This window comes from Pleurodeles waltl, chromosome 1_1, assembly GCF_031143425.1.
Source record: "Pleurodeles waltl isolate 20211129_DDA chromosome 1_1, aPleWal1.hap1.20221129, whole genome shotgun sequence".
NCBI lineage: Eukaryota > Metazoa > Chordata > Amphibia > Caudata > Salamandridae > Pleurodeles > Pleurodeles waltl.
This window is the reverse complement of record NC_090436.1, coordinates 953,004,299-953,581,014: the sequence shown is the minus strand read 5'-3', so window position 1 is coordinate 953,581,014 and position 576,716 is coordinate 953,004,299. Positions and strand designations below refer to the sequence as shown.

At 44.1% G+C, this 576,716-nt stretch overlaps 1 protein-coding gene across 1 annotated transcript; it reads right to left on the bottom strand.

Moving 5' to 3' along the window:
• Positions 1-172,973: 172,973 nt before the first annotated feature.
• On the bottom strand, positions 172,974-486,125 carry MANBA (mannosidase beta). Its single transcript, XM_069230206.1, has 17 exons — positions 485,696-486,125; positions 466,302-466,396; positions 444,867-444,972; positions 398,586-398,756; positions 395,427-395,550; positions 381,659-381,834; positions 370,373-370,483; positions 330,544-330,695; positions 304,657-304,774; positions 287,316-287,402; positions 265,810-265,977; positions 258,888-259,106; positions 249,096-249,263; positions 238,938-239,082; positions 213,091-213,233; positions 197,789-198,046; positions 172,974-175,226 (listed from the first exon to the last, which is right to left on the bottom strand). Exons 1-17 carry the CDS (start codon positions 485,912-485,914, stop codon positions 175,002-175,004), a joined length of 2,685 nt encoding a protein of 894 aa, XP_069086307.1. The 5' UTR covers positions 485,915-486,125; the 3' UTR covers positions 172,974-175,001.
• Positions 486,126-576,716: the final 90,591 nt, after the last annotated feature.

Here is a 576,716-nt window from a genome sequence, read left to right as displayed (position 1 = left end):
GCCGGCTAACGCCATTCAATAAATACGGCGCCCGCATGGCGCTTCAGAATGGCGTTAGCCGGCGCAAAACTTTTTGACGCTAAACTGCGTTAGCGCAGTTTAGCGTCAAAAAGTATAAATATGGGCCTAAGACTGGGATGTTTAAAGTCCCAGTCTTAAAGTCCTGGCACAGCTCAGCATGTCAGGTCAGACCAGACCCGACTACACTACACTCACTTTATCCTTCAGTAAACATCTGTGGTTTGATGCTTTTATTTTTCATTTTTCCTTCCAAATTTTGCATCCTTTTCACAAAAAAGACAGGCCAATCATTCCTCAATACTCAGCAATTCCAGTACTTTACTCTTTAGGTTTATAAAAAAAACAACAAGAACAAGTGGTAGTTCAGCAAGCACTTTTAAAGCCTCTCTGTGGATTTATGTTCATAGTGCTGCCCTCTAGTAATGCAACATGGAAACTGCAGTACAATAATAGGGTTGAAAAAGGGGCTGTCCTATGCAAATTTTCTCCTCCAATGCTTACTTTTCTGATCTTTCTCTGAGATTCGACATGCAACATACGGTCTTCAGCAGGCTTCTAAAGTTGTTAAATTGTCTTAGGCCATGGATTTCTCCACTCAAATGCCTTTTGAGAAGAACCCCACCCTAATTTAGCAGGGTACAGAATTACCTCCAGTAATCCTCTATATAGAACGTTGGTGATTGTGGGCTTACTTTAAAGAGTGAAAATTAAGACTGGGATGTTTAAAGTCCCAGTCTTAAAGTCCTGGCACAGCTCAGCATGTCAGGTCAGACCAGACCCTACTACACTACACTCACTTTATCCTTCAGTAAACATCTGTGGTTTGACGCTTTTATTTTTCATTTTTCTTTCCAAATTTTGCATCCTTTTCACAAAAAAGACAGGCCAATCATTCCTCAATACTCAGCAATTCCAGTACTTTACTCTTTAGGTTTATAAAAAAAACCAACAAGAACAAGAGGTAGTTCAGAAAGCACTTTTAAAGCATCTCTGTGGATTTATGTTCATAGTGCTGCCCTCTAGTAATGCAACATGGAAACTGCAGTACAATAATAGGGTTGAAAAAGGGGCTGTCCTATGCAAATTTTCTCCTCCAATGCTTACTTTTCTGATCTTTCTCTGAGATTCGACATGCAACATACGGTCTTCAGCAGGCTTCTAAAGTTGTTAAATTGTCTTAGGCCATGGATTTCTCCACTCAAATGCCTTTTGATAAGAACCCCACCCTAATTTAGCAGGGTACAGAATTACCTCCAGTAATCCTCTATATAGAACATGGGTGATTGTGGGCTTACTTTAAAGAGTGAAAATTAAGACTGGGATGTTTAAAGTTCCAGTCTTAAAGTCCTGGCACAGCTCAGCATGTCAGGTCAGACCAGACCCGACTACACTACACTCACTTTATCCTTCAGGAAACATCTGTGGTTTGACGCTTTTTTTTTTCATTTTTCCTTCCAAATTTTGCCTCCTTTTCACAAAAAAGACAGGCCAATCATACCTCAATACTCAGCAATTCCAGTACTTTACTTTTTAGGTTTATAAAAAAACCAACAAGAACAAGTGGTAGTTCAGCAAGCACTTTTAAAGCCTCTCTGTGGATTTATGTTCATAGTGCTGCCCTCTAGTAATGCAACATGGAAACTGCAGTACAATAATAGGGTTGAAAAAGGGGCTGTCCTATGCAAATTTTCTCCTCCAATGCTTACTTTTCTGATCTTTCTCTGAGATTCGACATGCAACATACGGTCTTCAGCAGGCTTCTAAAGTTGTTAAATTGTCTTAGGCCATGGATTTCTCCACTCAAATGCCTTTTGAGAAGAACCCCACCCTAATTTAGCAGGGTACAGAATTACCTCCAGTAATCCTCTATATTGAACATGGGTGATTGTGGGCTTACTTTAAAGAGTGAAAATTAAGACTGGGATGTTTAAAGTTCCAGTCTTAAAGTCCTGGCACAGCTCAGCATGTCAGGTCAGACCAGACCCTACTACACTACACTCACTTTATCCTTCAGTAAACATCTGTGGTTTGACGCTTTTATTTTTCATTTTATTTTCCAAATTTTGCATCCTTTTCACAAAAAAGACAGGCCAATCATTCCTCAATACTCAGCAATTCCAGTACTTTACTCTTTAGGTTTATAAAAAAAACCAACAAGAACAAGAGGTAGTTCAGAAAGCACTTTTAAAGCATCTCTGTGGATTTATGTTCATAGTGCTGCCCTCTAGTAATGCAACATGGAAACTGCAGTACAATAATAGGGTTGAAAAAGGGGCTGTCCTATGCAAATTTTCTCCTCCAATGCTTACTTTTCTGATCTTTCTCTGAGATTCGACATGCAACATACGGTCTTCAGCAGGCTTCTAAAGTTGTTAAATTGTCTTAGGCCATGGATTTCTCCACTCAAATGCCTTTTGATAAGAACCCCACCCTAATTTAGCAGGGTACAGAATTACCTCCAGTAATCCTCTATATAGAACATGGGTGATTGTGGGCTTACTTTAAAGAGTGAAAATTAAGACTGGGATGTTTAAAGTTCCAGTCTTAAAGTCCTGGCACAGCTCAGCATGTCAGGTCAGACCAGACCCGACTACACTACACTCACTTTATCCTTCAGGAAACATCTGTGGTTTGACGCTTTTTTTTTTCATTTTTCCTTCCAAATTTTGCCTCCTTTTCACAAAAAAGACAGGCCAATCATACCTCAATACTCAGCAATTCCAGTACTTTACTTTTTAGGTTTATAAAAAAACCAACAAGAACAAGTGGTAGTTCAGCAAGCACTTTTAAAGCCTCTCTGTGGATTTATGTTCATAGTGCTGCCCTCTAGTAATGCAACATGGAAACTGCAGTACAATAATAGGGTTGAAAAAGGGGCTGTCCTATGCAAATTTTCTCCTCCAATGCTTACTTTTCTGATCTTTCTCTGAGATTCGACATGCAACATACGGTCTTCAGCAGGCTTCTAAAGTTGTTAAATTGTCTTAGGCCATGGATTTCTCCACTCAAATGCCTTTTGAGAAGAACCCCACCCTAATTTAGCAGGGTACAGAATTACCTCCAGTAATCCTCTATATAGAACATGGGTGATTGTGGGCTTACTTTAAAGAGTGAAAATTAAGACTGGGATGTTTAAAGTCCCAGTCTTAAACTCCTGGCACAGCTCAGCATGTCAGGTCAGACCAGACCCGACTACACTCACTTTATCCTTCAGTAAACATCTGTGGTTTGATGCTTTTATTTTTCATTTTGCCTTCCAAATTTTGCATCCTTTTCTCAAGAAAGACAGGCCAATCATTCCTCAATACTCAGCAATTCCAGTACTTTACTCTTTAGGTTTATAAAAAAAACAACAAGAACAAGAGGTAGTTCAGCAAGCACCTTTAAAGCCTTTCTGTGGATTTATGTTCATAGTGCTGCCCTCTAGTAATGCAACATGGAAACTGCAGTACAATAATAGGGTTGAAAAAGGGGCTGTCCTATGCAAATTTTCTCCTCCAATGCTTACTTTTCTGATCTTTCTCTGAGATTCGACATGCAACATATGGTCTTCAGCAGGCTTCTAAAGTTGTTAAATTGTCTTAGGCCATGGATTTCTCCACTCAAAGGCCTTTTGAGAAGAACCCCACCCTAATTTAGTAGGGTACAGAATTACCTCCAGTAATCCTCTATATAGAACATGGGCGTTCGTGGGCTTACTTTAAAGAGTGAACATTTAGACTGGGATGTTTAAAGTCCCAGTCTTAAAGTCCTGGCACAGCTCAGCATGTCAGGTCAGACCAGACCCGACTACACTACACTCACTTTATCCTTCAGTAAACATCTGTGGTTTGATGCTTTTATTTTTCATTTTTCCTTCCAAATTTTGCATCCTTTTCACAAGAAAGACAGGCCAATCATTCCTCAATACTCAGCAATTCCAGTACTTTACTCTTTAGGTTTATAAAAAAAACAACAAGAACAAGAGGTAGTTCAGCAAGCACCTTTAAAGCCTCTCTGTGGATTTATGTTCATAGTGCTGCCCTCTAGTAATGCAACATGGAAACTGCAGTACAATAATAGGGTTGAAAAAGGGGCTGTCCTATGCAAATTTTCTCCTCCAATGCTTACTTTTCTGATCTTTCTCTGAGATTCGACATGCAACATACGGTCTTCAGCAGGCTTCTAAAGTTGTTAAATTGTCTTAGGCCATGGATTTCTCCACTCAAAGGCCTTTTGAGAAGAACCCCACCCTAATTTAGTAGGGTACAGAATTACCTCCAGTAATCCTCTATATAGAACATGGGTGATTGTGGGCTTACTTTAAAGAGTGAAAATTAAGACTGGGATGTTTAAAGTCCCAGTCTTAAAGTCCTGGCACAGCTCAGCATGTCAGGTCAGACCAGACCCGACTACACTCACTTTATCCTTCAGTAAACATCTGTGGTTTGATGCTTTTATTTTTCATTTTTCCTTCCAAATTTTGCATCCTTTTCACAAAAAAGACAGGCCAATCATTCCTCAATACTCAGCAATTCCAGTACTTTACTTTTTAGGTTTATAAAAAAACCAACAAGAACAAGTGGTAGTTCAGCAAGCACTTTTAAAGCCTCTCTGTGGATTTATGTTCATAGTGCTGCCCTCTAGTAATGCAACATGGAAACTGCAGTACAATAATAGGGTTGAAAAAGGGGCTGTCCTATGCAAATTTTCTCCTCCAATGCTTACTTTTCTGATCTTTCTCTGAGATTCGACATGCAACATACGGTCTTCAGCAGGCTTCTAAAGTTGTTAAATTGTCTTAGGCCATGGATTTCTCCACTCAAATGCCTTTTGAGAAGAACCCCACCCTAATTTAGCAGGGTACAGAATTACCTCCAGTAATCCTCTATATAGAACGTGGGTGATTGTGGGCTTACTTTAAAGAGTAAAAATTAAGACTGGGATGTTTAAAGTCCCAGTCTTAAAGTCCTGGCACAGCTCAGCATGTCAGGTCAGACCAGACCCGGCTACACTACACTCACTTTATCCTTCAGTAAACATCTGTGGTTTGATGCTTTTATTTTTCATTTTTCCTTCCAAATTTTGCATCCTTTTCACAAGAAAGACAGGCCAATCATTCCTCAATACTCAGCAATTCCAGTACTTTACTCTTTAGGTTTATAAAAAAAACAACAAGAACAAGAGGTAGTTCAGCAAGCACCTTTAAAGCCTTTCTGTGGATTTATGTTCATAGTGCTGCCCTCTAGTAATGCAACATGGAAACTGCAGTACAATAATAGGGTTGAAAAAGGGGCTGTCCTATGCAAATTTTCTCCTCCAATGCTTACTTTTCTGATCTTTCTCTGAGATTCGACATGCAACATACGGTCTTCAGCAGGCTTCTAAAGTTGTTAAATTGTCTTAGGCCATGGATTTCTCCACTCAAAGGCCTTTTGAGAAGAACCCCACCCTAATTTAGTAGGGTACAGAATTACCTCCAGTAATCCTCTATATAGAACATGGGTGATTGTGGGCTTACTTTAAAGAGTGAAAATTAAGACTGGGATGTTTAAAGTCCCAGTCTTAAAGTCCTGGCACAGCTCAGCATGTCAGGTCAGACCAGACCCGACTACACTCACTTTATCCTTCAGTAAACATCTGTGGTTTGATGCTTTTATTTTTCAATTTCCTTCCAAATTTTGCATCCTTTTCACAAAAAAGACAGGCCAATCATTCCTCAATACTCAGCAATTCCAGTACTTTACTTTTTAGGTTTATAAAAAAACCAACAAGAACAAGTGGTAGTTCAGCAAGCACTTTTAAAGCCTCTCTGTGGATTTATGTTCATAGTGCTGCCCTCTAGTAATGCAACATGGAAACTGCAGTACAATAATAGGGTTGAAAAAGGGGCTGTCCTATGCAAATTTTCTCCTCCAATGCTTACTTTTCTGATCTTTCTCTGAGATTCGACATGCAACATACGGTCTTCAGCAGGCTTCTAAAGTTGTTAAATTGTCTTAGGCCATGGATTTCTCCACTCAAATGCCTTTTGAGAAGAACCCCACCCTAATTTAGCAGGGTACAGAATTACCTCCAGTAATCCTCTATATAGAACGTGGGTGATTGTGGGCTTACTTTAAAGAGTAAAAATTCAGGGCCATATTTATACTCCGTTTGCGCCGAAATTGCGTCGTTTTTTTTGACGCAATTTCGACGCAAAACTAACGCCAACTAACGCCATATTTATACTATGGCGTTAGAGGCGAATAGCGCCAAAGTTCCCGGAATGTGCGTCATTTTTTAGCGTGAACCCCTTCCTTGCGTTAATGATATGCAAGGGAGGCGTTCCCGTCTAAAAAATGACTCCCAGGCCTTTACGTGGTATTTATACTCCCGGGCAAAAGAGACGCCCGGGAGTTGGCGTGGCTAAAAACGGCGCATTTGCGCCGCTTTTTAACGCCTGGGTCAGGCATGGCGTTAAGGGACAAGTGGGCTCAAAATGAGCCCAGAGTGCCCTCCCCTGCCCCCAGGGACCCCCCCTGCCACCCTTGCCCACCCCAGGAGGACACCCAAGGCTGGAGGGACCCACCCCAGGGACATTCAGGTAAGTTCAGGTAAGTATTTTTTTATTTTTTTTAAATAATTTTTTTTGGCATAGGGGGGCCTGATTTGTGCCCCCCTACATGCCACTATGCCCAATGACCATGCCCAGGGGACAGAAGTCCCCTGGGCATGGCCATTGGGCAAGGGGGCATGACTCCTATCTTTACAATGATAGGAGTCATGTTGATGGGGGATGGGCGTCGAAAATAAATGGCGCAAGTCGGGTTACGACGATTTTTTCGACGTAACCTGACTTGCCCCATTTTAAGACGCCCATGCGCCATTTTCCCCCTACGCCGGCGCTGCCTGGTGTACGTGGTTTTTCTCGCGCACACCAGGCAGCGCCGGTCTGCTTGCGCCGGCTAACGCCATTCAATAAATACGGCGCCCGCATGGTGCTTCAGAATGGCGTTAGCCGGCGCAAAACTTTTTGACGCTAAACTGCGTTAGCGCAGTTTAGCGTCAAAAAGTATAAATATGGGCCTAAGACTGGGATGTTTAAAGTCCCAGTCTTAAAGTCCTGGCACAGCTCAGCATGTCAGGTCAGACCAGACCCGACTACACTACACTCACTTTATCCTTCAGTAAACATCTGTGGTTTGATGCTTTTATTTTTCATTTTTCCTTCCAAATTTTGCATCCTTTTCACAAAAAAGACAGGCCAATCATTCCTCAATACTCAGCAATTCCAGTACTCTACTTTTTAGGTTTATAAAAAAACCAACAAGAACAAGTGGTAGTTCAGCAAGCACTTTTAAAGCCTCTCTGTGGATTTATGTTCATAGTGCTGCCCTCTAGTAATGCAACATGGAAACTGCAGTACAATAATAGGGTTGAAAAAGGGGCTGTCCTATGCAAATTTTCTCCTCCAATGCTTACTTTTCTGATCTTTCTCTGAGATTCGACATGCAACATACGGTCTTCAGCAGGCTTCTAAAGTTGTTAAATTGTCTTAGGCCATGGATTTCTCCACTCAAATGCCTTTTGAGAAGAACCCCACCCTAATTTAGCAGGGTACAGAATTACCTCCAGTAATCCTCTATATAGAACATGGGTGATTGTGGGCTTACTTTAAAGAGTGAAAATTAAGACTGGGATGTTTAAAGTCCCAGTCTTAAAGTCCTGGCACAGCTCAGCATGTCAGGTCAGACCAGACCCCACTACACTCACTTTATCCTTCAGTAAACATCTGTGGTTTGACGCTTTTTTTTTTCATTTTTCCTTCCAAATTTTGCATCCTTTTCACAAAAAAGACAGGCCAATCATTCGTCAATACTCAGCAATTCCAGTACTTTACTTTTTAGGTTTATAAAAAAACCAACAAGAACAAGTGGTAGTTCAGCAAGCACTTTTAAAGCCTCTCTGTGGATTTATGTTCATAGTGCTGCCCTCTAGTAATGCAACATGGAAACTGCAGTACAATAATAGGGTTGAAAAAGGGGCTGTCCTATGCAAATTTTCTCCTCCAATGCTTACTTTTCTGATCTTTCTCTGAGATTCGACATGCAACATACGGTCTTCAGCAGGCTTCTAAAGTTGTTAAATTGTCTTAGGCCATGGATTTCTCCACTCAAATGCCTTTTGAGAAGAACCCCACCCTAATTTAGCAGGGTACAGAATTACCTCCAGTAATCCTCTATATAGAACATGGGTGATTGTGGGCTTACTTTAAAGAGTGAAAATTAAGACTGGGATGTTTAAAGTCCCAGTCTTAAAGTCCTGGCACAGCTCAGCATGTCAGGTCAGACCAGACCCGACTACACTACACTCACTTTATCCTTCAGTAAACATCTGTGGTTTGATGCTTTTATTTTTCATTTTTCCTTCCAAATTTTGCATCCTTTTCACAAAAAAGACAGGCCAATCATTCCTCAATACTCAGCAATTCCAGTACTCTACTTTTTAGGTTTATAAAAAAACCAACAAGAACAAGTGGTAGTTCAGCAAGCACTTTTAAAGCCTCTCTGTGGATTTATGTTCATAGTGCTGCCCTCTAGTAATGCAACATGGAAACTGCAGTACAATAATAGGGTTGAAAAAGGGGCTGTCCTATGCAAATTTTCTCCTCCAATGCTTACTTTTCTGATCTTTCTCTGAGATTCGACATGCAACATACGGTCTTCAGCAGGCTTCTAAAGTTGTTAAATTGTCTTAGGCCATGGATTTCTCCACTCAAATGCCTTTTGAGAAGAACCCCACCCTAATTTAGCAGGGTACAGAATTACCTCCAGTAATCCTCTATATAGAACATGGGTGATTGTGGGCTTACTTTAAAGAGTGAAAATTAAGACTGGGATGTTTAAAGTCCCAGTCTTAAAGTCCTGGCACAGCTCAGCATGTCAGGTCAGACCAGACCCCACTACACTCACTTTATCCTTCAGTAAACATCTGTGGTTTGACGCTTTTTTTTTTCATTTTTCCTTCCAAATTTTGCATCCTTTTCACAAAAAAGACAGGCCAATCATTCGTCAATACTCAGCAATTCCAGTACTTTACTTTTTAGGTTTATAAAAAAACCAACAAGAACAAGTGGTAGTTCAGCAAGCACTTTTAAAGCCTCTCTGTGGATTTATGTTCATAGTGCTGCCCTCTAGTAATGCAACATGGAAACTGCAGTACAATAATAGGGTTGAAAAAGGGGCTGTCCTATGCAAATTTTCTCCTCCAATGCTTACTTTTCTGATCTTTCTCTGAGATTCGACATGCAACATACGGTCTTCAGCAGGCTTCTAAAGTTGTTAAATTGTCTTAGGCCATGGATTTCTCCACTCAAATGCCTTTTGAGAAGAACCCCACCCTAATTTAGCAGGGTACAGAATTACCTCCAGTAATCCTCTATATAGAACATGGGTGATTGTGGGCTTACTTTAAAGAGTGAAAATTAAGACTGGGATGTTTAAAGTCCCAGTCTTAAAGTCCTGGCACAGCTCAGCATGTCAGGTCAGACCAGACCCGACTACACTACACTCACTTTATCCTTCAGTAAACATCTGTGGTTTGATGCTTTTATTTTTCATTTTTCCTTCCAAATTTTGCATCCTTTTCACAAGAAAGACAGGCCAATCATTCCTCAATACTCAGCAATTCCAGTACTTTACTCTTTAGGTTTATAAAAAAACCAACAAGAACAAGAGGTAGTTCAGAAAGCACTTTTAAAGCCTCTCTGTGGATTTATGTTCATAGTGCTGCCCTCTAGTAATGCAACATGGAAACTGCAGTACAATAATAGGGTTGAAAAAGGGGCTGTCCTATGCAAATTTTCTCCTCCAATGCTTACTTTTCTGATCTTTCTCTGAGATTCGACATGCAACATACGGTCTTCAGCAGGCTTCTAAAGTTGTTAAATTGTCTTAGGCCATGGATTTCTCCACTCAAATGCCTTTTGATAAGAACCCCACCCTAATTTAGCCGGGTACAGAATTACCTCCAGTAATCCTCTATATAGAACATGGGTGATTGTGGGCTTACTTTAAAGAGTGAAAATTAAGACTGGGATGTTTAAAGTTCCAGTCTTAAAGTCCTGGCACAGCTCAGCATGTCAGGTCAGACCAGACCCGACTACACTACACTCACTTTATCCTTCAGGAAACATCTGTGGTTTGACACTTTTATTTTTCATTTTTCCTTCCAAATTTTGCATCCTTTTCACAAAAAAGACAGGCCAATCATTCCTCAATACTCAGCAATTCCAGTACTTTACTTTTTAGGTTTATAAAAAAACCAACAAGAACAAGTGGTAGTTCAGCAAGCACTTTTAAAGCCTCTCTGTGGATTTATGTTCATAGTGCTGCCCTCTAGTAATGCAACATGGAAACTGCAGTACAATAATAGGGTTGAAAAAGGGGCTGTCCTATGCAAATTTTCTCCTCCAATGCTTACTTTTCTGATCTTTCTCTGAGATTCGACATGCAACATACGGTCTTCAGCAGGCTTCTAAAGTTGTTAAATTGTCTTAGGCCATGGATTTCTCCACTCAAATGCCTTTTGAGAAGAACCCCACCCTAATTTAGCAGGGTACAGAATTATCTCCAGTAATCCTCTATATAGAACATGGGTGATTGTGGGCTTACTTTAAAGAGTGAAAATTAAGACTGTGATGTTTAAAGTCCCAGTCTTAAAGTCCTGGCACAGCTCAGCATGTCAGGTCAGACCAGACCCGACTACACTACACTCACTTTATCCTTCAGTAAACATCTGTGGTTTGATGCTTTTATTTTTCATTTTTCCTTCCAAATTTTGCATCCTTTTCACAAAAAAAGACAGGCCAATCATTCCTCAATACTCAGCAATTCCAGTACTTTACTCTTTAGGTTTATAAAAAAAACAACAAGAACAAGTGGTAGTTCAGCAAGCACTTTTAAAGCCTCTCTGTGGATTTATGTTCATAGTGCTGCCCTCTAGTAATGCAACATGGAAACTGCAGTACAATAATAGGGTTGAAAAAGGGGCTGTCCTATGCAAATTTTCTCCTCCAATGCTTACTTTTCTGATCTTTCTCTGAGATTCGACATGCAACATACGGTCTTCAGCAGGCTTCTAAAGTTGTTAAATTGTCTTAGGCCATGGATTTCTCCACTCAAATGCCTTTTGAGAAGAACCCCACCCTAATTTAGCAGGGTACAGAATTACCTCCAGTAATCCTCTATATAGAACGTTGGTGATTGTGGGCTTACTTTAAAGAGTGAAAATTAAGACTGGGATGTTTAGGCCCGTATTTATACTCCGTTTGCGCCGAATTTGCGTCGTTTTTTTCGACGCAAATTCGACGCTAAAGTATGGCGTTAGAGGCGTCTAGGAATGTGCGTCATTTTTTTTTAACGCCTGGGTCAGGCATGGCGTTAAGGGACAAGTGGGCTCAAAATGAGCCCAGAGTGCCCTCCCCTGCCCCCAGGGACCCCCCCTGCCACCCTTGGCCACCCCAGGAGGACACCCAAGGAGGAGGGACCCATCCCATGGACATTAAGGTAAGTTCAGGTAAGTATTTTTTTTTTTTTTTTTTGTGGCATAGGGGGGCCTGATTTGTGCCCCCCTACATGCCACTATGCCCAATGACCATGCCCAGGGGACAGAAGTCCCCTGGGCATGGCCATTGGGCAAGGGGGCATGACTCCTATCTTTACAATGATAGGAGTCATGTTGATGGGGGATGGGCGTCGAAAAAAAATGGCGCAAGTCGGGTTACGACGATTTTTTCGACGTAACCTGACTTGCCCCATTTTAAGACGCCCATACGCCATTTTCCCCCTACGCCGGCGCTGTCTGGTCTACGTGGTTTTTTCCCACGCAAACCAGGCAGCGCCGGTCTGATTGCGCCGTCTAACGCCATTCCATAAATACGGCGCCCGCATGGCGCTTCAGAATGGCGTTAGACGGCGCAAAAGTTTTTGACGCTAAACTGCGTTAGCGCAGTTTAGCGTCAAAAAGTATAAATATGGGCCTTAAAGTCTTGGCACAGCTCAGCATGTCAGGTCAGACCAGACCTGACCACATTACACTCACTTTGGCCCGTATTTATACTTTTTGACGCTAAACTACGCTAACGCAGTTTAGCGTCAAAAACTTTTGCGCCGGCTAACGTCATTCTGAAGCGCCATGCGGGCGCCGTATTTATTGAATGGCGTTAGCCGGCGCAAGCAGACCGGCGCTGCCTGGTGTGCGTGGAAAAAAAACACGTACACCAGGCAGCGCCGGCGTTGGGAAAAATGGCGCTAGGGCGTCCTAAAAATGGTGCAAGTCAGGTTGACGCAAAAAATCGCCTCCACCCGATTTGCGCCATTTTTAACGACGCCCAGACGCCATTTACATGACTCCTGTCTTAGTAAAGACGGGAGTCATGCCCCCTTGCCCAATGGCCATGCCCAGGGGACTTATTTCCCCTGGGCATGGTCATTGGGCATTGTGGCATGTAGGGGGGCACAAATCAGGCCCCCCTATGCCAAAAAAAAAATATATAAAAAAAATGTTTATACTTACCTGAACTTACCTGAATGTCCCTGGGGTGGGTCCCTCCATCCTTGGGTGTCCTCCTGGGGTGGGCAAGGGTGGCAGGGGGGGTCCCTGGGGGCATGGGAGGGCAGCTGTGGGCTCATTTTGATCCCACAGGTCCCTTAACGCCTGCCCTGACCCAGGTGTTAAAAAGAGGCGCAAATGCGGGGTTTTTTGACCCGACCACTCCCGGGCGTGATTTTTGCCCGGGAGTATAAATACGACGCATTTGCGTCGCAGACATTTTTTGGGACGGGAACGCCTACCTTGCATCTCATTAACGCAAGGAAGGCGTTCACGCAAAAAAATGACGCTCTTTACTCCTACTTTGGCGCTAGACGCGTCTAACAGCAAAGTATAAATATGGCGTTAGTTTTGCGCCGAATTTGCGTCGAAAAAAACGACGCTAATTCGGCGCAAACGGAGTATAAATATGCCCCTTTATCTTTCAGTAAATATCTGTCCTTTGACACTTTTATTTTGCATTTTTCCTTCCAAATTTTGCATCCTTTTCACCAAAAAAAAAGGCCAATCATTCCTCAATACTCAGCAATTCCAGTACTTTACTCTTTAGGTTTATAAAAAAAACAACAAGAACAAGAGGTAGTTCAGCAAGCACTTTTAAAGCCTCTCTGTGGATTTATGTTCATAGTGCTGCCCTCTAGTAATGCAACATGGAAACTGCAGTATAATAATAGGATTGAAAAAGGGGCTGTCCTATGCAAATTTTCTCCTCCAATGCTTACTTTTCTGATCTTTCTCTGAGATTCGACATGCAACATACGGTCTTCAGCAGGCTTCTAAAGTTGTTAAATTGTCTTAGGCCATGGATTTCTCCACTCAAATGCCTTTTGAGAAGAACCCCACCCTAATTTAGCAGGGTACAGAATTACCTCCAGTAATCCTCTATATAGAACATGGGTGATTGTGGGCTTACTTTAAAGAGTGAAAATTAAGACTGGGATGTTTAAAGTCCCAGTCTTAAAGTCCTGGCACAGCTCAGCATGTCAGGTCAGACCAGACCCGACTACACTACACTCACTTTATCCTTCAGTAAACATCTGTGGTTTGATGCTTTTTTTTTTCATTTTTCCTTCCAAATTTTGCATCCTTTTCACAAAAAAGACAGGCCAATCATTCCTCAATACTCAGCAATTCCAGTACTTTACTTTTTAGGTTTATAAAAAAACCAACAAGAACAAGTGGTAGTTCAGCAAGCACTTTTAAAGCCTCTCTGTGGATTTATGTTCATAGTGCTGCCCTCTAGTAATGCAACATGGAAACTGCAGTACAATAATAGGGTTGAAAAAGGGGCTGTCCTATGCAAATTTTCTCCTCCAATGCTTACTTTTCTGATCTTTCTCTGAGATTCGACATGCAACATACGGTCTTCAGCAGGCTTCTAAAGTTGTTAAATTGTCTTAGGCCATGGATTTCTCCACTCAAATGCCTTTTGAGAAGAACCCCACCCTAATTTAGCAGGGTACAGAATTACCTCCAGTAATCCTCTATATAGAACATGGGTGATTGTGGGCTTACTTTAAAGAGTGAAAATTAAGACTGGGATGTTTAAAGTCCCAGTCTTAAAGTCCTGGCACAGCTCAGCATGTCAGGTCAGACCAGACCCGACTACACTACACTCACTTTATCCTTCAGTAAACATCTGTGGTTTGATGCTTTTATTTTTCATTTTTCCTTCCAAATTTTGCATCCTTTTCACAAGAAAGACAGGCCAATCATTCCTCAATACTCAGCAATTCCAGTACTTTACTCTTTAGGTTTATAAAAAAACCAACAAGAACAAGAGGTAGTTCAGAAAGCACTTTTAAAGCCTCTCTGTGGATTTATGTTCATAGTGCTGCCCTCTAGTAATGCAACATGGAAACTGCAGTACAATAATAGGGTTGAAAAAGGGGCTGTCCTATGCAAATTTTCTCCTCCAATGCTTACTTTTCTGATCTTTCTCTGAGATTCGACATGCAACATACGGTCTTCAGCAGGCTTCTAAAGTTGTTAAATTGTCTTAGGCCATGGATTTCTCCACTCAAAGGCCTTTTGAGAAGAACCCCACCCTAATTTAGCAGGGTACAGAATTACCTCCAGTAATCCTCTATATAGAACATGGGTGATTGTGGGCTTACTTTAAAGAGTGAAAATTAAGACTGGGATGTTTAAAGTTCCAGTCTTAAAGTCCTGGCACAGCTCAGCATGTCAGGTCAGACCAGACCCGACTACACTACACTCACTTTATCCTTCAGGAAACATCTGTGGTTTGACGCTTTTTTTTTTCATTTTTCCTTCCAAATTTTGCCTCCTTTTCACAAAAAAGACAGGCCAATCATACCTCAATACTCAGCAATTCCAGTACTTTACTTTTTAGGTTTATAAAAAAACCAACAAGAACAAGTGGTAGTTCAGCAAGCACTTTTAAAGCCTCTCTGTGGATTTATGTTCATAGTGCTGCCCTCTAGTAATGCAACATGGAAACTGCAGTACAATAATAGGGTTGAAAAAGGGGCTGTCCTATGCAAATTTTCTCCTCCAATGCTTACTTTTCTGATCTTTCTCTGAGATTCGACATGCAACATACGGTCTTCAGCAGGCTTCTAAAGTTGTTAAATTGTCTTAGGCCATGGATTTCTCCACTCAAATGCCTTTTGAGAAGAACCCCACCCTAATTTAGCAGGGTACAGAATTACCTCCAGTAATCCTCTATATAGAACATGGGTGATTGTGGGCTTACTTTAAAGAGTGAAAATTAAGACTGGGATGTTTAAAGTTCCAGTCTTAAAGTCCTGGCACAGCTCAGCATGTCAGGTCAGACCAGACCCTACTACACTACACTCACTTTATCCTTCAGTAAACATCTGTGGTTTGACGCTTTTATTTTTCATTTTTCTTTCCAAATTTTGCATCCTTTTCACAAAAAAGACAGGCCAATCATTCCTCAATACTCAGCAATTCCAGTACTTTACTCTTTAGGTTTATAAAAAAACCAACAAGAACAAGAGGTAGTTCAGAAAGCACTTTTAAAGCATCTCTGTGGATTTATGTTCATAGTGCTGCCCTCTAGTAATGCAACATGGAAACTGCAGTACAATAATAGGGTTGAAAAAGGGGCTGTCCTATGCAAATTTTCTCCTCCAATGCTTACTTTTCTGATCTTTCTCTGAGATTCGACATGCAACATACGGTCTTCAGCAGGCTTCTAAAGTTGTTAAATTGTCTTAGGCCATGGATTTCTCCACTCAAATGCCTTTTGATAAGAACCCCACCCTAATTTAGCAGGGTACAGAATTACCTCCAGTAATCCTCTATATAGAACATGGGTGATTGTGGGCTTACTTTAAAGAGTGAAAATTAAGACTGGGATGTTTAAAGTTCCAGTCTTAAAGTCCTGGCACAGCTCAGCATGTCAGGTCAGACCAGACCCGACTACACTACACTCACTTTATCCTTCAGGAAACATCTGTGGTTTGACGCTTTTTTTTTTCATTTTTCCTTCCAAATTTTGCCTCCTTTTCACAAAAAAGACAGGCCAATCATACCTCAATACTCAGCAATTCCAGTACTTTACTTTTTAGGTTTATAAAAAAACCAACAAGAACAAGTGGTAGTTCAGCAAGCACTTTTAAAGCCTCTCTGTGGATTTATGTTCATAGTGCTGCCCTCTAGTAATGCAACATGGAAACTGCAGTACAATAATAGGGTTGAAAAAGGGGCTGTCCTATGCAAATTTTCTCCTCCAATGCTTACTTTTCTGATCTTTCTCTGAGATTCGACATGCAACATACGGTCTTCAGCAGGCTTCTAAAGTTGTTAAATTGTCTTAGGCCATGGATTTCTCCACTCAAATGCCTTTTGAGAAGAACCCCACCCTAATTTAGCAGGGTACAGAATTACCTCCAGTAATCCTCTATATAGAACATGGGTGATTGTGGGCTTACTTTAAAGAGTGAAAATTAAGACTGGGATGTTTAAAGTCCCAGTCTTAAACTCCTGGCACAGCTCAGCATGTCAGGTCAGACCAGACCCGACTACACTCACTTTATCCTTCAGTAAACATCTGTGGTTTGATGCTTTTATTTTTCATTTTGCCTTCCAAATTTTGCATCCTTTTCTCAAGAAAGACAGGCCAATCATTCCTCAATACTCAGCAATTCCAGTACTTTACTCTTTAGGTTTATAAAAAAAACAACAAGAACAAGAGGTAGTTCAGCAAGCACCTTTAAAGCCTTTCTGTGGATTTATGTTCATAGTGCTGCCCTCTAGTAATGCAACATGGAAACTGCAGTACAATAATAGGGTTGAAAAAGGGGCTGTCCTATGCAAATTTTCTCCTCCAATGCTTACTTTTCTGATCTTTCTCTGAGATTCGACATGCAACATATGGTCTTCAGCAGGCTTCTAAAGTTGTTAAATTGTCTTAGGCCATGGATTTCTCCACTCAAAGGCCTTTTGAGAAGAACCCCACCCTAATTTAGTAGGGTACAGAATTACCTCCAGTAATCCTCTATATAGAACATGGGCGTTCGTGGGCTTACTTTAAAGAGTGAAAATTTAGACTGGGATGTTTAAAGTCCCAGTCTTAAAGTCCTGGCACAGCTCAGCATGTCAGGTCAGACCAGACCCGACTACACTACACTCACTTTATCCTTCAGTAAACATCTGTGGTTTGATGCTTTTATTTTTCATTTTTCCTTCCAAATTTTGCATCCTTTTCACAAGAAAGACAGGCCAATCATTCCTCAATACTCAGCAATTCCAGTACTTTACTCTTTAGGTTTATAAAAAAAACAACAAGAACAAGAGGTAGTTCAGCAAGCACCTTTAAAGCCTCTCTGTGGATTTATGTTCATAGTGCTGCCCTCTAGTAATGCAACATGGAAACTGCAGTACAATAATAGGGTTGAAAAAGGGGCTGTCCTATGCAAATTTTCTCCTCCAATGCTTACTTTTCTGATCTTTCTCTGAGATTCGACATGCAACATACGGTCTTCAGCAGGCTTCTAAAGTTGTTAAATTGTCTTAGGCCATGGATTTCTCCACTCAAAGGCCTTTTGAGAAGAACCCCACCCTAATTTAGTAGGGTACAGAATTACCTCCAGTAATCCTCTATATAGAACATGGGTGATTGTGGGCTTACTTTAAAGAGTGAAAATTAAGACTGGGATGTTTAAAGTCCCAGTCTTAAAGTCCTGGCACAGCTCAGCATGTCAGGTCAGACCAGACCCGACTACACTACACTCACTTTATCCTTCAGTAAACATCTGTGGTTTGATGCTTTTATTTTTCATTTTTCCTTCCAAATTTTGCATCCTTTTCACAAAAAAGACAGGCCAATCATTCCTCAATACTCAGCAATTCCAGTACTTTACTTTTTAGGTTTATAAAAAAACCAACAAGAACAAGTGGTAGTTCAGCAAGCACTTTTAAAGCCTCTCTGTGGATTTATGTTCATAGTGCTGCCCTCTAGTAATGCAACATGGAAACTGCAGTACAATAATAGGGTTGAAAAAGGGGCTGTCCTATGCAAATTTTCTCCTCCAATGCTTACTTTTCTGATCTTTCTCTGAGATTCGACATGCAACATACGGTCTTCAGCAGGCTTCTAAAGTTGTTAAATTGTCTTAGGCCATGGATTTCTCCACTCAAATGCCTTTTGAGAAGAACCCCACCCTAATTTAGCAGGGTACAGAATTACCTCCAGTAATCCTCTATATAGAACGTGGGTGATTGTGGGCTTACTTTAAAGAGTAAAAATTAAGACTGGGATGTTTAAAGTCCCAGTCTTAAAGTCCTGGCACAGCTCAGCATGTCAGGTCAGACCAGACCCGACTACACTACACTCACTTTATCCTTCAGTAAACATCTGTGGTTTGATGCTTTTATTTTTCATTTTTCCTTCCAAATTTTGCATCCTTTTCACAAGAAAGACAGGCCAATCATTCCTCAATACTCAGCAATTCCAGTACTTTACTCTTTAGGTTTATAAAAAAAACAACAAGAACAAGAGGTAGATCAGCAAGCACCTTTAAAGCCTTTCTGTGGATTTATGTTCATAGTGCTGCCCTCTAGTAATGCAACATGGAAACTGCAGTACAATAATAGGGTTGAAAAAGGGGCTGTCCTATGCAAATTTTCTCCTCCAATGCTTACTTTTCTGATCTTTCTCTGAGATTCGACATGCAACATACGGTCTTCAACAGGCTTCTAAAGTTGTTAAATTGTCTTAGGCCATGGATTTCTCCACTCAAAGGCCTTTTGAGAAGAACCCCACCCTAATTTAGTAGGGTACAGAATTACCTCCAGTAATCCTCTATATAGAACATGGGTGATTGTGGGCTTACTTTAAAGAGTGAAAATTAAGACTGGGATGTTTAAAGTCCCAGTCTTAAAGTCCTGGCACAGCTCAGCATGTCAGGTCAGACCAGACCCGACTACACTACACTCACTTTATCCTTCAGTAAACATCTGTGGTTTGATGCTTTTATTTTTCATTTTTCCTTCCAAATTTTGCATCCTTTTCACAAAAAAGACAGGCCAATCATTCCTCAATACTCAGCAATTCCAGTACTTTACTTTTTAGGTTTATAAAAAAACCAACAAGAACAAGTGGTAGTTCAGCAAGCACTTTTAAAGCCTCTCTGTGGATTTATGTTCATAGTGCTGCCCTCTAGTAATGCAACATGGAAACTGCAGTACAATAATAGGGTTGAAAAAGGGGCTGTCCTATGCAAATTTTCTCCTCCAATGCTTACTTTTCTGATCTTTCTCTGAGATTCGACATGCAACATACGGTCTTCAGCAGGCTTCTAAAGTTGTTAAATTGTCTTAGGCCATGGATTTCTCCACTCAAATGCCTTTTGAGAAGAACCCCACCCTAATTTAGCAGGGTACAGAATTACCTCCAGTAATCCTCTATATAGAACATGGGTGATTGTGGGCTTACTTTAAAGAGTAAAAATTAAGACTGGGATGTTTAAAGTCCCAGTCTTAAAGTCCTGGCACAGCTCAGCATGTCAGGTCAGACCAGACCCGACTACACTACACTCACTTTATCCTTCAGTAAACATCTGTGGTTTGATGCTTTTATTTTTCATTTTTCCTTCCAAATTTTGCATCCTTTTCACAAGAAAGACAGGCCAATCATTCCTCAATACTCAGCAATTCCAGTACTTTACTCTTTAGGTTTATAAAAAAAACAACAAGAACAAGAGGTAGTTCAGCAAGCACCTTTAAAGCCTTTCTGTGGATTTATGTTCATAGTGCTGCCCTCTAGTAATGCAACATGGAAACTGCAGTACAATAATAGGGTTGAAAAAGGGGCTGTCCTATGCAAATTTTCTCCTCCAATGCTTACTTTTCTGATCTTTCTCTGAGATTCGACATGCAACATACGGTCTTCAGCAGGCTTCTAAAGTTGTTAAATTGTCTTAGGCCATGGATTTCTCCACTCAAAGGCCTTTTGAGAAGAACCCCACCCTAATTTAGTAGGGTACAGAATTACCTCCAGTAATCCTCTATATAGAACATGGGTGATTGTGGGCTTACTTTAAAGAGTGAAAATTAAGACTGGGATGTTTAAAGTCCCAGTCTTAAAGTCCTGGCACAGCTCAGCATGTCAGGTCAGACCAGACCCGACTACACTCACTTTATCCTTCAGTAAACATCTGTGGTTTGATGCTTTTATTTTTCAATTTCCTTCCAAATTTTGCATCCTTTTCACAAAAAAGACAGGCCAATCATTCCTCAATACTCAGCAATTCCAGTACTTTACTTTTTAGGTTTATAAAAAAACCAACAAGAACAAGTGGTAGTTCAGCAAGCACTTTTAAAGCCTCTCTGTGGATTTATGTTCATAGTGCTGCCCTCTAGTAATGCAACATGGAAACTGCAGTACAATAATAGGGTTGAAAAAGGGGCTGTCCTATGCAAATTTTCTCCTCCAATGCTTACTTTTCTGATCTTTCTCTGAGATTCGACATGCAACATACGGTCTTCAGCAGGCTTCTAAAGTTGTTAAATTGTCTTAGGCCATGGATTTCTCCACTCAAATGCCTTTTGAGAAGAACCCCACCCTAATTTAGCAGGGTACAGAATTACCTCCAGTAATCCTCTATATAGAACGTGGGTGATTGTGGGCTTACTTTAAAGAGTAAAAATTCAGGGCCATATTTATACTCCGTTTGCGCCGAAATTGCGTCGTTTTTTTTGACGCAATTTCGACGCAAAACTAACGCCAACTAACGCCATATTTATACTATGGCGTTAGAGGCGAATAGCGCCAAAGTTCCCGGAATGTGCGTCATTTTTTAGCGTGAACCCCTTCCTTGCGTTAATGATATGCAAGGGAGGCGTTCCCGTCTAAAAAATGACTCCCAGGCCTTTACGTGGTATTTATACTCCCGGGCAAAAGAGACGCCCGGGAGTTGGCGTGGCTAAAAACGGCGCATTTGCGCCGCTTTTTAACGCCTGGGTCAGGCATGGCGTTAAGGGACAAGTGGGCTCAAAATGAGCCCAGAGTGCCCTCCCCTGCCCCCAGGGACCCCCCCTGCCACCCTTGCCCACCCCAGGAGGACACCCAAGGCTGGAGGGACCCACCCCAGGGACATTCAGGTAAGTTCAGGTAAGTATTTTTTTATTTTTTTTAAATAATTTTTTTTGGCATAGGGGGGCCTGATTTGTGCCCCCCTACATGCCACTATGCCCAATGACCATGCCCAGGGGACAGAAGTCCCCCGGGCATGGCCATTGGGCAAGGGGGCATGACTCCTATCTTTACAATGATAGGAGTCATGTTGATGGGGGATGGGCGTCGAAAATAAATGGCGCAAGTCGGGTTACGACGATTTTTTCGACGTAACCTGACTTGCCCCATTTTAAGACGCCCATGCGCCATTTTCCCCCTACGCCGGCGCTGCCTGGTGTACGTGGTTTTTCTCGCGCACACCAGGCAGCGCCGGTCTGCTTGCGCCGGCTAACGCCATTCAATAAATACGGCGCCCGCATGGCGCTTCAGAATGGCGTTAGCCGGCGCAAAACTTTTTGACGCTAAACTGCGTTAGCGCAGTTTAGCGTCAAAAAGTATAAATATGGGCCTAAGACTGGGATGTTTAAAGTCCCAGTCTTAAAGTCCTGGCACAGCTCAGCATGTCAGGTCAGACCAGACCCGACTACACTACACTCACTTTATCCTTCAGTAAACATCTGTGGTTTGATGCTTTTATTTTTCATTTTTCCTTCCAAATTTTGCATCCTTTTCACAAAAAAGACAGGCCAATCATTCCTCAATACTCAGCAATTCCAGTACTTTACTCTTTAGGTTTATAAAAAAAACAACAAGAACAAGTGGTAGTTCAGCAAGCACTTTTAAAGCCTCTCTGTGGATTTATGTTCATAGTGCTGCCCTCTAGTAATGCAACATGGAAACTGCAGTACAATAATAGGGTTGAAAAAGGGGCTGTCCTATGCAAATTTTCTCCTCCAATATTTACTTTTCTGATCTTTCTCTGAGATTCGACATGCAACATACGGTCTTCAGCAGGCTTCTAAAGTTGTTAAATTGTCTTAGGCCATGGATTTCTCCACTCAAATGCCTTTTGAGAAGAACCCCACCCTAATTTAGCAGGGTACAGAATTACCTCCAGTAATCCTCTATATAGAACGTTGGTGATTGTGGGCTTACTTTAAAGAGTGAAAATTAAGACTGGGATGTTTAAAGTCCCAGTCTTAAAGTCCTGGCACAGCTCAGCATGTCAGGTCAGACCAGACCCTACTACACTACACTCACTTTATCCTTCAGTAAACATCTGTGGTTTGACGCTTTTATTTTTCATTTTTCTTTCCAAATTTTGCATCCTTTTCACAAAAAAGACAGGCCAATCATTCCTCAATACTCAGCAATTCCAGTACTTTACTCTTTAGGTTTATAAAAAAAACCAACAAGAACAAGAGGTAGTTCAGAAAGCACTTTTAAAGCATCTCTGTGGATTTATGTTCATAGTGCTGCCCTCTAGTAATGCAACATGGAAACTGCAGTACAATAATAGGGTTGAAAAAGGGGCTGTCCTATGCAAATTTTCTCCTCCAATGCTTACTTTTCTGATCTTTCTCTGAGATTCGACATGCAACATACGGTCTTCAGCAGGCTTCTAAAGTTGTTAAATTGTCTTAGGCCATGGATTTCTCCACTCAAATGCCTTTTGATAAGAACCCCACCCTAATTTAGCAGGGTACAGAATTACCTCCAGTAATCCTCTATATAGAACATGGGTGATTGTGGGCTTACTTTAAAGAGTGAAAATTAAGACTGGGATGTTTAAAGTTCCAGTCTTAAAGTCCTGGCACAGCTCAGCATGTCAGGTCAGACCAGACCCGACTACACTACACTCACTTTATCCTTCAGGAAACATCTGTGGTTTGACGCTTTTTTTTTTCATTTTTCCTTCCAAATTTTGCCTCCTTTTCACAAAAAAGACAGGCCAATCATACCTCAATACTCAGCAATTCCAGTACTTTACTTTTTAGGTTTATAAAAAAACCAACAAGAACAAGTGGTAGTTCAGCAAGCACTTTTAAAGCCTCTCTGTGGATTTATGTTCATAGTGCTGCCCTCTAGTAATGCAACATGGAAACTGCAGTACAATAATAGGGTTGAAAAAGGGGCTGTCCTATGCAAATTTTCTCCTCCAATGCTTACTTTTCTGATCTTTCTCTGAGATTCGACATGCAACATACGGTCTTCAGCAGGCTTCTAAAGTTGTTAAATTGTCTTAGGCCATGGATTTCTCCACTCAAATGCCTTTTGAGAAGAACCCCACCCTAATTTAGCAGGGTACAGAATTACCTCCAGTAATCCTCTATATTGAACATGGGTGATTGTGGGCTTACTTTAAAGAGTGAAAATTAAGACTGGGATGTTTAAAGTTCCAGTCTTAAAGTCCTGGCACAGCTCAGCATGTCAGGTCAGACCAGACCCTACTACACTACACTCACTTTATCCTTCAGTAAACATCTGTGGTTTGACGCTTTTATTTTTCATTTTATTTTCCAAATTTTGCATCCTTTTCACAAAAAAGACAGGCCAATCATTCCTCAATACTCAGCAATTCCAGTACTTTACTCTTTAGGTTTATAAAAAAAACCAACAAGAACAAGAGGTAGTTCAGAAAGCACTTTTAAAGCATCTCTGTGGATTTATGTTCATAGTGCTGCCCTCTAGTAATGCAACATGGAAACTGCAGTACAATAATAGGGTTGAAAAAGGGGCTGTCCTATGCAAATTTTCTCCTCCAATGCTTACTTTTCTGATCTTTCTCTGAGATTCGACATGCAACATACGGTCTTCAGCAGGCTTCTAAAGTTGTTAAATTGTCTTAGGCCATGGATTTCTCCACTCAAATGCCTTTTGATAAGAACCCCACCCTAATTTAGCAGGGTACAGAATTACCTCCAGTAATCCTCTATATAGAACATGGGTGATTGTGGGCTTACTTTAAAGAGTGAAAATTAAGACTGGGATGTTTAAAGTTCCAGTCTTAAAGTCCTGGCACAGCTCAGCATGTCAGGTCAGACCAGACCCGACTACACTACACTCACTTTATCCTTCAGGAAACATCTGTGGTTTGACGCTTTTTTTTTTCATTTTTCCTTCCAAATTTTGCCTCCTTTTCACAAAAAAGACAGGCCAATCATACCTCAATACTCAGCAATTCCAGTACTTTACTTTTTAGGTTTATAAAAAAACCAACAAGAACAAGTGGTAGTTCAGCAAGCACTTTTAAAGCCTCTCTGTGGATTTATGTTCATAGTGCTGCCCTCTAGTAATGCAACATGGAAACTGCAGTACAATAATAGGGTTGAAAAAGGGGCTGTCCTATGCAAATTTTCTCCTCCAATGCTTACTTTTCTGATCTTTCTCTGAGATTCGACATGCAACATACGGTCTTCAGCAGGCTTCTAAAGTTGTTAAATTGTCTTAGGCCATGGATTTCTCCACTCAAATGCCTTTTGAGAAGAACCCCACCCTAATTTAGCAGGGTACAGAATTACCTCCAGTAATCCTCTATATAGAACATGGGTGATTGTGGGCTTACTTTAAAGAGTGAAAATTAAGACTGGGATGTTTAAAGTCCCAGTCTTAAACTCCTGGCACAGCTCAGCATGTCAGGTCAGACCAGACCCGACTACACTCACTTTATCCTTCAGTAAACATCTGTGGTTTGATGCTTTTATTTTTCATTTTGCCTTCTAAATTTTGCATCCTTTTCTCAAGAAAGACAGGCCAATCATTCCTCAATACTCAGCAATTCCAGTACTTTACTCTTTAGGTTTATAAAAAAAACAACAAGAACAAGAGGTAGTTCAGCAAGCACCTTTAAAGCCTTTCTGTGGATTTATGTTCATAGTGCTGCCCTCTAGTAATGCAACATGGAAACTGCAGTACAATAATAGGGTTGAAAAAGGGGCTGTCCTATGCAAATTTTCTCCTCCAATGCTTACTTTTCTGATCTTTCTCTGAGATTCGACATGCAACATATGGTCTTCAGCAGGCTTCTAAAGTTGTTAAATTGTCTTAGGCCATGGATTTCTCCACTCAAAGGCCTTTTGAGAAGAACCCCACCCTAATTTAGTAGGGTACAGAATTACCTCCAGTAATCCTCTATATAGAACATGGGCGTTCGTGGGCTTACTTTAAAGAGTGAACATTTAGACTGGGATGTTTAAAGTCCCAGTCTTAAAGTCCTGGCACAGCTCAGCATGTCAGGTCAGACCAGACCCGACTACACTACACTCACTTTATCCTTCAGTAAACATCTGTGGTTTGATGCTTTTATTTTTCATTTTTCCTTCCAAATTTTGCATCCTTTTCACAAGAAAGACAGGCCAATCATTCCTCAATACTCAGCAATTCCAGTACTTTACTCTTTAGGTTTATAAAAAAAACAACAAGAACAAGAGGTAGTTCAGCAAGCACCTTTAAAGCCTCTCTGTGGATTTATGTTCATAGTGCTGCCCTCTAGTAATGCAACATGGAAACTGCAGTACAATAATAGGGTTGAAAAAGGGGCTGTCCTATGCAAATTTTCTCCTCCAATGCTTACTTTTCTGATCTTTCTCTGAGATTCGACATGCAACATACGGTCTTCAGCAGGCTTCTAAAGTTGTTAAATTGTCTTAGGCCATGGATTTCTCCACTCAAAGGCCTTTTGAGAAGAACCCCACCCTAATTTAGTAGGGTACAGAATTACCTCCAGTAATCCTCTATATAGAACATGGGTGATTGTGGGCTTACTTTAAAGAGTGAAAATTAAGACTGGGATGTTTAAAGTCCCAGTCTTAAAGTCCTGGCACAGCTCAGCATGTCAGGTCAGACCAGACCCGACTACACTCACTTTATCCTTCAGTAAACATCTGTGGTTTGATGCTTTTATTTTTCATTTTTCCTTCCAAATTTTGCATCCTTTTCACAAAAAAGACAGGCCAATCATTCCTCAATACTCAGCAATTCCAGTACTTTACTTTTTAGGTTTATAAAAAAACCAACAAGAACAAGTGGTAGTTCAGCAAGCACTTTTAAAGCCTCTCTGTGGATTTATGTTCATAGTGCTGCCCTCTAGTAATGCAACATGGAAACTGCAGTACAATAATAGGGTTGAAAAAGGGGCTGTCCTATGCAAATTTTCTCCTCCAATGCTTACTTTTCTGATCTTTCTCTGAGATTCGACATGCAACATACGGTCTTCAGCAGGCTTCTAAAGTTGTTAAATTGTCTTAGGCCATGGATTTCTCCACTCAAATGCCTTTTGAGAAGAACCCCACCCTAATTTAGCAGGGTACAGAATTACCTCCAGTAATCCTCTATATAGAACGTGGGTGATTGTGGGCTTACTTTAAAGAGTAAAAATTAAGACTGGGATGTTTAAAGTCCCAGTCTTAAAGTCCTGGCACAGCTCAGCATGTCAGGTCAGACCAGACCCGGCTACACTACACTCACTTTATCCTTCAGTAAACATCTGTGGTTTGATGCTTTTATTTTTCATTTTTCCTTCCAAATTTTGCATCCTTTTCACAAGAAAGACAGGCCAATCATTCCTCAATACTCAGCAATTCCAGTACTTTACTCTTTAGGTTTATAAAAAAAACAACAAGAACAAGAGGTAGTTCAGCAAGCACCTTTAAAGCCTTTCTGTGGATTTATGTTCATAGTGCTGCCCTCTAGTAATGCAACATGGAAACTGCAGTACAATAATAGGGTTGAAAAAGGGGCTGTCCTATGCAAATTTTCTCCTCCAATGCTTACTTTTCTGATCTTTCTCTGAGATTCGACATGCAACATACGGTCTTCAGCAGGCTTCTAAAGTTGTTAAATTGTCTTAGGCCATGGATTTCTCCACTCAAAGGCCTTTTGAGAAGAACCCCACCCTAATTTAGTAGGGTACAGAATTACCTCCAGTAATCCTCTATATAGAACATGGGTGATTGTGGGCTTACTTTAAAGAGTGAAAATTAAGACTGGGATGTTTAAAGTCCCAGTCTTAAAGTCCTGGCACAGCTCAGCATGTCAGGTCAGACCAGACCCGACTACACTCACTTTATCCTTCAGTAAACATCTGTGGTTTGATGCTTTTATTTTTCAATTTCCTTCCAAATTTTGCATCCTTTTCACAAAAAAGACAGGCCAATCATTCCTCAATACTCAGCAATTCCAGTACTTTACTTTTTAGGTTTATAAAAAAACCAACAAGAACAAGTGGTAGTTCAGCAAGCACTTTTAAAGCCTCTCTGTGGATTTATGTTCATAGTGCTGCCCTCTAGTAATGCAACATGGAAACTGCAGTACAATAATAGGGTTGAAAAAGGGGCTGTCCTATGCAAATTTTCTCCTCCAATGCTTACTTTTCTGATCTTTCTCTGAGATTCGACATGCAACATACGGTCTTCAGCAGGCTTCTAAAGTTGTTAAATTGTCTTAGGCCATGGATTTCTCCACTCAAATGCCTTTTGAGAAGAACCCCACCCTAATTTAGCAGGGTACAGAATTACCTCCAGTAATCCTCTATATAGAACGTGGGTGATTGTGGGCTTACTTTAAAGAGTAAAAATTCAGGGCCATATTTATACTCCGTTTGCGCCGAAATTGCGTCGTTTTTTTTGACGCAATTTCGACGCAAAACTAACGCCAACTAACGCCATATTTATACTATGGCGTTAGAGGCGAATAGCGCCAAAGTTCCCGGAATGTGCGTCATTTTTTAGCGTGAACCCCTTCCTTGCGTTAATGATATGCAAGGGAGGCGTTCCCGTCTAAAAAATGACTCCCAGGCCTTTACGTGGTATTTATACTCCCGGGCAAAAGAGACGCCCGGGAGTTGGCGTGGCTAAAAACGGCGCATTTGCGCCGCTTTTTAACGCCTGGGTCAGGCATGGCGTTAAGGGACAAGTGGGCTCAAAATGAGCCCAGAGTGCCCTCCCCTGCCCCCAGGGACCCCCCCTGCCACCCTTGCCCACCCCAGGAGGACACCCAAGGCTGGAGGGACCCACCCCAGGGACATTCAGGTAAGTTCAGGTAAGTATTTTTTTATTTTTTTTAAATAATTTTTTTTGGCATAGGGGGGCCTGATTTGTGCCCCCCTACATGCCACTATGCCCAATGACCATGCCCAGGGGACAGAAGTCCCCTGGGCATGGCCATTGGGCAAGGGGGCATGACTCCTATCTTTACAATGATAGGAGTCATGTTGATGGGGGATGGGCGTCGAAAATAAATGGCGCAAGTCGGGTTACGACGATTTTTTCGACGTAACCTGACTTGCCCCATTTTAAGACGCCCATGCGCCATTTTCCCCCTACGCCGGCGCTGCCTGGTGTACGTGGTTTTTCTCGCGCACACCAGGCAGCGCCGGTCTGCTTGCGCCGGCTAACGCCATTCAATAAATACGGCGCCCGCATGGTGCTTCAGAATGGCGTTAGCCGGCGCAAAACTTTTTGACGCTAAACTGCGTTAGCGCAGTTTAGCGTCAAAAAGTATAAATATGGGCCTAAGACTGGGATGTTTAAAGTCCCAGTCTTAAAGTCCTGGCACAGCTCAGCATGTCAGGTCAGACCAGACCCGACTACACTACACTCACTTTATCCTTCAGTAAACATCTGTGGTTTGATGCTTTTATTTTTCATTTTTCCTTCCAAATTTTGCATCCTTTTCACAAAAAAGACAGGCCAATCATTCCTCAATACTCAGCAATTCCAGTACTCTACTTTTTAGGTTTATAAAAAAACCAACAAGAACAAGTGGTAGTTCAGCAAGCACTTTTAAAGCCTCTCTGTGGATTTATGTTCATAGTGCTGCCCTCTAGTAATGCAACATGGAAACTGCAGTACAATAATAGGGTTGAAAAAGGGGCTGTCCTATGCAAATTTTCTCCTCCAATGCTTACTTTTCTGATCTTTCTCTGAGATTCGACATGCAACATACGGTCTTCAGCAGGCTTCTAAAGTTGTTAAATTGTCTTAGGCCATGGATTTCTCCACTCAAATGCCTTTTGAGAAGAACCCCACCCTAATTTAGCAGGGTACAGAATTACCTCCAGTAATCCTCTATATAGAACATGGGTGATTGTGGGCTTACTTTAAAGAGTGAAAATTAAGACTGGGATGTTTAAAGTCCCAGTCTTAAAGTCCTGGCACAGCTCAGCATGTCAGGTCAGACCAGACCCCACTACACTCACTTTATCCTTCAGTAAACATCTGTGGTTTGACGCTTTTTTTTTTCATTTTTCCTTCCAAATTTTGCATCCTTTTCACAAAAAAGACAGGCCAATCATTCGTCAATACTCAGCAATTCCAGTACTTTACTTTTTAGGTTTATAAAAAAACCAACAAGAACAAGTGGTAGTTCAGCAAGCACTTTTAAAGCCTCTCTGTGGATTTATGTTCATAGTGCTGCCCTCTAGTAATGCAACATGGAAACTGCAGTACAATAATAGGGTTGAAAAAGGGGCTGTCCTATGCAAATTTTCTCCTCCAATGCTTACTTTTCTGATCTTTCTCTGAGATTCGACATGCAACATACGGTCTTCAGCAGGCTTCTAAAGTTGTTAAATTGTCTTAGGCCATGGATTTCTCCACTCAAATGCCTTTTGAGAAGAACCCCACCCTAATTTAGCAGGGTACAGAATTACCTCCAGTAATCCTCTATATAGAACATGGGTGATTGTGGGCTTACTTTAAAGAGTGAAAATTAAGACTGGGATGTTTAAAGTCCCAGTCTTAAAGTCCTGGCACAGCTCAGCATGTCAGGTCAGACCAGACCCGACTACACTACACTCACTTTATCCTTCAGTAAACATCTGTGGTTTGATGCTTTTATTTTTCATTTTTCCTTCCAAATTTTGCATCCTTTTCACAAAAAAGACAGGCCAATCATTCCTCAATACTCAGCAATTCCAGTACTCTACTTTTTAGGTTTATAAAAAAACCAACAAGAACAAGTGGTAGTTCAGCAAGCACTTTTAAAGCCTCTCTGTGGATTTATGTTCATAGTGCTGCCCTCTAGTAATGCAACATGGAAACTGCAGTACAATAATAGGGTTGAAAAAGGGGCTGTCCTATGCAAATTTTCTCCTCCAATGCTTACTTTTCTGATCTTTCTCTGAGATTCGACATGCAACATACGGTCTTCAGCAGGCTTCTAAAGTTGTTAAATTGTCTTAGGCCATGGATTTCTCCACTCAAATGCCTTTTGAGAAGAACCCCACCCTAATTTAGCAGGGTACAGAATTACCTCCAGTAATCCTCTATATAGAACATGGGTGATTGTGGGCTTACTTTAAAGAGTGAAAATTAAGACTGGGATGTTTAAAGTCCCAGTCTTAAAGTCCTGGCACAGCTCAGCATGTCAGGTCAGACCAGACCCCACTACACTCACTTTATCCTTCAGTAAACATCTGTGGTTTGACGCTTTTTTTTTTCATTTTTCCTTCCAAATTTTGCATCCTTTTCACAAAAAAGACAGGCCAATCATTCGTCAATACTCAGCAATTCCAGTACTTTACTTTTTAGGTTTATAAAAAAACCAACAAGAACAAGTGGTAGTTCAGCAAGCACTTTTAAAGCCTCTCTGTGGATTTATGTTCATAGTGCTGCCCTCTAGTAATGCAACATGGAAACTGCAGTACAATAATAGGGTTGAAAAAGGGGCTGTCCTATGCAAATTTTCTCCTCCAATGCTTACTTTTCTGATCTTTCTCTGAGATTCGACATGCAACATACGGTCTTCAGCAGGCTTCTAAAGTTGTTAAATTGTCTTAGGCCATGGATTTCTCCACTCAAATGCCTTTTGAGAAGAACCCCACCCTAATTTAGCAGGGTACAGAATTACCTCCAGTAATCCTCTATATAGAACATGGGTGATTGTGGGCTTACTTTAAAGAGTGAAAATTAAGACTGGGATGTTTAAAGTCCCAGTCTTAAAGTCCTGGCACAGCTCAGCATGTCAGGTCAGACCAGACCCGACTACACTACACTCACTTTATCCTTCAGTAAACATCTGTGGTTTGATGCTTTTATTTTTCATTTTTCCTTCCAAATTTTGCATCCTTTTCACAAGAAAGACAGGCCAATCATTCCTCAATACTCAGCAATTCCAGTACTTTACTCTTTAGGTTTATAAAAAAACCAACAAGAACAAGAGGTAGTTCAGAAAGCACTTTTAAAGCCTCTCTGTGGATTTATGTTCATAGTGCTGCCCTCTAGTAATGCAACATGGAAACTGCAGTACAATAATAGGGTTGAAAAAGGGGCTGTCCTATGCAAATTTTCTCCTCCAATGCTTACTTTTCTGATCTTTCTCTGAGATTCGACATGCAACATACGGTCTTCAGCAGGCTTCTAAAGTTGTTAAATTGTCTTAGGCCATGGATTTCTCCACTCAAATGCCTTTTGATAAGAACCCCACCCTAATTTAGCCGGGTACAGAATTACCTCCAGTAATCCTCTATATAGAACATGGGTGATTGTGGGCTTACTTTAAAGAGTGAAAATTAAGACTGGGATGTTTAAAGTTCCAGTCTTAAAGTCCTGGCACAGCTCAGCATGTCAGGTCAGACCAGACCCGACTACACTACACTCACTTTATCCTTCAGGAAACATCTGTGGTTTGACACTTTTATTTTTCATTTTTCCTTCCAAATTTTGCATCCTTTTCACAAAAAAGACAGGCCAATCATTCCTCAATACTCAGCAATTCCAGTACTTTACTTTTTAGGTTTATAAAAAAACCAACAAGAACAAGTGGTAGTTCAGCAAGCACTTTTAAAGCCTCTCTGTGGATTTATGTTCATAGTGCTGCCCTCTAGTAATGCAACATGGAAACTGCAGTACAATAATAGGGTTGAAAAAGGGGCTGTCCTATGCAAATTTTCTCCTCCAATGCTTACTTTTCTGATCTTTCTCTGAGATTCGACATGCAACATACGGTCTTCAGCAGGCTTCTAAAGTTGTTAAATTGTCTTAGGCCATGGATTTCTCCACTCAAATGCCTTTTGAGAAGAACCCCACCCTAATTTAGCAGGGTACAGAATTATCTCCAGTAATCCTCTATATAGAACATGGGTGATTGTGGGCTTACTTTAAAGAGTGAAAATTAAGACTGTGATGTTTAAAGTCCCAGTCTTAAAGTCCTGGCACAGCTCAGCATGTCAGGTCAGACCAGACCCGACTACACTACACTCACTTTATCCTTCAGTAAACATCTGTGGTTTGATGCTTTTATTTTTCATTTTTCCTTCCAAATTTTGCATCCTTTTCACAAAAAAAGACAGGCCAATCATTCCTCAATACTCAGCAATTCCAGTACTTTACTCTTTAGGTTTATAAAAAAAACAACAAGAACAAGTGGTAGTTCAGCAAGCACTTTTAAAGCCTCTCTGTGGATTTATGTTCATAGTGCTGCCCTCTAGTAATGCAACATGGAAACTGCAGTACAATAATAGGGTTGAAAAAGGGGCTGTCCTATGCAAATTTTCTCCTCCAATGCTTACTTTTCTGATCTTTCTCTGAGATTCGACATGCAACATACGGTCTTCAGCAGGCTTCTAAAGTTGTTAAATTGTCTTAGGCCATGGATTTCTCCACTCAAATGCCTTTTGAGAAGAACCCCACCCTAATTTAGCAGGGTACAGAATTACCTCCAGTAATCCTCTATATAGAACGTTGGTGATTGTGGGCTTACTTTAAAGAGTGAAAATTAAGACTGGGATGTTTAGGCCCGTATTTATACTCCGTTTGCGCCGAATTTGCGTCGTTTTTTTCGACGCAAATTCGACGCTAAAGTATGGCGTTAGAGGCGTCTAGGAATGTGCGTCATTTTTTTTTAACGCCTGGGTCAGGCATGGCGTTAAGGGACAAGTGGGCTCAAAATGAGCCCAGAGTGCCCTCCCCTGCCCCCAGGGACCCCCCCTGCCACCCTTGGCCACCCCAGGAGGACACCCAAGGAGGAGGGACCCATCCCATGGACATTAAGGTAAGTTCAGGTAAGTATTTTTTTTTTTTTTTTTTGTGGCATAGGGGGGCCTGATTTGTGCCCCCCTACATGCCACTATGCCCAATGACCATGCCCAGGGGACAGAAGTCCCCTGGGCATGGCCATTGGGCAAGGGGGCATGACTCCTATCTTTACAATGATAGGAGTCATGTTGATGGGGGATGGGCGTCGAAAAAAAATGGCGCAAGTCGGGTTACGACGATTTTTTCGACGTAACCTGACTTGCCCCATTTTAAGACGCCCATACGCCATTTTCCCCCTACGCCGGCGCTGTCTGGTCTACGTGGTTTTTTCCCACGCAAACCAGGCAGCGCCGGTCTGATTGCGCCGTCTAACGCCATTCCATAAATACGGCGCCCGCATGGCGCTTCAGAATGGCGTTAGACGGCGCAAAAGTTTTTGACGCTAAACTGCGTTAGCGCAGTTTAGCGTCAAAAAGTATAAATATGGGCCTTAAAGTCTTGGCACAGCTCAGCATGTCAGGTCAGACCAGACCTGACCACATTACACTCACTTTGGCCCGTATTTATACTTTTTGACGCTAAACTACGCTAACGCAGTTTAGCGTCAAAAACTTTTGCGCCGGCTAACGTCATTCTGAAGCGCCATGCGGGCGCCGTATTTATTGAATGGCGTTAGCCGGCGCAAGCAGACCGGCGCTGCCTGGTGTGCGTGGAAAAAAAACACGTACACCAGGCAGCGCCGGCGTTGGGAAAAATGGCGCTAGGGCGTCTTAAAAATGGTGCAAGTCAGGTTGACGCAAAAAATCGCCTCCACCCGATTTGCGCCATTTTTAACGACGCCCAGACGCCATTTACATGACTCCTGTCTTAGTAAAGACGGGAGTCATGCCCCCTTGCCCAATGGCCATGCCCAGGGGACTTATTTCCCCTGGGCATGGTCATTGGGCATTGTGGCATGTAGGGGGGCACAAATCAGGCCCCCCTATGCCAAAAAAAAAATATATAAAAAAAATGTTTATACTTACCTGAACTTACCTGAATGTCCCTGGGGTGGGTCCCTCCATCCTTGGGTGTCCTCCTGGGGTGGGCAAGGGTGGCAGGGGGGGTCCCTGGGGGCATGGGAGGGCAGCTGTGGGCTCATTTTGATCCCACAGGTCCCTTAACGCCTGCCCTGACCCAGGTGTTAAAAAGAGGCGCAAATGCGGGGTTTTTTGACCCGACCACTCCCGGGCGTGATTTTTGCCCGGGAGTATAAATACGACGCATTTGCGTCGCAGACATTTTTTGGGACGGGAACGCCTACCTTGCATCTCATTAACGCAAGGAAGGCGTTCACGCAAAAAAATGACGCTCTTTACTCCTACTTTGGCGCTAGACGCGTCTAACAGCAAAGTATAAATATGGCGTTAGTTTTGCGCCGAATTTGCGTCGAAAAAAACGACGCTAATTCGGCGCAAACGGAGTATAAATATGCCCCTTTATCTTTCAGTAAATATCTGTCCTTTGACACTTTTATTTTGCATTTTTCCTTCCAAATTTTGCATCCTTTTCACCAAAAAAAAAGGCCAATCATTCCTCAATACTCAGCAATTCCAGTACTTTACTCTTTAGGTTTATAAAAAAAACAACAAGAACAAGAGGTAGTTCAGCAAGCACTTTTAAAGCCTCTCTGTGGATTTATGTTCATAGTGCTGCCCTCTAGTAATGCAACATGGAAACTGCAGTATAATAATAGGATTGAAAAAGGGGCTGTCCTATGCAAATTTTCTCCTCCAATGCTTACTTTTCTGATCTTTCTCTGAGATTCGACATGCAACATACGGTCTTCAGCAGGCTTCTAAAGTTGTTAAATTGTCTTAGGCCATGGATTTCTCCACTCAAATGCCTTTTGAGAAGAACCCCACCCTAATTTAGCAGGGTACAGAATTACCTCCAGTAATCCTCTATATAGAACATGGGTGATTGTGGGCTTACTTTAAAGAGTGAAAATTAAGACTGGGATGTTTAAAGTCCCAGTCTTAAAGTCCTGGCACAGCTCAGCATGTCAGGTCAGACCAGACCCGACTACACTACACTCACTTTATCCTTCAGTAAACATCTGTGGTTTGATGCTTTTTTTTTTCATTTTTCCTTCCAAATTTTGCATCCTTTTCACAAAAAAGACAGGCCAATCGTTCCTCAATACTCAGCAATTCCAGTACTTTACTTTTTAGGTTTATAAAAAAACCAACAAGAACAAGTGGTAGTTCAGCAAGCACTTTTAAAGCCTCTCTGTGGATTTATGTTCATAGTGCTGCCCTCTAGTAATGCAACATGGAAACTGCAGTACAATAATAGGGTTGAAAAAGGGGCTGTCCTATGCAAATTTTCTCCTCCAATGCTTACTTTTCTGATCTTTCTCTGAGATTCGACATGCAACATACGGTCTTCAGCAGGCTTCTAAAGTTGTTAAATTGTCTTAGGCCATGGATTTCTCCACTCAAATGCCTTTTGAGAAGAACCCCACCCTAATTTAGCAGGGTACAGAATTACCTCCAGTAATCCTCTATATAGAACATGGGTGATTGTGGGCTTACTTTAAAGAGTGAAAATTAAGACTGGGATGTTTAAAGTCCCAGTCTTAAAGTCCTGGCACAGCTCAGCATGTCAGGTCAGACCAGACCCGACTACACTACACTCACTTTATCCTTCAGTAAACATCTGTGGTTTGATGCTTTTATTTTTCATTTTTCCTTCCAAATTTTGCATCCTTTTCACAAGAAAGACAGGCCAATCATTCCTCAATACTCAGCAATTCCAGTACTTTACTCTTTAGGTTTATAAAAAAACCAACAAGAACAAGAGGTAGTTCAGAAAGCACTTTTAAAGCCTCTCTGTGGATTTATGTTCATAGTGCTGCCCTCTAGTAATGCAACATGGAAACTGCAGTACAATAATAGGGTTGAAAAAGGGGCTGTCCTATGCAAATTTTCTCCTCCAATGCTTACTTTTCTGATCTTTCTCTGAGATTCGACATGCAACATACGGTCTTCAGCAGGCTTCTAAAGTTGTTAAATTGTCTTAGGCCATGGATTTCTCCACTCAAAGGCCTTTTGAGAAGAACCCCACCCTAATTTAGTAGGGTACAGAATTACCTCCAGTAATCCTTTATATAGAACATGGGTGATTGTGGGCTTACTTTAAAGAGTGAAAATTAAGACTGGGATGTTTAAAGTCCCAGTCTTAAAGTCCTGGCACAGCTCAGCATGTCAGGTCAGACCAGACCCCACTACACTACACTCACTTTATCCTTCAGTAAACATCTGTGGTTTGATGCTTTTATTTCTCATTTTTCCTTCCAAATTTTGCATCCTTTTCACAAAAAAAGACAGGCCAATCATTCCTCAATACTCAGCAATTCCAGTACTTTACTCTTTAGGTTTATTAAAAAAACAACAAGAACAAGAGGTAGTTCAGCAAGCACTTTTAAAGCCTCTCTGTGGATTTATGTTCATAGTGCTGCCCTCTAGTAATGCAACATGGAAACTGCAGTACAATAATAGGGTTGAAAAAGGGGCTGTCCTATGCAAATTTTCTCCTCCAATGCTTACTTTTCTGATCTTTCTCTGAGATTCGACATGCAACATACGGGGCCGTATTTATACTCCGTTTGCGCCGAATTTGCGTCGTTTTTTTCGACGCAAATTCGACGCTAAACTAACGCCAACTAACGCCATATTTATACTATGGCGTTAGAGGCGTATAGCGCCAAAGTTCCCGGAATGTGCGTCATTTTTTAGCGTGAACCCCTTCCTTGCGTTAATGATATGCAAGGGAGGCGTTCCCGTCTAAAAAATGACTCCCAGGCCTTTACGTGGTATTTATACTCCCGGGCAAAAGAGACGCCCGGGAGTGGGCGTGGCTAAAAACGGCGCATTTGCGCCGCTTTTTAACGCCTGGGTCAGGCATGGCGTTAAGGGACAAGTGGGCTCAAAATGAGCCCAGAGTGCCCTCCCCTGCCCCCAGGGACCCCCCCTGCCACCCTTGCCCACCCCAGGAGGACACCCAAGGCTGGAGGGACCCACCCCAGAGACATTCAGGTAAGTTCAGGTAAGTATTTTTTTTTTTTTTTTAATAATTTTTTTTGGCATAGGGGGGCCTTATTTGTGCCCCCCTACATGCCACTAAGCCCAATGACCATGCCCAGGGGACAGAAGTCCCCTGGGCATGGCCATTGGGCAAGGGGGCATGACTCCTATCTTTACAATGATAGGAGTCATGTTGATGGGGGATGGGCGTCGAAAATAAATGGCGCAAGTCGGGTTACGATGATTTTTTCGACGTAACCTGACTTGCCCCATTTTAAGACGCCCATGCGCCATTTTCCCCCTACGCCGGCGCTGCCTGGTGTACGTGGTTTTTCTCGCGCACACCAGGCAGCGCCGGTCTGCTTGCGCCGGCTAACGCCATTCAATAAATACGGCGCCCGCATGGCGCTTCAGAATGGCGTTAGCCGGCGCAAAACATTTTGACGCTATACTGCGTTAGCGCGGTTTAGCGTCAAAAAGTATAAATATGGGCCACGGTCTTCAGCAGGCTTCTAAAGTTGTTAAATTGTCTTAGGCCATGGATTTCTCCACTCAAAGGCCTTTTGAGAAGAACCCCACCCTAATTTAGTAGGGTACAGAATTACCTCCAGTAATCCTCTATATAGAACATGGGCGTTCGTGGGCTTACTTTAAAGAGTGAAAATTAAGACTGGGATGTTTAAAGTCCCAGTCTTAAAGTCCTGGCACAGTTCAGCATGTCAGGTCAGACCAGACCCGACTACACTCACTTTATCCTTCAGTAAACATCTGTGGTTTGATGCTTTTATTTTTCATTTTTCCTTCCAAATTTTGCATCCTTTTCACAAAAAAGACAGGCCAATCATTCCTCAATACTCAGCAATTCCAGTACTTTACTCTTTAGGTTTATAAAAAAAACAACAAGAACAAGAGGTAGTTCAGCAAGCACCTTTAAAGCCTTTCTGTGGATTTATGTTCATAGTGCTGCCCTCTAGTAATGCAACATGGAAACTGCAGTACAATAATAGGGTTGAAAAAGGGGCTGTCCTATGCAAATTTTCTCCTCCAATGCTTACTTTTCTGATCTTTCTCTGAGATTCGACATGCAACATATGGTCTTCAGCAGGCTTCTAAAGTTGTTAAATTGTCTTAGGCCATGGATTTCTCCACTCAAAGGCCTTTTTTGAAGAACCCCACCCTAATTTAGTAGGGTACAGAATTACCTCCAGTAATCCTCTATATAGAACATGGGCGTTCGTGGGCTTACTTTAAAGAGTGAAAATTTAGACTGGGATGTTTAAAGTCCCAGTCTTAAAGTCCTGGCACAGCTCAGCATGTCAGGTCAGACCAGACCCGACTACACTACACTCACTTTATCCTTCAGTAAACATCTGTGGTTTGATGCTTTTATTTTTCATTTTTCCTTCCAAATTTTGCATCCTTTTCACAAGAAAGACAGGCCAATCATTCCTCAATACTCAGCAATTCCAGTACTTTACTCTTTAGGTTTATAAAAAAAACAACAAGAACAAGAGGTAGTTCAGCAAGCACCTTTAAAGCCTCTCTGTGGATTTATGTTCATAGTGCTGCCCTCTAGTAATGCAACATGGAAACTGCAGTACAATAATAGGGTTGAAAAAGGGGCTGTCCTATGCAAATTTTCTCCTCCAATGCTTACTTTTCTGATCTTTCTCTGAGATTCGACATGCAACATACGGTCTTCAGCAGGCTTCTAAAGTTGTTAAATTGTCTTAGGCCATGGATTTCTCCACTCAAAGGCCTTTTGAGAAGAACCCCACCCTAATTTAGCAGGGTACAGAATTACCTCCAGTAATCCTCTATATAGAACATGGGTGATTGTGGGCTTACTTTAAAGAGTGAAAATTAAGACTGGGATGTTTAAAGTTCCAGTCTTAAAGTCCTGGCACAGCTCAGCATGTCAGGTCAGACCAGACCCGATTACACTACACTCACTTTATCCTTCAGGAAACATCTGTGGTTTGAAGCTTTTATTTCTCATTTTTCCTTCCAAATTTTGCATCCTTTTCACAAAAAAGACAGGCCAATCATTCCTCAATACTCAGCAATTCCAGTACTTTACTCTTTAGGTTTATAAAAAAAAACAACAAGAACAAGAGGTAGTTCAGCAAGCACCTTTAAAGCCTCTCTGTGGATTTATGTTCATAGTGCTGCCCTCTAGTAATGCAACATGGAAACTGCAGTACAATAATAGGGTTGAAAAAGGGGCTGTCCTATGCAAATTTTCTCCTCCAATGCTTACTTTTCTGATCTTTCTCTGAGATTCGACATGCAACATACGGTCTTCAGCAGGCTTCTAAAGTTGTTAAATTGTCTTAGGCCATGGATTTCTCCACTCAAAGGCCTTTTGAGAAGAACCCCACCCTAATTTAGTAGGGTACAGAATTACCTCCAGTAATCCTCTATATAGAACATGGGTGATTGTGGGCTTACTTTAAAGAGTGAAAATTAAGACTGGGATGTTTAAAGTCCCAGTCTTAAAGTCCTGGCACAGCTCAGCAAGTCAGGTCAGACCAGACCCCACTACACTACACTCACTTTATCCTTCAGTAAACATCTGTGGTTTGATGCTTTTATTTCTCATTTTTCCTTCCAAATTTTGCATCCTTTTCACAAAAAAAGACAGGCCAATCATTCCTCAATACTCAGCAATTCCAGTACTTTACTCTTTAGGTTTATAAAAAAAACAACAAGAACAAGAGGTAGTTCAGCAAGCACTTTTAAAGCCTCTCTGTGGATTTATGTTCATAGTGCTGCCCTCTAGTAATGCAACATGGAAACTGCAGTACAATAATAGGGTTGAAAAAGGGGCTGTCCTATGCAAATTTTCTCCTCCAATGCTTACTTTTCTGATCTTTCTCTGAGATTCGACATGCAACATACGGTCTTCAGCAGGCTTCTAAAGTTGTTAAATTGTCTTAGGCCATGGATTTCTCCACTCAAAGGCCTTTTGAGAAGAACCCCACCCTAATTTAGTAGGGTACAGAATTACCTCCAGTAATCCTCTATATAGAACATGGGCGTTCGTGGGCTTACTTTAAAGAGTGAAAATTAAGACTGGGATGTTTAAAGTCCCAGTCTTAAAGTCCTGGCACAGTTCAGCATGTCAGGTCAGACCAGACCCGACTACACTCACTTTATCCTTCAGTAAACATCTGTGGTTTGATGCTTTTATTTTTCATTTTTCCTTCCAAATTTTGCAACCTTTTCACAAAAAAGACAGGCCAATCACTCCTCAATACTCAGCAATTCCAGTACTTTACTCTTTAGGTTTATAAAAAAACCAACAAGAACAAGAGGTAGTTCAGCAAGCACCTTTAAAGCCTCTCTGTGGATTTATGTTCATAGTGCTGCCCTCTAGTAATGCAACATGGAAACTGCAGTACAATAATAGGGTTGAAAAAGGGGCTGTCCTATGCAAATTTTCTCCTCCAATGCTTACTTTTCTGATCTTTCTCTGAGATTCGACATGCAACATACGGTCTTCAGCAGGCTTCTAAAGTTGTTAAATTGTCTTAGGCCATGGATTTCTCCACTCAAAGGCCTTTTGAGAAGAACCCCACCCTAATTTAGTAGGGTACAGAATTACCTCCAGTAATCCTCTATATAGAACATGGGTGATTGTGGGCTTACTTTAAAGAGTGAAAATTAAGACTGGGATGTTTAAAGTCCCAGTCTTAAAGTCCTGGCACAGCTCAGCATGTCAGGTCAGACCAGACCCGACTACACTACACTCACTTTATCCTTCAGTAAACATCTGTGGTTTGATGCTTTTATTTTTCATTTTTCCTTCCAAATTTTGCATCCTTTTCACAAAAAAGACAGGCCAATCATTCCACAATACTCAGCAATTCCAGTACTTTACTCTTTAGGTTTATAAAAAAAACAACAAGAACAAGTGGTAGTTCAGCAAGCACTTTTAAAGCCTCTCTGTGGATTTATGTTCATAGTGCTGCCCTCTAGTAATGCAACATGGAAACTGCAGTACAATAATAGGGTTGAAAAAGGGGCTGTCCTATGCAAATTTTCTCCTCCAATGCTTACTTTTCTGATCTTTCTCTGAGATTCGACATGCAACATACGGTCTTCAGCAGGCTTCTAAAGTTGTTAAATTGTCTTAGGCCATGGATTTCTCCACTCAAATGCCTTTTGAGAAGAACCCCACCCTAATTTAGCAGGGTACAGAATTACCTCCAGTAATCCTCTATATAGAACGTTGGTGATTGTGGGCTTACTTTAAAGAGTGAAAATTAAGACTGGGATGTTTAAAGTCCCAGTCTTAAAGTCCTGGCACAGCTCAGCATGTCAGGTCAGACCAGACCCTACTACACTACACTCACTTTATCCTTCAGTAAACATCTGTGGTTTGACGCTTTTATTTTTCATTTTTCTTTCCAAATTTTGCATCCTTTTCACAAAAAAGACAGGCCAATCATTCCTCAATACTCAGCAATTCCAGTACTTTACTCTTTAGGTTTATAAAAAAACCAACAAGAACAAGAGGTAGTTCAGAAAGCACTTTTAAAGCCTCTCTGTGGATTTATGTTCATAGTGCTGCCCTCTAGTAATGCAACATGGAAACTGCAGTACAATAATAGGGTTGAAAAAGGGGCTGTCCTATGCAAATTTTCTCCTCCAATGCTTACTTTTCTGATCTTTCTCTGAGATTCGACATGCAACATACGGTCTTCAGCAGGCTTCTAAAGTTGTTAAATTGTCTTAGGCCATGGATTTCTCCACTCAAATGCCTTTTGAGAAGAACCCCACCCTAATTTAGCAGGGTACAGAATTACCTCCAGTAATCCTCTATATAGAACATGGGTGATTGTGGGCTTACTTTAAAGAGTGAAAATTAAGACTGGGATGTTTAAAGTCCCAGTCTTAAAGTCCTGGCACAGCTCAGCATGTCAGGTCAGACCAGACCCGACTACACTCACTTTATCCTTCAGTAAACACCTGTGGTTTGATGCTTTTATTTTTCATTTTTCCTTCCAAATTTTGCATCCTTTTCACAAGAAAGACAGGCCAATCATTCCTCAATACTCAGCAATTCCACTACTTTACTCTTTAGGTTTATAAAAAAAACAACAAGAACAAGAGGTAGTTCAGCAAGCACCTTTAAAGCCTTTCTGTGGATTTATGTTCATAGTGCTGCCCTCTAGTAATGCAACATGGAAACTGCAGTACAATAATAGGGTTGAAAAAGGGGCTGTCCTATGCAAATTTTCTCCTCCAATGCTTACTTTTCTGATCTTTCTCTGAGATTCGACATGCAACATACGGTCTTCAGCAGGCTTCTAAAGTTGTTAAATTGTCTTAGGCCATGGATTTCTCCACTCAAAGGCCTTTTGAGAAGAACCCCACCCTAATTTGGTAGGGTACAGAATTACCTCCAGTAATCCTCTATATAGAACATGGGTGATTGTGGGCTTACTTTAAAGAGTGAAAATTAAGACTGGGATGTTTAAAGTCCCAGTCTTAAAGTCCTGGCACAGCTCAGCATGTCAGGTCAGACCAGACCACACTACACTCACTTTGGCCCATATTTATACTTTTTGACGCTACTAACGCAGTTTAGCGTCAAAAAGTTTTGCGCCGTCTAACGCCATTCTGAAGCGCCAAGCGGGTGCCGTATTTATGGAATGGCGTTAGACGGCGCAATCAGACCGGCGCTGCCTGGTTTGCGTGGGAAAAAACCACGTAGACCAGACAGCGCCGGCATAGGGGGAAAATGGCGCATGGTCGTCTTAAAATGGGGCAAGTCAGGTTACGTCGAAAAAATCGTCTTAACCCGACTTGCGCCATTTTTTAACGACGCCCATCCCCCATCAACATGACTCCTATCATTGTAAAGATAGGAGTCATGCCCCCTTGCCCAATGGCCATGCCCAGGGGACTTCTGTCCCCTGGGCATGGTCATTGGGCATAGTGGCATGTAGGGGGGCACAAATAAGGCCCCCCTATGCCACCAAAAAAAAATATAAAAAATAAAAAATTATACTTACCTGAACTTACCTGAATGTCCCTGGGGTGGGTCCCTCCATCCTTGGGGGTCCTCCTGGGGTGGGCAAGGGTGGCAGGGGGGGTCCCTGGGGGCATGGGAGGGCACCTGTGGGCTCATTTTGAGCCCACAGGCCCCTTAACGCCTGCCCTGAGCAGGCGTTAAAAAGTGCGCAAATGCGCCGTTTTTAGCCACGCCAACTCCCGGGCGTCTCTTTTGCCCGGGAGTATAAATACCACGTAAAGGCCTGGGAGTCATTTTTTAGACGGGAACGCCTCCCTTGCATATCATTAACGCAAGGAAGGGGTTCACGCTAAAAAATGACGCACATTCCGGGAACTTTGGCGCTATTCGCCTCTAACGCCATAGTATAAATATGGCGTTAGTTGGCGTTAGTTTTGCGTCGAAATTGCGTAAAAAAAAACGACGCAATTTCGGCGCAAACGGAGTATAAATATGGCCCTTTATCCTTCAGTAAACATCTGTGGTTTGATGCTTTTATTTTTCATTTTTCCTTCCAAATTTTGCATCCTTTTCACAAAAAAGACAGGCCAATCATTCCTCAATACTCAGCAATTCCAGTACTTTACTTTTTAGGTTTATAAAAAAACCAACAAGAACAAGTGGTAGTTCAGCAAGCACTTTTAAAGCCTCTCTGTGGATTTATGTTCATAGTGCTGCCCTCTAGTAATGCAACATGGAAACTGCAGTACAATAATAGGGTTGAAAAAGGGGCTGTCCTATGCAAATTTTCTCCTCCAATGCTTACTTTTCTGATCTTTCTCTGAGATTCGACATGCAACATACGGTCTTCAGCAGGCTTCTAAAGTTGTTAAATTGTCTTAGGCCATGGATTTCTCCACTCAAATGCCTTTTGAGAAGAACCCCACCCTAATTTAGCAGGGTACAGAATTACCTCCAGTAATCCTCTATATAGAACGTGGGTGATTGTGGGCTTACTTTAAAGAGTAAAAATTAAGGCCCATATTTATACTTTTTGACGCTAAACTGCGCTAACGCAGTTTAGCGTCAAAAAGTTTTGCGCCGGCTAACGCCATTCTGAAGCGCCATGCGGGCGCCGTATTTATTGAATGGCGTTAGCCGGCGCAAGCAGACCGGCGCTGCCTGGTGTGCGCGAGAAAAACCACGTACACCAGGCAGCGCCGGCGTAGGGGGAAAATGGCGCATGGGCGTCTTAAAATGGGGCAAGTCAGGTTACGTCGAAAAAATCGTCGTAACCCGACTTGCGCCATTTATTTTCGACGCCCATCCCCCATCAACATGACTCCTATCATTGTAAAGATAGGAGTCGTGCCCCCTTGCCCAATGGCCATGCCCAGGGGACTTCTGTCCCCTGGGCATGGTCATTGGGCATAGTGGCATGTAGGGGGGCACAAATCAGGCCCCCCTATGCCAAAAAAAATTATTAAAAAAAAATAAAAAAATACTTACCTGAATGTCCCTGGGGTGGGTCCCTCCAGCCTTGGGTGTCCTCCTGGGGTGGGCAAGGGTGGCAGGGGGGGTCCCTGGGGGCAGGGGAGGGCACTCTGGGCTCATTTTGAGCCCACTTGTCCCTTAACGCCAAGCCTGACCCAGGCGTTAAAAAGCGGCGCAAATGCGCCGTTTTTAGCCACGCCCACTCCCGGGCGTCTCTTTTGCCCGGGAGTATAAATACCACGTAAAGGCCTGGGAGTCATTTTTTAGACGGGAACGCCTCCCTTGCATATCATTAACGCAAGGAAGGGGTTCACGCTAAAAAATGACGCACATTCCGGGAACTTTGGCGCTATTCGCCTCTAACGCCATAGTATAAATATGGCGTTAGTTGGCGTTAGTTTAGCGTCGAATTTGCGTCGAAAAAAACGACGCAAATTCGGCGCAAACGGAGTATAAATACGGGCCTAAGACTGGGATGTTTAAAGTCCCAGTCTTAAAGTCCTGGCACAGCTCAGCATGTCAGGTCAGACCAGACCCGACTACACTACACTCACTTTATCCTTCAGTAAACATCTGTGGTTTGATGCTTTTATTTTTCATTTTTCCTTCCAAATTTTGCATCCTTTTCACAAAAAAGACAGGCCAATCATTCCTCAATACTCAGCAATTCCAGTACTTTACTCTTTAGGTTTATAAAAAAAACAACAAGAACAAGTGGTAGTTCAGCAAGCACTTACAAAGCCTCTCTGTGGATTTATGTTCATAGTGCTGCCCTCTAGTAATGCAACATGGAAACTGCAGTACAATAATAGGGTTGAAAAAGGGGCTGTCCTATGCAAATTTTCTCCTCCAATGCTTACTTTTCTGATCTTTCTCTGAGATTCGACATGCAACATACGGGCTTCAGCAGGCTTCTAAAGTTGTTAAATTGTCTTAGGCCATGGATTTCTCCACTCAAATGCCTTTTGAGAAGAACCCCACCCTAATTTAGCAGGGTACAGAATTACCTCCAGTAATCCTCTATATAGAACGTTGGTGATTGTGGGCTTACTTTAAACAGTGAAAATTAAGACTGGGATGTTTAAAGTCCCAGTCTTAAAGTCCTGGCACAGCTCAGCATGTCAGGTCAGACCAGACCCTACTACACTACACTCACTTTTTCCTTCAGTAAACATCTGTGGTTTGACGCTTTTATTTTTCATTTTTCTTTCCAAATTTTGCATCCTTTTCACAAAAAAGACAGGCCAATCATTCCTCAATACTCAGCAATTCCAGTACTTTACTCTTTAGGTTTATAAAAAAACCAACAAGAACAAGAGGTAGTTCAGAAAGCACTTTTAAAGCCTCTCTGTGGATTTATGTTCATAGTGCTGCCCTCTAGTAATGCAACATGGAAACTGCAGTACAATAATAGGGTTGAAAAAGGGTCTGTCCTATGCAAATTTTCTCCTCCAATGCTTACTTTTCTGATCTTTCTCTGAGATTCGACATGCAACATACGGTCTTCAGCAGGCTTCTAAAGTTGTTAAATTGTCTTAGGCCATGGATTTCTCCACTCAAATGCCTTTTGATAAGAACCCCACCCTAATTTAGCAGGGTACAGAATTACCTCCAGTAATCCTCTATATAGAACATGGGTGATTGTGGGATTACTTTAAAGAGTGAAAATTAAGACTGGGATGTTTAAAGTTCCAGTCTTAAAGTCCTGGCACAGCTCAGCATGTCAGGTCAGACCAGACCCGACTACACTACACTCACTTTATCCTTCAGGAAACATCTGTGGTTTGACGCTTTTTTTTTTCATTTTTCCTTCCAAATTTTGCATCCTTTTCACAAAAAAGACAGGCCAATCATTCCTCAATACTCAGCAGTTCCAGTACTTTACTTTTTAGGTTTATAAAAAAACCAACAAGAACAAGTGGTAGTTCAGCAAGCACTTTTAAAGCCTCTCTGTGGATTTATGTTCATAGTGCTGCCCTCTAGTAATGCAACATGGAAACTGCAGTACAATAATAGGGTTGAAAAAGGGGCTGTCCTATGCAAATTTTCTCCTCCAATGCTTACTTTTCTGATCTTTCTCTGAGATTCGACATGCAACATACGGTCTTCAGCAGGCTTCTAAAGTTGTTAAATTGTCTTAGGCCATGGATTTCTCCACTCAAATGCCTTTTGAGAAGAACCCCCACCCTAATTTAGCAGGGTACAGAATTACCTCCAGTAATCCTCTATATAGAACATGGGTGATTGTGGGCTTACTTTAAAGAGTGAAAATTAAGACTGGGATGTTTAAAGTCCCAGTCTTAAAGTCCTGGCACAGCTCAGCATGTCAGTTCAGACCAGACCCGACTACACTCACTTTATCCTTCAGTAAACATCTGTGGTTTGATGCTTTTATTTTTCATTTTTCCTTCCAAATTTTGCATCCTTTTCACAAGAAAGACAGGCCAATCATTCCTCAATACTCAGCAATTCCAGTACTTTACTCTTTAGGTTTTAAAAAAAACAACAAGAACAAGAGGTAGTTCAGCAAGCACCTTTAAAGCCTTTCTGTGGATTTATGTTCATAGTGCTGCCCTCTAGTAATGCAACATGGAAACTGCAGTACAATAATAGGGTTGAAAAAGGGGCTGTCCTATGCAAATTTTCTCCTCCAATGCTTACTTTTCTGATCTTTCTCTGAGATTCGACATGCAACATACGGTCTTCAGCAGGCTTCTAAAGTTGTTAAATTGTCTTAGGCCATGGATTTCTCCACTCAAAGGCCTTTTGAGAAGAACCCCACCCTAATTTAGTAGGGTACAGAATTACCTCCAGTAATCCTCTATATAGAACATGGGTGATTGTGGGCTTACTTTAAAGAGTGAAAATTAAGACTGGGATGTTTAAAGTCCCAGTCTTAAAGTCCTGGCACAGCTCAGCATGTCAGGTCAGACCAGACCACACTACACTCACTTTGGCCCATATTTATACTTTTTGACGCTAAACTGCGCTAACGCAGTTTAGCGTCAAAAAGTTTTGCGCCGTCTAACGCCATTCTGAAGCGCCAAGCGGGCGCCGTATTTATGGAATGGCGTTAGACGGCGCAATCAGACCGGCGCTGCCTGGTTTGCGTGGGAAAAAACCACGTAGACCAGACAGCGCCGGCGTAGGGGGAAAATGGCGCATGGGCGTCTTAAAATGGGGCAAGTCAGGTTACGTCGAAAAAATCGTCTTAACCCGACTTGCGCCATTTTTTAACGACGCCCATCCCCCATCAACATGACTCCTATCATTGTAAAGATAGGAGTCATGCCCCCTTGCCCAATGGCCATGCCCAGGGGACTTCTGTCCCCTGGGCATGGTCATTGGGCATAGTGGCATGTAGGGGGGCACAAATAAGGCCCCCCTATGCCACCAAAAAAAAATATAAAAAATAAAAAATTATACTTACCTGAACTTACCTGAATGTCCCTGGGGTGGGTCCCTCCATCCTTGGGGGTCCTCCTGGGGTGGGCAAGGGTGGCAGGGGGGGTCCCTGGGGGCATGGAAGGGCACCTGTGGGCTCATTTTGAGCCCACAGGCCCCTTAACGCCTGCCCTGAGCAGGCGTTAAAAAGTGCGCAAATGCGCCGTTTTTAGCCACGCCAACTCCCGGGAGTATAAATACCACGTAAAGGCCTGGGAGTCATTTTTTAGACGGGAACGCCTCCCTTGCATATCATTAACGCAAGGAAGGGGTTCACGCTAAAAAATGACGCACATTCCGGGAACTTTGGCGCTATTCGCCTCTAACGCCATAGTATAAATATGGCGTTAGTTGGCGTTAGTTTTGCGTCGAAATTGCGTCAAAAAAAACGACGCAATTTCGGCGCAAACGGAGTATAAATATGGCCCTTTATCCTTCAGTAAACATCTGTGGTTTGATGCTTTTATTTTTCATTTTTCCTTCCAAATTTTGCATCCTTTTCACAAAAAAGACAGGCCAATCATTCCTCAATACTCAGCAATTCCAGTACTTTACTTTTTAGGTTTATAAAAAAACCAACAAGAACAAGTGGTAGTTCAGCAAGCACTTTTAAAGCCTCTCTGTGGATTTATGTTCATAGTGCTGCCCTCTAGTAATGCAACATGGAAACTGCAGTACAATAATAGGGTTGAAAAAGGGGCTGTCCTATGCAAATTTTCTCCTCCAATGCTTACTTTTCTGATCTTTCTCTGAGATTCGACATGCAACATACGGTCTTCAGCAGGCTTCTAAAGTTGTTAAATTGTCTTAGGCCATGGATTTCTCCACTCAAATGCCTTTTGAGAAGAACCCCACCCTAATTTAGCAGGGTACAGAATTACCTCCCGTAATCCTCTATATAGAACGTGGGTGATTGTGGGCTTACTTTAAAGAGTAAAAATTAAGGCCCATATTTATACTTTTTGACGCTAAACTGCGCTAACGCAGTTTAGCGTCAAAAAGTTTTGCGCCGGCTAACGCCATTCTGAAGCGCCATGCGGGCGCCGTATTTATTGAATGGCGTTAGCCGGCGCAAGCAGACCGGCGCTGCCTGGTGTGCGCGAGACAAACCACGTACACCAGGCAGCGCCGGCGTAGGGGGAAAATGGCGCATGGGCGTCTTAAAATGGGGCAAGTCTGTTTACGTCGAAAAAATCGTCGTAACCCGACTTGCGCCATTTATTTTCGACGCCCATCCCCCATCAACATGACTCCTATCATTGTAAAGATAGGAGTCGTGCCCCCTTGCCCAATGGCCATGCCCAGGGGACTTCTGTCCCCTGGGCATGGTCATTGGGCATAGTGGCATGTAGGGGGGCACAAATCAGGCCCCCCTATGCCAAAAAAAATTATTAAAAAAAAATAAAAAAATACTTACCTGAATGTCCCTGGGGTGGGTCCCTCCAGCCTTGGGTGTCCTCCTGGGGTGGGCAAGGGTGGCAGGGGGGGGTCCCTGGGGGCAGGGGAGGGCACTCTGGGCTCATTTTGAGCCCACTTGTCCCTTAACGCCAAGCCTGACCCAGGCGTTAAAAAGCGGCGCAAATGCGCCGTTTTTAGCCACGCCCACTCCCGGGCGTCTCTTTTGCCCGGGAGTATAAATACCACGTAAAGGCCTGGGAGTCATTTTTTAGACGGGAACGCCTCCCTTGCATATCATTAACGCAAGGAAGGGGTTCACGCTAAAAAATGACGCACATTCCGGGAACTTTGGCGCTATTCGCCTCTAACGCCATAGTATAAATATGGCGTTAGTTGGCGTTAGTTTAGCGTCGAATTTGCGTCGAAAAAAACGACGCAAATTCGGCGCAAACGGAGTATAAATACGGGCCTAAGACTGGGATGTTTAAAGTCCCAGTCTTAAAGTCCTGGCACAGCTCAGCATGTCAGGTCAGACCAGACCCGACTACACTACACTCACTTTATCCTTCAGTAAACATCTGTGGTTTGATGCTTTTATTTTTCATTTTTCCTTCCAAATTTTGCATCCTTTTCACAAAAAAGACAGGCCAATCATTCCTCAATACTCAGCAATTCCAGTACTTTACTCTTTAGGTTTATAAAAAAAACAACAAGAACAAGTGGTAGTTCAGCAAGCACTTTTAAAGCCTCTCTGTGGATTTATGTTCATAGTGCTGCCCTCTAGTAATGCAACATGGAAACTGCAGTACAATAATAGGGTTGAAAAAGGGGCTGTCCTATGCAAATTTTCTCCTCCAATGCTTACTTTTCTGATCTTTCTCTGAGATTCGACATGCAACATACGGTCTTCAGCAGGCTTCTAAAGTTGTTAAATTGTCTTAGGCCATGGATTTCTCCACTCAAATGCCTTTTGAGAAGAACCCCACCCTAATTTAGCAGGGTACAGAATTACCTCCAGTAATCCTCTATATAGAACGTTGGTGATTGTGGGCTTACTTTAAACAGTGAAAATTAAGACTGGGATGTTTAAAGTCCCAGTCTTAAAGTCCTGGCACAGCTCAGCATGTCAGGTCAGACCAGACCCTACTACACTACACTCACTTTATCCTTCAGTAAACATCTGTGGTTTGACGCTTTTATTTTTCATTTTTCTTTCCAAATTTTGCATCCTTTTCACAAAAAAGACAGGCCAATCATTCCTCAATACTCAGCAATTCCAGTACTTTACTCTTTAGGTTTATAAAAAAACCAACAAGAACAAGAGGTAGTTCAGAAAGCACTTTTAAAGCCTCTCTGTGGATTTATGTTCATAGTGCTGCCCTCTAGTAATGCAACATGGAAACTGCAGTACAATAATAGGGTTGAAAAAGGGGCTGTCCTATGCAAATTTTCTCCTCCAATGCTTACTTTTCTGATCTTTCTCTGAGATTCGACATGCAACATACGGTCTTCAGCAGGCTTCTAAAGTTGTTAAATTGTCTTAGGCCATGGATTTCTCCACTCAAATGCCTTTTGATAAGAACCCCACCCTAATTTAGCAGGGTACAGAATTACCTCCAGTAATCCTCTATATAGAACATGGGTGATTGTGGGCTTACTTTAAAGAGTGAAAATTAAGACTGGGATGTTTAAAGTTCCAGTCTTAAAGTCCTGGCACAGCTCAGCATGTCAGGTCAGACCAGACCTGACTACACTACACTCACTTTATCCTTCAGGAAACATCTGTGGTTTGACGCTTTTTTTTTTCATTTTTCCTTCCAAATTTTGCATCCTTTTCACAAAAAAGACAGGCCAATCATTCCTCAATACTCAGCAGTTCCAGTACTTTACTTTTTAGGTTTATAAAAAAACCAACAAGAACAAGTGGTAGTTCAGCAAGCACTTTTAAAGCCTCTCTGTGGATTTATGTTCATAGTGCTGCCCTCTAGTAATGCAACATGGAAACTGCAGTACAATAATAGGGTTGAAAAAGGGGCTGTCCTATGCAAATTTTCTCCTCCAATGCTTACTTTTCTGATCTTTCTCTGAGATTCGACATGCAACATACGGTCTTCAGCAGGCTTCTAAAGTTGTTAAATTGTCTTAGGCCATGGATTTCTCCACTCAAATGCCTTTTGAGAAGAACCCCACCCTAATTTAGCAGGGTACAGAATTACCTCCAGTAATCCTCTATATAGAACATGGGCGTTCGTGGGCTTACTTTAAAGAGTGAAAATTTAGACTGGGATGTTTAAAGTCCCAGTCTTAAAGTCCTGGCACAGCTCAGCATGTCAGGTCAGACCAGACCCGACTACACTCACTTTATCCTTCAGTAAACATCTGTGGTTTGATGCTTTTATTTTTCATTTTTCCTTCCAAATTTTGCATCCTTTTCACAAGAAAGACAGGCCAATCATTCCTCAATACTCAGCAATTCCAGTACTTTACTCTTTAGGTTTATAAAAAAAACAACAAGAACAAGAGGTAGTTCAGCAAGCACCTTTAAAGCCTCTCTGTGGATTTATGTTCATAGTGCTGCCCTCTAGTAATGCAACATGGAAACTGCAGTACAATAATAGGGTTGAAAAAGGGGCTGTCCTATGCAAATTTTCTCCTCCAATGCTTACTTTTCTGATCTTTCTCTGAGATTCGACATGCAACATACGGTCTTCAGCAGGCTTCTAAAGTTGTTAAATTGTCTTAGGCCATGGATTTCTCCACTCAAATGCCTTTTGAGAAGAACCCCACCCTAATTTAGCAGGGTACAGAATTACCTCCAGTAATCCTCTATATAGAACATGGGTGATTGTGGGCTTACTTTAAAGAGTGAAAATTAAGACTGGGATGTTTAAAGTTCCCGTCTTAAAGTCCTGGCACAGCTCAGCATGTCAGGTCAGACCAGACCCGACTACACTACACTCACTTTATCCTTCAGGAAACATCTGTGGTTTGACGCTTTTATTTCTCATTTTTCCTTCCAAATTTTGCATCCTTTTCACAAAAAAGACAGGCCAATCATTCCTCAATACTCAGCAATTCCAGTACTTTACTCTTTAGGTTTATAAAAAAAAACAACAAGAACAAGAGGTAGTTCAGCAAGCACCTTTAAAGCCTCTCTGTGGATTTATGTTCATAGTGCTGCCCTCTAGTAATGCAACATGGAAACTGCAGTACAATAATAGGGTTGAAAAAGGGGCTGTCCTATGCAAATTTTCTCCTCCAATGCTTACTTTTCTGATCTTTCTCTGAGATTCGACATGCAACATACGGTCTTCAGCAGGCTTCTAAAGTTGTTAAATTGTCTTAGGCCATGGATTTCTCCACTCAAAGGCCTTTTGAGAAGAACCCCACCCTAATTTAGTAGGGTACAGAATTACCTCCAGTAATCCTCTATATAGAACATGGGTGATTGTGGGCTTACTTTAAAGAGTGAAAATTAAGACTGGGATGTTTAAAGTCCCAGTCTTAAAGTCCTGGCACAGCTCAGCATGTCAGGTCAGACCAGACCCCACTACACTACACTCACTTTATCCTTCAGTAAACATCTGTGGTTTGATGCTTTTATTTCTCATTTTTCCTTCCAAATTTTGCATCCTTTTCACAAAAAAAGACAGGCCAATCATTCCTCAATACTCAGCAATTCCAGTACTTTACTCTTTAGGTTTATAAAAAAAACAACAAGAACAAGAGGTAGTTCAGCAAGCACTTTTAAAGCCTCTCTGTGGATTTATGTTCATAGTGCTGCCCTCTAGTAATGCAACATGGAAACTGCAGTACAATAATAGGGTTGAAAAAGGGGCTGTCCTATGCAAATTTTCTCCTCCAATGCTTACTTTTCTGATCTTTCTCTGAGATTCGACATGCAACATACGGTCTTCAGCAGGCTTCTAAAGTTGTTAAATTGTCTTAGGCCATGGATTTCTCCACTCAAAGGCTTTTTGAGAAGAACCCCACCCTAATTTAGTAGGGTACAGAATTACCTCCAGTAATCCTCTATATAGAACATGGGCGTTCGTGGGCTTACTTTAAAGAGTGAAAATTAAGACTGGGATATTTAAAGTCCCAGTCTTAAAGTCCTGGCACAGTTCAGCATGTCAGGTCAGACCAGACCCGACTACACTCACTTTATCCTTCAGTAAACATCTGTGGTTTGATGCTTTTATTTTTCATTTTTCCTTCCAAATTTTGCATCCTTTTCACAAGAAAGACAGGCCAATCATTCCTCAATACTCAGCAATTCCAGTACTTTACTCTTTAGGTTTATAAAAAAAACAACAAGAACAAGAGGTAGTTCAGCAAGCACCTTTAAAGCCTCTCTGTGGATTTATGTTCATAGTGCTGCCCTCTAGTAATGCAACATGGAAACTGCAGTACAATAATAGGGTTGAAAAAGGGGCTGTCCTATGCAAATTTTCTCCTCCAATGCTTACTTTTCTGATCTTTCTCTGAGATTCGACATGCAACATACGGTCTTCAGCAGGCTTCTAAAGTTGTTAAATTGTCTTAGGCCATGGATTTCTCCACTCAAATGCCTTTTGAGAAGAACCCCACCCTAATTTAGCAGGGTACAGAATTACCTCCAGTAATCCTCTATATAGAACATGGGTGATTGTGGGCTTACTTTAAAGAGTGAAAATTAAGACTGGGATGTTTAAAGTTCCAGTCTTAGGGCCATATTTATACTCCGTTTGCGCCGAAATTGCGTCGTATTTTTTGACGCAATTTCGACGCAAAACTAACGCCAACTAACGCCATATTTATACTATGGCGTTAGAGGCGAATAGCGCCAAAGTTCCCGGAATGTGCGTATTTTTTTAGCGTGAACCCCTTCCTTGCGTTAATGATATGCAAGGGAGGCGTTCCCGTCTAAAAAATGACTCCCAGGCCTTTACGTGGTATTTATACTCCCGGGCAAAAGAGACGCCCGGGAGTTGGCGTGGCTAAAAACGGCGCATTTGCGCCACTTTTTAACGCCTGCTCAGGGCAGGCGTTAAGGGGCCTGTGGGCTCAAAATGAGCCCACAGGTGCCCTCCCATGCCCCCAGGGACCCCCCCTGCCACCCTTGCCCACCCCAGGAGGACCCCCAAGGATGGAGGGACCCACCCCAGGGACATTCAGGTAAGTTCAGGTAAGTATAATTTTTTTTTTTTTATATATTTTTTTGGTGGCATAGGGGGGCCTTATTTGTGCCCCCCTACATGCCACTATGCCCAATGACCATGCCCAGGGGACAGAAGTCCCCTGGGCATGGCCATTGGGCAAGGGGGCATGACTCCTATCTTTACAATGATAGGAGTCATGTTGATGGGGGATGGGCGTCGAAAATAAATGGCGCAAGTCGGGTTAAGACGATTTTTTCGACGTAACCTGACTTGCCCCATTTTAAGACGCCCATGCGCCATTTTCCCCCTACGCCGGCGCTGTCTGGTCTACGTGGTTTTTTCCCACGCAAACCAGGCAGCGCCGGTCTGATTGCGCCGTCTAACGCCATTCCATAAATACGGCGCCCGCATGGCGCTTCAGAATGGCGTTAGACGGCGCAAAACTTTTTGACGCTAAACTGCGTTAGCGCAGTTTAGCGTCAAAAAGTATAAATATGGGCCTTAAAGTCCTGGCACAGCTCAGCATGTCAGGTCAGACCAGACCCGACTACACTACACTCACTTTATCCTTCAGGAAACATCTGTGGTTTGACGCTTTTATTTCTCATTTTTCCTTCCAAATTTTGCATCCTTTTCACAAAAAAGACAGGCCAATCATTCCTCAATACTCAGCAATTCCAGTACTTTACTCTTTAGGTTTATAAAAAAAAACAACAAGAACAAGAGGTAGTTCAGCAAGCACCTTTAAAGCCTCTCTGTGGATTTATGTTCATAGTGCTGCCCTCTAGTAATGCAACATGGAAACTGCAGTACAATAATAGGGTTGAAAAAGGGGCTGTCCTATGCAAATTTTCTCCTCCAATGCTTACTTTTCTGATCTTTCTCTGAGATTCGACATGCAACATACGGTCTTCAGCAGGCTTCTAAAGTTGTTAAATTGTCTTAGGCCATGGATTTCTCCACTCAAAGGCCTTTTGAGAAGAACCCCACCCTAATTTAGTAGGGTACAGAATTACCTCCAGTAATCCTCTATATAGAACATGGGTGATTGTGGGCTTACTTTAAAGAGTGAAAATTAAGACTGGGATGTTTAAAGTCCCAGTCTTAAAGTCCTGGCACAGCTCAGCATGTCAGGTCAGACCAGACCCCACTACACTACACTCACTTTATCCTTCAGTAAACATCTGTGGTTTGATGCTTTTATTTCTCATTTTTCCTTCCAAATTTTGCATCCTTTTCACAAAAAAAGACAGGCCAATCATTCCTCAATACTCAGCAATTCCAGTACTTTACTCTTTAGGTTTATAAAAAAAACAACAAGAACAAGAGGTAGTTCAGCAAGCACTTTTAAAGCCTCTCTGTGGATTTATGTTCATAGTGCTGCCCTCTAGTAATGCAACATGGAAACTGCAGTACAATAATAGGGTTGAAAAAGGGGCTGTCCTATGCAAATTTTCTCCTCCAATGCTTACTTTTCTGATCTTTCTCTGAGATTCGACATGCAACATACGGTCTTCAGCAGGCTTCTAAAGTTGTTAAATTGTCTTAGGCCATGGATTTCTCCACTCAAAGGCTTTTTGAGAAGAACCCCACCCTAATTTAGTAGGGTACAGAATTACCTCCAGTAATCCTCTATATAGAACATGGGCGTTCGTGGGCTTACTTTAAAGAGTGAAAATTAAGACTGGGATATTTAAAGTCCCAGTCTTAAAGTCCTGGCACAGTTCAGCATGTCAGGTCAGACCAGACCCGACTACACTCACTTTATCCTTCAGTAAACATCTGTGGTTTGATGCTTTTATTTTTCATTTTTCCTTCCAAATTTTGCATCCTTTTCACAAAAAAGACAGGCCAATCATTCCTCAATACTCAGCAATTCCAGTACTTTACTCTTTAGGTTTATAAAAAAACCAACAAGAACAAGAGGTAGTTCAGCAAGCACCTTTAAAGCCTCTCTGTGGATTTATGTTCATAGTGCTGCCCTCTAGTAATGCAACATGGAAACTGCAGTACAATAATAGGGTTGAAAAAGGGGCTGTCCTATGCAAATTTTCTCCTCCAATGCTTACTTTTCTGATCTTTCTCTGAGATTCGACATGCAACATACGGTCTTCAGCAGGCTTCTAAAGTTGTTAAATTGTCTTAGGCCATGGATTTCTCCACTCAAAGGCTTTTTGAGAAGAACCCCACCCTAATTTAGTAGGGTACAGAATTACCTCCAGTAATCCTCTATATAGAACATGGGCGTTCGTGGGCTTACTTTAAAGAGTGAAAATTAAGACTGGGATGTTTAAAGTCCCAGTCTTAAAGTCCTGGCACAGTTCAGCATGTCAGGTCAGACCAGACCCGACTACACTCACTTTATCCTTCAGTAAACATCTGTGGTTTGATGCTTTTATTTTTCATTTTTCCTTCCAAATTTTGCATCCTTTTCACAAAAAAGACAGGTCAATCATTCCTCAATACTCTGCAATTCCAGTACTTTACTCTTTAGGTTTATAAAAAAACCAACAAGAACAAGAGGTAGTTCAGCAAGCACCTTTAAAGCCTCTCTGTGGATTTATGTTCATAGTGCTGCCCTCTAGTAATGCAACATGGAAACTGCAGTACAATAATAGGGTTGAAAAAGGGGCTGTCCTATGCAAATTTTCTCCTCCAATGCTTACTTTTCTGATCTTTCTCTGAGATTCGACATGCAACATACGGTCTTCAGCAGGCTTCTAAAGTTGTTAAATTGTCTTAGGCCATGGATTTCTCCACTCAAAGGCCTTTTGAGAAGAACCCCACCCTAATTTAGTAGGGTACAGAATTACCTCCAGTAATCCTCTATATAGAACATGGGTGATTGTGGGCTTACTTTAAAGAGTGAAAATTAAGACTGGGATGTTTAAAGTCCCAGTCTTAAAGTCCTGGCACAGCTCAGCATGTCAGGTCAGACCAGACCCGACTACACTACACTCACTTTATCCTTCAGTAAACATCTGTGGTTTGATGCTTTTATTTTTCATTTTTCCTTCCAAATTTTGCATCCTTTTCACAAAAAAGACAGGCCAATCATTCCTCAATACTCAGCAATTCCAGTACTTTACTTTTTAGGTTTATAAAAAAACCAACAAGAACAAGTGGTAGTTCAGCAAGCACTTTTAAAGCCTCTCTGTGGATTTATGTTCATAGTGCTGCCCTCTAGTAATGCAACATGGAAACTGCAGTACAATAATAGGGTTGAAAAAGGGGCTGTCCTATGCAAATTTTCTCCTCCAATGCTTACTTTTCTGATCTTTCTCTGAGATTCGACATGCAACATACGGTCTTCAGCAGGCTTCTAAAGTTGTTAAATTGTCTTAGGCCATGGATTTCTCCACTCAAATGCCTTTTGAGAAGAACCCCACCCTAATTTAGCAGGGTACAGAATTACCTCCAGTAATCCTCTATATAGAACATGGGTGATTGTGGGCTTACTTTAAAGAGTGAAAATTAAGACTGGGATGTTTAAAGTCCCTGTCTTAAAGTCCTGGCACAGCTCAGCATGTCAGGTCAGACCAGACCCGACTACACTACACTCACTTTATCCTTCAGTAAACATCTGTGGTTTGACGCTTTTTTTTTTCATTTTTCCTTCCAAATTTTGCATCCTTTTCACAAAAAAGACAGGCCAATCATTCCTCAATACTCAGCAATTCCAGTACTTTACTTTTTAGGTTTATAAAAAAACCAACAAGAACAAGTGGTAGTTCAGCAAGCACTTTTAAAGCCTCTCTGTGGATTTATGTTCATAGTGCTGCCCTCTAGTAATGCAACATGGAAACTGCAGTACAATAATAGGGTTGAAAAAGGGGCTGTCCTATGCAAATTTTCTCCTCCAATGCTTACTTTTCTGATCTTTCTCTGAGATTCGACATGCAACATACGGTCTTCAGCAGGCTTCTAAAGTTGTTAAATTGTCTTAGGCCATGGATTTCTCCACTCAAATGCCTTTTGAGAAGAACCCCACCCTAATTTAGCAGGGTACAGAATTACCTCCAGTAATCCTCTATATAGAACATGGGTGATTGTGGGCTTACTTTAAAGAGTGAAAATTAAGACTGGGATGTTTAAAGTCCCAGGCCCATATTTATACTTTTTGACGCTAAACTGGGGCAAGTCAGGTTACGTCGAAAAAATCGTCGTAACCCGACTTGCGCCATTTATTTTCGACGCCCATCCCCCATCAACATGACTCCTATCATTGTAAAGATAGGAGTCATGCCCCCTTGCCCAATGGCCATGCCCAGGGGACTTCTGTCCCCTGGGCATGGTCATTGGGCATAGTGGCATGTAGGGGGGCACAAATCAGGCCCCCCTATGCCAAAAAAAATTATTAAAAAAAAATAAAAAAATACTTACCTGAATGTCCCTGGGGTGGGTCCCTCCAGCCTTGGGTGTCCTCCTGGGGTGGGCAAGGGTGGCAGGGGGGGTCCCTGGGGGCAGGGGAGGGCACTCTGGGCTCATTTTGAGCCCACTTGTCCCTTAACGCCATGCCTGACCCAGGCGTTAAAAAGCGGCGCAAATGCGCCGTTTTTAGCCACGCCCACTCCCGGGCGTCTCTTTTGCCCGGGAGTATAAATACCACGTAAAGGCCTGGGAGTCATTTTTTAGACGGGAACGCCTCCCTTGCATATCATTAACGCAAGGAAGGGGTTCACGCTAAAAAATGACGCACATTCCGGGAACTTTGGCGCTATTCGCCTCTAACGCCATAGTATAAATATGGCGTTAGTTGGCGTTAGTTTAGCGTCGAATTTGCGTCGAAAAAAACGACGCAAATTCGGCGCAAACGGAGTATAAATACGGCCCCCAGTCTTAAAGTCCTGGCACAGCTCAGCATGTCAGGTCAGACCAGACCCGACTACACTACACTCACTTTATCCTTCAGTAAACATCTGTGGTTTGATGCTTTTATTTTTCATTTTTCCTTCCAAATTTTGCATCCTTTTCACAAGAAAGACAGGCCAATCATTCCTCAATACTCAGCAATTCCAGTACTTTACTCTTTAGGTTTATAAAAAAACCAACAAGAACAAGAGGTAGTTCAGAAAGCACTTTTAAAGCCTCTCTGTGGATTTATGTTCATAGTGCTGCCCTCTAGTAATGCAACATGGAAACTGCAGTACAATAATAGGGTTGAAAAAGGGGCTGTCCTATGCAAATTTTCTCCTCCAATGCTTACTTTTCTGATCTTTCTCTGAGATTCGACATGCAACATACGGTCTTCAGCAGGCTTCTAAAGTTGTTAAATTGTCTTAGGCCATGGATTTCTCCACTCAAATGCCTTTTGATAAGAACCCCACCCTAATTTAGCAGGGTACAGAATTACCTCCAGTAATCCTCTATATAGAACATGGGTGATTGTGGGCTTACTTTAAAGAGTGAAAATTAAGACTGGGATGTTTAAAGTTCCAGTCTTAAAGTCCTGGCACAGCTCAGCATGTCAGGTCAGACCAGACCCGACTACACTACACTCACTTTATCCTTCAGGAATGGTTTGACGCTTTTATTTTTCATTTTTCCTTCCAAATTTTGCATCCTTTTCACAAAAAAGACAGGCCAATCATTCCTCAATACTCAGCAATTCCAGTACTTTACTTTTTAGGTTTATAAAAAAACCAACAAGAACAAGTGGTAGTTCAGCAAGCACTTTTAAAGCCTCTCTGTGGATTTATGTTCATAGTGCTGCCCTCTAGTAATGCAACATGGAAACTGCAGTACAATAATAGGGTTGAAAAAGGGGCTGTCCTATGCAAATTTTCTCCTCCAATGCTTACTTTTCTGATCTTTCTCTGAGATTCGACATGCAACATACGGTCTTCAGCAGGCTTCTAAAGCTGTTAAATTGTCTTAGGCCATGGATTTCTCCACTCAAATGCCTTTTGAGAAGAACCCCACCCTAATTTAGCAGGGTACAGAATTACCTCCAGTAATCCTCTATATAGAACATGGGTGATTGTGGGCTTACTTTAAAGAGTGAAAATTAAGACTGGGATGTTTAAAGTCCCAGTCTTAAAGTCCTGGCACAGCTCAGCATGTCAGGTCAGACCAGACCCGACTACACTACACTCACTTTGTCCTTCAGTAAACATCTGTGGTTTGATGCTTTTATTTTTCATTTTTCCTTCCAAATTTTGCATCCTTTTCACAAAAAAGACAGGCCAATCATTCCTCAATACTCAGCAATTCCAGTACTTTACTTTTTAGGTTTATAAAAAAACCAACAAGAACAAGTGGTAGTTCAGCAAGCACTTTTAAAGCCTCTCTGTGGATTTATGTTCATAGTGCTGCCCTCTAGTAATGCAACATGGAAACTGCAGTACAATAATAGGGTTGAAAAAGGGGCTGTCCTATGCAAATTTTCTCCTCCAATGCTTACTTTTCTGATCTTTCTCTGAGATTCGACATGCAACATACGGTCTTCAGCAGGCTTCTAAAGTTGTTAAATTGTCTTAGGCCATGGATTTCTCCACTCAAATGCCTTTTGAGAAGAACCCCACCCTAATTTAGCAGGGTACAGAATTACCTCCAGTAATCCTCTATATAGAACATGGGTGATTGTGGGCTTACTTTAAAGAGTGAAAATTAAGACTGGGATGTTTAAAGTCCCAGGCCCATATTTATACTTTTTGACGCTAAACTGCGCTAACGCAGTTTTAGCGTCAAAAAGTTTTGCGCCGGCTAACGCCATTCTGAAGTGCCATGCGGGCGCCGTATTTATTGAATGGCGTTAGCCGGCGCAATCAGACCGGCGCTGCCTGGTGTGCGCGAGAAAAACCACGTACACCAGGCAGCGCCGGCGTAGGGGGAAAATGGCGCATGGGCGTCTTAAAATGGGGCAAGTCAGGTTACGTCAAAAAAATCGTCGTAACCCGACTTGCGCCATTTATTTTCGACGCCCATCCCCCATCAACATGACTCCTATCATTGTAAAGATAGGAGTCATGCCCCCTTGCCCAATGGCCATGCCCAGGGGACTTCTGTCCCCTGGGCATGGTCATTGGGCATAGTGGCATGTAGGGGGGCACAAATCAGGCCCCCCTATGCCAAAAAAAATTATTAAAAAAAAATAAAAAAATACTTACCTGAATGTCCCTGGGGTGGGTCCCTCCAGCCTTGGGTGTCCTCCTGGGGTGGGCAAGGGTGGCAGGGCGGGGTCCCTGGGGGCAGGGGAGGGCACTCTGGGCTCATTTTGAGCCCACTTGTCCCTTAACGCCATGCCTGACCCAGGCGTTAAAAAGCGGCGCAAATGCGCCGTTTTTAGCCACGCCCACTCCCGGGCGTCTCTTTTGCCCGGGAGTATAAATACCACGTAAAGGCCTGGGAGTCATTTTTTAGACGGGAACGCCTCCCTTGCATATCATTAACGCAAGGAAGGGGTTCACGCTAAAAAATGACGCACATTCCGGGAACTTTGGCGCTATTCGCCTCTAACGCCATAGTATAAATATGGCGTTAGTTGGCGTTAGTTTAGCGTCGAATTTGCGTCGAAAAAAACGACGCAAATTCGGCGCAAACGGAGTATAAATACGGCCCCCAGTCTTAAAGTCCTGGCACAGCTCAGCATGTCAGGTCAGACCAGACCCGACTACACTACACTCACTTTGGGCCATATTTATACTCCGTTTGCGCCGAAATTGCGTCGTTTTTTTTGACGCAATTTCGACGCAAAACTAACGCCAACTAACGCCATATTTATACTATGGCGTTAGAGGCGAATAGCGCCAAAGTTCCCGGAATGTGCGTCATTTTTTAGCGTGAACCCCTTCCTTGCGTTAATGATATGCAAGGGAGGCGTTCCCGTCTAAAAAATGACTCCCAGGCCTTTACGTGGTATTTATACTCCCGGGCAAAAGAGACGCCCGGGAGTTGGCGTGGCTAAAAACGGCGCATTTGCGCCACTTTTTAACGCCTGCTCAGGGCAGGCGTTAAGGGGCCTGTGGGCTCAAAGGCCCATATTTATACTTTTTGACGCTAAACTGCGCTAACGCAGTTTAGCGTCAAAAAGTTTTGCGCCGTCTAACGCCATTCTGAAGCGCCATGCGGGCGCCATATTTATGGAATGGCGTTAGACGGCGCAATCAGACCGGCGCTGCCTGGTTTGCGTGGGAAAAAACCACGTAGACCAGACAGCGCCGGCGTAGGGGGAAAATGGCGCATGGGCGTCTTAAAATGGGGCAAGTCAGGTTACGTCGAAAAAATCGTCTTAACCCGACTTGCGCCATTTATTTTCGACGCCCATCCCCCATCAACATGACTCCTATCATTGTAAAGATAGGAGTCATGCCCCCTTGCCCAATGGCCATGCCCAGGGGACTTCTGTCCCCTGGGCATGGTCATTGGGCATAGTGGCATGTAGGGGGGCACAAATAAGGCCCCCCTATGCCACCAAAAAAATATATAAAAAATAAAAAATTATACTTACCTGAACTTACCTGAATGTCCCTGGGGTGGGTCCCTCCATCCTTGGGGGTCCTCCTGGGGTGGGCAAGGGTGGCAGGGGGGGTCCCTGGGGGCATGGGAGGGCACCTGTGGGCTCATTTTGAGCCCACAGGCCCCTTAACGCCTGCCCTGAGCAGGCGTTAAAAAGTGGCGCAAATGCGCCGTTTTTAGCCACGCCAACTCCCGGGCGTCTCTTTTGCCCGGGAGTATAAATACCACGTAAAGGCCTGGGAGTCATTTTTTAGACGGGAACGCCTCCCTTGCATATCATTAACGCAAGGAAGGGGTTCACGCTAAAAAATGACGCACATTCCGGGAACTTTGGCGCTATTCGCCTCTAACGCCATAGTATAAATATGGCGTTAGTTGGCGTTAGTTTTGCGTCGAAATTGCGTCAAAAAAAACGACGCAATTTCGGCGCAAACGGAGTATAAATATGGCCCAAAATGAGCCCACAGGTGCCCTCCCATGCCCCCAGGGACCCCCCCTGCCACCCTTGCCCACCCCAGGAGGACCCCCAAGGATGGAGGGACCCACCCCAGGGACATTCAGGTAAGTTCAGGTAAGTATAATTTTTTATTTTTTATATATTTTTTTGGTGGCATAGGGGGGCCTTATTTGTGCCCCCCTACATGCCACTATGCCCAATGACCATGCCCAGGGGACAGAAGTCCCCTGGGCATGGCCATTGGGCAAGGGGGCATGACTCCTATCTTTACAATGATAGGAGTCATGTTGATGGGGGATGGGCGTCGAAAATAAATGGCGCAAGTCGGGTTAAGACGATTTTTTCGACGTAACCTGACTTGCCCCATTTTAAGACGCCCATGCGCCATTTTCCCCCTACGCCGGCGCTGTCTGGTCTACGTGGTTTTTTCCCACGCAAACCAGGCAGCGCCGGTCTGATTGCGCCGTCTAACGCCATTCCATAAATACGGCGCCCGCATGGCGCTTCAGAATGGCATTAGACGGCGCAAAACTTTTTGACGCTAAACTGCGTTAGCGCAGTTTAGCGTCAAAAAGTATAAATATGGGCCTTTATCCTTCAGTAAACATCTGTGGTTTGATGCTTTTATTTTTCATTTTTCCTTCCAAATTTTGCATCCTTTTCACAAGAAAGACAGGCCAATCATTCCTCAATACTCAGCAATTCCAGTACTTTACTCTTTAGGTTTATAAAAAAACCAACAAGAACAAGAGGTAGTTCAGAAAGCACTTTTAAAGCCTCTCTGTGGATTTATGTTCATAGTGCTGCCCTCTAGTAATGCAACATGGAAACTGCAGTACAATAATAGGGTTGAAAAAGGGGCTGTCCTATGCAAATTTTCTCCTCCAATGCTTACTTTTCTGATCTTTCTCTGAGATTCGACATGCAACATACGGTCTTCAGCAGGCTTCTAAAGTTGTTAAATTGTCTTAGGCCATGGATTTCTCCACTCAAATGCCTTTTGATAAGAACCCCACCCTAATTTAGCAGGGTACAGAATTACCTCCAGTAATCCTCTATATAGAACATGGGTGATTGTGGGCTTACTTTAAAGAGTGAAAATTAAGACTGGGATGTTTAAAGTTCCAGTCTTAAAGTCCTGGCACAGCTCAGCATGTCAGGTCAGACCAGACCCGACTACACTACACTCACTTTATCCTTCAGGAAACATCTGTGGTTTGACGCTTTTATTTTTCATTTTTCCTTCCAAATTTTGCATCCTTTTCACAAAAAAGACAGGCCAATCATTCCTCAATACTCAGCAATTCCAGTACTTTACTTTTTAGGTTTATAAAAAAACCAACAAGAACAAGTGGTAGTTCAGCAAGCACTTTTAAAGCCTCTCTGTGGATTTATGTTCATAGTGCTGCCCTCTAGTAATGCAACATGGAAACTGCTGTACAATAATAGGGTTGAAAAAGGGGCTGTCCTATGCAAATTTTCTCCTCCAATGCTTACTTTTCTGATCTTTCTCTGAGATTCGACATGCAACATACGGTCTTCAGCAGGCTTCTAAAGTTGTTAAATTGTCTTAGGCCATGGATTTCTCCACTCAAATGCCTTTTGAGAAGAACCCCACCCTAATTTAGCAGGGTACAGAATTACCTCCAGTAATCCTCTATATAGAACGTTGGTGATTGTGGGCTTACTTTAAAGAGTGAAAATTAAGACTGGGATGTTTAGGCCCGTATTTATACTCCGTTTGCGCCGAATTTGCGTCGTTTTTTTCGACGCAAATTCGACGCTAAACTAATGCCATATTTATATTATGGCGTTAGAGGCGTCTAGCGCCAAAGTTACGCCTGGGTCAGGCATGGCGTTAAGGGACAAGTGGGCTCAAAATGAGCCCAGAGTGCCCTCCCCTGCCCCCAGGGACCCCCCCTGCCACCCTTGGCCACCCCAGGAGGACACCCAAGGACGGAGGGACCCATCCCATGGACATTAAGGTAAGTTCAGGTAAGTATTTATTTTTTTATTTTTTGTGGCATAGGGGGGCCTGATTTGTGCCCCCCTACATGCCACTATGCCCAATGACCATGCCCAGGGGACAGAAGTCCCCTGGGCATGGCCATTGGGCAAGGGGGCATGACTCCTATCTTTACAATGATAGGAGTCATGTTGATGGGGGATGGGCGTCGAAAAAAAATGGCGCAAGTTGGGTTACGACGATTTTTTCGACGTAACCTGACTTGCCCCATTTGAAGACGCCCATACGCCATTTTCCCCCTACGCCGGCGCTGTCTGGTCTACGTGGTTTTTTCCCACGCAAACCAGGCAGCGCCGGTCTGATTGCGCCGTCTAACGCCATTCCATAAATACGGCGCCCGCATGGCGCTTCAGAATGGCGTTAGACGGCGCAAAAGTTTTTGACGCTAAACTGCGTTAGCGCAGTTTAGCGTCAAAAAGTATAAATATGGGCCTTAAAGTCTTGGCACAGCTCAGCATGTCAGGTCAGACCAGACCTGACCACATTACACTCACTTTGGCCCGTATTTATACTTTTTGACGCTAAACTACGCTAACGCAGTTTAGCGTCAAAAAATTTTGCGCCGGCTAACGTCATTCTGAAGCGCCATGCGGGCGCCGTATTTATTGAATGGCGTTAGCCGGCGCAAGCAGACCGGCGCTGCCTGGTGTGCGTGGAAAAAAAACACGTACACCAGGCAGCGCCGGCGTTGGGAAAAATGGCGCTAGGGCGTCTTAAAAATGGTGCAAGTCAGGTTGACGCAAAAAATCGCCTCCACCCGATTTGCGCCATTTTTAACGACGCCCAGACGCCATTTACATGACTCCTGTCTTAGTAAAGACGGGAGTCATGCCCCCTTGCCCAATGGCCATGCCCAGGGGACTTATTTCCCCTGGGCATGGTCATTGGGCATTGTGGCATGTAGGGGGGCACAAATCAGGCCCCCCTATGCCAAAAAAAAATATTAAAAAAAAACAAAATTATACTTACCTGAACTTACCTGAATGTCCCTGGGATGGGTCCCTCCATCCTTGGGTGTCCTCCTGGGGTGGGCAAGGGTGGCAGGGGGGGTCCCTGGGGGCATGGGAGGGCAGCTGTGGGCTCATTTTGAGCCCACAGGTCCCTTAACGCCTGCCCTGACCCAGGCGTTAAAAAGAGGCACAAATGCGGGGTTTTTTGCCCCGCCCACTCCCGGGCGTGATTTTTGCCCGGGAGTATAAATACGACGCATTTGCGTCGCAGTCATTTTTTTAGACGGGAACGCCTACCTTGCATCTCATTAACGGAAGGAAGGCGTTCACGCAAAAAAATGACGCTCATTCCTCATACTTTGGCACTAGACGCGTCTAACGCCAAAGTATAAATATGGAGTTAGTTTTGCGTCGAATTTGCGTCGAAAAAAACGACGCAAATTCGACGCAAACGGAGTATAAATATGCCCCAGAATGAGCCCAGAGGTGCCCTCCCCTGCCCCCAGGGACACCCCCTGCCACCCTTGCCCACCCCAGGAGTGCCTGGTTTGTGCCCCCCTACATGCCACTATGCCCAATGACCATGCCCAGGGGACAGAAGTCCCCTGGGCATGGCCATTGGGCAAGGGGGGCATGACTCCTGTCTTTGCTAAGACAGGAGTCATTTCAATGGGGGATGGGCGTCGTAAAAAAATGGCGCATATCGGGTTAAGACGTTTTTTTTGCCTCAGCCTGACTTGCCCCATTTTTAGACGCCCAAATGCCATTTTTCCCTACGCCGGCGCTGCCTGGTGTACGTGGTTTTTTTTCACGCACACCACGCAGCGCCGGTCGGCTAACGCCGGCTAACGCCATTCAATAAATACGGCGCCCGCATGGTGCTTCAGAATGGCGTTAGCCGGCGCAAATTTTTTTGGCGCAAAACTGCGTTAGCGCAGTTTTGCGTCAAAAAGTATAAATATGGGCCTCAATGCTCTGTATTGTGATATGAGATGTTACAAGTACAATAGATGTAGGGGCATATTTATACTCCGTTTGCGCCGAATTTGCGTCGTTTTTTTCGACGCAAATTCGACGCAAAACTAACTCCATATTTATACTTTGGCGTTAGCGCCAAAGTTCATGGAGTTAGCGTCATTTTTTTGCGTGAACACCTTCCTTGCGTTAATGATATGCAAGGTAGGCGTTCCCGTCTTAAAAAATGACTCCAATGCTATTGCGTCGGATTTATACTCCCGGGCAAAAATGACGCCCGGGAGTGGGCGGGACTAAAAAACCCGCATTTGCGCCGGATTTTAGCGCCTGGGTCAGGGCAGGCGTTAAGGGACCTGTGGGCTCAGAATGAGCCCAGAGGTGCCCTCCCAAGCCCCCAGGGACACCCCGTGCCACCCTTGCCCACCCCAGGAGGACACCCAAGGCTGGAGGGACCCATCCCAGGGAAGAAAAGGTAAGTTGTGGTAAGTTTAAAAAATAAAATAAAATTGTGGCATAGGGGGGCCTGATTTGTGCCCCCCTACATGCCAATATGCCCAATGACCATGCCCAGGGGACAGAAGTCCCCTGGGCATGGCCATTGGGCAAGGGGGCATGACTCCTGTCTTTGCTAAGACAGGAGTCATGTTAATGGCGTCTGGGCGCAAATCGGGTTAAGACGATTTTTTTGCCTCAGCCTGACTTGCCCCATTTTTGGACGCCCAAACGCCATTTTTCCCTACGCCGGCGCTGCCTGGTGTACGTGGTTTTTTTTCACGCACACCAGGCAGCGCCGGTCGACTAACGCCGACTAACGCCATTCAATAAATACGGCGCCCGCATGGCGCTTCAGAATGGTGTTAGCCGACGCTAATTTTTTGGGCACAATTAGCGCAGTTTTGCGTCAAAAAGTATAAATATGGCCCGTAATGTCTGATTAACTTGCTGTGCCATTTCACACAATGCAGTTACTAATGTAGAATGTCTGCATTTTTTCTTCACAGCTGCTAACATGACTCCAGACCAGGTCCGTGAATTTCATCGCCGGGCCATGCAATATCAGCACATCCTGCTGGTGAAGTCGGGGTTCCGGAGGATGGCCCAGCGATATCGGCATGAACGGGCCTCCGGGGCATGGCGAGCCTTCCCACAGGGTGGGCCTACTTTGCCCACCACAGCCACCACCAGCACAGCCACCAATCAGAGCCAGGTGGCCCCACCCACAGCTGCCACTGTTGGTCCAACATCTGCTGGACTTCCTGGCCCCAGCATTGCCACCGGTGCAGAACAGCCCACTAGGCCTGGTACCACACCCACAGAGACCTCCTCCACCGGTACCCAGACTGCCACTGCTCCATCTGTTGACCCTGCAGCCTTCAACAGAATGGAACATAAGATGGACAAAGTGCTGCGCAAGTTGAGCCACCTGAGCCTGGACGTACGGCACATTAAACGGCGGGTCAAGGACATTAAGAGAACCCTACGGAGGGCCAACCTCTAGACACTTTCTTTGATGGACATGATTCCCTCCCCTCCCTCCTCTTTCCTTGTTCTTATAGTTAGTGGGCTTAGGGGGCTTAGTGTTAGGTTAGTATAGGCTATTAGTTTAGTTAGTGTTGGTGTGGGGGGGGGTTCTCATTCTGTATATTTCTGCTTATTAAGTGTGTGGGTGGGTGGGTGGGTGGGTGGGGGGGCTATGTTGGCGTTCTTGTGTGTTAAAAAAACAATACCAAAAATAAATAAAAGAAAATTAAAAAAGAAAAATACCCCAAAAAATTATATTTGTTTAGGATAGTATAGTATGTGTTTAGGTTAGTATGTGTTGTCCTCCATCTGTCCCGTCTCATAAGGGGGGTGGGGGGTAGATGTTTAGAACATTTTGTTACATGTGATAAGTAAGTGTAGCTTAGGTTAGTTAGGGACAGTTGTGGGTAATAAGTAGTCAGGGTAGATTAGGTTAGGTAAGATTTTTCCCTCAGTTTCCTCATCTGTGGTTAGCATTTAATAAATATTTGGTTACCCCTTAATAGTATGTGTTGAATGGTACTTGATCGTGGGTTTGGATTCAGTGTACATCAATTTGGTACTATAACATCTGTGTCCTATGCTACAAACAAATCCCAAATGAGCTGTACGATTGGCAGCTAACCCAGAGCTACCTTGCAAAGTGTCGACCCTTTGTTGCAACCACCAATCAGAGTTAATATGGATCCCAATGTGTTTCTTTTGATAAGTGTGTTTTCGAAGTCACTAACAGTGCTTCCAGACTTGATATTGGGGAAACAGTTTTAGGTCTGACTGCAGTGTGATGATCATGCACACCCTTATAAGATGATTTCTCATTGGCAATCTTGTATTCTTGTCTTCATGACCCTCATACATCATTTGTGACACAGTTTGGCATGATTACCTATTTGTATGTTAACTCAGACACCTTCATTTGTGCAGTTTTTGTAGTGTTTACTTAGATTAGTGTGGCATGTTTATTGTGTTATTTTTGCATGTTTACAACATTTTGCTAACACCATTTGATGACTTAGTTATCCCCTGAGGAAGCATTCTTCTGTCCAACACAGCATGATGGTGTATAGTTTCTCACTTCATCAGATTTGTCCCTCAGGATGGGCAGAGTATGATGCAATCATGGGCACTGTGCAGATTTCTCTGACTACATATTATCAGGACAGTTGTATTGACAAGCTACGTAATTTGACAGTAGGAACATTTCAGTTATCTACTGCACAGTTGATATGTCACATTACCCAGAGACAGATTTGATGTGTAAGTGCTATTTATTGAAAAGTGCTGTAGTGCTATCTGTACATTGTCCATTTTAGTGACTTCTTACATTGTGATCCAACACAAGGGTTTACCAAAATGCTTTTGACATGCTGGGGTTGCTGTTTCAGACAGTGCAGAGGGACAGAATTAGCCAATAAGTTGGAGAGAGACAATCACTGGGCTGGGTGACAAGATATACAGTGGTTTGCAGAACAGTGCTTGAGTACAGTTGTTGCAAGACTGGCAAGTTACAAAGCGCAGGACGGTGGTAAATGTGGGCCATGTGGCAGGGACTAGTGCTTCCGGGTCATTTTCCTTGTGAATGTGATCTGTTCCATGTCTTCTTCTTCTGATGTGTGTATTGCCTCCTCTGTCCTTGTTGTTGTTGGTTGTGAAGGGGCAACACACATCTCAGTGTTAGAAGACGTGGAGTCAAACATCCCGGTCGCTGCTCCCTGTGAAGGTCTTAAGGGCAGTACTGCAGCAAGGAGTATCTGCTGGTTCTTGAGAATAGCAGCCACATCACGATGGTAGGCAGCGAGGTCGGCCCTGAGGGGTTCAATGTTGCATTCGTGCACGCGTTGACAGGATTGCTGTTGTAGGTGTTGGGTCAACTGTATTACAGCTGTGCTGATTTCCTTCTGGGTTTTCTGCAGTTCCTGCAAGTTAGATGTTAGGGCTTGCATAGCTGCTGCCTGGTCTGCAGATGACATAATGCACGAACGCACTCCCTCAAGGCTGGCCTCCATATTTTGCATCCCCACCGGCACCTCCTTGGCCAGCTCCCGCTGTACTCCAACTACAGTTCTCTCAAAGCTGGTGCCAGTGTCGTCTGAGTCCTCAGCTGTATTGGAGCTGGCAGGTCTTATGATTGGGGTGGTGGGTGGATCCTCTGCGATGGCTGCTTGTTCTGTGCTCCTCCTTGTGACTGAAGGTGGGGTCTGGAGGGTTTCAAGGACCTTTTGGATAGTCTCCTGGGGAATGTTTATCGGCTCGTCATCCATGTCATCAAGGAAATCTGGGACAGGCATATCAGCAGGAGATCCATCTTCCTCTGCAATGAAACAGGGTACAATTAGTGTGTCTGTGTTGTGGCAATTTTGATGTGACGTGCCTGCCTTTTGATGAATTCACTTTGTGATCTTGTTTGTGTTAATTTCTCCAGTCCTTCTGATGGGCATTCTTCCAGGCCTATGGCCCACCTGTGTGTCACATGTATTTTATTGAGTTATCAGACTTGTCAGCCTCATTGCCTCTAGGTGTTGATTTATGCCAAATAGAGAATTGCCACCTTCTTTTCCTACTCGACCCTCCGTGTACATCCATTCTCATGGTGAGACCTTTCACTGGCTGTGGGTGTACTGATGGCCCTGGCAGCACACTTAACAATCTGGACCTGCCCCAATCTCTGATCTTTCACATCCACTTAAATGTAATTGATATGTGGCATATCCTATGCATGGCAATGTTATGATCCGATATGGATGTTGACATTGTTAATGTGTCCTGCTGATGTTGGGGAATGTGTGTTATATTGGATTGCCCTGATAGTCGTATTAGTGTCCTATTTCATCCTCTGACTGTGCAGGTGTATTTCAGTGACCAGTTACATGGGTCCCCTCCTCAATGCTGTTGTCTGAGCAATATGACATTTGGGATGTTGCCTTGATACCCAGTCACAGGATGGACCCTGACATATGCAGCATGGGTGTGTCCTTAGTGCTGTGTAGCTCCTATTGTTGTTTACATTGGCTGATGTTAGTGACAACTATGGGCATTGACATTTGAGAGTACTGGGGCTTTGTCTTGTTTCTGGGGATTGTTGCAGTTGTCATCCTCACCCCCTAATTTAGGTGTGTATGATCCATGGGGAGGTTACTGCCATTGGCTACTTGAGCTGCACACAGAGCAGAGGTGGTAGTGGCAACTGTTGTCGCAGTTACATTGCAGTTGTCGGTATGGCTAGAGGATTGCTAATAGGGCCCTAGTTAATGAAGGGGGCATGTTGGCTGACGTGTGCCAGGATGTCAGTTTGACGTAGTGGCCTTCCCTCCTGTCGTGGCTTTCCCTTTGCTCCATCGTTGGCATGACAGCATGCCCCCATGGGACTGTTGTTGGTGTTGTGTAATGGTGTGCCCCAGGTCTTTTCAGAATGGGCCATGCCCCCCTGCCGTGCCCCTTTACCCATGCCACTCCATGTATTAGATGACTTCCATGCATTTAGTGGTCGGTATCCCCCCCGGTTGTAGATGACATTATTGCATTTTAATTCCCCATGCGACTTACCCTGCATGTGCGTTGTCTCCTGGTAGTCTGCGCTGTCCTGTCCTTGAATCCCTGTGACGATCTCCTCAGGGATGACTGCTGTGACCATCTCCTCCATGTGGTCCAGGGCCTCCTGGTGTGCTGGACTCCCACCTCCAGTCTGCAGTGCTGCCTTCCTGTTCCTGGCCATCTCTTCCTTGGTCCTGCGCTTGCCGTCATGCCTGTGTTTCTTGCACTCGCTAACTGTTCTGCGTACTTCAGCCACACTGTTAATCTTGTCGACAATTTGTTGCCATATGGCCTCTCTCCTACTGATTGGCAACTTTGACGTGACAAACAGTTAGTGCTGGTGTTCCGTCACCTCTTTAACCAGAATTTCCTGCTCCTCTGCACTAAAGCGACACTTTCTTTTCTTCTTAAAAGTGTCCTGGTTCTTGAGCGGGTCCCCCTGGCTAGTTCCTGTTCTGCTGTCATCTTCCTGGGGACTGTAGTGGCATCTGGGATCCATTTTGGCTCTCCTCTGGTGAAATGGCTGTGTTCGCTGTTTTTTTTTTACGCTATTGTGTAAAAAAAAACGGCGCATATCGGGTTTGCGGTGTCAGAAATTGACCCAAAGTCATTTCCGCAGCGTTAACGTCGTTTTCATTTACGACTTGACGCCACGGTGTGCGTCAAAAATAATGACTCCCACCTGTTGTTTGCGCCGCCGTGCGTCAAAGTATAAATATGACGCCCGTATGGTGCACCAAAATGGCGTTAGCCGGCGGTAATATTTTTGACGCAAAACTGCCCGCCGCAGTTTTGCGTCAAAAAGTATAAATATGGGCCTAAGATTGGGATGTTTAAAGTCCTAGTCCTAAAGTCCTGGCACAGCTCAGCATGTCAGACCAGACCAGATCACAGTACACTCACTTTAACTTTCAGCAAACATCTGTGATTTGACGCTTTTATGTTGCATTTTTCCTTCCAAATTCTGCATCCTTTTCGTCAAAAAAGCAGGCCAATCATTCCTCAATGGCCTAAGACAGGAGTCATGTAAATGGCGTCTGGGCGTCGTTAAAAATGGCGCAAATCGGGTGGAGGCGATTTTTTTGCCTCAACCTGACTTGCCCCATTTTAAGACGCCCTAACGCCATTTTCCCCAATGCCGGCGCTGCCTGGTGTACGTGGGTTTTTTCCACGCACACCAGGCAGCGCCGGTCTGCTAGCGCCGGCTAACGCCATTCAAAAATACGGCGCCCGCATGGCGCTTCAGAATGGCGTTAGCCGGCGCTAATTTTTTTGGCGCAAAACTGCGATAGCGCAGTTTTGCGTCAAAAAGTATAAATATGGCCCAAAGTGAGTGTAATGTGGTTTAGTCTGGTCTGACATGCTGATCTGTGCCAGGACTTTAAGACAGGGGGGCATATTTATACTCTGTTTGCGCCAAATGTGCGTCAAAATGTTTGACGCACAATCGGCGCAAACCCTGCCCCATATTTATACTTTGACGTCCGACCCCGCGGGCATCAAAATTCCACCATGTGCGTCATTTTTTGGAAGGGGGAACCAGCCTTGCGTTAATTATATGCAAGGTAGGCGTTCCCTTCCAAAAAATGACTTTAAAAAACGGCGCACAGCCTGATGGGCACAGTTTTTTAACGCCTGGGTCAGGGCAGGCGTTAAGGGACCTGTGGGCTCAGAAGGAGCCCAAAGGTGCCCTCCCATACCCCCAGGGACACCCCCTGCCACCCTTGCCCACCCCAGGAGGACACCCAAGGATGGAGGGACCCATCCCAGGGAAGTTGAGGTAAGTTGGGGTAAGTATTTTTTTCAGGTTTTTTTTTGTGGCATAGGGGGCCTGATTAGGGCCCCCCTACATGCCACTATGCCCAATGACCATGCCCAGGGGACATAAGTCCCCTGGGCATGGCCATTGGGCAAGGGGGCATGACTCCTGTCTTTGCTAAGACAGGAGTCATGTCAATCGAGGTTGGGCGTAAAAAAAAATGGCGCAAATCCGGTTTGAGACCTCAATTTTGCCTCAGACCTGACTTGCCCCATTTTTTGGCGCACAACCCCCATTTTCCCATACGCCGGCGCTGCCTGGTGTGAGTCATTTTTTTTGACGCACACCAGTCCACAGCACCGACTAACGTCATTCTATAAATAAGGCGCCCGCATGGTGCGTTGGAATGGCATTAGCCGGCGGTAAAAAAATTTACGGACAACTGCGTTGGCGCAGTTGTGCATCAAAAAGTATAAATATGGGCCTGGGATTTTAAACATCCCAGTCTTAGATTTCAGTCTTTAAAGTAAGCCCACAAACACCCATGTTCTATATAGAGGATTACTGGAGGTAATTCTGGACCCTGCTAAATGAGGGTGGGGTTCTCATCAGAAGGCCTTCGAGTGGAGAAATCCATGGCCTAAGACAATTTAGCAACTTTAGAAATCTGCTGAAGACCATATGTTGCATATCGAATCTCAGAGAAAGTTCAGAAAAGAAAGCATGGGAGGAGATCATTTGCATAGGACAGCCCCTTTTTTAAAAAAAAATATTTTTTTATTGATTTATCATATTGAACATACAAAAAGAAAACAACAGTCCCTTCACAGCATCACGACGAAAGAAAAATAGCCATCATCCGCAATATCAGCGTACATTTCATGTGGGAAAAATCAGATAAGTACACATTGATCATTACAATCCGATTTGCCCTTTTAACTTTCCCCATCCGTTATTGGTGACAAAATCCGTACCAAATTACCACAGGGCAGCTTTCTGGCAGTGATGCATTGGCAATAACGTACAGCAGAAGAAGGGGACATCAACAGATACAAACGAAAGAGGCAGGTAGGGCATACAGCCAGGCATCAGCAGCCATTCACCTTTCCTGGCGTAGATGCCAACAGACAGAGGGGGGCAACAACACAGTCCTGGCTTCTTCGGTTATATCACTCACTGGCCTTGGGCCGCTAAGAAGTTATTCAACGGTGCCCAAATATCTTTGGGTCTAGACCCTTCAGGCATCAAGCTCCAAAAGACCATGAGCTGATCATGACAAAAAGCAGCATCGCTTAACCATTCAGAACATTTGCCACTCTCGTCCCACCCCAGCACATGGCCACTCTACGCTTGGCCAACAGCAATAGCAGGCCCACAAAGCACCTATGCGTTGCCCGGATATCCTCCACGCACCCAAGCAATGCGGTTCTAGGAGCGGCAGGTATCTCTATTTCAACCATTTCAGAGATTGCATTGAAAACTGCCACCCAGAAAGCGTAGACATCTGCACACTCCCATGCCAAATGTAAAAAACCAGCCCCGGCACCCGACAGAGTACACAGCGCGCATCTTCACGCAACCCCAAAGAGTGCAACCACACTGGGGTGTAATATAGTCTGTGCAAAAATTTAAATTGCAACAATCTAAACCTGTAATTTGGTGTCAATGCTCTCATATGCGCACAGCAGTCACGCCACAGGACCTCCGAGATGGGCTCTCCCAGGTCCGCTTCCCATGCGAGCCTAGACGGTTCCCAGAGATTATTCCTCCGCTCCTGCATACAGTTATATAATTTGGTGACCAGCCTATTAGGCGACTGCGCACCGCAAAGAACCTCCAGTGCACGGAACTAACTCCACAGGAGCCTCCGCCGAACCACGCAGGCGGTTCAGGAAAAAAGTACATACATACGCTGAAGCGCGGTGCACTCGCGACCAGCCAGTACCTCAGATACATCAAGCAAGCGGCCATCCACCATCCAATCTCTCATCTCGGTCAGACCAGCATCTCGGAGAAACCCACGTACTCCACCGTCACGATACAACTGCCATGACTGGCAAAGAAGGAGCACACCGGACCGCGACCCCGGACCGCCGCATCAACATACACCACGCCCGCATCGTGCATGCAACCGTATCAATCCCCCTCACCCGGTACGGAACACGTCTACCAAATGCCCGCGCCAGGTCATCTGGCCACACAGAGTCGCTCTCAGGCGCCATGTGCGGCAGATAACGGATAGGATTTAGCAAGTAATATGCAAAATGCGCCTGAGCGCAAAGATAGTATAGCTCCATATCCGGCGCGTCGAGCCCACCTAATTCAAACGGCAGCGTCAACCTCTCCCATGAAATGCACGCGAGTCGGCCCGCCCATACCAGGCAGATCAGTACAGAGCGCAGACGTTTTAAGTAGCTTCTCGGGAGCGGGAGAGGAAGATTCACAAATAAGTACAAAAACTTCGGTAGGACAACCATCTTTGCAATAGCAATACGCCCTATCAATGATAATGGGAGAGCTCGCCAGACCTCAACCTTCCTCTCCAGCCATGCCAGAGCAGCGCCATAGTTAGCCAGCCACAACTCCTCCACATCGCAACTCAGCTGTATACCCAAGTACCGCACCGGCCCATCCGCCCACACCAGAGGGTATCGAGAGTCATACCGCGTCGCCTTGTGGGTCTTAGGCAGTACCACAGATTTAGACCAATTAATAGTAATACCTGAAAAGGTACCAAAGCGCACAATCTCACCTAGTAGCGTATCCAGATTCTGGTCAGGATTCCGTACATATAATGCAATGTCATCAGCGTACAGAGATATCAAAATAGGACGCTGCCGGAATTGCAATCCTCTATCGTTATATTTCTGTCGAAGCCGGGCCGCCAAGGGCTCCATCGCCGCAGCAAAAAGGAGAGGGGATAACGGGCATCCCTGAAGCGTGCCGCGCGCAACCGGAAACGGAGCAGACACGTTCCCTTTAAGGCGCAATCTAGCAGTGGGCAACGTATACAACAGTTTAATCCAGCGAAGGAAGGGCGCGCTAAGTCCCACCCGACCCAACAGAGCGAACATATAGTCCCATGTCAAGGAATCGAACGCTTTAGCTGCGTCCAGGAAAACTGCATTATCATCCTCTGCCAATGTACCCGCTACCGCGAAAAAGGTGCGCAAGTTGTGGCCTGTGGACCTTCCCGGGACAAAACCCGACTGATCCGGTAGCACCAACCTAGGGAGGAGAGGTTGTAATCTCGCAGCAATAATTTTTGCTAGGATTTTGTTATCAATATTTATCATGGAAAGCGGACGATACGAATCGCATCGAGTCGGGTCCTTTCCAGGTTTCAGAATCGTCACTATCAAAGCCTCTCGGAGCGAGGCCGGTAGCGACACAGTCTCCAGGGCTTCTGCATAGACCTCCAACAGCCGAGGAGCTAAACTATCCACATACTCTTTATAGAACGCGGAGGACAGGCCGTCCACACCAGGAGACTTCTCTCCAGGCAAGCCACTTATGGCCGCAGCCACCTGCTCTACTGAGAATGGTTCGTCTAAGTATTTCCTGTGCACCTCATCAAACCATACTAGCGCAATATCCTCAAAGAGCACCTGTGCATCAGTCGCGCTAGCGCTCGCCGGAGCCGCATAAAGCCTCGCGTAGAACTCGGTAAACACCTGCATAACTCCACCCGATCCCGACACACTCCCCCCCTCACCATCCATGACCTCAGAGACATAGGGCCATATTTATACTTTTCGACGCACAACTGCGCCAACGCAGTTGTGCGTCAAAAAAGTTAACGCCGGCTAACGCCATTCTGAAGCGCCATGTGGGCGCCGTATTTATTCAATGACGTTAGCCGGCGTTAGCCGGCGTTAGCCGGCGCTGCGGAGTGGTGTGCGCCAAAAAAAAACGACACACACCAGTCTTAGCAAAGACAGGAGTCATGCCCCCTTGCCCAATGGCCATGCCCAGGGGACTTCTGTCCCCTGGGCATGGTCATTGGGCATAGTGGCATATAGGGGGGCACAAATCAGGCTCCCCTATGCCACAAAATATTTTTTTTTTAAACTTACCACAACTTACCTTTTCTTCCCTGGGATGGGTCCCTCCAGCCTTGGGTGTCCTCCTGGGGTGGGCAAGGGTGGCAGGGGGTGTCCCTGGGGGCTTGGGAGGGCACCTCTGGGCTCATTCTGAGCCCACAGGTCCCTTAACGCCTGCCCTGATCCAGGCGCTAAAATCCGGCGCAAATGCGGGTTTTTTAGTCCGGCGTCATTTTTGCCCGGGAGTATAAATCCGACGCAATAGCATCGGAGTCATTTTTTAAGACGGGAACGCCTACCTTGCACATCATTAACGCAAGGAAGGTGTTCACGGAAAAAAATGACGCTAACTCCATGAACTTTGGCGCTAGACGCGTCTAACGCCAACGTATAAATATGGAGTTAGTTTTGCGTCGAATTTGCGTCGAAAAAACGACGCAAATTCGTCGCAAACGGAGTATAAATATGCCCCTTAACGCCTGCCCTGACCCAGGCGTTAAAAAGAGGCGCAAATGTGGTTTTTTTTGCCCCGCCCACTCCCGGCCGTGACTTTTGCCCGGGAGTATAAATACGACGCATTTGTGTCGCAGTCATTTTTTTGGACGGGAACGCCTACCTTGCATCTCATTAACGCAAGGAAGGCGTTCACGCAAAAAAATGACGCTCTTTCCTCATACTTTGGCGCTAGACGCGTCTAACGCCAAAGTATAAATATGGCGTTAGTTTTGCGCCGAATTTGCGTCGAAAAAAACGACGCTAATTTGGCGCAAACGGAGTATAAATATGCCCCCACGTACACCAGGCAGCGCCGGCGTTGGGGAAAATGGCGTTAGGGCGTCTTAAAATGGGGCAAGTCAGGTTGAGGCAAAAAAATCGCCTCCACCCGATTTGCGCCATTTTTAACGATGCCCTGACGCCATTTACATGACTCCTGTCTTAGTAAAGACAGGAGTCATGCCCCCTTGCCCAATGGCCATGCCCAGGGGACTTATGTCCCCTGGGCATGGTCATTGGGCATTGTGGCATGTAGGGGGGCACAAATCAGGCCCCCCTATGCCAAAAAAAAATATTTAAAAAAAAAAAATTATACTTACCTGAACTTACCTGAATGTCCCTGTGATGGGTCCCTCCATCCTTGGGTGTCCTCCTGGGGTGGGCAAGGGTGGCAGGGGGGTCCCTGGGGGCATGGGAGGGCAGCTGTGGGCTCATTTTGAGCCCACAGGTCCCTTAACGCCTGCCCTGACCCAGGCGTTAAAAAGAGGCGCAAATGCGGGTTTTTTTGCCCCACCCACTCCCGGGCGTGATTTTTGCCTGGGAGTATAAATACGACGCATTTGCGTCGCAGTCATTTTTTTAGACGGGAACGCCTACCTTGCATCTCATTAACGCAAGGAAGGCGTTCACGCAAAAAAATGACGCTCATTCCTCATACTTTGGCGCTAGACGCGTCTAACGCCAAAGTATAAATATGGCGTTAGTTTTGCGCCGAAATTGCGTCGAAAAAAACGACGCAAATTCGGCGCAAACGGAGTATAAATATGCCCCTTTATCTTTCATGAAACATCTGTGCTTTGACGCTTTCATTTTGCATTTATTCTTCCAAAATGTGTGTCCTTTTTACCAAAAAAACAGGCCAATCATTCCTCAATACTCAGTCATTCCAGTACTCTACTCTTTAGGTTGATAAAAAACCAACAAGAACAAGAGGTAGTTCAGCAAGAACTGTTAAAGCCTCTCTTTGGATTTATGTTCATAGTGCTGCCCTCTAGTAATGCAACATGGAAACTGCAGCATAATAATAGGATTGAAAAAGGGGCTGTCCTATGCAAATGATCTCGCATTCTTACTTTTCCGAACCTTCTCTGATATTCGACATGCAACATATGGTCTTCAGCAGATTTCTAAAGTTGCTAAATTTTCTTAGGCCAAGGATTTCTCCACTCTAAGGCCTTCTGATAAGAACCCCACCCTCATTTAGCAGGGCCCAGAATTACCTCCAGTAATCCTCTATATAGAACATTGGCGTTTGTTGTTTTACTTTAAAGACTGAAAAATAAGACTGGGATGTTTAAAGTCCCAGTCCTAAAGTCTTGGCACAGCTCAGCATGTCAGACCATACCAAACCACACTCCACTCACTTTGGGCCATATTTATACTTTTTGATGCAAAACTGTGCTGCCGCAGTTTTGCGTAAAAAAAAGTACTGCTGGCTAAAGCCATTTCGTAGTGCTGTGCGGGTGCCAAATTTGTACTTTGATGCACGGCGGCGCAAGCAACAGGTGGGAGTCATTATTTTTGACACACATCGCGGCGTCAATTTGTAAAGGAAAACGGCGTTAACGCGGCGGAAATGACTGTGGGTCGATTTACGACACCGCAACCCGGATATGTGCCATTTTTTTACGCAATAGCGTAAAAAAAATCCACGAACACTGCAAGTGCACCAGAGGAGAGGCAAAATGGATCCCAGATGCCACTACAGACCCCAGGAAGATGACAGCAGATCAGGAACCAGCCAGGATGATCCATACAAGAACCAGGACATTTATAGAAAGAAAAGAAAGTGTCGCTTCAGTGCAGAGGAGCAGGAAATCCTGGTTAAAGAGGTGACGGAACACCAGCACCAACTGTTTATCCCCTCAAAGTTGCCAATCAGTAGAAGGGAGGCCATATGGTAACAAATTGTTGACAAGATTAACAGTGTGGCTGAAGTACGCAGGACAATCACCGAGTGTAAGAAACGCTGGCATAACTGCAAACGCAGGACAAAGGAAAAAATGGGCAGGAACAGGAAGGCAGCACTGCAGACTGGAGGTGGGAGTCCAGCACACCAGGAGGCCCTGGACCACATGGAGGAGATGGTCGCAGCCGTCATCCCTGAGGAGATCGTCACAGGGATTCAAGTACAGGACAGCGCAGACTACCACGAGACAACACACATGCAGGGTAAGTCGCATGGGGAATTAAAATACAATAATGTTGACTGTAAGCAGGGGGGGAAATACCTACTACACATTGCATGTAAGTCATCATATACATGGAGTGGCATGGGTAAAGGGGCACGGCAGGGGGGCATGGCCTGCACAGACAGAAGCTGGGGCACAACATTACACTACACCAACAACAGTCCTCTGGGGGCATGCTGTCATGCCAACAATGGAGCAAAGGGAAAGCCTCGATAGGAGGGAAGGCCACTACGTCAAACTTACATCCTGGCACTCGTCAGCCAACCTATCTCCTACATTAACTAGGGCCCTATTAGCAATCCTCTAGCCAAAACGACAACTGCAATGTAACTGCCACAACAGTTGACACTACCACCTCTGATCTGTGTGCAGCTCAAGTAGCCAATGGCAGTAACCTCCCCATGGAGCATACATACCTAAATTAGGGGGTGAGGATGACATCTGCAACAATCTCCAGAAACAAGACAAAGACCCCAGTACACGCAAATGTCAATGCCCATAGGTGTCACAAACATCAGCCAATGTAAACAACAATAGGAGTGACACAGCACTAAGGACACACCCATGCTGCATATGTCAGGGTCCTTCCCGTGCCTGGCAAACAAGGCAACATCACAAAAGTCATAATGCTCAGACAACAGCATTGAGGAGGGGACACATGGAACTGGTCACTGAAATACACCTGCACAGTCAGAGGGGGGAATAGGCCACTGATACGATTACAGGGCAATCCAATGTAACACACATTACCCAACACCAGCAGGACACATTAAAAATATCAACATCCATATCACATCATAACATTGCCATGCATAGGATATGCTACATGTCAATTGCAATTAAGTCAATGTGAACGATCAGGGATTGGGGCAGGTCCTGAGAGTCAAGTGTGCTGCCAGGACCATCAGAACACCCACAGCCAGTGAAAGGTCTCACCATGAGAATGGATATACACGGAGGGTTGAGTAGGACAAAAAGGTGGCTATTCTCTATTTGGTATAAAGCAACACCTAGAGGCGATGAGGCTGACAAGTCTGATAACTCAATAACATACATGTGACACACAGGTGGGTCATAGGCCTATAACAGTGCCCATCTGAAGGACGGCAGATACCAATACCAAACAAGATCACAAAGTGAATTCATCAAAAGGCAGGCACGTCGAGTCAAAATTGTCACAACACAGACACACTAATTGTACCCTGTTTCATTGCAGAGGAAGATGGATCACCTGCCGATATGCCTGTCCGAGATTTCCCTGATGACATGGATGACGAGCCCATAAACATTCCCCAGGAGACCATCCAAAAGGTCCTTGAAACCCTCCAGACCCCACCTTCAGTCACAAGGAGAGCACAGAACAAGTAGCCAGCGCAGAGGAACAACCCACCACCCCAATTGCAAGAGCTGCCAGCTCCAATACAGCTGAGGACTCTGATGACACTGGCACCAGCTTTGAAAGAACTGTAGTTGGAGTACAGCGGGAGCTGGCCAAGGAGGTGCGGGTGGGGATGCAAACTATGGCAGCCAGCCTTGAGGGGGTGCGCTCGTGCATGATGTCATCTGCAGATCAGGCAGCAGCTATGCAAGCCCTAACATCCATACTGCAAGGACTACAAGAAACTGTTAAGGAATTCACCACTGCAGTAAGGGAGTTGTCACAACACCTCGCACCCCAAACCTTCCACTGCATGCACGAATGCAATCATGACTCCCTCAGGGCTGACCTGGCTGCCTACCATCGTGATATGGCTGCTATTCTCAAAAACCAGCAGACCCTCCTTGCTGCAGTACTGCCCTTAAGACCTTCACAGGGAGCAGCGACCGGGATGTCTGACTCCACGTCTTCTAACACTGAGGTGTGTGTTGCCCCTTCACAACCAACAACAACAAGGACGAAGCAGGCAACACACACATCAGAAGAAGAAGACATGGAACAGATCACATTCACACGGAAGAGTACCCAAAAGCACTAGTCCCTGCACCATGGCCTACTTTGACCAAGGTTCTACGTTTTGTCAAATGCCAGTCTTACAACAACTATACTCAATGACTGTTCTGCTAACCACTGTATAACTTGTGAGCATTTCGGGGTCAGCACGCCGCGGGTAGGTTACCGCGATAACCAACGTCGATGCACAAAAGCGACTGGCGGGGCTGTGCTATTCCCCAGGGGGCCCCCCTCATGATAAGGGCTGGGCGACTTTTTTTGATTCGGATTTTTGACGAGACAGTACACACAAATGTAAGTGACTGCTATTTCTTTTCATATATATAATAGATAGTGTCCTTTTTTGTTTTCAACACAGCCAGGAGAAGCTCAGTTGATTGTAGGTCCTGATGAAGCGTTAAAGGATCTTTCATGACCACACTACGCGAAACATGTTGACCAGACCTTAGGGGTCAGGTGACAATTTCCCAGATCTCCAGGCATATATACTTTTTTTTAAAGTGGTTGATCATTATCCTCATTTTCCACTTTTTGTTTGTTTTTAACCTTGATCGCAACTCCTTGAGATAAACCAGTAAAAATAGATTACGTAGGAGTTCCTAATCAATTTTAATATTCACTCTCCTGCTATAAGGAGTGTCTGACCTTTATGAACTCTACGGCAGCCACCCCTGACACATTAAAAGATCTCCGGCAAAGAGCCCCCGCAAGGGGAGCCCGTCAGATATTGCACCGCCGGTCTGACGAGGAGCTTCCCGATGATGAAGCATGGCACCCATCTGGGTGTGTGAGGGCTCTTGCTCCTGAAACTAAAACTGTCTCCCTTATTTCAGGAACAGTGTACCTTTTTTGTTGACTATATCTGATTGGGAGAACGTACACTGGACCTTTAATCCTCCCTATCCCCCCTTTTTGTCGATAACTTGTCAGCATTGCCAGTGAATGTCTCTCTCCTACTAATCAGCAAATCCTGTCCCTCTGCACTGTCTGTAACATCACCCCAGCATGTCAGGAGCATTATCCACACCCCTTCTGTAGGATCACCATGTAAGATTGCACTAGAACGGACTCAGCAAACATGGACAATGTACATATTGCACTACAGCACCTATCAATAAATTGCACTTGCACACCAAATATGTCTCTGTGTAATTTGACACATCAACTGTGCAGTAGATAACACAAATGTGCCTGTGTGACAACCATGTAGCTTGTCAATACAACTGTCCTGACATCATGTAGTCAGATACATCTGTGCAGTGGCCAGGATTGCATCATAGCCTGCCCATCCTGAGGAGAATAACTGATGAAGGGAGAAACCACACACCATCATGCTGTGTTGTACAGAATAATGCTTCATCAAGAGAAATCAAAGTCAACTAATAGTGGCTGATAAATGTTGTCACCATGCAATACTAACACATTGAACTATGCAGTCTAATCTAAGCAAACACTACAAAACACAGCATCAATCAACCTTTCTGAGTAAACATCCAAATCGGTAATCATGCTGAATTTTAGCACAAATAATCAATGTCAGTTATGAAGACAAGAAGACAAGAGTGTTAACAAGACCTCATCTTCAAAGATGTCCCTGAACATCACACTGCAGTCCGACCTAAAAATGTCCCCACAATACCAAGTCTGGAAGCACACTTTGTGACGTAGAAAACATACTCATCGACACAAATACTTTGTGATCAATGTCAACTCCGATTGGTGGTTCTAACAAATGGTGGATACTTACCAAGGTAGCACAGGGGTAGCTGCCATTTTACACCTCAGTTTGTTTTGGTTTGTAGCATAGGACACAAATGTCATAGAACAACAATCACCTACACTGATGGCAAGGCCATGATCAAGTAGCAGTTAACACATAATGCAAAGGGTTATCTATATATTTATTCATAACTAATAACACCAGAGGCAACTAAGGGAAATTTCATACCTACACTAATCTAACCTGACTACTCATTACCCACAACTGTCCCTAACTAACCTAAGCTAAACTTACTCTTCACAGATAACGAATCGATCTAAACATCAACCCCCCACCCATTATTATGAGACAGGACACATGCAGGACAACACATACTAACCTACACACATACTATACTATCCTAAACAATCATATATTTTTTTGTAAGTGTTTTGATTTTTTTTTAATTGTTTTATTTTTCTTTATTTTTTAAACACACAGGAACCCCAACATTGACCCCCACCCACCCACACACTTAATAATGAAAAGTAGAAAGAATCAGGACCCCCCGCCCTCCTCCCTAACACTAACTAAGCTAACAACCTATACTAACCTAACACTAATCCCCCAAGCCCACTAATCATGATAACAAGGAAAGAGGAGGGAGGGGAGGGAATTATGTACATTGAAAATATCAGTCCTAGAGGTTGGCCCTCCAGAGGGTCCGCCTGATAGACCTGACCCGCTTCTTGATGTAGGCCACATCCTGGCTAAGCTTGTCCACCTTCCTCATCAATTTGTCCATTTTGCGTTCCAAAGCCTGGAATGCCGCAGGGTCGATTGGAGGTGCTGCTGCTGTTTGGGTCCCGCCAGAGGTGCTCTGTGGGCGTGTTGAGTCTAGCCCACTGGACTGTCCTGCAGCTGTCATACTGCTGGGGCCTGGGTGTGCTGCAGAGGCAGGGACAACTGTCCCCGCTGTGGCTGGGGCCACTTGGGGAGAACCGGTTGTTGTGGTGGTGGTGGCTGTAGTGTGCAACGTTGGGCCACCCTGTGGTGAAGCCCACCATGCTCCGGAGGCCCGATCCGACTGGTATTTACGGGCCATCCGTCGGAACCCTGACTGCACCTGCAGGATGTGTCGGTACCTCATGGCCCGCCTCTCAAATTCATGCCTCTGTGCGGCACTCATGTTTGCAGCTGTGAAGACAAAGGGCAACTATTTACCATAGGAACTGCATTGTGTGGAATAGCACAAGTGGTCAATCTGACAATACATTTACTGTACTTGTAACAGCTCATATCACCATACAGATCATTGAAAGTCTCAGAGGAAGTATATGGGAAGCCTGCATACAAAGGTCATCTCACACATAGCATATACAATAATCTACATGATGGGTAACAACTGGCAATAACTTGTCATCAAAGTACTTACAGTTGCAGCTAACAATCATGCTGCACCTCCTCCGCCTATTGCCTGGACTACATATGTCAGTGTATGTGATAACAATCACAAACTTCAAGGTCTGCAATTTGTAATGGGATTTGCTAGTATAGAACTCATGTGCCATAACTGAGTGTGTACACTAGGTTCAAAACCATACTTCATATAATCACAAGTATGTGTAACATACTGGTTGCTTCAGTCCTAGGTACCCTATTCACAAACCCATGCCTGTCTTTGAGGGGGGGGTGGGAAGAACAACAAACAATCCCAAAATAGATGCACACCCAGGAGTGTATAGAAAGCTCAACATGTTTTTGCCTCCACACACACAACCACCAGTAAGGGCTATCAACAAATTGGAGTCAGCTAAACCTTGTCCTATCCAAGGTCCACACATGTCAAAATGTACTGACCTAGGCCAACATCAAGGCCCATATTTATACTTTTTGACGCAAAACTGCGCTAACGCAGTTTTGCGCCAAAAAAATTGGCACAAATCAGGCCCCCCTATGCCACAAACAAAATAAATAATAATACTTACCTGGACTTACCTTAATGTCCCTGGGGTGGGTCCCTCCATCCTTGGGTGTCCTCTTGGGGTGGGCAAGGGTGGCAGGGGGTGTCCCTGGGGGCAGGGGAGGGCACCTCTGGGCTCATTCTGAGCCCACAGGTCCCTTAACGCCTGCCCTGACCCAGGCGCTAAAATCCTGCACAAATGCGGGTTTTTTAGACCCGCCCATACCCGGGCGTCATTTTTGCCCAGGAGTATAAATACGACGCATATGCATCGGAGTCATTTTTTAAGACGGGAACGCCTACCTTGCACATCATTAACGCAAGGAAGGTGTTCACGCAAAAAAATTAAGCTAATTCTATGAACTTTGGCGCTAGACGCGTCTAACGCCAAAGTATAAATATGGTGTTAGTTTTGCGTCGAATTTGCGTCGAAAAAAACGACGCAAATTTGGTGCAAACAGAGTATAAATATGCCCCCAAATACTTCCAGTGAGGCATATTTTTCAACCGACACAGAGGAGCAAGAACACCCATGATCATGAATAGCATGCACACCTAGGCCGTTGCATTATAGTCCCACACACTTCTAGTACAACTTGTGGAAGTACATGCTCCCGGAAGATCCAACCTACAGTGTACTCAGTACATAGGTTAATAGGGAAGCAGCAGATTTCAGACAAGCCATTTGCAGAAGCTATCTGGGAGAATGTCAGTCTGACATGCAGACTCAGTCCGAGACAAGTCCCAGTGCAACTCTTAAAGTAACTAGTGTATTCCACATGACTCACCCCATTTCCCATAGCGGGCCCTACAGGAATGGCCTACATACCCAAGATCAGACAAATGGATAAGCATTGGTCAGAATCCGTGCACTGACAAACAATTTAAAATACAAACACAATGTGATAATCTGACATGAGTAATGAAACACTTTCACACATGCTCATACTGCATGGAATAATTCCTGTGCAACATTTACATAGGATGGGTCTCCTGCTACAGTTACACACACTTCTACACACATGCGGTGTCCCGGACTGTCATGTGGTGGCAAACATGCACCTCTATTAGTGTGCAGCAACAATATAGGTGTGTATTCATCTCATCATGTGCATCCAAGAGAGACATCCAAAAGCTGGTTACTTGAGGACTGCATGACCTGTCAAACAGCCTATGTGGTCATGACACATTTGTGACAGTTAGGTACATGGTACAGAGGGCCAGGTACTTTGGCAATACCTCATGTTGTTACAGTTTCATAAATTGATGTGTCCAAACAATGGTGATTGGCACCAAACATAGATGTTTGTACCCTAGTCCATACCTTTGGACTGCCATCCCTATTCGGATTTTGGCACAAGTGAAAATAAATACCTGTCTAATATGTTAGCTGAGGGCACCTGAGTCCTTTACAAATATGGTTCATGTTCAGATCTGGCATGTATCAATAAAATGTGAAGGAGCACATTTATCACGAACAGGCATGGCACTTCCGTGAACACTTTCCCTACACACTAACCAGACACACATGAGACATATGTGTGGGCCACATTGCTATCTTCAATTGACGTGAAGGCAGCACTCATTTTCAGCATCATGTAGGGTTTCAAATGTCAGTCTAGCTATAGCGTCAACATATGTAGGTATGATGTTACTACATCCATACTTCACTGGCAATTGTGACCTGTAGAGTCCTGATTGCCTCATTAATGTGTTGCTTGTCTGACACAAAGGCGGCACTACATTACATTCTGCTACAAGCAACCTGTATGTGTGTAAAACATGAGCTGCCTGACTGCTAGCATTTGTCATCCTTCACATAGTGCATCAATTACCCTGTATGTTTCCCTAGCATTACACACAGTCAGCTACTTATCTGGCAGATTGGGTACCAATCATCACATGTCACTACACAGCTTTAAATTGTGCACATTTACATGATCTGTACTCACCAACATGGCTACCAATCCTGATTCCCAGGTGGTCCAGCAGATCTTGCTCCCTGGAGACAGGTCAGCCCAGCGGTGCTTCAATTGATGGTCATTCCGTTGGCTCCCATACAGACGCACCAAGTGATGGCGCACCTTCCCCCACTGGACTTTTCGGGCCTCCGTGTGATACCCCTGTATCACCCTACCTCCAGCATAAGTGGGAGGAAATGGCAAACCAGCCATATGAACCCCCCCAATTCCTCCTCACCCATCCTGGAAAGCCGTGGCCTACCAGACATTTAAGCACAGAAAAAGGGGAAAAAGTAGTAATAAAAAAGAAAAGGGGGAAATGGGGAAAGTTAGAGTGAGGAAATACAAAGAAAACTTAACAAATAGAAGAGCCCAACTATCCCCTATATCACAGTACCCACAACAGACTCCCACAGACAATAAATACAACACTGGACTGGACAAATTCATACAACACACACTCAGACAGTATTCTACAACAAAATATTGATGACAAAACAACAAGTAAGATGGCACTCTGGACACAAAAGCACTAATACACAGGACAACACTTTGCACACAGCCACACAGTGTAGAAAAATCAGAGACTGCAAAGTGAAAGTGAAAGTACACCCACTGTACAGAATCTGTAAACAGGATATCCTATTACATCACATCCTGCATAACATGGCCGCTGTTTTTTTCCATTATGCGTCGTATTTTCACGCATACAGGTTGTTTTTTGTTTTTTATTTTTCATAATTGGTAATTAATATTTGTTTGCGGCATATTTTACAGTTCTAGAGGTGAAAATTAAGCCGCAGCCAATTATGATATCTATTTATGAAAAATATTTTTGACTCTGCATTATTTGCACTCCTGTGCGTCAAAAATTATGACGCACAAGCTGTATGCGTGAAAATATGACGCATTATGACAAATATGTATTTCATTTGTCCAAATGAGTAATGGAATTTTGCATGACCAAACGGTGCTAAGTGATAAACTTTGGGGTTAGCTATAGCAAATGTCCCTTATAGGATGTATAGAAAGTGTTCACAGTGCAATAGTAATGATTGGCCAGAATGGATATTACTCATAATTGCGCACATATGTAGGTAATTGCTGATTGCAAATTTCAAAATATGAAAGAGATACCAGGATGTATTCCTTAGCAAATTTGTGAGCGCATGTATCAAGCTATTCCAAATAGCATAAAGGCCATTTAGGTAATGCAATTGTCGCCTAAACCTTTTTTGGGGGTAACCATGTGCTAATTACGAGTTAATGTAGCTAAAATGTGTTTCACTATTGACACGTAGGGCACACATGCCCCTTATGCATGTGTGTGCTTCACATGTGCATAAAAAATGTATATTTGGGGTGCAGCAGAGGGGGACTTAGGCCCCCAGCACCCTGGGGTTTGCTGTTCCTGACTTGCAACTTTATCCAAGGTTTTCCCAAATTCAGTAATGCTAAACCATTGGCAGCAGGCCCATAGATGAAAATTGAGTATGATTCTCTGTTTGCTAATCTGTAATCCCATTTGCCCATTTGACGTTTGCCCTATTGATTCTTTGGAGAATTCTGACATACCATTTAGCATTGATTTAATAGCTAATTCTCAACTTTCCTTATGTCATGATAGCAAATAGGTTGTTGATGTATGTGGCCCTTTATGCATTACCTGGTTTAGTGGCATGTTTCATTCTTCCTGCTAGGTTGCAACTGGGACACTACTGTGATAGGCTGCTTGCAACCATTTTGTTGATTGGATGGTACATGTACATGAGTGTGGTCCAATGTTGATCCAGTATCAACTGTTAAGGTGTATGTTGTCACTGTAACGTCCAGGTCTCATCATAAGTTATTGGCAGCTAATCGTGTATCTAATGAGTATAGTTTGTAGCTAAATGTGACAAAAGTCATTGAGGATACGGTAACCTACACGTGGATGGTCCCACCCTGTCACTGAAGATGTGTAATGAGACTTTCAACTGGGCAACCGTGATGTGCTGAGTGAGAGAATGTGTCAGGTGTCTGGATCCGGCATGTGTCATTGCAACATTTGTACTCAAGTTGGCCTCTGTGGATGGAAATGCATCAGGAAACATCATAGCCTCTGTGCAGCAGTAAATGGCTGGTATTCAGCACACACGAGCCATCTCTATTATTTGAACAATGTTACTCAGCGTGTGAACTGTCAGGGTCCTCATATGTGTTGACTTTTCATGGACATTATCTGAGGTTGCTGGTTCTGCTAGAGGCCACGTACACCATCAAACGCTATGGGCCAGGTACACTGTCACACTTTGTAGTTCAGGCATTAATGAGGCCCAGACAACGGATGGGCCATGATTTAGCTATTCAAGGGCACTGTCACAAATATGATACAAGTAAAAGTCTGATGATGCAATACAATGTATTTGAGTATACATTGATGAGGCAAATGACAAATTAGCCTCTGAGGTACGAGAGGTTTTGGACAGCAATTGTGGTCCATAGGTGGACACCGGGTATCTTTAGGGTGACCCACGGACAGGTGTCAGTCAGGCTGACAGGATGCTGGGTCAATCAGGAGCCAGCTCTTTCACAAATTACATGATCAGTGGTCTGACTAGGACTGGTCAGAGGGAGGAGTAGACAGTTGACATGTCACACTGTGTATGTCCTGTGTTGTTTTGAAGGTGACACACGAACCCTGATAAAGTGTTACACGGCAACATTAGTAGCAATGCTTAATGGTGTAATTGCCCAAATGTCTACATCTATGCTGTGGGAGGCATCAGCAGGGACGGGGCATGTAAATTTGGGTGGTGTGCATGAAGGGGATCACTGGTGTGGCCTTTATCAGTGTCTCACTAGTCCTGTCGGATGAGATTTGCTTTAAAATGGCCTACAGTACCTTTCACACGAAAATCAATCTACAGGTGATACCAGGCCTTAAAAACTCCAAGCCAGTGTATTATATGAGCTGAGTTCCATGCAGTGAGATGGTACTATGACAATGGTAGGCATAGGAAAGGGTGTGGCACACTGGATGACTCTTGTGAGTGTGTGTATGTAGATGAGGGAATCTCAGGGTACACATATCAGCATTCCAGGGACCTCTTCAGACAGGTGGGGTCTGACCAGGCGCATGGGTGTGTAAGGTTTTTAGAAAAGGGCTGACATGTAGATGGGATGTGATGTGCTGGATGCTTGTCATATGTGTGGCACTTGTGCTGTGTATGTTCTGCTTATGTGTAACTCTAGTGACAGATAGTCATTGCAAAGATTGTATGTAGTTGGAATTACTGCTGCCAAGAGTCTGGTAATACATTCCTGTTCCTGAAGCAAAAGCATGTGAACTGCCTGATGTATGAGGCCTGTTTTCCCCTAGTTGAGTGATGGTGTTTTAGTTGTGTGCCATCTGCTGCGATGAACCATGTTTCCTACATGTATGTGTGTAATAGGTGTGGTCCTCAGCTATTGACCTTTAAAGGTGAACTGTACAGGATGTCAGTCATTTACATTGTGTGTGTATGTGACCATTGTATGATAGACATTACATTTGTAGTGTATTTTTCTGTGTCCTGATTGTTATATCATTAATGCTCCATGAGACGACATTCTTCTTCTGATATTTAGAGCTAAAGGTGTGCAGAAAGGAATAGCTAGACCATGATGTGGTGTTTGTTATCAGTGTTTATTTACAATAGTTCATTAAGTGGTGATGGTGATAATAATTAAAAGAAATTGTTCACAATGTGTTGGCGCCTACGCACTCCAGCAGCCGTGTTTGGTTGTTCCCCCTCCTGTTGCAGGGCAGCATCCTCCTCTTCCTCGTCTTCAGGCATGTATGGGTCTGGTTCGAGGAGGGGAATGTTCCTTTTGACACAAATGTTGTGCAATATTGCACATGTGAGGATGATCCTACAGACCATCTCGGGGGAATATAGTAGGCTACCACCAGTGATGTTGAGGCAGCGGAACCTTGACTTGAGGCGGGGTGTCAGTCGAATGATGGCATCCAGTACTTTGGGCAAAAAGGCGGAGAATGATGGTTGTGATATTCCGCCAACCAGGGCACCAGTTGTTTGAAAAGAGCCACTTGCCAGCATATGAATTACGGCAAGCAGCTTTGTTTCTGTTGGGATGGTGCGGGGTGTCACCAAAGTGGGGGCCAGCTGCTGTTCAATGTTGCACAGCAGCTACTGAAGGGCCTGCCAGTTCAACCGGTACCTCTGTATGATGTTGTGTTCCCTGAGGCCCTAAGGGTTGTTCTTGGGCAGAATATCCTCTCCTGCCTTCTGCGCTGCCTTTGGGGTCCCTGCTGGTGTTGTTGTAGCTGCTGTTGTTGCTGCTGGGCTCTGCGTCTGCGTGCACGCTGGATTAGAATCACCTCATTGGCTCCCTGTTGCTGCTCTGCTGCTCTGCTGTTTGTTCTGTGTGTTCTGATTAAATACAGGTGTGTTTGCCCCATTTTAACGCCTGCCCTGACCCAGGCGTTAGTTTTTGATGCAAATCGGGCTGTGCGTCTTTTTCTGGCTCCGCCTCCCGGCCGTGCGTCATTTTTGCCCGAAAGCATAAATACGACACACGGCCCTTTAAGCCATTTTTTGGACGGGAACGCCTACCTTGCATATAATTAAAGCAAGGCGGGTTGCCGCATCCCAAAAATGACGCACACGGCGGGATTTTGTCGTCCGCAGGCTCGGGCGTCAAAGTTTAAATACGGAGCAACGTTTGCGCTGATTGTGCGTAAAAAAAAATTATGCCCCCTAAAGAGTAGAGTACTGGAATGAATAAGTACTGTATTGAGTAATGAGTATTGAGGAATGATTGGCCTGTTTTCTTGGTGAAAAGGATGCAACATTTGGAAGGAAAAATACAAAATAAAAGCGTCAAAACACAAATGTTTGCTGAGAGATAAAGTGAGTGTAGTGTGGTCTGACCTGACCTGACATGCTCAGCTCTGCCAGGACTTTAAAACTGGGACTTTAAACATCCCAGTCTTAGTTTTCAGTCTTTAAAATAAGCCCACAAATGACAATGTTCTATCTAGAGGATTACTGGACGTAATTCTGGACCCTGCAAAATGAGGGTGGGGTTCTTATCAGAAGGCCTTCGAGTGGAGAAGTCCTTGGCCTAAGACAATTTAGCAACTTTAGAAATTTGCTGAAGACCATATGTTGCATGTCGATTCTCAGAGAAAGTTCGGAAAAGTAAGCATGAGAGGAGATCATTTGCATAGGACAGCCCCTTTTTCAATCCTAATATTATACTGCAGTTTCCATGTTGCATTACTAGAGGGCAGCACTATGAACATAAATCCACAGAGAGACTTTAAAAGTGCTTTCTGAACAACCTCTTGTTCTTGTTGTTTTTTTATAAACCTAAAGAGTAGAGTACTGGAATGAATGAGTACTGAGGAATGATTGGCCTGTGTTTTTGGTGAAAAGAATGCAAAATTAGGAAGGAAAAATTAAAAATAAAAGCATCAAAACACAGATGTTTGCTGAAAGATAAAGTGAGTGTAGTGTAGTGTGGTGTGGTGTGGTGTGGTGTGGTGTAGTTTAGTCTGGTCTGACATGCTGAGCTGTGACAAGACTTTAGGACTGGGACTTTAAACATCCCAATCTTAGTTTTCAGTCTTTAAAGTAAGCCCATAAATGCCCACGAACGCCCATGTTCTATATAGAGGATTACTGGAGGTAATTCTGGACCCTGCTAAATGAGGGTGGGGTTCTTATCAGAAGGCCTTCAAGTGGAGAAATCCTTGGCCTAAGACAATTTAACAACTTTAGAAATCTGCTGAAGACCATATGTTGCATGTCGAATCTCAGAGAAAGTTCCGAAAAGTGAGCATGGGAGGGGATAATTGCATAGGACAGCCCCTTTGTCAATCCTATTATTATGCTGCAGTTTCCATGTATCATTCCTAGAGGGCAGCATTATGAAGGCTATTCCTTTTTGCACACCTTCATCTGCCTCATGGAGCATTGCTGAGATACTGAGTAGGACACAGAACATCCCAGAGCTAATGTGATGCCTAACATACAATGGTCACATACACACACACTCTTAATGACATATATCATGTGCATTTCTCCTTTGAAGGCCAATAGCAGAGGACCACAACTATTTCACACATACATGTTGAAATCAAGGTCCAACGCAGCATATGGCACACAACTAAGACACCATCACTCAATAAGGGGAAAACAAGCCTCATACATGAGGCAGTCAATGTGCTTTGGCATCAGTAACAGGAATGCCTGACCAGACCCTTGACAGCAGTAAGTCCAACTGCATCCAATATTTGCAAGGACTATCTGTGACCAGAGTCCCATAGAAGCCGAACATAGACAGCACAAGTGCCACACATATGAGCAGCATTGCACACATGGCATTCCATGTACATGTCATCCCATTTCATAATCCCTGACACACCCATGCCCCTGGTCACAACCCACCTGTCGGAAGCGGTCCCTGGAATACTAAGATGTGTACCCTGATATCCCCCCCTCTACACACACAGACCAACATTAGCACACCAGTGTGCTACACCCTTTCCTATGGTATGCCATTGTCATAGAACATCTGACTGCATGGACGTCAGGTTAATTTATACACTGCCCTCTAGTTTCAAAGCCCTGTTAGCACATGCAGATTGCTTCCTGTGTAAAAATGTTTTGGCCCTTAGAATGCAAATCTCACCTACAGGACTGGTGAGAAACAGATGCAGCCCACACCTGTGATCACCTCCATGCACACCACCCATTTCAAAATGCACTGGCCCTGCTGATGCCTGGAACAGCATAGGAGTTGCCATTATGTCAAATACACCGTTAAGCATTGATACTAATTAAGCCATGTAACACAGCCACTGGGTTCATTTGTCACCTTCAAAAACACACAACATACACAGTTTGACATGTCAACTCTCTAGTTTGTCCTCCAAACAGTCTTAGTCAGACCACTGATTATGTAACTTGTCAAGTAGCTGGATCCTGAATCATCTTGCATTCTGTCAGCCTGACTGGCAACTGTCTGTGCGTCACACTAAAGTATCCCTGTGTCTACATATGTACCACACTTGCGTTAGCAAACCTCTCATTCATCAGGGGGTATTGGGCATGGGCTTCTTCAATGCATACACAAATACATTGTATAGCATCATCTGCCTTTTAACTGTACCATTTGAATTACATCCTCTGGGAAAAGCAAAATTCATAGCCCAACCCTTGTCTGTCATTCATGCATAAAGGCAAGCCAAAGTGTGACAGTATCCCAGGGCCGTAGGCAGGGATTGGGTACGGGGCTGTCAGCACAAGCAGCAACCTCTGATAATGTCCATGAAAAATACACAAATGTCAGGACCATGACAGTTCACACACAGAATCACAGTGCTCACAACATAGTGATGGGCCGTGTGTGGTTAATAGCTGTGAGAATAATCAGCACAGAGGCTATGATGTTCCCAGATGCAGTGGGAAGTGCAGAGGCCAACCTGTGTACAAATGTTGTAATGACACCTGCCGGAACATGACACCTGAGACATTATCTCACTCAGCACACCAATGTTGCCCTGTTGACTGTCTCATTACACGTATTTAGTGACAGGGTGGGACCATCCAAATGTTGGATCACATATCCACATCCACTTTACTCACATTGATCAACCAAGGATACTCAGTAGATACAGGAATAGCTCCCACTGACTCATGATGAGTCCTGGACCGAACTGTGACAAATTACACCCCAAACAATAAACAGGATCATCATTGGACCACACACATGAACAAGACACCTATGTGAAATTGATCACTGGAAATATGTGGACACGTGCTGTCTTGTATGCTGGTCCACCACAGCCACTTGATAGTTGGGGGTCACTTCTAAGGCCTCAACTGTGGTGTCATCATACATTTGAGATTCACCCTTGTCTGTCTGTGCAAACAACATGGTACCCACTTCCTCAATGCATGTGTATGACTCACTGTGGGATTCACCAACTAGTGTCTAGGAAGCTCTTACCGATACTCTAGGACATAGGATGTAGAAAATGTGGACCATTGACATGAACAAGCGTCTGCCATCCATCTGGTGCATGCTATGTCACATGTGGTGTCTACGTGACCCTAAATCTTGGAAGTCCACTTTATGGGTGTTGTTACATGTATGACTAACACATGCCCTCTCTCATTTCCACAATGACTTCCATCTAAGGATTGGACACATGGACGTCACATTCATACAAGCATATGTACAAATATGCTTCATGTGATACACACACACTTGGTCAACAAATACATTAGTTGCCAAAGCACACACTTTGAGCCAAAGGCATTTAGGTATTGTACATATGTGTGTCACATTGCTATCCTCTCCTTATGCCAAACATGCACAATTTCCGCAACAAATATATGTAGGCCACACTTATGACCAACTATTGCGTCAGCCAACCGTAAAAATACTGTGAACGGAGTAGCGGATCATGGTCCGCTGCAGTATGATGTCATACATGTGAACATACACCATCAACACCATACTGTCTTCACTCAGCCTATCTCCGATGTGTCCCAAATGTAACATAACAAAAAAACAAAAAAATTGCGCAAAACCAGTTAATGCACTGTAATTTTGACGTTCCTAGCGTTATGCGTAATTTTTTGTCTACTAAAACTGTATTTGCGTCATTTTTTTTGACGCACAGGAGTGAAATTGAGCCCGCATCCAGATATTTGTACAGGCCATGTACTATTATGTGGATGCGGGCTAATTTTTTTTAAAAAGGCGGGACTTTTCATACAGGAAGTAATGTAATAGGATATCCTGTTTACAGATCATGTACAGTGGGTGTACTTTCACTTTCACTTTGCAGTCTATGATCCTTCTAGACTGTGTGGCTGTGTAGGGAGTGATGTCCTGAGATTTTGTGCTTTTTTGGCCTGTGTGCTATCTGTATTGTTAATTTGTGAAATAAATAGTGTTGCTGTATACTGTACTACTGTGTTCTGTCCACATTTGTCAATTTATCTTGTGTTTTTGTTGTTTGTGGGAGTCTGTTGTGTGTAGTGTTAGTTTGGGGATAGTTGGGCTCTTGTAGTGGTTAAGTTTACTTTTCATCTGTCTTTGTACACCTACTTTCCCCCTTTTCCCTTTTCTATTTCTTTTACCCCTATTCCCTTTCACTTCTCAAGTATGTCTGGCAGGCCACATCTTGGCAGGATGGGGGAAGAGGAGTTGGGGGGGTTCATCTGGCTTGTGTGCCATTTCTTGCCGCTCATGATCCAGGCAGGGGGCAGGGTCATACAGGGGTATCCAACAGAGGTGCTCAGAATCCGGTGGGTAAAGGTGCTGCATCACCTGCAGCGTGTGTATGTTAGCCAGAGGAGTGACCACCAGCTGAAGCACCGGTGGGGTGACCTCATCACCAGGGAGCAGGATCTCTTGGACTACCTGGGAATCATGATTGGTGGCACTGTTGGTGAGTACGAATCATGTTAATGTGCACGATTAAATGCTCTGTGGTGACATAAGGGGATTAGTACAATGTCTGCCAGCTAACTTGCTGACTGTGTGTAATGCTGGGGAAATATAAAGGGATAATTGATGCACTATGGCAAGGATCACATTTGCTAGCTGTCAGATAGCACGTGCTCAGCAAACTTACAGGTTACTTTTCCATGAAGGAAATTGGTGAGGCATTTTTGTCAGAAAAGCAAACAAAATAGGAACCAATTATGTCTATATAGGGTACTATTGACAGAGAAGTACAGATGTACCAACATTTAGGCCAACTTTGTTGACGCAATTGCTAGACTGACTTTAGAATCACTACATGATGCTGAAAATGAGTGCTGCCTTCACGTCAATTGATAATAGCAAAGTGGCTCAGACATATGTCTCATGTGTGTCTGGTGAGTGTGGAAGGAAAGCGTTCACTGAAGTACTATGAATGTGTGGGATTATTGTGGTCCTTTATCTTTTTGGATACATGTCAGATCTGGATTTGAAAACATCGTGAAAAGGTGTAAGGTGCCCTCAGCTAACATCTTAGAATGTTTGTTGGAGTTAGTTGTGCCACATTCCAAATATGGATGGCAGTCCAAGTGAATGCACATGGCTTCACATCTCCATGGTTGGTGCAAATCACCATCGCTGGGCCACATCAATTGAATAAACTGTAACAACAGGATGGCTTACAAAAGTCCCTGCCCCTCCCTCTGTACATTGTGCCTATGTGTCATGAATGTGTCATGGCCACAAGGCATGTTTGACTGGTAATGCAGTCCTCAAGTAACCAGGCTTTGGATGTCTCTCTTGGATGCACATGATGAGATGATTACACTCCATATTTTTTTCTGGTCACCAATTACGGGGCATGTTTGCAACCACATGATAGTTAGGGCCAATGTGTGCAGATATGTGTGTAACCGTCACAGGAGACCCATGCTATGTACAAGATGGCCGTGATATATCAGATGCAGTACCATCATGTCTGAATGGCTGCCATTTCCTTATTCAGCCTACACATTGTATATGTTTATGAAATTGTTGCGCTCTGCACAGATTTTCAGCACATTTCTTCCTTCCATACCTTACAGGTGGACCGGCACCCTACACTGTGGGAGAGGTGGCGACAGTTGAGGACCCTGACCACTCCAGTAAGTGTTGATATGTCTGTTATGTGTTGTGTTTGCTGGTTATGGACTCGTGTGAGTTGAACGCATAGCAAGGTGTGATGTGTTGGGCAAGCTTTTCTCTTCTTCCATGAGTAGGAATTCAGTTTCTCACATGTTTTGAGTTGGCCAATGCGTATCCAATGGTATCATGTAGGGATTGTAGGCCATTCCTGTAGGCCCCACTGTGAGTACAGGGGTTAGTCATGTGGATGACACTCGTATCACCAAGAGTCGCACTGGAAGTCAGCTCCGATTTAGTCAGCCTGTCAGACCCACATTCTCTAAGATTGGTACAGCAAATTGCTTTCCAATAGACATCTGCTTCCCTATTTACCAAGGTACTTATTAGACTGTAGGTAGAACCTCCTAGCAGCATCTACTTCCACATGTAGTGCTACAAGTAAGTGGAATTTGAGTGCAATGGCCTAGGTGTGCATACAATTCATGATCATGGATGTTCTAGCAACTATGGGGCATATTTATACTCTGTTTGCGCCGAATGTGCGTCAAAATTTTTGACGCACAATCGGCGCAAACCCTGCCCCATATTTATACTTTGACGTCCGACCCCGCGGGCGTCAAAATTCCACCATGTGCATCATTTTTTGGAAGGGGGAACCAGCCTTGTGTTAATTATATGCAAGGTAGGCATTCCCTTCCAAAAAATGACTTTAAGGCCTGTGCTCCTTATTTATACTCTGGCGTCATTTTGACGCACAGGAGGGGGTGGGCCTTAAAAAATGGCGCACAGCCTGATGTGCGCCGTTTTTTAACGCCTGGGTCAGGGCAGGCGTTAAAGGACCTGTGGGCTCGGAAGGAGCCCAGAGGTGCCCTCCCATGCCCCCAGGGACACCCCCTGCCACCCTTGCCCACCCCAGGAGGACAACCAAGGATGGAGGGACCCATCCCAGGGAAGTAAAGGTAAGTTTGGGTAAGTATTTTTTTCCGATTTTTTTTGTGGCATAGGGGGGCCTGATTTGGGCCCCCCTACATGCCACTAATGACTCTTTGCTAAGACAGGAGTCATGTCAATGGAGGTTGGGCGTCAAAAAAAATTGCGCAAATCCAGTTTGAGGCCTGAATTTTGCCTCAGACCTGACTTGCACCATTTTTTGACGCACAACCCCCATTTTCCCATATGCCTAACGTCATTCCATTAATAAGGCGCCCGCATGGCGCGTTGGAATGGCGTTAGCCGGCCTTAAAATTTTTGACGTACAACTGCGTTGGCGCAGTTGTGCATCAAAAAGTATAAATATGGGCCTATGTGTCTGATGTAAGTCAGGGCTCACTGGAAGTATATGTTGTGTACCAAGTTCTGCATTTCCTGACATGTGTGGCCCTATGAGTGCTCTAGGGTTTGCTGACTCCTAATTGTTGATAGACCTTACCTGTGGTGTGTCTGTAGAGACAAACATGTGTGGAGTTTTATATACACTCCTCGGTGTACATGTTGTTGGCAAATTATAGTTGTTTATCCACCCCTCCACCCTCAAACATGGGCATGGGTTTGTGAATGGGGTACCTAGTACTGATGCTACCAGTATGTTACACATATATGTGAATAAGTGACAGTGTGGTTGCAAACTAGTATACACACTCAGGTTTGGCACTTGGTACTATACTGGCAAGTCCAGTTACAACTTGCAGACCAGGTGGCTTTAGTTTTGCTTTCTGTACACTGACATTTGTAGCCCAGGTCTTGGCGGAGGATATGCAGCATGATTCTTAGCTGATAATTGGCAGAACTCAGATTGCAAGTCAAAGCCAGTTGTTACCCATCTTGTTGGTTATGGATGTGCTATGTGTGATGTGACCTTTGTAGTCTGGCCTGCCATGTACTTCCTCAGGGACATTCAATGATCTGTATTGTGATATGAGCTGTTACAAGTACAGTAGATGTATTGTCTGATTAACTTCCTGTGCCATTTCACACAATACAGTTACTAATGTAGAATCTCTGCATTTGTCTTCACAGCTGCTAACATGACTCCAGACCAGCTCCGTGAATTTCAGTGCCGGGCCATGCAATACCAGCACATCCTGCTGGTGGAGTCGGGGTTCCGGAGGATGGCCCAGCCATATCACCATGAACTGGCCTCCGGGGCATTGAGAGCCTTCCCACGGGGTGGGCCTACTTTACTCACCACAGCCACCACCAGCACAACCACCAATCCGAGCCAGGTGGCCCCACCCACAGCTGCCACTGTTGGTCCGACATCTGCTGGACTTCCAGGCCCCAGCATTGCCACCGGTGCAGGACAGCCCACTAGGCCTGGCACCACACCCACACAGACCTCCTCCACCGGTACCCAGACTGCCACAGCTCCATCTGTTGACCCTGCAGCCTTCAACCAAATGGACCGTAAGATGGACAAAGTGTTGCGCAAGTTAAGCCACCTGAGCCGGGATGTGCACCACATTAACCGGCGTGTTAAGTCCATCAAGAGGACCCTCCGGAGGGCCAACGTCTAGACTTTTTGATATGGACATGATTCCCTCCCCTCCCTCCTCTTTCCTTGTTCTCATAGTTAGTGGGCTTCGGGGGCTTAGTGTTAGGTTAGTATAGGCTGTTAGTTTAGTTAGTGTTAGTGGGTGGGGTGTGGGGGGTACACAGTCTTGATATATTTACTTCTTAAGTGTGTGGGTGGGTGGGTGTGTGTTTGGGGGTCTATGTTGGGGTTCTTGTGTGTTTTTAAAAAAAAGAAATCACCCCCAAAAAATAAATATATATTTGTTTAGGATAGTATAGTACGTGTTTAGGTTAGTATGTGTTGTCCTCCATGTGTCCCGTCTCATAAGGGGGCTGGGGGATAGATGTTTAGAACGTTTTGTTATATGTGATAAGTAAGTGTAGCTTAGGTTAGTTAGGGACAGTTGTGGGTAATGAGTAGTCAGGGTAGATTAGGGTAGGTAAGATTTTTCCCTCAGTTTCTTCCTCTGTGATTAACATTTAATAAATATTTGGTTAACCCTTAATAGTATGTGTTGAATGGTACTTGATTGTGGGTTTGGATTCAGTGTACATCAATTTTGTGCTATAACATCTGTGTCCTGTTCTGTTGACAGTCAGGTTACCCCCTGTTCAAGCAAGGACCCTCACTCTAGTCAGGGTAAAAGAGAATCACCCTCAGCTAACCCCTGCTTACCCCCTTGGTAGCTTGGCAGAGCAGTAGGCTTAACCTCAGAGTGCTAGGTGTAAAGTATTTGTACCAACACACACAGTAACTTAATGAAAACACTACAAAATGACACAACACCGGTTTAGAAAAATAGGAAATATTTATCTAAACAAAACAAGACCAAAACGACAACAATCCGACATACACAAGTCAAGTTATGAATTTTTAAAGATTGATGAGATGTTAACACGGCGTCGTGACGGAGTCGTTCCCAACAAGCCGACACCAGCGGCGCTGGACACGGAGTCGTGTAGACCCCCAAGTACAGTACCTTTGGTGAAGAGTGAAAACAAGCCGATGCGCGAAGTCGGGGATTGGCGCGTCTGTGCGAAACGTTGAATCCGCGCACTTCGAGCGGTGTCGGTCACGACGTGGTGCGGCGACTTCCACGGAGTCGCGGACTTCAGCGGGGCTGCTGCGGCGTCGGGCCTGCGAAGAGCGTCGCGTTCCAGCAAAGGTCACGGCGTCAGGTGCAGGCGGCGTTGCCGGATTCAGCAGCGGCGTCGGTCCGAAGTCGTCCGAAGTCGATTTCCTTGGATTCCAGCACCTTTCCTTTCAAGGGCCCAGGGACTGGATAGGGCACCACTTGTCGGGGCAGGAGTCTCTCCAGAGACTCCAGGTGCTGGCAGAGAGAAGTCTTTGCTGTCCCTGAGACTTCAAACAACAGGAGGCAAGCTCTAACTCAAGCCCTTGGAGATTTCTTCACAAGATGGAAGGCACACAAAGTCCAGTCTTTGCCCTCTTACTCTGGCAGAAGCAGCACGGCAGGAAAGCTCCACAAAGCACAGTCACAGGCAGGGCATCACTTCTTCCTCAGCTATCAGCTCTTCTCCAGGCAGAGGTTCCTCTTGGTTCCAGAAGTGTTTCTAAAGTCGGTAGATTTGGGTGCCCTTCTTATACCCATTTTAGTCTTTGAAGTCACCTTTCTTCAAAGGGGACTCACACCTACTTGTGAAATCCTGCCTTGCCCAGGCAAGGCATCAGACACACAGCAGGGGGTTGGAGCTGGCATTGTCAGAGGCAGGCACAGTCCTTTCAGATGAGAGTGACCACTCCACCCCTCCCTCCTAGCAGAGATGGCTAATCAGGAAATGCAGGTTACACCCCAGCCCCCTTTGTGTCACTGTCTAGTGCGAGGTGAAAAACAACCCAACTGTCAAACTGACCCAGACAGGGAATCCACAAACAAGGCAGAGTCACAGAATGGTTTAAGCAAGAAAATGCTCACTTTCTAAAAGTGGCATTTTCAAACGCACAATCTTAAAACCAACTTTACTAAAAGATGTATTTTTTAATTGTGAGTTCAGGGACCCCAAACTCCACATGTCCATCTACTCTCTAGGGGAATCTATACTTTAATCATATTTAAAGGTAGCCCCCATATTATCCTATGAGAGAGACAGGCCTTGCAACAGTGAAAAACGAAATTGGCAGTATTTCACTGTCAGGACATACAGTATAAACCACATTACTATATGTCCTACCTTATCCACACACTGCACCCTGCCCTTGGGGCTACCTAGGGCCTACCTTGAGGGTGCCTTACATGTAAGAAAAGGGAAGGTTTAGGCCTGGCAAGTGGTACACTTGCCAAGTCGAATTTACAGTGTAAAAATACACACACAGACACTGCAATGGCAGGTCTGAGACATGATTACAGAGCTACTTATGTGGGTGGCACAACCAGTGCTGCAGGCCCACTAGTAGCATTTGATTTACAGGCCCTGGCACCTCTGGTGCACCTTACTAGGGACTTACTAGTAAATCAAATATGCCAATCATGGATAAACCAATTATATACAATTTATACGGAGAGCATATGCACTTTAGCACTGGTTATCAGTGGTAAAGTGCTCAGAGTTGAAAAGCCAACAGCAACAGGTCAGAAAAAATAGGAGGCAGGAGGCAAAAAGACTGGGGATAACCCTGCATAAGCAAAAGTCCAACACCTATGCTACAAACAAATCCCAAATGAGCTGTACGATTGGCAGCTAGCCCAGAGCTACCTTGCAAAGTGTCGACCCTTCGTTGCAACCACCAATCACAGTTAATATGAATGACAATGTGTTTCTGTTGATAAGTGTCTTTTCAACGTCACAAACAGTGCTTCCAGACTTGGTATTGGGGAAACAGTTTTAGGTCTGACTGCAGTGTGATGATCATGGACACCCTTATAAGATGAGTTCTCATTGGCAATCTTGTATTCTTGTCTTCATGACCCTCATACATCATTTGTGACACAGTTCAGCATGATTACCTATTTGTATGTTAACTCAGACACCTTCATTTATGCAGTTTTTGTAGTGTTTAATTAGATTAGTATGCCATGTTATTTGTGTTATTTTTGCATGTTGACAACATTTTGCGGCCACTATTTGAGGACTTAGATATCCCCTGAGGAAGCATTCTTCTGTCCAACACAGCATGATGGTGTATGGTTTCTCACTTCATCAGATTTCTCCCTCAGGATGGGCAGAGTATGATGCAATCATGGGCACTGTGCAGATTTATCTGACTACATATTATCAGGACAGTTGTATTGACAAGCTACGTAATTTGACAGTAGGCACATTTCAGTTATCTAGTGCACAGTTGATATGTCACATTACCCAGAGACAGATTTGTTGTGTAAGTGCTATTTATTGAAAAGTGCTGTAGTGCTATCTGTACATTTTCCATGATTGTGAGTCCATTATAGTGACATCTTACATTGTGATCCTGCACAAGGGGTTACGGAAATGCTTTTGACATGCTGGGGTTGATATTTCAGACAGTGCAGAGGGACAGGATTTGCTAATGAGTAGGAGAGAGACAATCACTGGGTGACAAGATATACAGTGGTTTGCAGGACAGTGCTTGAGTAAAGTTGTTGCAAGACTGGCAAGTTACAAAGCGCAGGACCTTGGTAAATGTGGGCCATGTGGCAGGGACTAGTGCTTCCGGGTCATTTTCCTTGTGAATGTGATCTGTTCCATGTCTTCTTCTTCTGATGTGTGTGTTGCCTCCTCTGTCCTTTTTGTTGTTGGTTGTGAAGGGGCAACACACACCTCACTGTTAGAAGACGTAGAGTCATACATCCGGGTCGCTGCTCCCTGTGAAGGTCTTAAGGGCAGTACTGCAGCAAGGAGGATCTGCTGGTTCTTGAGAATAGCAGCCACATCACGATGGTAGGCAGCCAGGTCGGCCCTGAGGGGGTCATGATTGCATTCGTGCATGAAGTGGAAGGTTCGGGGTTCGAGGTGTTGTGACAACTCCCTTACTGCAGTGGTGAATTCCTTGACAGTTTCTTGTAGTCCTTGCAGGATGGATGTTAGGGCTTGCATAGCTGCTGCCGGATCTGCAGATGACATCATGCACGAACGCACCCCCTCAAGACTGGCTGCCATATTTTGCATCCCCACCGCACCTCCTTGGCCAGCTCCCGCTGTACTCCAACTACAGTTCTCTCAAAGCTGGTGCCAGTGTCGTCTGAGTCCTCAGCTGTATTGGAGCTGGAAGGTCTTACAATTGTGGTGGTGGGTGGATCCTCTGCAATGGCTGCTTGTTCTGTGCTCCTTCTTGTGACTGAAGGTGGGGTCTGGAGGGTTTCAAGGACCTTTTGGATAGTCTACTGGGGAATGTTTATCGGCTTGTCATCCATGTCATCAGGGAAATCTGGGACAGGCATATCCGCAGGAGATCCATCTTCCTCTGCAATGAAACAGGGTACAATTAGTGTGTCTGTGTTGTGGCTATTTTGATGTGACGTGCCTGCCCTTTGATGAATTCACTTTGTGATCTTGTTTTGTGTTAATTTCTCCAGTCCTTCAGATGGGCATTCTTCCAGGCCTATGGCCCGCCTGCATGTCACATGTATGTTATTGAGTTATCAGACTTGTCAGCCTCATCGCCTCTAGGTGTTGGTTTATGCCAAATAGAGAATTGCCACCTTCTTGTCCTACTCAAGTCTCTCATGGTGAGACCTTTCACTGGCTGTGGGTGTACTGATGGCCCTGGCAGCACACTTAACAATCTGGACCTTCCCCAATCTCTGATCTTTCACATCCACTTAAATGTAATTGACATGTGGCATATCCTATGCATGGCTATGTTATGATCTGATATGGATGTTGACATTGGTAATGTGTCCTGCTGATGTTGGGGAATGTGTGCTACATTGGATTTCCCTGATGATCGTATCAGTGTCCTATTTCCTCCTCTGACTGAGTAGGTGTATTTCAGTGACCAGTTACATGTGTCCCCCCCTCAATGCTGTTGTCTGAGCAGTATGACATTTGGGATGTTGCATTGTTACCCAGGCACAGGATGGACCCTGACATATGCAGCATGGGTGTGTCCTTAGTGCTGTGTAGCTCCTATTGTTGTTTACATTGGCTGATGTTTGCGACAACTATGGTCATTGATATTTGAGAGTACTGGGGCCTTTGTCTGGTTTCTGGGGATTGTTGTAGTTGTCATCCTCACCACCTAATTTATGTGTGTATGATCCATGGGGAGGTTACTGCCATTGGCTACTTGAGCTGCACACAGAGCAGAGGTGGTAGTGGCAATTGTTGTCGCAGTTACATTCCAGTATTCGGTATGGCTAGAGGCTGTTAAGAGGGGGTATGGTGGCTGACGTGTGCCGGGATGTCAGTTTGACGTTGTGGCCTTCCCTACTGGCGTAGCTTTCCCTTTGCTCCATCGTTGGCATGAAAACATGCCCCCATGGGACTGTTGTTGGTGTTGTGTAATGGTGTGCCCCAGGTCTTCTCAGAACGGGCCATGCCCCCTTGCCGTGCCCCTTTACCCATGCCACTCCATGTATATGATGACTTCCATGCATTTTGTGGTCGGTATCCCCCCCGCTCACAGTTGACATTATTGCGTTATAATTCCCCATGCGACTTACCCTGCATGTGTGTTGTCTCCTAGTAGTCTGCGCTGTCCTGTCCTTGAATCCCTGTGACGATCTCCTCAGGGATGATGGCTACGACCATCTCCTCCATGTGGTCCAGGGCCTCCTGGTGTGCTGGACTCCCCCCTCCAGTCTGCAGTGCTGCCTTCCTGTTCCTGGCCATCTTTTCCTTGGTCCTGCGCTTGCAGTCATGCCAGAGTTTCTTGCGCTCGATGACAGTTCTGCGTACTTCAGCCACACTGTTAATCTTGTCGACAATTTGTTGCCATATAGCCTCTCTCCTACTGATTGGCAATTTTGAGGTGACAAACAGTTGGTGCTGGTGTTCCGTCGAGTCTTTCACCAGAATTTCCTGCTCCTCTGCACTAAAGCAACACTTTATTTTCTTCTTAAAAGTGTCCTGGTTCTTGTGTGGGTCCTCCTGGCTGGTTCCTGGTCTGCTGTCATCTTCCTGGGGTCTGTAGTGACATCTGGGATCCATTTTGGCTCTCCTCTGGTGTAATGGCGGTGTTCGCGTTTTTTTTTACACTATTGCATCGAAAAACTGCGCATATCCGGTTTGCAGCATCGTAAATCGACCCACAGTCATTTCCGCCGCATTAACGTCGTTTTGCTTTGTGACTTGACGCTGCGGTGTGCGTCAAAAATAATGACTCCCACCTGTGGTTTGCGCCGCCGTGCGTCAAAGTATAAATATGACGCCCGCGCGGTGCACCAAAATGGCGTTAGCCGGCGGTAATATTTTTGACGCAAAACTGCGCCAGCGGTTTTGTGTCAAAAAGTATAAATATGGGCCTGAGATTGGGATGTTTAAAGGCCCAGTCCTAAAGTCCTGGCACAGCTCAGCATGTCAGACCAGACCAGACCACAGTACACTCACTTTATCTTTCAGCAAACATCTGTGCTTTGATGCTTTTATTTTCAATTTTTCCTTCCAAATTTCGCATCCTTTTCACGAAAAAAACAGGCCAATCATTCTTCAATACTCAGTCATTGCAGTACTCTACTCTTTAGGTTTATAAAAACCCAACAAGAACAAGAGGTAGTTCAGCAAGCACTTTTTAAGCCACTCTGTGGATTTATGTAAGCCACTCTGTGGATTTATGTTCATAGTGCTGCCCTCTAGTAATGCAACATGGAAACTGCACCATAATAATAGGATTGAAAAAGGGGCTGTCCTATGCAAATAATATCCTCCCATGCTTACTTTTCCGAACTTTCTCAGAGATTCGACATGCAACATATGGACTTCAGCAGATTTCTAAAGTTGCTCAATTGTCTTAGGCCAAGGGTTTCTCCACTCGAAGGCCTTCTGATAAGAACCCCACCCTCATTTAGCAGGGTCCAGAATTACCTCCAGTAATCCTCTATATACAACATGGGCATTCGTGGGCATTTGTGGGCTTACTTTCAAGACTGAAAACTAAGACTGGGATGTTTAAAGTCCCAGTCTTAAAGTCATGGCACAGCTCAGTAGGTCAGACCACACCACACCACACTCACTTTATCTTTCAGCAAACATCTGTGCTTTGAAGCTTTTATTTTGCATTTTTCCTTCCAAATTTTGCATCCTTTTCACCAAAAAAATCAGGCCAATTGTTCCTCAATACTCAGTCATTCCAGTACTCTACTCTTTAGGTTTATAAAAAAACAACAAGAACAAACAGTAGTTCAGCAAGCACTTTTAAAGCCTCTCTGTGGATTTATGTTCATAGTAATGCCCTCTGGTAATGCAACATGGAAACTGCAGCATAATAATAGGATTGAAAAAGGGGCTGTCCTATGCAAATTATCTCCTCCCATGCTTACTTTTCCGAACTTTCTCTGAGATTCGACATGCAACATATGGTCTTCAGTAGATTTCTAAAGTTGCTAAGTTGTCTTGGGCCAAGGATTTTTCCACTCAAAGGCCTTCTGATAAGAACCCCACCCTCATTTAGCAGGGTCCAGAATTACCTCCAGTAATCCTCTATATAGAACATGGATGTTTGTGGGCGTTTGTGGGTTTACTTTAAAGACTGACCTGGCCGGGGAGACACCATGGTGACGTGGTTGTTTTCTCTGTGGTGTCCGAGGAGGAGGTTCCAGTGTTTCCAGCGAGTGCAGCTCTTCTCTTCAGCGTGAAATCGGGGGACCGTTCCGGAAGGTATCTCTGTGAAAATGGCGGCTAATTGAGCGCGCCGAAATGCCGTGAGGTTCTCAGCAGTTGAAGACGTCAAGATGGATGGATTGTTGTTCAGCCGGTCAGTGCTGCAAAAGGAACTTGGATTCAGACCTGATCAGATTGATTACAGGTTTGCTTTTCCTGGAGGTAAAGTCTTTGAAGTGATTTTCACCACCTTTGCTTTGTTTGAACAATGCCTCAAGCGCTTTAAAGAAAGGAATGACTCTGCACCTTTGAAAGTGTTTTCCATAAATGCCTTGACTCAGCCTCAGAAGAGATGGGTGAATGTCTCCATGTTTAATGAGTATGTTCAGAGCGCTGACATTATCACTTGGCTCAATCAGTTTTGCATTGTTTCTCATGGGGCAAGAGTGAGAGATGCTGATGGAGTAAAGACTGGCTACTTTAAAGCCTTGGTATCTTTAAAGAGAAACCGTGCCACTGAGGAACTGAGGCACATATCTAGCGCTATTAGACTTGGTGGAGCCACAGGCACTGTCTTCTATGTGGGTCAGCCTAGGAGATGCAGGAAATGTAATTTGGAGGGGCACTTGGCTAAGGATTGCACTGCCCCTTTCTGCACTAAGTGTAGAAACACTGGACATGAAGTTGAGGATTGTGTGGCTGAAAAAACGTGCAATCTTTGTGGCTCAACTGAGCATGAGTTTAAAAATTGCCCCTCCTCCTATACCTTTAAAATCAAAGCTGCACGACTGGAGCAACCTTTCACTCCCCACCTGAGTAGAGAGAGGTCAAGGGAAGATGTAGAGGAGGAGGAGGAGGAAGAATTAATCAGGCTTGGTTTGGAGGAGGAAAGATTTGCTCTCCAACCTGGTTTATCATTGTCTGAAGCAAAGGTGGATTTAACTGTGGAGCAAGACGCCTCTGGGGAAGGTGCTCCGGTTTTGGCGGGAAAACAAACAGGTGCAGTTGATGAGGCAGGGAACTGCATGGAACCTAATGAGGGTGCTTCACCAGGTGCTCCTGATCAACCAGTCATGGCTCCCACACCTGATTTAAATTTGTATGTCCAATCACAGCAGACGTCTTCCAAAACCACTAGGGGGGGTGTTGCCCAACATCACCTGAGTGCTGTTGAAAGGAATGATATCGTCAGTGCTGGAGGCTCTTCTTTGATTTCCACCACAGGTGCAGCTCTTGACGCACCCCAGGTGCAACTTGTTCCACCTTCTGCTTCACAGCTACATGGCACTGTTATGGATGACAGTCTGTATGTTACACCTAAGGTATTTTCTACTCTAAGCCAGCACTCCCTAGAACCCGCTTCATCTGGTACTGCAAAAGCAGTTGGCACTCAAGGTACAGTGTCTACAATTTCCTCTACAGACTCTTGCAGTGAGATAGAGTACGCCTGTACAGCCCTGGAACACTCTTCTTTCTCTGACACTGCGGTTGCTGCTGAGGTAGTTGAATGGGGCAAGGATTACATTTTTGTTGAGGAAGAGGTTGAAGCTGCCATGGATGTCTCAATCTCATTAAAAAGGAAGGAGAAAGAGGGTGATGACACGGAAGAGACTGGTTTTGAGAGCAATGACTCTAGAGACTTGTGCACACAGGAGGACAGGCGTAATTTCCAGGCGGTGACAGGGGAGGATGCTTTTACCCCTGTGATAAAGTGGAAGACTAAGAAGAGGAATAGGAAATTGGACTGAAAGTACCATTTTACAATGTTTACGTTTTTCTGATATTTTCTGATATTTCTCTTGGGGAGTATAAAAGGTGCCTGGGTGAAGATGTGAAATTTTCATCAATTTTTGACTTTTTGAGTCTGCAAAAATTTGACATGATTTTCTTACAGGATAGTGCTATTCCAGAACATTCTAGGGACCAAAAACTGCAGCAAATGTGGACCTGTGGCCCTTCTATCTGGTCAGGCTTTAATTCTGACTGTAATGCAGGATTAGGCATTTTACTTTGCAGTTCTGACTTTGCTGTTCACCAGGTACAACATGTGGTTAAGGGGAGACTATTATGTGTGGATGGTACTTGGAATGGCCATGATTTACGCCTCATTAATGTGTACTGCCCTACATCATTGTCCTGCAGAAAGAATGTTTTGAGCTTCCTGCCTCAGCTCCTTTAATGCAATAGGAATGTTTTTCTGGGTGGTGATTTTAACTGTTTACTGGATGTGAAAGACAGATCCTCTTCTTCTGCAGTACACCTTGACGGTAGCTCTACCTTACTGAAAAGTATAATTTCTGATTTTCATTTACAGGATTCCTACAAAGTGGTACATCCAAATGATCCAGGTTACACTTGGGTTAGTTCTAACTCACCCACTAAGTCTCGCTTTGACTTCATCTTTGCAAGTCCCTCTGAAAAGATAGTTTCAGCTGCTCTCATTCCTGTTTTCTTTTCAGATCATTACCTCATTTCAGTTGGCGTCTCCATAGCAGATATACCTCTTAGAGGGAAGGGTCTGTGGAAACTATATATTATTTTGCTCAATGACAAGGCTACCCGGGATAAGTTTAGTTACCATTACCAGAATTGGCAGTCCCTCAAAATTATTTTCCTCTCCATCACTGACTGGTGGGAGGACATTAAGATTCGTATACTGTCCTTCTTTATTCGGGAGGGTACTAGAGTGGCTAGATACCGACGTTGTAAAATAAACCATTTGCAAATACGGCTCCAGAATTTGTCCAAGCTGTTGGAGTTTGGTTTTGATGTACAGGCAGACATTCTTTTGTGCAAGCAGAGGTTATCCTCATTGTACCATGATTTTACTAAAGGGTTGCTTCACCGCAGTAGGGTTCAGTTCCATGAGGACAATGAGACTTGCTCTTTGTTAAAGCTAGGGGTACTGGGAGAATTATAGATGCCATGATGGACTCCCAAGGTACCACACATACCACTACTGAAGGTATCCGAGACAGTGTGCATGATTTCTATAGCGACTTATATAGGCCCAAAGTTTCAGACAATGCAACAGGGAATTTTTCATGCAACGTCTGCGGTTGTCTTTGTCTGAAGAGGATAAGGAAGTTCTTGAAGAGGACTTGGTGCTTGAAGACCTCAAAAGGGCTATGCTCAGCTTGCCTAAGGGGAGATTCCCCGGTTCTGATGGCATACCTGAAGAGTTCTATGCTACATTTTGGGACTTAGTGGGCTTCGACTTGCTTGAAGTCTTTTGTTGTTCTATGAGGGAAGGATTGCTCCCCAATTCCTTGAGAGGTGGTTGCATAAGACTTATCTATAAGAAGAAAGGTGATAGAGCCGATGTAAAGAACTGGCGTCCAATCATCCTTCTTAATGTAAACTTTAAAATATTGTCTAAAACTTTGTTCCTTCGGTTGCGGCCTGTTGTATCCACAGTCGTTGAATCAGACCAAACGTGTGGCATACCTGGGCGTAAGATATCTGACAATTGATGTTTGGTTGGGGATGTGTTATCGTATGCTAAAGACCGTGGGTTATCTATGTGTTTGCTGAACCTGGATCAGGAAAAGGCTTTTGATAGGCTAAACCACTCTTTTATGTTTCAGGTTTTAGAACATTTGAATTTTGGTCCAACTTTTAGGTCCTGGATTTCTTTATTGTATACCCATTGTTACAGCAGGGTCATGGTCAATGGCACGTTGACTGACTCTTTTCCTGTTTTGTCAGGTGTACGGGAGGGATGTCCTTTGTCCACCCTCTTGTTCATTTTGGCCATCAAACCTTTTCTTGCAGCTCTGAGGGCTGATAAGCTGATTAAAGGGATCTCTGTCCCTGGAGGTAGGGGGGTTTCTGTCAATGCCTCTGCTTATATGGACGATGTATCTGTTTTTTGTTCAGATAATATTTCCATCCGCCAGGTTTTATGGTATTGTAGTAGGTTTTCCTTTGCTTCATTATCGAGGATTAACCTGGCAAAGAGTGAGTGTTTGTACGTCAACTGGAAGGAAGATAAGATGGATTGGGGCCTTAAGGTAGTGGAAGATCACGTCAAAGTTCTTGGTCTGTTCTTTGGTGAGGGTGGTAGCTTGCAGAGCTGGTCTGAATGCATGTCCAAAGTGAAGCAGAAGATTGCACTTTGGGGTTTGCGATCACTTACTATGACTGGTAAAATTCTTGTTACAAAGGCAGAATTTCTATTGTGCCTTCTGTATATTGCAGTGGTTTACCCCGTCCCCCGACACTGCCTTACACTGCTACAGAGGTGGGTTTTTCAGTTCATTTGGGTAGGAAAGCAAGAACGAGTGGCCCGCGTGACCATGTTTAAGCCTGTGGTTTTGGGTGGCAAGAGTGCTCCAAACATTGGTCTAGCTTTGCAATCTTTGTTTATTTGCACCATGATTAGAGGGAGTATTTGTCTGGATAATGAAGAAAGGAAGTGGTCTTTTTTTGCCAGTTTTTGGTTGAATTTTCTGGTGTGCAGAACATGGGGCATGGTTGTCTCTAATAGCATGCCTCATTCAGAATCCTGCCCATTTGCTTACTTTTATGCCAGGAAATTCATTAGGACTCACAATTTACACGCGATTCCGTTGGGCCTGATCTCACCTAGGCTCATTCGCAAATCTGTTACTGGGGACCAGAAGCAGGTACCAGTCAGGAGGTTTCAGACCTGGCTTCTAAGGCTATTTGGGCAAATGTTTATGTACGGTACCTTCATAATATCCATTGTGACCTGGCATGGTCCACAGTACATGGTTGCCTGCCCGCCACCTTTTTTTGTTTAGAAGACGATGTTCTAGGGCCCCCTTTTGTGTCAGGAAGGGTTGTTTGGCAGAAGAATCCTGTGACCACCTCTTTTGGTACTGCCCCATGGCACAACAGGTGTGGGCTCTGGCGGAAGTATGGCTTTCTTCCCTGAATTCTGATGTGGTTTTGTCTAGAGAGGGTGTGATCTTTGGCCTGTTCGTTTCCAGCTCCCCATGTCAGAAATATTGGATAGTGGTGAATTGTTTGAAGGATGCTTTGTGGAGGGCTAGAAATCTTCTGCTTTTCAAAGCTGTTGATCTCTCCCCACAAGTGGTCTATGCTCTATTTGGAATGGTGTTGGAGTGATCATGGGTGATGGAGGTTTTTTTTTTTTTTGCATGTCAGACCAGACCAAACCACAATACACTCACTTTATCTTTCAGCAAACATCTGTGCTTTGACGCTTTTATTTTGCGTTTTTCCTTCCAAATTTTGCATCCTTCTCACGAAAAAAAACAGGCCAATCATTCTTCAATACTCAGTCATTCCAGTACTCTACTCTTTAGGTTTATAAAAAACCAACAAGAGGTAGTTCAGCAAGCACTTTTTAAGCATCTCTGTGGCTTTATGTTCATAGTGCTGCCCTTTAGTAATGCAACATGGAAACTGCAGCATAATAATAGGATTGAAAAAGGGTCTGTCCTATGCAAATGATATCCTCCCATGCTTACTTTTTCTGAACTTTCTCTGAGATTCAACATGCAACATATGGTCTTCAGCAGATTTCTAAAGTTGCTAAATTGTCTTAGGACAAGGATTTCTCCACTCGAAGGCCTTCTGATAAGAACCCCACCCTCATTTAGCAGGGTCCAGAATTACCTCCAGTAATCCTCTATATAGAACATTGGCGTTTGTGGGCTTACTTTAAAGACTGAAAACCAAGACTGGGATGTTTAAAGTCCCAGTCTTAAAGTCCTGGCACAGGTCAGCATGTCAGGTCAGGTCAGACCAGACCAGACCAAACTACACTCACTTTTGGCCATTTTTATACTTTTTGACGCAAAACTGAGCCGGCGCAGTTTTGCGTCAAAAATATTACCGCCGGCTAACGCCATTTTGGTGTGCCGTGCGGGCGTCACATTTATACTTTGGCGCACGGTGGCGCAAACAACAGGTGGGAGTCATTATTTTTGACGCACACTGCAGCATCAAGTCATAAAGCAAAACGACGTTAATGCGGTGGAAATGACTGTGGGTCGATTTACAACCCCGCAAACCGGATATGCGCCGTTTTTTGATGAAATAGCGTCCAAAAAACCAGAGAACACTGCCATTTCACCAGAGGAGAGCCAAAATGGATCCCAGATGCCACTACAGACCCCAGGAAGACGACAACAGACCAGGAACCAGCCAGGAGGACCCACACAAGAACCAGGACACTTATAAGAAGAAAAGAAAGTGTCGCTTCAGTGCAGAGGAGCAGGAAATTCTGGTTAAAGGGGTGACGGAACACCAGCACCAACTGTTTGTCACCTCAAAGTTGCCAATCAGTAGGAGAGAGGCTATGTGGCAACAAATTGTCGACAAGATTAACAGTGTGGCTGAAGTACGCAGAACTGTCATCGAGTGCAAGAAACGCTGGCATGACTGCAAGCGCAGGACCAAGGAAAAGATGGCCAGGAACAGGAAGGCAGCACTGCAGACTGGAGGTGGGAGTCCAGCACACCAGGAGGCCTGAACCACATGGAGGAGATGGTCGCAGCCTTCATCCCTGAGGAGATCTTCAGAGGGATTCAAGGACAGGACAGCGCAGACTACCAGGAGACAACGCACATGCAGGGTAAGTCGCATGGGGAATTATAATGCAATAATGTCAACTGTGAGCAAGGGGGGATACCGACCACAAAATGCATGGAAGTCATCATATACATGGAGTGGCATGGGTAAAGGGGCACGGCATGGGGGCATGGCCTGCACAAACAGAAGCTGGGGCACACCATTACACTACACCAACAACAGTCCCATGGGGGCCTGCTGTCATGCCAACAATGGAGCAAAGGGAAAGCCATGCCAGGAGAGAAGGCCACAACATCAAACTGACATCCCGGCACACGTCAGCCACCATACCCCCTACATTAACTAGGGCCCTCTTAACAACCTCTAGCCATACCGACAACTGGAATGTAACTGCGACAACAGTTGCCACTACCACCTCCGCTCTGTGTGCAGCTCAAGTAGCCAATGACACACCTAAATTAGGGGGTGAGGATGACAACTTTAACAATCCCCAGAAACAAGACAAAGGCCCCAGCACTGTCAAATGTCAATGCCCATAGTTGTCGCAAACATCAGCCAATGTAAACATCAATAGGAGCTACACAGCACTAAGGACACACCCATGCTGCATATGTCAGGGTCCATCCTGTGCCTGGGTAACAATGCAACATCCCAAATGTCATACTGCTCAGACAACAGCATTGAGGGGGGACACATGTAACTGGTCACTGAAATACACCTGCACAGTCAGAGGAGGAAATAGGACACTGATACGATGATCAGGGCAATTCAATGTAACACATATTCCCCAACATCAGCAGTACACATTACCAATGTCAACATCCATATTGTGTCATAACATTGCTATGCATAGGATATGCCACATGTCAAATACATTTAAGTGGATGTGAAAAATCAGAGATTGGGGCAGTTCCAGATTGTTAAGTGTGCTGCCAGGGCCATCAGAACACCCACAGCCTGTGAACGTCTACATCAATTCTCATGGTGAGACCTGAGGCTTGAGTAGGACAAGAAGGTGGCAATTCTCTATTTGGCCTAAACAAACACCTAGAGGTGCTGATGCTGACAAGTCTAATAACTCAATAACATACATGTGACATGCAGGTGGGCCATAGGCCTGGAAGATTGCCTATCTGAAGGACTGGAGCAATGAACACGAAACAAGACCACAAAGTGAATTCATCACAAAGCAGGCATGTCACATCAAAATTGCCACAACACAGACACACTAATTGTACCCTGTTTCATTGCAGAGGAAGATGGATCTCCTGCGGATATGCCTGTCCCAGATTATCCTGATGACATGGATGACGAGCCGATAAACATTGCCCAGGAGACTATCCCAAAGGTCCTTGAAACCCTCCAGACCCCACCTTCAGTCACAAGAAGGAGCACAGAACAAGCAGCCATCACAGAGGCTCCACCCACCACCCCAATTGTAAGACCTGCCAGCTCCAATACAGCTGAGGACTCAGACGACAATGGCACCAGCTTTGAGAGAACTGTAATTGGAGTACAGCAGGCCAAGGAGGTGCGGGTGGGGATGCAAACTATGGCAGCCAGCCTAGAGGGGGTGCGTTCATGCATGATGTCATCTGCAGATCAGGCAGCAGCTATGCAAGCCCTAACATCTATCTTGCAGGAACAGCAGAAAACCCAGAAGGAAATCAGCACAGCTGTAATACAGTTGACCCAACACCTACAACAGCAATCCTGTCAACGTGTGCACGAATGCAACATTGAACCCCTCAGGGCCGACCTGGCTGCCTACCATTGTGATGTGGCTGCTATTCTCAAGAACCAGCAGAACCTCCTTGCTGCAGTACTGCCCTTAAGACCTTCACAGGGAGCAGTGACCGGGATGTCTGACTCCACATCTTCTAACACTGAGGTGTGTGTTGCCCCTTCACAACCAACAACAACAAGGACAGAGGAGGCAACACACACATCAGAAGAAGAAGACATGGAACAGATCACATTCACAAGGAAAATGACCCGAGGGCACTAGTCCCTGCCACATGGCCAACTATTACCAAGGTCCTGCGCTTTGTAACTTGCCAGTCTTGAAACAACTGTACTCAAGCACTGTTCTGCAAACCACTGTATATCCTGTCACCCAGCCCAGTGATTCATTGGCAAATTCTGTCCCTCTGCACTGTCTGAAACATCAACCCCAGCATGTCAAAAGCATTTCGGAAAACCATTGTGTAGGATCACAATGTAAGATGTCACTATAATGGACTCACAATCATGGACAATGTACAGATAGCACTACAGCACTTTCCAATAAATAGCACTTACACAACAAATCTGTCTCTGGGTAATGTGACATATCAACTGTGCAGTAGATAACTGAAATGTGCCTACTGTCAAATTACGTAGCTTGTCAATACAACTGTCCTGATATTATGTAGTCAGATAAATCAGAACAGTGCCCATGATTGCATCATACTCTGCCCTTCCTGAGGGTAAGATCTGATGAAGTGAGAAACCGTACACCATCATGCTGTGTTGGACAGAATAATGCTTCCTCAAGGGATATCTAAGTCATCAAATAGTGGCCGCAAAATGTTGTCAACATGCAATAATAACACATATAACAGTGCACACTAATCTAAGCAAACACTACAAAAACTGCATAATTGAAGGTGTCTGAGTTTACATACAAATAGGTAATCATGCTGAAGTGTCTCACAAATGACGTATGAGAGTCATGAAGACAAGAATACAAGAGTGCCAATGAGAACTCATCTTATAAGGGTGTCCTTGATCATCATACTGCAGTCAGACCTAAAACTCTTCTCCCAATACCAAGTCTGGAAGCACTGTTTGTGACTTTGAAAACACACTTATCAACAGAAACACATTGTCATCCATATTAACTGTGATTGGTGGTTGCAACGAAGGGTGGAAACTTTGCAAGGTAGCTCTGGGCTAGCTGCCAATCGTACAGCTCAGTTGGGATTTGTTAGTAGCATAGGACACAAATGTAATAGTACAAACTTTATGTACACTGAATCCAAACCCAGGATCAAGTACCATTTAACACATACTGTTAAGGGTTAACAAATATTTATTAAATGCTAATCACAGAAGAGGAAACTGAGGGAAAAATCTTACCTACCCTAATCTACCCTGATTACTCATTACCCACAACTGTCCCTAACTAACCTAAGCTACACTTACTTATCACATGTAACGAAACGTTCTAAACATCTATCCCCACCCCCTTTATGAGACAGGACACATGGAGGACAACACATACTAACCTAAACACATACTATCCTAAACAAATATATATATATAATATTTTTTTTTAAACACACAAGAACCCCAACATAGCCCTCCACCCACCCACCCACCCACACACTTAATAAGTAAAAATAGAAAGAATCAGGACCCCCCACCCACTAACACTAACTAAACAAACAGCCTATACTAACCTAACACTAAGCCCCCTAAGCCCACTAACTATAAGAACAAGGAAAGAGGAGGGAGGAGAGGGAATCATTTACATATCAAATACAGTTTAGAGGTTGGCCCTGCGGAGGGTCCTCTTGATTGACTTAACACGCTGGTTAATGTGGCTCACATCCCGGCTCAGGTGGCTTAACTTGCGCAGCACACAGTCCATCTTCCGTTCCATGTTGTGGAAGGCTGCAGGGTCAACAGATGGAGCTGTGGCAGTCTGGGTACCGGTGGAGGAGGTCTGTGTGCGTGTGTGGTGCCAGGCCCAGTGGGCTGTCCTGCACCTGTAGCAATGCTGGTGCCTGGAAGTCCAGCAGATGTAGGCGCAACAGTCCCAGCTGTGGGTGGGGCCACCTGGCTTGAAGTGGTGGTTGTGCTGGTGGTGGCTGTGGTGGGCAAAGTAGGCCCACCCTGTGGGAAGGCTCTCCATGCCCCGAAGGCCCGTTCATGGCGATATCGCCGGGCCATCTTCCTGAACCCCGACTCCACCAGCAGGATGTGCTGGTATCTCATGGTCCGGCGCTGGAATTTACGGACCTGGTCTGGAGTCATGTTTGCAGCTGTGAAGACAGATGCAAATATTCTACATTAGTAACTGCATTGTGTGAAATGGCACAAGAAGTTAATCAGACTATACATCTACAGTACTTGTAACAGCTCATATCACAATACAGATCATTGAATGTCCCTGAGGAAGTACATGGCAGGCCAGCCTACAAAGGTCACATCACACATAGCACTTCCATAACCTACAAGATGGGTAACAACTGGCTTTGACTTGCTATCTGAGTTCTGGCTGTTATCAGCTAAGAATCATGCTGCTTATCCTCCGCCAAGACCTGGGCTACAAATGTCAGTGTACGGAATGCAAAACTAAATCCACATGGTCTGCAATTTGTAACTGGACTTGCCAGTATAGTACCAAGTGCCATACTTGAGTGTGTATACTAGGTTCCAACCAAACAGTCACTTATTCACATGTATGTGTAACATACTGGTAGAATCAGTACTAGGTACCCCAGTCACAAACCCATGCCAGGTTTGAGGGTAGGGGGGTGGATAAACAACTATCAATTTCCAACAACATGTACACCGAGGAGTGTATAGAAAACTCCACACGTCTTTGGCTCTACACACACACCACAGGTAAAGTCTATCAACAATTAGGAGTCAGCAAACCCTAGACCAATCATAGGGAACACCTGTCAGGAAATGCAGAACTTGGTACACAACATATACTTCCAGTAAGGCCGGACTTACATCAGACACAGAGTTGCAAGACCACCCATGATCATGATTTGTATGCACACCTAGGCCATTGTACTCAAGTTCCACATACTTGTAGCACTACATGTGAAAGTACATGCTCCTAGGAGGTTCTACCTACAGTTTCATAAGTACGTTGGTAAATAGGGAAGCAGAAGTCTATTGGAAAGCAATTTGCCGTATCAATCTTGGAGAATGTGGGTCTGACAGGCTGACTAAATCGGAGCTGACTTCCAGTGCGACTCTTGTTGATACATGTGTCATCCACATGACTAACCCCAGTACTCACAGTGGGGCCTACATGAATGGCCTACAATCCCTAGATAATACCATTGGATACGCATTGGCCAACTCAAAACATTTGAGAAACTGAAATCCCACTCATGGAACAAGAGAAATGATTGCCCAACGCATCACACCTTGCTATGCGTTCAACACACACAAGTCCATAAACAGCAAATACTACACATAACAGACATATCAACACTTGCGGGAGTGGTCGGGTCCTCAAATGTCACCACCTCTCCCACAGTGTAGGGTGCCGGTCCACCTGTAAGGCATGGAAGGAAGAAATGTGCTCAAAAGCTGTGCACATAGCAACAGTTTCATTAACATATATGATGTGTAGGCTGAATAAGGAAATGGCAGCCATTCAGACATGATGATCCTGCATCTGATATATCACGGCCAACTTGTACATAGCAGGGGTCTCCTGTGACAGTTACACACATATCTGCACACATACATTGGCCCTATCATGTGGTTGCAAACATGCCCCGTAATTGGGGACCTGAAAAACAATATGGAGTGTAATTGTCTCATAATGTGCATCAAAGAGAGACATCCAAAGCCTGGTTACTTGAGGACTGCATTACCAGTCAAACATGCCTTGTACAGAGGGAGGGGCAGGGACTTTTGTAAGCCCTCCTGTTGTTACATTTGATTCAATTGATGTGGCCCAGCTATGGTGATTTGCACCAACCATGGAGATGTGACGCCATGTGCATACCTTTGGACTGCCATCCATATTTGGAATGTGGCACAACTAACTCCAACAAACATTCTAAGATGTTAGCTGAGGGCACCTTACACCTTTTCACAATGTTTTCAAATCCAGATCTGACATGTACCCAAAAATATCAAGGAACACAATAATACCAAACATTCATAGTACTTCCGTGAACGCTTTCCTTCCACACTCACTAGACTCACATGAGACATATGTCTGACCCACTTTGCTATTATCAATTGACGTGAAGGCAGCACTCATTTTCTGCATCATGTAGTGATTCTAAAGTCAGTCTAGCTATTGCGTCAACAAAGTTAGCCAATATGTTGGCACATCTTTACTTCTCTGTCAATAGTACCCTATATAGACATGATTTTCTCCTATTTTGTTTGGTTGTCTGACACAAAGGCCGCAAAAATGTACTTAATGGAAAATTATCCTGTAAGTTTGCTGAGCAAGTGCTACCTGACAGCTAGCAATTGTGATCCTTACCATAGTGCATCAATTATCCCTGTATGTTTCCCCAGCATTACACACAGTCAGAAAGTTAGCTGGCAGACATAGTACAAATCCTCTTATGTCACTACAGAGCATGTAATCGTGCACATTTACATAATTAGTACTCACCAACAGTGCCACCAATCACGATTCCCAGGTGGTCCAAGAGATCCTGCTCCCTGGTGAAGAGGTCAGCCCACTGGTGCTTCAGCTGGTGGTCACTCCTCTGGCTGGCATACACACGCTGCAAGTGATGCAGCACCTTTCCCCACCGGATTCTGCGCGCCTCTGTTGGATCCCTGTATCACCCTGCCCCCTGCCTCGATCATGAGTGGCAAGAAATGGCACACAAGCCATATGAACCCCCCCCCCCACCTCCTCTTCACCCATCCTGCCAAGATGTGGCCTACCAGACACAGTGGAAATGTGAAAGGGAATAGGGGTAAAAGAAATAGAAAGGGGGAAAGTAGGGGTACAAATACAGATGAAAAGTAAATTAACCACTAAAAGAGCCCAACTATCCCCAAACTAACACTACCCACAACAGACTCCCACAAACAACAAAAACACTAGGTAAATGGACAAATGTACACAAAACACAGTAGTACAGTATACACCAACAATATTTATTTCACAAATTGACAATAAAGATAGCACACAGGACAAAAAAGCACAAAATCTCAGGACTCCACTCTCTACACAGCCACACAGCCTAGAAGAATCATAGACTGCAAAGTGAAAGTGAAAGTACACCCACTGTACATGATCTGTAAACAGGATATCCTATTACATCACTTCCTATATGAAATGTCCACCCTTTTTCGCGTTATGCGTCATTTTTTGTCCACCAAAACTGTATTTGCGTCATTTTTTGGGACGCACAGGAGTGAAAATTAGCCTGCATCCAAATAATAGTACATGGCCTGTACAAATATCTAGATGCGGGCTAATTTTCACTCCTGTGCGTAAATAAAAATGATGCAAATACAGTATTGGTGGGCAAAAAATTAAGCATAAGCTAGGAACGTCAAAACTTCAGTGCATTAACTGGTTTTGGGCAATTTTTCAGTTTTTTTGTTATGTTACATTTGGGACACATCAGAGATAGGCTGATTGAACACACTATGGTGTTGATGGTGTATGTTCACATGTGTGACATCATACTGCAGCGGGCCATGATCCGCTACTCCCTTCACAGTATTTTTACGGTTGGCTGATGCAATAGATGGTCATAAGTGTGGCCTACATATATGTGTTGCACAAACTGGGCATGTTTGGCATAAGGAGAAGATAGCAATGTGACACACATATGTACAATACCTAAATGCCTTTGGCTCAAAGTGTGTGCTTTGGCAACTAATGTATTTGTTGACCAAGTGTGTGTGTATCACATGAAGCATTATTGCACATATGCTTGTATGAATGTGACGTCCATGTGTCCAATCCTTAGATGCAAGTCATTGTGGAAGTGAGAGAGGGCATGTGTTAGTCATGCATGTAGCAACATCCATAATGTGGACTTCCAAGATTTAGGGTAACGTAGACACCACATGTGACAAAGCATGCACCAGATAGATGGCAGACGTTTGTTCATGTCAATGGTCCACATTTTCAACATCCTATGTCCTAGAGTTTTGGTAACAGTTTCCTAGGCACTAGTTGGTGAATCCCACAGTGAGTCATTCACATGCATTGAGGAAGTGGGTACCATGTTGTTTGCACAGACAGACAAGGGTGAATCTCAAATGTATGATGGCATCACAGTTGAGGCCATAGAAGTGAGCCCCAACTATCAAGTGGCTGTGGTGGACCAGCATACAAGGCAGCACGTGTCCACATATTTCCAGTGATCAATTGCACATGGGTGTCTTGTTCATGTGGGTGGTCCAATTATGATCCTGTATATAGTTTGGGGTGTAATTTGTCACAGTTCGGTCCAGGACTCATCATGTGTCAGTGGCAGCTATTCCTGTAACTACTGAGTATCCTTGGTTGATCAATGTGAGTAGAGTGGATGAGGACATGTGAACCTACATGGGGATGGTCCCACCCTGTCACTAAAGACGTGTAATGAGACAGTCAACAGGGCAACCTTGGTGTGCTGAGTGAGATAATGTCTCAGGTGTCATGTTCCGGCAGGTGTCATTACAACATTTGTACACAGGTTAGCCTCTGCAATTCCCACTGCATCTGGGAACATCATAGCCTCTGTGCTGATTATTCTTGCAGCTATTAACCACACGGCCCATCAATATGTTGTGAGCACTGTGATTCTGTGTGTGAACTGTCATGGTCCTGACGTGTGTATTTTTCATGGACATTATCAGAGGTTGCTGGTTCTGCTGAAGGCCCCGTACCCAATCCCTGCCTACGGCCCTGGGACACTGTCACACTTTGTCATTCATGCATAAATGAGACCCAGACAAGGGATGGGCCATGAATTTTGCTTTTCCCAGAGGATTTTACTAAAATGGTACAGTTAAAAGGCAGATGATGCTATACAATGTATTTGGGTATGCATTGAACAAGCACATGCCCAAATACCCCCTGATGAATGAGCGGTTTGCTAACGCAAGTGTGGTACATATGTAGACACAGGGATACTCTAGTGTGACGCACAGACAGATGCCAGTCAGGCTGACAGAATGCAGGGTGATTCAAGATCCAGCAATTTGACAAGTTACATAATCAGTGGTTTGATCCAGACTGTTTGGAGGACGAACTAGACAGTTGACATGTCAAACTCTATATGTCCTGTGTTTTTGAAGGTGACAAATGAACCCAAGGGCTGTGTTACACAGCTTAATTAGTATCAATGCTTAATGGTGTATTTGACAAAATGGCAACTCCTATGCTGTTCCAGGCATCAGCAGGGGCAGTGCTTTTTTAAATGGGTGGTGTGCATGGAGGTGATCACAGGTGTAGGTGAGATTTGCATTCTAAGGGCCAACATACATTTTCACACGGGAAGCAATCTACAGGTGCTAACAGGGCTTTGAAACTAGAAGACAGTGTATAAATTAACCTGACGTCCATGCAGTCAGATGTTCTATGACAATGGCATACCATAGGAAAGGGTGTAGCACACTGGATTGCTATTGTTAGTCTGTGTGTGTGTAGAGGAGGTAATATCAGGGTACACATCTTAGTATTCCAGGGACCTCTTCAGACAGGTGGGTTGTGACCAGTTGCATGGGTGTGTCAGGAGTTAGGAAATGGGCCGACATGTACATGGAATGCCATGTGTGCAATGCTGCTCATATGTGTGGCACTTGCGCTGTCTATGTTCTGCTTCTATGGAACTCTGGTCACAGATAGTCCTTGCAAATATTGGATGCAGTTGGAATAACTGCTGTCAAGGGTCTGGTCAGACATTCCTGTTACTGATGCAAAAGCACATTGACTGCCTCATGTATGATGCTTGTTTTCCCCTTATTGAGTGATGGTGTCTTAGTTGTGTGCCATATGCTGCGTTGGACCTTGATTTCAACATGTATGTGTGAAATAGGTGTAGTCCTCTGCTATTGTCCTTCAAAGGAGAAATGTACATGATAGATGTCATTTACAATGTGTATGTATGTGACCATTGTATGTTAGGCATCACATTAGCTCTGGGATTTTCAGTGTCCTAATCAGTATCTTAGCAATGCTCCATGAGGCAACACTCTTATTCTGATAAGTAGAGATGAAGGTGTGCAAAAATGAATAGCCAGACCATGATATGGTGATTATTATAGGTGTTTATTTAAATTAGTTGACTAAAGTGGTGAAGGTGATTATATTTAAAAGAAATTGTTGACGATATGTTGCCGCCTGCGTATAGCAGCGGCCGCGTTCTGTGGTTCCCCCTCATGTTGCAGGCCAGCATCCTCCTCTTCCTCCTCTTCAGGCATGTGTGGCTCTGGTTCCAGGAGGGGAATGTTCCTTTTGATGAAAATGTTGTGCAATATTGCACATGTTAGGATGATCTTACAGACCATCTCCGGGGAATATAGGAGGCTACCACCAGTGAACCTTGACTTGAGGATGCCGATGGTCCTCTTGCCTATGCTGCGTGTCCTCCTATGTGCGTCGTTGTAGGCACGCTCTGCGCAGTACTCGGGTTGCCAATAGGTGTCATAATCCATGGCTGGATGCCATACACCTGATCAGCTGCAAGAGAAAATGAATGGGAACATGTTCATGTAGCTGGCCCTATTGAAATGACCTTGCATGGCAGTAGTTGTTAGTGTTGTCTGTGACTCTTTTCTGTTATAATGTAGCATCCTAAGCTTGTAGGTTGTACCACCTGCATTGTGTTGTTTCCTTGGCTGAACGAGTGTTTGGCTGCTGTCCGGTTGTCAGCAGTATGTTTTGGGATTTGCAGTACAGTGTGCCCTCCCTAGCATTGTGACTTGTGATACAGGTGTCCCTGTGTCTTCACTGGGGGTGAGATGATAGTTCCATACACAGGTTAAAATTGACAGTGTTGTTAACATGTTCTAATCAATATACCCTGGACATCCCATACCTTTAGACTTATGCAATGGATTAATGTAACGTCATTGGGACACTTACAATTTGCAAGGTGACATTTAGGCAACCCACTCCACATGTTGTGATCTTTGACATCTTAACTTTAGGCTGTACAGTAATTTCAGATGTGTGACAGGTTCACTGCAGACCTAAGAAACATGGCTAGCGATGTCACGACCTCAGTGTGTTCCTGTTCATATGTTGCTGTTGTGTGTCCTAGAGGGTTGCTGTGCAGTGTGTGAATAAGTAGGTTTTAGTACTTACCAACAAGTAGTCCATTGCCATACCGTCCATCCTGGAAGTGTTCATTGATGGTGCAGTGATGGAAGATGAAGGAGTCATGGACACTCCCAGGATATTTAGCCACGATGTTGGTGATCAATCCCTGGTGATCGACAATGGCCTGCACGTTGATGGAATGTGTGTGCTTCCTGTTGTGGTAGAGGTGTTCAGTTGCAGCAGGTGGCACAAGGCGTACATGTGTGCAGTCGATTGCACCAAGGACATGTGGGAAGCCACTAATGAGGTAGAACCCCTGTTTTGTTTCCTGCTGCTTCTGCAGTGTGTTAGGGAAGCAGATGTGGCGGGGTGTAAGTCCAATGATGTTAACGAGTAGTTTGGGCAGAAAGGCAGAGAATGATGGTTGTGATATTCCGGCAACCAGGGCACCAGTTGTTTGAAAAGAGTGACTTGCCAGCATGTGAAGTACGGCAAGCAGCTTGGTTTCTGTTGGGATGGTGTGGGTGTCAGCAAACTGTGGTTCAATGTTGCACAGCAGCTGCTGAATGGCCTGCCAGTTCAACCTGTACCTCTGGATGATGTCGTGTTCCCTGAGGCCATGAAGCGTTGTTCCCAGGGTGAAATATCCTCTCCTGCCTTCTGCGCTGCCTTTGGGGTCCCTGCTGGTGTTGTTGTAGCTGCTGTTGTTGCTGCTGGGCTCTGCGTCTGCGTGCACGCTGGATTAGAATCACCTCCATGTCTTCCTGTTGCTGCTCTGCTGCTCTGCTGCTCTGCTGTTGCTTCTGTGTGTTCTGATTAAATACAGGTGTGTTTGCCCCATTTTAACCTCTGCCCTGACCCAGGTGTTAAATTTTGACGCAAATCGGGCTGTGCGTTATTTTCCGCCTCCGCCTCCCGGCTGTGCATCATTTTTGCCTGAAAGCATAAATACTATGCACGGTCGTTTAAGTCATTTTTTGGACGGGAACGACTACCTTGCATATCATTAACGCAAAACGGGTTGCCACATCCAAAAAATGACGCACACAGCGGAATTTTGTCGTCCGCGGGCTCAGGCGTCAAAGTTTAAATACTGGGCAACGTTTTCGCTGAATGTGCTTCAAATGTTTTGACACACATTCGGCGCAGACGGAGTATAAAAATGCCCCTTTATCTTTCAGCAAACATCTGTGCTTCGACGCTTTTATTTTGCATTTTTCTTTCCAAATTTTGCATCCTTTTCACCAAAAAAACAGGCCAATCATTCCTCAATACTCAGTCATTCCAGTACTCTATTCTTTAGGTTTATAAAAAACCACCAAGAACAAGAGGTAGTTCAGCAAGCACTTTTAAAGCCTCTCTGTGGATTTATGTTCATAGTGCTGCCCTAGGCCAAGGATTTCTCCACTCGAAGGCCTTCTGACAAGAACCCCACCCTCATTTAGCAGGGTCCAGAATTACCTCCAGTAATCCTCTATATAGAACATGGGCGTTCATGGGCGTTTGAGGGCTTACTTTAAAAACTGAAAACTCCGATTGGGAAGTTTAAAGTCCCAGTCCTAAAGTCCTGGCACAGCTCAGCATGCCAGACCAGACCACAGTACACTCACTTTATCTTTCAGCAAACATCTGTGATTTGACGCTTTTATATTGCATTTTTCCTACCAAATTTTGCATCCTTTTCATTAAAAAAGCAGGCCAATCATTCCTCAATACTCAATCATTCCAGTACTCTACTCTTTAGGTTGATAAAAGACCAACAATAACAAGAGGTAGTTCAGCAAGCACATTTAAAGCCTTTCTGTGGATTTATGTTCATAGTGCTGCCCTCTAGTAATGCAACATGGAAACTGCAGCATAATAATAGGATTGAAAAAGGGGCTGTCCTATGCAAATGATATCCTCCCATGCTTACTTTTCCGAACTTTCTCTGAGATTCGACATGCAACATATGGTCTTCAGCAGATTTCTAAAGCTGTTAAATTGTCTTAGGCAAAGGATTTCTCCACTCGAAGGCCTTCTGATAAGAACCCCACCCTCATTAAGCAGGGTCCAGAATTACCTCTAGTAATCCTCTGTATAGAAAATGGGCGTTTGTGGGCTTACTTTAAAGACTGAAAGCTAAGATTGGGATGTTTAAAGTCCCAGTTCTAAAGTCTTGGCACAGCTCATCATGTCAGAGCAGACCAGACCAGACCACAGTACACTCACTTTATCTTTCAGCAAACATCTGGGATTTGACGCTTTTATATTGCATTTTTCCTTCCAAATTTTGTATCCTTTTCACGAAAAAAAAACAGGCCAATCATTTCTCAATACTCAGTCATTCCAGTACTCTACTCTTTAGGTTTATAAAAAAAAACAACAAGAACAAGAGGTAGTTCAGAAAGCACTTTTTAAGCCTCTCTGTGGATTTATGTACATAGTGCTGACCTCTAGTAATGCAACATAGAAACTGCTGCATAATAATAGGTTTGAAAAAGGGGCTGTCCTATGCAAATGATATCCTCCAATGCTTACTTTTCCGAACTTTCTCTGAGATTCGACATGCAACATTCTAAATTTGTGTTACTAAATTGTTTTTCCTGAAGCCCAACATGCTAATGCTAATTCGAGGTTAGTTAAGGAATTCACTAGACAGATGCAAATAGACAAATGACCGAATCTATGCTTTGTTGAATAATGCGCTAATGATACTCTGCTAAGATTAATCCATGTTGACTTTGTGTTTTGTTCTAATGTTTATGACCTTTGCTTTGATGAAATCTTATTCGATTTGCCATATTGTGACATTGCTGATGTGTTTTCTAGTTTTGAGACTAATAAACTTGCTAGTAGAGTGTAACCAATAGGGAATAAAATAACGTAAATCTTACTAATTTTTGTGTGGTCATTCATGGTTGAAGGGTCATGGTGTGATCAAACTTTATTAATGCATTTATCTAGATTGGTTTACTTTGACATATTGGATATTGAGAAAATTATTGACCTAGTGATTTGTATGTTGATTAGTTGTCTCGTCCTAAGGTGTCTTCAATCAGGGTCAAAAGATTCATTGGCCTAAAACGAGTCCCAGACAAGTAAATTATCTAAGACGGGACGCGTTATCAACAGTAGCCAACAATTCCCAGAAATAGCCTTACCTCCTTCTGGTGGTGGGAGGGTCTATTTTCTGAATTGTAGAAATTTGTTACTTTGAGACTTTCCTCCTACCTTTCAATATTATGAACAAAATAGATCACTTCCTTTTCACAATAGTGCATCTTCGTGGGGGACATTTTATAACTACTATCAGCTAAATGACCCAGAAAAGCAATTGTGTCAAGTTTATAGTCTTGGTTTGTCTTTAATGCGACCAGTAGGTCATGAATATATAATTCAATAAGACTGAGTTACAAGGCAAACTCAAATTTTCTAGATCCTTCTTCAGAATTTGACAAAAGATTGAAGGACTTTCAGTATACCTTTGTGGAATTCTGTACCACACAAAAGCTTTACTTTGGAACTGAAATGCAAATAAAAATTGACTCCTCATGGATAGGTATGGATACAAATGTTTTGCAATAGTCAATTATTGTATACCATTCTGCAGCTGAAGGAATTTGGAACAAAATCACTGCTGGATTCTGAACCACCAGACAACATGGAATGGCAATTTTATTAATTTTTAATGGTTCTTGCATGATGCACCATTTCCCATTTGGTTTATTTATCTCCATCATGGCAGAATTGCCAGGACCACCAATCTTCCTTAAAGATTCCCTGATCTACCATTTTCTCAGTAACAGGCTTTATTCCTGCTCCTGCCTCTCTTGACAGTTTATGTTGATTAATTCTGTGGAACACTTCTTCATACTTTAATTGTAACTGGTTCAGCCCTTTTTTCAGTCCTATCTCATTTCCAGAAAACTCCTGCACCTCTTCTTTGACAGCGTGGTTTAGATCTGAAGGTAGGTCATCTTTTGTTAAACTGGAAACAATTGAACCCTTGAATCATGTGAATTAACTTTGAACACTGAACCCTCATCTTGTGCCTCAATTGCAATACTATTCGGTGTGCAGTAAATCCAACTACTCACTTTGCAATGCAAGTCCCTCCCTGTTAGACTTGGCCCTCTCTGCAGGGTCATCCCTAAACGTTTGCATTCACCCTCCTGTTTTCTGAACCTGTTTTTGTTGGCCTTTAGAACTCTGTGCACTTTACCACTGCTAACCAGTACTAAAGTGCTTATACTTTGTTCTCTAAACATGGTAAAATTGGCTTACATCCAATTGGCATACTCAATTTATTTGTAAATTGCTAGTGAAGGGGTACTACATGTGTTCAGGAGGTGTACATTAAATGCTACAGGTGTGCCTGCAGTACTGGTTGTGCCACCCATTTAAGTAGCCTTGCAAACCTGTCTTAGACCTTCCTTTGCAGCCTGTGCGTGCACTGTTAAACTGCCATTTCAACATGGGAAACTCAACCTTTAACAGTAAGTTAGTTCACTTAATGTGAATTAAAACCAAAAAGCACAATAGTCTGCCTGCGGGCTATAATGATAATCAGTCTTTTTTGCTTATTACCAGTGCACAAAATTTTCAAAACAAGATAGTAGTACGGATTTGCGTTCTATCCTCAGCAATTTATCCAAAACATATTAAATTAAGACTTGTGATCCAAATACAAATGTTGTTCCCCATTTGCAGATGAATGTTTCTTCTCCCTTCGTCCTATTTTAACTGGGGCATCTGCTGTAACTTGATTAACAATTTGTTTTTTACTGATCGCTACAACATGGATTTTTCTTCCTGAGAGGGGTAGGTTTGCTCTTCTATAGAACAAACTGTAGAACGGGTAGCCCCTATATCGATTAAAAACTATGGGCCTCATTTACTAGGAAATGACGCGGTTTGGTGCTAAAAACCAGCTTGCTGTGCCGTGCTGTGTCATTTTGAAAGTGAAGGGATGTGTTGTATTCACAGAAATATGACACATCCCTGTACTTCCTCAGCAATGGCGCTCAAACTGCTGCCTAGTTCCAACACAGGCCCCCTTGCGCCCTGGTGCAAGGGTGCCTGCATTGCAGGGATGATTGTTTATGTGCAGAAAGATGTACCTTCCTGCACATAAACAATCATATATGGTGTTTTACTCTTTCTATGTGTGCTGCATTCTGACACATTCCCAACCTTGTAAATGTGTGAATGCATCGGATTCCAAGGGTGTTTAGTGGGAACACCCACAGCAACAATCATGGACCCCCCTTTCACACAAAGTTATACATGAAAGAGGGCCATATTTACAAGGCTGTGAAGAGCCATGCAAGGCAACTTTGCCTGGCCTTCTAAATATGGGCAGGCACACTGTGCCACTGGAGCGTCAAAAAATGACGCACCTGTGGCGCAGTGTACCGCTAGGGACTTGTAAATCAGACCCTAAATGGGGTGGCCCTCAATGTACAGACATTTTTGATCTAAGTCTGAGACTGCTCCATGTAAGCAATTCTCTCCTCTCCTCTCAGTCACTGTGAGTATGGATTATTTCCCTAGGAAAGATGAAAGGAATCATTATTTAGAATCAGTGGATTCTGTTGGTATTCTGCAATAAATAACATTTGATTTTTGATGGATTTTTGCTACACTCTGGCTTAAATGACTCATTGTGTAAAACAATTTTGTATCATGCACACTCTTTACAGAAGTCATTGTAGATGGAAGTATCAGCAATGTATTTTTCTGTATCCAGGGGACAAACTCATTCTTGAGTCCATCTGGACTTGTCTCAATTCCCATTTCCAGTGCCCAATTTTGCCACAGAAATGAGAAGCAGTGTTCCTCTTCAGCATTTGAATTAATTCCAGAATTGTTTACCATTCCTCCTCCACCACCTTGCATTTGCATGCCCGTTTTCCATTCTTGCACCTTGTGTTTGTCATTCCATTCATTCCAGTATTTCCATATTGAACACAACCCATATCTGATAAAACTGGTTTCATGCACTTGTCTCAGATTGCTTTGTTTGAGTAACCATCAGGTTCTCCTTGACCTTTTTCTGTTTAGCATCAAACCAATTTCTCCTGTATTTAGTCAGATTAAAAATCTCATCAGTACTCTTTGTCTGCCAGCACATTTAACTTGCTGTAGATGACCGCTTAGTTCTGGATGCAAACCCATAATGAAAGCAGAAACAAAGCCACTGATAACATATTTCTCTGGATCATAAACTTGGCTGTGCCTCTTGAAAATCTGCATGAGCCTCACATAATAAGCATGTAGTTACAGTGAATTTCACAAAACATTGGCCCAATTGATATCCTTTTAAGGCATCTTATTTTTCAAATGTTCAGTCATCTGTCTATATTTATTAGCTACCTCATCAGAAGCAGCTTAACTAGCAGCAGCTTCTAGCTGGTTCTTCAGTTGGCCAAGCAACAGCAACCTTACATTAGACAAAAAAACATTAAGGATTACTATTTTGAATAATTGATTCAAAACAGTAAACAACATTTGTGAAATTGCTGTCAGCATATGAACCTCCTCATACCACCTTTCAGGCTCTTCTCGCAGTTTTGGAAAACTAGTATCAAAAGCAAAGATCAGCTCTCGTCCATGCCACATGTACTAAATTTACCCCATGTAATTCTCTCAATGTAAACTCCAAAATTGTTCCTGATCTGTGTCCTGAATCACCGGCTGATCCCCTCGCTATACTCTCTGATTCTTTAATCATCTTTTTGTTTGCTGTTCCTCTCTTCCATCTTTTCCAGTATTTCTTCAAATCACTCCATTCTCTTGTCATGTCACCTAAATCTTTGTGAGCTCTCAAAGTCATTAAACCCAATTCCCTTATTTTATCACAAGTCAAATCTATTTTGCAACTCTTACTCACATTTTTCATCTTACTTCTATCAACTTCACATCCATTAGCTAATTCCTCTAATTTATCATGTTGTTTATTTGCATCTCTGGCAGCTTCTTTGATTAAGTACAGGCACCTCATTTCACCAACACTGGAAGGGAGTAGTCCATTTAGATCAATTGTCCATTTTAACATTTCTCCAAATTCAATTGTCAAAAGACTAACAATAATCATTCTCTATTTTGGGGTTTTCTCAGTCACAACTGTAGTGACAGGTTGATGGACTGAATATGAGAAATAGCAAGGGAATCTCTGCTAATGCTCGGCAATACTAGTATATTGCAATTTTAGGTGGGGCACTCACTATTGTACTCATAACTTCAATGGGCTTTGTATCTGTACTGCTGTCTCCCACCTCATCCATATTGGATATTCCACCTGTACCACCTCCCTGTGCTCAGTATATGCAGGAGGTGTAGAATGCAAAAGGTCATTAATAAAATGATTCTCCTCACCTGAATCATGATTCTGTTTTTCTCCATAATTAGGTTTCTTTTTATCGTTGATTTCCTTGAAAATTCCTGGAAAACCTCCCAAACCATCCATAGTATCCTTTCTCCAACATTTCTCTTGCCAATCCCACTTGTTTTACAACCACTGCCTAAACTAGCCCTTCATTTGCTTTGCCATTTTCTTTCTTTCCTTCTCTGTCATCATTCAATACCATTTGTTCAAAGCTTCAAATTGCATGGGTCTAGTAATTTCTTTCCTTCTTTCAATGTTTGTCTCAGGAAATGTAGCTTTCTAATGTTTACGGTACCTTCTAAAGGAAACTGTAAGCTTTTCACAGAATAAGTATAGTCATGCCATTTACAAATCCAGGTATGTGTATAGAACCCAATTTCCGTCATTTCATATGCAGGCATTCCCTCTGCAGGTAATTTCTGGCCCTCAATAGAAGGTACAACAGAAACCTTAGGCTTTTTCAACACAGCAACAATAATTTTGATTCAAAACAATCAAAAGATCATACACGACAAACCAGGGAACAACATCCAAACCCAGTGCATCTCTGTCAAAGGTCAACCGATCACAGCGCAGCTCTGTCAGCAACCAACCAATGACACCATTGTTTTGTGGTGACATCTCACCAATCCCAGTGACACTCCCTAGCTGACTATGCAATCACAGCGCGACCTCTCTGTGAATGAGGAAGACAATTGCAAAGCCTTTTCATAACAAATCTACAAAATAAAAACAAAGTAAACCTTGCCTGCTCAACCTAAATAGGAAGAAAATCACGAAGTTAAATTAAGGCAAATCTCAAAAACAATAGACACAAGAGCAGCACAAACAGCATCCTTCGCAGTACCGTTTCAAACCACAATTCACACTAGGCAGACTGATTCCAGCAGCAATCTTCCCTAGTTAATTCAATTACTCCTGTGGACCTAGAAACAAAGTACATAAGCCAGGGTTAGACATGCAACACTGAAAAAGAAAATTTGTTAACTCAGATAACCCCTGTCTGTGTCCATGCAGTGCCTGATACTACCTTATGCAGACAAGTAAATCACAATATCTCAAGATCTTCGATTTCAACCAAAGAACCAAACCAACTGATAATGAAACAAAATTCTTCGAACAAAATCACAAATAAGAATTATACATTAAAACAACAGTGAGCAAACCATCATTTAAGCCCAAAATCACCATTGCATAACACAACGCCTCACAAGTAGCATAACAGTACATCTCACAAACTCAAAACTTCAGCACACATCATGAACACTCCAGAAACACATAAGACTCACAGAATTGTTCTGCCCAGTTCATTCTTACACACTGAATCATTCAGAAACAGCAAGTCACACCTTTCAGAACAATTTTGACACTGGTAACTCTACTGGAAAATCCACTATCTCTCAGGACTGGACAGTAGAGTAAGGGGAATCTAAAGCGGTCCATTAGTAAAAGGATGTGTTCTTTACTATGCAACCATCCTCTGCTAACATGATTTGTAGGTGAAAAACCATGCGCCAAAATTCAGACACCCCAAAATGTAGATACCCTCACTTTTACCTCAGACGGTTATCCCACTGATTAGTGTGTGTGCCAAGACACCTCCACAAACAATAAATTAGCAGAGTAAAATAATTTTAAAATTAATGGAGACCACTCAGTAACTGAGTTCTAGATGAACAAAAGGATAAAGGGTTTCATCATAAAAAAAATCAAAATTAAACAGTGGAGGCTCTAATGCAGAGGTATACAGAGTGAGCAAAGTCAGAAAAGTCCCAAATGAGCAGCAAAACCAGACAGCATCCTTACTGGTACTGGAAAGTCTTCTGGCTTATCCCCAAAATCAAGGGGCTTTTACACACAATTATTGCATAGTAAACATAGTAAAATGGAAATATCATCATGCTGTGAACAAAAGTATCAACTCTTCAGCAATCCAAGCACAAGAATTATACATCATTACCTTAACAGTTACTCACTATCCCAATTCTTAAGTAATTATTCAGCAACGACTACGCTAATGTCACCTGGAGATGTATGAATGAATATGAAACATAAAACAATAGGACTTTCAGCAAATGAATAGAATAGTGATCACAGCGGAAGGATCTTGGCAAACGTTACAGGTCATAGGGAGCAGGGAAAAGTTGATCAAAAGCAATGAAGTCATAACACTGGAACTAAACTACTACACGTCAGCCTGACAATGCTCTACAGAGCCTGTGAGGAGAGTATGTGCACAAGGGGAGGAATCAGGAGTGAGGTAAAGAAATGGCCTACATCTTGTCTAAAAAGGTATTTTCACTGGAAATGTGACATAACTAAAACACATGAATAAAAACACTACTATGCATCATAGGAAATTAGTTTTATAATTGTAATTGTGCTAATTCCATCTATATATGTAAAACCACGTGTAAAAAGACATTAATCATCATTAAAGTTGCAAGCCATTGACACATAGGATAATTATTCTCAATTTGGAAAGGAGCCTGCAATATGCCCCTCCAAAATTGCAAACTTGGGTACCCAACAATGCCATTTTAGGAGTTGGTAAAAGTTTACTGACTCCTAAAACAGGATTTGTACACTAGAAAAACCTATTTGGTGGTCACAAATACTTCTATTTTGTGAAGTGTTTTAGACCACAAAATTCCCATATTTATGGGCTTTGGGGCACAGAGCAGTGCAGCAAGTCATTTTGCTGCACTACCTGCGCCCCAGGAACAGGGCAGGAATGAGCGGTATTTTAAAGAATACCGCACAGTCCTGTCTTTTCCCCTGAGCTGGTGCCCTTTAGGTAGCCTAGTGCCAACGCAGGCACCAATACGCCATGGTGCAAGGGTGCCTTTGTTGCATACAGGATAGCTTTTGTGCAGGAAGGGGCACCTTCCTGCACCAATACAATCCTAAGAGGCTTTTTCCTCTTTCTACGTGTGCTTCAAAATGCAGCACACACAAAAGGAGGAAAAAACGAGGAGAAATAAACATATTTTATTTACATACCTCTCAAGGGGAGGTGTATCTTTTTGGCACATCCCCAGGTTTACAAGTTCTTGTAAATCTGGTAGTGAGTCAAAATCCATGTATGTTGTATGGGAATACCCCCGCAGCACCCATGGAAATGATTCCTTGACGCAGAGCAAGTCGCTGCGTTACATTACTCGAGATTTATGAAGCCACGCAGGACCATGCAAGGTGCCTTAGTGGCTTCATAAATCTCACTAAAGCTTTGGGTTGCTCTTCCACCACATCGCATTCTGCAAGAGATGCAAACAGGTCATAAATATGGCCCTGTGTCCCGAAAAAAGGATTGGTTGTGATTAGGTTGAATGTATGAAGGTTTATCATTACACCAAGTTTAAATGTTTTTTGAGTCAAGATCTAACCTATCCTAGTTTGTGGAGTTTAAGGGCCATATTTACAAGCCCCTAGGGCCATTTTTACAAGGCGGCGCTAAGCCACTTTTTGTGGCTTAATGCCACCTTGTAAATATGGGCCCCTCCAACGCAGTTTTCTGCAGCAGGGGGGCGTTCTATGGGTGTTGCTGTGGGTGTTCCACCACAACACCCATTGATTTTGATGCTGCCCCAGATTTACAAAGAATTTGTAAATCTGAGGCAGTGCAACAAGGAGAAATATTTTTGTTTTTCCTTGTTTTTGCTTTTTCTATGTGTACTGCATCCTGCAGCACACGTAGAGAGAGCTAAAGGCCATGAATGAATGTTTATGTGCAGGAAGGGGCTCTTTCCTGCACATAAACAATCATTACCTTCAACGTAGACACCCTTGCACTATGATGCAAGGGTGCCTCTGTGAGCAGCAAAATACACCGCCACCTCTACGGTAAGCACATGGGTGCACCATATGTTTGTTATTACAGCACATCCCTGCATTTCAGAACTAACACAGCACAGGCAATTTTGGAGCAGCGCCACCCTGCGCCAGTTCCATGTAAATATGTCCCTTAGTATGGTGGTATAAGCAAATATATACATCGGGCAAATTAAGGGGCATACTTACAAAGCACTGACGCAGCGTAGCGCTGTGCCAAAATTGGCAGTGCTGTGCTGCGTCTGTTCTGAAACGCAGGGATGCACCACATTTACAAAGAAATGGTGCATCCCTGGGTTTCCCCCTGCGCTGGCACTAAATTAGCTGCCTAGCGCCAAAGCAGCCACCCTTGCACCATGGTGCATGGATGGCTGCATTACCGGGGAGATTGTTTTTGTGCAGGAAGAGACACCTTCCTGCACAAAAACAGTCTTCAGTGGCAATTTTCTCTTTAGAGAGAGCATAAAACGAGGAGAGATGAAAGCATTTCTCCTTGTTGTGCCATGCTAATGCCACCCTTAGGGTAGAGTTAGATTTTGGAGCTCCCACAGATTTACGATTTTTTGTAAATCTGGGGCAGCGTCAAAATGCAATGGATGTTTCTGTGGAATGCCCACCGCAACACCCATTGCACGCCCCTCCCACTGAAAGTGCTGCGTGTGAAGGGGTCGTATTTACAAGGTGGCGTTAAGCCATAAAAAGTGGCTTAACTCAGACTTGTAAATATGGGGCAGTGCACAGCGCCACCAGAGCGTCACAAAAAGTGATGCTCTAATGGCGCTAGGGGCTTGTAAATATGCCCCTAAAGGTCTTAGAGGGAAGGAATCTTTTGAGTGCACAAAATTCAGAGACAGAAAATTGCCGCAAATCTATTAATGCAATGGCATGACAAAATCTGTGTCCTATGCTGGTGTGAGATACAATCAGCCTAACCAGACACATTAATGAGTCATTTTCCTCCAAAAGATTTTGAAAGTATTGAGAAATGCATAACAATGAATGTTACACCAGCAATGGTGAAATTAGATTATGGCTAATATTGGCATAGTACCTAAAATGGGTTTTAAGAAAACTGTTAAACGTCCGATAAGATTATGGAGTATAAAAAGTGATCACACACATTTAAGAAAATGATTCATACAAGTCTTGTTACCATCTTGGATTAAATAATTTCTGTTTAATGGATTCTTTGGCGATAGCAGAAAAAAACATTGCAGTTCAGGCTGCACCAGTTATGTCGTTAAAATGACATTAATATATATATAGTAATATATGTCTTTAAAATGACATTAATATATATATATTAATATAAATGACATTTATATATATAACCATTGTGAGTAGGTGGGGTTTCTGACGAAACTATCCAAAAAGTGTTATTCCATTATAAGCCTCTCAATAAACTGAGACCATGAACAGTAGACACATTAAGCGAAGATATTTCAAGAGGTTCATCACAAAGTCACATTTATTCTATGATGACTTTAGAGTTTTATAAAGAGGTATGTAAAATGGTTTTATTCTTGAAATGTTGGTGATAGTTAAGTGCTAATTTATTTTTCTATATATGCTGTAAATTTATGTTTGTATTATTTTGATATGCACCAGGTACAAACTATATAAATAAAATAAGGTGCGAGTTTGTTCATACCTACTAGATGGAATGTCTGAGCTGAGCTAGGTCGATAGTTAAAGAACATTCTATATACATTTTTTAAATGTGTTCATATAATTGTCTTCATTATTTGTTGTTGAAACAAAAGTTGTCCTGCATGGCTGTAGAGATCAAGGCTGCCCTGTGATTTTTTTCTGTGTGACCTTGTGTTTGTGATGCTTGTGAGTATGTTTCACCGAGTCAATGGTGGCGTCCAATGAACTTCACATGTGTGGTTACCAACAAGATGAGGGTTTGCTCTGCACAGGTTTTAACAGGGTAGATGCGGGAGTTGGGAACCTGCCGATTCTCAGCCCTCTCTGCCTCTCCCAAAAACCATTTGTGATTTGGGGTATAGAAAGTAATTCACCTGTTCCTTTGAAGTAACTGCATTTCTTCTGTAAGAGGGATGCCAGTCCATTCCCTCTTCATGCTAGTGATATGCATACAGTAAGGATCTGGCCTTTCTTTTGGACCAACTGAAAACCGCCTTGGAGAAGCATCTCCCTTTCACTCATCTATCAATCCACCCTTTGACTCAGCCATCCATCCTTTCACTCAGCCATCCACCCTTCAACCCATCTATCCTCTTACCAATCCATCCACTTACCCTTTCACTCATTGTAAGGAAATGCCTCCTTGGCATGGTTACCCCCTGACTTTTTGCCTTTGCTGATGCTATGTTTTGAATTGAAAGTGTGCTGAGGCCTGATAACCAGGCCCCAGCACCAGTGTTCTTTCCCTACCCTGTACTTTTGATTCCACAATTGGCACACCCTGGCATCCAGATAAGTCCCTTGTAAGTGGTACCCCTGGTACCAAGGGCCCTGATGCCAAGGAAGGTCTCTAAGGGCTGCAGCATGTCTTATGCCACCCTGGAGACCCCTCACTCAGCACAGACACACTGCTTGCCAGCTTGTGTGTGCTGGTGAGAACAAAACGAGTAAGTCGACATGGCACTCCCCTCAGGGTGCCATGCCAGCCTCTCACTGCCTATGCAGGTGTAGATAAGTCACCCCTCTAGTAGGCCTTACAGCCCTAAGGCAGGGTGCACTATACCATAGGTGAGGGCACCAGTGCATGAGCACTGTGCCCCTACAGTGTCTAAGCAATACCTTAGACATTGTAAGTGCAGGGTAGCCATAAGAGTATATGGTCTGGGAGTCTGTTTTACACGAACTCCACAGCACCATAATGGCTACACTGAAAACTGGGAAGTTTGGTATCAAACTTCTCAGCACAATAAATGCACACTGATGCCAGTGTACATTTTATTGTAAAATAAACCCCAGAGGGCACCTTAGAGGTGCCCCCTGAAACCTTAACCGACTATCTGTGTAGGCTGACTGGTTCCAGCAGCCTGCCACAACCGAGACATGTTGCTGGCCCCATGGGGAGAGTGCCTTTGTCACTCTGAGGCCAGTAACAAAGCCTGCACTGGGTGGAGATGCTAACACCTCCCCCAGGCAGGAACTGTAACACCTGGCGGTGAGCCTCAAAGGCTCACCCCCTTTGTTCCAGCACCACAGGGCACTCCAGCTAGTGGAGTTGCCCGCCCCCTCCGGCCACGGCCCCACTTTTGGCGGCAAGGCCGGGGGAAATAATGAGAATAACAAGGAGGAGTCACTGACCAGTCAGGACAGCCCCTAAGGTGTCCTGAGCTGAAGTGACTCTAACTTTTAGAAATCCTCCATCTTGCAGATGGAGGATTCCCCAATAGGATTAGGGATGTGACCCCCTCCCCTTGGGAGGAGGCAGAAAGAGGGTGTACCCGCCCTCAGGGCTAGTAGCCATTGGCTACTAACCCCCAGACCTAAACACGCCCTTAAATTTAGTATTTAAGGGCTTCCCTGAACCTAAAAATTGAGATTCCTGAAACTACAAGAAGAAGAGGACTGCTGAGCTGAAAAACCCCTGCAGAGGAAGAACAGAAGACACCACCTGCTTTGGCCCCAGACTTACCGGCCTGTCTCCTGCCTTCCAAAGAAACCTGCTCCAGTGACGCTTTCCAAGGGACCAGCGACCTCTGAATCCTCTGAGGACTGCCCTGCTTCAAGAAAGACAAGAAACTCCCGAGGACAGCGGAACTGCTCCAAAAGAACTGCAACTTTGTTTCAAAGGAGCAGATTTAAAGACCCCTGCAACTCCCCGCAAGAAGCGTGAGACTTGCAACACTGCACCCGGCGACCCCGACTCGACTGGTGGAGAACCAACACCTCAGGGAGGACCCTCCGGCGACTCCGAGTCCGTGAGTAACCAAAGTTGTCCCCCCTAAGCCCCCACAGCGACGCCTGCAGAGGGAATCCCGAGGCTCCCCCTGACCGCGACTGCCTGAACCTAAAGTCCCGACGGCTGGAAAAGACCCTGCACCCGCAGCCCCCAGCACCTGAAGGAACGGAACTTCTGTGCAGGAGTGACCCCCAGGAGGCCCTCTCCCTTGCCCAGGTGGTGGCTACCCCGAGGAGCCCCCCCTTGCCTGCCTGCACCGCTGAAGAGATCCCTTGGTCTCTCATTGAAAACCATTGAAAACCCGATGCGTGTTTGCACACTGCACCCGGCCGCCCCTGCGCTGCTGAGGGTGTACTTTTTGTGCTGACTTGTGTCCCCCCCGGTGCCCTACAAAACCCCCCTGGTCTGCCCTCCGAAGGCGCGGGTACTTACCTGCTTGCAGACTGGAACCGGGGCACCCCCTTCTCTCCATTGAAGCCTATGTGTTTTGGGCACCTCTTTGACCTCTGCACCTGACCGGCCCTGAGCTGCTGGTGTGGTAACTTTGGGGTTGCTCTGAACCCCCTACGGTGGGCTACCTTGGACCCAAAACTGAAACCTGTAAGTGACTTACTTACCTGTGAAACCTAACAATACTTTACCTCCCCCAGGAACTGTGAAAATTGCACTGTGTCCACTTTTAAAACAGCTTATTGTGTTTTATGTATAAAGTATATATGCTACTGTAATTATTCAAAGTTCCTAAATTACTTACCTGCAATACCTTTCAAATGAGATGTTACATGTAGAATTTGAACCTGTGGTTCTTAAAATAAACTAAGAAAATATATTTTTCTATAACAAAACCTATTGGCTGGATTTGTCTCTGAGTGTGTGTTCCTCATTTATTGCCTGTGTGTATGTACAACAAATGCTTAACACTACTCCTTTGATAAGCCTACTGCTCGACCACACTACCACAAAATAGAGCATTAGTATTATCTCTTTTTGCCACTATCTTACCTCTAAGGGGAACCCTTGGACTCTGTGCATGCTATTCCTTACTTTGAAATAGCACATACAGAGCCAACTTCCTACACTCATCCATCCATCCATCCACACTTTCACTCATTCATCCATCCTTTCACACATCAATTCATCCATCCTTTCATCCAGCCATCCATTTACCATTCCTTTTACTCATCATCTATTCTTTCACTCACCCGTTCTTGCACCCATCCTTTCACTCATCCATTCATCCATCCTTTCACTCATCATTTGTCTACCCCGTCATTCAGTTCATCCATCTAGCCATCCATTTACCATTTCACTGATTGATTCATGCACTCATCATCCATCCTTTCTCTCATCACTTTCTCTCATCATCCATTTTTCCTCCCTTTCACTCATCCAGGCATTCGCTAGTTTATCCATGCATTTATCTATTCACCTTTTCATTCACACATCCATCATGCATCCATCCACCCTTCCATTTACCCTTTAACTCATTCACCCATCCTTTTACTCATTCATCCTACTATTTACCCTTCACTCTTCCATCCTTTCATCCAGCCATCCATCCATCCTCCCTTTAATTCATCCATCCATTATTTCACTCATCGTCCTTAAATTCATCCTTTCGTTCATCCATCCATCCATGCTTTTATCCACACTTTGACTCCATCCACTTGTCCACTATCCATTTACCCTTCCACTCCTCATCCATCCTTTCACTCACTCATCCATCCATTCTTTCCATCATCCATGTATCCTTTCGCACATCTATCCATTCAATCATAATTCTTCCCTTTCACGCCCCCCTAACGCCATCATGTGTGCTGTATTTAAAATATGGTGCACTATGGCAGTAGTAAGGGGACTAGCGCCAGAATTTTTTGCGCTAGTTCGGCGCTTTGCAGGACTAGTGGCAAAAATTCTGATGCTAATCCTGCTCTGAGCAGGCGTTAAAAGTGCCTAACGGGGGAACGCCCCCTTTGCATACATTATGCCTGCCGCAGGCATAATGTAGCACAAAGGGTTACAAAGTGGCGCAATGCATGCATTGCGTGACTTTGTAAAGATGGTGCAGCATTTTTGCACTTCTAACACTACATTGGCATAAAAAAAGATGCTAATGTGGGGTTGCAATGGCGCTTAAGGCTCTTAAATATGCCCCTACATATCTTGCAGATGCAGATCATTTACACAAACTTCAAACAGGAGAGGTACACACACCCTCTTCCACAGTTACACTCTACATCCTTACAATAGAATGATGTGGGTAAGGAATGTACAAATGGCGGGCACCCAAATGAGCTGTGACCTGAGACACACTCACACAAAGCCATCCACCATATTAGGTCACCACGCCCATGAAGAAATCAAAATAGATTCCACCATGCACAGAGCTGTAGACAATATAATCCCCCTCAAAATGTCTATACAGGCAAAATGGAAACAAATGACACTATGGAAGAACAACAAAATAAAGAAGTAAATAAATACAGCTATGCACTTTTCATCATTAATCATATACACCAGTAAGACAAAAGACACAACAGCATTTATAAAACCACCAACAAAAATGTAAAAGGAGCTCACTACCTAAAACAAGATTTCAAACATTAAGGGGCAGATTTATGAAAAATGGCACACAACTGCACTAACGCAGTTGTGCGTCACTTTTCTTAACGCTACCTAACGCCATTCCTTAAAGCCATCCGTGCGCCATATTTATTGAATGACGCATGATGGCGCTAAGGAATGGTTAGCGCCAAAAAAGGACGCTAGCCAGGGGGAATTGTGTTAGGGGGAATGGAGCTAGTGGGTCAGAATTGACATTAGGCTGGTTAGCGGATAAAGTTTTGACACTAGTCAGCCTAGCATCATTTACTGACGCTCAAACAGCCAAAAAATTACTCCTGTCTAAGTTTAGACAGGTGTCATGCCCACCACCTCAAAGCCCACCACAGGGAACCAGTGTTCCCTGGGCAAGCCCAAAATACCCAGCCAGGCAGGGGGCACCATGTAAGGGCCCCCCAATGGCATTTTAAGAAAATATACTCATGTAAATTTACCTGTGATAGGGTCTCCCCTCCTGTAGTGCCCCTGTGGTGTGGATGGTGGTGTTGCTGAGGCTTGGGGTGGGCATCTTTGTACCCATTCCATGGTGTTTCACCATGGAAATGGGCCTACGTGCACCTTAACACCTGGTCTGACCCAGGCGTTAAAGAATGGCGCTAAGCTGGCTTAGCACCATTATTTGTGGCCGCCTCCTCCTTGCGTGTTGTTTGCGCGCAGGGAGGTAAATATGGCGCTAGGGGGGTAGTGTTGTGTTTAGAATGGAATCCCTGCTGTGCATCTCATTGACGCTAGGTGGTTTCATGCATCCTAAACAATGCGCTAACTCCAATATTTTAATGCTAGACGGGTCTAGCATCAAAATATAAATATGGAGTTAGGTTAGTGCCGTTTTAGCGCCAAAATAAATGGCGCTAAGGTGACGCTAACAATCCATAAATATGGGCCTAAGTGCCCCAGAAAGAAAACGCACAAATTACTATCATAATTCTGCTTTCCAGTATGCACCTCTGCATCAACACCTTAAACACAAGGGACCAGCTTTATCATAGTGATGCATTACCCTTGTGTCACTTAGGTAAAGCAAGGCTCATATTTACAAGGTCACGCAAAGCCACCTTGTGTGGCTTTTCATTGCTTTGTAAATATTGCACTCTTTCACGCATACCTCTGTGTGAAAGAGGTGTTCTTTGAGTGTTGTTTTGGGTGTTCCCATGCAACACCCATGGAACCTTATGGAATCTGACGCATTCCCAGATATACAAGGCTGCGAATGCATCAAATCCATACGCCACCTCAGGGGTGCCGTTAAAGAGGCGCAACAGGGAGAAATAACATTTCTCTCTGTTTTTTCCTCAAAACTCCATTATTGATTGTTTATGTGCAGGAAGGTGTCCCTTCAACCCTTGGCGCTAGGCAGCTGATGAACGTAAAGGGATGTGTCATGTTCCTGTAAATACCATGGATCCCTGTACTTTCAAAATGACGCAGCATGGCTCAGCAAGCTGACTTGCAGAGCCACGCTGCTTCATTCCCTTGTAAATGAGGGCCCTGGTTCTCAAAGGGAAAACAAGCATAGATAAATCACACCAATGAAACAGTCCACAACATTAAAATTCTTAAAAGTATATAACTCACATCCAGCTAGGGTATGTGGTATAAATAATCAGGTGGTAGAATGCATGGACTTTTCCTACCTGAATACTGGTATTCAGGAGGACGGTGAAGACCTGACGTTTTCTACCTGAATTCGTTTGAAATGGACTGACCAGCGTTACTCTACTACCACTCTGACAGGATGGGATACATTTCATCATAGTATAAGGGAAACATACGATACACAAATCAGTCCAGTTGTTTTCCCATGATTATCCAGGGCACAAGACATGAGTCTACAAGAGTACATATTTTAACTGCACGATCAGCCACAGTGAAATAAGGTGGAATAACATTGGAACAATGAAATGACAATACATAAGGGTAACTTCGATGAGCCAGAGCACCCTATTGCCTAACTCCAATACATTATACGGCAACCAACAGCATAACTTTGATCATTATTACTATCATATGATGAAATTATGGCTATATAACTAGAGCGGTGTGACAACTGCACACCTGATCTACATGATGTCTTAATAGCCAATAGCTAATGTTGAACTGCAAAGACTGAGGCCCATATTTATACTCTGCTTGCGCTGGATTTGTGTCATTATTTTTACGCAAAATCAGCTCAAAACTAAGACCATATTTATACTTTGATGCTAGACCCCGCTAACGTCAAAATATCTCAGTGTGCGTCATTTTCTGAATGTGTGAAACCGCCTTGCGTTAATGACATGCAAGGTAGGCGTTCCCGTCCAAAAAATGACTTAAACACCCGAGCGCCATATTTATCCAACCGGGCAAAAGTGGTGGAGCCGGAAAATGATGTAAATCCCGATTTGCGTAAAAAATTAACGCCTGGGTTATGGCAGGCGTTAAGGGACCTGTGAGCTCTTTTCCATGGTGGGAGACCAATGAAGCAGTCCACAGATGCCCTTCCCTACACCTAGGAACACCCCGTGCCACCCTAGCCCACCCCTGGAGGACACCCATGGATGGGGGGACCCATCCATGGTGAGTGCAGGTAAGTATAATTTTTTTATTTATTTTAAGTGGCATAGGGGGGCCTAACTTGGGCCCCCCTACATGCCACTATGCCCAATGGCCATGCCCAGGGGACTGAAGTCCCCTGGGCGTGGCCATTGGGCGGGGGCATGACTCCTGTCTTTGCTAAGACAGGAGTCATTTCCATGGGGGTTGTGCGTCAAAAAATGACGCTAGTCAGGTTAGAGCCAATTTTTTTTTTACTCTAACCTGACTTGCACCATTCTTTGATGCACAACCCCCATTCTTCCCTACGCCTCCACTGCCCGGTTAGAGTCAATTATTTTGTACGCTAACCAGGCCTTAGCGCCGGCTAACGTCATTCCATAAATAAGGCGCCAGGCTGGTGCATTGGAATGGTGTTAGCCGGCTTTAAAGTTTTTGTCGCATATCTCCCCACGCACTGCATTTGCGTCAAAATGTATAAATATGGGCCTGAGTTCTTACTTCCAGATGTTTTGCCGTCCAATTAAATATGCCTTCTTCACAGCTTTAAACAACTATACTTATGAGGTTAATGAGATTAATGGGCAATGTTATGGGGTTCGTATATACCTAATCTAATCTTAACAGTGTGAAGGATTGTTTAAGAATGCCATGACAACAAGGAGAAAAACAGCATGACAATCGTAGCATTATTATTTATGTCAAATAATATGAAGCATGCAATATAACTCAAAACAAATCTAAATTTTAAACCATATGTATAAGAAATTGGACAAATAATTTGATTGAGATACATTCTGCAAAATACACGAAACTGCATAAAAAAAGCGAGGGCCTCATTTAGAAGAATCTATTGCATCTTGTGCTGTCCTGCCCCCTCCTAATGAAGCCCTAATGATGCCATGGTAGTGCTGTATTTACTATACAGAGCTCCTAGGTGCACATTTTCCACAGATGCATCATTCTGACGTATCTGTGGTGCTAAAATGACGCACTGCTGGACTAGTGTCAAATAAATGACGCTGCTCCAGCATTGAATGCAAGGCTCCCATTTTAAAAAGCTTTGCGTCAGTTTAATGCGTACTCTGAGCAGGCATATAACTTTTGACGCAGTGAAGGCGCAGAACGATGCAGTGCAATCTTGTAGATTTCACTGTCCCAGTTCTGTGTGGCTTTTAAGGGGGAGCATGCCTACCCTGCATACATTATACTGCTTTGCACCACCGCTGTATCAAAAAAATGATGCAACACTAGCATAAGGGGCTTGTAAATAAGCCCCCATGACAAAGTCTAACCCTAGTGAATAACTACATCACTAACACTTAACTACCCGGAAATGGTTTACAGCCCATTCACAAAGTACTTCAGCATCTTCCCAGGGGTAGCAAGTGCTACATTAGTAGCTATATTAGAACATACCACTCCAAAAAACATACAACCCTTACACAAAACGTCTACCTACACCTTGTGCATATATGTTTCACACATACCAGTGCCATTGTGTTTCCTAGCAATGGATGTTTATGCATCTGATATTAGCCCCTTCAGTGTTTGGATTTCTGCTTTCCAGTACTGAGCACAGTTTGTGTGGCATTTACTAGTATGCAGAATTGAGCACTGCACAAATACCAAAACTTTAACAGATGACTTGGGAACCTGTTTGGAATTGGTGGCTTGTTTAAAAAATAGAGGCATTTCAAAGACTGTAGACTTGTCTGGAAATACCTTACATGGGAGGTCAGGTGTGTGGACACACATTAGCATAGGTCATCTGCACTAAGGCAGGTGCCAGCGAGGAGGTCAGATTATGACAAGTGCCAGTGTCTCTTGTTGTCTTTGTGCATACTAATTGCAACATTGATTTGTGCTAGACTGAATTGTGTGACAGTGAGGGCCATATTTATGGCCCTAATTGCATTTTGTTTGCACCACGCAACAGAGTGCATGAGCGACACAATTCCTAAGGCAGATTTATAAAGCCATGCAAGGCCTCCATAAGGTGACATTGCCTGGCTTCATAAATCTGGAGTAACGCAACACAGCAGAAATCACTGTATTGCGTTAATCTGCTCAGGGAAGGCATTCCATGGGCGTTGCGTGGGTGTTCTCTTGCAATTCCCATGGTTTTTGATGCATTCTCAGATTTACAAGAACTTGTGAATTTAGGAATGCACCATAATCCTACACCTTCCCTGGGGAGGCATATCAAGGAAAAATATCTGTTTTTCCCTCTGGTTTCTTTCCCTTTCTATGTGTGCTGCATTCCACACTTTTCATGGGAAGGGGAATATACATTCCAGGATTGTTTTTGTGTAGGAAGGTGCCCCTTCCTGAGTTGGCAGTAGGCAGCCAGAAGTGCACCAGCGCACAGGAAAGGACAGGAATGCACCATATTGCCTTAAAGTACGGGGCATTCTTGCCCTTTCCCTGTCATGCAGTGCAGCTAAGCAAGGTGACTTACTGTGCTGCACTGCATAACTTGTTCATAAATATGTCAGTGCTTTCAGGGACAGGTGAGTTTGTGTGCATATTAGCTTGACCAAAACAAAAGGATGATGGACGGAGTGCTGAACAATGCAAACACTCACCCCAGTCATAGATCTGGGTTTAATCGATTGTTCTATTGCTCACCATGCCACCCCAGTTTGGACTTATCCATATGCAAATTAGTCTTGACCCTGTTCCTCAAGGTAACAGTCCAGCCTGAATTGCCAAGCCAGGCCCTCACTGGACCGGAAACAAGCATCCTGGGACCGGTTTCAGGGTATCCCCCAAACCCAAATTCAGAGTCCTGCAAATCACCACTGTTCCTAAAATCGTTATCTTTGGCACATTTAAAAAATAGATAGGTTTCCTTCATGCCAGTTACATTCATTTAAGTACACCGTATGAATTTCTGCATGGTCTGTATGCAATGAAAAATGCCAAGCTGCATCTCAGTTGTTCGCTCTTGGCATAAAATATTTTTGAGCAGCAAACAAACACTATATATCCCTGTGACCAGAAGATTCTGACTGGCATAACAGTATGTTAATGTTGAAAATCAGCCAATGGGGCTACAAATTAAAATATCTCAATGATTAGTTTCTTGTGGAAAACCATGAGCAATCTACACAAATGTTCCCTTTCTGAATTCCGATTTTTGTTTACTTTTCAGATGTTTAGCTTTCTATGTCCACCAATGTTTTTCACACCTGTGTTCGCCATAATGTAGATACCAGAGAAAATAGGAAAAGCCTACTACACTTAGAACATTGTAAACACAGTGGTAGAAAATGTATTTTTCCTATAACTCTGTCTGCCCTGAAAGATAGAAAGAGGGTGATCTTAACACAGCAAATCTTTTGTTGATGCCATTCTTGGAAATTAACATATACTTTATTGCACAGCAATTTTCCAAAAACCACAACACAGTGTTGAAACATTTTGTCTATTTTCTTGGTTCCTTTCCGGGGAATCCACAAACTCTAGGTACCTTTGGAATCTGCACCATATGAGAATAGGGATGCAGACTGGCCTGGATGATTTTTGTCTGAAAATGTTATGAAGGCCTGAGCGCAAACTGACCCAAACATCATAAAAAGGGCTGAACACTAAAGGGTGAAGTGGAGCCAGTAGGAGAACCTCCGCACTTAAAGGGTTAAGATAGTATGTGATGGTTGTGACGTCTGTTTGCGTCAAGAATCACCATGTGAGTGATCAGCCCCATGACAGAGTAAAATAGGAAAGGTGTTATGGAAGCCTTTGTTAAAAGCTACTTCTCCCATCTAGTTTCCTCTCTGATAACGCAAGGGAAGAGAAAATAGAGCTGTGGGTGTAGGATTCAGTTTTTACTCCCATTCTCTGCCTTTATGGGCTTCTGGTCCACTTAACAGTCTTGCAGTGGGAACATGGGCAGTCTCACACATACATAAAATCAGTATGGGGGGGGGCACAGTACTAGGTGAGATCAAGCTGGCCCGAGGATGTGAATTAGTGTGAACTTTTTTTTGTACATAGGGCAAACACGACCTGAATGTATTGAGTGCTTTACATGCGCACAAGTTACATAATACAAGTTCACATTCTCTTGTGTTTTCATAGACATGGGAAGATTAAGTGATTTGCCAGGAATCACAGGATGTTGCGCAGACGCAGAGACCCGAACCTGGTTCTCCAGTTCCAAAATCGAGAACTCTTGCTGTAACTCAAAATGCTTTTTGACAGATAGATATCAGTCTCTACTCTGAAACACATAATCTTGGGACCTGTGTGTTCACCACAGTTCTCAAGTTCTGAATCTCCATGCTGATGTGACCTTGCTGTGGTTAATCTCAAATCCAGACTGTGGACCGCTTCGGAGGTCAATTGAAAGTCTTGCACAACTTTTAGTATAATTCCAAAAGCCATCTGTTAAAGTAAGGGTAGATGACTATTAGCCTTAGGAAATGGCATAGTGTTTGACTTCAGGTCAAACAGAAAGACTTTGAATTAACTGTTCTTAATGCCCACTATAAAGCTCATTAACCGTTTGTCTTTACTTGCAATGGGATCGTGGGAATGCGCATCACAGAGATTTATGGTACACATCCTCCTTTTCCAAACTATAAGCATAGATAACACTGAGGCAGCCCCTACATGCTCAATTTTTTAGCTGTTGTGTAATCTAGAAAATGACAACTTCAAAATTGCCTTTTTATCAAGACTTAACTAGAACAGACTTCCTTGTGTTTTTGCAATCTGGGCACTCTTCATTCTGCATCCTTTTATTGCAGTGGAATGTTTAGTGCTGTGCTCTTGTCCTTGACTATATTTTGCCACTCTGAAAGGTGGTTTGTGATTACTGCTCCCACAGGGTGCTTCATGGATGGGAGCAGCACGAGGAAGTCATCATTTATTAAATGTGCATCTAGGATCTGTGCTGTTAAAAAGCATGGCCAGACTGGGAACCCAAAGCAGCTCTGACAATTTTTTTCAGACCACCCCCCATTGGGTGCATAGCCAGTGAGCGAAGTGAGCGAGCCTGACTCCTACAAAGGGGCTTTAGAGGCCCCCCCCCAAGAAAATGTGGGGAAAATTTCAAAAATGGAGCATTCTGCAACACATTTTTCATTATATATTCAAATCTATTCGTTTTTAAAGCAGGGTAAATGATGACCCTACAGAGGATACAGCAAGCTTTATTGTGGCTCTTCTATGATTCCATCGCTATTACCCTCCAACAGTGCCTCTCAGCTCTCCAAAGCCCCTCTCTCGCATGTATTTCATTTGTTTTATTGTTTCTCTCCTACCAGTTTGGGGTGTCGGAGCACTTTACATCACAGACACATACAGAGACAATGAGTCATACATGCATACATCAGTGTATAGAAAATGTTACATAACATAAAGGGGGCTATAAGGTGTAGGATTCAGGGTCATCCATAGTGGTAGCCATTTTTTTAAGAGTGCTTGGTCTGGGGAAGCAAAAACTCAGGATTCAGAACACAGTGGTTAGGGTTGACTTTACTAATAAAAATGTATTTATACCGAAACAAACCATTTTTGAGCAAAATTAGTATAATGAAAGACTGGGAAAAATATAACTTTCTAACTTGTATCATGCAGTTTGCATGCAGCTCTTTGATGGCAGTTCAGAGCTGACTGTGCTAGATTATGATTGTAACTTACAAGCTGAACAGTAACAAAAGAATCTCTGTGACAAAAGCAGTGACCCACTGAGCTATGCACATAATGTTCTGTGATCTGCACACTACACGTTCTTTGTAGCAAGCATATTAACCCTCTGCGCTACCTTAGATGAGTCAAAACTGCCACTAAACAAAACTCAAATCTCTCCCAAGCAGGTACATTAATCAACAGAATTTTCTTGCCACTTTGATTATTATCTGAAAACTGTTGGATATACAAGGAACTCTACGGTGCTTTTGAAACTTCTGCACTGCTACAAAAGTCCCAATAACAAAAGTGGCCCTCCAACTTCCTGGGAAAATGCCTGATGCCCGATACGGCCAGTCCGGCCTTGGTAAAAAGGTGCATCTCAAGTGGTTTCTTAGGTACCTTGGATCATCTTGTACAATCTCCGACACCTCAAAGCATGTTGTAGCATCCTGCCTTAACCTTCCAGTGTCCGAAACATCACACCTTCCTAAAATAGAATTCAAAAAGGAACCTAGTAGGTAAATGAACTAAAACATTAATTTTAGGACCGTGTGTTTCACCTTATTGTAATGTTCAAATCCTGGTCGGCCTATTTTACACATTTTCTTTATACTTTTTTTTTTTTTAATTTAAACAAACACAAAAAGAACGCAGTATTGTTTGAGCCGGATTGCAATTATAATGCGCTTTACAAAAAGAAAAAACATTTTAAAATATGAAATCGTAAACAACATTTTTGGGTAGAACAAATGCCTCTTTATTGCAAGCAATACAAATCTTTTGTTAGGGAAATTGTTTGGTAATCGTTTAATTTAGTTTAATATTTATAAAACACATTGTTGATCCGAAGGTACCGTGGCGCTCAAAATCCTTAATGGAAAATAAAGGAAACCACTGCACAGCTAAAACAAAGGATGGGTAATATGCTGGAAAAAGGCAGGATATCGATAGTCTCCTGAAGTTACAAGGTAACAGATTCAACACTGATATATACAGGTGCATAATAAAACTTGAGGAGCCCCCCCTCTTGCAAAGTACCTGGAGGAGGCCTCCTCCCACCTGGACCCAGTCAGAAGCCTGCCACCCATGCATAGTATGTGTGCTGAGGGGGCCCACTGGAGCTCGCCCCCCTCCCCGTACCTCGGGCCCTTTGTTACGTTACTAGATATGCAGCAGAGTGTTCCAGAGTCTCACCGCTACCACTGAGAAGTTTCGGCAACCTAGCATGGCTCGGTGGAATCTGGGAACAGTCACTACGAACACCTTTTCTGATCTAAAGCAGATTTTAGATTATGCGATTAAAGCTCTGAAATAAAGCATTAGGGCGTAAATCACAAAGTGATTCCTGAACCACGCAAAGAGATTCCAACATATCGCTCTTCCTTAGCGAAGTTTACCTAAGGCTGGCGATACTGAGTCAGAAGGGCATATTTATACTCCGTTTGAGCCGAATGTGCGTCGTTTTTTTCGACGCAAATTTGGCGCAAAACTAACGCCATATTTATACTTTGGCGTTAGACGCGTCTAGCGCCAAAGTATGGGCAAATAGCGTCATTTTTTAGCGTGAACGCCTTCCTTGCGTTAATGAGATGCAAGGAAGGCGTTCCCGTCTAAAAAAATGACGGCGACGCAAATGCGTCGTATTTATACTCCCGGGCAAAAATCACGCCCGGGAGTGGTCGGGTCAAAAAACCCCGCATTTGCGCCACTTTTTAACGCCTGGGTCAGGGTAGGCGTTAAGGGGCCTGTGGGCTCAGAATGAGCCCAGAGGTGCCCTCCCCTGCCCCCAGGGACCCCCCCTGCCACCCTTGCCCACCCCAGGAGGACACCCAAGGATGGAGGGACCCATCCCAGGGACATTCAGGTAAGTATAAAAAAACATTTTTTTTTTTTTTTGGGTGGCATAGGGGGGCCTTATTTGTGCCCCCCTACATGCCACTATGCCCAATGACCATGCCCAGGGGACATAAGTACCCTGGGCATGACCATTGGGCAAGGGGGCATGACTCCTGTCTTTACTAAGACAGGAGTCATGTAAATGGCATCTGGGCGTCGTTTCAAATGGCGCAAATCGGGTTAAGACGATTTTTTTGCGTCAACCTGACTTGCGCCATTTTAAGACGCCCTAACACCATTTTTCCCAACGCCGGCGCTGCCTGGTGTACGTGATTTTTTTCCACGCACACCAGGCAGCGCCGGTCTGCTTGCGCCGGCTAACGCCATTCAATAAATACGGCGCCTGCATGGCGCTTCAGAATGGCATTAGCCGGCGCAAAATATTTTGACGCTAAACTGCGTTAGCGCAGTTTAGCGTCAAAAAGTATAAATACGGGCCAGAATTTTTAGGAACCAGTGTTAGTCTGGCTGCAAAGTTCAGGACATGTTGGAGTTTATTGATTTAGCTGTAAGATTAAGTTACAGTGCAATATAGTAGCCTAGGCTTCAAGAATTAAATTCATTCAGAATTTATTTTTCTCTACCATTAAGTTTGATTTGATTGTGTGACATCTATAGCTCAACAATTAATTAACTTTTGTGCAGATTATCAGGGTCAGAATTATCAACATTTGGCACAATTCAGCAAGACAACTTGCCGCACTGTGTCAAAACGAGAGAGCAGGAATGCGCCATAATTGCTAACATATGGCACATTCCTGTTTTTTCTCTCTGAAAACACGCACTTGAAGCTGCCGAGCGCCAGTGTAGGCACCCGTGTACAATAGTGCACAGGTGCCTGTGTTACACGCAGGATTGTGTTTGTGCAGGAAGGGCCTCTTCTGAGGCATTTTCCACTAAGTAGGTGTGCTGCAGAATGCACCTAGAAAGAAGAAATAACAAGTAGAAATAAACATATTTCTCCTTGTTATGCCTCACCTGGGAAGGCATAGCAGCCTTAGTAAATCTGGGAATACGTCAAAAACCAGGGCTATGTGCATGGGCACGCTCCAGCCATGAAATGCCTACCCAACGCAGTTTAATGCAGGCAGCGACTTGAGTTGCCTTGCGTTATGCTTGATTTATTATGCCACACAGAGCCACCCAATGTGATTATGTATGGTGAACTTTACAACGCAAGCCCTTGATAAATCTAGGCCAAAGCCTTCAATCTAGGGTTTCCATCAACCTTGAAGATAAACTGAATATCGTCGACTTACACGAATAATTGTAGTCAAAAGGACTGAATCAAATTATCCAAAAGAACCAGAGCTTATATTAATCAATATTTCATACAACGCAGCAAGATACCTTGCTGTGCTGCGTGAAAGCGAGACAGCAGTAATGCGCTGTATTTAACACTATATGGCGCATTCTTGCTCACAAACTGCTTTCAAGCGCCAACACAGGCACCCCTGCATGGTTGTGCAAGGGTGCCTGTGTTGTAGGCATGTTTGTTTTTGTGTAGGAAGGGGCACATTCTGCACAAAACAATCCTCAGAGACATTTTCCGCTTTCTAAGCATGCTACAGAATGCAGCACACTTAGAAAGAGGAAACAACGAGGAGAAATGAACATATTTCGTCTTGTTGTGCCTCTGGTGGAGAGATATACAATTCTGATGCATTCCCATGTCTACCAGTGTTGGTAAATCTGGAAATGTGTTAGGATGCATAGACACACCTATGCTTCACCCATGGCACACCTTCCTGCCACAGAGTAATGCAAGGCAGCGATTTGCGCTGCTTTGCATTACTCTACATTTACCAAGCCACGCAGGGCCATGTAAGGTGGCCTTGTGTGGCTTGATAAATTCCATTTAAGTTTTGCTACGCCCTTGCACCCGCTTGATGGCACAATGCTCCTCTGGGACCCTGTGAATCCTCCGAGATATCTCATGCTGAAAACCATTCATCTACATCATCCCCACCATAGCCAAGCACTATGTCTTGTGGTATGTGGACCCTCACCTCTCCATGGGACACTGGATGAATGTTGCCACCATTGCTGTTGGCCTCTGATTTGTTAGCTCTAATGTCCAGCTCCTTTCATAGGCCAGTCTCTTTTCCTCCAGAGTTAGCTTCTCCTCCATTTTAAATTTGACCATCTGCAGCCTGAACTCTATTTCCGCTTTCATGTCCACTAACTTCTCAGGATACAGGCCTTGTTAGAACACACTGCTCCCTGCCTAGTCAGAGGGTTCCATTCCCACCATCATGTTGTCCTCCTCTTCCTCAGGCTCCTGCAGCTCAGGGTCAGTGGCCAGGCCCTCATCCTCCTCCAAGTCCAGCTCCTCTTCCTCACAGTTGTCATCCTCTGGGGTGGACTGCACCCACTTGACCTCCTCATAGGCACAGAGGGTTACCTGTGGGCATAATATACATTGTATCCTAGGGGGTGCAATGTGGATGTGTATCCGCTTTGTGCCCCCCCCGAACCCCCTGCCAGACACAATGATATAGACAGGGCCGCAGATACTTGCACCAGTGCTATCATGAGAGGGCATTCCTGCATTGCATGAGGTGTGGCCCCATGCAAATGAGGGAATCACTTTGCCTCTGTGCCCGCACCAAATTATGGAAGCGCAAAGGAAAACATGTCCTTAGGAGGTGCACTAATGACAGTCCTTTAGAGAGGAGGAAGGGGATCCTATGGACCCCCCCAGATATCCCCCTGCAGGCAGATGCTGTCACTCACTGAAACTGCTTGCAAGGGGGTCTCTCTCCCCTCTTCAAAGTGCTGGCAGGTTGCCACCTGCACTGTGAATCATGGAGCAGCTTTAATGCAGATGCTTGGTGTTTCACTCAAATGCACTCCCCAGAGGGCAACACAAGTTTGCTGCTGCGCTGGGAGTAGCGCATTCTTTCTAATACGGTGAACTGTCCTTGTTTGCACCAGACGCACCTTTTGCAAGGTGTGCCACCTTACAACCAGAGAAAGAGCACTGTATACATAATACGGCCCCTGGAGTACCTTTGTGGACTTTCTTCTGCATTCAGCCCCTCCCACTTTGCAGAACCTCTGCAGCTCAGCCTTCCTGAGGTCATCCACTCTGATAAGCTCAACATTCATTGTGAACAAAAATGAGGTAAGGTAAACTTAAATTTGGAAAAATACCCAGTTAAAAACTAAGGAGAATTTATTTAAAAAAAAACAAATGGCAAATATTGTATCAAATTATCTATCTGGGATTATAGTGTTACAACAATCACTATATGATACTGCACAAATGCAAGTAATGGATCCCACCACTGAAAACACTAAATTAACATGTGCTAACTCTCTGGTAGCTTGCCACAATCAGTCCGGCATAACTTAGAAGAAATCTGTAAAGTATTTATACAGCACTTGAAAAGTAATGTAGTGAAAACACCATAGATGAAAAATCCTACACCGATCTAGAAAATAGAGCAATATTTAATAAATTATTTGACACTGAAAAAACAAAAATCCAATCATTAGAACCAGAGTTATGACAATGTTTTTAATGAAAACTATTTCCTTAAAGATCAAAGCTCCAACCACAGACATCCAGTCCTGCGAGACGGGAGCAAAGTCAGAAGTTATGGCAACAGCAATGGAGCGTGGTTCAGATACACAAGGTGGACTGGGCCCGGTCTCTGCTTACCTTTGGACTTAGAAGAAATTTTGAGAAAAATTTGTCTGAGAAGATAAAGCTCAATGAGGCAAAGCAGCAGGCGGTGTTCGAGGAAGAGACGTAATTGTCAGGAAGCCACTGGACAAAGTCATGGTAAAGATTTTTAGTTTCAGACTAGGGCCTGATTTAGAATTAGGCAGACAGGTTACCTTCACAACGGTGGTGGATATTCCATCCACCGAAATATAAATCACATTATTTCCTATGGGACTTATATTTTGGCGGATGGGATATCCATCACTGTTGTAATGGAGTAGGCCATCCATCGAAATCGAAATCAGGCCCTTCGTTTCTTTTTTAGAAGTTGAAAATCTCCAGCCAGAAGAAGCTACAGGCTGTAGCTGAAAAGGGATCCACAAGGCGAGATACCCTTCCAAAGAGGAGCTGCTGAACAAAAGTTGCAGCTGCGGAGAAGAACATGGAGGGAGCTACCATGAAGCCAAGCCAAGCTGACCTGAGATGCACCCTGGGAGGATCAGCAAGCAGGTAGGTCGGTTCTGAGGACACTTTTTTTCTAAGTCTCAAGTGTGTCTTTTAGGCTGTTTACACACATTTAGCACCACTTCCAAGCGTCTGAAACTGGTGTAGGGCACCACTTGGAGGGTAGAACTCACTTCAGGCAGGGTCCAGGTGCAAAGTTCAAGTTGTTGGAGCTTGTTATGTCCCTGTGTGTCTGAACAGGAGGCCAGCCAATTAGACCTAGGAGTCTCTCTGGTAGTCCTGGGTTCAGGTAGCAATGCAGTCCTCCAGCAGCAGGGCAGTCCTCTGAGGGTTCAAGGCAGGCTTCACGTAACAGGGCAGTTCTCTAAGTCCAAGCCAGGCCTCAAGCAGCTGGGCAGTCCTCTGAAGTGCAATGCAGGCCTTCTGAGTGTCATCTGCAGGTCCAGGAGTGAACTGAAAAGTTTGTCTGAGCGTCCTCTTTTTATACCTGTTGCCAGCTTTGATGTGGTAGAAACTTCTGGAGTTTCCTGCCACAGATGGTAATGGAATTTCATTCTTCCCTGCCCAATTTCGAAAGGGTGTGGCGTCACAAAAGCCAAGTGTGAAGTTCTTTGTGTGTTTGCTGAGGCAGCTCCTCTGAGTGGGGCTGTGCACCACTCGTACCTCCCATTCTGGCAGCATGCCCATCCTGCCAACTAATCCCCCTTAGTGTCACTGTCTGAGAGGAATGCACAAAGTTGCCAACCGCCAGTCACACTTAGTCATGTGACCCAGGGCACAAGCTTCGGGCATCAAATGCTTAGTACAAGAACAAGTCAACTTTCTAAAAGTGGCATTTCCACAACTGTGAACTAAAATCCTACTTTATCATTAAATGTGATTTTAAATTACAATTCTTTAGACACCAAACATCAACCTAGAGTTTGGGGCAGGAAACCTCAATAACTTATTTAGTGCTATTAGTCTGCAACAGGCCATCCCAGACTTCTGGTGTGGATCAATTATCCACCTAATCTTCAAAGGAGGTGACACAGACAATCCTGCCAATTGTCGACTAATCACTTTACTTGACATAGAATCCAGTATTATGCAAGCCTGCTATTACAAGATCTTCTAGCATGGGTAGACAGGCTGGAATGTATTCCATGGAACCAAACTGGATTTTGCACTGGGTAGGGAACACTCTCAAACCTGGCAGCCCTAGACCTCGGTATTGAGAACACCATTATCATAAAACCAATGCTCCAAGCTTGCTTTGTTGACTTCAAGGTTTCATTCAACAAAGTCCCCCCACACCTGTTCAGGCAGACACTAACCAGTTTTGGGATACCACCAAAAATACTGACAGCCATTCAACTGCTGCACACGAAAACATAGCCATGGGTAAAGATAGCTGAGAGCACCAAGCCCTCAAAAAAAATCTACACTTCGGTCGGCTTGAAGCATGGGTTCGTTCTCACTCTCCCCACTGGTTGTTCAACATCCATATTTCAAGCCTGTCTAGAGTGACGGACATCATAAATGTACATCCTCTCAAACTCTGGGGATGCCCCTCACACATACATTAAATGCCAATGACCTGTTCATAATGAGCAAGGGCCTAAAGTGACTCCTAGACATTCTTCACTGCTTTACAAAGTGGAATAAACCTTTAAAAATCTGACAAAAACCAAAACAATGAAGATTAGCAAAAAATGAAAAATCCCCAGATCATGGAACATGAATTAAGTCTGGTTATCCATTGAATCACAATATAAATGCCTTGGGATGCTATTCGACTCCAGGGGCACTTTTGTGCCACACATGGAAGTAATGAAATTAAAAGTCGCATTCCTGACCTCAGGATTTTACACCCTCTACAGAGCCTTGTAAGGCTTCACCTTAAGACTGCTTCAGAAGAGAATGGTGGCAAAGTTGCTGCCAATCATCACATACGGCTGCATAAGAACAGCCAGTAAAGTGGTTAGGCTGTTAGTTTCACTGCAGAGGTCTATCGGTCTGTATTTAAGCTCCCAAGCTATACACTGCAGGCACAGTTGTACCTGGAGTTCTGCCGAACGAAACAAAGATGGACCACAAAAGCACCTTTCTTAAGATATGCCAAAGATTTGGATCGGCCAAAGAAAACACAGTGTGTGTGTCTGGCTGGAAAAAAAACCAAGCACAACTCAATTTTTTTTTTTTTTTTAGAAGATGCCCGGCAGTCACTGCAAGCCATCAATACATGGAGCATGACGGTGTCAACCAGCGAATACAAAAAACAACAACATAACAGCAGGGCCAGAATCCTTTCCTTGCAAGAAGGTAAGGAACTTTGGTGAAGCAGACTCATGCACAGCTTTTTTGTGTTTTATCAGGTACAAGTGCAATGGTTTTGGTTAAAAATACAAATTGGCATTAAATTTGAATTAGACACCAAACATGGTATTTCTACCTTCTCCCAGACAAAATATATCACTTGATAAATGTAATATGGTAACACAATGATATACTATGGGAGAGGTAGACTTCACAGGAGTGAAAAACGAATTTGTCCTACCAGGACATGTAAAACTTAAACTTAAAAATGCATGTCTAACATTTTAAATACAATCTGTCCTATGCACCATTTAGGGCCTACCTTTTGGGTAACATATGTATTACAAAGGGAACTTTAGGCCTGGCAAAATGTTTATTTTGCTAGGTCAACTGGCTGTTTAAAACTGCACACAGGCTGGAACGGCAGGCCGGAGACATGTTTTAAAAGGCTACTTAAGTCTGTGGCACAATAAGTGCTGCAGGCCTACTAGTACCATTTAATTTACAGGCCCTGGGTACATTTTGTACCATTTTACTATGCACATATAAGTGAATTAAATATTCCAATCAGAAGTAGGCCAATTTTACCATGTGTTAAGGAGTGAGCACAAGCACTTTGGCACTGGTTACTCGTGGTAGAGTAAACGGAGTCCCAGGGTAAACACAAACTAATTTCAGGAAACAGAAGGGAAGAAGGCAAACATTTTGGCAGAAGACACCCTAAAGCTGACATGTCTTAAGTATCCCCCACAGCTGAAAGTGGGGAGAACTACCCAACTTCCTAGGAGCTCTTATCATTAAGGCGGAAAAACCTGGACAGACTCCTCAGTATTGGAGAGGTCTGAACCAGGGCAGCTTCCACCACAAAGATGGACCACTTCAACCGTTTGGGATTCTCACCCCACATCTGCCTGAGCCATCTGAGGGGGCTGTGGTCTGTCTGAAGTGAGTCCCAAACATATCTAAGCTTCTTTAGTGCCCAATCACAGAAACAAGTTGTCTCTGAATAGCACTCCACCTCTGTTCCCTGAGAAGTATCCTCTTACTGATGAAGGCTACAGGTTGGTCTGGGCCCTCCTCATTTAATTGTGACAGTACATCCCCTATGCCCTTGTTCTGTCTGCACTTTGAATTCTTTGGAGAAGTCAGGGGCATAGAGTACAGGTGCAGTACACATGGCATCCTTGAGGGTGTCAAAGGCTTTCCGGCCAGCCTCTGTCAAGGTCAACTTTTTGAGCAGCTTCTTAGAAGTCAGATCAGATAAGGTGGCAACAATGGTGCTATAGTCGTTAACAAACCTCCTACAGTATCCAAAGAGGCCCAGAAAGTCCCTCACCTTTGTCTGAGGTTTGAGGGGTTCCCTGGCCATGATAGTCTCTAGCTTGTTCTGAAGGGGCTGCACCTTACCCCTGCCCACCAGGTGTCCCAGATACACCACAGATACCTCCCCTAACGTGCACTTGCTGGCCTTGATAGTTCAAGCCTGTCTGTTGCAGAGCTGTAACACCTCCTTGGTGGATGAAATTACCAGAATAAAATGTAAACTGGATTCAGCATTAACCAAAGCTTCTTGGTCAGCCGTGAAGACAGTACAATTTAGCAATCAGAAAAACATGTCAAACAGCCCAGAGAAGTAATAAGTTCAAAGCAAGAAATATTTATCATGCCTTAAAAGGGGCAAAACTGCATAACTTGCTCAACAAACCTGGCCTCGGGTCACTCCCCACGCTGCATGGCTCCTCCTGGGTGCCCGTATCTCACTCACGCTGATGCCAAGGGTTCGCCACCCCTGGTGACTGTTGGTTGTACTGCTAATCTTTTTTTTCTCCCAAATTGTCTTGTAACTTGTTGTTTATATTTTGGCATTCTGCTTTTTGTCTCTCATTTTTGTCTCTCTGCTAGGCACTCCCTTTTGCGCCACTGCCCTCTGTGCCCCCCACCCCCTGCTTCCCGCCACTGCTCCCCTGCGGCCCGCCCCCTTTAACCTTCAGTCTCCCGTGCCCTCGCCCATTGGCCGCCCCGCTCCCGCCTCCCAGCTGCTCCACCCTCCCACTTCGCCTCTTATGGAGGTCACCGCACGGAAACGCAGCGTGCGCGCCAAAGGCAAGCCCGTCTGCGCCTGTCCGTGCCTGGACCGCGCCCAGCGCCAGGACCCCTGGACCCCACGCACCCTGCAACGTCAGACTGCACTACGACTCCAGCACCCTCCACGCACTCAACACTGGACAAGACCACCCCTGCTACCGGGCCACCCCAAAGCGCACCCAAGGGCCCTTCGCCTGCCAGAACTGCAGATTCACCAGCATCCAGCCCACCAAACCACCAACCATAAGCACGCCATCGAACTCTGGAACCTCCTAGACACAACCACCCCGACGTCGCCTTCCTGACGGAGACCTGGCTGAACGCCACCTCAGCACCAGACATCGCCATAGCCGTCCCACAGGGCTACAAGATGTCCCGCAGAAACCGCACCAACGGAGTGGGAGGGGGAATCGCCATCCTCCACAAGGACACCTTCTGAGTCTCGACCAACACCGATGACACCCTCACCACCGCCAAGCACATGCACTTCCAGATCCACACCAACCCCAACACCACCTTCAGAGGAACACTTGTCTACAGACCACCCGGACCACAACCACAGTTCAGCAACACCATCGCCGACCTCGTCAGCACCCACGCCCTCGCCTCCACGGACTACATCCTCCTCAGGGACCTGAACTTCCACTTTGAGAACAACAACGACGCCAACTCCACCGCCCTGATCGACAACCTCGCCAACCTCGGACTCAAACAGCTCGTGACAACACCCACCCACGCCGCTGGACACACGCTGGACCCCATCTTCTCCACAAGCCCCCACGTGTCCTTCAACCACACCACCGGACCGACCACAGATGCGTCCACTTCACCTTCAGGAAACCCACCACACACCACAGCACCCAACAGCTATCACATCGCTGCTGGGGCAAGGTCACCAAAGACCAACTGACTACCACCCTCGCCCTGAGACCACCCGCCGACCCATACACCGCCGCGACTAACCTCAAACAGTGGATCAATGACTGAACCGACACCCTCTCCCCTCTCAAGACCTCCACAACCAACCACACCAACAAGAAAGCCGCCTGGTTCACCGAAGAACTCCGGATCTCCAAGCGCACCGTTCGGAAACTGGGGAAGAAATGGCTCCATAACCGAACACCAGACAGCCACACAGCCCACAAGAGTGCCACCCGCAGACACCACCAACTCATCAGGACCGCCAAGACAACAACGCACACAACACCAAAGAGCTCTTCAGAATCGTGAAAGAACTCTCCAACCCCAGCTCCAACACCAACGACATCCCACCATCACAAGACCTGTGCTACTCCCTGGCCACCTTCTTTCACCGCAAGATCACCGGCTTCAACTCCGACACCCCTGCACCCACCACCGAGACCACCACCCCTGCGACCCCCACCCCCACCAGCCACCTGACCGCCTGGTCCTACGTCAACACCATCAAAACCATGAACTCCATCCACTCCAGATCCCCATCCGACCTCTGCCCTCACCACGTCTTCAAAAAACCCAGCACAACCATCGCAGCCCACTTCCGGAAAACAATCAAGAGTTCCTTCGAGACAGCAACCTTCCCGGAAAGCTGGAAGCACGCCGAAATCAACGCCCTTCTGAAGAAGCCCAAGGCAGACCCCAAGGACCTCAAGAACTTATGGCCCATCTTCCTGCTCCCGTTCCCGGCAAAAGTGACAGAGAAGATTGTCAACAAACAGCTAACCCGCTACCTCGAAGACAACAACATCCTGGACCCTTCCCAATCCGGCTTCCGCAGCAACCACAGCACCGAGACCCCCCTCATCGCCGCCACTGACGGCATCAGGATCCTGATGGACAAAGGAGAAACGGCCACCCTCATCGTCCTGGACCTATCAGCAGCCTTTGAAACAGTCTGCCACCGCACCCTATCAGCACGCCTCCATGACGCCGGAATTCAAGAGAAGGCCCTGGCCTGGACCACATCCTTCCTCTCCGGGAGAACCCAGAGCGTCCGCCTCCCACCCTTCCGCTCAAAAAACACCAAGATCATCTGCAGCATCCCACAGGGATCCTCTCTCAGCCCGACGCTGTTCAATATCTACATGGCACCGCTCGCCCACGTCGCACGACAACATAACCTCAACATCATCTCCTACGCCGACGACACCCAACTGATCATATCCCTCACCGAAGACCCCCACACCGCCAAAGCCAACCTCCACAGAGGAACGAAGGCCGTAGCCGACTGGATGAAGGACAGCAGACTGAAGTTGAACTCAGACAAAACGGAGGTCCTCATTCTCGGACCCACCCCATCAGCCTGGGACGACTCTTGGTGGCCCACATCGCTAGGCACAGCCCCGGAACCCACAGACCACGCTCACAACCTGGGGGTCATCCTCGACTCCACCCCCTCTATGACCAGGCAAGTCAACGCCGTCTCCGCGTCCTGCTTCAACACCCTGAGGATGCTCCGCAGGATCTTCAAATGGATTCACCCTGACACAAGGAAAACCGTCACCCAGGCCCTCATCACCAGCAGACTCGACTACGGGAACGTCCTCTACTCAGGAACAACAACCAAGCTCCTGAGACGACTACAACGAATCAAAAACGCCTCGGCACGACTAATCCTCGATGTTCCCCGACACAGCCACATCACACCCCACCTAAGAGGCCTGCACTGGCTCTCCGTTGACAAGAGGATCACCTTCAAACTCCTCACCCACGCACACAAAGCACTAAACACCGGACCTACATACCTCAACAACCAACTCCGCTTCCACACCCCCACCGAAGCCTCCGCTCAGCCAACCTCGCCCTCCGCACAATTCCCTGTATCTGGAAAACCACCACCGGCGGCACATCCTTCTCCTACCTCGCCGCCAAGACCTGGAACACTCTCCCTACCAACTTACGACAGACTCAGGACCTGCTGGCCTTCAGAAGACTTCTCAAGACCTGGCTCTTCGATCAGTAGCGCCCCCCTCCCCCCCCAAGCGCCTTGAGACCCTCACAGGTATGTAGCACGCTTTAGAAATGCAGTGATTGATTGATTGATTGAACAAATAACCAATTGCAGACTTAGGGGTTATTGTCTCAAGAGAGTGGAAGCAACTCAGGCTGCATTTCTGCCACAGATGGGTGAGGCTTCAGCATGCCACCAGCGCACCGGAAGGCCAGTTTAAATAACAACCTTTTTGGCCATGTGCGGAACAATTAGACTACCACTGATATGGCAGCTAGTCTAATGGCCAAGTGGGAAAAGAAACAGGATGAGTGCAATCCAAGAGGTGAGTGAAGCCCTAACCAAAGCCTGGCTCTATTACCATTCCTAAATACCTAGAGTGCGAAAATAAAATGGTTTTGTTTGAACATGAAGGGGCATATTTAAGAGAGCTTGGCGTCATGCTTGCACCACACAACTTGGTCCATGCATGATGCAAACCTCTAAGTCAGATTTTTGAAGCCATGCGATGCTACTTTGCGTTGCTTTCAATGGCTTCAAAAATCTGGAGTAATGCAACGTAGTGCAAATCGCTGTGTTGCATTACTCTGCACAAGTGAGGCATTCCATGGATGTTCCAATGCAATTCTCATGGTTTTTTATGCTTCCCAGATTTACTAAACCTGGTAAATCTGGAAATTCACTATAAAGATACGCCTCCCCAGGAGAGGCATAAAGAGGAAAAATATATTTATTTCTCCTGGTTACTTCCTCTTTCCATGTGCAGCACACAATAATAATGGAATATGCCTCTAAGGATTGCTTTGTGCACTAAGGTGCCCCTTCTTGCACAAAAACAATCCTGCATGCAACACAGGCACCATGGCACTATGGTGCAAGGGTGCCTGCGTTGGTGCTAGACAGCCCACTGTGCACCAGTTCCGAGGGAAAGGACAGGAATGCGCCATAAGCCCTTAACATGGCGCATTCCTGCCCTTTCCCAGTGATGCAGCCACTTCGCTATAAATATGGCCCGAAGTGTTTTGGCAATAAAGTACGCAACTAAGTATATTAGAACTTAAACATCACAGCACCCATAAAATGTCCACTACACAAAACCGACAGCATACAATAACTAAAACACGTTTCTGAAAACAGATCAAACTAATGAAAGCACAGGAACATAGTAGTAGGAATGTCAGCAGCATTGCGTGGCAACCAATATTGTATTAAACGTACACTAACGTTTTATAGTAGCTGTTGTTGAAAGTAAATCCCATAATGAAGCAACATCATGAGCTACAAGAAATGGGAAGTTGGGATTAGGGATCCTTTTCTGAACAGGCTGATTTAGCAGAGTTAAGTTGTACCTTCAAGGAAAAGTGTTAATAAAAGGAGTCTAAGGCATCCAAACAGCATGCACTTCATAAGAAAATGAAAAAGCCATGACGCTGTAAATAAAATAATTTGTCAACAAAGTAAATATACCAAAGAACATATACTTGGGTTGTATGTCAGTGTACTGATAAAAGTATCTGAAATATATATATATGGCCTTAATACCGTTCACAAAAATATAGCTTCATGGAATGTGCAATTTCTATTAGGCGAAGCATTCATGTTCCTCACATTACCTTGCCAAGTGCAGTGGGCATGAACATTTCTTCCTTCCACCTCCCTCTGGCCCTGCACTTAAATAGAGGACTAGTGGGATTCTCTTTTTAAAAATGTAACTCAAGCTGCCAGAGAAGAGCTTTCCTTGCATCCCAGGATGTTTTTTTAATAGCAGTGACATGCAGTGCACCATGTTCGCTGACGTCACTATTTGATTTCTGGCGTTAGCCAAGGCCTTTTAATTTTACTAAAATATGTATATTATGCCTACATTTAGGGACTTTCCACTACATCTCAATCAATTGGTTTGTTGTTGTGTCATTCACATTTCGCTTATGCCCACTAGAGCATAAGTTATGGGGCAGTGGGTGAGACTACTTGAGCCACTGGTTAACCTAACTGAGTGCATGCAATTTGCGCTCTCACAAGAGCACATCCGTAAACAAGCTAATTTCCTTCAACACCAGTGTTTTTGTTTTTACTTTATAATTATTTTAGTGCTGCTTTTGTGTTTAGAGCCTCGTGTGACGGCAGGACGCTTCTGATGAACATTTCATCTTTATCACATCCTATCTCCTGCCAGTGCTGTTGTATATTCCTTTTGGAGTGTTTTCATTTGGTGCTATTTCACAGCATACCAGATTGTGTCTATTTGAAACTGTATTGCATTAAATTATCTCCTAACTTGTTTCTCTCTTTTTCACTTTCATAATTTATTTTCTGCTCTTTTTCACCTTCCTTCTCTTTCCTTTCATTCCTGCTTTCTTTCATTCTTGCCTTCTTTCATCCTTTTTTCTTTCTCACCTTTTCTCTTCCTTTTTTTCTTTCCTTCATCATTTTTCTTTCATTGTCTTTCCTTCTTTCTTGCTCTTTCCTTTCTTTCATTCTTTCTTTTTCTTGTCTTTCATTCTTACCATCTTTAATTAACTTCCTTTCTCCCCTTGTTTCTCTCCTTCACTTTCTTGTTCCTTCTCTTTGCTTTTCCCTCTTTATTCCTTCTTTCCTTCACTTTTCTTCTTTCCTGCCCTCTTATTCTCATTCCTTCTTTCTCTCCTTCAATTTCCCTCTCTTTCTTTCTTCTTTATCTTGCCAGCTTTCTTTTGTCTTTCTTTCGCTTTCTTGTTCTTATTTCTCCTTCATTCGTTCTTGCCTTTTTTCTTGTTTTCTTTATCTGCCTTCTTTATTGCCTACCTTCTCTCTTTTTTTCTTTGTTTCTTTGTGTCCTTCTTTCATAGGACCAAGAGGCTTGCAACAAATGCCAAACTGGTTGACTGTTAAAGTAGTTCCCTTTAGTGCCAGACAGAACTTTGGTGTAATGTCTGCACGTGTTTTGGACCACAAAACCTTTCTGCCCATAGCAAATTATACCTTTACATTGATGAGGGCCTGGCATATTCCCAAACAATAAAGTTTTGCAAAAAAACATGACAAAACAAAACAAAATTGTGAGAATGCTGGCGGCTAAAGCCATGCCTACTGGCTTTGCCAATGCTTGATTTGAAATTGAAAGCATTCCAGTCCCTTCAGTAAACTCTTTATCTACCAAAGCACTTGATGTGGGCTATTCAGATCTAAAACATCCCTAAGCCTTCCTGGTCTATTTACCTTAGGGCAAATGGACCTTCTTCTGCCACATGCAGAAAGCTTTTCTTTTCTTTAATTCAAATGTGACCATTCTATATTAAATCATTAGTTGGGATCACCCGCAAAGCTATCTGTCTTAATGTCCGGAGGTAGTAACTCTTGTCCTGAAGCCCGTAGAAAAAGTTCTGTCCTCATCTGCTAGTCCACTATCGTGTAGGATGAACGTGTGACTGCTAAAACCAATAGATCGACCCCTCACAGTTTGACCACTACAACGGGTTTGCTTCTAGACTCCTCCGAAGGCTACAAACCTGTGTTTAACTAACTCCTCCAGTCCATGCACAATCCTTGTCTTCTGTTTCAGAACTTCTGAATCAGACTCTTCGTTCATGCTGTTCTTGCTCACCCACTTGACTTTACTTACCCAATTGCTCCACCTACATATGTCCATTAAGTTGCCCTTAATACTTCACTCTGGGCATTTTTGGTAATAGTGGCCATCGTTCACTAAAAGCCAGGTATCCTGTGGTCCCACACTTACAATATTTCCATTGGGTTTCCTTTTTTAGTGTTTCCTTTTCATTGCTTCCCTTCAATCACCCCTACAATTCCCTGTAACATTTGTTTTCTCCATTTAACTATAGCGTTTTTGCTTCAGCCTCCCTACTACACCCCTAAGCGTCGGTATAACCTGAGGAACCACAGCTATCATATATTTCTTAGAAATATTGGCCTTAAGACAATATAAGTCACATCTTTTTTAGCGAGAAGCTGTCCATAACCTTTCCTGCACACTTTCACTGTTAGCAGGCATGGTCCCTTCTATAAGTTCACCATGAAGTGTCCCATATCTACAATTAACATCAATGTTTATTTTAAGAAGAAATGTATTCATCAGTAGATTCTGACTTCTCATTTCTTCTGGTTAAGGAATTTGTAATGGCTTATAGCTGTACAAACAACTGGAGAATAATACTCATACAGGTCTGTTAAAGAGCTGATGAACATTCCCATTGCTTGATGGATTGGCCTTTCTCCTTTCTATTGTAGATTTCGAGGCCACCTGGACCCAGAGAGTGTGGAAGTTTTTCTTTTGTGTTTGTCGAGTGTACTTTCATCATCCTCTATAGTTTTTATGTAGTTAAATTAAGCTTTCCGTTCATACTATTTCAATAGTGGATCAGCTGGAGTGGCAAAAAAGGGCTAAGAGGTCATCACATAGCATGTTCAATAATCTCTTTCCAAGTTCTTCATTATTTTACTTTTTGTTGTATTATTTGTATTTTAAAACAATCTTATCAGAAAGCAATATGGAGGAATAACTTAAATAAGTAAAGGTATTAAGATGTCGCACCTAGTGGTACTGTCCCACTAAATGTGTTTCAATGCGCTAGATCAGTGGCGTCGTGAACCCCCCACTTTCACAGCCTAAGCAGGGGTGATGTTGACAGTTGTAGGTATTTAGGAGACAAAATCTATTAAAAAAATCAAAAGTAAAGGAACACGATAAAGGAACAGAGATCAGGGATTAACCACAGTAAAGAAATTAAGAGAGAAGGAGAGGGGATGAAAGGGAGAGAGAGGATTGGAGGAATGAGCGAAAGGAAGGGCATATCAATATGAGGAAGGAACTGTGGATGAAAGGATGGATGCAAGGGTAAAACAAGATTTACATGGGTGGGTGAAAAAAAGTGTGTGGAATGATGAAAGGCTGGATGAATGAATGGATGGATAGATGAATTGGTGGATGGATGAAAACGGATGGATGGGTAAATTTATGGAGGAATGGCTGGAAGTGTGAATAGAAAGATGGAGGCAAGACTGTAACGAAAGGGTAGATGGATAGGTGGAAACATGTAAAGATAGACAGATGCATGAATGGCTCAAAGGCTGGATAAAGAAATGAACGGAGGGCTGGATGAAGGGACCCCATCTAGCGTGGACTGAGTTTACTCCCTTCGCTCACCTGATGCATTCGAAGGACGGATCAAAGTGGGGGGCTATTTTAATTTTCTGGCTACTCCCATTCCAGTAGATTCAATGGAAAAGTGCTTCCTAGTACGAAGAATGTTTGTTCTGTAAAAGCAGCACCTTAAATTCTGATGATTTAGTACAGACGTATTTCTGCACAAACGCAGCACATAAGATGGCCGCCTCCAAGGCTCACTGCAACAAAGTATGTGCTGGCATCATTGTGTTTAAGATCGTGTTGATGCTGAAGGCCGTGAAGTAGTGCTCGTAACTGGCTCGATGCTCGCGTTCCTGTGCACAGGAGTGCACATTGGTATTGGTGGGCAAAGCACTGAGTAGCATGCAAGTGTAATGGTGGTGCGGTGGAGCTGTTGTTTCAAAGTCCCTCCAAGGTGGCGAATAATTCAGACGTTGTCTACGGACGGTGACTGACTCCACAGTGACTCAGATTAATTTTCCAGAATGTGGGGTTAAGTAGGCTCGCCAGCGCTGCCCAGTGAAATTAAGAATTATTCGAGGCCCAGTTCTGAGTTTTGTAGTTTATTCCAGTAGCCTTAGTCCACAACTCATTTTGCCTCTGCTTCTCCAATGTAAACTGCCTCACATTTGAAGGCAAACACTATTCATACGCATTTTTCCTTCATAGGATTTTACAAGACGAATTGATGCATGGCCACTACCAATGAAAAATCTTTGGAAGGTGCAGCTCAGCTAATGGCTCCTGATGGGCGTTTCTGGACACCCAATAAACAAAGGGGCAGAGTTACAAAAAGGTCATGTAGTGACCTTGCTGTGCAGCGCTGAGTGACAGGGAAAGGGCAGGAATATGCACCCTATTTAAAAGAAAATGGGCCTTCCTGCCTTTTCCCCTGCAATGGCATTGTTTGGCTGCCTAATGCCAACACGGGCACCCTTGGACCATGCTCCAAGGGTGCCCCTACTTTAAGGAGGGTTGTTCTTGGGTAGGAAGGGGTACTTTGCTGCACAAAAACAATCCCCTGAGACATTTTCCCTTTTCTATGTGTGGTGCGGAATGCAGCACACACAGAGAAAGGAGAAATAAAGGTATTTCTCCCCTATGAGCCTCACTGGGGAAGCCTACTGTTTTGGCTCATTCCCATGTCTACCATTTCTAGTAAAACTGGGAATAGTCAAAATCCATGGAAATGCCTCCATGGCGCAGGTAATGCAACGCAGCGATTCACACTGCGTTGCAGAACTCAAGCTTTTATGAAGCCACTCAGAGCCACGCAAGGTAGCCTAGCGTAGTTTCATAAATCTCACCTATGGTTTGCATAACACGTGCTCCATATTGTGAGGTGCAAACGCAACGCAAACTGGGTTGGTAGTATACACCTGCGATCAGGAGACTCTAATGGACATAACAGTATTTTACATTCGTACATCTACCATAGGGCAAAAAATTACAGCTGAAGACATTGTCACAAATTTCTGTTTTTTCCTATTTACTTTCATTGGTTATGATTTTAACAATTTGTTTCTCTGGGAAAACCATAAGTGAGCTACACAAAGGACCCCTCACTAAATGTAGAATTTGTATACTTTTCAGGAATGCATAGTTTTTCTGGTTCACTCGTAGGGTTTCACACCTATTTCCACTACAAACTGCAAGTATCGTAAAAACCACATAAATAGGAATATGGACTACCACTTGGAAAAATGCAAAAAGTGTGGTCCTGGGAAATGAGAAGATGGTGAACTTAACACCTTTTGTTGATTCCATTCTAAAGAAAAGCCCAGATACTTTCCTGTGCAGCACATTTCACTAATACAAATCCACCTTTTGTTATATTTTGGCTATTTTCTCAGTTCCTTCCACAAGAATCTACAAAACCTAGATACCTTTACAATCCCCAGCATGGGGAAAAAGGGGTGTACATTTGGCCTGGATACCATTTGTGGGAAAAACGTAGAAATACTCAAGTGCAAACTGTGCCAAAGATCAAAAGAGTTCAGCATTTGGGGGTTAGTCGGGGCTGAGCCTCAACACTTAAGGGGTTATCTCCAATTTGGTGATATTTTTGATATAGTGTGTAGGACACAATATTTTTATCAGACAATATTTAGGACATTATATGTTGGTACATATCCACACTGGCTCTCGGTTACAAATAATGGGCTACTTGCTGCCCCGTTAGCAAAATCGGACAGGAACTCAAATAGAACAATGTAATTACTCACAACATGCTATGTAATGGGCCTTTAGGGACATTCCATCCATATAATAGCAAACCATGAAAAACGTATTAAAGTCAATGGCAGATGAGAGTGCTGACCTGATACTGATGTCTATCTTTACTTCTTCTCATTGTACTTTTTTGAATAATTAATGACACAAGGTATACCAGACACCTAAAGAGTTCGAAGATTCTGGACACAGGATATTTTGGTGCTCATGACCATTAATCATGATTTCATTTTGGTGCTTACCAAAATGAATCAAGCTTCCACGTTGCAGAATCATAGTTAAGCAGCAAGATCTAGTTTAGTCAGGAACATATAAATGCAGTGCATCAAACCACACACATAATAGGCACATTTAATGACAATGTGGGCACTGGCAGAATAAAAAAAAGTGCTTAATTTGTAAAAAAAAAATACTAAATAAAAAGTTCCAGAGCGCTCATCAGGAGGCCACCGCAGTTGGCACCACCCATTGTCACTGTCAGTGCTGCAAATGACAGTACCTACACAGCTCTTAACCATCACACTGCTACAAGTGTGACCATTCATACTGTTCGAGGCCCCCAAACCTATAAGAATGGCTTGGGTGATAGGCATTAGTTGTTTACAATGTACTGGATTAGTAAAAAAGTTTTTTTTTTTTGCTCATCTTTAAATTAAAAAAAACAGGGCCACTATGTGGCAGCTGTCAACTGCCGGTGTGAGCAACTGAGTGCCGCTGCCAAGCACCAGAAAACACTGGCTCAAATTAAGCACATAATAAAACAAAATACATCTCGAACTCTCCAAAGTCACGCAAGAAGAGAATTTTCAGATCATTGGCAGACAGGCGTCTAGGAAGAATACAGTTTCTGCATGACATACTTGTTCAATGGGCAAACAATTTTAGATGCAGTGCTCTTAATCTGGCATGTTTTACAAATAATAAGGTATGACACAAAATTAATAAAGAATGTTCATTGGAGCATGGCCTACAACTTCCTCTATTCACCAACCCCGATGAGCTGTATGGCAAACTAATGTCATCAGCAACAGAACGTGACGTAATCAAAAGTAACTGGTATCACCTAAAGTTTTTTGGGGATGTGTACACAATATCCCAACATTGTTTTCAACAGTACCATGTTATCTGATAAAGGTGAGCCCTGGTTGCATGAAAACAAGCCATGTAAAGAGGCATCTGAAAGCGCAATGTGTGCACTTTCAAGAGGGCCTTTTTAATCCTTATTTTCTTATGTTTACACACAGAATGTCCGGTTCTATCAGTATATGTCCATGAGGGTTGTGATGCTCAGAGAATGGTTTAGCTGAGAGGCGCTGGTGCGTTCCCAGGGATAGAAGACAACCACACGCTCCGTTTCAGTCATTAGGAAACCATTGTCACTGAATCTTCCTGGTATGTCGCCTACATCCAACCAGACATATGGGGCAACAGCACTGGTCTTCAGTTTAACATCATATGTTTCTCTGTTTGGTTCAATGGAGGCCTAAAAAGAAACAGTGGAAAGGAAAACAGTGAGTACTGAAAGAAACTGGTTGTACCGGCCACTGCTTCCATCACTTTGGAAGCCACACCAGGATAACAATTGTTACAGGATCATATCAGTAAATAAAGTATTGTTGCTTCTGGGAAGGCATCTAATAATCCTTGCAAGTTCATTATTTATAGGGCGCCACCTGACACCAGACAATTATCAAAACGAACCAAAAAGTTTGGGGTCACAGTTACTCAGTCACCATCAGAAGACTTGAGACAACTGAAAGAAGGGAATCGGGCAAAAAACAGCAACGAAAATATGTTCATGAATTTGCAAGAAAACACTTATTAGTGGTCAATACTTTCTTCTCACATGTACAATCATTGTAGAGAATGAATTGTTTAGAAACGTGTTTAGAATTACAGTTTATTTACCCCATTTAAATAGTTACACATATATAAAAAATATATATTCTTTTACACAAGCACAAGTTACATTTTAAAATAACATTACCTCAGCAGAGATTTCATTAAAATTAGATTCCTGGAAGGATCACAATGTTTAAATGCACAATATTTTATTTCCTTCGTTTTTCATGTTAGAAGGAGCAAGAGAAAAGCATATATTCACATTGTTCTGCCTCACCAAAAATTCAGCTGTGCTAGTTCTGGCTATTTCTTGCTTTAAGGAACAAAGGACATGACTGCAAGATTTTCCTACAGATTACACTTAACTTCTAACAGACATTCGACAATCACAGCAATCCTTAGCTCCTAATTGGATCATACTCAAGCTAACAGTCTTTACAGATGCCTCGAAAATCATCCAGTTACCTAGTCCTCTGGAGTTACCCACCCCCGTAGTACCGGTAATTCCATGTATGCAGGTTAATTCTTCAGGAAAAAAACCGGTCTGCAGCAAATCTGTAAACCATGTAGTTCTACTGGAGTCATTAACCAGTTAACAGCCCCATCTGAAATAGGGCAAACTTGTAATAATGTCCTAAATCTGAGTAAATCATAAGACATTCGGGAGTCTGAGAAGAAACCAACAGGGCCAGCTTTAGGGTGGTGCGACTGGTGTGGCCGCACCGGGTGCTGACCTGAAAAAAAACGGGGGGGCCTTAGGGGGGTGCTGTGTTTAGCAATAACTTACAACACATGCAATTTAAAAGCACCTGCTGTAAAGTTCATTGTGTGTCCAGCCTTCAGGAAGCAATTACAATGTCAAGATAAATCTTGCGCTTAATGTTCTTGCTGGAGAAAGAGATCAATGTTTTGTCTAGTGGCAGTTTTGACTTTCCATAAAGTAGCACAGAGGGTTAATATGCCTGATGCAAAGAACAGAACTATAGTTTATGTGAAAATCTAAGTGGATTAGTAAAGCCAGCCTTTACCGGCACTTTAAAACAAAAGAAATGCATGCGAGAATGGGCTATGGAGAGATGAGAGGCACTTTTGCCGTGTGGTAGTGAGGGAATCCGAGGAGGTGGTCATGGGGTGGGAGGCACCACCCATTGCTGCACTGGACGTCACCAGCGCTAAAGCCAGCACTGGAAACCAAGATGTCCCTCCCCTAATGGAAAGGATGTAAGCCACTGCTCCTGCCTTGAGGTATAATGCAATCCCCGGCAGTGCTTTGGGGCCCACAACCTTTCATGGGGCCACCATTCATTTCAATGTCAATGTATATCAGTGAGATATTCGAGACCTAGGGGCCCCTCAGGACATTCTACGGGGGGCTCTTCATACGCCACTGCTCCTGCCTTCCTGCGTTCAGTCTTCACGCATACATTGAAACATCAGTGGACATTCATAGCTCAAAGCTATTATATTTTGAGCATGTTAACGGTTTTTTAGCTCACAATTGAACCCAACTGCACTTGCTTGTAGTTAATGCGAGAGGTGCGGCAGAAGATTGCCATTTATAAAAGAAACAAAACCGAGGGAGTTTGAGTTTTAGCTGAGGGCATAGGTTCATCTCAAAACGAACCTCCAGGACTACTGAGCTCGACTGCGAATTTAATACTTTAAAAACAAGCTTCCTCCAAATAATCGAATTTCAGTCCCATTTCTAACTGTTAAACCTCACATGCATAAAGGAAATTCGGGACCACCTTCCTGGTACATGAGCGTAAGTAACTGTCTCAAATAGAAACTGGCCTTTCATTTTTTAGGTGGTTTCGCCCCCATGATAGAAGCGTCTGGACTGGGAGGGGAGCAAGGCAAGCACAGAGGCTGCGGCGGAATCGGCAGAGGTGAGAGGTCAGTTAAGTGCATTTAAAAAAAAAAATTATTGCCCCTCTCCCCTCGCTTCGTGTGCTGCCCCACCAGCCCTTCCTGGAAGCAGCCGCCCCTGTGCTATGCACTGCACAGGTGTGCATGAACGCGTGATCACATGTGTGTGCACAAGTGCAGGCTGAACGAGGAAAACTGTGGTTTAACTCAACCCGGCATATATGGCCAGGAAGCACTGCCTACGCTGGAACGAGATTTAATTGGTTGTGCTCAACTAAGGTATTATAATTCAGATGATAATCCAAGAACAAATGTCGACTTTCTTTTTGGCTGAAGTATATAGTCTGTAGGGCTTGATCTGGTTTACAGTTAGATTGGCATTAGGGAGAAAGGTCCATGTCCTCTTCTCAGTGCATAATTTGTAAAAGAATGAGTGCCGGTGCCTGAAGATCTGCTCAGAAGCCCATGACTGGTGCAATTAAATGTCGACACACTGAATACGAAGATTGCATAGTCTTGAATTCATCAAATACCTTTTTAATCCAATGCTAGGTACTCCCTTTCCCTCCATCTCACTTTTGCTGGTCCCTGCTTTCTCCCTTTGTGAGGATTTGCATGTCTTCTTTTCCTCCTTTCCTGTTTGTGTGTTTTTCCCCTCTTCTGCTCTCAGTCAATATCTGATGGGGAAAAATAAGTGCCCGTCCAAACAAATGAGTGCCAATGGGCCTAACCGGCAACCACTGGCTCAAATTAAGCAATGTCTCTTCTACCATGTTATTAAAAGAATCATCCTGAAGGAATAAGAGCTTTATAATTAAAATGAGTAATCTGGGCAAACAACTGCAGGATATTGGATGCACCTTACATAATGCTCACCTCCTTAACAAACTCTACCAGGAAATCTATGATTTGATTGTTGAAAGAGAGCTGGATTGTGTATTTGTTACTGAAACCTGGCTCAGAGAAGGCTCAGCGTCCAATATTGATCAGGGGGTACCTGACAGCTACCACATAATACACAAAGATAGAGTGGGCAAAAGAGGAGAAAGGGGAGCTTGCATTAGTAGGACCAATTTTAGGGTGTCTGAACTCAATGTGGGTTGCATCTATAGGGCTAAATCTCTATCGCTGAGCATCAGGTCCTCTCCCAAGAAACTGCTGAAGTGTAATCTGGTGTATAGATCGGGCTTGCTGCAGAATGTATCCCTGGTTTGAGGCACTTTGTGTGTATGTCTGACTCCCACAAGATCACAGTGTTTGGGCGATTTTAAAATTCACGAGGGCGAGGAGGCGATTTAGGATGCTGTCCTCCTTAGGCAATTCAGGGAAGCTCTTAATTTAGAGGTGTTGAAGACCAGCTCCAACCACTCATTGGGGCACACCTTAGACATGATTCTTAGCCTTCCATCATACACAGCCTTGGAACAGGTTTTTCCCTTGCCTTGGATGGATAATTAACTCATACCCTTTGAGGTGAGGGAGACAGGACAGTTAGTGCAGTCCCAAAAACACCATGACCCGAGTAGATTGTTGAATAAAATAAATGACCCGCATTGAGCAGCCATGTTGGTAAACTCATGGTTGCAATTTGGGAAATCCCAACCTGAGAACACACGCAGTATCAACAAGTGGATTCCTAAATCTATTGATTCTCTCACCCCGTTAGAAGCTAGTGCATGAAATAAAGGGGCCTCAACAGCTCTGGTTTGATCATGAAATGAAGGAGTTGAAGCAGTACTGCAAAAGGTTGGAGGGGAAATGTAGAAGATGCTATGGAAGGAAGACAAAAATATACTATAAAGCCAAATTACAGCCAGGTAAAGATGATAAAGAACAAGTTACTTACCTTCGGTAATGCCTTATCTGGTACAGACTCTATTTAGCCAAAGATTGCTTACCTTAAAGTTATCTTCAGGTGTCACGCTTGATCCAGAATTTTTGTTCATGAGTAGTATACCTGCACGCTGGTAGGTGGTGTTGTTCAGCTCTGTGTACCGTCGTCCGCACTGGAAGTAACATGTGCGGTGCCTGTATAGACATCACTGCAGCGCACTGACATCAGATTCTTTTTGCAACTTTCCACGTCAGGAGCGTGGAGCCACGGAGAATACTGGCCACTGGTGTAGAAAACTAGGGCCCTGAAAGAGGAACAGCCCTGTACCTAGAAATCAGTTCATAGAGCAGGGAGGATGGGTGGGTCAGTAAGGAATCTGAAGCTTGAACAAGTCTCTACCAGATAAGGTATGTAACATGTTCATCTGACAGAGAATTCTAGCCATAAATTCCTTACCTTAGAATAGATACTTAATCAATACCTCTCCGGAGGTGGGTGTGCAAAACCATTTCACACTAAAAAGTCCTGCAAGACCACACAAGCAAAGTGCCCCTTCCGACTAACATGACTGTCCAAGCAGTAGTACTTTGTAAATGTGTGCAGCAAGTCCCAAGCTGCTGCCTGGCAGATGTCCAGTTTGTTGCAATACTACATGGCAGTGGTGTTGTCCATGAACACCTGCACTAGCCTTCCCTTGATGGAGGGTAGAAAGACTTTCTTTCTCCCGGAGCTCAAGGACATTAATGTGGAGTCTCCCATGGCGACCCCATCACAAGAGTGACACATCTGTCACTGCTGTCAGAACTGGTAGGTAAGGGAGCGGGGTCTGCTGCCGACCCATCGTGGCTTGTTAACCACCATTGCAGATCTTTTACAGTTCCCTCCGAGATCTGGACAATGTCTGAGAGATTACCCTGATGCTGCGTCAACTGGAACTTCAGGTCCTACTGCAGAGTCCACATATGCCAGCGGGCATGTGTTCTAAGCAGACTGAAGGAGGCCATGAGTTACATCTGCCTCAGAGTCAGTCTCACCAAAATTAAGGATAGAGGCTGAAACATTGGTATCAGCCTGAATATCCTGGACTCGCCGTTCGGGAGGATACGCTTGAAACTGCACCATGTGCAGAACAGCTCAGATGCAAGGGAGCATCTGAGAGGGAGTCGAGTGGGCTATGGCATGTTGATTGTGAACACCAGCAAGTACAGTAAGTCCGCCGTAGTCTGGAGGTGGGAGACGACTGCCAGGGGCAAGCCTGCCTTCAAGAGCCAGCCTTCGAGACTGGTCCCCGCAGATGAGCTGCAACCACTGTCCTCACCTTGGTGAACACCCGAGGGGTGCTGGTAAGGCCAAAGGTTAGTACAGAGAACTGAAAGTGTTCATGGCCTACCATGAACCGCAGTTAATGTTTGTGGGCAGGCCAGAAGGGGATGTACAAGTATGCATTCTGCAAGTCCAACACCACTATCCAGACTCCCAGGTCCAGGGCAGACAGGGGTTGAATGAGTGTGAGCATTTTGAACTTCGTCTTGAGGAAGAAATTGAGAGGGTGGAGGTCTAGGATAGGATGAAGGCCTCTGTCCTTCTCAGGCCCCAGAAAGCAGAGGGAATAGCAACCACAAACTACTTCTGGCATCTGCACCCTCTCTATGGCTCCCTTGGCCAAAAGAGCCATCACCTCCTGTCTGAGGAAAATGAGATGGTCCTCCATCAGCCTTTCACATGTGGGGGTATGGGAAGAGGGGTAGTCACAAAAGGGAGGTGGCAGCCCCTTTGGATAATCTGAAGAATCCATGAGTCTGATGTAACTGACCTCCAGTGGGACAGGTGATAGCATATCCTGCCTCCCACCGGGTGGCTATCATGGTAAAGGGGTTAGCAGGCTGCAGTACTAGGGGCAGGTGGCAGACTGGTCTGACCTCTGACTGCCTTAACCAGGGTGTCTGCGGGTACTGCGTCCTTGTCCACGCAGAGCCTGGGAAGCTTGTGTACTTTTGTGGTTGGGTGGGTAAAGACATAGCTAGAAGCTACTTACTTGAAAGGAGCGAAAGGCAGACTTAGGTTGGCGAGGTGCCATAAAAAAGCACAAAGACCTGGCCGTGAACCTGCTGTCTCAGAAGTGCTCCAGTACTGATTCTGCCTTGTCTTCGAAGAGATGCGAGCTATCAAAGGGCATGACCATAAGAGAGGCCTGGCGATCCCCTTAAAAAACAGTTGTTGTCAGCCAGGAGTGGTGCTGTAAGGCCACCACTGATGAAACTGCTCTGCCCAGCGAGTCAATGGTATCAAGTCCACATCTGGTTGTGAACTTAGCTGCCTCTCTCCCATCAGCAACAGCATGGGAAAGTATGACATGTGCCTCCTTCGGGACCAGGGGCAGCACCTGCGCAACCAAATTCCATAGAGTACAGGAGTAATGTCATGCAATTCCTATTATGGTGTTAACACTGTGTGTTTTAGGGTGGCCGCACGACCAAGTGTGGGTTACTGAGTCAATTCCACATCACCTGGAAGCTGTCGGCCTGAATCCGTGCTAGCACGCACTGCCTCACCCAACCTTAGAAAGGAAAGGTGATTTGTGTCAACCTAAATATGATGCTCTGACTCATAAGGGAAATCGTGGTAAACAAATCATACCCTTTTCTCTCAGTTATTCATAGTCACACATGTCAAGGTAGAACAAGAGATGGAAAATGGATTTCAATGCATTTATTGAAGCAATTGCACTCTATTATAAAAAAGCATGAGCTAGGATAATTAGGCAGATGAAACATAAAACAATGATCATAATTACAATCAGTATGAAGGAGACAAACAGCCCCACCATCTTTGTATGATCCTAAAAGCCTAAAGATTCCTACATACACTCTATGTCTAAAATCATTGCAGTGGTAACCTTTCTGCCTGTCCCGGTCCAAGGAAAGGACCCAACCTCATACCTGAAAAGGTTTGGCAAGGGTCTACCTGTTAATCCTCTAGGGTGGTTGAAGAGCCCTGGCCAGGATCAGCAAAGCTGTCAATGGAATGGTGTACGTTGAAGGACAGCCATGTCCTCTGCTCCTCTTAGGCCTTTGTGATGTTTATATAATACATCCTGTAGTGTTCTAAGAAAAGGCCTGGCGTGATAATGCTAGGAATTGGGGACTGACTACTGAGCTCCTGGAGTGGCAATACAAGTGAGGATATCATATACTGAACATGACAGCCTGGACAGGGCACAAAGTGAAATGTGCACAAAGAGCTGATAGAATGTACAGCGCAAACAACGTCTTCTCAGAATAAAGCTGCTGATTAGAATTTGAAAACAAGCGAAATGCTGGCTGTGCTAAAAAAAAAAAAAAATGTGAAACATGTTTACGAGTAAAAGGCACAGGTTACTGGCTTAATGCTAAAATACAGATATCCAAATCAGGAACTAAGGAGAACCCACAACAGTAATGCTCACAAGGCACGCAGTGTTCACGGACCGCAGTGCCATGCTGTTGGAAGAAAACATTTTCTTCCCTAGGGTGTCGAGCCTCTTGGATTACCTATCAGGTGGAGAGGGAGGGAACGCAGCAGGAGTAATACGAGAAGTAGAGCTTGGATGACCAAGCTTTCTGAGATAGGGTGTTGTGTGAGGAACTGAGGATCCCATGGAGCGGGGTGATAGCAGAGGGCAATTGTCCTGGTCCATGAGCCCCTGTGCTGGGCTTGGACCAGGTCCCAAGCAAGATTTCTGTAAGGGATTCATTAAAAGGAAGAAGCAGTTCAGAGGGGATCACTCCTGGCTGAAGCACCTCTGTCAAGACGTTGGTCTTGACTGCCACAGAGGGGAACTGAAAGTTCAGGACCTCAGCCGCCCTTCCCTCAACCATAGCAAATGATGCTCCATAGCCCTCCTGGTAGGGGAAGAAAGCATGACACTATCTGGGGAGGTGTCCCACCCACTGGCCTGCGCCAAGTCCTCACACCAGTCCGCATTTGGATCTAGCGGCTGGTATTCTTCAGGGCCCAGCAATCCCTCACAATCCTTCTCAAGTCCTAGCCCAGATGAATAGGACACAGGCTTCAATCTGGAAAGTATGGCTACAGGCGGCGCCGGAGTCGGTGTCAGTCGACACACCTCCAACACTGTGTCAGAGCTGAAGATGAGAACGGGCATGGTGCAGCCAAAGGGCGCTAGTGGCATCTGGAGTGCTGGCATCAGGACCTGCACTGGGGGGAGGGTCGAGTTGGTATGACAGGGGCCGTTCCGGACCCATCTGTGGATCCAAGGGCCCAAGTGGTGTTCCCTAACCCCCAGGACCCAAAGGTGCACCAGCGGGCGGCCCATTGATGAGGTGCATGGCCTCACAGAACTCACCAAGTTGGGCAGGGGTCAGCCTAGCTCCCAGAATCTCGGGGAGGCACAGAACAAGCCCAGGTGTGGGCTCAACCAGGAAGCTAGGCCTGAAATGACAATGTCCCCTGTCTCATCTGAACACCACAACATACAGGACAAAGTCGAAGGCCTCTTCGATTTCTTGTTCTTCGTTTTCTTACTGGACTTACACTAATTCCTGGATGAATACGAGCATGACGAGGCTTGTGGGCTCCGAGAACAATCCCAGGACCTTTCTCGCGACTGGGATTGAGAACGTCGCAATGTCGTACATTGAGTGGCAAGAAGCTTGAGGGATCATTCCCTCAAGGACTTGAGGTGCATGGTGCAGCAGTCAGAGCAGGTCTTCGCATAGTGGTCATAATGCAGGCACGAGAGGCAAATGAGATGTGGGTCCGTCACTGACATCTGTTGATGACAGGTGGCACAGGGCTTTAAGACAGATTTCCTAGTGGACATCTTACCACACCAGGAGAAGATTCTCAAAAAAGACTTTGACAAAAGTTCTCAAAACGTCAGTCAAAAAATTACTATCAGGTAGCCCTCTCCGGATGTGCAATGACTGGCACAGAAAGAAGAGAACTGATGCCGGCGAGCTGGGGCAGTGCCTATACAGTCACCATGCACGTCAGTTATGGTACGGATAATGCCACACAAAGCTGAACGATGATACCTACCGGTGCAGAGGGGTACTGCTTAGAAAAAAAATCCAGATCCAGTCTGACGACTAGGGATAATTCTAAGGTAGGAAACCTGCAGCTAGAAGTCTAAATCAGATAGCTACTATGTTGCAGGCCCAAATCCTTAATTCCTCCAACTCCACCAGGGAAGTGTTTAATGTTTTTAAAACCTTCGCACAGACTTCGGATGAGCGTAAGAAAAAAACAACTTCAGAAGAGCTCTGCGACAAGATTGAACAAAAATAACTAAACTAGAGGGTAATTCCAGGCCGAGTACAGATGCTCTTGGGGAAAATTTTATTCCCGGGTTGGAAGGGGAAGTGAAAGTCGATTGACTCGCCATATCTTCAGAGTTGCTTTGGATATAGTCCCTATGAGGAAGCTAATACATGTTCAACTGATTAATGCTCTGGCAGAACTGTGCAACTCATCATTTACCTCAGACTGTGTGCCAGATCAATGATGGGGGCTACGGTCACACCACTCGTGATGAAATCCCTGCTAGATGCAAATGATCTACTAAACTATAGGTTGATTTCCCTTTTACCAACCAATGTCAAGTTGATCAAGATTGCTGTTAATAGACAGTTTCTCAACCTTCTGAACGTCAACCACTGCTTTCATGTGGCTAAATCTGGCTCCATAAAGGTTTCAGTATGGAAACAGTACTTAAAAAAAGTGGCTGAGGATGTCAGAAAGATCAATGTTCAAAGTGGAGTGTGTACCCTTTTTTTTTTACCTGATGATACCATCCCACACTGTGCTGAACAATTGACTGTGTACCCTTGACATAAGGGGGTCAGTGCTAGCATGGTTTACCTCCTTTTTGCAAAATCAGTCCAAGAGGGTGAAACTTGCAGACTTTGGGCCTGATTTAGAACTCAACAGATGGGTTAGTCCGTCACAACAGTGACAGATTTACCGTCCACCAAAATCTAAATCCCATAGGATAGAATGGGATTTAGATTTTTGCAGACAGGATATCCATCACACTTGTGACAGAGTAACCCGTCTGCCGAGTTTTCAATCTGGCACTTTGTGTCATTCCCCCCAAGCAAATTACTGTGTGAGCACCTCAAGGTTCATTGTTAAGTCTATGCTTTTTCAACTTATACGTGACTACCTTAACATATCCTATTGAAGCATGGGGATTACCATATGCAGATGATACACAACTTGTGAGACTTGATGCTATCACCTCTATGGCCCCTGCAAAATTGAGAGATTGTCTGTATGCGGCTGTTGGTTGGGTGGAGTCAAATTCCTTGATCATAAAGGGAAGTAAGACCGAGGTGGTGATTTTTGGCACTGATTAAGCCTAGTGCTGGCTGGACAAGTTGGGTCCATTGCTGATGCCAGGAGTCATGCCCAAAATCTGGGAGTTATTTTGACAAAGAATTGAGCTTCGAAAGGTATGTAAATTCTATCTGTACTACGGGATTTAGACTATTCTATGTCCTAAGGAACATTCTGTCTTTAAACCCTTTCTCAGCAACGAAAGATGTGTTCCAAGCACTTATCAACTTGGGCATTTGCTCCTACAACGACCTTTTGGTGGGCACCAATAAACATTTATTCCATTAACTTCAACTTCTGCAAAATGTGGTAGCCCGACTGATTTTGGGCCTCGGGAGAGATTCGGCCATCTCTAAATATCTGGTTAGCTTGCCAGTATGAGAGCAAGAGATGCACCTTTAAAGCACTTTGCTTGTGTCACAAAACCATTTTGTCAAATGAGCTTAATACTTCTATGCTCCTGCCAGGAATGTAAAATCTAATCACTGAAGTTTCACTGTCTCCCCCTGAGTCAAGAAAACAAGGCAAGGAGGGATACGCTTAACTGTCATCATTTCAAGACTTCGGAATGTCCCTGCTTGTATTCAATTGCAGCCAAATCTACTGACGTTTAGGAAGCAGTTGAAGACCTATTGTTTCAATTGTAGGCATTGACACGGAGTTAAGATCTGTTCCCGGAGCAATCTCCCCTGCTCTTACATTCTCTTGAGCGCAGGGACACTTCCTTTTGGAGTATTCGTATGCTGAATACAGTTTGTATCATCTTTGTATCATCATTACTGTGTCTTAAGTCATGAACTCATATCCAATCAGTTTTACTCTACTATGAATTTGTTCATGTAATTATGAAACTGGGCATATTTTCGTTAGCCAGCCTTAATGGAATTCACACACCGAGTTACCCTACTGGGTAAGTTAATTACTCTACTGTCCAGCTGGCTGCTAAAAGCTCCCCTGAAACAATAGGCCCAATCAGGGGAGACTAGCCTTTTCCTTCCAGTCAAAGGAAAAAAGGTGGAGTGAAATCTCTGTAAGCTGATTAGCAGCACCTCCCTGTCAAGCAACCACCTGAGGTTCCACTATGCGATGAGGAGAGGCAGGCCTCTGGTACATTCACCACATAGGGATGTCCTTGAAGCCTGGATGGAAAGAACCAGACCTAAGCAGGCAGAGTCTAGCTTATAGGAGAAATGTGCTACAATGTAGCCCACTTTTGCCATTTTGGCTTCTTCGAAGAAGGTTGGGCACGGGGTTGGGCAGCTAGGTATGGGTGGAGGGGTGAGGTAGTATCACTTGATTGGCTACCAGGCCCAAATTCTACAAACCCTCTCTTCCAGAAAGAAAGGCTAAAAAGAAGGGGAGTAGTGGAAGCAAAACAATATATATCAGAGGGCTGATGAACCCCCTTTGGAGTCTGGGATTTTGTGGATTCTATCTCCAGAGCTAGTGGCACTATCTCCCTATAACTCAAGGCCAGAAGTGGGTGGATGTGTTGAGGTCCCGAAAGAAAGAGGGTGTCCTTGGACTCATATAATTTCTGGGTGTAAAAGCTATGGGATTTAAATTTCCTTTTGGACACACACCCCTCCAGCAAGTGGGTGAAGACCTGCGTAGTTAGGGACTGCTGATAGGGAAGTTGTCTACCTGAGACCATAGTGTGCTGGTGCCAGGGAGACCCACAATCAGGAGCCCACTTTCCCCTATTTCTTGTACTGATATTTATATTTGGTTTGGAATGACCTTTGTATTCGACTTGGCTATAACGTTTTGTAACTGTGCTAGTTATCGACTGTGACTTACCTTTCGCAACTCAGTATATGCTTTTGACTTGGATTCAGATTTCCCATTCTTGGTTTGGTGGCTATTATTTTGCCTTCCAATGTGGGGGTGCGCTACTCATCTTTGACTCTCAGGCAAGTTTCTTGACTTGCCTGGGGACTAGATGCAATTAAGCCTCTTCTCAAACTTGGTAAGCTACATCAAAGTTTTGCCACAGTACTTACTTATATAAGAACTCTTCTTCTGTTATTGCATACTCCCTATCTTCGGTTTCTTGTCTCAACAATGAGTTGTATTGTGTCTTGACAATGCTGCGCCATCCTGTATCTCAGAGAGGCCAGTACATTGCTTCTATTAACCATCCTGCTGGAAACGACTGCCACTCTCTCTCCCTCTAATCCTTCACCATCTCGTATTCTTCTCTTAAAAGTAGGTGCTCTCTACTTTCATGAAGTATGATACAGGGAGTGGGACCACATATAAGGGGAGAAGGCAGAATTAACCTTGCTAATCTTGGAGCCGAGGTATAAGAGTCATGACACAGGAGCTCAAATGAGAAATTGCGACGTGATTTGGCCCAAGTGAGGTGGTGATATTTATAAAAATCTTTGCCACTCATGTGCAGCATCTACAGCCTGCAGCGAGTGCCTGAGGGTCAGAGTCTCCTGCTGTAATGATAAAATCCCAAGAAGAATTATGCAATCACTCCAGGAAGACTGTGAGGTCTTGGGTCCCACCAGGAGGTCCTTGGACGACAACCCATTACTCTTTAAAAATGTCCACATTGAAGTGGCATGAATTGGCCCCAAAAAGTTGCCTTTTACCTAGAGAGATCCCGAGCCTGAATAGATTGGCTCAGTGTGGAGCTGGGGCCCCCACACACACATGGTGAAAGGAGGTCGCATGGGAGAGCAGGAGATGCACTGCCTCCCCATGCAGCACCTGAAAGTACAGTAATGAACAGTGTGAAAGTCAGCAGGGCCACGCAGCTTTAAGGAGCTTGCTGTGCAGCCACAATGTGTTTAAAATGTACAGATGTTTTAGGAAGCATCAGAAAGGCATGTGCACTACAGAACCTATTAAAATGCCAAACAATGGCAGATCCCTACACGGCCCCTAGGAAAGGGAGAAAAGTCACATAATAAGTCTCCCGCGATACAGAATTCGTCACACCTTTAAATAGGAAGCCTTCGTTTAAGTGCTCCAAGGACACAGCATTGGTGTGTCTTGGGGCTGTTAGTGGAATCATTGTGTTTTAGGTCCTTTGTGGTTGTTAAGTGGTGTAGTGTAAAAATTGAAATAAGGATTTTCAATGAAATGGCCATTACTATGAATATTTCACTAAAGAATATTTGTGAAAGCTAAGACATTTGGCTTTAAACCTGTGAAATATCTCCACACAAATGGTGACCTTCAAAGCTAACCTTTTGAGAAACAGACTCACAGATAATGTATTTGCTGAGCACAACCCCCTCCCGTTCCACACACCATCTTCAAACCAGCATCTGACGTTTTAACAAGTGGTTTGTTAAAAATGGAACCCGTCTGCTTGGCTATCACAACACCCACTAGTGCACTGATTTGTGCTGACCTGCTTTAACTCAGCTTACATGTAAACGCACTACTGTGAAACGTCACCCTGTGCCACTGGGTGCACATCAGCCCTGATCGAAGTAGGCCACTGCGTCCGAGATTTCAGCTTTCCTCTGTGAGGAGAATGCCTAACCATCACTGTTCGCTCACTGAACCTTAAGTGCACTCCCATAACTCACCATCCAGAGCACTTATGTCTCTGCGACTCCATATGGCGCACTCCAAGCTCTGTATTCTAAGTGACTAGAATATGGAGAGGGCCTTACAATATTTGCAGCATTGTAGCCAGTGCCATGATAAGGTCTCTCAGCACAGAGGAGAGTGCGCACTAATACTGATTACTGTAGAGCATGCGTTAATTCATTGACAATCGAAAGGGAAAAAGATCAACAAAGCAAACAGATAAAAAGCCTACCATAAAAAGATAGAATCCAAAATAACAGTCAGATGCAGAAGTGAAAGGCAGAGATGTGTACAATACGCAATAGCTCACAAGCGCAAGGAATGATTTTTAGGCACAATGAATGATTATATGTCTTACAGCTTATCAAAGCGCAGAGGCTGTTTGGGACTTCTAACAAACAGCAAACGTTGTAATGGACTAAAGTAAAACAAACTCCATCCCAGGCATTTCCTACAGCTCCCTTTGATACTCTGGCCAATGACAAAACCCAATTAGAGACACCTAGAGGCTTTCTCCTCCAACAAACCCAGTGTAAACACAGCTTCAGCCTTGAGACCCTTCTACTAATTCTAGCTCTCCAATCACAGCTGGCTCTAAGGAAAACAAACCTAAATAAGCCTGGGACTGAAAAACAGGTCAGAATAGAACACAATCGGAACCCTCCAATACCAGAATCTCACATTAATGGAAAAACAGACTGCAATGTTAATACAGATCTGATTTTACAATGTCGATTTTCACTATAAGACTAGCCCAAAGCACTAAAACCAACACAGACCTACTGCAGTCGGAGGTGGTGGGGCTACAAACTAACTTTTTTTTCTCTCAATCAGACTAACAGAGGCAGAGAAGAGATGAGAATAAGCAAAGCAACAGATGAAGGGATTGGGCTGAGGAAACAAATGGACCTTGAGTCCAAGAAAACTGGTATTGTTGAGAGAAACGTAACATAGCTTGAGGACAGAAACAGAAGAGATAATTAAAGTATTTTGGGCCTCTCAGAAGATGCAGAGAAATATTCTGCTATTCTGCAACAAAGACTTCAAAAGAGCACACAGAGGATACTAGAAAAATGAGGAAAACCAAAATAGCTGAATGGAGTAACATGAAAATAGGATTCTCCCAAGATTATGCAAATGACCCTATTTCCTCAAGGAAAGGCTCCCGGGCACTAACAGGGAACTTAAAATCACTGCACATTCCTTTATCATACATTTTCACAAAACACATGGGTATGCGCACAACAAAACTTACACGCACAACAAGTATCAAACATGCACTTATCATATACTACGATGACACACGATTAGTTCCACATCAATTAATCTTCATTGTTACGTCATTTAAACATTGGCAGCTCTTTCCAACAGCGAATGTTCTTGATCAGTCTCCGTTGAATATATGTTGTATATATACCTCACTTACGCTAACCATCTACGTTTACAGGTACACATAGAACTCTGTTGATAAGTTGATTATCAATCCGACCTAAACTGTTGTTAATGTTTAACAAATATTTCACTGTTTTTCTGTAGACAGTTCACTATTTTTCGGGTTCGCTGCATACCTAAGTTTACTGTAATATCACTACAAACGTATTCACTCAATACAATACAGCTGTCTAATAACTAACAATACACTGAAGATACTATCACTGAACACAAAAAAGTTTAAACCACCCTTTCACTGACTAATGCAATATGGCAAAAGGATACATTATCATGCTTCAAGAAACTAGAACTAGAAAACAGTAGACAGTAGTATGAATAGCCAATGGATACAGGTCTTCAGCCTGTTCCCCAACACCCAAGAAAAGTTAGGGAAATTACACTTCTTTCAAGGAAAGCGTGTATTTCTGTCTTGAACAATATACGTAACAATAATGGTAGCTGGTTAATCAGCAAGACTCCAAATATAGGGAGGACTTTTATATAGTGATAATTTCCACCTTCCTATTCTCATCCTCATAACACACTTTCATTAACAGATTGTGTCTAACTACTGGTTCCCTAATACCGAACACACTCAGCCCCAAAACAGAACCGATTCTAGTTTCATATTATGTCTCCATATCCATGGAGTTCAACATTACAGAGGGCCCTTCCCAAATAACAATACAAAAATGAATGATGAAATCATAAATGGTTGGGTAGCAAATGAACTAATTCTAGTATTTATAAATATTTTTAAAAGCAAATTCTGCAACAAACCAATCACCAAAAATTATTTTTTACGCATGTCACTATTAGGGGAGTCATGAACAGTAACATGGCTACCTAAAGCAAAAAACAAATTAAAAAAAACTGAATGCCATAGGAGGCGAAATCAAATTGCTGCCAGACACTTTTTCACATTATTTGTCCTGGAGTGTAACAACATTTTCACAAGGAAGTCCACCTATGGGTCACAAATCTTAAGGCCAAACAATTTGTGAATATAACATAGCTGGTAAAATCCTAGCCACTATCTCAAAACCAAAGACAATACATGGAATATTACAGTAATTAAAGATAATTCAGGACAGATTAAAACTGATACAAAACATTTCTTAAAAGCTTCCATCAGTTTTACTAAAATTTGTATAACTCAAATACAGAACCAACGATTGATGATTATCAAACATTCATGGACAATTTAAAATTACCATAACAACATAATGACTTGAAAATAGAACTTACCAAACAAATTGAAAAATGAGACATCATTAAAGCGATTAACTCACTTAAAAATAGTAAAGCACTGGGCCCAGATAGGCTCCCATCGAGTTTTTATACAAACAGATGCATCTGCTAAATCACATGGCAGAACTTTTTTAATCGTTTGCAAATTCAGGTTCAATTGAGGGTACGGCTTTGAAAGCTATGACTGTGATTATTCATAAAGATGACAAGGATCCAATAGAAACAAAGAACATTAGGCTCATATCTCTACTCCATGTAGACTGTAAAATAGAAGCCAAAATTCTTGCCACAAGAATGAAGAAGTTGCTAACCATACTCATTCATCCCATACAGACAAGGTCTATGAAATACAGGCTTGTATCCGATAATATAAGATTTGGGAATGCAACCTATTGACCTCCCCTGCAACAGCTGTGGGGCTGGATGCAGCAAACGCCTTTGACAAATTATTGGGGACCAACCTGCGTCCTGCGCTATGTAAATTTATTATAGGACCTGAATTTGAATGAATGGTGTTGACCTCTATACCAGACCAACAGTTTGCATTACAATAAATGCTAGCCTGTCTGAGAAACTTAATCTATTGTAGGGCAGCATACAAGGATGTTCTTCCTTCCTATTTTTGCTGGCCATTGTACTGCTATTGGTAGCCATCTGATCTAACCCAAACATTAAAGGGATGCCATTGCCCCCAGGAATTCAAAATGTACCTGCCTACGCAGATGATGTTTTAATCTTCTCTGAAGAAGCAAACTCTACAATACCAGAAAGTCTCAATATAATGAATCTACATGCAAAGGCAACGGTTTACTGGATAGTAAAGAGTACTGGTCTAAAATGACAATACGAATACATGAAATACCTTGCCATTTGATTCAGAAACACTCTAGAAAACTACAGTAAACACAATGAGAAAATATCATACACTAAGTTTACGAACCTAGTTAACACTTGGTCCGCCAAATGTATAATGTGGGGGGGGTGACTAGTATGTACCAAAATGATGATCGCACCCCAAATCAACTTTGGTTCAAGTATATTTCCCCAACAATTACCCACCAATTTAAGCAAACAAGCTTGCCTCCAACTGTATATGGAAATATAAGCAGGCTAAATTATCTTTGAATAAAACATGAATGAAAAAAATCATAGGATGGACTAAAATACCTTTGCTTTTTACTGACTGGGCATTGGCTGATGTCTTGTTCTATGATGTGTTGCACAGTTCTACGCCTTGGACTGCTCTGCCTCAAAGTGAAGTGCTAAGAGATGCACATGCTCCCTAGTATGAGGGTGCATACTACGGGAATAATGTGGGTCCAGTAACATCTGATTCTGACTTCTGGAACTCCCCACCCAGATTTCTCACCGTACTAATGAGATGTTACAATACTCCCCACTCCCCCAGTGCTTTGAGGTGGGGTAATTGAGGAATAAAGTACTATAAATTAAGCAACTTTACAGAATTATATGGCAGAAGTCAGCTCATTAGGTGACTGCAAAGAAAATCGTGTTCGAGAGCTATACAACACGAGTAGTTCCAAAAACTGTGGCTCAACCCCTAAGCACACCTTTGTGTACGGATGCCGGTGGTGGGGGTGTGATGAAGTGTGATTTTAGTAGAGGTGTTCCATCTGTTCCCGACATGTACCTCACCCACTTAGATCAGAGCTCCGGGGTTAGGAGGGGAACAGGGGGTCTCAGATATAAGCATTAAAGCAGTGTCTTCACATGGCTCTGAAACTCATTTAGATTTGGGGTTGGGGGCCAGTATCCAGTTTGTGGGACATTATTTACCTGCAGGGCATATACTTTGCACTGCTCTGATATGCATGCTGGAGCTTTATTCCAAATGCCTGCAACTCATTTAATGCTTAGGCTGTATAACATTCTCTGATCATACCTTGTATGGCCTGACCTGCAGTGAAAACAGATGAGATTACTCTCACAATACACAGTTATTTAACCATCACTTAGAAAATCTTCTGATGAACTGTGAATGTAGCAGCTCTTTGCACAGTCACGTGATGGTGAACACTTGGCACCCATCAATACCCTTCCCCACGTGGCTTTTGTGAGATTTATAAACTATGATAAAGCAAGTCAGCATCTGGTTTATTTAAACAGATGTGACAACCCGAGGCAGTAGGCTTACAGAATTTGATCAAAAACAGTAAAACTGAATCCTCACATCAACTGACTATACAGAGAAAGGGTTTCACAATTTTTGGTAGGGGTTGTCCCCAGCACGATGTAAATGCGTGTTCCCCTTCCCGCAATGCCTCTTTTTCTGCATCTGATATTGTGACTTTTGATTTGTGGCCCTAAACTAGTTTGTGCATAGAGGCTTAGGTCTGTCCCCGACATGAGGAGGTCCTGAATTTTTCCTGTGACCAGGAGGGGCGCACCAAGTGCACTCCCATTTACTGACAGTTGACTACTGGGCCTGCCATAGGAGGCGTACATAATATAGAGCAGTAGTGGAAGCATACTGCTTTTATGAGAATCCCTAGGGTGACTAGACCTTTTTGTCTGAGTCACTTGAGTAGAGGCCTACTGGCCCACTCATGTAAAGCTCTGCTTCTATGAGCTTACTCTGTCCATTGCATCAACATCTTCAGTGTGTGTTATACATGCTGCTGGGTGTAGCCTGCACAGTATATGCATGCAGTGTGTGTGAGTGAACCTTAGTAATAGAAGGCAGTGGGATCCAATTTGGAAATGCCTGGCATGGCTTTTCACACAATGAAGGTGAGTTTTTTGTTCACAGACAGTGGAAGTGTAGTACTCAAACAGCAGAAGCTGGAGGGAGGAGACCTAGACACTGAAGTGAGAACAGTGGAGACGGGGTTTCTTTAGATATTCAATGAGGCCTTTTGATTAGGAAAAAAGCTGCTGATTAGTCTTCCTCAACACTGCCATTTGGTGCTGTGCAAGGTGAGGAAACCGTTAGGCGAGGCCTGCCCTTTTCTCTTTCCCTGATAATCCCTTCAGCTGGGCTGATGACAGCCAGGTGCAACAGCCTCACACCTCTTTGTGCCTCTGCGATGGGTGCTCTAGATTGGACCCTATCCCACCCTCGGAAGTATCACTCTACACAAAGGCTGCCCCTGAAGAACTGCCTGAAAAGGTGACTCGCCCTAAGTGAGTTCTACAGTTTTAGGCAATGAACGCACATCACCTTCCTGTCAGCTGGGTACAGAAGGGGGGGGGGGCACCTGCTTTTCCAGTTCCAAGTCCTTTATGGTCAAGGAAGAGTGCTCTGCAGTCTAGTACTCAAAGGGCAGCCATGTCTGGTGTCTGCCTGACAGCCCGTCTCCCAGAGGTGAGGGAACTTCACCAGAGATCTGCATCTCTTGCTAGACGAGTTGTATACATCTGCTGAAGCTCCCTATGGGTGGCAAAAGAAATGTTGCAGCCCATAGGGATCTCCTGGAACCCCAATACCATGGGTACCTCAGTACCATATACTAGGGAATTATAAGGGTGTTCCAGCATGCCAATGTGAATTGGTGAAATTGGTCACTAGCCTGTTAGTGACAATTTGTAAAAAGAGAGCATAACCACTGAGGTTCTGGTTAGCGGAGCCTCAGTGAGACAGTTAGGCATCACACAGGGAACACATACATATAGGTCACAAACTTATGAGCACTGGGATCCTGGCTAGCAGGGTCCCAGTGACACATAAACATACTGAAAACACAGGGTTTTCACTATGAGCACTGGGCCCTGGCTAGCAGGATCCCAGTGAGACAGTGAAAACACCCCGACATATACTCACAAACAGGCCAAAAGTGGGGGTAATAAGGCTAGAAAGAGGCTACTTTCTCACAAGACCTTAGCATGGGCTTTCTGTTCCTGTCCACCAAACGTCCTGGAATGGGTGCAGCGCTATTTGTAGCCCCAGCGCCTGAGGTGGTAGGTACAAGGGGCTACCAGTCAGAGTGCCACAACTCATTCAGAGTAAGCAAGCATGCCCATACGCCTGGTAAGACCAGGCTATCCTGTCAAGGCTGATTCCCCTTGAGAGTGGTAAGAGACTAACCAAGGCTGAGCGTATATACTATCAGAGGACGTCTGAGCGTATATACTATCAGAGGGCGAGTCAATCTGTTCCTGAGCTATATTTGTGCTACTACTGTTACCTGGCGAGTGAGGATGGCCACAGGAATTGGGCAGTGAGGGAGAGGGGAAGGCGAAGCGCAGGTTAAATAAACCCAGAGACACTAAGGGTCCGATTATGAGCGGCCTGAATCAGATTAGAGAATTAATGAATCTGATAAAAATCCAACACTGAGGTAATTATCACATAGTACAGGTTTCTGGGAACAACATGCATTTTAATGCTTACCATTCCAAAATGTCCATTTTACAATAAAGCTTTCCCCTTTTAAATTGCAGTAGGTTTGACCTCCTGAAATACGCTGAAGGATGAAGAAGTAGGGTGTAGAATTGCGTACTGTTTTATAGTTATTTCTTTCTTGAAAAGATGAGCAGTGGGCTGGACATTCACTTAATGATGGTTGACTGGTTGTTGCAATCTGAGTTCAAGCACCCCCACACTACCTCAGTAAGAAGCTTGTGAAATCTCGCCATCACTACCACTGAGACCTAAGAGCAAAAAGGGATGCACTCAGCCCAGGCTGCAAAGACATAGTTGGCCGTCTGCACCTGTGAGACTTCTCTCCTGTAACTGGGAGTGAAGAAGGCCCTATGGACCGAGAATGTACTAGCTGCAGCAGAAAAATCCAGAGGACCAATTGGAACTGGCCATTTTTTCTGTACACTGTTACGGTCAAGGGCTGTTTTTAGGCCGGTGCGACCGTGCAGTCGCACTGGCACTGACCTGGAGGAGGTGGGGTGGGCAGTGACCTGGCTGTTTTGACTCGCCATAAAGTAGCGCAGAGGGTTATGCCTTCTGCAAAGAAAAGATTTGTATTTTATGTGGATAACTGAGTGGATCAGTAAAGCCAGCCTTTACCAGTGCTTTATAACAAATGAAACGTTTGTGAGAGAGGAGCTTTGGAGAGGTAAGGGGTACTTTTGCTTGATGGTAGTGAGAATCAGAGGCGGTCATGGGGTAGGTTGTTTGGGGTGAGGGTGGGTTGTGGGGACTAAAAATATTGTCACACCAGGTGCCTCCAGCGCTAGGCCCTGCAGGAAGCCTTTCCAACTGAACACTGTCAACTGGACATTTTTCATCAAAGTCCTATTTAACAAAACATTTGCTGCTATAATTGAGCAGAACTCTTTTTTTTATAGGAAACAAGCTTTATTAAAAATGGTATCCCCTGAGCCAGTTTCCTTTTCTTTCCATTCCAAAAACGAATATATTGGTGCTCTTTTGTGACTGTTTTACTAGGCAAATGGAGTGCATTTCTTGTTTGATTTTGTTTTCACCCTTTTGTAACACTGCAATTTTCCCGATAAGCATTACAAACTGTTTTTGCTACACCTTTTGATCTCTACATATAATTCCCTTCATTCTGATAATTTTTGCTTAAATAATTCTTGTTTTTTAGCTACAACATTTGATAACTAGAATATATTTCCTTCATTTTGAGGGATTTCGCTTATACAACTCGTGAAGTTTTAGCTAACTAGGTTTGGGTTGTACTTTTTAAGTTCTCTATTCTCTTAGCTGTATTGTTCTTCTACTCCGTTGCCACATGTGTAAAATATACATTTTTCTGAGGGAAGCCTTGTTGCTTGAGAATGTTACCGCGGGTTAACTGGCATTCCTTACAGAAACAAGTGTATCAGTCAAGGAACAGATTGGACTTTGTGTAATCTGAGTCACAGACCATCTCAAGATTGTGAACTCTGTAGGTAAAGCATCTGGCTTACTACACAGCATGACTAGCAGCTTCTAAGCAATGTTAACCTTTAAAATAAATATTGCAGTAATTTCAAAAGAAGTTTACCTGAATGTGTGGCTTCTCTAACCCCACTGAATCCTTCAGTGAAGAGAGAAAGTGATAATTGACAGGCCCAACATGCTGACCCTCAGCCTCGAGGTAAAACGTGATGACGCAGCTTTGTCTGGTGCAGTTGTTGCACCTTTTTAAGAGATCTGAAATGAGTTCCTTGTAAATTGGAGAAGCACTCCCAGCTTTTAAAGTAATTGGTCCTGTGGTGCGAACACAGACATTTTCCAGGGAGTTCCAGTGGTGCACTCTGACCTGTAGAACAGATATTAATAAAAGGATTAAAAGTACAAAAGTAACAGTACAAATTTCAGTGGCAAGATGCTGGTAGTGATGGATCTTTACCCATGACCATTTCATGAGCCTTTCTTATTCTGCCTCAATAAAAACAATATTTCAGCCTTCTACCATATGGCAACCCTGACTGCTTTACTGGCCACTGTGTGGTTACTGCAGCAATACTTGTCCTGCACCTGTCAACAGAGTTTAATATACCACTTCAAGAGCATATCTTGCGCCCTGCTAGCACCAGCACAGTGTGAATGAAAATGAGTTACTTACCTGTAACTGTGGTTCTCCAGTATTGGTATCTTTCATAGATTCACATGCTTGAATCATTCCCCGTCGTCGAAGTGGGAGTCCCACGGTACATAGAAAGCAATAAATAGAGAAGTTTTGTTTTTTGTTTTTTCATTGAAGTCAATAGGAAAAAACACATTCAATTGTAGAACTATCAGCCTCTTTAGAAAGAGCCCAAAATTCAGCCAATCAGGCGTGACCACCCCTTTAGAACCCTCAGCACAGAGGCTCAGTCTCTCAGATTTCTCCGCACTAGAGATTACAGGAAAAACCAAAGGAGGTGAGCCTCTCTGGGGAGGAGGGTGGGTCGCATGTGAATCTATGAAAGATACCAATACTGGAGAACCACAGTTACAGGTAAGTAACTCATTTTCTTCTCCAGTATTGGGGTATCTTTCATAGATTCACATGCTTGAATCAGAATAGCCAGCAGTAAGAACAAAAGTTTGATTCCTGTAACACCAATAGTATGCCTATGTATAATGCATGCTATCTGAATCTATATAGGCAATTAACATTTGCAAATTAAGTGCTAACCATTTTAGCTATATAAACTATCTATATCTATATATATATATATATATATAAAAAAAATACATATACCTATACCCACACACATGAAACTATATACTTTAAATTATTCTTCAAACAATACACAGAGGACGGAGGGTAAGAGGTTATTGGCTCACCTTATGCAAATAAATTACGCAATACCGCTTGTCCTACCGCAGCATCCACCTTGTCAGTAGCCTCTAGGCAGTAATGCTGGGTGAAAGTGTGAGCACGTGTCCGTGTTGCCACCCTGCAGATCTGGTTCAGAGGGACTCCAGCGAACAGAGCTGTTGAAGTGGATACCGCTCTAGTGGAATGCGCTCTGACACTGGATGATAATGGCTTCCCTGCCAACTGGTGGCACAACTGTATGGCGGAAGAGATCCAGCGCGCTATACTCTGTTTAGTAACGGCTTTACCCTTATTGATCTTTCCATAGCTGATAAATAATTGTTCAGATTTACGGAAGCCGCTTGTCCTTTGAATATAAAATTTTAAACAGCGTTTAATGTCTAAAGAGTGTAGAGCTCGTTCCGCTGCAGTTTTTGGATTTGGAAAAAATGTTCTGAGAACCACCGGTTCATTTAGGTGAAAAGATGATGGAACTTTAGGTATAAACTTTGGATTAGTTCTCAAAATGACCACCTCTGGCTTGAATTGGAGAAAAGGTGGAGAAATTGTGAAGGCTTGGATATCGCGGATTCTCTTTGCCGACGTCAAGGCCAGAAGAAGGGCTGTTTTAAAAGAGATGAACTTGAGATCCACTCTATGAATGGGTTCGAACGGATGTTTCATTAATTGAGAGAGCACAATGTTCAAATGCCATTGCGGTGAATTGGTGGAAACATCCTAAATAAACCTTTAAGAAATTGTTTTATTATTCTGGACGACCATAGTGAAGGTGACTGAGACGTCCGTCGGAAACGGGATATGGCACCCAGATGCACCCTAATAGATGAATGTGAAAGACCGGATTTAGCCAAATGCAATAAATATGGCAACATTTGTTCAGGAGATGACTTTAGAGGATGAACGTTGGAAGTTGAGCACCATAAGCAAAACCTCTTCCACTTGAACTTGTATGTTCGGTTTGTAGACTGAGCTCTGGCACAGGCAAGCACCTCCCTGCAATCCGGAGGGATATTTAATCCATCGAATTCATAGAATTCAGGAGCCAGGCTGATAAACGAAGAGATGTCGGGTTGGGATGACGAACCTGACCCTGGCTCATTGTTAACAAATCCGGTATTGCCTTCAGCCGAATGTGAGGTTGTTCCGAAAGTAATAGACGTTCTGTGAACCAGAACTGGCGTGGCCATCTGGGAGCGATTAGTAGACTCCTGCATTGTTCCCGCTTCATCTTTTGCAGAAGTCTCGGGATGAGTGGAAGCGGGGGAAAAGCGTATGCATAAATCCTTGACCATCTGATCAAAAACGCATTCCCCTTTGATCCCTTCTGCGGTCGCCAGCTTGCGAAGTTATGTTATGTTATGATGATTTATATAGCGCCTAACTGCCTAACGGCCTCGTAGCGCTTATACTGTCATAACGGTGACATACTGCTTATGTTTATACAAGGGATTTAGATTTTAAATAGCCAGGTCTTCAATTCCTTCCTAAACGACATCTCTTGAGGATTTACTCTCATCTTGAGGGGGAGATTGTTCCAAAGCAAGGCGCCTTGGTATGTTAACGATCTTCCTCCCCATCTGGCTTTCCTTGTTGTTGGAATTATGGCCAGATTAGCTGAGGAGGATCTGAGCGACCTGGCTGGAATGTAAACCTGTGCCAATACTTTCAGCATTTCAGGTCCCTTATCAAATATGGATCTATGAAAGTGGCACAGGGTCTTGAACTGAATCCTTTCCGCTACCGGGAGCCAGTGTAGGGAAACAATTCCTGGCCATATCGACTGTAGTTTAGGAATATTTAGTAGCAGGCGAGCCGCTGCATTTTGTACCCTTTGTAGTCTATGAATTACATATTTCGGGGAGCCTATAAACAAAGCATTGCCATAGTCAATCCGAGTGCCAATCAGTGCCTGGACCACCATTCTTCTGGCTGAGAATGGTAAAATAGTTAAAACTTTCCTCAGGATCCTTAGCAGAGCAAAAGCAGTTCCTGCTATTCTATTCGCATGTTGGGCCATTGAGAGGAAAGGGTCAAGCCATACCCCTAAGCTTTTAATAAGACATTTAGGGGGTGGGAGGGTAGGCACCCCGCTCAGTAGGCTGGAATTGACAGGGGGAATTTTATTTCCAAAAAACATAACTTCCGTTTTGTCATTGTTGAGCTTTAATTTACTTTCAGACATCCAGGATGCAACTGCTTTCATACAAGGACCTAGTGCTGAACCCATATCTGGGCGGGCCTTGGAGAAGGAAACTATCAGTTGCGTATCATCCTGCATATGATACTAGATTCAGCCCGAAAGGCTCAACTATACTTGCTAATGGCCGCATATAAATGTTGAAAAGTAATGGACTTAAGGCCGAGCCCTGCGGAACACCACAGCTATTGAAGGTGCTCCTAGAGATATACTCTCTATCGAGTACCTGAGATGACCTCCCATATAAAAAAGAGCAAATCCAGTCTAACGCGGTTCCGGCAATTCCACAGCCTCGCAATCTATCTATGAGGATTTTTAGGTCAACTGTATCGAAAGCCGCACTTAGATCAAGGAGGATAATCGCAGTTTCCAAACCTTGATCCATCCTTTTCCTTGCTTCTTCTGTAATGGCAATCAGTGCGGTTTCTGTGCCATGTTTGGGTCTAAAACCCATCTGGGTAGGGTGTATACATTTATTTTCTTCCAAGAGCGTGGATAATTGAGAGTGTACATGTTTCTCTGCAAGTGTGGCAATTAGAGGCAGTAATGAAATTGGTCTATAGTTACTCAGAGTCTTAGGATCTAAATTATTTTTCTTCAGGAGCGGCTTGATAATGGCTTGTTTCCAGTGATCGGGTACAATGCCATCACTCAATGAGGTGTTAATGAGTTTCTTTATTGTCGGCCCTAATGCTGAAATTCCCAAGGATAGGATCCTGGGGGGGGCAGGATCTAGTGGGGAGACAGATTTCGTTGAGCTCAGTAGGTTGATAACTCTATCCAAACTGATAGGAGTAAAGTTTGTAAAAAGAGTTACCTCCCCAATCTCTTGGCTCATCTTCTTCTGATCTTTACTAGGGGGATTGGGGAAGGTTCGATAAATATTCTGAATTTTATTTAGAAAAAAACTAGCCAGATCTTCTACATGTTGTTGAGGGAAGTCCTTAATTTCTGCTTCTTCCCTTGGATGAATCAGATCTTTTAGGGCATTAAAGATCTCCTTAGGTGAATTAGCTGCTGCTTCGATTTTTCCTGCGTAATAGGTCGCCTGAGTTTTTTTAATTTCCAAATGATATTCTCGAATCAGATTTTTATAGGCTCTTTTCATGGATTCATCTTGGGTACATCTCCATCTCCTCTCTTGCTTCCTACACTCTCTTTTCTTCTCTAATAAGCAAGCATTGTACCATGGAGCCGACTTCTTACGAAGGGTACTTTTGGACGAGGCGATAGGTATGATCTCTTCTAGGCTGTCCTCTATCCATTTATTAACAGAGTGCAAAAAATCGGTTATGTTATTTGTATTTATACTTCCTGGTCTATTTTTCTCCAAGGCGGAGATGAAATCTGAGGATTTTAATCTGTGCCATTTCTTTCTGCGTGGGGGTACCCCCATGTGGGTGATCCTAGAGTGAGTGAAATGTACTTTCATTTCTAAAAGGAAGTGATCCGACCATGCTAACGGGCAAGATGACAGAAATTTTATGCTTGGGTCATTAGAAAAAACCAGATCAAGTGTATGACCCTTAACGTGAGTGGGGCCTTGAATAAGTTGGGTTAAGTCACATGCATTCATGTCTGCAATCAGCATCTTAGTGGACGTATTATCTGTATTCTCAGCATGTAGATTAAAATCACCCAGCACTAAGAAGTTTGGTTTAGTGTATATTATTTGAGAAATGTTTTCAGCTAGTGACATTAGGAAGTCTCCCATGGGACCAGGAGGACGATAAATCAAAACACCCGAAAGGGTGTAATGAGGGTTCACATTGATGGCGAACGACATACTCTCGCAGTCTTTGATTAGGGTGGGAGCGGTATTAATCTTGCACGTGTCTCTGAAAATGACTGCAATGCCTCCCCCTCTACTAGGTCTGTCCATTCTACTGATCTTATAGCCTGTGGGAAGGGCCATAGCGACATCAGGAGCAGAGCTTTCATCTAACCAGGTTTCTGTTAGAAACAAGGCCAGGGGTTTAATTTGTTCAATTAGCAGATGAATATCCATTATATGAGCTCCTAGTGAGCGACAATTAACTAGGAAAATGGATAGTTTATCTTGTTTTCTCTGGTCGCGAACAGATCTAGACTGGGTTTGCCCCAACGACGAAAGAGACTGTCGAGAACTGACTGATTGAGTTCCCACTCGTGGCTGCTGGTTCCAGTCCTGCTTAGGGCATCTGCCCAGGTGTTGGTGATCCCTGGGAGATGTTCTGCTCTGATGGAGATTCGATGCTGAATTACCCAATGCCACAGTTTCTGCGCCTCCAGAGATAATGCCCGAGATCTTGTGCCTCCCTGCTTGTTGATGTAATGCATGACCATGGTATTGTCTGTTCTGATCAAAACTGAAGAATCTCTGATGTTCGTGAGGAAGGATTTGAGTGCCAAGGCAACCGCTCTTAACTCCAATACATTTATGTGGAGAGTTGATTCTTGAGTGGACCATTTTCCCCTCACGGAAAGATCCTGCAAATGAGCACCCCATCCCTCTAGGGATGCATCTGTTGTTACTACGTGCATGGTCCTGTCCTTCAGAAATGACATACCGTCTGAGACAAGGGGAGTTTCCTTCCACCACCTGAAAGCCTGCTTTGCTGAAGGGGTTATTCGAATTACATCGTCGAAAGAGCCTTCTATCTGTTTCCATTGATTGTCTAATTGTTGTTGAAGAGTCCTCATGTGCAGACGACAGTTCTTTATCAATGGAATGCAAGACGATAGCATCCCCAGAAAAGACTTGTAAGTCCGCACTGAAGCGGACTTTCTTTTGCTGAGACGTGTTGCTAAGTCTCGAAGTTTCTTTCGTCTGTCCTGCGAAGCAAAGGCTTTCGCTTGCACAGTGTCCAAGATGGCTCCTAGAAACGTGATGTTCTGGGTGGGCTCTAGGTGAGACTTGGGGTAATTGACTGTCAAGCCCAAAGCTCCGAAAAGGGAGAGACATGTCTCCGTGTCTCTGGCAGCCTTCGATGTTGTACGTGCCTTTATTAGCCAGTCGTCTAAGTACGGGAACACTTGTACCCCTAATTGTCTGAGGTAGGCCGCCACTGGCGCCAAAACCTTGGTGAACACTCTTGGGGGCGACCTGAGGCCAAAAGGCAACACTCTGAACTGGTAATGAATGCCTGCAACCCTGAACCGCAAGAATTTCCGATGATTGGGGTGAATGGGAATGTGGAAATATGCGTCCTGAAGATCTAACGATGTCATAAAATCCCCTTGGTTGAGCAGGCGCAGGACGTCTTGAAGAGAGATCATGCGAAAAGATTGTTTCTTGAGGTATTTGTTGAGCGAACGAAGATCTAGAATAGGCCTCCAGTCCCCGGTCTTCTTCCGGATAAGGAAAAAATGGGAGTAAAAACCTGTTCCCCTCTGGCTCCTTGGTACGACCTCTATTGCTCCCTTCCTCATTAAAATAGCAATCTGTTCCATAAGCTCGTTGAGATGGGCTGGCGGGGGACCTCTTGGTGGTACTTGAGGGGGAGGTTGGTTGAATTCTAGTGTATGCCTCCGGTTGATAATATCCAATACCCATTTGTCTGTAGTTATTCTGGACCACTGGTGTAGAAATTTGGAAATTCTGCCCCCTATAAGAGCGTTGATATAGGGGCTGGGTGCAGACACTTGATGAGGGTCACTGCTTTCTTGCTGTTTCTTTGGCCCTGAAAGCCAACTTTCCTCTCGTTTGTTGCCTGAAGCGAGCGGATGACTGCTGACGAAAGGAATGCGGTTGTTGCTGGCCGAAGGTTGAACTAAATTGACCTTGGTAAGAGGAGAAATGACGATATTGTTGAGAGCCTCCTCTATATGAAAAGGTTCCTCTCCCTCTCGCTCCCCGAAAGGGTTGTCTTTTGTACTGTAGCGTTGCCAGTGATCTGGCTGTCTCAGTGTCTGCCTTAATAGACTGCAATGCATCATCGACATGCTTGCCAAACAAAAGCTCGCCATCATACGGCATGTCCAGAATCTTCAATTGAACTTCAGGCCTAAAAGAGGTAGCCTTAAGCCACCCCTGGCGTCTGAGTACGGCTGCCCCGGCCAACTGTCGAAATCCTCTAGAGGAAACATCAATGGCAGAGTCTATGATTTCAGCCGAAATCTTTTCTCCTTCTTGCAGAATTCTACGTGCTTCTACTCTACTGCCCTCAGGTAACATATCTATGAATTGTGACATGTCAGACCACATCTGGCGATCGTATCTCCCCAGGATTGCTAGAGAGTTAGCTGCTCTCACAGTGGTGGCAGCCATAGTTGAAAACTTTTTGCCTATGGAGTCCAAACGACGTCCTTCCTTGTCTGGGGGGGCAGTCAGAGATGCCGATGGATTCCAGGACCTCCTCTGAGCTGCCTGCGAAATAACCGAATCCGGTTTAGGATGGCTGATCAAACATGCTGTGGAGTTGTCTGGTGCCTTATACTTTTTCTCTAGTCTCGGTAAGACTGCGGGAATGGAGGACGGAGTCTGCATGACCTTTAGGCCATCCTCCCAAATGAAATCAACAATGGGTATGGCCCTTACCGATTTCCTAGTGTCTTCTTTAAAGTCATAAAGAAAGCAGTCCGACTGTTTCAAAGTAATTGGCAGCTGGAATCTTTTCGCAGCTCTTTCCATGACACTATGGAAACCCCCAATGTCCTGCGGTGGAGAGTCCACTGGTGGTGGTGTAGACGGAGATGGAGTTTGGATTTGATACTCATCCCATTCTGGAATGAGAGAATCCGAGTCCTGTATCTCCCCTTCTTCTTGCTCCTCCTCGGATGAAGGTGAAGCAATACCCTGAACCGATGAAGGTGCTGTGGTAGGGTCCGGAAATTCTGAAGGTCTAGCCGGAGTGGACACTGGCGTCTGTGGAGGTTGTACCGGTGTAGAAGAACCAGCTGGAGGAAATCTCGAATAATAATCCTGCATCATCTGTTGAAGGTTGTTTATCAACGAGACCGGCATCTGGACTGTCTGCTCTTGTTGTTGTAGATGACCTTGATCCTGCTGGTCCGAATAATGCTGAAGATCCTCCTCTTCATCCTCCTCTTGGCACTTAATGCGTAGTTCAGATGGACTACGTGCCACCGGAAAAAAAGCCGTCATCAGAATAAACATCACCGTCATCATCTTCATCAGCAAATAGATGCTGCAGAGGAATTGGTGCAACCTTACTGGGCGATGTATGTGATTGAAGCAATAAAGAAGACTTGCTCTTTACAGGTAAAATTCTCTGCAGTAGGTAAGGAGATGTTCCAAAGTGAGGATAAAGAGTCGTCGACGGAGCTGCCGTCGACGGAGCACTCGTCGATGGTGTTCTCGTCGACGGTGTAGGCGTCGACGGAGCTGTCGTCGGTGTAGTCGCTATCGGTGCTGCCAGTGTCGACGAAGGTGTCATCGACAAAGTCAATATTGCTACGCCATCCGTCGATGGGGTTGCCGTCGACGGGGTTGTCGTCGACAGGTGCGTCGTCGGTACTTTCGTCAGTGAAACCGACGGTGATCTTCTGAATTTTCTCGTCGATGAATGCGTAGACGGCAAAGATTTCAGCTTCTTACCCGTCGACGGCTTCTTTGTGATCTTCAAGGTGTGCGACGACGACGGACCATACATCAGACTCACCGACGTTATCGTCGTAGATGATAGCGGAGACGAAGTTACTATCATCGGTGATGGAGGAGCCGTAAACGTGGCCGTCACTGTAGTCGTCGTCGAAGGAAGGACTGTCGTCGACGGAGCGCTCGTCGACGGTGTTGTCGACGGTGTAGATTTTCTGGACGTCGATGGAGGCAGTGAGCTTGAAGGCCTTTTAAGCTTCTTTGATGAAGAAGCAGGTGTGGATGGCTCTGAGTGAACCTTGCCACATGCTACCTTGGATGTTGAAGGTAGATCCCCGGCTTGTCCTTAAATGCATGCAGCTTCTTAGCTGACTTACTGCTCGTAGGGGATAGGCTCTCCACAGACCTCTTCCTTTTCTTTGAGGTCACTGAAGTGTCACTCTTCTCCTCAGAAAGAGCTTCCCTTGCCTTTCTTTTCTGGAGCCAAAGTAGGAGCCTGGCTTCTCTGTCCCTCAGTCTTGTTGGGAAAGGTCCTGCAGATCTTACAGTCCTTGACCTTATGCTCTGGATGTAAGCAGTAGATACATTCCTTGTGAGGATCCTCACAGTGAAGTCTCAATTTTCCACAGGTCCCACAAGGCCTAAACAGACCTTTTCTTGTTGTAGACATGATGGAAAACTTCTGTAGAAAAAGTCAAGTGAAAATTTCCAAGAATTTCTCTTGAAGAGATAGAAAACTGAGCAGAGCTCTAAATTTAGGCCTAAAGTGCAAGTTTAGACCTACAAAGTCTAAGTTTAGACCTGAAGTCTAAGTTTAGACCCAAATTCTAAGTTTACTACTTTATCATGGTATAGTGTAACACAAGTGATCGAAATTGTCAAACATGTCATTGTGTGCTTTTGAACCTGCTCTAAAAGTACTCACAGCAAACTGTGTCCTTGCACTTTTAACTTCCAAACTGAAAAGTGAACAATTAGTTCCCTGATGCAATTCTAAAAATGTGCAGTAATGGAACCTGCTAGGGGCATGGAAGCATCTTAAAAATATGTCAGTCAGTTAAGAGGTGTATAGCACAGTACATCCTCAGGTGAGCGCAGGTGCTGTATTTCTGAGTACCAAAACTAAGCTTCCTACAAGCTTCCAACTTTAAACTTCAACATTGCAGTTTTCCAAGACTATACTGTCCTGCATACAGAGTATCAGGTCAACATTGTGGTATAATGTGGTTCAACTACCAAATAAAGTTAATTTAAGTGTTGCCTAGCTCTGGGCCAAGTTTTAAGGAAATACGGAAAAGTGGGTCACATCAGTAGGACGTGTAGGGGTGGCAGAAAGGGGAAGGTTCGGTATGTAGTAGAAGACAATGTAAAAAATGAAAAGGATGAAAGTGATGACACATGCCAAAGAACAGATGAACTGGGAAGGGTATAAACAGATCTGGAAATAAACGTGAGGCCAAACATACAAAGCCATTTTACAATCGCAAACCCTGCTCTTCACAAAATCACTAGGCTTGCAACTGCAAAATTACTATTAGGAATGAATTAAACCCATTTTGTGAGTCAAAAAAGCTTTTGCAACTCACAATATGGGTTTAGCATCCCATACAGATTTACTCTTAGGATGCAGTGTCAATTGGCTGTCCTCCTTCCTATTCTGATTCTAAGTGCCTTTAATCAATGGTCTGCCAACATAATTGTGGTGGCAAGCATTGATTTGTTACACATACCTCAAAGGAGGTGATATCTGAACCCCCTTCCGACACCTTGCTTTTTGCCAATGGTATTGGGTGACCTGTGACCAGGTGGGGGGGACATGCAATGGTTCAGAGAACCACAGTCTGCTATCCTAGACATTTACCTATAAGGGAAACTTTATGGTTTTTGTTTTATAAAAGCAGCACTGGCTCTTTTAAGGAACATGAGAAGATTAACAGAAAAGGTTTGCCATTTGGAAATGCAAACCCAGGCCCTGCTGCTTCTTTCCAGGCCATCATCCCTGTGTTTGGAGCCAATCACAGGGGGACAAACATAGCAATCGGCCTAATTAGTATTCATTAGGCAAGTCATTCTGGGATCCGTGCAACTGGACATTTTGTTATGCAACCCATTGGTTCATAGGTTGCATCGCAAAATCAGAGACAAGTCATAAAATGTGGGTGCACAATTTTCAACCTCTTTTTGCTATCCGTTTCTGAGAACATCTGTCCCATAGTTAGGAAGTGTGATGACCAACGCATTAAAGTGTCTATCGATGGGAAAATTACTAAATTATAAGAGATTCTGGGACAAGGATCACTATCCTATTGGTTGATAAAAATGAGCTGATTTGGGCCTGATTTAGATCTTGACGGTATTACTGCCAATCCGCCACAGCGGCAGACTCGAAAACACAGTCAAGTCGACAGTGTTTCACCCGCCCTAATTAGATGTATTGCGGCTGAGCTGCAGACTGCCAAGACAGAGTGCTCTACCTAGCTATAAGGCTGGCGAGTTCCCGTCAATCCTATTCAGATGTTACAGTCCTGCAGACAGTGTACTGGCGGCGGATTACTGACGGAGAAAGACCGTCATGGGAGCCACTGGTTATTGTACAATGGCAGTGGCTATCGCACAACACACTACATAAACACTATTATCCATTGCCATTCCACCACAACACATTTACATGTAGAAAACATTCAGTGCCATGACACAACATGGATATTACAGGTACAAAGACATACAACATAACCACAACAACTAACACAAGGACACATCCATCTACACATACAAATGCACATAAAAGCACAATTGCACACATCACAAAAACGACCGCCGCACAACAACGCACACCTGAATGTTGCACACAGCAAGACAACACACAACAGATATCAGATCCACATGCACGGGCACACATACAGATACAACTACATCACTCACTCAAGCTCCTTCCACCTCAACCAGAGAATCTAATCTCACATACATAAGCAGGTGCTGACTCACGTATGGAACTGGACTCACAGTATCCCAGGTAAAGATTCACTTGCAATGTGCACACACAGACATGGTGACAAGTGTGATGCCATTGTTATTGAGTTGCCAGCATTCATTTGGCAATGACTATGGACACCGCAATAAAAAATGTGCAGGTGTGCGGTATATGTTTTGTACCAGTGTGTCCTCAACAATCACTGGCACAAATGTTGTTTCCAACATATGCATGTCAGAGGTATTTACAAAAAAATACCTGTGGCATGAACATTTCTGCTGAGGTCCCAAGCTCACGGTACCACCAAAATCTAAACCAGGCCCAAAATCTTTAGCATTACATGATCTTACCACGGTGGAATGAAAAGGGAATAAAATCGATTTGGTCATGCAGTTCCTTGAAAGAGTGTGCACATAGTGGAAATGTTTATGTAGAAAAAAAAAAGACAGAGAGTGCATGGGTAGTAGCACTGAGCTGACTACAAAATTGTCCTCAGTCTATTAGAAAGAAATCGAATTTCGATATAAAGATGCTTTTATTGACTTGTTCAGGAAAATCAATGGCTAAGAGCAAACAATCAAAACCTAGAAAGATCCCATTCCTGTAAGACAATGTTCCATACAGTGTTAGGGAGAATTGCACAAGCAATACAAAGTTTGTTAAAACAGATGAACCCATTGATGCAAAGCTGTGGTTATCACTCACCACTGTTTTGCATAAACAAAATCAAGTGAATTGGCTTTAAGTGTTGATCTAGAAGCTTTAACAAAACCATTTGGATCAAGTGTTTTCCACTTCCAAAGACTGAAGACCTTTGATGGGTTGTAGTTCATACCAAACGGGTTCTATCATGTCATCACTGAAATTTTGAAAGGGATCAAAAATATTGTTGCACAGCCAGACAACATCTCGATTTTTAGCAACGCTTAGCAACAACATCATAGTACAGAGGAGAATGTAGATAAAGTGTTGTCTGAACAAGGTGTAAAGTTGCGACAGAACAAGTGTATTTTTAGAACTTAAGAGATTGAGTACTTGGCGCATTGTCCTATCTGGATGTGGGCTTCTACCTAAATCAAGCTTAATGAACGTGGCAGCACCCAATAATAAACAATAGTTGTTTTCTTGTGTGGGCATGTGTGAATTTTAGTCAAAATTCAAGAAAGTGTTTATCCGGATTTGGCTAAAGGTTTTATACATCTCTTAAAGAAATGTGCCCCTTCTTTGCAGGATCTTAAATGCAAAGACGTTTGTAAAGTAAAAAAACAAAAAAATCTCTCAGAATCTCCAGCTTTACAATCCTTGTGCAGGAGTTTAGAACATATTTCTGCTGTTTTTCATCAAGCCCGATGACTGGTATATTACCAGGTAACAAAATAAAGAAAACACTGTGCAGTTATCTACCTTAGCCAAAAAGCTGCTGAAACTCATTGCAGGATGGAGTACATTCCCTGTGGTAGACATGTTAGGGCTGACATTACATTAAGATTATCTCTAGAGGGGGATGAATGGAAGGAAGCAAGTGGTCAACACCAAGAAGTGCAGTATTGCAGTCAATATGGTAATGTGGAGAATTATTGATGAGTGAAAAGAGGACATGACGAGAGAGTAATGCAAGAAGTTTTGGAGTATTTGATATTTGGATAGTTCAGGGAAAAGGAGCTGAAATATGAGGCTTAATAGTTTTGGACGGTTGCGAAAGAACTGTCGGAAGAAAATGGGTTACTTCCGTGAGGAGATAAGTTAGCTCCTCCTGCAGGAATAAGATAAAAAAATTGTATGTACCACATAAGGGCCGAAAGGATGTTTCACTAAAATATTTCTACGGGGGGAGAAAGAATATTAGAGTGGCCTCATGTCAACAGTGATGTTGATAAAGAAAGTCAAAGATTGTGCTTTGAGTGACAAGCGGTTGATTACCAAGGTCCCACCACTAAAAACACCCACTGCTTGCCCTGAGAAGGTGTGGCAGAAAACTGGTCTGATTTCTTAGGTCTGTTCCATATTCTATCCGGCACATGTGCGTTACAGAATCGTATTACTAGACCATTTATGTGTAGAAGTCAATTTGTAAAGAGAGCCACCACAGAAAATGGGTAACATTTTTACATAATTTCACATATATATATTTTTTTTTTAAAAGAAAGAAGGCGTCCCTAGGACGATCCTTACAGACAATGGTGTCCTATTCTTTTGCAATGGGTGAGTTTCTGAATGGATGTGGAATTGTATACTTAAGAATTCTTTTGTTTAGCCCACATGGGAACAGCATGGTCAAGAGATTTAATCAGGTGTTGGACGAGTATGTGCAAAGTGCTCATAGGACTAGAAAAAATACAGAAGAAACTGTGTGCAGGATATTATGGCGTAACAGGATAACTTTCAATGTGGCTAATGGGACTACTCCATTTGAGCTGATGCAGTTAGTACATTTGTGAAATGGGGGACAATGCTTCAATTGTTAACAATGGCCAGTGGTGGCATTTGAGCAGGGTAGCAAAAGTAGACTTCGATGTTGGCAGCAAGAAGAGATACAGCTCAAGAATTCAGGATCCAAGCAAGAAGTGTGATATCAATGCAGAGCAAGGGTATATATCGGATCATTTGCAAACTTTTGAAATGAAGATCTCACGTTCGAACACTTGCAAGCCTTTGGACTGAGACTGGCCATGGGTTTAGAATCCGTCACCCAAAATAAACTAATGTATTATAAGGAGTGATGTTTGTTTTAATCTATGTTCCTTTTGTTTCCTTTTTGGATTTTGTAAGGTTATTTGTATTAAAAGAGGGTGAGGTTTGTGGTGGCAGTGGGTGTTGTGTGATGCCCCAGCATCATACAACCCCACTGTGCCATATCAGGATTCTCAGTAGAGTGAGAGGGCTGTGGTACAATTGAGTCAGTTGCCTCTTGAGTAGTGCTGTCAAGGGTTGTGCTTTGCCCCATTAAATCTACATATTACATTCTATATGTTGGGTCTCTCTTCTTCTGTGCCAAAACAATACACTTTACAAGGGACATTTACTTTACTATAAACGGGCCTTAATTGTTATTCATAAACACTTAAATAGATTAGCAAACCTAACACCAACCATACGTGATGGGAAAGCCAAGGCATTCTAAAAGACTAGGAGAGTGAGGATAAGGGATGTCTCAATTAAAAAGTTTTGTCCATGAAGACCTGATCCATTTATACGTTTATTCTAGACTTACAAAAAGACGACAATAGTGCTTGATAACGGTGCATATAATGCTGCAGACAAACATACTAATGCTGCAAATATTACCCACCACGTTGTTTCCTTACCCCATACAAAACCTACATACTTACAACAAGAATAAATGTGTAGTCCATGACAAGATCTGAAACACCGTATATGTACAAAGTTGCATTGTCTTCAAATCCTATTGGCAATAAAAGTGCAAAGAAGTTCTGCGCCATATAATGAAGCATCTTCCATTTACCACCATACTCTGGTGAGATAAAAAAAAAAAAGCCACAGTTAATAATCTTACCGAAAGTAGATGCAAAGATTTACCAGGCATGATAAACAGAGACTTATCATAAAATACACATAAAACACGTACAAAAATGCAAAATCTATAAAAACACTCCCACAAATCACCCCAATGACTTGTTCAGGAATGAGAACGTCATTGTTTTTACCGAGCATAGAAAAACTGACTATAAAAATGTTTAATATTTTACCATACACACTGTTAATGCCTCCTTTAAGTGCTGTCAGTGTTGTTCTGCAGTACCAATCAGGTACGTACTATTTTTATTAATTCACTAATATTCGCACACAGAGCCCGCAGTATTCTTTGGTCAACAACACAGCATGATGTAACTGTAGCTGTAGTCTTAAAATCACATGCTGGGCTTCCTGGTGTGCATCTTTAGGTCGCCCCGCAGGATTGTTACCTTTTGCATTTATTGCAGTGGACAGGAAGGGAAGATAGTGAAGGGTCAGACTCACGACAGAATTTCTATTGCTTAAATATCCCTAAATCGCCTTCTGGGTTGTTTTGTGTGTAGGGGAAGGGTAGAGGCTGTCAATCAGCTGATATTTTTCCCAGCACCTCAGACACTCCAACTGGGAATATTAAGGCACAAGGTGCCATGCTTAGGTCTGGATTGGCATACAGCGGGCTTCACTGGAACATTACTCTCTCGCCACATGATATTGGCTGTTTAGTGAATCATTACATCTCCTACAGAGTGTGTCAATTGTAATGCACAAGGGACTAGTTTACTTCTTTAAAGTATAAGCAGTTATTATGATTTACGTCACATGCAAAAGTGTATTCCCCATATGCACCGATTACCGAAAGCAATACTTTTTTTCTTTAGGAATGGTTCTAATGCTTTTGTTGCGACAAGAAAGCAAGTCTGACCTTAAAATGTCTGCCTTATTAGGCTGTCCTTTTGCAGACTGGTACAGTCTGGCTGCAAGAACCACACTAACAATGGTTGACCCAAAGCCTTGTGCGATCAAGAAGGTCTGGTTGGCAATATCAACTTCCCTCTATAAAACAGCTTGTTACAGGCTTATGTTGGATACAATTTTTGTTTACCATGTTCTAAAAAATCCTCTATTTCTCATGTGCAATTCCTTCCCCTTTTTAGCAATGTGACTCTTTTCCAACGTTGTATCTAAACACTGCCACAGAAGTCTCATATTTCATTCACTTACAAATACCTCCATTTCTAGGAAAAATCCATCTCCTCTATTTTATTTATGGCAATGAATGTCCTGTTGTACAGTATAATAGCCTTAGTGTCTCACATACCTCTTGACTTGGTTGAAGTTTTACATGTTTATTGTATTTTTTGGTGGCTCATTTGTCAGCATTGAGAAAGCTAGGGCGTTTGCCAGTCAAATTAATTATGTGTCGAGTTATCAAACTAACTATATATACTCAAAATGATTTCACCAATTTCCATAAAGTAATGTAGCACAATTACAAGCACTAGCGAAACTAAACGGTCTGGTTTTAATATACTAAATCACACAAACATGCGGGTGCACAAATGTGCATGACTGTTTTTCTGTAAACCAAACTGGTTGCTCAGCTCATTCCGACCAGAAATAACCCTCATCATGGTTGTCACTCCTCAGACTTCTGCCATACTGGGCAAGATTTCCTTCCTCAACTAACCAAGTCCTTGTATAAGTGCACAACAGCTCTAGACTGCTGCAGGATGGTTGAGCACGGCTAAATGTATACATGGCAAAATCGTCAGTCGCACATACCAGTTCTCCTGAATCAGGTGACACGCTACAGATTTCGAGGATAGTCTCCGACTCCTGATTCCTGCATGCAGAAGGCCAATTAGGAGTTTTGTAAAACTGCCAAAAATAAAGTCTGGATGACTGGTACATGTGGTGCAATCTCCCCCTCTAAGAATTACCTCTGATATCAAAGGTTAACGCTTTGTCTATAATTGTTGGAGGGTGAGATTAGAGCATGTGGCAGGCCTCAACATTTTATTTTAGGCAGATTTGCTTAGCACAAACTATTTGTGCAATGTTATTAAACAGACAAAAATGAAATGCTGATTGTCTGTCAACATACATACTAATAGCCCCAAATTCAGGCAGATTCCCCCTGCTTCAATATACGTCAGTGGGGAAAACACATTCTCTGGACTATGTTTTAAGCACAAACGCTGCTTTTCTGACGTGTTGGTATATATCTGGGCTTTTAACAATGCCCACCTCACGCCCATCACTACCACTCGTTCCTGGGCTTGCCCTTCAAAAATCCTTTGATGACTTTGGTACATTTGTCCCTCATTGGGGAGGTTTTGTTACCGCCTTGGCCATCTCCCCTGTTGCATGGCTAATTATACTTTTGGCAATAAGTTTGACTGCGAGTGAACTTCTTTTTCCTTTTGTAACTCTCCTTCACGCTGATGCTTATGATGGCCATGGCACTGTGATTGGCTCGCTTATGTGAAACTGTTTTACTTTTAATTTTCAATTTATGTGGCAAGAAAAGTCGTTAGGAGTTTACAACGCTAATAGCTTCAACTCGAGCAAATGAGAGACTCATTGCATTGCAAATACTTGTTTTAAATCTCCCATTTGCCTGCTCTAAGCTGTTGCCATCAATGGTCCGTGCAAAAGGGGTAAAAGGGAGCTTTGTTCCCTGGCCTACCATGCTTTTTCATGGGCCCAAAAATATATTATAGATTTTGAAGCAAGTCTAACATTTATTCATGGCTGCTAACAGGGTCTACACCACTAGATGGTGTCAAACTAACATGCAGCCTTGGCATGACGTTTTTGTACGGGTCTGCAGAAACTTTTGACATGCTTTGTATATTATGTGGCTGGTGGTGCACAGATTGTTGCCAGAACTACACAGTTTTCCGATTATGTGAGACATTTTTATGGTTTCAAATGGTGTACGAGTGACATTCTACTGTCAAATGTGCGACATTTTAAGTGAAGCTTTCTTGCGAGTAAATCAAAGCGATAACAAGTAAGAAATAAGTTACTTACCTGTAACTGTAGTTCTCCAGTATTGAACACTTTCATAGATTCACATGCTTGAATACTTCCTCGTCGTTGAGATGGGAGTCCCTGGTGGAATATAAAACCAGGCCTGAAGATGTATGCACACAATACATGAAGTAGGCCTCAATACAATAACCCATCATAGTTGTTTTGTAAAATAGAACCAAACTCAAACTTGAACCAATCAGATTGCCTCACCCCTCTAGAACCTCCTGTGAGGAGCTGCCTTCCCTCAGATTTTCTAAGCACATGTGCTGAAATAACCCAGCACACTGATAAGAGAGAAGGTGAGCTCCTCCGGGGAGGCGGGCGGGCCGCATGTTAATCTATGAAAGTGTTCAATACTGGAGAACTACACTTACAGGTAAGTAACTTATGTCTTACTCCAGTATTAGAACTTTCATAGATTCACATGCTTGAATAGAGTAGCAAGCAGTAAGTAACACATTTTCTGTACCAAGAAATACTGTCTGTCTCCATCATTATAAAACAGTGTCATTAGACAGTTATATGCAGAGCAATAAAATAACGCTTTAAACACAAATATATAAATATGCGAGAAAGGTACGTTAATAACAACCAGAAAATGTGATTAAATCAGAAGCGGATGGAGGGAAACAAACAGCTCACCTTATCTGAACAAATGTCTAAGAACTGCTTGACCCACCGCGGCATCATGAAGAAACTCAGCATCCAGGCAGCAGTGCTTCGTAAAGGCGTGCATTGTCCTCCAAGTGGCTGCACGACAGATGTCTGGAAGGGATACCCCAGAGAAGAGTGCACAAGAAGTGGACACTGCTCATGTAAACTGTGCACAAACCTTAGTGTCCAGCGGTCGACCAGCTTTCTGGTGGCAAAAGGCTATGGCACTTGAAATCCATCTAGAGATGGTTTGTTTAGAAACAGAAAGCCCTCTCCTGGGTGCACTAAATGCCACAAACAGCTGACTGAACTTTCTGATTGAGGATGTCCACTGCAAATAAAATTTAAGGCATTGTTTGACGTCCAAAGAATGCAGCGATCTTTCTGCCCCAGTCTGGGGCTTCGGAAAGAAAGTCTTTAGGACCACTGGCTCGTTAATGTGACAATCAGTTGGCACCTATGGGATAAATTTCGGGTTTGTCCGTAGGATGACTGTGTCGTCTGTAAATCTCATGAAAGGCTCTTGGATGGTAAAGGCTTGAATCTTGCTTACTCTGCGAGCAAATGTCAACGCTAACAGGAGTGCTACCTTCCAGGTAAGATACTTAATGTCTGATTTATGATTAGGTTTGAATGGCTCCTTCATCAACTGAGTTAGAACTGTATTCAGTTGCCAAGATGGAGGGGGTCGTTCGGCTGAAGGAAAGGATCGGAATAAGCCCTTCATAAACTGCTTTATCAGTCGATGAGACCAGAGGGACAGTCCTTTGGATAGTCGTTTATATCTGGAGATAGCAGCTAAGTGGACCTTAATGGAAGCATGCGCGAGACCAGACATCGCCAGGTGGAGAAGGTACGGTAAAACTTGTTCTGGAGCAGATGTAAGCGGATGAATGTTATTCGCAGTACACCCTAAACAAAACCGCTTCCATTTTAAGGTATACGTCTTATTGGTGCTATCTGCACGGGCTTTAGCTAAAACAGTTTGACAGTCCGTGGGAATATTTAGATGGCCGAATACATTGAACTCAGGAGCCATGCACATAACCTGAGATGCTGGGGATCCGGATGCCTCACTTGGCCCTGGCTGATGGTGAGCAGGTCCGGAATGGGTGCTAACCTTATGGGAGGAAACGAGGATAGCAACAGAAGCTCCGTGTACCACGGTTGACGTGGCCAATCTGAAGCAATTAGAATTATCTGGCAGGGCTCCGATTTGATCTTGCTGCTGACCCGAGGAAGAAGGGCTATCGGAGGAAAGGCGTAAGCATAAATCCCTGACCATGCTATCGAAAGGGCATTTCCCCACGACCCTGGTTGGGGATGCCAGCTTGCATAAAACCAGGATTTCGCGTTCTGAGATGTCGCAAAGAGGTCCAGGTTTGGTGTTCCCACCTGCAGAAGACTGCATCCAGAGTTGTCTGGTTCAGCTCCCACTCCTGTTAAGATGTGCTTAGCCTGCTTAGTGAGTCTGCTGTGGTGTTGCTGAATCCCGGGAGATGTTCCGCCCGTATGTGCTCTGAATTCTGAATGCACCAGGTCAAGATGAGCTGAGCTTCTGTGGAAAGTAAGCGAGACCGAGTTCCGCCCTGCTTGTTTATGTAGTGCATGGTGGTCGTATTTTCCGTCCGGACCAGCACTGACGAACCTCAAATTCTCGGTAGAAAAGCTTGTAGTGCAAAGTACACAGCTCTGAGTTAGAGGAAGTTGATGTGCAGCATCGCATGAGAATTGGGCCATCTGCCACTGACTTGCAGATCTTGGAGACATGCTCCCCACCCCTCCATCGAAGCAGCCGTCGTGATTGTGAACAAAGGGATCTGATTCAGGAACTCCAGACCTACTGAAATGTTTGCAGGCATTGACCACCAATGGAGGGAGTGGAGCATCCTTGGTGTTATGTGAATGATGTCCCCGAAGAACCTTTGCGCCTGCTTCCACTGTTTGTCGAGCTGGTCCTGAAGAGGGCGCCACTACAGTAATGATTTGAACCTCCAAACTGAGAGACTTTTTTCTTCGAACTGAGTCTGCCAGGGTCAAAACCCTGAGTTGACGTTCTTCTGCAGGAAAGGCTTTTACAGGAGTTGTGTCCAATATAGCACCCAGAAACACTATCCTTATGGAAGGTTGAAGCTGTGACTTGTCTCTGTTGAGAGTGAGACCTAGTTGTTGGAAGAGAGACGCATCATGGTCGTGAGGGAGTGACGTAGGGCAGAGATGTTCGGAGCCTTTAGTAACCAATCGTCAAGATATGGGAATATCTGGTGCTTGAGACATCTCAGATATGCAGCCACTGGGGCTTTGTGAAAAAATCCGGGGGGGCGGATTAGAGTCCGAAGGGTAGCACTCTAAATTGAAAGTGGTGGCCGGCTACCATGAATCTCAGAAATTTCCTGTGCTTGGGGTGAATGGGAATGTGGAAATCCGCATCCTGAAGATCTAGGGAAGCCATGAAGTCACCTCTGTTGAGAAGCTGTAGTACATCCTTCAAAGTTACCATTCGAAAGGATTGCTTTTTTAAAATATTTGTTGAGCTGCCTCAAATCCAGGATGGGCCTCCACAAACGGGACTTCTTTCTGATGAGGAAGAATCGTGAATAAAAACCTCTTCCTCGCTGCGAAGAGGGTACCACCTCTATAGCCCCTTTGGACTGTACAAGGCTGAGAATGTTTATGGTAGAGAGGGTTACAGCTCAGTCTTGGAAATACACCCTGGGATCTGGCTAGTCTCTGGCATGTTTTTTCAACACTGACCTAGTACAGCCAGCGCTTGAATTTCACAACATACTTGATGGGAGGGGGGTTTCTAGAACCTTACTCTTAAGTTTGTTTAAGGTATGAGGTAGGAAAGCTTGACACTGGGTGGGAAGAAGCTCATCTCAGAGTGGATGCATTGCTAAGAGTAATCCTATTTGGTTGGCCTCTCCCGTCTCAGCTGTTACGGATTCAAAAGCTTGACGTTGGCAGATAAAGAATGATGTTGGATTCGAGCCCAATGGTGATGCATTTTTAATTCTTAATATCTAGCTTTACTGTGTGCATGCATAAATAGAAGTAGTCATAATATGTATATATTCATTGTTGATGTATTGTGTTTTCTTTGATTATTATTATTCCACTGCTGTGATTATTTTAAGAGTTGCATGTGTGTTGCTGCATTCACATTAAGTGCTTACGTTATTCTCTTTGTGAATTCGAAACCTGGGAAGTGGCTTAATGAATTCATTACCCAGACTAAGGTGGTCATAATGACATTTGCAATGACTGTTAAAGTGGCGGTAATACCGCCAAATTATGACCATGGCGGTGATAACTCCCATAGACAGCCAATGTACCACACCAACCGCCAGGGCGTTAACACTACTGACCACGGCGGTAGCCACCTACATACAGCCAGGCGGAAGACAAAGTACCACCCACCATATTTAGACATAGCAACCCGCCACTATTTCTGGGGTGGTACCAAGTGGCGGTACCAACGCCATCAAAACCCTGGCGGAAACAGAACACAAAAGACGAAAGACTCACCAACAGAGATACAGAGAAGATCAACGCCGCCATGGAACCAGAACTTCAAGTCTTACCGATGCTCTTCTACGCCATGCTCCAACTGGAACACCAACAACGACGAAGACAGCGCTGAGTGCAGCAGCCTAGCACACCGGGGAGGGAGGAAAAGGAGAGTGACACACACAGGCACAACACACATCATTCACACACACACACACCATACACACAACCAGCTGCAGAGGAAAACCAATCTCACAGGACACACATCATAATAACGCAAGGACTACACTATCCCAGCACTGATAGTGTAATTTGATGCAAACAGCCACCATATTGTCCATATGACAAGAAATACATGAGTCACTGTTCTGAAACGGCCAATGGCCAATCCAAAGTACAAAAGGCCCACATGGCCATAGGGCACAGTCCAAGGCCCAACTCGTTCCCTGACGTAATCCGCACTGCACTGTGCAGGGGCATCATGTTGGGAATGGCCAGGCACCTCAGGGGGAAAGGTGGGTGGGGGCACTTAAGCTGAAGTGGGGAACTTACCCACTAGCCCTGGGAGGGGGGCTCCATGCCCCTTTTAATTTGCTGGGGAGTGCAAGGTCACAGTTTCTGAGTTGGGGAACTTGCCCACTGGTTCTGGAGGGGGCTCCATGCCCGTTGCAATTTACAAGGGAGTGCAAGGTCACAGTCTCTGAGTTGCGTAACTTGCCCAGTGGTTCTGGAGGGGGCTCCTTGTACAGCAGTCCCTGGAGGGTGGCCTACATGCCCTCTGATGGAGGTGAGGGCTGCTGTGTCCCAACTGGAGGTGAGGGCTGCTGTGGCTCAACTGGAGGTGAGGGCTGCTGTGGCCCAGCTGGAGGTGAGGGCTGCTGTGGCCCAGCTGGAGGTGAGGGCTGCTGTGGCCCAGCTGGAGGTGAGGGCTGCTGTGGCCCAGCTGGAGGTGAGGGCTGAGGGCTGCTGTGGCCCAGCTGGAGGTGAGGGCTGCTGTGTCCCAGTTGGAGGTGAGGGCTGTTGTGTCCCAGTTGGAGGTGAGGGCTGCTGTGTCCCAGCTGGAGGTGAGAGTTCCTTGCCCACTGCTGTTGGTGGGGAAACCCTGCCAGCCTCTGCTGGAGGTGAGGGCTCCTTGCCCACTGCTGTTGGGGGGGGGGGGGGCATCTTGCCTCTTTTAGTTGGTGGAATGGTAACTTCCCTTTCCTGGGTGGTGTAGTGGGATCCTTCCCTCTCTTGGGTGGTGGAGTGGGATCCTTCCCTCTCTTGGGTGGTGGAGTGGGATCCTTCCCTCTCTTGGGTGGTGGAGTGGGATCCTTCCCTCTCTTGGGTGGTGGAGCGGCATCCTTCCCCCACTTGGGTGGTGGAGCAGGATCCGTTCCTCATTTCCCTCCACGACTAGGAGGTGCCTCCACTGTCCCCATGGACTGTCTGGCTGAGGTGCTGGGCTGGGTCGTTGTGACCCTGCTCTTACGGGCAGGACGGGGAGGGAAGAGAAGAGGTCAAGTTGGGCAAGGAAAAGATTCTTGTGGACGATGTGGCAGGATGAAGGAGGAGTGATGGGGGTGGAGGTTGACGGAGTGGTTGTTGGAGGTGTATGTCTGCTGGACTTGGGTGGAGGTGCATGGGCAGTGTGCTGATTTGAGGTGGATGGCTGTTGGGTGTCCAAGTGCGTGGGTTTCTGTCTCTTACACAGGGAGGGGCAGACAGGGTGGGAGAGGACACAGGGGACGCCTGGATGGATGTTGTGGAGGTGTCTACAAGTGAGGTGTGTGTGCTGCTTAGTGTGGCGACGGTGAATGTTGATGTAGTGCATGCAGGTGTGAGTGCGGATGTGACAGTGAGGGAGAAGGAGGAGGAGGAGGGGGAGACAGTGGAGGCAGTGGATTTTGTTGTGTGTGCAACTGTCTGTTGTTTGTGTGAGTGCTTGTGGCCTGAAGTGTGCTGCCTGTGTTTGTCTGTGCCACTCTGCGTGATGTTTTGTGTGCATGCTTGTCTGTATTTGTGCATGGGATGGGTTGGGGTTGAGGAGATTGGGACTGGGAAGTGGTAGTTTGAGGGGGGACGGTAGGAACAGGGACAATGGCTGCCATCAGGGAGGAAGCCAGAGTCTGGAACAATCTCTGTTGGGCCGCCAATACACCGTGAATGCCCTCCAGGAATGCATTTGCATTTGCTGCATCTGGGATGCCAGCCCCTGGATGGCATTAACAATGGTTGACTGCCCACAGAGATGGGTCTCAGGAGGTCAACAGCATCCTCACTCAGGGCAGCCGTGCTGACTGGGGCAGGGCCTGAGGTGCCAGGGCGAAGGAGATGCCCACCCTCCTGGGTGAGTGGGCACGGGCAACTCGGTGAGGGGCTACTGGGAGCGCAGTGCTTGTACGGGGTGGCAGCTGTACCTGTAGCTGGGGAGATCCCAGAGGTGTCTGCTACCACCAGGGAGCTTCCATTGGAGGAGGTATCTGAGTCAGTGTTGTCACCTCCTGTCTCCGCTGTGGTGCTCCCCTCGCCCTCCCACTGGTCCCGTCGGCGTAGGTGGACTCTGCCTCCTAGATCCTGTGGGATGCAGCTCCCTCTGTCACCGGTGCCACTGCTCCTCTGCCAGATGATGCTAATGCACACATGGACAGGGCGACAGAAGAAAAAAAGGGGGCGAGAGAGAAAGGGAGCAATGGGTCAATTGCAGAACCAAAACAACAGACGGCATATACATTACCGTCACACACAGGGATCAGAATTGAGCACCATGTATCGCACTGGCATTACATTGGCTAGGTACCACAGCAAGATGTGAGCCAGCCCCCACCAACTGCACCCCTCCTGGGAGTCACTAAGCCCTGTTTAACATGGAATGCGCCCTAGCTAGGCTACCAGATTTTAAAATACAACCATTACCCTTGAGCTGGATCACGCTGCATTCTCTGACCTGGCATTAAGGGTCACCCACTGACACCCACCACCAGGATCCCATGCCACCCACCAATCATAGTTGTAGTGCACACTGTACTCACCCCCTTGTGGCTGCTGTGCTGCCCTCAAGCGCCCATCCAGCTCTTGGCAGGCCAATGCCAGTATGCAGGCCACCAGGGCATCAGGTTCCGACAGGCACCCTACCCTCGCTGGGAGGCCATCCCCAAATGGGCCTCTTCGGTCTTCCGGGCCCAGCGTCTCAAGCCCTCCCACCTCTTCCTACAGTTGGTGCTCCGCCTGCTGTAGCCCCCAGGGTCTGCACATCTTTGGTGATGGCACACCACAATCCCTTCTTCTGAAGAGCGCTGAACTGCAGAGGAAACACTGACAGGAGGACACCACTACACATACAATCTAGCCTTTCACACATATGGCCCACAAATCCCCTTCCATCCCCATGGGCACATACATCACCCAGCGTCCACCATGTACACTACCACCAGACATATGACCCTCGCAAATGACATGATGCTTGCACACACATCTCCATGCAAACTTGTCACATGCCTCATGCCCTAGGTGTACTCAGCTGTTGGTCTGGAGGCCCATACAGCTGCCCATACAGCTGCCCATACTGGGGTAGGACCCCATCCACCAAGCACTCAAATTCCTCCGAAGTGAAGGCAGGGGCCCTATACCCAGTCACACGGCCCATGGCAGAATCCAGACACAGGTCACAGCAGGACACACAGTGTAGCTGTTGTCCTGTGGAAAGTCAGGAATCAAGTGAGGTTATAGACATAAAATGGCAGACACGTACGTGGCGGTGTATACCGTCACTGCTACCGGTGATCCCCATTGGCCACTGTACTCCATAGAGCCCCACGTTATCCAATAAGGAATAGAACGGCGGTGCAAGTCTGCCTTCCGCCATGACACGAAACGCCGTCGGAGCTACCTCACTTCCACCTCTCCCTACATACAGGACTGGCGGTCACCATTTTATGGTGGTGGACAATATTCAGATAATCGAGAACTGCGTCATTTCTATTATTTGCACATACACTGCCATTACATTACTGCTCTATGTACACTGAGGTAGTGGTTCTATTGTTCACATTGTGACAGACTACTCACTCTTGTGTCCCTTAGATACCTACCACTGTAGAGGAATCGGAGGAGGAGACAAGACCCCGTGTACAGACTCCTTGTGGACTTGGCTACACTGGGGACAGGCACATAATACTCACCAATAGACTAGACAGGGCCACAATCACAGAGCTCTGTGCTCAATTGGAGCCTGATTTGATATCAGCTATCCGTCATCCCACTGGGATCCCCCCTCTAGTGCAGGTTCTATCAGTGCTTCATTTCCTGGCAACTGGTTCTTTCCAAGAGACAGTGGGCTTGGCAGCAGGAATGTCACCACCAATGTTCTCAATCGTGCTGGCAAGGGTTTTTTCTGCCCTGGTGAAACACATGTGCAGCTATATTGCTTTCTCCCAGGTTGACGATTTGGCCAGAGTGAAGGCAGGAATCCATGCAATGGGACATCTACCAAACATTACTGGGACGTTTGATGATACACATGTTGCGTTTGTCCCACCTCCCCTGCCAGAATGAACAGGAGTTCAGGAATCAGAAGAGATTCCAATCACTCAATGTGCAAATGGCGTGCCTGGCTGATCAGTATATCTCCAATGTCACTGCCAAGTATCCTGGGTCGGTACATGATGCTTTCGTCGTGAGGAATAACAGCATCCCAAATGTGATGGCACAATTACAGAGGCACAGGGTGTGGCTAATTGGTAAGCCTGACTCCTCACCCACTGTATGTCAGTGTATGCCTTCTGGTGTTGACCCCATATGTAAGGAAATGCCTCCTTGGCATGGTTACCCCCTAACTTTTTGCCTTTGCTGATGCTAAGTTTTGATTGAAAGTGTGCTGGGACCCATTTGAACAAAGACTGTATACGATATTGCTTTTATTCAAAGTTCCAAACTTACCTATGTGGAATACCTTGTTTGCAACCCACTCAGATTCAGAATTTGGCAAACTGACCTAGTATTACACAGGTTAGTTTATTAATTTGTCTACTTATTGAAAAAATAATTGCTGCAACCAGAAGTTTGCTACCATTGATTAGTACATTGGGCCTTTAATGCACGGACTATTGCTGAGGAACTTTCTTACATCCTTACAACCACACACCCTGCACAGTGCAGGATGGTACCAGTCTGTTCTTCAGACAGTGATTGCAAATATATAAATGCTACAACAGAAAACAATAAGGACGCTTGAAGAATGCTCTGAGAAATCCATCCAAGCTGGCACTTCCGGAGTCGAAGCTGTCAGGCAGTTGGCAGCTTAGATTTGTGAATACATACCAACTGCACCATGTGGATTGACTATTAATTCAAAAGGTCATATGTAAGGCCGGGCTGCATAGGAAGCTAAGCCCAGAGGGCCTATTCACTGTGTTTATATTCCTCCTCATTACCACGTCTAAAGGTACAGAAGTGGCCCTAAAGAACAAGTCACTTACCTTCAGCACCACTTTATCTGGTAGAGACTCCATCTGAATCACACATTCCTGATCTTAGAATAGTCCCCAGGCATCAAACTAGATCCAAAAAGTCTTGAGCAGTACCCTTGTGTGCTGGTTAGTGTCAATGAAAGGTTTCAGGCCATAGGCATCATCCACAATGGATGTGCTGTGCACTGTGCCTACATAGGTGTCACCCCAGCATGCTGACATCAGTTTCTTTTTGTGACTATTTCTGCACCAGAAGCACAGAGCCACACCAGAAGGCCCACTGACCAGTGTGCAGATCCCAAGGGCCTACAAGGAACATTTTAGGTAACAAAAACACTTTACAGAACAGAGAAAATGGGATCTTAGGTAAGTAATCTGTGGCTAGATAGAGTCTCTACCAGATAAAGCGTTACCAAAGGTAAATAACTTGTTTATATGACAGAAACTTCTAACCGCAGGTTCCTTAATTTAGAATAGATACCAAAGCAATACCATCCCAAAGGTGGGTCTGCGAAGGGGTACAGACTAAAAAGTTCTAGAAGACAAAAGGAGCAAAGTGCCCTTTCGACAGACCTGATTGTTCAGACAGTAGTGTTTTGTAAACATGTGAAAAGATGCCCACGTAGCAGCCTGACCGATATACAGGATAGGGACTCCGCCAGTTAATACAATAGACGCAGCATTGGCATGGATGGTCAATGCATAGCAAATCTTAATGCAGAGCACTATCCATCTGGAGATGGACTGTTTCTGCACCCCCTTCCCTTTCTTTGTTCTAGGGAACCCTACAAAGAGTTGATCACCCAGCTGATGTTCTTTAGTATGGTGTTTATAGAAGGACAGAGCTCTATTAGGATCAGGTGGAGGCGTGTGATTGCATATTCATATTACTTCTCAAATTCATCTTCCCTAGTTCCCTAGTTAATAGTCACCAGGAGAGTTCACGCTCAACAGTGTCAAGAAAGAAACCATTTTCCCAACTGGTTTGCTTTTCTGTCTACTACAGTCATCCGGGGCACAATAACACTGCCTTTTGCACCCACAATGTAATGGAAATATTAAGGCTTCTGTAGGGTAGTGGCACATTACAGAGGGAAAGGCAGCCTATCACACATTCCCCCACAAGACCTTATCACAGATCACCAGGCTGGATCTCCATACCGCAGATAACATGTTTTTATTTCAGAGCATGGAAAAAATTGTTACTCAGTGATGCGGAGTGTGGGTGGCATTGCCACTACAAGAGATTGGAGTTTTGAAGGTGGAGAAAGAAGAAGACTGCATGTTGGCTGTTGATTTCAATGAGACATTCTAAAGTAACTTGCTGTCGTCCAGGTGTCAAAGGTTGATGGTTAAGAACATACGTAATTTACCTGTAACTGCAGTCCCCCAGTACTGGAATCTTTCATGGATTCACATATTGTCGAGATGGTAGTCCCAGGTACCTTGGAAACGTAATGTCAACATGGAACATAGAGGCCTTTCTGTTTAGTAAGATAGTTTAGTTATTATTTTAAAAAGGACTAAGCGTAGGAGTCAACCAATCAGGTAACATCACCATGTAGAACCCTCCTGAGAGAAGCTCCAGTCCCTCAGGTTTTCTGAGCACTAGTGTGTATACATGGTACTGTACTGAGAGGAATAAAGGGGAGCTTCTCAGGGGAGGTTGGTGGATCGCAAGTGAATCCATGAAAGATTCCATTACTGGAGAACTACAGTTCTAGGTAAGTAATTTACTTTCTTACCCCAGTTTTGAAACTTTCGTAGATGCACATGCTTGAATCAGAGTACAGTGCAGTAATGAGCACATTTTTATAAATACAACACATCATCAAGTGTAAAAGATAACACATAAATATGAGTTTATATATATATATATATATATATATATATATATATATATATATATATATATATATATATGATGTAAAATGTGCGTAAGAAGTAAGCAGATGGGGGGTAGAAAGAAATGTGCCATATCTTAATTGAAAAAGTTGCCCTAGAACCGCTTCTCCTACTGCTGCAAGATGCACTTAACTCGAGTAGATTGATGTGAAGGCCCAGATGGGAAGGTGGCCATTTTCTCCTGATCCGGAGGATCCTGAAGGTAAGCTCCTCACCCATCCAGGGAAGTGTCTGTTGTAATCACCAGAGGTGAGGCTTAAGTCAAGAACAGCAGGCCGATTGATAGATTTGCCGGTTGTGTCCACAAGAAAAAGGATTTCACCTTCGGTGGCGTGACCTGTATGATGTCGCTGAAGGTTCCTGTAGCCTGCATTCATTGTCCAACGCTTCTTGAAGTGGACACGTGCAGGCAACAGTGTGGACTAGATGAATGCAGGAAGACATCATACACAGGAGAAACTAGTAAAGGTGAACGAAAAGTGACTTTCTTTTTTGTACTAGCTTTGCCAAAGAGATCAGTCTCTGTTGCCTCTCTATTGCAGGGCATGTCCTGTTTAGTGTTGTGTCCAGGATGGCTCCTTGCAAGATCATCCTCAGCGAAGGCTGAAGGGCTGATTTGGCTGGATTGAGAGCGAGGCCTAACTCGCTGAATAGGCGTATGCAATCCATGGTGGACACCTTGCGGACTGGTTGGAAGGAGCCTTCACCAACCAGTTGTCGCAATAGGGGAGGACTTGATGTTGTTGCTGCCTGAGGAAGGCCATTACAAGTGATAGGCGTTCCATAAAAATGTGGGATGCAGACTTGAGAGCGAAGGGTAACACTTAGAACTAGTAGTGGCTGTCGGCTACTGTGAATCTGAGAAATCTCCTGTGTTTTGGATGCATAGGAACACGGAAAAATGTGTCTTGAAGGTCTAGGGATGACATTTTGTCACCTCTGTTCAGGAGTTGTAATATATCTTGCAATGTAACCATACAGAGTTACTGTTTTTTTAGGTATTTGTTGAGGTTTCTTAAATCCAGCATTGGTCTCCACTGCTTTGACTTCTCGCGGATTAAGAAGAAACAGTAGTAGGAACCTTTTCCTCTGAGATAAAAGAACTCTTGACTTCCCATTTGAGAAGGCACAGATGTTTTTGGATGAAAGGTTGAGGGAAAGTTGGGGGTTTTGGTTGGATGAGTTCCAACATGTATCCGAACCAAACTGGATCTTGAAACCATTGTTTTTATCTGTCTCCAGCGTTGTACATGGTCGGTTATTCTCCCTGCTACCCTGATTGGAAAAGGGAGGGAAGTATCCAGTGCCTGGAAGAAGTCACTGTCGACGGTTGGTGTACCTGCCTTGTTCTCTGGATTTTCCTCTGGGAGGAGGACTCGTATAGGATACTGAAAGTGGTTTTCATTGTTGGTATTGGGACCGAAATTGCTGGTTAGTGGAGGAATATGTGGGATAGCGGTATTGTTGGAATCCCCCTCTATAGGTCGCTTGCCCACTTCCTAGGACACCACAAAAGGACAGCTTTTTGTATTGTTAGGTCCCTAACGACTTGACCAGTTCTGTATCCATTTTTATTGCCTGAAGAGTATCGTTGACGTGTTTCCAGAACAAAGCTTCTCAGTCATAAGGTAAATCCAATATTTTGGTCTGAACCAATGGCCTTAAAGTAGCAGCTTTAAGCCAGCCTTCACAGCATAATACCGTTGCCCCCAGCCAGCTGCCTGAATCTGGTGGTGGCAATATCCATTGCACAAGGGATTACCTTGGATGATGTGCACTCACCTTATAGCAAAACTTTCTTAACCTCCTCTTTCATATCATCCAGGAGTTTGTCCACATCTGGGACAATATCAGACCCGGGCCTGTGTGAGCATTTTTTTACTTAGTTTTTGCTTCAGTTAAATTTTGGACAGCTTCATGGTCATCGGCGAGGCTGTCGACGATGGTAGCTTCATTATTGGTGGCTTCAGTTTCATTGTCGACGGGGTAGGTACCATCAATGGGAAACCTGTCATCGACGGCGGTGTTGTCATAGGGAGAGTCGTCCTCATCTGGAGCGCCGATGAAGGGGTAATCTTTACAGTACACAATATAGGTGTACAGCTGGTTGATGAAGTTGTTGACAAGGAAGATGCCGCCATCAACACTGTGATAGTGTTAGCGGTAGATGCCATTGATGCTGCTGTAACAATCCTCTTCGGCAACGATGATGCTCTCGTCAACGGAGAAGTTGTCGACAAGCAATCCGTTTGTGGAGCAGAGGAAGGCTTTTTAAATGTTGGATGCTCAGAAGCTGATTTTTGGGGTCTTTTGAAGGAGGAACTTGACTTACCTTTCCACTTTCGTCCTGAGGAAAATTCACATTTTTATGAGGTGACTTGGATAGGCTTTGATGTTTATGGGAGGTTTGAGAAGACAACATAGATGAAGTGTTACTCTCCTCATCAGAGAGAGGATTTTCTCTGGTTTTGAGTTTTTGTAGCCACCTAAGGAGTCATCCTTCCCGATCTTCCAAAGATTTAGAGGAAAACATTTGACAAACCTTGCAGTCTTTAGCTATATGAGCAGTGTTCGAAAGGGGGTCTCTAGTTGGCAGAGGTTTGCACCCTGTCCAAGTAGGGACCCTCACTCTAGTCCGGGTAAGGAAGTCACACAGCTAAGATAACCCCTGCTCACCCCCTTAGTAGCTTGGCACAAGCAGTCTGACTTACTTATAATTTGTATAGTATTTGTATACACACACAGTAACTCAGTGAAAACACCACAAAAGTACTACATGCCAGTTTAGAAAAGTAGTCAATATTTATCTGAGTAAAACAAGACCAAAATGACAAAAATCCAACATGCCCACGTAAAGATACAAATTTTCAAAGATTAAATCTTGTATAGCGCCTAGAAACACAATAGCTCAAACTAGGGCTATCACAGCGTCTGGACGGAGTTGCTCCCAACAGTCCAACGCCACTCACAAGTGATAGGCATGAGAGGTGAGGCATTGCTTACTTATGGTTGCAGGGGAGAGTGATGCGGCTTCGATGGCGAGGTGTTGGTTCCTTATGACCTGGCGGGGTTGTTGAATACAGCAGGTGAAGTTGCAAGGCATCGACTTTGCGGTGTTGCAGTCACACCGTGGAACCACAGGTGCTGCATCGGAGTTGGGTCTCCTGAACGTCAGAGACATGGCACTCAGGACTCATGTTGTGGCTGGATTTCGGAGGTGCTGCAGCAGCGTCAGGACTGTGTTGCTGGTCGTTGCACTCAGTGGGGACCACGGTTCCGGTGCAGGCAGCGGTGCAGTCAGAGAGGGCGCTGGTTCCAAAGTCGCTCTGGAGTCAATGTGCTTAGTTTCTTTTTGGTTGCACCACAGCTCACTTTCAAGGGCTGAGGAACTAGATTTGGCATCACCTGGCAAGTCAGGGCTCTCAGCAAGAGCTCAGGCGCTGGCAGGTAAAGACTTTGATGGCCCTGAGACTTCCTAACAGGAGGCAAGCTCAGGGTCAAGCCCTTGAAGAACCTTGGAAAGCAAGATGTAGAAAACAAAGTCCAGATCTTTCACTCCCATGACAGAAGCAGCATGTCAGCACAACAAAGCAACAAGCAGAGTGGCAGTTCCTTCTACAACATCCAGCTCTTCTTCCTGGCAGAATGTCCGCAGTCCAGAAGTATTCTAACTCTGTGGTGTCAGAGGTCAAGTACTTATACCCATTTCTGTCTTTAACATAGGCAAACTTCAAGAGAATTCTTTGTAGTACACAGGACCCTGCCTTTCCCCATCCTGGCCCCAGACACACTCAAGGGGGTTAGAGGCTGCTTTGTGTGAGGACAGGCATAGCCCTATTCAGGTGTAGGTGTCGGTTCCACCCACCACTCTAGCTCAGGAAGACCCATTAGCCTGGTGCTGGGCCATCAGTATATGCCAGGCACACCTCAGCTCCCTTTGTGTGACTGTCTAGAGAGAATGCACAGACAGACAGAGGAACACAATTGTCAGGCAAGAAAATGTCTGCTTTCTAAAAATGGCCTTTTTCAAGCCTACAATTTAAAAAAACAACTTCATCAAAAGATGTATTTTTAAATTGTGAGTTCAGAGACCCCAAACTCCTTATCTCTATTTGCTCTAAATGCGAAATTACACTTAAAAGATATTTCAAGGCAATCCCCATGTTACTCTGTGGGAGAGATGGGCCTTGCAATAGTGAAAACCGGATTTAACAGTGTTTCACCATCAAGACATGTAAAACACACCAGTACATGCCCTACTTTTTTAAATACACCGCACCCTGTCCATGGTGCTTCCTTGGGCCTACCTTAGGGTGACTTACAAGTAGTAAAAGTAAAGGTTTGGGTCCGGCAAGTGGGTGCACTTGTCAGGTCCAAATGGCAATTTGCACTGGCAGGTCTGAGCCATGTTTACAAGGGTACTCGTGCGGGTGGCACAATCCCTGCTGCAGGCCCACTAGTATCATTTGATTCACAGGCCCTGGGCACACATGGTCCATTATACTAGGGACTTACTAGTAAATCAAATATGCCAGTCAGGGATAAACCAATCATCAGTACAGTTTAGCCAGAGAGAACTTGCTCTTTAGCACTGGTCAGCAGTGGTAAAGTGCCCAGAGTCCTAAAGCCAGCAAAAACGAAATTCAAAATCAAAAACAGGGAGGTCAGAAGCAAAAAGACAGACGAAACCACACAAAGAACTGACAGGTATAACAAGCAGGATAAAGACAGTATATGTACCCTTGATGAGGATAATCAATGTGCAGACTCTTGTTCACAGGGTCTGAAGAGAACTTAGGTGTGTCTGACATACTAAACGTCAGTTGGAGACACCCAAAGCACAGATACACAGAGTCCAAAGTATATCTGTGAAAATTTGAAGAGAAAAATCTGTAGAAATTCTTCCAAAGAGTTCTAACAGGACAGAAATAAGCAGAGCTCAGCGGAAACTCCCTAGCACGGCATGCAGTAGAAATCTGAGGGACTGGAGCTTCTTTCAGGAGGGTTTTACAGGGTGGTGTCACCTGATTGGTTGACTCTTAAGTTTTGTTTCTTTTCAAATAATGACCACAGAATATGTTACTAAACCGAAAGGCCTCAGGGCCTCTATGTTCTATGTCTGTGATGATATTACTTTTCTAAGGTATCAGAGACTCCCAACTCGTCTGCGTGGAATAATTCAAGCATGTGAATCTATGAAAGTCCTAATGCTGGAGCAAATAGAGTTTTGTATTAACTTTCAATAGTTCAATCAAGTTTTGGATTGCAACTCCTGCCATGTGCCCCAGATAAATAAGCTGGTGGCGCAGTTAGGAAAAGCAGTCAACATCAGCACACTGGATTTAGCAAAGGGACAATAGCAGGTATACCTGAATTCCAGACATAAAACAGCCTTTTAAACTCCTGGAGAACTGTTTGCCGATTTTCAGAAATGTGTAGGATGAAGAAGATGAAGTTTACAGTGGAATAGGAGAAGAAAGAATAAACTTTGGGCTGGTGGGTGAAAGACGCCCTGTGCTCACCTACCTGAGCATGATATCCCTCTATTTAGGAAACAGAGAATAAATATATGTACTCAACTGTTTATATAATGAAAATAACAAATTCTTCAATCAGCAAGGCCTAGTTGATCTATTAGATCTATGGAACTTTTCACTATAAGGTTTTGCCCTTTGAGCTGCAGTCTGCTCTGGCCACCTTTGCTTATCGCTTTGGGTTGCATCCCAATCAATGTAATTCCTCTTCGTTTCATAATGATAGTCATTTTCAGCACCACATGGTCCAACTATCTCACTCAACTTCAAGGGGTTCTATCTACCATGCAATAGGCAGGACTGACAGTCAACTTTTCCATATGTATCCTGGGTCTCTGTCAAGTCAAATGTGTAGGCGATATATTAGAGAAGGGGTCATTAATCACAGACACAGAAGAGAGACACCCTCACCACGCCATTTCCCATTTTTCCTCTATCGCCGCACACTTAAATACCATGCTCAATAAGCAAGACCTCTACAAAGTTCAGAGGAGAGGCCCTGTATCCTTATAAAGTTCAAAGGGGGAAGCCCCTGAATAAAAAAACTTTTAGTAACACCAAACAGTCACACTCTTCGGACCCTTTGCCCTGATGTCCTTACAACTGAGCTCCCATCCTTCCGATAGATGTCTTTAGATTATTATTTGGAGGATTTTGAGAGCAGAACTCATCCTGCTCTCTATATTAGCCATAAGATACTACCCCATAGTGCGCATTAGGTTACAACAGAAAAAGAATAGTGATAAAGTGGACTGAGGAGCCTCTGAAGTATTACTTACTATACAGACCATGCTTCCTTTGCCTAACGGTCTCACGCAAGGACACCAACCCAAGGATCCTTTGCTGGTTTTGCACTTCTGTAAACCTTTTCTTTTGGTGTAGTCCCTCCAGGCTATCACATTTTCTATCAAAATCTCCTTGTTGTGTTCTGGCCAAGCGTCAGGCCTTAGGGGTTGAGGACAATGCAAACGGGATTCTCATTTCTTCCTCATCTCATTTATCTTCCGTGAGTACTATGCCTACCAAAAGGGCCCAGTCTCAACAGGCTTGCTCTACTAGGAACTTCCCTGCACTCGACCCTTGCAGGTCCACAATGCCAACAAAGCTTTTTGTGTCCACGTGCGTCGCCAGTATAATGGCGATACAGAGGACTTTGCTGGCTACTGGGGGTGCATTGGAGGCACGTTACAGCGGAAGTGGGCACCACTCGCACAGCCACCCACAACGATTGATCGTGGACCATTATGGCAGTCAATAAAGCTGGGATATAAGGGTCATCCAGGGTATTTAAGAGCGTCTGAATCTATTACCATGTGATGCTGAACATCCAAATCAGACTCAATATATAAAGAGGGGAAAATATGAAGGCCTTAAGAACTTGGGCATCCAGAAAGGTCTTGTGCCTTTGGCCTTATTTTCTTTTCTGGGCTGGTATCACGTTGTTCATGTGACATCGAAATGGGAGCTGATTTTCAGAAATGTGTAGGGTGAAGATGATGACGTTTACACTGGAATAGGATATGAAAGCATTTACTTTGTGCTGGTGGATGACAGATGCCCTGTGCACACCTATCTGAGTATGCTATCCCTATATTCAGGAAACTTAGAATAAATCTCTGGACACAACTGTTTAAATAACAAAAATAACACATTCATCAAAGATCAAGGCTTAGTTGAAATGATAGAGCTATGGAAATTTCATGCAAAAATACAGGTTCCTTGTTGCATTTGGTGGATGATTTCCTGGCCACCCAATCAGGTACAATGAAGTTCACCAACCTCCAATAGAATAATTAGCTAGGAAAGCACTAAGGGCCAGACATACAAAGCATTTTTGCAGTTGCAAACGGCACGATTCCAAGAATATGGCTTTTTCCAATCACAAAAATGCATTTTCTTATGTACAAACCACAAATTGCAATTCAGTAACAAGTTACTGACACGCAATTTGGTTTGCGATGCAATACCAATTCCGTATTTGGAGTAGGTGTTTTTAGGTTCATGCCTTCCAACTACCAAATCGGACTGGAATGTATTAATGTTTTGCAACTGAATTCGGGTTGCAAAAAATAAATCTTTTTGCCTCCTCAAAGGAGGTGGTAAGCCATTCGCAAACACGAATGTTGACAAAATCATTTTTAAGAGTAGGAATAAAAAATGAAACTTACACTTTAAATTTTTTTCTTTAAATGCATCCCGTTTTCCTTTAAGGAAAATGGGTTGCATTAAAAGATGCTTTATTTAAAAGTAACCACAGACATGGCAGCCTGCTGACTTAAACAGGCCACCACACAACCCCTGTGATAGCTGCAATTCCTAGTGCGTCACAATTTTGTGGTCTACCTCACTAATATTCATGAGGTAATTCAAATTGCGACCCACTAGGAATCGGTCATTTGCAAACTGACTATTAGCACATAGGTCCGTTCGCAAATTACCATACTAGTTTTAAAAATTACTGATCGCAAATTGTGACTTGTATTTTGAGACCAGTTCTTTTAAATCCGGCCCTAAAATATTTAATTCTTCAACTGATGCTAACGGCTCGGTGAAACAAAGGGCTGGATACCTGCATTGTATCCACCTGTATATTAGGGTACGGCATTAATTATGAGCAGATGGAGGGCAAAATCCCTATGTACCGTTAACATTCCTACACTGATAGGTGCAACAAGACTCCACAATAACATGATCGTGCATGACAGAGGCAGAACAAACACATCGTATTTTCTAAAATTCTAAGACACAACTTATGAAAGCTATTTTCAGCAAGGACCCCCATTTGGTCAGCCAATCGGGTGAGATATCTGACAATTATTATTAGAATTAATAGAAAGCATAACTATCAGAAATATTATGATATTGCCACATTTCCCTAGACTTCCGGGGTTTGTATCAGTGGAGGGAGGGGGGGGGGGGTTGGGTTTGAAACCTATCAGGGACTTCCTTACCTTATTCCTACAATTTGGTGAACTAAAATCCTGATAAACCTGCTCACAGTGTGAGAGGGAATTAGAAAGCAGACATGCTGTCTCCTTAGAAATTTAATGTAAAACATTTTACAGGAAAACCTGAATCCTGCCAATAGACTGTAAAGAATGCATAATTTGAAAACATACAGTTTTGCTATGATTAACTGTAGTCTTCAGTTTGACAGGGACATACCACTGTAACTAGTAATTCAGCAATTCTCAGAATGTATATCTGGAGATCACAATCTTTTTCATGGTTTGCATTTATGAATTTATGTTTAGCGGTTTCGGAAAAGTAACAAATGTATATGTCAATTTTGTTGAAAAAAAGAAAATCTTCCCATGCACTATATTTCATTTTCATCATGCCAACAGGTATTCACTCAGAGCTGCACTAGTAAAGAGCTTTGGCCATGCTGTAAAACAAACATATATTTTTAAATACAAAAATGGTAATGCCGTGATCCATAACAGATATCAAGAAACCCTTCTTTAGGAAATCATGCATGAAATACTCACACTCTCACAAAACATTACAAGCTACAAAGTTAGGGGAAAAAAATAAACCTTCTTTCTGGACACATGCTAAAAGAGTGAGTGAAAGAACTCATTCTATCACACAATTTCATAGGTTCCATTTTTAGGACTCACATATCAGGCAGCATAATATGTCTGTCTGCGAAAAGACCTATTGTCAGCCTAAAGTGGGCTTAGAGCCCTCCAGTGCTTCCTATTAGTTGGTTCTATTGTCACTCTCATTTGCTTGTTTTTTAAGTCGTTAGCTTGTATGGGCTTTCATTCCTCTTCTTGTGCTTGTCCTTCCCTGCAGCATGACCTCATTACTTGTGTCCTCCCTCAGTTTACTTTTTTGTCCACTACTTATTTCATTTTGGTAACTTACGCTTTGAGATTGCATGAGTTGTCCAGCTGACTCCCTCATGTACATCTCATCACCTCCACCATGCTCTGTTTCTCTCTCCTGTCCACGTGCTTCTCCCAGACCCTCCTCTGTATTGTGCTCATCCTATATTGCTTTCATGACCGTGTGCTTCTCACCCCAGCTCCATGTTCCTCTCTCTGAGCTATGTGCTTCACTTTCCCCCGTGATCCACCCTGCTCTTTCGTGCTGTATACTTATAGGTGCTGCTTCCAGCTGCCCTGTGCTCCATGTATGCTTCCACCACCCTAGCCCTCCATGTTGCTTCCCCTAGCCCAAACCCACCCTGTAGTTTCCCACACCCACTTTCATGCTATATTTGTTAATTTACTGATCCAAAGAAAATCAGTAAATAACAAGAAAAAAGTACCAATGTCATTTTCTCGTTACACACGTGTGGTGTGCGCTTACAAAATTACTCTGCCACAGTGGCCATTTCAAAGTGTCTTTTTTGTTTCCACTTAGGCATGCTGCACAGCATCAGAATGCTGCACAGCATCGCTAAAAACCATTGTCAAAGCCAATAGGTCGCAAAGGTGCAACTCATATACTTATCTTGCCTACTTCACTGTGTTCTGTATTAGTCTCTCTCACTTGGTGCTTCTCCTCTGGCCCTCTGTATGTTGGGCTTACATTTGTCTGTTTCTCCTATCCCTTGTATTGTTTTCTTGCCTGTGTGCTTCTCAATCCCAGCTTCACGTTGTTCTTATTTGCTTCCGTTAGGCTTCCCCACAGCGTACTCTCTGTGTTGCTCCCCCCGTGCTCTTTGTGTTGCTTCCCCCACCTGCGCTCTCTATGCTGCTTTTTTTTTTTACACTTAAGTAAAACTAAAAAAGTGTTGTTCTTTTATATACGGATCAACTCAGATCGGTAAATAAAATGTCAAACAAAATGCACTCATCATTTTGTTGGTGAGCTCATACATGATGAATACACTTACAAAATGATGCAGCCGATCGCATCATAGCTTCAGGGATGCTGTACAACATTGCTAAAACCACTGGCAAAACCAATAGGTTTCAAAGGTGAGACCTATTGACTTTTCCAATGCTTGTTGTACTAGTTGCTCTTCATAACAGTTGGAGCAACTTTAACTAGAAGTGCATTAATTCTTTCAAGGTAACCGTCAAATTTTCAAGACCTAACTACTTTACAGTTTCGATAACAATATCCTTGATAGGCTAGGGTCTCCTTAAAAGTCCTGAAAACCATTTGACAATGGTAATACACAAAGTGGAAACCTCTAGTGAGACAGGTCTAAGCACAAGAACAAGTACTGGCAAAAGCAATAGGTTGGGTATTGCCAGACAGTGCTTTGGTTTTCATCAATGCTTATTTTGTTATGTTGTGGTTGTTGCAAAACGTTATTGTTGGGGAAGCTGCCAGGACTTCATCAAGTTACAAAAAAACAAACAAAAAAAACATTGGCTAAAAGCAAAACTATTTTTTGTTCTCCAACTCCAAAAGCACACCTTGTCATAGAGGTCCTCACACTTGAGAGACCTACTTTGTGTGTGAATGTGATCCTTGTGAAAGGGTGGAAGTTAGCAAATGGCTGAAGGGGACTGAACCTCTGACTCATTCTGTATGCTCTGGGGTGGAAGAAAATTGTGAATGAGGGGTTAAACATTAAATTTGAGTAAAATCTAAAGGTCTTGGCAAATGCTATACCTACAAATACAGAAGCATACTTTTGCAACTTACCTACTGAGGCCCAGGATGGTGCCTGCCAGATATCATTAAGCTGCCAATAAAGCGCTCCCATGGTATGTCCCACTCCATCCACAATCTCACTCCGACTGCGGCGATAAAACTCAGTCTCTGTTTTAATACACTGAGCTTGCATCACCTGTAAATGCAGGTATAGACAAATATATAAAAGAAATCACGTAAGGTGTCATCACTCAACATAAATGCAACGCTGAAACCACAAATGGCAATAAGAAATCAAATTTGTTAGGACATATTAAGGTTGTCACAGACGGACATAAAAGTCAGATAATCTGCGATAAAACTACTTCCAGATTTGATTGTTGGCTCTGGGTGTTGTAATTCACAGAAATGACAAAAACAACATTTCCAATCGATATCCTATGTGCAACATGCTCTTGTGAGTAAATTCCTGGTTGTAACTGGAACTCGGGAAGTTCTCGGGGTTGCCCTATCACATGTAGTAGGCTCTTCACTCTGGGCTAGCCTCAGATAGAAGAATGGTCATCGATGCTTCTAGAAGTTTAATAGAATCACTGTCAAGAACACACATCATGCATCATAATGGTGCGCTATGAGATTTTACCTGCACGTGCCATTAACGGGCCAATGAAGTGTTTCATCCTCCTTTAAAAGCAGGCTGAGATGCCGGTGGATGCAGAGCTCCTGCAGGAAATCCACCTCCTCTTCAGGGAGACACCCTGGCTGCTCTTTCTAAATTCCCCTTGCAGTTTTTGTTCTCTTATTGGTCTAAGTGTAAAGGGGTGGAGATTTTGGTGGAGGTCTCTCTCAGGGGACCTGTGTGCCTCTGACAGTTGTAAGAACCGGAAGGCTGAAATGGTGGAAATTAAGGGCAAAAAAACGGTTCCAAGATCTAACAACAATTTCATAATATGGGTCATAATTAATATTTCCAGACCTTCCCACCAGCTGAGCATGCTATAAGGAGCCAAGCTTGTGGGGCATGTTGCAAGTTTCTTGACTTGGGACAGTGGCCTGTGTTAAAACGAATCTCCTTTCACGTAATTTCTACTTAATTCTGTCACCCTCTATAGCGGTGCCATCAAGCACTCTAAATCAAATGTAGTTCAGTATAATAATGGGTTTTATTTGGCGGGTACACCTACAATGGTTACCTGGCAGTTCCAGATATAAAGTGATGTCCTGTATGTCCACTCTGTGCACTGCTGTTGGTAAAATAGCAATGAGGCCTATGCCATCTGCCCCTCACAAGAAAAAGCATTCTGTGCAACACCGCTGCACAACATTTCTGAATCCCGCTGAGACACAGGCTAAGTTCAGGATCTTTACTGCACTCCACATCCACAGAAACACTTCGACTACAGACACATTTTTACTGGATCATTAGTTCGGAGGCCTGCAGGGAAATAAAGCTCCTCTTTCCACAACTCTGCACTTGGAAAATGCTTTCAAGTTCATACAAATGTTTAGAGGCTGTACAAAGTGCTGGAATGCAAAAATACGGACTGGGCTGGTAGAGCTCTCTTAATCCTAGTGATAAGGAGGAAGCGTGTTAGAATATCATCCTAAAGGCACATACTTCCCCTTCTTTCAAATGGGCAAAGTATGTACAAATTACTATTCAGGTGGCATTCAATCCTGCTACATGAACTTAAATTAAACCAACTCGCCCCCATGTGTCGGCTGGGCTGATGGCCTACATGCTGCATGTGCAGTGGGTAGATCCAGGTCATCTGGAAGGATATCCTTTTGCATGTAAAAGATATTACCAAGATCACTCTACCATTAGATCCGTGTGCCGTCTTCTTGGGGGTAAACCAAAACTTGAATTGATAAGATAAATATTTCAGGTGCTGCTGAACCACCAAATCCTTTAAATTTAGACTATATTTGGTCTTAAATTCGACAAAGGAAACTATGCAACAGACACAGGAGATAAGAGCATTTTACAGATCTCCATCCGGCTCCCAACCCCCCAGCACGTCAATAAAACCTCATGCAACGCTTTACATCATTATAAAAATACACTAATTTATGATACCCATCACAATAGAAACACTGTTTAAAAAAAACAGTTAAAGTGGCACTTACTCAGCAAAACTCCCTTGTTCTCCATTTGTCTATTATTCCAATCCAAAACTGTTATCTTAAGTGCACCTCTTGTTCCGTGAAATCACGCCACCTTGCATGCACAATTTCACTCTCATCCTCAAAGCAACAATCCCTCTGGAATTCTTCAGTTGTTACTTCAAACCGCCACTGCCCCTTTTACAAATTAAGGGCCGCATGCACAATCTTAACATTTTGCAAGTTCCTAACTGCAACTTATTCCGACTCGCAATTAGGATCTCGCAAAATGCAATGTACAGCTGTGTCTCAGACACTGTTTGTGATTCCTAAATGGGTTGCAAGGGACCTGCCTCATCAATATTCATGAGGCAGGTCACAATTTGTGATCCACTGGGAATGGCCTGTAGTCACAGGGATGGCGATTAAAAATGAAAAGTGTTCTTTTCATTTTTTAAGAGCAGGCAGTGGTCCCTGGGACCACTGCCTGCTCTTAGGAAATGCTGGCACCTACATTCACAAAAGGAAAGGAGTCCTTTGGGGACCCCTTCTCGGTTGTGAATGGGTTACCGCCTCCTTCAGTAAAAGATCAATGTTTTGTGACCACATGCTGGTCGCAAAACATTCATACATGGCCCTGTGACTCACTATTAGGAAGGGATGCCCTGAGCACGCCCCTTCCTAATACCGACTCGCAAACCCTAATTTGTGATTTGTTAATCAGTTACCGAATCACAAAATAGGGTAGGTACATGACAAAAGGCCATTTAGCATTTAGAAATGGCCCAATTCGCCGTTTGCGCACGTTAAATACTTTTAGACATGTGGCCCTAAGATATGGCAGGGACGCAAGTTATAGTTAGTGCTGCTAACTATGACTGGTGAATTTCTGTAAGTTTTTTTTTTTTAGTTTTTTTTTACTGCAAAACATTAAAACTTTCAATGGGAAATTCACCTAAGTATAACGTTAATTTAACCTTTGTTTTTTTCAGTGAATTTCTAGAGTTTTTTTTAACATAAAGTAATAATGACCATACATAAAAGCAATACCCTGCCACGCATGGCCTTCGGCGGGGCCTGCAGACAGGTCCTGCAGCCAACATACCCTATACAGGGAGTGCAGAATTATTAGGCAAGTTGTATTTTTGAGGATTAATTTTATTATTGAACAACAACCATGTTCTCAATGAACCCAAAAAACTCATTAATATCAAAACTGAATATTTTTGGAAGTAGTTTTTAGTTTGTTTTTAGTTTTAGCTATGTTAGGGGGATATCTGTGTGTGCAGGTGACTATCACTGTGCATAATTATTAGGCAACTTAACAACAAAAAATATATACCCATTTCAATTATTTATCATTACCAGTGAAACCAATATAACATCGCAACATTCACAAATATACATTTCTGACATTCAAAAACAAAACAAAAACAAATCAGTGACCAATATAGCCACCTTTCTTTGCAAGGACACTCAAAAGCCTGCCATCCATGGATTCTGTCAGTGTTTTGATCTGTTCACCATCAACATTGCGTGCAGCAGCAACCACAGCCTCCCAGACACTGTTCAGAGAGGTGTACTGTTTTCCCTCCTTGTAAATCTCACATTTGATGATGGACCACAGGTTCTCAATGGGGTTCAGATCAGGTGAACAAGGAGGCCATGTCATTAGATTTCCTTCTTTTATACCCTTTCTTGCCAGCCACGCTGTGGAGTACTTGGACGCGTGTGATGGAGCATTGTCCTGCATGAAAATCATGTTTTTCTTGAAGGATGCAGACTTCTTCCTGTACCACTGCTTGAAGAAGGTGTCTTCCAGGAACTGGCAGTAGGACTGGGAGTTGAGCTTGACTCCATCTTGGACCCGAAAAGGCCCCACAAGCTCATCTTTGATGATACCAGCCCAAACCAGTACTCCACCTCCACCTTGCTGGCGTCTGAGTCGGACTGGAGCTCTCTGCCCTTTACCAATCCAGCCACGGGCCCATCCATCTGGCCCATCAAGACTCACTCTCATTTCATCAGTCCATAAAACCTTAGAAAAATCAGTCTTGAGATATTTCTTGGCCCAGTCTTGACGTTTCAGCTTGTGTGTCTTGTTCAGTGGTGGCCGTCTTTTAGCCTTTCTTACCTTGGCCATGTCTCTGAGTATTGCACACCTTGTGCTTTTGGGCACTCCAGTGATGTTGCAGCTCTGAAATATGGCCAAACTGGTGGCAAGTGGCATCGTGGCAGCTGCACGCTTGACTTTTCTCAGTTCATGGGCAGTTATTTTGCGCCTTGGTTTTTCCACACGCTTCTTGCGACCCTGTTGACTATTTTGAATGAAACGCTTGATTGTTCGATGATCACGCTTCAGAAGCTTTGCAATTTTAAGAGTGCTGCATCCCTCTGCAAGATATCTCACTATTTTTGACTTTTCTGAGCCTGTCAAGTCCTTCTTTTGACCCATTTTGCCAAAGGAAAGGAAGTTGCCTAATAATTATGCACACCTGATATAGGGTGTTGTCATTAGACCACACCCCTTCTCATTACAGAGATGCACATCACCTAATATGCTTAATTGGTAGTAGGCTTTCGAGCCTATACAGCTTGGAGTAAGACAACATGCATAAAGAGGATGATGTGGTCAAAATACTAATTTGCCTAATAATTCTGCACTCCCTGTACAGTGAACCGCACACTGTGCACAGCCTTTTGCCCTATGGCCTAGCCCTGGGGACCCCATCCCTGAGGGCCACTCATTAAAATAAAGGGGAGAGGGGGGCATGCAGTGGCCCCTCTCTGGACCTATTTCAGCCCTGGGAACCCCATCCCTCAGGGTCTGGTGCCATTTTGAAGGAGGCACGTGGCCCCCTCCATGTGCCAAATTCGGCCCCAGGGACCCCCTCCCTAGGGTCTGACACTATGTTAAATGTGGAGGGGGGGATATGTGACCTCCCTTCCCAGGCCAATTTTTGCTCGGGAACCCCATCACTCGAGGCTCACCTCCTATTTAAATGGGGAGGTGGACATGTGGCCCTCTTGCCTGGGCTGTTTTTGGCCCCAGGAACCCCATCCCCAGGGCCCGACAGTTATTTAAATGGGGAAGAGGGCACACAGCTCCCTCACCTTTCTGCGCTGTTTTCGGCCCATGAAACAATATCCCCTGGGGCCCAGCGGCTATTTAAATCAGGACTGTGGGAAGAGCCCCAAGACTCATGCAGCCCCAGTCGGCTCCCCACATCCAGCAGGAGATCGCACTGGTACCAAAAGCAGGGAGGAGATAAAAATGTTGCTCTCTGCAAATTGGAGCAAAATTCAGAATCCGCTCGCATCACTGCGGGCCTGGAAACTGATGTGAAGTCTACTCCCAGCTGGCAGGACCTTTTTTAAAGTTCCCACCATCTGGGAGTGGCCTTTGTGTTTGCTCTCGCTTGGTGGGAGATTTGAAATTGCTCCCACCAAGCAAAATCAAATAAAGATTTCCCTGCCGACTCCAGTGCGAGCAGGGATACTGCTCTGCCCCAGGGGGTGGACACTCCTGGACATAGCATATGAGCCAGCCCTAGGGGTGAACTCCCCGGCGCCATTAGTGGCTTAGGGAGGAGGCCCGTTTGGCCTCCCTCCCTAAAAAGAATAGTTCCCGGGGCTGGACTCCCTGGGGCCTTTCAAGGCACCAGGAGGGTGGCCGCATGGGCCCCCCTCCCCGTATTGTATATTTTAGGGGAGGGCTTCCTGGGGCCATCAGTGGCTTCCAGGGGGTGGGAGGTGCATGGCCCGTTCCCTTAAAAGAATCAGTGATGGGGGTGGGCTTCTCAGGCTCCAGGAGAGGGGCTTGTGCCCCCCCCCTCCTGTTATTATACATTTTAACACTGAGGATGGGCTTGCCGGGCCTCTTGAGGCTCAAGGGGGGCAGCAGAGCAACCTCCCTCCCCATATCAATCAATGTCAGCAACAGGGGTGGGCTCCTAGGGGCCCCGCAAGGCTCAGGGAGGGGGTGCCTGGCTCCCCTTCCCCATAAAAAACAACAATGGCCCTAAGGATGGGCTTCTCGGGCCTCTAATGGCTCGGGGAGGGGGGCCATGCATCCCCCTTCCCCATATAATTTGTTTTTCGCCCTGGGGTAGGCTTCCCGAGACTTATTTTGAAGAAGAAATGTGGCCCGGATTATTTGCTTTTTTTTGGGACCCAAGAGGGTCCCTCTCGGTCCCCTCCCATGGGACGGGTCACGGTATCGCCACTGTGCCACCATATATCTTTTTTTTTTTCACAACTTCAGGATGGAGGACTAGGGCTAAATGTATCATTATGCAATTTTGCATTTCCTAAATAGTGACTCCATAGAAATCGCTACTTAGGAAATGCGAAATGGTATGTATGTAATTACCGATTTCCTAATTGAAAAATTTCAATTAGGAAATCCCACGGCATTTGTCCCAAAGGGCCAGTTCTGCATTTGCCAAATACTAATTACCTATATGGGAAATGCAAAACAAGAATGGCTATGGTCAATAGGTCCCCAGTGATGTAGCACAAAAGTAGCAGCGCACCTGAAGAGCACAGGTGTGTCCTAGGGGCACTTGTGTGCTCTACTGTTCTTTATAAAAAGCATATCTGGGTGTTGTTTTGAAATGCACATGTTACCATCGACTTGGAGTCGATGGTAAATGCATTTCCTAAATGCCCATTTTGCATTTAGGAAACGCTTAGTGCATGTGCTTTGGAAATCACAAATAGGAAATACTTATTTGCAATTTCCTATTCGGTATACTTGTAGAAATCACATTTTGGGATTCCCTAAAGGGCTTTGTACATCTCAAAAGCCCATTTAGCATTTCTTAACGGCCCGAAATAGCGATTTGGACCGGTAAGAAATGCTTAATGGCTTTGTACATCTGGCCCTTAGTCCCCAAGTCCTGTAATGGCTGCCAGCAACATTTTTCTCATATTGCTGGCAGCCTATCAGAGCACTCTCTATCGCGGGGCGAGATGACCCAAGGGAAAATAAATCTCTCTTGGCCAATTCGAATGCTCTATTTTTTAATTGGCACTGCTACACGAGTCTCTGCCATAATTATTTTTCAACTTTAATTTCTCAAAAACTACTGAGCGGGTTTACACCATACCACAAAAAGCACAATCTGCGGACCAAGGTCTAGGTTCCTGCTAAAACTGGTGTAATTCTGTTCAGTAGTTATTGCTGTAGCCTTGTTTAAAGTAGTCTATGGAAAATGCATGGGTTTTACGTTTTGGGGTCCACATTTTTTCCTCAGTCCCCGCTTGATAAATCAACCCAAAACTTTCCAGGAAGGTGCTGATGTAGGTGAACTTTTTTTTGGGAAAGTTTTGAGAAGATCCATTCCATCAAACATGGCCAAAGTTATTAGCAAAGTAAAAAAAGCTCTGCCTATGGAAAAGCAGACCTACCTACTGGTGATTGCCAGCCATATAAATATATATATATATATATATTGAGAGAGAGAGAGAAAGAAAGAAAGACTACAAAGAAGGCAAATTATATTGACAGAAAAATGTCTGCCCAGGAGTTTGTGAGCTAGCACACGGATGATGTGGCATTCTTGCAAGTAGCAACAGTGGCCTGCGAGTTGGCAAATATCCTGGGGAAAACACTAGAGAGGGCTCACTGTGTCCACTTTAATTTTATTTGAGAAAATGTGTGCAAAATAAACCTAGTTGTTTTACAGGATTGGGTCGGGTCCATTAAGAGTGGAAGTTGTGTCAATCTATTGCCTCTTCCCAAGTCTTCTCCAGGGATCCCGCTTTTTTTTCCACTTTTTCAAGCCAAATACTGGTGTTCTCACAATGTCAGCTTTTTGTCTGATTTGGATACAAAGTTCAAGGTCTTTAACAAATGTTTCTTGTTTTTCATTCCTGGACCTTAAATCATGAGCTTACTGGGCTCTGACATACGGATGATTTGAGCACCTTTCTCAAGATGCTCGTATGGATTGGGTGTCTTTCTGGGAGACTGGCCTACCTTAACCAGCCCACTTGTCTGGATTTAGAAAAGGCACATCTCCCAAACATTAAATTATCTGGGGAAATCTGAATCTTCCATGTTGATGCCTCTCTTGGTCTTAGTTACAAACTAAGGACTACATGTACTATGATTTGAAATAGCAATTTCCTAATTGTGATTTCCTGTGAATTGCAAATTCAAATGTATGGAAATCTTTTGAATTTCATTTCCGATTCCAAGTGGGTAGCAATTAACCCTACCTCATGAATATTAATGAGGTAGGTCACAATTTGCCACCCATTAGAAATCGTAGCCATCACAGGGATGGTGTCCTGCTAGGGTCGACAGGCCACCATGTCTGTGATTGCTTTTAAATAAAACATATTTTTAAACACAGCCCATTTTCCTTACAATAAAACAGGATGCGTTTTAAAAGAAAAAAAAGAAACTTTTAAATTGAATTTTTAATGAGTATGCAGTGGTCAATGGAACCACTGCCTGCACTTAAAAATATTTGTTTTCCATTCTCAAAGGGGAAAGGGTCCCTTGAGGTGCTTACCACCTCCTTCAAAGTGTTGGCAAAATATGAATGTTGTGTGACCGTAATTCAATCGCAAAACATTCATACATCCCATTCAGATTTGGTATTTGGAAGGGACGCCCTAAACACACCCCATCCCTTTACCGAATTTCAAAAACAAATTGGGATTCGGTAACCTGTAACCGAATCGCAATTTGTGTTTTGTACATGCTCAAAAGCATTTTTGTGGTCTGAAATCATCCTGAGCAGGCCATTTTCGACCACAAAAATCCTTTTGTACATGGCCCTAAATCTCTAGTATCTTTCCACTTCAATAATACTGAGACTATCCGGGATTATTCTGTGTCCTGAATAGTTGAATATCTTATCAGCTAGCCAGAATATGTGACCCTCGTCCTGACACCTGTTGGTTGTGGTAATAAGGGTTTGCATTGTCCCTCTACGTTTATGTTCTTTGCTAGTTTCCCTATGCTAAGTTATCATAGGAAAAAATAGGGCTTTTAAGAAAGCAACAATAATACTAGTTCAATATTTGAAATTTAAATTTTACTATCTCGCTTCCTCAAACGTCTAATTTTGATGTTGCAACATTTAAAGTGCTTTTAGGAGATAACCCTTTTTTACTTTAGGCATGAAATTCTGGAACCTATCCATTTTAAATCATAATGATAAAAATGTATTTACTACTAAAATGCAGATCTTTCTTGATTTTTATCTTCACTTCTAGGTTATGACAATTAGGCTACTCTATCAATGTCCTTTATATAGCCATGATTTACATGGGTATTTGTGCACTTGCAGCTTTTAGTATTTCTGAACACTGTCAAGTATACACCGGTCCTGATCTGGTCAGATGTTTATTACTGTTAGGAGCTTGAGTTAAAGCCCTATCCATAGTAAGACTGGTAAAGAAACTCCCCCACATCCTGTGACTGCGTAGAAAGAGGGTTTTTAATTCACTGGAAAAATTCCACTACACAATAAAATAAGAAAACAAATTAGCAGGTGCTCTGTATAATATTCATATTTGCATAAATGCACACTTGTTACATTTATATATGTTAAATACACAGGTGAATACTTCTGGGAAGCTGCAACAGTAGCAGGGTCCCAGTAACACTACTTTAATTCTTTGAGAATTAACAAAAAGTTAGGTTTTTGTTTCCCCTATGTAGTCATAAGCCTTAGGGAGTAAAGAAGCATCATTGTTAAGGAGGATCAGTAATTTTAATAGTATTTAGGCGTGATGTGAGAGTTTTACATAAGTAAACAAAGTGAACCAGGATGACAAATAATGTTTTGTGACGTAAACTTGTAGTACTCCTGGAGTTTTTATAGGAGTAAATCAGGAGCACTACGGAATTAAATCACACCTCACAGGAAAATGTTTGTGAATTTGGCACAGTGTCTTCAAAAGATACATACAACCTGTTGTTGAACTTAAGGTTTAATGGAAAAAAGGCAAAAGGCAGCCAGTTAAAAATAACTTGTAGCCCACACATTCTAATTATAATTAGCCCAATGTCAGATACAAACACAGAGAGTGATAATTTCACATATTATTCAAAAACTAACCAGATGAAAGTGTTATTGTCACCTGAGTAAGGTAGAGTGTGCCCACTAATGTTTTCAGCGACGGGTCTGAGATGTCCGGAAGGTTAAAATGTAGGGCGGCCTGTCGAAGCATTTCCTTGTTCCCATCAGCATGATGTTGTCGGTGGGAGGAGAAATTGCTGGTGTATGTCCAGTCTTCAGGAGAAGAAACCTGTTGGAACCAGTTGAAGACCTCAATAAAGCATATAAATGCATTTCTGTCAAATGTATAAAATTGTTAAAGATTTAGGGCCTGATTTGGACTGTGGAGGATGAGGTTACTCCATGACAAACATGACGGTTAGCCCGTCCACCGTACTAAGATTTCATTCTGGAAATCGTTATATAGCAGATGGGATATCCATCACGTTGGGGACGGAGAAACCTGTCTGCCAAACCCTAAATCAGGCCCATAGTCTAGTCTAGCCTAGGGGATTTCTAAAATGCAGAGAGACGCTGAGGCTTCCCACCACTAGACAAACCACAGTTAACCACCCATGCTAAGGAAGGATCCGAATACTGAGGGGTTTAATAATTTGGAAACAGACATGTTTTTAGCTTTTCCCTAAACAAAGTCTTCTTGTCGACCACCCTTAGTTCTATGGCGTTCCAAAGTTTTTGGGTGAAATGGGAAAAGGAACGTCCATTCCATTGAGTCCTTTGTATTCGAGGTATCTTCAGAAGTCAGGCATTGGATGATCTCAGTGCCCTAATTAGGTTATATGGAGTTAGAAGGGTGTTCAGCAGAGAGGGCCTTTATATGTAGTCCTTTTTTCACTAGGCATAGTGCCCTGAACTTCACACACTGCTTAATGGGGAGCCAATGCAGTGAGGCTAATGCATTTTAGCCAAGTTGTATTTTGGGACATTGAGCAGCAACCATGCTACAGCGTTTAGAACTTGGAGTCTTTTTGTGACGTATGTAGAAGAGCCTCGGTAAAGGGAGTTCCGATAGTCAAGACGTGAAAGTCTTAGGGATAGTACAACAATTCTTCTGGAGGGATGCAGAAGTGTTCTGAGGATGCCATAACAACTGGCAGCAAGTTTTTTTTCGCTTGTGCTTCCATAGAAAGGGAGCAGTCAAGCCACATTCCCAAGCTTTTAATGGGGGAGTTAGGGGTTGATGCTTTGCCTAGGCACTCCGGCCATTGAAGTGTCGGCTGGGGGATGGGACTACTGCACATTATAATCTCTCCCTTTTCCCCTTTAGTTTGAGGAAGCGGTTTACCATCCAACTGGATACTATTTCTAGATAGGAGGCTAGCTGATGTTAATGTGCACCTTTACTTGATGTGAGGGAGGTGACCTAATTGTGGTTTGTTGACATACGAGATAATTGACAGCCAGAATTCCTAAACAATATCAGCGAGAAGGCGCATATATAAATTAACCACATATTTTAGATCCCCAAATATAATTTGAATACCTCTGTCACATAAATAAGTTCATTAGCGCGCCAATGTGAGGTAATGGAATGCATGGCTGCAGGTTTTTCATTCTTAATGAGAGTTGGTGACAGACCCCAGCAAGACTGTGAAAGGGTAAAAAGGTGGTATTCCATTTTGTCAGTTTTCAACACCCACCTTCCCACCATTCCACTGCTCCCTTATTGAGAGGCTCTTGAAGCGTACTCAATGTGGAGTTTTATGCAGTGCAGTTATTTAATAATATAGGACCTAATACAGGAATAATTTGTCACCCCTTCACGTGAAATTAGGTGTGTAAAACGTTCAATATGCACACAGACATTCTTAATCTTGATCCACAGAATTTTATGTAAGCAAAGTGGATTTACAGTGTGAACATTCTGCTTGGTAGAAATACTGTATTCTCAAATTTGCGGAATTCTGAGCCATTTTTAGTGCCTGTAAGGGTAAAATCCACAAATTCCTAAACTTTTGAATAGTCACATACCTCTTGCAGGTCATTTTCTCACTATGAAATACAAGCACAATTACACCTATCTGGGCATGAGTAAGAACGCACCAAGTACGTAGTGTGGAGGGAACAATCAGATATTTATTTTGTGACGGAAAAGCTGTTTTTTCCCAAACGAAAACATTTTTCCTCAGTGGAGAAAAATGTTATATGTGCAAATGCACATTTGGACTGAATTACCACATGCAGGTTTTTATTCCCCGTGAAGATTCTGCATTCATTAATAGTAGGCAAGCAAATAAGCCTGGAACATGTGAGATCTTTTGTGAACTCACAAAAGCAGAATATTTGTTCCAAGCAGAAGAGTGGTCCTCGGGGAGCAAACATCCAACTTTGAAAGCTGGCCCTTTGCAAATCACATTTAATGCACTGTTCAAAGTGGTTTAGCAGGTCAGAATAGCTGGAGAGAGAACAACGAGAAACATTACCTCCTGCTTATCAGTATTTATTGATTATTGGACAAAAAGTTAAAAAAAACAAAAAAAAACTATTTCATAGGATTTATTCGGACATTGGATCCAAAAAAGTGCAAACATACACATAATAAAACATTAAAGCATTTTACAATGTTCATTAATAACAACAATACAAAATTCAAATTCTAAAAATATCCAACACAGTCCAATCATTTGACCAAGCAATGATATAAAATCATTCAGGTTAATCAGTGTTCTAAATGATGCGCACGCACAGCAGCACGCAAAATGCCCCTACATAAGCAATTATTTCTTGAGAATCAAGCTGTAAAAGGGTGTGAATTGCGACTCTAAGGTACCTAGGGCCAGATGTACCAAAGGATTTTACCCATTCTGTGTCTATGGGAAAATGCTTTAGTACATATGGCCCTAATACCACGTTTCTTTAATAAGGGAATAAAAAAAAGCCTGGTGTACATGAGATAATATTTGCAAAAATATGTAAAGTACATTATTGTTTGTCCAGACCTCTCATCACAAGGGCAGTGTATAGGATCAAGGCTAGCACTGCAGCCCAATTGAAAACATAACAGACATCTAATTGTGCCTGCCCTGTAACGAAACAACAGGCTCCCCTCCCACCGGCCCATTGGTTTACTTATATACCCTGTGGGCCAAGTGTCAATGGTTAAGTTCACATAGGCTTCCATGCTGGACTTCTTTCTCTCAGCAGTCAATCTTTTGGACTACGCCAAATTAAGGAAAGCCAACTGTAGTTGTTTTTTTGGTCGTTTTTTTTAAAATCAATATTGTTGTGACCTTCAGGGTCTGAAAAAACTTGATGGAAATCAGTCTTACACAAACACAATTGCAAACTAGCTAACCAAGAAATCTCAGTGCCTTTTACACAATTAAGACAATCCCTAATGATTTCTGTTGTGAGGCTGGCACTCTTATGTTTCCATACTGGCAGCCATAGCAGAGAAGGGCGACTTCTGATGTAATCTTCAATATATGAAATACTCGGCTGTCCATGACCAAACAAATGAGAGGAAAAAATGACCAAAACCCTCCGGCAGAACCTATTCTCTACATTCTGAATCGGGGCACATTTCTGGATACCACACACCCCTGCTCCATAGGTTGCTACAGGTAAGTACTGTGATTTATAAATTTCTAATAATGGGATAAGTGCACCTCCACCCTTTGGCTGAGGTAAGTTGAACAAAGTGTTCGTAGCCTTCATTAATTGAGCCCTACAATGGACAATATGTGGTGCCCAAGAATCGGTGTCAGCAAAGATTACTCCTAAGTAAGGAACGGTACATTTCAGGCTACTACTGCCCACAGTCACAGTAGAAAAACAATATTTCTTTGGGCCGCAAGCATTAGTGCAGTGGTTCCCAAACTTTTTCAACCCGTGGCTCCCTTGACCTATTGGCGATTGGCTGCAACTCCCTGTTATGTCACTTTTTTTGACCGGTGGGGGGGATGTAAGGCAGGACTCGGGAGCACTTCCATTTTCTCCCTAAATAATAATTGGGATGAAGCCGATAAAGGACTTCTGCGATAGGGACTTGTCTTTAGTGACAGAGTACGCACTGCCAGTAATCCGCTGCTGCAGGCCAATGCACAACATTTTTGTCACGCTCTTTCTGCCTGCCATAGCGCTTTCTCCTTGTTCCTGGCAAGTTAAAAAAAAAAAAAAACACATTAGCATTTTTGATCTCAGATCCTGCAGCACCACACTTGGAAGTCCTACATATGACAATAGACCTGATTCAGGCCTCAAGGGGAGAAATTAATTATCCTGATTCTTTTTTTTAATCTCCCACTTTCCTCTTAAATGTTGACATTTTTGTAATTTCATGATTACCCTCTTTTCTTGAGTAGCTGCAGAGCACGGACAGAAGTAACACTCCATCACTGTCCTGATTGTGCCAGACCCTGCCTAAACAGACACTTTCTTTATTTGTTAGGCAAGACGTCATGCGCTGGTCCAAACCATTCCAGACGCTTACAGCTGTGGCTTCCATAACACCCCCAACATGGCATTCCCACTTGGGTTACTCAGGGCAGCAAATGCACATTACAAAACCCTAACAAGTTTGATTTTTGCACTGTGATTCTTTCTTTTTCATACTACCGTACGGCTCTGTCCAAACATAACATCTTTAGAATGGACCCGTATGGTAGTATGAAAGAGAAAGAATGGCAGTGCAAACAGTGCTCAATTTGAGCAGGAGAATTCCGGTTTTCTGCATCAGACATTTACTAAGAGCAAAAGATACATATGGGAAACGTGGAGGGAGAGAAAAACTAAAAAACATCACAAAGGGAGAAAGCTGAAGGAGTAGGAGTGGCTATAAATGGATTAAAGAGGCCCGAGAAGGCTCGCACATTTAAATGCAGCATCCGCTTGTTTCAAACGAGAGCTTTAAGCACAAGCACATTTTTATTTACAAATTAAGCACTGGGTTTCCAGTGGGGGGGCACCGGCACTTATTTTAAAGGACTGGCACTTAGGCCCATATTTATGAAAAGTTTGTGCTGCATTTGTATTATTTTTTACACAAAAGCGGCGCACAAAATGATGCAAATGTGGCTCAGGCTTTTCATAAATATGGGCCTTAGTTTTCTGCATTAGGCATTTACTGCGAGCAAAGGCACATATGGGAAAGACGAAGGAAGAGAAGGACGGAAAAGCTCCAGATTGGGAGAAAGATGCAAGAGTGAACTGAAGGGGCAGGGAGAGGTTGTAAATGGATTGAAGAGGTCCAAGATAGCTTTAGGATTACCGCTGCACCAATGTTCGGTGCATGCATATTTAATTGTGGCAGCCACGTGTTTCAGAGGAGAGCATTCAGGTACATTTTTATTTATACATAATTAAAACACTGAGTGGAAACAAATCAAACTTGATGGGTTTTACAATTTACTACGTAACACTGCAAAACCCTAACAAGTTTGATTTATTTCTACTGTGATTCTTTCTTTTTCATACTACTGTTCGGCTCCATTCCAAATGTAACTTGTCTTTAGAATGGAGCCACACAGTAGTATGAAACAGAAAGAATCGCAGTGTAGATAAATCAAACTTGTTAGGTTTCTGTAATGTTACGATGTCTATTGTAAAATCCATCAAGTTTGGTTTGTTTCCAGTGCAAGTCTTTCTCTTTCAAACTAACATGCATCTTTGTTAGCTAAGACTCACAGTGGAAACAAATCAACCTTGATGGGTTTTACAACTTACAACATAACATTGCAAAACCCTAACAAGTTCGATTTATTTCCACTGTGATTCGTTCTTTTTCATACTCCTGTACAGCTCCATTCTAAATGTGATGATGTATTTTTAGAATGGGGCCCTATGGTAGTATGAAAATGAATGCATTTCAGAGTTCCCTAGAAGAGTGCGGTGCCCTTGGTGAGTTCTGATGGCGCACCAGGGAAGCACGGCGCACACTTTGGGAAACACTACATTAGTGTAAGACTTATTAAAATGTATCTGTAAGTCTAACTCCAGGGCTACCTATTTTAAACTCCTAGAAAATGGATGTATTGCTATCTATAGCTTCAATAAATGCCTCTCGAGCCCGTATGTATCATTCCTTTTGTATCAGAAATTAGTCTTCTTTATTATATTCCGTATAAACATGATTGCATTCCATAATCAATACATATACACTATCCACTATTGAATAGGCATACTCAAGCTCCTTTTACATCATTGATTGTTTTTCGGCAATACCTGTGTTTGCATATGATTTGAGAATAATGGACTATTAATTGATTACAAGGGTCATCTGATCCCTATCATTAAACACACTTACCTTATTGAGACCCTAGAGGGAACATACTGGAATGTAATCTGATTAGGCAATGGGCCCCTGATTTGTTTGTATTTTTGATTTTAGTGGACGTGTGTGTGTGTGAGAGAGTTGGCATGATTGGGTTCGAATGATATTTTTATGATGATTGAATAGCATGTTTTTCTGATAGAGGGAGAAGGGTGTGATCGCCTCTGAACACATCTACTAAACATTTTTCTAGTCTTTATTTAGATGTGTAGATAGTTGATATGTATTGATTATGGAATGCAATCATGTTTATACAGAATATAATAAAGAAGACTAATTTTTGAAACAATAGGAATGATACATACAGGCTCGAGAGGCATTTTTTGAAGTTATAGATAGCAATACATCCATGTGCTATGGGTTTAAAGTAAGTAGCCCTGTAGTTATGTTTTAGTGTATTCTTCCCTGAAGGTGCTACTATAGAGTTACAGGGGTCCTCAGGTTTTGAATGTAAGTATAGCTCCACCATGAATTCAACCAAACCAAAAATTAAAAGGCACAATGCTCTAGGGGTTCGTGCCATTAAGGAAGCGTTGTCTGCGTATAGGAGTAAAGGCATCAGGGAACTATTGATTCTTGGGGCATCTGAGGTTAGATTCTTTAAATATGGGTATACATTGATAATATATAAAATAAATAAGAGTGGAGCTAAACACAGACCCCTGTGTCTTCCAAAACTTCATCATTAGTATTTAATTTAATCCTGGCCTTCATGTTTGTGTGTAGGTAAGCAAGAAAGTACAGCAGAGCTTCATTTATCCCAGAGGTAAGAAGACTTACCCACAACTTAGACGGACTGACTCCGCTGAATGCCGATGACAGGTCCATAAAGGCCAACTACAAGGGAGAGAGCTTGGCAATTGTGTATTTCTCCGATTACCAGGGATAGGTTCAGGTAATGCTCTGTAGTCCCAACTTGACCTCTAAAACCATACTGACAGGGGTGGAGGATGAACTTCTCCTCAGCCCCAACCCTTATCCTATTTAACAGGACTAAACCCCAAATCTTAACTGTCATATCAATTACGGAAATAGGCCTGTAACAGCTACACTGAAAGTAGCCTCGCTTTTTAAAAATGGGGACTAAAGCAGAAGTGGTCTATGAACTCGGGAGCTGACTGTCGGCCAATCCATTAAAAACATTCACCCGCAATGGTGCCCAAAACTTGGGGAGGGACTTAATAAAGTCAAAAGGGACGCCATCCGGCTTCGTTGCCTTTCCACTGACATTCTGGGCAATGGCCTCTTCCACCTCTCCCAAGGATAGCTCAAGACCCCTCAGGTTGGATCTGAGGCTAAAATCAAATCTTCTGAGGCTTGGGGCATGGTATATATTTTAGCACAGTGCATCTCCCAAGCCCCACTAGAAACATGGAAGCTAGTCGGAAGTACCACTTGACTCAAACACTTCTTGTCCCTCGCGGCCTCCCAGGATTGCTTACTATTTTTTTCAGCTGCCACTGAAGCCAAAGAATCCCACTGGAACTGAAGCACTTCTAACTTCCTTCTCTTAGTTGACTGTTTATAGGCCTTGTGGTAATGAGCCACCTCTATAGGATCTCTCAGCTTAGTTGTCAGTGCCCTATGTAACAAATGGTTGGCCACCATACACTCATAGTCAAACCACTCAGGATTAGTAGCTGACGTGGCAGGGGGACGCAATGACTTAACTCTAATATGCTCACATAATTTAGTGAAAACCATTACAACCTCGCAGCCAGTGTCATCCTTGGTCAGACAAGCCTCCAACAGACTGGGACTTCCTGCTGTAATATCGTACAAAAGTCAACCAGAGTCCACCACTCTCCAGACTAAAAGCAAACAATCAGATGACGGCTGAATGTTTCTAGTACCACACTGTAATCACCGAAATCAAAAGGACCCACCCTCCCATATAATAAGTCCTCAAGGTTAGATGATATAAAAAAAAATCTAGAGTGGAGGGGCCACCACAACTCCTAAAAGATGGTAACATGGGTGCAGCATGAGGGACAACATGCATAACATTATTAAAATTATGTGAAGCTAAATAACCCTGCAGTTTCACCCTCCCGGCATCTGCTTCATAGAAAGTGCCCTGAAGATCAGAACGTAGGGCCATAGAGCTACTCACAAGCTTATAATTAGTGCAAAACTTGGCATTATAATCCCCAGCCAAATAATAGGCTTCCCGTTTCCCGTAAATGGCACTCTACCTAGCAGGCAAGTGATAAAATCAAATAAACTTGCTACAAATTTAGTGTTTGATGTTACTGCTGAAATCATTGTAAAAGGTAATTAAAGACAGGCTAACACCCCTCCTACAACTCATCCCCTGGAAATTCTCAATATTAGTTTCTATTACTCTAGAACGGCCTCCGGCAGAAACATTCACCCATATTGCTAACCCGCCCGAGGCTCGCCCTGATCATAAAGGGATGGTGGGGGTACAGTAGCTTTCGAATCCATCAATAACCAGATCCTGCATGGCCAAAGCTTCTGGAAACATAAGTATATCATATTGTTTAATAAAACTGACCCACTCGTGTACTATGATTTTCAAGGAAAGACCAGACACATTCCAACTCAATATCCTCAGCGTAGAGTTGTTCAGAGCCACAGGCTTTCGAAAGACATGGGGAAGGTCTGGATGAGACAAGTGGGTTGTTAAGCTGAGTGGGGACACAATATTATCAACAGTACGAGACACGAGTCAGTCCAGCTCATTAAGATCACTTACGGGAAAACACCTGTTGTGAGAAACAAAATGAAGGAGGGCAGAATGGCTGTAGAAGCAACCCCTTGGATCTACTGATAGAGGTGGTTTGTAAAAACACCCTAGGGGAAGGGCACGAATGATGGTTTCTTTACCCACCCCCAGACCTTGTGCGGCTGCAACAGGAATTTCATGCAAGGCCTTTGAAAATTCACCACAATACAATCACCTTCAATATCTTTTTTGGAGCGTTCCCACCCACCCCACTCTGTACACCATTATGATCTCATTTAGTCTGTCTGCACTAAACTATTTATACTTATTCAACCAGTCTGCACACTTAATACGTAAGCCCATCCATGACTCAGCCTGTGAGGCCTTAAGAGGAGGAACCCCCAGCCAGCACTAAAACATATGGGCATGACACAGGAGGTAAATCCAGAAGCTCTTTGCTTGTACCTGCATGAGTTCTGGGGTTAACCAACTCAGAAGAGCCATCCTTCATTCTCCCAACAGACAGCATGACCTCACTGGGAGGGTCCGGCATCGAGTGTGTTGAGTCATTTTGTGGTGTTTTTACTGTATTACTGTGTGTGTTGGTACAAATACTTTACACCTGGTATCTGAAGTTAAGCCTACCTGCTATTGCCAAGCTACCAAAAGGGTGAGTGGGGGTTAACTGAGTGTGATTCTCCTTTACCCTGACTAGAGTGAGGGTCCTTACTTGGCCAGGGGGTGACCTGACTGGAAACCAAAGACCCCATTTCCAACAGTGCTCAATGAAGTGCAAAAATTATAACATGATGGCATACAATAGCTTTAGCAAGTATCACAGCATGAGCAAATATCGTAGCAAGGGAGAGACAGATGAGGATGCTTTTCTGTACCTTTCGCAAAGTGTTGAACGACGGCCATGACTGAAACCCATACTCGGAGGCGAAACGAGTTTTCGGGAAGGTTTTCCAGTTCCAGCAGTCACTGAGGTAGTTGTAAAAATGGGTGTCTCCATAATGGGGGTCGTAGGGGTCCTTAGCAACCCAACCTTCTCTGACAGACTCTTCTCCGTTGGTGGGACTGGATGTGAGAAAAGGACGGCTCGGATCTTCCTGTGCAAAAAAAAATATACACATTACATTCAGTTGTGAAGAAAATAATGTTTCTTTTTTATTTCCCCATCCTGCCTTCATGCAAATTTCACTGCCTGGAGTATCTTTTGTGAAAAACAGACATTGCCCTTTGTCAGGCTGCATGTTGCGTTTTATTTTTGTGAAGGACGGATTCACGTGAGTAATTTAACGAGAGATTACTATTCTACAAAGGTGATGCAGAGATCATAAGACTGACAACATTTCCCTTGTGAAGCTACACATAAACGTCTTTTTAAAACATCAGTGTGGTTGGCCAATCATGCACTATATAGTGGGGGTTAAGAAGTTAATGCTGAAAAGGTGGAGGTCACATTGCTTCTAATTTTGATAAAAAATAATAATAATGTGAGCTACATACTAACAGTATATGACCAATATCCTCCATGCTGCATAGACCACACAGCAAAGTAACAAAAATAAGCCCCCCACCACTAAGAATGTGATAAGGGGCCCCTGAGTCTCCCATACCACACCAATATTTATTTGCCTTGGACTAAATGCCCCACCTGAAAGCAGGGGGGTAGCGTCTGAGGGATGTTTGGGGTGTTGCACCCCCCTAGTAAATGTATTATTTATTAAACAGTTGGGCACAGTAGCTTTCAGTCGGGTGTGATAAGGTATCTGTCGGATTTCACCTGGGATTTTTAATACTCACTCAGACAAAAACACTTACCATCTTGACTCTGTTTAGAAGGCCTTAAAACATGGTTATTTTACAAATACTGTGTTTTAAGTACCCCCTCACTATCCGCACTCCTTTCCACTGGCCTGTACGTCACCCTCATATGCTGCTTCTCATATAATGATTAACACAATACGCCGGTGTGATTGCTGGAAAACCTGAAGCTCAACCCCTCTCCCCCAAGCCCAGCCTTACTGACCAACCTAAGCCCTTATCTGAGGGGTTGAGGCCCCCGGAAGGACTGGTGGCCCCACTGCACTGTTGGGGTCTGTGTTAGTTCCCTGAGACTATCTAATGCTAACAAATTGGCTTCTTGAAAAAAATGCGTTTGGAGAAAGTGCACCCACAAAACTGTCTTTATGAGAAGTGAGTTGGCGAGGGTGCCCTTTGAATAACGTTCTTTTGAGTTCTTTAAAGGTGCAGGTTTTTACATCGCTTGATTTTCAAGATTAAAGGCCTCATTTAGAGCTAAGCTGATCTTAGGCTTCCATCAACAACAGTGGTTTCCTTGCCACATTTGGAGGTGGGAGTACCATAAGGTTTTCACCAGCAGAGTTTAGCTGGCTCTGCTTGCGGAAACCCTTCAGCTGGTGGCTCGTTACCACTAGTCCACCAGCTTACAGTGATGGTAGCACTGAATGTCATCGGAATTCCCTCCCCAGTCAGTCACAGGCATCGAAAAGAAATAAAGGCACTATCGAGCAGAACGAAAACTATGGCGTGACAGGGGTATTACTTTTTAGTACCACTGAAACAAACTCCTGCTTTGGGGAAAATCCTGATAAATGTTGTCTAGATAAATAATTCAGTAAGGCACTTGAAACAGTCATAGCATTAAACATCTATTAAATATCTAATATAAAAGTTCATGTAAATTCACAAATATATCACATATTAATCATAATCATCCATGACCTCTACATTTGGCCCGCACATCAGAACCACTTGACCCAACCCATTTCATGGTCCCTAAGAAAGCCACCAGCCCTATTGGCTATTAAATATACAGTCTAGGTCTGGACTCCATTTCTAGATACCGTTCTTAATCTTCTGATGCTGGGGGATGGTGTGCAGATACCTGAGGTACGTTGCGATCGGGGGAGGTTTCGGTTAATCCAATAGAAACTTTTTTTTCAAGGCATATTGTACAAGGATCTGGCTCTTTCGGATGGGGAGAATAAGTGTTGATCACTGTCTGTGGGGCTTTCGAATGAGAGGCACCTTGATTTATTAGATTTCGGAGTGCCCGGGACCAGAGCATACTGGGAGAGAACAGGCAATAGATCATAATTTTAGAGTGCAGCTCACTCAATTGGTCTCCCTAGATATATGGGGGGAACAAACCTGAGGTCGTTACGCCGTGCTCCACAGTAATGTAGCCCTGATGGTGGCACAAAGGAATCTCATTAAGTACTGGGGGAGGGGGAGGAGAGGTGGTATGACGTCACAGCTAACCATACAGGAGTGGGACAAAGGTATGGACTAGTGTATGGGGCTGAGAAGTTGGTGTGTCCGGCAAGGGGCTGACCCCGTAAATTTGACAAGATATGGGGTCTATGTATAGCAGCAAGAGATAAGACAGGATGAGGGTGCAGGAGAGGATGAATGAGTAAGACACAGGAACGTGGTAGGCCCCCAATGAGTTGAGAAGCCGCACAGGGCGAGGAAACATGATGTACTGTACTGCCACGAGAGGAAGTCCAGCCTGGGGTTGATGTGGGGGAAGTGATTGTTTCTGAATGTATGCTTGACCACATGCATTAACAGTTGGAAAGGGTTTGTTCTGTTGTTTATCCATGTATGAAACTTAATAAAACTATTTCAAACATGATTTTCTGATGGAACATTCTCCTTCTACATTCTTCAAGGCCCTTAAAAAGTTGTGCTACTTAGACTAAGGAAAAAAGAAATGGGATCCTAGAAATATGGCAGAAAAAGACTGAGGGACAGGGTCTGGAAATGTGACGTGGAAATTGTATAAGAGGTTACCTCAGTTCAGACAGCCAGGTGGAAATCGCCAACAACATATCACAAATAATAACTGCAGTAAATAAAACAGAGGAATAGTTCAAGATTCACTGTAGAATCACTATAACTAAGTTTTGCCCCAAACGATTTCTGCACCACTGCACAATACTAAGACAATCTTCTAAACTTTTGGGACAGCGAAATGTACAAAATCTGTCACATGGCCTGGGATAATCTGGCAAATGCCCCCTACACTTATATAATTCCCCCTTCCCTTCAGAACCTACTGTCTTTATTTGTCAAAGTGATTCTTCACAGCAAGCTGAATCTAAGTCTTAAATTTATCAACAGAACTCACCCAAGAGGTATTTCTCAATGAAGGCATCAACATGTTACTCCAGATATTCGGGAGCTGATGAAAGGCTCCCATTTAGCAGACTAAGAGTTGACTGAGGCAGCTAACTCCAACCGCTCCACAGTAAAGGTGAATGCATTAAGTGATCATCTTGAACCATATATTGCCACGCTATCAAGTCAAAATCTTTCTAGATGTCTAGTGAAGCAAGAGCATATGGTTCCCTCAGTTCGCATGCTATTCAGAAACACTTGTATGTTTATCACTGTTCTTCTATTAGCCCTTGAACACTACAAGAAACCTATACACAAATACTTTCTCAGGATTTTACTGTCCAGTATAGACATGGAGATTGGCTATATGACTGCATTGCTTTGGGTCGTTATCAGGTTCAAAAAGCACTATAAAGGGCCCAGGCGGTTCCAAGTAAATGCCCTTGCAGGATAGCTTAGCCATACATTTTTTTAATCCTCAGGGCAAATAGCTAAATATATAATAGCCTTAAGCCCCGCTCAAGCATCAAAGGTCCGAGCTGAAGGCTGTGGCCTTTAACAAGGGAGTGGGCCTTTAAAGACCGGTACAGCTCAGCTACGGCGGGATATAAGACTATTAGAACATGCCATCCCTAGAGGGCAGAATGTTGTAATTAGTAAAACAAAGGCCTCACAGAGCCAGAGGGGGGTTAAAATCCCCTTGGGGAGGCCTTTGTTCACAGCAACAGCTGTGAATGACAACATTGGAATGTTGGAGCTCCGGGCTTGTACTAGCCATTAGAAGCTCAGAGTTACTCCATTGCATTCAATGGAGTGCTCAACATTCCATTGTTCTAATACTGATATAACTCCTACTGAACAGTGCTTCAGTTTCTAGTAAGACTTGCAGTCTTCAGGAACCAGTCACCATTCTCATGTTACTGGAATGTAATCTAATTCTCCTGCGTGGTTAACTTGTCTATTGGTGTGAGCTATACTTCACAAGGGGTGCCTATATAGTAAATATTTAATACCACTTTTAAGGTATTCCAGACTGTACTAACGTACAACGCACTAGCACACAGTATACCACTGTTTTCTTCAGCTGGCATCCCTTAAAATCTATAGGAAACTAAATTTAATGATGCTGTCCTCCTCCAGGATGGGAGTTTTGTTACTCATGTGAAGGTATAGCACATGGTCTGAAAGTAATAAATCCAGTTAATCAACCTAACCAATATCGGGATTCCCTAGACTAATCAAGAGCATACCCACTTGTTTACCACTGAGAGCTCTGAACTATGTTCTCAGTGCTGTTTCCCCAGCACCATGTATCAACTTTGTCATAGTCACTCATGAGTTACTCCAGTGCCATAGTGCAACCCTCTGGGGCATGCAGCAGAACTGTCAAATGTAGCAGTAGGTACTCCTCTGAAATCATCCATGTCAACATGACTTCCCTCCATTGGCTATAGACAGTAATTGACTATTGTGTGTTGTATAACAAGTGGCCCACATTACATTCAAGGTATGCAACTGTTTTGTAAACATTAAGGGGGTCATTCTGACCCTGGCGGTAAAATCCGCCAGGACCGACGACAGCGGGAGCACCGCCAACAGGCTGGCGGTGCTCCCATGGGCATTCTGACCGCGGCGGTACAGCCGCGGTCAGAAACGGAAAACCGGCGGTGTACCGCCGGTTTCCCGCTGCCCTGGGGATTCCGACCCCCATACCGCCATCCTGTTCCTGGCGGTTTTGGCCGCCAGGAACAGGATGGCGGTATGGGGTGTCGTGGCATGGGCACTGCAGGGGGCCCCGTAACAGGGCCCCACAAAGATTTTCAGTGTCTGCCATGCAGACACTGAAAATCGCGACGGGTGCAACTGCACCCGTCGCACCCCTTCCACTCCGCCGGCTCCATTCGGAGCCGGCATTCTCATGGAAGGGTGTTTCCCGCTGGGCTGGCGGCCAGCCTTCTGGCGGTCGGCCGCCAGTCCAGCGGGAAACCCAGAATACCCGCCGCGGTCTTTTGACCGCGCAGCGGTATTCTGGCGGTTCCAGCCAGGCCGGCGGCTCCCGCCGCCGGCCGGGGTCAGAATGACCCCCTAAATCTCTCACATCATACAAAAAGGTTTTAAGTGGCTGCTTGTGAGTATCGCATTGTGCCTATTCAGACCCCATCCACCATGTGAATTCTATGGTGTCACCCCACTGCCAAGCTATGGGAACTATAACCAACCTAATGCCACCTGTATCTGCCAGTTTGTTCAGTTTCGGTGGTGGGCTACTAGAATTTAAACTAGTACAATCCTCTCTATGGGTTCCCACCACCCTCTTTCACAATAACGTTCTACTTTTCTATTTTAAAATGCATTTTTGCAGCCTTGCTATATTGTCAACAATTTCTCATGGTCGTTGGATCCCATGTTCAAACTACAGAACTACGGAAAATCCAACATGCATAGCATTCACTTCTTCTCTCGCCCATTTGCCAACAACTACTTCTGCAACCTCCCCCCCCCCATGTGAAATGGCCACTAATGATGACAATTATTTGGCAACCAAGAGCCACCCCATCACGGTTGCAGTCCCTTTACCGCTCTCTGGTGATCTGTAACTTGTGCTCTCTCTCTACTGCTTGTCCCTGCTTCATTTTTCCTTCAAGTGTTACATCCACCCTCTCGCACTCCTCACACACACCCTCTGTAGTATTATGCAGTTCCAGACCTCGTGGGATTTAGAAAAAAAACAGAACTTATCCTCACTCAGACCCCACTACCTGGCTGCGAACGTAAGCATGTACTTACAATTGAATTCTTATTGTTTATTTTGTTCACACATGGCTCAATGACAACAATCTCAAAGGTTGCTCCTCTAGATCAGAAGCAAAAGTTGGGGTTGCCAATGTACTTATGATGGACTTTCTGGGATTAGAAGTGCTGGAGGTTAACCACCAACAATAATTTAGTCAAACGAGCCAAAGAGAAAAGAAACTATTGGAATACCTAGAGTAAACAGAGTGTTCAGCGTCTCAAACCGGTGGCAGTGTCACAGCAGTAGAACACTTGATCAGTTGTTTTAATAAGAATGTATATAAGTCACTGCTTATTTGTCATTGACAAGGTTTGGTACACAGTGTGCAATGGTCAATACATCAGATAAAGCTTTTTATTGCTCCTTATTAGAATACATTTCGACTTATGTCCAAAAACAAAAACAGTGGGGCAAAAAGGATTATATTAAAGGTATATTATAATAAATGCTGATTAATCCTATGTGAGATACACTACCCTATTTACACACACTGCTCTATTAACATGATTAAGCAAAAAACAAATAAACAACATACCTTTACAAAAACATGCCATCTTCTGACTACAAACTGCTATACAGTGCGAAAATACAATGGGTCAAAATTGTAGATGTTAATTCCCAGTCATGGGCTTTCAATACAACAGTACTTCTGATCTTTTGATGTTTGTTACACAAGTATAGTGATAGCTACCAACCAATCGCATTCCTTTATTTGAATCCATCATTTTTGTTCATTTGTCCTGGAGAGATCTACAAAAATTCAATCAAGGTTCCCTCAACTAACTTTACAAGAACTGCAAATGATTCCCTCTGCCTCTTTTTCATATCTCCCACCCATATGCACCATCTGTCTTTACTTGATCACTTACTGAAAGAACAATGTCTCTGATATTTTTTACGTAAAGATCAACGTAGTCCTGGAGGTAGAGTGACTGGAGATCGCTTGGGACGAAGAACCAGTTCATTGCAAGAGCTGCCTCATTTTCATTATTTCCACTCCATATGATGATAGACGGATGAGATTTCAGTCTTCTTACCTGGAATAAAGTAGTAATTTGAAAAGGTACATGATTTGGAATGATTCATTTAAAGTGTCTCTTTATATTTAAATCATGATTCATCTGTCCATTTTCTACTCTTTACTATTTCATAAAAATGCCAAATCCTCGTCAATATTGTAGACAAGGCCTGATTTTTCCTCTCTCAATATGACCAGGTCTACTGTCTATTCCCTAAGTGGTAAAAGTTGAAAAAACAAACTACACTGCGGAAGAAGCCTCCTTGTGAAACTGCAATGTCTATCAAGCCTTAGAGGTAAACTCTTTGTGCTGCTGTCTGATAAATACCGAAAATGGCTTCCTTAAAGGAAAAATAAAACACAGTATTCCATGACCACTTACCCACAAAAAAGTATTTGCAAGTCTTAAATAAAATTACATCTCATTCTTTCACATTTTGCAATAACATTTATGTTTTAGTGGACGTACATTAACATAACAAAACCCAGACCTATCGACTTTGTCAATGTTTGTTACAAATTGTATGCAAAACCAGAGGAAGAAGGATCTCCTTTTCAGCACTTGACACTCAATCCCCATTCTGTACGGAAGGATATTATGTAGGCTCTCATGGTAGATGGTGCTGTGTGCTGCTGATAGGTCAGTAGCCCCAGCAGACAAATATTTCTTCAAATATATTTAGAATGTGGTCAAGAATAAGAACTGCTGTTTTCTACACTCAGTTTGAGGGTCACTTAAACCCTGCTATCAGTTGCTGTCTCTTCTCAGTGCACGCCTTTGATGCTGACATCAACCAATGCTGTGCTCGTGCCCACCTAATGTCCAACCTCGGACGAAGCTGACGTGTTGACGGTGAGGCAGAGACTGACAGGCAAAAGATTGTGGGAACTGTCCACAGGAAGAACGGCCTCTAGGTTATTAAGCCACCAGGACTGCTAAATGGAAGAGTGGCGAGCGGCAACGGTAAAATCCCTAGGCCACGTGCCCTGGATTGTGTGGATCTTTGTGCCCCATGCTCTTTCTCCAAGCCCCTTCGGTAAGCCAATTTAAATTACTGGCCCTCATTTGGCTCCAGCGGCATCCCGCTGACACTGTGCTCGTTCCCGGCAGAGAGCCACAGGGTCGAGCGTGCAGGGTCGAGCATGCAGCAGGACGAGTGAGCTCCCAAAAACAATATTTGGTCAGGGGAGGAGCAAAAGGCGGTGGGACAGAGGTGTGCTCACTAGAGATCTTTTAATACTTTTTCTGGTACTTGGTGGATGGTGGCGGGAGCAAGATAGCTAGAGAGGGAAGAAGGAAGTGTCCACGTCTGTTTGTGTGTTACTCTCGATTGGCTACTGAACCACTGCTTTGGAGGTGAATCCACTGGAGCCTTATGAATACTGGGGAGATTCAAGTGTATAAGAGTCATTGCCTGAAGAGACAACCCGTAGCCTGCTCTCCTTACTCATTTTTTGCGAAAGGGGAGAACGATCGTTTCAATAACTTTAGTCTTGGAAGTGCTAGCTTGTATTGCATGGGGCATCGTTTTGGGCTTCCTAAAGTATACGTAAGGACCTCTAAGGATGCATGTATTGAAGAGAAAACAGGTGAAACAGGCTAAAGCTACAATAAGAAAAGGACCATCGCGAAAGAGGGAAGGAGACAAGCAAAAGCCAGTTAAGGAAATGGATGATTCAATTGTGGTTTCCTTCTCGGGGAGTGGACTCCTAAGCAAAATAAAAGGGAAATTTACTCCGGGACCAGAGGAACTGTACATTCCCTAGTATCATCAATAACACAATTTGTAGGGAGGCACTTGAAGGCAAAGCAAACTGGTGGCTTGTGGAACACAGAAGTGCCAAGTGTGATCAATGATTACTCACAAGGAACACCAGGGTTTGGTCAGGAACAGTCAAGGTTAAACGGCTCTCTAATAACAGGCCATTATTCTAGACCCCAGGCTTTCGTCTTCCCCTAACTTGCTATTTGGGTTATCAGGTGCAAGCATCAAGTTGCCAGGGACAGGGGAAAGGAAAAGTGGAATTAATAACCGTGCTGGTCCATCAAAATCTTTTTTCACAGGAAATAGGAGTTATTGGAAGGAGACAGGGGGGCTGTGAGATGAGTTCGCAACAGGAGCCTCATTTAAGGAAAAATTGTGATTTGTCTCATTCTTCACCGGATACCACCTCCTATTCATTCTCTTCCATGTGGGAAGTCATTCTACTTATGCAAAGAACTCTCCACAGGATCCTACAATCAGTACTGCTGAATAATGAAGCAATACAAACGCCAGACTAGGGCATTACAGACTACAGCATCAGAGTTAAAAGAAATGAATGGTTGTATGCCCCTGCTGGTGAGACAGGTTGCAACCTCACCTGTAACTATGGAAGAGCAAACCTCGGTCTATGTGTCATATAAACTAATGGTGGTTGAAAATAATGGGAGTTTTTATATTTTATAAGAAAGGTTGGCCATATAGACCGGTACGTGGAGCGCAGAGGAGGAGGATAAGCCCTGAAGAAGCAGGGAGTAAGTGCTACACTTATTACCGCTAATAATAGCAAGTCTGTTAACAAAATAAAACTACAAGGGAAAGGATGACCGAAACCAAAACAAATCATAAAGGAGAAAGAGAACGATTCAGCTCTGGAAAGAAAGGAGTCCTTGGTCAAGGACAGGGTGAGTTGAGACAGGAAGGGATTAAGGAAAGAGCAGAGGGCAATAGGGGTAAGGTGAGTACGGTAAATTTGGTGAAAGAGGATAAGCAAGAGAATAATGTGAAGATTCCAACTAGAGTAGTGAAGACTGAGAATCTACAATCCACTCAACTGCAACAAGAATCCAATCTGTGTGTCCTTATGAAGCTTAGAAGAAAGTGGAAGAAATTGTCAAAATTAAAGCGATTAAACAGAAGTAGTTTTTTCGGAGCTTTCAGGAGTTGTAAAGCACTTAAGGCTATTTGATCTGATGACACTTGTCGAGTAGGCTTTGTCCAAAATAAGGAGGGAAATGAAATAACAAGAGCGGTAAAAGACTTATTAGTGAAGGAAGAAACAGAACTGAATGACAGACGAATTAGGTGATTCCAGTTAAAGAGGTGGAGAGGCCTCAGGTTGCAACATTCCTTCAATGTCACGCAGCCTATCTTCAGGTCAACTTAGAGAAGTGTGGCAGGAGGACAAAAGAGCAAAAAGAAAACAGACTGGGGAAGATGTTAAGGATGGATTACAAATCAGATGTTTTAATAATCCCAGGGATCAAAGAGAAATGGAGAGATAGTCTGAAGGGAAATATTGAGAAGTTGTCGAAGAGGGGGGCCCAAGTGACTTAGGCCCTCATTATGAGTTTGGCGGTTAATACATTTAAATTTCTTAAATTTCACACACCACCAGGGCCAACGACAGCAGAAAGGCAGGACTCAGCAACACATCACCGCCACGCCAACAAAAAGCCCGCCCACCATAATATGAATCACAAGTCAGCCCCACGGTCATTTAGCAGCGGATCACCACTGGCGGTACGGACCGCCGCGGATAGTGATGGCACCCACCAAGAACACCACCATGCATTGGGATATTCAAAAGCCGCACACCTGAGACACATATACACACACACACAGCACTATAAAACACATACATTCCACAATCCTTTGCAACACCAATTACACCATGACTATTGCCACGAACACCACGCACACACTCTACAAACCTGTTCCACAAGTCACAGACAACACAAACTATACAACCTCCAAACACCCTAAACCAGGACCCTCACATACATATACACACACACACCCCACACCACCAACTCACCCTTACAACACCACGCACATACACATTATGGCACTCCCTAAACACCCTCGCTTCACTGACAGGGAGCTAAGGACCATGGTGGACGAAATACTCATGGTCGAGCCGCAGCTGTTTGGGGCACGGGTACAGCAGACGTCCATCGCCAAAAAGATAGAGCTATGGCAGAGGATTGTCAACAAGGTGAACGCAATATGAAACCATCTACCTACAAGGAACGACATCAGGAAGTGGTGGAACGACCTGCAGGGAAAGTACGGTCCATCGCATTACGACATCAAATTGTAGTACAGAAGACTGGAGGTGCCCCCCCACACCTCCCGAATACACCGACTGGGAGAGAAGGTCTTGGCTATCCTGCACCCGGAGGGCCTCAATGGAGGACTGGACTCGGGTAAGTCAGATCATCTACCCTACCATGTACCCCACCTGTAATGCATGTCTCACCCTACCCCTATCACTACCACTAAACATCCTATCCCACGCTCATCCAACATCCCAAATTTAACTGCACCCAGAATCCCTGCATGCCCACAACACCTATCAAACTCACCACACCTCCCTGTGAGCACAAACACTAGCCCCTGCATGTAATGTATGCTGCAAAACATCCCCCACAATGCACCACCAATGCCTTAATCCAAAAATTCATCACACCTATCCTGATGTGCCCCTACATGCAAGTGACTGGGAACGGAACCACAATAAACAGGTAGCTAGTGCTGCAAGGGAAATGACAATGACAGTATAGGGGACAGAAAACAAAAAAATATGACAATGGCAAAAAACTACAAAACAAACACATAGAAAACTACAAAAATACTCTGGGACACTACTGTTAATGCCAAATCCCCTACAGCACTGCAACATCACCCACTAGCAGTCATTACACATTGCAGGAAACTAAATACTCATTGATGTGACAACCAGGTACCACAGCCCATGATACCCGGCCTGAGATGGCAAGAAGTGCAAGTCCCCGACCAGAAGAAAAATGTCCCAGTGAGGAGAGTGCAACAGCATGGCTGGACCAAGAGGAGTTCCCAGGACCATCCCACAGCCCTGGGCAGTCAGGCTCCACAAGCCCCACCCAAGACACCACTGACACCACCACCACTCAGCCACTCAACACCATCACCAGTGGCCCAACATCCCCACTGTCTGCCCACCTGTACAGGGTTTGGAGTCACCACCCACCACCAGGCAGGACGATGAAGGCCCCAGTGCAAGTGGGATTTGCCCACCTGTGACGGGGACACAGGCCCAGGGGGCTAGGCCCAGTAGGAGGGTGTCAGTGGCACAGGGGGTGGGGCAAGGAGGGATGCGGCTGCCCATGAGGCCATATCAGAGGTCCTGATGGCATACAACCATTCCCAGGACAGGATGGGCCAGATCCTGGCCACGTTGCAGGACAACCAGAGGCTGCAGGTGTCACACCACCAGGAAGCCATGGAGCAATGGAAACAACTCAATGCTACCATGGCCTCCATTCCAGGGGTGCTACAGAGGTTGGCTTACATCTTGCCAAAGTCCACCACCCACCAGCAGGGCCCTTCAACTACCCAGGACACAGCCCAACCATCAACATCTGCAGCAGCCAGTGGAATGCTGGCCCTGCCAGAGTACTCACAGGTCCCCAGCACCACTACCCTTTTAGCCCAGGAACCCCCCCGCAAACGTGGCCGGAGACACAGACAACCCAGTGACTCAGTAGCCAAGACCAATCCCACCGCCAAGAAGTGATTCTGCCCGAATTGTCCCCCTGGAGTGTCACTGAGCCATCTTGTTGACTATTCACTGCCATTTGCGCATTTCACAGTGGCCCCATCTATTCTGCCCCAGTGCTACCAACAGCTTGTTGAAATGTAACAGTATTTTGTTCACCATGTGCACAATTCCTTCCACATTCTCAACCCTATTGTCATGCACAGCATCGATAAACAGTACCTGATCACACCAAAATATTGTTTTTATTTCATACCAATGTTTGGGACTTACATGTACCTCGCATCATCAAACATGAACCTAAGTACACACATCTTGCAGGAACACATTGTACAGAGAGGTGGATGGTAAGTACGTTACAGTGTACACTCCAGCAGTGTTAAACTCATCCCATCAACATCCATGATGTAGCCATATGTCAGGGGTAGAACACCATAGCAGCATCTGTCAGCAAGAGAAAAGCAACACACTTAACTCCACTGTACCAATACAACTGCTGCCACATTTGTTGCCTGACATACACTCCCCTATTACAGCATAGCGAACTAGGTTAAAGGTAGCACATATACCTAATGTGGACCATGCACTACTCAAACATTTGTAAACATTTGTAAAAATACATATTTACATGGATATGTATGTAGAGCGGCAGATGAAAATAGAACATTACATCACCCACCATAGTGTCTAGGAATGCCAACCTCACAGGACAACTGTCAGCCCTTGCACTTCCACATGTGTCACATCCATAAAGAATATCGTGATGAGCTTGCTCCAGACAGCAGCCCTGTCAGCGGTATGTGGAGAATAACGTCACCACAGTGTCATGCAGGAAATGATGATGTGTAAAACTACTGTGACCACTCTGTTCAACACTCTGCAGATGGCTAAAAGTGGATCCCCAGACATCCACACATACTCCTATCCACACAGCACTGTGGAGGTACAGTCACCATCTGCCACTGACATCCAGCCCAATCTAGCTAACATAACACTGCAACATGTACCTGAGATTCATTGGAAGTAGAGCTGTATTAGCTGGCTCCTTGAGCCAACTTCATCCTCCTCATCTTCTCCATCACTGTCATGCATCCCCTGAGATGCCACGGGTGGCAGTGCAGCATCCTCCTCTTCTAGCAGTGGAACATGTTTCCTCAGAGCCAAATTATGGAGCATGCAGCAGGCCACTACAATATGACACCTTGTCAGGGGCATAGCATAGTGATCCACCAGACATGTGCAGGCAGCGGAATCTGGCCTTCAGGAGCCCAATGGTCCGCTCAATCACCCTTCTTGTGCGACTATGGACATCATTGTACCGGTGTTGCATCTGTCCTGGGATTTCTCACAGGTGTCAGGAGCCACTCCATGCTTGGATATCCTGAATCACCTGGGAAGAGGGCTAAAAGTTAGTGAAAAACACACTTTGCTGCAATGCTAACAAGGTGACAGTCATGTATGATTGCAGATCTGTGTCATACACACCCACCTATTAGCCAAGCTCTCTTCCCTTGTGGTGTCACCATGTGTGGCACACTGCTGTTCCTCGGTATGTAGGCATCATGGACAGATAGAGGGAATCTTGCAGCCACGTGTGAGATATAATGATCTGCAAGACAGATCAACTTTACATTCAGTAAGTGGTAGTTTTGTCGATTCCTGTACACCAGTTCATTGGCCCTGGGGGGAATTATGGGTATGTGGGTGCCATCTATGGCACCAATCACATGTGGTATGTTCGCAATGGCATATAACTCTGATTTCACAGTAGTGAGATATGGCTTTGGGGAAACTGGATGAAGCTCTGCACGTGTCGTATGAATCCACACAGGAATTTTGTAAGGACGTTGCTGAACATTGGCTGTGACACACCAGATGCCATGCCCACCGTCACCTGAAATGACCCATTTGCTAAGAAATGTGGGACTGATAGTACCTGCAATGTTGGAGGGATGGCAAATGGGTTTCTAATTGCAGGTTTGAGTTCAAGCTCCAATTGGTCACACAGCTCACGGATTGTGTTACGCTTCAGGCGATAAGTGATGATGATGTGGCGCTCCTCCATTGTAGCCATATCAACCAGGGGTCTTGTAGGAAGTTGGCTCTGTATATACTATTTCAAAGTAAGAAATAGTGTGCACAGAGTCCAAGGGTTCCCCTTAGAGGTAATTTAGTGGCAAAGAGAGATACTTCTAATGCTCTATTTTGTGGTAGTGTGGTCGAGCAGTAGGCTTATTTGTATAAGCATTTGTTGTACACACACTCAAAGACAAATTCCAGGCCAATAGGTTTTTATATAGGAAAAATATCTTTTCTTATTTTATTTTAAGAACCACAGGTTCAAGATTTACAAACAATACTTTAAATGAAAGGTATTTCACTCAGGTATTCTAGGAACTTTGAATAATCATAATAGCATGTACAGTTTTGACAAAAATGGCAATAAGCTATTTTAAAAGTGGACACTGTGCAAATATCAACAGTTCCTGGGGGAGGTAAGTATTTGTTAAGTTCACAGGTAAGTAAAACACTTACAGGGTTCCAAGTTGGGTCCAAGGTAGCCCACCGTTGGGGGTTCAAGGCAACCGCAAAGTTACCACACCAGCAGCTCAGGGCTGGTCAGGTGCGGAGGTCAAAGTGGTGCCCAAAACACATAGGCTTCAATGGAAATAGGGGTGCCCCAGTTCCAGTCTGCCAGCAGGTAAGTACCCCCGTCGTCGGAGGGCAGACCAGGGGTGTTTTGTAGGGCACCGGGGGGAACACAAGCCTGCCCAGAAAGTACACTCTCAGCAGCACAGGGGCGGCCGGGTGCAGACTGCAAACAGGAGTCGGGTTTCCTATAGGAATCAATGGGGAGACCTGGGGGTCTCTTCCACGATGCAGAAAGGCACAGGGGGGCTCCTCAGTGTAGCCACTACCTGGGCTAGGCAGAGGGTCGCTCTTGCACTGGAGTTCCGTTCCTTCAGATCCTGGGGGCTGCGGGTGCAGTGCTGTTTCCAGGCGTCGGGTTCCTTGTAGCAGGCAGTCGCGGTCAGGGGGAGCCTCTGGATTTCCTCTGCAGGCGTCGCTGTGGGGGTTTATGGGAGTCAACTCTGGCTACTCACAGGCTCGCAGTCACCGGGGAGTCCTCCCTGTAGTGTTAGTTTTCGCAGGTCGAGCCGGGGGCGTCGGGTGCAGAGTGGAAAGTCTCGCGCTTCGGACGGGAAACGTGTGGTCTTTAAAAGTTGCTTCTTTGTTGCAGAAAGTTGCAGTTTTTGAACAGGGCCGCTGTCCTCGGGAGCTTCTTGGTCCTTTAGATGCAGGGTAGTCCTCTGAGGCTTCAGTGGTCGCTGGTCCCTGTTGGATGCGTCGCTGTTGCAGTTTTCTTTGAAGTAGGGAGACAGGCCGGTGGGGCTGGGGCACAATCAGTTGTCGTCTCCGTCTTCACTGCAGGGCTTCAGGTCAGCAGTCCTTCTTCTTCTTTAGGTTGCAGGAATCTATCTTCCTCGGTTCTGGGAGCCCCTAAATACTCAATTTAGGGGTGTGTTTAGGTCTGGGAGGGCAATAGCCAATGGCTACTGACCCTGAGGGTGGCTACACCCTCTTTGTGCCTCCTCCCTGTGGGGAGGGAGGCACATCCCTAATCCTATTGGGGGAATCCTCCATCTGCAAGATGGAGGATTTCTAAAAGTAAGAGTCTCCTCAGCTCAGGACACCTTAGGGGCTGTCCTGACTGGGGAGTGACTCCTCCTTGTTTTTCTCATTATCTCCTCCAGCCTTGCCGCCAAAAGTGGGGGCAGTGGCTGGAGGGGTGGGCATCTCCACTAGCTGGGATGCCCTGTGGCGCTGTAACCAAGGGGTTGAGCCTTTGAGGCTCACCGCCAGGTGTTACAGTTCCTGCAGGGGGAGATGAGAAGCACCTCCACCCAGTACAGGCTTTGTTCCTGGCCACAGAGTGACAAAGGCACTCTCCCCATGTGGTCAGCAACATGTCTGGTGTGTGGCAGGCAGCCCACACTGGAAGTCAGGTATGCTTTCAGGGGGCATCTCTAAGATGTCCTCTGGGTGTATTTTACAATAAAGTGCACACTGGCATCAGTGTGCATTTATTGTGCTGAGAAGTTTGATACCAAACGTCCCAGTTTTCAGTGTAGCCATTATGGTGCTGTGGAGTTCATGTTTGACAGACTCCCAGACCATATACTCTTATGGCTACCCTGCACTTACAATATCTAAGGTTTTGCTTAGATACCGTAGGGGCATAGTGCTCATGCACATATGCCCTCACCTGTGGTATAGTGCACCCTGCCTTAGGGCTGTGAGGCCTGCTAGAGGGGTGACTTACCTATGCCACAGGCAGTGTGAGGTTGGCATGCCACTCTGAGGGGAGTGCCATGTCGACTTAGTCATTTTCTCCCCACCAGCACACACAAGCTGGCAATCAGTGTGTATGTGCTGAGTGAGGGGTCCCTAGGGTGGCATAAGACATGCTGCAGCCCTTCGAGACCTTCACTGGCATCAGGGCCCTTGGTACTTGGGGTACCAGTTACAAGGGACTTACCTGGGTGTGAGGGTTGTGCCAATTGTGGAGACAAAGGTACAGTTTAGGGAAAGAACACTGGTGCTGGGGCCTGGTTAGCAGGGTCCCAGGACACTTTCAAATCATAACTTCATCATCAGCAAAGGCAAAAAGTCAGGGGTTAACCATGCCAAGGAGGCATTTCCTTACAGGTCTGTAGACAGATGAAGCCCTCCCTCTCCACATGGGTTGGCAGCTATGTGGGGAAAAAGGTAGATCGATGTTGTGTAGGACTGATTACTCTACATTCACCTCTCACATCCATTCCATGTGTATTTCACACACACTACACAGTAACAGACCCGAAGCATGATCTAATCCTGAATGGGCAATGTGTTGTGATTTCTGTGGATGGGACATTCAACAGTGTAGGCTTACTTGCTACTGTGATATGGGTATAGGCATAGGTCATGTCACCTCTAGCTCCCCGACGGTAGACAAAATGGTGCCATATACACTGCCCCAGTCCTGTTTGGGTAAATGTTTTATACATAAAATGGCAGCCTCCAGTCATACAGGTTGTGAAGAGTAGGAAGTGAAATCATACCGCTGGCGTATGTCTTCATGGCGGTAGGCAGTGTTCACCACAGTGCGTATGCTCATTGGATGACAGTGCACACCGCCGTGGTCTACACTGCCATTTCAATTTACCTATGCCACCTGACTCCTGCACCTCAAGACAGCCACTACTCCACTGCAGGTGCTGCTGTGTCCGGACTCTGGTCCTGGAAATGGCGCGGGCTACAGGGGAACGGGCCCCAGCCATCACATCGTTGGAGTTGGAGAAGCTGGTGGACGGGGTACTACCCTTGTACGCAAAGCTGTATGGGCAATCATAAGGCCAGGTGAGTGGTATTCATGGGTCCTAGGAATGTGTGCCAATGCAGAGGAGGGTTGGGCGAGTGACTGGAGAATATGGGCATGGATAGGTGCAGTGTGCCAGGGCGTATTTGTGTAGGCTCATGGAAGACAGTAAGTTTGAAAGGAAAATTTGCAGGGGTTGTTGTGTCCCATGTGTTAGTGGTGCACCTCCACTCACAGCTAAGTTTTCCTCTGCGTGTTACCTGCAGGTTAGCGCCCATCAGAAGAAGGGATACTGGCGAGCCATCGCCAAAGAAGTGCAGATCCTGGGGATATACAGCCGGCAGAGCACCCACTGCAGGAAGCGGTGGGAGGACGGACTTGAGATACTGGGCAAGGAAGACCGCAGGGGCCCATCTGGGGACGGCCTCCCAACGAGGAAGGGGTGCCCGTCGGACCATGACCTCCCTAATGGCCCGCAGTCTGGTGGTGGCCAATCCTGAGTTGGATGGGCGCTTGAAGGCAACACAGCAGCTACAAGGGGGTGAGCACCACCTCTGTTAACATTGCTTGTTGTGAAGTATAGCTGGGTGCAAAAGGGTGGTTGGCAAGTAGTGGCTGGGTGGTTTTAAGGTATGACCATGCAGGCGTTCTCCTTTCCTTAATTGTTATTGTGAATTCTGCTTAGAACGGGTGGGTATTGTGACATGTCACAGGTCCCATGGGTGGCCTAGTGGGTCTGATGTATGTCCTCTGAGACTGGACACATTGTGGTGGGACAGCATCCCTCTCCCTTGTTCAAACTCAACCTATTTAGAAATGTACAGCATGGATGGTGATGTAGTTGGGCAGTGTAGGTAGGTCAGTGTATTGTGGGAGCGAGAGCACCACTCAGAGGTACCTACCTTGATGTAGTGGGTGATGTTGAGGGATAGTGTCTGGGACAGGTGGGAGTGCATTTGTGCCAACATGCCATTCCATCAGATATTGACAGCCTACATCCTTCTTTTACTCTACCCTCCCCCCACCTTTGTGTCCTTGTGTGCATTATTATCATCTGGCAAAGTAGCAGAGACACCGGCGAGTGGGGATGCTGCTGCCCACGGGACCCAGGAGGCAGAGACCACCGATGCAGAGGGAACCAGTGGGATGGAGGGCGAGGGGTGCACCACGGGGGAGGCAACTACCACTGCAGGTAGTGACTGTGACAGCTCCTCCGATGGCAGCTCCTTGGTGGTGGCGGACATTGCTGGAAACACTGGATATACAAGATCTTCCGCCACCCCCGTACCATCACCTCCGTCCCAGTAGCTACCCCCTGAGTTGCCTGTGCCCGTTCACCCAGGAGGGTGTGTGTCTCCTTTGCCGCAGGCACTTCTGTCCCAGTCAGTCCTGCTGCCCTCAATGAGGAGGCTATTGACCTCCTGAGAACCATCTCTGTAGGGCAGACAACCATTGTGAATGCCATCCGGGTGCTGGCGTACCAGATGCAGCAATGTGTTGCATACCAGGAAGGCATTCAAGGCGCCATGTCTGGCCTACAGAGATCTTTTCAGGCTCTGGCCTCCTCTTTGACGCGTCCAGTGTCCCTGGTTCTTCCGTGCCCTCTCCCACCTCCTCTGCCCCTTCCACTACCCCACTCCCTTCACCCATCCCAAGCACACATACAGACAAGCATGCACCCAAGCCAACACACAAGAAAGTCAAAGAGGAACACAGACACCACACGATCTTGTACCACAAGCAGGCACACACCCAACATCCAATTGCACACACTACAACAGCCACTTCCCCCATTGTGTCAACCACTCCCTCCTTCCTGTCTGTCACCTCACAATGCACACCCACTTTCTCTGCACCCTCAGTCACTGCAACCCTTCTCAGTCACCACAACTGCTGACATTCACTCATGCACCCCAGAGACCACACCGCAGTCACCACGACTTTCACAGACACTTTTAGCACTCACCAGACCTGCAGACACACGCACAACATCCATCTACACAAGCTGCCTGTCTACTCCCACTGTTTACGCCCCTCCTCACAGTACACACAATCGTCCCCTCACAGTCCTGTGCCCCTTCCCCAGGGAGTAAAAAGGACATGAAGAGGCCAGATCCCACTCCCACCCTCTGGTGCAAGCCCACAAGTCCAAAACCCCACCCACTCCAAAACCTAAGCCAGGGAAGCCCCCCTCCCAAGCCTGAGTCCCCACCCTGCCACCCTCTACCCCTGCTTCCTGAGGTGCCTGCCTCCCCCATGGTCATGGTAGGAGTCAAGTGGGGGCCTTGTGGACCCAACGGGACAATTTGAATGGGCTGGCCCATGGCCTTGCCTGCACTTATTTTTCTGCCTCCAGTTTCTGGTTTAATATATCTGGCCAACAGACATGTTAGTGCAATGTTCTTCCGAAGTCCTGTGTTTTAATGTGGGAGGGTCGTGCACACAGGTATGTGATTCGCATTTTCTTGCTGTGCATGTGTTAAGTAAGTGTCTACCTGTACAGATTGTGTACCTAGTTTTGGGGGGGGGGGTGCGTTGGGGTGTTGGTGGTGAGGGTGTGTGTGTGTGTGTGTGTGTGTGTAAGGGTGTCGGTGTGCGTGTGTGTGGGCGTGGTGGTGTGTGTGAGGGATGCATGTGGCATGTGGGTGTGTAATGTCCCCTTCCCTCCCTTGTGTACTAGGCGGCTGCACTCACCATTGTCATCTTTGTCAGTGGTCACGTCGTGGAGGAATGTCGCAAGGATCAGCACTGGGAAGATTTCCAGTTCATACTCCATGTCGGCCTCGGCGTGGTCTGTGTCCCTACGGTGAGTGTTTCCTTATGTATGGCTCACTTCCGCCAGGCTTAGTGTGGCAGTGGTTCTGCCCCGGAAATCTTGGTGGTGTGGTGTTTCGTATTACGGTGGGCGGGAAGGGCCTTCCCGCCGGCCTGAAGATGGCCCCGCCGTCGGCTTTCCCACTCTGGCGGTAGCAGCGGTGAAGTGGCTGCTCTGCTCACATTTTTCTACCTGACATATTACAGTGGTCCGGACCGCAACCCTGTCGGCGATCGCACCTCCACTGCCAGGGGGGTGGTCCAACACTGCCAGACTCATAAATGACCACCATAGTTAGGAGAGGGTCTCCCCTTGCACAGCCTAAGAATAATGAGCTGGAATGCACATGGTTTAAGAAGGCCAAGAACCACAGGAAGTTGAGAACAGGTCCAAGAAGAGAATGAAGTAATTTGTGTGCAAGAAACTTCGTTGTGCGAGAAGCGGATGAGATTTGAAGGGTTTTACAAACAAGCTCAGAGGCAAAAAAATTTACTTGGGTGTCCCTCAGGTGGGTTGCTAACAGCCTCAGTAAAGATAGCAAAGATTGTGAAATATCTTCGTGCAAAATGCGAATGGGTACATACCTGTAAGATCGATCTTTATCAAAATTCTGCTAATGCTAAATATCTGATTATGTTTAATGCATATGTCTATATGGAAGATAACACGTATATTGCAATCCATTTAAGCTACTTCCTTGATGATGTGTATGAATGAATGTATAGCTAGTCAAATAGTCTGTTTATAGTAGGGGATTTTAATGCTAGAACCAATCAGATTAATCAGTGGAATAAATGTAATGAAGTTTTTAACAGCCCATACTATTTTTTCCCCAAGTAGGTGTTTAAAGATGGCCAAATAATGGGCTGACATGATACAGGATTTTGGTTTCATCTGTTTAAACGGGCACTTTTAAAATTACATTCTAGCGGCTCAAACTTTTCATACTGGATCACAGAAGTGTCATATTGACTACATGTTTGTGACAATCTGGCACTATCAGAAAATCTCTGATTTTAGAGTTCTAAAGGAGGAGGGCAGTGATCACTTCCCAATTCAAGCAGGATGCTACCCGCCTTTTTATGGGGAAAAAGAGAAAGTGGTACTCACCAACATGACACTCCCAAGAAGAATAAAAACCAGACTAGATGAAAAAGAACTAGATATGTTAGCAAGACACAACTAGAACCTATGGGAGGGCTGGAGGGACAAAGCTAAAACTGTTGGGAGTAACTCAATGCTATGAAGAGTTAATGGAAAAGATGATCAACTGCATAAGGGTAGAGCAGAGGATGGTTAGAAAGGGGAAGGTTACTAGAGTGAGGGTAGGGCCCATTCAGCAGAGTTAGTTTGATCATGGGTGCCAGAAATTAAAGAACCAATTACGGAACTTACAAGGACAACGGGAGAAAGGACAGGATATGGCCAAGGAGGCAAAGGTCTGTAAACTACACAAGACCTAAAAAAAGGATAAGGAAAAATGTATTTTTCAAACCTAATTGGCAGAAAATGCTTGACAATCTGTAAAAGATTGTAGGAAATTTGGAAACTGGTTCATCTGAGGATGGGCAATAAACAACCTGTGACAGATTGTTCAGTTTCAGAGGAGGCCTGGATGAAACATGTGGAATAGTGTATTCAGTACCACATATGGCGGGGCACATGAAGTAAATAAAGACCTCAAGAAAGCCTCAGGATCAAAAATATAAGAGGCTATAAAAACGCTTTTGCAGTCTAGAGCAGTAGGGCCCAATAATGTCCCGCAATCTTGGTGAAAGTGAATATTCACTGGTGGAGCAAAATCCTCCATATTTTATTTAGAGCAATAACTCTCACAGAAGTAATGCAAGTGAGTTGGAAGGGGAAGTGCTTAATTTGTGCCAGTGGTTTCCGGGACTCGGCACCGACACTTATTTGTCAGCACTTATAACATTAACAGTCTACCACATAATGGCGCAGTTTGTCAAATTTAGAGACGAGCACAACAACAGTTGTTTCTTAATTAAATACACATTATAAATGACTAATACCTGCTGCCAAAGCTATTCATAAAGCTTTGGAGGCATGGGATAGTCAGAACAGTCACACTTGTGCGAATATGATGGTTAATAGTTATGTTGTTATTACAATTGGCAGCGGCAATGGACGGTGCAAGCAGAAGTGACTCTCTCATGAGGACCCTGGCACTTATACTTTTACAAATTAAGCACTGAGAGGGGACAACAGTCATACCCATACATAAAAAGGGCTCTGTTTCAGACCCAAAGAATGACAGGTTAATTGGTCTTATGGATGTGGCAGACGAAAAAGCCCTGATCCCTGTACAGCAAGGTGGCTTTAAAGATCGCCACTCGATATTTGATCATTGATTTTGCTTGAGTGCAATGGCAAGAACGACAATTGACCTGAAAGAGAACTTGTTTTACTGTTATGTGAATTTCCGAGCTGCCTTGGACTAGGTAAATTGAGATATACTATGGGGATAAGATGGAAAAGATGGACATCCCTAGGGGTCTGCTTAGTATTTCAAAGGAACTCCGCAATGGATACGGCACAAGTTGAATTAGATAGGGTAGGAACATTATCAGAGATAATCGAGCTAAGAAATGGTTTGCAGCAAAGCTGAGTCTTGGTCCCTACTCGAGTTGCACTTTACATGGAAGACCTGCCGGAAATACTAAAAGACACAGCTTCCGTGTTGCCGAAGATGAGAGGGCATCAGGTGTTATGTTTGCTTTACATGGATGATCTGGTGATAATGAACATGACACAAATAGACACATGACATGCCTTTGATAGATACATTACAGGTAAGAAGCTTACTGACAATATGGAAAAACAAAACTTTGGGTATTTGGGACCAGAAAGAAAGATTTTATATGGAAGAGGGGAAATATATCATTATCTTTGCATGCACTTCACAAATTATTTAAGATGGAATATGCATTGGGAAGCAATTGAAGCTAATGCCCTATCAACAGTTATGGACTATGTAAATGTAGGAAGGAGTTTGGAGGATCAAACTTGAATACAGTTTTAACAGCATATAATGCAATGGTTATGTCCAAATGACTCTGTGGAGCAGAAATCATGTACTTCAGTGGGAAAACTAGTTGGACAGAATTTAAAATGCACTGTATCATCTTCTCAGCCAGCAACCACGTCTCTTTCAGCCACACCACCGAACTCAGCTGGACAGACCACCGCAGCGTCCACTTCTCCTACCAGAAACCAGTCACTCACCCCCACCGCTAACAACCCCCCGGATGCAACTGGAGCAAAATATCAACGGATCAACTGATCTCCACTCTCGCCCGGGCCCCACCCCCTAGGACCCCGGACACCAACACAGCCACCACCAACCTGCATCGCTCGATAGAAGACTGTGCCAACACCCTCATACTGCTCAAAAAAAAAAAAAAACACCTCCCACAGAATCAAGGACCAGCTGGTTCACCCCAGAACTACAGGAATTCAAATGGCTATGTCGCAGAATGGAAAAAACCTGGCACCTTGACCCTACCAACTCCAACCACATCGCTTTCAAGGATGCCCTACGCAAACATCACCAACTGATCTGCACCACCAAAAGGACCCACTTCAAAAACCGCATCGACGCCAACGCTCACAACAGTAAAGAGCTCTTCGGCATCGTCAATGAGCTCTCCACCCCCAGGACCTGCTCCAACAAACCCCCGCCATCACAGGAGTTCTGCAACTCACTGGCAACCCACTTCCGTCGAAAGATAGAAGAAATCCACAATAGCTTCAAACCCCAGACCCACCAGCTGACTACAAACACCCAAGAACCCAACGCTCCAAGCAACACCCACCTCCTCCACACCTGGACCCCCGTCAACATAGAGAACACCGCCACCACCATGGCCTCCATCCACTCCAGATCACCATCGGACCCCTGCCCACACCATATCTTCAATAAGGCAAACATCATCATCGCCCCCCCCCACCTCTGCAAAACCAACAACAGCTCCTTCGAGTCAGCCACCTTCCCAGAAAGATGGAAGCATGCAGAAATCAACGCCCTGCTGAAGAAACCAAAGGCAGACCCAGACGACCCCAAGAACTACAGGACGATCTTCCTCCTCCCCTTTCCAGCCAAGGTCATCGAAAAAATCGTAAACAGCCAACTATCCCGGTTCCTGGAAGACCGCAAGGTACTCGACACCTCCCAATCCGGATTCCGCAGAAACCACAGCACCGAGACTGCACTCATTGCTGCCACAGACGACATTAGGACCATGCTCGACGAAGGAGAAACAGCAGCACTCATCCTCCTAGACCTATCCGCAGCTTTCGACACGGTATGTCATCACACTCTCCGCACACGCCTCCACAACGCTGGAATCCACGACAAGGCACTCCACTGGATCTCGTCATTTCTCTCAGGCAGAACCCAGAGAGTCCGCCTCCCACCGTTCCTGTCAGAAGCCTCCAGAATCATCTGTGGCGTTCCCCAAGGATCTTCGCTCAGCCCCACGCTCTTCAACATTTACATGCCCCCCTTGCCAACATCGCACGAACCCACCACATCAATAGTTTCCTACGCAGACGACACTCAGCTCATCCTCTCTCTCACAAAAGACCCTACAGCTGCAAAGAACAACCTCCACAACGGACTTCACGCCATCGCCAGCTGGATGGAATCAAGCCACCTCAAGTTAAACACAAACAAGACAGAAATCCTCATCTTTGGCACCAACCCCTCAACTTGGAATGACTCCTGGTGGCCCACCTCCCTAGGAACCGCGCCCTCACCCACCACCCACGCAACCTAGGCTTCATTTTGGACTCCACACTCAGCATGACTCAGCAGTTCAAGGTCATCTCCTCTTCCTGCTACAACACTCTCTGCATGCTCCGCAAAATCTTCAAGTGGATTCCTGTCGAAACCAGGAAAACTGTCACCCACGCCCTGGTCAGCAGCCGATTGGACTACGGAAACGCCCTATATGCAGGAATAACAACTAAACTCCTACCAAAGCTGCAAAGAATCCAGAACGCATCCACCCGCCTCATTCTGGACATCCCATGCCGCAACCACATTTCCCCCCACCTCAGAGACCTTCACTGGCTACCAGTATCAAAGAGGATCACCTTCAAACTCCTCATCCACGCACACAAGGCCCTCCACGACACAGGCCCAGCCTACCTCAACCAGAGACTCACCTCCCCCCCCGCAATCTTCACTCCGCCAGCCTCGCACTCGCCTCCATCCCCCAAATCTGCTGCACCACCGGCGGAGGAAGATCCTTCTCTCACCTAGCCGCCAAGACCTGGAACTCCCTACCGCTCCACCTTCGCCAGACCCAAGACCTCTTGACATTCAGGAAACGCCTCAAGACATGGCTCTACGACCAGTATCTCTCCACCCCAGCGCCTTGAGACCCTACAGGGTGATTAGTGCGCTCTATAAATCCTTGATTGATTGATTGACTGAAAAGAGCTAAATTCTCTGACTCACTTCAGGAGTGACCTTCCAGTTAATCTTTCAAAAAACAAATTACGTGTGAAATGGAAGCAAGGTCCTGAGAGAGAGATTAGACATATAAAAGGTAAGAAGTCTACATCTTAATTTTGGGCAGCTTGGGAGAATGGCACCTCGTACCCCCATCTTTCGACACTTGTTAATACCTCAATGAGGTAGGACATTTTAAAATGTTGAATCGGGTTCAACCCCTTGTAGTGAGGTGGCCAAGCGGATGAACGAATCTAAAGGTCGATATAATAGTGGGCTGGGGATCAAATGTTCAAACTCTCATATTTTACTGGACTGTATGTTTTTTAGGATGGAGCGTTACAGAGTTTTAAAAACAGTCTTAGTGAAATATGGTATTTGTAAGAGATAGGAAGCCTTGCCATTTTTAGCCAATATGCAGTTTTTTATGTGGTTTATTATTTACTATGCTCTCCCTAACCCTTCCACATCCTCTTTCCCCTCCGCCCCCCTTTTATTCATCCCAAGCCTTTGGATTGAGTAAATGAAGGATATACTCCCAATTAACACTTCTGGATTTCTTTCCTCCTCCACCCCTCCATTACTCCAGTCAATCTAACTAACAAACTCTCATATCCACAACTCAAATTAACTCATAATAATACTAAAACTGTACTCATTATTAAATTATACTAATCCATCACTAATTCTTGTTGGGTACCGGAGTAGCGTGCTACTCATCGAAAAGCGCTTTGACGCCTCGTCAGGGGTAGTAAGCGCTATATAAATACGATTACAATACAATACAATACAATTATACAATAGGGTTTTTACTAATTGTGATTAAGGAAATATTAACTAGAGTTAGGGCTGAGTAGCCTTTGTGACATGAAATAGTAATTTTTACTATGATTAAAAGTAAATGATTTTAAATATTTTATGTATGTGATGTATACAATACTGGTTTTATTTTACAAGATATTTTAATGTGGTAAATGGAATTATTGTATGAACTTTGTTTAATGGATCATGGTCAAATAAACATATTTTATGAACTGAATTGCTGTTTCATTGCTGCATTTGGGAAGAGCTCTAGATTTAAAACAGTTTAGTAGGCAACAATGTGGAAAGGAAGATTACACAAAGGCCCATATGTAAAGAAGTTCCATTTTGCATTACCTAAATAGCGAATCTTAAGAAATCGCTATTTAGGAAATGAAAAATGGAGTGTGATAAAATTGTGATTTCGTGAGGAACTGCAAGACCTTCCCTACCTATAGGGCTAAGCCCCCCCTTTAAATCTATGGGAGAAAAAAGTGCTTTACTTGTAGAGTGCTCCTATGCCCTCTGGGCTAGTGTGTGGTGCAACGCACTACATAAAATGCATTTTGGATGCCTTTTCACAGTTTGCACATTGGTTACCATTGAACTGGATTTAATGGTAATTACATATCCTAAATGCCGCTTTTGCATTTAGAAAATTATTTGTATATGTGCTTAGGAAATAGCAAATAGGAAATCCCTATTTCAATTTCCTATTTTGGTAAGTGCAAAATGAGATTTCTACGGGGTAGAGATTGCAATTTGCAATGCCACAAAGCTCTTTTTGTACACAGGAAAAGGTTGCTTTGCATTTCTTAATGGGACAAAATTGTGATTCAGCCCATTAAGAAATGCAAAAGGCTTTTGTACACATGGGCCAAAGAACCTTTTCAACGTCTTTCCCAAGATAGAGAAGTTTGGAAACTGGTTTTAAGTTTTGGAAATCTGCAGGGTCAAGACTTAGACTGGCCAAATCGACCTAGGTGTTGATCTGGCTGGATAATAAGGTGCAGAAAAAATACTTTCTTCAAGGAGAAACTGATGATTCTAAAAATAAGGGGTCGCCAACATAGATGGAATGATTGGTGGGGGCAATAATTTGTAGGAGAGATTGGGTGTCAAGTGGAATCTTCCTTTCTGCTCAAGTGAAAGGAGTAGAAAAACTTCATTTACCAACAAATTAACCTCCATCGTCAGATTTATTTAGGGTTATGGCCTTATATCTTAGTTTCAGCTTTTTTAACATACATGGGTTGATTACAGAAAATGTGACCTACATACCTCTACCCTTTCTTGTTTAAAGACTAAAAAGATATTGAATTCCCAAATCTTTACAAATAATTAAAAAACGAATGTGGCATAAAAATACATCTGCCATACCTGGTGAGTTACTTCTTTTCTGACAGATTCAATGAAGTCAGGGTCAGTAGGGTAAAGTGCACAAGCGAACATAAAATCCTGCCAAATCTGAAAGACAAATATGAAAACAATGCACTTAAATTATCTAAGGAGGTCATCCACTTAGCTAACTGATTCTGCCATGTGTATAATACCATTCATGCATGCATAAATGTTGTCTCTATTGAACACAATTTACCTGTAAAACATTGCCAGAAAAAGTAAATATGTACATACAGAACGCCAAAGTGCACTTCAGAGCTACTTCTGTAGCAGTGCCCTTAGGCCTATGTTCTTCTATTGAAATTATCCATTGTACGTTCAATTGTACACCCACTGCTAATGTGCTAAGTAGCACTTATTTCTATGTAGAGCAGTTATTTTATAGCAGGGCTATGAAGCCTCAATAAAATACTACAAATTCAAAAGAAAGAGATGCAAGATATTTCTTTGTCTTACGTTATTAAAGAGCAGGGAAGGACGAGCAGCGGATGGATGGATGGATGAGACCATTGTGAAACTACAGAGCCTTTGAGTGACGTTGTGTGTCATCTTTCTAAACTCATGCTGACCTGTAAAGTTGGTCAAAGTATGTCTATACAATCATCCTTGAGAAATAAGAAAAAGTGACACTGCTTACTCTAAAAACTTGTGTTGTGGCCGCACTCCAAAAAGCCAGTATCAAGGGTGCTGTAACCGATGAGCTGTAAAATATACACCCAAGAAAACTACAATGTGAAAGGGCACCAGAAGGAAGGGGAAATGAACTTCAAGCTACTCACCCAACAGGGAGATGCTGGTTTGCAGGAGGGCAGAGACACTACAATTACTTAGATGAATCTAATTCCTTAACAATGCAGTTGAGTATGTATAAAACTGAAGGATTCATTGTGTGAGAAACTAATGTTTTTATTCTATCCTAGGTTTTCTCAGATCCATAAAGTACACTGCAGTTCCATTGGGGCTGTTCTGAAAAGTAAGGGTCAACGACTACTTTAATTGAGCTGTGTAACTGCACTTATTGAAACCGCTTTTTTTACTTAAACATGTTTTAAATGACAAAAAGTAGACCCATAAAATTACAACTCTGATAGACACTAATACTAAATTAAAGGATATAATACTGCTTAAATCACTTAAGGAATTAGTAATTGAAGCAAAGTCCAGGGTCTGTCATAGAGCCTAGGCCCATGCTACCCCACTGTGGGATTCTGAAAGGTTGGGCCACCTAGGACAATGTCCAGGCTTTAACAAATTGAATCTAATTGGCTTCTTGCATGTTCGAGATCTCTGGGTCTGGGGAGACGTAATATCCTTTTCAGAACTCCAAAAAGATTAGGACTTGTCCTCCACAGAGACCTTCTGCTATTTACAGATACAACATGCCCTAAAGGCAGTGATCCCCAGGGGACAAACCCCCCTCCATAATCGTCGCCATTAGAAGACAGACTACTAGATGAGCACATGCCCCACATGGCAATCTCCTTAACATAACAAAAATAGTCAACAATTGGCCGACTCCCTGGTCTGCCTGCGTGAGCGTTGGAGGGAGGACCTGGGAGAGCTGGCTGGCGACGAATGGTCCAGGGACCTGGCTTCCCCAAGAGAGGTTGTTGTTAGGCAAGATTTAGACTAGTGCAATTAAAGCTATTGCATTGCATATACTTCTCCTGTACAGCACTCTGCAATGTACAGCACTCTTCAAAATGAGATGGAGAACTGACACATTGTCGCAAAGGCTGTGGTAACGAGGGTACCTTTTTCAACATCATATGGGATTGTCCATTGATACAAACTTATTGGAACTCAGTGGTGAGGTGCATGTCTGTGGTCAGCGAATGTAACCTACAGGGTTATGCCAAAAGGGGCCTTCTTAATGTATGGGAAGCTGCGAATATAAGTCGCATGGACCAGATTTGGATAACACTGGGAATGATAGTTGCAAAGAGGAATATAGCCAGGCTATGGAGACGGTGGTGCAAATAGAAAAATGGAAGAGGAACATGGACTGGTCCATAGTTGCTGAAAGCTACGAAGGTAGGGGATGTCCAAGAAAATGGGAAAAGGTCTGGGGCAAATAGAACAATTACTGTGGATCTCCCTGCTCAGCCCCGTTTGGGTTGGGGATCAGAAGGGCTATATCTGATGTTGGGATGGGAGTCTCCGAGAACACAGAAGAGGGTCATGGGAGAGTGTGATAATGTATTAATGGGACTATGTGGAACAGACTTATTGGAGGAGGTACACGCTGACTTGTTGTTCGTATTTACTTGTTATATGTAGTCAACATGATAAAAAGATTTTTTTTTTAAATCATAAAACCTAAATTCTTTCTTTAGACCTTTAAATTTTATTAATATAAGGCTACACCTATTTCAAAACATTATTTCCAAATATGAATTGTTTGTATAAAAACCTCTGTGAGGAATGTAGTCATTTGAAAGCTACGTTCAGTGAGGAATTTTGGATAATAAGGATAAAAGACTCAAGGTTTCAAAGTCCATTAAGATATCATATTGAAGTTAGGCCAAATGCCTCTCTCTCTCTCTCTAGCGAAGTGTTAAGTTTCTGAACAGGATATCATCTAAGAGCAAAGCAACCTTATGTAAAGCTCTGTGAATTAGGGTTGCATGATTTCTTGACCTCATCAGAGAAAATGAACTGACTTTGATTAAATTCAAACAATCCTCCAAGCAGCATTTGACTTGGACTCCATAGCAAAGAGCTTGTCTCTGATAAGAACTTCTACTTTATTCTGAACTTTAGGTAAGAGGGAACCAAACATGAAGCAAGACACATTTTATTTACAAGGTATCACACTGTATAACACACATCAGCACTTACTAAAAATTACATGATGCCCACATCCATTAACAGTGCTGCCTAGCACTTGGGAAAGTAAATCCTTAGATGCATTCCCTTCACAGCAGATCTAGTGACTCAAGACTCTATGGATATTTTCTGTTCTTTTGAGTTCCTCTTTGCCTTTTATTATGAGATAAGGTGTAGCTACAACCCTTACAGTGTTTGTGCCAGATATATTTTAACATCACACGATAACCTATTGTAGCACACCACTTTACTATGCATTCTCAAAGAATAGGGGGTCATATTTACAAGCCACTTAAGCCGCTGGTGCGTCACTTTTTGTGACGCACTAGTGGCGCATAGTGCAGACCCATATCTTCAAGTTTACATGTAGCCACATTGCATTTCTTTTTATGGTCTCGTAGATATGGTGTAAGGCAACGCAGCGCAAGTCGCTGCATGGCCTTAAGCTGCGTTAGGGAGGATTACCATGGGCACGCAATGCCCATGGGTTTTGAAGCTTTCCCTGATTAAGAAGAATCTGTAAACTTGGGAATGCTTAAAAACTGTATGTCTGTAAGCCTCCCCAGGGCAGGTGCAACAAGGAAAAATAAGTTTATTTATCCTCAATGTTTCCTTATTCTGCAGCACACATAGAAAGGAATATGCCTCTCTGGATTATTTTTGTGCAGAAAGTTTTCCCTTTCTGCACAAAAACAATTCTGCCAACAACACAGACATGCTTGCACCATGATGCCTGCATTGGTGCTAGGCAGCAATTCTTGCGCCATCACAGGCAGAAAGGACAGAAATGCACCGTACCTTGTAGGTACGGTGCATTTCTCCATTTCAAGTTGGAATGGGGCAACTCATTTGAAAGGCTTGCTTCGCTGCCCCATGCCAACTTCTAGTAAACATGCTCATGGAAGACTTAACTTAACACGTGGTAAAGAGGTAGGGGGTTAACTGATGAAGGATAATTTGTAGTCATGTGTTAATCAAATGTCAAGGAATTATTTATCTTGGCTTTTCGATCATCAGGGAGTTACGGGACTTGATGCAGTTAGTATAATTGTTAATGCAAACGTTGGGCACCAATGGTTGAGACTTGACTCACAGTCAACTACACACAGCTGAAGAAGAGGTACGTACATCATTACGTTTGAAAAATTAAAATCAAATATTCCAGCAGAGGTTGTATTACTTGTAATATATGGTTCAATTAAACATTTATTTCATTTTGTATTCTCTAGATATGATCTGTATTTTTTTGAACACGTCACTCAACTACTGTAAGTAAAAGCAAATTTACAGAATGTTTGTCTCGCTTTTTAAGATGAATAATGGAAAAGGTAATGATACATCATGTTCATGCCTCCTGGAATGGAGCACAGGGAACAGAAGTGAGACTGTGGTGGAGGCAAGCTTCAACCAGTGTCTAAAATGAGGCCTCTGGTAATTTCACACTTGGTAAACCTGTTTCCAAAGTGTAATGGGTATTTAGGGGTATCGAAATAGATGGAGGTCAATAGATTTGAAAAAAAGAAAGACACAAAAAAAGACCCACATCTTCCTGTGCAATTTTAAAGTAAACATGGCTGAGGAAGAATTCCTTTAAACCAATACTTGCATGGACTATAAGCAACAGTGCTATGTCACCTGTCATACATTCTGCCAAAGGTGGGAGTAAAGTATCCAATGTGAATATATACGGAGTATGAGATATTGCATCCTCATGAGAAGTCACATTTGCTGCGCTTGGACAACTAAGGGATTTTAAGTGGACTCTGTATGGTAAGAGTCTTATTGCTATTAGAAGAAACTCTGAGAAACGTTCCTTTTCCACTAGGTTTAGATGGAGAATCCTGCCCATAGGGAAATTTGATAATCTAATATGGTTGGAACCTGTGCCTTACAATGAAAAAATTGTGTAATTTAGAACAAAGCTGTTTCTTTCGAAGTGATAAAGAATACATATGAATTATACAGAAATTATTTGCTTAACCCCTTCGCTGCCAGGCCTTTTCCCCCTCCTGTGCTGAGCCTTTTTTTTTTTTAGCAATTTGGGGCAGTTCGCGCTTAGGCCCTCATAACGTTTTGTTCACATAAGCTACCTACGCCAAATTTGCGTCCTTTTTTTCCAACATCCTAGGGATTCTAGAGGTACCCAGACTTTGTGGGTTCCCCAGAAGGAGGCCAAGAAATTAGCCAAAATACAGTGAAAATTTCGTTTTTTCAAAAAAATGGGAAAAAGGGTCTGCAGAAGAAGGCTTGTGGTTTTTCCCTGAAAAGGGCATCAACAAAGGGTTTGCGGTGCTAAAATCACCAGCTTCCCAGCTTTCAGGAACAGGCAGACTTGAATCGGAAAACCCAATTTTCCAACACAATTTTGGCATTTTACTGGGACATACCCCATTTTTACTATTTTTTGTGCTTTCAGCCTCCTTACAGTCAGTGACAGAAATGGGCATGAAACCAACGCTGGATCCCGGATACCGCAACATTTCTGAAAAGTAGACAAAATTCTGAATTCAGCAAGGGGTAATTTGTGTAGATCCTACAAGGGTTTCCTACAGAAAATAACAACTGAAAAAGAAAAATATTGAACTTGAGGTGAAAAAAACATACATTTTTCTCTACGTTTTACTCTGTAACTTTTTCCTGCAATGTCAGATTTTCGAAAGCAATATACCGTTACGTCTGCTGGACTCTTCTGGTTGCGGGATATATAGGGCTTGTAGGTTCCTCAAGAACTCTAGGTACCCAGAGCCAATAAATGACCTGCACCCTGCAGTGGGTTTTCATTCTATACCGGGTATACAGCAATTAATTTGCTGAAATATAAAGAGTAAGAAATAGCTATCAAGAAAACCTTTGTATTTCCAAAATGGGCACAAGTTAAGGTGTTGAGAAGCAGTGGTTATTTGCACATCTCTGAATTCCGGGGTGCCCATACTAGCATGTGAATTACAGGGCATTTCTCAAATAGACATCTTTTTTACACACTGTCTTACATATGGAAGGGAAAAATGTAGAGAAAGACAAGGGGCAATAACACTTGTTTTGCTATTCTATGTTCCCCCAAGTCTCCTGATAAAAATGATACCTCACTTGTGTGGGTAGACCTAGCGCCCGGGACAGGATATGCCCCAAAACACAACGCGGACACATCACAGAAAACAGAGCAGTTTTTTGCAAAGTGCCTACCTGTAGATTTTGGCCTCTAGCTCAGCCGGCACCTAAGGAAACCTACCAAACCTGTGCATTTTTGAAAACTAGAGACCTAGGGGAATCCAAGATGTGGTGACTTGTGGGGCTCTGACCAGGTTCTGTTACCCAGAATCCTTTGCAAACCTCAAAATTTGGCTAAAAAAAAAACACATTTTCCTCACATTTTGGTGACAGAAAGTTCTGGAATCTGAGAGGAGCCACAAATTTCCTTCCACCCAGCGTTCCCCCAAGTCTCCCGATAAAAATGATACCTCACTTGTGTGGGTAGTCCTAGCGCCCGCGACAGGAAATGGCCCAAAACACAACGTGGACACATCCCATTTTTTCATAGAAAACAGTGCCTACCTGTGGATTTTGGCCTCTAGCTCAGCCGGCCCCAGGGAGGGCAGAAATGGGCTAAAATAAATTTGTCCCCCAACCCCCCCCCCCCGGAGCAACCCTTGCCTACGGGGTCGCTCCCCCTGCATGACACTGGCGCCAAAAAACAAATCCCTGGTGCCTAGTGGTTTCTGCCCCCTTGGGGGCAGATTGACCTCAAATCGGACAATCTGCCCCCAAGGGGGGCAGAAATGGTCTAAATACAATTTTCCCCCAGGGGAGCGACCCTTGCCTAATGGGTCGCTCCCCATCTCTAAAAAAAAAAAAAAAAAAAAACATTTGCCCTGGCGCCTAGAGGTTTCTGCCCCCCCGGGGGCAGATCGGCCTAATACCAAATAGGCCGATCTGCCCCCAAGGGGGGCAGAAATGGCCTAAAATAAATTTACCCCCCCAGGGAGCGACCCTTGCCTACGGGGTCGCTCCCCCTGTGTGACATTGGCGCCCAAAAAAAAATCCCTGGTGCCTAGTGGTTTCTGCCCCCTTGGGGGCAGATTGACCTAAAATCGGCCAATCTGCCCCCAAGGGGGGCAGAAATGGTCTAAATACAATTTGCCCCCCAGGGGAGCGACCCTTGCCTAATGGGTCGCTCCCCATCTCTAAAAAAACAAACAAAAACAAAACACAAAAAAAACATTTGCCCTGGCGCCTAGAGGTTTCTGCCACCCCGGGGGCAGATCGGCCTAATACCAAATAGGCCGAACTGCCCCCAAGGGGGGCAGAAATGGCCTAAATATAATTTGTCCCCTAGGGGAGCGACCCTTGCCTAAGGGGTCGCTCCCCACCTAAAAAAAAAAGAAAACATAACAAAAAAAAAAAAAAAAAAAAAAATGATCCCTGGTGCCTAGAGGTTTCTGTCCCCCCCCTGGGGCAGATTGGCCTAATAATAGGCCGATCTGCCCCCGGGGGGGCTGAAAAGGCCTTCCCAAAAAAATGCCCCCCCTGGGAGCGACCCTTGCCCAAGGGGTCGCTCCCCTTGCGTGAAATTCACGCAAAAAAAAAAAAACTCCCTGGTGTCTAATGGTTTCTGCCCCCCTTGGGGGCAGATTGGCCTCATCAAAATAGGCCAATCTGCCCCCAAGGGGGGCAGAAATGGCCTAAATATAATTTGCCCCATAGGGGAGCGACCCTTGCCGAAGGGGTCACTCCCCACCTAAAAAAAAAGAAAACATAACAAAAATAAAAAATAAAAAAATGATCCCTGGTGCCTAGAGGTTTCTGCCCCCCCTGGGGGCAGATCAGCCTAATAATAGGCTGATCTGCCCCTAATAATAGGCCGATCAGAGCTTCCAGCGCGATGGGGGAGACCCTGTGACTAATCAGCGTGCGCTGACGTCACGGGGGGTTGGGGGGGGTCGGGGGTGGAAGGGGAAGGGCTTCCCCTTCCATCCTTGACTTGGGGGGTAACCCCACAGAGGGAGCGCTAGTGCTCCCTCTGGGCTCTGTGACCAGGACGTAATGGTTACGTCCTGGGCACAGCAGCACTGTGCCTCAGGACATAACCATTACGTCCTGGGCACAGAACGGGGTAAACAAAATGCAACAGAATATGATGGGAGATGAAACATTTGTACTCTCTGTAGACATTTTAATTTCAAGGTAGAACGTTTTCTCTTTTCACCAAATGGGGAAGCTTGTGAAAAAAACATAAATGGCCTCAATTCAATGGTGAAAACAAGGCATAGTGAAAAGCTGGGCAGAAATTTTGACGAAGAACAATGGGAGGCCATTTTCATGGATTTAATTATCTAAATGTTAAAATAAAAGACTCTCCAATGAAAATATTAGTTGCTAGAGGAGAAGTTTGAAATGGATCTCAGAATGATGATAGATGCTGAATGTGCAAAAGTGAAAAAGGGCTTCTTAAAATGTATGCTGTACAAATCTGACAAGTCTAATGTCTTTGGGACTGATCTGGATGGAATACTCCATCACACACTTGACAGATATAACATCTGCCGTATTACAATCTCCATATGATATAATGGGATCATAATATGGCAGACGGGATATCCGTCATGTTTGTGACTTAGTAACCCCGTCCTCCAAGGTTGTAATCAGGCCTTTACTGTTGAAACATTTATTATATTTTCTGTGACAAAAAAGAAATGACTGTGAAACAGTACTTGCAAATACATTAATTTGCAGACCTGTGTAGTCTGCTGATTTGCAAAGTTCTAGTCTCACCCTAATGTTACTATTGAGAAGCTGGTTTATAGGCACAGGTTCTGGAATAATGTTAATATGTTGCTAAACTTTCAGCTGGGAGTTAAAAATGTATACGCATTTCATTGTTATATGCAAAATTTCCATTCTAAATTGTGAAAGTCACTCCAATCTAGGCATTTACAGTTTGTGCCTACCGTTTTGTGCTTCGATATATGCCCTTTGCACTGTCATTTTTATTTGGGGGATACATGGTTTGTTTTTTTACTACATGGGAACCAGTAGTTTTCTGTGTTAGAACCTATTTTCTAACAGCTTGATTAACATTTTCTTCAATTAACAGCAAATCAACTCTGGTTTGTTTTTGTTTTTATTTTATAATTTTTCTCTTTTGCTCAAACTTTAGATAGCAATGATGTGGCATTATGTTGCGTTGTATACCTCTGCAGCTCTTTGACCTCTCATAGGCCACGCCCTATTGAACAGCTCAATGGCAAGTACACAGACGAACAATAATTACGTTCAGGAGATATTTATTTTGATCTTACCCAGTGCCATGTACACCAAGAACACTTGTGTCTAGATTTACACATGCAGTGTGCACTCATGTTTTAGAACAAAAAGTAATGTCCGAGCTTTTCTCTTTTAACATATCGCATAGCCTAGCGCCTAAGTAATTTACTATCTGATAGATGTACACTGAATATTCCTTTGTAACCAGACTGCCCAGGTAATCATCTAGCTAATAATTAAAGGTCACTGTCTGTAAAGACTTTCCCCTTATTTCAACTTTAGCTTGTCAGTGTTTTGTAGCACGATGAGCTTTTGATTGATCGAGCTTCTCTGATTCGTATTAGTTATTTAAGTTGTCATTTTCTTGTGTTGATCCTCACCTGAAGTTAAGGCTCTCCTTTGTAGGAGTCTCTCAATGTATTCACATAGGTGATGGATGGGGGAGGGGGCCTGCAGCACCCCCAAAATAACCATGCCAAGGTGCAGAAGGAGAATGAGCAATAAGGATGCCTTTACATTTTGTTTTCATCTTGTCACATTTGCTGTGCTTCAAAGATAGAGGTCAAATGTCAGGACATGTCTTGTAACAAATTGCTGCTTATTCTTTTGTCTTGGAGATTGGTGTTTACTTTCTCTGACTGCAAAGTTAGAGGATTTAGTAAAGTGAACTATGTGACACGGTTGCTGGGGAACAGGGAGTGTAAAGGGAAGGGCTTTAGGATTTCATTTTTTCTAACAAGTAACAACATTTAAATACCTGTAAATGAAATATTTCAGACTATATATCAGCAGTTAGTAAAGCAAAAATAAAACATGTTTTTTGTAATTCTGAAGTGTGATGGAAAAAAGATTTTAACTGGATCAAAACAAATCAAGACACTTTACTGGTAATGCACAAATGATAAATACTCACTGAAACTTGATTTACACACATTATCGTTTTTCCACTATATCACCTTATCAGTAAAACTGTACATGTTCGAATGTAGTGGCTTTACAAATAGAAAGTGTTCTGTCTGTAAATACCACACCATGCTTTAATAATATGTTTGCAACAGGGTGCTCACAAATGCACCACTAGCTACATATTATACACTTATCATTCTCTTATTGGATACAATGGCTGTACTTGTGGATTTTTCAAAATCTCTATGAATTCACTGTTGTAACATTGATGGCAGCACCCACACTCTGAACATTTTTCCAGCACCACTGAACATCAGTGTTGTTTACTATTCACCATTCCGGCTAAACAGTATGGTTTATCTCTCTCCCTTTCTTCATACTGAAACTACTGTTCACAATGACAACAGTACTGAGTTGCAAGTTTGGCAACAGTATAGTGTTCTAGGTTTTTCTTAATATGCCTAACAACTTTTTTGTTGAGAGTTTTGATTTCTGGGGCCAAATGTACAAAACTATTTAGCGGTTGCAAATGGCAATTCGGCCATTTGCAACCACTAAATGGCCTTGAGCCATGTAATAACCCTATTCTGCAAGTGTTAACATATTACCGACTCGCAATATAGGGTTTGGGAGTCGCTATTAGGAAGGGGCATGTAAACGGTGTCCCTTCCTAATAGGGAGTCACACTGGTATGTAGGAATGTTTTGCGACTAGGAATGCGGTCGCAAAACAATTTGCAAATTACCACCAATTTCAAATTGGTGATAAGCCATTCGCAAACTGGAAGGGGTCTCCACGGGACCCCTTCCCCTTTGTGAATGGGAGGGACAACATTTTTTCAGAGCAGGTAGTGGTCCCACATACTACTGCCCACTCTGAAAAAATGAAAAGAAACCTTTTCATTTTTATTTTTTAAATGCATCCCATTTTCCTTTAAGGAAAACAGGATGCATTTTTTTTGTTAAACTGCTTTATTTAAAATTCAGTCACAGGCATTGTGGTCTGCTGACCCCAGTAGGCCACCATTCCTGTGAGTGTTGGCCATTCCAAATGGATCGCAATTTATGGCCTGTCTCATGAAAATGAATAAGGCAGGTTCCTTGCGACCCATATGGGAAATGCTAACAATGTCTGAGACACTTCTGTACATCAGGTTTTGCGACTCACAAATTACGAGTCACAAAACCTGACGTTGGTACATGTGGCCAAAACACAGTATAATTTGGCACATCTGAATTAAAGCTGTGAATTTTCTAGGCAAGAAACTGTTCATTAATTAACTAAAAGAATTATGTGCAACAGAGACCCTTTTGTGAAGCATTCAATTAGTGCCAATGAGTACCACAAAATGTTGTTTTGGGATTCAGGACTCTTTCAGTGCCTCTCAGGGGCAGCGGTTTGCAGGCCAGATGTAAAATTCCCTGTGCCGACTGTCAATCCATCCATGTCCGCCCAGGCTAAGGCATTGACATTCTGATGGGTAGAGCAGGGTCTGAATAATTTCAATTTGGCAACCAACCTTCTCCTGTTTGCTGCTCCATGACCAGTACTTAATGCCAGTTCTGTCCACCCTGCCCCTGCCAGAGCCACACCACCACTTGAGGCTCGAGTTTCTGACTAGTCCACCATCACCAACAGTGCTGAAGGGCTCCATCAAGTCCTTCAGCAAGCGCTGAAGATGACTTTTGATTCAGTCAAAGGGGCAACTGGAGCAACATTGTCAGCCGACACCTGTCTGGTAAACTTGAGCAGTGAGGGCGCCAGCCCATGCAGCCACAATGCACATCATCAAACAAGTCAGGTGAAAATAAAAGCAGTACATGGGACAACCCTACCTGACAGCAGTGTGAATGGTAGAAGCAGGGCTAAAGGTTCTGGATGTCTCCTTGCACCATAGACTAATGAACTGAACTATCTTCATCAAGTCTATTACAACCGCACTAGAATATGAAGGTTGAGAGAGGGGATAAACCGACATTGTATATGATGTAAAGAAGAACTAGGATTCTTTGGCCACATGCATTGGAATTTCCCAGTCATACACAACGACTGGCCAAAACACATCATAGACTTTCAAAAGTTATTGGTAGGGCAATTATCCTGGACCCCAAAATGGCTGAACTAGGCTTAATGGACGAATGTGGAGGGCACAAAGAGACATTGCTCGCCATTAGCAATTAGAGGAGGCCCCGTCTGCAAGGGAATGGACAGGAGGAATGAACTACTGTGCAAAGGCTGAAGAACAAGTGCATGCCTCCACAGGATGCCGTCAAACATACTGCAGTATATGGGGCATGTTGTAAGATGACCCTGTGTAAACAGCTAAATATGCTTAGGGGATGCATCAAATGTAATGTCTATACTGGTTGTGACCAAACTGTGCAATGCTGCATGTTGTTGATCATCAAATTGTTAAAATCATTAGATGCAGGGCAAAAATGGGCCCTCTGCTGTGGATAAAATATTGTCCTGCCTTGCTAGATGTGTTGAGTAATCTGACGGACAGTGTGTGCATTGTGAGTTTTTTCATTGTTTGGATCAAACTCTTCTGAGGGTATGCTTGTGTGCCTGTCCCCCCCTACTCCTCATCGGTATGTTGCTTTGCGGAGTCAAAGGCAGGTTTCTGGAAAGTAATAGTAATGCCCAGAAAAACTGTACAACTGGCTTCTCTGTGCAACAAGTGCAGCAGCTACTGAAGGGTCGCAGGTGAACATAGAGGGGCCTTTTTCACAAAGATAAATTTACATGTGAAAATGTACTCAGGTGTAAATCTAATCCTGCATGTAGGTAAATCCACACTGTTCTGTTATTCATTTCCTAGTGTAGATTAACACCAAAGTCTAGACTTAGACGTTTCTGCTCCCTCAGGTCAGGAGGTAGAGCCATCTAAGAGTGAATTTACAAATGCACATTTACTACTAGTAAATTTTCACATGTAGGTGGAGATCTCTTCCACCGTTGAGAAGGTCCCACTATGGGAAAGTATATAGAAAGTTAATAAAGTTTATTAATTTTTTACAAATATAAAAAATATTTTAATGTAAAAACATCTGTGAAATAATTAATGTTAAACTAGAACTATTGAAATAAAATGTAATAGCATATTAATTCTTCAAACTAAATGTTTATTAAATAATTAAAATATATTCATTTATTTTATAAATATTTTATTTTAAATAAAATACAAACATCCCACTCTCACTAGCATATTAACTTTCAAGTAATATTTAGTATATTTCATTAAAAGTTATGTGTTTAATGTATTTTTTATTTCTAACAAAAGTTCAAAAATACAATTTAATATTTTGATTAAACAAGTTAACTATTACCTAGAAGTACCTAACACATTATACATATTCACTTCATACACATTCAAGATCACTGAACATTGTAGGGTAGCACTCCTCGTGTCCTTAGTACCCCTGAGGATTTTGTTATGCACACCACGGTTTCTCTCAGTGTGATAAACTATAGGCCTGCACTGAAGTCTTCTGGTGCACCAAGGATGTATTTTCCAGTGCGGCAACGTTTCTTCAGGGATGAGTTACTCCCTTCTGTTTTTAGTTGCAGGTCACTTACACACTGGTTAGAGTTAGAAGCAAAGGTGAGGCATTTTATTTTGGGACAGGTTAGATAAAGTTCATGCTCAGAAAACTGCTGCCTTGTTTCATGAGGGCAGTCACGTAAGGTAATGAAAAACGGGTTGTTGTGCTTTATACAGCAGGATGGAAGCATGATTGTGCTCTGTGCCACGATGTTGTTAGCTAAACAGTTCCTTGGGCACTCTTTACATTGTGTTGGGGGACAGGGCACGTCATATGTGGCAAGCACAACATGCTAGAAGTATGAACGATGGGGCCCTTTGGTGTTGTGTACAATATAGTGCTGGCTACAAATACAGCTGTCATTTGATTCTGTGCCATGAAGGCGATATAGCACAAGTCCTGATTTTTCAACCAACATCACCAATAGTGCTGCGCCTTAATTCTTTCAATTTATTCAGTCCCCACTTTCTCCATGGGCCTGCAACTTACTTTATGTTTAGAAGTGTTGAATGACAGAATGGTACTGGCTCAAAGTAAACATCAGGAAAGGCTATTTCAATGCCACGCAAGGTGCCAACTACGTTCTGTTGTGAGTGCCCTGGACATATGGGGGCCACCAGTACCACTCTTGCTCTGTATGAAGTGTTGCATGCATGGCCAGAGTGCCGATGAATGTGCTATACATTTCAGTGCATGACTGGGCATACCTGTGGGTTCTCTGTAGGGATGAAGACATCATCCCTGTGCAGAATAGTGGAAGACAGAGTAGAGCAAAATAAGGCATTAGATTGTAAGCTTGGTCTGGAATCCTGTGCCAGTGTGGATGAGGGCTGACCAGAGCGTACAGATAGTGAACGCTTATTAAACCTGGGAAAAAAGTCTAGATACCAAGTGGATGTCCTTGTGTTTTACACCAGGTGTGACATGCTGTCTGACTACTAGTTTGCAGTTGTATGAAGCATGAACAACCATTGCTAGGTCTTTTCAAAACACTGGACAATTAACATCAAAGTTCTTCCATTTATAGCCAAGACCTCCATCACAACCAGGAAAGTATGAGAATGTTTCATGGAAGCCCTTGCAGAGCCTTCGTTTTATTAAGCAAAGTCATGGGAAAAGTGTGCTGTAAAACGCACTAATTCACCCCATTGTTTAAAAATGCTCTTGGGAGGTACAAAACCGTCCTTGAGCAAGGCAAGCTTGCTTGTTCACTGCTATCTAGTTTTTGGGCACTTTCTAGGCAGTGGGTAATGCCAGTGGTAGAAGAGGTTCTGGAATGAGTTTGGTGTCAATTCCAGCGACTGTTACCCCTCATAGATGCTACATTTTCCCCGAAGATAAAACAGAGGTTGTTAACTTTAAGATTTGGTGACATTCCAACCTAGACGTCCTTCCAAAGTGGAGAGAAGCTGGCCAAAGAGGAGACCAGAAATGCTGCTTATGTCTTCCGGCAGACGAGACATTACCCATGTCACCTGTATCTGTCGAGCTTTGGTTTTACAGCAAAGAGGTTCGTTGAAAAAAAGAATTAATTGTATTAGGTCCTGCAGACCAGCTCTAATTGACTCATTAGACCCAAGGAACAGGATGCTAAACATTAGGTTGGTACAGTTCTTGGAAGCTTTTAAATCACTTATTAATGTAGACCTACGGCCTCGGGCATTGATCAAGAGGAATGATGAAGAGGGCCCTGAAGGGTACTTCTTTTTGGTACCATGAACTTCTGTTGTTTTCTATCCCGCTAGTCTGGGCATAAAGTTTGTGTCATGTCTAAATAATGGCGCTTGGCACGTATTGCGTAAAATGGACATCTTATAGGCATTTGTCAGTTTAACACATCAAATACCGATAACATTTTCTAAAACGTATTTATATTATGGGGCAGGCTGCTAGGGTCCTTGAATTTTTGTTGTCTCATATACCGCCAGTCCATTTTATGCCGGATAAATGTTTTTATGACTAAGCAACAGCAGCTTTGCATGTTTTGTGTTAACTTGTATATCGTATAGGCTTTAGCCAGTTTTAACCTTTAAGTATTAGCACTCCTTGCACTTTGTGTAATTGTGTTCGTTGCGTAGACTGCAGAGATTTCGGTCTAAACGGCTATGGTCCAAATTAGTAAACCGTGTTTTCAGGATTGTATTTTATTGTTCTACTTTGCACATATAACAACAGAAATAGTTAACTACGTACTCTGTGTAAATTTTGCACATTGTGAGGCTTTTATTGCTTTTTGTCAGTGCAGGCTGTTATGGGACGGTAGCTAGGATTAGACCTAACCAGCTTGCCTTGTCCTACGGCCATAGTCTGACTAAGTAAGAAACGAAGATCTGCATAGCTGATGGTATATGAATGATTATTCTTTACTTAAGTTTTTATGTGTTTATATTCTGAACGGTATCTTTTTCATGATGTTTATGGTTTTTATTAACTAAGAAACAAATGTACTCACTCAGTGACTGTTTGTGCCAGTGTTTAGTCATGTGTTAAGTTGTTTATTACACATGCCTGATTTCTACTATGATAGTAGTATGTTTTGGTACACAGTGCGTGCATTTACGTGGTCTTTAATCGCTAAGCTCTACTTTTTCCAAATTTCTTCCAAATAATTTGATAATTTATTTTATGTGTTGTGCCTTTTGTGTGTGTGTTTCTTCAGATATGAAGTGGCTGCCCTGAGGGCTATTATTGACATTAATTTTGGCAGAGAAGAGCTGTTGCCAATCCAATTAGCTCCTGACTGTTTAGCACAGATGCAGATTTATCTTTCATTTTTTTGTACAGGTAATTGAACCTTAACTTTGTGGGGATGTGGTTGTTGGCCTGCTGCTCTTTATCCAATTTATCGATTTGTGGTCAATAAGTCTATTCGACAGTGAAGAAAGAGAGACGATTGCTGCTGGTCTGTCAGCTTTATAATGACAGACTGTTTATTTTCTGAAAATATGGTACCGATCCAGCCCTTCTGGTCTGGATCTACGTCGTTGACTCCTGATCTACATTAACTAGAGACATCAGGCAGCCTATCAACTGTACAGAAATAAGTGCAAGAGTGCAGATGAAACAATTGTTTGTTTATACTAACCCAGAGGCATACACGGTCTTTCCTAATTAGATTCTTAGGTTCTCTTATTTGCCTTTTACACCAAACAAGGAACGAGGATTGCCCGCTTCCATCTTGCCATATACTCTTTCCCATCCTTTCATCTACTCAGTGTCTGTCATTTTGTGGTTCGTTTTGCAGTCGAAACTATAAACGTCCTGTAGTGAAGATAAGGTAGACTTATATTTTAACATCTCTTCATATATCAACTCTGCTTTCAGCCCCGACAACTTTCCTTATTAATGGCCTTTCGTGTTCACCGACAGCCAGCGATACTGCTGCCCAATCACTGGCCTACTGCACTCCGAAGGAAATATTTTATGGTGCAAGGAAATGATAAATTGATATGAAGCAGACGGTGCAATGATAATACCAAACTGTTTTTAAAGGGACCGAACAAAACACATTTACGAGTCACTTGCAGTCCATATGCTTACCATGTGTGAAGACAAGTGAAAAGTACAAAACGCTGACTATTAAATGCAAGGAATTTTATACAAAGAAGGAAGAAAGGGAAGAAAGAAGACGGGACAGGGAAGAGGACGGAAGTGACGCAGGAAGCAAAGAAGGGAGGGCGGAATAGGAAGGAAGGAATGACAGATCATTTCAAATTAGGCAGGGTGCTAATGGGCGATATGTTGTTTGGAGTTTACCAACTCTCCCTCGTTGTAATTACCATCAGTCCAAGCTCATCGCAGATTTCATAGAATTCGTCCTGTTCGTAAACGCCTCCTCCCCATACTCGCAGTGTGTTCATGTTGGCTTCTGCTGCGGACTGCAAAAGGCGCCTCATCCTGTTGGAGAAGGAATCACAGTGTACATTAGGTCCATGAGAAATACACTTCAAATAAATGCACGGATGTAACATTTTAATGGAATAATTCCTCAATAAAAAAAAACACAAGAGACAATTAGTGGGGCGTGGAGCCTGGCTGTCTTGCTTTGAGGAGTTGGTGAGGCCCTGGATGGTGACAGAAGTGTGCAGGGTCTCTCTGCAGCGATCCCAGATGGCATGCACCATCCTCATGATACCTTTCAGGGTACGGTGCTCTTGGTGAGAGCTAGATGCCTTTGTGCCATGCAAGATCTGTAACGGATAGCGCCAGTGGCGTAGCTTCGAGGGTGACGCGGGCTCATTTAGGCAATAAATGTATATTATGATGGATAGTTGGGTACGGGTGCTTTCAGTCCGCTATGGTGAGGATTCTTTTGGGTTTCCCCTGGGATTTCGGCATGCACACAGAGACAAAAACACATTCTCTCTCATCTCGGTTTTGAACGCTCTAAATTTATTGTTTTCCAAAATATTGTGTTCCACTCACTTAGTACTCCTACCAATGCACACTCCTCTCCCTTTCCACTGCCTTTTAGGTACCTCTTATGCGCCCTGCTTGTCGTATAATTTATTTTAACATTATATGCCAGCCTGATTGTCAGGAAATCTGAAGCTCACTGCCCCCACCAATCCCCACCCCCACAATCTTACTGACCAAGCTAAGCCCCTGAGCGGGAAGCATAAGATTTGAGTGGGAAAACATGTCAACACCGGTTTAAATGGTTAAATGGAACTAGCATACACAAGGATACATGAAGTTCCAGGCTTCGGAGGACTGAGCCATGCCAAGAGTTGATCCCCAGGTAAGCGGGTGACTGTGCCCTTATCTGAAGGTGCTCCAATTCCATAGGACTGTATGATGCATGCAACAAATTAAAAAGGGGAAGAAGGACTTCTTCACACACTGGCAAGGAAGAGATGGTCAGAGGAGGGAAGGACAAGAGCTCATGGACAGGGCCCATATGAGGAGGTCAACAAGGAGATTTTGGCATTCCTGCACACAATTATAAAGAAGTGTTGTAGGAAATTTAATTTTTGTTTGCAAGGGGAGGGGGTGATGTGAAGGCGATCTCAAGCAACAACCGCAATCCCTTTCAGGGTCAACCACAAGAATCACTAAATGTACCTTTGCTAACCCCTTGGTAGCTTGGCACAAAAGCATTCAGGCTTAACTTAGAGGTGCTATGTTAAGCATTTATATAGCACATAACCAGTACTAACACAAATAAAATCTCAAATTTTTAAACACAGAGTACATTTTAACAAATAAAATGACACCAAAACCAATTAAAACCAATTAAATCCAATCAGCAGAAATGGAGTTACGATTTTTTAAAGTTTTAAGTGAAAAACACTACCTAAAATATCAAAGTATCAACTCGGGATCCGGTTGCACAAGCCCAGGGTAAAGTAAAAAGTTAAGATCAATGGCAATGTAGTGCGGTTCGGCTACAAGAGGTGGGTTGGGCCCAGTCTTGACTTACCTTCTGACTTAGAAGAAATTTTGAAGAAAGTTCCTGAGGAGATAAAATTCAGTAGTCGATGTCAGAGCAGGAGGTGTGGTTGTCCGGGAGATGCTGGATGGAGTCACAGTTAAGATTTCTACATCTGCACTTCGTCACTTTTTGGAACTCAAAAATCTCCAGCAGGATGAAGCTTCAGGCAGCAGCCGAGAAGGGCGGAAGCTACCACGAAGTCAGGCCGACCGGTGATGTACCTTGGGGAGGGGAGAAGTCGGGGAGCAGGTAGGTCCCGGTCCCCTGTCAGTTCTCATGCAACTTTTTGGTGGAAAGTCCATAGTTTCAGGTTTTGGCTATTTGGGCACCTTTATCACTACTTCCAAACCATTTGCCTGCATCATCCCCTGCCACATAGTTCGGCATCAGGTCTTGGGGTATAGGGACCCTCACCTCTCCATGGGACACTGGACTGCTGCAGTCTTTGCTGCTGGATTCTGCTGTTTGCTTTACTTTAAGGTCCTGCTCACCTCATCCAAAATCAGTTTCCTTTCATCCATGGCCCTCTCAGCGTCAGCTTTCCTCTTGGCCAGGATGATCTCTGCTTCCTTCCTCCTTGCAGCATCCTCCTCCTTGGCTGCTTCCATTTTGAGCTTAGCAACCTGCAGCCTGAAATCCCTCTCTCCTCTCCTGTTCTTCATCTCCTCTAGGGACAGATTAAGAAAAGAAATGCTGCTGCCTACTATGGATGTGGCAGGAAATCTCACACCTGTGAGCTCTCCTCTCTCCTCTGTGGCCATAATCAGGGGGCTGCCATCCCCCCTCTATTTCTTCTTCTTGCTTCTCCATGTCCCCCTCCTCCTACTCTCGCTCCTGTGTTGTAGCTTGTAACCGGCAGGCCTCCTCCCATGCCTTGAGGGCCTCCTGAAGCTCCTGCTTCTTGAAGCTCTTGGGTGCTGTAAGACCCCTCTCCCGGGAGAATCCCTTGAGCTCAGCCACAGTGCAACTCTTCAGGGTGTTGCCTGAAACTCCATGCTTCGAGAACAGAAGTGAATTTGCCAAAAGCCAAAGAAGCAAACTGAGGAAATTTTTTTAAAAATCGAATTGAATGTCAGTTAGTTTATACGGGATTTTAGTGTTACACCGAATCACTGTGTGGTACTCTACAAACACAAGTGCTCAATTCCACAGTTGCGATCAATGTAGAAAATTGGGTTTTTGATTGAGGGGGACAATCCCTGTCAAGGTGAACCAGAAAAGTCACTAAATTAAGTTGTTATCATAAGGGAGACGCTGGATGGAGTTGCAGTGAAGATTTCTACAATCAGACTTTGTTATTTTTTTGTAAGTTGAAAATCTCCAGTTGTCCCAAGTTTCAGGTTTTCGCTGTTTGGGCACCTTTAGCCCCACTTCCAAGGGTCCAAGGGCACAACTTGGAAGGCAGGCCTCATTTCAGGCAGGGTCCAGGTGTAGGTTTCAAGGCAGTTGAAGCTTGTTGCGTCCCTGTAGCTCAGAACAGGAGGCCAGCCCATTAGCCCCTAGAGTCACTCGTGTAGCCCTGTGATCAAGCAGCAGGGCAAGCCTCAAGCAGGAGTGAATTCTTTGGAGGGTACAAGGCAGGCATCCAGCAGCAAGAAGTCCTCTTTGTAGCAGCAGCAGCAGGGCAGTCCTTTGAGATTCAAAGCAGGTCTCAAGCAGCAACATAGTCTTCTGGACTACAAGAAAGTCCTTCTGATTGTCCTCCACAGGTCCAGGAGAGAAATGAAGGGTTGGTCTGAGGGTCCAATATTTATATCAGTGCCAGTCTATGAAGGAGGGGAAACTTCAAGGCTACCCCCACATCTGGTTCTGTGAAGTTCCTTCCCTCCCCTGCCTAGGCTCCAAGTAATCGATTCCAGGGTGACAAAAGTATGGTGTCAAGTTCCCTTGTGAGTATGCCAGTGTCAGCCCTCTGAAATATAGGTGGGGAGGGAACAGCTCCACCCTCGTCTTGGCATGAGGGCCCACCCTGCCAACACCTAGTCCCCCTTTGTCTCACTGTCTGAGAGGAATACACAAAGGCCAACTAGTCACAGGCACCAAATGGGTAGGATAAGAAAATGGCAACTTTTAAAAGTGTCATTTTCAGAATGGTTACTTAAAAACGTACTTTACCACTAAAGAGGATTTTAAATTACAATTCTTTTGAGACCAAACATGATATTCCTACCTGTTCCCAATCAAACATTAGCATGTATTAAATGTAATAAGGTAACCCAATGTTATTCTATGGGAGAAGTAGGTATCATAGTAGTGAAAAACTAATTTGGGGGATGTAAAACCTAAAAACACATGCCCAACCTTTTAAATACAATGCACTGTGCCCCATAGGCAGTTTAGGGTCTACCATAGATGTGATTTATATGTATAAGTATTAAAAAGGGTGGTTTAGACCTGGCAAAAGCTTTATTTTGCCAGGTCGAAATGACAGTTTAAAACTGCATACAGGATGTAATGGCAGGCCTAAGACCCTTGGACCCTCTCCATGTTTTAAAGGGGTACTTTAGTGAGTGACACATTAAATGCTGCAGGCCCACTAGTATCATTTAATTTACAAGGCCTGGGCACATGTAGCAACACACTACTAGGGACTATAAGTAAAGTAGAGGCACCAAATGGGTGCAAGCCAATTTTACCATACTTAAAGGAGAGAACACAAACACAGTTAGCAGTGGTCAAGTGCACAGAGTCCTAATGCCAAAAAAACAGGAAACTCAGAAAACAGGTGGAAATAAGCAAAAGGTTTAGCGATAACTCTGAAGAGAGGCCAACTCCAACAAGTGGAAATAGGTGAAAATAGCCTCAGTTGCAGTAAAAGCCTGTCTTGAGCAGCTGTAGAATAGAGTAGTGAGCTGCAACGGTCAAGTGAAATTGTTAGAAAACAGGAGGAGGGAACAAGAAGGAGATGATGGAAACTAGCCCAGACAATTAATCAAAATTAGGGGTCCATACACAGTATGGCAGATAAGCCGCCCACCATCTTGTGATGCCCACACTCTATCTAGAGTCTGGGAAGTGCCATGTTTTCAACAACGAACCCTCTTCTGGCAGAAACCTTTAACCCACGTCCTGTCTGCCTTTGGGTCAGACCATCATTTCCATTTAGAGCAGATTCTCACACAAACTTTTTTACTGTTCAGGACCGTGAAGGAAAGCCTGGATATCTCAAAAAGAAAACCTAAGAAATTGCCCCTATGACACTGGGAGAACTCTCCCAGCATGCCAGCACCATTTGTTTTTTTTGTTTCTCAATAACAAACTCCCATGTTGGGAGTTCATTTTTTAAGAACAAATCAATTTGCCTTAAGGGTGCATTCAACATGGTGCTAACTGAGCAAAGCTTCAATGGAGCCGCCCCCACCAACCCACCATGGCTCTACTGAAAGGCCTGCTTGTCTGATGGAGCTCTCCAAGTACTGCAGGAGGTCTTCTGCCAGGAAGTGGAAGACATCTGTCTGTTGACCTGGCAGGCAGGGAATATATCCACTAAACTCAAAGCCTCAGACTTCAAGCACAAAGTGGTGATGCAGAAGAAATATGGAAGAGCTTTAACTCTTGAGAGAAATCTGGAGGCATTAGAGAATGAAAGAAGAATGGCTAACATTTGAGTCTATAACAAACGTGATGCAGTCATATCTTTAAAACAAAAAAAAAAATCTGCAGAACTCTGAGGCACTGAACAAAAAGGCCTGTGGGCTCCTTTCTAAGCCCTTTCTTCACATGTACAATGTTGATGGGCTATGGTAATAGTGGTTAGGAGATCCTGATATTTGTTACTCTGTCCTGCAGCTGCAATGAAACATTTCACCCAGGAGGATAGGACTTGTATACTGCTCTTTCCCAATTTTAGTGCCCTTATCCAATACAAAAGGACAATATTTCAAGTGACTGACAGGACCTTTACCAAGTTGGGCTTCTCAGAGCGGTCTGGAAGACAATGTAAATCATGGACATTAATGGCATGAGTTAACACAGGTGGATCCAGCTCAATCCTTTGTGGACACTTTGCATAGTGGTAAGAGTCTAATGTCACCTACAGCTGATAGGAGTGGTAGATGATGAAGGACTGTTTTTTCTGGGCATTTGACAGGCTCACAAAGTCCCTCTGCAGTCAAACCTTATATGACTTTGATAGACGTGTAGAAAGCTAGTGTGCGGAAGCATTGCGTATAAAATAATAGTGCTTGAAATATATTTCCCCCTCACTCCCTTCATTCCCCTCTCGTTATCCCTTTGTCTGTGTTCCTGTCTCTCCTTCCCTTTTTATTGTGTCCTTGGCCATTCTTTCCTTATTGTCTCTTGATTCCATTAACCTCACTGGGTGACAATTTGGATAATGGTGGGTATTCAGATTATATACAAAATGTTGTTCTAATCCTAATTGCAGAGCCCAATTGATTTCCACAAACTGAATACTGTAAACATTTTAACAATAAATTTATTTTCAATCTCTTATGTTAACTCTTGAGAACTACGAGCGCTCACTTCCAATGTAAGGGAGAAAATATGAGGCAGGACGAGTTCATATGATTCATCAAAGCCACACAATTTACTTCTTCATCTTGTGGAATTGCAGTTTTCTCCTTTTGCACCTTTATTATCAGATTACATTATCTAAATGTAACTTAACTTAATTTGGATTTAGAGTTTGATAAAGTCATATTAAAGATACCTAGCATCCTTCAACTAGATAAGATATATGGCAACAGTGTGCCTTTGCAAGCCTAACTAAAGTCATAATTTTGGGTGTGGATACCAAACGGACCTTAAAGCCAAAGTGAATTAATTGCATTTCGACAGAATGTCTAATAGCACACATACCATGTTTATTCTTTCCTTTATGGTACCTAGGCCTTCTGCCGGGTAAGCACTGTGATGGAAACACACACACATCTGTCAGTGAAAAGCACTTATCACTTTGATCCTTTCAAGAAGTCCACTTCAGACTCTACCCTCACTGTTGTGTGGGATATTCAGGTATAGGTTGATAGAAAGTGGCAGAAAAACTTTCAAAAGGTGTCAGCTAAATTGGACAGACGTGAGAGCAAGGCGATTTGACATATTCACAGAATGGGAAATACATGAAACTCTATTAAACATGAGTGTAGAGTGTGGGACCTTTTTAGGAATTGGAATGGTATGGCCTAGCAAGAGCATTTAGCTTTGCTTTTCAAACCAATTATTGACCACTCTGCACGGTGGAACAGACATGGATCCAGAAGAGCAAAAAAAAAACATTCCTGCAGCAAAAATACTTTCTACTGTCTGTCAAAGGAATATTTAGCAGAAGAATTGTTCCTCCCTCTACCTTGATTATCTGTTTGGTATTGTATTGTATTATAGAATCTGTATAGTGCTTTCTTCCCCTATGTGGGGTGCTGACAAGGTGCTAAACAGTGCCAGATGTGTGGTATTTTTACGCTGTGCATGATGACTACCAAGGTGCAGTTATTATGTTGAAACGCAGCACCTGGCGGTGTGAAAGGTGAGTGCATGGGAGAGATATATGAAAAAATAATAATTATGAGTAGGACCACTAGCTTAGACGCAGGGGCAGCAGGATGCTGTATGTTCTACCCCATTAAGGGGATAATCGGAGGTCGCACTATTCCACATGGCCACAAGCAGCCGGCAGAGATGGTTCTAAATTAGTAAAAGGACACCAAAGGGGTAAAAATGGGAACTGGCAATGTGAACACTATTTTATTTAATTGTATTTATTACTTAAGTATTTGTTAGAGCTGTCAGCCCACAGGGAGGCCATCCCCCAAACGTTTTGCCTGCTTACCTCCATTTTTGTGCTCGCGTTCGTCTTTGTTGGCCAAAATAATCTGTGCACTTTATCACTGCTAACCTGTGCTAAAGTGCTTATGGTAGCTACACTAAACATGATTTGACTGGCTTACTCCTGATTAGCATATTGAATTTACTTATAAGTCCCTTGCAGAGGGGCACCACATATACTCAGGGCCTATAAATTAAAGGCTACCAGTGGGCCACCCATTTAAGTAGCACCTTATAACACTGCCACCACTGCAGACTAAATATAGTTTTAAACTGCCAATTCGACTTGGCAATATAACTCCCTTACCAAGTGTAAAACTCCCCTTTTATTGTGTGTCACTCCTAACTTACAACCCTGGTAGCCCATGTGGCAGGGTGCATTGAAATTAAAAGGTTGGAGCGGTACTTTAGAGTTTCTAATGTCCTGGTATTGAAAAATTCAAATTTGTTTTCAATAATGTGAGGCCTGCCTGCCCCACAGCATAAGATTGGGTTGCCTTATTACATATATTAAGTGCTAAGTTTTTATTGGGACCAGGTATCCGGTTCATGCTTGTTATCTATGAAATTGTAATGAAAAATCCACTTTAATAGTAAAGTTGGATTTTAAATTACAATTTTGAAAGTTCTACTTTTAGAAAGTTATCCTTTTCCTGTCCCTAGCCCTTTTGTGTCTGCAGCCCGTCTTAAGTCACATGGCTGGGTGTACCTTACAGTTATAGACTTTGTGATTTCCTCCCAGATAGTCACACAATAGAGGGGTTAGGGAAGCCTGAATGGACCATTTGCTGGAAGGTTGGGGGTGAGGGGGTGGAGCTCAGCACAGGCCCACTTAAAACTGAATAGGCTGTGCTCTGCCTTCACACAAAGGACTTATCACCTCCAGGTTGTCACTGCAGCCATCTTGGAGCCATGTGGCAAGTTTCATATGACTTGCAGGCCCCCTCTTTCACTTGAATATTGGGCATGAAAAGTGACCCATTATGATGAAAGACACTCACTTTTACGTTTGTGGGTTTGCCTTGTAAAGACATTAACAAAGTTACCCGTCAGGAAAAGATTAGAAATGTCGAGCTTAGCTGGCATGCAGGGTCCCCGAAATACCTTCTTGAATATATGCTTCATTAAAGCTTAAACAGCTTTACTGAAGTGTTACTCTGTAAATAATTTGTGTAATTTGTAGTAATTAAAATAGAAAAAGATGTCATTTATTTTTATACACACCAGTGCTCGCATGTTTACAGCTAAAATTACTGAAAAACAATTGAATAAAGTGCTAAGCAGTCAATACTACACTTATGTCTAACATTCCCGATAATATAACGATTTGCGTATACAACAGAGTACCGCTAAAGTTCGATAGTTTAACTGTGAGAAATCTTCACATTGATTTCCAATACTGTCAATAAACAAAGTGCCCTATCAGTAAATTGCGCAGCGAATGAACATTCACAAGTCTGAGAAGCGGAATGAATGGTACAGCCTGCAGTGGAAAGAGAGGCTGCATACTTTAACATCTCTTCACTGTCAGAGGCGTGTCATGAGCAATGCCCTAGTTGGCAGGTGAGGTGGTTAAGGGTGAGTGAAGTCTGTCCTGAAACACACACACACACACACAGATTCTAAATGTGACAGCATACGAGTCACTTCACCTCCATGTGCACCGACAGGTTTACTAAAAAAAATGTAAATGATTTCTCAGATTAAACATTTTACACATCATCTAAAAATACTAACAGTGCGCGCGGTCTGAGCCCTATCCTCAGATAAAATGTAAGTAACTGCATAAGAAAAAAATAATAATAAAACAAGCGCGATCGCACTGCGTAAAACCTTGAATTTGAGAAGGAGCACTAGGAAAAAAAACAAGCGTAATTGCGCGGTGTAAAATGTTGAATTTGCAAAGGAGCACTAGGATAAACAGTAGAATTAAACTGGTAGTCATGAAAAGCACTCGATTACTGCCCAGCGAGATCGTGCAGAGTACGAAATAAAAAGATAAAGTAGTCCGAAACCATATGGAAACCATGGAGCCTCGTATGTTTTCAGTAGCTGGCCGGTGCGGTCGAGGAGGGCTATACACCGGAAAAGGCATGTCGTATGCATGCCTTTCACTAATGAAATCAAGCAAGTTTTAAAAGGCAAGCCCACAAACCAACTAAAGAGATGGGCGTGGTTAAAAGCCCACAGAGAGATTACATCAGGGGCCTGAACACTTGCGTGCTCGACCCTCAAGATGGAGTAAAAATATTGCCTCAGGAAACAGTATTCTCTTTATTTAAAGAGGCTGGTAGCGCTCCATTTCACTCAGAGTACTATTCCCTCTAAAGGTCTTCAAGAACCTTCTAAACGTGCCTGTGATCACACAACTGCATTGTAAAATTATGCTGCTTCAACTGGACCGTCTCATAACCATGCTGGTTCTTCTGATGCAATATTGTGCTCAAGCAATCTTACCACCTTTACAAAGATGTTTCACATTGCCATTATTTCCTCATAACTGTTTTCTCACAGATGGGGAGAAAATCAAGCCACTTTTTCACTGTCCTATTGCGCATCTCTTGCTAAATGGATTTTTATTAGCTGCTCTTAGAGATTTAGCTTGATCTATGGCAGCAACTTTATTATGGTTTCAAGGTTTTTTTTTTTTATTATTATTTTTTTAGTAGATCTTAGTTCTTTCAATTATCATGTAACTTCTTTAAATGCACTTCCTTCTCAGCACTGTGAATTCACAGTTGTCAAGCTAGAGGCAATTAAGCAATCACACAGACCAGACAGCATCTAATGCATTCTGCAGCAGTTCTTGGATTTCACTAACCACATGTTTTATGCCATAGCAAGCTATCTAAGTAATAAAGTTTTGCATCCATAGCTGAGACCATTTCTCTATTTTGACTTTTGAGAAAACATCCAAATTGCTAAGTGCTTTTTAATGAAGGCTTTCAAATAGGGAGTTCTACTTCTATTGTAGTTAGCTTGGAATAATGATAGTCTCTAATCTTACTGCTCCAATGCAGAATCAGCTTTCTGTCCAAAAAGCCAGAAGACAACAAATGGCATGTCCCCAGAAAATCCTGTGGCATGCATCCAGGCATGATGCCTTATTACAACACTGAAGCCCATGGCGCTGCTTACACAGTCTGTTGTGTCAAGTCTCAAGACATATTTTGCTGTGTCCTGCCCAACTTGGATAGTTTGAGAGAATCTGTCAGGAATGGGGGCTAAAACTCAATGGCCATATCCCACACTGCATGCGTGTAACATCACAACAGACCGGCTGCATTCAGGGATCTCAGGGCCATGCTAGTGGAAAAGACAATCTCCCTAAACCTTCCAGAATGTGTCAATACGTTTTGATTCTCTGTGTGTTTAGGTGGCAGAGAATGAGTTGGGGTTTACCCTGCTCGAACATTGAACTACCAAGCTCTCAGGAGTTGGGTACCAAGTCAAAAATGCAGGATCTCCTGTGGCAGGTCTATGATGTCTACCTACAAAGTGAGTTATAGTGGAAGCGGGATACAGGTTACACCAAGTCGCTTTGCAGGTATCCACCAGGGCATTGTTGAAAGGCATTAAGGGCACTGCAGTTGTAAGACCAGGCTGCAAGATATCTGGCAGTATGTTTGCCTTATTCTCTATGGTATGTAGGTAAGTAGCAATAGATCCAACACTACTGTTATTTTACAGACTACTACTGTGAAAACAGGCCTCTTCAGTGGGAGTCCAAATCTGTCTCACCCAGTTCCAATCTGTAGATCTAAGTATAGGGCAGCATCAGTGTAAAGAAAGGGAGGGAGCAAACAGATCCCCTCTTCAACATCATCGTGCAGAATATTTTGGAGCATTTGAATGGCGTCAGAGTCTGATCGGAATAAGGCTTCTAGCCTACAATAACACTGACATTGAGGGGACAGATGGGGGAATCATCAAAAACTGGGGGATGCACCTTGGTAATCTCACTGCAAGGCATTGGGGCTGGAACAGCCTGATTATTCTAGATTGTAAACTGGTATCTGAGTCAGAGCCGATGTAGTCACCAAAGTCGAGGCATGGAGCACAGCTGGCAGGCAGCAGGGTGGGGGAGCGCTTGAGGCCCCATGAGTCAGTCAGAGCCAAGTTCAGGAGATCCACTGGGGGGGCACTGCATCTCCATGGGCACCAGATGTGTTTTAGAGGGTGTTCCAGAGGGAGCCATCATTGAATGAAAAGTTGCAGCATGGCCTCCCTCGAGGCGCCAATCTGCTACAGGGACAGCAATGGTCCTGGAATCTTAAACCGTGCTGGTCCCAGCTTTGGAACAGGCTTGGAGTCAGATGATGGCAGCGGAGTCAGGTCCCTTGAGTACCAACTGTGCAACTTCTACCCCTGAGCGGGAGTTGCGAGAAGGGGACAAATCTCACTTGGACTTCTTGCTCTTGTGATGAGAATTGTTTCTCATCTTAGTTCTCGAATTCCCAGAAGACGGCAATCTGGAGAAGGGCTAGGACCTGCAACAGGGCCATGACTTGGTGAGGTCTGGTTCACTGCTTGGTGCCTAACCTACCTTGCTTTTTTTGATTGTTGATGTTTAGTTTTGCCCCTCACTCCATGTTCACCGTCAGGTGCATCAGGAAGTCTTTGTCGCATGACTTTAAGTGGTGTCCAGAACCTAGATACATGAAGACCCGTGTGAATCTGTGACCGACATCTGCTTCCTGCAATCGCAGCACAGTTTTAGGTCTATGGAAGTGACATTTCTCTAGTACACCGTCTTACTGCTGAAAAAAGCTCAATTGACACTGACAAAAAACAAAAGAATTGGAAGCAGAGCTCCACAATAAAGGGTACAGAATAAATAGAAATGTACATAATTGCACTGGGGTGGTTCCCATTTACAGACCCAAACTATCTCTTCCATAGGTGGAGCGAGGTCACAACAGAGTTGGATGGTACCACATGTTGGCATGCAGGAGCAACTGTTATGCAAAAAATCCAGATCCAGATCCAGTCTGGTGCCTGAGAGAATTAAAAAGGTGAAGAATCCTCTGTTTGAATAATCGTTCAGCAGAAAGTGCCATTTAGAAAGAAGCAGACTAACTGCAAATAGCAGCTGCCAGGCACTCAAAAAATGCTTTTGATAAAAATAGAGGGAAAGCAAATCACACAAAAAAAAACACAACAGTGAGGGGGAGCAACACAGAAGCAGGTATACAGTGGCGGGTGAGTAAGACAATGGAAATGAGAGAGCGTAGTTTAAATATTACATATACTAAAAGTGAAATGCTTATATCAATGTTTAATGATGCTGCATAGAAAACGACAATAATTAGTGTTCTGCTTAAACACGCATCTAAATTACGACTATAATGTGTGTGGTCACAAATATATACGTGAACTAACAATGATGAGAAAAATTGTTCATGCTATGATTTATATTAACATTTACGATATCGCATTTGTATTAAAAATTTCATAGGCCTTAAGTTAGCCTGAGTTGTAGATTTAGCTGCCTAGCTCTCATATTAAAGCATTTTCTCTGTTTTTCAGTGTGCTGACTCGCAAAGGGCCATGACCCTGAATTTGTTCCTTTTGCTTGCTGCTTTAGTATGAGTTATGTACAAAATTTGAAACAAAAGTAGATTAATGTAATGTACAAGAACGTTTAAACCATGGACAAAGGAAACTCACGACCCGAGAAGACGTGCCAAACGGTGAAATAACCCCCGGATGTGTCACCTTCAAAGGCGTCAATTACGAATACCAATCAAAATGTTATGGATTATCATGGGGTGACAATTGGAATTACCTAATGCTTAATTTAATAGGTTAAAGATAGTGGGGTATAGTAAATGTCCAATAGAATTTTGGGGGAAGGTATTACGAAAAAGGGATAAAAACCCATGTCACAGAAGGGTCGTCAGAACTAGGTAGGGAATGCTATTGATTTTATCCAGAAACTCTGTCACTCTGTTTGGTGACTTTGAGACTTAATAAACCATCCTCACCCATAGACTGCCCTTTACGCTTCTCCTCCTTATGAGGGAAGTGTCCCCTGTCCTTTAGACGAGGTTAGACTGATGGCGATTCGACTGATGTCCTGAAGACGAAGACTGATCCTGTGTGCTGACCTAATCCTTGGAGGGTAATTATGACAAAGCGATTTGTAATTTGTCTGTTTGCTTTTCCTTTCTAGGTACCAACTGCTCATTTTTGAATAGAGGCCATAGATAGATATTTTCTAAATTGGTGTTCTAAATTATTTTGCATGAAGCCCAACATGCTGATGCTAATTAGTGATTAGGATAGGTGATCACTCTGACTGACGCAAATAGACAAAGACTGATGTTATGCTATGCTGAACTGAGACTTACGTGATATTCTTGGTATTCTGATCTATGTTGACGCTGTGCTATGTTCTTATGTTGGTGATTCTTGCATTAATGAAATCTTATCACAGTTGCCATATTGTGACTATGCTCTTATGCTTCTTGGTTTTGAGATTGACACTTCTGCTAGTAGACTGTAATCAATAGGGAATAAAATTCATAAAATTCTATCAAAAGGTGTGGTTATTCATGGCTGAAAGGTCATGGTTGCGTCGATAATTTGATTAATGTCTATAACCAAAGTAAAGTGTATTGTGGTGGTGGATATTGATGACATTATTGATATATTGTTTGACATATTGATCAGTTATATCGTCCTACGGTGTCTCACCACTGGGTCACAAGATTCATTGGCCTAAAACGAGTCCTAATGTGTATAAAATTGACATAAAGGGACGCGTTATCAGAAGTATAGGGGTAAAAATATAAAAGAAAAAATCCAGTAGGAGAAGCAATAGAATAGCTGTGGAGCATGTGATGGCACTGGGAGAGCTAAGGGTGATTGGAATGGGAAAGCAGCACTCAAAGGACCGAGCAAGAAACAACCCATACTCCCATGGACTGCTAAAGAAAAAACAAAAACCTAAAAAGTAGTTCCCTAAACCAAGAAATAGAAAGACAAGTCATCCGAAAAGAACACAGTAAAGAAGAAATCCTCCAGAGGTGAGATTAACCCCTTCGCTGCCAGGCCTTTTTTTGCCTATTTGGGGCAGTTCGCGCTTAGGCCCTCATAACTTTTTGTCAACATAGTCTAACCAAGCCAAATTTGCGTCCTTTTTTTCCAACATCCTAGGGATTCTAGAGGTACCCAGACTTTGTGGGTTCCCCTGAAGGAGGCCAAGAAATTAGCCAAAATACAGTGAAAATTTCGTTTTTTTCAAAAAAATGGGAAAAAGTGGCTGCAGAAGAAGGCTTGTGGTTTTCCCCCTGAAAATGGCATCAACAAAGGGTTTGCGGTGCTAAACTCACCAGCTTCCCAGCTTTCAGGAACAGGCAGACTTGAATCAGACAACCCAATTTTTCAACACAAATTTGGCATTTTACTGGGACATACCCCATTTTTACAATTTTTTGTGCTTTCAGCCTCCTTCCAGTCAGTGACAGAAATGGGCATGAAACCAATGCTGGATCCCAGAAACCTAAACATTTCTGAAAAGTAGACACAATTCTGAATTCAGCAAGGGGTCATTTGTGTAGATCCTACAAGGGTTTCCTACAGAAAATAGCAACTGAAAAAGAAAAATATTGAAATTGAGGTGAAAAAAACATAAATTTTTCTCTACGTTTTACTCTGTAACTTTTTCCTGCAATGTCAGATTATCGAAAGCAATATACCGTTACGTCTGCTGGACTCCTCTGGTTGCGGGGATATATAGGGCTTGTAGGTTCATCAAGAACCCTAGGTACCCAGAGCCAATAAATGAGCTGCGCCCTGCAGTGCGTTTTCATTCTATACTGGGTATACAGCAATTCATTTGCTGAAATGTAAAGAGTAAAAAATAGCTATCAAGAAAACCTTTGTATTTCCAAAAAGGGCACAAGATAAGGTGTTGAGGAGCAGTGGTTATTTGCACATCTCTGAATTCCGGGGTGACCATACTAGCATGTGAATTACAGGGCATTTCTCAAATAGATGTCTTTTTTACACACTCTCCTATATTTGGAAGGAAAAAATGTAGAGAAAGACAAGGGGCAATAACACTTGTTTTGCTAATCTATGTTCCCCCAAGTCTCCCGATAAAAATGATACCTCACTTGTGTGGGTAGGCCTAGCGCCCGCGACAGGAAACGCCCCAAAACGCAACGTGGACACATCCCATTTTTTTGAAAGAAAACAGAGGTGTTTTTTGCAAAGTGCTTACCTGTAGATTTTGGCCTCTAGCTCAGCCGGCACCTAGGGAAACCTACCAAACCTGTGCATTTTTTAAAACTAGAGACCTAGGGGAATCCAAGATGGGGTGACTTGTGGGGCTCTGACCAGGTTCTGTTACCCAGAATCCTTTGCAAACCTCAAAATTTGGCTAAAAAAAACACATATTCCTCACATTTCTGTGGCAGAAAGTTCTGGAATCTGAGAGGAGGCACAAATTTCCTTCCACCCAGCATTCCCCCAAGTCTCCCGATAAAAATGATACCTCACTTGTGTGGGTAGGCCTAGCGCCCGCAACAGGAAATGCCCCAAAGCACAACGTGGACACATCCCATTTTTTGACAGAAAACAGAGCTGTTTTTTGCAAAGTGCCTACCTGTAGATTTTGGCCTCTAGCTCAGCCGGCACCTAGGGAAACCTACCAAACCTGTGCATTTCTGAAAACTAGAGACCTAGGGGAATCCAAGATGGGGTGACTTGTGGTGATCTGACCAGGTTCTGTTACCCAGAATCCTTTGCAAACCTCAAAATTTGGCTAAAAAAACACATGTTCCTCACATTTCTGTGGCAGAAAGTTCTGGAATCTGAGAGGAGGCACAAATTTCCTTCCACCCAGCGTTCCCCTAAGTCTCCCGATAAAAATGATACCTCACTTGTGTGGGTAGGCCTAGCGCCCGCGACAGGAAATGCCCCAAAGCACAACGTGGACACATCCCATTTTGTTCCCAAGGTGTTCCCTTCCTATTTGCGACTCGCAACGCTATGCAATTTCATTTGCGACCGCAAAAGCGGTCGCAAATGAAATGGCAGTTACCATCCACTTGAAGTGGATGGTAACCCAGTCGCAAACGGGAAGGGGTCCCCATGGGACCCCTTCCCCTTTGTGAATGGAAACAAAAATATTTTTTCAGAGCAGGCAGTGGTCAAATGGACCACTGCCTGCTCTGAAAAAAACCAAAACTAAAGGTTTCGGTATTTTTTTTCCAAGTGCAGCTCATTCTCCTTTAAGGAAAACGGGCTGCAGATGGAAAAAAAAAAACTGCTTTATTAAAAAGCAGTCACGGACATGGTGGTCTGCTGTCTCCAGCAGGCCACCATCCCCATGAGTGCCCATACTCGCAATGGGGTCGCAAACTGCGACCCACCTTATTAATATTAATGAGGTGGGTCTTTGCGACCCCATTGCGAGTTGCAGAAGGTGTCTGAGACACCTTTCGGCATAGCAAATTGCGACTTGCAATTTGCGAGTCACACAGACTCGCAAATTGCAAGTAGCAATTTTCAACCTACCTACATCTGGCCCCAAATCTGTTATTTGCGTGCGACTGCACTACCAAACAAAAAAAAAAAACCTACGTCAGTTTTAACCATGACGTGTTCATGGTTTAAAGAGATTCAAGTACAGAAGTGTCTCTTTAACCCTAGAAATGCTTAAAAGAAAGATACCGGATAGGTGGCCAACATAACACGCTTAACTTCATTTCCCCTTTTATTGCGATCCATGATATGTCAGTCTTACTAGAAACATAAGCACACTTCAAAATAAAAGCTGAAGACTAACAGAGTTTAAACTCTTACACAGGCGAAAAGTGAATGGAAGCGCTCAAAACACTCTTAAAAACGTCAGACTGACACTTTACAGAAGCAATTTTCAAACCAGGCAAAAAGGCGTGTGTTCAATAGGTTTGCCTCTAAACAACAAAATAAAAATGTCCCACAGGTTTAATGAGATTGTTTACTTCCCCACAAAGAATTCAGCTAAATTGACTAAAAGCTGAAAAGTCGAATTTATAAAAGGTAAAAATACTCATTGTAAAGAGCCGTAGCCCAACACCAACTCGGGCGAAGGCGCTATGGTTACTGCTTCAAGTAAACACAAGCATTTGAAACGCAATGGGTTTTGCGTTTGCCCGAATTAGAGCTATTAGAGTTGTAAATTACTAACTGGACTTTTCTTGCCACACAAAATAAAAAGTAAAACAGTTTCACATAAGCAAGCCGATTCAAAGCACAGCTGTGAGTGTGAGGAAGAGACACAAAAGGAAAAAGAAATTCAAAAGTTATCGGCAAAAGTGCAATTATCTATGTAGCAGGTTCGATGGCCAAGGCGGTAACAAAACTGCCCCAAGGAGGGACAAATGTAAAGCAGTTACCACTGAAAAAAAGGATTTTTGAAAGGCAAAATCGACCTAAAAATGGGACCCTCAAACCCACTCTTTAGTTCACTCCTGGACCTGCAGAAGGCCTCTCAGAGGGCTGCCTGCTAATGTGACCTTCTCTGCACTTTGTAATACTGTTTTGCTGCACCTGGAAGGACTGCTTTGCTGCCTGGAGCCTGCCTTGAACTCTCAGAGGCCAGCCCTACTGTTAAGCCCTGCATCTTCACCTGAACACAAGACTACCAGAGTGACTCCAAGGGACAGTTTGCTGGTCTTCTGCTCAGAGCCACAGGGACACAAAAGGCTCCCACCATCTTGAATCCATGCCTGAGCCCAGCCTGAGTGAGTGCTGAACCCTCAAGTGGTGTTCCACCATTCCTAGACCCATGGTTGTTTCACAGAATTTATTTATTTATTTTATAAAGACAATGACATTGCCTACTGCTAAATAAATATACCCCATGAAGGGGAAAGGAAGTAGAAGAGCAATCAAAGCTGGCAACCTGAGAAACTACACAAACTTTAAAAGACACAGATTCCACCTACTTCTGCTAGGCCAAAGGAAGCCAAAATTTCAAGCAAGGGTTCATGCCCCTCTCAAGCTCTTTAAGGCTATCAAACACAGACAAGCATCAGTCGGACAAGCCCTAATCAGTCATGGCTCAGACCTCAACCAGATTGGCACCATGCACTTGCAAGGGTGAGAGGTGAGGCATTTGGTAGGTTGCTGCCCTGACAGTGCTAAGGCAGATCGACCTGCCTCATGTTACCAGCTGTCCTCACCCTTCCTTGCAACACCAATACTTTTTTCTGGATACCAGAAACCCTTGTTTTGTTCCAGCTTACATACAGAAGCATTTTAGAATTTCCTACCAGACCAAACTTCGACGTTCACTATTAGTAGTGAATGGCATTTCAGGGTAAAAGAGACAATGTGGAGAAGCAAGAATTATCACGTTGCCATTATTTTGACTAGAATAGCACCATAACCATTTCAGTCACTCTGGCATTCAGGGAACACAAAAGGTGTTTAGCTACTAGAGAGATTTTTAGTGCCCCAGGAACCTCTGTAGAGTGAAACCTTTTTAGCACAGGGCCCAGGATCCCACTTCACGCTGCAATACCACAAGATAGAGATTTTATCCTTGAGAATCTGCACCAGCCTCCCCCTGATGGATGGTAGGAAAGCCCTCTTGGCCAAATAAATGGTTGGAAGACCCATTAGGTGATGTGGAGCTAGCTCTCCACCAAAGACAAAAGGTCTCTGATCACCATCACTCCTAGAGGACACCCATCCCAACCCAGAAAGTATGCCCGTCACCAATGTGAGTGTCAGGTGGGGAAGAGAGAGCAGCCTGCTGCAGGACAAATTGGGGTTGGTCAGCCACCACTGCAGATCTTCTGAGACCTAAATGGCGTGGGAGAGGCAGCCATGTTGCTGGCCCCACTAGGATTTCAGGTTCCATTGCAAAGTATGCATGTGCTGGCTGATGTTGCTGGCAAAGAGGATGTAGGAAGCTAGGCGAAGAAGCAGCTTTGGTGCCGTCTTTAATGAGATGAAGGACTATACCTGAAAAATCTAGATCAATGCCCAAACGTCCCAGACTCACTGAAGTGGAGGAAAGGCCTTGAACCTCACCAAATCCAGAATCACCCAAAGAATAGAAGCCTCTGTAAGTGAACCAGATGTAACTTCAACTTGTTTATGGTAAAACCCAACAATATTAAGTTTTTCCCCGTGGTTTATGGCTGACTGTGCCTTCAGAAACCAGTTGTCAAAGCACAGAAATACAGGAACTCTCTGCCTTTGAAGATGTGAAGCAACCACTGCAATCATATTCACACACACAGGGGAGGCTAGGCGAGACTGAGGAGGAGCACTGAAAACTCAGAGTGTTCCTGGCCCACTTAGAACCACAGGTAATGCTTATAGGACTGCCAGATGGGTATATCAAAATAAGTGCCCTGCACGTCCAGGGATGCCATCCAGTTCCTGGACTTAGAGCAGATAGACCCTAAGCCAAAGTAAGCATTTTTAATTTGTCCTTTTGCAGAAAGACATTTAGAGGCCAAAGGTCCAGCATATGTTTAAGGCCACTGTCCTTTTTCGGAACAAAGAAGTAGCATGAACAATAGCCCTCACCTCCCTCCTACTCTGGTACCCTTTTTAAGGCACAATTGGAGAGTAAGAGATGTACCTCCTGCAGTAAAATGGAAAGGGTCTCCTCCAAAATTCATTTTGGAGGGGGAGAAAGGAATGGTTGGGAAGAAATAAAAGGTAGGGAGTTGCCGCTTTGAACAATCTGTGACACCCATCTGACAGACGTAATGGATTTCCAGTGAGGGTGGAAATAATTATTCCTGCCCCTGAAGATTGGTCTTAAGATGTTGAGGACAAACTAAAGCATCTTTGTGGTAGCAAGAGGTGAGAAGTTGGAGGACTGATGCCCCTGCTGTCCACTGCAATGTCCGTCAGTGGCACGTCCACACCACAAAAAGACTGGGCTGTCTACTGCACCACCGCTAGGAAAGCTAATCTTTTCTATAGACTACCTCCTCAGCAATGCCCCTAAATTTGCAGAACCAATAGGGAATTGCTATGGACGAGTCAAAAGCCTCAGGGAACACACTGTGGCCCTATTGTCTCTAAACTGCTTCAGTGCTGAGTCCGCCTTTGCTATGAATAGTCTAGGACCATCAAAAGGCACATGTCTATCAGAGATGCCTGCACATTGCCAGAAAATCTGATGGATCTAGCTAGCCATGCCTGTCACGCACAATACTGGTACCAAAATCTCTTCCAATTAAATCCATGGAGTCTACGCCTGCACAAACAACATACTTTGCTGTATCCTGCCCAACACAGCCTAAGCCAGGGAGGCCCTAAAGTCCTTCGGGATCACCACCAAGATCTGACTGGCCATATCCCAAAAGGCATGTGTGCAGCAACCTACCCAGAAGACTACATTTATTGACCATAGCACCAAGCTTGTAAAGAAAATATCTGTTTGGTAAAAGCATCAATCTGGAGGATTGGTCGGAAATACAATACAATACAATATAATACAATAAATTTATAAAGCGGGCAGCTGTCTCCAAAAAAAGGTGTCCTGACACTAGGAGCCCTAACAAGTGTATAGGCTAAAGCATCACCCAAATGCCTAGTAATCTAACAGATTGGTCTTCAAGAGTCTATCTTCAGGATCAGCTGGGCCACTGTTTTTTAAATAATCTGTATGCAACGGAGGAGCTATTGCGGTAAACCCAAATAGAGGCTATTAGCACAATCTAATTTTGCTGTCATCAGCACATGAATTACAGATTTTCGGCAGTCCACTGGAATCAGATGCATCACTTTCCTAACTGTTTTCAGCATGAGGAAAAAGCTGGCAGACACTGTTTTAATCTGGGGTTCAAATGAAAGAAGAATCAAAGTTAACCCCTAGGTTTCTGACTACAGAGGCTGGAGAAGTCGGAGATCCCCATTCAGATGGCTACCAGTTGCTGGCGTCTGGATAATCAAACTCATCCAATCACCAACTGTCCTCAGGCAGTCTTTAAATTCAGCCAATGGGTCCAACTCTTTTTACTTGAAATGTAGCATCAGCTGTGTAGCATCACCATAGGAAATAATGCTTATGCCCCATGCCTTTAATAATTTGGCCAAGGGAGGAAGATGTATATTGAAAAGGGTAGGGCTCAAAGCCAAACTCTGAGGAACTCCGCAAACAAGAGGTTAGGCTGAGGATGTAAAGGGAGGAAGAAAGACCCTTTGAGAGCGGTCCTCTAGAAAATACTTCAGCCATGCCCAAGCTGTAGCTTGGATACCCACTTCCCCAAGATGATACAAAAAGATAGAGTGGGTAACCATACTGAAGGCTGCTGACAGATCAAGTAGGACAACCATGGCCACCGAGCCTTGGTCAAGGTTGTCTCTAAGTCAGTGGCCTCCAAAAGGTCAGATTACACGCTATTGCCTGCCCGAAAACCCGGCTGGGTGTCATGAAGTAAATCGCTGCATTCCAAGAATGTGGAAATTTGGCCATTAACCCATTTCTCAAGCATTTTAATGGCCACAGGGAGTAGAGAAAAAGGGCGAAAGTTACTAAGCCCCTGAGGGTCGGGTCGGCACTGGATCTCTACAAAACGTTCAACAGATTAAGCAGAACTGGGGTAATTTGAGGTGCCACCTGCTTCAGAATGTCAGGAGGACAGGGATCTGTTGGAGACCCCGATTTTCATCTAGCCAAGGAAGAGGATACATCAGAGAGTGTAAGAGGAGCAAATCTATCCAAAATAGGGCCTGAAGGACAGTACTTGTTAGTCATCTGACCAGGCACCCCATGGGCAGGAAACTTCCCATAAATTAATTTAATTTTGTTGAAGAAATCCAAGAGCTCTTCACATAATGTTACAGAGGAAGCCAAAGCATTTTGTAGCACACTAAGTGCCACAAAGGAATTCACCACCTTAAAAAGTTAATGAGGGTTACTGATTGCAGTGGAGATAGAAGTTGCAATAAACTCTGTCCATGCTTTGCTCAATGCACTGTGCAGATTAAGTGCTGTTTTATACATGGCTTTTGCATCCGCATCATAGAATTTCCTCCATCTGCGTTCAGTTTTTTTTACAATTAGTTCTTTCCTTTTTCAATGTATTGGAGAACCAAGGGGCAGAAGGTGTGGCTCTCTGCTGGGACACTACCCTCATAGGAGCAATGTGGTCCAAAGCAGCAGATAGCCTGTTGTCGACCCTAGGCAACTCATTGCATACTGCCCCAGTAAGTTCCAGCAGTATGCTTTTCAGTGCCTCTAGTAATTGAGAATCCAATAAATGCTACCAGGGTCTGGCACTTCTCTGAATTGGGGGTTGCACGTTCTTATAACATGTCCCAGTAAGCCTATATGAGACTAAAAATGGTCTGACCAAGTTATTTTAAAGGGTGGATTCAGCTGGATATTCAATAAGTGAGAGAAGATCAAATCCAAATTGTGGCCAGCAGAATAGATCGGACCCACCATGTGTTGGACAAGATTAAAACCCTCAAGAATCTCCAGAAATTGTTTACCCATGGCGCCGCTAGGATAAGCAATGTGATGATTGAAGTCTCCCAACAGCAGGAAATGTGAGTGCAGAACAGATTGCTGACCAATAAAATCCACCAATAAATGAAGTGCAACAGACTTACTATGAGGGGGTCTTTATACTAGTAGCCTTATATTGAGAAAGAAGGATTAAGGGAAATTGTGAAAGAGAGGCCCTCAATGGCCTCCAAGCTGGGAGGCTTGAAAATGGAAATGAGGTAGGATTCATTTTAATGGTTGAAGCCTGTGAAATTTGTAAGACTTTTTTGGTGTAGGGTTCTTGGTGAGGAAGACAACATGCCCAGACTCAGGCCTGTTTTACCTGGCTAATTGTCTACTTGTGTGTGGACAAGAGCATGGCTTCAACTATGTAGGCATCTAGGCATCTGTGATGGTGTCGTAGAATAGGAGTTAGGGTTCCAACTTCACTGACCTAGGTTGGAGATTCTCCATCAGAACACTTGCCTTTGTCGCAAAGGAGCATAACTCAGGTTCTGCCCTGCAGATGCCTTTTAATCACCACTAAAAATGCTCTTTTCTTGGTTGCTGGCCTATATGGCGAGTCAAGCTCTGTTTCAGGTGACCTAACGAGCCCACTGGCAATTTATAAATCAAGTTATGAAGTATCAAAAGTATAATGAGGAAGAAGCAAGTCCTCTCCATCATCATCAGTATCTTGGGGTGCTCTCTATTCTGGTGTTCTGGTTTAGGATCAGAGTCACAACCAAAAAGTAAGTGGAGCCTCTGCTGTGGTAGCTTTGTGCTGGAGTCAAGAGGCATGCTAACTAGTTGCGCTTTTGTTACTTCACAGCGCAACACTGAGGGAACTCTTGCCAATGTTGGTTCATGGTCTGACATGGGCACGGGCACGAGGTCACTGACTGTTGCCAGTGGAGTCAGCACAGTATTGGTGCAGTGGAAACTGACGTGGACCTTGGGGCCGGACAGGATGCTTGTGCCTCATGTCAGTAGATGTCCTGTAACGAGCCCGAAGGGGCAGAGGGTGTTCAGGAAGGACCCACAGGCAGTAATGCGATTGAAGGCCCATGCAGCTTCTTGTGGCCTGAAAGTGCACTCGAGGGAGTCAGAGATACACTAACTATTTGCATCATGGTCTCTATAAATGCCTTGATCTGGTACAGGATAGATGATGGCCTGGATAACTCAGTCGGGTACGGACCAGCTGGAGAATTGGCTTTCTGACTAGTGAGCTCAGATCTTAACACCCTCTCTCGTTCAATTTAGACAAAGATGCAGCTGAGTCTTTCTTTAGGGTCAAGTGCAAAGTGCTCTGTCCCTGGTGTAATATCTCTCTGGGCTTTAAACCATGCCCATGTCGAGCCCATCAGTTTGGTTGGTTCATCGGCTTGCCTTTTAAAATTAGCTTGATTTCATCAGTGGAATGCATGCACACGTCATGCCTCTTCCGGTGTTTAGCCCTCCTTAAGTGCACCAGCCAACTACTGAAAACATAGGAAGCTCCATGTTTTCCGTATGGTTTCTGCACAATTTTTTCTTTTTATTTAATTGGTAGCACAATCTCGCTATGCAGAAGTCAAGCGCTTTGCATGACATCAACCCTGTTACATGGATAATTGCACTTTTGCCAATAAGTTTCACTGCGAGCGGACTTCTGTTCCCTTTTGTGTGTTTGCTTTGCGCTCATGTTGGCCATCGGCTTGCTTATGTGAAACTGTTTTACTTTTCAGTTTATGTGGCAAGAAAAGTCTGGTTAGGAGATTACAACGCTAATAGCTTTAACTCGAGTAAACGCGAGACCCATTGCATTACCAATGCTTGTTGCTTTCTTGTGCTTACTTGAAGATTCTGAGCAGGAAGCTGACAGGCATGGGAAGGGCCTCATGACTGGGGCTGGGATTGCGATTTAAAATAGGAGCAGGACCTATGTGAAGAACGTGACTTCTTCTTAGTCTTGGTGAGGTACAGCTTCATATCTTAGTCTCAAATCGCCTTTCAGTGCATCAAGGTGAATTGATTAGACAACTTGAACTCATGACCAAAGCCCAGGCATACAAGGCATACTTCATGGGGGGCCTTGACCGTCATCTGCTTGTGTCAGTCTATGCATGGCTCAAGGCCAATTGTTTTCGGAGAGGACACTGTTCTCTAGGAACTTGTTTGAAGATGGTGCTCGCTTTATAAAACTTAGAAGAACATAGTATAGTGCAAACATCTCAATTAAGCCATTCTAGTAAACAACATTAGTGTATGTACAAAGTAAAAAGATCATCTATTACCAGAAGAATAGCATTTTAAATCTGTGCCTCTTAAGACATGGTAGATGAGAAGTAGATAAGGTGTACTTCAGCTTAATCAAGGTCATAACACTTGTCTAATGGTAGGCACTCTATATTAATAGTTAAAAACATCCAGGTCCTACACTCAGTTGCTGGTTGTTTCTACCAGTAGTCTTTAGAGGTTCTAAACAAAGACTCTAAATCTTCAAGCACTACAACCTTACGCATCAGTACCAATCAGCTGTTTCTACAAGTGTTAATGGGTAAGTATTCCACTGAGACAGCAATAAAACCCAGGAGGAAGGCTGAATAAAAACAGAAGTTTGTAGTAGTTGGTCTACTGGAAGGAATCTGTCTTTTGCAGGTTGCGAAGCATCACAAAACCAGCATCCAGCATAGAAGCTATGACGGAAGCTACATAAAAGGAAAATTATATTTTTCCAAAGCATGAAAGCACTAATTTATGAATATTTTTGTAATCAAAGTTAAAATAGATCACATCACAAACTGCAGACCTGTTTTAGTGAAAGAATAAAAATAGTGGTGAAGGTATTCAGCTGGGGCTACCATTAGTAAGAATGGGCCGGGCCAGGCCAGGAAAGTCTAGAATGTGGATATGTTTGTGTACACACCAAAAAAGAATGAGAGGATAATAACTCAATCACAACAATAGAAAATGATCAATGAAAGTCGTTCAACAAGGACTTACACTCCTAAGGTTACTCTGTCCTGGAAAGAGTCCGCTGGAATCCAGTTAGAACCCTTGATGAAAATTGGAATTCCATTAATTCTAAAGTAGAAACTGAGTCCAGGGGACCCAGGTATAGGCTCTTGTACAAGCTCGACAGTCCGGAAATAAACCTAAATGGAACACAATTATGGACATGTTGAAAGTTCAGTAATTATGTGGTACCACATTGAAAGAGGTTCTCATGCAGCTCAAAAGCCCCAAACGGAATTTTTACAAAGTTGCATTTCTTTCTCAGCTTCAGCTGGCAATTTGGTGCAATGGTGTACTTATTTAGCACAAGAAAACAACAGCAAATACAATATTCTTTAGTTAACAAAATGTAAGCTCAATAGTTCATTTAACTTTTATTAGAAGTTCACAAGTTAGGGAGAAGCAGTTATTATATGGTAACTGGAAAAGGTCTTGAGTGAACTATGGTAAAATCATTCATGTTATGACTCACTCTTTCATTTGTGCTAAACTCCTTAAAAACCAGGAAGTAATATAATTTTCAATTTCCCTAAACTCCCCTAATTAAATTATTATTTACTGTTTTCTATAGTGCTATTGTACAAAAAAGGCACGTGTGACAAATGATCTGCAAACAAGTGTATTAACAACAAGAGGAACATGAGATGACAGGGGACCCAGTTCAGGTAGTCACAGAAAAGACAAGAGATCGGGCTTTCTGAAAGAATGAAGGATTGGTAGATCACATGATGGTCAACAACTAGATCACTACGTTTTTGATCACCCTATCTGAAGTGATGTTTGGCATGCCACTTGTTAATTCTATGTTTCTGTTAGAACAGAGTTCTTCTTCTGAGGCCTCATTGGACACGAGATATTTAGGAGATGGCTGAGGTACACTGGACTTTGTTGCTTGATCCCTTTATAAGTAATACAGAATACTTTGAATGTGTTCCTCGCCTCAACAGGAAGTCAGTGTAGCTGGATAAGTAATGAAAGAGGTGATCATCCTTCCTTGAGACAGAAAAACGTTTTGTTGATGAATGGAAAACAACCTTTGATGCCTCTAGGTATGACTGGGGAAACTCAACAAACAGGGGTTTATAAAGTCTAGTTAAGAGTCCATCAGAGAGTTGACGTCTGTCTACTGCTGGGTTAGTGTAAGGAGATGCTCAGATTTTGTTTTAAAACAAAGGTTTAAGTTAGTGGATTGAGCAACTTTGTTTATGTTATGTAATGAACAAGTGCAAAACTGAATCCAAGAGATTTGGCCGATTAGGCAATTGAGGGAGAAAGCCTCTTGGCTTTGAGTTTGTTTAGACATATGTATAAGAACTTATTTCAGGATTTGGAGGAGAATAGAAAAATGTTTTTTGCAGGTTAAGGAAGCTATCCAACATCCATTGCTGGAGTTTCCAGTCGCAGGACTAAAAGAAGAATACATCATTAAATGAATATTTTTGTTGCATTCTGATGAGTGGAAATTCCTGACCCCTTAAATATCAATTTCGCTGGTTCGAAGTATAGGTTGAACAATGTTTAACACATATTGAACACTGAAGGATGCTACATTGCCACCATATCATGTGCACTTAATTCTATGTCTTGTAAATGATTAACAAAGTCCTCTAGTGCTGGCACCTCTGACACTGGTTTTGAATCAATCGCTGACATTCAAGGGTGGTAACCATAATTAGCAGAAAATGGAGAAGAATTAGTTGAACATTTTACTGCATTGTTGTGTGCAAACTCAGACGCTCACAGAAAACCAACTCCTTCTTAAGTATCATGTAACAATTGATATCTAAGATATTACTCCATACACTGATTTAACCTTCCATTTGTCCATCAGTTTGGGGATGATGAATAGAGGATAAATGAACATCCATATATAATAAATTACAAAGAACGCTCCAGAATTTAGAGGCAAATTGAGGACCCTGATCAGAAATTAATACAGAAGGGAGCCTATGTAACTAAAATACTGCTGGGAGGAAGATACCTGCTAATTGTTTGAGTGTAGGTAGGCTTTTTAAGGAAGTTAAATTAGCCATTTTCATCAAATGATCCACCGTCATCAAGACATTGTGTATCCCTTTTCAGTTTTAGGTAAACCTACCACAAAATCTAAAGAAACAGTATGCCACAGGGCCAGGGAGTAAGTAAACCAGTGGGTACCTGATATGTACTTTTACTCTAGGCACAAACAGCACAATTCAGTTCAAATTGCTTTGTGTCAGCAGACAGGGATGGCCACCAAAAGTAATGCCTAATCAATTCCAGAGTATTCCTTTCTCCCGGGTGACCAGTCAGTAACTATTTTGTGCAAAGAGCTAGTAGGAATAAATAACCCCCCTTTAATGTAGACCAAGTCATTGACTCTGTGCCCTTTGTTAGCTTGGATAATAGCATCAGCCTCACTTGTTTTGTTTGCAGTAGATAGCTTTGATAGAACGCTCTCACAGTACACAACGCCGATTGAATTCTTTCTAAAGGAATAATACAAAGGGATTCCTATGTCTGTTCAAAATCCTTCTACCCCAGCTGGGATAAGGCATCAACCTTGCCATGGTACCAAGCAGGTGGGAACTGCATTACAAAATCATAGTCTTTAAAAAAGTGAGTCCAACACAGCTGTTGCATCAAAAAGGCTCAAGTAGATTTCAGAAACTTTAGATTCCTATAGTCTGTTATTATTGTGACTGTATGCAGAGTTCCTAGCAGATAATATCTCCATTCCTCCAAGGCCTTTTCTATTGCCAATAATTCTCTAACACCCACGGAATAGTTTACTTCAGCCGGACTCAACTTATATAAAAAAAATATGCAATAGGATGTAGTTTCCCACTTGTCTTATCTCTCTGTGACAGACACCCACCTACTGCTACTTGAGAGGTATCAGCCTAAATTATATATGGCTGTGTGGGATCAGGATGCCGTAAAATAGGGGCAGGTATACGATTTTCAAAAGCTGAAAGGCTTGTTCAGCTGAAAGACTTGACATTTTTACATAGTAATTTTGTGATTGGAGACACCAGGGTGAAGAAATTGTCAGTAAATCTATGGTAAAAACCAGCAATGCCCAAAGAACTCTGCACTTCCATCACTGTTTGGGGTGATTTCCAGTGCACTATAGCTGACAACATTTGGGGGTCCATGGTAATTCACTGCATTGATAGTACATAACCCAGAAAAGATACTTCAGGAACAGGGAATTTACATTTGTCTAATTTAACAAACAGACTTTGTTCATGCAGCTTCTGTAAAACGGTCTTTACATGCTTTTCATGTTCAGTAGTAGAAGCCAAATAGATTAATATGTCAGGTATGTAAGCTACAGCACAAGTGTCCAAGAACTCCCTCAATACCTTGGTGATGAAAAACTGGAATGCAGATGGGGCATTGCGCAGTCCAAAGGACATAACAAGATATTCATAAAACCAAATTCAGTACGGAAGGCGGCCTTCCATTCGCCACCCTCTCAGACATGCTTTAGATGGTAAGCGCCTCACAAATTCAGTTTCGAAAGACTGTAGCATTTTTTCCTTGATCTATTAGCGAAGGAATTAATGTTACAGGGTACCGGTTCTTAATTGTCACAGCACCTAAGGCTCTATAACCTATACAAGTTTGTAGTTCACCCCCTTTTCTTCACAAGAATAAATAAGGGAGAAGACACTGGTGAACGAGGTGGTCTAACAAACCCTATCTTTAGCATTTCATCTAGATCTAGTCTCATAAATGGATATTTTTCCTTTTCTGTTAGAGCATAAATCCGATTGCAAGGGGTTTGAGCACCTAGTTGTAAATCGATCTGGCAATCATAAGGCCTATGAGGGGGAAGAGTGGTAGCTTTTTGTTTATCAAAGACATCTTAAAATTCACTGTAACAAGCAGGTCGTTTTTGGGTCGTATCTATATTTGTTTCAATAGCACCTACTTGTGTTGCCTCTATGGTAGAGGATACCCAACAATGTTTTTCACAAAAGATAGAATGCATGGTTAGGGAACATGTGACCCAATCAATATCAAGAATATGAGTCTGTAACCAGGTTATACCTAGAATTGACTGTAACTGAGGAGCTTTATTTAAATCGAAACACACAGTTTCCCTATGATTTCCTTGAATGATTAGAGTCAAATCCCCAGTGGAGTGGGTGATAGGTCCTGAAATCAATGCACTGCCATCAATAGTTTTTACTTCGTCAGATATTTTCTTGGGTACAAGTGAGAGGCCAGGATGCACTGCTACATCGATATCCATAAAAGTATCTGAGGCCCCAGAATCTAACAATACATTTAAGGTTAGGGCAACAGTCCCCAATCTGTGTGTCGCGGTACCCTGTACGCCATCAAAATTAGCCAGGGGCGCCACGAAAAGTTGTGTACATTGAATTATATATACATTGGATCAATTTCCACTGGTTAAACTAAAAGTTGATTTCAAAACATTCCCCTGATTGTGGTCTGGTTTCATAATCTTGAAGAATCAAAGATGCTTTATTTACAGTCAAAAATAGTTTTGCTCATATTTAGTTTTCACATTTTGTTTATATCTATCCATTAAAGCACCATTCTTTTTATTCTTGCAGTAATATCCTGCAGTTTGGGAAACACACCAGACAGTATGTTATATGTGTTTCTCTGAGGCAAAACATCGCACCTCGAAAGTAAATAACGCGTGCCTCGTGAAGGAAGTTTAATTTTGTTTAGAGTGCGCATGTAATGAGTAAAGCTCTTTTGACAGCTGAAGCAAAGCTTCTTGCATTACTGATCTACATAAACATGGGAGCTGACTGAAAGACTACACTTGTTCAGTTTTAAAAGCCTTCTTTTGTATCTCTTCAAGTACCCGTGTTGTTTTTTGTGTAACTTGAAATTGTTAACTAATTTAAGTAAAAGTTTGCAGTTTATACAAAACATAACACTTGTTTCTGCCTTCTCTCCAGTGTCCACATCTCTGGGCCAGGGTCAACTGGACTAGCTGGGAGGAGTATTCATCAGTGGTCAGCGGCTGCCCAACCACATCAGGCACAAGAATGTGGAGATGGTCCACCACAGCATCCGTCCCTGTGTCATCTCCCGCCAGCTAAGGGTCCCTCTCGGCTGCGCCTCCAAGATCCTGTGCCGCTATCAGGAGACTGACTTCATCCATGCCAGGGCCATCAGAGGCAGCAGGGCCAATGTGAGCACCTTCACTCTAGGACGGGTGCACTGGGGGTGGGTGAAGAGAGGGACAGAAGGCACAGACACGCAACACCACCTAGAGGCACAACAGAGCTGGCACACTGAGGGGCCAGGTGTAGAGGGGAGCAGAGGCCATAGATATGAACTGCCACTCTGAGGCATGGAACTGGTACATTGAGGGGGCAGAAGATCATACGTGGGAGCTTCCATCCTGAGGCACAATGCTGGCACACTGAGGGATTAGTGGAGAGGAACAGCAGGCACCAATCCAATGCTGGCGCACTTCCATCCAATGCTGGCACACTGAGAGGCCTGGTGGAGAGAGCAGCAGGGGGTCCAAACTGCGCACCTGTACCCCGGGTCACAGCACTGGCAAGAGACACAGGAGGAAAGAGGTATGCACCTTCACCATGAAGTTGGGACACTGAGCAAGCGAGAGGGGAGCAGGTCCATGGAAAGCCCCCTCCTGCTGCAGCAGTGAGTGAGTGCTACCAGCACTGTGAGGGGAATAAAGTGTACACAGGGCAGCAATTCTAAGGTGATTACCTCCTTCCCTGGACAAACTCATGGTATTTGAGAAGAGACTGGAGAGAAGTCACAAGGTGAATACCGCCACACTGGGATGTAGAATGAGGGCTGCTGGCATACTGAGTGAGCTTTAGTGAAGAGGCAACAGCAGGCCCAGGATGCCCACTACTTCACATGCGCACGATGTGCACCCTGCGGACGTAACGAGAGGAGGCCAAAGGAAATACCTCTTTCTGAGATGCTGTAGAAGCACCACTGGCACACAGTGTTGAGCAAAGGCTGGAAGAAAGGTCCTAGCATCTGCATCTGTAAATGTGTGCACTGCTGGCACTGTGGGGGTTGTAGGCAAGTGGGGGGGGGGGGCGTATGATTATAATACCATCATCAGCTCCATCCCAATCATTTTTAGGGAGAAAAATGCAAGCCCTCCCGAGAATGGGCTTATATCACCCCTCCCGCCCTGTAAAAAAAAAAAAAAAAAAAATACCATTATGGGGAGTAGCGGCCAACGGCCAATAGGTCAAGGGAGTTGGAGGTCGAAAAAGTTTGGGAACCATTGGGCTAGGGATTTGCCTTCCCATATCAACTGGACTGGAACATATAAATGTTTTTATACAGTATTGTCACTTGTTTTGGCAGAGTTTTGGTCACTGCATTTACTTCTTGACAAGAAAAACTCATCTCTGCCATTTTCGGGCAATCTAGTTTCCAGTTTCAGATTTTTTCATTGTAGTTATACAATCTTGTAAAAAATGTTTCTTCTTACCACAATAAAGACAGAGTTTTCTTTCTTCTTCTTTGTTCTTCTTCATTACTTAATGGACCCTTAATACTGCCAATCTGTATAGGTTCTAAGTCATTACGGGTCTTCTCGGACTCAGACTTTTTCTCCCTGATTACCATAACCCTGGGGTCAGAGCGCCTTTAACGTGCCACTGGTCAGAAAGACTGTGATCTAATTTAACTTCAAGGTCAATTAATTCTTTGGAAGTTTCAGGAGGATTTTCTACTTGTTCTAACAAGTCTTTAGGTTCTTCCTTAAACCCCCGATAAAATAATGAACTATGTTTATTTTCTGGACACTCTGACCCGGCTACCAGACTATTGAATGTTGGAATACATGTTAGAAGACCTTTACTTCCTTGTTTTATCTTCAAGAGTTCTGTGTCTACCAACTGCATAAAAGTATGACAGTCAAATAGTTTTCTAATTTCTGCATTAAAAGAAGCATAATTATAATATTGAATCATCTCGTTCCACTAAAGGAATCGATCAAGAAGCAACCGTGCCTCTTAGTTAAGACAGCACAAACACCACCATAGACTATTCATGAGGGAAGTTCTTTGGTTTACATATAAAATGTAACAGACATAGATTAATAAATGTTGCAAATTTGGCGGGTTCTCCTATAAATCTTTCAGGGGTGCAAAAAATATTGTTGGGGTGAAGTAACCTGAATTACTGGATTTCCTGAACCCGGAGTATTTCTGGATGGGGTTTGCTGTGGAAAGCTACTACTGGTTACCTTTTCGCCTTGACCGTGTGCCCGAAAGCTTATTCCTGCCTTGCCTGTTCCTGTTCCTGTAATGCATCCACTCTTTGTGCTGGAGCTTTTTCTTTACTTCTGAAGGTTGCTTATCAGGTTGCTTATCAGGTTGGCCAAATCTGCTGGGGTAATTTCACGCGCATCCATCTCACTCAGGCAGAAACTCAGAGTGGGTTTGCCGTTCTGTCACGATCTCACCTGGATTTCTGCAGGAGTGAGCGACGTTTTGTCCCGACTCCCCTGCTAGACAAGGAGAGCCCAACTACCTAGCAAAAGCTTCTCCAGTCCAACGGGGAAGAAGGGAATGGAAAAAGAACAAAAAAAAGCTACGGTCTTTGAAAGGTTACTAAAAGGTATGTCTGTCAAGCTTAGCCGTCTAAGCTTCCAAGCCTGTAAAATAAATAATAAATGAAATAAGAATCCTAATCGAGTATTAGGCCAGGTTTTCTCTATAACCCTTCATTCACACACTACACCTACCCTACCTGAATTCCCCCTCTCTCTCCCACCTGGTAACTGTCCTGGATAATGAATATATTGAAGAATTAATGAATATATTGAGACTTCTGGAATTGATTACACACACTATGGGATACAAATAATATCCATAAATCTCATGTCATCACTTATTCACTCTTATGTATATGCTCTTGAATAATGCGCACACACACACCTATGTGATGAGTAGTTTCGGAATGACTTGAAAAACCTAGTAAGAAATAACAGCAAGTAGATAGGCACCATATATATATATATATATATATATATATATATATATATATATATATATATATATATATATATATGCAATAAGTATATTAAAATATAAAAAAATAACCTTCCAAAACATAAGAAAAATATAGCATTACATCATGCTTGTGCAACTATTAGCATGCCTTCGACACTCAATTTATTGAATACCATAGTCTGTATAATTTGACATGATTGCACTTAATATAATGTCCTTTTCTCATACAATGCAGGTTTTCCTTTAGAATGGAAAATTAAACAAAAGTACAAGCTTCAAAGAACTCCAGAATTTATAACAAGATAAGTCTCTTAGGTGCTCGCGAGCACAGTAAATTACCCAATAGTTGATTCATTTCTGTGTATTTCTTTTTTTTTTGTACGTTCACCAAGTTTTTGGAATTTCCAAAAACCTTCCGAGCAGAGCTGAAGCCGCCAAAGACGCGACACACTCCACCATGCCAACACCACTATGAAGCTGAGAAGAAGATGCGGAGAACACCGACACAGTCTGCAATGCAGAGGATCAGGATAGATGCGAAGATGCCAAAGATAAATCAGAGAACCGGAAGTTGCGAGCCGGCTTAGAAGCTAGAACGGTAACCAACTTCTCCTAGGTTGCACACAGCTTTATAGCCAGCGTGACTCCTCCTTCTAAGAGGTCTAAAGACCTGTGGGTCTGCAGCAGTGCAGAAGCACACTTGTGTCCAGCCTTGCCAGGAAAGTTTGGAGACTGGTTAAAAGATGCCAAAATGTTTAGCCCCAGATTTGTTTTGTTTTACGGTGGAAGCGATCTATCCAATTTTTAGAGAATCTAGAATGCTTCCTTAGGTAATTGATGCATTGATCAATACATACCATATTTACTGAAAAAGATGGAGGTTTGATGTTATGGTGTAAACTGGGAGGGTGTCTGTGAAATACACAACCAGGGCAGGATGCTTTATCAAGAGGAAGACATTTTCCAAAGGCATGGTCTTAAAAGTGGACTATGTGTTCATACTTTTGAGAAAGATTAAGGTACTGCTGAAAACTGGCCTGACGTGATGTTGTCTCTATGGTATACAACCCTGTTAGTGAAGAACTGTAGGAATTGGTTGTAGTTAGTTCCTAATGAAATAGATAGTTTGTAAAGTACTTAGCAATAGTAAATGTGGATAAACATGAACAGAAAGGAGCAGGTGTGACATGGTTATCTAATCTTGCAAGTAATTAACCTTTGGTGAGGAGATGATATCCAGTCTTTTATTAAGGCTTTGAGCTTAATATGCAGCATTGGTAATTTGGAGTGCACTCAAGATTTTTTAGCGTTTCAAACTAGACTTCATCTGTTTACAAGGAAATCGTTGTAGGAAGGCTGCTTCGTGTTCAATGTAAACTTTTTAGCTGGAGTAGTTCAACGCTGTTGACAATGTTGTCGACAGTGTCATTGTAAGCATTCATTGTAGCATTGACAACTGTATAGTGACAAAAATGAGTAAGACTAGCAGGGAAGTAAGTCTAGGAGGGAAGAGATCTTTCAGGATGACATATCATAGTTTTCATGGAACACTTCTGTTCCAGCAACAGCCACCATATGAACCAATTTTAGAACAAAGGTCCAAAAAGATGACATTTCTCTTCTGCAATCTTGGCACAGGAATTTGTCAATGTGGATGATTTGGGAGGATAAATCTTCTGAATCTTCTGTGTGTGTTGAGACTTGAGTTAAGTTTTTCAACTAGGCCAGGGTAAAAATCCAAGCAATTTCCTTTACAGGAACTATGTGAAATTCCAAAAAAATAACACCAAACCACGTCAAATACAGACCTGGCATTTTGTGTTTTTTTGTTTAGCACAAAATGTGTTCTGGCATCAATTAAGCGTGCAAGGTTGCATTTCGTGATAAAAACAATACAAACTCATGCAAAGAACAAGTGCTCACATTCGGTTCTTTTGCATTGTTCCTGTGGTCCCGCAATAGGATTCTTACCCGAAATTAGTATAAATTATGAGACATGGTGTAATCTCAGGCATTTTGGACAACAGGCATAAAGCAAAAATATGCGAGATTACGGTGGCGTAATAACATTTCATCCAGGCCTATTTTCAATAGGCTTGCAGTCTCCCAAAGGCAGTAGAGCACAGGATTTAGTCAAATGGTTAGCATTCTAGTTTAGACCTCATCTTCTTGGCATTGTACTGTCTGTTCGTTTTTTTCTGGCTACAAGCTATTTATTTGAAGTAAGAAATTGTCACGTCAAAATATACTAATGTCTCTGGAACCGGACCTTCAAGAACAGCAATGGCAGTAATGTGTGAAGAATGAGGCCTTTCTTCGCAGACAGGAGATGTCTTTTTTGGGGAGCTTCAGTAATTTTTACTAAGAGAAGAGAAGTCAGAATAATAATTCTTAGATAATTTTTGTTCAGCACATAGGAGATTAAGAAAAAGGGGCAGGCAGCATGCATCTCCAGATCATTCCAAGGTTTTTCCTCCTGGTATACTTGCCAGTTTCCACATTTTCACCAAAAGGTAGGCCAGCGGTGGCTTAGACAAGAGAGTGGAGGGCAGAATGCATCCGGAAGACCTCTGTAAGAGTTACTATGGCAAGTGTTTTGACAACAAAAAAATAGGTATGATTGACATGCAGCTTTGAATTGCAATCTCGCAATGGTTACATTTAAAGCTTTGCCAAGTGAAACTGACCACATAAGGCATTATAAAGAAATAAAATGTTTCTTAAACAACTTCTGGAATTCCTAGGGGCAAAAGCAGAATGAAATCTAATAGCTGGTTGGACACTAACTGCTAAGTCACTTGAGCAGTACTTAGCAAGAAAATTAAACACTTTGTAGGTAGACATGAACAGGCGAATTAAAAGAAATATAAAAATCTCTACTGGAAGTTTGAAGTCCAGATTAAGATGAAAAACAAATAAGTCAAAACTAAAGATTCTTTGTTCATGGACAAAACTATGGCAACAGGCAATTCATGTCTGTTTTTGGAGATTGTCGTAGGTTCAGCAGGATTGCAAAAAGTAACTGTTCTTTATGTATCAGAGGACAACAGACAGAACTATTTGAAAACCCTTCATCGTGCTTCTTATGTGTTAAAATCTAACAATGTTGCCCCAGGTGCTCATGTACTGAATACATTTACTATTAATTATGAAATACCAGCTAATAGAGGTCCTGGCCTAAACAGGATTTCAAATTTAGTTTTAAAAAATTGACAAGAAATCTCTGCTTCCACTTTGTGAGGTTTGACATTAATGGCCAATTACAAAAAAAGGTCAAAAAAAGAGGATCCATTGACATAATACCTAATTTTATTGCTAAGTTGAGGAGTAAAACATTTGGTAGGATATTGCTTAAGTGCTTGGAAGTGAAGGTGAAGAAACATGTGTTGACTCTGTTGGAGTAGCCAGGGTTTAACTGAGGCTTCAGCCCATTAGGTCTTTGCCATGTGGTTTGTTTGGAAGTGCACTTTATGAAGGAAGATTTATGCCTGCATTGTGGCAATCCATGTGTTGACCACAACTAACTGCAGTTGAACCCCAAATCCTTAAATATTCCAGACTGTCCTCTCTCTGATTAGGACTGTTTACTCTGATACATGAACCAAGCACCAGCTGTGAAGCAACTGACTCTCAACAAGCAGTATAGATACTGCTGCCAGACTGAAGGTTGAGTACTTGCTTGCATCTCAGCTTTTCACTCTTTGTTTTTCAGATTTGAAACACAGCTCGCCGAAGCTAAAAACGTTGCTTGTAATGTTTCAGGCAGACATATTAATGTTCTCCTTTATGCATATGTCTTAGTCATTCTTGACTAAACTTCAGCAGGCATGTACAGTTACTCATACTGTCAGAGTAACAAGTAACAAGCTAACCATGAATACTACAGAAACTTAACTTACATGGTTTGGTAAGTAACATGTGTATTATAAATGGATGTTGTGGGAATCCGGTTTGACAGTGATTGATCTCCAGCAACATCAGGGTGTAGAGACTAAAAGAAAAGTCCCTATGGAGCTTGCTAGTAAAATAAAATATGCCACTCTTCCATACTGATTGAGAAAGTCAGACAATAAGAGTAATATCCTTCTACTATGCAATTATAATGCATATAAATGGACAATCAATATTGCAAAGATACTGCACAACTTGGCTTGACTTGTAATGCTACATTCATTAAGAATGGTCTAATCATGTTCAACATCCTTTGGGGTGGGTTAGAGAATACTGCATTAATAAATTGGTTTTGTTGAAAATACCTCCAATGGCCCCTGTTATCTTGAAAAAGCCTTAGAATGATAAATAATTTCACAGGAAGAATTTAAAAGAACTCTTGAACTTCCTCTGCCAGAGCTTATCGAAGAGTGCATCTCCAATTTATGTTTTGATCTTTAAAACATCAAATAGAAGTAATAAACTGAAAATTCCTATTATCTTTGGCTATTGAAAAACAATTTCATGTGCATGTTTATGCTTCAATGATCTATTAGGGTGTGCACTAAAGAAGATTAAGTTCAATATCAATGAACTAAATGATTATCTTAATTATTAGTTATAATAAATCATATAAAAGGAACTTTCATTTAAAAAAACCTTTTACTTTGTGACGGGTCAACAGGTGTGTAGTGAGAAATGTGCTCAGTGCTCCCTTCAAAGTGTAACACATGTGAACAAATTCAGTGCTCAAAGTTGTGTATCTCAAAAAGAAGAACAGCATGGCACATTTACACATAACGTATTCTATCTATGGTCCGCAGCGGTAGTCAACAGCGTTTCCATCCCCCAAGAAGATGGGGGCACCATCATCAGGACTCGTAAGATAAAGAGGAGTCTGAAACAAGGAGAAGGAGGGACAGCGAAGATTGAAAGCTTCTATGGAGGAGAAAGGGGCCGTCCCTGAATCGTGGTAGGTCGAAAGAACTTGAACTGTGATGTCTGTTGCGCTGGAGTATGGCTCTCAGATGAAAAATTATAACGGGGGAAATACTACAGATTCCTTGTTATCAGAGGTATTGTGGGATTCCAAAAGTACTTACTGTATTCCCAAGGAAGGGAGAAGAGAGCCAACATATAAGTGCACACTTTTTGGCCCCAGGGGATGGGATCCCCAGGGCTTGTCTTGGCCCAGGGAGGGGAGCCCCTCCCCTTCAATGAAATCTTGGCCCGGCGGATGGGGTCCCTAGGGCGTTGTGGAGGCTTGGGAAGGTAGCCACGTACCCTCTCACCCTTATATAAATACCGCAAATTTACCCCCCCCTTTTTTTTCCCTCAGTCCTCGTTTGATGGATCGTGGAGATTGGTCGGACCACACAAAAAAAATTGTAGCAACACAAAAGAGGCATTTCCTATGGGAACACAATCATAACTATAAGTGGCGACCTCCACTGGGAGATATATATATATATATATATACATACACACACACACACATTATATATATATATATATATATATATATATATATATATATGAAAGAAGTGACTCAAACAGATGATCTCATTAAAGAACAAAAATATATTTCTACTACAACGTTTCAGCTTCCGCCTTCCTCAGGTAGTACAAGATGGTTTGCTATATTGAAGACGGTGAGACATTTTTTCAGTCACCGAATGGCTGCACAATGTCCCAGAGATCGTATGTAGCAAATAAGACGAAAAAATCCAAAATAATCTGTATAGAGTTCGTTGACTATTTTATTGAAAAAAATATAAAAAAAGGATATGTGTGTAGGTGTCTGAAAATCAGAACAAAAATAATTATAAATCTAAATCATGCTGTCCCGGTCAAATGTCAACTGTATATATATATATATATATATATATATATATATATATATATATATATATATATATATATATATATATATATATATATACACATACACATATATATATATATATATATATATATATACATACATATATCAAACCTTCCAAAAGCCAGCAAAGCATTGTACAGGTTTAAAGCTTCAAAGGCAAGCATAAAATCAATGCTTGATAGGGCAGGTAGCTGGGTTGTGAATAGTTAACACACTGTGGTGTAGTGTTCTGTAAAAAGAAAAAAAAACAAGTGAGTCTTCCACCCGTTACTGAACTGGAGCTGAATTGGGGTGTTCCAAATGGATACGAGGATGAAACGGAGGTGCAATTTTTCCTATTTAACACTTCTTGGTCTGCAAATTGATAGTGACCCGTCTATGTATGTGCTGAGAACCACCAAAGAAGGTGAGAATGACTACAAGCTAAGTAGGTCTGCTGGTAGTGATGGGTTTGTAAAGGATGCAGTTGACTTAGAAGGACGATTTGGGCCAGCAGGAGGAGCCAATGGAGTTCCATCAGGATGGGGTGACATGATCATATTTCTTCAGGCCTGGGCAATGGTTTTATTATAATTGCCAGATTTATTTTGTGTAAGTTTATATGAAAAGGGCATTTGTATTAATAAAGGAAATTTTACCATGAATACGGGTTGGGACCCACTGTACTCCAGAAGAAACCACACCAAGGGAACCCTAAAGGAAGAGCTCCAAGAGCATGGAACCATCAACCTGACTGAACTACATAGAGATCCTAAAGGTTACATCAGAATCTCAAATCAAACCTGAAGGAGGGAAACAACATAAGTAGGAGCCTTGGACATATGGTAAAACTCAGTAGGACCACAAGGCTAAAACATCCAGATTTTTAAACAAAAAAAACAGAGGGGAAAGGAGAGGAAAAATACCTTTTAGCTTAGGAATGGCAGAAAAGCCACAATGATCAAAGAAGGCTGCTGTCCTACACGGCATGCGGCTAGCAGGACTACAATAGTGAGTGAGGCAACCCACTGCAACCCACGAGAAGTAGGCTTCTGGCCTTCTTGTGAGAGATGAGTAAGTGATCCCAAACAGGCAATTTCGAAAATGTAATTGCACTCAAAGCAAAAGATAAGTGACTACCTTGTAAGAATGGATTAGGATACCAGATTGAAGACTGCATTTGCAAGTTAGCATACCTAGAGCTTGAGGAAGGTAGCAACCTTCACCAGAAAAACGGTATGTGACTTCAGTTTGTAAGCTGAGAATGATGGGAGAGAATGCCAATAGACCTGTCAGGACAGTGAGTAAAAACAATACACCATTGTTAAAGGACTCAAAGGGACACATACAAGAGCACAAGAAGAGGTAACTGCTAAGTAACCTGAGCGTGACAGATTATAGACAGAAACTGTATCTCAAATTCAGCTGACCTTCTAATGGAAGCCCTTAGATGCCAGCTACGCATCCCTGACATACGCCGTAAAAGCTAAGCTAAGCTGGCAGAAGCCAAAGGAAACAGAACCTCGAACATCCTCCAAAAAACACAGCTAAGTACGTTCGGTAGAGCAGGAGCCAAATCTGTCATGCACTTTAGGGCTTAAGAGGGTTGCCAACCAGCAGACAATCCACATTAGCTTGCAAGAAAGAATTCTGGTCAACATATTTGTGCAGATCCTCCAAGATGACAGAGAAGCTTGTACAGAGCAAAGCATTTGGAGAAGGCACCCACCCACTGTCCCCACTGGACCGAGCGGGACCAAAGGGCATGCTAAACCCACCTACAATAGGCTCTACAAATCAATTTAGTATGGCATAGCCTCCAATCATGTGATATCATGAATTCACTTTCCTTTTTCATCTTTATAAATTAGGGTTTTCAGTTATAGGAAAAAGCTGTAGTTTCCAAAACATGGATTTGGTGATCTCCTCAGCTAACAATAAGGCCGGACACCAGATAAACTACCCAATAATCAGTAGAGTATATGCCTAGGAAGAGTGAAGGAGGATGGCAAAAAGATATTGCTCTTCAGATAGCACTAACAGTAACACCAGCAATCACCACATTGAGAGGAGAAGAATGTTGTGCTCGTCTGCTGTTGATAATATCACCTGGCATCAGTTCACAAATCCATCCCTGGTTCATTAATCCAATATCACATCAGCAGACTGGGAAAGCCATTTTTCTGCTCTACAGTGATAAAAGTATGCTTGGGCTATATGCCTATCCGGTACTGCTTCATTCAGACTTACCAGCATCTAAAGAATACTATCAAGAATTTCTTATTTTCCCAGTTAGGTCTGGCCTTTATTTCACAGGACAAGAAGAATAAGGCCTAGAACCAGGCTTATGTAGCGTTCAACCACCCTTTGAGGTTTAGAATCCTAACAAGAGCAAGGACTGAAATTCAATCCCTTGGAGGTAAAATTGAATAAGGGATTGATCTAAACACAATTACCTAGCTGGATCACATTTCTAAACTGCACTGTACATTTCTGTCAGGGTGGCTGAATTACTTAATTTCAATGTTCTAATTTTCTAACCTGGCTGCCTTCAAGGCTTAGGCATGTAAGAACAATCTATGAATTTCTTCCCATTTGTATTAAAATAAGTTGTCCTGAATGGACATACTCTATGGACTTAAAGTCTGCCTTTTAGATCATAAGTGGGTGTAAATGTAGCACACTTCATTTGGACCTGTGTGAGAGTCTGGTTCTTGTACAGATATTCTGACCAGTGCAACCAGAAAAGTCAAAGTATTTGATAACTAAGATGGGTCATTCTTTTTGAAGTGTAAAATCAGGATATAGAAATCAATATTGTTCAGTGTTAGGTATGCCACAGGATCCAGCAGCTTAAACAGGCTGAGCAAAAAAGTCACCTGTTTCAATTATTTTCTTTGGGTCCTCACCTTCATTTTTAAAATGTAGAGTTTCACAATGCTTACTTAAATCAGAGGAAACTTTGACTATTGCCAAATAAATCAAAACAATTAAATGACACAATAAAACAATATACTTGAGCTTAGGCTTGCTGAAAGAAGGTGCTTACAAAACAATGTTGGTGCTCATACTCCTATTTTAAAGAATCTAGAAAAATTACATTTCACAGTGAAGATTTATTTGGCTACAGAGCAGTACAATAGCATGTCCATAAAGTACCCAAATCTTGAGGAATTTTATTCCTATTGGTCAGATATACAGGTACGTAAAAATAGATTTTTACCCTCAAAATAACAGAAATACAAAGTCTTAGATTCAGCACTTTCAAGTGAAAATGCATGTACTCATTCAGACACCTTGCCTAGCATGACTTTGCTGCAGAAGTAATCCAAAGTAAGGTAGAGGAAAGTAAGCAGCAAGGGCTATTTCAAGGTTGGCGGGCATGATCAAATGGATGGCCTCCTTCAAATTAGGAATTCAGTACATACTGGGAAATACGGACATATTTCCCACCCTAGAAACACTGAAAAGTACAAATATAAAAGTTTGAGTTGGGGGCGTGGCTGAAATGGCAAAGATGGCAGACGACTTCTAGAGAGAATCCTCGGAACTCCATATAATCCTGCAACATCTGACTGCACCAGGGCCCTGCACCCATCAGGAAACCCCACACAGCCTCTCTTCCTGGGCGGAGGGTCGCTGGTGCTTCTGAGGATGGGGGTGGGCAGAGAACCAGAGACAAGGTAGCTGTAAGGCGCAGTGGCCCGAACTAGGGATCTCCAAGCCATGTGGGGAAACGGATGCAGCTGGGCCTGGGAAGCTGGTAGCGGCAGAGGAACAGCACTGCTCGCAGAGGGAGATGAGCAATGCTAGGTGAACCTACAACCTGCTGTGATAAGCCTGAAGAGGAGCCCTACCACACAAGCAACAATAATGGCATAACAACACCTACCACACCCTAGACTAACACCCACCTGGGCATCTGGTAGATGCCTGCTTGCCGGCTGACGATCCAGAGAGACAGCAGAGCTGTGCTTTGGGTACAGTAAGCGTGGAAACCCTCCCCCTAACGCAATGGCCAGTTCCTAAGAGGGGAGCTAAGTGGCTTGGCCCGACAAGACAGCCCATTGGCAGGTAATATACCCTGAGACACTGGGACACAACTAAGGTGCTTCACAACACCCCCCTTCTTTAGCAGAGCCATCTCTTGGCTAATACTTCCTGCAGCACTGTTGTGAGTCCCTAAACATGGCACCACATTGCCCAGGGCCCACTCTTCCGACCCCTGGGAAAGCAAGGTCCATAGCCCCACCTAGAAGGCAGGCCTCACATGAAGCTGCAATATGTTGGTGGTGTTGTCTACCATATACCGCAACACACAACTGAAACGCCAGTGATAACTGTATTGAGCCTCACACCTTCTAAGTGCAAATGTTCAGCCATCAGACCGGCAGGCCCCATTAACTTTTCTCTCTGTAGCCTCAGCAGGTACAGGCCCAATCTGCACAGCCTATTCAATCACCAACACGGCACAGCACAACCATACCTGGGGACTGGCAGTCGACTGCTTGACCTGTCCTCCCTGCTCGCCCATGTCGCTCCTGAATCTTTGCCTCTGGGGGCAAGCAGGTCGATCGCCTGTGAGGCATCAAACATCACCATACCAAGTGGTGGACCCCAGCGAACCCCCAAAACTATTGACATGTGAAGAGGAGCTACAGGTAAAGATAAAGGCACAACACACCCAAAGGAAGACTGACAAATTTACCACTTTTTTCAGACGAGGGTGGGGGTCATGGGTATCAATCCTCAAAATAACGCTGACTGTAACCTACTGAAACAGATGCCATCCTCCAAATAACCCAAGCCTTGAGGAATTTGATGGAAACCAAAATTGGAGAAGTAAGGGTGGACATGACCCAACACTGGCAAGACTTCCAGAATGTAGCTTGCAGAGTCACTGAGATGGAGGAAAGGGTTTTTGCACCCTGGAGCAGGCGTCACTGCTTTCAAATCCTGTTGCCAAATTACTCCCCACCACTAAACAACTAGAGGCATGAGTGGAGGATGAGCAACAACCTGTGATTTGTGAGACTCCCGGAGGGAGCAGAAGGCTCAGATTCAGAAAGCTTCCTGGAGTCCTGGCTGAAATCCAGGATCCCAGATTACCACCTCTTGCTGTGGTTTGCAATATGATGTGCTCATAGATTCCTGGCCCTAAACCACACCAGGCACAACTCATCGCCTACATACTGAACTTTTACGATAAAGACACCATACTGGGGGGCGTGGCCAAGATGGCGGCTAGAGCGGACGCCTAAAACAGAGCTCCGCTAACGGCCTACAATTATCCTTTAAATCAAGGATACTAAACACCAAAAACTCGGAGCAGATGTCGTACTAAAGACGCAGGTAGCTCCAAAGCCCGAGGGGAACGCGATGCTTGAGACCTGCATAACGCGCGGATCGAGAACGCAGGGCCTCGACGACGGGATGAGACAAACACGAAACAGAGGCCGAGCTGGGGAGCCGTCCTCTGCCTGCGCGTGTTGCTGACGAACCGTGGCCGGAGAGCAGCCGCGTGCCGCCGCACCCGCGGCGGGGACCCCGCTACCCAGCACTGAACCGTGAAGACCCCAGAAGACAAAAGCACCAAATCAAAGGGAGGTGAGGAGAGCTGCCGTGGCGGGGGCCTACAATTATCCTCTAAATCGAGGATACTAAACACGAAAAACTCGGAGCAGATGTCGTACTAAAGACGCATGTAGCCCCAGAGCCCGAAGAGAACGCAGCGCCTGAGACCTACACCACGAACGGACCAAGACCGCAGGAGCTCGATGACAAGATGAGACAAACACGAAATTGAGGTCGAGCTGGGGAGCCGTCCCTGGCCTGCACGTATTACTGACTAACCGTGGCCATAGAGCAGCCGTGCGCCGCCGCACCCGCGGCGGAGACCCCTCTACCCAGCGCTGAACCGTGAAGGCCCCAGAAGACAAAAGCACCAAACTAAAAGGAGGTGAGGAGAACTGCCGTGGCGGGGACCTACAATTATCCTTTAAAATCGAGGATACTAAACACCAAAAACTCGGAGTAGAGGTCGTACTAAAGACGCAGGGAGCCCCAGAGCCCGGGGGGGAACGCGGTACTTGAGATCTACACTACGAGCGGACCAAGAACACAGGGCCTCGATGACGGGATGAGACAAACACGACACAGAGGCCGAGCTGGGGAGCCGTCCTCGGCCTGCGCGTGTTGCTGACGAACCGTGGCCAGAGAGCAGTCACGTGCCGCCGCACCCGCGGCGGGGACCCCTCTACCCAGCGCTGAACCGTGAAGGCTCCAGAAGACAAGAGCACCAAACCAAAAGGAGGTGAGGAGAGCTGCCGGCGGGGGTGATGGGCCGTGGGTGCCGTTCTCTGCGGGGCGGCCCCCGCGTACTACTGACGGTCGCAGAAGCGGTCGAACACGAAGCCTCCAAGCAATACTGCCCACCCTCCCAGACCCACAGATAAAACATGGTTAAACCTAAACCCCCAAGAGGACAATCTGAAACAGGCATCAAGACCCCGCCACTAGAGTCAAACATGGACACCACAGCCATCGCCCTACGTAAAGTGACCGAAACTCTGGCCACTCACTCCATAAAATTCGACAGAGTATTACAGGCCGTGCTGGAAACCAAAACCTCCCTGGAAGCCAAAATAGATTCAGTAGCAACGGAGGTCAACATCTTAAGAGCTGACCACCGCAAACTGACGGAAAGGGTTACCACTAACGAATCGGCCATTGTAAAGATCCACCCGACATCGAGGACCTGAAAGCCAAACTTCAACACCAAGAATCCGAAATAGTAACGCTACAAAGACGACCTGAAGACGCAGAGGGCCGATCACGCCGAAATAATATTAGATTCTTGGGATTTCCGGAACAGATAGAACTCCCAAATGCAGAAACCTTCCTCGAACACTGGCTAAAAAAAACTGCACTAACGCAGAACGCTTCACCTTTACTATCAGTGGAACGAGCTCATCGGATACCGGGAGGCCCACCGCGCCCAGGAGCACCTTCTCGACCACTGATAGCGAGATTCTTGAACTACAGAGATAGAGATCAGATCCTACAGGAATTCCGGTCCTCGGGTCCTGTAAGCATAGCGAACGCACAAATCACAGCCTATCCTGACTATACAGCAGAAGTTCAGCGCAAGCGCACTACATTCATCAAAGCAAAGCAAATTCTACGAGACAAAAATATACCCTACTCCCTCATGTACCCGGCTAGACTGCGAGTGGTAGACGGCGAGAGAACCCATATCTTCCTGTCTTCGGAGGATGTATGGACATGGATACATGCAAAAGATTTCACAGATCACGTTGCCGAACAAACTGAACAAAAAGACTGGCACACTCAACGCTCTCGTAGAGGGAAAAAAATGGGCCCGGGACCCAGATCACAAGCAGAAGCTGAGCAACTACAAGTCATAAAAGACACTAACATGTTCTCGGTCCTACGCTCAACACTCAACAACGAAACCAGTGTAACAGGCTGAGACTCACCAAAGCGCAATAACAGTCCCCCGTCGTCGCCTATGTTATCTGGTCCGACTTTTACACCGCGCATGGCCGACGATCTCTAAAGGCTAAAAACGTCTTTGTCCCCACAAGATGAGGCCACAAAAGGACACCACCCTGGTCTCAATAGAAGTAATAACACTAAGTCCAAAAGACACCAGATGTCCCACATGCGTACACTGGCCCTACTCAAGGACAAGCTCAAGGACACTATTGAACTGGATACCACATACCAGATAATGCGACTTTGTCCCGAGAACAGGAAAGCTCCTAAAGGAAACGAACACATCCGAACAGGCCGACTTCGCTGACCACCCCCCACATCCATTTCGACTCCACCCCTTGACCTGCATGGGTTACCGCATGGACATCAACCGAACTACTACCCAAGTAGGCACCAGTTGTGCCCGGTTAAATCCATTATTAGTAAACTATCCTCTCTTTCCTTTCCTCTCTCTTTGTCCTCACCCTAACTGTTACCATCATATTCTGGACTCGGCTGTGCTGGGGGGGGGAGGGAACGAATGGGGACCAAGGGAAAAAGACGGAGGGTCAAACCGAAACTACTTGTAAAAGCGCCATATCCAACATATAACAACAAAATACAATGGGGTCCTATAACATATTAACATGGAACGTAAGAGGAATGGTGAACATGAATAAGAGTAGTAGAATATATGCGTATCTCAAGCGACACAATACACATATAGCTATACTCCAAGAAACGCACCTATCCGCTCAAGAATTACACATAATCAACAACAAATGGTCGGGCAAAATATACGGCACTAAAACATCCACATACGCAAAAGGGGTACTAATCTGGATTCCCCTGGGATCCCGTACCTGATAAATGAAACACAGATAGACACAGACGGCAGATATGTCTACTTGAACGGTGAATTAGACGGCAGACAATTAGCCATAACTGGCATATATGCACCCAACACAGGCCAAGGGGAATTCTACAAAGCTACACCTAAATTACTAACACATGACTTATCAATGCCCATTGTGTGGGGAAGAGATTTCAAAGGAGTCCCGGACGTATCGCTAGATAGGTCACACCCCCCACTGGAGAATACACACAGCAAGAGACTATCCCAGACATGAAAATCCTGGATCTCAGATAGGAGACTACACGACATTTGGAGAGACCTACATCCCACAACTAAAGAATACTCCTTCTACTCCCCGGTACACCAATTACACACACGCATTGACCTAATACTATGTACAGATGAGATCATGCACCTAATCAAAAATGTCTTCTACATGGCTAAGACTCTGTCTGACCACTGCCCACTAATGGCAACACTACAATGGGGCAGACAACATACATGTATCCCCACGTGGCGTCTACAGCCCACATTGCTACAAGACACCCCCCTTCCGCAAAGAAATAGCAGACAACATTGATACCTATTTCAAAACCAACACGGGATCAGCATCAACAAGGGCAGTGGAATGGGATGGACATAAGGTAGTGATGAGAGGCATGTGCATGACAATAGCAAGTGGAGTCAAGCGTGCACGGACGGCAGAACTCAGGGAAATTGAGAAAAATAAACGCAAAGCAGAGTGCAAGACAGCGATACAAGGCGACGCTGGTAACGACATACTCACACTCCAAAAGCAATGGAATGAAGTAGAATCCTGACTGAGAAAATTCAACTACCGCCATTACACGAAGCGCCTCCACACGGAAGGAGACCGCTCTAGTAGAATGCTAGCATGGCTGGTGAAAGGAGAACAAAAACGAGCTCCTATCAATGGCATTCATTTAGATACAGGCACAATAATCAATACACAGACAGAAATAAATAACGCCTTCAGGCACTACTATGGCACCCTGTATAACGGAGGTTCTCCTCCACCTCCGGAACAGATAGAAGCCTTCCTCCAGTCTGCTCAGTTAACCCGCTTAACGGCGATTCAAATACAAGAACTAGACAAACCCATAGATATGGATGAAATAAAACAGGCCATACAACAATTAGCCCACACTAAGGCTCCAGGGAGAGACGGACTCCCAATTGAATACTACCAATCTTTCCCAACCCAGACATTGGCCCATTATCTAGCAATGATTCAGGAAGTATACGCCATGGCGAGACTACTCGATTCCCTACGAGAGGCAATGATAGTAGTCCTCCACAAGAAAGATCGAGATCCTCTGGATGTCCGCTCGTACCGCCCATTATCATAATGGAATACAGACTGTAAAATACTAGGGAAAGTATTAGCGAATCGCCTTCTCCCAATCATATCTACCTTAGTTCACCCAAACCAATCTGGGTTCATACCAGGACGGAACACTTTCATCAATATTAGAAACCTGATACGTCTAATAGCAGAGACACCAGAAACAGACAATACACGAGCGGCAGTATCCCTCGATGTTGAGAAAGCGTTTGACACACTAGGATGGCCATTCTTAATGGCCACACTAAAAGAAATGGGATTCGGCAAAGCATTCATACATTGGATATCAGTCCTGTACGCTGACCCAAAAGCGCGAGTCAGAACCGGAATGACCATCTCTGAGGAATTCTCAATAGGACGTGGCACCCGGCAAGGCTGTCCCCTGTCACCACTCCTTTTCGCGCTAGCAATAGAGCCACTCGCAGCCAGACTGCGTACAGAGGCAATACGCTGGGGCATACTAGATGGAGAGAACCACCGCATTATTTCCCTATATGCGGATGCCGCATTAATATTCCTCTGCAACTACCCCAAATCCCTACCCGACCTGCTTCAACTACTGAATTCTTTCAGGCAGCTATCTGGACTGCATGTGAACTGGGCAAAATCATGCCTGTTTCCAATGAGACTGCAACCAGACCGTCAAGATAACCCGGACACTATACGTGGCTTACAATGGAAAAATACCACTTTTAAATACTTAGGTGTGCATATCTACCACAACAATGCAGATTTAAGAGAAGGAAACTTAGAACGAATGATCAGATCAGTAAAAAGCTCACTGCCCTTCTGGTGCTCCTTACCATTATCACCGATAGGTAGAGTCGCAGTGGCTAAGAGGATAGTACTCCCCAGACTACTATACTATTTCACTGCACTACCACTAGTACTACCAAAATCACTCTTTGTACAATTAACAAGAATACTGACTGACTTGATATGGGGAGGGAAACAACATTGTGTGGCCCTGGCCAAAGCTTACCTTCCTCTAGAAAGGGGAGGGATGGGTGTCCCACAATTTGAAATGTATTACGCAGTGGCGCAAATACTCTGGATTATGAAGTGGCTGGAAGACCCACACGGCCCAGAAATCAGCATTCTAAGTACAAAATTAGGTCACTCTGATATACTAAGATGGCTCCTGGGCCACGAGGTCATCCCCCAACACAATAATGTATTGCTAAAAATAGCTGAACGCATATGGCGCCGATATGTAGACATAGGAACACGAACTCCGCTATATTCACCCAAAATGCCACTACAGGCCCCACCAGGAGTAGATAAACTGCACGGCACACTAGATTTATCTACCTGGGTCACGGAGGGACAATTCCTCACCTATGAAACGCTAGCTGAAAAATACAATCTAGGCAGCGGCAAATTTATCACATACGGGGCAATACAGCGGTTGGTACGAAACACATGGAGAAGCAGTAATAATGAACCACAAACATCACCAGTCCTACACGACCTACTCCAGGGATTGGAAACACAATCAGATATTTCTTGGTTATACAGGACCCTACAAGCCAACCCAGAGGTACCACAATCACAGGCCAAGATCAAATGGGAAGAGGCAATACGTACACCTCTGAGCACACAAGAATGGACCATGGCTCTCACAACTACACGCGAGGTGTCACGCAATGCCCGCTTCAGTTATACACAATTCAACTACCTACACCAAACGTACTTAACACCAGCCAGAATAAAACGCATGTTTCTGCAGGCAGGGTCTGACTGTCCAAGGTGCGGTCACTCACCAGCTGATTTCAACCACATGATATGGGATTGCTCACCAATACTACACGTATGGCAAGATGTAACCAAACACACCGCACTCCTGACCGGACTGCCCCTATCCCCAACCCCCAAGTCCTGCATCCTAGGGATACGCAAAAGACGCAGTAAAGATAAACAGAAACAGAGATGCGCAGACCTGGCGTTCATTATATTAAAACGACTTATCGCGACGCATTGGAAATCGCCGAGTGCTCCCAGCGTACGCCATTGGGCATCGGACTTACTACGATGGGCGATGGCGGAGATACAAACGCTGTGCGCGCTCTGTGACAGGGGAATAATAGTAAAGGGAGTGGAAACATGGGAAGCATTCATAGAACAACTGGAAGAGAAAGATGATAGCCGCCCCCCCTGAACTACACACACATTAAATTAAACGGCATGATTCTTACCTAATAAGAGTAACAGCACAATTATACCGAAACAGAAAACCTACCCAGACATGGAAAATGCGCGAAACATGCACAAATACCGTAGCTGCAACGCACAGAACTACACAGACCCCCCATACTCCACAATAACACTCTCTACTGGACAATAGGAGTAATGATCAATACCTCACCTCTCTCCAACAGCCCCTCTCCCTGTCCTGACTAGCATTCCGACGCCCAAAAGAGCCTCAAAAATATCTTCAAGGTGACCTTTTTCTTCCTTCTCTGTTTTTCCCCTCTAGTTGTTATTGCAATGCAGAAACAAAATGTTTACTCGTATGGAATCTGATAAGGCGATTAACCTACCAAAGTATTAAGTTGTACACAGAATGACAAAAGCCAATAATGTAGCCTGCTGTACTATCATGATCATGCTTGTAAACACTGCACTATATATAACAAAAGTTAATAAAAAGATTTAAAAAATAAAATTAAAAAAAAAGACACCATACTTTGAGAGGCACAAAGAGCTGGAGACCTCTTCTTCCAATCCACATGCATAAGGACTTCCCCGGACTACTCCCAAAACGTACAACAGAAACATAAATCCTTCCATGAGGTCAACCAGAAACTGTTTTTTGGGCACCAGATGCTTCTGGGAAAGGAGTATAGAGTGGGGGCAGTTGGGAGGAAGAAGGGTTGTTTTATTATGTTTTGCTTTAATGTTTTTATTGCTGTTTATGCTTAAGGGGCACCTAATATACACCACACTCTTGTCTATCCACCCTTTACTGATCAGCGACTCACTACTACAGATCTGGTCAACTGCGTTGCACCCATATGGCCACTCACCACAAGCCTTAACTCTCTCAGACCAAAAATCAAACAAACAGCGGTCCTACAATACTCCAAAAGGAAGCTCTCAGTGGTCCTCATACTCCAAGAAACACTTTATAGCCATGAGATGCCTCTTCCTAAGTCAATATGGGTACAACAGTGTTACATGCCAGCTTGGCCAGAGGTATGAGACGAATCACAATGCACCTTCATACAAGCTTTCCCTTTTTGGTTACTTCCATGAACTTGGACCCACTGGGTAGATACGCCAGTGTGGGGGGCATGCTACAGGGCACCCAGTAGCATTTATGCCCCACCCTAACACTACTCAGGAGGCCTGCTGAACAATTATGCTCAGCTTCCCCACTGGTATTACTATTATAGGGGGAGACTTTGATGCAGTCCCCATTCCCATAAGAGACTCCACTGTGCCCAAATAGGCCATCGAATAAGCACTTTGAGATCCTTAACAACGCAGGTGTTCTTCCTAGTACTCTGCAATACATGGAGAGTATGCAACCACAGAGGAGAGAATTTACACAGACTTCAGCAGCACATAGGAGGCTATCTTGCACTGATCTCTTCCTACTCCCGGTGATGGACATGCTGCACACTACAGCATAGAGATCCTCCCATGTGGTATTTCAGCGAGACATACTGGTCTGACTGCATCTAGGGACTCATGAGACCACACGCCGGCCAGTCTAGAGCCCTAGTGTATGATACTTATCTGACTCTCAATATGTGGAGGTCCTGGAGACAAAGATCCGGGCATACTTTGACACTAACCAATGCTCAGTCATCTCAGCTGGTACCCTACGACCCTCTGGCAAGGATGTGATCACAGGCATAGCAAAATCCCGTCTTTTGCAAACAGAAAAAAAGAAACAGTCACACATGGCTGACCTGGAAGCTTGTATACTCCAACTGGATACACAGTAGTTGACACCCTCCTGAGACAACAAGAAATCAATAAAACCTCAATGAGGCACCTGACCATACAGAAGGCCCAACAGTGCTGGCGGGCCTCCCTCCAACGTGTCTATGAACATGGAGACAAATCCAGTAAACTGCTCCCCTGGCTTGCCACCAGAGAGATGACTTCATAAGAGGTAACTATGGATCACACAGCCTCCGCCATGCCAGAAGTATCTGCCAGCTACTATGGTACTCTGTATGGACCCCCGCCCCCTGCTCACCAGCTGACAAGGCTAACCCCATATTGCCAGATATCCCTGATCGAACCCTATCTTTCTCTCAAAGGAGTCCCCCATAACGTTGGAAGAAATCGGGGACACCTTAACCAAACTGACTGATAGTAAGAGATCCGGCCCCAAGGTTATGCCACTAAATACTATTGGAAATTCTGCCAGATACTCTGACTGCTCAACCAGTACCTAGAAGCTGAAACTAATGGTGCATTCTCTGGGGTTTTAGACCTACCAACCATAGTAGTCATTCACAAAGCTGGACATCCCCCTAAATGTAGCACCTCGAACAGACCTATTTGCCTAATAAATTGCGCAATAAAACTTTACACAGAGACACTGGGCTGACAGGTCACTGAGGTGCTCTCTGACCTAGTTCACTGAGATCAAAGAGGCTTTCTGCTGGGACACAGCACCCAACACTGCATTAGATGTTTGCAACTTGTGCTGGCTCGTACGTTGGAGATCTGAGACCAATGGGCTCTTCTCCTTTCAATTTCGAAAAAGTGTTTGACTTCATCAACTGGTTCTTCTTGGAGGCTGTACTGCAGCATTTAGGCCTAGGTCCAAGATTTTGTTGATATGTCGGTCTTCTGTATTCCTCTCTGCAGGCCCAGGTGCACATTTAACAGTATGCTCTCAGACCCCTTCCCAATCCGCAGGGGCATGAAACAAGGCTCTTTCCTATCAATTTTCCTCTTTGTCAATCAAACCGCTGCCTTGACTCATTTGCCGTGATGCACAACTATAGAGTTGGAGCTGTGACAAGGAAGAAGAGGATCAAACCTCATTATACACAAATGAAATGCTCCTTTACCTCTGAAACACCCATGAAATGGGCCCCCAAACACTGCAGATCTTGTAGCAATATGAGAGATATTGGATCTCCATACGAACTGAGCTGAATCTCTTCTGGTTCCCCTCTCAGAAAACCTGAAGGGTGAGGCCTGGCAAAGCTAATCTCAATCTGAAGGGTCAGTTTCCAAAACGTATGTATTCATATCTCAGTGCTTCCTGAGTTGGCCTGGTCCCTCAAAATATACCCCTGGATGGTCTGTATGAAACAGGACTTTTGCACCTGGGTACCATAACTGCTACACTTCCTAAGCAGAATAAAATTATTCAAAATGTTGGTCCTGTCCCATTTTCTATATAACCTGCAGAACTTCAGGATAGAAATCCCCACCACCTGGTTCTGAACTCTCGCCTTCCAGATTCAAACATTCCTATGGCCCTGACGGCCCTCCCACATAGTGCTCGACAAGTATTGTCAGCAGACATATGATGGCGGCATGGGAATAGCAGACATTTGCCTCTGTTATTGGGCCTCCCAACTACTGGCAATCAACAACTGTCTCAAAGGATGTTGGGGAGGCCCAGCGCTTAGACTGGAACTGGCTCATCTAGGATAAGAGAATGTCCTACAGGTAATATACCTGGCTCCACCCCATCCGTGACTCCCTGAGCCTACCTGGGCAATCCCCTCAAAGCTAAACTCTTGAAGGGCTCACTAGGAAAAGGGGGAGGGACTCTCAGATTTATAGAACACTCATACCTTAACTCCCCCAACACATTTGCTCCCTTAAACAGAAATGGGACTCCTAGGTGGGCCCTCTGGAGAGGTAGACTGGAGTGATGCCTGCATGGGCCCGACCCTTGTCATAATGGCACTCCTAAGATTTATCCAATGCAAATATTTATGCGCCAACTACCTCACACCCAATTGGCTATACAGTGCTCATTTCCAGAAACCGACTTCCTTCACGTAATCTGATCATGCTTAGAAAGAGTGAAATACTGAAAAACCATAGATAAGACAATGAAAGAGGTTTCGGGAAGACACTTGAAGCTCTTCCCCAGGATGGCATTGCTGGACATTTTGAAGGATACGGGTCGAGCCACGAGTGAGGGTACACTAGGTGGCATTGCCTCACTCCTGACCAAGAGAGACAGCTCGCTACTGGAACACCAAGGCGGCCCCTAGCCCCTCGAAATGGCAACCACCATAGACTGGTGTGCCAAGCTTGAAGAGTATGTGCGTATGTATGTATGTATGTAATTTTGACAAGAATAGTCAACATGATTTAATTAAATAGTAAACGATTTTTAGTCTATTTTGTTCAAAAGTAAACATGCAGTATATTGTGGAACCAATTTTAGGTTTTCCTGACTGGAAAAGTATTTTTTCTATGTTTATGCATGGGCAGCATAAAATGTCAGGGGAGAATGGGCACAGGTTTTTTCAATTTGGCCATGATGAAGACACTGCTGTGTTGAAACGTGTTGCCATTTAAGAAATACCTTTTGAACTATTGATAAAATAAAGTTTTTTGCTTCAGAAGCGGACACGTTGGGTGCGACTTCTTTTCTGCTCTTGAATGCAGTGGCAGAAATAAATGTATTCATAATAACGGTTGCCACGACCGCCTGTCTGCACCAGCCTCGTTAGGTGGAAGTAGCCGGTTAATCGTGGGACTTATAGATATATATATATATATATATATAATGTCACTTACCCAGTGTACATCTGTTCGTGGCATGTTCTGCTGCAGATTCACATGCTATGCATATCGATTCCGACATCTAGTGTTGGGCTCGGAGTGTTACAAGTTGTTTTTCTTCAAAGAAGTATTTTAGAGTCACGGGATCGAGTGACTCCTCCTCTTTGGTTCCATTGCACATGGGCATCAACTCTTTTGTTAGATTGTTTTCCTGCAGAGGGTAAAGGAAGGAGTAGTAGAGTATATAAGTGAAAAGGGAGATGTCCGTGCAAATGTAAATTTATATACATAGGTACAAATATGTTAACTTAAACGACTACAGGCTCCCGGGGAGGAGGATGGGTGCATGTGAATCTGCAGCAGAACATGCCACAAACAAATGTACATTGGGTGAGTGGCATTTTCCGTTCAATGGCATGTGTAGCTGCAGATACACATGCTATGCATAGACTTCAAAGCAGTTTGTCCTCCTAAAATGGCGGTGGGTAGGCTGTAGGAGTTGAAGTTGTTTGAAATCATGTTCTTAGAACAGCTTGTCCCACTGTGGCTGGTTGTTGTGATAATACATCCACACAGTAGTGTTTGGTAAATATATGTGGTGTTGACCATGAAGCTGCTTTACATATTTCAGCCATTGGTATATTTCCTAAAGAAGCCATTGTTGCACCTTTCTTTCATGTAGAATGTGCTTTAGGGGTGATTAAACGTTGCCTTTTTGCTTTAATAGATCGCATGTTTGTATGCACCTTACAATCCATCTTGTTAAACCTTGTTTTGATATAGGATTGCCTGTATGTGGTGGTGAAAAGCCACAAAAAGTTGTTTTGTTTTTCTAAATTGTTTAGTTCTGCATATGTAGTACATTAGAGCTCTTTTGAGGTCTAATGTATGTAGAGCTCTTTCTGCCACAGAATCTGGCTGTGGGAAGAAGACTGGCAGTTCCACTGTTTGATTGATATGAAATGGTGAGACTACTTGTGGTAGAAATTTTGGATTTGTTCTTAGTACAATTTTGTGTTTGTGTACTTGGAAGAAAGGTTCCTCAAGAGTAAAAGCTTGTAATTCACTTACTCTTCTTGAAGATGTAATTGCCACTAGGAAGGCAACTTTCCATGTTAGAAATTGAATTTGGCACGAGTGCATGGGGTCAAAAGGTGGACCCATAACTCTTGTAAGCACTATATTTAGATTCCAAGATGGAACTGGTGGTGTTCTTGGTGGAATGATGCGTTTTAAGCCTTCCATGAAAGCTTTAATGACAGGTACTATAAATAAAGAGCTATGTTGAATATTTTGTAAATATGCAGATATTGCAGTAAGGTATTTTTATTGAGGAAAATGCTAAATATGATTTTTGCAAATGAAATAAATAGCATACGATATCTTGTATTGATGCTGTAAGAGGATCTATATTTTTAGACTGACAGTAATAGACCAATCTTTTCCATTTGTTTGCGCAGCACTGTCTAGTAGTGGGTTTTCTTGCTTGTTTAATAACTTCCCTACATTCTGACTGGAGTTGTAAATATCCCAATTCTATGACTTCAGGAGCCAAATTGCTAGATTGAGAGCATTGGGGTTTGGATGTCTGATTTGACCTTTGTTTTGTGTTAACAGATCCGGTCTGCATGGGAGTTTGGAGTGCGGTACTACAGATAAATCTAGTAGTGTTGTGTACCATGGCTGACGTGCCCATGTTGGTGCTATGAGTATCATGTTGAGTGAAGTTTGACGCAACTTGTTGACCAGAAATGGAAGGAGTGGGAGAGGGAGAAAAGCGTAAGCAAATATCCCTGACCAATTGATCCATAGAGCATTGCCCTTGGATAGGGGATGTGGGTGTCTGGATGCGAAGTTTTGGCATTTTGTGTTTTCGCTTGTTGCGAATAGATCTCTGTTTGGTGTTTCCCACTTTTGAAAGTACTTTTGAAGTACTTGAGGATGAATCCCCCATTCGTGTGTTTGTTGGTGATTTCTGCTAAGCATATCTGCCAACTGATTGTCTATCCCTGGAATGTACTGTGCTAACAGATGAATTCTATTGTGAATTGGCCATTTCCAAATTCTTTGGGCTAGAAGGGACAGTTGAGATGAATGTGTCCCTCCCTGTTTGTTGAAATAATAGATGGTTGTCATGTTGTCTGCCTTTATAAGAACATTCTTCTGTGTGAGAAGAGGTTGAACGGCTTTGAGGGCCAGAAACACAGCTAATAACTAAGTGGTTTATGTGTAGCTGTTTGTTTGACATCCCATTGTCCTTGAATATTGTGATTGTTTAGGTGAGCTCCCCAACCAAACATTGATGCATCTGTTGTAATTATGGTTTGAGGCACAGGGTCTTGAAACAACCGCCCTTTGCTTAAACTGCTGCAATTCCACCACTGAAGGGACATATGTGTTTGGCGGTCTATCAACACTAGATCTTGGAGTTGACCGTGTGTCTGTGACCATTGTTGTGCAAGGCACTGTTGTAAGGCCCTCATGTTTAATCTTGCGTGTGGAACTATTGCAATGCAAGATGCCATCATTCCTAGGATTTATTTGACAAATCTTACAATGTATTGTGTGAATTGGTTGTATAAGTGGAATTAGATTTTGGAAAGCTTGTATCCTTTGTGTATTTGGATATGCTAGAGCAGGTTGAATATTTAGGATAGCACCTAAATATGGTTGTACTTGTGCTGGTTGAAGGTGTGACTTTTGGTAGTTTATAGAAAAACCTAGGGTGTGCAGGGTTTCTATTACGTAACGTGTATGATTTTGGCATTGTGTATGACTGCTTGATTTTATTAGCCAATCATCTAGATATGGAAAGACATGGAAATGTTGTCTTCTTAGGTAGGCTGCTACTACTGCTAAGCGCTTTGTGAATACCCTTGGAGCTGTTGTTATGCCGAAAGTCAACATTTTGAACTGGTAGTGCTTTCCTTGAATGACAAACCTGAAGTATTTTCTATGAGGTGCATGGATGGGTTTGTGGAAATACGTATCCTTGAAGTCCAAGGCTGTCATAAAACCTTGTTTTTGTAGCAGTGGGATAACATCTTGCAGAGTTACCATGTGAAAATGTTCTGGTAGGATGTAAAAATTGAGGGTCCTAAGGTCTAAAATTGGCCTGAGGGTGCCATCTTTTTGGGGGAATTAGAAAGTATAGTGAATAAACTCCTGTTCCTAGTTGAGACTGTGGAACTATCTCTATTGCTTGTTTGAGTAGTAGAGATTAAACCTCTTTTTGTAACAGAATTGTATGTTCTGGGGTTAACTTGTTATATCTTGGTGGAATATTTGGAGGAATGCTTATCAATTCTAGGCAATAACCATTGCGGATAATTGATAGCACCCAGTTGTCTGTGGTGATATTTTGCCAATGTGTGTGGAACTGCTGTAGTCTTCCCCCCACAGGAGACTTGTGGAGTGGAAGTGGGTGAGAGAAGTCACTGATTTGGCTGTGTTGCAGGCTGTTTAGAGGTTTGGAATTTACCTCTATTTCTAGAGTATTCTCCTCTTTATGTGCCTCTAAGCCCACCTCACTGGTACTGGGTTTGGTAAGTTGATTTTGTTTGGGAAGTTGATGCCTCTAAAGGTTGTGGTCTGAAACCTCCTCGAAGCTGAGGCTTACGAAATGACCCTCTAGATGGTCTAGAATAGAGTGCACCCATTGCCTTGGCTTTGTCTGAGTCTTTTCGTAGTTTTTCTATTGCTGTGTCTACCTCTGGCCCAAAAAGATGTTTCTTATCAAAGGGCATGTTTAACACAGCCTGTTGTATTTCTGGTTTAAAACCAGAGGAGCGCAGCCATGCATATCTACGAACAGTGACTGCTGTGTTCACACTCCTTGCAGCGGTATCAAGGGCATATCTTATTTGGTTATTACTAATAGCTTGCCCTTCCTCTACTACCTGTGGGCCCTTTTCTGGTGCTCTTTTGGGAGATGCTGTACGATATCCTGCATCTCATCCCAATGGGCTCTATCATAACGAGACTGCAGTGTCTGGGAATTAGCTATCCTCCATTGGTTTGCTGCTTGGGACGCAACTCTCTTTCCTACAGCATAAAAGTTTCTGCTTTCCTTATCAGGAGGGGGTGCATCTCCTGAGGACTGACTATTCGCTCTTTTTCTTGCAGCACTAACCACTACTTAATCAGGGGACACCTGATGGGTGATGTAATCAGGGTCAGAAGGTGCGGGTTTATACTTTTTCTCTATTCTAGGTGTTATTATTCTTGCTTTCACAGGCTCATGAAAAATTTGGTCTGCGTGCTTTACCATGCCTGGTAGCGTTGGGAGGCATTGGTACATAGAATGGGTTGAGGACAGTGTATTGAACAAAAAGTCTTCCTCTAGTGGTTCTGTGTGGATGGTAACCCCATGATAGGCTGCTGCCCTGGCTATCACCTGATTATATATTGTAGTATCTTCAGGTGGAGATGGTTTAGAGGGGTAGGTGTCTGGGTCGTTGCATGGGATGGGATCAGGGTCGTAAATGTCCCATGGATCAACAGTGTCTTGCTGTGAGTCAAAAGAATGCGTTGGAGAATGCACTGGTGCAGGACTTATTTGAGAACAGGTAGGTATGTGTGGAGAATGAGGAGGAGAAGACTGAGGAGGTGCTGGCTTCTCTTTTTGTTTTGGCACTTTAGCTGGGAAATGCCAGCTTTCTCTTTGTTTTTAAACGAGGTGCTGTAATGATTCTCCCGGTTTCTTTATGGATGTGTATCCTAGACTGTCTCTCATCCATAATTTGAAGGATTGGTTCAATCTTTGTCTCTTATTCAGAGGTTTTCTGGCTTTCTCGCAGTCTTTTAGAAAGTCCTTGTTCCTCTGTATAACTTGCCTTTTTCGGTTCCGAAGTGTGATTTTTTTTCGGGATCGAAAATGATGAAGAAGGTCTCAGCTCCGAAACAGTTTTTGTCATTTTCGACCCCGAAAATTGTCTACTGGAGTCTGAAATGGAGCTTTTAATAGTCTGTCGACTCTAAAGTCTTCGGAGGTGTGGCCTTTTTCGGTGCCGAACCCGAGGGTCGGTCACCGACAGTCTTTTTTCGGGCCGAGCCATGGCCTTCTGGCAGTGACGTACCCAAGGCCTTCTGTTGTTTCTTATGTGGGGGTGCAGGGGCAGACGTACTCACATGCTGGCCGGCTGTGACGGGTCTGTCTTCCTCAGATTCCTGCTCTGACTCTGTGTCTCGGATAGAGACTGCTGTCTGCATTTGTTCCTCCTCTGTAACGTTGAAATCTTCTCTGCTCTTTGACGCCATTTACAGCGTTCTTGCTCTTCGGTCCCTCAGAGTCTTTTTCGATTGGAACGATCGACAGGCCTCGCAGTTTTCCTTCCGATGGTCTGGAGAAAGCCAGAGGTTGCAAACCAGATGCTGGTCTGTGTATGGGTACTTAGCGTGGCACTGACGGCAGAATCGGAATGGAGTCCGATCCATGAGGCTCTCCACGCAGTTGCTCGAATAGGCCTGAGTTGGGTGCGCGCGCCCCGAAGGGTGAACAAAGTTGTTTTCCGACAGTACTGCTGTTTTGATGGAAGATTAATAACGCATTCGATACAATACCGACGAAAAGGAAGGTTTTTAAAAGTTTTCCGAATCGAAATCTTGGAGCGAGAGAAAACACGTCCGAACCTGACGGCGGAAAGAAAACAATCTAACAATAGAGTTGATGCCCATGTGCAATGGAACCGAAGAGGAGTCACTCGATCCCATGACTCTAAAAGACTTCTTCGAAGAAAAACAACTTGTAACACTCCGAGCCCAACACTAGATGTCGGAATCGATATGCATAGCATGTGTATCTGCAGCTACACATGCCATCGATAAATATATGTACAAACCTGCTCAGGGATATTAAACAACCAATGAGTTGGATGGAAGGAGGAGGGTTGTGGGAAGGATTAGTACCGCCAGATCAGGATGAAGCGAACAAAAAGGCAATTGTGCAGGCAAGATGTTATGGTGTGTCTTTCAGAAAACAATAACATTTGGTTATCAACAAATAAAGCTTGGGTTATGTGGATTGCCAGAGTTATAAACAAAAGGAATCCCACTATGGCATAGTTGTTCCCAGTGGAGAAGATTCCTTGGTGGTAAGTAGGAGTTAGGTAGACAGTTCACGTAGGATATAGATTGTAGATGTATTTAAAAGGTAAGATAAGTTACTTAATATGAAACCCCACCAGCAGCAACCTCGTCTCTGCTCAGCCCACTCTATCTGTCACACTCTTCCAGTCACCCACCAATATTCCATGACAGCCCAGAATGCATTACAAGCTTAGCAGATTATAACACATCTCCTTCCTTCAGAAAATAATAAACTATGAACAGGAAACGTAAGATAGAAAATAATAAAATACAAGCAGAAAATGTAAGAGACTAGCTTCGTAAGTCCTACAAATTATTCAACCCTATAATATTAACAACACAGTGGTTGCATCGGGCCCCATCCATACAAAACTAAAAGCACATCCATAAACAGGTCCCACTGGACCCATAACACACCACCTATTACACAACAAAGCAGAAACAATCAATGAAACACAAAACCACAAAATGGGTATCTTTAAACCCTTACTCAACCCAGAACTTTCAACCCTCACTACAGCAATAGACAAACGTGTCTTTCAACCCTCATTCGAGAAATTTGCAGTGGGTATCTTTCAACCCTCATCTGCTCTGTGGCAATAGAGAACCTCATTAATTTAGCAAATGGGTCTCTTTCAACCTACATTCAACCTAGAACAGTGGGTATATTGTGAACTTAACGACAGGTTTCTTTCAACCCCACTCATCCCAACCAACAGGGCATATTGTGAACTTAGCAACAGGTCTCTTTCAAACCACACTCATCCTAGAATAGCGAGTATCTTGTGAACTTACCAACGGACTAGCACTACACAAGCACACTACACTGCCTACTCCTGTAGGCTTAAGAACACTCACCCTCCACTGTATACTCTCACAGGACCAGAGACTTAAATGACACAATACCTCTATCATCCGTATGCAAAACATGGACACCTTCTAAGGTACACTCTTGCAAAACCAAGGACACATTTCAAACACTCACCCTCTACTGCATAACCATCCACAGAACAAGGAACACAAAACACAGACTCAGACATAGTCACCTCCACTCACCAAAACCCCTGCACACTCCAACAGGAGCATAAGCGCTAAATTAAAAAAAAGTTTTGGCAACTGACATCAGTAAAATGTCAGCATATCATTGCACAAAATTGTCACAATATCACTATACCTAATAACGAACTATTAAACATTACATTGCATGCAACACATACCTAAAACATTCTCTTGATGCTACTCAAATTGGCACAAATGAAAACATACACTGTGGCAGCGAAATCAGCATGACATTTGTTTTAGAAACATTTTTGCAAACCTGTGTCCTCCACATTGGTGAGTGATATCTAAGTAAATATGCCACACCGAACCCATGACAGTATATGTGGCACAAAATCAGAATGACATTAAAAAAAATAACCATGGCAGGTAACAAAGCTCTCCACCTCCACGGGGCAACATCTCACCGAACTACACACAATGCCCTAGGCGTAGATCCAATAATTAAAGACACATTACAGATCCTTAGGTACTCAGTTGAATGTTCTTCAAATACAAAAAGACACTTGTGACTGGTGGGGCTGGGGAAGGAGAGAAATATATAGGGCAAAGGTTTGGGCTCTCCCAGTAATTACACTAATGCACAAAGAACAAACCAGTCCTTTCAATAGGAATACCATATTTTGCCTAAACCATCCAATTTCACGAGGAAATTCTCCTATTGTGGGTGGGTCTCTGACTCCTGGTATGCCACGATTAAAAAATACTGGGCATTTTTGGGTACAATACATATAGATAAATCCCTACTTTCAGAATAAGAAGTGACAAAATTATTAGACGAGGACGCGAGGGGGAGGCGACATCACAGAGACTGTACTTAAGAAAGCAGCGCCCTCCATAAGTCCACGCGGATGAGTGCAGGTCGGCTGGCCTTCGGCACCCTACCAGCGTGTCCACTAAACAAACATACAACAGCCTTTCCGAAATCGGTGTCTTCCCCCGAGCACACAAGACTAGTAAAGAGGGTAAAATGAAAACTAGAAATGAAGGGGAGCAGGGAAGAGAAAAAAGGATTAAAAAAAGAGACTAGCACAAGGGAAGAGACAGTTATGTGAAGGCAAGCCCGAGTCATCCCCAGAATCAAAAAACAGAAAACGAAGTATATAATGAGAAAATATCACACCAAAGTACTTAAAAAATAAATTATTTGAAACGTTAAAAACAAACGCTATATCTATTTAAAACCACTGATGGACATAGACCAAAGCAGTAAGAGCAAAAAAGAAAGCATATCAGAGCCAAGAAAACACTCCAGAACAGACAGTCAAAGGACTAGCTTGGCAGTGTCCCTCCCCCCACGTAGGCATAGGTTAGGCAACGTATTCCCAGAAATTTATGAAAATCGCAGCTTTATGAATGTACTCCGCATAATTCTGGTAATTCACCAACATGCGTAAATTTTGGAAACATAAACGTTAAGTCTATGTTTCCAAAGGTATTCATTTATTTCCAGAATCCCAGATTACATACAGAAATATTCACAAACAGCGACTATTACCAAGATGTAAATTTCAAAATATTGAACCAACAGTCTGGTACTTCTGACCGAGAGCGCACAAGAATGATGCAGAGGTTTCCAACATAGGTCGAGAAGGGCTGGATAACGGCAGACTTGCAAGAAATGTACATCGGATAAATTGAAATACAATGGCTCTAAATGGGACTCATTTGCGGTTTCAGTGGTTAGTTATCCTGACAATCTGCTTTGGATCCTCAAGACACGTGTAGGGTACTTCAGATGCACAAAATTGAAATCTCTAATACACCAATCAATAGTGCAGTGTAAATAGCGCAACATTTAACGGAACAAACGTACATCTATCTTGAAAATAAGAGGGGTCTGGTTACTAGTTCTCCATTCATTTGTGATTTCTGTGCAAACACCTATTTGGAAAGGCAATATGATTAAAAGTGGTGCAATAGTTATTGTCAGGAATACATTTTGTACCCGTTAAATTTCAGAAGTTCAACGAGTCGGAATTGAATGCGTGAAAAATAGCCAACATGTACTGAAAGATGCAGATTCGAGTGCGTCACCACACCAAAATCCACGTTATGCTCCAATTTCAGGGCACAATCCGGAATAGTTGATGATTGTCGCACCTAACAATTCCGAGCAATTCGATGTTGGATTTAAACTGGTGCAATATTAATCGCATCTGACACCAGGCCACCTGTAATCCAGGCCTTTCTGAACAGTGAAATTCATAGCCAATGGTCCTAAAAATTGCACTGATAGCAACAACTGTGCCAGTACCAACTGCCTTAGTGCATTATTAATCAACTGTTTTGGTGAAAAAAACGTTATGAATTTATCTAACTGTACACGAAAGTAGTGAACGCACCGACCTGGAAGATGGGCCTTAACTGAGAGACAGTAAAAAATTAGCTATACTGTGAGCCGGTAAAAGATGCACCTTAATTGAGAGACAGTAAACATTGCCGGTTACCTTCGCTGATTTCTCAATCCTGTATCCTCCCTCAAAGGCAAAAGTCACGGATACGTTGTAGCCAGACTGGTTCCCATGCCCATTAGGCCACCAAAGGTCCACTGAAACATTCTAAGGTGAATAAGGAAGAAAGACAAAAACAATTAGCATTAGGTGTGCATTAAACAATTATATCATCCTGGAGTCTTAACTGAACCTACAAAAAGTGGCGGTTGTCCATGAAAAACTATTTAACCCTGACGCTAGCATGTTCATAAGGAGAAATCCCTTGAAAAAGTATGTTGGGCAGGGTGCTGTGAGGAATATATATTATAACTATTTTCATGCTGCACTTGCACAAAAAACGCTAATTATTTTTACATTTTTTTGGTATCCACTTGGTTTCTTCTGGTCACATGATTACCCAAATCTGTACATGTTAATTTAGCAAACAATATGAAGTTCCATCTCCCTTAAAACCTGCACATTGAGTGGCATTTCAAAGGTTAAGGAAGTATGGTAAGTGTGCTCCAAAAAACCTGCTATGTAATTTATGAAATAAAATATTGAACCTTTAAAAGGCCATATCCAGCACAGACTACCTTTTTATCTACAGAGGACTTTGATAACCTTTTCCTTTGCACATGACCCAAATTATCTAAATCCCTACCGTAGGGCTAAGCAGAGAAAACACTGGGCCTGATGACAACTTTGGCGGAAGGGGTTATTACGTCCCAAATGTGACAGATATCCCACCCGCCGTATTACGAGTCCATTATATCCTATGGAACTCGTAATACAGCGGGCGGGATATAGCCGTCACATTTGGGACAGATCAACCCCCTCCGCCAAAGTTGTAATCAGGCCCTTTGTCTTGAAACCCATCAGAAGAATTGTCATCCTGCTCACTTTTAGCAGTAACAACTAATGGCTAAGCCAATAATTCTAGCCTTGGCAACTTTGCAAGAATTTTTTTTTTTTTGCAAATAAGTCAAACGCTGTCACTCACAGTGTGCACACTCTTTGCCCCAAGCCGAATGCCACGGTGGACGAAATAAGAAGTGACTGACTCTTGAACAAAATATATAAAATACCACTCCCTCAAAGCATCCAGCACCATGGTCTGGCAGTCGGAGCATGACTTGGATTCATGGTCGCACTCCAAACTCCATAGACCCATGAAGTGTGGGTCCATCACCGACATGGCGGGGCGACAGGTGCCACAGAGTTTGAAACCTCTCTTCCTCTATGACATTTTCACACATCAGGAAAACCTTAAAAAGACTGACAAAACATCGCAAAAAGGCCCGTCAAAAAGTGACAAAAGGGTAGCTCTTCTCTCTGATCTGCGCTGGCTGGCGCAGACAAAAAAGAACTGACGTCAGCACGCCGAGGTGGCGCCTATCTAGGTGAAACAGACATCACATCTGGTGATGCCGATGATGCCATACAGAGCCGACCAATGCCACCTACCGGCACGCAGAAGTACTCACAAAACATCTTCCGGATCGAGTCTGATGCTTTGGGAAAACACAAAGGTTAAGGAATCTGAGCGAGAAGTCTCTATCAGATATATATTTTGTGAGCAGCAAAGAAGACAAGGTGAATTAACACATAAGTGGGCTTTATGGATTGTGTAGTATCCGGAGTGAAGAATCAAGTGCTTTCCCAGGTCTTGTTTCCTTCATTCACACTATAGTCTTCTCAAACAACAAATACTGTAGAAGTATTTCATTGAAGAAAATGACCCACACTGACTGCAGGAGCATTCAGCACCAGAGTTTGTCTGAATCAACTGTCTACATTGAAGCCATATGGTAAGGAACACATCATAATGCAACACGTGCAGGTGTCATTCAGAGGGACATAACCTCTCACACTTGGAGCTTGACCTGGCAAAACAAAATGTGTGCAAGAAGCCCTGGGAACTGGGATTCCTATGAAGACAAACCTCCCTAGAAGAGACAAACCCTTCAATTTAATTAAATTCAAACCAATCCCAATGAACTACAATTGCAGAAAATATTACAGACCGTAGGTGGAAACGTAAAAAAAAAAGTTAAAAAAAAGAGCAAGACAACGTGGTTGCTCTGAACTCAACGCACAGGCCTGCTGCTTTTGGTTCACAAGATAATGTGGCTCGAAGCTCTGGTTGTACCTTTAATCCAGAGGCACTAGGGTTATGGCTGACTGCTAGTGAATAATATTGTTGATGAGGGTTTATGATTGAAAATCTTCTCCACAACCTCCATTAGTAAAACGCAGGTCTTTGAAGTCCGAGATCCCCAAACGGATGCCAAACGTGATAAATCAACTAATCTCCTGCTAACAATGAACACCCATAGCCCTATGTGTGTCTGGCTTTCAGTCACTACTGGTCCCCTGTCCAGTTTCCGGTAATCCTTATTACAACCTTGGAATTATCATTGACTCCAAGTTATCAATAAATAACCAACTGGACAAATTAGCAAGCTCAAGCTTCATTACTATGAAAACTCTGCAACGCATTTTCCCCCACCTCGGATTTCCACACAAGGTCCAGGCTACTATCTCTCTTGTACTGTCCAAACTTGATTACACCAATGGCCTCTACCAAGGATCATCTTTATCAACTATAAAAAGACTACAACAGATTCAGAACTCAGTTGCCAGACTACCCCTACATGTAAAGTCTCCAACCCACATCTCCTCTGCCTTGAGGGCCCTACATTCGTTACCGGTTGATCCACCGTCAAGCTGCTTTGTATCACCCACAAAGCAATACAGGGAACAGGACCGATTTTCGACAGGAATAAAATCACCAAATACATTCAGTAAAGGAACCTGCGCTTTGGATTGGCACCTCACCTCAAAATCACAGCCCAGAAGAAGAAAAAACACAGGTGGCACATCCTCCTCTGTTGAAACAGCCAAACTATGGAACTCATTACCCCAAAACATGAGATTCGCAGATAACTATCTTTTCTTCAGAAGAATACTCAAGAGTTGGCTCTTACATAATCACCTTACTCAAACACTAATGTACAGCATATCCCTGTGTATACAAACATTTATAATCTGATTATATGTATATATCTATATATGTTTATTTCTTGTATAAATATATATAATTATGTTTTTTTTAAATCTATAGATACTCTTTAGGACTGCTTAACAAATGTATATATTACTTATGGTTAAATATACACGTGTATGTATTTGTGTGTGTGTGTGTGTGTGTGTGTGTATATGGAAAATGTCACTTACCCTGTGTACATCTGTTCGTGGCATATAGTGCTGCAGATTCACCTGCTATACATAGCTCTTCTGACATCTAGTGCTGGGCTCAGAGTGTTACAAGTTGTTTTTCTTTGAAGAAGTACTTTCGGAGTCACGGTATCGAGTGACTCCTCCTCTCGGTTACAGTGCGCAATGGGCATCGACTCCATTGTTAGATTGTTTTACTGCAAAGGGTGAAGGAAGGAGTGATAGAGTATAAGACTATAAAGAGATATCCAAGCAAGTGTAAATGTATCTACATATGTACAAATGATTAACTTAAACGACTACAGGCTTCTGGGGAGGAGGGAGGGTGCATGTGAATCTGCAGCACTACATGCCACGATCAATTGTACACTGGGTAAGTGACATTTTCCGTTCAATGGCATGTGTAGCTGCAGATACACATGCTATGCATAGACTACAAAGCAGTTAGTCCACCCAAAAAATATCGGTGGCTAGCCTTTAGGAGTTGAAGTTGTTTGAAATAGTGTTCTTAAGACAGCTTGGCCTACAGTGGCCTGTTGCTGTGAGAAAACATCAACACAATAGGCCCTCATTACAACTCTGGTGGTCGGTGTTGAAGCGGCGGTAATACCACCAATAGGCTGGCGGTAAAAAAATGGGATTTGGACCCTGGCGGTTACCGCCATCCAACACCGCCACTTTAACACACCGACCGCCAGGGTGGTAACTGCCACTGGAGACTTCGGTCTCAAGCCCGGCGGCCATCACATTCCCACCCTCGGGATTATGACCCTGCCTACCGCCATAGTTTTCGTGCCAAACTTACTGCCACGAAAACCATGGCGGTACGCACTATCAGTGCCAGGGAATCCCTTCCCTAGCACTGATAGGGGTCTCCCCCGCCCCTCAGCCCCTCCCCAAAGTACTACCCCACCCTCCCCCGCACATATACACACCCACACTCGCACCCATATACACACATGCACACATGCATACCCACCACCACCCATGCATGCACACATACCACAACACACACCAACATAGCTTGTCACACACATGCATCCACAGCACACAATCACTCATTCACACATGCATCCAACGTGACTCACACCCGCAAGCACGCATCCCAAAACATACATACACACAACACCCCCCAAGCCCCTCTCCGGTCGGAGAACCCAACTTACCTGGTTGCAGGGCGTCCTCCGGCTGGAGACGGTCCGCGGCGCTGCTGTCAGCAAAACACCGCCAGGCTGTATCATTGCTCATGATACGTTCGGCGGTGTTTTGTTGGCGTGGAGGTACCGCTGTCAGCAGTGCTGCCTTACCGCCGTTTGTCACCATGACCGTCGGCGGTGTTCCGCCAGATTTCTGCCACAATACCGTCGGCGGTCATAATACGCGTTGATGGCTGGTAGTCACGGTGGCGGTATGTTGGCACCCGTCGCCGTGGCGGTAGGTGGTCAATACCGCCAATGTTGTAATGATGCCCAATAGTGGTTTGAAAAGGTATGAGGAGTAGACAATGTGGCAACTTTACATATATCAGCCATTGGTATGTTTCCTAAAAATGCAATTGACGCACCTTCCTTCCTTGAAGAATGTGCGCTAGGAGTTATCAAAAGTTGTCTTTTTGCTTTGATGTAGCATGTTTGTATGCATCTAACAAGCCATCTGGCTAAGCCTTGTTTAGATATAGGATTGTCTTTATGTGGTCGTTGAAAAGCAACAAAAAGTTGTTTTGTTTTCCTGAAATCTTTAGTTCTATCTATATAGTACATAAGAGCTCTTTTGAGATCTAGAGCATGAAGAGCTCTTTTTGCAACTGAGTCTGGCTGTGGAAAGAAGACTGGCAATTCCACTGTTTGGTTGACGTGAAAAGAAGATACTACTTTTGGTAGAAATTTTGGATTTGTCCCAAGTACAACTTTATGTTTGTGTACTTAGAAAAAAGGTTCCTCAAGAGAGAATGCTTGTATTTCACTAACTCTTCGTAATGAAGTAATAGCTACAAGGAAGGCAACCTTCCATGTTAAAAATTGAATTTGACAAGAGTGCATGGCTTCAAAAGGTGGGCCCATGAGTCTGGTAAGTACGATATTTAGATTCCAAGAAGGAACAGGTGGTATTCTAGGTGGAATAATGCGTTGCAGTCCATGAAAGCTTTAATAACAGGGACTCTGAATAGAGAAGTGTGTTGAATAGTTTGTAAGTATGCAGATATTGCAGTAAGGTGGATTTTGATGGATGAGAAAGCTAAATTAGATTTTTGCAAATGAAGTAGCTAGCATACAATATCTTGTATGGATGCTGTAAGTGGATCACTGTTTTTAGATTGAGACAGTAGTAAACAAATATTTTCCATTTGTTAGCATAACATTGTCTGGTAGTAAGTTTACGTGCCTGTTTAAGCACTTCCATACAATCTGCTGGAAGTTTTAGGTAACCAAATTCTATGAATTAAGGAGCCAAATCGCTAAATTGAGAGCACTGGGGTTTGAGTGCCTGATTTGACCTTTGTTCTGTGTTAACAAATCTGGTCTGTTTGGGAGTTTGGAATGATGTACTACAGACAGGTCTAGGAGTGTTGTGTACCAATGCTGTCGTGCCCATGTTGGGGGCAATGAGTATCATGGTAAGAGATATCTGACGTAGTTTGCTGACCAGAAAGGGAAGGAGTGGGAGAGGGGGAAAAAGTGTAAGCAAATATCCCCGACCAATTGATCCATAGAGCATTGCCCTTGGATAGGGGATGTGGGTGTCTGGATGCGAAGTTTTGGCATTTTGCGTTTTCGCTTGTCGCGAATTGGTCTATTTCTGGTGTTCCCCACTTTTGAAAGTACCTGTAAAGTACTTGGGAGTGAATCTCCCATTTGTGAGTTTGTTGGTGATTCCTGCTTAGGAGATTCGCTAACTGATTGTTCATTCCTGGAATGTATTCTGCTAATAGATGAATGTGATTGTGAATTGCCCATTTCCATATTGTCTGGGCTGGCAGAGACAGTTGAGATGAATGTGTCCCGCCCTGTTTTTTGAGGTAATACATGGTTGTCATGTTGTCTGTTTTTTATCAGAACAGTGTTCTGTGTGAGAAGGGGTTGAAACACTTTTAGGACAAGAAAAACCGCCAATAATCCTAGGTGGTTTATGTGAAATTGCTTCTGTTTGGGATCCCATTCCTCTTGAATGGTATGATTGTTGAAATGAGCTCCCCAACCTATCACTGATGCGTCTGTTGTTGTTATGGTCAGAGGTACAGGGTATTGAAATGACCGCTCATCATTAGATTGCTGAGATTCCACCATTGAAGGGACGTTTGCGTTTGGCGGTCCATCAACACTAGATCTTGAAGTTGGCCATGTGCCTGAGACCATTGTTGTGGGAGGCATTGTTGTAAAGGCCTCATGTTTAGTCTTGCATGTGGAACTATGACTATGCAAGATTCTATCATCCCTAAAATTTTCATGACAAATTTTACAGTGTATTGTTGATTTGGTTGGATATGTGGGATGAGATTTTGGAAAGCCTGTATCTTTTGTGTATTTGGATACGCTAGGGCTTTTTGTGCGTTTAGAATAGCACCTAGATAAGGTTGCAACTGTGCTGGCTGAAGGTGTGATTTCTGATAATTTAGAGTGAACTCTAGTGTATGCAAGGTTTCTATTACATACCGAGTGCGTTGTTGGCATTGTGTAAAATTGCTTGATTTTATTAGCCAATTGTCTAGATATGAAAAGACGTGAATGTGTTGCTTTCTTAAGTAGGCTGCTACTACTGCTAGACATTTTGTGAACACTCTTGGAGCTGTTGTTATGCTGAACAACCAAACTTTAAACTGGTATTGTTTTCCAACTGTGACGAACCTGAGGTATTTTCTGTGAGCTGGATTGATGGGTATATGGAAATACTCATCTTTGAGGTCTAAAGGAGTCACGTAATCTTGCTTCTGTAGTTGTGGGATGACATCCTGCAGAGTTACCACGTGAAAATGACAGGATATATAGATTGAGAGGCCTGAGGTCTAGAATAGGCCTTAGAGTGCCATCTTTTTGGGGAATGAGGAAGTATAGTGAGTATACTCCTGTTCCTTGCTGAGAATGAGGGACCAATTTGATTGCTTGATTTATTAGTAGGGATTGCACCTCCTGTTGCAACAGAACATTGTGTTCTGGGGACAGTTTGTGGTAACGTGGTTGAATTATTGGAGGGGTGGAGATTAATTCTAGGCAATAGCCATTGCGGATAATTGATAACACCCAATTGTCTGTGGTAATATTGATATTTTGGCAATGAGAGTGGAATTGCAGTAGTCTTTCCCCAACAGGAGATGTGTGAGGTGGAGGGGTGGGAAAGAAGTCACTGTTTGGATGGTGTAGTGGCTTGTTTTGAGGCTTGTAACCTGCCTCTGTTTCTGAAATATTGTCCTCTATAAGCCCCTCTAAACCCCCCTCTTTGATATTGTTGCTGCTGTTGTCCCTGCTTTGCCTGGGAGGTAGAAGCTTCAGAGGATTGTGGTTTGAATCCTCCTCTAAACTGTGACCTGCGGAAGGAGACTCTATATGGTGTGGTATATAATGCTCCCATTGCTTTGGCAGTATCGGAGTCCTTTCTTAGTTTTTCAATAGTGGTATCTACTTCAGGCCCAAATAGTGGGTTTTCAAAAGGCATGTTAAGTACTGCCTGTTGAATTTCTGGTTTGAAACCAGACAAGCGTAACCATGCATGCCTTCTTATTGTAACGGCAGTATTTACACTCCTTGCAGCTGTATCAGCAACATCAAGGGCAGACCTTTTCTGGTTGTTACTTATAGCCTGTCCCTCTTCTACAAACTGTTGTGCTCTCTTTTGATGCTCTTTGAGGAGGTGCTGTATGATTTCTTGCATCTCATCCCAGTGGGTTTTATCATATCTGTCAAGAAGTGCTTGCAAATTCGCAATACGCCATTGGTTGGCCACTTGTGTGGCTACTCTCTTGCCAGCAGCAAACTTTCTACTTTCCTTTTCGGGTGGAGGAGCATCCCCAGAGGATTGGCTGTTAGCTCTTTTCCTAGCCGCACTCACCACTACTGAATCTGGAGGGACTTGGTGAGTGATGTAGTCTGGGCCTGAGGCGCAGGTTTATATTTATGGTCAATTCTGGGAGTAATTACTCTAGCTTTGATTGGCCAACTGAATATTTGGTCTGCATGTTTGACCATTCCAGGCAACATGGGAAGGCACTGGTATTTAGAGTGGGTGGAATAGAGAGTTTTGAAAAAGAAGTCCTCTTTTAGGGGCTCAATATGTATAAGCATCCCATGATAGGCAGCTGTCGTAGAGACTACCGGAGACTACATGAGTGTACGCAGTAGTGTCCTCTGGTGTAGAAGGTTTGGAGGGGGTATAGGTCAGGATCACTGTCTGGAATAGGACCCGGATCATATAGATCCAAAGGATCCACTGTATCTCCATGAGAATATTGAGAGTGTGTTGGAGAAGGCAATGGTGGTGGACTATTGAGTGGAGGTGAAAAAGAAAGCTGTGGAGAATGGTGAGGAGAAGTAGGGACAGGGGCTGGTTTCTCCTTTTGTTTTTGGACTTTTGCTAGTGGTTAAGCAGCTTTCTTTTAGTCTTTAAAGGAGGTGCAGTAATAATTCTGCCAGTTTCTTTATGAATATGGATTCTGGATTGTCTTTCATCCATAACCTCCAATATTGGCTGAATCTCAATGTCCGTCCTCACCAGAAGGCTTGTAAGATTCTTGCATCGGTTTCGAAATCTGTTTCAGTTTTTTTTAAAGTCCTTGTTCCTCCGTGTATGAGTATTTTTTCGGTTCCGAAGTTTAAATCTTTTTCAGTCCCGAAAATGAAGTCGGCTGTTTCGGCTCCAAAGCAGGGCGTTGAATCTTCGACTCCAAGGAGTGAGAATGTTTACTGGAGTCTGAAGTGGAACTTTTAACCGAATTGCTCGACTCCGAAGTGGACGGAGGAGTGGCCTTTTTCGGCACCAAACCCGTATGTCGGTCGAAGACAGTCTTTTTTTCAGGCCGAACCATGGCCTTCCGGCAGTGGTGTACCCATGGCCTTCAGTAGTTTTTAATATATGGGCTTAGGGGCAGACGTATTCCCTGGCTGGCTAGCAGTGATAGGCGTATCTTATTCCAATTCTTGCGCGGAGTCGGTCTCTCGGATGGAGACTGCTGTCTGCGCCTGCTCTTGTTCCATGACGTTGAGATGTTCTGTACTTTGACACCATTTCTAATCTCAGGCTCTACGATCTCTTAAGGTCTTCTTAGACCGAAACGATCGACAAGCCTCGCAATCTTCTTCTTGGTGGTCTGGAGAAAGGCACAAATTACAAACCAGATGTTGGTCTATATATGGGAACTTAGTGTAGAAATAGGTTTTCTAAGGTTTTCCGATTTGAAATCTCAGAGCGAAAGGAAACACGTTCGAACCCGACAGTGGAAAGTAAACAATCTAACAATGGAGTCGATGCCCACGCGCACTAAACGAGAGGAGTCACCACTCGATCCCGTGAGCCTGAAAAGACTTCTTTGAAGAAAAACAACTTGTAACACTCCGAGCCCAACACTAGATGTCGGAAGAGCTATGCATAGCATGTGTATCTGCAGCTACACATGCCATCGAACACACACACACACATATATATATATATATATATATATATATATATATATATATATATATATTATTCCATGCTTAACATGTCACTGCATAGTTTTCATATAAATTATTTGAATGGACGCATATGGGTATTGTTTTATTTATCTATCACAAAATGTAAATAGTATAATAACTATTTTAGTGGTTCACTATTTAAATATTGAGTAAAATATAAAATGTAAAAAATATCAGTTATAAAAATTCACAAATAAATTAGATAAAAGTACAACACTTGAAAGTCTGAGTTTATAAAATACTACTTTAAATCTCAACATATTCCCTTCATAATACATATATACCCTCTCTATGTACTTATGTATCTATGTATTTATTACTTCACTCATACTGTAGGGACAAAAACCATTTGACTCACTAATACACTACTCTAATTCTCTCCCTATACCTCTCTCAAAATATCCTCTGCCTCCACTCTCTGACTCATCCCAAACCTCGTTCTACTACTATGATCTCCCAAACAACCCTTTCTAAATTCTTCCCTCATATAACCTTCCTTTGACTTATCCCAAACCTCATTTTACTATTATAACCTCCCTAATCCATTATTAGAGATTTTTCGCTCCTTCATCTCTTGTTTTACTCATTCCAAACCTCATCTTACTACTATGATCTCCCAAATAAAACTTTCTAGACTCTTCCTTCTTCTATCCCTCCATTATCCTATTCAATCCAACTAACAGACACCTCTCAAATTAACTCATACATATCTATACTAATCCACCACATACCTATCAAATTAACTCATACATACCTATACTAATCCACCACATACCTATACTAACCACACTGGGTTACAGAGTAGCGTACTACTTGCCAAAAAGCAATTCCACACCTCAGCAGAGGTAGGAAGCACTACATAAATACAATTACTAGCATCCAGCTTAAAGTTAGTCCCCATACAGTGGATACTTTGTTCAGTCCCTTTCAAGTTTTCTCATTTGGTGGTTTGGGTCCCTAGAAGTCTTTGGGGTACAATAGCTGATCCAGGACCACTGAACTATCACTCTTGGAACAGGAGCTGCAGAAGAAAGTGGGACAAAGGGCACACACAGTGTAGCGATTAGGACAATTTGTGGTTCTTCTTTGAGCAGGATGTCATTGATATGTTTGATGGCACAGGAAACTAAGCAGGATAAAACAAATAAGGCTGCATGTCGCCATCCAAAGGAATAAGTGAAACTTAAGCAAAGTTTTTTGTAATTAATTCGTGTTTTCTTTCCTGAGCCAATGGAAGTTATGGACTAGGCAATCAGATGTTTAATCCCCACTCCTGGTATTTGGGCATATTTGTCCCCCAAATTATTTACTCTAGCAGCACTGCTGGTGTTGTGCTAGACAAGCACCTTGTATATTTTCATTCTAGAGCAAAACGTGTTTTTCAGGCATCCATACCCCTCACCTGGTGAATGCTGGTAAATAAATTAATGCTGCTGTCCCCTGGCTGCAGTTTGATGGTGAATGTCTGCAGAACATGCAGTTTTGGAATTTTGACGATCGCACTTCCTGCTACTGGAGTCACGCTGACAACATCAAAGTAAGGCACTATCTTCAGACCCCACTTCTGAGCACTTGACACTAAGTAGAAAAATAAATGTTGGTGTAAATTTGGTTAAATATTCAAATTTAACGTATGTATTTTATGAAACTGAAAAATTCACAAATGTTTTTTTTTTTTTTTTTAAATCAATGTTTTCATCCGATTGCAACGCTTAATATGAGGTACGCAACTATTTTTTTTTTTTTTTTTAAATATTTTTTTTTTACAATGTATACGTTTATTGACACGGTTAATTAAAACCATCGTAATTCAGACATACATACTTATATAAATACTTAGCATACTCACTATATTAAATGGAAACTCATAAAAGCATATATTCCTTGTTTAAAACTAAATCTTGTTATGGTAATAAATTGAACGTGACTAAGACCTACTCCACTGATTCCAACCTTGTTCTTGATCTTAAATTTAGGACTTTCTAACTCCCGTGTTAAACTACGCTGCGTCCTGATTGCTGAAAGTGAAGCTCAGGGAATATCCTAAAGTAATTAACACTGAGTTGTACCTGTAACTAATTTCTGGCTGGAGTTAACCGTTTGGGAGCTCTTCTGACATAAGTTGATAAACCATGCACACTCAATTTACTAAACTTTATTCTCGAATTCTTTCCGGGCCTGTACCATAAATTTTGTCCCTCAACAAGAAAACGAAATTGAGAGTCCGCTAAGCCAACTGATGACAGCTGGCCTGCATGAGCGTATAGTCAATGTCCCAAGGATATTTTTCAGATACAATGTCCTGAGGCCTTGCAAAGCCGGGCACACGCAAAACATGTGTTCTAATGACTCCTGTCTGCACCCACACAATCAACAGAAATTTGTTGGATCTTGCTGTCTCCATAAAGGGACCATATCCTTCGTTTCCATCAACCCAAATCGAAAAAGCATGAACTGATGTTTCAGCAACTTGCTGAAAGATGCTGCTAGATATTCCTGGGCCCGTAATGTTTAGTATGAGGTTATTACTGTCCAGGCATGCTGTCTTCTTGACAGTTTTTGTTTGTCAGAAATTAAAGACTTCATCTTAGTGACAGCATTTGCTTTCCAATAAAACTCCACTGTGCCCAGGTTCCGCTCCCAGGCTTCTCGCCAACCTAGTACTTTAATACAGTTATTTAAATGATGACCCCAGGTGCCTTTATCGTGACGCTGTTGCTCCTCGATTTCCATCCAACATAGGTTATTTATGGTACCAATCTCTGCTGCACGCATTCTCCAGCATAATTTGGTGAAGGCACATTTGCTCTGGAATTCGTAGTTTTTCAGACCCAATTCTAGATGGATCTGGGCTGAAGATGCTGGTCGTGGAATCCAAAAGGCCATTTTGTAGGCCTTCGTCTGCACTTGATTGAAAAAAAACTGACCCTGTCCCAGCATGATTTCGAGGTACGCAACCATGAGTAGACATATTCGTACTTCCACTGCTGACAAACCTCTGTACAATTTAGGGGGCAAATTACAACAGATCGAGTTGGGGAAATGGCTCGTCCATAAACGACAATTGGTCGGAAGGCGGTTGTTTGTTAAAGGCTACCCACAAAGTAGTGATTGCATTAGCCTTGTGCATAGGGAAAAGAAAAGTTGTAGGTACTCATTCATTTTGTGTCTACACAACGCTGCTTCAAGCTGTGGCATAGAAAAGGTGCCTTGGTCAAAATGCAAACAGGGGAATTAATTCCCTGGGGCCCTGGAGCCACTGCATATGATGTACTATTAACATTTGCAGCTGGTGACATCTGAAAGTGGCGTGGCTTAAATTTTAGGGATGACTTAAGTAGCGAGCAAATGAACACTGCATTTTCTTTTACTTTCGTCTTATTATTTTGAAAACTGTGTACTTCCATGATGGGGGTCCCATCACTCCCATTGGCACAGAATGACAATTACAACTTGAATATGTTACCAGTGCCCTGTGCACTCTGCAGCGAGGCCAAGGATTGGATGGACAGGTATTCACACCTATTTAACTCACTGACATGCACTGTGATGAACTAGCAATGCCTTCAGCCTCACCTGCAGAGCTTTCATTTGTGGCCCTTTCATAAACACATGGTGTGACTTAGTTTACAGTTTGCACTATACAGAAACAACATCATGGAAATAGCTAACAGTTTTAGGGAATGCAACCTTGCAAGTTTAAGTAAAATGTATGCAATTTAAACAGAAACTTAATTACTGATCTTAACTTTTGACATTACAATTAAATGTTGAAAATTTAAACATTTAATTATCTCAATGCAGTTGCATGCAGCACCCTCTGTTTGTCATCTCTCTTGTCTCCTCCACTCCAGCATCTGAGATCGTGAGTCTGAGCAGGGAAATGGTCCAGCACACACCCTCAAACTTGGGCCATACCAGCACTTTATAATAAAATACTAATGACCATTTTATTTATGTTTTGAATTTCTGGGCCCAGAAAGAGTATATGGTCTGAGAGTTTGTCAAACACGAACTCCACAGTTCCATAATGGCTACATTGAATAATGGGAAGTTTGGTATCAAACTTATTAGCACAATAAATCCACATTGATGCCAATGTGGGATTTATTGAAAAATGCACACAGAGGGCATCTCAGAGATGCTCCCTGTATACCAGCCCAACCACTAGTGCTAGGCTGACCAGTTTCTGCCAGCCTGCCACATCCAGACAGGTTTCTGGCCACATGGGGAGAGTGCCTTTGTGCACTCTGTGATCAGGAACAAAGCCTGTACTGGCTGGAGGTGCTTCACACCTCCCCCTGCAGGAACTGTAACACCTGGCGGTGAGCCCCAAATGCTAAAGCCTGGTATTACAGCGCCCGAGGGCACTCCAGCTAGTGGAGATGCCCACCCCCCGGACACAGCCCCCACGTTTTGCTACAAGTCCGGAGGAGATAATGAAAAAAACAAAAACAATGAGGAGTCACCCTCCAGCCAGCACATCCCCCAAGGTGCCTGAGCTGAGGTGACCCCTGCCTTAGAAAATCCTCCATCTTGAGCATGAGTCCCCAACACACTGCACCAGACGCCCCCTGCTCGCGTCCAGAGAAACCAACACTGCAGCGAGGACCCCCAGGCGACTCCCGCGACATGGACACCATGAGACGACCTCCCTGCACCCCCATGGCGGCACCTGAAGAGAGAATCTAGAGGCTCCCCCCCCGACCGCTTATGCCCGGTAAGAAAGAACCCGATCCCTGGAAGAAGCACTGCACTCGCAGCCCCCAGGCCCGAGAGAAACCAATTACCGGTGCAGGAGTGGCCCGCAGGCAGCCCTCATCATTGCCCAGTCAGTGGCTGGCCCGAGAAGCCCCCCTGTGCCCTGCCTGCATCACCAGAGTGACCTCTGGGTCCCTCCATTGATTTCTATCTAAAACCCAACACCTACTTCACACACTGCACCCGGCCGCCCCTGTTTCACTGAGGGTGTATTTTGTTACCTGTTTGGGACCCCACCCCCCAGTGCTCTACAAACCCCCCCTGGTCTGCTCCCCGAGGACACAGGTACTTACTTGCTAGCAGACTGGAACCGGAGCACCCCTAGTCTCCATAGGAGGCTATGTTATTTGGGCCCTACTTTGACCTCTGCACCTGACCGGCCCTGTGTTGCTGGTGCTGGGTGTTTGGAGTTGACTTGAACCCCCAACGGTGGGCTGCATATGCCCAGGAGACTGAACTTGTAAGTGCTTTACTTACCTGATAAACTAACTTATATTTACCTCCCCCACGAACTGTTGATTTTTGGACTGTGTCCACTTTTAAAATAGCTTATTGCCATTCTTGACAAAACAGGGTACATTACTGTTTTATGTGAACAAAAAGGCCAGGGCACACCCAAAGTAAAACTCAGTGTGGTGGATCCAAGTGGTAATTCAAGAATTGAGTCGAAGTCCACCGAACAGGTGACACTGGATATTTATTACAGGCGAGAATAAGTGGTCAGTGTTCCAGTCAATGACCACATCAAACATAAGTCCAAACAGCCGACACGTGTTTCGTCTCATAAACTTTGTCAAGGCTTCAGCTATGCAGATATATGCGAGTAGAAATAAGTGAAAGGAGTTACAATATAGTGATTGATGTCGATCTTCAGGTGGATCAATAATATGGAAAACAGGTAGCAAAGAGGGCCATGATAAGCCTTGTCAAGCGCCGAGTGGCACTCTGCCTGTCACGTCGGTAACAGGCAAGTACATTACTGTTTTAATTCAAAGTTCCAAATTTACCTATGCCAAGTACCTTACAATTTATGTACTTACTTGAATTCTGAATCTTGTGGTCTAAAATAAATAAAATAATATTTTTTCTATATAAAAACCTATTGGCCTGGAGTTAAGTCTTTGAGTGTGTGTTCCCATTTATTGCCTGTGTGTGTACAACAAATGCTTAACACTACCCTCTGATAAGCCTACTGCTCGACCACACTACGACAAAATAGAGCATTAGTATTATCTAATTTTACCACTATCAACCTCTAAGGGGAACCCTTAGCCTCTGAGCACACTATCTATCACTTTGAGATAGTATATACAGAGCCAACTTCCTACAGTAGCCGTTTCAAACCATCTGCAAAGCCCACCTGTCTGTAGTGATGGATTCCCAGTGGAGAAGGTGATGGCAAATTCTGTCGCCAACTGGATGGGAGTGAGGGGACGGACTAGGAGGGTTTCGAGGCTGCAGCAGGGGGAGAGGTGAACAGGGCAAACCTCTGGTTCCCTGTCCAACTGGGATTCCACGTCCCCAGCCACGCAGAGGCTGGACAGCATGGGTGGCACGGTGGCTGGGTGGCGGACGCCAAAACAGAGCCCCTTCCGTGGCCACGAAAGGGGCGAAAAGCGGACTGCGGGGGCTGAGGGGCAGGGGAAAGACCAAGGGACCGAGACATAGCCCGGGAATCCTTGAATCTCTTCAAGGCGAGTCCGCTTTGTCTGCAAAGAGACGGGCGCCATCAAAGGACATGTCCATGAGGGACTGTTGGACATCCCGAGAAAAACCAGAAGTACGTAACCAGGCATGGAGTCTCAAGGCCACCGTCATAGCAACCGATCTGCCCAGAGAGTCGGTCGTGTTCAGCCCACAACGGATCGTGAACTTTGCTGCATCTCTCCCATCGTTCACAGCTTGAGAGACGATAGCACGGGCCTCCTCCGGTATCTGTGGCAGCACTTACGCAAATGTATCCCACGAAGAGTGGGTATAGAGGCCCAAAAGGCATGCAGTTTTCACAGACTGCAGCGCGAGACTGGAGGAAGAAAACAACTTATTAGCAAACTGTTCCAGCCTTTTTGATTGCTTGTCTGGGGGTGCAGAAGGGAATGTGCCTGAAGAGGAGGAAGCCTGGATGACAAGACTCTCAGGCGTGGGGTGTTGGGACAGGAATTGAGGGTCGTTTGGAGTGGGCTGATGGCGGCGTGCGATAGTCCTATTCACAGGATCCCCTCTGTTGGGTTTGGACCAAGCACCCAAAAGGACATCAATGAGGGCTTCATTGAATGGCAAAAGGGGTTCTGATGTGGACGCCCCAGGCTGAAGCACCGCCGTTAGGAGATTGGACCTGACCTCTACAGTAGAAAGCTCAAGGCCAAGGATCTCCGCTCCCTACTGACCACCATACCATAAGTTGCTCCCTCCGCCGTAGCCACGATAGGAGGAGATAGCATGCCAGCGTCTGGAGAAGTATCCAGAGCACTGGCGTCGTCCAATTCCTGAGCCCAGGTGGTTCATCCTGGTATTCATAAGGGTCCAGGGACCCCTCCAATCCCTCCCCGAATTCGTGCCCATAGGAAAAAGGGTCAGAATCCGACTTGGGGGGGGAATAGGGCCCATCGAAGACAAAGGCGGCATCGTCCCACGCCGCTCTGACTCGTCGGGGATAAGGTTCAGGTCGACGTCGATATTGGGCACTACCGACATCAGGAGCGTCGACAATCGACCCGGCGCTGGGGAAGGTCTCAAGGGTGCGACTGTCACCGGTGTGGATCCGCGAGCGGATCTGGAGGGGACCTCTGGATCCTGTCTGACACCTGGGGAAAATTCTAAGGTAGGGAATCTGCATCTAGAAGTCTCTATCACAATGTGAATATAGTGGGTCAATAATAGTGTAATCAGCCCTTTGGGACTACAGGGAGTGCAGAATTATTAGGCAAATGAGTATTTTGACCACATCATCCTCTTTATGCATGTTGTCTTACTCCAAGCTGTATAGGCTCGAAAGCCTACTACCAATTAAGCATATTAGGTGATGTGCATCTCTGTAATGAGAAGGGGTGTGGTCTAATGACATCAACACCCTATATCAGGTGTGCATAATTATTAGGCAACTTCCTTTCCTTTGGCAAAATGGGTCAAAAGAAGGACTTGACAGGCTCCGAAAAGTCAAAAATAGTGAGATATCTTGCAGAGGGATGCAGCACTCTTAAAATTGCAAAGCTTCTGAAGCGTGATCATCGAACAATCAAGCGTTTCATTCAAAATAGTCAACGGGGTCGCAAGAAGCGTGTGGAAAAACCAAGGCGCAAAATAACTGCCCATGAACTGAGAAAAGTCAAGCGTGCAGCTGCCACGATGCCACTTGCCACCAGTTTGGCCATATTTCAGGGCTGCAACATCACTGGAGTGCCCAAAAGCACAAGGTGTGCAATACTCAGAGACATGGCCAAGGTAAGAAAGGCTGAAAGACGACCACCACTGAACAAGACACACAAGCTGAAACGTCAAGACTGGGCCAATAAATATCTCAAGACTGATTTTTCTAAGGTTTTATGGACTGATGAAATGAGAGTGAGTCTTGATGGGCCAGATGGATGGGCCCGTGGCTGGATTGGTAAAGGGCAGAGAGCTCCAGTCCGACTCAGACGCCAGCAAGGTGGAGGTGGAGTACTGGTTTGGGCTGGTATCATCAAAGATGAGCTTGTGGGGCCTTTTCGGGTTGAGGATGGAGTCAAGCTCAACTCCCAGTCCTACTGCCAGTTCCTGGAAGACACCTTCTTCAAGCAGTGGTACAGGAAGAAGTCTGCATCCTTCAAGAAAAACATGATTTTCATGCAGGACAATGCTCCATCACACGCGTCCAAGTACTCCACAGCGTGGCTGGCAAGAAAGGGTATAAAAGAAGGAAATCTAATGACATGGCCTCCTTGTTCACCTGATCTGAACCCCATTGAGAACCTGTGGTCCATCATCAAATGTGAGATTTACAAGGAGGGAAAACAGTACACCTCTCTGAACAGTGTCTGGGAGGCTGTGGTTGCTGCTGCACGCAATGTTGATGGTGAACAGATCAAAACACTGACAGAATCCATGGATGGCAGGCTTTTGAGTGTCCTTGCAAAGAAAGGTGGCTATATTGGTCACTGATTTGTTTTTGTTTTCTTTTTGAATGTCAGAAATGTATATTTGTGAATGTTGAGATGTTATATTGGTTTCACTGGTAATAATAAATAATTGAAATGGGTATATATTTTTTTGTTGTTAAGTTGCCTAATAATTATGCACAGTAATAGTCACCTGCACACACAGATATCCCCCTAACATAGCTAAAACTAAAAACAAACTAAAAACTACTTCCAAAAATATTCAGCTTTGATATTAATGAGTTTTTTGGGTTCATTGAGAACATGGTTGTTGTTCAATAATAAACTTAATCCTCAAAAATACAACTTGCCTAATAATTCTGCACTCCCTGTATGGTTCTACAGTATGAGAGTCCAGAAAATGCTAGCTTTCACTCAGGCTTGTATAATCTAAGAGTGGCTCATGGATCTAGACAGTGACTCTCAAGCTAGAATATAAGTGTGCTAACTCCTTCATAAGGAGACATTCAGATTCCATAAATGCCCAACATATACATTATTTGTCCTACTGTAAATGTAGAAGATTTTATTCATAACAACGTTTGCATTTATATCAACACTAACATGCGCTCATGCAATTATATTTACTGTGAGTTATTTACGTTAAGATTGACCATAGCCAATGCCGCATTATAATCAGTTTAAAGGTCTGGTTGCCATCCTGCTTTCCTAATGTTTTTTCACTTCAGGAGAAGTCAACTCCAGGTATATTAATGAATGTGTCAATGATATTTTGTCTCATGAAAATGTGTTCTTTATGCAAACCCTGTGGTGTTAATGAGCTGCTGCGGATCACCTGCAAAGCACAGCCCTGGACGAATGCATCTTGGATTCTGTTGCAGATAGGCCCATGGCAAATAGTAGGGGGGCAGTCAGTATTTACCCAGACTACACCCAAGCTGTGCAATTCCAAAAGGAGATATTCATGTCAGTGAAGCAACAATTGTGGAAGTTACACTTAAAATATGAATTGTATTTCCCGTCCCAACTCCAAGTGATAGATCACAAGCTTTTGTACTTTTTCATCTCTGCGGCCGAGGGGTGAGCATGGCTGGAGGGTAGGGGATGTCCGCCTCCAGGCAAGCCGGGAAAACAGGATCGGGGGCTGGCAAAGACCTAAGCTGAGACGCAAGCCGCAGAGCCAATAAAAGGCAGCCCCAACTAAAGATCAGGTGGAAACTGAGAGGACGAGGGTGGTGGTGGAACTGCAGCAGAGCAGCTCTCTGGTTTTCCAATAATAGGTGGACAGAACTTGTACAGTCTTCAGGGTTTCGGGGGAGGAATCAGGTGACTTTTTGGAGGATGTAGATGGTGTGGACCTCATGATGGTGATTCCTATGACAGCACATATGTTGGGATAGAGGGGCCAAGGCCCATGTGCATATCAGGGGCTAGCAGGGGGCTATGAGGAGACCTCGGGTCCATGTGAGGTAATACACTGGAAGTCCAGGGGCTGCACCACTCGCTGTAGAAGGTAACTACTGCTCTCAATAGGAGAAAAATTTTCTACTCAGTTGGTTTGAAATGTTGGGACAACAGACATCTTGGGCATGGGGTGGTGTAGTTTTAAACCCACAGCATGAGGTGATTGGGTGGGGGTTTTGGTTGGGGAGGAAGGGCCATTTTGAGGCGTGTGGGTTTAGGCATGGGTCCAGGCTGAGAGGGTTTGGAGCTTTGATGGTTGTGACGTGATACATGGGGAGTACTGTACAACTGGGACCAACTTGGAACCAGACGTTAAAAGTCCGCTCCTGGAACGTAAATGGCCTCGGAAAAAAGATAAAACAGCAGGTAGTGGGGAAATACTTGCTTAATCACAAACCAGTAATTAACCTGCTGCTGGAAGCACACTTATAGAGTAACAACTGCAGATTTTTCGGTCAGGAAAGGTACGCTTTGCTGGTGCATGCTGGATTCTCCCCAGGTTCTAGAGGGGTAGGAATCCTGGCATGCAGGTCTCTCACGCTGGAGGTTTTCAGGATGTAGGTCAATGGAATGGATGCCAGGCAGCGATACAGTGGAGAATCTATGGAGAGGACCTGGTGTTAAGATCTTGGTAGTTTCGTCCAGGCCTGCAGACTGAGGGCCTAGAGTTCCTGAGATCATGGTAGCGAGCACCCCGGAGGTGCTGACAATCACTGGGGGAAGATCTCAACCTAACTTTGCAGGGACACCTAGATAGAGTGACGGTGTCTGGGGAGAGACAGAGTGGATGCAGAGTGGGCCACCTTCATAGAGGCCCTGGGATTGGTGGACCTCTGGCGAGGGGAACAGTTGGAGCACAAACAAAACTCATACATGGCCAACTCCATGTGGTCTTTTTCTACACTGGACTATTTCCTGGCATCTCAACACCAGACAGGTAGGTTTAGCTACACAACCATTCTACCACATGGTATATTAGATCATTCACCCCTGATCACAATTATTCAGATCGGCATACCTGGCCTGATGGGGAGATCCTAGACAGATGATTACTGCTTCCACAGACCTGTACTTTGTGGAAAATGCTGGGACCATAAAGTAGAGGTAGATTTATGGGAGGCAGACAAAGCACTGATTAGAGGGTAGTTGATTGCCCATTCAAGGGGCAACAAGAAGAGGGACAAGAAGAGAGTACCGAGCTTGAGGAGCGGAAGATGGAATGGCAGAGTGACTATGCCACCTTTCCCGCCATAGAGCCAGCCCACAGAATTGAAGAGACGAGACAAGAGTATACAGCCCTCGTGCACCCAGCAGTCCGAGATCACTTCCATTCGACGAAGGTAGTCTCTATGAAGTGGGCAATAAGGAGGAATAACTCCTAGCCTCATTGGCTAAAAAGGAAGAAGGGCAAAGATGGGTACGGGGAATCAGTGCAGGGATGTCAGTACAGAAGGATACTCCGAACGAGATTGCCCAGGTGTTTTGTCACCTATTTTTAGACCTTTACAGGGCCTGCATTGCTAGTAAATGGGTCGACATGGTTGAGTTTGTCAGGGACATCCCGACCCGTAGACTTGAGACTGACCAACGATTTTCTTTTTTAAGAGGAGATTACTGAAGAGGAGGTGGCCGTGGCTGTATCCCAACTGCACAGTGACAAACTCCCAGTCCCTAATGAGTTTCCGCCTAAGTTTTTTAAATGTGTGAAGTCCAGCATGGTAGAGCAGACTCTTACATTTTTAAATGCAGCTCAGAAAATGAGCAGGCTTCCAAAGGATCTCCTGGGTTGGGAGGAACGATTGCAATGATACATAAGGCGGGGAAGGCACCTGATGACTGTGCCTCCTACAGACCGATTTCTTTGCTATGTGTGGTAACACAGATACTAGCATGTCAAGAAGGACTTCCTAGGTCTAAAGATGTGATAAAAAGTTTTGGAATGTGGCTTGACTCCAGTCTTACTACGGAGTACCAAGTGAAAGAGCTGCCGTTCAACTGTTAAGGCATTCTCAGACTTTTAAGAAAGGTCTTAAACCTTCTCCCTTTGGTAGCGAGAAGACTGATTGTCCAGGCCTTCATCACCTCCTGCCTTGATTATGGCAATGCCCTTTATCGAAGCTGTCCTTAATATGTGACAAACAGACTCCAAATTATACAGCATGCCGTCACCTGGCTACTGATGAACCTCCAAAGGCAATGTTCCGCAGAAAAAGGCATTGAATGTCCTTCACTGGCTTCCAGTAAACCAACACATCCAATTCAAGGTCTTATGCATTCTGCATAAATCACTCAACAACAGAGGCCCCACTTTGTTATGATCTCTTGCCATTCCCCACATCCAGAGAAGACCTCCTAGATCTTCCTCCTCCCATTTGCTTCAAGTTTCCAAAGTCAGGAAATCTTGATGGGGCGACCTCTCTTTCTCACCAGGCCCCTAAACTGTGGAAAGCTCTTCCTCTTCAGCTGCGTCTACTACCTTCTGAGCTTTCCTTCGGCCTTACAAATGTGGCTATGTAATCATATTAGCTTCTGCGGGTTAGCTGACACCTGCTGAACTGTTCTAGCGCTAGGAGGCCTTTGGGTAGCTATGCACTATACAAATCTCCAGAATAGACTAGAATACAATAAACAGTCCTCTGAAAACAGGGACGGTCCAGGGAAATCTGGAACGCCTAAACTAGGCAAGGGTGCTCGCTGTCCCCCCCTGCTTTTTTGCAACGGCACTGGAGCCCCTATTTTAGGAGTAAAAAAAGACTTAACATCATACCTGTGAACAATGTCCAGGTGGGCTGAAACCCGTCAGGGAGGAGATTAAGTGCAAGTGGAAGTCTGTTTGACATTTACTAATAAAAGAGCCCATATGTGTCCAGTGCAACTCCATCTCTTCTGGTGACTGAGGTGTTTGGTTAAGTGTAACGGTGCCGTGGAGTTTGCACCACCTAAGAGGAATAAAAAAAAAAAGAGCGCCATCTCACCCGACCTGGGGCCCTTTTGGAAATAAACAAATATATCAATATATAAATATATCAAGATGTTTTCGTCCATCTGCAAGAAAGAACCACAATTGTGCCCAAGGCTTCAGAGTAAGCTGAAACACCTAGATGGGTACACCTTCAATGTTGAAATAAACTTTCTGCCCCACATACCAACCCCTGTGTGCAGGCTCTTTTTTGAAGAGGAGTGAAAAGATCTTGGAATTACAGCGAGGCACTGATGGTGGTTGATGGATATATCTATATCTATCTAGCTATCTTTATGTATATATATATATATATATATATATATATATATATATATATATATATATATATCTGAGTCTTCTGCAGTTTTGCAGGGATACATCAATTGATTAGCAGAAGTCTCAATGAAGAGGAATTGTATGGTGTCATATTAAAGCAGTAAGCTGGGCTATCATTCCAGGAAGCATGTTAGCTTAGATTTATTTGTCTTTTATAAACTGTAAACACTCACATCTTAGAGATTCTTGGCATCCAGCCATGACAGACAATGCAGTGAAGTGAACAAAAGTTTGATTGTAATAAATTACTGAATAATTGCTGTTGTACAGGGGTAAGAATCCAGTCCAAAGTACTTAGGGCCTGATTACAACTTTGGCGGCGGGGGTTAATCCGTCCCAAATGTGACGGATATCCCGCCCACCGTATTACGAGTCCATTATATCCTACGGAACTCGTAATACGGTGGGTGGGATATCCGTCACATTTGGGACGGATTAACCCCCTCCGCCAAGGTTGTAATCAGGCCCTTAATGTACATTAGACATATCCACACATGCTGCTGTGCAATAAATATTAATGGAAACTTCTGTGAGAAGCTTAGTTAAAGCTGTATTGCTTGCTACTCAGAGAAATCAAACTATATATACTGGACCCAAAATTCAGGAAAAATTTATAAAGCAAAGGAAAGAATAGATTGATGTAAACCTCCAATTACAAAAATTTAGGGAACTGGAAATGTCTGGAATTTATTAAATTCTTGGAAAGTGTATTGAAAATAAATTCTAATCGTGAGGGTGTAAAGTGATCTCCCTGTTGGGTAAGATACATCACAAAAGAAAACATTCAAAGCTGTTCTGAAATAAATAAAAAAAAAAAAAAAAATCCAATGACAGTTGTAAAATGAAAAAAAACAGGCACTCCTGCATCCTATTTGAGAATGGTATTAGGATGGAAGGAACCCAGTGTGTGAAGGTCATAAGTCTTAACTACTAAAATAACTTCTGGAAAAAAGGGAAATTTACCAAGTAAAAATATCTAAACATTTAGAGAAAGATTACTAAGTTCTTTATAAGGTAACATTGGAATAGTGCCAAACAATGTGAAACAACATCTATTTGAGCTATTGATTGTGATAAGTCTTTCCAAGCCAACTTGATGGCATTTTCGAGAAAGTAAGCAAAATTGTGGATCCTTCAAGCAAGTTTGATTATGTACATATTTGTCATTTAATATACTGAACCCAATAATTATTGACCGTGTTTGTAGTAATATGAAGTGTTCTATGTAGTATGGTCCCATTAGCTTTTCTTCCAGATTCAGTGTTTATAATTAATTAGAAAGGAATGTGAAAGACAGATTTAGTATTTATGATATAAACTTAAATAAAATAGTGAAAATTAGGCCAAGCGTCCTAATACAACAAGCAACCGTCTGGAACTGGGACTTACAAAAATAACGAACAAACTTTGAAGTCTCTATTTAATATGACTAATCTGACCTCCTTTAGAGCTGCTAATTGTTTAGAAATCTCTTTGTATTAAAATGCAAATTATGTACAGTAACATTCAAAACCCAGTTAAAACAAATAATAAAGAGCAGCATCCAGACTTACGATAATGAGGAGTGAAGGTGAGGTAATCCAAGCGAAAAACATTATACGCTTCAATTCGAATATCCTTCCAAATGCCTTGAGTGGGAAAAGAAGGACCCCAATCCCAACTAAACGAACACTGTTCCTGAAATACCACAATTATTTTTCATGAATGATTCAATGTGAAGATGCAGCGGCATCACAAATGCAATATACATATATCTTCAAAATTGGCCGTGCTGAGATTTTGAGCATTTTTGTAAAATTATCATTACAAATTCATCACTTTCACAAATCTTGCACTACAGTTGCAATGGGGTTCCCTTAATACCTAATCTATTTGCAGTCTCAAGTCAAAAGTGAAGGTTGGAGATGAAGCCTTTCCTGTTATGGACAGAGCCAGGATACCCTTGTTGGTGACAGTTAACTTTACAAATACACATAACATAACATAGAAAGATACATTGGTAGGAAGCTAGAGAAATGGTTTGCATATTGCTTGCAAAGAGCCAGACATCATCAATTGCAAGGTCCCAAACGAATTGTCTGTACATGGTTGAATAATCTACTTACAAGAAGTATTCAAGAGAATTAGAATAGTAGAGATGTTTTATTATGCAACAAACTATCTCTACTATACTAAAGCGTCCTAGAGGTAGCATCCAAAGAGAACTTATGGTGGAAAACATAAGGGATAACTCTTGAAGAACATGTAGATTTATCTAACAGATGCATGTTTAGTCATCGGTATTGCCTTCGCTCTAATAAAATATGTTTTGACTATCATAAAAGTTCTCAATAAAGTGGTCAATGAGCAATGCAAAAAGTGACCACATTTAAAATGACCTTGCAGACAGTGATCACTACCTAGTTCTCATATTCTAGTGCAGAAGGTTCTTCTACAGATGGCTTGATGAGGCTTCAGGAGCAAAACTGACAGAACTATTGCCTGACTGAGGCAAAAATCCGAAGTGATTTTGCAAAAAATGTGCAATACATCTTAAAGAGTCATCGTACAAGTGTGCAGTCCTCTTAGGGAGCAGCATAGATCCCTCATGCCTTGCAACACATATCAGAAAGGTTATCAACCAATGTGGATATATTTCACCTAATAGCAGTAGGCAAGAGTAACATTAGGTGTCCAGCTACGAGAAAGCCAGCATCACCAAAATCAATGGCAATCATATTCAGATATAAATAGCACATAGTGAAAGACAAGTCCTTTCACTTACCCTACAGTCAGTCCTTTCAACTCTCAAGTATTAAAGAGATAAGCAAGGACCTAGATTAGGTCTTACTACACAAACATCTCCTTCAAAGGACTTACACCAAGGTGTTATGTTGTACACCTTTTAAACAAGGTACTCCATGGAGGAAAGAATAATTATAACTTTCAAAATGTGAAGTTCATTGCCGATGTACCCATTGATTTAAAGCAGACATATTAAGCAGTATGTACACCCATAAGGTGTGCTACCCATTAACCAGATTGTGTTGGTCTAACTGAAGGGAAATGGTATACTGCACTCCCTAGAGAAATTGAAAGACGAGCATTGCAAATACCCTTTGATGAACTTTGAACTCAATTGAAAAACTAATATAAAGGAATGTCGTTGACTTCTGGCATACATTACATTTCAGTAGGTTCCATTGCCAATTGTGTCTTAAGTGACAGTGATTTTAGATTGTGATATTACACTTGACCTTCTGCTTGAAATCATTACATTAAAAGGTGGATGGTCAGTCCTCAGCCTGAAAGTTTCTGTCTGTGACTTGATTCAGCTTCATAGATTAAGCACCATATGGAGTTTGTTCCATAACTGTTTTACTCTTCATATCACTGGGGTTTATCAGTGTTAACTATATGGGCGGCACCCAACTGTTCCAAGACATTTCCAAAGATTCAGACTGTGGCTCAACTTCCAAAGATGGTGACAGTCAGCCAGCCATTGATACAATGCAAAACACTTAAATGCAAAATTAAATGTATGTCACTAGATCTACGTAACAAACTGCCTGGAGGAGGGTGACCTATAATTCAATAGTTAAACTGCTTGTCGTACAAGAGAACTCCAGAGTAAGTGTCAGAGGGTAATAGTGATAATATCTGAAAATGCATATAGCCTACAATCTTAGAGATGGAGATGTAGAAGATTCTCAAAAGAAGACCAATTTCTCTTACAACAACTCCCACAGACACTGCAAATTATTAAAATGTTTACAGCATTCTAGGCCTTCTGAAGACTTCTGTTGCACACTGATAACTCCAATATTTTTCAACCTCACAGTCAAGCGGTGTAGCTATTCAGTTAAGGGTGACAATGGCACAGAGAGCCCTGATAAGCCCTGTTCTGTCCTTCGCAAAAATGAAATTAATTAAAGTGATGAGGACTACTACATTTGTTACTAGTAAGAATCTAATAATCAAATAAGCAACAGCAAAGATTACCCATAAGAAACTTGTACTCTGGTACCTATATCATCTTACTTCATTAATTATTTGTTAAAGAAAAAACAAAAAAAAAGTATAGTTTGTAATTACATGCCTTGAAAAAGTCCCATTGGGGACGAAACATGGGTCATCTGATGGTTCGAAAATTTAAACACAATAAAGACAGTGAAAATATATCACATGAACTTGGACTTATGGACTGAGGTTTTTCATTATATACAAATTATTGGAGTGCTCCAGTATATTGTTTTTCAGGTGTTCTGGAATCTAATTGATTTATTACTTTTATATTGTGCACACTATCCCGAGGGGTCGCTTGGTACTGGTATTACACACATTTCCAATTGTTGCAGAAATTTAAAGTCATGCAACCCTTGACAGGCAGCCAAAGGGTAGCTTTTCTTACATTTGTTGTATGGCCCCTCCTACCTAGATCAGCTATAACTACGTATAATCGCAGCATTTTGTTTTCTCTCTAGACTTTGAGTACTGTTTAGATGTGGATAATACCGTAAAATCTCCATGCACATAATATTTCAAATATTAATAATAATAAAAAATATTAGCATTTACACCTAATATTTAAATAAAAAAAACTTTGATTAAAAATCATGTAAAACATTTACACTGGTTCTGGCTTAAAGGATTACACTTTATTGTGTATTCTTGGTGTCTGCATAGATTAATTCTCATTATAGTAAACCAGACAGAACGTTTTTTACAATTACCTTTCTTATGAAATTACCATGGCATTCTCCTTTCTGTACCGGTGGGGGACACTTCGGGGGAACACTGTAAGCAGAGTGAGCTTCACTTTGTTGTGCAGCATACCAGACTGCAGAGAAGAGCTGAACCTCTATAACATTGATATCCTTTATTACGTTGGTAACATCAAAGTTCTATATTGAAAAAAGAAAACATGCACTAATTTTCAAGAATTTATAGAAGGTTTATTTTTACTGAAAAACACATGGGGAGAAATTATGAACATTACTCTTGAAAATCTTACAAATGTCCCACATCAGAGGCAATTTATGAAATAATTATTGAAATATTAAGACAATTCAGAACATGATGGTGCACTGTCCACGGCATGATTGTTTTTTTTTAAAACAAATTTTATTATATTTTCCATGTAATCCAGCCAAAAGGCCAACAGGATACAGCAGATATTATTCTGTAAATTCATATCACCCAAGTACGTCAGACACATTTATTCACCCACTCCCTGCCCCCGCCTTCCTCACTAGGCCACACCTCCCCAATAATATGTAGCATACATCTAATGATTTTGGCCAGGTAATGTTGTATCACAATTCCTGACATTGTCACCTAAGCAGGTGTAAACTTAAACAGGTGCCAACACTATGCCCCTGTAGTCGGCCCACTGCTGCCATATTTTGGGGGCTTTGTCGGGCAGCCCCTCGTCTGGAATTTCGGGCTCCGTACAATGGTCCAGGTCCCACTTCCACACATAAAGAGGGTGCGCTATCTGACTATCAGGCCTGTGCTATATCCCTCTTAGCCATGATGAGGCCTAGGAAGAGTGTCTGCAGCCCCACACTGTATGCATGAAGGTGCCATCCACTGTCGGCGTAGCAGAGACATCACTACCCACATGTGCCATAGACGATATCTAGTGTAGTAAGCCCTGTGAAGGTATTTGAGTTGCATGAGGTGGTGGCGAGCCAAAGTGGCACCAGAATTGTCTCCGACCAGTCATCGTCATCTAGGATGCCGACGTCTGCCTCCCAGGACCTTCAGAGAGCATTAAATGTATAATTGCTATTATTAACCAAGGAGCAATATATTTTGGAGATTTTGTGGTCCCCTAAGTCTCCTGACAGGAGTTTGCCCTCTGGACGACTAAATTCTGGAAGCATCTAGGTGTTTAACTGAGGGCATAATGGAGTGTCTTAGCTGCAAATAACGATGAAATTGGCTGTGGTGTACTTGGTAGTCCTGTTGGAATTCCTGAAAGGATTTCACAACTGCGCCATTCATAATATCACCAAGAGTCGAAATGTCTATTATATCCTACCTCCTGGACCCTTCCAGACGGGACACCTGTTGTAGAGCTGAGCCATGCCATAGTAGCATTCACTCTGAGTTTTCCCCACCAACCAATGCACTGCAGTGTTCCCTACCAGATGTTAATGACTACCCGTGCTGCAGAGAGGAGCCAGTCGGTCTTTGCATTGCTATATAGGTAAACCAGCAATGAGATGTTGCCTATGGCCCATCTCTCTGATGCGTATGCCAGGTCCCCATGAGGGCCGCACCACCATTCATTTATTATAACTAGTTGTCAAGCTGCATAATAGGAGTACAGGTCTGCCGAAGCGATGCCTCCATTGGAGGTAGACAAAAAACAGGTGACTAAAGCCATGCGGGGTGTTCCCCCTTTCCAGAGGACAGACTTGATCTGTCCGAACCAACCACAGGGAATGGCCCAGGTATAGTTTTGTAGCTTGTACAGCAATCTGGGAAGGAAGACCATCTTAAAGATGGCTGATCTACCCGTCAAAGACAGGGGGAGGTGTGACCATGCTCGAACTTCATCCTGCCCCCAGGGAACAGCAGGTTTAATATTTCTGGCCCAAGACCATCCCAAATTGGGGGACAGATATTTGAAACCCTTTTACGCCACCTGTATGTCAGACACCCACTCATAATCCCTGTGTACCCGTTTCAAGGCAGTAGTGCAGACTTGGAGGCATTCATAAAGAGGTCCTACGGCTTGCTGACTGTTTGCATGATTTGAAGAATGAGTGGGCCTGTAGATTCAGGTTCTGTCATAAAGAAGAATATGTTGTCTGCATATAGTCCAATCCCCTCTAAACATTCTGGACTACATTCAAAGGCTCTTATTTGATTATCCATTCTGACCCACACTGCTAAAGCTCAACCATCAGTGCAAATAACAACAGGAAAAGGGCGTGTCCCCTGCTGGATCGGGAAAGCCCCTGTCATATTAGTGTCTAGCAATCGAACACAAGAAACAAATCTGGGCACGAAGTTTAGTCTCCGCAATAGTATGAACAAGTAGTTCCAAGTCACAGGGTCAAACGCCCTGTTTAAGTCTGCTGACAGAATAGCAGCGGGCTGCCCTATGCGGACTACAAGAGCTAAGGCATTCAAAAGCCACCAAATATTATGTCTTGTTGTGCGACCGGCCATGAAGCCGGCCTGATCAGGGTGAATGAGCACTGTGGTATAAAGAAGCAGTCTACTGGCCAGGGCTTTGGTCAGGAGCTTGGCCTCCACATTTAGAAGGGATATTTATCGATATGATGCTAGGTTGTCTGGAGGTCGACACGGTTTGGGGAACACTACAATTTCTGCATGGCACCAGTTCGGTGTTTGCATTGCTGCATCTGCTGCAGCATGGACAGGCTGTTGGAGGTTCTTTCCTATGTGAGACATAATATACTTTAAGGAATTCTCTGAGAAGCCCATTTGAACCCAGGGCTCTACCCAACTGGATCCCTTCTAACACCAATAAAAGCTCAGCCTCAGTAAGGCACTCATCAAGTTGCGCCTGTGCTTTGTTCAACAGCGTCTGTAAAAGTAGTCCATCTACAAAATCCGCAATCTGGTCACGAGGTGGCAAGTCCTGTCTTGCGTACGTCTCCTGAAAAAACATCTAAAATCTATGTGCTGTCTCCTGGGGATCCAGAAGCAGGGCGCCCTGCCCCTCACTGATTAGTGTGAGGATGTCTGTTTGCTTAGCATCCTGACAGTCAGTGAAGGAGTTTGCTTGACTTGCTGCCTCACTGATATATTCTGCTCTGTGTCGACCCGCCACAGAAACTTGGCTTCATCTAGTAGAAGCTGTCCATATTCCTGCTGCACAAGACCCAACTGCCGCTGCAAGATCTCCCTGTGCACCCAACCACCACGAGTGTCGAGGTGATATATTTGTTTGAGCAACAGTATTTCTCAGACTTTCTTTAGATGGCTAAAAAAATTCTAACAAACTGTTACTGTACTCTTTATGAGTACTATAATCCTTTGCTGACTAGACTGAAGCAATCAGAGTAGGGACAGATTTGAAGACACACTTTATGCACTTTTATTTAAACTTATTAACTAATCAAATTAATTCAATTATATTTTGAATAAACAATTTAAACAAACTCTCATTATTGACTTTCATAGAACAAATGTATGACTAATACATATTTATATTGCAGCTAATGTCCCCTATTTACCACTCCAAAAGTTAATTCCCCTAAAGGGCCCAAGGCAGCGTAAATTATTCATGAATTTAGTATGGTTGCACTGCCCATTAGTCAGGGTGTGAGTAAGGATGTTTCCAGACACTCTAGTACACATAAGTAATTCTTTATGCTATCTTCCTCTCTCTCTCCCTCTCTCTTTCAGCCTCACCGATTGTAGGCTCATAGCTTCTGAGTTCTGTCCAGTCTGACCCTCTGCTCCGGAAAAGTCTGTCTGGTCTGTTCTCTCTCTAGCAATGGGGACTCTCTATCGTGCTGGACTTCCCAACGCTCCTCCCTCTAGCGCTGCTAAGGCTATGTCTAATCTCTCTCTCCCTTGGACACTTTTAGAATACAATCCATTGAATACAATTTTCAACACATTATTTCATAAAATGTAGCACAATCTCCTGGGAACGGAGGAAATCAATGCATTGTAACTTGTTTTCGTAAAATAAGAGCTCAAACACAATACTGCAGTGATAACATTGGATGTTGTTCCCATGTATGTTTCGCTTTCGTAAATTAAAACACTTGAATGAATTTTCAGTCCATTACTGCAGGTGAGTAATCTTTCACACAGCTTTCTTACTGTAAACCCATTTCTAAAAGATGCAATTATATAGATGTGTGAATTCTAAAGGTCAGTAAAGCATAAAAGTATAATATAATACAGCGTCCTTTGTCATAAAAGCAGAAGTTTTATATCCTGCATAAGCCATGCACAAGTTAGAACAGAAACATTTATAAAGTTTTGAAGAATGCATTAACGTTTGCAGTTTAGCAAGGCAGGTAGCATAGGTCATGCAGAGTTTAAAATAAGTGCCCGATTTTGAAGAGGCGGCTTTTGGTTAGGCCTAACTTCTCTCATTCATCTTTACTGAACATTGAATTTTATTTTTAACGAAAGCTTTTGCACTAATATGCAAAAGATTAAAGAACATTACATTTATGAAATTGTTATATTTAAAAAAAAAAAAAATGAACTGTAGATTATGCTACATGTTGTACATGGACAAAGTTAAATTCTAGTCAACCAATGATTTTATTCTGGGTTAATTATTTTAAAACTATGCCATTCACCAGTTACAGCATTTTGATGAGACTTAATGTGGCACATGGGTTTACACCAGGATGGAGCTTTTCGGGAAAGGCCCAGTATGTCACGCTTGAGTTTTCTGTGCTGTGTAAATAGGCTGTGTTTTGGGGTAGTCATGCTGTTTACCATGTGAGCCCTCAGACATGGCGCGAGTAACTGACACACAGCACCTGTAGCACAACAGAGCGTATGCAAGTTGGCACACAATGGTTGGTGCATGACATGCAGAAGGCCAGAGCCAGCTCAAGAGGCAGCCAGGGTCGGACTGGCTTTTACTTCAGCTAAAAGAGCAAGTGACATACAGGCCTTCAGACTATTGCCAGGTGGATCTGACTAGCAATACAATTCTGTCATGGCCAGGCCGGAAAGACGCTGCAAAATAAGGTTAGAGCCCACTCTACAAGGGCGGTGGCCACTTCAGCGGTGCTCTTCGCGGGATTGCCCTTGCAGCACATTTGCAGAGCGACCACATGGTCCTACCAGCATACATTCACAAGGCACTACTGTTTCGAAGAGACGAATAAAATGGACACGGCTGTTGGACAAGCAGTGCTGAGGCATCTATTCCATTAAGGTGAGCCTCTCTGGTCATCCCACCTTCCACATAAAGGGTATATGAACTACGTTTCCTTAAACTGGTCAATGTTAACTTTTCTGGTTATAATGGTTACTGTTATTATTATAATTAGATTTATATTTATTGTGGTGTTGATTATGATTATCAATATTATACTTATCTTCCTGGAAAGATTGAGGTATTGCTGTCTAATATTAGCTAGGAGTAGAACTACTCCTATTATTATTATTATTATTATACAGCTATTACCTAGTTAAACACTATTACTGCTCGCTACTTTGATTCAAGCATGTGAATCTATGAAAGATCAATACTGGAGAAGAAAATTGGTTACTTACCTGTAACTGTGGTTCTCCAGTATTGGTATCTTTCATAGATTCACATGCGACCCACCCTCCTCCCGCTGAGACTCCCCTTACAGATAAACTTCCTGCTTCACACTTGTACTAGAAAATCTGAGGGAAACAGCCTCTGTTGGGAGTGTTCTAGAGGGTGTTGATGCCGGATTGGCTGTAGCTCAAGTTTGGTTCTTTTTTTAATAAAAGAACATGGATAGGCTATAACAGGGCCTATTTGGGCCATTACGGCCTAGTGTGTTACACTTACTGCTATATGTATTTGAAGTTACCGTGAGGCTCCCACCTCGACAACGGGGATGATTCAAGCATGTGAATCTATGAAAGATCCAATACTGGAGAATCACTTGCTTTATATTTTGCACACTTGACCAAAAAAATGTTTCTAGCTCAAACGCATCAAAAGTTACTAAAAAAATCAGCAACATATGTAGATTAGTCCCCTTTCAATGGCCTATTGCTGCATTTCAGTGTTAAACTGTTACTAATGATGTGGAAACATTTGTACAGCTAGTGTTAACATGTGCAAAAATATGACCAATATTGCAGTAATACTTTCACAAAATGAGCCTCATTACACTGCATAATTTGCCTTTACTTGCCACATAATTTAGTCAGCCCACACATCATTTGACCCTCCCCAGCCACATAGATCCAGTAACCCTGCCTATAGGGCAATCTGGCAGCACCTGAAGGGCTGGTCTGACCGGTGTAGTAAGTATCCACAGAAGCCAGGTAGAAATTAAAGGCTTTAGTCATCAAGATGCATAAATCTATAATCAGGAGCATCCAACGTCTGCGAGGCACACCAGGCAACTGACTAACAATGCAGTGGATCCGGCAGGCCTTGTTTGAGTCCTGAGCGTGGAACTACATATAAAAGATAACAAGGCATCCCCACACCACAATGTTGTGTGAAGACACTTCCTACTACAGCATTTCCCTCCATAACAGACAACAAGTTAAACCTTATACAACAATGCAAAACATAACAAGCATTTGCAATGCAACAGGTCTCGCATTTCTCAGAGTTAGAGCTATTAGCAGTTGTAAACTCCCAACCGGACTTTTCTTGCCACATTAAATGGAAAAAAAGAGCGCAATTGCACTGCTACAGTTCACTCATAGTGAAACCTATCGGCAAAAGTGCAATTATCTACATAACCATCAAAAGTGCAATTAACTATGTAACAGGGTCAATGTCATGCAAAGCGCTCGACTTCTGCCAAGCAAGATCGTGCTGCGAAAAAAAGATAAAAAGTAGTCCACAAACAGAACAGAAAACAGCGAGCCTCGCATGTTTTCAGTACCTGGTCGCTGCATTTTATCATTAAAACAACACATAATCATCAGATCCTCTAGGTGTTTTATTTTGGCGACACCCCACTTCTTTTGTGACAGTGGTGCTAATGATACCCTGATAGAGATAAATGCAGAGTGTGTATGTTACTGAGTGTTGATGAAGACTCACTCAGAGATAACTGTAACCAACTGGACTAGTCACACTGATCTGCCTCGAACTCAGAAAGTTTCTTCAAAGATGCAGCCTGTTCATAGACGAACAAGACTCCTCGTGTTCCACCATCCCATTTCTTCAAGAAGAGCAGACTCTTTGCTCACTTTTTTTACCTGTCCTTCCGCACTCTTCTAGGATTTTATATCAGCACCAAGTCACCAATTTGGCAGATCCATGTTTTTGAAACCTTACCTGCCTCAAACTGCATTTTTCATTGCACTGGTTTTCTGCATTACATGTGAATCGACAGACACTATTAGATACAACATATTTCCACACACTCTTGCACCTCAACCATTCAGAAAACAAGATTGTGTGCATTTTCCTGCCTCTAAGCAGGATAAACGGTGGAACATCTGTGATGCTCTGGGGAGTAATGAAGTAATTCCAGATTTTGGTGTTCACAAACTCTTGTACATCCTGCACTGAGGAAAGTGCTGTCTGAACTCCTTCCTTCACTGTTTTGTTCACCTTCTCATCAAGACCATTCAAGGACTGGGAGCACAGAGCCACCTTAATGTGCTGTACATCATTGAGATCGAGAAATGTATGCATTTTGTGGGGAAACAATGTATGCCATTGTACGTAACAATCGCTCTAGGAGAACCTTGCAGTGCGAATACTCGCTCCAGAAACCTAATAGTATTCTCAGTACCAGGGGTGTTTAAAATAGGTGATATATCCATTTGGAATGATAATCTATCAGCAAAATTAAGTAGCTGATGTTACTGGGTAATACTTTATAAGTTCCTGAAAAATCCATGCCAACCTTGTCACATGGTTTTCCTGAGAATGGAAGAGGTGTATCAATTGTTTTTCACAGGCCAACCTTCTGTTATGAAGCTCTTGACCTGAATACATTTAGAGTCTTTTGCAGAAGCTTCTTGCCAATTCTGTTCAGTAACAGAAGCAGAACTCAACAACAACATCCAGTGCAGCCACATTACGCTGCATAATTTGCCTTCACTTGCCACATCCTTTTGTCAAACCTCCAGCATCATTTGACCCACTCCACCCACATAGATCCAGTTTCCTCTAACCCATCATGGTCTTGCTCACCCTCTAATGCCATATGTGACAGACAATCAGCCCTGACGTTTTTCCCTCCTGGCAAATGTTTGATGTTAAAAATGATATTCTTTAAAAGTATGATTCTACCTGGCTGCGCCAGACCGTACCTGTGTAATGTTGTTCTCCTTCATTTTTCTTCTCCTTCCTTCTTTCCTTTCTTTCAACAAAAAGGCAAGAGCCTCGAGTTCTATCGTGCTGTAATGTGTTTCGGATGGCCTTCACCCCTCTGGATGCAAAGGCTATGGTGTGTTACTTACCTGACACCCATTGTCCAAGAACTGCTCCCAGTTGCATCAATATTGATGAAGGACATATAACCATCCTGAAATGGGTGTAACGCAGGAGCCCCCACAATCAAACTTAACTTTATCAAATGTTTTAGAACATTTGCTTGTCCACACAAATCTTGCCCCATTCCTCAACAAGGCTTGCAATGGCTTCACTATTTGTGCATAACTATGCACAAAACAGGTGCAATACTCATTTTGCTAAACCCCAAAATTAACGCAGAGCATCTCCGTCTTTAAGAGGAGCTGCATCGCTAATGGCTTGACCAAGGAAAACTTGGGTTTATTGCCATCAAGTGAAATCATGTGCCCTAAATGCTCAAGCTAGTGTGTTGAATTTACATTTGTTCCGCATTAATGTCATGCCTGCCTTGGCCAAAACAGAGAGTACTTTATATAAGGCTGCATTATGTGCTTGTCAACTGCTAGCGAAAACCAGTATGTCATCCTGGTACGCGTGGACTCCAGGTATGTCCTCCAAAAGATTATGCATACATTTTTAAAAGACACTAACGGCAGAAGCTAGGCCAAAGTGGAGTTTGAGGTATTTATAAACTCCAAACCAGGTAACAAAAGTAGTAACTTCTTGGGACTCAGCTGTGAGCAGTATCTGGTGGTAAGTTGAGCGCAACTCCATGATGGAAACATTTTTGAATCCCCCTAATCTGGAAAGCAACTCTTGTATTTTAGGAAAGGGGTGGCAGTCAACCAGGATATTCTTGTTCAAAGAGCCCAAGTCAGTGCAAAGCCTGACCTCATAAGATTTATTTCTTGCCACCACGAGAAACCCACTCTGAGGAGTTACACAGTGCTATGACCCCCATCTCTTGTGCTCAACGGCAGAGGGCGTACCTTGTGAACCACAGGCTGAGCACCTGATTTGAGGTGAATTTGGTGTTCAAACCCCTGGATGGTCCCCATCTTGTCAGAAAACACACTTTGAATATCTGTGGTACGTGAACCCTCATCTACGCATCACATGAAGATCTTCATTCATATAACCTGGAGGAAGATCACCTAATTCTATGGGGTTCTCAGACCCCAGCACAAAGTAAAATCCCATGTCATTCAAATCTTCCTACCCGATGATATTCCGTCCTGTGATGGCTACATACACTTTTGTAACAATATGCCTACCTAAGCACTCCACTTTAGACATAAAATACTGCAGCTTTGGCGTTTAGATCCATCTGTTCTAGCTTGATGTTACCATTCCATTTATCAAGAGATGTGACATCTGATAGAATGGTAATCGATGATCCAGAATCAGCCATGACATTAATCTCCACATCACCGATTACCACAGTAGATCACGGCCCCTTAACTTTTCCACAATTAAAGATAGAATTACATTCACCAGTTAATATGACATTATTCAATTTTTCCCACACACGTGTCTGCAAAATATGACACCTCTATGCTGTTGACATGGGCAGCCCTTTTTCCACTTTTACACATTGCCGAAAATGTCCTATTTTTTCTGCATAGTAGATATCTTTTACTAGTGGCTGGACAAATGGCACTGTTACCAATGTGGGTTTTCGACAGTCACCTAAAACAAACCATATTACCCTTTTTAAAAGATTGCTCCCTGCTCTTTTGCTTACATTTACAATACTGGCAGAATCTGCCAAATCATCCCCAGTGACATTTAAAGCATTAACAGCATGCTCGTCATTAACTGCTTTTGTTGTCATCGTTGATCTCTTGATGCTCTTTACTAAATTAGTGTTCACCAACGTGGGGCTCCTGCAGGTGAGTAATCTTTATTGAATATTTTAGAGAAAAAGGAAAACACAAAATGGTCTCTAGTGTATGTGTCTCTGCTTGCCCCAAACTCACAGGTAGCCACTAGGACCCTGTAAAGCTGAAACAGTCTTCTACATATCCATCTGTGCCCTGCTTTCTTTTAAAGAAATTATGTCTTTTGAGCATTATGCTCGGTTCCTCAGCATAGTGCTTGCTCATGAGTGACAAAGCCTGTTTTCAGTGGTCCCAATCATCATTGTCACTAGCATCGCCTTTGGGCGAGGAAAAGGGTGGGAGGTTATCAAGTACTTGTTGTGCTGTAAAGCCAATGCAGCTGTACAAAATTGTGACTTTCCATTCAGGTGCAAATTGTGCTGTATCAATGGCTACCAAAAAGTTTTCAAAAATCCTTACCTATTGGCGCCACGTAATGCTAGATTTACCCCGGTTCTGTAGAAAGGGAGATAGCTGTGCAGTATGCTGTGCTGTAGCCATGACAGTGAAACACAAATGGGGCAAAGAAAAGTCAGAAGAAAAATGAAATAAACTGTTATCACTTACAGTTTTTCCCACTTATGTGCTTAAGCCACAAAAACAAGCTGAAAGAGGGCATCATATGATATGGGGTACTGGGACAGAAGACTTGTGCTGTGCGAAGACACTGCAGAATACACTATGCCTGCATTTGTGTAATTGGGCCCACGTCAAGGATGTGCTGAGCAACAGGCTTCCGAAGCATCGGTTGAAAATGTGTATGTGTAATTAGCCCCAGAGTAAAAAACGCGCTGATGTGATGCGCTTCCTAAGCGTTAGTTGTCTAGGAATGATGAGGATGCGTTACGAAGCATTGCCCAAACGTCGGATGCCCAGAAATGAAGAGGATGTATTGTGACGCACAGCCCAAGCATGGGCTGCCTAGGAATGAGGAGTATGCCTCTCACGCTGCCTCTTGTCCTGTAATCCTCATCAGCTGACCACGCGCATGTGTCAGCTGCCACAGACGTCCTTCTATTGTATTCCAGTGATGAATTCCCAACTGCGCAGGGAACACCAGGAAGGATCCCCAATCCCTTGGTGAGGAGTGAAGGAAGTGCAACTCTTGGTAATCCGCCATCTTCCAGGGCACCAGGCTGCCGAAATTTGAAGAACAAGGTTGGAGGGTGTATGTTTTGAAGTAGGCCCAATTTTCGCTTGTCGCCAAGATGTAGTAAGTATCCGCAGGAGGCAGGTAAAAATTTAAGGCTTTGTTCATCACGATGCATACACCTACAACCAGGAGAGTCTGATGCCTGCAAGGCACACCAGGCAACTGGCTAACATTGCGGTGGACCCCACAGACATTGTTCAGGTCCAGAGCATGAAACTACCTACAAAAGATAACAAGGCATCTTCAAACCACAATGTCACATGAAGACACTTCCTACTATAACAGGTAAGGGCTGGTTTTCAGATGGTTTTTAGGCCTGTTTTATGATCTGGTGGAACAGACTTTAGTGATGATTCCTCTGATATTTCCACAATAATTGCCTGCACCAAGCACAAACGTATGCAGCTTCCCATTCCTTGCACAACACTTACACAGCTTGTCTTTAGAAATTCAAATTTGCCATGATTTTTCAAATGATGGCCACATTTTATTTTTGCTCTTTGGCGGCCCTCGCAGGGCAGCACCTGCAGCTTGTGCTGCACTTGTTTGGCACAGGAGGCATCACGTACACAGCATTGTTGTGAGCACATCAAATAATGATCACACAAAACCCCAAGGACGGGCTGGAGAAGAGGGTCATTATTTTTCTTTCACGTGTCTATAGACACACGTAACTTGCTGATGCTCGCACTTTTCCGGTTAATAGAACCATTTAGCAAGCTGACATTCCAAGAAGTGTTCATAATAGCCACTTAACAGGAGATTGTAACTGTGAATTGGAAATGTATTTATATAGTGCTTACAACTAGATAAGTAGTTAGTATGTTATACATTTTTTATGTTTGTTTTTCTTGTGCATTAGTTGTGTTGGGTTTGTGCTCTTGATCTCTCGTGTGTTTAGAACAGTTTGGAATAGGGATAGAATGATAGGAATGGATTTAAAAAAGGGAAGTAGTAAGTTGTTTTTGTAAGTAGTGGTCATGTGTGCTTGTTGGTTGGGTGGCATGGCTAAGATGGAGGGGTGAAACTTTGAGAAGGACTTTTGGGAATTGTTTTGGATGAGTAAGAGGAAGGAGGGATAGGAAAGACGGAATGGATCTTTTTTTAGCAAAATGTAAATAATTTATACATGAGTGTGTGTATATATATACATATATATATACACACACACACACACACACATCAAAACAAAAGCCTTTCACAGTTAGAGTGATGCATAAATTATGTAAAAAAAAAAAAGAATAAAAAAAAAAAGAGAGAACTCTGGGTACTTCCCAAGTTTAGGTGGAGAGCAGCTACAGTAAAGAGCACCCTGCAACATCACAACACACTCTAGATTTGCTCACCTCAAATGTCTGTTTATCTAGCAAAGGTTTTAGGCATAGGATCAGCTCAGTGCTATCCACACCGAGCTAGATAGGGACAAAGTCTTTTGCCATTTGTACTGCAAAGTCTAAGCATAGGATTGACACAGTGTCATCCTTCCCGAGCTGTAAAATTACTAAAGCCAAATATCACTCCAGACGCAGTATTACAGCTTTGGACTGGTAAAATACCACCCAAGCCTACCTGGAATGAGCAAAAGCAACCCTTGACACATGTTGTGCTCTCATTAGAACTCTTCAGATTTTAGCTTTCTCCAGACACAAGGGAGCTCCCAGTATAAGTCAAAACAAAACCCTTTCAGGGTTAATGACTCATAAATTATGTAAAAAAGAAGAGAGGACTCTGGATTGTTCCCAAGTTTAGGTGGAGAGCAGCTCCAGAAAGGAGCATCCTGCAACACCAGAAACACTCTAGATGTGCTCACCTCAAATGTCTGTTTATCTAGCAAAGTTTTTAAGCATAGGATCAGCACAGTGCTATCCACGCTGAGCCAGTTAATGACAAAGTATTTTGCTATTTGTACGGGAAAGTGTTTAAGCATAGGATTGACACAGTGAGCAAATTCAGAGTGTTGCTGGTGTTGCAGGGTGCTCCTTACTGGCGCTGGTGTTGCAAGGTGCTCCTTACTGGCACTGCTCTGCACCTAAACCTGGGAACTACCCAGAGTTATCTCTTCTTTTATATATACACACTATATATACTATACTATTTACTTCACAATCAACTCTATGGCCAGTCGAAGGCTCAGGCCGAAACGCGTTCCCATTTTTGTCTGGATAGCACTAGGCACTTTTGTACTTCACATGAAATAAGAAAATAAATTACCTACAAATTGATGGATGGTGCCAGCGTCATTCCTGCTACGAGAAGCTGGTAAATATGTGCCTCTCAGGGTCTTGTAATGATTGATGGTTATATATATATATATATATATATATATATATATATATATATATATATATATATCTATCTATCTCTCAAGCAAACAATATTTTACCAAGCATTGTGTGTGTGTGTGTGTATATATATATATATATATATATATAAAAAAAACACACACACACAAAAATACTTGGTAAAGTTTTGTTTGCTTGATTAAACCCCTCTACGATATTGCCATTTGCATCTGAAAGGCTATCTCTGCCCTCTCACCCACCCAACTGTTTATCCCCTTGATTGCCTACAAGGCAAAAATGCAGAAAGCCAGGAACTAAATTTTATTTTGTATTTCAGAACTCTGCGCCTTTTCACTACAATGTAGGATAATATCTGTTTTTTTCAGTCAACTGAATGCGCACTGTGGGACTTGTCACTCTGCTTTTAACAGTTTCACTATAAGATCAAAACCCCAGCTTGCAAATTGCGGGTGGCTAAAATGCACTGAAGGTGTTATATATGAAATTGAGCCACTTGTCAAGCTATCTTTTAAAATTTTACAAAGTTGTCTACTCCATTTAAAAAAGTGCTTGTTTCACCGTAAAACCAAAATAAAACTCATATTTTATGAAGGTTGACTCTTTTACTCACATCATGCACTAACAGAAGCATTGGCAATGTGGATTTGTTTCTTATGTGGAGTGGAAAGTTTTATACTCAGCTTCACAGCACAATAAAGGTACAACATCGGTAGTCAAAGTGCAACCTTCCCTAACACAATTAGTAAGTTAAGGACACGTGGTTGCAGCACACAATTCTCTCACACATACAGGACTGGCACAACACGGGTAGCTAATGCACTAAATAGTGAGTGAGACAAGTCACAGGACTTCTGTACAATGTCTGTAAATAGATATAAACATGAGGCTGCCTCCCATTTGGGTCCTCGTAGGCTTCTGCTTGAGGAAATAAATGACTTAGCAGACAAGAGGTGCAATAGAAGACCAAATATACTAAAGCCCGTAGATACAGGGAGGGAGATAGGCCTGGGAGACTACTTGCCAGATTAATCAGACCATCTTGTCCCAGATCCCATATCCATGAAATTCAAAGATCTGACGGCTGTATGGGTACTGGCACCACTGAGGTCCTGGCAGAGTTTTAAAAATATTACTCCAGTCTTTATACTACGAGAACTGAACCCTCGGGTTCGACGCTTCAGGACTATCTTGACGATATCGCTATGGTTTGGTTGTTATCTGCCCAACAGCAATTCCTCAGAGAGCCCTTCTCTGTTGAAGGGATATCACAGGTGATAGATTATTTGGCTGGGATGCGCGTCACGAGGTTGGATGGGTTCACTGGAGCATTTTAAGTGCAATTTAAGGACATTCTTAGCCCTCACCTCCTCTCGGTGTACACAGAGGCCCCTGACATTGGAGCCTTGCCGGAATCAATGTGAGAGGCATTCATAGCTCAGTTGCCGAAACCTGGTAAAGACCTGTGGGTCTTACCGCTCTCTCTCCTCAATTAATTTTGACAGCAAAACTTTAGTCGAAATGATAGCCCCATGTCTATCCCTTGTGCTGGAGATGATCATCTCCCCCGCTCAGTCCGGCTTATCCCGCACTGCTCCACTTCAATTAACCTGCACAATATATTTGCAGTGCTAAATACAGTGTCCCCTGAGGTTCCGGTTGCGTTATTAGACGCTGAGAAGGCTTTAGACTCGCTTGAGTGGCCTTTTCTGCACGCAGTCCTGAGAAAGCTCAGGGTCCCTCGGAGCTACATCAAATTGATCTCTGCTCTATTTGCGGCCCACAGCAGCTATACGGCTCAATGGTGAGTTGTCTCCTTTTTCCCAGTAACATGGGGCACTCGGCAGGGTTGCCCCTTATCCCCTTGCTTTTCATCCTGGCTAGGGACCCATTCATGTGCCATTTATGCGAGGGTCATATACATAGAGGGCTGCGATGGACCACATGTCCGTTGCTGGTATCGCTATACGTGGACAATATCTTGCTGTTTGTTCGTCATCCAGAGATCAACCTTGCACCAGTATTGGAGCAGGCGACTCGTTTTGGCGCAATCTCGGGGCTCCATATCAATTGGGCTAAATCAGAGCTTTTCCCATTGACTGATGCTACCCAACCGCCTGTGACGGGGTTCCCCTTACACTGGTGATCTGATTCTGTGAAATACCTCGGTATTCACGTACGCAGAAACAGGGAGTAGGTGCTGCGGCTCAATTAGGGGGCTGCAGTGGAAGAGACTTGCCACCCAGGTAGGCAGGTGGGTAAAACTACCGATATCCATGGCGGGCCGAATACCACTCCTCAAAATGGTGGTCCTCCCACAATTTTTATATCTGTTTCAAAATATCCTGATTACGCTCACCAGTTACTTTTTTGCAATGCTCCGTAGCCATACTACCCTTCTTGTATGGGCTGATCGTCATCCATGCATTCGCTGGGAGGTCCCGACTCTCCCATATGAGCATGATGGACTTGGTGTTACTCACTTTCAGCTCTACTACCTTGTGGCACATAGCCACTACAGAGATCATTGGTATCACCCGGATGCTCGTCTCCCATACTCTATCCCGCAGAGAGACCTTTCTGCCCCTGTCCCGCTAAATGCCCTTTTGCCTCGCGGGGTCCCATTACATAGCAGCGATAGTCAAACTCTCTCTACCACGAGCTGGGAATGGCGGAAGCTTGTTGTGTGCTTCATTGCGACACGCTTTATTCTCCTGCCTTGGCACTCATTAATAATCCATTTATACCCATCACTCAAAACACACTAGTCCAACTCATGCTTCGTACCTTCCATCTGGATACCTTCGGGGATGTTTTCCCACACGCACCACTGACATTTGATTCACTGATGCCACGCAATTACAACACTTTGTACTCTGCCGGCTGCAGCACACCGTGGGGGCACGCTTTACGACATATCCTTTGGCTCCTGCAGAGTTTCCTCCTCTTACCTTGGTGGCTACTGCGATTCAGGAGCACGCTTGGTATCCAAACTTTATTTATCTTGTATTAAAGCTCTCCAAATCCAGTACACTTGACTCAGGGAATCCTGGGAGAAGGATCTGGGTCATCCCTTGTCACAGAAGGTGTGGGACACATGCTGTGTGCAGACCAGGTTTGTCTCACCCAATCAACGTCATAAATTAGTCCACTTTAAATTTGTTAGGAGAATATAAATCACGCCCACAGATATTGCCCTTATTGACAAAAAACGCTCCTCTGCTTGCCCCAAATGCAGTGCTCCGATTGCCGACTTTATACATATGGCCTGGACCTGTCCAGGGATCAGCTCTTTTTGGTGCAAGGTGTATGACAAATTGTCGGCCATTGTGGATTGGCCTCTGCGTCCCGACCCCCTCAGGGCCCTTTATTGCTACACAGACAACCTACCCAAGACCATTAGACGCCTCAAGCCTCCTGCTGGCTAAACGAGAGATAGCTCTCAAATGGGGTTCCAAAAATGCACCCAATACCCACTCTTTTTTTTATTTATTTTTATTACTTTATTGTAAACACTGCAAAATGATACAAAACCCAAGAGGGACCAAGGTCCCAACATCTACGAACAGTGGTACATAATAAATCAGATAATATGAAAATCGAATAAGACATTGAAATGTTGCCTATCGTGCTTTGAAAACATAACGCATAAATAAAAAAAAAAGTAAAAAAAAACAAAAAGATAAAAAGATAGAGAATAGGTAGAGTACCACGTTATGGGACATTTAGGAAGGGCGAAAGAGGGAAGAAAAATCAGGCTAACAGGGTGATGAGGGCATAAGTACAAGGTCACCTGGCCACCCAGTGGTAGAAATGTCACTTCTCACTGTGTTGAAACCTGGGTTGGGGTCATGTCACGACGTGTATGTACATTAAAACACCAGTTTAGGCCGGGTACCGTTACGGCAGAGGTCAAAGTATCAGGGTAATAGTGTGCCGGGACAACGTAATGTCAAAATAGCAGACCGATCGGGCATTGGGGCCTGGGTCATCACTCAGCGCAGTTCATGCTTAATTCTCTGTACTACTTCAGTGACCCAGGGAGATGGTACTACGAGAGGAGCATACTAAACTGAATAGGAAGGACCAGAATCGAATCCCTGAGGAGACAAGGAAAGGAGGAAGAGAGGAAGAGGAGAGAAAAACTAGAGAAAAGAAAGAAAAGGAAGAGGGGGTTGAGGGAGGGAGGGAAGTGGGCGAGGGGGGGAAAGGCTATTGGGAGGTACAGGAAAGGGGGAAGGCAGGGCAGATAACTTTGGGTGGCCTACGGTCGTCCTACAGTGAGGAAGGAGATCCACACCTGACTGAATAACTGAGCTTGGTCTTGCAAGTTATAGATAATTCTTTCATGCATGGCAATGCAGGTCATAGCTATGATCCATTCTTCCGGGGTTGGGGAAGTCGCCGACCGCCAGTGATGGAGAATGCAGATTTTTGCGGTGGCTAGCGCCGTATGTAGCAATCTTTTGTGCGGTCTAGAAAGGTCTGGGAGAGAGGTCATATCTTGCAAGAGTATGAGAGAAGGGGGGAGTGGCGACGGAAGCAGCACGGATTCGGCCAGAGTGGAGCCCACCACATCCCACAGGGGTCGAACCGCTGGGCAGTCATTTAAGATGTGTTCCAGATCACAGCACGTCTCTGAACATCGCCAACACTTCGCGTGCAGGAGGAGCCTCGTCTTGTGTAGTTTCACTGGGGACCAATACCAGTCATGTAAAACCTTAAAGAGGCAGAACTTTAAACGCGCCTCCCGGGTGCCCCTGTCCAAAGCCTCTAGAATGTCCTCCCAGTCTTTCGGGTCTAGTGTCCATTGTAGTCGGGCTTGCCATTGTAAGCGTAGCTTATCTAGAAGAGGTTGGGAATAAAGCTGCCGGGTAATTAGTTCGTAGAGGCCCACCATAACTCCCCTATGTTGCCCCCACTTCCGTAGGTAGGTCACCACGGGTGAAGGCTGGATCCCCCTGGTGCAAGCAGTGCTTGAGTTGCAAGTATCTCCACTCTTGACTCTGCTGAAGAACTAATTCTTCCCTCAGCCTAAGGAAAGGTTTAAGCGTGTCATTTTCCAGGATCTGAGAAAGTGTATGAATACCGGCCCTATTCCATTGCGGCCAGTTGAGCACCTTGCCGCCTATCCGTGTTCCGTTGTTATGCCACAGAGGTGCCTGAGCATGAAGGAGAGGGTGGACCCCAAGCAGACGGTGGGCCCTTCGCCAGGCTGCCTGAGTCGCCTTCAAAATCGGGTTTGCCGAGCTAGCGGGTGGGAGGTCATCGCGGTAAGGCCCTCCGAGTCCCTCATTCGCGGAAAGAAGTAGTCTTTCCAAAGCTACCCACTGTGGCGGATCCGGCACTTCTGACAGAGTGTGGGACAGTTGGGACAAATGCAGTGCTAGTGAATAGTGCTCTACCGAAGGAAGTCCCATGCCCCGTGTGAGAGGTAGGCTAAGAGCTTGGCGGGCGCTAGGCCTGGTCGCATAGAGCCCCATACAAATGATCTGATGAGTGCATCTATGTCGTAGAAAGGGACACCTTTAAGGGGAGGAGCCCCAAGATATAAGTGAAGCGAGGCACTGTGACCATCCTGACTGCCTGTACTCTACCCCACATGGAGAGGCCCAATTGATTCCATTTTGCAAAATCAAGTTTCATTCCTGCGATGAGGGGATCTATATTGTCCGCCACCATATGCACCAGGCCTGGATTGACTAGCACTCCCAGGTATTTGAGGCGTCTCGGAGTCCAGCAAAATGGGAAGCCTAGGAGTGCTGCTCATGTGGTCACACGCGAAAGGGGAAGCGCCTCACTCCTATCCCAGTTGATGCGGTAGCCTGAGAGGGGTGCAAATCCATCAATGACCTCCAGCAGAGCTGGTAGGGATCGTTAGAGGTCCGTGAGAGTTAATAGGACGTCATCGGCGTATAGATAGATTTTAGAAATGCCTTTCGATAGCGTGAAGCCTGTTATGGAAGAGGAGGAGCGGATGGCTGCAGCAAGGGGCTCCATTGCTAGTAGAAACCAGAGGGGTGAGAGAGGGCATCCTTGTCGTGTACCTGTGCGGATAGGAAAAAGATCAGAGAGGAAGCCTCCACAGTTAACTCTTGCCGTAGGCTGATCATATAGCAGCTGTGTCATTGAAATGAATCTGTTTTCCAGACCAAGTCTCTCCAGTGTCGCAAACAGATAGGGCTACTCTATACAATCAAACGCCTTTTCGGCGTCCAAAGACAGAGCCAGCGCTGTCTCCGGTAGGTCCTTTGAGGTCCACAGAGTATGACATAGGGTGCGCAGATGGTTCCTACAGGTGCGGCCCGGTACAAACCCCACCTGTGTATGGTGGATCAGGGACGGTATAACCTTACGTAGTCTATTTGTCAGGATACTTGCTAGGATTTTGATGTCACCTTTTAGAAGAGATATGGGCCGGTAACTGCCACACAATAGGGGATCTCTCCCGGATTTTGGTATAATGGCTATCGTGGCATTGTTGGAGACGGCCCCTAGGGCCGCGTGCATGATGTCAAATCGCCTCTCTCCCCACCCATTTATAATATTCTGCCTGGAGTCCATTCTCCCCGGGTGATTTGTGATAGGGGAGGTCGGAAATGACTCTCTCTACTTCCTGTCTGCTTATTTCCCCTTCTAGAAGGCCGCGCCCGTATTCTGACATAGAGGGTAAGTCAAGACCCGCCAGAAAGGCCGTAATCTGGGCAGGACTGGACATTGTCTCTGGTGTGTAAAGGCGCCTATAGAAAGACGCAAATTTGTTTGCTATTGCTTGCGGGTGTGTTAGTATTTCCCCGGAGGAAGCACGGATGGCCGGGATAGCAAAAGCAGCCGTCCTCTGGTGGAGCTGGGCTGCCAGCAGGCGTCCTGCTTTCCCGCCCTGTTCATAATGTCTCTCTTGTAACCTCTGTAGAGCAGAGTAGAGGGCCATTTGGGCACGCTCTAGGTTCCAGCGCCCTAGAAGAGAAGGGTGAGTGGTGTATTGTCGAGAGAGCCGACGAATGTCAAGTTCCAGTGCCGCCTGTTGCTCCTTCCTGCCTCTGTTCGCCAGCGCAGCATCCCGCATGAGCTGTCCCCGTATCGTTGCCTTGGCTGCAGCCCACATGATTCGGCAAGAGTCAACAGTGCCCAGGTTATCTTGGGCAAAGACGGATGCATGGCCCTGTAGTTGTAGCTTGCCCTGGGGGGGAACAATAGCAGTGGACTGCAAATCTCCAGGGCTAGCGGCCCGGGGATACCAGGCCCATTTCGATAGCGACACTAATAGGTGAATGGTCCGAAAGACCACCTTCTAGTATGCAGTCATCATGAGTATGGGCCACAAGGTTGTGGGATAGAAGAAAGTAGTCAAGTCGAGATTGGGTGCCGTGTACTGGTGAGAGAAAGGTACATTCTCTGTCTTTCGGATGGGTCAGCCTCCAATGGTCCACTAGGCCGTTGTCCAATAGTATATCGGACTCTAGGGCTCTGTCGGCGTTATTGCTTACGTCCAGGGGTCCCGTCCTGTCCAGTACTGCGTTCCAGACTATGTTCCAGTCACCCCCTATTACATAGCGAGATGCCCCTATCTCAGTCAGAAGTCGGTTGATTTGTAGGAAAAAAAAGGCGTTTTGGGCCAGTTGGTGCGTAGACAGAACCCACACACAGTGAGGAGTCGCCTATCTTTAGTTTAGCAAATACGTAATGACCTTCTGGGTCAGTCCACGATTTAGTAACTGTAAGGGGGAGAGTTTTACGCAGCAATAAGGCCACTCTGCATTTGCGAGGAGTGTTCTCTGTGTCAGGTAGGGTTGGACTGCAACTGAACAGAGCGGTGCCCACCCAGTCTTTTCGTAGTTTATCAGACTCCAGTCTGTCTAAGTGTGTCTCTTGTAATAAGGCAACATCAGCCTGCCTGGAATTGAGATAAGACAAGACTTTTTTCAGCTTTATGAAATGGGTGTGTCAACACCAGGGCAGTGCGCGCTCTATTGGCGACTAGAATGCAAAAACCCAGCACTCTAAAAACAACGTAATATATGCATTGTGCTTATATGTTGCTGTTTAACCTTTTGCATTGCAGAGTTCAATCCTGAAAACTTATTTTTAATGTGCTTACAAATGCTGTTAATTTGCAATGTATTGCTGCAGGCTTTCAGAGTGTGTTAGGGTGTGGTCCCTTTCCAGGGCCTTCTAGAGACTTTCCCTGCAACATGCCTGGGTGTGGTTGTGGGCTGGGCCAAGGCTCTATAAAAAGGAGCCAGCCCAGCTCCAAGTGCTCACTATTCAGAGGTCCCGGTGCAGAGCAGCAGCTACTTCCTGAGCTCCTGTCCCGGTGGCCTATTTGATCTTCCAGACATCTGACTTTCATTCTTCATTTGGAGATCCTTGTTCTGGGCGGTAAGAAGGTGGTTGGGCTGGCCTCCCGACGCCGTTATCGAGAACTCTCATGTTCTTGGGCCTAATTCTTTTATGATTTGACAGAGTACTTTGCGCGTGTGAAATATGCGCTAGAGTGTTTGTGACATTTGCAGGGTGACTTGCGAATCGGCAAGACGTGCAATCCGTTTCATGATAATTTAATCTAGTTATTCATTGCACGCTACCATTTCTTGACATTTGCGTGGTGGTTTAGGAATCGGCAAGACGCGCAATTCGTTTCATGGTGTTTTAACTTTGTTGTTCATTGCGCGCTACCATTTCTTGACATTTACATGGTGGCTTAAGAATCGGCAAAAGACGCGCGATTCGTTTCATTGTACTTTGATCTTGTTGTTCATTGTGAGCTGGTTTTTCTTGGCATTTACATCGTGGTTTACGAATCGGCAAGACGCGCGGTTCGTTTAATGATGATTTGACTTTGATATTCATTGCGTACTATCATTTCTTGGCATTTTACATGGCGACACTCGAATCGGCAAGACGCACGATTCTCTCCTCAAGTTTAATTCATGTTGTTTATTGTATGCCACTATTCTAAGTTATTTATCATGTAATATTCGAGTTGACAAGTTATGTGATTTGTTTTCCTGAATCCATATTGTGTTATTCATGGTGCACATTCCTTTAATGGGGTTTACTATATATATATATATATATATATATATATATATATATATATATATATATATATATACAAATCTACAATATGCACAATTTGTGTTGAAACATTTTAAGAGTACACAGAAGATCAGAGTTTCTAGATGCAATATTGTATGGTTCTAGTATGCATTCTCAAAAAAGGATTTATATGACTGGTTTGAAATTTAGTCAGAATGTTTTTCTGATTCTCATGTAAAGGAAAGTACTTGAATAAGAAAGTTTTCATTTAATCCATCTTGATTTCCCTTACAGGTATCCGGCCATCTTGAGACTTAGTCATTTTAAACTTAATTCCTAGATTGTTCATGTTTTCAGAATGACTATGCTTAGAATCATAGTCTAGTATTGATTTCAGGAGATATAATTTTCATATTTTGTGTTCTAACCTTTTTCTTACTACAGGTTTCCTTCCAGCTGTTTCCCTTCCTAATCCCCTCTTGAACTCTCTTATCCTCTGTGATTTATCGATCAGAGTCTTGGAGCTGTTCATTGGTGGACGTGTTGGGAACGTGCGCAGACCCCGAGGATCTGGTGACTGACAGAATAGTGAGCCCACAAATTATTATCCTCCTGGTTTGTGTATGTTCTCAGCATTGCCACGCTGGACAAGTTAGTCAAGGCTATCACCCAGCTCCAGGCAGAGGTGGTATCATCCAAAGAATTGACAACTAGCTTAGCTGAGAGAGTGAGTCACTTGCAAGATAAGGTAGAGAAGAAGGAACAAATTCCCACAGGTGTGTCCTGGCCAGGTACTTCTTCTCAGGCTTCTGGAAGTAATCCGACAAACATTTCCCTAAATGTTCCTTCCGCAATTCCTTTTGCTCCCCCAGAACGTTTCTCAGGTGACCCTTTGAAAGCGCAATCTTTCCTGGTTCAAGTGGGACTACACTTCACCTGCAGACCACATACTTTCCCCGATGCCCAGTCCAAAGTAGCTTTCTTGTTATGATATTTGGCTGGGGATGCAGCTACTTGGGCAATTCCTCTTGTGCGTAAAAATTGTCCCTTATTGTACAACTGGAGAAATTTTGTTCGTGAGTTTGAGAGAGTTTTTGATCGTAGAACTGTAACACAGTCAGCAGATCGTGAATTATTAGATTTACACCAAGGGAATCAAGACCTAGGGGGTTATTACAACTTTCGAGGAGGTGTTAATCTGTCCCAAAAGGGACGGTAAAGTGACGGATATACCACCAGCCGTATTACGAGTCCATTATATCCTATGGAACTCGTAATACGGCTGGTGGTATATCCGTCACTTTAGGGACGGATTAACACCTCCTCCAAAGTTGTAATAACCCCCTAGTGTCGTATTTAGCCAACTTTAAGCAGCTGCTTGCCGAGACATCCTGGCCTGAAGAAAAACAAGCGGTCTTCTTTTACAAAGGACTCAAAGAGGAACTAAAAGATATCTTAGCGCAAATCGACCCACAACCTACAGACTGTCAAGAATTAATAAACCTTGTCTTGAGGCTTGATCCTCGTTTAGCAGAACATAAAGGAACGCGCAACAAGATTGAAAAATATTCATGGCGTGTTCATGATAACAGAGACTCGAGAACTCCGAAAGAGAGAACGCCGGAACCGATGGAAACTGGAACCATCAGAAGACCTTTGACCAAAGATGAAAAGGACCTACGCAGAAAAAATGGACAATGTCTTTATTGTCGGCGAAAGGGTCATTTTGCCAAAGATTGTCCAATAAAACCAAAGAACAAGCAAGGTCCAGTTTCAGAAGGTCGCAGCCAATGCACCAGTCAAGTTGGAAAACTAAAACACCCGAGATGCAGAGAAGGGTTGCTATTGGGTGTCACCGTGGACCCTTGTCAATCTAGACATCTTAAACTGGAAATAAGAGTTCAGGTCAAGAAAAAGATCTTTTTCAAAAAAGCTCTAGTCGATTCTGGGGCTACTGGGAACATTGTTGATGTCCAATTGGTTCGTGCATGGGGATCCCATGTATTGAAAAGAAGACCCCAGAAATCATCCAGGCAGTCGATGGAAAACTCTTGACTGGAGGTCCAGTAACTCTTCAGACTATCCCCTTGTCGATGATTTGTGAAGATAAGAATCAAAGAAAGAAACATAAAGAGAAAATCATTCTTGACGTGATCCATGCTCCCCAATATGGGATTATCCTCGGCTTGCCATGGTTAACTCATCACAATCCAGAGATCAATTGGGCAGAACAAAAAATCGTGTTCTCATTTGCGCTATGTAACGAACAATGTCTCCAAAAGATTCAAGTACCAAAAGTTTGTAACTCTTACATAGCTACTGCTGCGGAGAAAGAAATTCAGCTGCCCAAACAGTATTCATTTTCCAAAGATGTATTTGATGAGAAAGGAGCTGAGACTCTACCACCTCATAGATCTTATGACTGTCAAATTGATCTAGCCCCAGGTGCGATACTTCCCAACTGTCGTGTATATGCCCTGTCAGAACATGAAAATCAACATTTACGAAAATACCTAGATCAATTTTCGGAGAATGACTTCATTCGCCCCTCTAAGTCTCCTGCAGCTTCGCCTTTGTTTTTTGTTCCAAAAGCTAATGGAGAACTTCGAACTTGCATCGACTATAGGGGTTTGAACAAAGTCACCATCAAGAATAAATATCCTTTACCCCTAATTCCGGTATTATTGGAACAAGTAAAGAGAGCAAAAATCTACACGAAGCTTGACCTTCGAGGTGCTTATCATTTGGTCAGAATGAGAGAGGGTGACGAATGGAAAACAGCGTTCAAGACAAGATATGGCCTTTTTGAATACACCGTCATGCCTTTTGGTCTGTGTAACGCTCCAGCAGCATTTCCATTTTTCTTGAATGACGTTCTTAGAGAGTACCTTGACATATTTGCCATAGTCTACATCAATGACATTTTGACCTACTCTGACAATGAAAACGAACATGTCCAACATGTCAAGAAAATTCTTGCAGCCCTTCGAAAGCACCATTTATATTGCAAACTAACCCAGTGTGAGTTTCATGTTACCACAGTTGAGTTTTTAGGGGTTATTCTTACCCCTCAAGGTATGGTGATGGCAGAAAAGAAAGTAAAAGCCGTATCTGATTGGCCCACCCAAAAGACTGTTCGTGTTGTACAAAGTTTCCTGGGGTTTGTAAATTTTTACCAGAGATTCATAAATCATTTCTCCCAGACAGTGGCTCCAATCACTAAGCTACTAAGAAAGAAAGAAAAGTTTGTATGGTGCCCTGAAGCTGATCAATCCTTCTCGACTTTGAAGAAAGCTTTCTCCACTGCCCCAGTCTTGACTCATCCTGATGTGAATCGACCTTTCATAGTGGAAGCTGATGCTTCAGATGTAGCAATAGGAGCCGTCTTGTCACAACGAAATAAAGACACTGGTCAACTTCATCCTGTAGCTTATATGTCTTGGAAGTTGCATGAAGCCTAACAGAACTATGTCATTGCTGTAAAAGAGCTTCTGGCGATTTGTGACGCCTTTAAAGAATGGAGACATCATTTGTTGGGTGCCAAATACACTTTTACAGTATATACTGATCATCGTAATCTTCAATTCATGAGTTCCGCCAGTCTTTTGACCCCTCGGCAATTACTCTGGATGTTGTTTTTTGCTGAATTTTATTTTGTAGTTACCTTCCGGCCTGGTAAAGATAATCGCAAAGCTGGCGCCTTGTCCCGTCAAGATTCTATCACGTTGCCTGCATTTCAAGCCTCCAGAGCTATCATTGCTCCTGACAAGGTTCTATGTATCATAAAAACTGAAGATTTCTTTGAAGAAATTTGCAACTCTTTCACTGTTGAAAAATGGCAAACATGGGCCCAAGCAGATCCCAAAAGGTCAATCAAGCAAGGACTACCCTTTCATGATGCTCGTTTGTTCGTACCCACTACCAAACTTCGCAAGATAGTGTTTCATTGGTTGCATGTTATACCAACGGCAGGTCACCCAGGTACTCCTAAAACTCTTGAACTGATCCAACGCTATTTTTGGTGGCCTACCCTAACAAAAGATGTAAAAGCAATGGTAAACAACTGCGAAGTTTGTGCTCGCATTAAAACAAGTCATTCAAAACCAAAAGGATTGTTACATCCACTTCCAACCCCAAGTCGTCCATGGGAGCACATTTCTTCAGACTTTATTACCGGTCTGCCAGTGGTTGAACAGCATTCAGTAATTCTGGTGGTAGTAGATAGTCTCACGAAATATGGACATTTCATTGCCTGTAAAAAATTGCCCACTTCTAGTGAACTGGCAACTATTTTACTGAACAGAGTGGTTCGTTATCATGGACTGCCAAAAGTTATCCTCTCTGATCGGGGGTCGCAATTTGCCTATAATTTCTGGAAAACATGGTGTAAAACACTCCAAGTGACATCTACGCTATCTACTAGTCACCATCCTCAAACAGATGGTCAAACGGAGAGACTAAATCAGACGTTGAAACCATACCTACGTGCATACGCTGAAAAGGCACTTCATTCTTGGACATCAATGCTTTGGTTAGCTGAGTTAGTTTACAATAACTCATTCCACACTTCTATTGGCGTTACACCCTTTTTTGGTTTATTTGGCTATCATCCTGACACCCTGCCCATCACAATTCCTCAAGAAAGTTCTCTTACTCCAGCTGTGTCAGAAACCATTCAGCATTTGCATCAAACCCAGAAACTGATTCAACAGCATTTACAAAAAGCCAAACAAAAATATGACAAGAAACATTGTAAGGGACCGCAATATCAACCAGGTGACAAAGTGTGGCTTTCCACAAAACATATAGACTTCAAGAAGAAGCACATGTTTAATCCCAAATTTATAGGTCCTTACACAGTCCTTCAGCAAATCAATACGGTAACCTATAAACTACAATTGCCCAGATCCTTACGGATTCATCCAGTGTTCCACACTTCCCTCTTGAAAAGGGCAGTCCAAAAGGTCCACCCTCATCCAGCTCCTGTTCTAGTACAGGGAGAAGAAGAATATGAAGTTAAGAAAGTGTTGGATTCTAAACTACGAGGGCGTAATCTATGGTACTTAATCTCATGGAAAGGTTATGGTCCTGAAAGTAACTCATGGGTTTCCGCAACTGATGTTCATGCTCCAGTACTTGTGAGACGCTTTCATCGTCTTAATCCAGGCAAACCAGGCCCTAGAGCGCGTCTGGGAGAGGGGAGTACTGTCAACACCAGGGCAGTGCGCGCTTTATTGGCGACTAGAATGCAAAAACCCAGCACTCTAAAAACAACTTAATTTATGCATTGTGCTGATATGTTGTTGTTTAACCTTTTGCATTGCAGAGTTCAATCCTGAAAACTTATTTTTAATGTGCTTACAAATGCTGTTCATTTGCAATGTATTGCTGCAGGCTTTCAGAGTGTGTTAGGGTGTGGTCCATTTCCAGGGCCTTTTAGAGACATTCCCTGCAACATGCCTGGGTGTGGTTGTGGGCTGGGCCAAGACTCTATAAAAAGGAGCCAGCCCAGCTCCAAGTGCTCACTATTCAGAGGTCCCGGTGCAGAGCAGCAGCTACTTCCTGAGCTCTTGATCCGGTGGACTATTTGATCTTCCAGACATCTGACTTTCATTTTTCATTTGGAGATCCTTGTTCTGGGCGGTAAGACGGTGGTTGGGCTGGCCTCCCGACGCCGTTATCGAGAACTCTCATGTTCTTGGGCCTAATTCTTTTATGATTTGACAGAGTACTTTGCGCGTGTGGAATATGCGTTTGAGTGTTTGTGACATTTGCAGGGTGACTTGCGAATCGGCAAGACGCGCAATTAGTTTCATGATAATTTATTCTTGTTATTCATTGCACGCTACCATTTCTCGACATTTGCATGGTGGTTTAGGAATCGGCAAGACGCGCAATTCGTTTCATGGGGTTTTAACTTTGTTGTTCATTGCGCGCTACCATTTCTTGACATCTACATGGTGGCTTAAGAATCGTCAAAAGACGCGCGATTCGTTTCATTGTACTTTGATCTTGTTGTTCATTGTGAGCTGTTATTTCTTGGCATTTACATCGTGGTTTACGAATCGGCAAGACGCGCGATTCGTTTAATGATGATTTGACTTTGATATTCATTGCGTACTATCATTTCTTGGCATTTTACATGGTGACACTCGAATCGGCAAGACGCACGATTCTCTCCTCAAGTTTAATTCATGTTGTTTATTGTATGCCACTATTCTAAGATATTTATCATGCAATATTCGAGTTGACAAGTTATGTGATTTGTTTTCCTGAATCCATATTGTGTTATTCATGGTGCACATTCCTTTAATGGTGTTTAATATATATATATATATATATATATATATATATATATATATATATATATATAAAAAATCTACAATATGCACAATTTGTGTTGAAACATTTTAAGAGTACACAGAAGATCAGAGTTTCTAGATGCAATATTGTATGGTTCTAGTATGCATTCTCAAAAAAGGATTTATAGGACTGGTTTGAAATTTAGTCAGAATGTTTTTCTGATTCTCATGTAAAGGAAAGTACTTGAATAAGAAAGTTTTCATTTAATCCATCTTGATTTCCCTTACAGGTATCCGGCCATCTTGAGACTTAGTCATTTTAAACTTAATTCTTAGATTGTTCATGTTTTCAGAATGACTATGCTTAGAATCATAGTCTAGTATTGATTTCAGGAGATATCATTTTTATATTTTGTGTTCTAACCGTTTTCTTACTACAGGTCTCCTTCCAGCTGTTTCCCTTCCTAATCCCCTCTTCCCCTCTTGAACTCTCTTAGCCTCTGTGATTTATCTATCAGAGTCTTGGAGCTGTTCAGTGGTGGACGTGTTGGGAACGTGCGCAGACCCCGAGGATCTGGTGACTCTGACAGGGTGAGGTCATTTACATTCCATGATATAATCCGCAGAGGCACTGAGGGTGATATGTTCGGGCCAGACATCCTTGCGCCTTATAAAAACCAAGAAGGGTGTGGAGACACCAGGGATGAGGCAGAGGGGGGGGGGGGGGGGGAGAAGGAAGAGTGGGGACTTGGTGCTGTCTCTAGTGGCAGGGAGAAGGGGCGGGAAGGAAAGGAGGCGGGAAATAAGTAAGGAGAGAATGAGGAAGAAGGAGAATAAGAAAAGAGAAGAGACAGGTGGACAAGACCAAGAAAAAAAATTAAGGAAATCGGGACAAAAGCCCCAGCGTTCTCGAGCTATAACCTGCGGGTCTAAACCCAGCCTAAAGAGCTCCGACGCCCGACCGGCGGGCCTCAGACCGAGGGGGGCGGCACCCCGGCTCCCCCAAACTCGGTCCCCCCATCTGCACGCAGATCTAAGCGACATGAAGGGGAGGAGGGTATGGAGAGGGGGCAGCGCGGAGGGTGTGTTTGACTCACTTGGGAGCCCAAGTCTAAAAGCAGGACAGTGCTTCACTGCAGGAAGGGGGGGGAGAACAGAGGACGGGGGAGAGTGCTGCATGGTTCTTCAGGGGTTTAGGGAGTGAAATCATTACCATGGTCACATCCAGACGGACATAACAGCAAGGACAACGTGGGTCAAGTTTGTCCAAATAAGAAGGAGGGGAGAGCGTGATTGATGGGGGGGCGGATGGGCTGGATCGGTGAGGGTGAAAGAGTACTGCACTGCTGTTGTATATTAGCCAATTGTGACAATATGTTACCGCACATAGTGAGCATTGAACAGTAGTCATTGAAAAGCAAACAAAGTTAGGACAAATTGCTAGCAAATGAGAACAATGTGGCAACTCTAAAGAGGTATCTAGTGTCTTTAGGCAGATAGAACGAGAGTTAAGCTACTGAAAAAGGCATGTCTCTTAATCTCCAAAAATATGCGGAAACATGCGGAAACACGCAGAAACAATCAGAAACAATGGCCCCCAATAGTACCATGTCTATGAGGTCACAAAACCAGGTACTCAGCTCTCCACTTATTCTTCTCCACAGCAGGGCCCACAGCAGGACCCCTATGGTTTTTCCTTGAGAGCTCGTGGCCAGCGATAGCAAGGGTCCTTAAGGGCACAGTGTTTTACTGTCCTCAGGTGGGGGTCAACATGGGCTTCAAGGGGGAGCGGGATTTGTCTCTATCCGATAACTGTGTGTGTATCGCCACCGCCTGAAGTACCTGACCCCTGTCGTTGTGGCTCTTTGTGAGTCTCTCTAGGTCTCTCCCCCTGACCTGGGGGTCTGCGGTGAATCTTCCCTTAGACTCAGATGCGGGTGCCGAATGGGCAGCTCCCGAGGACAGTCCCCGTATGTCCTGGGGGATCTGGGTCGTCGTGTCCATGGATTGGGTCTGGTCCTGGAGTCCCTCCAAGAATATTCTCAGGTCCTCCGGGTCATAGAAGTTCCTTGATTCTCTGTTTTTGGTGATCCACATCCTGGCCGGCTCGAATAGGCCGAATTTCACATCTAGGTGACGAAGGCGAGTGCAGAGAGATAGGAAGGCCATCCTACATTCGTTAGTCTGCTTGGAAAAGTCAGCCGCGAGTCGGATTTCCAGGGTGCCCAACCGAAATGGTCCCTGCACTCGGGCTGCCTGTAGCAGTTGGTGGGCCTGCGTGTGACGCAGCATACAAACTATAATTGGGCGGGGCGGCTATTTCCGTCGTGTCTCTTGGGACCCAGTCTGTGCGCCCTTTGGAATTCCAAAGGAGGATCAAATGTTATATCCGTGAGTTTGGGTAACGTCTCCCGTAGGTAGGAGTACATGTCCGCACCTTCAATGCCTTCCGGGAACCCAAGGAGGCGAACGTTGTTCCTGCGGCACCTGTCCTCCAGGTCTATCAGTTTGCTACGAAGGTGTAGGAGTTCTTGATCTGTCGACCCAGGAGGCAACTTGAGTTTCCACTGTTGTCACTCTCTGGTCTAGTCCAGAAACTTGCGACTGGAAGCCCGCTATGTCCAAGCGCATAGATTTTGTCTCCGCCGTCAGCGAGGCCATGGCACTGTCCATACCTTCTAGCTTGCGACTTACCGCCGATATCTCCTGCAGGATGCGGTCCACTGTCGCACCATGCGTGCCATCCGCCATGCTGGTATGTGGAGGGGTGGAAGGTCCTCTGCTGGCGGGTGTTTCTGTTGGCGCAGGGCTTCTGAGAAGAGTAGTTGGCGGGCTGGTTTACCCGGTGGTTTGCACGCCGTCTTGCCCCTGGGCATTGCGGGTTCCCCCATGCAGGTAGGGATCTGAAGGGTGCCTACCTATGGTTCAGCAGATGTAGAGGGGGTGGGGGGCAGGCAGCCGATACTTCAGAAAGAGTACAATGCTAGCACTCAGCAAAGTCCCAGTTAGCAGGCATCCGGACACTGGGGCAAGGCGTAGATCCAGGCGTAGGTGCAGGCACAAGCAACCCCATGCTCCTCGGGGGGGAAAGGGGGGAGAGGGAAGTACAGCAGAAAGCCAGGGCGGGCGCAGGTTGAAAGTGTGGGGGTGGGTGAGGGCCAGGGCGTAGGCACAGTTGGTGTCTTCACTCACCCGGTGAGCATTAAAGCGTCTAGGTTCCACGGGGAGGCCTCCTCGAGTCTCTATTCCCAGCCAGGAGGGCGCCAGACCATCCAAATTCCACTTTCGCACCAGCGGGCGGGGGCTCCTCAAACGCAGAACGGGGGAGGGAGAGCGGGGAGGCACTCAGGCGCCCGCCGCCCCCGATGTCTGCGAAGAGGCGCTCCACTTGGGTCGGGCCTCACAGATACGCAAGGCCGCGGCTTCTCCTCGTGCCGTAGGCCTCCATGGCGTCACCACTCTCCCCGTTCACTCGGGGGAGAGCAGGAGTCCTCCGCACGCATCGGAGTACCCCGGGTGTTGCCAATCATTGGCGCTTGCTCTGCAGATGGTAGGGGGGCCACCAGCGCGCCCCCGGCGCCGCCACCCAGGGGAGCTCGGCTCTCAGGCGGCCATCTCTATACGTGGCTAGACCACGCCCCCCAATACCCACTCTTGACTGGCCAGCCTCACAAATTGTGATACAAGCAGTGAATTGTACGCTACTTTGCAACCTGTGAGTTCCAGACCTACGGATATCTGGCAACCGCTGAAAAATTATTTGCTTGCACTTTCCACTTCTCCACCATCGTCTGTTGATGCCAGTCAAGGTTGAGTCCACCATGCACACGTTATTCACTCTGTGTGAAGTTTACTGTACTTATGTCTGCATGCCCACCTTGCTTGAGATTTGTAATTGACATTGATATGCAGGACATGTACTGTTTATTATCTGTCTTTCTCTGTGATATCATTCCCATGCTTGAACTGCATTGCTGTTTGTTTGCTCCCTGCATATATCAAAATGATGAATAAAAATGTAAACAAAAATAAATGTTAATAGGGACTGCATCTCTGCTATTAATTACCTTGTATTAGTCACTGTTGGGAAATTAATCAGTGCTTATGCCTACAAAGTTGTAAATATGAAAATTAGGCCTGATATGGAACCTGGGATCCATTTCAAAGTTGTGCCACTGAAGCCTTGCTAACAGGAACCAGGGTCTGTATAGCAGGATGCTATGGAGATCAACAAGTTCCTCGCACTTTTACCTAGGCCTCCCGCACTGTGTGTAGCATGATCTCCGATTCTTAACAGAGTCAGGCATGCTTTTAGACCAGTGATACTCAAAGTACGGCCCGGGGACCGCATGCGGCCCTTTTGACCTTTACATGCGGCCCCCCAGGACAGCAGTAGCACTAGGCTGCTGTTTACTGAACTCAACAGGCAATACTTTATTTAAACATTATTGAAGATAAAGAAAGGAAATAAGAAATGTGTCCTGAACCGCAGGAACACTTTCATTTTTAAAAGAAATCTTGCAGCAAAAGTCTGGAGCTATGATAAGGGTTCCTAAAAATTCAAAAAATGTTTTACATTTACAAGCATGACCATTTCATCTTACTACTTCAGATTATATCAGTGCATGGAGAAGTCTTTTTTTTTTAGAACAATAGATTTCAAAGATGAATTCAGAAACATTTAGAAACATGCATTCATACCCCCACCTTGATAACAATGCCAATAATTAATTGTCAGTTGTTATCTGCACTCTTTGATTGGCCTGATTTGCTATTATACCTGAACAACATAATAGTTTCTTAAATAAAACACAGGAGAAGGGTTCGCACAGCACACTGTGAGGTCCTACTAACTTTTAAGACCTATGTTAAAATTCTAGGCTAGCGTGAATTTTTTTTTACTGCAGTATCCCTACCACAAGAATAACACCAGGAGGCCAAGCAACAGACATGTCTCTTTTCTATCAATTTGTCTGGGTGCTTGAATATTACCCCTGTGGCTCAGGAGTCTTTCCCAGGAATATATGCATCTCACATTAAATATTGCGTAACAGCCCTTGCTTTACAGGGTATGTTCACCAGCCTCAGAAAGGGTGGTGGGGGAGGTGGGTAATGGAGCGGGGCTTGCAGCAGGCTATCGACTGTGACCTTATTTATAGCTAATGTATGATCGTTTACATAAAAAAAGAGCATTTTCTATTATTTAAATTTAGCACCTTGGATTATATCATTGCTCTGAATAGCCTTCATTAAAATTAGTAAACCACACTCCTTATGCTGTTACAATTTTATTAATAATTCAAGTGGCAAGTGAGTTATCGTGTTTCCTCCTACACAAGCCTTTTATTTTTATTACCTACTGGCAATAGCCAGTAGGTAGTTATAGTTAGGACCACCTTTTCCCATTTACAAAGCATTTTTTGTTTTGCTAATAACTTTGGCGCCATTTGACGCCAAACTACTTTGCCACCCCCTTTTTCTGCTGTGTGGAAAGGTTTGGGGTGATTCGTCAAGGTGGGGTCGTGAAAAAGGGGGTCCCAAAATGCTTTTTCCCCATGCAATGTCTGAGGATTTTACAACTTTTTAACATGACTACAGCCCAAACCGCTGAACGGATTTACACCAAAGCTGGCAGAGCTCTGGATCTTGGTCCGGAAAGATTTATTCAGTAGTTCTGAAGTTATTAAAGAATATAACATTTTGCATATCTACGGACGCAGATCCTTTGTGGATCTGTGGGTACTCACGGGTATCCACGGAGCCAAACCCCAACGAAAGAGTAAAAAAAAAAAAAATTACATCACCCACTTGCACACCATACCTCCGCTGCACAAGGCCCAAGGACCTGCGCAGGTGGGGTTGGGTGCATGTGGGGGGGTTGGCCACATGGCCTGGCTGGGGGTTGTACTAACATACGGTATTTATATATTACTTTATGTTAAAAGAAACCCTAGAAATTCACTGAAAAAACAAAGGTTACAGGGACGTTATATTTAGGTGCACATTTTATCCCCACAAAACCATAGAAATTCAGCAGTTATAGATATCAGTGAACAGATAGAACAACATTGTGCTCTATTAAACCATAACAAGAAAGGTAGTTGTTGTGCAGTGTGCATCCTGAACTATTTCAAGATGCTCTCAAATGTGGTGGTCGTGGAAAAGGACGCACAGTGGAAAAAAGTAATTTCTTGGGGTCACACTGCTTGCTCAAGCTTGGAGCTGGGATTGAAACTAGGTTTACTGATTTGACATTGTGCAGTTCAGATCCTGGATGGATCTTACATTCTTTCCACCTTCTGCCCTGATTAAAATTTTATCAGTAACTCAAGACACAAGAAAGTTGTCTTATGGCCCTATACAGTGCCCTTGCTGTTGTCATAGATGGGGCAATATTATGGTCTATTAAACCACATATAAAAGAGGTTTTCTGAACTAAGAGCCTGGATTTAGATATTGGCGGATGCGTTACTCTGTCACAACGGTGACAGACATCTGGTCTGCCAAAATCTAAATCCTATTGAATATAATGGGATTTGTATCTAAATCGGGTCCTACGTTTTTAAGCTACTCCCAAATGTGATTCTCACCAAAAAGGAAGTGAAGAAAATTTATTTCCCTGGGTCACACAGTTAGGATAGGTTCTCTGGGTCAGTCACCACAACTAATTTTGCCTTTTGGTCCAATAAAAGCTTCCAACTGGCCTGAGCACATTATGCACGGGCATCCAAATTACCCTTTGTGTGTTTTTATGAGATGAGCAACAGCAGTGGAAACACTCCTCTTTGTAGAACAGCTATATCTTGGGCAGAAACAGTACAAGTTTCCCTCCTTCAGAAGACAGATACAGATACGCTAGGACCAGTATAATGAGGTAATCAGGCAACAGTAGTGCAAGCTATAGATGCCCACAGAATAGGGACAGCATGGCAATGGCAGAGCAAGCTTCCCTTTCTCCCAGAAGGTTATAAGTGCAATCTTCAGACCAGATCCATTATCACAGAGTTGTACAAGCTTTTATCGCTGACAGAACATGAACGGTTGAGGTATGAGTGACCTGTAGGTTACAGACAAATGTCTGAACCAGGTGCTTAACTTACTGAGAAGAATGTATAAGTGGATGAGTGAGTGAATATGCAAGTTGATATTCCACTTCAGCACTCTGGAAATCCTGCTGCTATCACTCTGCGGCCTGTTTTATTGACTCTTTGCTTTTTCCATGTATTGAGAAATTGCAGTACCTAGTAGGTCATTGTTACGTTGTACAGCCTCACCACAGCCAAAGTAACTCTGCTCTAGAGAGGCATGCAAATGTCAACCTCTTTGAAAAGGTTTTGAATGTAGTGCTTCAGGCTGTGTGCAATCCCCACTTCGGTGCTGCACTTATTCAAAATGCTGACGACTGACTGAAAATGAGGACACTTCTAATTTGGTGCCCTGGCCTATTATCTGTCCCAAGCCCACTGTGGCGGTAGCACATGCTATGTGCCTTGTAGGAGGATTGTCTTCTCTAAGTCGATGAGAGCCCTCGGAGGGGAGGTGTCCCTAGCAATGGCAGAAAAATCAAGAGAAAAGGCAATGGAGATTTGCAAACACAGAAAAGATGCATCCCTTCCAACACAAGAAATAGTTTAGTGGGTGTCTAGTGACTATTACAGGTCTGCGGCAAGCTGGCAACCATACCAAAGAAATCACGTCATTCAGCAATACTCTTGTGCAAACTCTAAATAGTGAGCTTGCATGGTCTCAGAGCTACAACATACAGCAGATTAAATGAACTGTAGCCTTGTTTATATCAGTCAGTCGTTTTGAGATGACTATTCGATGGACACCCAGAGATGGCATGTTATTATTTCTCCCTTGTGAGTGCATTTACATACTACATTTATAGTTGGTACATTTTAGGCAAGCACAGCCAATATCACTCATCTTTTTATATCCATTTTGTGTGTACTATCCTGGTGTACATGAGGTTTCTAAAGGTGAAAGCCCCGATTTGGACAGGTTTCCCCTTTCTTCTTTTCCTGGTTTTAATTTTCTGAGTGAGATAAGGGAACCTATACAATGGACAGGCATTGCTGGACCCAGGACAGGTGCAATTTGATCAATGTATAAGGGTTCCAGTGAATTGTCAATTTAATTTGCATCATCTCCACCTGTGTTCTTGCAGTTGCCTTGACAACCAGTTTTGTAGTAGGAATAAAGGAAAGAAAGTTTCAACACTTAAGTTGGCACTGTTGGTAATAATAATTTTACAGGGAAGTCCAAACCTACTATACCTTAACATTGTTTAGGCGCAGAAGGAAAAAATAATTTTAACCATCTTTTTAATATCGCAATGCGAAGAACTAGAAGAATTTGACATTGCCATACGATTAAATTATACTTACGGAAAGAAGAAACTAAGGTAAATAGATACAAGCATTTCTAGAAAGAGAGCAAACCCCATGTGAACTTATGGATAGTTACATGACGGCCTTACATACATGTTGTTATCTACCATCCTTGGATAGGGCTGTAGAGACTGATTGACAAATAGTAGAAATTGCTCATAACATCAAGCAATTATCAGATGAGTGAAAACTGTGGAGGTATTAGTGAGCAAAATAGCATAAACAAAAATCGGGTGGTAGCACTGAACGGAAAATTGGGAACTACAGTGAACCAGAAAATCTTTTTGCTTTAGATGTGGGCTTAGGGAACACTTATGGCACTGATAAGGGATATCCACCTATCTTTCAGATATGAAAGAGGTATAATCAAAAGGGCCATTTTGAGTGGACGTACAAACAACAAGAGGTAAAATCTTACTGAAGTACAGGGGGAAATAGTTCAGAATGATGACTGATGAAGAAACAGAGTTTCTACTACAAGGTGAAGTTAGGAGGGTATGCAAGATGAGGCTGGTTTGGAATTGTAATGATGTGGTTTTGGAAAATAAATGCCACATGTATTAGGATATAGTGCTTAATAAACCTGATACATGGTTCATGGCTAACAGAAGGAAAAACATGAAGTTGTAGGATTTTTCGCAATTGGCATTATGTTTAAAGGTAGGAAAACTAGGGCCAAGGTATATGTGGCAAACGACAGTGGGTGATGGTTTGGATGCAATAATGAGCTATAAGATTCAAACGTGTCCCCAATCTTCCCGATAGGTCCTCATAGAGAGTTTCACTGTGCATCAACCCGGTTGAAAAATCAGCAAACATGCAGTTTGTCTTTCTCAATTTAAAGATGAGTAAGAATTAGTTTTTCCACAGAAGAACCTTAGGTGACAGCACTACTGTAAACCTTTGGCTGGTAGTCAGTCCACCACAGGGGTGTCAGTCAAAGAATGTCAGAAGGACCAGCTTTGTGAAGGCTGTCTTTCCAGTGTAAATTTTCCTTGTCCAGGAAAAGCCTTGCAATACTGAGCAGGAGGCAAGGAAGCAATACAAATGGTTTCCAAGCACTGGAAAAATAATGTAAGCGTGTCAGGGTAATTTTTTTTTTTTCTTTTTTTTTTTAAAGAAATACACCCTGCTGTAGGGGTTTGTTTAGAAAAACAAAAATGTCTGCTGAACAGGGTCTAAACAACATGGCATCTGCTCTGCATACTTCTCTGCTTTAAAAGCAACTGCCACATTAACAGATGCATAGAAGGCAATGAGATCTCTGCAACAGAGGCAGTTATCTCATAACATGGAGGGCATACCTGCCCCAGGAGGGCTTCAGTTGAACTGGCAGGTTGGTGCACAACCCATCATGATCTAAATGACTTCCCAAATTTAAGTGGAATTAATACAGAAGAACAGCATTTAGGAAGTAGAATAGAAAACAAATCCCAGAAATGTTTAGTCACAAGTTAGGTATACTGAAGGGATTATAACAAAAGATATGTATGAAGAATGGTGCAATTGTGAAGGGGCACAACAAACTGTAGGGAGCACCAATGACACTATGAGATGAAGTGAAGGTTGAACTTGAAAAGCTGTGCAGGGAAGAGAATATTGAGGAAATGGAGGCTTTGGAGTGGCTGACTATTGCGGTTTCGCAATGAAGGACAATTAGGCCTGGAGCCAACCATGTTCTCAGTACCACTTCAGGGGATGGGTTCTAACATGATATATTTGTGAGTTACCACTCCACTCCCAAGATACCTTGATGTAAATGAAATTCCGTTTTCATAATTGTAATTATTGTGAATTGTATTATTAAAAATTACAATTATAGTAAATGTGATCTTATAAATTGATAATAGTTATAATGGTAATAATGATTATGTTAAGTACAACAGGTTAGATGTATAAATGTTTTAATTAATTGCTGTTTCCAGAGCTGGTGGTGACCGTGCAGCATCATGAAGAAGACTGAAACGAGCACATCCTGTCCCTCTGATCCTCAGTGTATAATTCATTTATGGTCAAATGTCCAACATGGAGTTACGCTGACATGCCCTCAGGACTACTCATCATGGAAACTTTGTTAGAGGCAGCTCAAGTAAGGAATCACAATCCACTGTTCGACATTGCGAGAAATGTGGAAAGTAACATGGTTCCCGAAGAATTTTACCACAGGAAGTGCAAGAGTCTGTTTACCATGAAGAGAGATTTACAGACTAATAAGCAACAAGCTGAAGGAAGTGTCAGGGATGTTGCTGGAACGAGTGAGTGCACGAGTAAACGATTAAACAGAAGAACATCAATGAAGTCAAACATATATGCTGAAGAATGTATATTTTGTGGACAGAAAAAAAAGTCTACAAGGGAACAATAATGCCTCAGAAATTAACCAAGGCCACTGAGCTTAAAGTTGAAAAAAGGCTTCGAGAGTGTGCAACATGAATTCTTCATGTATGTTTCTGGTGAACAAATTGGGCCTCAGCCACTGATGACAAGTACCTAAGTCATGCCGGAATGTGTTGCCCAATTAAAGCTTGCACAAAATAAGAACATAATCTGGGTTGGTAGAAGATAAGAAGCGAGCCTCGTACAGATAATACCAAGTTGGACAGGATTTAACTTCAGTACTAGAGTATCACAGGATTCTATTGGCTACTTGGCTATTAATGCCCCAGCAACAGAGTTGACAACTGTTTCTGAAATTTTGAAACAGTAAGAGCTGATAAAGGAATCATTGCATTTGGCGAAAATTGTAGTGGTCATGGATCAAGCTCTCTACGCAAAAGCAACTGAGATCGTCTGGAAGTATAAAGCAACGTACGACAATCATTCTTCAAATGGGCACCATTCATACCATTTGCAATGTCATGTCCATTCTTGAAAAACGCTTTCAAGATTCTGGCATTCGCGACCTTTGCATTGAAGCAGACATGATAGCCGAAGGATCGATATCATCAGTACTAGAAGGTCGTATGTACAATCATGCAGTTCGAGTACACAAGCGCGTGTCTGAAGCTATGTTGAGAATGGCTTGGTTGGAATTTATACCCTGGGTGGAGAAGGATTGCAAAGAGAACATTCAGGTAGCCTACACCTTCATTAAGAATGATAATGAGTTTGCAAAATTCCTAAGGTAACAGAGATTAGACGACCTCTTGCAGAATGCTGCCTTTGCCGAAGTAAAACAGCTTTGGGATGTATTTCTGGAACACCTTCGCCATGACAACGGAATTCTCTCTTCATTTTGGATGTCGTATGTGGATATTATTGAAAATGTTGTGACTGGCTCTGCTATGTGCTGCTTGAGAAGGAAATTGGCAATTACATCTTACTGCCATACCATCCATGATTCTATGGTATTCTGTGTATGACAGGATGAACTACACTAGATATCTTCCTGTATACTATGCCGAAATGACATTACTTGGAGTGAAACATCCAGAGATACACCACAACTTTATTAACAGATGCGTTTCAGTTCAAAAGTCAGATGTTAATCCATTGGGATGAATTCTGGTCGATCAGGGAATAGAGGTAACAGCCAACAAAGACACAGACTCCAGGAGGTATGGCAAGGTTCAACCTCAAGGCAGGTGCTGTGAAAAGATATTATATGACGGCTGAACACAAAAGTACCTTTTTGGGTCAGATAAGGCTAATGGTTTGTTACAACAGATCAGATATTACTCACGTAGATCTACATAAGCCACCAACTAAAAAGACGAAGATACTGTTACGAGAGCAGTCTGGTTCAAAGCTGGATAAACCCTTTTGTTGGGTCACATGATCTCATTAGTCTCTCCACGGCAAAAAAAAAAAAAATGACATAGTATCCGACATAATGTAGGTACATGAAATAGGTCAACAGTGCTATATAGGCTTCAAATTTGAGCGACTTGAGAATAATCCACCTATTAAGAAGTTTCATGACCCAATGAAAACTAAAAACCTTCACTAAAATGTCCAAGAAGAAGGCAGTGAACAGCAATGGCAGGACAATCATCATGAAAGCAGAAAGCACTATTTGGTTGAATCATTATGACAGCACAGAATCAGAACCTTCAAATGACGGATGTATTTTCTCATCCCTTAGGACCTTTATCATGGGCTTTAGCAACTCCATAAGGTCTATTGCGAAAGACAAAGCTGTTTTAACAACATATTTGCAGAAAAACGTTACCCCTGCTGAGGAAAAACCTGGAAATTCTGCCACTCTGATTGATGGTATGGTTCTTGTTCAGAGAGTAAAAGGAGATGAGTTAAACTTTGGTGAGGTGGCTAAGTAGGTCTTGTCCATGGCTTTGTGGTAAGGAAATAGGACTCAAAGAATCAATGTTGTGTTTGATATAAATACAATAAGATGTCTATTAAGAACAGAGAAAGGACAATCAGAGGGGAAGAACTCGGGCACCAGTTATACGCATTTCACCCTCCCAGATTGTCAGACAGTAGAGGAAATTCCTAAGCCATGTAAGGAATAAAACAACTCTCATCGCATTTCTTGTTAACAAATGGAGGAAACCAGAGTATTTTGTAAAACTTGAGAATAAAACACTGCTCGCAAACTGTGAAGATAAATGCTACAAAGTCACATTGAAGGATGCCACAAAGTGCCCGATCTCAACACTATACGCAAAGAAGCAGATGCTTGTCTGTTGCTGTATGCTGCACACGCCGCTAATGAGGGTTATGAGACAGTAATGATAAGCTCAAATTACACCAATGTGTTTATTATGTGTTTGGGATTCCAAGACAGACTCATGAATAAATTGTTTCTGAAATGTGGTACTAAAATACGCATGCAAGTCCTTGACAATGGGAAAATAGCTTCTACTCTTGGTGAAAATGATTGTCCAGCTATGATAGGTCTCCATGCGTTTACCAGATGTGACACAGTAAGAGCATTTGTGGGAAAAGGAAAAGTTGGTGCACTGAAAATCCTGTCTGCCAAAAGACATACACAGGAAATATCTTTGCAGCTCAGAGACAAACGGTATCTCTCTGAAGAACTAATGGACAATTTGGAGAAATTCTTGTGCTTGCTGTATGCACCAAAATCTTCAGTTCATCACATAAATGACTTGAGATATCACCTATTCTGCACCAAGAAGGGTGAGATAGTCAGTCATCAACTTCCACCTCGCAGGGTCTGTCTGAAGAAACATGCTGAATGTGCGAACTATCAAGTCGCTGTAAGCAAGAGATGTCTTCTGAATGATCCACAGACACCTAGCCCCTCATTAAGAGTCTAGCAGTCCTAGGACATCCAAACTCAGAGTGGCAGTCGTAACAGCAGCCAATGCGGAGGTCCGACAGCCACATTATGACCATGGCGAAAGAGCAACGGTCCGACCACTGCCACTTTTTCCCCACCCAACGGCCTGGCGGTGCTGGCGGTCTTAATGGCAAGCAGAGCTGCTCTTGGGATTACAAGTCCCGTCTCTGCCAGCTTTTGCATGGCGGTTCCACCTCCAAGCAAAGGCTGGCGGACACAGGGAGCAGGGGTCCCCATGAGTGCCCCTGTTTTGGCATGGGCAGTGCAGGGGGCCCCCATGGGCAGCCCTGTCCCGCTTTTCACTGCCTGAATTACAGGCACTGAAAAGCACAACGGGTGTGGTCACACCCGACGCACCGCAACATTGCCACCGGCTCAATTGCAAGCCGGCGTCAATGTTGTGGGTAGTTTCCCGCTGGGCCTACCAAACTCGTAATGAGGCACCTAGTCTAATTGGGGGAGGGTGGAAGTTGGAAAAACTTGAGGGAGCAGAGCAACTGGTAGTGAACTGGATGGAGGGGCAACCAGCACCTCAGGCTGTGTTAGATCTACTAGCTTGCAACTGTATTAGGAGCTGTAAACCGCCTACACGTGGCTGCTGCCTAAACTTCCTCAAGTACACTGCACTGACATGTGCAGACTTCCAACCTGTGAAAATCAATCAGACGCAGAGAATGATGGCACCTATTCAGAAGAAGATGTTGACGAATGTGAATCATAAAATTGTGTTTAAGTTCATTTATGACCTATACCGCCTATGTAAGATGTGACAGCAGTAGAAAATAATAAATACACCTCCACAGGTAGGTAAGTAGAGGAGATCATTTAAGAGCAGGTCTATGGCTAACTGCCGTCTCTCCTGCCTCCCACGTTCTCAATTCCACCCACAAAGTTCCACACTAGAAACACGTGTAGATGTATGGCACGCGCTACCAACACCACAACAGCTATTATTATTTGTAATTGTAAGTGAAAATGATGCATACAATCTATAACAATATATAAGGAATACTATGAAGTTTTACTGCTATTATTCTAAGGACTAAATTGTTATTATCACAATTAATAATCATAACTGTTTTTAGATTATATTAAATTTAACCAATTTGGTGGAATTAGATTTATTTTTCTACATATTATGATGCATTTGTATGCTATTTATCAAAAATATGAAAACTGTTGTTTTATTTTTTTTGGCTATGATAGCTAATCCAATAAGATCAGGCAAAAGGCAAAGAGTGAGGATTTGCTATTGCATACTTTCCATCTCTAGGCAACCATACCTTACAAAAACATCATGTTAGAACCCATCTCCCCAAGTGGTACCAATGGCCTAAATCTGGGGTCCTGGCTCATGGCCTAAATGGGAAACATAGGATATGAGCTGGTTGCCAACAACTGGGTGGATAGCATTCCTTGCCAAACATTTAAGGGTTTCTGTTTTTCATACCTTGAACCTCTCCTCTGTATACTACCAAATAGCAATTCACAAGGACTCTGGACCATTAATCTATTTTATTACAATAGAAGGTGCGTATAGATTTAAGCACGTGCCCCTTTAGTTTAGGGTCTGCATCTGTAGTAATTCAAAGGGTAATACATAAATTATTCAAAATCATCCATAATGCGGCCTATTTTCAGGGTGACATTCTTGTCCACAGGAGGAAGTGAGAGGAGCTAGATGCCATGCTAGAAAAAGTTCTGTGGCAGATTTGGTTGACCATTAAGTGAAGTGAATTAAACTTGAGTGTGACAAGAGGAAATTGTTTAGACCACCACATTAGCTGTGATGGAGTAAAATCTAAAGAGTGCCTTGTAATGGCACTTAGATATGCCCTGACTCCAGGTAATAAATACCAGCTACTTTCTTTCTTGGTAGTGGCATATTATTACATTAAACTTATAACATGATTCTCTGAAAAAATGATACTTTTATGTAGCAATGGAAAAATCTAGGAGGATTGCAAAAAGTGGGTTGTTTGTGAGGAACTGAGGTATTAGAGTGCAAGGACCACAAACTGCTAATGGACTTGAAATTATCACCAACAAGGATTTGATGCAACATTTGAAGAATATGAAGTTAGGGAAAATACTGGAGTATGGATGGGAGAGCAAGGGCAAATTCTATGTGGAGAAGCAGTCATATCTAAGTGTTGCTTTGATGTTATCCTGGCACAAAGGAGTACTACATTGCTTAGAAGTGCTGGTGGTGCCCAATAGTTTGTGTGGAATAGTTCTTGCCATTGAAGGAATAATGAGGATCAGATGGGTATGAGTACAGGAAGAGATGTGGAAGAATAATACTTGTTTGCCTAGCCTGGATAGAGAGATTAAGGGCAAAATGCATAAGTGCACAGAGTACACTTAGGGCCATATGTACGAACACTTTTTCCCATAGGCACAGAATGGGTAAAAACCTTTGCTACATCTGGCCCTTAGAGTGATAAATCAAAAGAAATGTTATATTTTCAGCTAAGATAGTGGATAGGTTGTGTAGATAATGGGAGAAAATTGCCCCTGCTTGTTTGGGGCTATGCAACATGTTAAGAGCAAGTCCCAGGATTGCTTTAGTGGATGTGGATTATCATTCCCACTGGCCACAAGTAAAGTTATGGATTGTGAGGGTATGAGTGTTGTGATCAAACATCTTGAAACATAAAAGGCTTCTAGTTGAGATTGCGATGGACAATGGGGTGCTGCTAGTATGCGAGGAGATAAAAGCATTTTTGTTCACCTGGGGTATTCAATACATAAGGACATTTATGTATTATCCAAATATCAATGGGTTAATAGGAAGGTGGAACCTAGTATTCAAAGTAAGTCTTCAATTAGAATTGTGTGATAGGACAGATTGTAATGTGTCGGTAATGATATTAGTTTGCCCTACCACACTATGCCAAGCCTGGAAACAGCAGCAGCCCTTTATAAGATGACATGGGCAAAGAGGTTCTATTAAAAGTTAAAACAGAGAGTGATATTAGTGGAGATGAAGGCAGTGGGCCATATGAGAGAAAGGAGGAAACACATTGACACACAAATTCTGGGTCCGATTGACTCATAAGGTTATTGGTGAACTGTCTAAATTCTCCATTCCATTGCAAATGTTGATTGTGGCAAGGGAATAATGGAGACATTTGGCTGGAATGTATACAATTTGCCAAAGGTGTTGCATGTGCCTGGATCGCTGTTTGGGGGAAGGGTATGCAATGGAGAACAGCAGGATGGTGAAGCCTCTGCGTGTCGAGTTGAAGTGCTGAAGAATTCGAGCTAAATGCTTATAAGGGTACAATATTTAGTGATAGGATATTTTGTATATTGCCGTGAAGAGTACAGATTGTTTTCAAGTATATGAGGTGGGATAGTGGTCTATGGTTGGTGCTGTCAATTGAATGTGCCCGTATTATTAGTGGGGTTTTAGTTTGGCATTACGGAGACGTACATTACTTACATAGGGTCACAGTAACTTTGTAGATATCTCCGTTGAGCATGTGTCATGTTGTGTGCTACTGCATCATTTGATAAGCTAGATCTGGGTGGTTCTAATTGGCATTTGATGGATGATCCTATTCTTGGTATGGATGCTTCCATCTTGTGCCTAATAAACATATCATACCTGCTTCGGTTTCAAAAGCACTTTTGCACAACAGTAACTATGTAAAATGTAAATTTAAATTCAGAATTACTTACATATTTGATGAACATGTTGTCCGTTTTCCCAACCGTCACGTTATTGAGGAGTATTTCTGATACGGTGTCTATTCCTTCACAAATCAAATTTACTTTCTGCCATTGACTAAAAAAAGAGCAATGTGATATTATTCAAATTATTGTAATTTCTACTGGTGAAGATCTAAAGCTGATTGTGCTTCATCAAACCTTTCATGGGCTAGATCGCTAAACTGTTAAAACAGTTGGTGGCTGTGTTTAATTTCAGTAATAAAGGTTTATAATTGTGTATGGTTGCTGCAAGATTGACAATACAGTAATCCTTATAATAAATTTTCATTTGCTGAGGTAATGCCTTTTGGGCTGTGAAGCCCCTCAATTCATGAAGTATCTAAAATGTCCCAAGTGATGCATCATTCTAGCCTTGAAATCTCATCTTGTTAACATAGTGCTTACTGGGCCTTAACCAATCCAGTTCCAGTAGATCAGCTGGTGCCTGGCAAGATGGACACCTGAATAATGGCATGACCAAAGGTAAAACCAAGGACTGACACTGTACAAATAGATGCACTACCCGCCCCCATCCCTCAAGCTCTACTCTTTTCTACTGGCGAAAAATAATACCATTGCGACAACACCTGATTTACCAGAGGTAATCTGGAAGCCAGTACAAATCGGAGTTTGACATATCCCTTTCTGCTGACTGGTATGAGAAAATATACATTGTATTGATGTTCCCCTGAAGATTTGAGCCAAACTTTGAATCGAAGTGGTGAGATGGCTAGAGGCTAATTGTCACTGTTCAGGATGCAAGCTGCTCTTGTTAAGCAAGTATCAAAGTCCAGCGTTTCCATGAGGAATAATGCACCTGGGAGATCGGAGGCCTGCAAGCAATGCATAGCCAGATCGAAGATTTCCCGAGTAAGTGACCTAAAGATAGTATGGGAAGCTGCGTACCTCAGCTCATCACAGTCCCTGATGAATTCAGCTAAAGCATGTGGCTCAGCAGGTCACTAGCCCTGTTGCTGTGTCCATCATACATCTTCAGGTATATCAATGTACCTGCCAGGCCCTTGTGCCTCCATTCTGCATTACCATGCATCTAGGCTGATGTCTGTATGGGGCCTTCGTGCCTTCACACTTGCATTGCCATAGATCCCATCTGCCTACGTTAACATCCAAGTGAGGACTATATGCCTGCACCTATGTATTTTATTACAAGACCAGAGGCTCCTATTATGCCTTCTTGTCTTGCCTTTTATGTCATTAGCAGCCAAGAAAAGAAGACTACATTTCTCATTACAGTAAAACATCAGAAACACTGTTGACTGGTAGCAACAAGCTCTCTTTGCTTGTGGCTCGCAGTCAAGGTATCATTTCTGAGTTTAATACTTTATGGTCTATTCAGCTTTAGATTATATTTTAGTTGTATTATATTATAGTTGTTTTGTTAGTTTTCTGAATAGATGGTTGTTAGAAATTGGATCTCTAGTTGGCCAAGGAATGCACACTGTCCAAGTGAAGACAACAATCCTTGTCAGAGTAAGTCAGATACACATCCTAAATTAACCTGTGCTCATTCTCTGGTAGCTTGGAACAGAGCAGTCAGGCTTACCTTAAGAGGCAATGTGTAAAGTAGTTGTGCAACTCTTAATTACAGTAACACAGTAAAAGGCACTGTAGAAGGATTCCACACCAATTTAGAAAAACAGAGAACATCTATCTGAGTAAAACAAAACCAAAGCAACAATAATCCAATAAGTAGAAGCTGAGAAATGAATTTTTAAAGATTAAATGTGAAAAGAGTGCTTAGAAGTCACTAGCAGTCAAGAGGTTACTTAAATGTTGTGAGGGACCAGGGCAAATCTAAATCCAGGCTGACAATAATGGAAGGTAGGCTAGCTACAGAACCCATGCAGGGTCCGCTGAAACAGGACCTTTGATGGAGCAAAGCATAGACGTTGAGGGCTCAATGCAGCGGTATTTTCCATGCAGTCGGTCACTGTGTCGTCAGCAGGCTCATCTTCGTCGTGCTTCAAAGAGCATCGTCGTCAGGCTTCACAGGCTGTGAATCCACTGTCGTCAAGCAGCCACTGCGTCGCAGGAGCAATGGGGTAGAATTTTTCATGCACTCAATCCGATGCGTTGGTTTTTGCAGGAATCAGCTGCAGAATCCACTTCTGAGGCCCAGGACTAGAGAGAGGCACATCAGGCACGGGTAGGACTCACAGATGGCAGAGGCCAGCAGCACCAGGAGAGTTGCAGGCAGTCTTTGATGTCCCTCAGACTGCAGGGGAACAGGGGGCAAGGTAATAAGCCCTTGAAGAATTTTGAATTCAAGGATGTAGAGAACAGATCCAGTCCTTCTCACTCCAAGCAGAAAGCAGCATAGCAAAGCAAGCAGCAAAGTGGCAGTCACTGTTACACCACAGCTCACAGCAAGCAGTAGGCGAACACAGCAATGCAGTTGCTAAGTGGCAGTCCCTCCTGACAGCACAGCAGTCCTTTTTCCTGGCAGAATGACCTTGGTTCCAGGAGAATCCTGATTTGGTGGGGATTGAGGTCCAGTACTTACACCCAAATGTGCCTTTGAAGTAGGGAAGACTTCAATGAGGCCTCTGAAGAGTAAAATGTATCTGCCCTTCCTTCCCTGGCTCCAGACACTATGCAGGGGTTATGCAGCCCTGTGTGAGAGGAGAGGCACAGCCCTATTCAGGTGTTAGTGTCAGCTCCTCCCTCGCCTCTAGTCCAAGAAGACGCATAAGCCTGGTGATGGGCCATCAGGATGCATATGCCACACCCAAGCTCCCTTTGTGTGTTACTGTCTACATGGAATGCACAAAGCCCAGCTGTCATCCAGCCCAGAAGTGTATTCAGAGGTAGGAAGAGGCACAGAATGGTTAAAGAAAGAAAATACCAACTTTCTAAAAGTGGCATTTTCAGACTTACAATTTAAAATCAGACAATGTGAGCCCAGATACACCAAATCCATATTTCAAATGTTTCCCAATTGAAAGTTATACTTAAAGGATGCTTCAAGGTAACCCCAATGTTAACCTACAGACAGACATGCCTTGCAGTAGTGAAAAACAAATTTAGCAGTTTTCCACTATGTTAAACTTAAACGTACATGCCCAACTTTTTAAATACACTGCACTCTGCCCTTGACACTAACTAGAGCCTACGTTATGAGTGACATATGTAATAAAAAGTAAGGTTTGGGCCTGGAAAATGGGTATACTTGCTGGGTCGAAATGTCAGTTTAAGACTGCATACACAGGCTCTGCAGTGGCAGACCTGAGATGTTTGAAAGGCTACTATAGTGGTTGGCACAATCAGTGCTGCAGGCCCACTAGTGGCATTTAATTTACAGGCCCTGTGCATATATAGTACACTTTACTAGGGACTTACAAGTAAATAACATATGCTAATTGTGGTGAAGCCATTATTACCATGTTTACAGTACAGAGCACCTGCACTTTCGCACTCATCAGCAGTGGTAAGGCGCCCAAATCCTAAAAGTCAGCAAAAATGATTCATGAAAACAGGAGGTTAGAGGCCAAAAAGTTTGGGGAATCCACACCAAGGATGCCAGGTCTAATGGTGGTGAATTGCACCTTTCTTTGCTGGTCCCCACTTTTGGACTAGAATTGCGCCGGCCAACTGACACACTCGGGCTCACCTTGTGGAGTGCTCTGTTTTAACTGCGTCTGTCTCTCCTGCTTGCAGCCGTCCCGTCGGCTGGAGATGAGCGCATCTTCTCAAAACTGCCATTTCATAGGCTGTGTCTCTTGCCCTGTGGTTCCTTCTCTCTCCGCTGCCCTAAAGAAGATGGCCATGGCTAAGACGCACCTCATTCATGCCCAAAATCTGCCCTGTGACACGAGGTCCGCTCTCTGGCTTATCTAGAGGAATTTCTTGAGGGAAATTGAGCTTTTAGTTAAGTTTGAGGGGCAGGGTTTGATACTCCTGTAGGCTTAATAATTTTGGGATACATGTATTTGAATGCTATATTTAAATTGCAATTAAGCATATGTATTTTTGGGATATATTAATTGTTTGCAATCAATCTATTAACACAAACTCCTTTAGTAAGCAGAAAGGGGTTGAGATTTTCAGAGATAATTTGAATATTTTTATTAAAGACTCGGACCAACAGGCAGTCTTTGAATCCATGGTAAATATCTCACAAAGTCTCAGTGAAAAAAGATGCTTGCACAAGGCACCAATTTAAAAGCGTTCCTTTTCACAAACAGATAATAAAGACAACTACCCAGTATTGAATGTTTCCTGTGGTAGTGACAATTTAATTTCACCTATTTGTGTAATTCAGGTACGTGATCCTGATGATGATTTGGAAGACACAGATGATGACAGTAATAATAATAATAATAATAATAATGATAATAATAATGATGATGATGATTCAGACACAATGATCTCATTGGGGCCTTTGGAGTAAATATGTAAATCTTCTCCTCCTGAGTTAGGGGAGTCCTCCAAGTCACAGATTGATTCACAAAACTGTTTTATTAGTTTTAGTGTGGGTGAACCTATATTTGATCCAACCTCCAGTCGCCATCCAACCTCTACAGAGGGGTCTCCTTATATACATGTGTCTTAGTATGCTACTAATAAATTAAGACAGCCACTGGAGAAAATCACTCGCAATAGACTACGGGCTGAGTGTCCATTTCCCTATGTACCAAACAATATAACAGCTACCCCTTCTATTGATCCAAATATGTTATTGTTTTCATTAAATTTGGTAAAGACCTTGAAAAAGGGTTGATAGGCCTGGACTAATTGCCAAGAGAGGCTTCTAGATTTGACTGGTCCTTCGACTAGAATATGAGGTTGAGCAGAGGAGGCAAAAGTTGAAGCACTGTGGCAGATCCAGTTACCGTATCGAATTGGGCCTAGAGAAAGATATGTTTCTTGGGGAATGTTAATGCTTCCCTGACTCAAAAATGTCGCAAGAGTCTCGTGTTGAAAACCGATCCCGAGTTGGTTAGTTTAGCGGCTACAGAAGCTGGCCAGCAAGCCAATAGGCTATTATTTAAAGACTTAATTTTGGACTTAAGTAAATACGTAGCCACCTTTGCTTTAATAGACAAGGCTCAGTTATCATTGAGAAAGATTTTTGGCTCCAGGGTTTTTGCCAGGGCCGGCAAAGGCAGGAACCACTTTGCAAGCGCTATACCCAATGATGTGGATGCAATGAGAACAAAGAGTCCTATGAACTGCAACAAGGCTTCAGACCACAATTTTTCCCTCAAAGGGGCAGAGAATTAGGAGAGCATGGCCATAGAAACAGAGGATCCTAAGTCCCAGGTAAGTCGTTTGATTTTTGGCCAACCACCGGTGGGGGGGGATGGTTAATTCTATTATTTCCTAAGTGACAAACAATAACTGTGGATCCTTGGGTTTTACAAACGGTTCAAAGTTATTATATAGACCTTTACGCTCCTCTAGTGTAGGGGTCAATTCCTGTTCCTGGTTTACCAAAGATCAGCAATTATTGATCACTCAGGAAGGGGATTCTCTTTTAAAAACAGGCAATACAAATAGCCCATTACAACCCATCAGGTCTTGTAAATACTACGTTTCTGGTTCAAAAGAAGAGCAAAAATATCGATCAGTAATCAATTTAAGAGCTTTCAACATTTTTGTGGTGTATCACTATTTGAAAATGGAGACCATTATTCATCCCAGAGATTCCTTGCAAGAAAAAGATTGGATAGTATGCTTGGACTTGCAGGACGCATATTTCACAATTCTGGTGCATCCTGCTCACAGGAAATTTCTTCAGTTTGAAAGGGGAGACAATTTTTATCAATTTACACAAGTCTCCTTTTGGACTGTCTTCAGCTCCTTTGTGTTTCACCAAGGTGATGAAACTAGTCATTACACATATGAGAGCAAAAGAGGCGAGATTATATGTTTATTTAGGTGATTTTCTCCTTCTGGCTCAAGAAAGAGATTTGTTGTTAACCCATCTGACACAATTCATGGTTTTACTGCAAAATCTGTGTCTCCTCCAGGGACACATCTGCGCTACTTCCATCAAGACAAATGGAATTATTCTTAGGGTTTATGATAGACTTAAACAAGGTGATTCTTCAACTTTCTCAGGAAAACGTTTCCCTTATAAAGAAGATTCTTTGAGTGTTAACAAAATCATCCCGTTCTCTCAGACTATTGGCTTGCATAGTAGTTTACTAGTTTATTCAATCCAAGCAATATTCCTGGGACCCCTTCATTCAATCAATCAATCAATCAGGATTTGCAGAGCGCACTACTCACCCGGTGAGTCTCAAGGCACGGGGGGGAGCTACTGGTCGAAAAGCCAAATCTTGAGATGTTTCCTGACAGATGGAAGGTCATTGGTCAGGCGGAGGTGGAGTGGTAGGGAGTTCTAGGTCTTTGCGGCAAGGTGGGAGAATGATCTTCCTCCGGCGGTCGTGCGGCAGATGTGAGGAACGTAGGCGAGGGCGTGGTTGGCGGAGCGAAGGTTGCGGGTGGGGGTGTGAAAGGTGAGTCTGTCGCTGAGGTATGTGGGACCTGTGTTGTGGAGGGCCTTGTGTGCGTGGATGAGGATTTTTAAGGTGATCCTCTTTGATACTGGTAGCCACTGTAGGTCTCTAAGGTGGGGTGAGATGTGGTCGCAACGTGGGATGTCCAGAATAAGGCGGGCGGATGCGTTCTGGATTCTTTGCAGTTTTGTTTGGAGTTTGTTTGTTATTCCTGCATATAGGGTGTTTCCATAATCCAATCGGCTACTGACCAAGGCGTGGGTGACGGTTTTCCTGGTTTCGATGGGAATCCATTTGAAGATTCTGCAGAGCAGGCGGAGGGTGTTGTAGCAGGAAGAGGAGATGGCATTTACCTGCTGAGTCATGCCGAGTGTGGAATCCAGGATGAAGCCCAAGTTGCGTGCATGGGTGGTGGGTGAGGGTGCAGATCCTAGGGAGGTGGGCCACCAGGAGTCGTTCCAGGCTGAGGGGTTGGTGCATAAGATGGGTAGTTCTGTCTTGTCTGTGTTTACCCTGAGGTGGCTTGATTCCTTCCAGCTGGCTATGGCGTGGAGTCCGTTGTGGAGGTTGTCCTTTGCAGTGGTGGGATCTTTTGTGAGGGAGATGATGAGCTGAGTGTCGTCGGCATAGGAGATTATGTTGATGTGGTGTGTTTGTGCGATGTTACCGAGGGGGGCCATGTATACGTTGAAAAGTGTGGGGCTGAGTGAAGATCCTTGAGGGACGCCACAGGTGATATTTGAGGCTTCGGATAGGAAAGGCTGGAGGCGAACTCTTTGGGTCCTGTCCATGAGAAATGACGAGATCCAGTCCAGGGCTTTGTCGCGGATTCCAGCGTTGTGGAGGCGTGTGCAGAGAGTGTGATGGCATACCGTGTCGAAAGCTGTGGATAGGTCCAGGAGGATGAGTGCTGCTGTTTCTCCTTAGTCGAGCATGGTCCTGATGTCGTCCGTTGCAGCAATGAGTGCTGTCTCGGTACTGTGGTTTTTGCGGAATCCAGATTGGGAGGTGTCGAGTGCCTTGTTGTCTTCCAGGAACCGGGACAGTTGATTGTTCACGATTTTTTCGATGACCTTGGCTGGGAAGGGGAGGAGGGAGATCGGTCGGTAGTTCTTGGGGTCGTCAGGGTCTGCCTTAGGTTTCTTTAGCAAGGCGTTGATTTCTGCGTGCTTCCATCTCTCTGGGAAGGTGGCTGATTCGAAGGAACTGTTGATGGTGTGGCAGAGATGGGGGCGATGATGGTGTTGGCTTTGTTGAAGATGTGGTGTGGACAGGGGTCCGATGGAGATCCGGAGTGGATGGTGGCCATGGTGTTCGCGGTGTCTTCTGTGTTGACTGGGGTCCAGGTGTGGAGGTGGGTGTTTCTTGTAGCGTAGGATTCTAGGGTGTTTGTAGTTAGCTGATAGGATATGGAGTTGAAGCTGTTGTGGATTTCTTCTATCTTTCGACGGAAGTGGGATGCGAGTGAGTTGCAGAGCTCTTGTGATGACGGGGGTTCGTTGGAGCATGCCTTCGGGTGGATAGCTCTTGGATGATGCCGAAAAGTTATTTGAGGTGGTGAGCGTTGGTGTCTATGCGGTTTTTGAAGTTTTGGTGGTGCGTATCAATTGGTGATGTCTGCGTAGGGCCTCCTTGAAGGCGAAGCGATTGGAGGTGGTGGGGTCACGGCGCCAGTTTCTTTCCATTCTGCGGCAGCATCGTTTGGATTCCTGTAAATCTGGGGTGAACCAGCTGGCCTTGATTCTGCGCGGGGTGTTTGGGTGTTTTTTGAGCGATGCAAGGGTGTTGGCGCAGTCTTCTAACCAGCGGTGCAGGTTGGTGGCGGCTGTGTTGGGGTCTGAGGCCCCGGGGGGGCGTCTGGGCGAGGGTGGAGATCAGTTGGTCCGTGTATATTTGCTCCAGTTGCTTCTGGGTGGCTGTGTGCAGTGGTGGTGAGTGACTGGTTTCTGGTAGGAAAAATGGATGCAGCGATGGTCTGTCCAGTAGAGTTCGGTGGTGTGGCTGAAGGCGACGTGGTTGCTGGTTGTGAAGATGGGATCGAGTGTGTGGCCTGCGGAGTGGGTTGGTGAGGTGACAAGTTGCTTGAGGCCGAGGTTGGCGATTAGGGTGGTGGTGTTGGTATTGTTGTTATTTTCCAAGTGGAAGTTCAGGTCGCCTAGGAGGATGTAGTCCGTTGAGGCGAGGGCTTGGGAGCTGATGGTGTCGGCGATATCGTCACAGAACTGTGGTCTCGGGCCGGGGGGGTCTGTAGACCAGTGTTCCTCTGAGTGTGTTGTTGGCGTTTACGTAGATTGTGAAGTGGAGGTGCTCGGCGGACTTGATGATGTCGGAGTTGGTGGAGATTTTTATGGTGTTTTTATGGACTATGGCAATTCCTCCTCCTGGTTTGTTGTTGCGGTCTCTTCTGGTGATTTTGTAATTATCTGGAATAGCTATTGCTATGTCTGGTTTCGAGGCAGGGTTCATCCATGTTTCGGTGAGGAATGCGATGTCCGGCGAGAGAGTGGTCAGTAAGTCCCAGAGTTCAATTGCGTGTTTGTGGACGGAGCGGGTGTTCAGCAGGATGCATTTTAGGTGGCAGTCTGTTGTTTTGGTATGGTGTTCGGAGGTTGGCTTGCAGGTGAAGTTGCAGGCATTGCAAGAGAAGGGTCCTCTGGTGCGTGTAGTTGTGGACTTGCAGCAGGTTAGTTACACAGCTAAGCAATGACAAAAGTTTCAACATGTCCGAAAAAAGTTAGCTTACTCAGATTCAATTAATCTAGACCAAGAGTTTCAATTAGAGCTTCAGTGGGGGCTAGACCACTCAGAGGCATGGAACGGCAGGGTGATTATTTTCTTCTGCCTGAGATCTTGTTTTAGAATCCAGTGCAAGTCGGTTAGTTTGAGGTGTAAGTTGTGGTCAGTTCTCAACTGGCGGCACAAGGAGCAAAGAGGAGTCCTCACATCACATCAACTGTTTAGAGATGCCTCCATGGTCATTTGTAATACAGATATTTGCAAAGAACAGAGTAAATGATTTAAAAAACTTCTTTGGATGGGCTTTCTTTCTACAGCAGGATACATAAATCATCTCGAAAGAACAAAATCGAACCCTCTAACTGAGCTAGCCAAACATTTTTGAGAATTTTGACTTCAGAGAAAGATATTGGTTGAAACAGAATATTTACCCGAAGGTCTGAACACAATAGCGCACTCATGTTCACAATATCTCTGAGACATGAGCGACTGGCACCTTCACCCTTCAATATTCCAAAACCTTTTTCAAAATTCAGTCCCTTCTCAATAGACCTTGGTGTATCCCATCTCAACAGCCAACTCCCTAGCTATTACAGCCGAAGACCGGATTTACAAGCTAAAGCAACAGATGCTTCCCTTCAGGATGGGCACGTGAACAGAATTATGCACTTCTTCTTTTATAATGATTTCTCATGTGCTAGCACAGTTATGGCACCAGAAAGCAACATTACTTCTAATAATTCTGTGACTTAAAAAAAAAATAAAGACTTTCTTTCATTAAAGGTAAGACAATCTCTATTGCCATGCATTCTAACTGCAGCTATGCCAATGAGATGCAAGTGTGCATTTTTTTTACAGCTTTGTTCATATCCTTGTGAAACCCATTTGCATATATCTAGATAGTGCCATATTCGTAATGCAACGGTGACATCCATGGACAGCCACAGTGTTACAACCCCGCATTATTGCTGAGAACTCCCTCCTAGAGTAGCTGCTCAGCATGACATCTTAGGTGGCAATCAGCTAGCCTTGGTGCATCACCGAAAAGAAATAGGACACAGCAAAAATATTAATCAGGCACTTTGTGCATTGTGAACACTGGAAAGCAGACCCTGCTCTTGACCACAGTCCATGGTACCTGCAACTGTGTGACTTGTTTAATGCATGTACTGCCAACACACTGTACTGACGAGTTACAGAGGAAATAGATGCACACTGAGAAGTATTGTTAATGCCAGAAAATGTCTTAAAATTACCAGTTCCATTTTATTAACAAACTTTATTGAGTTTGTAAGCATTCAAGAAGATAATGCTATATTTGTTTAGTGCGTCTATTTTGAAAGAGAGATGAATGAAAGCAGGGAATGACCCCCAAAATAATGTCTTTCCAAAACATGAGAGCATGGTTTTCAAAGGGGTGCGCTGCTGCTGGTCCATCTGGTTGCCCCTTGAGACCCCTGGTGTGGCACAGACACGGTCAGTGGTCAGACTGCTCCATATTAACATTGGGCCGCTATTCCACCAATTTACATTTATCTTGAGGGTCGGTGAGAAAACGGGCATGCTGGTCAGCAATGATCTTTTGTTTTGCAGAAAAAATGAGGGAATACCCAAGTCCTAACTTTTGCAGTTTTTTGACAGACCAAAGGGATGTTTATTGATGTTGTTCTGCCACTGTAGTTGGGAAAAGTCATTACATTGGTGACATTAAAAGAGTAGAAGCCCTTTGGTCCTGGCAGCTTGGAAGATTGTGTTATGGGTTCAACAGCTCAAGAGTTTCACAACCATGAGGCCAGGACACAATGTACTCACTCTAATATAAAGTAAGAGGAGACCTTAGCTTTGATCCAGGTTTTGAAAAATTCTGTTGTGCTTGGTCCTTCAAAATTCACAGGGAGGTCAAATATTTGTAAGTTAATCGATCTGGCCAGCCCTTCACTGCCAATTCGCCTCCACTCAAGACAATGAATGCGGTCAGTGACTTGTCTGGCTCCTTGCCCAACAGCATCTGAGTTAGCGAATGGGCCACTGCAGCCACACTCCTCATCCCCATGAACTAAAACAAATCAAGCTGCTGTAAGTTACCTTTGTCAGCTCAACCCCAGTAGCAGCCATTAATCTTCTCTTCTAAGGCAGTCACAAAAGGCAGGTAGCAAGTGTCAGGCTGTGCTGCTCTAGGGAGCGGCAGCTGAAGGCCTCTGACATCCAGTGTCAGGCCGTCCCTCACTAAGTGGCTCCATTCCTTATCCGCCAGTGGTGCTTGATACTTCCACAGCTAAACCCTGGAGGGCCCCACTTGGGCTCTCACATTGCCAGATGCCTGCCCAATTGGAAACAGATTGTGTAGGAATGAGTAGGATGCAGGAGGCACAGAGCAAAGCCATCACATGCCCATCATTGTAGGCACCTTGCAACTGCCCCTCCCTTGCAATTCTTTGTTTACAAGGAGAGCTTCCAAACTTATCACAACCTTGGCCTAGTTACCCTTGAGTGACACGTGCCCCAGACACTGACATGCAATGTTTGAGGAACGTCAAGAGACTCTTGCAAGCTGTAGTTAACTAGGCTGGCATTTCAAAATATTGCAGCCAAAGTTCATAATGTGAAATTGAAGTCAGTTGTTCTATGATTTTGGGGATATCAACTCTGAGGCGATATCTACTGTGAGTGTTGTGATGGTCACTAGAGATGACACGGCAATGCAGACTGCGAGGGGTAAGAAGTGCAGAAGGAAGAGTTAGAGGAACAATGTACTCTGACATTTCTGTTCCAGAGATGATGAGAGAAGTGGATGCAAGGCAGATCCCAGTCGGCTTTGGGTGTTTTTTGAGAGGCCAGAAAGGAAGCAAGATGCAGACCGTTTTAAGGGTGAGAATGAGCATTAGATAAAGTCATGGGTCACTGAGTCGATTCTGTGTTTTTAGTTGAGCAACTGGATAAAATCAATAGAAAGCAGAGTCAAATCATTTTTCAATAGGGACACCTAAAGAAAGCCGGGTATCATGAACAAGAACAGTGGCCTTTGAGTGGGCGAGATATTCATGGCCCTTGATGGGGAAGCCAGGTGTGGGATGATAAGGAAGAAATGCAGCGGTACAAAGGCAGGAACAAGATTTTTGAAGGACTGCGTTTTAAAGCAGAACTTGGACATCCAATATTTAATGCAGTCAAATAAGTTTCAGGTGACTGTTGTTCTCTGGAAAGGATTCTACATGGTAGAACTGGGTGTTGGCAAGCTATTGGTAGAAGGGGGGGGGGGAGACACCAGTGGCACCCCCAAAGATGCAGAGACTGTAGATTATCTAGGACAGTGGTCTCCAAACTTTTTTATGCTGAGCCCCCCAAGTTAAAAAATAAAAATCATTGGGCCCCCCTTCAGAATTTTTCACAAATATTTTATAAAGATGGCAATGTTTAAATATGTCTAGATATATTTAAACGTACTGTGCCATTTAAAAAAAATGCAATAACATGTTTCTGCTTAAAAGAAAACACTTATCTGTGAAATGCTTCTTTTGGCCGGAGCCTGGCGCCCCCCCTGGGATCACTTGAGGCCCCCCTAGGGGGGATCGCCCCCCAGTTTGAAGACACCTGATCTAGGATGAACCATCTGAAATGACTGAGAGCTTCCAGAGTGGAATGAGAGGAACCAACCTAGGCCCAACCTCATTCGTCTCGACTTCCATGGGAGGACCTTAGAAAAGTGCTTTTTGGTCAACCATATCAAAGCTGCAGTCAATGAGGCCACAAAGACCAAGCAGGGTGCTAGCTCAGTCCTCTGCTTACACAAAGAACCATCCAACTCATGCATGCTCCTCACCTCTAAATTACAAGATCTGAAGACAGACTGGTAACATAACAGTACGATGCATAAATATGAATTTGCAAGTGCAAGGTCACTGATTTTCTAAATATATTTCTTATGAAATAAATGTGTGTGATTGATCTAGGTGGTTCAGGTAAGGCTTATAGCAGAAAAGGGGGGTTGGGCTGATTACAATGCAATAAGATCTCAAAATTCAAAGAGTAGTTCACAATTTCGAGAAACATGGAAATAGATTGTATCATGTTTCAAGTTTATTTAAAAATTGTGTGGGTAATTAAAACCACTGCAAGTACATAGCATTGTTATTTAAATAAAATTAAAAAAAGCTTTACAAATAGCAGTTCACTATATCATATACATATCATATACATATAATGTTTTCTTACCTAACAAAGTTGTGACTGACTCATAAAATGCGAGCAGACAGGTGCAAATCAGAAATGTTAAGTTTGATTAAAACAGTCGCAATGTCACCTATGAAATCGACAGTGCAAAGAGATCATGAAACTACTGTACTTCAGGAAAAATGTTGCTTGTTAGGGGATGTTATAACAAATATATTTAGACAGCACCAGTTATAAAATCTACTAAGATACAGGATGTAGTCATATTAAGAAAAACATGGACATGCAGGAGTCACTACAACTGAGAGCAAGCACCCCATTCCTAAAGGAGTTTCTGTTCTACCTTGGTTAAGAATTTCACAAAGCGGCAGTTCAGTTGAGTGTCCGATGGTGTAAAACAGGCCAGAACCACTTGTCCGCATGTTCGAATACGCCTCTGATTGAAGAGCCGACGTAACATAGCTCTTCGCTCAGCTGCTAGCTCCTTCCAGCTGCACACCAGGTGAACCATGTAATTTTAGCGTTACCACATAGCCGGCAGCTGGATGGGGATAGACTGTTTCCAAGGAGGGAGGTGCAAGAGTGAAGGTAGTCTGAATCTCAAAAATGCTTCTTTTATTAAGTTAGACTTTCCCATGTGAAGTAGAATTGTAGTTTTCCTGTATCGTAACTCTGCAGCACGTGCCAGCTATGAGGTCTGACTGCCACGGCCGCTTTGCCCTTTATTGACAAGAGGATTCTGGCGGTTTTGCTGACCAGTTTTTTAAAGCAGGCATGGTTTCTTGATGTATCCCAATAATTCTGTAAACCGTATAGAATAACTGATTCATTGAGATATTAGCGGGAAAATTATTCCAGTTCATCAGTTCCTGACATAAATGCGTGTTTAAAGTATTTGGTTCTGCTTTCGTGATTTTAATGTATGCTCCCCTTTTTTTAAAGGATTGCTTCTGAAGACCAAACTCTAAGCGTATCGGAGGCAGAGAGGTATATTTTAGGAGGCCGAAGATAGTTCTATGCGATCCGGCTATTAACCTGTCTAAAGCTGATCAATCTCTGCACCATAATGCCTTGCTCCCATAGGTTACTGTCAGGATCAATTTAGCCTGCATAACCTTAAGCAGAAAAGTTAGAGTTGGGCCTACCACCATCTAATTGAGGTATCTTAGGGTCAATGCTAAGACATGCCCCTTCCGCTGCAGGGCCTCTTTCTGTGGGGTAAATGAGCCTTTCTTATCGGTGATGACACATACATATTTGTATTCCGACACTTCTTCCAGGGCTTTCCGGGCAATGCACCAGCTAAATGTTTTTCTTCTCCTGCTATTTACACCCATTGTTTTTGTTTTCTCAAAGTTTATCTTAAGGCAATGTTCTATTAAGTATTCTTGAGTGGTGTCAAGCAGGTCTTGCAAGCCAGTTAGGGTTATTAATACCAGATCATCTGCGTAGAGAAGATTTGATAGTGCTTACCCACCCAGATTAGGGGTGTGGGAGTTGCAGTGATCTAGACGTGATGTTAGGTCGGCTAGAAACAGATTGAACAATGTTGGTGCAAGGATGCAACCCTGCTTTAAACCCTTAGTGGTTAAGATTGGTCTTGAGAGGCGTATCTCTGTGCCCAATTTGCCTTGCACCCACATGTCTGTGTGCAACAGTATCAGTAGTTTCAGGAGATTAGATGGAACCTTCCAGTTGGCCAGTTTTCCCCATAATTTGCCCTGATCAAATCTTGTCAAATGTGGGGCGGAAGTGTATGAAACAAAAATACAGTGGGAGCTTTATGTAGTAAAGAAAGGGCCATGATGTTAGTTGTTGTTCCCATGTGTTTGCAGATTCCAGTTTGATTTAACACTATGATCCGATTTGCCAAAGACCAAGATACTAACTTGTCTAGTAAGACACCAGCAAAGTATTTGGCCTCATTATCAATTAATGCCACAAGCCGGTAGTTTTCTGCACTGCTCTTGTCACCATGTTTGTGTATCAGTATAATACTAGACCCTCTCCATTAGGCAGGAATTATGGCATCCACCGTTATTTGCAGCAACTGCAGACCCAGTTTTTCTGACCACTAGATGGCATCCTGTTTGAACAATAAAGGTGGAATTCCGTGGAGGCTCGGGGGCCCCTCCCTTCTTCCTTTAGCTATCTGTCTTTTTATTGTCTGACTGATAGTGTGATGGAGTTCACAGGCGAGACTGAAGATAGCTGATCAAATGGACCACACCTCAGGTGACTTCACTGAATTAGTTTTTAACAGAGCCGGTCCGGTTCCTCCAGTGCTTGGTTGTACGTGCTCCTCCTCACTATGGTGTTCATGCAAGTTCTGTCAAAAAGAAGTTTTGCCCAGAGTGAGTCTTCTCTTTTTATTGATCATATAAGTTTTTTCAGTGTTGCTTTGTTCCGTCGCAGCTCTTGCTGCTAGGTATCATCGCATGGGTTCCTGTGAAGTTTGCTAATTGCTGAATGTACGCTTTTCTTACATGCCTTTACTTGCAGTGTTGCGCGTGGGTGAGAATGAAAAGCCCCTGATGGGACCCTTGCAATGGTGCATTTCTTCTTGTCACTAGGGCAGTGAATGTGTCGCCTAGTTCTTTCGTGTAGCCCTCCCATGCGGTTACATGGTTTTGAGTTCTGCTTTGCTGGCTTTGAAGGTCCTTGGCGGGGCTTAGCAGTCAATCTATGGAGATGGTGTTGTATTTGATCCTTTTGTCGTTCGTGTTATATACTGAATGTGCGACTTTGCTCTGATGGCAGCCAACATCAAACTCACTTTAGGCGAGACCTCCTGAGGAAGATGGACAACATTTTGTGATACAGTGTCGGAGAGACAAAGGTGTAGGCCAATGTTAAGCTGGCCTCCATAGAATGAAAGGTTGCTGTGGGAGAGGGGGCGTTGTCCCCAAGAAAACGGCCATTTAAAGCGCGAAAGTTGAGTAACTCTAACTCTCTCAAGAGTTGCTTGCTAAGTTTACCTTGCCTTCCGGCTGTGTTCACTCCCGGTTAGAATATCCCATTCCAATGATTGTGCAGCTATACATTCTACTATTTAGCTTCAAGTGCTCTGGTGCTGTAGTACTGTCGCTGCGGGTAGAGGCAGGGCAAATTAAATCCAACAGCAGAAAAGGAAAACACAGCAGCTCACTATACTCAGCCTGCCTCACCAGCATTCAATCAACAAGTCCTTCCAGGAGGTGCGGTCAGTCCGTGACTGCAGAAAAGGAAGGATCGATCTCTGGGACGCTCTACAAATATACTGAAAAATGAGAGACGTGAATCAGAGTGCGGCGGACGTCACTGAGTGCCAGAGCGGAGTAAAGCAGAGCGGACCACGGAATACAGGCACGATGGGCGGAATAAGTGTCAATTTCTTTGAAGACTTTATCCAGGGAGATATTTCTTTTGAAGTCCCAGAAAGAGACCTTACTGGCTTGTGTTAGAAAAAATGACTTACTACACAGACTTGATGTCTTGTACTTTATTTATGAGCTTAAAACAGAGATACGGTAGCACTTCAACCCAATTGTGCTATCCCTACTTTGCACATGGACTTCAACTCACAAATTTCTGATGATCTCCAAAATCATCATAAAGGTGGTCCCATTTCGCATAATGCTGACCTCATCATCAGAGTGTGTTTGATCTGTGCATCAACTTCCTACATTCAAAACTACTTCTGCCACTGCTACATCACAGTGTCAACTTGCAAACAGACTACCACTTTGCTCCTCAGCAACTTACATGCTGCCTTTGAACCAGAGTAGGTCACCATTACTGGTCTCTGCCTTCTTCGCCTACCTTGGATTACTTTATTTCATTGGGGTCAGCACAGTGTAGTAGTCTCTGGCTTCTATTGCTATTTGTTGAGAGAGCTCTTTGACTGAATTGCTTTTGCATACCCGTAGGCAGGAGCACAGCTGTGTCACATGCACAAAATAATATTGGCCAGCCTTGACACTGTCACTCAGGGGTATGAGCGAGGCATACCTCAAACTCAGATATTTCTAAATCATGCATGAATACTGGCGGACTACTTTGCATCTCCTTATAGCACGACTCTGTCCCAATTCACTCTTGTTGGACATGACGACATTCTGGTTGCAAGACTGCAAATATAGTGTAGTCTTCTCCCAAACTATCAGCACATGTGTGGTTCCCTACATGAGACTTGCATGGCTTTGACTATTACTTCAGGAGTGCTGGTGTACCTCTATGATGTATCTAATATTTCAGTTCAGGTGTGATATTAGAGACCAGGGCTGGACTGGCCATTTACTTATCTGGTATTTACTGCAGGGGCTACAGTCACTGAACACTGGTTGTTAAGGGCGACAACCACCACTTGCACCTCCGGCATGCTCTCCAGCAGCCCAGGGTATGTAATAATAGCAGCCACAGACGTGGAATCAAAAAGAGAGTAAGAGAGAAAAAGATAGAGAAGTGATGGAAAGAGGGCAGATCAAAAGAAAGGATGGAGACACAGTAGACAGAGCAAGCGAGTGAGAGAGAGAGAGAAGAGAGAGACATACAATGAATGGATGGAAAAAGGAAGGTTGGGAAAGAAAGGATGTAAGGCTCACTTGAAAACTTTTTCCATGACTGCTTTTGGTTCACAACCCTGCCCCACTGGAGAAGTTGATTCTCCACTCACTGGGCAGTGGTTAAACTCTGCGTTGTTTAAGGTGCAAAACAGCACTATCCCTGACAAGAGATGAGTGACTGAAAAAAATGATAAACTTGGTTATTTATAAACAGTTGATCTATAAATTGATAACTTTTTCGCCTTTGGTTATGAAGCCTCTTCTTCCCAAGTGTAGTACTTGTGACCACTGTTCAAGTTACTATATGTTCTTAACAGCATGTTTAATTAGATTTATGTGTTGCTTTTGCAAATGTACTGTTATTAAAAGCTACTGTTGGCTTTATATATACAGTTCACCAGTTGTCCTCTTATTGCCACCACTCTGTACTCTTATTCCTCGCTTGTCTTCTCCTATTCCCTCACCTTTCTCTTATTATTTATGTCATCCATAACTCAGTCTTTCTATTTGCAGGACTCAATGAAAATCCCTTCACTTTATATTCCTATTTGAAACATGCTCTGCTTTTAAGCTTATGTACTTCATTAGGTTGAGCATATCAGCCCAAGCGCTGCTTTTCCAAGGTGTTAATATGTATCCGGCTTTTAACCATGCCCACTGCAAGTCCATCACTAGCACTCATTCGTGGGCTTGCCTTTCAAAAATCCTTTGATGACATTGGTAAATGCTTTACATTTGTCCCACCTTGGGGCGGTTTGGTTACCGCCTTGGGGATGGACCCTGTTACATGGCTAATTGCAATTTTGCCTATAACTGACTGCGAGCGAACTTCTTTTTCATTTTGTGTCTCTCCTTCGTGCTAACGCTCACGGCGACAGTATCGCTTTGAATCGGCTCGCGTATGTCAACTGTTTTACTTTTTAATTTCAGTTTATGTTGCAAGAAATGTCCAGTTATGAATTTACAATGCCAATAGCTCTAGCAAACGCGAGACCCACTGCATTTTTAAAGTTGTGGTTTTACTTTTCTCCGTGCCTTATAATTAGTTCTGATAGGTGTTCCCAACATCCTCTTACGTTTGCAGTGCTATATAGTTTGGAGCTGGCCATCAGCTTGTGTGCTTTAAACACCTACACATTCCGCATCATTCATTATTGTGTTTCTGTTAAAGCAGACCCTTAGCAAGGGTTAAACTGACAGCAAAACAACAATAAACCGGGCGTTTATTACATGCCAGCTAAATATATTCTGCCTGTGTCTTGTCCTGTTTTTAAAACGTCTTAAGCAGAAAGAGGAAAGCTGCAGCTGAACCCGCTCCTGCTTTCTGTTGTGCAAACAAATGGCCACCTCACGTAATGCTGCATTCACAGGGCAACATTGTAAAATGTGTATACAAAACCTACGCCGGCACTGCCTCTTGTGCTGGGAACATGTTTTTTCCGTTTTTGTTTATTTTGTGTTGCAGGTTAAATAGCTTTGCAAGCAGGAGGCTCATGTCCTGTGCCTGGAAATGGTTCTTGTGTGCTTAGGAAATAACTTCATGTCTCCAGGCCGCTGGGAAAGAAAGGTTGGGCACAAAAGGATGGCTCCTTTAGCTTTTCAACCAAATCTTTTTTGTTCCGACCTATTTCTTGCCCCTTTGTAGCGAACTCTGTGTTGTGTCACATAGTACGCAGCACTGACATTTTCTTTTCCCATCAATTAACTTTTATTGCTTTGTTTTTGTTGGAAAGCTAACCACCATGCGTCTTGAAGATGTGTTCAGGTATACCCCATATAGGAAGCATAGCGCCGCTCTACCGCCAGTGTCTGCACCTTCTCTGCCAAGATGCATTACTTATCCCAAGTGTTCTCGAACTCCCTTAAATGCCCATGTATGATCTTGTGCAGTACTTTAATTTATACAAATTGAACAGAAAGAAGCACAGCAAATGTTTGAGATGGAGCAGTTGATTCTTGAAAAGTCACTAATGAGCCAAATGTGATTTATCCTTTGAGTATTTAATGATTCATGGTGGTCACGGATCACGTGTCCTAGTGAAAAATAGTCAGTCTGGAAGCAGCTAACAAGCTTCGTTCAAGCAGACGTTATCAAGAGCCCAAAGACTGGTGGTAATCCGTGAGTAGAAACTTTGAGGTAATGTTGTTTGTCAGTATGGCTGTGTAAAGAGGGATCTATACCGGAAGGGCGCCATCCTTGTTCGAACAACATTGTTGGCTAGAAACGTCTGCATTTAATCTCTTTCCAGGGCTGGTATTGATGGGCCTTCCAACAATCCGCATTACCTGTGATCTCAGGTTTCTGCTTGCGGGTTATTACCCATCTTTGATACAAGTCAACAGCATATATGCAACAAATTACCTTGTGGAAGTCTGCCTGGGTAAAAAACATATTGGCTATTTCCACAGTGGCTGTTTTAACCTGGGACAGTGATCTGTGTCAATGGAGAATAATTAAATATTGACAAGATACATTACTTTTGGCTCATTATGGACTTTTCAAGAATCAACTGCACCATCTTAGATATTTGCTGTACTCTCTTCTGTATGTTACATACTCTTGTTTGACCATTGCATTGGTTCAGTCATTTAACACCCTTGGGTAGCAGGGTGTTGGTATGGTTTGTACTTCTGTAACCCCAGCAGTGTTATTGATGATTGTAGACTTTAACTGTACATTTTCCCATTTTGGGATGTGCAAATTTCCTGTTACCATTGTAATAGGTGGTGCTTTAATTTCATGTCCTTCTCACTCTTGACGCTGTCTCCTTTCCTACTGTTTGAAATCCCAATTAACAAACCATGGTAAGACTTTTTTTTAGGCTCGAGAGGGGAAGAACTCTGGGGCTTTTGTAATCTCTCTGTGGGCTTTTAACCACACCCACTCTTGCTATTCATTCGTTGTTGTGCTTGTCTTAAATGCTTCATTGTTATTGGTGCATTTTGTGAAATGTCCCTCTTTTGTGTGCTCAGTTCCCTCCCCTTTTAACTAAGTGAACATTTCTGAACATTTCTACTGGCCATCACACTACGCCATGCTTCCTCCTGTTACAGCGTGCGATCCTTTCTAGACATTCACGCAGGGAGCCAATAACCCTTGCGTTCACGCTCATGGTGGCGCTTTGAGTTGACTTGCTTCTGCCAACTGTTTTACTTTTCATTTTCAATTTACGTGGCAAGAAAAGTCCAGGTAGGAATTCACAATGCTAATAGCTCTAACTCAAGCAAACCCGAGACCCATTGAATTGCAAATGCTTGTTTGTTATTGTTACTGTATTTTCACAGTTCCTTTTGGTGCTATTCCCCTTTGGTTAGTATAAACTCCGCATCACTCGACTTCCGATTTTTGTTTGAACAATTAAGCTAAATAATTGTTTCCAAAGCATACTATAAACCTTGTAGGCTTGCATCTTCTCAGGCACAAATGTGAAATCTAAAGCTCCCCCTCCACCTGTTTCAACTGTGCATACCTGATATCAGTGGGGAGCGTGAATGTCCTACTGTAGGTCCAATTGTCCAAAGAAATCCAGCGATAGGCCATGTCGTTAAATCGGTAGTAAGGATCCTATTAAAATAAGAAATAACAGAACATTTTCAGAGCTTCTTTCCAACCCTCCAACGATGACATTAGAATAAACAAGAACGTTATTATTGGGTAAAGAAATATACAATGGGATCGATACAACATTATGCAAATAGCACTGCTTTTAAAATTCTGTTCATTTTCGCCTGCAGTTCTTCAAAAAGTATGCGGTAATGGGTGCATTTAAAACATTTTCTTAACGCATCAGATAGTTGCCACCTTTTAGGTCAAGATTAACTCACAACACAGGATGTTGTAGTTTAAATGTCAATCGTCGCCCTAGTTTGTGAAGGGCGGACCACAGCAGGAGTCACCCTAAACCCTCTGGTTCATCCCTGGTTATCACTCCTACCTAACCATAATGTTTATAAACTTATTAAACAATCACTCAGTTCATTCTTTCATTTCACAATACAAAGTGGGCATAGAATATAAGAACGTTAGAACAGAAGACTTTCTCAGATGAAAGGAATTGAAACACAACTTAAAATTGACCACTTGAAATTCTATGTGGCACAGTTATCAATTTTGTTAGGGCAATGGAGAGGTGGAAATTGAATTTGAAGGGAGGGATTCTCCCACTAGACGCCAAGACTTGCTATATTTAAAAATAGTTCTCCTGAACAGGTAGTCATTCAATGACATATTCGACCTGTTTACTTCTTCGCAGTGGTTTAAACCTCAGCGAGGTTGGACATTCACACATAGATAATACAAAATTACCTAGCAGATTTTCTTTTACAATAAAAACAGAAACTAAGGCTTGTAAAACTGCAATTTATTTTCTTTATTATTTTTTACTCATTCATTCATATTCCATGATTTTAAAGATAATAAAAAAAGAGAGGGAAACTACTGACATTTTCTCAAAGCTTGTGGACGATTCCTTCTGGATGAAATACCAAGAACAATGGATAAAGTGTTCTGGTAGTGGAAACAATTTGGTGTTGCGTTGAAGAAGACAGATAACTTGTACAGTTGGAAAATAAACTCTAGCGCTGATGAAAAGTTCGGAGCTGTTCCACTGACTGTATAGCTGTCCTGCTCAGAAATGTGGTTACTGCCCAAATAAAAATATCAGTCCTTCTGAGAAGAGGTTGTACTGAGCGCTGCTGGTATAGCACTCTCCTGGTAAGTGCTGGGATTATTCATAATAAGCATTACCAACCCTGCTATCAAGTGCTGGTACACTCCCACTAAAGGCATAGCTGCACTGCTCAGAAGTACAACACCGTCCAATGATAGTGTAGCAGCCCAACTGAGAAATGATGGCACTGTTCATTATAACAGTCCTAGTAGGAGCTGCAAGTACTGTCCAATATAATTTCAATTGTGTTTATTAGTTTTCAAGGTATACAACAACAAGGTGAAGAGATTGCCAAAACAAGAAGTTCACAACTCCCACCCTCCTCTCTCACTCCCCTCGACACCACACCAGCTCAGAAAATAGATTAGCAGTTGAAGAAACTATTCAAGCATTGTCTACATCGCCAGCTCTGCTGTGGGAGAGCAGACCCTATACCCGTAGACATCTAGGGCAAGTCATGTCTTTGTTGTCTTGTTTGAGGTAGTCCAGGACGAGGTCAACCATTTTAGCAAATCTGTCTAAAGTATCCTGTTGGTCATGCGCTATCTTTTCAAGCACCATAATCACCCAAATGTTCTGCCGCCACATCACATTATTCAGAATAAGAGCTTCCCTCCATAGGTTTAGTATAGCCTGTTTGCCCCCTAGAAGGAGATGGGAGATTCTCCTACTTTTATGTGAATGAAGGGGGCACACTTGTTAGGGGGAAGCCTAAGAGTACTGATGCCGAACCTTTATCAAGATGCAACCTTTCTACGCCTGCTATGGTTGCCAGGACTTCCTCCCAGAACTCCGCAGGCCTTGGCAGGACCACATGATGTGGTAAAGGTTCCTGTCCCTTCACAACCCCTCCAACAGTCTTTAGATTTACTATGGTCTATGGTGTGAAGTCGGACTTGCATGTAGTGCTATCTGTACAGTATCTTATAGAGTACCTCTCGTCCCTGGGAGTGTTTGGCAAAGATTGTTGTGTGGGTGTAAATAGCCCTCCACTCTTGTTGTTCAATGCCACTCGCAGATCTTCCTCCCAACCCCTCCTGTAGGGGAATCACTTAGATCGCCTGAAGGAGCAGAAAAACATATATTCAGGAGATCAAATGCCATGTAGTGATGAGGCCTGGTGGAAATTTCTCAAAATATGCGACAGGTCTTATGGCTGATTCATGTACGTACAGGGGGGTATGGCAAACAGTGTCTGATATGCAAATAATGGAATCGTTCATGGTGCGGGATATAGTATGACTGCTTAATGTCTTCAAAGGGACAAATGTAGCTCCCTATGGACTAGGTCGCTAAGGTGGTAACAACCATTGGTAATCCATATCTGAAATGTACATCTCTCCAGGCCATGCAAAAAGTCTTGGTTCCCATGGGTCAAAGGCAAAAAAAACATAGTTATCCCTGTGTAGATAGTGGGGTACTCCAAGGCCTTGAGAATGGCTCCCGTGATTGGGAAGGTGTAGAGAGGGAGCCACAGAACCTCCACCAGTGGCCTGGACGTCATGTTCTAGTCAATAAAGCACCAGGATTTATTCATCTCACCCTATCGCCACTCCACCAACTTATCACACCTTGGAAGCCATATAATAGAAGTAGAGGTTAGGGATTCCCAGAAGCAGTGTGTCGGTGGCTCCTGCTGGTCATGTAGTGGAATAAAGGCAGATTCCCTTCCCCCAAATGAAGTTTTTGCAGATGTCAGTCAGTTGTGTTATTTCAGCCCGCTGCAGGGGGTATGGAGTGGACCTAAAACATGTACAGTATCGTAGGGAGGGCCACATTTTAAAGGAGGCTATTATCCCTACCCAAGAGGAGCCATGAAAGCGCCAGATGAGGTGAGTGCCTTATGTGACCGTGTGATGTGCTTGATATTGGTATTCGCGCAGGTGTAGATATCCGGAGTCAGAGCCCCCCCCCCGAGGTAGGGAAGGGAGTCATGGTCCAATGAAACGAGGTCTCTGCTTGAAGATTGTGGACTCTGCCCCAGACACCACCATGACCACAGAATTCCTGAAGTTTACCTTAAGACCAGCCAGTGTATCACATTCCCATAGGAGTGGCAGGAGATTCTGCAAAGATTGGGTCAGGTCGTCACAGAAAGCAGAATATTGTCTTCAAAGGCCGGTACCTTAAAGGTGTCTTGGCAAAAAGGTACTCCGTAAACACCCTCATGCTCTTGAATCCTCTGAAGAAGGGGTTCAAGGTACAGGGCAAAGAGCATGGAGGAAAGTGGACAGCTCTGTCTAGAGTCGTCACGAAGTGTAACAGCGCCAGTGCTGCTAATTACTGGTGCAGCAGCAGTTCATTACTTGCGCAGGCAGTCCTGATGCCGGTAGTTTCATACGTTCCTGCTCAGAAGTGCATTACATGTCCATACCTATCAACCTGTGGAATCTAAGTTGAGGGTGAAGTCAGGGACTTGATGTGGGGGATCCTATGAAGGTTAATAGAAAATGAATAGTTTTTTGGACCGTGATATAGGTTTTAAAATGGAGTGACTCCATTGAAAACTATGGAGGCATTTTGTTTGTCATGAACGTAACTAGGAGTAAATAAGAGGGCAACATCTGCCAAATAAAGGTGACCTGACAAGAATTTATGTTCAGCAGTCCAAATCGATATTGTTGTCTATTACAAGTGTCACAACCCTGCTCAGAAGTGAGTTTATGGTCCATTTTAAGTAGACAATGTAATAGGATTCTAAGTTATCATTATTATATTACCTTATTCATCTCCCTCCTTGGATCCCTGGAAGGTTAGTGTAGGAGGCTGGCTCTCTATGTAGTGTGCAAAAGCAGGCACACTGCAAAGAGTCCAGACAACCACACGTTTGTTGACAGAGGTAAAAACTAGACCACTTAATGCTCCAATTTTTATGGTAGCTTGGTCGAGCAGTTAGGCCAATCTTGGAGAAGTGCAAAGCATTTGTTGTACTCACACGATCAATAAATGAAGACACACACTTAAAGGAATAACTTGAGACCAACTTACAAAACTACTTCAGATTTTTATAAAATTTTGAAGACCAAGATCATCAAAATCAGGTAAGTACTTTTGAAGTTATGATTTTTCAAAGTTTAGAAAATGTCTTGATTTTGGCATAATTGCACACCATAGGAATCAATGGGAGAAAACGCTAAAAATATATATAAAATCAGGCAATGCGTTATCTAATGTCTCCTTCTGCTTTTAGGTTGAGGTTGTCAAGAAGTCCTGTGAGCCAGCCGGAGGAGTTGGAGCGGTTCCCATTTCTGGCGGGAAGAGCAGCTGAAAAGACCTTGGAGCTGCTGCAGGACCACTGCAGGGGACCACTTGGAAAAGCAATGCACAGGTGGACCTCAAGGTGAGTCCGGTGGATCCCCTTGGAGCGTAGAGGTCGCAAGAGGTGGGGGACCCTTAAAGCACAGCTGGCTCTCCGGTGCAGGGCACAGGGAGGCCGGTGCAGAGCAGATAGATGAACCAGGAGCTGTGCGCAAGGTGCCCTTGGAAGCAGGTCACTTGAGGGTGGATTGCAAGTCAGGGCCACTCTGGGGGGTGCTTCTTACATGCCCCTCAACTGGGGCTTGCTCCTGATCCTTTTGGAGTCCAGAGTGCACTTTTCTTCTTCGTGTCTGACGTTAAGTGACCAGTACACCGGGCTATTGCACAGTTCTGACACTGGAGATCGCATTGCCACCAAACTTGGCACAGTTACAGGTTTTGTCCTCCAGGTCCACCGGGTGAAATTTGGTCCTGCTGTGGAGTATTATTCCTTGGTTGCAGCTGGTCACAAACTAGACTTCACTGGTTTTTGGGTCTTTTGTAGCAGGTAGTGATGCCTTCCCTCTGGAGTGAAGTATTTGGCGATTTTCACAAGAGTGGAGATCCTCTGCAGTTTTGCTGAGTTCATCTGATGTTCGTGCAACCCCACAGCAGCAATTGTGGAGTCCTGGGTGTAGCAGGCAGGGTTTGGCACCTTGTTGTTTGTGCAGCAGAAAAGCAGTTTTTGAGCTTTGGGTCTTCTTCGTTGCAGCCCTTCTTGTGTTCTTGAAATCTGATCTGCAGGTCTAGGGGAGCCCACTAAATACTGCATTTAGTGGGTGTTTAGGGGAGTACCTAGTAGTGACCAATGGGCCATCAACCTTAGGGTGGATACACCCACTATGTGACCACTTCCTGTGGGCAGATGTCAATTCCCTATCCCTGATAGACTATTTTCCTACCAGGCAAGATGGAGGAAAATGAAATGGAGGGGTCACATTGCATGCAACACCTTAGGGTTGGTGCAAGCTTGGGGTAGACGCTCCTCCTGTCCTTTGTGTATTTTCCTGTTGTTGCTCCCAACAAAAATGGTGGTTCGCAATGTGGGTAGCCATCTGCTGCTAGCAGCAGGGCTGGGGGTTGAGTTTCAAGGGTTGGAAGCCCTTTGAAGCTCATAGGTAAAGCTGTGCACATTCCTGGGGGAGGAGGTGTAACTCCTATGCCCATAAAGGGCTTTGTTCTCTGGACACAGAGCACAGGCTGTCACCCCAGGGTTCCAGAATCTCATCTGATGGTGGCAGGCTCTTTGTGACCGGCCAGTAACCATGCCAAGGTAGTTGACGTTTGCAGGGGCACCTGCAAGGTGGCCCGTGGGTAAAATTTCAATACATCCAATACTGGTACCAGTTTGGATTTATCATTCAGAGTTGTTTGATAACAAACAACCCAGGGTGCAGAATGGCCATCATGTAGCTGTGAAACTCCTACTGACCAGTGTCTAGCACATGCATGTAAAATGGCTGCTCTGTTCACTTTTTATGACCCAGGTTTGGCAGGGATACAATAGGGGCATATTTCTCATGCCTGAATAACAATTGCCTGAACAACTAATATATATATATTCTAAACAACTAATAAACCATAAAAAACAAAAAGAAAACCTTACCTTAAAATTAGTTGTTCAGGCAATTGTTATTCAGGCACAATTGTTGTTTAGACAGTAGTTGTTCAGTACTTAGTTGTAGAGACTTTTTAGTTGTTTAGCAGTAGTGGTTCAGGCAAGTAGTGGTTTAGACCTAGTTGTTCAGGATGTTTCCCCCTTGACAATCCGTGCCGCTGCCCTCAGGGGCCCACCTTTACTACCTTATGCCCTGGGCACCTTAGTACCATTTACTAGGAGACTTATGGGGGCACCCAAAACTGTTTCCAATTGTGCCAAAGCATCACAACAGTTTTGCGAAAGAGATCTGGTCCACGGAACCTGGTTAGCAGGGGCACTGGGTACTAACAACTTTGAAACCACATCAAATACCAGGCAAAAAGTGGGGGCTAACCCTGTCAAAAAAGGTCCTCTCTCATACTAACCCCCCCAAACGAAAGAGGATGTGACTACCCTTTCCCTAGTGAATCTTCATCATCTAAGTGGAAGAACCTGAAAAGGCCATCGGCACTGGCGTGGGCAGTCCCTGGTCATCTTCCACTTGAAAGTCCATTCTCTGTAGGGATATAGACCATCTAAGTAGCTTGGGGTTTTCACCTTTCAGTTGTTAGTAACCATCTGAGAGGCATATGATCTGTTTGAACTATGAAGTGAGAGCCAAACAAGTATGGCCTCAGTTTCATCAAGGTCCAGACATCCTCAAAGGCTTCCCTCTCTGTGGCACTCCATTTTCGTTCCCCAGGGAGTGGTCTTCTGCTCATAAAAGCAACAGACTAGTCATGTACCGCATGATTTTTCAGGCCAGGACCACTACCACCCCCAGTTCTGAGGCATCTGTTTGGACAATAAACTGACTGGAGTAGTCTGGAGCCTGTACAACTGGCACAAAGCACATAGCATTCTTCAGAGTGTCAAAGGCCCTTTGACAACTCACTATCCAGTTAACTTTTTTGGGCATTTTCTTGGAGGTTAGTTCTGTGAGGAGGGCCACTATGGTGCCATAATCCTTCACAAATATCCTCTAATACCCAGTCAAGCCAAAGAACGCCCTGACCTGTGTCTGGGTTGTAGGAGCTTCCCAAGCCAGAATGGTTTGGAACTTGGGATGGATGGGTTGGACTTGGCATCCACTTACCGGGTGGGCAAAGTAAAAACTTTGCCCTGCCCTATCTGGCACTTACTGGCCTTGACAGTGAGGCCTGCCTTTTGCAGGGCCTCACGGACCTTCCTTAGGTAGATCAGGTAATCCTACCTGGTGGAACTATAGGCAGCTATGTCATCCAAATAATCCATACTAAAAGATTCCAGCCCAGCATGGACTTGGTTCACCAACCTTTGGAAGGTGTCAGGGGCATTCTTCAATCCAAAAACTATAACAGTAAACTGATAATGCCCACTTGGAGAGGAAAAAGCAGACCTCTCTTATGCTCCTGGGGTCAGGACAATCTGCCAGTACCCAGATGTCAAATCAAATGTACTCACATATCTGGCTGTCCCTAATCCATCTATGAGCTCATCAACTCTTTGAATTGTGTGTGCATCTGTGTTGGTTACTGAGCCGAGGCCACTGTAATCCACACAAAACCTCATTTTCCTTTTCTCTCCTTTGGAGTGAGGTTTGGGGACTAAAACTACTGGGCTAATCCAGGGGCTCTCTGAGGGTTCAATGACACCCAAATCCTGTTTGGATACTCTCCCAGACATGGTCTGACTGTCTGTAAATGTTCTTTTTGACAGGCAAGTGGTCACCAGTGTCCACATCATTGACACACCAATCAGTCTTTCCAGGGGTCAGGGAGAATAACTCAGCATACCGGTTGAGGACTTGCCTGCAATCAGCGTGCTATTGTTCTGTGAGGGTGTCTGATAAGACTACCCCATCCACAGAACCATCTTGTGGGTTGCTGGAGAGGAGATCGGGGAGAGGCTCACTCTCTTCTTCCTGTCCCTCATCTGTAACCATGAGCATGGTCACATCAGCTGAGATCCTCATCTTCGGCAGCAACCCCTCCACCTGGAACGACTCCTGGTGGCCTACCTCCCTAGGAGCCGCACCCACACCCACAACTCAAGCACGAAAGCTGGGAATCATCCTGGACTCAGCACTCAGCATGACCCAGCAGGTCAACGCAATCTCCTCTTCCTGCTACAACACCCTCTGTATGCTCCGCAAGATTTTCAAATGGATCCCCGTCGAAACCAGAAAAACAGTCATGCGCGCCCTGGTCAGCAGCCGACTGGACTACGGAAATGCACCCTATGCAGGAACTACGGCCAAACTACAAACAAAAATGCCACGTATCCAAAATGGTTCCGCCCACCTCATCTTCGACGTCCTCCCCGCGACCACATCTCTGCCCACCTCAGAGACCTACACTAGCTACCCGTATCGAAGAGGATCACCTTCAAACTCCTCACCCACGCACACAAAGCTCTCCACAACACAGGTCCGGCCTACCTCAACGACAGACTCATCTTCCATTACTTACACCCGCCTTCCCTGCTCCGCCAGCCTCGCCTTTGCCTCCGTCCCCTGCACTCGCCACACCACTGCCGGAGGAAGATCCTTCTCTTACCTCGCCACCAAAACCTGGAACTCCCTACCGCTCCACCTATGCCAGACCCAGGACCTCCCAACATTCAGGAAACGCCTCAACACATGGCTATTCGATCAGTAGCTCCCCCCGCGCATGGAGACCCTGACAGGTGAGTAGCGCGCTTTATAAATTACCTCATTGATTGATCAGCTGTGTCATAACAGGGTTCTGGAGGTTGACATGGATAATTCTCTTGGAGTTTTGCAACTGCCTAAGTCAACCAAGTAGGTGACTTCCCCTTTCTTTTCTTTTTGGATAAGGCCCAGGCCACTTATCTTTGAGGGCCTATGAGCCACAGGCTCCAAAACCCACAATTTCTACCCTGGTTGGAATTCCACCATAGCAGCGTTTTGGTCATAATAGTGCTTTTGCAGCTCCTGTATGGTCTGGAGGCTTTGACTTGCTTTTTCCATGTGCTCTGCTATTCCTGAACATGGGCCAAATACATAGTCCACTGTGTCCGGATTGGGCTCTTTGAGAGATCTCTCCCAGCCTTCCCTTGTAAAACTCAGTGGTCCTCTAACAGGATGCTCAAACATAAGTTTAAACTGAGAGAATCCTACTCCCTTTTGTGGCACTTCCCTGTAAGCAAAAAGCAGATATGGAAGTAAGACATCCCAGTTCCTTCTGAGTTTTTCAGAGAGTCCTCCAATCATGCCTTTTAGGGTCAAGTTAAATCTTTCAACCAACCCATTTGTTTGTGGATGGTGTTGGGTAGTGAACTTATAAGTCACTCCACACTCTTGCCACATGCGTTTTAAGTATGCAGACATGAAGTTTGACCCTCTGTCTGATACTACCTCCATAGGGAACCCAACCCTGGTAACAATACCCAGGAGGGCTTTTGCTACTGCAGGAGCAGTGATGGTTCTAAGGGGTACAGCCTTGGGTTATCTAGTGGCATGATCTACTACCACTAGGATATATCTGTGTCCTAATGCTGTTTGAGAACCAAGGGGGCCAACAAAATCAACCCCAAGCCTCTCAAAGGGCACCCCAACTACAGGTAGTGGAATTAAGGGGGGCTTTAAGTGGCCACCTGCTTTGTCACTAGCTTGGCAGGTGACGCAGGACTGGCAAAAGCCCTTCACTTTGAGACATTCCATGCCAGTAAAAATGGTTTACTAGACTACTCCGTTTAATTTTGGCCCAGATGTCGAGCTAGGGAAATGTCATGGGCTAGAGTGAGGAGACATGCTCTCAACTGTTGAGGTACTACCACCCTCCAGGTTGTACCAGGAATCAGGTCTCTGGTCTCAGTAAACAAGAGTCCATCCTCAAAATAAACCCTGTGGGTACCACTGACACTACCCTTTTCTTCCTGTGTAGCTTGTTGCCTCAGGCTTTGTTCCCTGCATAGATCCTCCCTAGAGGGTCGCCCAGGGCCTAAGAGATCTGGGTGTTAAGTCCCCAGGTCTGCAGGCTCAGTTCCCTGGAAGAATAACAATGCCACTTCCTGAAAAGAGGAGTTCTGACTTGAGATCTCTTTTAAAACTGGCTCCCCAGTCTTCCTGCCTTTCCTCTTGGGAGGTTGGTCCACTGTTTCAGGATCCAACCCTCCTTTTTCTCTCTGAAGTTTGCACTGTGCCCTAGTCTTCACACAGGCCCTTTCTGGGATCCCAAGCATGGCTGTATGGGTCTTCAGTTCTACTTCCGCCCAGGGGGAATGCTCCAGGTCATTTCCAAGCAATTTACTGGGATGGATGGGGACACACTTCTTTTTGAACTACTACTCCACCCTAATCAAATGTTACCATAGCCATGGGATGGAACTTTGTCTCATTGTCAGCACTGGTGACAGGATAAGACTTCCCTACCAGGAACTGATTGGAATGGACCACGAGCTCTTGTGTCCCTTGGGGCTTCAACTTTTTTTCCCCCATTTATCAAAGGGTGCTGCCTGTATTTTTTGCATAGTGCTAGGCCACGCATTGCAGGATAATTCTACCCTGCCCTCTGTGACTAGTCATGCCTCTGTGGGTTCACTGACATGGTCAGGCAACAACTGGAGATTAGCAACTGAATTTACTGCAGGGTGACTAGAGGCATTATTCTTGTGTTTTTTACAGCTAGAGTCTCCAGTTTGGTGCACTCTATTCTTGCAATCATAGCGCCAAGCCTTGTTGAAATCAAAAGTTCTTTCCTTTGTACCCATCCCTACACTGTGAAGAGTCTCTGGGCCCACCCTCCTGTGCAGGTTTTTGGAGGCCTTGAGCAAACTCTTTATTTTTGTTTTGACTCACCTCTTTCCCTTGGGGGTACTTTTTGGGCTCTTTTATGTGGTCTGCCTCAACAGTGGTAGTTTTGATCAACCTTGTCTTGACCCAATGGCCTGCCTTCTTCTCCAACTCTAGAGGAGAAAGTGAGCCTAAGTCTACCAGGTATTGATGTAGCTTCTCATTGTAACTATTACTCAGCAGATGCTCTTTCATGAATAGGTTTTACAGCCCATCATAATCCTGTACCTTGTTACCAGCTAATCAACCAGCCAGCATTTTCACTAAATAATCCACAAACTCAACCCAAGTTTGGATCTGTTTTTTTTTAGCCTCCCTGAACTTTATGTGGTACTCTTCAGTTGTAAATCTTAAGCTCTCAATCAGGGTACTCTTTATAAGGTCACTGGATTTAGAATCTGCCTCATTCAGTGTCAGCAGCCCATCCCTGCACTTTCCTGATAACTCCCACAACAGTGTGCCCCAATGTTTCATTGTAACTTCCCACCCAATGCAGGCTCTTTTAAAGGCAGAAAACCATGTTACTATATCATCCCCTTCTGAAGGGGGGGGATGTGGAGGGGTGACAACTGCTTTTGGGAGTTTTATGTTGAAGTTTCTCTCTTCAATGCTGCCACTAGGGATGGGTCCTAGGCCCAACTCTTGTCTTTTTGTTGCAGTCTCCAAAAACTGAGCCTCTAGGTTCAGCCTTTTGGTCAGCCTGGCCACGGCCAGGTCTTCTACTGTGGGTGCACTAATGCTAAGGCAAGAGGAGCTACCCTCATCCCCATTGTCCATGGCATCTTCCTCTCCACCAGACGCTTCACCATCTACTTCCTCTGCGGAGTGGGCTTTTTCATGCTGAGCGACCAGGAATTTAAGCTGGTCAACTTTAGCGTGTTTTCCAGTCGGGATTTTCTATGGCTTGCGGAGTTTCCTTAACTAAGCATAGATATATGCCATATAAGAGGCCAGGTCGAGCTCCTGGCTCCAGTTCTCTGAGTCTGACATGTTTTATGCTACTAAAGTTGGGACCTTTTTAGAAATTTGGAACCCCTTTCTGATAAAGCCAACTAAAGTAGGGACTTTTACTCTAACTATTGTTGTAGGGACCTAACCAGGGTCCTAGCAGTTAGTTTAAAAATGTGCAAATATTAGCTAAATAAAAAAATGCAATTAAGCTAAAGATGATTTGGACAATTACTCATGTGCTCACAAATTGACAAAATGGTATCAGCAAATGCCAAGTCTTTATCACACCACTGAGACACCAAATGTAGAAGGCTGGTCTCTATGTATTGTGCAGAACCAGGCACACTGTGCAGAGTCTGGACAACCACACGTTGGTTTAGAGAGGTAAAACCTAGACCACCTAATGCTCCAATTTCTATGGTAGCTTGGTCGAGCAGTTAGGCCAATCTTGGAGAGGTGAAAGCATTTGTGGTACTCATAGTATCAATAAATGTAGACACACATTCAAAGGAATCACTCGAGACCAATTTACAAAAATACTTTTTTTTTTTTTTTTTTTTTAAGACCAAGATCATCAAAATCGGGTACTTTGGAAGTTATGATTTTTCAAAGTTATGAAAATGTCTTGATTTTGTGCGTAAATACGCACCACAGGAATCAATGGGGGAAAACTTTAAAAATACCAATGTCTCCTTTTGCGTATAGGTCGAAGTCATCAAAAAGTCCTGTAGGCCAGCCGGAGGAGTTTGGGCAGTTCTCGGTTTTGGTGGGAGATCTGCTGAAAAGTCCTTGGTGCTGGTGCAGGACCACTGCGGGGGACCACTTGGAAAAGCAATGCACAGGTAGACTTCCAGGTTAGTCCGGTGGGTCCCCTTGGAGTGTAGAGGTTGCAAAGGGTGGGGGGGACCCTTAGTGCACAGCTGGTTCTCTGGTGCAAAGACCTGAGAGGACGGGTGCAGAGCAGATAGATGAGCCGGAAGCTGTGCGCAAATATGCCATTGGAAGCAGGAGGCAGGCAGCTTTGAGGGTGAATTGCAGGTTAACAGGGCCACTCTGGGGGGTGGTTCTTACGTGTCCTGAGGTCCCTCAACTGGAGCTTGCACCTGGTCTTTTGGAGCCCGGAGTGAACCTTCATTCTTGGTGTCCGACGTTGAGTGACCAGTAATCCAGGCTATTGTATGGTTCCACCACTGGAGGTCGCAGTGCCACCAAACTTTGTACACTTACAGGTTTTGTCCTCCGGTTCCTTCAGGTGAAATTTGGTCTGGTTACGGCATCCAGTTTCTTAATCAGCAGCTGGTCCATGAACTGGACTTCACTGGTCTTTGGGTCTTTTGTTATGCCTTCACTCTGGAGGGAGGTATTTGACGATTTTAAGACGGGTGGAGGTCCTCTGGGGTTTTTTCCGAGTCCATCCGATGTCTGTGTAACCCCTCAGCAGCGACTGTCGAGTCCTGGGTGCAGGCAGGATTAGCAACTGTTTTTTGTGCTGCAGGAATGCAGTTCGAGGCTTGGGTCTTCTTTGCTGCAGGCCTTCTTTTGTCCTTGGAATCGGATCTGCAGGTCTCGGGGTGCCCACTGAATTTAGGGAGTGTTTAGGGGAGTATCTAGTAGTGGCCAATGGGTCATCTACCTTAGGGTGGCTACACCCACTATGTGACCACTTCCAGTAGGCAGAGGTCACTTCCCTTTCCCTTATATGCTATTTTGCTACCAGGCAAGATGGAGGAAAACAAAATGGCGGGGTCACCTCGCATGCAACACCTTAGGGGTGGTGCAAGCTGGGGGTGTACTTTCCTCCTGCCCTTTGTGTATATTCAGGCCGTTGCTTCCGCCAAAAGTGGGGGTTGGCACCAGGGCTGGGGGTTGAGTTTCAAGGGCGCTAAGCCCTTTGGAGCTCATAGGCAGGTTGTGCACATTCCTGGGGGAGGAGGTGTAACACCTCTAAACACAAAGTGCTTTGTTCTCTGGACCCACAGAGCACAGGCTCTCACCCCAGGGTTCCAGAATCTCATCTGGTGGTGGCAGGCTGGTTGGTTGTGACTGGCCAGCAACCATGCCAGGGTAGTTGGCTTTTGCAGGGGCACCTCTATGGTGGCCCCTGGGTACAATTTTCAATAAATCCAATACTGGTACCAGTTTGGATTTATCATTCAGAGCTGTTTGATACCAAACAAACCAGAGTGCAATGTGGCTATCATGTAGCTGTGAAACTCGTACTGACCAGTGTCTAGCACATGCATGTAAAATGGCTGCTATGTTTATTTACTATACCTCAGGTTTGGCAGGGACACAGTAGGGGCATGCCAGAGGGGTGACGTACCTATATTGCATGCAGTGTATAGTGGACAGGTCACCCAGACTGGTGCCATGTCCGTTTTGTATTTTAGGATTGAACCAGTACACTCAGCCTGCAATGGAAGTGCTGGGCGCATTTGGATGCATGGTCCCTGAGGGTGGCACAATATGTGCTGCTGTCCTCGGGGGCCTACCCTTAGTAACTCATGCCCTGGGTACTTTAGAACCATTTACTAGGGACTTTCCCAATTGTGATAATGCATCACAACAGTTTTGGGGAGGAGTTCTGGCCCAGGGAACCTGGTTAGCAGGGACCCTGGGCACTAACAACTTTGAAACCACATCAAATACCGGGCAAAAAGTGGGGGCTAACCATGTCATAAGAGGCCCTTTCTCACAGTTAGGTCACAGAATTTTTTTTTCCAGAGCTGCAAATATCAGACGCTAACATCAGGGCTTTAAGTGGGGCGTGTCCTGCCAGGGCTCAGAACCAGCAGTGATTAAAAACGGACTTAAAACTTGTCCCTATTAGACCTTGTGAGAAAGTAGCCTCTTTCTAGCCTTGTTACCCCCCACTTTTGGCCCGTTTGTGAGTATATGTCAGGGTGTTTTCATTGTCTCACTGGGATCCTGCTAGCCAGGGCCCAGTGCTCATAGTGAAGACCCTATGTTGTCAGTATGTTTGTTATGTGTCACTGGGACCCTGCTAGCCAGGACCCCAGTGCTCATAGGTTTGTGACCTACATGTGTTCCCTGTGTGATGCCTAACTGTCTCACTGAGGCTCTGCTAACCAGAACCTCAGTGGTTATGCTCTCTCTCTGCTTTCCAAATTTGTCACTAACAGGCTAGTGACTCAATTTACCAATTCACATTGGCATACTGGTACACCCATATAATTCACTAGTATATGGTACTGAGGTACCCAGGGTATTGGGGTGCCAGGAGATCCCTATGGGCTGCAGCATTTCTTTTGCCACCCATAGGGAGCTCTGACAATTCTTACACAGGCCTGCCACTGCAGCCTGCGTGAAATAACGTCCACGTTATTTCACAGCCATTTACCACTGCACTTAAGTAACTTATAAGTCACCTATATGTCTAACCTTCACCTGGTGAAGATTGGGTGCAAAGTTACTTAGTGTGTGGGCATCCTGGCACTAGCCAAGGTGCCCCCACATCGTTCAGGGCAAATTCCCCGGACTTTGTGAGTGCGGGGACACCATTACACGCGTGCACTGTACATCGGTCACTACCTATGTACAGCGTCACAATGGTAACTCCAAACATGGCCATGTAACATCTCTAAGATCATGGAATTGTCACCCCAATGCCATTCTGGCATTGGGGTGACAATTCCATGATCCCCCCGGTCTCTAGCACAGAACCCGGGTACTGCCAAACTGCCAGTCCGGGGTCTCCACTGCAGCTGCTGCCAACCCCCTCAGACAGGTTTCTGCCCTCCTGGGGTCCGGACAGCCCTGACCCAGGAAGGCAGAACAAAGGACTTCCTCTGAGAGAGGGTGCAACACCCTCTCCCTTTGGAAATAGGTGTGAAGGCAGGGGAGGAGTAGCCTCCTCCAGCATCTGGAAATGCTTTGATGGGCACAGATGGTGCCCATGTCTGCATAAGCCAGGCTACACCAGTTCAGGGATCCCCCAGCCCTGCCCTGGCGCGGAACTGGACAAAGGAAAGGGTAGTGGCCACTCCCCTGACCTGCACCTCCCAGGGTAGGTGCCCAGAGCTCCTCCAGTGTGTCCCAGACCCCTGCCATCTTGGAAACAGAGGTGTCTGTGGCACACTGGACTGCACTGGACTGCTCCGAGTGGCCAGTGCCAGCAGGTGACGTCAGAGGCTCCTTCTGATAGGCTCTTACCTCTCTTGGTAGCCAATCCTCCTTCCTAGGTAGCCAAACCTCCTTTTCTGGCTATTTAGGGTCTCTGTTTTGGGGATCTCACCAGATAACGAATGCAAGAGCTCATCAGAGTTCCTCTGCATCTCCCTCTTCACCTTCTAACAAAGGATCGACCTCTGACTGCTCAGGACGCCTGCAAAACCGCCACAAAGTAGCTGGACGACTACTAGCAACCTTGTATCGCTTCATCCTGCCGGCTTTCTCGACTGTTTCCAGGTGGTGCATGCTCTGGGGGTAGCCTGCCTCCTCTCTGCACCAGGAGCTCTGAAGAAATCTCCTGTGGGTCGACGGAATCTTCCCCCTGAAACCGCAGGCACTGAAAGACTGCAACACTGGTCCTCTGGGTCCCCTCTCAGCACGACGAGCGTGGTCCCTGGAACTCAGCAAATCTGTCCAAGTGACTCCCACAGTCCAGTGACTCTTCAGTCCAAGTTTTGGTGGAGGTAAGTCCTTGCCTCCCCACGCTAGACTGCATTGCTGGGTACTGCGTGATTTGCAGCTGCTCCGGCTCCTGTGCACTCTTCCAGGATTTCCTTTGTGCACAGCCAAGCCTGGGTCCCCGACACTCTAACCTGCAGTGCACAACCTTCTGAGTTGTCCTCCGGCGTCGTGGGACTCCCTTTTGTGACTTCGCGTGGACTCTGGTTCACTCTTCTTCCAAGTGCCTGTTCAGGTAGTTCTGTGGGTGTTGCCTGCTTCTGTGAGGGCTCCCTGACTTGCTGGGCGCCTCCTCTGTCTCCTCCTCCAAGTGGCGACATCCTGGTCCCTCCTGGGCCACAGCAGCACCCAAAAACCTCTACCGTGACCCTTGCAGCTAGCAAGGCTTGTTTGCGGTCTTTCTGCGTGGGACCTCTGCAAGCTTCATGGCGACGTGAGACATCCATCCTCCAAAGGAGAAGTTCCTAGTCCTCTTCTTTCTTGCAGAACTCCAAGCTTCTTCTAACAGGTGGCAGCTTCCTTGCACCCACAGCTGCCATTTCCTGGGATTCCTGCCCACTCTCGACACTGTCACGACTATTGGACTTGGTCCCCTTGTCTTACAAGTACTCAGGTCCGGAAATCCACTGTTGTCGCATTGCTGGTGTTTGTTCTTCCTGCAGAATCCCCCTATCACGACTTCTGTGCTCTCTGGGGGTAGTAGGTGCACTTTACAACTACCTTTCAGGGTCTTGGGGTGGGCTATTTTTTCTAACGCTCACTGTTTTCTTACAGTCCCAGCGACCCTCTACAAGCTCACATAGGTTTGGGGTCCATTCGTGGTTTGCATTCCACTTTTGGAGTATGTGGTTTGTGTTGCTCCTATTGCAATCTACTGTAACTTTACATTGCTTGCATTACTTTTCTTGCTATTACCTGCATAATTTTGGTTTGTGTACATATATCTTGTGTATATATCTTATCCTCATACTGAGGGTACTCACTGAGATACTTTTGGCATATTGTCATAAAAATAAAGTACCTTTATTTTTAGTACTTCTGTGTATTGTGTTTTCTTATGATATTGTGCATATGACACCAGTGGTATAGTAGGAGCTTTACATGTCTCCTAGTTCAGCCTAAGCTGCTTTGCCATAGCTAACTTCTATCAGCCTTAGCTGCTAGAAACACCTCTTCGACACTAACAAGGGATAAATGGACCTGGCACAAAGTGTAAGTACCTCTGGTACCCACTACAAGCCAGGCCAGCCTCCTACAGACCCCATATGCATGTCTTTAGCTAGGTGTCTGGGTAAGTTCAGAATGTGGGTGCATGTTCATAACAGGCATGATTGATTCCTCTAGAGTTGAAACTGAAAGTAGTGCGAGTTTCTTAGCGCGCCAGTCAGTCGGTCGGTCATAAAGATGTATATGCCCATACAATCCTTGTCCTCTATCCTGAGCGCATAAAACGATGGTCACATATGTGTCTGTGGGAAAGTTTGTAAAGTACAGAGCTGTCAAGATACAGATGGCACCAAAGGAAAAGAAAATGCAACGCTTACAGGTGAGTAGGTGGATGATAATGTGGAAGTGATGAAAGAAAGTGCATGCGGAAGGAGAGTGTGAAAACGGTCCTGAAAAGGAAATACATAAAATGTGAGCTATGCAGATGAAGGATTTAAAAAAGATGTAGGAACAAAAAGGGTATAGGTGTTTAACGGTGAGAAACTGCAGAGGAAAGTGGTTTGAAGGGGAGAAAATAATATACTGAGACATTCTGAATACCAGTACCCTTTACGTTTACCTTAGTACAGCTTAAGCCACATTTTCAAATTTTTATAATGTAAACATTTGTAATTGTAATTAACACAACAAAATCAATGTTACTCATATATTTGATACTGTCTACAAGCACTGGGATGCCATTAAGGTTAGCTTGTTTTGGGCAAAGACCCGTTGTTTATATGCCTGAAATCAGTGACAGAAAGCTCACAGACAGGAACCCAAATACTAATCAGAAGGCACTCTGTGAAGCAAATTATTTTGTTTAAATGTTTTAAGCCAAGCTTCTTGTAAAGAATTCCTAGTTTCGCTTTCCTGGCCACACCCCTTTTAAAGACCTCACACCTTTTTCATTGACAAACTACAGCATGGTCCAGTCTCATGAGAGAAACAGATCTGTGGCTCCACATGGCGCATGGTGTGCCCCCCTAAGAGGGAGACCCCCTTAATGCCACATGTGGCACACATGTATCCTATTTCCATTCGTTTGGGGCCCTCTTGGGAGCCCCATGTCCGGTGCTCACCCCCCACGTCATTTCCAGCACCTGGTGGGAGAGAAGGTACTTACACCTTCCCCGTCTAGGTGCTGCCCTCTTTGTTCCCCTGCTGACCTCTCCATCCAAAAATTAGAGCACTGAATGGGTTGGCCCATGGTGCTGTTTTTGGCTCATCAGGCGGAGGCAGCTTAGGTTAATCATTGCTGCCTGTCCTTGGACCGCCCGTAAAATAACCCACCAACTTGACATATTTCAGTTCCGAGATAAACCTGCAGAAATCTGTTTTCCACCAAACTTAGCGTTGTCTTAATTATTTCGTTCCTTTTGGGCAAAGTAGTAATTTCACAAAGTTTACAGGGGGGAGGGTTGCCAATACAGACACTATGCGCTGCATGTTGGGACTCAGGTGATAAGGAGTTTCGCTTAATCTTACTCATTCCATAACACTGGTACATTTTTCAGTAATTCAATCGCACATTAGAACGTACTGTAGATGAAAGGGGAGGATGTGCTCTTACAGCAGATGCAACAGGAAAGTTGCACATTCCAGTGAATAGTTTAGGTTTGGTAGTTGGAAGATATATCTGTCTGCAAACCGTACCTCGATGAGCCCTTTCTGCAGTAACGCGCTGTGCACGCACCCAGGCACGTCTCCCTCCAGCACCAATGAGCCATTCGCGTTGAACAGCCCCCACTTGCCCTTCAGGCTGTGCACTTCGGGGACAGGGACATGATTCCGGCCCTGCAGCAGCTTGCACAACCAGCACAGGGCCAGCAACAGCGGCGAGCACCAGCGCACACTCCCTGTTCTCAAAGCCATTCCTGCTGCTTTCTCGGACGTAGAACATCATGTATCAGCGGCCCACCATAGGGACTGTCCAAAAAGCTCCTAGAGAGCTACAAAAGCGTTCACAATTAGTCCCCGCAACAGCCTGGTCAGCCTTGAATGCACGCAACTAAACTACAAGCTGTTTACTTCTCCCTTCCGGCAAGATGAAACTTTTTTCTTCCAGATTCGTGACACATGATTCTGACAAGCAGAGTGAATTCACGTGAAGCGTCTTATACGACCTTTCAGCTTCCTTTTCACGGAATCCCTCATAAAACACACCGCTATGAGCAAAAGCATCCAAAGACAATTTTTTCACTTACAGGATGACGAAAATTATTAAGTCAGATGAAAACTGCTTATATACACGCTTGAAAGTACCATGCGCAGCAACTTTTTTTAACGAAACATCCTTAGTACATAGCTTTAGTCAAAGGTTCACAGTTCTTGTAAATAAGGAACACCTTTTTTGCGTCGGCTAGCAAAACTAAACAGTGTACGTTCCCTGCAGTCTCACTGACAACCATAGTTCAAAGATGGCTGCAGCAGTGAAAAGCATATAGTTGTCACGGAGCTCCATTAATGAACTAGAATGCTAACTTACAAGACAGCAAGCGTCAGAATCCGTCAACTCTAGGCGCCATGTTTCTGGACAAGTCAACTTTAGATTCCTTTGAGTTCATATGCATCAGTCTTCATTTATAGCTGAAAACAGTTCTCAAAAGTTGGAAAGGTCCCAAAACACACTGAGCTTGATTCACAGGAAATTCGGAAATTCATATATGTAAGTTTACATATATGCTTGGGTGTAGATTTACGCATTCCTGGAAATTTCAAAGGGTGAGGGAAGTACTTTTGAAAAGGAACAATAGATTCAGGTTCCCAGTGTAGGGAGGGGACTCTCCTCGCTACGGCAGCTCTCTGACTCAGCCTCAGGGTGCTTCCGTACCTTGGACCCTGCCAGAACAAAAGGGACACATATACACAGATTGCATTTGGGCGAAGACCTCGAGCGGTCTTACGCTCTATTTATGCCTTCAGGCCTAGCCTGGCCCTCAGGGTGAAGGCTCGATACATTGTATATAAGAGCTCGGGAGGCGATCTACGTCTCTCCCTTGTTTTAATGTAGGCCAAAAAAAAAAAAACGTAAAAGAAAGGAGAGAGAGGGAGAAATAACAACAGAAAAAAACACCATTCACGTGTGGCAAACAAAGTCTCTTAGCCGGTAACTGGGAGCCGAGGTTGTCTCATGCGGACTGGCCCTTCTCGCGCTTCATCTGGTTTCTTTGGGTTATCCCATGTGGCGATCATGAGACTTTGGCCCTAACCTCAGCAGACGGCTGTGAACGGGTCTTGCTGCCACTTCTTCATCTTCTTCGCGCTCGCCAGGCTGACCCTCCATCTTTGGTGAGGATCACTTGTTTGAACCACAGTAGGTTTCTCGTCACAGTCTTCCTGCTCCATTGAACTGTTACCATAGTTCCATCCACTTTCCCAGTCTCCCACACCTCCGGTTCATACGGGGTTCGGAATTTCCACCCCAGGTGTTGATCCTTCATCACAACCATGTCTCCTACTAGGAGAACAGAGGCTCTGGCTCATCGCTTCTCACTTGCCTTTGTGTTGGTGGCCCATCTCCACTGTTGTTTTTTTTTCAACATCCAATGTCGCAGTTTGCCAGCTGACATTGGCTGGAATGCAGTCCTGCGGGGGTTGTTTGAACATCAAAGCTGCAGGGGCACATCCAGTAGTGCTGTGGGACATTTGTCAATAGGCTCTCAGGAATTTATGGAGGTGCCATTCTGAGTTTTCTCCTTGGTCTAGTGCTATTTGCATCTCTCAGTTTAAAGTCCTCATAAACTGTTTAATATCTCCGTTAGCTTGGGGCCAGTGCGGAGTGATCCTTCTATGTCGACTTGCAAGGGAAGCAAGGTAGTCTTGGAACTCCTGACCATGAAAAGGGGGCCCATTGTTGGTTTGGCCTTCCTACAGCAGACCAAGCAGGGCAAATGTCTTTTCCAGCACAAATTTGACGTGCTTGAGTGCCGTCGACATCACCAGCTCAACCACTGGGAAGCTAGTGCATGAATCGATCAGGATTATGGTCAGATGGCCATCAGTGAAGCTCCAAAAGTCCATACACACTTTGGACCATCACTGGGTACTGGATTCCTCTGTCAGTACCAGAGCAGGAAGTGGGTCTCCAGTAGTTATCACCCATGGGTGACACTTCCTAACCTGACCGTCCACCAAAGTGTCCATTTCAGGGAACCACACTTTGCTGTGTAGGCAAGCTTTAGTCTTGGTGGGTCCCCAATGCCTTTGATGGGGCAAATCGACCACTCAGTCCCAGAGACAGCATAGCATCACTATTTTCTGCCCTTTACGTAGAAAGCCATCTCCGCTCTATGAAAGTTCATTCCTCATCCTTCAAAGCAGCTGTCTCATTGTGCGTTCTTCATGAGTGAGCTTTTTGGATCCTTCCAGGAAGGGTTGCCACTGTCTTCTCGCTAGTGCCTCCTTCCCCTTTTGGATGCTAGCATCTCTGAGGATGGCTTCCACAATTTCGGCCACTGTCGCTGTGGGATTCACCAGTTGTATTACCACCTACACAAAACATTCAGTCCACTGTTCCTCATCACCGGACTCCATCAACACTTGCTGCGTCAGATGTCTTGATATATAGTCAGCCAGACTGTTGCCTCTGTGGCGATATATGACTTGAAACTATTATGGCTGCAGCAGCACTGCCCACCTCTCAATCCTTGGGGGTGTGAGTCGAGCTGTGCCTGTGAAGAGCGAGGCCAGAGGTTGGTGAGCACTCTAAATTCATGCCCATACAGGTACAGGTGGAAGTGTTGGCACACCCACCGGATTGCGAGGGCCTCCCTTTCGATTTGGGCATAACGAGTTTCGAGTGCAGAAAGGGCCCGGCTTGCAAACGCCACTGGTACCCACTCCTGGTTTTGTCATTCTTGAAGAAGGCCTCCCTTGGCCTGAGTGGGCTGGCATCTACCATCACATCAGTCTTCCTTTGCGGGTTGAAGTAAGCCATCATGGCTTTGTCCAGAAGAGCTGTCTCGAAGGACTGGAAAGCTTTTAATGCCTCTCGGCTCCAGTCCCACTGCACGTCGGTTCTGGTGAGATGTCTGAGGGTCTCTGCAATGGTGGCCAAGTTGGGATTGAATATCCCACAGTATATTGCCATACCCAGGAAACGTCTCCCCTTAGTGGGGTTTTCAAGAACCAGAGCATTCTGGATTGCTTCCGCCTTCTTGAGGTCCACGTGCAGCCCATTGCGGGAAAAGATGTACCCAAAGAAGTCAATCAAATTTTGATAGAACAAGCACTTTATTTTGTGTAGCATCAAACCGGCTCCTGAGAGTCTTTGAAGCATCACCCGTAGCCTCCCATGGTGCTCCTCTAGCGTCTCAGGGAAAATGAGAATGTCATTGCATAGATTGATGACGCCGACGAGGCCAGAGAGTGTTTCACGGATGGAGTTTTGGAAGACTTCGGCAGCCAAGGAGATGCCAAAACTTAACCTCTTATAGCGCCTTAAGCCCAAATGATTGGAGAACGTGGTGATGTTGTGGCTTTCCTGTGTCAGCTCCAGTTGGTGGTATCCAGAATTAAGGTCTAGTTTGGAAAACCACTTGTCCCCATTTAAGTTGGCGACTATGTCATCCATGGTGGGGGTGATGTGCTGCTCATGTTTAATGGCTCAGTTCGGAAGCCTCCTATCCATGTACATGTGCATTGCGCCCGGCCGCTTTAGTTTTGGGGCGATGACCAGGGGTGACACCCAAGGGGTGGGACTGGTGACTTTCTCAATCACCCCTAATTCCTCCTGTGTCTGAAGCTTATGTTCTACCAGGGGTCTCAGATGGAATGGCACCTGCCAGTTCCGGAGAGCAGTTGGTTTGACCGAAGGGTCAATGTGGAGTTGATACTGCTTCCCTTTTAGCTTGCCCGCTCCCATGAACAGTGGTGGCAGTTTGTCATATTGCTCCGTATCCATGACGTTCACGGAGACACCGGTATATATTAGCACTGTAATCAAATGCCATTGATGTCTATGGTGCACATTGGTGGTGGTCTTTTCTTCTGTCCTGGCCTACCTCTGAAGGATCTGACAAAGATGTCTTCCTTATCTTCGTACAGGGTTCCGCATGGGTAAGCCACTGGTCTTGCAGCTGCTGGGTCATCGTCTAGTGATAGATGACCCAGCTTCGCCGCAGCCTTCTTCGGTTGTCCGGCACTGGGTCGGGGTCTTCCGCCTCTGCAGACCTCTGCATCATGAGCAGGTCTTTCCCTTGGTCGGGCAGATACCCGGCTTCTTATGTTCAAGCCAACAGTTTACACAGCTCCGGTTATCAAGTTTTTGGTAGCTGGTCAGGCACGGAGGAGCCCGGCATCCTTGGATGGCATCCACATGCTCTTCTTTCACCACTGGCGTCTTTGAGGTTCCCACAGCTGCTGTGGGTCAGCCCAGAGCTGCTGCCATGCCTCCAGCATGACTGTTGGACAGTTTGTGTGACCTGGCCTGGATTAGGATCTCATCCAAGGAAATGCCTGGTTGTCGAAGGATTAACTTACGCAGCAGGTTCGACGGACAGCCCTGAATGATTTGGGCCTGAAACTCCTCATGTTGGTTGAGGCCTACGCAGGTGCTTGCAAGCTTTCTCAGCCTTGCCTAGAATATATCCACAGATTCAGTGTCAGTCTGTCTGGCTTGGCGCAAATTGAAGCTTTCGTAATCTGGGTTAAGTTGTGGGTCAAAGTATCTATATTAAGTGCCACCACCGCCTTGTCAAAGTTGTCATTGTCTTCTGTGTTAGGCAGCGTATCAAACAGTTCATAAAGCTCATCGCCCCCAAAATGCATCATAAGTGACCTTCTGACTGTTTCATCTTCCTCTCTTGTGGCACAAAAGTAGTGCCACAGTCTCCCCAGCCAGTGACACCACCGGGGCGGGGTCCGACAACTGGCTGAAAGGTGGTAGCGGTTTCACTGAGGCATTGGACCCTGGGGTGTGCGCTGGGTCTATCCGGGCACGCTGCAGTGATGAGTTCATTGTCTGTTGCTGCAGTGGTCAATTTTTTCTTTCTTTCTGTGGCAAACACTGCTAAATGGGGATGTTGGGGGTGTATGCACCAGTGTCACAAGAGCCTTTCTTTGTTATAGTATTGCCCACATTCACATTTCTCCTCAGTTAGCAGTCTATGTGGTCTGCATCCTCTTGGGTCTTCTTTGCCAGCCTAATTGGAGGCGTGAATGCCGCTCCACCTCTCTGCTTGATGGGGAAGCCCTTGTGTCAGGCAAGCAGTGAGAACAGTGGGGGTGGGCGGGGGCTCATAGGGCCCCTAGATTGGCAAACCGCCATGCTTGGTTGTGTTGTAGGTCGTGCGGGCCAACGCACCAGGGAGGTGAGATGCAGCAGACGCCTTACCGGCCAGGAACTCCTTTGTTGCATGGGGCTTCCTGGGATCAGGGAGTCAGGACGCCAGGTGTAACCTCTGATATCACTGCTGTCAGCTTCAAATCTCGCCTGGCAGGCGCACAGGGAGGCGCCGTGGTTGACTTGCCGGTAGGCCACATCCAAGAAACCTTTCAGTGTATGGGTGAAAGTTTCTGGTGCGGGTCTTGAAGTTGACAAGTGCCAGTTGTAGGCATGGTGCTACTAGAATCTCTGTCCTAATTGCCAGTGTAACAAGTGAACTCTCCTCACTAGGGCAGGCCGTTGACTCAGCCTCTGGGCGCTCCCCTACCTCGAACCCTGTCAGAACAAAAGGGACACGAATACACAGATTGCATTTGAGAAAAGACCACAAGTGGCCTTACGCTCTTTTATTTATGCCTTTGGGCTGAGCCCGGCCCTCAGGGTGGAAGGCTCAATACTTTGTATATGAGAGCCCCGATAGCTCTCTACACCCAGGAGTATTGATGGAAAACATTTCAGGGTTCCGATTTCCGCTACTATTAAGTCTGTCAGGTTTTCCAGTTCCATGCACAATGTGCTACTCCAGAGCAGTTTTTTTATTTGATTTCTGGGACCCCTAGCCTTGTTTATTTTATTATCAAACAGGACTACAGTCCCAGAATTCAAAGAAAAAAAACTGGACTAGATTCAGCACATTACACACAGACCTGGGAAACTTGGCAACTATGCATAATTTACACTGTGCATGTTTGTAAACATGTCTTGCAGTGAATGCACTTTGTATTTCTTTCACCCTAAATATTCCACCCAGTGCTGCCGATTTTCCAAGATCCATGCGTGATGTGATGCTCCAGTCAGGGTTATTTTCCATTGAATTCTGGGACTTGAAGTCTTGTTTATTTCAATATAAAACAGTACTACACATCCCAGAATTCAAATAAAGAAACACAGCCTCGAGCAACACAGCATGGATGGACCTGGAAAATGTAACTGCTCTGTCACCCATAACCCACTCACACACCCTTCAGCTCATGGGTGTGTTGCTCCCCCATTCCCACCATAGAAACATATTTACTGCTTCCATTGAAAAGAGTAAAAGTCAAACTGTTCCAATAGAACTCTCAAGTTCCATACTTGAGTAGCTGATCCAGGATTGTTTGTTTTATGTAGACTATTACGAAACTAAGACTACATGTTCCAGAATTCAAAGTGAATACATGCAATGGATTGTTCACTCATACATGGAACTGGGAAACTTGAGAGCTCTGTGTCGAGAATGATGATGAGCTTAGGAAACATTTATGACTACTCATTAGCTTGTGGCTGTGCAAAACATTGCATGGCATCCATGCCCTGAAATCTCACCCCCACACATTGGAGCAGGTTTACTACTTTGAAATATTTCACCATATTTAGGTACTATTATGTGTGAGTAAATACATTCATGAGTGTAAACTTATGTTTTTAAAATAAAGAAGTGATTTTACATTTGTAAATAATGCCATTTGCAAATGCAAGTTGAACTTGTGTTTCAGGACCATTATGTATCCTGTTATCGATTAGTCATAAAACATTTTCATTTTTTTATTTCCAGTGCTGTAAATATTGTTTTAAACTGTTGAGTGTATTCACACATTTGTATATCTGTGACATTATTGCCATATTAGAAAGAAAGAAGGACAACCCAATGACCCCTTGCAGGCTGGGGTTTGTGAGAGAGTTTTTACTAGTTTAAGATTAATAATCATTAGTCTATACAATATGTTTTTTTTAGGCATACATCAATTACTGAATATAAACATGGCTTTGCATTCAAAGCTTGCACAGAGACATGTATTTAGTTTATACTGCTGACAAACGCATACTTTTCATTTTCTCTTCGCTCTTCCTTTCCTCTTTGTTTTGACCTGTGTAATGGTCATAAGTGTTTCCATGACGAAAATGTCTTATTGCAACAGTAGAATGAATAGAGAGAGTGTTAGGTCTTATCTTTTAAACCATTTGAGCCATGTAAAAATTACTGCAATTTTAGATTAATCTCTAAAAATTATTTCTTTATGATTAGACTCTGACACTGAAGGCTTATAAGAATGGGAGTCATCTCATTGTGGAATGTATTGTGGTTACCTTGACTTGTTTTTGTCTTACAGAGTAAAACACTGGGAGAAAAGAGTAGAACATCAGTAATGTTGCAGAGAATATTTAAATGTATCTTGTGCCTAGGACATTCTTTGTTCAACTTGCAAAATCGGTGGAAGCTTTCCTGTTCTCATGAAGCCATCATCATCTCATTGGCTGAATCCACAAGTTATCTCTCCAAAACTTGTAACTTGTTTCCTTTTAGTATTTTATTAACATCTGGTCCCAGGCTAGACGAGAGGAGAAGAGAGGAGGACATGATAGAAGAAAGTCCCTATCTAAGACTTTCTTGACAGCACTCTACCCAGATACATTTTTACTTTGACCCTTTGCGGATGCATCTCAGATTCATTCTGAGAGCTACTTAATTCTGTTCTGCATTTACACTGATTGAGACTTTACTGCATTTCTTGAACCTCTATTTATGGGAAGTTCTGTTATAGCCTTTATGCTTTACTTCTCGAGGCTAGAACTCTTTATGGTTATGTGGATGTTTTGTTCTTACTGGGAATTTACTTAGAATAGGGATTTGATTTTATGGAACATACTTCATGCATTGTTCTTTAATTGTATTGAGAATTAATGAATTGCTAAGGAAAGAACTTAATTACTAAAAGACTTAAAGATTTGAAGCGTAATCCAACTCTCATTATTGACTTCTATCCAAATGTAAATGATTATAAATGTTGATAAATCGTTGACCTTCAGTTCCTGATTATCTCTTCTATGCGCCGGAGCTCCAACTTCTGGGGCCCAGTGGAATAGGCAATATGGCTTTGGTATAGTCCTTGACTTTGGTCAGTTATGGTCACAGAGAGGCCTCATGACCTCGTCAAGATCCCCCTATTAGAAATCGTGAACAAGTGAAAAAAGTGCTGGAAGAGCGAAGTCTTGAATTCTGCTCGTTTATTTAGAAACAGAGCTGTGACACTTTCAACCTCTTGACGAATCTGGCTGTACCCAACTGTCCACCAGTTGAATCCAACAAACCCTTAGGCGACCAAGGCATTCCATGGGACGCACAATCCCCCATTCCATTAAATGCTGCATTCATCCACAACTACATTACTACATTACTTCTCCTATTACATATATAAAACAATCAAGGAAGAAATGTTACAATAAGACTCCCACCCATGGAATACGTTTGACTACAGTAGCATAGTAAAGCAACAGGTTGCATTTTAACTAATACTTACATGAGAGGAACTAATTTAGGCAAACAAAAAATAAATAACAAAAAACACAAATAAAAAAACACAAAATCACAATTTTATCCTAGTGTGACCTGGATAAATATCATCTTGTTCGGAAGGCAAATAAAGCACAACCTTAGCATAAATGGCCTAGATAATAACATCCTGGCAGGAAGGTGACTACTTATCTATATCTGATTGGTAATCTCCTTACCTGCTCACTCCTGCAAACTCTCGTTTTACCATCCCGTGAATTGGCAGACTGTGAAATATTGATGTGAGCCTAACCTTGTCTCTTTGGCAAAATGTCCCACCTTATTACAATTTTGACATGTATCCCCCCTCTGCATTCCATATTCAAACACTCACCTGAAATTCCAGGAGAAGGGGTATGGCATGTCCTGCAAAGTGGATTACATGTCGAAACTGTAATAAGTTGGGACATTTTGCCATATTATTTTACATGGAAGAACTGCAACTATGCTTGTTTTGTTTCCGGAACAACTGAGGAAGAGCTTATGGAATGGGCATGTTCAGCACATTCTCTTGTGTCACAGGATAATGTAGTGTCTGTTTAACATGGCTAGCGTCTTATTTGCCAGTGATTCTCTTCTGAACATATGAAATGGCCTCTAATGTTGATCTCATGTTTTCGAACATTTGTTATTGCCCATTTTCCCCACATCTCTGTCTTTCAGTCTAATTTCTTTTGAAACATTGCTGCCCCAGTTTTTATCACACAATTTCTTTTTTTCATCTAACTCTTTCACAGAGATTTGTGATGTCTCTTTGCTTTTTGCAATACGTAATGTTTCTTCAAATGTGGGATCACCTAAGGACAACAATTTTTGCTATAAAGTTTTGTTTTTGCAATGGCTGATAACTTGATAACAAACTAAGGCCCTGCACTAAAGCAGTTTTGCACCAAAAAGTTTAGCACCGGCTTGCACCATTTCTGTGCACCAGCCGGGCACCATATCTATGGAATCGTGCAAGCTGGTGCAAAGGGTAGGCTAGAGTAAAAAAAAAATGACTTTAGTCGGGTGGGGTTGGCGGTATAAAAGAAGGGGGTTTGGCACCAAAAAATGACTTTAGGCAGGTTACAGTAAAAAAAAAAAAAAGACTCTAACCAGATTAGCGTCATTTTATGGTGCTAAACCTACCATGCCATATGACTCCTGCCTTAGAAAAGGCAGGAGTCATGCCCACCACCCCAATGGCCAGCACAGGGGACAAGGATCCCCTGGACATGGCCATTGCACACTGTGCCATGTATGGGGCCCATTACAGGGCCCCCTATGGCACTTTAAAAAATAAAATGCAATACTTACCTGTCCTTATCTGTAATTACCGGGGATGGGGTCACCCATCGTCCGCAGTTCCTCTGGTGTGGGTGACGGGGGGGCTGGGGTCGACACCTGTGGGCTTATTCAATGGTGTTCCACCATGGAAATAGGCCCACAGGTCCCCTACCACCTGCCCTGACCCAGGAGTTAAAAAACAGGGCAAAGCAAGCTTTGCACCATTTTTTGACCCCTCCTCCCTCCCGTGTACCATTTTTGCAGAGGAGTATAAATATGGTGTTAAGGCCATAAAGTAATTTTTTGCACGGGAACAGCTACCTTGCATCTCATTAAGGCAAGGTAGGTTTCCACTTCCAAAAATGACTTTAACTCCATAAATTTGGTGCTAGGCGGGTCTAGCACCAAAGTATAAATATGAAGTTAGTTTTGCACCGAATCAGAGTAAAAACAAATGACGCTAATTCGGTGCAACCAGAGTATAAATATGCCCCTAACTGGTCTGTAAAATGTTCAAATCTGCATTCCGCCACCAGCTGCCTTAATGCAGAGACATAAGTATCCACGTTTTCACTCTGTAATTGTTTCCGAATGAAAAATATGTGGCGTAGAAGTACAATACTGGGCTGTAAATCAAACCTTGCTTCCAATTTCTTTATCGCTTCCAGATACTCGTGAATAGGTTCACCCTCTTCTCTTGGAATTTCAGGTAAGTTCTTTCAAACCCAATTGAATGTAGATACAAGCATTTATTTCGTTCTGTACAAAATCTAGATGCACCAGTAGCCCCAAATATGTTTGAAACGCATCCAGCCAGTTCCTCCACGTAACAGGTGGCTCAACTGGGCTTTCTAAAAATGGAGGTGGTGGATTCACTGACTGCATGTTTAATGATGTAAGATCTCAGAGTGCCGTTCTCTAGTGCTTGGTTTTATTTTCCAGGACAAGTAATTATGTGATTCACGCCTGCAAATGTGTTTCCTTGGAATGTGCATGCCACTTTTAAAACATGCACGTTTGTGTGTCGCTGATAGTAATCCAATAAGTGTATCATAGATGTAGTGTGTATGTCACTGTATGTGGGCAAAATCGATAACACTGTACAAGTGTGAGTGTCTGTTGCTGGCTAAGTTCTGTATAAAGGTGTAGGAGTGTGCATATCACTGTTGACAGACATGTTGTCTCTGTGACAATATGAGTGTGCATATCATTGTTGTTTGACATGCTGATTATGTAAATGTACAAATATGAGTATCACTGTTGTACAAGTGTGCGTATCATTGTTGATGGACATGCTCTGTAAATGATATACAAGTGTGTGTATCACTGTTGATGGACACGCTCCCTCTGTGACATTACGAGTGTGCGTATCACTGTGGTTTGACACGCTGATTATGTAAATTTACAAGTGTGCGTATTGCTGTTGATGGACACGCTCTGTAAATGAATATATAAGTGTGCATGTCACTGTGAATTATTGATGTGAGCCTAACACCTTATAGCTTGAGCCATTTGAATCTGTTCTTAAATGCGTCATAGTATGCATTTTGTCTCACCCAATTTTCGATGACTGTTACACAGAATATATGTCACATGCACAGAATGTGTAGTGTCGTAACGCTTCACTATGAGATTTGTGAGACTTGGAACGCAGAGGCTGAACCGCTGACATCAGACGCAGGGCATGCGTTGCATCGTGAAGCATATGTTGGAACGTATTAGCTGAACCGCATAGTCGTCACCGAATGCAGAGTGCGGCATGTGAGTCCCAAACAAAATTATGAGTCAGCTGAGCACTTACCTAACCACTGTAATGGTGCTTATTTATGTTCCTGTAATACCCTGCATATACATATAGAGCCACCCTGCACCCAAAACAATATGAAGATTTTTATCTGAAGTCAGTTTGTGCTTCCAAAGTCGGTGGCGATACTGTGGGTTCCTCGGCAGCCCCACATATATCACCGCTAATAAGAATGTAGTAGTGACTCCCACAAATGAATAAGGAGTCGGAGTGAAGTCTTGAGTTCTTCTTGTTTATTTGGAAATGGAGCTGCAACACATTCAACCTCTTGACAAATCTCGCTGGACCCAACTGTCAGATCAGTTGAATCCTCAGGCGGCCACGGCATTCCATAGAACGCACAGTCCCACATTCTAATGAATGCCACGCTCACCCTCTACCACATTACTACACATTTCTCTCTACTATTTCTCAAAATGCTTTGTGAGACTACTGGAAACTTTACAATTCCACCTTCCGAGACTACACCTTTTATTCTGCTACACATTGGTCCCTTAAGCAACTGGACTATATATTTATATTTAAACCCTTATCACAACACTTACTTAATTCCTTAATTAGCCCCAAAGGTGATATCGGATCATGCCATGGTTGTTACTGATTCAGGTTTGGCTCCTCTTCAACTTAGTTCTCATAGGTGGAGCTTTAATAATTATTTTTTGGAAGGCGTATACTTTTCAGCTTCATTTACTTCATTTGCTTTTGACTTGAACTCAATTAATGATTCCCAGTCCTCTTCTCTTCCTTTGATATGGGACATCTTTAAGGCAGCGGCTCGCAGATTTACCATAGATTATGGGCCTGATTCTAACTTTGGAGGACGGTGTTAAACCGTCCCAAAAGTGGCGGATATACCACCTACCGTATTACGAGTTCCATAGGATATAATGGACTCGTAATACGGTAGGTGGTATATCCGCCACTTTTGGGACGGTTTAACACCGTCCTCCAAAGTTAGAATCAGGCCCTATGTGTCCAAGCAAAACTGAATTTGCAAGAAAGAATACCAATCTTTGTTAGCTTCCACTAAAATCCTGGAACAAAAGTACTATTCTTCTAATTTAAAATGTGATCTTCAAAATTTGTCATCTACTAAATTAAATTTTAATACTCTTGACTAACGACGCCTCTCCTATCTTGTTACAAACCACTGCTCGATACTAGAGTGGGAGAAACAAAGCTGATAAATTACTGCCCAATTATCTTAAAGTAAAAAAATAAAGACTTACCATTGAATTGTTAATCAATTCAAAGGACACTTTGCTCACTAAGCATGAAGATATCTTAAATGAATTTTTTAATTTTTATAAGTTGTTATATACTTCCAAGACTCTAGCACAACAGTCTCCTATTGATGAATATTTGCATTAGACTCACAAATCTATGCTTTCTCCATTAGACTTGTCTTCTGATGAAATTTCCTAAGCGCTTAACTCATTTAAAAAAGGGAAAATGCCTGGACCAGACGGTTTTACTGTAGATTTTTTTCTGCATTTCTCACATATTCTCATTCCACAACTAATCTATGTGTTCAACCACATCATTGCTTCTGGCTCTGCTTCATATCTGTTCCAAGAAGCTACAGTTTCTTTAATACATAAAGGAGGAAAAGACCCCAATTTCTTAAAAAAATTACAGACTACTTAATTGGTTACTGTAGATTATAAGATCTTTGCAAAAATGTTAGTGATCCGTTTAGAAAGCTTTCTTCTTCACCTTATTGGAAAAGAGCAGTCTGACTTCATAAAAAGGAGATTAGCATCTGATGATTATTTCTTAATGCTCTTAGTAAAGCCCCTCTTCTTAAATTTTCTCTTGCTGCAATAACAATTGATGCAGAAATAGCATTTGACAGGATCGATTGGTACTTTATGTTAAAGTCTTTAGCATGGCTTGGTTTTGGTCCTAAGATTGTTGCCCTTATCTCTCTCTTATAGCAATCCGCATGACCAGCTGTACTGGTGAATGGTAGAGTATCTCCATATTTTTCTCTACAATGTGGTGTTTCACAAGTTTGCCCTATTTCTCCATTATTATTTATTCTGGCTCTTGAACATTTCCTGACCCGTATTAATCTTAACACATCCATCTCTGGTTTCCCTTATAGGGATCATCAGCTAACTAACAGCTTATGCTGATGATGTTCTTTTTCTTTCATCTCCAGAACAACCCTTTACTGGACTACTTAATGACATAGATCTCTTTTTTATGGTATCAGGTTATAAAATCCATAAGAAAAAATTGGATGTCCTTCCTTTAAATACATTTACTTTAAAACAACCCTTCACAAATGCTGGCTTTCAATGGGCATCATCTGCTAGAATTAAATACTTAGGTATTTTGGTTTACAATTTCAGTACAGGCAAGAATCCGTTACTATTAACTGTAAGGAACTCTTTACTAAAATTGAGAAGTTGCTTTCCTCATGGAGTCCTATGTATTTGTCTTGGTGGTGTTGTATGGACTCCATAATATACACATATATATATATATATATATATATATATATATATATATATATATATATATATATATATATATATATGATTTTTCATTAATTACTTTATACTTTTTCTATGTTACTGGTTTATATTCCAAAAGCCACCTTTAAGAAGATAAGTTCTATGCTTTCTAAATTCTTATGGCTCAACAACAAAGCAAGGGTATCCTTATATCTCCTACAAAAAGCAAAAGTGGTGTAAGCTGTCCATATTTTAGTGAACATTAAACTGCATTTGGTTTAAAACAAGCTTCCTTTTGGCTTTCTGATTCTACTTCACCTGGTTCGCCCTTATAGCTTCAGGCTGAAAAAGCTCTTCTTCTTCCCTTTTCTCCAAAATAAGTTATTTCTTTTTATTCTAAATCCTCTATCATTTCTTCCCCACTTTTCAAACATATCAACTCCTTGGTAAGATCCACTTGTGCTTCCAATACATTGACTTTGTCTGCATTCCTAAATATGTCTATTTGGTACAATACATTTCTTAAAATCAATAAAAATATTTTTGGGGAGATCATTGAAACAGAGAGGTATTATGTGGATCAGGCAGTTATGTGAAAATAACAATCCTCTCTCTTTTCCTTAATTTTGACAGATATTTAAATATCTCATTTTACTTTACTTATAAACTCTATCGTGGACACTTTCTTTTCCCTATAAAACAACCCTCTTTCTCTTTCTCATGTACCTGACCTAACAAAACTTCTTCTTTCTTCTCCTCAAGAATCAATTTGCTATAATTTTCTCTCATCCCTGTTTCTATCTCGAACCAAATCCAGAGCTGAACGTCTTTGAGAAAAGGTCCTTGGTGTGACCTGGAATGTTACTTTTTGGAATAAGGTATGGTCTCGTATTTATAAGGTTTCTAGGGCAGCTACTATCACTCAAACCATATTCTTTCTTTATCACAGTCTTTATTTCACCCCCATGATTTTCTCAACATTCTCACCATCCTCCTCATCTCAATGTTGGCCCTGTACATTTCCCAAAGGCGACATCATGCATATGTTTTTTTGGTGTCCTAATACACTTTCATTCTGGCATAAAATCTTGTCACAAATCGCACAAATGTTCCATCTACAGCACTCCTTTAATATCCTATGCATATTTTAGGCACTTTAACTAATGAATTCTCTCCTACCTTCCCAGATTCTAAACTGCTGGATGTTTTCTTAGCAATTGCCATCTAACAATAATTCAATTATCTGTGACCCAATTGTTAATCTATTAAGGATGACCCTTCCTATGACTTTCACAGTGGAGTCTAGCAAGCACCTTAGACTATAACAGCTAGGAGTCATGCAATTCACTTTTAAAAAAACAGGGAAAATGACGGCTAGTGCCAAGATTTTGGGAAACCTGATTTGCAGCCTGAATTAACATAGGTAATCATTTTTAGTAACCACAAATCCACCTCAAGTTTATAACGTTACATAGGCACTGCATCTGGGCTAGGGGCTTTATTCACAACAGATCTATTAAGATCCATAAGCACCCCATCTGGGCCAGAGGCTTTATTTGCAGGACAGTTACAAATGGCTTCTACCACCTCTTCCATAGAAAATTCAAAGTGAAGTAGGAACTTTGGCTCGTGCAACTCTGGTGCTTCATCAGCTGATGCGGGCTGGCTATAAAATTTAGTAAAAATGAGCCACCCAAATGTCTGGGACTATGTTAGTGTACACTTTATTATTATGGAAATTGGATCATTTGTTGTGATTAATGGTGTGCCAGAACAGCCTAGTATTTCTTGAACTGTAGGAGATAACCAATTTATTCCACATCTCATAACGCTGGCCCTTTTTCCTTTTACATATTGGCCCTTATATTCCCGCCTACAGATGGCAACTAACTCCCTATTCCTAGACTTTACAAGTAGAGCACTACATAGGCACTTATTAGCTTACCTGGAGAAGCTGTCAAATCAGGATTGATGTTTCGCATTAATAAGCTTATGGGGCTTTAATGATGGAGCTATAGTAGTGAGCCCAGGTGTACAAAAAGTCTCAACACCACTGGCTATTCCTGGCTCAGATGTGAGGCAGTCAGTCACTAAAGTCAAGAGGTCAGAGTAAAGCTTACGTAGGATATCATTCATGTTGCCAATTCCGCAAATTAACCTACATTATTATGTGCTGTACAAACTTTGGACTCCCCTAGCACAATTTCCATGAGTTTAGCCACAGGTCTCTCAAAGGTGATGATCAGTGGGTTTGGGTCACTTAAGATACTCGAGCAAACTGTCCCATCCACGATTTGATTCATGCAATTCTTAGAAGTAAATATATATTCAATTGCTAAAGTGTGACCACCTTGAGTATAAGCGGCCACAGAGAGGCAAGAGGGAGCAACCTGCTCTAATGCATTACAAAAATCTAACTTAAGCCACTGCGAGTACACCTCAGTACTGCTGCAGTCACTAGCACTTGCAGGACGTGCTGAGGAAACAACCTCAAAAATGTGTTCCACTTTAGGTGACTGTCAAGTTAACAAGTTTGTCGATAAAATATCTTGCCAATATTAAATTTAAATGCAAACCTTAGGTAGCATATTTAAGGGCATATTTACAAGCCGTGTGCATCCCTTTTTGTGGCACACTGTTGGCACATAGCGCAAACCCATATATATAAGGTCATGCAAAGCCAATTTGTGTGGCTTTTCGTGACTTTGTAGATATGGTGTAAGGCAACACAGCACAAGTTGCTATGTTGCTTTACACTGCGTCAGAGGGGCGTACCATTGACGTTGTGGTGGGTGTTACCAAGCAACACCCATGGGTTTTGGCGCATTCCCAGATTTACAAGAATCTGCCAACTTGGGAATGTGTCAGAACCGTACTCATCCCCAGGGCAGGTGAAACAAAGAGAAACATCTTTCTCCTCTTGTTTCCTCTTTCTATGTATACTGCATCCTGCAGCACACATGGAAAGAGGAAAATGCCTCCCTGGATTGTTTTTATGCAGGAAGTTTTCTCTTCCTGCACAAAAACAATTCTGCTTGCAATCCAGACACCCTTGCATCATGGTGCAAGGGTGCCTGTGTTGGTGCTAGGCAGCAATTTGTGCACCAGTGCTGGGGGAAAGAACAGAAATGCGTAAATATGGTGCATGTCTGCCCCTTCCACGTAGCGCAGGGCAGCACAGCAAGGACACTCGTTGCACTGCCCTGCGCCACATCCTTGTAAATATGCCCCCTAGAGTCAAGTTCACCAATAAAATCAAAAAGAAGAACAAAACTGGGGTTGCCTGTAGAACAAATTGATAATAAGAAATCTTTTAAACCAGTTAACATGAAATGCTTGAATTAATCCACTCTTGGTCAAGATGGGCAATATCACATAATCTAGGGTATTCTTAAACCAGGCTGATACACCTGCTTAGTCACGCCCAACCACAGAGGGATAGGCAGGAACAACCGGGCAGTGGTAAATGCATTAGGTTTCGCCTATGTGATTAATAATAATCTGTTTTTGTTGTAGGTTGTATCTTGGTGAACAGTTGGGCAAATGCCAGGCATTGTTCCTTTAAAAATATTGAATCAAGTGAGAATGGATGTTACCAAGGATGGATGGAAAAGCTGGCAGGATGGCAGGTGTTTTATGTATCTATTTAAGGGAGGCTCTACTGGAAGTGGGGAGGAGAGTTGCAGGACATCAGATATTTTTATATATTTAGGGAGGGGAGATAGGACAGAGGTGTAATGGTGTTAGTAGCAAGGCACCTAGTATTTGTGTTAGGAGATTATTTTTGCACCATCCTAGGAGCAATGAAAGAAACACACAATACACAGCAGTTGCCCAGGAACAAAATTAAATGTATTTGTACGTAATATAGCATGCTTGCTGGCCAGCAAGGAAGGAGAGCAAAAACGAAAACCATGTGTGTAATATAAACAGGCTTCTTCCTACCTGAGTGACTGGTTTTTGGGCCTTATATGCAGTACAGAAATGCAACATAAGCGCAACTAAAATGTCTCAGTGCCAAACATGGGAAAGCATAGAAATGTAAAATAGGCACAGTGTCAAATAAACAAAAATACAGTGTAGGCATAAATGAACAAGCTGATGAGCAAGACTAACGTGGAAGTCTTGAAAAGCAAAGTGATCTCTAAGTGGGCCCAGAACAGCTGTTAAAGCTTGTCCAGGCAAGGTCAGCTTTGAAAACCTCTGCAGCTTGGGCAGCTTGTTACAGTGAGAAGTGAGATAGTTTAGATGAGAACTATATCTGAGTATGATATCTATGTAGTGCAGACATATGGATATATATATTTTTCCCCAACAATCCTTTTAGGATATTTTTATCCTACATTAGTGTAAAATAAATATATATGTGTGTGTGTGTGTGTGTGTGTGTATATATATATATATATCTATATATATATATATATATATATATATATATAGATATATATAGATATAATACAATCCAAAGATATGTAACTTTGTTTATTTTATATGTTTATGTATGATGTGTTGAATTTTATTTAATTTCAAGTGTACCAGATCTTTAAAAAGTGCCATCACATTGTAAAAGGAAACGGCCTACACATTTCTGCTATATGCCTTCAATCAGGCCTCACTATAATATACAAAATATATATATATTTATATTTATGAAAGAAACATAGTTACATATCTTTGGATGGCATTACACAGTGCTTAGATGAAATGCCCATATTGTCACATAGATACACGGATGAGATAATAATTATTGAAACATAGACAAAATGATATACTAGTATTCAATGCTTACTACTTCCTGTTGCATTATGATATCAGCCAGTGGTCGTAATACAGGCAGCATACATATAATTAAGTGTCTAACAGATATTGTTTGCACTAAGCAATGTATATTGCTACATTTACCCTTAGTCACTCAGTCCCACGGCACTTTCTGTAAGTGTCAGTAATGTAAAGGCACACAGTATTCTGTCATCTGTTTCTCCTCCTGGTCTGCAGTCATCTTGTTCAGGGGCGGTTTCACATACCTACACTCCGTTGTCCTCTTCAGTCGATTTTTCTGCGGGTGCAGACCATCATCTTTCAGTTGGTGTCACTGTCCATGTGACACTTGATGATGGACCCTCAGCATCTACCTTAGGAATGGTATCGTCTGGTCTGTCCTCTCCTTGTCTAGTGTGTTGCATAGCTCCTCTGGTGACATAGGTTTATCAATTTCTGGTACCTCCAACTCAGGCGCTGCTGGTGCAGCTCTGCATCTTGTTCCATGAATCCACTGAGGTCGTCTTTTTACAGCTGCCCACGTAACTAGGAGCATGATGCGGTCCAGTCTACTTAGAAGTAAAAGAAACACCTTTTATATTTCTCACCAAGACCATGTCTCTAGTTTAAAAAAGGTTGTGTGTGCTCTGAGGACGGATGGGGCAAAACATTCTTCACCTGGAGACTGTGATGTCTCAAGACAACTGTCAACTGTACAGCATAGTAAGAAATGTTAATGCTGCCTGGGACACTGTGAGAGGCAACCTCACCCCCTTCGACATAGGCCGCCTCATCAGTAGCTCATGGGGGACAAAACAGTTGTTCTAACTGGAATTGCCCTTAAGGGGTGCAACAGTAAAGGCATGATATTAGTCTATTTCAGGCCTATTGCCTTAGTTGTCTTTACTAATCTAGTTTTCTTATTTTGTAGCTCATACTCTCCAACTTGCTTGACATTTGGGGTGGTAAAGGGCATGCACTTTCCACTCTATTCCCAAGCATTCACACATCTTTTGCATAACTGCAGCCACAACATCCCATCCTCTATTGCTTTTTATGCTCTGGGGGACTCCAAATCTGTGTATGAAGTCTTTCATCAAGCATTGCGCAACCTTTTCAGCTTCGGTCTTCCTTGTTGGAAACACCACCATCCAATCTGAAAACTGATCTACCCACACCAGCAAGTATTGCAATCCATTCACTGGAAGCAAAAATGTATCTGCAGGTTGGTGAAGGGGCCTAATTGTACCAGCAAGTTATTATGTGTAGCATGGGTACCAACCTTTGGAACGATGGGCACAGACAAAGCTTTGGAAGCAGAGTTGTCCAATGAAAGTTGTAATCCCCAGTGCAAACACACTCCTATCTATCACAGTGAACCCACAATCTCTCTTCATTTTGCTCACATCCAACATCAATCCACACACTTTTCTCATCTAGTGTTGTAGACAGTTGTAATTAATTCCCTTAGGCTAGCAACAATTGTCTCTGAATGAACTGAATTTCTGGTATACTTTTGGCTATTGAAGGCACCATCTGCACTGGCTGTAGCATTCTCCCTCTTGCTGCTGCGTCAGTCATGACATTACCTCTGTCTGTCTTAGTATTAGCTCCTGTGTGGGCTTCACAATTTATTACCGTTATCCTCAGAAGTAGTAGAATGGCTTTTAACAAGTTATTTTACTAAAAAGGACTATATTGAATGGGGCACCCTGCTGCCGTCCCAGCTAGCCAAAATCATGGACAACTCCAAAGGCAAAACGTGAGTCAGTGTAAATGTTAACAGTTTTTCCCTTAGTTAGGATGCATGCTCTTGTTACAGCGTAAGGTTTAGCTTGCTGTGCAGACATGCCAGGTGGCAGAGATGCAATTTCATCTATTATAATAGCATACCCTGCTCTGAAACTAGATTCTATCAGTCTGCTGGAGGAACCATCAGTATGTGACTCATTCTGCCTTTTCTAATCGTGTCTGCTGTAAATCTGAACTTTGTCTGGTGCAATTTCCTACAGTGTCAACATAGTCAAGCTTGAGGGGTCTCATCATAATGAACTATCACAGATAATACTATTGCCAAATTAACAGGTGGGCATTTTTTAATTATGAGACTACAGTTAGACAACAATGTGACCCCAAAACCTATGCCTGGCAGCTGAAAAATGTTATGTCGTTGCAGATGACAAAAACACCTGTACCAAATGTGGAACCTAAACAATACAAGTATAGTCCAAAACAATGGGAGCGGTTCTCTCAACCATCATAGCTCCTGATGCCCATCCACTGCTGAAGGCAAAGTCACATAGTAGTATGTCACAGGTCTTTTCCATCTGTGTCAGCACACCATTTGCAATGCCATTTTGCTCTGACACATAGAGATTGAGGGGCAGTTTGCAGTCAGGCAGCCCCCATGCAGGCACAGTACACAGTGTCTCTTTCAGTTTCTTGAAATAGTCTGAAAGGTAATTAGTCCATACAATGTTGTTTAGTGCATCTTTTGGCATACATGGTCTCAAGATGGCATCATAAGATCGGTACTCAGGGATCCACTGGTAGCAGAAGTTCATCATCCCCATGAAGGACATCATTCCTTTCTTGGTGGACAGGGGCTGCATGCCCTGAATTAATTGTATTCCATCAGGTGATATGCAGCGTGTATCTTTGGATACCACATAACCCAGGTAAGTCACTCTTTTTAGCAGCACTGTCATTTTGAGAATTAGTCTTTTGTGTCCTCTCCTCTGGAGGTTGTTCAGTGGAGCTGCAGTGTCTTTTGCGCAGGCCTCAAATGATGGCGATGCACAAGGAGGTCATTAGCATACTGCAAGACGATGCTACCACCTTCCAGGTGTAGGCTGTTGGAGTCTCCATTTACTGCCTGTTCATAGACTGTGGAACTTTCAGTGAAGGAAGTGTACTAGATATCTTTAAGGTTGAAAGCAAAAAGGACCTCACTCTGTGGATGGACTTTTTGTCACGGTTTTCACTGGGCTTACTGTCGAAGTTGATGAGAGTTGGGGAACGACCCCGATTCCGGCAGGTTCTGCTCTGGCCGAGGTAGAGGGGACCCCATCCGGTAGCCACGGTGCTGTTTGACAATAGCAAGCCACTACAGTCCGTGCCCTCCAGAAGGAGTCCCAGAGGAAAAACCCCAAAAGGGTAAAAAACCTTCAACAGGAACTCCCTGAAACAGAAGGAGGACACAAAGACGTTAGAACTGAAGATCCGAGAGTACAGGAAAACTGGAGACGAAGACAGGTCAGGAATAACTGGATCCACAAGAGGAAACCAGCCGGAGCGTGACTACCACCAAAGGAGTGTTGCAACGCAATGAGCAAGAAGCTGAATCCCCCTAAATACCCCTAGACAGGAAGTAGAAAACAGGAAGTAGAATACCACCATCTTGGATTGGGGAAGAGATTATAACAATGAATAAAGAACATGCGTCCAAACAAAGAGAAACAATGCATGCTGGGAAGAGAGGAAGTGAGCAGCATGCTGGGAAAGGGAAAGGCATGCATAAAACACCACCATGTGCAGGCATCCGGCTTTTGCCTGTTGTGACCGGTAAGTGGTGGAAGGAGTGGATACCAAGAATTCCAATGTTTAATTTATGTGTGCGCCAAGCGCGGCAAACGCTGTACTCGCGGCAAGGACCGTGACCCAGTTTGGGTCCTCTGGCCCTGCCGCGTGCATCCAGGAATCCGCGGCTGGAGAAAAGGAGCGCGGCGAGTGCCGCGACCCTTGACCCGAGCCGCGGCTTCCCCCGCGGCCCGATCGCGGCCCACCGCGGCCCCAGAGTGTTGCGCCGCGGCGGCCCGTGCTCGCGGCCGCTGCGCGACAGTAGGCCCCCCCGGGGGCCCAGGCTTGTGAGGGAAAAGCTGGAAAAAGCGACGGACCAAAAGAGGGGCATGAACTGAAGGGGCATCTTCCCAGGAACATTCACTCATAGGGTAGCCTTTCCAATGAATAAGATATTGGAGGCGTCCATGGAAAAACCGAGAGTCACAGATTTCCTGGACCTCGTACTCGGGCACATTATCAATCAACAGAGGGGGAGGACAGGAGAATTGTCTGTGAAAAGGTTCAGGAAGGTAAGGTTTAAGTTGAGAGACATGGAACACAGGGTGTATCTTCTAAGTCTGGGGCAGGCGAAGACGCACAGACACTGGGTTAATCTTTTTAAGAATCAGGAATAGACCATAATAACGGGGTTTAAATTTGTTCTGAGTAAGTCGGAGAGGTAGAAATCTAGAGGAAAGCCAAACTTTATCATGGACCTGATAGTGAGGAGCCTCACAACGTCTCTTATCAGCCATCTTTTTCATGCGTGACTTAGTGGCCACAAGGTTGGAATGGATAACACGTTGGACACCCCGTAGCTGTCGAACATAGGAGGAGATGGCAGGAAGATTGGAAGTATCTTTCAGGGGAGTTGGGAAGGCCTTAGGATGGAAACTGTAAGAGCCATAGAAAGGGGAGACTTTCGAGGCACTGTGTATTGAGTTGTTGTAGGAGAATTCTGCAAGTGGTAAATAGGTAGACCAATTACTCTGCGTAGCATTGCAGAAGCTACGTAAATATTGTTCGAGGCCTTGATTGAGTCGTTCCGTCTGTCCGTTAGTTTGAGGATGGAACCCTGATGATAAGGCCACTTCGATTCCCAAGGTCTTACAGAATTGTTTCCAGAATCGGGAGATATATTGAGGACCCCTATCCGATATAATGACCTGAGGTAATCCATGAAGTCGAAAGATTTCTTGAGTAAAGATTTGACTTAATTCTTTTGCCGTTGGTAACTTTCTTAAGGCCGTGAAGTGAGCCATTTTAGTGAAGGAGTCCACGGTTACCATAATTACTTGATTTCCCATTGAAGAGGGTAAAGAGCACATGAAATCTGTGGAGATAGTGTGCCATGGACCTGGGGGAACTGGTAGTGGGCGAAGTAATCCTACTGGTTTAGTACGGGGTGTCTTGGCTTGAGCACATATAGGACAGGATGATACATAATCTTCAGTATCTGTCTTGAGAGTTGGCCACCAGAAGGAGCGAAGCAGAAGTTCTTGGGTAGCTTTCATTCCTCGATGACCTGCGATGGGGGAATCATGGCACATACGTAAGTCTTCAGTCTGTACTAGCTTAGTGGGTAAGAACAGGGCCTTATCATGATAATAATACCCTTGATCTATATGAAGTTGCGGACGCAACTTATTCAGCTCTGTATCTTCTAGACGGGAATATTCGGACTTGACTTGGTCTAAAAAAGTCTGTACTAAACCAATGATCTTGTTATTGTCAAATAGGTTCTGTACAGGAGAATCGCTACACTCAGGGTAACGTCGGGACAAGGCATCCGCCAGGATGTTCTGAGAACCAGGGATGTATGTGATATAAAAGTCATATTGGCTGAAAAAGAAAGCCCATCGAGCCTGCCGGCTATTCTGACACTGAAAGTTTCTCAAGCATTGTAGATTTCTGTGGTCTGTCCGGGCTTCAAAGGGTTCTTTTGAGCCCATCGGAAAGTGTCTCCATTCTGTGCACGCGGTCTTTAAGGCGAGTAATTCACGTTCTAGCACAGAATAGTTCCGTTCTGAATCGGATAAAATGTGTGACAGGTAGAATACAGGGTGCTCTAAATCATCATCGGCTTGTTTTTGCAGTAAGGCAGCCCCAATGGCTCTTTCTGAGGCGTCTGCGACAACAATGAGTTGTTTGCTGGTGTCTGGGTGTCTTAGAATAGGAGCTTGAATAAAGGCTTTCTTTAAGTCTTGAAAGGCTAACTCTGCGTCTTGTGTCCAACAAAAGCCCTTCTTTAGATGGTCTTTTTTAAGGGTTTGAGTAATATAGCTGGTTCTCTGGGCAAAGTCTGCTATAAATTGTCGATAGAAATTGGCTAATCCCAAAAAACACTGAGTCTCCTTGATGGAAGAGGGAGATGGCCAATCCAATATAGCTTGCACCTTGTCTGAATCCATGGCGACCCCAGTTTGGTTAATGCAATATCCCAAGTATTTTACCTCTGTCTGATCAAACTTGCACTTTTCGGGTTTACAAAATAAATGGTGTTGTCTGAGTCTCTCTAGAACTTGGAGAACATGCTTAGAGTGTTTCTCTGGGTGGACAGAAAATATTAAAATGTCGTCGAGATAAACAACCACTGTGTGTTGTAGAAGATGGGAAAAAATAGAATCCATGAACCTTTGAAAAATGGAAGGGGCATTGGTGAGTCCGAATGGCATTACTCGATATTCGTAGTGACCGAAGGGTGTTCTAAAAGCGGTCTTCCACTCATCACCTTCTTTGATCCTTAAAAGATGGTATGCTCCTCTGAGATCCAGCTTGGTGAATCTCTTTGCCCCTCTGACTGCTTCTGGGATGTCCTTAATAAGGGGTAACGGGTACCGATCCTTAATAGTAATCTTGTTTAATCCTCTGAAATCAATACAGGGACGCAAATCTTTCGTCTTCTTAGGCACAAAGAAGAGAGGAGCCCCTGCAGGCGAAGAGGAGGGAGCAATCAATCCGCTCTGTATGTTCACATCAGGGTATTCCTTAAGAATCTGCTTCTCAGGTTCTGTTAGAGAGTACATTCGCCTGAAAGGAACCACTGTATCTGGTTCTAAAGGAATGGCGCAATCGTATTCTCTATGGGGTGGCAGTTCAGGTCTTTCTGGCTTCTGGAATACATCGGCATATTCTTGATAATGACTGGGTACTCCCTGTAAGACGTTAATGGAGCATCCCACCTTAGGGGGTGCTGCTGAGAGAACTTTTGGGGACCAATAATCTCCTGCTAGGTAGCAGTGGTGTTGGCAGAAGTGAGAGGATAAAGAAATAGTTCTTGTTTCCCAGTTGATGTAAGGGTTGTGCTGTGTGAGCCATGGAATTCCCAGGATCATGACGTGGTGTGGTGAAGAAATTAAATCAAACAAAAGATTTTCTTGGTGTTTCCCAAACTGGAGACAGAAAGTAGGGGTGGTATACTGTACGGGTCCTGAGGCCAAGAGTGATCCATCCACCGTGTGGACTTGTTCTGGTACTTCCTTAGGTATTTGTGCTATCTGTCGTTCTTTGGCACATGCTTCACCTAAATAGATGCCACTGGCTCCGCAGTCCAATAAAGCCAGGGTTCTTTCTTCCTGGCCATCAGTTAAGTGAAGGATAACTGGTAAAAGAAAAAGAGCAGTTCCTTCCTCCTTGGAAGAACAAATGGAAGGTATTTCCCGTCCTCACCCTTCTCACTGAGGACGGGAGTTGGCGTTTCCCAAAGGCTTGGCTGGACAAATGGGGCAGGTGCGAATTAGGTGACCAGCTGCACCACAATACAGACAAAGTCCCTGCCTTCGTCTGTGTTCTCTTTCACTAGCTGATAAAGGTCCTCGAGCCATATCAATTTGCATCGGCTCTTCCTCGGTAGCCCCCTTAGGTTCAGGACGGACTTCTTCGGTACGATGAGGGAAAGTGCGAGACGTCACTGAGTGTGATGGCAAACGATTCTTCCTTTTCTCCATTCTTCGCTCATTCAACCGATATTCTATCGTCAGGGTCTGATCCATCAATCCTTTAAGGTTCTCTATTCTAGCAGAGTGCACCAGTTCATCCTTAATGTCCTCTCTGAGACCCCTGTGGAACAGTGTCACCAAGGTACGTTCCACCCAGGATGTTTCTGCTGCTAATTGTCTGAAACGGGTGATGTATTGTAATACATCTTGATTTCCTTGTTGGATATCGCAGAGAGCTTCTTCTGCTGAAGACCCGAGTCCAGGGCGCTCAAACGTCTGTTTAAAGGTAGTGACGAAGTTGGAATAATTAGACAGGCAGGGGTAATTTCTGGTCACTAAAGGAGTGGCCCAAGCCAAGGCTGGCCCGATAAAGCGCTAATCAAATACCCCACCTTGGTCTTGTCTTGCACAAATTGTGAGGGGCAAAAAGCGAAATAAACCGTCAAGGCATCCAGGAATTCTCTCAATTTGTTAGGATCCCCGGAGAAACGAGGTGTAGTGGCAGATACTGAGGGGACATCAGTGGTCCTGGATGCAAAGGCTTGTCGATAGACGGTGTTTTCAGTACGTAGCTGTTGGAGTTCTTGAGCCTGTTGTTGTATAGTCATGAGCAGGGTCTGGCTGGTGGGTTCTGTATTCGCCACTGGATTATCCATGGTTCCGGACTGCAACTTGATTTTTGGGCGTTGCAATCTGTCACGGTTTTCACTGGGCTTACCGTCGAAGTTGATGAGAGTTGGGGAACGACCCTGATTCCGGCAAGTTCTGCTCTGGCCGAGGTAGGGGCGACCCCTTCCGGTAGCCACGGTGCTGTTTGACAATAGCAAGCCACTACAGTCCGTGCCCTCCAGAAGGAGTCCCAGAGGAAAAACCCCAAAAGGGTAAAAAAAACTCCAACAGGAACTCCCTGAAACAGAAGGAGGACACAAGGACGTTAGAACTGAAGATCCGAGAGTACAGGAAAACTGGAGACGAAGACAGGTCAGGAATAACTGGATCCACAAGAGGAAACCAGCCGGAGCGTGACTACCACCAAAGGAGTGTTGCAACGCAATGAGCAAGAAGCTGAATTCCCCTTAAATACCCCTAGACAGGAAGTAGAAAACAGGAAGTAGAAACACCACCATCTTGGATTGGGGAAGAGATTATAACAATGAATAAAGAACATGCGTCCAAACAAAGAGAAACAATGCATGCTGGGAAGAGAGGAAGTGAGCAGCATGCTGGGAAAGGGAAAGGCATGCATAAAACACCACCATGTGCAGGCATCCAGCTTTTGCCTGTTGTGACCGGTAAGTGGTGGAAGGAGTGGATACCAAGAATTCCAATGTTTAATTTATGTGTGCGCCAAGCGCGGCAAACGCTGTACTCGCGGCAAGGACCGTGACCCAGTTTGGGTCCTCTGGCCCTGCCGCGTGCATCCAGGAATCCGCGGCCGGAGAAAAGGAGTGCGGCGAGTGCCGCAACCCTTGACCCGAGCCGCGGCTTCCCCCGTGGCCCGACCGTGGCCCGCCGCGGCCCCAGAGTGTTGCGCGGCGGCGGCCCGTGTTCGCGGCCGCGGCGCGACACTTTTAATGCTGAAAACAGTAGGAGAGAATAATACTCTGCCTCTACAGGTATAGAAGATATTGGTATCAGGCACAATAGGCGCTAAGGGAACCCTGTGTTTGTATATCTGACATAAATCTTGACACCCTGGATTGCCTTTTGGGCAACTGTTTTATTCCCTCCTCTGATCCTGACATGCATAAGACAACTCCATCAACCCTCTCTTTTTTCTAAGTATCACTTAATGGAAGGGCATTTTTACAACAATCCTGCCTCATTTTTTATTATTATTATTATTATTTCCCCAACCTTTCAGTTTACTAATTGTAGAACCTTGTTTTGAGTAATCTGTAAAGCCATATTCCCTTCAAGTTTATAAAACTGCAGTCCAACAACATCATTCATCATCTCTTAACACAGACTTAAGTCCCAATGGAAATGTAATATCTTTAGTTCGTTGCTAGTCTTGAAGACGTTTGACTATGGAGCCCAAATTTATTTTTTATAAAAACCTGATGCTTCAGCTATAGACACATGTTGTTCTGAAGTTGGCCCTAAAAGAATCTCTTTTCCCGTGGTCCTAGTTAAATGCTCACTGCTACAGTTAGTGCTCTGTTAACCAATTCTAACTTGTGCTCAGTTACTTGTAAGTAAATCCCATTTATTGAAACATATAGCGCTGAATTTGCGTCATTTTTTTAGTAAATTCAGTTCAAAACTATCTCCATGTTTATACTTTGGCGCTAGACCCGTCTAGTGCCAAATTTATGGAGTGTAAGTCATTTTTTGGATGTGGAAACCTACTTTGCGTCAATGAGATGCAAAGTAGGCATTCCCGTGCCAAAATGGCTCTATGGCCTTAGCGCCATATTTATCCCCCTGTGCTAAAATCACACACGGGGGGAGGAGGGGTCAAATAATGGTGCAAAGCTTGCTTTGCACCATTATTTAACCCCTGGGCCTATTTTCATGGGGAACACCATGGAATAAGCCCACAGGTGCCCTCCCCAGGCCCCAGTGACTGCCCCACCCACACCAGAGGGACAGCGGAGGATGGGGGATCCCATCCCATGTAAGTATAGATAAGTACAGGTAAGTATTTTTTGTTTAAGTGCCATTGGGGACCCTAAAATGGGTGCCCCTACATGGCACTGGGTGCAAAGGCCAAGCCCAGGGGACCCTAGTCCCCTGTGTTGGCCACTGGGGTGGTGGGCATGACTCCTGTCTTTTCTAAGACAGGAGTCATATGGTATGGATGGTTTTGCATCAGAAAATGACGCTAGGCTGGTTAGAGTCATTTTTGTTTTACTATAACCTGCCTAAAGTCATTTTTTGGTGCAAAACCCCCTTCTTCCAAACCACCAGCCCCACCAGGCTAACAACATTTTTTTCTTAAGCTAGCCTACCCTTTGCACCGGCTTGCACCATTTAATAAATATTGTGCCCGGCTGGTGCTCAGAAATGGTGCGAGGCGGTGTTAAACTTTTTGGTGTAAAACTGCGTTAGTGTAATTTTGCACCAAAAAGTATAAATCAGGGCCATACTGTTCCAAACATTTTGCAGAGGAGGTTTCTCCACAGCGAATTGTCAGAACTCATCCATATTAAAATGAAGGAGACAATCATTTTATCTCCTACCTTAGTTGGAAACATGGTATGCTCCTCAGGAGTGTGTGATACCTTCATCTTAAACACTGGGCTGAGTGTTCTGTAAATAGGTTGATAGTCTCTCTCTCTCTCCACGTCGTCCTATGCTCATCTCTGTTTTCTCTGGATAGCGTTCCTCATGCAGCACTGTTTCTCCTGTAAGTCTCTTGGCATAGGCATGAATAACACTGATCCGTCTTCTTGTCTCCTTGCTGGTATAATTGTCCTCCATTTTATCTACTCTGCACCCTTTGGTAGTGCTATTCAGTAATGTAAGCTCTGTCTTGCATATCTCCTGTAAAGGTACTATTCCTCAGGAAAACAGCTAAGTCCGCTCTGCCCCTAACAGAATTTGCAATTCTTCCTTTATTCAATGTTGATAGTTGCATGGTGACAGTCCCTGAAGCAATTTACAATCCAGTGAGACACCCGCTCCTTCTTTTAGCTAGGTTTTTATTGACACTGCAAAATGTACCATAAAGGGGTCAATCATTTTCATTCTCGGGCCGTGAAAGGACCTTTGGTGTCCAATCTAGTTTCAGGAGGGCTGAATCAAAGCCAGAATTTCATTGCAACCACTATGTAAATTCTTCCATTTCTTAAATGTATTTAAATTACTAATGATGATATTCTTACAATTTTTACATGTATTCAGCATCAATTTGTCCCTCTTTTTACAAGGCATATGAAAGCACCAAGACATTATAACAGCCACATTTTAGTGAACATTTTCATATATTACTACCTTTGAACTGCTATGTTCTTGTTTGTACATTGCTCATAGTGTATTCTCCCACCATGGAATATTTAAGAAATATAGTACAAAGGAATTAAGTTATTGTTAAACTACTTTGCAAAATTACAAGCATTCATTATGTTTTTTTCTTTGGTCCGTAGTGCCTATTTATAACAAATTGCACTTCACTGTGCATTCTCTTAACTTTTAGGGAATTGTCCTCATTCAGTGTGGTGAGGGCTAACACAACACTAGGCTATTTGCAAGTGTGTGGTAGAGAAAGCTTTCTCAAATAAGGGCACGGCTGCAAGCTTCCCTACATGAAGCATCTGTTGCAGACCATAAAAATAGGAGCAAAACTGCTGAAAAGACATAGCCTCCCCTCCAAACCAGCTCACCCCTTTCATTTTCTTTATAATTATTACAAGTGTTATATACTTAATGTACAAATTGCATTAACACAATTAAAAATGTACATGTATAAATACATATCTCAATTTGAATTGTAGAAAAACTGCATTCCCAACAATTGCTGGATAATGATGAGATTTATTTACAAAGCCATTCTACAAGGCTTATCAAGCCTGCATGCGTTTCGACCATAACGGTCTTTGTCAACAGCCAAAGTCATTATAATGGTCTCCCCCCCCCCCTCAACCTTTAAAACCTAGTGCATCAACATAAAAGAAATACTATGAAAATTTCATGAAACCAATTTTCACACATAACTAACAATGTTACTTTACCACATGGTTAATCACTAATACGCCTACAGTGTTAAATTATCTTGTGTACAAACGCATGGGCCACTTAACGATCCTTATCAGCATTAATATCATCGAGCAATTATTCATCCATTACCCTAGTAAACATAAAATTATGTATCATACTTCTACAATTCTAATCTACGGGCCCCAAAGAAAAAAACTATATATATATATTATATATATGTATATTTTTTACATGACATTCATCCCTCATTATTTTCTACATCTAATTATAATGTATTTCATGCAAATTTATGGTGGATATCAGCCAATGTGAACAAAAAGTTCCTCATCCTTATTAAGACCCCAAGGATGGCGACTATTAAGGCGAATGATGTATTTGGATTCTAGTTTCCTGAGTCTTTTTTCTCTGTCCCCACCTCACGGAGTGGGAAGTACCCTGTCTATTCCAAAAAATGACATCCTATCGCTCAAACCTGCATGATTTACATTGCAGTGGCGGGCTACAGGGTAGGTGGGATCATTATTCTTGATAGCCCGCCAATGTTCTAAAATCCGTTTTTTAAGGGAAAAATGGTACTTCCTACATATTGAAATCCACATGGGCACAGAATAACATAAATTGCAAAATTCGAATTACAACTAAGGAATTTTGTGATTCTCTCTGTTTTTCCGGTTGGTAACAAATAATCCTTGCAATTTATGCTGTTTTTACAGGCCTTACATTTAGTGCATCTATAGAAACCTTGTTGTTTGTCCAGGAAAGTCTCCCTATTTCGCTTGGAGTAGCTATGTACTAACATGTCCCGCAGGGAACCACTTCTTCTATATGTCACACCAGGCTGGGGGCGTAGAGATACATCAGATTTTTTTAGCAAAATACAACATATTCCATGGAAATCAAATTATGTTATGGTGACAATTGATGTAGTAGCACTCTATACTTGCATCCCACATGGTCTAGGTATTCGTGCCTGTAAGAACCTTTTCAGAGATAAACCCATTAGGCTGTATGAGCATTCTGAATTGCTTTTGAGGCTATTACAGTTTTGTCTTGAGAATCATTTTTTTCTGTTTGAAGATGATTGGTTTAGACAGATGTCTGGGACCTCGATGGGAAGCTGCTTTGCCCCCAGTTATGCCTGCCTTTACATGGGATGGTGGGAGAGTCAGCATGTCTGGGTTGATGAGAACGAAAAATGGTCTGTGCATATTGTTTTTTGGACCAGATATATAGATGATATTTTTCTAATTTGGGATGGTCCCGAACCATTATTGCATGATTTTTTGAACTAGTTAACCTCAAACGATTTGAATCTGAAATTTACACACAAGATAGATAAACAAAGTATTGATTTTCTTGATGTAGAAGTTCGGGTGGAGGATGGTACTCTCCAGACAAAGTTGTATAGAAAAAGTACATCTGGTAACAGCATTTTACATGCATCAAGCCATCACCCGCCAAACTTAAAATGGAGTATACCTTATGGAGAACTTCTCAGTGCTAAAAAGAACTGTAGTACAGCTCAGGGTTTTGTGAATGAACAAGGGAAGATGATTCACAGATTCAGATTGCGGGGCTATCCTAAAAGGGTTTTATCCAAGGCATGCCAGCAAGTAGCAATGTCCCAGCGCGATAGTCTCCTCCATCCGAGAGACAGGGGAGATAACACCAATACTCTACGTTTTATAACAACATTCAATGTAGAATCCCTCGCAGTAAGAAAAATTCTGATCAAATATTGGCATCTAATCAGAGCTGACAAGGTGGTTGGCCAGTTAGTAAGCCCCCAGCCTAGTGTGACATATAAAAGAAGTGGTTCCCTGCGGGACATGTTAGTACATAGCTACTCCAAGCGAAATAGGGAGACTTTCCTGGGCAAACAACAAGGTTTCTATAGATGCACTAAATGTAAGGCCTGTAAAAACAGCATAAATTGCAAGGATTATTTGTTACCAACCGGAAAAACAGAGAGAATCACAAAATCCCTTAGTTGTAATTCGAATTTTGCAATTTATGTTATTCTGTGCCCATGTGGATTTCAATATGTAGGAAGTACCATTTTTCCCTTAAAAAAACGGATTTTAGAACATTGACGGGCTATGAAGAATAATGATCCCGCCTACCCTGTAGCCCGCCACTGCAATGTAAATCATGCAGGTTTGAGCGATAGGATGTCATTTTTTGGAATAGACAGGGTACTTCCCACACCGCAAGGTGGGGACAGAGAAAAAAGACTCAGGAAACTAGAATCCGAATACATCATTCGCCTTAATAGTCGCCATCCTTGGGGTCTTAATAAGGATGAGGAACTTTTTGTTCACATTGGCTGATATCCACCATAAATTTGCATGAAATATATTATAATTAGATGTAGAAAATAATGAGGGATGAATGTCATGTAAAAAATATACATATATATATATATACATAATATATATATAGTTTTGTTCTTTGGGGCCCGTAGATTAGAATTGTAGAAGTATGATACATAATTTTATGTTTACTAGGGTAATGGATGAATAATTGCTCAATGATATTAATGCTGATAAGGATCGTTAAGTGGGCCATGCGTTTGTACACAATGATAATTTAACACTGTAGGCGTATTAGTGATTAACCATGTGGTGAAGTAACATTGTTAGTTATGTGTGTTTAGAAGTTCAAATTGGTTTCATGAAATTTTCATAGTATTTCTTTTATGTTGATGCACTAGGTTATAAAGGTTAGGGGGGGAGGGGAGATCATTATAATGACTTTGGCTGTTGACAAAGACCGTTATGGTTGAAACACGTCCAGGCTTGATAAGCCTTGTAGAATGGCTTTGTAAATAAATCTCGTCATTATCCAGCAATTGTTGGGAGTGCCGTTTTTCTACAATTCAAACTGAGATATTTAAATATGGGTCCTGCGCCCATGATGGTGCACCAGCTCCGTAAGGCCAGCGTTGGAAGAACAGCAGGAGCAGTTGAAATGTATAAATACATATGTATCTCATATTTAAAATATGGTGATGACCTGCTGTCATGCTTTCACAGTCTATTGTAAACCCTTCAGTACTAAGGCCCTCATTATGAACACGGTGGGAATCCCCGCTGTGTTCATACTGGCGGTCTGAACACATACCGCCAGCCTGTTGAGGACTCCGCCGGCCCAATAATGAACACCGGCCTAGAGGAATGCTGGGCCTGGACATTGCCGACGGCTAAATGTAAATCGGGCAGTGACCTGCGTGACGGGGCTGTGAACGGGGGTCCCTGCACTGCCCATGCCAAATGCATGGGCAGTGCAGGGGCGCCTAGGGGGGCCCCGGAGCACCCCTTCTGCCAGCCTCTCCCTGGCTGGGGAACCCGCCAGGGAAAGGTTGGAGGAACAAGGGTTCTTTATCTGAAAGGCAGCGCTGCCTGCAGCGCTGCCCTGTCGAAAGAGAAATCCGCCATCGTTAGGCTGCCTGTCAGCAGTAGCCTGGCGGTGGCGGAGGGCCGTCTGTGGCAGTCCTCCCTTGTTCATAATATGGCGGTCCAGACCGCCATGCCGGTGGCGGTAATATCCGCCACTGCCGGCATGGCGGCCTGGACTGCCATGTTCATAATGAGGACTAAGCTTTGAAACCATTCCAAGAGCCACCACAATAAACTGGGACCATAATAAAAGTTGAAATCGCACACATTTTTAAATGAGGCCCTGAAACGTTCTAAACTATTGTTTTTCAAATGCTGTGTTTAGCTTGCACTAGCGAGCTTGTGCATGTGTCCCTCTCAAATCATGTAGATAAAATCTATTTTATCAGTGTGCTGCTAACAAACTGGTATAAATTATGGACTGTCACAGCTGTGATTACTTCGTCGATAGAGAAATCCGCCATCGTCAGGCTGCCTGTCGGCGGTAGCCTGGCGGTGGCGGAGGGCCGTCTGTGGCGGTCCTCCCTTGTTCATAATATGGCGGTCCAGACTGCCATGCCATATCCGCCACCTCCGGCATGGCGGTCTGGACCGCCATGTTCATAATGAGGGCCTAAGTTACTAAGCTTTGAAACCATTCCAACAGCCACCACAATAAACTGGGACCATAATAAAAGTTGAAATAACACACATTTTTAAAAGAGGCCCTGAAACGTTCTGACCTATTGTTTTTCAAATGCTGTGTTTAGCTTGCACTAGCGAGCTTGTGCGTGTGTCCCTCTAAAATCATGTAGATAAAATCAATTTTATCAGTGTGCTGCCAACAAACTGGTATAAATTATGGACTGTCACAGCTGTGATTACTTCTTTGCATAACTCTGAATGATAACATTTTTAAAGCTACCCGTGACAGCATTTTTTGTAACAGTAGTGCTAGTGAGTGCTACATACAGAAACTCAACATCTGACACTTAAACCTGTTGTTGTAATTTCACGTCCCCTGTCTTAGCACAGTTATCAGATGGTGTTAGTGTCTGACCTATTTCAAAGTCCCATCAGAGCACAGCCAGAAGCATGATTGAGGACTGAATAAGGCTTTGCGCCGACAGTCTGTGGAAAGGTAGGATCTAAACTTTGTTGTTTTTGTATTTCTGTGCAGTGCACTCTCTAGCACCCATTAACACCAGTGGTTAAAGGGAACCTGCTGGAGCACTGACTCAAGAAACTTTAGAATGCCGGTATGCACATAGAAATCCTGTGCAAGAAGGCAGGTTGTGAGCCAGGGTACTTGAAACACACTGCAGCCATTAGGCCACACTGGAACTAAAACTAGCATTTTAGTTTTCTCAGTAACATAAAGTAATATTGGCATTGTTAGAGCTCCAAATCATCTTATTTTGTACATAACACATTTACCTATTTAGACACAGAAACCTGAATGTGCACTTGTGAGAAAAATGGCACAGAAAAAGTAGCAGCACCTTACAAATGTGTTTGAAACTGTAGAAAGAGAGAAAATTAAATGCAAAAATTATAACCTTTTTAATAAGATGTTATATCAACACTTATGAAAAGGATCATTTGAAAATGTTTTATTGACAGAATAATGCTGTGACCTAGCCTTTCTATTGCTTACATTGTAGTGCATCATGAAAAGAAAGTGGCACAAAAATTGATGGGAAATAGTTACGTAGCTGAAATTTACGGTAGTGATATTAGAACACTATAAAAATGCAAAAACTATTTTAGTAAAATTAATTTTAAGAATAATTTACATGTATGTATGTTGAGAGAAATTTCTGGTAGCAGGCCACATTTTGCCTTGGTCATCCTTGAATAATAATCATTGACAATTTTATTGTTGTTTCTTTGTATAAAATCTTTCATTTATTTATTTCATTAAGTATCATTCGAATGTGGGGTTTATTTCATGCAAAGTTAACCATTTGCTTTAAATGCACATGTTCATAACAACTATAAAATAAGTCTTTTGAAACTAAGCATAAAAATAATTGTCACTCCTAAGTAAGGAGCACCATTATTTTTAAGCCAAATATTATGTCTATGTAGGTGTGTTTGTTTTAGGATCTTCAAGCTGTTGCTTTACACTGTAATATGTCTTTATTCAGAATGTACATTTTATGTTTATATCTTTATTTCTGTGAACCTGATCCTTTACTGAAACATAGAAATGCTTATTTTACCCTTCAGAAATAAGTCATTATATACCACGGAACCATAAATGTACTTGGAAGGTCTTTTTTCTAAAGTAGTATACCATGTACCCAGGGCCTGTAAATTAAATGCTACTAGTGGGCTGCAGTACTGATTGTGCCACCCACCCAAGTAGCCTTTCAAACCTCTCTCAGGCCTGCCATTGCAGGGCCTGTGTGTGCAGTTTACTGCTACGTAACTACTAGCCAATCCTTAAACTCCCTTTTTGCTACATTTAAGTCAACTCTAAGGTAGGCGCTAGGTAGATAATAGGGCAGGATGCTATATAAGTAAAAGGTGAGGCATGAACTTTTAAGTTTACATGTGCTGTGGTGTCTTACACATATTATTTTTTTACTACTGTGAGGCTTTACTCCTCTTAAATAAAGTTCCTTTTTACTAGTAGTTACCTTTATCATGACTATTTTATATATGTCACTTCTAGAACATGGGTATTTCTCTGCTCTTACAATTGTGTGTGCATGCAGCCTGTCTTTAATACACATCTAGGCTTTTTTACAGCTGCACTCTGTGCCTTCCCCTCTCTGTCAATACTAGTGCGCAAATTATTTTACATATTTAAGACAACCCATGTCCTCCTTACTTTGATCTACAGAGCTATCTGTTGAAAACCTTTCTCTCCTGCCAGATGTTTAAACAACTTTCTAGTGGGCTTACCATTAATTTCCTCAAAGATCCCCACCAATGAAAAGTGCTTTTTTCACAATGTGCACCTAGACCCTGATAGATAAACACACAAAATGTCTCCTGCAATTAAAAGGTTTGGCAGCAGACAGAGAGAGAGAAAGAAAACTCAACAGCTGTTGACAACTCAGAAACAACACATAAAACAGTTCACTTATCGAGCTAAGTAATACACTACTTCACATATAATTCAAAGAAACACTGCAAGAAAAAAACATCTGCCCATTACCATCAGTCAACATTTAATTTAATTGCAGTTATTGATCAATAACTTATTTCCTTTGTGCACATTTCAAAATCATTTCACTGTGTTCTGGCGCAACCCACAAATCAGATGCTCCTCTGACACTGCTCGGCTTCGGTGCCTGTTCCCAAATCTCCTCTGGCACTGACTCTCCTACGTTGGATATGATTTTCAGGAAAAATCAGCCACTGCTAATTATTGGCACGGAGTAAACTCGTAAATCCTCTCTGGCACAGGCTCTCCTGCATGGGTTATGATTTTCTGAAAAAATCAGCCACTGACAATCATTTATTGGCACAGAGCAAACTCATATTTTACCCATAAGTCCCCTGGTTTACTGCCAGAGAGGAGGAGTTCACTCCTCATTCCCCTGGTTCACTGCCATCTATATTCTAAGAGTTGAAGGGTCACGGCAGCAAGGCACTTTCACTTACCTGCGTGACATTTTACACCATCCGAGTCACGGCACCATCTGTTAGGGGATTACGTTTGAACCCTCCCAGGAGCACTGAAAAAAACACACAATACACAGCAGTTGCCTAGGAACAAAATGAAATGTTTTTGTAGGTAACATAACTTTCTTGCTGGTCAGCAAGGAAGAACAGCAAACATGAAAACCATATGCGTAATAGAAGCAGGCTTCTTCCTTCTTGAGTGACTGTTTTTTGGGCCTTATATGCAGTACAGAACTGCAACATAAGCACAACTAAAATGTCACAGTGCCAAACACGGGCTAGCATAGAAATACAACATTGGCACAGTGCCAAGAATACAAAAATGCATTGTACACATAAATGAAGCTGTTGAGCAAGATTAACCTAGAAGTCAGGAAAAGCTAAGTGACCTTTAAGTGGGGTCAGCACAGTTGTTGAAGCTTGTCCAGGCAAGGTCAGGTTTGGAAGCTTCTGAAGCTCTGGGCAGCTTGTTATAGTGAGCAGTGAGATAGTTTAGGCGAGAACTATATCTAAATATGATATCTATGTAGTACATACATATGGATATATTTTTCCCCAACAATTTGCAATTTTTGATCTACAGAAAAGGGGGTCGAGGTTGAGGCATTTGAAGTCACAGCATGAATGGTTAGACTCTGCCACTGTCCAGCTGATCTTAGCAGGGAAAGAGGATTTAGGAGACGGGAAGTACTCTACATGAAATTGTAGGTGGTCACTATCTCGCAAGAGGTCAACTTTTTCTCCTCATTGTTTATTTAATGTCAGTTGGAACCTCTGAATAGAAAATGACCACTACCCAACTACAGTTCTATATGTAACATAATTCTATGTTACTTTCATAGTGACTGATAAAGTCACCAACATTACAACCTTCAAGTATTGTTCACCAGTCTAATAAGCAACAACAGGCTAGAATACCCACTCCCTCGAAAATATCCTTAATTTGTCACTGATTATATCTGTCTTCAGTAGTCTAACACATCTCTTTGCAAACCTCCCAAAGAAATGTGCAAATCTGGGCTGACACACACCTAAATCAGTGCTGTCCCTGCATTAAAAATAAAGTTGTTTACAGGGCGAAGAAAGTGGCCAGTGATAAACAGCTTTGGCGAATCAAGTGACGAAGAAGCATGGCTTGTGTGCTTGAAAAAAAAATCAACAGCCATAGGGCTGTGTATCTTTTATACCTCCAGAGATAGCACTTTAAAAGCGTAGGAAAAACACATGAGATCACAGTGTGCATGTAAAATCTAAGATAAAACAATGACCCTTTGACCGGCAGACAGGTATCGTCAAGATGTCTAGGTTGTAATACGTGTTGAAAAACTTAGAAACAGGAAGAAGAAATCTAACAAAACATAGTAACTTACATTAGTAACGAGTACTCTGTGCCCTTGCTTATTCTACACTGGATCTCCTTCCCGCTCAGCTGTGTTAGAACGCAGTATGATTGCGAATGTCTCCACAACATGCCCTCACATATATCACAGCTGTTCTCTGCGGGTGCCTTGCTGCTTCTGAGGAACAGAGCAGCAGGTTAGTGTCACTGAGCACTCACAAGTCAAATCCGTGGCAGGTTCGCTTCATTACTGTAGCCTAAACATAACAAGCATTGGCAAAGCCAGTAGATTTCGCCTGTGGGATTTACTATAAGCAATTGGTAAGCAAATTGGAAATACTTCATCAAGAAATGGAGTACATTAGGGTGTAATGGGAAGCAGCTGGAGAGTATTTTATATGCAAACAACTGCCCCACCGTGGAGATTATAAAAGGCTACAAAGACATTATAAATATACACCATTAATAATATTGCCCATGATAACCAAACAGACACAGGCCCTCATTCCGAGTTTGGCTGGCGGCGGTAGGGGTGCGACGGGTGCAGTTGCACCTGTCGCGATTTTCACTGTCTGCAATGCAGACAGTGAAAATCTTTCTGGGGCCCCTGCACTGCCCATGCCAGTGGCATGGGCAGTGCAGGGGCCCCAGGGGCCCCATGACACCCGTTCCCGCCATCCTGGTTCTGGCGGTGAAAACCGCCAGAAACAGGCTGGCGGGAAGGGGGTCGGAATCCCCATGGCAGCGCTGCAAGCAGCGCCGCCATGGAGGATTCTCCCAGCCGGAGGTAATCCGGCGGGAAACCGCCGGACCCGGCTGGGCGACCGCGTCTTCACAGCCGCGGTCGGAATACAAAAGGAAGCACCGCCAGCCTGTTGGCGGTGCTTCCGTGGTCGTCGACCCTGGCGGTCGATGACCGCCAGGGTCAGAATGACCCCCACAATGTTTAAACAAATATTAACCGAAGCACACCCAGATTATACCATTGGCAGTTTCAAACAAACTCTCACACAGATACACGATGAAAATGCAGAATCACTTAAATCTTGCGATCTGAAAATCTGTGCTTATAAAGGCATCTTACATCTCCCGTTCCTAATACTCTTTTTATATATTTTATTTAAATGGAACCATTAAAACAACTCTGTCTTGTCAGTGGCCACAGCTCATTTTCAGATAGCACGCACTCTGTTTAAGGTTCATGAACAATCTCTGAATGAAATAGATTAAAATTGGCAGCTAATACGAAACCATGCCAGCAGTGTGTTGAGTAAGAAACTTGAAAAAACAACACTGAGTGCAGATAAAGGCCCTCATTCTGAGTTTGGCTGGCGGCGGTAGACCCCAAAGTCTTTCGAAATACTGGAATCATAAATCCTCAGACTCGGCCTTCTGTTCACAAATTGTACGCAAACTGTGGTGTATATACTTAACAGGTGAAATTAATCTTGCTGCCCTCAGATGACTGAAAACATATTGCGTACATTTTCAGGAGGAATAGACGATAGGCCAGAAGACAAGTCTGTGACTACTGGAGATCTGCCAGAGAAAGAGGCGACAGAAGCCTCTGAAGGAAACTATCTCTTCCCATCTATCCTAAGGGCTTTCATTAATAGCGCCCACTGCACTACGGGATGGACAACCCAAGTACCAGTACCCGGAAGATGCTGTGTTGCACATCGGGCGAAACGGCACACAAACCACAACACTCTAAATGGGGGTAAAAGGCCACTTTAATAGAACAGGTCTGGAAACAATAACAACCTTGGCATTTGCCTTACAAAACTATAAAGCCTCACTAATACATAAAATTCCTAAAACCCACTGCACCCTCTACAAAAACGTACCCCTCATCAATAACCCCTTTCCATGCCCACCCTGACCGGACCAATCCAGTACCCATCTGCCAAGCTGTCCACCTTCTGTAATTCCCCTTGCCTTTGCCTCCCTTTGTTCCTTGTCCAAATTCCCTGACGTCTCATGTTGTGCATCCGTAACCCTCCCCCCCCAAGGCATGTCCGCAAAGACCCCACCTACCAGACCTGCCTACCAGCGGCAAAATAAAACAAGTACATCAGAAAAAACAACACCCGACCTGTCCTCTTAAAGACATGTTAGGCATAATCACTCAAAAGACAAAATAAAAGGAAACAAACCCTTTAGAATTCCAAGATCTAACTTAGAATTAACTAAAGTTAACTACCAGGAAAAAATATAACGAAGAAAAAGAGAGAAAAGAAATAAAAGAAAAACAGCTAAAAGCAAAAAACAAATGAGAAAAGATGAGAAACTAATAGGGAGGGAGGGCACAAACCAAAACAACGACTGTCCTCTGGTAGAAAGCTCTTCGTCTTGTGTAAAAAACGGCATATTCTGTGTCACGGGCAAATTTGAATCCCCCGAAGTCAGGTGATCCGCTCCGGTACTCACCCTCTCTTCTTGTCGGTGTCCAGGGGGTGTACCAACCCCCACCGATGATGCCTGATTACCAACATGCCGCCCAGAACCTGCGGGTACCACCTGCTCTTTATGCCCGCCCAATGCATAAAAGCCACCACACCCAGGTCCCTGAACTAAACCATCTAGCTGCCAAAAATCCACCCTCACCTGCGCCCTACCAGCCTTACCACTAGTATCAGCCTCTCCATATAACACACCTCTCATACTCATGCCACTGTTAACTGACCCTTCCACATGCTGCTCTGACTGATAAATAGTCTGATTTCTCACATCCCATTCCTGCACTTTATACAGCATTGGGCTAAACAATCTAGGCACTAATTGCAGCCTTCCCCCCTCTTGCTCCAAAACAGGGGCCTTAACAACCTCCACACCTGAAATAACACTGCTTCCACCTAAAATATCGACCTCCTCGCTATCCGATAATTCGATGACACCTTGTTGCTGCACTGTAATGGGAGCAGCCATCTTGAAAGCTGCTCCCAGCCGCTTTTCCTCTAAAACACACTCCCCTCACTTTTTGTTACTTTCTGAGGGGAGTGGAGCTTATTTTTTCCCTCTAATGGAGCCGCCCATCCCAACGCACGCATGCGCGTCAACAGAAACAGCCCCCAAACGCCCGGCACACAGCACCGCACTACTTGGAGGGACACCTCACCCCTTAGCAACAACGCGTTGCTGGATTGACGCACCAGAACGGCATGCAAACCTCGTACCGCCTCTTCTCCCCGCCGCAAGATGCACAGGTAAGGTCTTTACCTGATTGCCACCAAGAGGAACCACAACCTCCGGGTGACGCAGCGATTTTCCACCCTAAAGCACTCTTTTGCCTACATTTTTTGGCCTTGTGAGTCGGCGACTAGCAAGCCAGAACTGCTGCAGCCACACCCGCTGAGGAGGCTCATTTGGGTCTCTTCAAGCCCACCCACGCCTGTTGAAGCACGTCCTCCTGGAGGAGGTCCTCACTACCCTCCTCCTGAAGCATTTTTAAGGCCAGCAAAACCTTATCTATAATTCCTAACAACAAAACACTGCAACCGACTAAATATCGCCCCACAAAAAACTTCAAAAAAGTATGTAAGGCCTAACCTCACAAACTAAAACAACGACTGTCCTCGGTGTGGCAAAATGTCCAAAGAGGCTGCCCACACCCTGCCCCACCTATATAAACCCTACCCTTAAACCCACCCTTCCGCCTATATTACCCAATCGTGGCCCAGCGTGGTGGGTTCTACCACCGATGCCCTATCTGCCCGGGGGAGACCGGGCACAACCTCGCTCCTCCCAAGCCCCCATCAGGCGAAATGTCGCACAAACCACAACATCCTAAATGGGGTAAAAGGCCGCTTTAATAGAACAGGTCTGGAAACAATAATAACCTCGGCATTTGCCTTACAAAACTATAAAGCATCACTAATACATAAAATTCCTAAAACCCACCCCACCCTCTACAAAAACCTACCCCTCATCAATAACCCCTTTCCATGCCCACCCTGACCCGACCAATCCAGTACCCAACTGCCCAGCTGTCCACCTTCTGTAATTCCCCTTGCCTTTTCCTCCCTTTGTTCCTCGTCCAAATTCCCTGACATCTCATGTTGTGCATCCGTAACCCTTCCCCCCCCCAGGCATGTCCATAAAGACCCGCAACACAGGAAAACCCGTCAGGCGTTTTCCTGCCCCACCCAAATTAAGTGCAAGAACCCCGATCCCACAAATTCTCCCCCAACAGCTCCGATATCTTCAGTCTTAACTCCAGTAAATAATGCTTGTTACCTAAAAAAGAAAGATGCACTCCATCCTGGCAGAAAAGAGCTACGTCCCCATGAACAATCTCACCATGTTGCAGAACAGAAAAACCCTCAATACGACAAAAACTACGCATTTCCCTTTTCACCTTCCTACGCTGCTTCTCAATTCCCCTAAAAGAATTCGCTCCCCTCCACACTCTCCTAGGAACCAACTCAGTCCAAACTATATGCGTACCAGCCCATCTCTGCCTGATCCTCAACAAATCTAATTTCATTACCTTCAAAAGGCCAATCCCTGATAACGCCACTAAATCATTCTCGCCTAAATGAATCACCAAAAAATCTGGACAAATCCCTTGAGCCAACCTTTTGGAAAGAAAATATAACAATTCCCCCACCTCATACCACTCTTTCCTAACCAGCAAACTTTAATCCTAGCACCATCCAAACCCAGTTGCCTTCCAAAATGACGTGACGCCGCCTGCTTCTCAGGCCAACGCACGAAGGAATGCCCAACAATCCAAATGAAACAAAAATTCCTTTTGGGGCCAGCCACACAACCTGCAAAAAGCAGAAAAACAGAAGCATTACCTACAAAGAAATTAACATAAGGAAAAATAAACAGATCACAAATCTGATGAGTTCGAACATAACGTCTAAAACATTGGGAGCGCCAATGCCCCAAATCCATAATCTCTCTATCAGAATGCCCAAATTGTCTAGTTTCAGTGGCCGTTCCAATCCGAAAGGAGTGAGTACCATAATATGAAGGATCCAACCCCAATTTTTTAATTGCCATTTTTAAGGCTGCAAGCAGCTGAAAAGACTTCAAATCGGAACCATCCTGATGAATGAATACAAACCTGGAATCTTCTGGCAAACATTTTGAAAAAGACAACCAACAATAGACCAGACCATCTGGAAACTCCACCCCCGCATCACTACCTCCCGACCCCTACCTAACTGATCAGCTTTTGAAGCCCGTAACCACAAGTATAACCAACCATAACTTACCCTAATATCTGAACGTAGAATACCATCCTTACCTCTCAATCCCAACAATTATGAAACTCAAAAAGCCCCGTGAAAAAGCAATGACATGCATAAAGATATGAAAACCACCTCCCAAGGAGAAAAACAAACGTGTGGCAAAACACCAGTCAATTCCTTCAACAAATGTGACGTGATCGGGCGCCTCCGATCACATCGAACACCCCATCTTCTAGCCCATCCTGCAATAATCCGTCTACAAATGTCACCTTCCATAGGATCATACCCCCAGAAATATTTACTGTAAAAAGAAATGCCTGACAACTTACCAGATATACTTACCACCGATAGACCCAATTCAATCTGTTGCGTGATAAATCGAACTGCAGCATCCCGCCTCTGAACACACCCCAAAACCCCCCATGCCCTTCTTACTGCCCCTGATTTAATGAAATCAGACCAAGCCTGCTCATAACTTTTCCTTGTCAACGGAGCTATAGACTGTTGAATCAGATCCAACATCCTTAAATTCCCAAATCCCACAATGCCCCCGGCACTGGTGTCTTCAGTGCGTCTGCTCCCAGTGCAAGCCCACGGAATCTCCGCCACTGCGAACAAGATAGCGCATCAGCAATATCGGTATTTATTCCAGGAACATATTTAGCCTTAAAAATAATAAGAAACTTCAAACAATTTAACAGGAATAACCTCAAAAGACGCAACACTTTTTCATCCTTTGCTTTTTGCACATTAACCAGATTCACTACAGTTTGGTTATCAACATTAAATACCACATTCTTGTTGGCTAACCTGTGACCCCAAATTGACAGGGCCACAATTAAAGGAAAAAACTCAAAAAATGCAATGCTATGCCTAGCCGCCTTCCACTCCTCGGTCAACTTTCTGCAGCTCAATGACTGTCCCAAAAAACACCAAAACCAAGCGTACCTGAAGCATCCGAACAAATTAGCACTTGCCAAAACCAATCCTCATCTTCCACCAACATCATCACACCATTGAAATCCTGAAGAAAAGTAATCCACATCCATAAGTCAGCCCGAACCCTGGCCTTCAGCCAGATATGATGATGAGGCAAAACCGCACCTCTGACTGAAAACCCCAACCTCCTACAAAAAGCCCTTCCAACTCTTACCACCTTACACGCAAAGTTTAAATGCCCAAGTAACCATTGAACTTGCCTCAACTCCAACTTAGGTTTCTGTACAGCCTCTTCCAACAACCCGATCAACAGCTGAACCTCCATTTTTTGTGACTCCAACTCAATACCCAAGACGTTTAAACATGTTTTGGGCCCTTCAGTTTTTTCTGGAGCTAATGGAACTCCCATGTCCTTCATGGCCTTCTGAAAATCCAACAAAGCTGACATACAGTCACCCGACTCAGCAGCCCCAACCAAGAAAAAATTATCCAAGTATTGTGTTACAAACTTATAAATTGTCTGTGCCTCAAAAAAAAACACTGTAAAAAGGAACTAAACAATTCAAACAACGAACATGAAACCAAGCATCCCATTGGCAGCATCCTGTACAGAAAAATAACCCCATCAAACTGCATACCCAACAAAGAAAGATCGCCAGGGTGCACCGGAAGGAGCCTAAAAGCCGACTGAATATCAGATTTTGCCATTTCTGTCCCAACACCAGAACGCTTCACTAATGTGATAGCTTCATCAACCGATGCATAGTGGACAATGGAATCCTCCAGAGCAATAAAATCATTAACCGATGCTCCCACCGGCCAAGATAAATGATGTATCAACCGGAACTCACCCAGTTGCTTCCTGGGCACCTCTCCTAATGGGGAAATTGCCAAATTATCCAAAGGCCAATGATAAAATGGGCCAACAATTCTTCCCATTTCAAGCTCCTTATGCAATTTGGCCCTCACCACTTCCGGCTGATCTAAAGCCGACTTCACATTGTTCGCCCATCTCCGCACTCGCGGTCCCTGATAACAAAGTCTGAAACCTTTGGAAAATCCCCAAAACAAAACTTTTGCTTCAGACCCCTTAGGACAGAACTGTAGCCAATATCTCATCACCTCAAAATTAATAGGCGTAGGGCCCTTTTCCTGCCACCTGCTGCATATGGCCCCTACCCCTGTCACTGCCTCTCCCAAACGGGCCCTGCCCTCCCCAGTGCATGCCTCCAAAACATTGAAACACTGGATGTCTGCCCCCACAGTTCGAACAATCATGTCTGAATTTGCTCTGCTGTCGTGTACAGATACCACTATTGAACGACCAGCATGCTCCGTTTTCTGGTAGTTGAACCCTTGCTGCACCCCCCACCCCATAATGGGTGGGACGTCCCTTAAAGGGCTTATACTGAAAAGGCAAACCACTAGCAGTATGCATAACCGGAGCATTCCTCCCCGTGCACAACCACTGCATCCATAACTCGTTGTCTATTTCCCCCCACTCTTTATTCGGACACACTGCCATCCGAGCCCGAAACTCTTCATCATACCTGAACCATCCGAAACCGCCGTAATCCATCTGTGCCCTCTGCACAATATCCATATATTTAAATAAGGCAACACAACGCTCTGGAAAACGCTCACAGTAAACACTTGCGTATATCAAAAAGGCTGAGGTCCAATTCTCAATTGTAGTGGGTACCTTAGGCCTATGCACTAACTCCCACTCCTCCTCCTTCGAGCCTTCCTTACCCTGAACCTCCCTATGCAATAACTTAAAAACATCAATAAACTCTCCTCTACAAATTTTATCCTTCAGAGATTGAGTGAGATGCGCCCCCAAAGGCATCGACACCCCATGTAAGGAAGCTTCTTATTGTTAATACTTCCCCTCGCACCCTCACTATCCATACCAGACTCTTGCATTACCTTTTTTCCCACATGACCTGAAACCAGCTTACCTGAAACTGTGTCCATAACACTTACCTCCGGAATTGAATCTGTATTCCACGATTCCAGGTGGCCCATGGCCCTTGGCACTGCACCGACCCCCTCAGACCACGCCCGCAACCTCGGCTTCATCTTGGACCCTCTTCTCACCATGACCAAACAAGTCAACGCCGTGTCCTCCGCCTGCTTCCTCACCCTCCGCATGCTCCGCAAGATCTTCCGCTGGATCCCCGCCGACACCAGAAAAACCGTGACCCACACCCTCGTCACGAGCCGCCTGGACTACGGCAACACCCTCTATGCTGGGACCACCGCTAAACTCCCAAAACGCCTGCAACCTATTCAAAACGCCTCGGCCCGCCTCATCCTCGACGTACCCCGCAACAGCCACATCTCTGCACACCTGAGACACCTGCATTGGCTCCCAGTCAGCAAAAGGATCACCTTCCGACTTCTCACCCACGCACACAAAGCCCTCCACAACAAGGGACCGGAATACCTCAACCATCGCCTCAGCTTCTACGCCCCCACCCGTCTCCTCCGTTTCTCTGGCCTCGCGCTCGCTGCCTTCCCTCGCATCCGCCGCTCCACGGCGGGTGGGAGGTCCTTCTCCTACCTGGCAGCCAAGACCTGGAACACCCTCCCCACCAGCCTCAGGACCACCCAGGACCACTCCGCATTCCGGAGACTCCTCAAGACCTGGCTTTTTGAGCAGCAGTAACCCCCCCCCCCTAGCGCCTTGAGACCCGCACGGGTGAGTAGCGCGCTTTATAAATGTTAATGATTTGATTTGATTTATTCAACACAACATCAGACCCAGGCCCAGCCTGGACCCCCATTACTTTTAACACCTTACCAACCAAACCTACCCCTCCCCCAGAGTGAGACACCCCACCCAAAACAATATGCTCCCCCCTTTCCTCACCTCGAGGTACGTTTCCCGCAGATAGATCAATCCGACTCCGTCCACTGTGACGATCACCCCGGACTGCCGCCCTAGATGATGCCTGCAAAACACCAAAACTCCTTCCCTTGTTAGATTCTTGCACACAAGTACCCTTCGGTACCTTAATCGGTGAAGGTGCTACCATCTCAAAACCATTCCCTTCCTCATAATCCAGAAAATCTCCTTCCCTGGTGACACTGCAATCCAAACCACCAGCGCCCCATCTGGTAGAAAGCTCTTCGTCTTGTGTAAAAAACGGCATATTCTGTGTCACGGGCAAATTTGAATCCCCCGAAGTCAGGTGATCCGCTCCGGTACTCACCCTCTCTTCTTGTCGGTGTCCAGGGGGTGTACCAACCCCCACCGATGATGCCTGATTACCAACATGCCGCCCAGAACCTGCGGGTACCACCTGCTCTTTATGCCCGCCCAATGCATAAAAGCCACCACACCCAGGTCCCTGAACTAAACCATCTAGCTGCCAAAAATCCACCCTCACCTGCGCCCTACCAGCCTTACCACTAGTATCAGCCTCTCCATATAACACACCTCTCATACTCATGCCACTGTTAACTGACCCTTCCACATGCTGCTCTGACTGATAAATAGTCTGATTTCTCACATCCCATTCCTGCACTTTATACAGCATTGGGCTAAACAATCTAGGCACTAATTGCAGCCTTCCCCCCTCTTGCTCCAAAACAGGGGCCTTAACAACCTCCACACCTGAAATAACACTGCTTCCACCTAAAATATCGACCTCCTCGCTATCCGATAATTCGATGACACCTTGTTGCTGCACTGTAATGGGAGCAGCCATCTTGAAAGCTGCTCCCAGCCGCTTTTCCTCTAAAACACACTCCCCTCACTTTTTGTTACTTTCTGAGGGGAGTGGAGCTTATTTTTTCCCTCTAATGGAGCCGCCCATCCCAACGCACGCATGCGCGTCAACAGAAACAGCCCCCAAACGCCCGGCACACAGCACCGCACTACTTGGAGGGACACCTCACCCCTTAGCAACAACGCGTTGCTGGATTGACGCACCAGAACGGCATGCAAACCTCGTACCGCCTCTTCTCCCCGCCGCAAGATGCACAGGTAAGGTCTTTACCTGATTGCCACCAAGAGGAACCACAACCTCCGGGTGACGCAGCGATTTTCCACCCTAAAGCACTCTTTTGCCTACATTTTTTGGCCTTGTGAGTCGGCGACTAGCAAGCCAGAACTGCTGCAGCCACACCCGCTGAGGAGGCTCATTTGGGTCTCTTCAAGCCCACCCACGCCTGTTGAAGCACGTCCTCCTGGAGGAGGTCCTCACTACCCTCCTCCTGAAGCATTTTTAAGGCCAGCAAAACCTTATCTATAATTCCTAACAACAAAACACTGCAACCGACTAAATATCGCCCCACAAAAAACTTCAAAAAAGTATGTAAGGCCTAACCTCACAAACTAAAACAACGACTATCCTGGGTGTAGCAAAATGGCCAAAGAGGCCGCCCACACCCTGCCCCACCTACATAAACCCTACCCTTAAACCCACCCTTCCGCCTAAATTACCCAATCATGGTCCAGCGTGGTGGGTTCTACCACTGACGCCTGATCTGCTCGGGGAGACCGGGCACGCACTTGCTCCCCCCAAGCCCCCATTGGAGGGGAAGCTTTAAAAGCCCGAATGTACTCTGCTCCTGATCATTCTGGCTTAAACATGTACTTTAGACAAAGGATTACTGAAACAACAAACGTAATAATGACATCCCCACAATATCCTCTCATAACCCAGAACAATCAAAAGTTTGATGACCAAAATCTCTAAGGCACTTCCAGTATGAAGTTATCACTTATTACATACTGCAACAAAACACCAGCCTAGGGCACTGACTATCTTTAAAAAAATGTAAGCGTACTATAACCTTCACTGCTTGACAGCAGAAGCTAGTGGTACCCCGTCAATGGCAGGAGAACCCCCTTGGCTAGCCTTTCGGTTACGGCCACCTTGTTCCTGGGAAAGCTTACAGACCCCACGCTCCTTGGCCTAGTGTTTGTGTTTCTTGTGCTTGTGGTATTGTTCTTCGCCATCCTTGGTGTGCTTCTAGGAGGAGACCAAAAAAGGTGATGGAGTGGGCTTGTTTCTCATGCTGGATGTTGATGCACCTACATTGTGTTGACCTTTCCACTTCGCGGAAACAGAAGGAGAACAATCTATAGCATGCACAGTTCAAACAAACAGGTTAAACATATGTACGGTGTGCATCCATCTTAGGATCAGATTCAAAGTTTTTCAGGTCAACCAGAGGAAAGTAACAGGACTTATATATTTATTTGCTGTCCCGTAGCACGATGGCATCACAGTCTTACGTTTCAGTTATCAGGTTAGCTTTTCAATGAAAGCGCCAACGCACTTTTTATGAAAAATTAAGATAGGTGTCAATATGTGGGTGGAGCTTGTTTTGGATGTTTTTTCAAACGACAATATGATCGGTACTAAACTGGCTAGGTTTGTTAACCAGGGTGCAGACCTTCACATAATGCGCCAACAACAAACACATGAAAAAACAACAAACATGCTCTTGTATGGAGGGCTTAATCTATATTTCAAAAAGGACCTAGAGAGAGGCGAAGGACACTGTCCAGTAGCCAATCGCAAAACACTGACGGTGTACTTCGTCCAAACACCACTTTACAATGAACAAATGGTAAGTTCAGATAAGTAAGGAGTGGGTTCAAAGTCCCATTTAAGAATTGTATTTTAAAACAAAAGTGTTTGTAAGCATTGTGCATCTCCTCCAGACTGCACCTAATGCAGACCTATTATCTCCATTGTGTATACATGGCCCCACCCGCCAATTTTATGCAGGGATCTTGCCCTACCCTTCCTGTCCCAGCTGTAAGAGGGAACAAATAGATTTCTTTCACATGGTCTGGTCTTGTCCCCATATTCAGAACTACTGGACAGCAATACTGGCAGAGTTGACTAAAGTTTTGGGGTGGAAGGTAGAGATCTCGCTTTGGCTATCTTGGAGGGAATGGGCAACTCTAGGGCAGAGAGGACTTTTTGGGGGATTGCACTCCTTGTGGCTACATGAGATATTGCCACTAGATAGAATAGCCCTACTCCCCTGTCTTTACCGCGCTAGAGGAGAAATGTGGACTGATGCACTCAGCAGGAAAAAACAGTATGTGAGGCTCGTGGCTGCCCTAAAAAGCACAAAAACAACTCCGAAAATAATGTATCTCATGTCAAGTGTATGATCTGTTGGTTACTTATACCTCTAAAACCAATAAAAATCAGTTTATAAAAATGTAATCACGTTTCGGATCGAAGGTAATACAATCAAAAGGTTGGGGGTTGAACTTGGAACTGGCACACCTGTACCTTTATTGGTCAAACGGAAATCAGGCTTCTCTAGAGGTAAGGGATTAACACTGGCAATGATTTATGTAGGTATGGTAGCCATGGCAGGCACCCCGGCAAATCATTACTGCTCTGATTGCATAAAGCAGAAAAATTATTGGCAGTGGGCACAGGGGTGGAGAAGTGGTTAAAAGGTCCTGATGATGGAAAGCAAATGGGGGTGGGCACAGGCTCCAAACTTAAATTCCTATAGAAATACCCTACGGGTAAAACTTTGGTAAAACATTGTCTGGTGAGACCCAGACAAGATGATTTTATCTGCTATATTGTCACAAAAGGATTGGCAACGTTAATTGTTATAAAATCGCCCTCAAATTCCTTTTTCATGGGGCCCATCCAACCCACTCTGTAAATAGATAAAATGTTTTCAAGCAGTTGTGTGTTACGCTTGATGCTGGATTGTAATCTTATTCAGTAATGGTATTGTGGTTTGAAGTCTAGAGACATTAGCCAGGGTAAAACATGATGACAGGCGTCAGGGGGTAAATGGCACACAAAGTTACATTCCTTAATCCTAGACTTATGAGACTTGTTGAAGTGGTCGGCAGAGTGAGGGGCAGCCCGGGCACACATTTGAGCTGCCCGGGGGGAACCAGCTACAGTAGGCTGTGGTTGGTGATTAACCGTGGATAGATGAGTATGTGAGCTTGGAATCAAGGCATTGCCAGCTGGGGATGTCTGTTTCGAAGCACCAATGGTGGATCTAATAGTAGGATCCTTAAAACACACTGCCCCTCCATGCCCTGTTTATGATGACAACACACTTTGGATCATCTCTAATCATTTTTAAGGGGCAAAGGCAGTCAGCCAAAATACATTTGAACTTGTTACAAATTAAGGAGGCAAGTTCCTTACCGTGATTTGCCACTGGGGAAACAGAAGGGGATTGTGGTGCGCAATGACCCAATACTACCTCAGATGGCCTCAGATGCTTCCCTCAAGTTTTGTGCTTCGTGGTAGATGGACTAATAGAAGTAGCCAGGGGAGGAGAAGACATGTGAAACATTAATCTTAAGAGGCTGAGAGCGCTAACCTGGAGCCCCCCCTAGATGGAACAAAAGCATTGCTAGAGGTTAAGTGCTACTCGAGATTTGCAACAGTAAGGAAAAGGGGTCTTTCAGCAAGCAATCAATCAATCAATTAGTTTTTGTAAAGCGTGGCTACTCACCCGTGAAGGTCTCAAGGCGCTGGGGTGGAGGGGAGGGGCCTCATCCGAAGAGTCACGTCTTGAGCTTCTATCTGAAGATAGTGAGCGATGGGCTTTGTCTGTGGTGCAGGGGGAGGCTGTTCCAGCTCTTTTCTGCAATATAGGTGAAGGATCTTCCTCTGGCGGTGGTTTTACAAATGCGAGGGATGGTGGCCAGGGCCAGCAGGGCACAGTGGAGGGATCTGGCAGGGGTGTGGAAGGAGACGGGATGGTTCAGGTAGGCTGGTCCTGCATTGTGTATGGCCTTGTACATGTGGGTAAGTAGCTCGAAGGTGATTAGTTTCTCGATCGGGAGCCAGCGGAGGCTCCTCAGATGTTGGGAGATATGTTCTCACAGGGGAGGTCCAGGATGAGTCTGGCGGAGGCGTTCTGGATGAGTTGTAGTTTTTTTATGTTTCTAGTCGAGGTGCTGGCGTAGAGGGTGTTGCCGTAGTCGAGCTTGCTTGTGACTAAGGTGTGGGTGACTGTCCTGCAGCAGTCTGCTGGGATCCATCTGAAGATCTTCCGAAGTTTGTAGAGTGTCTGCCAGCAGGAGGAGGCGACTGAGTTTACCTGGCGGGTCATGGATAGGGAGGAGTTGAGGATGATGCCTAGGCTGCAGCCGTGCTCAGTTTCTGCAGGGGGGGGAGGCTGAGGAATGTGGGCCACTAGGAGTCTTCCCAAGCTGAGGTGGCATTTCCGAAGATGATGATGAGGTGGCGTTTCCGAAGATGATGCTCAGTCTTGTCGGAGTTGAGCTTGAGACAGCTTTCTCTCATCCAGGTGGCGACGACTCCCATTTACGAGTGGAAGTTCCTTTTAGCTGTGTCCGGGTCTTCGGTGAGGGAAATGATGAGTTGTACGTCATCAGCATATGACACGATGTTCATACCGTGGCTTCTGATTATGGCTGCAAGAGAGGCCATGTATACGTTGAACAGTGTGGGACTCAGTGATGATCCTTGGGGGACTCCGCAGTTGACTCCTGTAGATGTGGATGTGTAGGGCGTTAGTCCGACCCTCTGAGTCCTCCCGGAGAGGAAGGAGTGGATCCATTCCAGGGCTCTTCCGCCGATTCCTATGTCATTGAGTCTGGTGATTAGAGTGCTGTGGGAGACTGCGTCAAAGGCTGCTGAGAGGTCGAGGAGTATGAGCACTGCAGTGTGGCCATGGTCTAGGAGTAATCGGATGTCGTCGGTGGCTGCCAGGAGGGCTGTCTCCGTGCAGTGGCTGCTGCGCTGGGAGCTGTCCAGCTAGATGGGCCAGAACTTCTTTACTTCTGATGGGTCATCCAAAGGTTTCTTCAGGAGAGGGGGATGCAGGTGGCTTCGGAGGGGGGGGTTTGTGAACTCGTTGATGACTGAGAAGAGTTCCATAGAGTTGTGTGTGGAGGAATTGATGCGATCCTGGAGTGCGTCCTTTCTTGCGTTCTTGATGTTTCGGCGGTGGGTGGCGGTTGCGACTCTAAAGGAGTCAAGGTCTTCGCTGGTTTGGCTGCTCCTCCATTTTTTTCTCTAAACGGCTGTGGATACACTTTGATTCTTGGAGTTCGGTGGTGAACCAGCTGGTTTTCTTAGGTACGCATTTGCCCGGTGTCAGCCGGAGGGGGGTTAGAGTGTCAGCGCATTCGGTGATCCATGCTGTGTTGGCATCATCAGAGAAGGAATTTGGTGAGAGATGAGGTGAGTTGCTTGTTGGTGATTTAATTCCATTTCCTGTGAGGGGCCCTGGGGCGAGTGCGGCTGCTGGGTGCGGTGATTGTGAAGTGTATACAGAGGTGGTCGGTCCAGTCTGGGGTGAAGATGGTCTCGATGGTGATCCGGTTGCTTGAGGTGAAGATGAACCTCCTTATTAATAACTCCCACAACTCGCTCAATTAAGCCATCCAGGGTGGAGGTCTGCACTTTTTAAAGTTTTGATACTTCCACTTTGCTCGTCCCCATGGGTTTAATATATTATATAGCAACAAACAATTATATGGAGTTAGAACCCGCAGGCTGAAAGGCAGATTTGTTCAAGACAATGTGGTCCCTCTCACTATGTCAAACATATCAAGCTAAAAAATACACAAACTAAAAAATACAGTGCTACCTTGGGAGCTGATTGAGGGGCTGTAAATAGAGATGGAGTGAGAAGCTACAATGGGTGGCCTGGCTTGGCCTCCTTCATTCAAAGACGGGCTTTCCCTTGACCTGGTTCTTGAACCGGGCCCCGCGTCCTGGGCAGTAGGAGAAGTGTTTGCGCTTTGTAGGGCTCATCAGGGAGATGAGCAGCTTCCTCCACTCCTTCTTGCAACAGGGCAGCCTGGGACTGCTAGTCTCCTCCACAAAACTGCTTCCAAACGTCTGTTTTCTTAGAACTTGCTTCCTTTAGTCTCTGCGCTCAGTACTTCAGATGTTTCTTCACACCTTTGCTTTGTGTCACCTAGAAAGTCTTAAGAGTCAGTCATTTATACCTACTTCTACCTACAAAAGCAATCAAAGCTTACTAACAGTATAATCTTACTGTAACTGATAATGATAAATCAACAGTCTTGAGCCTCAGAAATATACAGTGACTCATTAATTATTTTCATTCATTTTCTTTATATATAGCAAACATTCTTCTATTCATATACATATGTGTATCATAAACTTAATGGGTGTTGATTCCATTCACCAGATATAAAAAATAAGCAAAGCCAAACATGTAATTTTGCCCGGACTACCCGACTACCCATCCACACTACAGTATAAAATTCGTACTCATAATTGTACCAATCATCCTCCATTCATACAGCACTTGCAAACTAAAAACACACTAAAGTATAGCGTACGGAACCAGAAAACATCAAAAATACAGAGTAAATCAACACATAAGTTTCTCCATACGATAAATAGTGGACCTGACTTTGTAATGCCACAGTTTACCGCTAATCTATGCAGTACGATACATAAGTATATAATTATCATCACAATCCCAGGATAATAATTGTAGTCTCATCCTTGTAGTTATCAGATCCAAGTATAACGAGCCCCAGGATTTCAGAAGCTCCACGCAATCTGAAGATAATACTCTAATGAACATGTTATTCGTTTACATCTTGGGTCACACTCCCTGATCCTCAAAGAGGCCACTACTACTCTCATAGACTTCTTCAAATACCAGGTGGCCTAAGACAGATGTAATGGTAAGGCACCACACTTTTGTAATACATTTTCTAACTGACACTGCAGGAATCTGTGTGGCGGACTGAAAATCGGCACCAACAGAAACGCATCCTTCACATCTAGCTAGGCACACCACCAAACTGCCATTCAGTAAAAGAAGATGGATGGATCCATTCCATTTTCGAACATCTGTATATATTCAGGAGTTGAGTTGTCAGAGATTGAAAACTGGGCAGTGTGCTTTGTCCTTGTTCAGGAATATGGCTAAAAAACCCTGCAAGTTTCAGAGATGTTCTGCTGACTGTGCCTTTTCTTAATACTTTTGCAGTCCCTACAGCCTGTAGAACCCAAGCATCATTAGTTAATGTTAGATTGTTTTAAATAATTAGCAAAATAATGCCTACTTCAGGTAAGCTTAGGCTGACATAACTAGGCCAGACCTACCTTGCATTGACATTCATTCATGTTCGCAGAAAGAAATGTGCATTTTTGTTTTGTGTGAACAAGCCTTTTCCACATGCATGAGCTTCTCTGAGTAATTTTCCATTCCAGAAAATCAGCAGAATAGAAGCCTTACCTATCATCTCTGTATTTATAAATTGTAAATATAAGTTCAGGATGTTCCTGTCTCTAAACTGTAAAGGTTCTTTCCCTAAGTCATGACTATGAGCTACACATTCACTGAACAAGGTATTACATTTTTGTGCTAAACAAGCATTGTGTAATTTCATATGCACACCTCATTCATTAATATGCAGTAAAGTAGGTGTTCCTAGATGTATCTCAATTGATGTATCTTTCGTATTAGAAAATTCATTGGCTTACTAAAATGATACATTGCTAATTCAACCCTAACGAGTCATATCTATCCTCTAAATGTGTGTGGGTTTTCTATCTTAAACTCTGTAAAAGATGATGTTTTTGGTATACATGGCAGCATTTCCTGACTTCTAACTATGCTGTATTTGCAAAAGCCTGTCTATTGATTACAGGAACCTACTGTAATGACGACGAGCTGTGTGGATCCCCTCTCATCCTGAGCTGCATGGATCCTACATCACGGGAGGTTGTCTGTAGTAGTCCTCTTGGTCCTCTCTGCCAGCTGTCCAACTTCGGTGGAGGTAAGCCCTTGCCTTCACAAGTAGGACAGTATCCCTGTGCACTGCATCTCTTTCAGCTGCCAAGGCTTGTTTGCATCTTCTCCAAGGGATCTTCAGACTGCGTGTAGCTCCAACCCCCTGTACTCCTTCCTATGACACAGCCCTTTGCATGGTTCTCCTGCGGTGTGGGACCCTTCTTCACTCGTGCTGCGTAGGCTTTTCTGCAACTCCTGTGTCCCCATCCTGTGGAACTCCTGTGAGTGCTGCCTCTACTCCTGTGGGCTCTCTGTATTGCTGAGGGTCCCCTCTGACTCCCCCTCCTGGGTTGAGTCCTCCTGGGCCTTGCTGGTCCGCAACAGGTCCACTTTCCGCAAATTACAACAATTGCCTTTGCCAACGCTTTTTGGTGGATTTCCTGCACCAATACCTGACTGCAATTCTCCAGCTGGCGTGGAACATCGACTGTATCCTCCAGGAACTCTTCACCTGCTCCAGGGCTGCATTCCTGCCCGTCTTCATCTCACCGTCAACCAACTCCTGTATCCACAGCTTGGTGGGTAGTAACGTCTACTCCTCCTGGACTCTTCTGTGACTTCTGGACTTGGTCCCCTTCTTCCACAGGTCTTCCTCTTCAGGGATCCACTGCTGGTTTTCTTGCAGTCTTGTCTGGGTGTTGCATTTTCTTCATTTTCTTCCTTTTTGATGGTTTGGGGAAAATCCACTAACTTATTCCTTTTCTCCGGGTCGCTGGGGGACACTGTGGTACTTACCTTTGGGGTTTCCTAGTACCCCCCAGCTCCCCTCTACACATTCCACTTACCTAGGTGGGGGTCCTGTGTTCGCATTCTATTTTTTTTAGCATAGGGTTTGGGCTCCCCCTAGGGTCACTACTGTCTAACTGCAGTTGCACTGTTTTCTATCACTTTCTATGCCTATTTCTGATAACTAGTATTTATATATATATATATATATATATATATATATATATATATATATATATATATGTATATATATATATATATATATATATAAAGTGTGTTACTTCCCTCCTATTGGAGGGTTGCCTTTCTAGTGCTTTTTGGCATTGTGTCACTAAAATAAATACCTTGATTTTTGTAACACTGAGTGTTTTCTTTCATGTGTGTAAGTGCTGTGTGACTACAGTGGTATTGCATGAGCTTTGCATGTCTCATAGATAAGCCTTGGCTGCTCATCCACAGCTACCTCTAGAGAGCCTGGCTTCTAGACACTGCCTACACTACACTAATAGGGGATACCTGGTATAAGGTGTAAGTACCTCGGGTACCCACCACACACCAGGCCAGCTTCCTACACTCCATTTTGTCCAACTACGAGACATCATCATCTACCATGCAAGGGCTGTCACAAGCTGCTTTGGACCCCAACCATGTAACCACGCTCCTTTTGCCTACTGTGACAATTTACAAAAAATAGTAGCCCTTTTTGGATTCTCAAAAGATACCTTGACTTTTGCTTATCTTTGGCGTGAGTTACTGACTCAGTCTTCCACAGGTGTTCTTTGGATACCTACAACGCTTACCTTCGTTTGGAGACGGTTAACTTAGGGCTAGTGATCATATGTTATTTTTAGTTATGTTTACGTAAGGTTTAGAGCAGCTGCAACCTCTTTCTGAACTGACTACTGCACAGCCTAGCATAGTATATCTAAATCAACATATAAAAACTTTAATTACTCCAGTCTACTTGAAAAGCAGTTGGCCTTTACACAGTCTATCCACTAGCTCCGGAGAAGTAGCAAAAAGCACTTCTCCGGAGAAGTAGCAAAAAGCAATGTGAGGGGACCAGAGGCTCCTGTGCTCTGCTTACCGAGCAGGGTCTTATCAGCAGTATGCGCTGCCTCCTCCATTCCCTACTTAATGATGTTCAGGGGCGAAATTAAGACTGTGGAACAGTACAAAAACTGGGTCATTGGGTACACATGGCAGCTACTGATTCATGCTCCCCAAACATGACAGATGCTTATGGTGTAGACCTGAAAGTGGTGGCAGGCTTTCTCAAGGTTTCCTCACTTCTGCCCCTCTGAATCTCTAACTGGTGTGAACAACACAGCTCATACCTGAAATGCCTATAGAAAACGTGGATTTTGATGGTGCGCGTAATGGCAAAGCCTTTACGAGAGTTGCGGAATCCCTTGACATTCCGCCTGACAGCAAGTGTTCCTTTGCCTTGGCTGCATGCAGTCCCTCAGATGAAGCACTGCAAGTTGGGGACAACCATAAAAAATAACAAATTCACACACTAGGTTTAAGCATGTAGAATCATACCAGAATTAGTAAGAGCAAGTAAGTAAATATACTTATCTAGCTGCTGAGCCGCAAAGTAAGGGGTAACACGGACAGCACAAAGAACCTGAAAAGTACATGACCATCAGATTGTGAAAGAAGGTCTGGTGATTTTTTATATAGTCCAATAATTTATGCATGTTTTATGGGAAATGCAGTGTTAGTTGTTCTGCTTGATAATACATTAAGTTGCTGAAATTTAAGTTAAGCATAATCTTTGTCTCCAACCATGACACAGAATCATTGACTGGCATAGCTACTAACCCCATTAGCCTCTTTTAAAAGCTAAATGGGTTGTTCAAGGTCCCAAATGCCATTAACATTTTATGTACAAATAAAAAGTGAATACCACCACCATGCTTAATTTGAATAATATTAGCAACATTAACCACTGCAACATTATTTCCATGACTTTGCCAAAAGCCTGCTTGGTTAGCACAAATAATGAAAAAGCTACTTTTTTAAGGTAATGCTCTTTCTAGGGGATAATCCAAAGACCTCCATGTTCATCACTTTCGAAATATCCCAGTTGCTAGTCTGGATAGGGAAACCTCAATAGCTCTCCTAAGCCGGTATGGGGCAATAGCTCCACTTTGGCACCATATGCATTCCTGTGCGTCACTGGAGCCATAAGTGCCCCCGTCGGTAGGCTGATGGATGAGACTACATCAAGAATACAAGTGGAAGGCTTTGTAATATGATGGGAGCACATTAAGAGAACATGTGGGATAACCAGCCATGCAAAGGAAAGGAGGGTGGGTGAGTGAAGAATCTGCAGGTAGGTAAGAGTATGGACCAAAAAACTAAAAAGAGCTTTATCAAATACGTCTACCTACACTTTCTTTCTCACCTTCTGAATACATTTACCAAGAGTCCTCACCAGGGAACAGGTGGAGGGCTGGTTATACAAATAAACCTCAAAGGACTAAGGCCTGGATTTATACTTTTTGATGCAAAACTGCGATAATGCAGTTTTGCATCAAAAAGTTTAGCGTCGCCTTGTGCCATTCTACAGCGCCAGACGGGCGCCATATGTAATGAATGGCACAAGCCGGCGCTAAGCTTGGGCTACTGTAAAAAAAAAAAAACGCTAGCCGGGTGGGGGTGGCGGTATGGGAAAACGAGGTTGTGTGACAGGAAATTACAGTAGGCTGGTTAACGGCAAAAATAATACCGGTAGCCAGCCTAGCGTCACTTCCTGACGCACAACCACCCAAAAATTACTCCTGTCTTAATAAAGACCAGAGTCATGCCCACCACCCCAATGGCCAGCACAGGGGCTGAGTGTCCCCTGGGCATGGCCATTACACCCAGTACCAGGCAGGGGGTCCCATTTAAGGGCCCTCAATGGCACTGTAAAACAATATTGAAAAATACTTATTTTACTCACCTGTAATGGGGCCCCCCATCCTATGGTGTCCCTCTGGTGTGGGTGGGCCCATTCCATGGTGTTTGGCAATGGAAATGGGTCCACAGGTACCTTAAATCCTGGTCTTACCCAGGCATTAAATAGTGAGGTTAAGCAAGCTTAACATCATTATTTGGGTCCACCTCCCCACGTGCTTCATTTTTGAACAGGGGGGATAAATATGGTGCTAAGGGCTTAGCGTCATTTTTTGGATGGGAACGCCTACCTTGCATCTCATTGACGCAAGGTGGGTTCACGCATAAAAAAAATTACGCTAACTCCAACATTTTGACGCCAGATGGGTCTAGCGTCAGAATATAAATATGGAGTTAGGTTTGCAACATTTTAGCGTTAAATAATATGATGCTAAAATGGCACAAACAAAGTATACATATGCTCCTAAGTGTCCCAAGTGACCTTTCCACCTCACTTCCGAGTACAAACAGTAGTGCGTCTCAAAAGTGCGACGGGAAGCCCAAATTGCCTCCTTACAGATGTTCACTACAGCAATTCTCTTGCCAGCGCAGAAGTAGACTAGGGATTGGTGGAAAGAGATTGAATACCTTCTTGTGATTTTTTTGTGTACCAGAGCTTTCAAAAGCTGTCATCTCTCATAAGGTCAAGGTGATAAAGTCTTGTTTTGGGAGTGGAGGAGGGAAGAAGATTGGCAAGGTGATGAATTGTCCTAGGTGGAAGGGACTAACAACTTTTGGCAAAAAGGCAGCCCAGGTTCTAAACACCAACTTGTCAGGAAAGAAGGAGGTGAAAGAAGGTTCAATACTTAAAGCTTGAAACAAACTAACATGTCTAGCTGGTGTTAAAGAGATATGTAGGATGATCTTAAATGTGACCAAGTATAGAGGACAAGTGTGGAATGGTTCAAATGGTGAATACCCCTGCTGTACTAGCAAAAGGGTGAAATGTAGTATGTCTGGGAGGTGGTCTTGAAAAGGGTCTATTGAGTTGGTTATACTGAATTATTTGACAAACTTATTTCATCTGCTTGAGAACATAGGGGGTCATTCCAACCCTGGCGGTCGGTGTTAAAGCGGCGGCCAACCCGCAAACAGGCAGGCGGTAAAAAAAATGTAATTCTGACCCTGGCGGAAACCGCCAACAGAGACCGCCACTTTAACACTCCGACCGCCACGGCGGGACAAACAAACAGCGCGGCGGTCACCGCCAACAGACAGGCGGGAGACAATGTACCGCCCACCCTATCACAACCCACCAATCCGCCACCTTTTCCGGGGCGGTAGCCCCGCCGATAAAAACACGGTGGAAACAGCCATTACGAACGGAAAACGCTCACCTCGACACACTCCACGAGGAATCTGGACAGCATGGAACCCGAACTACACATCCTACCATCTATTGTCTTCCTGCTCCTCTACCAGGAGCACGAACGCCGGCACAGAAGACAACGGTGAGTACTGCACCTACGACACAGGGGAGGGGGGAGGCAAAAAATTACGGGGACACACATACACGACACACCCACCCTCACCCACAACTACATACACATCAATGCAGAGCAACAACTCAGAGTGACACCCCCAAACCCCCCGGAAGAATGCAAAGACAAAAAAAAATGATCATGAAATTTGAAGTATATTGTACGGCTAAGTAAAACAATATATCAAACATCTATAACTATATAAACATATGTAAATTGTCCTGTCCAAATTGGGTATCAGCCATTGTTTGTGGGCCAATGGGCCTAAACACATGGGCAAAGCCCACACAGGATACCCGACTCCAATGGAGAGAACACTGCAGGGGCATCAGATAGAAAAACTACAGGCACCTCAGGGGGAATGGAAGGGGGGGCACCTCAGCCAGATGAGTCCACGACGCCAGATCCACGAGGGGCCTCCATGGCCACTGTTCAATCCTGGGGAGTGCAAAGCCACAGTCTCACAAGTCTCTACAGTGGGTGGATTGCCCACTGTGCCATCCTGGGGAGTGCAAAGCCACAGTCTCTCAAGTCTCTACAGTGGGTGGATTGCCCACTGTGCCATCCTGGGGAGTGCAAAGCCACAGTCTCACAAGTCTCAACAGTGGGTGGATTGCCCACTGTGCCATCCTGGGGAATGCAAAGCCACAGTCTCATAAGTGGAATACAGACTCCACTGGTTCTGGAGGAGGCATGGTGCCCAGAGTGCTTCGTGCAGCCCTGCCCGACACAGATGCGGGCCTGCCCCTTCCGCCAATGGGCCAGCGGTGCTTGAGACGGCGGTGCCCAGCGGAGCGGTGCAGAGACGGCGGTGCCCAGCGGAGCGGTGCTTGAGTTGAAGGGCCCGGTGCAGCGGTGCTGGAGATGAAGGGCCCAGCGGAGCAGTGCAGAGAAGGCAGTGCCCAGCGGAGCGGTGCTGGAGATGAAGGGCCCAGCGGAGCGGTGCAGAGACGGCGGTGCCCAGCGGAGCGGTGCTTGAGTTGAAGGGCCCAGTGGAGCGGTGCAGAGACGGCGGTGCCCAGCGGAGCGGTGCTTGAGATGAAGGGCCCAGCGGAGCGGTGCAGAGACGGCAGTGCCCAGCGGAGCAGTGCTTGAGTTGAAGGGCCCAGCGGAGCGGTGCTTGAGATGAAGGGCCCAGCGGAGCGGTGCTTGAGATGAAGGGCCCACCGGAGCTGTGCTGGAGATGAAGGGCCCAGTGGAGCGGTGCAGAGACGGCGGTGCCCAGCAGAGCGGTGCTTGAGATGAAGGGCCCAGCGGAGCGGTGCTTGAGTTGAAGGGCCCAGCGGAGCGGTGCAGAGATGGCGGTGCCCAGCGGAGCAGTGCTTGAGATGAAGGGCCCAGCAGAGCGGTGCAGAGACGGCAGTGCCCAGCGGAGCGGTGCTTGAGTTGAAGGGCCCAGCGGAGCGGTGCTTGAGTTGAAGGGCCCAGCGGAGCGGTGCTTGAGTTGAAGGGCCCAGTGCAGCGGTGCTGGAGATGAAGGGCCCAGCGGAGCGGTGCAGAGACGGCGGTGCCCAGCGGAGCGGTGCTGGAGATGAAGGGCCCAGCGGAGCGGTGCAGAGACGGCGGTGCCCAGCGGAGCGGTGCTTGAGTTGAAGGGCCCAGTGCAGCGGTGCTGGAGATGAAGGGCCCAGCGGAGCGGTGCAGAGACGGCGGTGCCCAGCGGAGCGGTGCTGGAGATGAAGGGCCCAGCGGAGCGGTGCAGAGACGGCGGTGCCCAGCGGAGCGGTGCTTGAGTTGAAGGGCCCAGCGGAGCGGTGCAGAGACGGCGGTGCCCAGCGGAGCGGTGCTTGAGATGAAGGGCCCAGCGGAGCGGTGCAGAGACGGCGGTGCCCAGCGGAGCAGAGCTTGAGTTGAAGGGCCCAGCGGAGCGGTGCTTGAGATGAAGGGCCCAGCGGAGCGGTGCTTGAGATGAGGGGCCCAGTGGAGCGGTGCTGGAGATGAAGGGCCCAGCGGAGCGGTGCAGAGACGGCGGTGCCCAGTGGAGCGGTGCTTGAGATGAAGGGCCCAGCGGAGCGTTGCTTGAGTTGAATGGCCCAGCGGAGCGGTGCTTGAGTTGAAGGGCCCAGCGGAGCGGTGCAGAGATGGCGGTGCCCAGCGGAGCGGTGCTTGAGATGAAGGGCCCAGCGGAGCGGTGCAGAGACGGCGGTGCCCAACGGAGCAGTGCTTGAGTTGAAGGGCCCAGCGGAGCGGTGCTTGAGTTGAAGGGCCCAGCGGAGCGGTGCTTGAGATGAAGGGCCCAGCGGAGCGGTGCTGGAGATGAAGGGCCCAGCGGAGCGGTGCAGAGACGGCGGTGCCCAGCGGAGCGGTGCTGGAGATGAAGGGCCCAGCGGAGCGGTGCAGAGACGGCGGTGCCCAGCGGAGCGGTGCTTGAGACGGCGGTGCCCAGCGGAGCGGTGCTGGAGATGAAGGGCCCTGTTCAGCGGTGCTTGACTTGAAGGGCCCTGTTCAGCGGTTCTTGAGACGGCGGTGCCCTGTTCAGCGGTTCTTGACTTGAAGGGCCCTGTTCAGCGGTTCTTGACTTGAAGGGCCCTGTTCAGCGGTTCTTGACTTGAAGGGCCCTGTTCAGCGGTTCTTGAGACGGCGGAGCCCTGTTCAGCGGTTCTTTACTTGAAGGGCCCTGTTCAGCGGTTCTTGACTTGAAGGGCCCTGTTCAGTGGTTCTTGACTTGAAGGGCCCTGTTCAGTGGTTCTTGAGACGGCGGTGCCCTGTTCAGCGGTGCTTGACTTGAAGGGCCCTGTTCAGCGGTTCTTGAGACGGCGGTGCCCTGTTCAGCGGTTCTTGACTTGAAGGGCCCTGTTCAGCGGTGCTTGACTTGAAGGGCCCTGTTCAGCGGTGCTTGACTTATGTGTCAAGGTCACCAGATCCAGCCATGACATGGACTTCACTCGCCACCTGACGTGTCTGCCGGGCCCTTCGTGCACATCTGTCTTCTCGCTTGCGGGGCCCTCCTGTGCTGCCGTCCCGGGCCCGTGGGTGTCCTCCTGCACACCTGGAATGGGGCTGGTGGGGCCCTCCTGGGCAGCTCGCCTGCTGCCGGACTTGTCGGACGTGCTGGCCTTGCCACCCTTCCCTGCTCGTCTGTGGCCCTTTCCTCCCTTTGGCGATGTGCCAGGTGGCACCCCACTCCCTGACGGTGCCAGGGTAGTGCTTTTGGAGCCTGCTGTCTTTGGCCTCTCGCGCCGGGCTCTGGCTTTCTTGGCTTTTTTTTCAGGGGGTGGGCTGGCCGTCTCTTTACTCCTAGCCGAAGTAGCTGGCCTTGAAGGTGGTGGACTCCAAAATCCTTGGACTATTGTCTTTGTAGGTCCAGGTTTTGTGGTGGCTGAGGTGCTGATTGGAGACTTATGAGATGGAGGGGTTGGGTCAATTGTTGGAAAGAGGTCAAGGTTGGAAAGGAAAATCAATTTAGAAAGACAGGGACGGGTAGTTGTAGTGGGTATGGGAGTGGAGGAAGAGGATGTGGTTGTAGGAGAGTGAAGTCTGGTGTCTTTGGGTGCAGGTGCTTGTGCTGGAGGCTGTCGTGAGGTGGATGGCTGTTGGGTGGGTGGCTGCCTGCGTTTGTGTGGTTTGGAAGAGGGGGTGACAGACACACTGGGAGAGGACACAGGGGACGTGTAAATGGTAGTGGGGGTGGTGACTGCACGTGTGCGGAGTGTTCTGGTGGGTGTGCTGGTGATGGACGTAGTGGCTGAAGATGTTGTGCATGCAAGTGTGAGTGGAGACGTCACAGGGAGGGAGGAGGGAGACGAGGAGGAGGGGGACACAGAGGAGGCAGTGGCTGTTGGCATGTCTGCATGTCTGCATGTGGATGTTGCTTGGGTGAATGCTTGTGTGATGTGTGGTGCTTATGTCTGGATGAGCTTCCCTTGGGTGTTGAGGTGTTTGCAGGCTGGTCTGATGGTGTGTCTGGGATAGGCAGAGGTACAGGGGAGTGGGACTGGGTTGAGGTAGTTGGAAGAGGGAGGCAGGAGACAGGGACAATGGCTGCCGTCAGTACTGAGGCCAGAGCGTTGAACGATCGCTGATGGGCAGCCTGACCCGAATGAATGCCCTCCAGGTATGCATTACTCCGGTGCACCTCCCTTTCTACACCCTGGATGGCATTCAAAAGGGTAGACTGCCCAACAATGATGGTCCTCAGGAGGTCAATGACCTCCTCACTGAGGGCAGCAGGGGTGACAGGGGCAGGGCCTGAGGTGCCTGGGGCGAAGGAGATGCCCACCTTCCTGGGTGAACGGGCACGGGGCAAACGATGAGGGGCTGCTGGGAGGGCGGAGCTGGTGCGCTGGGTGGCGGCTGTACCTGTTGTTGCGGTGGGCACGGATGTTGCCGCCACCACAAGGGAGCTCCCTTCCGAGGACATGTCTGTGTCGCTGGTGTCACCACGTGTCCCCGCTGTGGAGCTCCCCTCGCCCTCCGTCTCACTGGTGAAATCCGAGTCAGTTGCATGGCCCTCCATGGCCATGTGAGATGCAGCTCCCTCGTGCTCCAATGCCACTTCTCCTCCGCCTGATGATGCTAATGCACACATGAACAGGAAGACCACCAAAAAAGGGGGGGGTGGAGAAACAGACATGTTGAGTGCATGCATTGGCGACACCGTTGGCGGAGAGGACAGACACAGAAGCCCCCTGCACTACGCTGCGCACTTGGGGTACACTACTCAATCCGTGGGACATGGCCTACAAGCCTATGGACGACAACTCCACACATAGGTGACACAGGGCCATGAATAGCTGTACTAGGCAACCTACAGAGGTGGGGGGCGGGGCACAGGGCCATGCCTAACGGAGGGGCCTAGCCTACAGAAATCGCCCTGGCCTAGGGATACCCACAGCCCTCCTCCCCCACCCAGACACCTCCAATGTGCGCATAATCAGCAGAATGTGCTTGTACTCACCCCCTTGTGTCTGCTGTGATGTCCTCACGCGCCCATCCAAATCGGGGTAGGCCACCGCCAGGATCCGGGACATCAGGGGGGTCAAAGTACGACTGGCACCCCTCCTACGTTGGGAGGCCATCCCCAGCAGAGCCTCCGCGGTCTTCCTGCTCCCGCGGCGGATGTCCTCCCACCTCTTCCGGCAGTGGGTGCCCCGTCTGTTGTGGACCCCCAGGGTCCGGACGTCCTTGGCGATGGAACGCCAAATGTCGATTTTCTGATGGGCGCAGACCTATGTAACACGTGCAGGGGGAGAAAAAAAAAAAACATCCCCTTCTGCATACTCGATGTGAGTGGCCCCCCATCCCCACCCTTGCCATGTGGCACATGCTCTCATCTGTCGTTTGATGCATGCCTCATTCGCTCCCCTCCCCACCATCTTTCATTCACCCCACTCAACCCAGGCATTGGCCACAAAGCATGGTCCCAGTGTACTTACCTGTTGGTCTGGAAGACCGTAGAGTAGCGCATACTGGGGGAGGACCCCATCCACGAGTTTCTCCAATTCTTCAGAAGTGAAGGCAGGGGCCCTTTCCCCAGTCGCAGCAGCCATTGTCTCTTCCAGACCGAGGTCACAGCAGCACTTGCAGTATAGGTCCTCTCCTCTGGATGATCAGGTATCGAGTGATTAAGCAGATAGAAAATGGCGGTCACGCCCGCGGCGGTGCGTACCACGGCGGTGCGTACCGCGACCGCCGGCGCACATCGTCATTGGCTCATGAAACCCATAGGGTTCAATGTTGACCAATGCGGCTTTGCGCCGCGGTCTTCGACCACCTACCGCCACGGTGTGCCACGCCAGCGCATTGATCTCACATCCCACTGTCGCACTTCACAGGTCAGGCAGCCGCCATTTCAAGGGCCCCCATATCTTAATTTCTACTGTGTCACACATACCTAGGCCTTGCATCAACACTCATACAAGCCATTCAATGCATTGAGAATCGTGTACTGTGCAAGCTGTGGGAACGTACATGTGGGTTGATTGACTCTGTGCTCGCTGTTGTCCTTCCTAGGCACCGTCCGCTGGGACTTGCGAGGAGATGGAGGAATCTTCCCGTGTACAGACCGCTGGTGGACCTGTCGACAATGGAAGAAAGACATGTCATACTGACATACAGGCTTGACAGAGCCACTATACAGGAACTGTGTGCCCAGCTGGAGCCAGACCTGATGTCACCCATCCGCCAACCCACAGGGATCCCCCCTCTAGTGCAGGTTCTGTCAGTACTCCATTTTTTGGCAAGTGGGTCATTTCAAACAACAGTGGCCATTTCATCAGGGATGTCTCAGCCTATGTTTTCCAAGGTGTTGTCCAGAGTGTTGTCTGCCCTGCTGAAATACATGTGGAGCTACATTGTTTTCCCTGAGGTGGGCGATTTGGCTACAGTGAAGGGTGATTTCTATGCGCTTGGACATATTCCCAACATCATTGGTGCAATTGATGGGACACATGTTGCTTTGGTCCCCCCCAGCACGAGTGAACAGGTGTACCGGAACAGAAAAAGTTATCATTCCATGAATGTCCAGGTGGTCTGTTTGGCTGACCAGTACATCTCCCATGTAAATGCCAAGTTCCCTGGGTCAGTGCATGACACGTACATAATGCGAAATAGCAGCATCCCTTACGTGATGGAACTACTTCAGAGACACCGTGTGTGGCTAATTGGTGACTCTGGTTACCCCAACCTGTCATGTCTACTGACCCCAGTGAGGAATCCCAGGACCAGGGCAGAGGAACGGTACAATGAGGCCCATGGGCGTACTAGGAGGGTGATCGAGCGGACCTTCGGCCTCCTGAAGGCCAGGTTTAGGTGCCTCCATATGACAGGTGGATCCCTAATGTACTAACCAAAGAAGGTGTGCCATATCATCGTGGCCTGCTGTATGCTTCACAACCTGGCTTTGCGACACCAGGTGCCTTTCCTGCAGGAGGATGGTCCAGATGGTGGTGTTGTGGCAGCTGTGGAGCCTGCGGAGAGTGAAGAGGAGGAAGACGAAGAGGACGACACAGACAACAGGGACACAGTAATACAGCAGTATTTTCAATGACATACAGGTAAGAATCAACACCGGCATTTTACATTTACTTAAAGTCTCCTGCCTCTCTACTGTCTGAGTTTCCCCCGATTGTATGTTAACTGAGTTGTGACTTTCCCTTCCAATTTCAGAGATGTGGGCCCCACTCCGTGACCTCTGCTTTGTTTCCCCATGGACTACAGCTGTGTGACAGTGGTATGTTGTCATCACAATGTAACTGGACATTTTGGCACGGTTCTGTGTAATACATTTGTTCCAAAATACAGGCAGACTCCAGATTATTTTTGTGCAATAAGTGTGTTTATTAAAGTGCTCAATTTTGGGTAATGGTTGCAATTCGGTGATGGGTGATGGTGGAGGAATGTCCATGGCAGAGTCCTGATTTTCAGTCTCACAGGTGCATTGTCCATATGCCTGTGGAAGGTGGAGCAGGGGCAGTTTAAGGTTGGACAGGGTGACAATGTGGGACAGTGGGATGACAATCAGGGGGTATCCTTTCCTGGCGGGGGTCTTGGCATCTTACTCTGTCTTCTTCCGAGATCTCAGGCCCCGCTTGCGGGGTGGTTCTCCTTCTGCAGAGGGTGGGGTTCTGGTGGCCTGTTGTTCTTGTGTCGGGGCCTCCTGTCCACTAGCGCCGGCGGAGGTGGTAGCCTGTTCTTGGTCCATGCTAGTGACAGGGGCCCTTTGTGGTGCCACATGGTCCCGCAATGTGCTGACAATCTGATTGAGAGCCACAACGATGGTGCCCATTGCGGAACTGATGTTTCTGAGTTCTTCCCTGAACCCCATAAACTGTTCCTCCTGCAGTGCCTGGATCTCCTGGAACCTGGCCAGGACCGTCACCATCGTCTCCTGGGAGTGGTGGTATGCTCCCATGATGGAGGAGAGGGCCTCGTGGAGAGTGGGTTCCCTGGGCCTGTCCCCCCCCTGTCGCACAGTAGCCCTCCCAGTTCCCCTGTTTCCCTGGGCCTCTGTCCCCTGGACCATGTGCCCACTACCACTGCCCACAGGTCCCTGTTGTTGTTGGGGTGGTGGGTTAACCTGGGTGCCCTGTAGTGGTGGACACACCGCTGCTTGACGTGTCCTGGAGACAGAGGCATGGGCCCGCTGGGTGGGTGCTGTGCTGGTGTTCCCAGAGGGGGGTAGGTCTGCTGTGGCCTGTGGCTGTCTGAGGGGAACCGACTGTCCCGAGGTCCCCGATGGGCCGGGCTGGTCATCTGGGTCCAGGGAGACAGAGCTGCTGTCATCACTGTGGGCCTCTTTTGGGGGTGGAATGGACATTTCTGGACCCTCCTGGGCGGTGTTGTGGCGTTCGGGTCCTGCAGGGGTATGAGAGTATGGTTATTGCTTCTGTGTGTGCCATAGCGTGCAATGGGTGGGTGCCCGTGTACCCCAGTGCTGGCATTCCCTTGTGGAGGCTGTTGTGCCGGTGGTTTGGGGGGGGGATGGGTATATGCAGTGGGCATGCTTAGGTGATGGGTGTCCATGGTTTGTGGTCGCATGCAGGGCTTGGTGTTGGGATGGGTGGGTTGTGATGGTGAGACATTAGCAAGGAGGATGTGTGATGGGGGTGGGGGGGAGGGTGGGGGTATGATTTGGCATGCCGGTGGGTGGGGGGAGATGAAGTAGTTGAGATTAAACTTCCCAGAGTCCATTCCTCCGCCTACTCCTGCGAGGCCCTCAGGATGCAGGATCGCCAAGACCTGTTCCTCCCAAGTTGTAAATTCTGGGGGTTGAGGTGGGGGTCCGCCGCCAGTCTTCTGCACCGCGATGTTGTGTCTGGATACCATGGAACGCACCTTCCCCCGTAGGTCGTTCCACCGCTTCCTGATGTTGTCCCGATTTCGTGGATGCTGACCCACAGCATTGACCCTGTCCACTATTCTTTGCCATAGCTCCATCTTCCTGGCAATGGTGGTGTTCTGCACCTGTGTCCCGAAGAGCTGGGGCTCTACCCGAACTATTTCCTCCACCATGACCCTGAGTTCAGCGTCTGAAAACCTGGGGTATCCTTGGGGTGCCATGGGGTGGTGTGGATGAGGTGTGGGGTGGTGTTTGTGGTGATGAGTGTGATGAGTGTGGTGGTGTGTGGTGTTTTGTGCGTGGATGTTGTGTGAGTGATGGTGTTATGTGCCTGTGAATGCTCTGTACTAGCTGGTGGTGTCTCTCTCTGGCCTTAGTCAATAAATGGTGGTCGTAGGGGTTTGTGGGTGATGTGGGTGTGTGTTTTATATTGTGTTGGGTGTGTGGGAGTGGTGTTTGTATGTGTATCAGGTGTGTGTATTTCAATATGTCCAATGTGGCAGTGTTTTGGAGCTGTGTGAGTATTTTGACCGCGGCGGTGTGTACGGCCCATGGAATACCGCGGTTGAAAGACCGCCGCGTGGATTCGTGGGTCGGAATGGAATGGGTGTATTTCTGTTGGCGTGACGGTGGAGGTTTGGTCATCGCCAGTTTTTCGCTGGCCGTTGGTGTGGTGGAATTTTGTGGATGTGGGGTTTTTGGCGGTTTGCCTGTTGCGGGTCAGAATGACCGTGGCGGTTTTCCGCGCCCGCGGCGGTGTTATGGCGGTCTTCTGACCGGCGGTAAGCGCCTTTTACCGCCGAGGTCAGAATGACCCCCATAGTCTTGGTGGAGTGTCTACTGGCACATAATAGAACATCCACCACATGGGAGGGCGCTCAGATCGCACTGCTCAATCTCCAGACATGTAGGTAGAGGCTGGGGTGTAAAAATGTGCCCCTTCAAGAGGATGTTTACCCTATGAGGGAGAGGGAGCCGAGGGCATAAGAAGAGGTGAATGAGGTCTGCATACAATACTCTTTATGGAAATCTGAAGCAATCAGAATTACATGGGCCTGGTTGAGGCAAATCTTCCTCAAAACATAAGGAATCAAAGGTATGGGAGAAAACGTTTGATCCAGCAGAACAACCCACTTCAAGTGAAACATGCCCAAAAATGCTAACTGCATCAGAAAATGGAAAGTACAGAATTTTGAGAAGTGAGAGTTCTCGTGAGTGGCAAAGAGATCGATGTGAGGAATCCTCCAGATATGGAATATGTTGTGAACCACCTTTTGATGAAGACGTCACTCATGGCTGACAAAATGACACCAAATGAGACTGCTCCCACAGTGAGCACTCAGACCAGGTGATTGACTAGCAGGCATATCTAACAGTGCTGAGTCCAGGAACAGAGCTGCAGAGCCTCTCAGGTTAGGAGGTGTGATCCTGCTCCCCACTGCTTGTTGATGCATCACAGAGGTATTGTCTGTCAAGATCTGGAAAGACTGGAAATGAAGGGGGAAAAGCTGTGAATGCCGAACGTATTGCCTGTTATTCCAACAGACTGATGTGTAATATCTGTTCTTCTGCGGACCAGAGACCTTTGATCGCCAATTAATGCAGATGTGCTCCCCACCCTAGGTTGGAGTCATCCTTGATAACTATTGTTATCAGACAGGGAGAGTAAAATGGCTTTCCTTGCGAGAAATTGCTGGCCACACTCCACAAATGTAGGTCCACTTCACTTGGCTGTTGTGTGCAAATGGGGAAACACCATCTCTGGAGAGCCATCTTTGGGGAGTCAGTCGTCCAGGGAAGGGGATGGTAGGATTCGTGCCCATCTGAGTGGGGCCGCAACTGTAGCCATCACCTTTGTGAAGACTTGAGGGGCAGAAGTGAGGCCAAATGGAAGAATGGCAAACTAGTAGCAAATACACTTCCTTTGTGACTGCTGGCAAGGGATATAAATGTAGGCATCCTGCAGGTCAACCAACCACTCTAGTCTTCCTCTAGTAGACCTTGAGCTAGGAACAGCATTTTGAACTTTCCCTTGTGAGAAACCAGTTCAGAACTCTGAGATCTAGGATCAGATGTATACCCTTGTCCATTTTTGGGGACCAGGAAGTACCAGGAGTAGCATCCTTGACCCTGTTCCTGTTCTGGAACCATCTCTGCTGTACCCTTTAGGAGTAGGATCAGAACTTCCTACTGTAGGACACATAGGTGGTCTGGTAGGGGGGTATGTGACTGGAAAAGAATGGTGAGGGGGTTGTTAGAAGGGTAGGGCATACCTCCTTTCCACAATCTGCAAGGCCCAAGGGTCTGAAGTGGTGGCCCTCCAGTCTTGTGGAAAAGAGCATCCGTCATGCATCCGACAAGGGGGAACTAGGGCTAATTCCCTGAGGTGGCTGGGGAAGAGGAGGAGGAGAGAGGGATGGCATGCTTTTTTCCTTTCCTTTTACATGTAAATAGCTTGTACAGGGAGTAAACCTGTTGCTGGGAGTATTTTTGACAACCTTGAAAGAAAAAGCCTCGGAAGAAAGTTTGAAAGTTCCAAAATATAATCCCTTGTTTAGGTCTGGAGGACAAACGATCTTGCAGTATCTTTGCTGTCTTTAAACCGCTCCAGTGCTGAATATGCTTTTGCTCCACAGAGGCTATTGAATGGAAGGTTTATCAATGTTGTTTGAACATCGTGGTAAAACCAAGAACCACGGAGCCATACATGGTGACAGATGTCTTTATGGGACAGATGTTCAAGGATTCCGTTTTGCGATTTCCTAATTGCGAATCTTTGCAATTCGCAATTAGGAAATCACAAACACATTTAGTGATTCACAATCGGTTGCAAATAGACCTGCCTCATCAATATTCATGAGGCAGGTTGCAATTTGCAACCCATTGTGAATGGCCAGCACTCACAGTGATGGTGGCCTGCTGGGGTCAGCCTGGGGACCACTGCCTTCTCTTAAAAAATGTTTGCACTCACATTCACAAAGTGGAAGGGGTCCCTTGGGGACCCCTTCACATTTGCGAATGGTTACCACCCACCTGAAGTTGGTGGTAATCCGCGAATGCATCTGAATTCTGGTTGCAAAACATTCACACATACCACTGCAACTCACTATTAGGAAAGGACGCCCTTGGCACGCCCCTTCCTAATAGTGAATCGCGAACCCTATTTTGCGAGTCGGTAATAGGTTACTGACTCACACAATAGGGTTGGTACATGGTACAAGGTCATTTAGAGGTTGCAAAGAGCAATGTTGCCGTTTGCGACTGCTAATTAGCTTTGTACATCTGGCCCTAAGACACTTCCAACTGAGTTTGCTGTGCCCAGGGAAGATTGTCTAACCTGCTTGGCTGCAGCCTGACCACCACCCCACTAGTTCTGTAAAGTGACTCTGAAGATCATCCAGTAGACTGGGTATTACTGCTTGCCCTATGTCCCAGAGGGCATGGATGTATCGGCAGAGAAGGCAGACGGCACTCAGAGATTTGAAAGCCATACTCCTGGCAGAAAACATCTTCTTCGCAAAGTGCTTCATCTTTTTTGATTCCCTGTCCAATGGCATTGTTGAAAATGCACCATGTGCCAGTTTACAAGAACACAAATCTTGTACTACCAGGCTTTCAGGTGAGACTGGGAGGACAGTAAAGCTGGATCGCCTGGTTCTGGTTTGTAGCGCCATTTTATAGATCTGGATACTGTATTGGAAGTCGTTGGTTTCTCCCAGAGCAGAATTATAGAGCCTCATTGAATATTAGCAAGGGTTTCGCAGGCATGGGTTGTTGTAGGACCTCAGTGAGGATGGTAGATTTGGTCTCTGCAGATAGTACTTGGAGATTCAATATTTTCAGTGCCCTTGTGATAACCAAGTGATGGCAGGCAATTTCCAGTGGAGGAAGCAATATCATGGATAAAAGCTCCCATTCCAGAAAGTTATCAAGTGTACTGCCATCTTTGAGGTCTGCAACGTCTTAGTCCAGTGAGATTGTCTGTTTCCCTTATCACCGACTCTGGGATAATCTTGAGGATCTGAGTCTACTTTTCTCATTAGCCTTTGAATGTATTTTCTGGAATGATGTATCAAACCTCTTACAGACAGAGACTCCTATTGAGTGAATTGCAACACTGGAGAAGCGTGTTCAGCAGTAGTAGATAACAGGTGTGCCAGTTGGGACACTGTTAGTAGAGCCTATAACTTTGTTTGTGCTGTCATCTGTGGTGCTGGAGGGGTGTATTGTGACAACAAGGAAGTAATGAAATCTGGCTGCAAAGACACAATGGTCAACAGAGGTGGTGTCTGGTGTGGCTTCTATCCCAATGGCTGGGGTGTCAAAGGTGCCGAGCGGTACAGCATTGGTAAGCCTTCATATGTAAAAGTCATTAGGCCATTTAGTGCTCCAGAGGGGACCAGGGATCTGCTGAAGATGTGGACCATCGCATTCAGGAACCTTGTTGGATCAGTCCCAGGAGTGAGGAGCTCCAGGTAAAGCTGCCCGGGTTGGGGCTGTTAATGCAAATGTCTTAATTAGAAATTATTACTGAATGTTTATGTGTTCTGAATAATACATTTAGTAGAAAATGAATAACATAGAAAAATAATGTGCACGTTTGAAATTGTGACCTCAGAGAACGGCCAACAGTATTTACGAATTGTACTAAATAAGTGATTAACATACATGAAATATTGAAAATGTATTAGATTAATGTAGTTATATGCCATATTGAGAGTTATAACCTATGTTCTGTATAATTTTAGGCCTTAACTTAGCGAGTGTCTTGGCCTAGTCTTGCCAGGCAGAAAAGCTGAATTTCTTAATGTCTAATGGAAAAATGCTGACAAAATGAACTGACAGTGAACTGCTCATTGTTTTAATAAAATGTTTAACTGGAGCTTTTTTGAGATCCGACAGACAGGAGACAAAGGCCCTGTAGTGAATCCTACTTCGTTTTAATGGGATAACAGGAGTTAGCTTAGCCTTAGGCTTGCAGACTTGTGCCCCCGTCACCTAGTGACTTTTAACCTACTTAGCTTACTCTGTCTTAGCACATTTAATTATTTATTTCTTCTAAGATGGCTGCCTTGTTTAGAGTTAGGCCACTTGTTATGGGTTACATTATCAGTGTCACCGCACTAAGGCGTCAAGATCTAGCACCAAAGACAAACAAACAGTAGGCCTTCACACTTAGGGATTTTCCCTCTCTATACTTTCAAGGGATAATTGCCGTCCCAAGCATGTCTGTTATCTATTGTTTGGGAACACACCTACGTCAGGGGTCCTTGAAGATCTGTATGAATATATCACACTTTAGCCAGATAATCATAGGGATTCCGACCAGAGAGCATTGCCACCATCGCTGATATCGATGCTGCAAGTCGCCTTGACGCTGACCCAGTCTTCGTGTCCCTACGGAGTCTGAGATAGAGACCTCATTCCAAGGTAACAAGGGTTGGGGGCTCCTTTCATGGACATAGTATTGGCAGATTAGGTTTAACAAACCCAGCTCTCCTTTAGGTAGGAGGCTAGGTCTTACGCACTAGGGTATTAGGGCATATTACATTCCGTATGTCTGCTGCATGCATTGCAAGATATTGGTGGTCTTTGTAATAATGACTCTCGTCTTCACAATTCTGTTGCTTGCATTATTCATTATCCTAATCATTGCAGCCCATGCAACTTATCGCAAATTGCAGTTATGTTGAAAAAAACTATTGAAACTTTACTGCATCTTTGTCATTGCCTGCGTTTGTATGAGACATGATACATCTGTGAGAAAGGGGTAATTTCCGTTTAACCACAACACTCCCTGAGATGTCTTACTTTCGAGTCCATGCGTAAAGGCTGCCACAAATCACCTTTTATTATTGTGTTTCTGGTGAGGTGCTGCTAGTGAGCCGATAAGGTTGGGACAACAGTTGCGACTTGTTGTAGGAGAGACGTAGTCGCCTACAAACAAAAGTACTGTCATCCTTTAACCAGCAGTCTTGCCTAGAACAAAAGTCCAAACTACGACATGGCGCCACCAACGATAGTGCTTAGGCGCTAATTTATGGATACCGTGACTATCACTGTCTCACAGACAACAGGTACCCTAAGTACCATTATACGGAGACGTCCGTGATCTTTGGGTCAATCCTCCTCAGCTGAAGAGGTAACACCCGATTACGCTGTAGGTTGTTCGAGCTCAAACTCATAAAAGGACTTTACTCCCCATATTTTGGTGGTCTGTTTTTCTAAATGAAAATGGCAAACGCCATTGATATTCCTGAAAATGTTAGACAAGCACTAACACAACATTTATTAATGCATGGCCTTACAGATGAGGGCGTGGATGTTACTCTTATAATAGAAGCTAATGAAGCATACCAAACAGAAACATTTTACTGCTGGGTCACCTTTACTGAGGTGGACCAAACAACACATACTTTCCACACATATGAAATTGCAAACGTACCTTAGCGATACCGAGCATACCAGTATCATGAAATATTGCTCACATACCAAGAGCATCAGAACTGGTTTGAAGGCACCCTACCACATGTACTACAAAGAGTGAGGTTAGGTCCCTTAAGTAACGATGTACCTACGTGGCCTATGTTTGCCACATACACACCTCACCCAGGCATACAGAATATGCTGCTAGCAGATCTGAGAGATTTATATAATGAATTAGTGACATTATATACACGATTAGTTCAGTTCGTAATGCGAACATTGAACACAACACCAGCGCGTCCAGCACCGCCAGCACCTGGTGGTTATCAATAGGCTACTGGGATTAATCCACAAACAGTACATACTATTATGGGTAAGGTACCCGCGGAACGGGAAAAAATACCGTTCTGGATTGTCCAGAAAACTATTCAGCTGGGAGCCGTGTTTCCCCATACGGGACCACAGGAAAAACATAGACTACTCACAATGTGCTTGCCTTTTGGGATGGTTCCCTTGGTGGATGACTGCGCCACATGGAGTACAGTCTTCGCTTCTATACACACTACCACACATGGTACTCCGACACTTGCCAATTTACCGGAAGTATTAAAACAAATACAAAATGAGCATGGGGCAGCAAAAGCCCTAGATTTGGGGATGAAACTAATGCGTAACTTTGACGCCGTATCCTCAATAATAATGAGTAACATTAAAGGGGAAACGGTAGCCCTGGCAATTCACCAGCGTCTCCGGGAAACTCCACACCAGGAACAAGAGAGACAGCTACTGAAAATTATCTCCGATACCTATACTAGTACAGGACGGGATAGTTTGGGAGCCAAACCAAAGAAGGTGGAATTGCAAGGTACCGCCCATAAGGAGGGTACGAAACAGGCACAAGAGGGCACAAAGAAGCGCTGGGACAAACAGAGAGACTTTAAAGAAAGAAGAAATAAGAGAGCAGATTCTCCACACCCGGAGAACTCCGAAAGGAGATATAATCTTAGAAATAGGGAGAATATTAAAACTCCAGACAGATATAGTGATTCACGTCCCTCTCGTTCCTTTCAGGACGCACCGGATAGACGTAGCGAGAGAGGGGGCCGTCAAGATCGACGTCCTGAATACGTGAAAGAAAAGAAAGACTCCTCTCAGTCTAACATTAAAAAAAGAAGAAAAGACTCCTCAGCAAAAGCCACAGTTTAAAAAGAAGAAGGTGGCAGCACTAACAGCTAAAAATGCCAGTGTACTTGAGAACACTGTTGAGGAACAAGACGTGGGCAGTGACTCTGTTAGACAGCGCAGCAGAGGTCACAATATGTCGCCAAAGTCTGAAAGATCATCTGGATACTTCAGCAACTAGTGATTTAATCGCAGTTGAAACAGCGGATGGCCGCGTACTCCCCCCGATAGGGTTTATGATTTAAGAATTCAGATTGAGGGAGACGTGGAGCGTGTTGTTAGTGTGATATTTTGGGATGAACTTACAAGTGATATCCTATTGGCTGAAAGAGACTGGCCACCAGAACACATCCGCAAGCTCCCACATGGGGAAGATGTCATTTTGCCTTCTTTCTCTGACCTTGTTCCGGAAGCAGACAAAGAAGCCTATGCTTCTGAATGGGCTTTAGCACAAGCACCTGCGTTATACCGCAATCATGTAGGTTGGGACAAGGAGTCGCCTTGTCATGTTATTCCCGTTAGATCAACACCCCAACCTCAGCCATAATATCCTGTTAAACATGAAGCGAAAGCTCCTGTGAAGGAAATACTCGTCCAACTTGAGTACCAGGGAGTACTTGAGCCCTGTACATCTGCAATGAATAATCCATTATTCCCTGTTGCAAAGCCAGACCATTCATACAGGATAGTCATTGACTATAGACATCTAAATAGTCATACACGAATAAATGCTATACAGAATTCACACAGCACAGCACTAATAAATAATATAGTGCGTAAAAAATATAAAACAACATTAGACATCTCTAATGGATTCTTCTGCCAGAATTTAGCACTTGAAAGTCGGGACCTGAGCGTGTTCTCATTTGGCTCGCTGAAACGCTTTTGTCGTTTACCTCAAGGCTATAAGAATAGCCCTGGGCTATTTTCAGCCCGTGTAACATCGATACTACACAATATCGATTCTGAGGCGTTATCCTATGTGGATGACATATATCTCACAGATGACATCCTCGACATTCATCTTGCGAGGGTCGATTGGATCATTTTGGGATTTGCAGATCTTGGTTACCAATTCAATTTTAAGAAAAGCAAGATAGCCTTTCTGAGTGTATTATTCCTGGGATATGAGCTATCGAACGAGGGAAAGAGCCTGGCCCGCACTTTCTAGAAAAATGTGCTCAACTGCACCCTCATAACTCGCTGAAAAAACTGCAGTCATTACTAGGTTTCTTTAATTTTGGCAGAACATACCTTCCAGATTATGAACAAAGGATCAAGCCGCTTTATGACTTGGTTCAGCCCAAATTTTCTAGCAGGCACTGGACAATTGAACACATGCATATCCTTAGGGAAATGAAACGGACATGCTAGAAGCTAGACACTTGCACACCCGTGACAATAAAAATAATTTGGTCATCAGAATAATAGCTGGTGCCATTGGATTTACTTATGTCACCTTCAATGAGGATGACACAGTACCCATAGCATATAAATCACATTTATACTTCAATGCTGAACAGTGTTTTGCACCAACAGAAAAGATTCTGACGGCAGTTCAGATGGCCGTCATAAAAGAGAGGCCACTTGCCCAGGGGAAGCGTATTATTGTTGTCTCCCCGGTGCCGGCCTTAGAGGCTGTCACCAAAGGAAGCGTTCCTAATGCTAAAGTATTACATCCACGTTGGATTCAATGGGCAACTTCTCTGACCGCCACTGATGTCGATTACATTTTTGATCCAAAACTTCAGACACAAGAATTTCTCCAGTACGAACAAGAGTACCCAGCTCCTCTAAATATCTTGCCATTAAACAACTACCATACAGTCATATATACTGATGGTTCAGCACAACCGGCTGTAGGTATAAACATCAATACTCGCCAGCTTGCGCAGCCGTGAGCGGAGTGATGGAAGATGGAGTTTTCTACCCTCGCGATACCTACACCAGACCTTAGGGGACTGCACAGCCCAGTTGGCTGAGCTTAAAGCTCTTATTCTAGCGCTCGAACATACTGAGCCAGGCAGCCAGACTTTAATAGTCTGTGACTCTTATTACTGCGTCCAGTCATACAATGACTATCTCAATCATTGGAAACTGAACGGGTTTAGAGATTCTAAAGGGAACACCATTAAACACAGAATACTGTGGGGGAGGGTGGCTGATCTTAAGGATAAGCTGCTGTGTGTCCATGTAGTACATACATTGGGACACACATCGGTAATACTTTGGCTAATGAGACAGCCAAAGCAGCAGTAGCTACGGCTTCTGTGGCTGCAGTGACTCGTTCTGATACGAGAGTGGATAATGAAATATTGATTGCCATTAAAGCTTCGGCTGCAGGCAAATCCCTTCCTAAAGGATACCCTACGAACTATACTTGCCATATCAGTGCACAGAATGTTGCTTACACAACAATTCCTGGGGTTGGAGATCGAGTGATTCCCAATGAAGACCAGAGATTAGATTTAATTAAAGCAGCGCATGAGGGTGTTGCTTCTGCACATGCTGGTGTACAGGCCACAATAACACTTCTACAGAAACGCTTCTGGTGGCCTGGTCTATGCAGACGAACAAAGCAGTATGTCCTTTGCTGTGACATTTGTCAGCAGATTAAGGGTTCCAATATCAAACACCCGCTGCAGACATCCCTCTTAGTGTCCAACAAGCCACTACAGTGTGTGTACCTGGACCATTGTGGTCCCTTACAGCCTGATGGTGCATACAAATACATTTTAGTCGCTGTAGATTCTTGTTCTAGATTCCTGTGGGTATGGCCACAGCGGTTGACTGACACCCGGACTGTTATAAAAGACTTGCTGATCTTTATCGGTACATATGCGGTTGCAGTGTTCCATTCGGACCAGGGCCCTGCATTTGCCTCTAAGGCATTCAGGGACACAATGGGGACGATGGGTGTTGAACTCAATTACTCCTCACCATACCATCCCGAGGGAAATTCGGTCGTGGAGAAGTGGAATCGTGATCTAAAGCAGTCCTTAACAGCTCGGGTATTAGGTTCAGGCCGCAGTTGGTTACATCACCTATATGAGGTCCAGAGAGCACTGAATAATCTGCCAAGATGGTCCTTGGGGGGACACACTCCATATGAGGTTCTCTTTGGGATACCTATGTATTTCCCAGATCTTGATGCCCCTGGTATGGTGGCAGCAGAAACACCATTTGACATAAACGAACGTCTCAATGTTTTACAGGAGCTTCAGCAATTTCGTGATGATAAATCATCTGCAAGTGCTGCCACCTTAGGAATAAGGGATTTAGCGAAAACTTCGACTGGCTGGATTCCGAAAGTGGGGGATCTGGTTCGTGAGAAGATCACAGTGAAGAACGAATTCAGTCCATCATACAGAGCACCTGTACCGGTCCTGGGAATAAAAGGCACCAGGACTGTCATCTTACCACCACTGTCTGGTTCTAAAACGAACAGATTCATCTCCATTGATGACATAAAGCTACACCATGTGGCTGATTCTTCACAGTAGACCAAGAGGTCCCTTGGGTGGTTCCCGATCCCCTCTCACTACCCAACAGGACATACATCTACATAGTAGGGTGAACATCACTACTACAGACTATGCAACAATGTCAACTGCTGTTACAGACACCTCCTTGACCATGGGGAGGGCAGATAATGAACTTTTGTTGGTTCCAGTCACTTCTTCAGTGACCACCCCGGTTCAAGATCTAGCTGTTTTTTACACAAACACAGAACCCCCACGTGAAGTGGACCAAAGTACGGATAATGCACCAGCTCCTGTGTTTGCAGAGACTGCCTCTGGCTATTTCGTTGACATCGATGATTTTTCTTCAGATTCATCCACTACTGTGATGGACAATGTTTCAAAAAGTAGTAAGCTATATCAATGGCTTAAAAATAACTATTTGAGATACCCATGGAACCTGTTTGACATTTTTTGCATTATTTTTATGGATTGGTTTTTTGACTGTTTTCTTGTTACTTATAAATGGTCATTATATTCCTAATCGCTCCTCTGTGGAGCCTGTTGATGAAGTTTTAACACCACATCATTCTTCACAAAAGGTCCGGAGAGATTTGTCCCCTGTTAATATTACAGCAATACCGATTTCTGATGGGATTGTGTGGGACAAAGTTCCATTTGATATATACTGAAATTATTCAAATACCATATGTGTTCAAAATATCGATGACTGATGTAATTACACTTGATGTTGTCTCTGATGGTTGGGATGTCCAAACAGTTGATTCCATGCTAACTGAGATGAAGGGCTCTTCCGCTTTTGAAAGTGATGATGTATATGAATATACAATGAATTATGTGGAAATGTTCTGCTATAACAATTGGGGACATTACTACCTACACCGTGCCACTCGATATATACCAGTATTAAACTATAAACAGTGGGAACACTGTTCTACACCACCGGTGGGGAGCCCAAAGTACTATAGTGATGAATTTACATACTTTTCTGGGCATGATACAAAAAAAGCAGAGTCGTATTATTTTAAAATACCTCCGGCACAAATTAGGAAAATGTTGCTAACTGACACAAAACTGATTTACTCAGATCCTTTTGTTTCCCGCCTCGCAGTTGAAGGTTATGAATACTGGAAGAGCACTGTTGATTTGAAAAGTGTAGGGGGAACACAAGATTGGCAGATTAAGGGTAGGGAGGCTTTATTCCGAGCAAGCCTGATTCTTGTACAAATAATTTTCTTAAATGACACAATTCAGCAGACATCTTGTCTGGGGTTAGCAAAAATTAAAGACTTGAATACGCCCAGTATCCCCACCCCAGCAAAGTTTAAAGATTGGCAATACTTCCTCAATATCACCGAGGACAAGCTAGATGCAATGGTTAAGGCTGGTACTTATAATTCTTCACTTTCTAGTCCCGGCGGGTGGTTAATATGGCCACTAACACGAATGAGTGTTAAGCGCATTTTTTTTAACTCTTCAGGGTTTTTTTCAATTAACAAGCCAGACTCTCGCTTTATATCGGGTCAACATACAGGTATAGTTACAACATACAGTGTGGGTAAGCTGTGCCAGCAATGGGTACAGACCAACACGTTAGCCGCAGTTAAGAAACACCTGAACACTCTTTCTGAAGATGTAGACATGCAGGATTTTCTGCTGGGTCCTAGAAAACAGCGCTCGAAAAGGTTTCTGTATGCTATGTACAATGAAATTTGGAAACTTTCACAGATTGAGGCTGCTGCACGTTTAAGGCAATTGGATAAGGAAAATTTAGAAAAAGCATTAGCTGTTGTCGATAACAGCATGAATACACTGTCCAACAGGATTTATTCACTCTCAAATATAGTATTGTCTGCTATTGATATCACTCAGACAGACCTCTCCCAGTTATATCATGGGCAAACACAGCTACGTTCCATCATGCAGCTGGGTTGGACATTACAGACACTGAAAAGTGGCCGCATTCCATGGAAGTATATTAACGGGAGTGACTTCTTCACTGCTTTTCATTTCTCCAAGGAACAACAGACAGTGGCTAAAAGGAAGGCTAGTTTCACCATGCTTCGTGTAGAAAAGTTAGGTAAGTTTTCCTTCACGGTAGCAGAGAGTCCTTCAACTATCTGGCTTTTACATGGCATTATTAACTTGCCGATTTCAACCTTTCGTTTCTCGAACTGCCTGAAACATCTTGCAGTAAGACGGTACGAGCAGCTAGGAGATAGCTATATTAAGGAAGAGTGGGAGTTGCACTTTGACTAAGGATGTCTGAACGTCGAAACAGAGGTCTTTCTTAGCTGAAGCGAATGTGAGACTGCTGTTCGTCATTCGGTGATATGCAAGCAGGTGTCTCTTCACGGTCTTTGCAATGCGGTGGTTGTGAATTTGGCCTGCTTGTTGAGGGGTACTCCTGTCCCTTTGATTCGCCCGGTATTTCATGTACTTTCCAATGGAAGTTATGTGGTACTGAACGATCAAAGTTGTTGCGGCATGCGACCTGGAATTGCCTACGCAATCTCGGTCTCGAAGGTCTTTACGTGTTGTGGACATGTTTTGTTTCCCCCCACACAAGAGATAAAAGTATCTGACATGTGGCCCCACATAGATACTATTAATGTGAACTATGACAAGCTGAGAAGGCTAAAGGCGCTATTGTTTCAAAAACAGGTCGCCTTGACATCCGCAAAGGAGACGTATGCTCTCCAGATTGCGAGATCATCAGCCGAGATACAATCCCTATTAAATACCAACTTCCCCAAGCACTTTGGAGAGCTGGTATCCAGAATATTCAATGCTTCAAGCACTACTGGGTTTGTTCACTTCTTTAACCCCTTCGCTGCCAGGCCTTTTCCCCCTCCTGTGCCGAGCCTTTTTTTGGCTATTTGGAGCAGTTCGCGCTTAGGCCCTCATAAGGTTTTCTTCACATAAGCTACCCACGCCAAATTTGCATCCTTTTTTTCCAACATCCTAGGGATTCTAGAGGTACCCAGACTTTGTGGGTTCCCCAGAAGGAGGCCAAGAAATTAGCCAAAATACAGTGAAAATTTAGTTTTTTTTTTTAAAATGGGAAAAAGGGGCTGCAGAAGAAGGCTTGTGGTTTTCTCCCTGAAAAGGGCATCAACAAAGGGTTTGCGGTGCTAAAATCATCAGCTTCCCAGCTATCAGGAACAGGCAGACTTGAATCAGAAAACCCAATTTTTCAACACAATTTTGGCATTTTACTGGGACATACCCCATTTTTACGATTTTTTGTGCTTTCAGCCTCCTTCCAGTCAGTGACAGAAATGGGCATGAAACCAACGCTGGATCCCAGAAACCGCAACATTTCTGAAAAGTAGATAAAATTCTGAATTCAGCAAGGGGTAATTTGTGTAGATCCTACAAGGGTTTCCTACAGAAAATAACAACTGAAAAAGAAAAATATTGAAATTGAGTTGATAAAAACGTCACTTTTTCTCTACGTTTTACTCTGTAACTTTTTCCTGCAATGTCAGATTTTTGAAAGCAATATACCGTTACGTCTGCTTGACTCTTCTGGTTGCGGGGATATATAGGGCTTGTAGGTTCATCAAGAACTCTAGGTACCCAGAGCCAATAAATGACCTGCACCCTGCAGTGGGTTTTCATTCTATGCCGGGTAAACAGCAATTCATTTGCTGAAATATAAAGAGTAAAAAATAGTTATCAAGAAAACCTTTGTATTTCCAAAATGGGCACAAGATAAGGTGTTGAGAAGCAGTGGTTATTTGCACATCTCTGAATTCCGGGGTGCCCATACTAGCATGTGAATTACAGGGCATTTCTCAAATAGACGTCTTTTTTACACACTGTCTTACATTTGGAAGGGAAAAATGTAGAGAAAGACAAGGGGCAATAACACTTGTTTTGCTATTCTATGTTCCCCCAAGTCTCCTGATAAAAATGATACCTCACTTGTGTGGGTAGGCCTAGCGCCCGCGACAGGATATGCACCAAAACACAACGTGGACACATCACAGAAAACAGAGCTGGTTTCAGCAAAGTGCCTACTTGTAGATTTTGGCCTCTAGCTCAGCCGGCACCTAGGGAAACCTACCAAACCTGTGCATTTCTGAAAACTAGAGACCTAGGGGAATCCAAGATGGGGTGACTTGTGTGGCTCGGACCAGGTTCTGTTACCCAGAATCCTTTGCAAACCCCAAAATTTGGCTAAAAAAACACATGTTCCTCACATTTCTGTGGCAGAAAGTTCTGAAATCTGAGAGGAGCCACAAATTTCCTTCCACCCAGCGTTTCCCCAAGTCTTCCGATAAAAATGATACCTCACTCGTGTCGGTAGGCCTAGCGCCCGCGACAGGAAACCCCCCAAAGCGCAACGTGGACACATCCAAATTTTTGAAAGAAAACAGAGGTGTTTTTTGCAAAGTGCCTACCTGTAGATTTTGGCCTGTAGCTCAGCCGGCACCTAGGGAAACCTACCAAACCTGTGCATTTCTGAAAACTAGAGACCTAGGGGAATCCAAGATGGGGTGACTTGTGTGGCTCGGACCGGTTCTGTTACCCAGAATCCTTTGCAAACCTCAACATTTGGCTAAAAAAACACATGTTCCTCACATTTCTGTGGCAGAAAGTTCTGGAATCTGAGAGGAGCCACAAATTTCCTTCCACCCAGCGTTTCCCCAAGTCTCCCGATAAAAATGATACCTCACTTGTGTGGGTAGGCCTAGCGCTCGCGACAGGAAACACCCCAAAGCGCAACGTGGACACATCCAAATGTTTTAAAGAAAACTGAGGTGTTTTTTGCAAAGTGCCTACCTGTAGATTTTGGCCTGTAGCTCAGCCGGCACCTAGGGAAACCTACCAAACCTGTGCATTTCTGAAAACTAGAGACCTAGGGGAATCCAAGATGGGGTGACTTGTGTGGCTCGGACCAGGTTCTGTTACCCAGAATCCTTTGCAAACCTCAAAATTTGGCTAAAAAAACACATGTTCCTCACATTTCTGTGGCAGAAAGTTCTGGAATCTGAGAGGAGCCACAAATTTCCTTCCACCCAGCGTTCCCCCACGTCTCCCGATAACAATGATACCTCACTTGTGTGGGTAGGCCTAGCGCCCGCGACAGGAAATGCCCCAAAGCGCAACGTGGACACATCCACATTTTTGAAAGAAAAAAGAGGTGTTTTTTGCAAAGTGCCTACCTGTAGATTTTGGCCTCTAGCTCAGCCGCCACCTAGGGAAACCTACCAAACCTGTGCATTTCTGAAAACTAGAGACCTAGGGGAATCCAAGATGGGGTGACTTGTGTGGCTCGGACCAGGTTCTGTTACCCAGAATCCTTTGCAAACCTCAAAATTTGGCTAAAAAAACACATGTTCCTCACATTTCTGTGGCAGAAAGTTCTGGAATCTGAGAGGAGCCACAAATTTCCTTCCACCCAGCGTTTCCCCAAGTCTTCCGATAAAAATGATACCTCACTTGTGTGCGTAGGCCTAACGCCCGCGACAGGAAACGCCCCAAAGCGCAACGTGGACACATCCAAATTTTTGAAATAAAACAGAGGTGTTTTTTGCAAAGTGCCTATCTGTAGATTTTGGCCTCCAACTCAGCCAGCACCTAGGGAAACCTACCAAACCTGTGCATTTCTGAAAACTAGAGACCTAGTGGAATCCAAGATGGGGTGACTTGTGTGGCTCGGACCAGGTTCTGTTACCCAGAATCCTTTGCAAACCTCAAAATTTGGCTAAAAAAAAAAAACACATGTTCCTCATATTTCTGTGGCAGAAAGTTCTGGAATCTGAGAGGAGCCACAAATGTCCTTCCACCCAGCGTTCCCCCAAGTCTCCCGATAAAAATGATACCTCACTTGTGTGGGTAGGCCTAGCGCCCGCGACAGGAAACGCCCCAAAGCGCAACGTGGACACATCCAAATTTTTGAAAGAAAACAGAGGTGTTTTTTGCAAAGTGCCTACCTGTAGATTTTGGCCTCTAGTTCAGCCGGCACCAAGGGAAACCTACCAAACCTGTGCATTTCTGAAAATTAGAGACCTAGGGGAATCCAAGATGGGGTGACTTGTGTGGCTCGGACCAGGTTCTGTTACCCAGAATCCTTTGCAAACCTCAAAATTTGGCTAAAAAAATACATGTTCCTCACATTTCTGTGGCAGAAAGTTCTGGAATCTGAGAGGAGCCACAATTTTCCTTCCGCCCAGCGTTCCCCCAAGTCTCCTGATACAAATGATACCTCACTTGTGTGGGTAGGCCTAGCGCTCGCGACAGGAAATGGCCCAAAACACAACGTGGACACATCACATTTTTTCATAGAAAACAGTGCCTACCTGTGGATTTTGGCCTCTAGCTCAGCCGGCGCCTGGGGAAACCTAGCAAACCAGCGCATTTTTGAAAACTAGAGACCTAGGGGAATCCAAGATGGGGTGACTTGCGGGGCTCTGATCAGGTTCTGTTACCCAGAATCCTTTGCAAACATAAACATTTGGCCAAAAAACACTTTTTCCTCTCATTTCGGTGACAGAAAGTTCTGGAATCTGAGAGGAGCCACAAATTTCCTTCCACCCAGCGTTCCCCTAAGTCTCTCGATAAAAATGGTACCTCACTTGTGTGGGTAGGCCTAGCGCCCGCGACAGGAAACGCCCCAAAGCGCAACGTGGACACATCCAAATCTTTGAAAGAAAAAAGAGGTGTTTTTTGCAAAGTGCCTACCTGTAGATTTTGGCCTCTAGCTCAGCCGCCACCTAGGGAAACCTACCAAACCTGTGCATTTCTGAAAACTAGAGACCTAGGGGAATCCAAGATGGGGTGACTTGTGTGGCTCGGACCAGGTTCTGTTACCCAGAATCCTTTGCAAACCTCAAAATTTGGCTAAAAAAACACATGTTCCTCACATTTCTGTGGCAGAAAGTTCTGAAATCTGAGAGGAGCCACAAATTTCCTTCCACCCAGCGTTTCCCCAAGTCTTCCGATAAAAATGATACCTCACTTGTGTGCGTAGGCCTAGCGCCCGCGACAGGAAACGCCCCAAAGCGCAACGTGGACACATCCAAATTTTTTAAATAAAACAGAGGTATTTTTTGCAAAGTGCCTATCTGTAGATTTTGGCCTCCAACTCAGCCGGCACCTAGGGAAACCTACCAAACCTGTGCATTTCTGAAAACTAGAGACCTAGGGGAATCCAAGATGGGGTGACTTGTGTGGCTCGGACCAGGTTCTGTTACCCAGAATCCTTTGCAAACCTCAAAATTTGGCTAAAAAAACACATGTTCCTCACATTTCTGTGGCAGAAAGTTCTGGAATCTGAGAGGAGCCACAAATTTCCTTCCACCCAGCGTTTCCCCAAGTCTTCCGATAAAAATGATACCTCACTTGTGTGCGTAGGCCTAGCGCCCGCGACAGGAAACGCCCCAAAGCGCAACGTGGACACATCCAAATTTTTTAAATAAAACAGAGGTGTTTTTTGCAAAGTGCCTATCTGTAGATTTTGGCCTCCAACTCAGCCAGCACCTAGGGAAACCTACCAAACCTGTGCATTTCTGAAAACTAGAGACCTAGTGGAATCCAAGATGGGGTGACTTGTGTGGCTCGGACCAGGTTCTGTTACCCAGAATCCTTTGCAAACCTCAAAATTTGGCTAAAAAAAAAAAACACATGTTCCTCATATTTCTGTGGCAGAAAGTTCTGGAATCTGAGAGGAGCCACAAATTTCCTTCCACCCAGCGTTCCCCCAAGTCTCCCGATAAAAATGATACCTCACTTGTGTGGGTAGGCCTAGCGCCCGCGACAGGAAACGCCCCAAAGCGCAACGTGGACACATCCAAATTTTTGAAAGAAAACAGAGGTGTTTTTTGCAAAGTGCCTACCTGTAGATTTTGGCCTCTAGTTCAGCCGGCACCAAGGGAAACCTACCAAACCTGTGCATTTCTGAAAATTAGAGACCTAGGGGAATCCAAGATGGGGTGACTTGTGTGGCTCGGACCAGGTTCTGTTACCCAGAATCCTTTGCAAACCTCAAAATTTGGCTAAAAAAACACATGTTCCTCACATTTCTGTGGCAGAAAGTTCTGGAATCTGAGAGGAGCCACAATTTTCCTTCCGCCCAGCGTTCCCCCAAGTCTCCTGATACAAATGATACCTCACTTGTGTGGGTAGGCCTAGCGCTCGCGACAGGAAATGGGCCAAAACACAACGTGGACACATCACATTTTTTCATAGAAAACAGTGCCTACCTGTGGATTTTGGCCTCTAGC

Excerpts from the sequence above, each read along its gene's own strand:
- MANBA (XM_069230206.1), bottom strand. The coding sequence starts at position 485,914 with ATGGCTTTGAGAACAGGGAGTGTGCGCTGGTGCTCGCCGCTGTTGCTG. Across the intron at positions 398,757-444,866 it reads ACAACATGTTCATCAAATAT|AACTTTGATGTTACCAACGT; the intron begins GTAAGTAATTCT and ends TTTTCAATATAG. Across the intron at positions 198,047-213,090 it reads ACTACACATTTATTCTTGTT|GTCAGAGTGCACCACTGGAA; the intron begins GTAAGTATGTAG and ends TCTGTTCTACAG.